General features: G+C 38.9%; 6 protein-coding genes, 1 long non-coding RNA gene and 1 pseudogene across 14 annotated transcripts; 4 read left to right on the forward strand and 4 right to left on the reverse strand.

Moving 5' to 3' along the window:
• Nucleotides 1-37,072: 37,072 nt before the first annotated feature.
• On the forward strand, nt 37,073-131,150 carry MMS22L (MMS22 like, DNA repair protein). 3 transcript variants are annotated; one of them, XM_030489474.2, is made up of 25 exons: nt 37,073-37,126; nt 39,188-39,375; nt 41,912-42,037; nt 45,267-45,319; nt 48,272-48,359; nt 48,456-48,633; nt 49,560-49,653; nt 51,533-51,663; nt 55,566-55,679; nt 57,488-57,667; nt 64,282-64,344; nt 70,385-70,504; nt 70,931-71,154; nt 73,459-73,968; nt 104,629-104,819; nt 107,281-107,431; nt 111,976-112,118; nt 112,882-113,024; nt 113,179-113,338; nt 115,003-115,172; nt 123,055-123,266; nt 125,264-125,430; nt 126,861-126,957; nt 128,155-128,322; nt 130,457-131,150. In XM_030489474.2, the coding sequence occupies exons 2-25, from the start codon at nt 39,197-39,199 to the stop codon at nt 130,536-130,538; spliced, it is 3,744 nt and encodes a 1,247-aa protein (XP_030345334.1). In that variant the 5' UTR covers nt 37,073-37,126; nt 39,188-39,196; the 3' UTR covers nt 130,539-131,150. The 3 variants fall into 3 exon arrangements, with proteins under 3 accessions (XP_030345334.1, XP_030345335.1, XP_030345336.1); XM_030489475.2 differs by lacking the exon at nt 37,073-37,126 and adding an exon at nt 37,570-37,632 and having other exon boundaries at nt 130,457-131,145; XM_030489476.1 differs by lacking the exons at nt 37,073-37,126; nt 64,282-64,344 and adding an exon at nt 37,570-37,632 and having other exon boundaries at nt 130,457-131,145.
• Nucleotides 131,151-137,985: 6,835 nt separating this feature from the next.
• KLHL32 (kelch like family member 32) lies at nt 137,986-255,712 on the reverse strand. 5 transcript variants are annotated; one of them, XM_030489477.1, is made up of 11 exons: nt 255,618-255,712; nt 231,698-231,786; nt 228,941-229,121; nt 209,644-209,751; nt 199,884-199,982; nt 177,945-178,160; nt 156,202-156,928; nt 146,686-146,744; nt 144,070-144,262; nt 141,139-141,233; nt 137,986-139,335 (listed from the first exon to the last, which is right to left on the reverse strand). In XM_030489477.1, the coding sequence occupies exons 2-11, from the start codon at nt 231,718-231,720 to the stop codon at nt 139,174-139,176; spliced, it is 1,863 nt and encodes a 620-aa protein (XP_030345337.1). In that variant the 5' UTR covers nt 231,721-231,786; nt 255,618-255,712; the 3' UTR covers nt 137,986-139,173. The 5 variants fall into 5 exon arrangements, with proteins under 5 accessions (XP_030345337.1, XP_030345338.1, XP_030345339.1 ...); XM_030489478.1 differs by lacking the exon at nt 255,618-255,712 and adding an exon at nt 255,289-255,450; XM_030489479.1 differs by lacking the exon at nt 255,618-255,712 and adding an exon at nt 243,997-244,101.
• Nucleotides 255,713-256,937: 1,225 nt separating this feature from the next.
• On the forward strand, nt 256,938-259,324 carry LOC115609749 (annotated as a pseudogene).
• Nucleotides 259,325-266,605: 7,281 nt separating this feature from the next.
• On the reverse strand, nt 266,606-270,094 carry LOC115609373. The gene is made up of 3 exons (XR_003991842.1): nt 269,288-270,094; nt 267,589-267,693; nt 266,606-266,712 (listed from the first exon to the last, which is right to left on the reverse strand). It is a non-coding gene; the product is annotated as an uncharacterized LOC115609373 (long non-coding RNA).
• Nucleotides 270,095-275,954: 5,860 nt separating this feature from the next.
• NDUFAF4 (NADH:ubiquinone oxidoreductase complex assembly factor 4) lies at nt 275,955-280,880 on the forward strand. The gene is made up of 3 exons (XM_030489483.1): nt 275,955-276,137; nt 276,487-276,584; nt 278,913-280,880. Exons 1-3 carry the CDS (start codon nt 276,011-276,013, stop codon nt 279,207-279,209), a joined length of 522 nt encoding a protein of 173 aa, XP_030345343.1. The 5' UTR covers nt 275,955-276,010; the 3' UTR covers nt 279,210-280,880.
• A 29,245-nt stretch (nt 280,881-310,125) lies between these two features.
• Nucleotides 310,126-337,085, forward strand: GPR63 (G protein-coupled receptor 63). The gene is made up of 4 exons (XM_030490684.2): nt 310,126-310,524; nt 326,684-326,769; nt 331,432-331,500; nt 335,260-337,085. The coding sequence occupies exon 4, from the start codon at nt 335,404-335,406 to the stop codon at nt 336,661-336,663; it is 1,260 nt and encodes a 419-aa protein (XP_030346544.1). The 5' UTR covers nt 310,126-310,524; nt 326,684-326,769; nt 331,432-331,500; nt 335,260-335,403; the 3' UTR covers nt 336,664-337,085.
• A 57,589-nt stretch (nt 337,086-394,674) lies between these two features.
• FHL5 (four and a half LIM domains 5) lies at nt 394,675-419,672 on the reverse strand. Its single transcript, XM_030490799.1, has 6 exons — nt 419,590-419,672; nt 405,753-405,934; nt 403,304-403,478; nt 400,787-400,956; nt 398,472-398,658; nt 394,675-397,249 (listed from the first exon to the last, which is right to left on the reverse strand). Exons 2-6 carry the CDS (start codon nt 405,909-405,911, stop codon nt 397,098-397,100), a joined length of 843 nt encoding a protein of 280 aa, XP_030346659.1. The 5' UTR covers nt 405,912-405,934; nt 419,590-419,672; the 3' UTR covers nt 394,675-397,097.
• A 3,275-nt stretch (nt 419,673-422,947) lies between these two features.
• On the reverse strand, nt 422,948-445,508 carry UFL1 (UFM1 specific ligase 1). 2 transcript variants are annotated; one of them, XM_030490068.1, is made up of 19 exons: nt 445,395-445,508; nt 444,526-444,671; nt 443,413-443,441; nt 442,573-442,670; nt 441,185-441,299; nt 439,831-439,961; nt 439,122-439,180; nt 436,303-436,449; nt 434,941-435,116; nt 434,047-434,226; nt 433,550-433,670; nt 431,755-431,877; nt 429,740-429,860; nt 428,643-428,806; nt 427,554-427,684; nt 427,332-427,412; nt 426,504-426,589; nt 425,877-426,057; nt 422,948-425,170 (listed from the first exon to the last, which is right to left on the reverse strand). In XM_030490068.1, the coding sequence occupies exons 1-19, from the start codon at nt 445,469-445,471 to the stop codon at nt 424,961-424,963; spliced, it is 2,376 nt and encodes a 791-aa protein (XP_030345928.1). In that variant the 5' UTR covers nt 445,472-445,508; the 3' UTR covers nt 422,948-424,960. The 2 variants fall into 2 exon arrangements, with proteins under 2 accessions (XP_030345928.1, XP_030345929.1); XM_030490069.2 differs by having other exon boundaries at nt 424,936-425,170; nt 425,877-425,957; nt 445,395-445,505.
• Between the last annotated feature and the right edge of the window lie 77,101 nt (nt 445,509-522,609).

Genomic DNA, 522,609 nt, shown 5'->3' on the forward strand with positions numbered 1-522,609 from the left:
ATAGAAGAGTAAAATTCAAATAAACAGGTGAAGAATAGTCACAACAGAGTACAGTAGAATATAAAAGTGAAACTGTATCTATTATTCTATATAAATTAAAAATAAGGGATTTAAAACACCTAAATTCAAATAAGAAACTAAAGGCCCTGGGTTTAAGTGTCAGAGCAAATGGATACCGCTATCAAAGGACAAAGAAAAAATTATGACCACTACAGCATAGGCAGGGGGACCATCTGAATAATACCAGAAGTTACCTTTCAGAAATGAAGTTGTATTCAAATGAGTAAAATAAATAGAAAAAAAATAAAATCATAAACTCTGATTGATTGTGCATAAATACAGTGAGGAAGACCAAGAGTTTGAAGAACAACTTGAAAAGGCAGAAAATCTAATAACAAATGCCTTTTCAGCTAGATAAGGAGCAGGGACCATGACCTGGAGGTTGCAGGAATTAAGAAACACTCAAGAAGACAGCACAAAAAAACCCACAACCCACTAAATTAAATTTTAGATTCATAATCACTGTTGAAGAGCTTGAAGAATTTTGCCTACAAGAATTTTTCTTTACATTCAACATTTTAAAGGGTCCATCTCAAACTCAAAATTTCTGAAGCTTTTCACAGTTCTCAAAGGAGTTGTAGAATAAAATCCCCCAAACTATCAAAACAGATAGTAACAAATTTGTTATCTACTAATTGATACTTGCCAAAAGTTTCTAAATTATTCAAGAATAACACAACTAAGCATGGTATGAAACATCACTCAGAATTGCTTTGGCACTAGAGGACTGAAAAATGGCTAGCATGACATGGATTTTTGAAAGGAGATTTCATAGGAGCTCAGCAGAGAAGCAGACAAGTAAGAACAATATCCATTCTATATAAAGTCTTAATATTCTAAAACAAAATAGTAGCAGTGGACAAATGAATAACTATGACATAATAGTTTGTTTTACAGAAAATTGTGCCTCACAAATCTATTAACTTTTTCTAAAGGAGTAAATGTGTATATAGACCAGAGAGGGTTGAGAGAGTTTGGTTTTTTGTTTTGTTTTGCGGGTGGGGGTGGGGTGTGGAATATTGAGGGGGGGCATTTTTTTGGCTTTGTTTTGTTCTTGGTTTTGGGTTTTTTTTCTAATTTCCAGTCTGCACTCAACAACATTGCTTATCACAATTGCTTTTATTAAAAAAAAGAAAAATAAAAAATGCCATGCAATTCTATTCAGAAAAATACCTGTATGTATTAATAATGAGTAATAAGGAGAAGGCAAAGGTAATGAGGTAGGTTAACCTTGGCTAACAGCCAAAATCTCACCCAGAGAGTCACTCATCCTACTTTCTCAGCAGGACTGAGTGAAAATAGGAAGATAACCCAGGAATGAGAAAGCAAGTAGTTTGAGACAAAGACAGGGAGATTGCTTATTAATGAGTGTTGCAGGCGAAGCAGGCGAAACAGACAACTTGTGGGGAAATTAACTGAATTTACTGCCCATTGAAATGAAAAAGGAATTACTAATTCAGGTAGTGGGAAACAAAAGGACAAACATTAAAAAAAAACCACTTTTCTCCCCGCATTTAGAGGCTCAACTTCATTACTGTCCTCCAAACTTCTCTGTACCGCAGAGGAGGATGGGAGGTTACTATCAGTACACAGCAGTTCCTCTCTACTGCTGCTTCTTTCTTTGTTCTAATGTGAGCTCTCCACAAGCTGCAGTTTCTTTCAGGAAAATAATCTCAGGTGTGGGTTTGCAGTGAGTATCTGCTCCAAGACCTGGAACATCTTCTCCTCCTCCTATGACCTTGGTGTTGCCTTTGCTGTTCCTCTCTCTTTTGTCTTCCTTCTCCTTTCTCCATCTGGTATTTTCAGCTCTATCTTAAATATTTCACCAGCTTGAGGGGCTTAGCTTTGGCCAGCTGTGGGTCCATTGCAGAGCCTGCCGGAACCAGCTGTGTAGGAATACATTCACTGTAAAAAAATGTAGAGTCTCACTGGGATTTGTATTGAGACCTGTGCTGAATCAAAAGATTCATAAATGATCTGATCTAAGACTAAAGGATTACAAAGTTTGCTCACTTTGATAGTAAAGGTAATGGTTGTTTCAGAGATTGTGATACTGTGTGACTAGGCAATTAAGAGGCAGACTAAAATTCAGTATGGAGAGATAGAAATTGATAGACCAAAACAAAAAATAATTCTGGCTTCACATACATAGTGATAGACCCTGAAGTATTATAAATCAATAGTAAGACCTTCGAGTTATAACAGATCACTCCCTGGAAATATCAGGAATATGCTTAATAATAGTCAAAAAAAAGTAAAGAGAAAAATGCAAATTACTATGAAAGGAATATTAAAAACATAATGCCACAGAAAAAATTAATAGCACTGTGTATAATTCTGGTGGTCTTTCCTATCTCAAAAAGAATACAATATAATTGGAACAAGTACAGAAAAGGACAAAGAATGGCTCAAAGTTGATACAATTTCTGTACAATGACCGGGATTCATTAGCCTAGAAAAGAGATAAGGACATACCAAAGTCCATATATTAGAAGTGGCATTAAGAAGGTGAACAAGCAAGTATTTTTTATGGTCTCTTCTCAGAAACAAGAAAGGGAAATATCAAACAGAAGATTAAAAAAAAAAAAAAAAAAAAAAAAACAAAAAGAAGATAAACCTTCAAACATCATTAAATTACACCTCTGGCCACAGAATCATGAATGCTAAATTTTACTCAAGAAGATATCAAAATATTCATGGGGAAACAAAAATCTACCAATTGCTATTAAAAATAGAAATCCCTAATAAAAAAAAAAAATCTCCCTAATTCAGGAGATCTCTGAGCTCCAAATCACTTAAGCCTTGAAAGGTATTCCAGGAAAGGACCACTGCCAGACCAAAACATGTACAATTTAGTTCAGAAATGTACATCTTGGACATGGAACTATGATTCAGTGGCTCAAACACAGCCAGTGACATTTCAGACACCGAGGGTATCTGAGACATGGGGTCGAACGACATGAGATTAGAGAAAATCTGAGTTCTTCTGGAGTAACTGCTGGAGGCTAGGTTAAATGTGGTAGGGCATTTCAAATAGCACTGGACACCTATACTTTGGTTACTAAGTCCTACTTTTTATGTTGAAAGAGGCAGCTCAGGTCTACAGAGGTCCAAATGACAGGTATATCCCTTTCCATTTATAGGAGTTAGGTAGCCAGTAAACACACTTACTTTGTATGTCAACATGCTTATTGGTGCCACAGTAAGTGGAAGAACTGAGATAATTTACGTTTATTGTCAAAGCCCTGCCTATCAGCAATCTATAGCAGCTGAGTTTTATAACGATTACATCCAAATTACATCTATAGTGATCCATCCATCTCCACTGTGTACCACTCTTAGCATTTAATACTTTTCCAAAGTTTATGTTTAGAACAGAGAAGTAGTTATTTGCTACAGATGAACATTTCAACTTCAGATATCACAGTTACCTTGATAAATTAATAGAATGCTAGTGGGATTGCATATCAAACATTCAAAATAGATTTATATCCACCAATCCAGAAGTAATTCAGCCTCCCTTGCACCTTTGAATAACAGCACTGTGGTGCTTCATGAACATCCACTATTCTTTCCCAGGGAACTCCAGATTCATTTAATGCTCAGGATGAATCTGCTCTGATAGGAAACCATGACTGTAAGTAGAATTTTTATTTCATTTGCTGCAGCACCTGGAAATTGTGTAATAAACAACTGCACAATTGAAAAGACGGTATCATGATCAAAACAAGTGATAGCTTCCCTGGAAAACTTGGATTGTGTCCTCCTGCTGCATGCCTTAATAACGCTGATAAGGCACTTAAACCAAGCTTCTATAAGGCATCATTAATTGTACCCCCATATATCCTGTCCCAACTTACTTCTTAAATATCTTTTGCAGAAATGCTGATAACATAGCTGCAAATGTAATCCGGAGAAGTTCTACTTTCAACATACAGGAGTTAATATACAGAATATAAGTAGCCTGAAATACTATGTTCTAAGTTTTTCAATTTGCATGTGTGGAATCATTTTATGTGGATAACACCACTCTCTTTCCTCCCTTATTTCTCTATAAGATTGTAAAAATAAGATAATTAAGATTATGAAGACTTGGATAGCAAGTGGCATGAAAATGCAGCAATTCAGTCTTCAGAGCAAAAAATGAGCAATACAGAAAGCAGGTTACATCTCAAACAACAGCCCAACAAAGTTGAAATACAGCTGAACTGACACCTGTATTTCATATGTACATTTTTAATCTAAATTGCGTAGATTGTGGTCTGGGAATTTGCACTGGAATTTGCTTAACTGTGAGGGAGTGAAAAGTTCAAGACTGTCTGGTCAAGGAAAATTGTAGTAGATGGACAGGAAAAGAAGTTAGGAAAGAGTATTCCAAAGAATGCAGATAAACTTAAGACTAGCTGGGCAAATACCGGAAAAAAGAAACAAGAAGAGGACTAAGATAAACAGTCCTATTTTAGTACCCATACAAGATCAGAAAGCCTCTGCCACATGGATGGTAGGGAGGGATATTTGCTGAGAGGCCAGACAGGAAATTTGCTGAGAAGACGACAGGAAGTGTGCATGCTTCAAGAGGTCCATGGGTCATGACGAGAAATAGGCCATAATGGGCGGCCACAGTAATGGGTGAGAGATATAAAACATTTGGATGAACTGGGACAAGGAGCCATGGCCAAGGTGATATGGGTAGAACAGTAGACGTCAGGAAAACTGAGGTGGACTGGGCAGAAAAGTCCATGTTACGTTACACTGATACACTTTCCTCCAAAGCCCGAAATCAAAGCCAAGGTTCTGGGTGTTTTGTCCTGCGCTGTCCATAAATATCTGCGAAATCCTGCTGGAAAGCATGTTCCTTTCTCACATTCATCTGTGCAGTGGATGCATAGGTGAATGAAACTCTCATCTCCCTCACCTCTGTTTCAGCTCCTCAGCCGAAAACCAACTTCCAAAAAGAGTCTTTTTCACAATTACTCTCAATTTCTTACCATTTCCAGTCAGTTTCCCTCTCTCTCTTTAAAGTCTTAGCGTCAGCACATGCTTTGTCATCAACATCAGGCATACCTAAGCACCAGCAGCCAGGCTAGGGCTAGCAATAGCCCAACTGAAAGGAACTGCATTGCAACTCACAATTCCGTCCCATTGCTATTCTGGCTCAGAACTGCACTGAGGAGGAAATTTATTCTGCAGCATGTTCAGTAGATAAGTAGGAACAGCAGAGGTGCTAGCAGTGATGAGACAACTGAATGTCTGGGGTTGATGCACAAGCTCTTGCTAGATGTAGGAGATGCAAAGGGAGGAAGTATATTCCATTGCCATCTGTTACAATTACCAACTATGAGAGGATCAAGAATGCTTAGTGATGACAGAGTATTAGCATTTAAGTTCAAGGAAGTGTGCTGACTACACATATATTGAGCTTACAAACCACAGTTTTGCAAAGGATAATAAATGTTGATGGCAGGGAATAGGGAACAAAGAACCAAGTGTGGAAGCTTTGGATAAAGACCTTTTTTCCTGGGCAACAGAGTCATATTCCTGATGTAGAAACTAGTCCCACATCACAGCACAGAGACAATGAATTATTTAAAGGGAAAATAGCATCAACTCTCTTCCCCCCCCCTTGTTTTTTTTAATTTTTTTTTTCTTTTTTTTAATTCTCTGAAATGGCGGGACCTTTTTAGCTGTAACAACCATAAGCTAGCTGAGGCAGACACCAGCATGTAAAATTTTGCTTCCAATTCTCAGGTAAGTTGTAAATAATTGAAAATAGGCCAATAATACTACTGGTTCTATAGCCATACCTGTCACATTCTTCCTTAAGAAATACTGTTCCTTTGCAAAGACCAAACTGTTCGTAGCTGGCATCTGATTCTGTCTCTTAGAAAGGTAACATTTTGCCACAATACACATACATACATACATACCTAACTTTATCTCAAACACCATCCATTTCTAACTTCACTTCAATGCTTGTCTGTACTATTGGCATACGCTACAAGGGAAGTTCTCAGAGATGGCATATTTTACTGCAAAATAAGTTTAAAAGTCCTTAAATCATATCCTAAATATTAATAAGGTCTACCTTTTTAAAAATTACTAAATATCCATGGTTCATCAAGAGAAAGAACACAGATGTGAGAATATTTTTTCAAGAAATGGGAAATTCTTATTTTTTAATAGTGATCAAAAAAACCCAAAAACAAACACAAAAAAAAAAAACAAAAAAAAAAACAAAAAAAAAACAAAAAAAAAAAAACCAAAACAAAACAAAACAAAAAAAAACCAAAAAACCCTCACCCAAAAACAAAAACAAAAAAAACCCACAAAGAAAAACCACAAACCCCACAAAAAACAACCACACTAAAAAACTTGCATCATAATTGTCTCAGTGGCCAAGACACTCCAAAGAGAGGTGAGACCTCCCAGGTCAATGTGATTCTTTGCTCTAGTTAAGATAAGGAATAAAAGGAGATATTCTGAAGTACTCTGCTGAACTCATGCATCTACTTAGCTTTACATGAAACACTTACATATACATGCTGGCAGACAGCAAAATCACTTTCTGTCCATGTGGTGAAAGTATTCTCATGGAGAATAGGAAATCTAAGTTTGTCTTTCCTGAGACAAAGAAAGAAAGTGAACTAAGATCTCCCACATCTGGGCTGAACGCTCTAACCACTGAACTCTCACACAGAATGGATATGGTAACACAACTATCGTTTACATCAACAGACTAGTCCTTCCTCTTCCTCAGATTTTTTAATTTCTCCTGAAGGCTGCTGTTTGGATAAGCCAATCCCAAACTGTGATTTGCTTTAAGTAAACCAAAAGCAGAGGCCCAAGACTGTATTTAAGTAAACAAAAAATGCGGTCTTAGGTCTCTTTTTGAAAACTTAACTTCTCCCAGAATTAGTGTCCTTAAAAGGACTTGGCATCAAGGAAGAATACAGTGTCTGACTCAGTATCACCAAAGGTGACAACAGAGCTGTAAACTGTAAACACGTATAAGCTTACAATACCAGCTGTCAGGCAAAGAACTCCCTGCAGTTTTTGACCATCTGGTTAGCTCCAAACTTTTCTTAATCTCAGTCAAAAAAGAATGTGAACATGGCTGTATAAACACGAGAATCTCAAGCAGGAACAGAGACGCTACTTCGCATCGGCTACTTCACTATTCAAATAATGCATCTAATTTCTGCATCCACAAATCAAAAAATAACATTGGTGAGTAGCTAAGTATTCACAAAATAACCATCAAAGTACTCAAACACATGACTTAAAAATGAGAGAATCAAGAAATTTCACCTCCTTAGTATAATAGATAACTAAATTACAGTCTATAAATATATACATAGAAAGATAAATTTAATTTCAATCTCACAGAGAGAGGCATAACCCAGGGAAAACCCAGAGAAGACAGACAAACTTAGAATTAACAGCATAATTAACTGAGGGGCACCTCATTGAAAACTATGGTAGATACTCCTATCCTTGAAGTATGCTTTTTGAAAAACAAGGTAGAGGGGATTTTTATCTTTAGAAAGACATGACCTAGTTCAAATGGGAAGAAATGAAGACAGCCATGAGGTCTCTGTTGTACAGTATGCCAGGCTAGATGATCACAGTACTCCCTTCTGGCTTTTTAATCCATGAAACTGTGTACATTTCCATTTCAATGAAACTGCATCTTTCAATGAGCATTTTTTAAGGGAACAGCTTTCCAGTGAGCTCTAGTTATGCCTTGAAGGCATAGCACTGTTTTGGGAGAGGCATGTGAAAAACTTCTGGATAACACAATATGGTGTTACTCTGAATGGGGAAAGCATTCAGTCCTTTCTGAGCTGAAGCTGGGACCAAGTACAGTATACAGTAGAATCTGCTTTGTTTAACAGCATTCATTTGAAAATTAACTATTTGTAGCATCACCCTGAATCAGTTTATGCACTCAGTTCCATCATCATTTCATTAATTTGACACTGGCTTGACATAACCTAATTTTAACTTGGTTTTGTTTCCCAGATACTTGCTCTTAAATCACTACAGAAAAGGAAGGGTAATGTAAAAGTGTTAGCACTGGAACACATTTGAATCAGGACTTCTGATTTAGTTTCCTCAAACAGGAATTTTCGTTTTGTGCACACTGCTTGGAGATCTGAACTAGCATAAGACAAATGGATACCACTGGGCAATTCACATAATATATTTCTTACTGCACCAGGACAAATCACTAGAGTAGACACGGCCTTCAGAGACCCTCTGGCTATGCCAATCTAACCACTCCACTATTTCCCCCGTGTTAAACCATCACTCCGTAATATTAGAGAGATAATAAAATATTTTTTAAAAATCCACCTCACTATTTTGAAGTTTTGAAGTCACTGATTTTGACAGTTAGCAATAAATTCAAACTAATGTTTTCGGTATGGAACACAGAATGTTACTTATTCATATCTATTTCATTTTCTTACAGTAGTTTCCATTTCATTAATATCTTCCTGTGATTTTTATTCTCTCATTGCAGATGTATAAGGAGTCAGTAAAAAAAAAAAGTTAATTCTGGCTGCTGACACACAGAAGCAAAATTGTAGATCCTTTACATGAAATTATTTTTTCTGCAGGTGATACAATAAAATGCACAGACCTTCAAGTTCAATGACATAATATCAGTTTAAATGCAGTTTCTCAATAAACATAGCATATAAAGACTTAAAACACAAGCATATCTTAAAGATAGAGAGGATAATCAGAGTAGTATACTACCTTTTGAAAAGATCTCATTATTTTGTGATTTAATCTCTGTCTTCAATTTGTATGTGTGTGTGCACTATAATCACATTTAACCTTGAGAAAATCCTGTGTCTGGTACATGTTTTCAGCAGGGAGTCCTTATACTAGTAAATTTGAAAACCAGATCTGACTTTATACTTACTGTGATGCCAACAACGGCTCATGCAATTATTTGTCTGCTTTTAGCTTAGTGTTTATGAATAACTTCTTATATCAGCTATCAGTTGTTATCTTTCTGTTAATATTTTTCATCATCATGTCTGTAGAGGTCATTGTGATAGAAAGGGCAAATCATATAGAAAATATCAGCAGTCATGAATAAAGAGTTTGAAAATAATGCTATTTCCTTTTCATTGTTTCATCCAGAATGCTACCTTTCACAGTCTGACCTCAAATGTGTAACAATACCTGATGAGAGCATAAGAATAGCAACAACCACATGTTTCTCCATAATTGCTGTTTGTCAGTCATTTCTTCAGCATTAACAACATTGCAGACAACTCAAGGTCAACCATATCTTATGCTAAGGGACAAAGCTCTTCTTATCAAAAGAAATGGGCTAGCCAACAAAATCCGTTGCCAACTTCCAGTTGAGGGCTTGATTCTGGCTCAGTTTCATGCCCATGACTAAGAAAAGCAAAGCCACTAGAGAATATTCTGGCAGTATAAACTGTCAATCAAAACAACTGAAAATATCACTACTAGTATTTTCCCCTTTCATACATGCACAATCAACTTTGTGTGTTTGCACAGTATTTTACCATAGACAGTTAAACTAGTGCTCCAAGATGACCTTCCCTATAAACCTGACCTTAACAGTGTGCTACAGGATGTTTATATGAAGACAATTGTCTATCAATTTCTAGAGTGTATTAAAATGTGTAAAATTACATTAAGCATATTGGCAACTTTCCACCTTCAGTCTTACTATATTCACTATTGAAACTGATAAGAAATATTAGGACAGGAATAGATTAAATAAGGTGGTGTTACAAATTTAGTTAAGACCCTTACTACATGCACAAAGACTGAAAAATTTAGGTAGGTATTGCCTTTGTATAGGTGCATGCAAAAGAAACAGAATCAGGAAGAAACCAATTCAGAGAGAGTTTTGCAAAGAAAGTAGCCAGGTATCACCAACCACAAAGACAGCAACAATACACATTAGGGATATAAACAGGAATTACTGTTTGCAATTTTCACCAGGCACTAGATAAAACTGTAGGAAAGAAAGTATTCTGTAGTTTCTCTTAAAGGCACTGGGATTTTATTAGTTCTTCATAATTAGGCATGTTTTAACAGAAAATAACTAACTCAATTTTTAAAACGAATCCATGAAATAGCTATCAGCTCAGATTAGAAAGGCATGAAAGTAGAATATTACTTTGTTCAAAGACAAGAATGCCAGTTTTAAAAGACTTTACATTGTTTTTCATGAGAAAAATAGTTTAAAATTTAATACTGAACTACTTATCCTTTCTGTTGAGTAGTAAAGAATAAGATTAATGTATTCCAATCTTTTGATGGAAGATTTAAAAAGAAAGATATAGAAGGGTCTAATGCCATGAAGCAATTGGCAAGAACACCAGTTGACCTTATGCACCGATTGTTTCATCTCTTTTGGCGCCAAAATTGTTTTTCTTCAGATCCACAATATGACCCGTCTCAGTGCCAAAGCAGTCCTTGACATTAAGAAATGAAATTCTGGTGGCAGCAGATTTTAGGGCATAAAAAAATGGCAGATTCAACATCATCAGTCTCACGAGAGTAGTAGACTACTAATGGAATTTTCCCCCCAAAATTGTTCAACATCAACCTACCCCTACTCATAAAAATTGAACAATGTTGCTTCTCTGTTGCTAAATGCTACGCAGACTGATTAATTGTAAACCTTGCAAAAATTATCTGGTTTTTTTCCTAGCTAAAGAACTATCGGTAACAAAGATGCATTTCTCAACAGGCAGACATCAACTAATGAAACCTGACACCATGCTAAACACGGTATTATAAATATCCTATGAAGTTTTACAGTGATTGTTTAAGTGATAAGTGTTACAAGCTCTACCGAGTCCCAGTTCCATGTTTAAAATTATGATGTGCATTAACCATATATGCATATATTCAATAGTTTAATAAATTAAACAACATGAGTAGTATGTTTATATCGTACTGCTAATCAGGTATGAAAAATAGAGTATCTTTTCTAAAGGACAATTACATTTTTAAACACTTTCTATAACGGGGTTAAAAAAATAGCCAAGAAACTTCTTTGTTACAAGTCTGTTGAAATTTCTATGAGAAAATTCCTTCAGAAACAGTTAATGTAACGCTGCTGTCCTAGAGTAAGAGGAGATACTTGCTCAGCAGGGTGCCAATTCTGCAAAGGCATTTTTCTCTACATTGCCTTTTTCACTGTTCATTAGAAGTATGTAATGCAACTACCTGATGGCATAGATAGTCTATTCAATATTTTGAATGGGAGGAAAAGGAAAGCTATGAGGCCCAAAAGTGTGATTGAGTGATGTGATGCAGAGGCATGTATTGCACTGCTAAATGCTAGTAAGAAGGTTTAAAGTCCTGTCTAGTCTCCCTTGTAGTTTGTTAAACACAGTAGGGATGTATCAGAATTCTTTCCTTGACTGCCCGTTCACAATTACAGCATTAAACATAGCACAGCTAAAACTACAGAACTAGATCATTCATCTCCAAATATTTTGCATTTACAAATTTATTCTACAGCTAGGTAAGAGGCCATATGATTCTAATCATCACTAAAAACAACTTGATGCTCTTATTGTCTTGTATGTCAGCTGGGCACCAATGAGGAAGCCAACAATGAATTAACCACTCATGCTTTTATTCATTATAGAATACCTAATTAGGATGTGCTTAAAATATGTACAGCCATATACCTCTCATTATTTAAATAGATTGTTTTTTCATAGGTGTCAGTGGTTTTTTGGGACACTGAATATAAAGAAAATAATGTGAAATTTGAGGTTCCCAAATATGTATTCCTTTTATCAAATTAAAATATTAGATAATTTTTAGTCTCTGGGACTTAGATGTGGGAATGCTACTGAATTTATTGGAACATGTATTAACTTTCGTTAATTTATAGGATCACAGAATGTTTGAGGTTGGAAGGGACTTCTGAAGGTTACCTAGTCCAACCTCATTGCTCAAGTAGAAGCACCTAGACCCAATTGCCTAGGACCATGTTCAGACAGCTTTTGAATACCTCCAAGAGTGGAGCATTCACAACACCCCTGGACAATGTCTGCTGGTGCTCAGGCACCCTTACAGTGAAAAAGTTTTTCCTGACATTCAAAGGGACCCACCTGTTTCAGTTTGTGCTCATCACCGCTGGTCCTGTCACTGGGCACCACTGAAAAGAGCCTGGCTTGTTTTTCATTCCCTCACTTGAGATAATTGGACATGCCTATAACATCCCCCTGAGCCTTCTCTGCTCCAGGCTAAACAGTCCCAGTTCTCTCAGTCTTTCCCCATAGGAGAAATGCTCCAGTCCTTTCTTTGTCTTAGTGAACCTTCACTGGACTTTGCCCAGTAGTTCCACATCTCTCTTGTACTGGGGTACCCAAAACTGGACACAACGTTCCAGGTGTGGCCTCACCAGTACTGGATAGAGGGAAAAGATCACCTCATTGGACCTCCTGGCATCACCCTCCTAATGCAGTCCAGAATATCACTAGATCTCTTTGTGGCAAGGGCACATTGCCATGCTTATGTTCAACTTGATTGCAACCAGAACCCCAGGTAACTTTCTGCAGACCTACTTTTTTATGCCCCCAGTATGTAGTGGTTCACGGGATTTTTCATCCCCAGATGCAGGATGTATCACTTGTCCTTGTTGAACTGCATGAGGTTCCTGTCAGCCCATTTCTCCAGCCATGCTGACTACTTCTGATCACCTTTTCCTTCATGTGCCCGGAAATTATTTCCAGGATCTGCTATTCTGTCAGTTTCCCAGGGATCAAGGTGAGGCTGACTGGTTTGTAGTCCCCTAGGCCCTCCTTCTTGCCCTTCTTGAAGACAGGAGTGGTGCTTGCTTTCCTCCCATCCATAGACACTTCTCCCAGTCACCATGATAATTCAAAGACCATTGAGGGTGACCTCACAATGACATCTGCCAGCTCCCTCTGTACTTGTGGATTCATGTCACCAGGATCCATGGACTTCTGTATGTCCAGTTTGTTTAAGTATTCTCTAACCTGACCCTCTTCCACCAAGGGTATGTTTTCCTTGCTCCAGACTTTCCCCTGCTCTCTGGGGTCTGCCATTTCTGAAGGCCAGCCTTGCTAGTAGAAGACTGAGGAAAAGAAGGCATTTAGTACCTGTTCGTCTTCATGTCCTGGGCCACCAAGGCCTCTGCCCCATTCAGCAGTGGGTCTACATTTTCCCTAGTCTTCCTTTTGCCATTTATGTGCTTGCAGAATTCCTTCTTGTTGCCTTTGGTATCCCTTGCCAGCTTCAGCTCCAGGCGGGCTTTGGCTTTCCTGTATCTCTTCATGACTAGACAGTGCCTTTCTATTCCTCTCTGGTTACCTATCCCTGTTTCCACCTTTTGTACGCTTCCTTTGTAAGTCTGAGTTTTGCAGGAGCTCTTTGCTGAATCCATGCAGGTCTGCTGCTATTTTTGCCTGACTTCTTGCTCATTAGGATGGACTGCTCTTGAGCTTGGAGGATGTATTCCTTCAATATCAACCAGTTTTCTTGGGCCCCTCTTTCCTCCAGTCTTCTTCCACAGTTCTCTTCAAAGAAATCCTTAAAGAGACTTAAGTTAAGTCTCCTGAAATCCACAATTGCAACCTTGTCTTTTACCCCACTCCCTCCTCTCAGGATTCTGAACTCCACCATCTCATGGTCACTGCAGCCAAGGTTGCCCTCAGCCTTCACATCCCTAGCAGAGCATCTCCCCTTATTGGCTCCTCTATTACTTGGGTGAGGAAGGTGTCACTGATGCTCCTCAGGAACCTCCTGGATTGGCTTATGTCCCACTGTGTTGCTCCTCCAGCAGATATCAGGGTAGCTGAAGTCCCCATTGAGGACCAGGGCCTGCAAATGTGAGGCTGTTTCTAGCTTTCTGGAGAAGGCGTCATCCATTTGTCCTTTCTGTAATCCTTACTGAACTGATAAACTCTCAGTCGGCTCATCGTTCATCCCTAGAAGAGCACACATTACAGCTGTTTTCTCACATAAAGTGCAACTCCGCCTCCTTATCTTCCCTATCTTTCCAAAAGGGCTTGTATTCTTCCACTGCAGTCATGCAAGCCATCCCATCACATCTCAATGATCCCAACAAGATCACAGCCCTGCAACTGCGCAGACATCTCTTCTCATGTTTACTCTCCACGCTAGCGTACAGGCACATCAGAGAGGCACTCAAGCCTCTCTCAGCCTTTCTCACAAAGGGTCTGGGGCTTTTTTTGTCATAATGGTGCCTTGCAGGCACTTCCTTGTTTACACACAAATGTTTGAGATGACCCCACTTAAGCTTTGTTTTGCAGAGTTTGTGCTCCCTTTCATTCACATCCTGCCAGGCTTTTTGCTGTCAGCCTTGCCCATCACTCTTATAGGGCTGGCAGTAACTCTCACCCTCCCTGGCATGGTTAGTTGAAAGCCCTCCTTACCAGGTCAGGCATTCTGCTGGCAAAGATACTGTTGCTCTTCTCACAGGGGTAGATCCCCATCTCTCCTAAGCAGATGCTGATCCTCAAGCAGGGTCCCATGATCATAGAAACCAAATCCCTGTTACCACCAATAGGTCTGCAACCAAGTGCTGATATGCAGTATGCTTACATCCCTTCCCCACAAGATTGAGAACAACATCAGGGCCCCCATACCCCTAACTATCGCCTCCAGAGCTCTGTAGACAGTTTTGATACTCTCCAGGTTACCCCGGCAGTATCATTGGTGCCTACACAGAATAACAGCAGGAGGTAACAGTCACAGGTCTGGACAAGCTTTGGCAATCTCTCCACAGTTTCCCAGATCCAGATCCTAGGCAAGCAGAAAACTCTATACAGCAGGTCAGGTTGGCAGATGGTTGCCTCCAACCCCTGCTGCATGGAGTCACCAAATACTATCACTCACCATTTCCTCTTGGTGGTCTTGCATAGCTTGGGGTCAGTTGGCCCAGATGTTTTGCTTGAAAGCACATCTGGCTCCTCCTCAGCTTTGAGGAATTTATTTTTTCCTCCTGCCAACATCAGAGTGTTTTCTGTAGCTGGGTATTCAGTGTGCAACCACATTCTTAACTCCAGAATTAATACACCTAACTTTCCAGATGACGATCAGTTAATCTCCTACAGCAGGTACAAACCCCTGCATTTTTCTTTCAGAGAAATTACATCACAGATTATGTACATGGAATATATTTAATTTTTGAACTTTACTGATTAACAAGGAGTTATTAGGACACTTCCTGTATTATACTGGCACTTTGAGTTACATTTATTATGATTTATGATTTTTATGAAAGAGCTCACATTACCAGACAGGCATTCATTATGAAGGTGTGAAAGTAACTGAAATAAACAAAACACTTTCTCTATGTCCAATATCACAAACTTTGTTTTGTATATTGAGTATTCTAAAGAATTAATGCTTGATATATGAGTCAATTAGACAAAAAGAACCATTCGATTCACTTTATTATAAATATATTTTACTCAAAGTGCCCTTGAAAGCAACTATACACATCTTGAGTGTTCCTTCCTATGTACTCTCTAATCCTTGCCAATGAAATTAGTCTTTATTGATTTCCTAGCTCACTAACAAAAATGTCAAAATAGAAGAGATAAATGAAAATAGTACTGACCTCAGTTTTGTACATTCTGTTCCTCTTCACATATATGACAGTTTTATTCATAAGGTAAGTTTTGTGCCTTTTTTTTTATTTTAGATGTCTGATGCAGTATTTAAAGCACATTGGGATCTCATTACAGTTTAAAGTATTACCTGCTGATGTTTGTCTTTTGTTAATTTAATGCAAAGCCTGGGCACATGAAACTTTATCATACCTCCCAGACCAGTGTGGAACCATCCTCCAAATTTTAGCTGTCTTTATCACAGGTACATTCCACATCTCAGCAGGCAATAGCAAGTGTAATCTGTACGGCAGCCACCTCCCCCCAAAGCCAGACAGAAAAATGGATAATGATTTTTAGAAGTAGAACGGCTATAGGAATACTGAACTTTTGCTGGTTTCTCTTGATGTGGAATGTCAAAGAAAGCTTTAAGTGTAAGAATTCCTGGTGTTGATTAAATAATAAAGCTATAAGCAACAGAATCAGGCTGAATTCATTGTCTTTGTGTGCAAAGAGCTCTACATTTTGTGATCTCGCAATTTTGGGACTCAAATTCTTTCACTTGGTGCCAACTCCATTTTTTGGGAATTTGCACAGCTGAAGAAAAAAACAAACAAACAAACAAAACAACAACCCAAACCCAACAAGAACAACAAAAAATACTTTCAGTCTGAATTTAAAATTAAACATTTTGCCAAAGAAAGTTGTAAGTTTTCATCTTTCAATTCCTGAACATGTATGGCATGGAATGCTCTTAGGAAAGGGGAATGATGATGCAACCTCACTGGCATCAAATCTGAAACTCAAAGACACTGTGTTACCACATCGGAAGAAATGTGCAAAGGAACAGAGTATGGACATCTACAAAACAGCTTCCAGGGGGAAAAAAACCCTGTTGTATTTGTAAAGCCAGTCAGTGCGTTTCAAATGGAAAGACAAAAAAGATAAAACATCTTGCAAATACTAAAACAAATGACAGCACCAAAACCTCCTAATGATATGCTAAAGAGAGACACCTAATGGATAAGGAAGAAATCGCCAAACTCCTAAGCTTGATGGGAATTTTGACAAACTATTTCATATCAGAAAATGACATATTAGATATGACAGATTTCTCAGCCTCTTAGAATTTCTGATCTAAAAAGGGAAAGCCTCAAAACAGCCATCAATGCAATTAATAAAAAATGCGCAAATCTCAAGATTTCATGTGGTAATTGTCTTGGGCACTGCCCATCCTCCCCTCATGCATATGCATACTATTTTTACCTTGCACAGAATACTGCATTTCTCATTCATGATCAGATAACAGACTGCTACATCTGTTACATACACAGCAAGCAATATACCTGAGAAGTATTTGGTATGTAACCCATTTCTCCTAAAAGCTGAGGGCTTGAGAATGAACAGCAACATGTGATCAGAAAGTTCTTCCTGGTTCACAAGATCATAACCTGATAATTTTGTAAAGCACTGAAAATGATATAGGCAAAAGGAAAAAAATAGAAACTTATTACAGCAGAACTTTTCTTATGACAGGAATGGGAATAAATACACAAGCACACACACAAAAAATTTGAAGTTAAAGTATACAAAAAATATAGAACACATAAAAAGCTTCTGCCTTTCCCTTTTGAAATAAAGGACTGAAGACAGTCTTCTTCATGGAATAATATTATCATTCAGCCAACGAATCAAGCACAGGCTGATACTGAAAGGAATCAGAGCTCTCTAGAAAACAACAATGTAACCAAGTGTACACAAACACACACCCACCTACAAATATGTATGCTTACCCTATATTCCTGCATATTCATACACTTGAAAAAATGAGGTCTTGCCACATTTTTTTCCAAGAAAATAGCAATAAGCTTGGGTCAGTCCCCAGAACTGCTACAACAACAACTTGCAAGTTGCTCTTTAAACAGTTTCTCTTTCCTGCTCTAGTACTGACTTTCTGCCAATACTGTATCAAATAAAGAACAAACTTTGCATACTTTTGGGTTTTTTCCCCTACTGTTCCTTTTGATTCAAAAATACAGATTTCGACCCAACTAAAGTGGTTATTTGTTTCTAAGTGTGGAAACATCTGAAACAGATAAAATCCCAATACAGATTAAAAGATTTACGGTTATCACCTTCCAATATATCTGATTTTCAAGCTCACAGCAAGAAGTCAGGCTGGAAGAGCTAGGGAAAAACCCAAACAAAAACACACTCGAAGAGCAAGAGTAATTGTAGCAAATACACAACCTTAAGATTTCCTAAGTCATAACGTCAAAATTACTTCTAATAAATCCTTGGAAAAGTTAAAACGCATAAGATGGAAAATAACTGAAAGCTTAGAGTAAGTAAAACAGACTCTCCATTAGAGTCTAAATTACATTTTTGAAGAAGCAGTGAAAAACTGTAAGTCCACTCAATGATTTCCAGAGAAGAAAACATTTATTAGTCAATCAATTTCACCAGTAGAAAAGATAAGAAAAGTATTACTTTTCAAATGCACATTGCCCAAGAGATTTCACTTGAATTATTTTGCTTTCTAACTAGAAATATTATAGTCTTTCTTTTATAGAATAAACGGAATTGGACTAAAAGCTTCAGCCAAACACAACTGACAACAAACAGAAGATATCACAAGAAGAATCATAGAAAATGCACAAGTATGTAAGAGTGCCATTTTTTTTTCTCAGAAAATTAATTTCTACATATAGCACATAAAATGCTTCCCCAAAACAACTTGTGACTGCCTGTGCTACTGTAAAAGGAATATTTGTTTAACTGTTGCTTAGGTGAAGCATTCTATAAAATGTGATGAGTCTGGAATAGGAGCAGATCTTTCATGTAAAGTTGTATTACTTATTATAAAATCTACACATGCATGTATCAGTAAATCAAATTTTAAATAAACAATTTCTTCTGCCTGTTTTTTTCTAGGGCTACACTGTAGGCAGTGCCTGCATATTTACTGGTATAATTACAGCACTCTACCTCTGAAACATGAACTTCTATGTAAAACATAACAGTAAAACAACGCTTAACACTTCAAATCTGGTTCTGCATTTGGATCTACTGGCATGTATTTGAGGATGTGTGGAGTCTCATTCTCCTTGATGGATCAGGACTGGTACATGAATTTCAATTCTAGGCAAATGGTAAATTTCTCTATAAGGTTATCAGATTGGGGTATTGCAATTCAGCCAAAGCAGCAGATGTTTTGTGTTAGTTCAGTGGCTATTCATGAGCACACATAACAGGTACCAGAGGAGTTGTTATGAAAGATGATTCTAATAAAACACTACTACCAACTGTCAACTTCTTACTATTTATCGCTTCATGTTTCTAGACATATTCCAATTTGTTTTCTTTTCCTAGATTAAGAAAATTGATGACACAGCGATAATGTGAAATGACATAATTTTAACTGAAAATTCTAAAGATTTCTAAAGCAATAAAAAGGAAATCTGGTGCTTTTAAAAAGCACACACGATGTCTACCTGCCAGTGACTTCAGGGTGGCGGGGGGGGGAGGGAGAAGGTGTGGTGTTTTTGTTTGGGTTTGGGTTCTTTTGCCATTGATTATGAAGTACTGAAGGAAAGGAATGGATTATTTGGACCTACAAAAGTGAATAATCCATTGTAAAACAATCATTTCAGAAAATGATAAAACAGTGAATACTATAAACCATAAAATAATACAAAGAACAGAGGAGAGTAAGGAAATAGGAATGCAGGTTGTGCGGTGCAGTTTTCTAGGGTAAGAATAGAGAGAAGCAGCAGTAATAGCTTTCCATCAGAAGCTGTTACGCCTAGAAGCCTGGCTCCTGACCTGATTCTTCAGGATACAGATCAGATTTCTACAACTAAGAAATAATGGCCATATTTAAATGTATAAATGAAAGAAACATCATATCTTTACTTAGACACCAAGCTTAGCAGCATTTTTGTAGGCTCCAAAAGAACAAAAAGCTCCTTGGACCAAAGACTATTGCTCTTTTTTACATGGTTTCCTGAAAAATGAATACTGTTGCCTTGCTCAGGTCCTCTTGATCACTTCCAGTAACCACTTGCATCTAAGTCCAGTGCATGGGAAAAGTTCTCAAAGCTTTAACATTCCTACAAACTTTGTAAAAGCAGCCAGCTGGATAGAGTGTCTGCTAGCTAAAAGGAAATGAAAAGAACACAACTTTTACTTAGCAGCGCAGAATTTGCTTCTCAGTCAAGGCCTCTCTTTCAAATTGATTCTCTCATCTAATAAAGGGTGAGTTTATACTGCAGCCTAAGTATTACTCAAAATATCAATTCACAAATACAAACCCAGAAGAAATAAGGATGCATTTAATCTTACAGAACTATTTCTTAAACCAAAAACCTTTAATTCAAAGTACACAGACCAGTATGCTGCTCCTTCCCCTCCATCTCTCCAGTACGCAGCCAGTCACTCTAATTCTCCCTTGCCCTATGAATCTGCCATTCCTGTTTGCACAGTGGCTCAGTACCAAAAAGCCCCCAATACCTGCCAGCTCCCATTCCCCAGTCATCCCCCTCAGACTATTGAACAAACTCATAGTTAAAACTGGCTACAGGAGAACAGATACGTGAACACACTTCGGGATTTATGAAGAACGTAGTCCTGCACATCTGCACAGGGAGTACCTCTCCCAAAACATATCATACACTTCCAAAGATGATGGTAGCATTTCAGTGCCGCACTTTTTCTATCTCTAGATTTTAACAGATATTAAGGATAAACAATGATGCAGTAGTCACACTGGGTAACTACATGTGGAAATCTAAACTTCAGTGACCATGGAAATTAAGATCATAGTTAACACATATATGCTAAGTTTTAGGCACACACAGATTTTTGCAGCTGTGAGAGCATTGATCTCCTGGGTTATTTCCAAGGACTTAGGCACTAAACTTCCACAGGTCTAGTTTTTATCATCAAGACAGGCAACCTAGTTCTCACTGCTCTTGATCATCAGGAATCATGCACATCAACAATGTCCCAAAGATGGTATGAAGTATTTTGTGTATCTTCTACTCTTGCTAACATTCTGCCAAGAAGTGCTGCAAATAGGGAGAGAAATGTATAGTGTATAAGGAAATGTGCATTTTACTATTATGCCACACTGTTTTCTTTGTATTAGGAAGTCAATTATCTATCCTTTGGATCAGATTTTAGGTAAAAGAGACAGTTGCTTTAAGAACATTTGAATGGGATCAGATTTTAGGTAAAAGAGACAGTTGCTTTAAGAACATTTGAATGGGATCAGATCAGAAGTCCAACTGGTTCAATATCCTGCCTGTGAAAGCATTTCTGACAGCAGCCCAAGGGAAACAAGAGCATAACAAACATACCAAAATTCTTTCCCTGGAATATTCTCCCAGCAATCACTATTTGTGTTTGTGCAAGACTGAGACTCTGTTCATCTCCTGAACTTGAAGTTGTAGTCATAATATTTTCCCTAAGAAGAGCCTTACGCTGCTGGTGACTCACGGAGCCCAGAAAGGTAGCAGTTCTACACTTCTGCTTAAATAAGTGACCTCTCTGTTCTATCTAAAGGAAAGAACAGATGAGCAGGTGCGCCAAAAACATGCTCATGAATAAAGCTAAGATGTTAACCACCACAGCCTTGAAAGATGACACAGAGAAGTCTCAGCTATTAGAAGAAATCAGACATTTTTCAATTTATTTCCCAGTAAGTTACTTGGGGTGATGTGAGGGAGGAAGAAAGGAAATTCCTAAGAATTGGACTTATCACTATCTACATTTTACTGGATCAGTCTGGAAGACATTACACAGTCCTGTATATATGTTGAAAGCAGCAGCTGGAGAACAGTTATCAAAAAAGAGATGGATCATACCACTTCTTTTACTACTGCAACTTAATGCTGCAAAATTAAATGGAAAAAAATCTCCTATTAGACTGTGATATGACACTAAGCCTTGAATTAACTTTGTTATCAATCTTTACATTTGAGCTGGAATAAAAGCAAGTTCATAAACAGTGTTAACACTAGTGAAATAGAAGACTACTTTGCTTTCCCAAATAATAGTTTGAGTTTCCGGAATCTTCTATTTTGGAACTCTATTTTTCTATTTTAAAACTCATATGGTGAGAGACTCCAGTTCACATCTGCAGCAAAGTACTGGGAAGATATCCTACAAATTTGGTCAGGTCAAGGTAGCTCCTGAAGCAGAAGCAGACAGCAGTATTGTGTCAGCACAAAGCTGTGTCCAATTTAACTGGTATGTTAAGAGGTACAACATATCAGCTTGTACAAAACAATATGCTAATTCAATGATATTATTTTCTGAGACCCCAGCCAGTGTCTTTGCACTTCAAATAATGACATAATCAGCTTGACTGACCCTCGTTTTAGGGTCAGGAAAAATCTTGTGGGTTAATTATCATACTGTTTACTTACAATGGATAGGTGGCTTTTGTGTAGTTATGATTATCTGGCATGTCTAGCTGATTTCAGTGCTAATAACAGCTTGCTCTGGGAAGTATTAAGATATGGTATTGATTTCAAAAAGACTATATCACTGTGCTAATATACAACGATTCAATTAGTAAAGATGACTGGCAACATTTATCTAAAAATGTTCCCTGTGAATATCTGAAGTAGAACTTAGCTAAATAAAAATCAAGATTAAAATATTCACAAGAAATCAGAAACGTGAATTGTAAAACTTTAGAAACAAGACAAACTTTCCAGAGAATAAAGATTCAGAAAGCTTGGCCACTTTAAGTATCAGCTGTTATTTTTAAAAACTTCTAAAATAAATCTATTTTAAAATATTTGCTGTATTTTTACTGTAAGTTCTTCTACCCATTCTGTTCCACTATCCTGGTAAATTTTTGTAGTCCATCTGCTTTATTGAGCAGTAAAAATGTGTTCTCTATTGGTAAATACCTAGGAAGTTGAATGACAGTTAAGCAGGAACATTTATTCTCTTTTCCAAGTCTCTCAGTAAGTTTCTTGCTGCCCCCCCCTTTTTTTTTTACGTTTCTTTATGCTTTATGATATCACACCTTGCATTAAAAAAATTAAATTCCACTTAAGTACTTAAATAGGCCAACATCTCCTCCAGCTAAAGTCAAAACCATTTTTATCATTTCAACCAACAACATTGTCTCTGGTGTTCATTATGCTCAAACCAAAACAAAATCTTCTCTTAGTGTAGGAAGAATCTACTCTCAAATATCTGACTATTCAAATGTCTGCTCCAGCGAGCAGCTGTCCAGCACATTAGGGTAAAACCATACATTTTGTCACAAATTTAAATGATCAGATCTTAGGGTTTGTTTGGGGTTTTTCTGAAAGCCATGTTTTTCACGCACCAGGACAAGGGCAATGCAAGAGCTTTTCCTATCAAAGTGCAAGGATGAGCCCTATAAGCTCAGAGTTGCAAGGGCTACTTATAGTTCATCCCTTGGTGAAACACAAATACAATTCATTCAATGCACCCTTAAAAATGCATTTTTTCCAAAAGGAATAATGATGAGAAAGGACCATTGCATCAGTCCTTTCTCTAATATGGGCTGCCACAGTCTCCCGGAACATTCAGCTTGTATTTGCACTCAGTGTTGCGCTGGGAGAGGTTATTTTTCTCATTTAGTCAATAAAGGATAGCCACATACTAAAAACCACATCAATCTGAGGAGGGCATAAATTAAAATATCTTTGGAGTGTTGTTTTACTGGATAAGGTTGACTAAAAGTGGTTAGCTCTAAACATAATTACAGAACAATTTTACAGCTTTTATCAACCTACTTGAAATTATTAGATCTAATATGCTGTATCATACCATTGTACAGTTTTAATTTTTCAAAAACAGCAGTTTCCATATTTTGGTAAGTACTGTTAACTTTATTAGAATATACAACATGCAATTAGATGTGATTCATTACTTATACCCACTAATTTGATTTGATACACATTTTCCAGTACAGTTTTCATAATAATGTATTTTCATTTCTGTAGTTTAAGCTTGATGTGAGACAGCTGTCAATTTATTTCTATTACTCTCTACTTCCATTGTTCCAAGTTTAAACTTCACTGTTGTCAAACTGACAACGAGGAAAGTTTAATGTACTTCAAAGTCATAGAAACACACCTGTCAAATTACAGTACAAAACTCTCATCAGGAAACCTGAGAAATCTCTAAAAAAAATACAATTCCTTGAAGCTTCTGCGTGTGCCTGTGTTTACTAAAAATCCTGTAGACAATATGAAATATAAGGCATTTTACGAAGTGGAAAATTACTCCAGTGGCTGACAGACAAACTTCCTCTCCTTTCTTGCCAGGAAGAAATTTGCCTCTGGAGATTTCAGATCTAGTCATCAGACACCATCATCACTGTCCTATCTCGTAAAACCTTCCACTGCAGAAAGGGTAGGACAACTCCTATTCAGATGATAGTATGGATGTCTAGAGATAGGATCATCACAGCAGCATTATTTTCAGTTATAGAATCATAGAATCATAGAATAGTAAGGGTTGGAAAGGACCTTAAGATCATCTAGTCCCTACCCCCCTGCCATGGGCAGGGACACCTCGCACTAATCCATGTCGCCCAAGGCTCTGTCCAACCTGGCCTTGAACACCGCCAGGGATGGAGCATCCACAACCTCCTTGGGCAACCCATTCCAGTGCTTCACCACCCTCACAGTAAAGAACTTCTTCCTTATATCTGATCTAAACTTCCCCTGTTTAAGTTTGAACCCATTACCCCTTGTCCTACCACTACAGTCCCTAAGGAAGAGTCCCTCCCCAGCATCCTTATAGACCCCCTTCAGATACTGGAAGGCTGCTATGAGGTCTCCACGCAGCCTTCTCTTCTCCAGGCTGAACAGCCCCAACTCTCTCAGCCTGGCTTCATACAGGAGGTGCTCCAGCCCTCTTATCATCCTCGTGGCCCTCCTCTGGACTCGCTCCAACAGCTCCATGTCCTTTTTATGTTGAGGACACCAGAACTGCACACAGTGCTCCAAGTGAGGTCTCACAAGAGCAGAGTAGAGGGGCAGGATCACCTCCTTCGACCTGCTGGTCACGCTTCTTTTGATGCAGCCCAGGATACGGTTGGCTTTCTGGGCTGCAAGCGCACACTGCCGGCTCATGTTAAGCTTCTCATCAACCAACACCCCCAAGTCCTTCCCTGCAGGGCTGCTCTGAATCTCTTCTCCACCCAACCTGTAGCAGTGCCTGGGATTGCCCCGAACCAGGTGTAGGACCTTACATTGGCTTGGTTAAACTTCATAAGGTTGGCATTGGCCCACCTCACAAGCGTGTCAAGGTCCCTCTGGATGGCATCCCTTCCCTCCAGCGTATCAACCAAACCACACAGCTTGGTGTCATCGGCAAACTTGCTGAGGGCGCACTCAATCCCACTGTCCATGTCGTTGACAAAAATGTTGAACAGGACCGATCCCTGAGGGACACCACTCGTTACAGGTTTCCAACTGGACATCGAGCCATTTACCACAACTCTTTGCGTGCAGCCATCGAGCCAGTTCTTTATCCACCGAGTGGTCCATCTATCAAATTGATGTCTCTCCAATTTAGAGACAAGGATGTCATGCAGGACAGTGTCGAACGCTTTGCACAAGTCCAGGTAGATGACGTCAACTGCTCTGCCCCTGTCCATCAGTTCCGTGGCTCCATCATAGAAGGCCACCAAATTGGTCAGGCAGGATTTCCCCTTAGTGAAGCCATGTTGGCTGTTACCAACCACCTCGTTGTTTTTCATTTGCCTTAGCATGTTTTCCAGGAGAAACTGCTCCAAGATTTTGCCAGGCACAGAGGTGAGACTGATTGGTCTGTAGTTCCCCGGGTCTTCCACCTTCCCCTTCTTAAAAATGGGGGTTATATTACCCTTCTTCCAGTCATCGGGAACTTCACCTGACTGCCAGGATTTTTCGAATATGATGGACAGTGGTTTAGCAACTTCATTCGCCAGCTCCTTCAGGACCCGTGGATGGATTTCATCAGGTCCCATGGACTTGTGCACATTCAGGTTCTTAAGATGGTCTCGAACCTGATCCTCTCCTACAGTGGGCCTAAGGTCTTCATTCTCACAGTCCCTGCATTTGCTTTCCAAGACTTGAGTGGTGTGGTCAGAGCATTTGCTGGTGAAGACTGAGGCAAAGAAGTCATTAAAAACCTCAGCCTTCTCCAAATCCATGGTAGCCAGTTCTCCTGATAGCTTCCGGAGAGGGCCCGCGTTGTCCCTAGTCTATCTTTTATTTGCTACGTATCTACAGAATCTTTTCCTGTTATCTTTTAAATCCCCTGCCAAACTTAATTCTAGCTGAGCCTTAGCTTTCCTAATCTGGTCCCTAGCTTCCCGGGCAATGCTCCTATATTCTTCCCAGGCCGCCTGTCCTCGCCTCCACCTTCTATAAGCTTCTTTTTGCCCTCTAAGTTTCCTCAGCAGCTCCTTGTCCATCCATGGAGGTCTCCTGGCCCTCCTGCTGCACTTTCTTCTAGTCAGGATGCAACACTCTTGAGCACGTAGCAGGTGATCCTTGAATATCGACCAGCAGTCTTGGGCCCCCCTGCCCTCTAGGACTATATCCCATGGAACCTTACTAAGCAGGTTCCTGAAGAGGCCAAAGTCTGCTTTCTTGAAGTCCAGGGCAGTGAGCTTGCTGCATGCTCTTCTCACTGTCCTGAGGATCTCTAACTCGACCATCTCGTGATCACTAGAGCCAAGGCTGCCCTGGAGCGTCACATTTCCAACCAGTCCCTCCCTGTTGGTGAGCACGAGGTCAAGCATGGCACCTCTCCTCGTCGGCTCCTCTACTGCTTGAAAGAGGAAGTTGTCTTCCACACAATCGAGGAACCTCCTGGATTGCTTGTGCCGGGCCGTACCGTCCCTCCAACAGATGTCAGGATGGTTGAAGTCCCCCATGAGGACAAGGGCCTGCGAGCGTGAGGCTGCTCCTATCTGTCTGCAGAGCGCTTCATCCACAGAGTCCTCTTGATCAGGCGGCCTGTAACAGATCCCCACCGTAATGTCCCCTGTTGCTGTTTTCCCTTTGATCCTGACCCACAAACACTCTGTTACTTCATCACCCATCCCCAGACAGAGTTCCATACTCTCTAGCCTATCACTGACATAGATAGCAACACCCCCTCCCCGTCTGCCTGGCCTCTCTTTTCTAAACAGCCTGTAACCTTCCATTCCGACACTCCAGTCATAGGAGCCATCCCACCATGTTTCTGTGATACCAATGACATCATATTCCTGTAGCCTTGCATACATCTCTAATTCCTCTTGCTTGTTTCCCATACTACGGGCGTTTGTATAGAGGCACCTTAGCCGAGCTCCAAATGCAGCCGACTTCAATGGCTGGGGCAGCTGAAACTGCATCTACATCACTGCATCTACATCACTGATCTCTACATCACTCCAAGCACTTGTTACAGGTGCTGGCAACTGACCAGGAGTGTTGGGATGGATCAATGCTCCCCTCCCCCAACACATCTAGTTTAAAGCTTTCTTGACCAGCGTGGCAAGCCTCCTACCAAAACAGCTCTTCCCCTTCTTTGTCAGACCAGCTCCACCAGCCTCCAGTAGACCTGGCCTCCCAAATGGAGCCCCATGTTCTAAATAGCCAAACCCCTGACTATGGCACCACCATTCTAACCATTTATTAACCTGCCAAACGCACCTAGCTTTTTTAAGGTCCTCCCCTTTGTCCTGGAGAATCGATGAAGAAACTATTTGAGCTTTCTCGTTAGCCCCCTGCAGACCTAGTGCTTTGAAAGCTAGATAAAGATACTGGGAAAAAACCTCCTTTTCTTCCTCCATGATAGACCCTTCAGGGTAGTTCCTTTGTACAGTCATGTTAAAGTTTGCTATTATTATTACTCTTCAGCCAGAATGTCTGTTTCAGTGATATTTCTTTAAGTGGTTGCTGTCAAAACAAAGATTACATCATTTTACACGCAAGTTTTACAAATCAGGTAGCCAAGGCATCTGCAAATTGAAGGTTAAGCTCATTTACTTCAGGAAAAGGCTTTGAGATTAACTGATGAAAAGTGGTATCTGTAGCCAGTACATTAAGACAACTGTGTAACAGCTCATCTTCAGACAAACCGTACTGATTTCCCTATATACTTTTAAAAGCACTTGTTTTTACTGGTTCCTACTAGATTTTGGAATCCCTTTAAAAAGAAAGGTCTTCCTTTCTTCACTATTCACTTTTCTCTTAAGCGGATGAGGGGGGAACGATAACAACAAGAAAAAGAAACAAAAAAAACCCACCAACCCAAAACCAACAAACCTAATAGGAAATAGTTTTATGTTTATGTTTTTAGCATAGTTAACTAAAAAGTAGCTCTATGACACACAGTTCAGAAAACCTAATCCCACACACTGAAGTACGTATCATGGTTGATGAAATCTAAATGGATGAAGAAAAGCTTCAGGGCCGTATGATTGTGCTGTTGCCAACTTCTAAGAAACAGAGCACTGGGAAGTCATAATAAAGGTGTGCAAAATGAACATGGTAGTGACAACATAAGACAAACAATAAATTAGAAGAAAGTGTAGAACTCAATTCAAATTCTAAGACCCCAGTGCAGAACACCTTTCAAGAAAGAGTATTTTGACATATTTCCCTTGCAAATCTAGAAGTACACTACAGTTGCAAAAAGATTTTTCTTGGAAAGCATACTAAATGACCTCTTCCACAGACTGTCCCTGTTTCATTTTAAAAATCAGCTCTTTCCCCATAGCTTTTCAGCAATCTCATTAGACAGATGCTCAACATAATTTCTTTTCACTGACCATTGGAAACATTTGCTAATCTCCACACTTGTTCATACCAACTCGTTTTTACACATTTGCTCAAGCCCTAGAGCATCTAGGAGCTTCCCGGAGACTTTAAATGAAATTAAGATGTCACTGGTGTGCTTTAATGACATTCTAAGAGAGAAAACCTGCATTAAAATTCAACAGATTTGATCTTTAGATTCTAAAAAAAGTAGGAAGATTTCCTTTTCTATTATGCAGTTGAGGAACACCATACAAGGATGAACTGACTTCCTGAGATCATACAGATAAGCTGTGTAGAATGAGAAACTGAATTTGAGCCATTGCCTTTGTATGCTTTTTGCTAATGACATTCCTTTTTTCTAAGTTGCTAAATAAGGTCCTGAGATACGCAGGGCACTTTTTTTTTCCATTATATAAATACCACTACATATTAAAAAAAAAAATAAATAAAAAATCAACAGATTTTTTAATTCAAAATACTTGAAGTCATGCTAAGTATTCAACAGTCATACAAATTCTCTTTTTAGCGGTTACATTGAGGCAAAGAGCACAAAGCGCTGAGAAAATGAAAAGGGAATATTACTGAGATGACACAAGAAGGGAAAAAATAGTATACTTTTGGAAACCACTGACGAAGTTTATTAGAAATCCACTTTCCAGAACAATTATTGTAGTTCTCAAATTACAATGGTTAAAGCTAGCTATTTTGCTTTTTAGACACCTGCTTGAAAATGCAGTTTTCACTCAGAGTGCCTTTGTGTGATGCCCATATTCATATCCACAATATCACTGATATTCTTTCTAAATTTACAGCCTCTGGACAAGCCAGGAGAAAAAGAGCATTCCTGACCAGCAAGGCAAGAACCTAGCCTTGTTTCCCAACATTAAACAGTGTGAGTTGGAAAGCGATAGCTGACCACACAGAATTATACTCTTTTTTAATTAACCACCTTCATTCAAATACTGTCAGCTACAAACCCATGAAGTGGTGGTAAAGCAAGCACTCTGTTTATGAAATTTCTGCATCAAAATGTTTGTGATATGGTTTAGCCAGAGGTTCCTGCTACACTTCATATTGGATTGTGGAGTTGTGCCTTCCACTTCCCCAAGCATCCCTTCATATTTGATACTACCAAAATATAGTACACCAAAACATTGATAGCCAGACAACCAGCCTCCAACATGTAGAATATGCGTGTATCACAACATCTTAAAAGCATCGGTTCTTTCCAGGACTACGCAATATCTTTCTCCCCTCACTCTCTGAACAAACTCCTCCTTGATGTTGCCTAGTCTTTATCGTCTTCTCCCAGCCTGACCTTGATTCTAAGGCCTCTACAAATTTGTGTTCAAGAGCTCAGAGCTTTTAGTCTTATTTGTTTCAGTCCCATATCTATGTCTCTCCTTGTCCAGCAAATCTTCATGGATCTCCCTACCAGTCCCTTTGCCAGCAAGTTGCATTGACTTTCAACATCTTGACACCTCTTTGCAGTGTGCTGCCCTCACCACAGCTTTATAATGTCTCTTTCTTACAAAAATTTTTTGCTCCAACACAACCATTCTCAGCTAAAGCTATTCCTTCTGGCAAAGAAACCCTCAGTCTATAGTTCTACTCATACGATCCTTCAGCCATACCTACAGAGTCTGTATGACCACTGTGTACCATGTACCAGAAACAATTTATGTACCCAAGAGCCAAAAAGCTTTCAGAACAACTGTTATTGGACCTAAGGTCTTTCTGATGAAGTATTCCATAGGAGAAGCAAAGATAATAAATAGAGAACACTGAACAGAAATATTTTGAGGATAAGTTCTGCTTTGCTTGTATTTGGCTCCCTTCTTCCACCATTTCCTACTGCCCTAACCTGTCAACTTCCCAGGAACCCAACGGAATTCTACTGCAAAAGAAGTTGTTAAGAGTTGAAAAGTCTGTGTGTATTACTAGGAATTAAAAGGGTAGCAGTTAAAATTATTAACTGCACTTGTTATTTGTATTACTACTGTTAGGATTATACATTGTATTAAGACAGAACCTAAAAAAGTCCTTTATTTTACCCTCTTAACAAGTACAGAAAAAAACCCCACACAGCGATTTCACCAGATGTTGCAATCTAAACACTGCAAAAGACAAGAAATGGGATACTACAAGAAAACAATGAAAAACAATAGTGTGGTAGGAAGAGATTTCAAGAACAGCAGCAGTCTAGCTGTTGTCAACTCATGTAGCAACATAACAAAAGAGTTGTAAGGAGGGATCTTTGGGAATAGTAAAAGCCTTCTGAGCTTCAAACAAAGCATGGGGAAAAGTTTAAAAAGAATGGCTGAAAAATTAGCAAGTGAGCAATGAAAGCTGGAGTTTAATGAGGATACAAAGTAGCCCTCAGGATTAGAGTCATACAGAAAGTATGTATAGATGATGAGGCAGAAGAGAGGGCAGTTGGAAGCATCGAGATGCTTTTGTGTGGTATTAAGTATTCTTACTATTTATCTTTTTTTTCTGGTCTACTATGGATGCGGACAAGAATTGCAAAGTTTTATGAATTTTTGTTTTAAAGAAGATTAAGTATGTGAACTCATACAGTACATTATTTTATTTCTAGTCTGACTTTGCAAAAAAGCCCAAGCTGAGTTTACGGTATGAATATTTATCATTATTCTATTTTCTGTAATATATGCATAGGTTTATATACAGTTTGGAATTCTTACTACTGGTCAATTGTATGGAATTTTACTGGCTAGAATGCATACGATCTACTTGTGAAAAATTTCCTGAAAAGCATTAGTGAATGGAAATTCATGTGAGATTCCTATCAGATATTCTGATTACTGTCATTGCACTGGGATACATCTTTCAGTGGAGAAACAGACAAATCTGGAATTCAAAATATTATCAGTAACTCTCCGCTCACAATACTTGTTGCTTTTGGTTAACATTATTCTTTGTCAATCAAGTTAAAACAATGACTCAAAAAGGAGACACCTTGGCATATGTACCCATTACCCCTTCTACAGTGTAGTACTCCCACTGGTTTTCATGGGAATTGTACTTATGAAAGGACTGCATTATTAGGTTAGATTAAGAAAAGACATTTGGAAATACTTGACTCATCATCCTACTTCAGAACCTAATATTTACAACGGTACTTGAGCCTGGAGCAATATAAATAAAAGCACAAAATGCAGCTCCTGAAAATATATTATTGCTGGATTTTTCTTAACTTTTTATTAGACATATCACTAAAAATCGCACCAAGTTACAACTATTTTTTTGCTTTTTGATACAAAAACAAATACAGAAATATAAACCAGATCACTCAAAAAACTTGCAATATTCCTAAACATGGGAAGCTACAAGCCAGTAAGAGGACAATAAAAGGGCTAAATACCAAATATATGAATTAGATACCTGTGTAATCACATAAAGGTCCTTAAAGTTTTCTTCGGTAGCCACTATGTCTTCATAATCAGATTATATTAACCCAGATCCCCTAGAAACCTCGCAAGTCATCTTTAATTCTTCAGAAACATGACTCCTCGATTTTGGCTTCAGAAGCTTTACTCTTCTCCCATGCTATGACAATTCAGGGATAGTATGAACTGTCTGTCTTCCTCTGTCTTAGGAATGATATCGGGACTTTCTGCCTTAGAACTAAAAATTAATTGACCTCCACTTTACTCAACAAACTACGTAGACAACTTGCTCTTTCCCAGATACATAGTTAAGGTGTAGAAAGGTGCTAGGCTAGCTAGAATGGGCTAACTTTCTAATGTTTGGTTGAGGTTTTTTTTAAATCTAAAACATACTGTTCACCTTTGCTGCACAGTTAACCCTGGACTTTAATTTCTGGTTGCCACCAACACCCCTGCCACTTTCATTAAAAAGTTTTCTCACCTGACTGTTGTAGTGACTCAAACTAAGATTGCACGATCTGGCTGGGGTTATGCGGAAAAGACCAGATTTTAACTACTTCTGGCCACCCAAGCTGCTTTACAACAGGGGCACAACCTAAAATTTTGACTCTCCAGTAGTGCTTCTACACCTTGAAACAACCCTCTGAGGGCTGAACACTTCACATATTCTTTCCAGAGTGATGGCCTCACATCCAGCCATCGGGTCAGTCACAGGTACTTACCATGACAGTTAAGGCTATTGAATACTATATTCAATGAATACTCCTACCAGGAGCATTATCCTTTGAACTAAAAACCTATTCAAACACATGTTGTGTCTTCTCATATTATACTAGATTGTATACTGGACTAATAGACATCACTGTACCCACAAAAAAGTCTGAAGCAGTGCGTTTCAAGAAAGAAGAAATAACAAAAGGCCAGATAACCTTTTTTCCCCCCTATAAAGAAGAAAAAACAAATGGGGATTAAGAGAAGAACACAGTGAAAACATGACTAAGAATCTCAAATATGAAAAGTCTGCTGCAAAGGGGAAAATTAATTGCCTGTAAGCACTGTGCAAAAAGTAATAGGCTCAAGTAATTTACTTTGAGAAAGTTAAGTTTAAGACCAGAAAGCAGAAAAAAAATTTTAAAGGGAAGACCAGTGAAATACTGGAATAAATAACTTAGGTAACTTGTAAATCTTTACAAGGACAGGCAAGCGTTCACTAAAAATATAGATTTTATTAATCCTGGCTTTGAAAGAAGAGCGAGAGAGTGAGCATGATGCCTTCTTGGAGTCCTTTTCAACTGTATGATTCTATGCTGAAGCGACTGAAGAAATGTAGCTATGTAGTGACAGTGATACCATATTACAGTATCACTTGCTGTGGGATCTTGACTTGGAGTTAAAGTCATACTCTGCAAAAGACTCGATCAGTTTCTTCATGTAGACAATGACTTGGATTCTGATAGAACCTTCTGGCTATGGATCACCTAGCCACATTGATCTAACCTGCAGCTTCTTTATTCAACAGTTTAATGATAATTACTTTCAGGACTGGACTATAAATACATAAACATAATGTGTAATCCGCTCACAATAAATAGCATTCTGTTTGCTAAGAGGAATGACTTAGTAACTTGTCACATGGCCTTAAAGCGAGACAACACTAGCAACAGCTGCTAATAAGACCAGAATTCCAGATGTAGTCTTTGGTGATGGTTTTTTAAAGGAAATATTTTTAAAATATTTTGCTTCAAAAGTCTAGATGTACTCAAAATTCTTAATCCAGTATCTGTACTTGACTATTAAGTTGAAGTCTTTAGGGTTTTTTTAAACTTAACCCTAAAACTTTCATTGGTAGATCATCAATCCTGTAAACAGTGCAGAAGTACATGCTTCTTTCAGTCTAGTCTTTGGAGAGTTAACACAAAATAAGTAGACAACTTTCTCTAGTCAAGATATTTTGTTTCCAGTAAAAATTTATTATTTTTCTAATTGTGAGAACACAGGACAAATGTATAGCTGCCAATCTGACTAGTGAATAAGTATGGAAAAAGCAAAATTTTCCAACTTCATTTCAATATTTTTGGCCTTTATTCTCTAGTAAGCAGCACACAGAAGTAGAAAAGTTACATAACCAAAAGTACATATTCCCTACATTTAAATCACTTAATGTAACATCAGGTAAATGATCCAAGGAAAAAAGAACAAATCTACACTATGATTCACCTTTTGGATGGTGTAAACTAAACCGTTAAAAACCCAGCTTGTTTTCTAAAATGTGCATGCAGTAAAGACCATGGCAGCTGAAATTGGTACAACAGCAACACAGCAGTATGAGGTGTTCACAAAGTTTCTACGCATAACAAAGTAGCTCCCATTCAAAACATCGTAATCTGACGAAGTTACAAACGCCTGTGCCTCGGGTAAAATCCTTTAAAATACGTTTAATCTCTCCTATAGATGATTGCTCTCTGATGGTGTGTACATTATTGCCCTTTTCATAACCTTTAAAAAGAGACACAAAACGCAACTCCACCTCCACCCTCCGAGCAGTCAAGTTGCCAAAAACACGGTTCCAAAGTGAAAAGAGCCCCCGGCTTGCCCCCTTGGGCTGTCCGCAGCGTACTCACCATGGCGGGCTAGTTTTGAAGACTTTCTTCCCCTCCCCCTGCACCTACGCACAATGAGGGAGAATGGTAAGCAGTTTCAGCATTAAATTTGAACTTCCCTGCTTTTGTTAGCATGAGTCACCACCTTAACATTATCTCAGCTGTAGACTTTTATCTGTGAATATCTAAGCCCTGTCTTGTGGAAAACTAATTACTGAGCCACTGAGAGGCTTCATAATGTCCTGCATTTAAGTCCTGAACATCATACATAATGCATAGGAAGCAGTCTCTGCACTCTGATTACAGAACACTGTCATTAAGAGAGCAAATTAAAGATGTGAATAATTCACTGGCTGAGCTTATTGTCAGTGCTGCATTGTGAAATTAGAATTTCTAATAAGTACTGCAATTTTTTTAACCCAATTAACACAGAGAACATCTTGAGTCTGATTAGTACAATAAAAATTATTACCTTATTCTTTTGCTTCACAACAGCCAAATTAAATACTGTACTTAATTATGCAGCATTCATCGCTTCTGTGCTAGAAATAATAATAAAAAATCTCACTATCTCTTTAATAAGACTTCCAGTATTTAGAGTGAAACCGAAAAATAGAGCATATGAACCTCCAGCACAATTTCTTATGGCAAAGTTACTGGGGTTTGGGTTCCTTTTTTTTTTTTTTTAGACTTTGAAAATCGGTTTTAATATCAGCAGTCGACCATGATGTCACTGCTGAAGACTTGTCTGGAAACAAAAACGTATTCGGAAAAATCCCCACAAAACGATCCTCCTGAACAAGCTCTGAATATATATTGTGAATTAACTTTCTCTGTGTTGATGTGAAGACAGAAAAAAACCCCAAACCAACATTACTGACTTGAAACCGAATACACAAACATACAAACATAGAAACGTATAAATACATACATATGTATAGGTTGTTTCAGAAAAGATGCTTAGGAAATATACTATGAGCTGGATCAGCTCTCTTACCTCAGTTCCTTCTTGGCACGGGATAGATAACATCCTCTCATCCCAGAAAGGAGAAAAGTCCAATTCAACATCCAATGTGTTGATTTTCCCCCACACGGCTCTTGCTGCCATGTTAAATAAAGAAAATGATCACGGAGGATGCAGCTTTTGTCTCCAAATATTTTAATACTGCCTTTTAGTGTCAAGGACCCCAGAAACCTTAGCACATCTGGCAGCACACACCACTGGCTGCAGCTGCTGCAATGGGATTTTTCCTCAACCCTATTTCATTTCCAGCTCCTCTTTCTTCCCCATCCTGGGAAAGTTTAATCACAGAGCATGGCTGGGGGGAAAAAAAAAGGGGGGAAGGAAAAAAAAAAAGGAAAGGTGGCATTGCAATCACGAGGTGTCTTGGTTTTGTCCTAGAGACAGGGACTGCAGCAACCACCTTGCATCTTTGTCTAGTTGTTTTAGCATGTGCATGCAAGAAGGAAAAAAAAAAAATAGGGCTGAAAATTATTCAGGCATAATGCAATAGACATAAGAGATAAAAAGACAGAGGGGAAGAGGAAGAGAAGGGAAGAGAAAGAGGGAGAAAGAGGGAGGGCGAGAGGAAACAGAAAGACTAAGAGACGGAGAGGGGGCTGTCAGTGCAGATAAATCTGCATATGGAAATCAGGGTTATCCTGGGTACAGTTTTATTTAACCATGATGTACTGTTTTTTTAATTAGACTGGAATTTAAAGAAGGAAATGAGGGATTCTTACAGACAGAGGAGCAAAGGAAGCATTTTTAATCACAGGAGAGTTTTCACAGTAAGCTGTAGCAGCAACGGCAAAACTTTTCAGAGAAACTTTCTTGTTAGGAACTAAAGTTTCATGCACTGCTGCTAATTTACACGCAAGACCCACGCAAAAGTGGAAGAGCATTAATTCTGAAATTAAATCAAACCAAGGCAATCCAAAATAATACACTACTTTTCTTTAAATACCGAGAAGCTGCTAGGTGCACAGTATGCATTTTAAGCTAAATTATGCCAGGTACGAGTTTTGGGACTTTCTCCCTGGCCCCTACTCTGTGGTGACTGCCATACCCAGTGAAGGCGCTTCAGTAAATGAAAAGAACGATACCCAGCTTGAATTTCAAGAGTACTGAACACTACTCCCCATGCCTGATGAGAATTACTTCTGTCTCCAGATAGGAGCAGTACCTGACAGACCTGGCAAGGCTGGATCAGGCTCTGTAAGGCACCAGAAAAGACTAGGACCTCTTGCCCATGGCTGTGAGAGAGCGTGGGGATTAGCGAATGACAAGGCCGAGAAGAGAAATGAGGTTCATGTACAGGCTAGATGAGAAGGAAACTGGAGGAAGGTAGTGGACAGCTGAAGCACAAGACGACGAGGAGGTAGCAGCCTCACCTGGGGCTCTTACTAGCAGTGTCAAGATGGTGGCGTTCAGGTGAAAGGCGGCCAGGAATCACTTGTGGTGGCTGGCCAGCCAGGGGACGCCTGGAGCCTGGGGGCACGGAGGGGAGCTCCGTGAGCGCTACCGGCTGGCTGGGGGAGGGAGGGGCGGCTGCCACCAAACCCCACCTACACTTGAAGTATGCAGCACTGGGAACCGATAGGGTCTGGGGAATGCGGCCACAGCATGGAAAGGATCGGTGAGTAAAGCCAGAGCCGGGGGCAGGCAGGAGTTCGCGCTGCTGGAAGAACGGCGGGGCCTGCGGGCAGGCGGGTCGTGCTGGGGGCCGCGCGTTGCCCGGAAAGGCCCCACAGGCGGCGGGCAGAGCCCAGCGGGAGTCGGAGGCACGCACTGGTGGGACGGCGGGGGGCGGGCGCGCTGCCTGCCTCGCCGCTGCGGGGCGCACGCGTCACTGCACCATGCGGTGGGAGGGCGGGCTCGGGCGCGGGGCGGGCTCCGGCGCGGAAGGAAGGGCGCGAGCCGGCGGAAGGGCGGGCGGGCTAGCGGTCACGCAACTCCCGTCCTTCCCCTCCGGGGCGGCGGGCAGCCGGGCGGCGGGGGAAGGAGGGGCGGCCGGGGAAGGAGGGGCGGCCGGCGGCCAATCGGCGCCGCGGCGCTTGCGCAGTGCTGGGGCAACGGTGGCGCGCGGGACGTACGGAAAAGTATCGGCGCGCGGAAGAGGAGCGGCGCCCAGCTGGCGCGCAGGTACCCGCCGTCCCTCCCGCCCGCACCCCGCTTCCCGACCTCGACCCTGACCCCGGCCCCGGCCTGCCCCCGTCTAGCGCATCCCCCGGTTCAGGCCCGGCCCGGCCCCATACGGCCCGGACCGGCGGGGAAGCGCTTCCGGGGGGAGGGGAGCGGTGCTGGGCTTAAGCGTGATGGTAGAGGGTCGTGTTCGTGGCTGCTGCCCGGAGCCTGGTCAGGCGCCAGGGGTGATGCTCCCGGGGGTGCTGCTCCTGGAGGCTCTGTCGCCGGTTTGTCGTTCCCGCCCGCGGATTGCAGCCGCAATTTGCACGGTCGGCGAAGAAGGTTGCGGTGTTTCGAGTCACTGATGAGTTCCGCTAGATCAGAACGTGATGAACAAGTATAGAACTGACAGGAACTGTGACCCAGAGGAGGTGCCCTTAGTTTACTTCTTTTCCCCGTGTTTCTATCGTGTGGGGTGATTTTGGTACCCTAAACTGAATAGTCTTCTTAGAAGCTTCTGATTTAGGGCATTCCCTTTAACTGCTTATTTCTTACTTGCCAGCTGTGCTAACACACTTATACATAGGGTCCTGCTGTAAACTGAAGCACTGAAGTCACTCTTTCTCTTAAGAGTTGTACTGCTTCTGCTGCACAGCCGGATGCACCACAGGAATGTGAATGAATGGGGAAAAGTAGAACAGAAACTTTTTTTTTCCCCCCATTGAGCTTATTTTTTGGTCTAGCCTCTCTTTTACAGACCTCTAGCCACGGCGTAAACTGCACGGCAGCATCAAAACCTGCCAAGTTAATTTAACGTTTTAATTATATTGTAAAATTCTGTGGCACCTGTTGCCTAATTCTACTGTTTCATTATGTTGTTTAAAATATTAATTCGCTAATGTTAAGTATATAGTTAACTTCTTTTGGACATCATCTTCCTTCTCCTTTACTTTTGTTTCTTTGTTGTTTTTTTTTTTTCAGATTCATGGGAAATCAGACTTTTTTAATAGAAACTTCCAATTTTAGCTAGGTCAGAATCAGCCATGCAGTCATTTTCTGACCTTTAAAACTTCAGCATTTCAAGGTTCCATAATGATCACATGAGATGTATTTACTGCTTCTTTCCTTCTTAGAAGGAACTCAAGCTGTAATGTTGTCTTAAAGGTCTGTACAACTTCCAGACTGTAATGTATGATGTATTTTCATGGCATAGATAGTCTGGTTGCAAAATGAACTGTTGCTGAAAGTAGCTCACCCAGGCCTTGTGATGCGTTCTTGCCTCTTATGTTACATAGTGCTGGTCTAACATCGTGACTACTTAATTTAGAGAGTTAAACCAGAAGAAAATGAACCTATTTTGAGTTTTTTGTAGTCACTGATATGTCTCCTTGATGGAGGAAGCTAAAATTGCACAAAGTGGCAGGGCATGAGAGCCTGATTGCCTTTCTTGGTGGTATCTCTCTGTTAATTTGATGTTACAATTAGTCAGATCTCTGTCCTCACTTGAGCTGAAGGATTATTTGAAAAAACATTATGAGTGTTTTTAAATTTACCTGTTTATTTTCCTGATCAGGTGGAAGCAATGGACGATGACTTCGTGGCTTCCTCTACACCCCCATTTCTCACTGAAAGCTTGGAGATGGCAATGGAAATGGAGAATGAGAACTCAAAGCCGCCTTGTTTTTCCTGTGCTTTTGACAACCAATATGGAGGGAGAAACTTTTTTGCAGAGTCTTATTTAGCAAGTGGGTCTCTTAAGAGGTATGAGGTTTTTTTAGTTACAAATCCAATACCCTTCTAAGACGTCCTTTCCACTGGTGTTTGGTGCCTTTAAATGCTGGCAGGGTTTCCAAATCAGTTTGTTCTTCAGCTCTTATGGTGATCCTGAGATCAACTTATTGGTATACCAAAGTAGGAAGGGTAATTGTGTTGATACACTGCTTTGAACAGTGTTCTAGGTTCTGGTGTCTAGGTTCTAGACTTCTATTCACTTCTTTTTTCCACGCGATAGAAACAGACCTCCTCTGTCCAGTTTCCCCAGATGCTGGTACTGTCCTTTGTAGCTTTAAGACCATCTCTCTCAAAGCATTCTACTTTTGCATGCATTCTGGATTTAAGGTTCAGAACCCAGATGAAAAGAAAGTAAGTATTTTCCATGAGATTCTAAAATGTTACGTTGGTTTAGTTAATACCTTCTTTACTGTCTGTGATCTAGCTTGGTTTTCTGTGCCATTTGCTGATCTTGCAGGCGTTGTCTTGTTTCTCCTACAAAAGCACAGTCATTCTGTCTGTCCGTCCTCCTGCCAAGCCTTATATTTTGTGTTACTTTGGGTTTCTCTAACCTTAATTTCACAGCTTTTTCTGTAAAGCTTTAAAGGGTATTCTGCGTTCTGCTGCACCTCCCCCCTTCCCTACCTTTGTTGTTGTTGTTGGTTTTTATTATTATTGTGTTTGGGGTGGTGGTTGTTTTTTGTTGTTATAGAATCATAGAATAGTAAGGGTTGGAAAGGACCTTAAGATCATCTAGTTCCAACCCCCCTGCCATGGGCAGGGACACTTCACACTAAACCATGTGGCCCAAGGCTCTGTCCAACCTGGCCTTGAACACTGCCAGGGATGGAGCATCCACAATCTCCCTGGGCAACCCATTCCAGTGCCTCACCACCCTCACTGTAAAGAACTTCTTCCTTACATCTAATCTAAACTTCCCCTGTTTAAGTTTGAACCCATTACCCCTTGTCCTACCACTACAGTCCTGGATGAAGAGTCCCTCCCCAGCATCCTTATAGGCCCCCTTCAGATACTGAAAGGCTGCTATGAGGTCTCCACGCAGCCTTCTCTTCTCCAGGCTGAACAGCCCCAACTTTCTCAGCCTGTCTTCATACGGGATATTGTTGTATCAGAGCACATTCATTCAAATTGATGCCAGATAGAGGACTGAGAGAGCCTATGTCTGCATGAACATATCAGTAGTGGATTCCACACTGACAAAAAAGCATTTCATAACAGAAGTAATTTGAGTACTGAGTGAGTAGTCAGGAGCTTGTATGTAAACAGGTTTCCCAGGTCACTGCAGTCATGATAATACTGTTTTCCTGTTGTTTATTCACCTTGTCTGCTTGGATTGTAATTTGGATAAGCCTGCACGTGAGGGACTCCTCTATCTTCATTATCTAGAACAGGAGTAACTGGACGTAATTGCCAAGAGCTTCAAAACAGACCAATGTTTTAGGCAGTTACCAAGTGAGCTACAGGTGTTATGGGAGATTGAGCCAACTATTCAGTAGATGCTCTTTTTGCCTCTGAGAACTGAATTGGTAATAGTGTATAGTTCAAGAAGAATATTAATTTGGTGTGTAATGTAATGAAAACCAAGTGCTTGTCCAGTGCATTTTTTATTGTTATTATTTTTAAAAATAGAAATATTTCTTGCATATTAGTGAATTCATCAGAAGACATGCTGAAGCACTTAATGAAAGGTAGTGGGAAAATTCTGAAATAATTTGCTTTGATGTCTTCGTTGATCTTACTATGCAGCTTGCTGTGGCTTTGGGGTTTTTTTCTGAAAGCACATTAATGAAACATTTTTATATTTACACAGTTATTTTTTAACAGTCTGTACAGATGTCAGAATTTCTCCACTTTGAGTAAAGTGGTAATTCTTGTTTTCTTTATCTTTTCCTTAGCCAGAGCAAAAGGTAGTCATAGCCTACTGTTAGTTAGTTATAATAATGAAGTCAAATTTTGTGACTGTCCTCAGTTCACCTGCTTAGAAGTGTGCTTTTATTAATATGCTTTTATCAATGTGATCTGTATAAATATTGTTAAATATATATAAAGGAGTAAGTGTATGTTCTAGCATTAGTTATTAGGCATGTAGTGTGCACGAAGACAGATTCCAAACATAAATGCAGAGTGGAACGTTTGTCTAGTGTAGCAGCCTCTCCTGTTAAGAACAGCCTGTATGTTGTGTCTCAGCCCCCTTGTAAGGATGAAGATGCTTTAAGGTGGTAGCTTGTTAATTTTTATTTGTTTCTAAAATATATTGTGCCCTGTGACTATATCATGTTTTTATGCTCTTGAAGCTAGGTGGTGTCATATTTTATGTGCTATGTAACATTGCTGTAAAAGGTATAATAGTCGGTCTTTCGAGAGCACTGCTATTCCTTCCTATCTAAAGTATAGGTGCTGCTGATATATTGTTAAAACATCAGTGGTACGTAAGACAGCTGTAGATGTTGTATTCTGTAGGCTTATTACTGGGGAATATATGAATATTGTTTGCCCTATTTTACAGGGTTTTGCTGAGACTAGATCCTTCTCCAAATGACTATGAAGATGATATAGTGGAATTGTTTGGCTTTCAGTGGGTTACTGAAATGGCATTAGTTGAATCCTGTGGACTTCTCTTTGGATTACTTAGGTATGATAATATTAATGTATTTTATAATTAATCCACTTCTGTAATTGTAGTCACCATAAGGATGTAGCAAACTTCAAGTTTTTGATAGTAAAATCATAAAAGACCGTGGGCTAACCGTAATGCATCCAGAAAGATTATGCTGTCTGTCTAACGCTCCAGTAAATGATGGGTAAGACACAGACGGAATTACAGAAAGAAGTAAATTTTTCCACAGATTTTTAATCAGTGTGGTGCATATCTTAGCCATCACTAGATAAAAATTGGTAAGTATAGTTATTGCAACAGAGTGTTGTGATTAATTTGGAAGGTTCTAGCTTCAGAATATGTGAATACACTATGTAAGATTTCCTTGAATGAGATTGTGCTACCCATATAATTGAAGCTGTCTTTTGAAGATTTTAAGTCCTTTTTTTTTTGTGTAAAGAAAAGTGGAGGTTAAAAATCAAATACTGTAAATGCTGGATGCAGCACTTCCTTCAATTGTTTGGATTAGGATAGCTTCAGCAATCTCTTCAGATACAGTTACTCAGTGTTTGACTAATTCAACGTAGATATTTAATCTGGTCAGTGCAAATACACAGATCACCGATAATCCTCTTTGCTACTGATAATCCTCAGGATGTACAGCACATACAGAGAGTAGATGGCAGCAGAGCTTTTACATGATTCCACAAATACATGATATATTCCATCATTCCTTTTATTGTAGTGGATTTTTCTATCTCTTTAGGGTATGACCAAGGGCATGATGTGAAACATCATTAATAGGGTCTGACTTACTGAAACACCATGGCATAGATGGCAGGAAGTATATCAAACCCAGTTTTATTTAGCTTTGCTTGTTTGATGCAAGCTTTGACTTCACTGTGATTTTAAAAAAAAAAAAAAAAATCTGACAATGAAGGAGGTAGGAGGAGAAGTTAGTTAAAAGAAGCACTGTATCTCTTTCAGCATTTAGTCTGATCTGTTTATTAACATAAAATCACTAGGCAGTTACACAGCAATGTGGTTGATCTGTTGAATTAAATTGATTCCCCCCCCCCGCCCCGTAATACAAACTGCTCTGTAATTGTGGTAGAGATGAACATAAGGCATAATATTTTTTATTGTGGTATTTAAGTTACTCAAGCTATACGTGTTTTAAAACCCACTAAACTGGTAGCAATAATGGATTTCAGCTAACTCTTGGCTATGAGAGTTTGCTTGCTAAACTGTCTTTTGGTGTGACAAGTCCCTCTGCAAAGATATTCTCTCTTTCAGTTCATTTGTTCAGTCATGAAATTGAACACACTCATTTAAAGACCAGTTGACAACTGAAAGTAGGAAAACTCCTTTTTCCATTGTAGAAATTGATGTGAGAAGTACAAGTTGTAATTATTCTTGAGGACAAGGTGGTTGAAAATAGTTCAGTTTATGAAGTACAGATGATGCCTATGTTTAAATACATGCTTACAGAAACCTAGTGGGTTTTTATGTGTCTGTAAATATTAAATATGGCTATTTAATATTTTAAAATATTGTAATTAATAACAATAATTCTGTTATACAGCAGAATGGCAAGTTAAAAACATGAATTGCGCAATAAAAAGATTCTTACCTGTGGGTTTTTTATGTAATTGATGATGTGTGAGTCAAAATCGGTAAGAGCTATATAGCCATTTAAGTGGGTATGTTAAGACAATATATCTTTGATTAATAAGTATCTTTGATTAATAAACTCTCAGAATATTTATTTGCAAACCAAATAATTTAATGATTACAGCCGTGAAGATCAATCTTTGAGGTGCAAATGCAAATTGAAATTAAAATTACTTATTTAACTGATATCTTTGTTATGCTTGTCGTGCCCAGTTTGTGCTTTTATTTTATCAGCCCACTGTACTCTGTCTTTTGTTAAATCAGTGGAGAGGTTTTTGTTGGGTTGGGGGTTTTTTTTGGTTTTTTTTGGTTTTTTTCACCTGTCTGGCTCCTTTCTGACACTCTTTCTAACCTTCAGCCTCAACAGCCCTCCTGCTTTAGACTTCCTTCCTTTCTACATGGTTGAAATACTTGAAATTCAGCTTTGATTTCAAAACAAAACAAGCAAATAAAACCCCACAACTCAACTAAATGGCTGAAACTAATCTTGGGTAGCTGACGTGATTTTATCCCAGGAAGGAAGAGCTGAAGGAGATAATTGTAATGCGTGCCTGCCCTTTAATATGCAGGTTACAACCTGGGGTTTGGGATCCTTGTGGGAACTTTCTAGTTTTTTGGTTTGTTTTGGGGTGTTGGTTTTGGGGTTTTTTTTAAGTTTTGTTTTGGGATTTTTTTTTTTGTGTTTGGATTTTTTTTTTTTTTTTTTCAGTAAGAACATTTGATCTGGGTTGGATCCAAGTATCCTGTTTTTGAATCCATCAGTAGTTGCTGCTTTGACTGCATAAGAAATGAGGCAGAGAGCTTCTTCCTCAATTTATGCAGCATTTTCTTTCAAAAGTCTGTCTTACACAGTTGCGCTTTTCATGTATTCAGTTTAGTACCATGTTATCTCTGTGGAGACTATACTTGAAGACCACTTGAAAATAAGTGTTGCAGAACATGGCTGAGTACCTATATTACAGCTATTTTTAATTTTCATTTGCAGTGTCAGTTAGCAGCTTCTTTAAAAATGCTTTCTTTCTCCTTCAAAACTCAACCGAGTTTTAATTTTTCTAGAGACACTTTCCTTTACTATAATTTGCTGTTTTATCTTTTCTGCTCAAATTAAGCAGCAGAGCACCCTAAGCAGGAAGCAGGAAAAGCTGCTGACAGAATTTACTAGTGTTCATTTACAGTGAACTAATTTAGTGTATACTGAGTGTATACCATGAGGGCTAACTTTCAGGTTTATTCTGTGGTCAAATATAAAGTTGAGTTGCACTTGTGGAAAGATCACTTATAGGCAATAGCTTTCAGGGTTTTTGTGTGTGTGGTTGTTTCTTTCCTCCCCCAATATTTAACTAGTTTTGTATTTGTTGTTACTGTAATGAATGTTTTGAAAACAAGCAAAAATTCTATTGTCGTCCTTTCACACTTGGATGTGTCTGTTGCCTTCTACTCTTTCATAAGTTACATTTCTGTAAGATTATTCAGAAATACAAAGCAAGAAACACCTCTCGCGCCTCTCTGTTCTATTTAGACCTTACTAGAATATAGCTAAATAACTTTTCTTTGTATTAAATACGATAAACTTTTGTATTCCTTTAATTAGGCAACAGATATACACACTGGAAGACTTAGCGCAAACGAGTTCTTCTGATTTTGGTAAGTTTAACACATTTAATTTGACATTGGGATAGGTATCTAACTATCTTTTCATTACTGAAATATATCATCACAGATCACGCATGTGCTTTCGCTCTTGGCCAAGGGCTCATGGACTGTGCCACAGAACAGCAGATAACCAGCATAAACTTGCAGTAAAGGTACAAATACAGGCAACCAAGTGATGTAAGGTAGTGTGAAAATAGATTGTGAAAATGTTGAGAGTCAGTTTGGAACCAGGTCTGCCTGTATAGTAGGTGCACAGGGCAATCCTGACCCTTTGACCTCAGTGGTGAATTTTGCATTAATTTGACTTGAGCTGAGCTGTCATCCCTAAGGTAGAATTTGGCAAAACTATTAACTCATTTATAAAAATGGAAAGTTGCATCAAAACTCCCGATAACTATTTTATTTACTAAGATAGTGGGTTGGGGCTTTTTTCAGTGTTTTCTTGGCTTACATTTAGACAAATTAGTAATATTTGTTTAGTTTAGAGTTACTTACAAACTTAATTTATCTTTGCAGCAGGATTGATAAAATGGGATTGCTACAAAATGCTTTATTTCAATTAAATACTAAGGCATGAGAAGTAGTTTGTTTCTGAAGGATTATTGCAGCCTTGGGCTTATTGTAAGTTTGAAGGCTGAATTACTTAAGTTGAGAAGTTCAGTAATTACTCAGAAATAAACTGACTATTGTATCTTCTCATTGCTTCAGATACATTGCTAGTATTCTAAGAGCAGGAGTGAATAGTTTTACACAGTATTATTATTTTGGTTTGATATTGGCATGCTTTGCCATGTAAGTCATCAGTATGAATCTATCATCCAGCTTCTGTCATATGCTTTTGTTGACTCTATCTTGAAAGTCTAATTTTGCTGATGTTTAATACATAAGTGGAAATAACCTTATTTTAAATTACATTTAAACTTTTTTTTGGTAGCTGGACACCAAGAAACTGTTCTGTAGTCCTTTTACCCTTCAATTTAAGCATCTGCTTGGTTCTCTTGTCTGTATCCTGTTCTTCCTCTTGTCACATAACCTGATAAAATAAATAACTGTTGGATTTTATGTTTTGCACCAGGCTTTTTTGTGACTTAGAGCAAGTCACTGGTACGTCTGTGACTCAGTTCCCCCTTTATACAAGCAAGCAGTGTGATGTTAGGTATTCTTGATATTGTAGATAAATGCGCTATTGCCACTGTTTAAGCCCCCAGTTTACCTCTCAGTAAATCTTTGTTGTGCATATATGTTTATACAGATATCGATATTGTACATTTAATTTCATTCCCTATCAGTCCTAATGAGCTCTGGAGTCTTGGTACTGAGAACAGTGTAATGTGGAAACCATATAAAATCTTTTCTTATGCTCTGTGTTGTTTTGTCTGGTTTTGAAAATGTCCGGTCTGTTCTTAATGCTCTACTGTTGATGGTTTATTCCACTTATTTCATTGTTCAATGATTTCTGAAAAGATAGACTTTCTATCTTAGACGTTGACTATAGAGAAGATTTTGTAGTAGAATACTGTAATATAAAATTTTGCTTAAACAGATGTTCCAAGAACTGAAGATAAAATTTTTTTTTTTTTACTACTACAAAACAGCAGTTATATCTATAATTCATTCATTTAGAACAGTGATTTGAGCCTCTAAACCTATGGTTCATTACCATGGCAGATCCTATGGCTTCTGATGTAGTGGGGATAGGCTGTACGCTGGAATATTATGGTACTTGTACCAGTTGATTTGCTTCAGTCAGTGAGTATTATTGCTCAGAAGAAGTTGAGATAGGCTTATATGCACAAAACTTTGTGGGGTCTGTAAAAAGTGGCATAGGTGAGCTTCAAGGTTACCTGGAGGGCATGGGGGAAATGAAGGGGACAATAAAAGAAAAGACCAATAAAAGAAAGACAAGACCCCCCAGTGGTGAGCTGGATAGAGGAGCAAAGGCAACTGCCTTTCCCTGGACATGCAGTCCAGTGCAGCAGGTGGCAAAGAGCTTTTGCCACCCATCTCCTCTAGTGTGATACACTTTCACTGGGGCCTGTTCAAACGCCTTATTTGCTGTTCCTATTTATGATGCTTGTAATAAATGATTGGCATCAGAAGTGTTACAGGCTGACTGGTTGCTAAGCATTTGCATATACATATTATTGGGAAGTAGTTATTGGGTATTTAAATGACTCTATCTGCTCTGTTATGCACCAAGTTTCATCTTTCTCTAATGTAAGCTGAAAGCTACATGGCAAGGTGTGGAAGTTATGAGTGATTCTCACACCAGTGGCGATAGCTTCCAATGAATCTCTGCTGTAATAATGGTGTTTGAGCTTGCAGGTGCAAGATAAGGAAGGTAACATCATGAGAATAACAGCTTCAGAGAGCAAAGGAAGGGAGACACATAGCTGCAATAACTAGCTGAAAGGAGACAGAGCTGCAGGTGAAAGGCAGGCTACAGGACTGTGAATGATGGCTCTTAGCATTACACCTCTTAAGAGACTGTGCAACAATGTGGTGCTTCCCAAGAAGAGAAGTTACAAAGCTTGTTTCCAAATAAGTCCACCAGCTTAAGTCCCCGAAGAGAAAAGGATGCTGAGAAATTGTTTCACATACATTTTTTCTGAAGGTGTCTTGGAAGCGGACAGGGAGCAGGGTGGTAGGGCTGAATGATTTCTTCAAGCACCTACTGCTTGCCTCTGCCTCCTTTCGTGAGGGACTAGATGCCTTTGTTTCTCTCTCTATCTGGGTATGCACCTGAGATGACAAGATGAAGTATGGATCCCTCTGGCAAGTTGACATTGAGAAGTGGGTGTTTGCCACCAGCTACCTCCCAAGTTGTCCTCAGAAAAGGGTGGCTTTCCAGTGGTTTGGTTTGCTTAATGTGGAGAATGTGTATGTTATGTGAGTCAGTGTGTGTGCACGTCCGCTTTAAGCTATTGATCTCTTTTACTTCAGGTCAAGCTGCAAACTTGCACTCTGAAGCAGAGAGCATCAGGCATCAATGTACTGAGTTTTTGAATTATGTAAAAGTTTTCATCTTCAGGTGAGGATTGCACACAATTTACTAACTTATGTACTGAACTTTGTGTAGCTGCTTCTTATCCATTTTCTGATTGTATGTCTGTGTATGTGTGTTCAGGTATCTGGAACCCCCTAAAGAGGAAAATGATGGAATGCTCCATCCATATGAAGAACTAGAAGCACAGTTACCATCAACACTGGTGGAAGAGCTTCATGCTTTGACTATGCACATTGGTCACCTTTGTGAACTCCCTAGTAGTGTCTTGGCAGCATTTACTATTCAACATCAGGCAAAGGTTAATGTCTTTTATAATTTAAAATTGTTTTTTGTGTAACAGTACATACTCAACTTGCTAAATTTTGGCTGAATAAGATTTTATGTTTCTTCAGGTTGAAAGTTACACTTTATATTGCATGTTTAAAAAATTCCTCTGGCTTGTCCTTACTAATAGTTAAAATTTCCAAGTTTCCCAGGAGGAGGGGCACTTTTTAAAAACTGCATTCTGAAATCTTGACTCAAAATAGAAAAAGATCAGGTGTATAAAGAAGAAAAGTGCAGACATGGAAGTAGGCACTGCAACATTAAACACTAGCAAAGTATACACCATTAAAATTTGTGCATATGTATAATAACTAATGCTTTCAAATCTTTTAGAAAGAAAAAAGGGGCTTCAGTCTTAGGTTATATAAACTAATATCTGGAGGGGAATGATCTACTGAGAAGCAACATTTTGAATGTTCCTGTTTGTTTAGCTTGTCTGTAGCGCCACTATTGAACTGATGAAAAAAACAGTAATTTCAAGTAAACTGTAAGGAAGAGAATATTGAAATTTTAGAATTACTATAAGACACACTTTAGCATTTTGTGTGCTGCCTAATACTTTTCTGAAAAGGAAAGGATGACTAAGGGTGCTTTAATCTGTCAAGCTTGTATCAAGACATTGTGTTTAAATTATAGTTTAGATCCATGAATATCCTCTACAGATAGAATTAGTTGTCAGGAAGGTTTTGTGGTTTTGTTTGTTTTGGTGCTGGGTTTTTGGGGTTTTTTTTTTCATTAACTGAATGGCATGTTTGTATGTTACAGTGTTTTTGATCATAGACATCAATAATGTTCACGGCAGGCATAATGTATGCCCATCTTCATGTATCTTAGTACAGTATCCAGAATTTGTTACAGAAATGTGAAAAATAAATAAATGCATGTTATTTCTAATCACAGGTTTTTCCTCCATCGTGGCATTTACTACATCTCTACTTGGATATTTATTGGCTACTATTAGAAGTTCTTCATGTACTAGATGAAAAAATGATGAGTAAGTATGCAGATTTTTTTCTTGAACTACTTCTTGTACATATGACTTACCTAGAATTCTCATCTTAATTTGTCCAGAATCATTTACTACTTTTGGTAGTTTTTAGGCATAGCTATATTTGATGGGGTAAACTCAAATACAGTCAGGGCAGGTTTTTTGTGAATCTTCTTGTAGCTCAAATTAAATGAAATATTATTAGGAATTTATTCTTAACCAAGATGACAAAGTTTGTTCTCAACTGATGCTTACAATATACTCAATATTTAATAACAGTCCATTTTTGACATCACATAAAAAAATGCCTTTGCAGAGATCCAGAATGCATAACAGTGTACAACAGTTTGATGAAAACAATGTAGGAAGAGTGTCCAAGGATGGACCAGAACAAAGAATCTCAGAAGAGAGAATTTGTATTGTTAACCATATGAGACACTAAGAAAATACTGGGAAAAAGAAGAATGTTGCCTTAGTCAGAGGAGCTTGTAAAAATACAGCAAGAAAAAGAGCCAAGGCAATTCCTTTTTCTTTTTTCCTTCTTTTTTCCTTTTTTTTTTTCTAAAAAGGCTTTAAAAGACCAAAAAATAGATTGATAAGAGTAAGCTGTTGATAGAAGCTAGATAAAAAAGCTCATAGAATGCAATACAACTGAAGAACACAACTTCAAAGTAGTTCAGTTTGGTGAAGAATTGCTAAAATACAGGAGAGAACTTTGCTTTGTGAAGCATGTCCATGCTAGCAAAATAAATCACAAAAATGTATTTTCTTTTATAATCATTGTGTCGCTACAAATAGTCCCCCTTTGCCTTATTATAAATTATCAACATAAGTTCCATATAGGAGTTGCAGCAGTTGGAGTAATGTTGAGATCTAGAAAGAATGCACTGTATGTTTAGCCCAGGTAACTGGTACTGAATCTGAACTCTTGGATTAGCTTTTGCATGCTCTGAGTGCTGTCACAACACAGCCTTGCTCAGATTAAAGCATTTTCTCTGTTTATGCATGTCTGTGCTAATCGATGATGTGTGGATTGGCTGTTCTTGTATAATTCTAAGTTTCTTTTATGATCTGCTGTGGGATAACCTGTTTTTCTTTTGGGGGGTCTTTTGGAGAAGGGATAGGAAAACTGTTGGAGGCAGTCTGTTGTTCAGAATTCTATATTGATTTCTAGATAAAGTTCTGAGCAATAATGCAGTAATCTCATCTTGTTGTGTAAAGTATACTGAGTAGAAACTTCACGCTACTAAGACCAATGGCAGAATAGTGGGTTCAGGGCTTCATTCACCCTGCATTTCCAAGAATAAAACACAGGCTTGTTCTACATGTCTGCTGTTCCACTGATGTGAAAGGAGTTGCACTGTTGAAAAGCTTGTGGGATAAGATCTTGCAGCCTTTTAACTTTACCATTTTATCTGTGATAATGTCTACAAATGCTCAAGTTGGAATATGTTCATGCCAGCTTTTTACATCAACACATCCATAGGAAAGTGTTAGACCTCTCCAGAATTGTTTGTCATCAACTTGCATATCTGCAAAACATGTCATGATTTCAGAACATGCGCACTGGCATGTGAGAAAGAGGAACTTGCAGATAAATAAATCTTTGTTCCACTGCAAAAACTGTGCCAATAAAAGGCTGTGAAGTGCCAAACTATTTTACTGTCAACCAGAATAATACCAGACTTCAGTGTAATAAGGAAGGGACTAGCTTGAACTTAGAATGGAGGAACTTTCCCAGATGAGTTTGTAAATTACAATTACATACAGCTCAACAAACCAATTCTAAAATATATAGAATAGAAAAAAAAAAAAATCCTTTCTTTCTTGTATTCATACAGCCAAACCCAGGACTAAATAGATCTAATTTTCTTTTGTGTTTTAGGACAAGTTGTGTATGCTAACAATTTCATAAATCTAACGGGGGAGAATTTAACCAGTATCAGTTTATTTGAAACACACTGTGGAAATCTCATATCTGATCTAATAAGCTTGTCCATCAACAAGTATATAAAGGTAACTTTTTTTGTTTATATAGGACACGGGCATTTAGGTGTTTGTATTAGGAACAATATGAATTAGAGATTGCACCAATGCATAGATAACTTCTTGCTGCTAGGTTTTAAATGTTATGTATGGCTTTATATCTCAATGTTTTAAAGAGTGTTATTTGTTAGGAGCTCAAATTGCGTTATATTTATTCATGACCATCTGGCAGTTGAATGAGAGAGCAATATTGAAATGCACTGTGTACAGAGCAGAAGTGAGTGCCACATTTCCTAAGTTCAGTGTTCCAGGTTCAATGCCAAACATGGCACAGTCTAAAAGGTTTAGAGCTATAGATGTTAAAAAAAAAAAAAAAAAATCTTTTCAAACTCTCTCAACAGGAACAGAAAGAGAATAACTATAATCCTGACAGTAAGCTAACTGGACACTTACAGAATGTCATATTACAGTTTATTGTTGCACTGCTATTTCTGCAACCTCGTCTTTCTGATACAGTGCTTTTACATTTGTCAAGGGAAAACTTGTCCTTCTCTTTTCTTTTTCATTCTTTCTATAGCTGCAGTGTTTTTCTCACTTGTTTTGAGCACTCCAACGCTAGAAAGTCGTAATAGCTCTATACAGCAGCTAGTAAAAGAGCTGCGTAATCTTCTTTGTATCATTATGAAAACAGCTTTAGATGGGCACAGGACTGAACTTTGAGAATAAGTAGCAGTGACCACTGTATAATTTATGTTCTTCTAGTACAAAGACATGGAAAATGGAGTCCCCCTTCTTTCATACTACTATTTGGGGGTGGGGCAGGAATAGCTGTGTTAGCTTTTGATCACTGTTCTTTTAAACTATCTGTAGAGAACTGTCACCTTTTTTTTAAATCAGTTTTGATCTATTAAATTATTAGATAATACTGCAGCCTTTTCCCCTATCGAAAGGTAAATAGAGGAGAGTAATTTTTTAAAAAGAAGATTCAAATAGCATCTTTTGACCATTATGCTTGATGATAGACTTTGAAATGTCAGATGTTAAAATGGCAGATTCATCCTACTTCCACAGAGACATGTTACAGAGAGAGATTGTTTTGCAACCTCTTTTTCTTCAGCTCTGCCTGGGCTTAGGCCAAGCTAGTTCTGTTTGAGATTAATTTCTGAAGTAGAGCTTGTGCTTGAGCTAGATAACGTCTTTTCAGCTGGTGCCTCCTTTAGTATGCATTCATTGTTAATGAAATAATGTCTCTCAAAATTTTTGAGAGCACAACTGGTACCCATAATAGATGACACTGTCAGCTCATAACTAAAACATGTCATTAAGCTTTTGGCTGAGAATATTCGGAAGTGCAGTTCTTAACATATGTGGGTATCCTTGAAAGGAGGGACATAAATGCTAATTATCCAGACTCATATTATCAGATCTATTTCTTGGGCAGCTCTGTATCAAGATGCATTGCTTGGATCATGTACTGAGGCCTTTGTGCTCTGAGATACGTTTGACATAGAAATGTATATTCTTGGATATCTTTTCATTTTCAGCAGCCATATCTCTGGCACCAGAGCTCTATTGTCCCAATTTGAAGTTATAACCATTCTTACCAAGATACTGAACTCGGGACATTGCAAAAGGGAATCCACACTATCTCAGAAGAAGACAATGTCTCAGTAATCCTTAGTCTAGCCAGTATCTGTATAGTGTCTTACTTTGATACTACTAGCCAGTGTCTGTCCTGGACAGATACTGCGTATCCCCTGCAGAAGAGGTCTTGCTGTCTTGTAGAAGAGCACAGTAGTAGATGCAAGTATTAGATGAAGAAAACTAATTGCTGCAACAACTGCTATTCAATGTAAAAGGCCTGAAACTCTCACTTGTGAGTAGTCAATGTACCTAATACTTTCATAAAATGCTCCAGTGTTACAGTGCATCTGTAATAAGTAGACTTCTCCTTTCTGAGGAATCTGTTTTGCTCTTTGGTGATGAGTCATAACCAGAGTATTTTTGAGGCACTTTAGTTTTGGGAAGTTAGTAGTTAAATAATTAATTTTTCAATAGACTTTAGTGGTCACACTGATGTTTATTCTCAAGATAATATTTACATAACATTAATTCAGGTTATTGAGAGATTCTCACAACTCTTTAACTAAAAGCATGAGGAGGTGTAGGCACATGAAAAACTCTTAAAAGCTTATGTGGAATGTGAATAATAGAATTATTTTAAATATTTCAGTCTTCATGATGTTGTTAAATCACTTGTCAGGGTCCATCCTGGCAATTTCATAGGGTAAGAAGGGCTCTTTAGAGAGAGGGAAAATGAATTATGTGTCACTTATAAATACACTTAATATTTATAATTGTGTTTGATATTTAAACCTGATTTGGAGCTGTATGAAATCAGTAGTTGTGGACTATAAATAAGTCTGTGTACTTGTATTATTATACAATATTATTATATTATACAAATTTGATATAATAGAATATTATACAAATTTGGAACTATTGTTGATATGCTTGTTTTTCTAATTGTGAGAATGTAGTTTTTAGTCATTTACTTGCATTTCTTTAATGTCTCTTTCACACACTACTGCTGTCACTGGCATTGCGTATTTTGGTTTAGTTTTTGATTTGCACCATTAGGTTTCCAAATTCAGAAATTTTTGTAAGTACCAGTGTGATTTGAGAACAGCTGCGCATGAATGGATCAGGAAGAGCATGAAGATACAAAAATTCAGGATTCACCTCATCAGATCTGGGTGTCTAGGAGTCAGTTGTCTAAACTAGTCACCCTAGCTTCTTTTTCTGTCGGGGAACGATAGGAACAGTTCTTTCTCCTGCAGTGAGTTAGATGAATTAGGCTCTCTAGGTGCCTATTCCTCTCTATTTGCTTTAGAAGGGTATAGGCTGATTATTCAGACTTGGACTACTCATTGTTTAGGGATAAACTGAGTATGAGCTGCTTTTTCTTGCCACTTTTTTTTTTCTACCTTTCTGCCATTGTGTCACTGCTGAAGGTAAAATGTGCTTAATTATGCTATTTAAGCAAAGCTTTTCTCACTGTTTTTGCCACCGCTGAGTACAGTTCAGTGGATTCATAGGTCTGAAGAAAGCGCAAGTAAAGTTTTGCCTATACTATGATTATTTCAAATACAGTGCTGGTAGGTCTTAAAAACATTAAAGCTTACAGAGAATTTTTATGTATTTAGCAATTCCTTTTGCTGTTTTGCTTATTTTGTTTCACAATTCAGGGAATGTAAAACTGAAGGATGAATCACAAGAAGACTGCTTTGCATTTGAAATGCATCAGTCTGAGTGAATTTTGTTAAATATGGAATAGTAATCAAATAACGTACACGACTTGAAATATGCTGTTTTCTGCATATTAAAAGAATGCCTTGCAGTAAATTTACCGAAAAGCAGATTTTGTGAAATGTTGTGGGAACATTAACATCCTCATGCCAACAAAAACATATTCTACTAGCATTATGCCTAGTCATTAAGGATTTTTCTGTTAAAAATAACAACAATAATAGCTATTAAATCATCTGATATCTTTCTTATCTTCCAAGAACATCAAGAAAATCTAATCAATTATTTCCTCTTTTCCCTACTGTCAGACCGTGAATCAGTATTTATTGCAGTTCCTTTTCATTTAGGCCTAAGAATTCCATTTTCATTTGATTAAATCATTTTTGAAAGTGGCTTAGAAGAAACTAAGAAATAGCACACCTGTAACTAGTGTAGCATTAGGAAACAGTCTTTGTTGTATGAGATACAGTTTGGATGTTAATGAAATAATGCACCTTCCAATATGTAATTGTAGCTATGTTATGTAACTGCAGAAAACCCCAAACAACCAAAATGTTGGTACATAAAATGCAATTTAAAAAATAACACTTCTCTGAATAATTGTATTGCATGTTCGCTTTCAGGTGAGACCTTCTGAGGCTCTTATTAGTCACCATTATCCCTGTACCTGCATTAAAGAATTATGGGTTCTACTTATTCAGCTGCTGGACCATAGAAATAAAGGGTCTCACACAGAGGTAATGGAAGAATACTGTTACATATGCATGCGTGTTACACATGCAGTACAGTTGCCAAATGTTCCCAGATTGCCATGAATGCACAAGTTCACATATCTGATGATGGAACTGAACTGCATGTTTGCGTTAGGAGGACTGCATGCTAACTATGATGCTTTAGGTTGCCATCTTAAATGTGCGTCAAGTCCTGATTCTAGGTTTGCAGTGTACTGTTTTGCTATGATGTAGGGTACTGATAGAGTGCTTCTTGTATGAACAAAGTAAAGAAAAGGAACAGACTCTGAAAGCAGTATGGTTGAACAAAAGAAAAGAAACCATCTTTACCCATTAAAAAAAAGTAAAAAATATGTGCAATTTCTATGTTATGTCATGCAGTGATTCATCTCCAGGCGTTAGAAACACGGGTACAGTCAGACCAATGATACATGTAGGCCATGTTTCAGTCTTTGATACCCATACCTTAACTGCTTAGAGAAGAACAACCTGGGGTTTGTTTTTTGGTCTTGTAGTTGCTGACTTCTTTTGATACTCCTTATACTTTTATTGAAAGAGCCAATCGCTACCTGTTCTCCTTCCTTATACCAATATGACTTTATGTGACTTTTTTTTTTCCCCCTGATATCTCCTACCTTCTGCCTTTTCTAGGCTGAAAAGTCTTACTGTGTTCAGTCAGCCTTTTTACAAGCACCATTCTCTACCCGTGGTCATCTTTGTCACCCTTCTCTGGACTTTTTTCCATACTACTACATCCCATCTCCAATGGCAGACTACCAGGATTGCATGTAGTATTCCAAGTTAGGTGGCCATATGATTTTATACATTGCATAGTGATGTTTTCTATTTTGTTCTTTTCCTTTCCTAATATTTTCTAGTATTTTGATTTTTCTTTCTTGACTGCTGGTTAGAATTGATCTGATGTTTCTCAGAATGAATATTAAGAAGTGTCAAAATCCTTTGAAATTTTTCTGAAATAATCTTTATAAAAACCAAAACTGCCCTCTGTGCAATAGGTACTGTTCACTTAGTATAGAATGAAGTACTTCACAGAGTGTTTGTACTGATAGTTGTTTACTCATTAATGACAACAAATGTAAAGGCGGACAGCACAAGTGAAACTTCGTTGGTGTTAAGTGTTTGCACTAGCACATTGAAGCATAAATTGAGATCAGGACCCAGCTAAGGTGCGTGAAATACAGGTGCAAAGAAGTCCCGAAGAGTTTCTGTATAATTAGGGATGATAGGTGCAGGCTGCAAGCAGCAGTATGTGGTATAGACAGGGATCTGAGCCAAAGAGAATTAATCAGTTTGTCAGTGCTAGAACAGACTTGGAATGAAACAGGGAATTTGAACCTCAATTTGCTGTCTTTCAGACTGATTCTCTACTACTGTATTTCTCTTGGTTAGGTTAGCCTGGCACTAAAAGTTTTTCAAAAATCTGTTATGAAAAGTCTTCATTAATGAACTCTAATTTGTTTCATCTGAGTGTTGGTGCATCATTCCATCTGCACATCGGCATTCCAAAAGCTTATAATTTTGTCTGTGAAGTATCACACCATGTTCTTCCTTGTGACCAAAGCTTGTCCTTTCATGTTGCTTTCTGCTGGCATTTGAGAGAGGACATTCAATAATAGCTCCAGGTTTTCTCTGGTAATACTGAACACCGTTTTTTGTTATTTTCTTTAAATGACTGTCATCTTGCTTGTTCTCTGTAAAAGAAAATTAATCAATAGGACAGTACTGTAGACAAAATTGTGAACATAGGCTTTGTTATTCAACACAGTTTAAATTTACGTTTGCTTTTTCTACAGTGTTTCTGGAGCTTGGTGAACAAAACTCTAAAGAATATCTTTGAAAGGCCAAGTAGTTCTGAAAGGATGTCTGGTTTTGAAACAGTTCAGTGTAAAGACCCATTGAGTTTTAGCTGGTGGATTGTTAGTCATCTGGCCTCACTCTACCAGTTTGACCGTAATGGAAACCTAGATGAAAAGGTAGGTATGCTTTTTTTCTAAATACCTAAATGTTGTTACAATTTATTTAGGTGTCTAACTTTGGTTATGTTTGTTGATAGAAAAAAATTTGTGTTGTAATACAGGAATTTTCACACTCCTTAAAAAAGTCCTTTGAGGTTGGTGGTGTTAAGGTGTGCTTTGTACGAGTCAGTAAACATTCGAAGATATATTCATGTTATGTACCAGATATTCAGTATTAAGAAAACTTGAAATATCCCAACTAGTTAGTAGCACAGATACTTAATGGTGTAGCATATGTTTTAAAACTGCCTGCCTGCAGAATAAATGCTTCACTGGTTTTGTTTTAGGAACTGAACACATTAGATTATACCCCATGAAGTATAAACCTCAAACATTGACTGTGTAATTGTAATACTACATTTTTTTTTTTTTTTTTTTTTTAAACTGATAGCTGTGCTCTGGATAAACTCCAGTCCAGTAACATTCCCTTTGCATCACAGCAATGGCATGATGAGGTGTATATATATTTGTGTATATAGCTTAATTGTCTGCGTTGGTACCAATAGACACTGTCTAGTAACTATTGAATTCAAGCTTCAGTTTAGGAAGTTCTGGAAGTAAGTTACAAAATATTTGGTTTTAGAAGATGGCCTTATATATTCCAACTAGATCGAGCAGGCTAGTCCTAATCCCTGATTAATCTGCTCTTGCCTGTGAATCTCACTGTAAGTGACTTGACGTTACCATGAATTCTCTAAGGGGCCTAGATGAGACCTGCACATCACATTCCTATACCTATAAGATGTATGAGGGCCATACTTGGTACTAATGCATTAAATTCCTTCATGGACCTCACTATAGTTTTCTGCAGTTCTGTGGTCATGTAAACCTTGACCTTTCTTTCAGTCTCTTACTCTGGGATTTATCCTTCCTAGTTTTAAGTTTCCTTCATTGGGAGGGAAATAGGCACTTGGTGAGGTAGTTCATCCATTTTGAGAGGTGTGAAAGCTGTCAATTTTTCTTAACTGACTGTAGAGGTAGCTGACTAAAAGCCAAAGAGAGAGCTGCAGACCCAGAAATCTAGTGTTTTGGTTTGTTGGGGCTTTTTTGTCTCATAGTGGTTTTGGCACTAGGGAGAATTAGGTCATGCCATCTTCTGTCATCTGTCCTGTGCTTTTATTTTTTGCCTCACTGTAGTGTTTGGAGGTTTTTGTTTGTTTGGGTTTGTGTTTTTTTTGTTGTGGTTTTTTTTGGTTTGTTTTTTTTTTTTACATTTCAGCTGGATTGCTTATATTCCCTAGTTTGCCAAGCACCAGCCATATATTGCTGCTTCCATGAATTTGGCTTAATTGCAATTTCTTGTAAGGTGTCTTTTGTTATTTGTAATTTAATATTTTTAATTTAAAGCTGGAAAGGTCATACCCTTTTTCTGTTAAGATCTTTACCATGATTTCCTAAACTGACTTAGGACAAAAGGCTAAAACATTGGAACACATTTGTAAACTGCGTATCTGTGAAAAGGGAAGAGTCTGATCACATCAGTTGATCAATTTGTTTTGATAACTTAAAATCCTCCCCAGCATCTTTGGATCTTTAAAAGCATTGGTATATAAACAGAGAAAGAATGAAAAATGCTGAACTTCTGTGAATACTTTTAATCACAGGTAAAATTAGACTTTATTAGAAAGTTAAGGATTACTTTCACTTATTTTTATCTTGCAAATTCCCTGATTTGTCAAAAACCTAAAATATAGAGAAGGTGTAACTCACTGCTTGAATACTTAGTTGTAAAACTCATGCCCATTCTGGGTGACTAGAGGACTTGATGAGTGTTGGATACTTATGCTTCTGCTGCTTGTGGGTTGACAGATCGTTTAGGATCCCATGGCAGGCTGCTCATTACCGTGTGGTTCAGTCTTTTCTGATAATACCATGGCAAAATGAAGCAACTTCTTACATATTCATATAGTGGAAAATTGCAGACCACATCTGATTGTTACAATGAAGGTTGTCCCAAGCTTCCTTTGCTTTTGCCCCATTACTATGGTAGTGGGAGAGGACCACAGTCCATAGTGTGTTTCAGAGGAACTTTAGAAAGATAGAATTACTGCACTCCCTGCTTATAGAGGAACTTAAATGGAGAGAAAGGTTATTCCCAGGTTGAATATAGAAACCAGAGTGAAGCAGACATTTATCCTGGGTTTCTTATATTTTATGCCCTAATCAAAATGCAGTGATACTGTTTACTTTGATCATTGGAATTTTTTCCTGTCTCTCATACTGATACATACTATGTATTTAGCCTCATGAGAGATTTTTTTTTTCCCCCAGGCACTATATTATTTAAATAAGCTAAACAGATGTAAAATGGAAAAAAAGAATTCCTGTTGTTCTTATTTTAAAGTAGGAATCTTGAGACACAGTGACAGGAAGTGTCTTGCCCAAGATTAAATAATAACTTTTCCTTAGAGCCCGTGTGGGAAAAGATAATTTCCAAGTCTCGATTTGTAAATCATGAGACCATCCTGTGCACGCTCCTCTTGATGATTCCAGTAGTCTTTATGTTCAAACTGTTAGCTGTGCTTTGCATCAGAGTGTGGTTGTGAATTTGTCCAGGGATCCCTGTTCTCTTCAGTGCCATGGGTGCTTACAAAAAGTTCTATCAGTAACAACAATGCCTTTTCACACACCACAAGAATATAATCTGTCACAGATAGTTGATCATAAGCATTTCTTTAGGTGTTCTCCCTCCCTCAAATTACAGCCTCAAACATTCTTTGAACATTTTAAGATAAAATAGTCTGTGATTATAAATTTGTGAAGTCAGTGGAATTACATCAGAGCTCAGTGTAGTCCTGTTTTGTTGGTTAAACATCTGATGTGATAGCTTTGTGACACATGCTTTCTTTTAATTAACTGTGATCAGAGGTGGGAGGGTGATGTGTCATAATGATGGTTATTCATGTGCTCTGTAGCAAAAATTGCCTCTAAGCCTGTGTCATCTGTGGAAGATTTTCAATTTTTTAATGTGGTCTGCATGGCCTTGAGGTTATTATGAAAGCTTTTAAAATTCTAAATAGGTTTCAGACTTGCTTCTTTTTATTTCTTCCCCTTTAGCTCATATAACGTAATTTCAAATATGCAATGATTCATATATATTGAATATATATTTCATACGCATGAAACCATTTTTCTTAAAACTAGAAAATTTTGGCCAGGTTTCTTCGAGACTCTGTTCTAAGGGATGTACAGTACATGTCTCTTTCCATAACCCCTCACTCAGGTCTCACTTCACTCTTCTGAAAAGCAGGATTTGTACATTTAAAAACCAAATGGGACCTGATGAGAAAATTTGCTACCTCTGAACATTGCAGGGGTCAATTTCAATATACTGGGGGCTAGGAAAGTATAGGCAGAATTACCTGGGGCTAAGAATTCTTGCCTTGCATACAATAATGTGAAATGACTCGATGGCAAGATACGCAAACGTGGACTTCCAGCTGAGAAGCCTAGCATGGCTCTTCCAGGTAGTCAGCTGTTAGTCCTTGAAAAAGTTTCTTCCTGCAAACTCAGAGGGTCTCAGCTTGAGTTTTTGGTTTTAGCAGCACTTTTATGCACTGCAAGGTCTCTAGGTTTAGTTGGTTTCAGGACACACTGGAGGAGGAAGGAGGTTGTTATAAGCCAGCAGGTTTGGAGTAAGAGATGTAGATTCTATATATTCTCTGACAAGAATGGATTGTACACAGTTGCCATGCCATATTGACAGTGTAGCAGGGAATACTGTTAAGATGTAAATCTAGTCTGTTAAAATATCAAAGATGATTGAGGCTAATTAAAAAAAAAAAAAGAGTGCAGCAGGTTGTTGGTGTCATTCTTTCCTGAGTTCGGGTTGAACCTGGGTGCACTGATGTAATTAATTCCCGCTGGTGTCAGGAGTTTGCCCTAGATTACTCCAGGATCTTGTAAAGTGATCTGCATACTGCAGGTGAGCTGGAACTTTGGCAATAAACATCTTTTGTATAAATCATGTGTCCTTGGACTATGTGAGTGCTAAAAAAAAATGTTCTGAGCAAGCTGATCCACACATTCAGAGGTCTTGTAGCCATTTAGCGTGACTCTGTAATACCTAGTCATCTCTGATAAATCTGGCTTTTGAGCAGTTGATTAGATTTACTTAAAGTCTGCAGTATGACCATGACAGTGTATAGGTGTGTCCTGGCTTCAGCTGTAGCAGTCATTTTTCTCCTTCTTAGTAGCTGGTGTAATGCTATGGTTTTGGCTTTTAGCCTGGGAGCAATGCTGATAACACTGATGTTTTTAGTTCTTGCTCAGTAATGTTTACTCCGATCAAGGACTTCCAGTCTCATGCTCTGCCAGTGAAGAGGGGCACAAGAAGCCGGGAGGAAGCAGAGACAGGACACCTGACCCAAACTAGCCAAAGGGGTATTCCATACCACAGCACGTCATGCCCAGTGTATAACCTGGGGGGAGTCACCCAGAAGGCCCAGATCGCTGCTCAGGTCGGGCTGGGTATCGGTCGGCAGGTGGTGAGCAATTGTATCCTCTCCCCTTGTTATTTCCCTTATCATTATTATTGGTGGTAGCAGTAGTGGTTTTGTATTATACCTTAGTTATTGGACTGTTCTTAACCCATGGGAGTTACATTATTTCAATTCTCCTCCCCATCCCTCCAGGAGTGGGGGGAGAAAGAAGGTGAGGAGTGAGCGAGCGGCTGCATGGTTCTGAGTTACCGGCTGGGTTTAAACCACAACAAGGTATTCACATGACGTCAACCTCTAAAATACAGTAGACAAAAATCTGATGGAAGTACTAGCTGGAACTGTCTGGGAATGCTGACTCTGCACTTCCTGGCTTTTACTCATTATTGAAGTGCAGCCTTTACTCCTTGGCTACTTCTTGATGCAGTGGCCTCTCCTGACAGGATGCTAGCTCTGGTTTCATGACACAAAGGCTTTGGCATCAGTCACAGCTTAAGAAGTCCTTTTTGCCACCCTAGGCATGATATGCCCTCTACTGTTCTGGCACGATTATTTGTGTCCCCGTTCTATGACTTAGGTCAGACTCTCCTCCCTTTTTTATTCTTCCTCTGCTAAAGCTCTGGGTTAGTTCACTGATCTGGTTCACACTGTGTCCCACAAACAGAAGTACCAGAACAACCGAGCAGTGGCAGACTACAGCTGTGAGGGAAGGAAGAGCAGCTGGCAGGATGAGGAGGCAGCAGTGGAGACTCCTTGAATGATACAGCTCAAGTTCCTGAATTGTGAAATCACAGCTTTAGTGTAATTTTCTGCAGATTTGTCCTTTCATTCATTTTTGTTCCATGAATGGTCCACAGACTGCACTTGCTTCCATGAGCAATCTTTCAGAACTCTTGTTGTGCAAAAATATAAAGCCACCAATAGTCAAATTATCTTATGTAAGTATTAGTGCATCTTTTTAAAGAGTTCATCTTTAAAATTCTTTTGGTACTCTCAAGTTCTGTGTGGAATTGTCACGAAGTCACAGCATTAAGTAGTGCAATCAATAGCAGAGGATGATAGGCCATGATGGTGTTGCTGCTGGAAAGTAGTTATATTTCAATTACCAAAGTGTAAGATGCTCTTTGTTGTAAACTCTATACATTTAGAGGATAGATATCTTCAGAATAATTTATAAGGCTTAACAGTTGTGATAGTGGAGGCAATGAGTATAAGGCAGGACAATGGTGAAAGAACTGTATTCACACATTAGTTATCTACACAAGCTACGTATATAGCTGAGTGTAAGAGGGTTTTTTTGGTTTTTTTGTTTTGTTTTGGTTTTTGGTTTTTTTTTTTTTTTTTGGACCTCATAGGATTGTAAGTATGTTGGCTTGGTTGCCTTTTATGTTTTTCCCTGGGAAATAGTCTTAGTTGCAAAACCTTCTACCCTTTTCTTTCCTTCTTTGCCTAAACATATTTTTTCCCTTCCTTTTTAATATACTTTGCCGTGCAACTCTCTTACTTCACTAGCTTGCTCTAGTTGATTCAAATGGATAGATCTCTGTCTTCCCAAGCTGAAGAATATGAATTATGGGCCATATTTAACCTATCCTGTATTTTGTTTATATAGGCCATTACTATATAGTTAACTTCTTACTGAACTGGCTCAAAGAATTCTTAGTGTTTGGCCTAGGAATATATGAGTTAGAAGTGTTTTTTTCATTGAAAAGAGAAAAACAAGAAAAGGTGAGATTGTACCTCTTCCTCCTTCTTCCCCCTTATATCTTCCTTTTTACAGAATGTTAAAAAAAGAAATTGTAAGACATACTGCTCATACAAATCAAAAATGCCTGAATGTTTTGCTTCTTTACTTAAAGTGAAGGTTGGGATTGCAAATGAGTCACTTAAAGCAGTTTAAATTGTGTTCTGTTTATTTTTTTTGCTCTTCATTTCGTTTTGAGGCCTAATTTTTAGGATAGATATCAATTACATTCATAAAACAGAAAAGTTACTTTCAGTGATGTCTACAATAAGCAGTCATGGAATGAAATATTTCTGGAAATCTCTCGCTTCCTTATCTTCATGTTGTTATATAATGATTCCTGTGAGGAATACAAATGCTATTTCTTGCTGATAATCATTATTTTTCAGAAACAGAAGGAATCCAACTGGAAATTTGTGGAAGAACTCCTTAAAAAATCCACTGATGCTCAAGTAAGTGTGTAAAGGAAGAAATAATGAACAAGGAAGGTGTCAGGGATGCTTTCAGGAAAAGACAGTGCATAAAACAAAGTCCACCTGATAAGTGTATTTTGGGAATTCTAGTGTTTTTATCAAGGTAAATCAGCATCCTTGATGTAGCTGAACTATGGCAGCCTACAGTTCCCTCCTTGTTAGCAGTTACACTTCCTTTAAAGTGGTTGTGCTTGATGCTAAATTGTCAGATAAAGGAAGAAGATAATTATCCTGGAAGGGTAGGTATATGGCTACTCAGACAAGATGTATTCAGAATAAGAACTGGATGCTTAGAAAATATAAACCAGATACTGAATGTGAGGATATCAAGTTCAGGAGACATGATGAAGGAGATAGTCAATTGCATTGAAAATTCAGCTATATCCTCATCACAGCAGGAAGGTGACTTGCCTTGCTGTGCAATTTGTCTTACAGGCTTGAATCAAACTCTTACTGATAAGGTTCTAGTTTCTGAGCACTCATTTCATACCTTATCATTTTTCTTTCTGCAGAACTGTTAATGCAGGGCTTCATGGCCCAGAGGTCAGAATTGACCTCCTTTTAAAATGCTTTTAAATATGCTGTTCATCATGCTTTTAAATATGTTACTTTGCAGCTCTGTAAATTTGTTCTGAAGTTGCATGGTACAAATTGTAAATGTTGTATCAGCAACACCTATAAAAATAATTTCTTTAATTTTTGTGTGCTAAAGAGGAGAATAAACATCTTTCTCAGATGAAATAAAAAAAATCTGCAAAGTTCTGTTATTGAACACAGGAGGAAACAGTTCTTTCTTTTTATTATTACTGCCTTGCTCATGCAATAGTAACAACTGTGGTTGAAGCTGGAGTGTGGAACAATACTTGTTACAACTACAGTTTTTACAAAAAGATATTTTGAAGTCGTTTGGATAGTTGAAACAGTAGAGTGTTAAAAAGTTGAAAAATCGTGCTGTACATAAAGTCACATTTGTTTATGTAGTCTTTCAGCGTAAAAGGTTAGCTCTTTGAATGATTTCACAGTATGCAACTGAATACATACTCTGCATATACATTAAAACTACAGTGATGACATCACTGGATGCTTACTATTTGTGAGAGAAACTGGAGAGATTTAGATAAGAGGTATAAAAACTATGAGTAGCTTATTAGCCATCTTCCTGTGTTGCATCTTCTGTATGTCACCAACCTCAGAAACAGTAAGACACTTGTAGTGAATGTTCAAAATATTTGTCTTTTCTTGTGAGTTTATTTTCTTGAGTAAAGATTGCTCTGAAGTTGAGTATATGTAAAAGATGATACAGCTGTTTGATGCTTCTGTTAACAAGTATTGAATTTTAGACAGTTTAGCAAGGCAGCTAGATGGCCAAGTTCAGAAGATTCAGTCAAGCAATCTTCTGATGAGTCAATCATGAGACAGTAATATGAGGCAAACACCTGTTTTAATTTCCAAAGACAATTGCTGTTGGAGTTAGAACAAGCCCTCATTTGCCAAGGATATGTTAGCAACTCTTACCAGTTTTCTTAAGAACCCATCTAGTTTATTTTTCTTGCTTGTAGGAAATGCTCCTTGAAGAGTATTAGTCCCTATAGGTACATGCACAAGTGCATGTAGATACTTTTGTTAAAAAATGCATCCTTCTTCCTATCTCTGCACACCAGCTTTCTTAGCAGTGTCTAGGAAGATTTTCTTTTACTGGTAGGCAATGTCCGTCTCCTTTGCTGATCTGTCGGCTTCACGTGGCCACTATTACCTTTTATCTTATCCTTTTGTATCTATGAGTGAGTATTTTTGAGACCAGAAAATGTAGAAATGAGAAGCACAATGGGATATCAAGAAATCAATAATGAAATGGAACATAGAGAAGCAGGAAAAAGCAAAAGGGAGAATAGTGCTCTTTTGAATAAAAACCAGGAAGGTGTTGATGATACTACCTACTAACGCTTGGCTTGTTAGTTAGTAAAACCTACCTGAGCCATCCTTTTCAGCATATACCCTCTGTTATCTATACTATGCACAGTAATAGCTGTGCAAAATAAGTTAGAAGAAATGATAGTGCCGAGTCACCCATTTGCAAGAGAGGTCAGGAACTGGTAGTTAAAGTATATATTGGAGCTTAAAACCTAGTCATGTTTAGTACATACTATGTCCATCATCCTTGTAAGGCATTTGTGCTTGTTGCTCCATATTTTCAAAACTTGTACACTATACATGTTCAGGAGAATAGGAATATGGAAAGGATAGGGAGGAAATGGAGATGAAATCAAGTATGCATAGTTTTATGTGTTTAAAATCATCTGAATAAGGTGCAGATCATACATTTGTAATGTTAATTGGTAATCTCTCTCCTACCAGTAACTGTCAGTTTCTCTTCATGTAAGCTTCAGTCTCCGTGTTGTGAAAGATGATAGGCATTGTTGCAGACCTGGCTTTTGAGGGTGAGGTAGCATTGCAACAATGAAAAGAATGATGATGCTGAATCAGCAGAAGCTGGAGTTAGCTTTAACGTTCTTAGGACAGCTAAGTACTGGGATGACTAACCAGTGTTAAATCTGCAGCATTTTGGTAGTTTCAGTAAAACTGTTCAGTGATCCCTACCAGTTTGAGCCACCTTCATCCAGCATATGCCTAAATTTGTGGGCAGTAAAGACTTCCTGAGGAAGGTGTCCCACGTCTAGGTGAAGGTGACAGAGGGGTGCTGCAGTGCCCTGTCTTCAAGTAGGAACTTTATAAGGTTATAGTCAGCCTGCTTCTGAGCAAGGATAAGATGTGAAGATGTTGTTCAGGTTAGGGGACTAATGGAGATGTGAAGCAAAAATATTCTATTTGTGAGCTGTAAATAAAGATGGGAACAATAATGGATACCTGGGCAAATGCAGAGTGCTGCTTCCTTGGATACATCCTTTCAGTTTCAAACAGTTGATAGACTGGTGAGTTTCTCAGCCGGGAACTGCTCTCTCTTTTTATAATACTTGCTGGATAGAGTTGAAGACAATTGCTTGTTTGAAAGATCTCCCATCTGTATCACTAAAAAAGGGCATTTATGGGGAAACTAGTTACATGAGGTATTCCCTACCTCTGTTGTAATTTGGATTTCTGTTACTGGGCTAATGACAAATGTATGCCTGGTTTACAATGCTATTTGTACTACAAAATGAAAATTATACTAGGAATATTAACAGCTGTATTTGTGTACAAGGCAACATCAAACTGACTAAATTCATGGGTTGTCAGTGTAAGAATTCGTGTTTACAAATTTTTTTTGTAAGTGAGAATCAAAAGCTTTTTTGTTTGTAAGAACTAATAGCAGTCTGTCTTATTAGCCTTCTCTCATTTTAGAAAATAAATGCTTTGTGTTGTTTCATTTCTGCCTCGATTTCGTTATACCTTCACTATATTTTTTTCTTTAATTCTGCTCTAAAAGAAATACAGAAGTATTTGTTGGAGTTCTAGGAAACCAATTTTGTTACTACAGTAGGAGGTCATAAGAGAAAAATGTTGTGTTTAGATAGTACTATCATTTTGATGATATCTGGTGTTCCTCCCCTCTACGATAAATTAAAAGCTGACTACCTCAAGAGTTCTGATAGTATATCCAGCAGTGCAAGAGACCATTTTAAGCAAAAGAGCAATGAGAGAATCTATTAATCCCAGGGATATTTGAAGTCTGGAGAACTCTTTCATATTAAATTTGAGATAAAGCCTTCAGTACTATCTCTGTTTTGGAAACTTCTGAAGCTATTGTTGGTTAGATAAACAATGGTTGAAATTGAAGCTGCTCACAATACCATGTTTATTGTTGAATTAATTAAACCGAAGCAGTCATTGTTTGTTGAATTAGATCCTAAACATAATCCTATGCACAAATTACAGCTTTAAGACTAAGCATTCCCTTTCTAAAGGGTGTATGTTTTGATTTGATTTTTTGTTTTCTGGGGTTTTTTTTACATCTTTCATAACTAGGTAGCTCTCTAGAGAAATAGATATGTTCAGCTGCAATTTTTTGGTTTATATCATCACTCATATTCATTAAAAAATAGCTGTTGAAGATGTCTGCAGTTCTGACTGTTGATTTTTTTGTATAATATTGTCATTTTGGGAAGACTGCTGATGATTTAATAGTTACAGTTATGTTGAAGATCACTTCTCTTTTGTAGGCATTTTTATTATATTTGCACTCTTATTCTGTGCGTCTTTTAACAAGTCTCTCTTGAAGAGTTTCTTTTCTGTTTCAGTGGGGTATGTATGTTATATATAATGCCTTGAATATATAATTTTCTACGACAACTGAAAATGCCATTTCAATTTTCAAGTTGTAGAAATATACCACTTTAGAAGCTATATGCCCTACGTTAATTGTTCACGAGGAGAGAAGGCAGGCATGTTTAGAAGTTATTGTAGACGATTGGTGTAATTGTTTACAGAGTTCTGATAAAGTGTAGCAAATAATGTTTTCCATATGAATGTATAGCCAGGTAGAGATAAGTTAATAACTCCTTCGTGTAGCATGTATAGCATTGAAAACAAGAAAAAAAAAGCAGCTCAAAGACATTGTAAGCTGAAGAAGTAGCATTTTGGGTAAGAGCCAAGTCCTGCTCTTCCATTGACAGGTGCTTAATGATAGACTATTTTAAACAACAGCAACAAACAATAAAACCCAACACAACCCGATGATACCTAATGATATCTTTTCCCATCACCTCGCATCAGTGATTTTTATTTATTTATTTATTTAATTAATTATTATTTTTTTATTTAACTTCAACATTTTCTGAGCTGGGTGAGCTTGGGACATAATTCAGGACCCAGCACTGTAATAAGAACTGAAGGGCAAAACTTTCCAATATTTATCTGAGGCATGGTTTCCTTCATTCTTCTTCCTGGGGCTATGATTTTAAGTCATAAAACTCATCCTGTATAGTTTTTTTTAATTAACCCTTTTATTCCTCTAGCTTATTTTATGCTGTTAGAAATTCCAGGCCTATATAGTGTTTAGATGTATTTGAAAGCTAGAAGTAGGTCACAGGTTTTTCTTGTCACAGAGCAAGTTCGCTACTATCCTGGAGATGTTAGACTTACTTACATGTGTAAAAGTCTTAAGACAACTACACACAAGCTGGGCCACTAAACCACTTTTATAGCCAGTGGAGACAATAAAGCTTTCCAGAGCTTATCATCCCATATTTATCCCAATGTCTAAAACAGGCTAATTAAACACGTGCTTTCAATCTGAGCCTGGAGCTCCTAATATCCTAGCTCCCATGCAAGTCCAGTTTTGCTGACATCAGAAGCTGGATGAGATGAATCCCACTCTCAGTATCCCACAATTACAACCTGAACACCTTCACTGTGTTCAAATTGTTTGACATTTCCTATTTTCTTTCCTATGAGCCGCCTTCCTTTTGTGTGCAAACCTCTTTCCTCCCCCCAAGTGCTTCAGAGACTTACATGCCCTTGATTTAGAGTTGCCTGGGTTGTTAGCAGTATAGCCATGTTGTGGAGGGTTGAGAAGGAGCATGATTGGGAAAGAAAAGATCCTCCCGTTTGGAACATTGTAAAGAGAAACATGAGCTCTCAGATAGTTACACTTTTCTCTCTGTATCAATGGCAAATGAGCTTTCTTTTGGACTTGCATGACAGAAGGGCTTAAGAGTTAGCTGACTTATGCGTTCGGTATAGCTAATGCCCCCATATACTGTTTTGCAGGATTCTGTACCATGCAGTTGTGTTTCAAGTTAGGCTTGCAATATTGAGTTGGCTGTTATCTTAATGTGTCTACAACCCTGTGGATGCCTGAAGTGGTGTGTGGTGACCTGTTACATTGGCTGGATTGCAGGATGCAATTAGCAGCTTTTATCTTCTAGTTCATTGCTTGTATTAGCAGATGCATTTACTCAACATTATATAATTAAGAATTTTTATATTAAGAAATTATTCTTAATAGTCTGGTAGTATTGGGTTTATGTGTAGACAAGGCGATGCCCCCCACCTACATTAAACTTCTTATTCCCTTTTCAAGACTGGTGTCTTAGAGGAACACTTACGAATGCATCTTCAGTGCTGTTTAACTTTGTGTAGTTTCTGGGACTTGAACCTCTCCATTGTCACCATTCTCTGGGATTATTACAGCAAGAACCTGGTAAGTAGATATATAAAAATATATATCTAAATATATAAATAAAATATATAAAAATGTAGAACTGCATGTGGACAGTCCTCAATCTTTAGCAATTCTGATATTCCTCTAACCAAGCTTGGTTGCTATGCTTTTGTAAAACTGACTAGTCAATAGAAGTATCCCTAGATTTGCTATATTTATTTAAGAAATCATGTTTAAATATATGTTATGGTCCATTACATTATGTCACAATAGAATTAATTACAATATATTTTTGACTCTTATTTTTCATCAGGACTACTGATTTTAAGATCTTGTAAAGACACTGTACATAGTTACAATGCATTTTTATTTTTTTGAGTTGTGTGAAGGATTGCATCTTTTTTCCTTTGGAATATTAGCATTTATTATTGCTTATAATCTTTCCTGTTTTATTTATTCTTTTAGAACAGTTGCTTTACTGTTCCTTGGCTTGGTCTGAAGGGTCTGGCAAGTATTAGTAAAACTTCTTTGTTAATGCTTGAGTTGGCAAAAAGCTGGTGTTGTGAACAGCAGGTCCCCACCCTGTACAAGTCCAGCAACAGTTACTTCATTTTCCTCTGCATATTGGCACGGATGATGAAGGAAGCAGAGAACAGTGGCGTGCATCCTTGGAAACAAATTAAAGGACGGTATGGCCTCTATTTAGTTTGTCTTGTGTTGTAAGAGGTCTAGTCAGTCAGACTGCATTGCCCTTCCAGCCACACACCAAAGCAAGTGGGAGTATTGTGCTCATGAGAAAGTAAAGGGAATGAGGGAGGGATCCAGGATGATTCATAATTTGAAGAAAGCAGTTGTTCCCTAAAGTTTCTGATGCCATCTGAGGCTGTAACAGGGTCCAAGAGCTGGGTCCAAGAATCACCTTGGCGTCCGTAGCCTGTGATAATTTACTTTGTCCTGCAGGCCAGGAATTTGGTACACTGGCAACCTATGCAGTGGTACAACCCTATTGACAGACAGGTAATGTAATTAAAGCACAGAAATTCTGTTTGAGCTGCATGTAAGCCATGTGTTGTTCAAGAACATGCAGACTGGTTCTTGCTAGGCCTGCAGTTTCATTTATGTTTCCATTTTCTTTGTCACGGTTTCCAAAATTTCTTATGATACTCTTTTTGTGAGGTTTTTGATTTTTCACTTAGTTTTGAAACATACTAATTAAGAGGTACACTCAGTCATGACATAAAAAAACCCTATAAAATATATATGGCCTAAATCAAAATCCTGATGTTATATAGACTTACCGAATGCTTAAAACTTTTATTGTAATAATGAGATTGTACTGATAATTAAAAGTGCTCTTTTTCTTTTTTTTTTTTCCATTGGATATAGAAGACTTAGAAATGGTTTTCTTTGGGGGGGTTTGTTTTGATTTTTAAAAAGATTTTGTTAAGCATTAATAAAATCAATCAAAATTTTATGAAGCATTTTTTGTATGCAAGTAAGAAATATAGAAAAGATGCACATGTGAATGCACATTTGCTTACAAAGTTATTTGGTATGTTTCTTCCAAGAAAGAAGGGGTTATCGTGGCTATCATAAATGCAAAATATACCTAATATTTATGTACACTTCACAAGTTGCTACAGTCAGTAAAGTTTGGGTTTAAAAATTGTTACAACTGCATACAAACAAACATGTTGTTGGATGTAATTAGTAATTTTAATTATCCTGTTCTGTTTTTACTGAAAGCAAATTATACTTATGTTTTTGTGCTATTACAGCTTGTTACTTTCCTTGATTTAAGAGGGAGAATAATAACAGACAACACACACTGTGTCAGTCTGCTCAACCAGTATTCATCATCTCTACCTTGAATAAATCAATTACACAAGTAGCAAAATTTAACAGCCTACAGCTATGATTTTGGGATGAACTCTGTTTTCAGCAGCTAACCAAGCATTAATTGGTGCATGAAGAATGTAAATGCCTGTCAGTAATAATTTAGTATTAAGCAAGATTAATTGGATTTGCTGTAATTTTTGGTGGCTAGATTTGATAACCTCAGCACCACTTCCAACTATTTTTCCAGGTGAGAGAATAGGAAAACAGCATTTATGGATGTTTACCTACGGTGTGTGGAACTTACTTTAAGTTAAAGGTGAAGGATATACCCAAGGTTTTAAATACAGAAATCAAGAAGTTAAGCAAGCCATTTTCATCTTAATCATCTGTTGTAGGAATGGTGACATTTATTTAAAAGTCCAGATCTGAGCAAAAGTCATAGAAAAGAGATCTGTGTAAAAGCTTTCTGCCTCTTGTCAACCACTTTAAAGTTGCAAAGTAGCAGTACTTCTCACCATCAACTACGCATGACTTTAGCACTGTCGTATAAGCAATACAGCTTAAAGTTTCTTAACAACTTCCTGCTGGGGAGCAGATTCTCTCCCAAACACCTCAGTTTCCCTGTTTTCTTCCAAACTTGTAGTACACACTCCATACAGTAAAAATGCAGTACAGGTCAGTAAAAGAAATAAGGGAGTTTTTTAGGGAAGAAGTTGGGGTACAGGAATTGTTTGCTGTTGCAAAGAGGTACCACTTGGCAACTTCCTTTCTTAGCAGCCCTCGTGGGCTAAATTTCATTGATGTGAAGGCATGGTGTGGAGGATACCCGTCACAGACAAGGTAGAGAGAGTCTGCTTGTAACTTTGTGCACAACTTTGTTGGATAAGGGAGAAGGGTTAGGCTGTACTCGGAGTTGAAAAGTTAGCATATACCTTGTATAAGGAACAGAAAATTAAATAGCATGTTTGTTCCAGTAGTAGTACAAGAGGGGAGGGGAAAAAAGGATGCTTAAAACTTAGGGATTATTGAAGAGGATAACCGTATACTAAAAGCATGGAGATAAAATTTTAGTCTATCAAGCAGATGGAAAACTGCATACTTTAAGAAAAAACATTCTCTTTCCTGTGTTTTGTTGGTTTGTTTTTTTAATGTAGAATTTATTCCAAGTTCCATCGGAGAAGAATGCAGGAGCTGACAGAAGTGGGGCTGCAGAACTTTTTTAACCTGTTCCTCTTGCTGGCAATTGTTGCGGAGACAGAAGATATAGTGAGTCGAGTGTTGGATCTTTTAGATTTCCTCACTCCATCCTCCCTCACCGTGTCTCAAAGAGCTCTCATCTGGAGAGGTCATTTTGCTTTCATTTTGATTTATGTTGAGAAGAACATGGACATTAGTGTTCTAGCTGAGAAACTCTCAAATGCTTTCCGTGAGAAGGCAAAGGAGTTCTTAGTAACCAAAAATGACTACGCACAGAAACAGAATCTCTGGACTGTACTTTCTACCTACATTGATGGTGTCCAAGAAGTGTTTGAGACCAGCTGCTACTTGAGCCTTTCTGAGGAAAAGTTGCTAAATGATGGCTTTACTATGCTGCTGCCTGCTTGTCGAGGAGCTGAACTGAGTATGGTCCTAAATTTTCTTCAGGTTGTTCTAGCCAGACTTCGGTAAGTTATTTAGTTAAATTGTGGATATAGTTAAATTGTGGTGTGTTGATTTTGTGTTTAGGATTAAACTGTAGTTCCTATTAACTTTTTACTGAAATATGGTAAAAGGAAAGAGAAATCTCTGAAGGGCTGTGAATGATATGTTGAATTTCCGAATCCACCAATACCTCACTGTATTTAGAATCTTAAAAATGTTTTCTTACTATTTCAGGACACTAGGTTTGACATCCCTGATACTTTGTTATGAATTAGTGACTTTCTAGAAAATCATCCTGTTGCTACTATTTCAGACAATACCATCTTCCTTTTGGCACAAGAAATTTCAAAATTATTACCTGTACTAAATTACTTAAATTAGGTGGGTTTGGTGTGGGTTATTATTATTAGTAGTAGTAGTAGTAGCATTCACTGAATTTATTCTATTTTTCAGTCTCCTTTTTTTTTTTTTCTTTTTATTTTTCACCAAGGTTGCAATCAAATACAACAGCTGTGGAAATTTAAATACTTGTCTCGGGTTTGATAGGAAATAAGGAAATCATATTTTACCACTTTCAAGCAGTTTTGCTTTGATGTACTTGTGCAGTTTTCAACATCCACAGTGCCCTTCAATAAGCATATTTTTGTCTACTGATGCCTTTGAGAAGTAGTCCTCCAGTTTGAAGCCCAAACTGTTGTGGGTTTGGGGTTTTTTTTGTTTTGTTTTGTGTTTTGTTTTTTTTTTTTTGAAGATATTACGAGGCAGCTATTGATCTTCCATTACTTCAAATGTGCAAGACTGAAATATGTAGAAAGAGCTGTGAAAGAGTGCATAATAGGAATAGTGAGGCCTGTATGCAAGATCTCTCTTTAACTAGATTCTTTGTTATTGTCTAGTAGTTTGACTGCAGCTGTCAATAGCTTATAGATCCCAAGACAACTGTTTTTCTGGCAGTCTTTTGAAAAAAGATGAAGGATGAAACCAAGTTTAGTTGATTTATTATTTAGTATTTCAGTTCAACTGAATGTATTTACTGGAATAAATTGGAGACTTCAAAAATACTTTGACATTTTCTCCATTAGCTAACACACAGCATTTGTTGTGTTGTTTTTAAAGATGAATTGGGGAAAAATTTGAGACCGGTGAAAAAGTTCCCTATTTCATAACTTGACAGTATTCTGAAGCTTTCCAGAGCTGGGGGTTAAGTGGTCCTCTTGTAACATAGGAAGGAGGACATAGAAGTTCATTGCAGACTTCTCAGGTCATCACATACAAGGAAGGTACAGGATAGTATTTGTACCTTTTCTTACAAAAACCAGGTCTGTTGAAATATTTGAATTATCAACACACTCAAATACTAATTGGTATGAGAGAGATTGTTAGAGCCTTGTATTTAACAGGCTTTATTTCAGCTTCTGTATTTATACATTTGGTTACTGTTACCTGCCTATTTTTCCCATCTACAGAGAAGCTTAATTCCTTAATGTTTATAAAATGCTTTGATCTTCAGGTTGCATGGAACAGGAAAATGTTACTGGTTCTCTGTTCCACTTTGACAAACTCACTGAAAATAAGCCTCTGTTGCCATACAAGTAGAACAACACCGAAACCACTTTCTTGGTTCAGAAGATTTGGATGACTTTGTGCCAACCAGATGTTAAACTATTATTAGCTTAACCAGTCTGATTAGGCCTGGTCTGTCTTCAAACTTGGAAAAGGATGAAATGGTTCAATGCCACTCTCTCTCATGTTTTGAAAATTCAGGCAGATATAACATAGTAGGCCTTTCATAAATGTAATTTTTCTGTACACTGCACTCTTAATGGTTTTATAACTGTATGACAGGGAATTTACAGGTAGGAAGGAAGTCAGATCACTGATTAAAGAGAGAAGCGACTCCCTCTAGGCTCTTAGGAAATAATAACTTCATGTGCCACTTTCTGCTAACCCCAGATGATGGCTCACAGGAGCATTCTTTATTGCTGATTAAGTAGCATTATGAAAATACTGACTTGGTTACGTTAACTAAATGCCTCAGTATTTAAAGCTTAAAATGTCAGATAGTTTTAGCAGTCCCCTTTAACATATCTTGTTAGATTGCTAAAATCGTATTCCAGGTTTCCCAGTTGCTTTTATTTGAGGATATGGTAAAACTGGCAATCTTTCATTTGCAGAGCAAGGTGTAGCCAAAAGCTCTTCTTTAATTATAGCTATTCGTGCTGCTATGGTTAAGGGTCTGTCAGCATTTCCATTATCAACCTTTATTTTCAAGGGTTTGTAACATAGCAGTGAAAACTTGCTCTGGGCTAAAACTTGGCATACAAGGTTTTGAAAGGGCGCTTGTTTTCTTCCTGTATTTTTTCTAAAACGCATCTGAAAAGAAGCCCCCACCTTCACCATTTTTATACTACTGTATTTTAAAATAACCCTTTCCAGGGTTTTCTTGTATTTTTCTTGTCTGCTAGAAGAGTACTGGTAGCTTTTGATTGTTCTATTTACCTATGCTTAGACCATTTTAAATAAGCTTTTTTAACCAACTTCTTTTTTTTTTTTGTTATCATTATGACATTTTGGTGTCTATATATTTAAATAGAACTATGACTTGGCAGGCGGACTCATTTTTATTAGATTTTGATATGTGGCGAGTTGAACTTTGGAAACAAGATGCTACTTGATGGCACTTCCAAGTATTTGATCCTCATAGTGAGATTCAGTATGAAGTGTAAGATTGTATTTTAATACAGTCTCCTTTTTGAAAACGTGTAAAATAAACAGTAAACAATAAAGAAACTCCCCAAAATAAAAATGCAGAGCACTTCTTTCCTATGTTTACTTGGAGCGTTCAGCTTCAAGCTCAGACATAAGTTTTTCCTTTATTTTTTATTTCTGTTTTTAAGCAGTGTTTTAGAATGCTGGGGTTTTTTTGGGTTTTGTTGGGGTTTTTTTTCCTTCTTCTTTAATGAAAGGTAAATGCAGGATGCTTGCCCATATGTGCTTTCATTTGTTCCACGTCTCTGGCACTAGTCATCTGAATGCCTTATGACACAAAAAGAAACCCTAGGTTAATAAAAATACAGGCATTTAATGGATTTGACAGAACTCACTGTAAAAATGGACACAGACTCAAAGAAATCTGTTGAGTGCCTGGAAACAGCAGGTTCTAGCATTGCAATATGTTATTCTTGAAAGAAGTGCTTGAAACGTGTTCAAATGTCTTTTATTGTAATCTGGTATTGCTCTGACATGAGCTTTCTCTTATTGTCATCATCCTGGCATTTGGGTTTTGTAGTATTAGCACTGAGTTACAGGACTATAAAATGCTAGTACTTGCCCAGATATAAAATCATTGCTGTGCTCCAAACATTTTTTGCCTAGTTTCAGGGAGACTTGCCACCGATTCCCATAAGAGAAATGAGAAGTACCACAGACATAACAACATAATAAATGGTAATTTTATTTTAAAAACAATTCTGGCATATTTATGCCCATTTGTACTGTTCTGCCAGTGTTGAAGGACATGAAAAGTTATTGAAAATTTCAGTAAAATTCATAAGCTCTACAGGATTCTGATCTTCAAAGTTGAATAGCTAAAACCAACATGTGTGTTGATTGTGTGTCCTCTGCTCTGAGAGTATGACTATACAAAGGAATGAAATGAGATAATAGCGTGCACTGGAGCTGTGTACCTAATACTTTACCTATAGAAAGCTCCTGTGTATCCCTAGCATTGGTTCAGGTTTGCAGGAATATTCACTTCTACTTCTCACTGTTCTCTTGAATTGGTAGGTGGCCATGTGAAAGCCATGTGAATAATTGATTAAAATAATTTTCATATTGGTGTTTCAGATGTAATAAGAGAGCATCTGCCTTAGAAGGAAGGCAACAGATCTGGTGACAGGGCTGGAAGGAATGCCATATGAGGAGCAGCTGAGGGCTTTGGGCTTGTCTAATTTGGAGAAAAGCAGGCTGAGGGATGTCCTCATTGCTCTCTACAGCTTCCTGAGGAGGGGAAGTGGAGAGGGAGGTGATGGGCTCTTCTCCCTGGTATCCAGTGGCAGGATGTGTGGGGATGGTTCAAAGCTGCATCTGGGAAGATTTAGACTAGGCATTAGGAGCTATTTTTTTACCAAGGGGGTGGTCAAACACTGGAACAGGATTCCTAGAGAGGTGGTTGATGCCCCAAACCTGTCAGTGTTTAAGAGGCATTTGGACAGTGCCCTAAATAGCATGCTTTAACTTGGTCAGCCCTGAACTGGTCAGGCAGTTGGGCTCAATGGTCGTCGTAGATCCCTTCCAATTGAAAAATTCTGTTCTATTCTAGAATCACTTTAAGAGCAAACTGAAACAACAAAAGCTGTCAGAGGACCTTCTGATTGTTGAGCCCAAACAAAGCCAGTCTTGGTAGATGCCCAAAGCTAAAGAAAATCAAGTCTAGTATTCGTACAGCAACCATGAAGATACATAGCTCTGTCCCCTGTGCTACAGAGTGAAATACTTTCCTGTGTTTCATCTATTGTATCCCTTTTATCTACCAAAAATTAATCCACATAAGCTTTCTGTGGCCTACCTGACAGCAGTACAAGACTTACTGTTGTGAAAGAGTAAATCCACCAAAAAAGAGAGTAAAATCATATCCAGGTGTACTGAGAACCTGCTGCTTGGGACCCTGCAGTTGTTTAGAGAAATATGTGCTCCCTGAAGGACATAAAGCACAGATTTGTTTTCTGATGGAAGTGTCACACATTTGAAACTATTTTCCCCAAATTAACTTTCCTCTTAGTTTTCCTTCTTTTATTCTTCACACAAGGTGTGAGAATGGCTTTTCATATGGAATATATTTTTTTTTTGTTGTGAGTGTTAAACAAAAATATGTTTGCCAATAAAAACATAATGTGCAAGTAGCCTTCTAATCTCTTAATTTTGATTGTTTCTTCGTTACCTTACAAGATATATATTTCTTCTCTCTTTAGGATATCTCTTGTCAGATTTAAGGCTTATTTAAAATGAACAGAAAGCTGAAGCAATTTTCTTTATTCCATTTCAGTCTCCTAAGGCCTATTTCCCCCTGGTGAGCTCATAGCAACAGGGGGGTTTAAGGGAATTCAGCTTTCTGCAAATTAATGTCTCACATCATGAAAATTCAGGACCTTTTTTTTTTTTCCCCTATATCTTGAAAAAGTAATACAGTGAGTGCGAGTATTATTTCTTGCCAGCGGGTGGAAGATGAATGATTTTGTCACAGTTTTACTGCTTGATGAGCAGTGTCCTGAGGGTCAGGCTTAAGTCTGTGTCACTATGCTGCTCATTACTCTTGAGCTAAATAAGGGCTGATTGGATCTAAATTGCCTAGCACATGGGCCGCAGATGAGCTCAGTGAGTAGGGGATGACCTGCTATTCAGGCTGGGAGTAACCCCGGTGTGCAAATGCTGCATTAGAACACCGTGGGAGAATGAGAGGCTACCGACCGCTGCCAGCAAAAGAAATCGAAATGTAAAAACTCTTTGATGCTGCAATGTTAGAATTTGAAATGTAGGAAGTGACAGGTTGATGGTACTTATCAGCTTTGGCTGGATTAGAGAACAGTGTCATCTTGCTTATATAATGACAGAAGAATGAAGCTAGCTCCCAACTACTTTGCGGTGCAGAGCTGCTGCTGTCAGAGTCAGTGCTGCCTCCTACTGACAGTCTGTGCAGAAGGATGTAGGCAGCGGATGGATAGCTGGCTCAGGACAACGTCCTCAGGCTCTCTAGCATACCAAAGTGCAGTCTGTGCCTCTGCCCATCTATTCCCATATGTTGCTGGTCTATTCTCTTAGCAGAGAATCGCTAAAATGGGTAAAAGAGTAAGTGCATATTCTGGGACAAGAGTAAGCCATTGTCATCTTCAAGAGTGGTTAGACAAATCATCTATATACATATGTGTCTGCTTTGCACAAAATATTTCCCTTTGTACTCTTCTCTCCATTGCTAGCCCCTATGAAAGGAGGTCATCTCTGGAGAATAGAATTAATTTGTGCCTCTGTGTTGTAAAGAAAGTTGACCTTTAAAGAGGAGGAAGAAAGCTGAACGAACTCAAAGGAGAATCCTTAATGCTGACTGAACACGTGAATATACTTATCTTAATGGAGGAAAATGAAAAGCAAGGAAAGCACCTGCCAGGTGCTGAATATAACAGCAGTAGTAGTTTGTGCAGTTCTGAAAGACTCGGTTCAGTGGTTCAGTAGAACAAGCTTTTGGGTTTTGTTCCCTCTACCTCCATCACTGGTGCTTTGGAATCTGGATAATAGCTACAATGAGGATAAATAGCCACTTGCTTACTTTTTTCCAAATTTATTTTTTAGATTCTGTTACTGACAGCTGTAACTTACCAGTTCTAGCTTCTCTTACTACTAACTTGTGGGACTACCTCATCAGGAAAAGCAATTTGGTGCTTTCATGAAACCAGTGACTAAAGGAAGGGATGAATCTAAATACATTCTGTGTTTTCAGTTGACTGTTTTCAGTTTATTTGATTCTTCTTCCCCTGGGATGCTTTTGCTTATAATGAAATTTCTTCTGGGACATAAAACAACTTCCAGGTTGCTTGTTCTGGGTATCGTAACAAGAAAGGAAGAGAAAACAGCAGCCTTACAAGTACAGTTTTTCTGTAAAATGGTGTGAGTCTATGGGAATGAAAGAGATTTTCATAAAGGACGTAATTAGTGTGAGGCTTCTTGCGTAACCTTCGTATTATCAGTGTTTAATGGTATCACTGAAAGTAAGGAACTGTTTAGCACAACTAGTAGATGAAAATGAGTTATGGAGTTTTGAGTTTGTGTGTGGGCAAAAATTATAGGGTGTTTCTCTGTGTTCAAATGGAAAGCAGAACCAGAATTTGAATTACTTTGATATTTTGAAAAACAAAACAAAAAAATATCGTCAGCAAGAAAAATTGTGAAGTACCGAAATAGCTATTTTTTTTATTTCCCCCTTTCTGTTTGGGGGAAAGAAGTTGAACTGGTTTCATGCTTCTGTATCCTATTAGTTCTTGGAATTTCTGGGGTGGGAGAACACCCTCTGGAGTTCATGAGGGTGGCTCATAATGTGTGCACAGCACAGTGGCTCTGCTGAAGAGGGTCCTGGGGTTTTGGTGGTTTTTTATTTGAGTCTTGAAATCTCTCTAGAAAACTACTTTGAAAATGCTTTTTAAGACATAGTCTAAAGAAAGCTGGTTGATACAGGGCACATAGCTGTGTGTCGTGTGTTTTATTTGGCTTGGAGCAAGTCCAAGTGTCATTAATCACCAATGTCTAAATGCTTCAGCTTTCTTCCTAGTGATACTAAACCAGGGACAGTGAAAATGTGCCTAATGTGAAATGACCCTAAAATAGTACGCCATCTATCCTCCCTAAAAACAAAATGGAAAGAGTAGAGCATACTCTGAAATGTGTACATTGTGCATCATCTTGTGTTTTTGTGGGGGTCCCTTCCTGATATTACTGGGAGGAGCAAGTAGAGAAAGGCGAACGCAGTTTGTGGTTTACTTAGTTCTCTGTTAAGCTGAAGGTATCCTCTATTCTCTCTTTCTCACAACTAGAAGATAAACTCCCTGTTTATCTCTAATCGGGGTTAATTAAAGCCTTAGGGCAATGCTGAGACCCTGCCAATGGCCGGAAGGCAGCCCCTCACTGTAGGGAACAGAGAGGTAACCATGGGCTTGTTGCAGGCTCTGATAATACAGCTGTGCTAATTCTTTCTGAAAATACAGGAGTGAACTTTTTTTTTTTTCTCTTGACAAATAGTTCTGTTCATTTATTCATTCCTGGCTGTTTTATCAAAAAGTGGTATGAAGTTTCTGGTTTAATGTGTGTGCTTGCAAATCCGTGTTAAGAAACAGAAACCTTCTGGTTCTCTATATGGTAATGCAGGGACTACACAGGCAGCCACGGCAGCCATTATGCACGCAGCAGGAGCATTTGCTGCAGCCAGGGATGTGTGTCATCTTTTATTGAGGGGCAGGAGAAGGGAGGAACAGGCAAGTACATATGTGCTTGCCAGGACAATGAGGTTTTCTTTTACTTCTTATTGCAGTCTTGTTTTCCTTACAAAAAGTCAAGTATGAGAATAAAAGCAAATATTTTCATTGGCATTATTTGTTTTCCTGGACAGGAATATATTGATTAGCTATTGGTGATGTGCATTTGAAAATACTTCAGTAAGTGTTCCAGGTATCTGCTTAAAATATTTTAAAGCTGCTAAAGATTTGCTCCTAGGGAATCCCTCTGATTCACACCACGCCTATGTATTCAAGAGTGTTCTACAGCAGCTTGAGCTGGGAAGGAAATGCACTTGTTCAGTGTGTTACATTTACGTGGAGTTTTGTATTAGGTGCAAAGATGACATCAGAAAGTACTGTGATCATCTCTTACATAATAATTAACTATAGCACAACCATGATTATCCATATGTCACAGGGAGAGTGATTATATTCAGGCAATCAAGGGATTTTACAATGTAATTATTAGACACTGGGGAGACATGACCCTGTTTAGGGTAACAGGGAGCTATGGTTAATTGATGTTAGGATAATCAAACTTTTACTGTTTCATTATTCTGGGAACCTAGGCTTTGCGAGAAAATGTGTGCATGTGCTTAGAAAAAAGAAGCCCCAAGCATATGAAAATGTAAGTCTAAAAGTGAATCTTGAGGTTATGCTTGCTGTACTAAATTACTGCTATGGTTATGAAGTGTTGAGAAAGCATTTATATTGTCTGTAAATCATCCCCATTTTACATCACAGTGAAAATTTAATACGTCTTGATTCTGAGTATTTTGTAAAGGTATCTGTTTTCCTAAGACATCAAAAATGACTAGTTTTTTCCAAGTCAAACTCAAAAATTGAAGGTGTTTTTTCCTGCAGCCAAGAAATTTTTGTTGTTTTGTCTCTCAAAAGAAAACCTTTGGTATGTGTATGGTCTGAGCATTTTGACAGAAAATACAATTGATGCAGTCCCCCTTCAGCTTCATTGTCTTCTAGTTTAGAACATGAGACCAGAGGAAATGGCCTCAAGTTGCATCAGGGGAGGTTTAGGTTGGATATTAGGGAAAATTTCTTTACCAAAAAGGTTGTCAAGCACTGGAACAGGCTGGCAAGGGAAGTGATGGAGTCGACATCCTTGGAGGTATTTAAAAGGCATGTAGATGCTTTGCTTAGGGACATGTTTCAGTGGTGCGCTTGGCAGTGCGCCATGGTTGGGTCAATAATCTTAAAGGTCTTTTCCAAACGAAACGATTCTGTGAGGACATAAAATACAATTTCATTTCATTAGAGTTCATTATGAAGGGGTTTACACTGTGCTACTGTAATACTGAACCTCTGAAATTTCTAATAACCTGCCTTCTCGAAGATGTGCAGATTGAGTATAGCACTGCTATGGCCTCTTACTGAAAGTTTCTCTCTCCTTGTCGTCATCTTCTCCTTCTTCCCTCCTCTCCCCCCCCTTCCTTGAAACAGAGTAATTTCTGAAAACTCTTCAGCAATCCTATCTCCATGTAAATTAATACTGTAAATTGTGCTGCTAGTGAGGGTGGAGGGAGTAGTTAGAGTGGGTGGGGGGAGAGAAGAATTAAAATCATTCCAATAAATGGTTTAATTTATGCCTCAGCAGTTAAGCATGCTCCTGGTTAACAGAAATACCCTTCAGCTACACAGGATTTGGGAGGGTTGGAGGGCACTCATTTGCACATAAATAGCCATTAACTGATAAATTCCCAGAGGTCTCCTGTTGCATGCTAGTGGTTCTGACCTAGTTAGCTAGCTTAAATTTGTTTTACAGAATTATTATAATGCCATCCTTGGTACTTAAACTTTGTGATTAATGCATGCCTCACAATACAATTAAAGTATAATTACACAGTTTTACAGTTTGCTATCATAGTGTTATTATTATTAAAAAGAGCGGATTTTGCAAATATTAGAAGAATTAGGGTTCTGATACCCATCACTTTGCTCTTAAGTGATTATGTTAAATGGGACCCCTTTATGTCTGAAGAATGAAGTGGAAAGAGGAGAATCATTAACTAACATATCAGATGGTTTCGAAGTGATTGAGGAAGAGGTGTGTGGTTGGGTTTTTACACATCTGTAGAGGATAGGTGCAAATACCTTTTGTTCATCATTGCCAGCTGCCTGTGACATGCTCTAGCACATCTGTGCTTCTGTGCTTAAAAAAAGTTTCATACTAAACATCTAATCTCTGTAATCTGTTAAAAATCATTTGCATGTGTTAAACATCTGATTTTATTATACTTCATTGAAGCTTTTCATTACAGGGACAGATTTTTTCATATCTTATTATACACACTAATGGCCAGATAACAGAGGTCCAATAGATCTGTGTAGTGTAGGTTAGGATGTGCATGCCCAGATGATACAGATCTTTCTCTTGCACTCTGGAAACTCAGAGCACTGCTCTGTGAGGAATGCTTCATCTTTTCCATTTGTGTGCATGAATGTATTGTATACTGGCTGCAAATAACAGTAAGTCATAAGTACTGCTATTTTTACCTTGTGTTACCTGACCTCCTCTATTTTTCTGGCTAAATTTAGTTCTGTGGCTCCTGTTCATTCTTCAAGGAGTGATCCAGGGATCGCTAATGTTATTTGACCCAAAAATCACTGCTATACTGCGTATTTCTTCTTACATCCTTTTCCTTTTTTTCTTTTTTTGCCGATGCATCTACACCAGAAAACTTAGGTCTTTAACAATTAATACAATTAGCAAATCAAAGGACTTAAAAATATTTTAAAATAGTATTTCCCTGCTCCAGTGTAACTTACAAATCTAATTTTATTTTCTTTACCTGTGAAGATGTTTTAGGGCATGCTTCACTGGTGGGAAATGGAGTGGTTGACACATTTTCTGAACTACACTTTCTGTTCTTCTAGGGCTCTTAAGGTTACACTGTAACTTTTTTTTTAGCTATAATTGCACAATGGAAACTCCAAGTGGTGTACAGAAATCGAATGTTGCACCCTGAAGTCTTATTTGGTACAGTGTCTGGGATTTCATTTTTGCTTAGTTTAATAAGACCTGTTGCTTTTGTGGTTTTCTGGTTTTATTTAGTTGTGTTATTCATTTCTTTAACAATGAAAATATTTCTTCTTTTTAATTCCAGAGAACACAAGGAGTAAAAAGCAAATAGAAATCTTTTCCTTAGCATGACTCCTTTCACATCTGTAATTTTAGTCTGTATTTATGCTACGACAGTGATATAATCTCTGCTTTTGCTAGTATCATTTGCTGTCGTTGAGCTCAGAAAGCATTGGTCATTATTACTGATGCATGGAAGCATGTGAGCAGGTAGCCAGTAATTATGCTTGGAAGGATTTACTATATTTCAAGGCTTCCCACTTGAATATTCGTGAATTGGTTTTATTTCCAGTTTTTTAAAAAATACTACATTGAAGTGATTTAAATCATTTTCATGTGGCACAGCAAAAAATGCAAAGGCACATTACCAGAAAGAAACGGTCAGCAAGAAGAGCTGTTCTGCAAACTTGGCTTGCAACAACTACCACATTATGTGGAAAAAACAGTTATCCTGTAATAATGAGACTAACGAATTCAGAAATCCATTGATTGAACTGGCTCTGGGTAGATTATGTGCAGGCTTGCTTTAAGGAGAGAAATTTATGAAATGTTTGCTGCATCCAGCAAGCACTGCTGCTATAATACAGCTGCCTCCTCAGTGGTTTGCTTTGATCCTGTGGAATGAAAGGACAGGAGGATCAGCTCAGGTCTAAATGAGATTACAGCTGGTTCGGCAGCTTATCTGGTCTAATGCCAACTAGTGTGGCTTTGCACGTCCTAAGGGGTTTACAACAGAAACTGTTTATTGAGTATCATCGGTTTACTCAACACAAGCAGGCTAATCCTTCCCAGCCTCAGCATGTTGTAGGATTGTGTATGAGCCAAACCAAAAGCTGGTGTAGCCAGGGCCTCCAGAGCCCTTTGTCTCGCTTCATATTGATTTTTTTTACCTGTGTTAAAGACAGTAAAAAATAAAACCAATAACCAGCCCTATTGTGAGCAAAAGGTTAATCTGACCTAAAAATCTTACAAAAGCATCTTTTAACCCTGGAAGGGATGGTAGCCTTTGTCTGACTTTTCACTCAAGGGATTTTCTAGTTTAAGGTTTTGAAGAGCAAAACAAGAAAACCACGACAAACATTTAACTCTGTGTGTCTTGCAAGGTCTCTGAATTCTTCCAGCAGCTGCACAGAGAACTTTAAGCAGTTATTTCTGACATTATTAACAAGGTGTCATCTATCTGTGGTAGGTGATGCTGTGTAGCAAGGACATGACATACTAAACATAGGCAGAGTGATAGGTGTCCCTTCAAGGCTCATGCTGGTTTTTCACTGTAGTGGTTTTTGTGTGAAAACATCAGGAAATGCCTTTATCAGCTGATTTCTTAAAAAAGCCACAATTCTCGATGAATGCATCTTAAGGATTAAAAGAAGTACCAAACAGGCCCATAGAAGCAGAATGTTTTAAAAAATTCTGTGTGGCAAATTTTTAAACTACATCCCTTTATGTTTTGATATGAAATACAATGGAATATTAGATATAATATTTATTGAGCATGTTTCCTGTCTGAGGTGAGTCTTTTTTGAAGACATTGTAGCATGTGTCAGGATACTATAAATCAAATATTTTTTATAGTATAGAGAAAGAATAGATTAAACTGTAGGAAGCCTTACAGAGTAGTAGTAGTATATTTACACTGAAAAGAAATACAGTACGATATTGAATCTGCATTGTTGGCATTATGTAGGATTTTATTAGATTCGTGTACTTGTATACTGTGCATATTATTGGGAGTAATTAAATCAGTTCTGCCTTGATGCAGGGAAGAGAGAATTTGGTGGCAGACCGATCTGTCATCGGCTGCATGTGGCAGACTTAACCTGGGAACTGTTTTGAAGGCTGATGAATACTATCTAAAAGAAAAGACGGCACAAGTTGAGGAATTATGAATGGCTGTTTTCTGTTTACTTCACCTAATTGGAATGAATGTCTATTTTAAGCTATATGTAAGCAAAGAGGTTACCATGGATACCATGGAGGCTTTATGAGTCTTGTGTGGGGAAATTGCTAAAAATGATGTTTAAGGTAAATGTGAACTTCACTAATACTTCAGCCTAATGGCCAAAATGTGTACAAGTTTAAAACATAGTATTTATCAAATCACTTGCATTTTATCAAATCTAATCTTAAGGCAATAGGTTGCTCTCATGTAACATTACACTTTTAGCACATTTGGAGATAAAAGCTATTGTTCGTGATTGCTTAAATCTTTTTGTTCAATCATCTGAACAGTGCAAATCAAAGCATTTTGTCAGACTGTGAGAAGTTTCACTGGATAATGCTTCCCACACACGCAGGTCACCAAATAAATTATCTGCACGATTTTACAGCATAGCTGGTGCTGGAAGTTAAATGGGTGCCCAGTGGTAGAACTCATAAAACATTTTCCTGTTAACACTACCAGGCAGAATTGACATTGTTGATGGTAGCTTTGATCTAATAAACTATCAGTTCTAACAGTGATTTTTACTGTGTTTCAGAAGGGATGATGATAAAAGTTTAGCAAGCCTACCGTTCTTCCTGGATGACAGAAAATTAGCTCTACTGTCTGTATTACCAATGTTGAGAACAATGTTAGTAGGGGATATTTTGTACCCAAAGTAATCTCCTTCAGTAAAAAGATGTATTATACAAACAGTATCCTTTAACACAACAGATACTCCATAAAGAACAAAATTGATTTTTCAGGAAGGAAATAAAATACTTTGTTTCAGAACTTGAAAACAATGTAGTTCATTGTCTTGAGCACAAATTTGCCTGACTTCCAAAATCTGTTTGCTTTCTTGGAGAGAAAGATTTTCCTAAACCATTTACAGTATATGACTCCCAGCAGGTTGCTAGAGAGTATCCATATGTGTATAGTTTTTTATTTTCTGCAAAGGCAGCTAGAGGAGCTGGAGCAATTTCATTTTAAAGAAGAAAACTTTATTTGAACTACAGTTCCTCTCTGATACAGTCTTGTTTTAAATTAAGAGAAAGACAAAAATCTTGAAGTATTTTCTCAGGCTTCCTACCTGATAAATAAGAATGGCATGATAATGACAAAGTGTTTCATGTGCAATGGTAAGGTCTGTTACTGGAAATTATATTTGGAATGTCTGAAGAGGTAATTGTGGGGTTTAGTACTTCTAGTTTGGTTTTTTTCAGTATTTAAGGTTTGTATTTTGCTACTGTTCTTTTGCATCCCCCCTTGTGTAGTTGTCCTCAGAGTCCATTTCACACCTCCTGATCAGATCGGGAAATTTCAACTGAGATTATACCAACTCAGCATTTGAATTTCTGCAGCCAGAATGCCTGTGTTACAGTTTGTCTTCTTGGTACTTGAGTTTGGGTAAGAACACGTTCAATGTGAGAAACTGCATTTCTAAAGCTAGATAAAAGAAACACATTTGAGAGATGTGGTGAAGTTGACCTCAGTGAATTTGTTCCAAGCAATTTGCCAAACTTTGATTTTTTTCATAGTGTGTCTAAGAAGGATTTAAATGTTTTTTACGTGGCCATAAATTTACCATCACATCTCAAATTGTAAGTTTTTCCAAAGCAATCTGTATGCTTCTGATCTGTTTGAATTGAAACACCGTGAGCTTATACAGTGATCCACTTTAGTACAGTATGTGGGTGTCTGTTCTCCAGTGTGGGGAGTCCATTAAACTACTGGGCTCTCAATTGTAAGAAATCATCTGTTTAAGGTCAATCTGTTAAGCTTTAAAATTTTTTTTAGGTATTTTTACATTTTAAGAAGTGTAAACAGTAGCTTAGAGAAGATACTAATCTGTCTCATCATAATAGTTCTCTGTCAACTGGTGTTATCCTGATCTCAGAGTCCCACAGAAGAGCTAAAGGCAGGATTTTGGAAATGATCGTACTTAAAAATAGGTTTCAGTACTGGCCTGTGAGAATTAGTTGATTGGCCTTTCAGTCACACTGCATAGTTGTCATTTCTTGTGGGATTTTTTTGCGAGCAAGATAGTAAGGAATTGGTAAAAAAAATCTTAGCTTGTAAGAAGTCACAAAGTTTGTTGTAATAGCTATTGTGTAGTTACAGACAGGTACACTTCATTGCCCTGCTGGTGCTCCAGAAGAATGTGTTGCAAGTACATTATGTTGTATAAGTGAGCAGCATATTGGGTTCCCAGTACAAAAAAAAGCCCATTAAAATACTAACCTAAGTCCAGCAGAGGACCACCAAGATGATTAGGGGCCTTGAGCCAATGCCCTGTGAGAGGAGACAGAGAAAACTCGGTTTGTTCATCCTTCAGAAAAGAAGGCTAGGATGGGAGATGGAGGGAGGCATTTTACTGTTTTGTACAACTATCTAATGAGGTGGTTATAGATAAGATCTGACATCAGACCCATCACAGACGTGTGTAGAGGTAGTAAGCGATGGACTGAGATTGTGATGAAGGAAGCTTTTATTAGACATAAGGGTAAAATTTTCAGAAGATAGTCAAATGTTGGAACAAGTTTCTAAGTCAGGTTGTAGAATTTCCCTCTTCAGGGTTATTCAAGATTGGCATTACTTTGAGCACTCATTTTTTCAGTGCATTTCTACTTTATTTCAATTTCTCAGATAAACCGCATTCTTATTCTTACTATAAATTATATTCATGTATGACTCATAATGATGCAGAAGGTTTCCATATGTCTTCATCAGAGATTTGAGCCAGCAATGTGCTGGTTCAAATCTGTGATGGTATCCTGTGCTGCAGTAATCAGAGCCAGCAGGTGGAGGGAGGTGATACTTCTGTTTATCACTGGTGAGGCCACATCTGGAGTACTGTGTTTAATTCTGGGCTGCCCAGCACAAGAGACATGGACATACTGGAGAGATTCCAGGGAAGAACTACATGAATTGTGGGACTGAGGAAAGGTTGAGTGAGGTGGGACTGTTTAGCCTGGAGCAGAGAAAGCTCAGGGGGATCTTACTAGCATATAGAACTCTCTGAAGGGAGGGTGCAAAGAAGGCAGAGCCAGGGTCTTTTCAGTGCTCCCCAGTGATCATGGGCCAGAGACAATATGCACAAACTGAAATGCAAGAAGGTCCCTCTGAACAGGGACCTCTGGGGGTGACCAATCACTGGTACAGGTTCCTCAGAGAAGTTGTGGAGTCTCCTTCCTTGGGAGATATTCAAAAGCCATATGGACATGGTCAAGAGTAACTAGCTCTAGGTGTCCTTGCTTGAGCAATCCAGACAAGATGACTTCCAGAGGTCCCTTCCAACCTCAACTGTTCTGTGATTCTCTGATTTCTCAGTAAGAATTGAGAACATGGGTTTCGTACTCAACAGTATGTATTCAAGGCAGGACTATTGCATATAATACCAGGATATTGTTGCATGTGTGCCATCTTTTTAGAACTTTGCAAGCAAAGAGCTCACTTAGAAGGCCTTAGAAGGGATTGGGTGGATCTTTCTTTCGAATATTTTGAAGAGGGGTGGACTTTAACAGAGAGCAAATGGTGCTAAGTCAGCTTATTTGCTATGACCCTCAAGTCTCTGGTTGTAACTCTGTCCTGCTCTGATGGCAAGCAGGAAGAGCTGTCATGAAAGGTCGATAACAATGACCTTGTGTACCAGCAGTGATTTGCTGCTTCCAGCTAAATACATAGCAACTAATACTGTATGTTCCCTATATGACAGATATTAGTATTTCTGTTCTTAATAAGCTATAAACTTGAACAAAGATCATGTGAACAGACTTCCTGTTCTTTCAAATATACTTTGTAAGCCAAATTTAGTCTTACATTTAAAAAGAATAAAAAATAATGGAAAGATGTCCCTATAATTTATAAAAATGTAATTACAATTTTTCAGTAATTTTCTAAGAAATCTTTTATACAAAACATTACCTCCATTTAAAACAAACAAATAAAACCCTCAAAAACAAAAGGTGAAGTGCCTCATGGTCTGGATTGATCACAAAGCCCCTAGTGGCTCCTGCAAGCTCCCCACCATTGATGGTGGACAAATGTGTTTTGTGTTTTTCTTTTAAACTCTCATGATGTGAGATGATGTGCCTGCAGTGCAATAGAGGTTGAGGCATGTTTACTGTTCTGAAGTTTTGCATATGGTACAGAAATTTATTGGGGAAATTTGTCTTATTTTGATCGAAAATAGTTGTAACGACAGTCTGTTATAAAGATTGCTATTCAAAATAAGGCTTTTAAGAACTGAAATGAAGGTATTTTAAGTTCTGTGAAATAGTAATGGTTTAGAAATGTTAGGTTTGGTTTAGGTGGGGTTTTTGTATGTATGTGAACTAAGAAAGGGGAATAAACCAGCTTAGGATAGTATTGATTTCAGTGCAGCCTGTCCATTTTTTCCTTCATTTTTGACTATTTGTTCTTTCAGAGGATTAAAAAATTCTGAATCTGACCTATGCTGGAACTTTGCTTAGGCAAACTAAAGGTCTTTTTAACTGTTTGCTTTTTCTGTGTTGTTTCTTTGAAAAATTTGAGCACTGACTTACCTGTTCAAACCAACGAGATGACTCCCAGTGCTTTGACCAGTGCAGAACCTAGCAAAGCACTTGGCTGAGATCTGTGAATGGGTGAGCCCTGCTGATGATGAAATGAGTTACCTGGATTGACTCCCCTGGGACTTGAGATTTTGTAACAGCAGAGGGTCACTGTGTATGTTTTGTGTGTTCCAGTTTATACTTTGTGTTAAAGATACGAAGAAAACAGCAATCTTAGCATATGCATGCATAATATAGGGGAGAAGCTAACTGGCTGAATACTGGTGAAGGTAATGGAGGAAAATTGCAGTTGGGCTCAAATCAGCTGTCTGTTTTCCCCAAGACTATTCTACAAGCTGAAATGTGAACTAGTTGCACTGAATTAATGCAGGTTGTCTTTGCTGCTCTTGCAACCCTATCTTAGTTAAATGTGCTTAGGAAAAGACAACAGCTCTCTGGCACAGATTTGCTAGGGTGGCTGAAGCGGATGTAATATTCCCTCCCAGCAGACCTAGCCCATGCAGGCTAGAACTGTGTTGCTTGCATTTAAATTATGGTCATAACAACTTGTCTTTTCAGTGATGTAGTTAAACCCTTTGAGAAGGGTTAAGGAGAAAGTGCTAACTAATATTCTGCAGCTCTGAATGTTTGGCTTTTTTGTACCTTTTTTGTACCTTTGTGTTTTAGGGTTGTGTGTCAGTTCCTGTTAATATCTTTACATTGTCTTTGAGCATAGTAGAGATGCTGGGGATTTCTTGTTCTCCCTGTATATTTTAAAAGTATTACTGAGCACACACAACATGCTGTCACAGTGAACACAGGGTTCTCTATTACTGTGCTTAGCTATCGAGAGGATTATATTAAACTTGGTAACCTTGCTGAAGCCCCTTTGTACATTGCTGCTATATTGATAATCTTCACATGATTCAACTGCAGTTGAAAACCTTTTATTCACAGCATTAACACTTTCTATCCCAGTGAAGTTTAGAATCTTCCATAGCAGGAGATGAGCTCTTTGATGTGCAGATCATTTATCTTTTTTAATTTTATTTTATTTTTGTGGTCCTGCAGTTGTTGCCTTGGATAGTTCTTCATACACCTTCATACACCCCTTCGAACACTTGGGTGTATGTAGGGAATACTCATCAAGCCTAAACCATTCAAAATAGGGTAAAACAATTTATAGATGAATGAATTACTGGTTAACTAAGGAACCATTATGCTGCTTGCTTGCAAAATAGTGAATGCTTTAGGAAAATATTTGTGTTCTAAAAGAAATCTGCAATAACATTTTAGAGTAATTAAGAAAAACATTTCCTAGTGTTACATCTAAGAATAAAGAAACAGTATTACCTACAAATCAGTAGATACAAGGAGCAATATAAGATGTGTTGACATTTTGTATCGGTGATCATACTAAATCATAGAATGGTTGGGTTGGAAGGGACCTTAAAGATCATACAGTTCCAACACCCCACCATGGGCAGGGACACCTTCCACTAGACCAGGTTGCTCAAAGCCCCATCCAGGCTGGCGTTGAACGCTGCCAGGGATTGACGAATGCAGATCTATTAATGAACAGCTTTCCTCTAAAATTTAGAGTTAAATGCATAGAATATAATTGGAACTTATTGCCCCGTGCTCAGATTCGCACATTGTAGAATCACAATTTTGGTGGCGCTTGTTTTACCTCTCTTTAAAGTAAATGGAATCCAGCCAGTAAAAAAGAATTTCAAGCTTTCTTTTCTTTTCTTTGTCCATGATTTTATTTTATGCTAGTTCTTTTCTAAATACTTGTTGTTTCTTGTAATTTAATAAGAAGTGTTTCTGGTAGACTGCTGGCTTATTTCTCCATATATTCAAGACCTTCATCAAGCATCCAGTGGAAAATCCAAGTGTTTATATGACAGCTTTCACTTGCATCTCCTGACTGTGGCATCTCTGTGGCCTGGATCATTGCAGGTCTCACTGCATCCACAGTCATCTAGGGGAGTCAGATGGATAGAAGAGGCTGATGATAACACATTCCAGGTCTCTCTTCTGCCATATAGTGCATGGGGGAAAGGTTGCTGCAGGAAGAATGTGATGAAAGAAGAAGAGGTATAATACAGGAGGGAGAGCTGCCTGTGCTTGGGGGTCACTTCATTTGTGTGGTTTTGGTATTGTTTTGGGGGTTTTTTTTTCTTTATCAGTTAAACTTTTTAGCAGTTGCTGTCTGTCCACTTTCCTTTTTGAAGAATTTCCACTTTTCTTTCTGCAGCTCCATGAGTTTTAAAATAGCCTTTTGTCTCTGCCAAGTCTGCTGATGGTATTGTGGGGACTTTTGCTGGTCTCCAGTAAAGGGTGGAATGTTCAGGCTAGTGCTTCTTTGGTCTTTGTGCAGCTTTTGCCTTCCTGTTGAAAGAAGTAAAGGAGTATAATTTGAATTGCACCTAGATTTTGAGACGTCTTTGTCACGTCTGAGTGTTCCTTCTTTCTAAAAGTCCAGAAGGTGAGCTCCCAAAGAATGAATATATTTAAAGTTTTAAGGGATGGCCGTATTCAGAGATGCTGCAGCTTGACAAACTATCAGCTCTTACTTTGAACACTTGGTTTGAAAACTTTCAAGTGGATTAGGTCATGGTTGCTTTTGCCAATTTTAGTTATTCCTGGATTGGGAAAATAGATTAAGCAATGAGAGGTAGCTTTGCTGATTATATATCTTAACATAATATATTAATGTTTCCATATTGCTGTGGAAAAGACAACTGTCTTAAATCCTGAGACTTTCAGTTCACTTTTTTTTTCTGTGCTACATGATGTTTGCAGTGTTACACTTAAATCTAAAGAATTTAGTCAAGAACATAGATCTACCAAATTCCTCTGTATTTGTTTCAGACAAAGAGCCACATTTCTTGAATCATATTTCTCTAAAGAAGTAGCTGCCAAGCTATGTATTATAGCATCTGTTGTTTAAAAAGAAATATGTTAGGAAAATTGGCTTAAAATTTGAATAGTGTATATTTGCCACTTTTGCTTACTGTGGGGTCAGCTGCAATGGTTATGCTTTGGGTCCTTTGTGAGGTTTTTTTAATATAAACTTAAACTTGGAAAACTTGATAAAGAGTGCTGGTTTTGATTTACTTTTTGTTTTAAATGTAATTAAATGCTTTTAATTATGCAGTTGATGGACCTGCTTGTAAAAGATACATAAAACAAACAAACAAAAAACTCAAACAGAAAATAGTAAAAATATAATTGCATGTGATATTATTAAAAATTTGTAAGAGCAGGATACCCTATCTGTGGATAGTATAATTATTTAATTACTGACAACTTGCATCATCTGTACTAATGCACTTTCAGGTAACGTGAGAAAATATTGCTATTGCTTTACTTGCATTATACCATTTTAAAGGGTCTGTCACATTTTCCCTACTCTTTCCTATGTTTTTTAGTGAATATCCCAAGTAATGTCTAAGAAATGAAACTTGGCTTTAGTCTTCAAATCAGTAAAAGGAAATAAAATAGTTGTTTAAAGTGGTTAACTGTTCTTAAAGTATTTGAATCTTCAAAGAGCTTTATGTAATTTCCTGAATGGGTTTATTAATGAGTAAGGATCATTTAGTTTAAGGTATTTTCTGTTGATATTATTTACCTTGGAAAGGTGACCCTGAGCTAAATTGCAATGTGTGATTCGAATGCCCATGGGCTGCCCTTTATTGGTTTGATTGGGGGAGATTATCTGGATTTCTAATATACTTTAATTACTCCGCTTATATAAATTGTCACATTAGAAGCTTCTTAACTGTTGAGTCTGTTCTGTCAATGATCTACTAACAATAGGAATATACTAGGCTCTTCCACTGAGATTTGAAGGTTTATGCCATCAATGAAATAATTGGAATGGCTCTGTTTAAACCCGCTGTATCTTCAATAGGAAAGAGTATGTCATCTGCTGCTATTCAGGCAGCAATTGATGTATGGTAAATTGAAAGGATCTGTAGCCTTTTTAATTTTGTTAATATGCATTTTTTCAATTAAGGGAACATAATGCAAAATACGTTTTAGGATGTTTAAGGGTGATGTTTTCCTGATGTGTGTGTGGAAAAAAAAAACCAATAAAACAGAAAACAGTATGATTAAGATTTCTGGGTGGAGAAAGGCAGAGTATCTTTTAGCAGTGATTAGCTAAGGTTTTACAGAGAAGCTGTAATTGAAATGGTGCCCTAATGTCTATGTGTGTCTTTTGCAGCCTAAGCTAGATGCACTGGTATTTTTATTTATCTCTCTCTATATATATATATATCCATCTGCACACACATATAACCAAGTCCTTTAAATTATGGTCTGAATCACCTCAGTCCTAGAGTGTTATGGTGATTTAGGCCTCTTTTGACCTTTTACTCCTGAGTACTAGGGCATCTGCCTGCCTGCTATCTCTGTTCATATGAGCTACGAGGGTGCCAGAACTTGGAAGACTCCTTTCAAAAGGTGTAGGGGTCTTCCAAGATACTATGGTCTGATGGCCTACAGTAATGGGCCCAGCCGAACAGAACTTGTTTGTCATCTGCAGCATGCATGTCTTATACAACAACCCACTCTTGCCTCCTATGTGGGACTTTGTCTACTGCCAGCCTACAGAAAATGCAAAGTGAAGGATTGAATCCAGTGTGTGTGGTGGGTCCACAGATGTCTGATTCAGTGTCGGGAAGAACAGAAATCTGTGTGCTTGGAACAGTAGAGTCCCACTGCTGAAGATAGGTACTTAAATGTGTTTTTTGTGGGTTTTGTTGTTTGTTTGTTTTTAAATGACAGCAGTCCAAATGATTAAATATCTGTTACCTAGTGACTAGGACATAAAATGGGAAGGAAAGGGTGTCATAGGCTCCATTCTACTCTGCTCTTGTGAGACCTCACTTGGAGTACTGTGTCCAGTTCTGGTGTCCTAAACATAAGAAGGACATGGAGCTGTTGGAGCAAGTCCAGAGGAGGGCCATGAGGATGATAAGGGAGCTGGAGCACCTCCCATATGAAGACAGGCTGAGAGAGTTGGGGCTGTTCAGCCTGGAGAAGAGAAGGCTGCGTGGAGACCTCACAGCAGCCTTCCAGTATCTGAAGGGGGCCTATAAGGATGCTGGAGAGGCAGTTTTCGTTAGGGACCGAAGTGATAGGGCAAGGGGTAACGGGTTCAAACTTAAACAGGGGAAGTTCAGGTTAGATATAAGGAAGAAGTTCTTTACAGTGAGGGTGATGAGGCACTGGCACAAGCTGCCCAAGGAAGTTGTGAATGCTCCATCCTTGGCAGTGTTTAAGGCCAGGTTGGACGGAGTCTTGGGTGACATGGTTTAGTGTGTGGTGTCCCTGCTCATGGCAGGGGAGTTAGAACTAGATGATCTTAAGGCCCTTTCCAACCCTAACTATTCTATGATTCCTTGTTCTAGGATTTCACATTTTTGTCCAGTGACTGACTTAATATAAAACTCGTAATCAAGAGCAAAGCCTGATCCCAAAACAGTCTATCAGAACTGAACCCAGGTGCCCACCACCCTGAGGCTCATTGGTTGTTACATTTCAAAAAATGTGTATTTCAGGTTTAAAAAGGCAGGCAGCTCCTGCTGCACCTTCTACAACCTGCTTTTTTGGTGTGCGTTAGTCATGCTCAGATTTCTGGGGCCCAGTAAACAGAGATTGTGGGTTAGATGCTTAGCTCAAGGCTTTTGTGTGGCTGAATTGCGGGCATATAGGGAACTTTCTGGTCAAAAGAGAGTGATCTGACTAAGAGAGCACTTTAGGAATTATGATTCAGGAGTCTGAGATCTATTTGTGCCCTGCTTTTTAACCATTATATCCTCTTATACTTTTGGATCTCATCCAAATCTAATGCATGTCTCTTTGTGTGTATTTTTCACACTGTTGTGCCTCATGAAGGCACATTTTAACACTGACATGTATGACATTGTGCAAGTCTGTGCCATAAAAAACTTAAGCATTTGATAAAAATCCTGGATTTTAGAATTCTGAAAGCATCCCTCTTCCCTTGTTAGCCTTCCCTACCTCCTCACACCAATCAGTGTTCATCATACACATACATATCCAGGCATATTATTTGGACATCCTTTTTGCAGTAAACATTTAAACATGCAGTTTATTGTGAATTATTGAAGCAAATTAAACTGAAGGAAGAACACTTAAACATGATTTAATAAATACTGATCTGACGGGGCCATGCTAATGTTTTATAATCTTGCATCATGATTTTTCCAGTCCTGTTTGTACAGCCAGCAGTACAGCTGTAGTGGTGACAATGCTCATTATGCTTACACAGTGCAGACACTTTCATTATAAACTGTGGGATTTTTTCAAATGTTTCTTTTAATGGATGGGAAAATTTATTTTTGGCCTTAAATTAACCATGTTGCTTATCTTTCTGAAAACTATTTTTTAATTCCATAAAGGTGGGTGAAAATTCTGTGGTCCTTTAAGTTTTGTTTGTTGCGGTTTGGGGTTTTTTAATTATCAGAGTGAAAAGGCTGTTGCTCAGATGTGAAGAAACTTTATATATACTTTGTACGTATATTGGTGATACGAAAACAACTTAGGAGATTCTGATTTGAGGTGGGATTGCTGCTTCTGTCTGGTTCCTACTGCAGTCATACCAGTCTCAATATACTGGGTGATATATAAAGGGATATAAAAAAAGAACTTGTACCCCAAAGACCTTGGAAACAGATTTAAAAGAGGACTTGGATGTTTGAATCAGACTTGGATAGAATTTAGTCACTTTTCTCCATGCATGTTTTGCTGAAACAGCCTGAATGTGGAAGTGTCTGAAAGTGTGTAGGTGACTCCATTTTAACCACTAAAGTTCCCTAGGTACCTAAGCTTCTGTGCCCAGAGACACTAAGGCTGTTTTCAGAGGTCTTAGTTGTTTAGCATGCAGCTTATGCACTTCGAGGCCATCAACTTTCAGACTAAAATTCTTGTAAGCGTGCTGTCATTGCACTTACTAAACACGATGATGATCAAGATTAGTCTGCTGGGTGCAGAGCTCTGCAACCCAGCATACCTGCATTCATAACTATGGCCAAGAGGACGAAGGTTTACCTTTTTACACGTTAGGTCAAGTGGTCACATCATTCACCAATGATCAGGAAGCCAAAAGCCTTTACCATGAGATGCCAAATCACCAGTCTCTGAGCATGGTTAGGTTGGGGTGCTTTCTTCTTGTAGGAGCTGGGCATTGTGGAACCACTGTGCAGCTACTGTGCCACTTCCATGAATCCAGATCCATTTCATTTTCATGAATCTGCATGTATAAGAGAGGTAGGATCGTACAGTTTGTTACTTGTAATTTGGCACAGCTCTGTAATACTGCATCTCTTCAGTATGAGAGTGGAGAGACACGGGCACAGGTTGCCCAGAGAAGCTGTGGCTTCCCCATCCCTGGCAGTGTTCAAGGCCAGGTTGGATGGGGCTTTGAGCAACCTGGTCTAGTGGAAGTTGTCCCTGCCCATGGTGGGGGGTTGGAACTGGATGATCTTTAAGGTCCCTTCCAACCCTAGCAATTCTATGATTGAAAGCAGATTTGACCCAGATGCCACATTTTGTTACTGCCTTTGTGCATGCTACTACTGTAGTCCACACATAAACTAGTTTTTCTTTCCTGAATGTTTTGAAATTTTCTGTATGAAAGTAACTAAAAATGTATTCTCCTTCACACTTGCATTATCTTTTATGGTAGTATAAAAGGTTGTGATTTCGGAAATTATATTTATTTAGTGTAAACTATATAGAGAAGCACAGACATGAAAATAAGTAAATGCTTATGAACAAATTACTAATTAGAAGCTGAACAGTGAGTTTGTCATCATGGGAGTTGGAATCCATATAGATTAATAAAGTAAGTGCTATAGTTGCAAATTTCTATAACTATCATGTAACTAAATGGCATAATAGTCAACTAGTTGAATGTCCATACTGGATTATTTACAAAGGCATATGGAGGGCATGCAGCAATCTTTTTCAGCTTAAGCTTGGATAGGACTTGTTACAGGAAATGTGTGTGACTTCTGCCAAAACCTTGCTTCCAGTTCTGGTCACTGTAAGAAGTAACAATTCTGATGGAGTGAAAAGAAGAACTGAGTAGGGGTATTAAAGAAGTACTGATATTTTATGGCATTTGAAGAAAGTGAAATTGAGTGAGTAATTTTGAACTAAATTCTGAATTGCTGCTTGGTAGATACTGTTTGGTCGCTGAAGCTGAGCGCACTACTGTGTAGCAGAGATCTAGTTTTGCACCTGTAGCACTAGCACAAATTTTGAGTGCATCACTGCAGTGAGATTTATACAACCACAGAAAATATGACTAGATAGATTTCTACAGGAAAGCCCAATCTTTTGCTGTACAATACTGTTATATAATTTGGGGGGGGGGGGGGGGGGGAAGGGAAGCAGAAACACCTTTTCTTATGAAATAGAGTAGTGTCTACTGGCACTTCTGCCCTGGATTTTATTTTAGTACCATGTTTATTGTGTAACTTGCTAATCTTTTCAGCAGAAACAAATATGCTTTTCATTGCATTAATGTGGGGTTTGATTTTGGGGAGATCGTAAGCTGATAACTTTATTGTTGTTCACATTTCCAAGTAGCTGACATCACCTTTGTGTCTAGGGTTTGTTGAGAGAATGTAAACCTCTTCTGTCGTCTTTGCTGAAATCAGAACTGTCACTTTATTGTTCTTTGTGTCAGTTAATATCCACATCTCTTCAATTCTCTATGCTGAAATCTTCAAAGCTGCCCCACAGCTGAAGAAGCCTCAACTTCGCACAATCAATTCTCTTGCAGTTACCACCTCTGTGGCAACATTAAAATAGGACCAAGGCACAAAGCATTTGCTGCCAAAATATCAAAATGAGAAACATCATTGATAATCTTACAGTGATGCAAAAAGAGTGAGAATGTTTGGAAGGGAAATCTTCAAATTCAAGTATTATTCAACTTCCATTCATCCGCGGAGAGCACAAAGCCTCTATTACCTGTCTTTGAATCTGAGTGTGATGATGCTTGGTTTCATTTCACTTTGCCTGAGTTTTCCTTGAAAGAACTGATGTTAGTAGTTGAAATTCTAAGCATCAAAGCCATTTATCATTTCAGAAATACTCATATATCTCTACTCAGCCTCCCTAGATTTATCCAGGGGTGTTGGTCCTGCAGGTTTTATTTTTTAATTATTTATTTGCTTCAACATCAAAAGGTCATTCAGGTCCTTTAAAAAGACTTTCCTGAGCTTAATCTTGGCTATACTGGTGTTGTGATTTAAACCCGGCCTGTAACTCAGCACCATGCAGCCATTCACTCACACCCCCCCCACACACTCCATTCCCCCTTCTGGGCTGGATAGGAAGGAGAATTGAAAGAATGTAAACCCCACGGGTTGAGATAAGAACAATTTAATAACTAAAATAAAGTAAAATATAGCGATAATAGAAAGAATACCAATAATAAGAATAGTAATAATAGGAAACAACAAAAGAAGAAATGAAAGCTCAGAAAACACAAGTGATGCACAATACAGTTGCTCACCACCGATACCCAGCCCAACCCAAGGAGCGATCTGGCCTTCGGGGTGACTTCCCCCAGTTTATATACTGGGCATGACGTGCTGTGGTGTGGAATACCCCTTTGGCTAGTTTGGGTCAGGTGTCCTGTCTCTGCTTCCTCCCAGCTTCTTGTGCCCCTCCTCACTGGCAGAGCATGAGAGACTGAAAAGTCCTTGAACAGGGTAAACGTTACTGAGCAAGAACTAAAACATTGGCTTGTTATCGGCATTGTTCTCAGACTAAAATCAAAGCACAGCGCTGCACCAGCTACTAGTAAGGAGAAAAAAAAAACCTAAACAACTGTTACAGCTGAAACCAGGACAACTGGGTAGCTGAGTTCTGTGGATGCTATGGCTGGCCTGGCATGGTCTGGGAGCAGAGGAGCTGGGAGTACCATCCTGTGAAGAAACCGGTGTCTGTATTTATAGCCTGGGAGCCCCTGTAGTATGTGTCCCTGGCAATGCTGGTAGGAGGAGAGAGGTCTTTTCTCATGCTGGGGAGTTCTGAAGCCTAGATCAAATTAAATGACATTATACTGAGTCTGGATACCAATATGTAGCCAGTGCAGATTAAGGACTAATAGTGACTTGAGTTTCCATTATATAGGCAGGCTTCTGCATCTTATGTGTTTTACTTTTTCATCTTGACCTAAAGTTTCATTCTATTTTAGTAATCCAGGCTTGCAAAAGCATGGTTTATCATTGTAAAAGTATGGTTTATGATTTCAATACCTGCAACCAGATAAATGGCTGCAATTCCTTAGGTGTAGGACGTAGAAAATAACCCCTCATGCTACTGCTATATCTATACATCTACACAATCCTCATTCAGGTGGCACAAATATTCCCTTCTTTAATAAACCCAGGGTTTATTTGATCTGATGGCAAAATGAAAACACGCACCTCTTTTTACAGAAATAGGAAATTCATGATTTAAAACAAGTAAAAATCACACCAACTTATGGTAATAAGGCAACTGGTGGTTCCAGAGCTCTTAACACAATGGAAAACTAGATGTATAGTTTCAGAAATGGAGTGATGTTTGATGGTATGCTTGTCTAGTGTTAAAAAAAATAAATGTGGAAGCCTGCATAAAAAGTAAAATTTTATTTATCCATATTTTTATCGAATGAAAAAATTTGTTGGTAGAAGTAGCTGGCTACATCAGCTGCAGCATGTATCGATGCCCCATCGATTCTAAGCATTTACCTTATTGCAAGCATTTGTGTAGGTTACTATGAATAAACATAAATACTGATTTGTACGAGTTGCCCTTCCACTGACACAGAGATATATTACCTTACTTTGGAAGTCTGTACACCCTTCTGCTTTGCATAGATGGCTAAAGGAGATGCAAGACACCCGTCTTTGGAGAGGCAATTTAGAGGAGAGAAAAAGGTCTTTGTGCAATTTTACAGCCTAGCCTGGATGTAAGTAGGGCAGAATTTGGTCCCAGAAGTTTTATTCTTTGCACTTTCTTAACAAAATAAAACAGAAAAGCCCTTTGGTTTTACTATTTAACTTATTTTTTTTGGTAATAGACAAAAATATATTTCTAACTTGCTGCTTTAGCCTTGCTTTTACTTTTTCATTATTTGTCCCCTAGACCTCACTATTTCTACGTTCTTCCCTTTGTGCTTTTTGTAAGAAGGGGATACTCCGAAAGAATATTGCCTGACTTCTTATGCTAATCTCGCTTCTATTTCAATTCATGTTGACTTGGAGAGTATGCCTTGTAAATAGGAGTACCAACTGACATACTAAATATAATCCTTAGTTTCTAAGCATTGATTGTTTTCACAGCATCCTTAAAGGGTAAGCTTCCTTACTATCCAAATATCATGGCTGGGAAACTGAGGCTCACAAAGGCTGTATGACTTATGTGAAGCCACAGAGGGAATAAATGTTGAGTTTAGAATTCCTGGCTTCTGTTCCTGTGTTTGGATTCACGTCGTCTCGCAAAGAAATACTTGATTCCTCCTAATATTACATGCCTTTCTGTGTCTGTTAAATGTAGCCATTCGAAAAGTAGCTGGTACTCAATTCTCTCTCTGTCTGTCCTATTGAAACTAATGAATGCCTGCAGGCAGGCATAAGGTATCGTTACCTTTGACAGCCAGTATGTTTTATGTTTTAAATTATGTGTTAGGCAGGATTTTTGGATACTAATTTGATATAATGAGATGCGCTTCTAATATCAACCCTAGTTCAGGAAGGCCTTGCAGCCAGCCTACTCTTTATTTAAAATTATTCCATTTCAGATGTCCTAATGAGTGCTGTGAGTTGTGTAATTCTTTCATAATTTTCCCACATCCCCAGAAGGGAACTGGTGGCTGGAGTTTTTTCTGGTTTTGTTTTGGTTTATTTCAAATTAGAGTGAGTGCAGAATAAAGATCTGGGGGAAGAGTTTTGTGAAGCAGTTGCTACTGTGAGAATGGCAATTAAGAAAGAAAATATTATAGTCTACAACAGTTAATGTTAAGGCAAGTCTCGATGCCTCTGCTGTTTCCCATTATCTTATAAATATCTTGACTCTGACTTTACAGTGCTGTTTATAGAATTTAATAAAGCAAATGTAATAATGCTGCCTGTGCTTTAATGCACAATCTCAATTGAGTTGACCAGAAGATAAATAGGAACAGGAATGATAGTGCGTTCCTACAGATTGTTTTTAATAAGCATGTTATTTAGTTGATCAGCCTGGTGCAGTAATGCCTCCTATCCTGCTCTACCAGACAAATTTATTAATGCTCCCCCCCCATTTCTCTGGGAACATTGATTCCCTGCAGACATATCTCTATTAAACCTCTAGAAAGTCACAACTTCCAAATTAGATTAAGTAGCAGGAATGGTACTAGAAGAATCAAAGAAAATTGAGTGCATTATTGAATTCATGCCGCATTGTCTCAGGAAGAGATGGGAGTTATGTGTAGTGGTAACTTTTGTCCTTACTGTACTAACAAAGCTGTGGGCACTGCTGTCAAACCTAATTGTCTGCAGCAGATTGGGATAAAATGAATCTTTTCTCTTATCTAAACTCATACCTAGTGAGATTTTACAAATGAGAAATAGATTTCAGAAAGAAGCTGTACAACTGATCAGAATCATTTGCCTCTATTTGCTGGACACAACCCTATCCTAAAAGCGCTACTGACAAAAATTTTAAGAAAGCATCTGGCTTTGGATTGTGAGCAGACTTGCTTGTCATGCTAGCAGTTGCAAAATGCACATACTCATTTTAAAGCTGCCTATTTCTCATTTTGATCTGACATATTAAAAAGCATATAATTAATGGTTGACATTAGTAATTAACATTAACTTTATGGTGCTTAATATGCTATCATTCATCCATCAAATAACTGGTATGCATAATATCTTTCTATAAAGGTTTTAATTGCACAAAATGATCCTTCAGTTCTTGGGCCCTGCGGTTTAAAGTAGTTGTAAATACGTTTTTAAAAGATGTGAATTTTTCGTTTATTGAATGTAAACATTGTTTTTGTTTCTCCATAGGAGTGTGCACAAACGTGTAAACCAGGGACTTCAACTAGGGACTACGGCCCCAGACACACAGCTTCCATTAGTGGCTAAAGAGCACCACCTTGCTGTCGCCAGTGCTCTCTGGAGAAATTTCTTTCCCTACTTGAAGAGCCAGAGAATGTCACAGATGCCACCTTCCCCGCAGCTTGCTGATACAGCTGCAGGTTAGCATTGACCCTCCCTATGACTTACTGGACTTGGTCTATTTCTGGATCACAAACTTTCAAGGATTTTGTATTTTGTATTTCTGCTTCCATGTAGTAACTTAAATTTGCAGAAATGCAAAAAGTAGATTCTATGCTAAATATTTTGACAAGAAGGAATATTGTAATTGTGAATTACTTAATAGAATGCAAGCAGACTGAGAACTCCAAAGGGGTTTAAAGCTATTTAAGCCTGACTTCTTTTTCACTACTAGTCATAGGCTATAATCAACATTGCAAACATATATACAATATAAATGAGAATAACTTCTTTCTCTATATCTAGAATTTACAACTTTTTGTTAAAGTTGGAAATTTTGTGTTGAACTGTTCATTATGGTTGTGATTCAAACTAATTTTTTTAAAATAGTGTTTTATATTTTAAAACTATTTTTAAAAGGTTGGGGGGTTTTTTTGGGTTTGGTTTTTTTTTTTCTGAACCCTTATGGTCATGGTCATAAAAATATTTATAATTAATTTTAATTATTTATCTTGCTTTACACTGAAGGGTTTTAATCTTGAAGTACAACATTCCATGTCTATGTGAACTCCATGTGCAACGAGTCAGCATGGTAGTGAATAGAAAGAAATACCTGTTTGATCTTCAGCTTCAGTGGCTAGCATTGTATTCTGTCATTACAATGAAATCTTGTATCCATTTAACTAAAATTTAGAGAAGTGAAATATATAGTATTTTTTCCCATCATGATATAAATTAGGTGAAGTTACAAGCTCAGAAGTACTGAGTTAGTAATAGAAAAGTGGCAAGACCCTTCGTTTGAAGTAGCTCTGCAGTAGTTGGTAGGTAACATTAATGAAGGAGGCAGCATGCAATAGTAGTGGTCTCACACTGGTGAAGCATGTATGGGAAACAGCAATACAAATCAAAGAAAGAGGTTGTTAATGTCAAAACTTTCATTCATTTCCTACAGTGTCGTATCTTTTTATTTTATATTAGCACAGTGATACAGCAAGAAGAACAACCTATTATAAACTCCACTTAGAAGCAGAGGAGTGCAGTTGTGACCTTCTTTATAGAGATGTGTTAGGCAGTACTACAGAGGAAGGCAAACCCTTCCCACGCTGTATGAGCTTCTTGCCTGAGGTTGCAGCCCAGAGGAGAGAGCAGCTGTCACAGCTCTCCTGCTCCCACCGCCAGGCAAATAGCCTGGGACTCACATTATCATTTCTGACTGCTGTTTCTCCCCTACCCATGTTATGGCTGATGCTGCAGAAACAATGTGATAATCTGGAAGGAGGCTGGCACAAATTGCTTCCTCACCTAAGGCAGAGTGGGGACTCTCTATGACCTTTTTTATTCTGAGGCACATAAGGAAATGTGAAGCCCTTCATAGCTTAAGGTAGTCTGTCCCTATACTATTAATAAAAATAGCTGAATTATTGTTTCTGAAAACCAATTTTTTCTGTCTAATTCAAAGTCAGCTTCCCAATGCATGCAGTTTTAGAAATCATTATTTTAATAAATTAATATTACATTTATATTTAACTGGAATTGGAGAATGTGGGAACTAGTGAGCTCCTTTATTTCATTGCCCTCCAAAGTCAGTTTTCCTGACTCATTCGATGCCTCTCATTTCCTATAACCTAATAACTGCTTAGCATTTCAGATTACATTTTCTTCTGGAGTTTAAATGCATTTATCATTTGTAGCATAAAGAATATGCTATATCTTTTATTCTGGTAGTGTTAGATACAGATTCCACAGTAGAGCTAATAGAAACAGCAAAATTAATAAAAACTCTGCGCAAAGTGCTGTCCCAGTTTCTAGATCTGCAACTGTTAGATAAAGATTGTTTTTTCAAGAATAAGCTTGTCCATAGTACTTTATTTGCACAGTAACTTCTGATACATGAAACTCTGTTCTAAAAATAGGACAGGTACCAGCTTTTACTGAGTGAATTCTTTCCAGATATAGTTCTTCACTGCAAGAAGTGTATGAAAACAACAAAGCAAATAAATAAAACTCAGCCTTGTAAAGCACAGTAATACTTGTATGTACAAAGGAAGAAATGCTGGATGGAGGCAAGAAAGGGAAGCCAAGAAGACAAAAACAGCGAGTTTTTAGAACACGTTTTTTATTGCATCAGTAGTAGAGCTATGCCTTCAGGATTTATAATCTGTGATTTCATGAAGATACTTAAAATTTGTATGTTTGGATCCACTTTCCCTCTGTTGCATTCAGTGTGTCATGTTGACTTACAAACTCCTCGGGACAGAGACTGCATTTTAACGTGTGTACAAACACTATCTGTTAGAATAGTTGCCCAGTTTTAATTGAGATTTCTGGTACTACCAGACTGCGCATTCTTAATTGTAGTTAATTTAAAATGCTTGTTAGTGGAACAGGGATGTACTGAGAAACCGTTAACATGGTGCCATGTTTTTCTTTCTTTAAAATCAGGTTTTACTCTCTTAGCTTTGGATATACCCAGCAAAGCCCTATCAGATCTCCAGCCACAGCCCATTCTATCAATGATGCAGCTGTTTGGATGGGATGACATGGTGTGGCCTCAGCTGGTGTCAAGATATCTAAGTCACCTAATTCAAAACAGGTGAAAAATTGCCACTACTTGTTCTTCCAGTACCTTCATTAGGCTTGTGGAAAATGTTGCTTCAAACAGTAATGTTTGATTAAGATGGTCCTGGTTCTGTGCATCTGCTTAAGTTCTAGAATGCTTGAAATCACCTGGGATGTTTCACAGGGAATAGGGGTGCTGTTTGGGTTGGGTGTTTTGTTTGGGTTTTTATGTGTAAAGATACTCAAAATTTGTCAGGAAGATGGGTAAGTATTTTGAAAAAGTTATTTGTCTTTTATATAGCAAATCACTTATTTTTTCCCAATAGAGACAATGTTGTTACTAACAGATTCGGAAAATGGGGACCTAGACAATATCTTCACAGAGAGGTACTTCCATGAAGAGCAGTAATGCCTCTAAGTGAAATGGCTGAAACCATAACCTATTTTTAATTTGCATAGTTATAGTTATCCACTCCTTCTATTGTTGCTATGCTTGGGCAAAGTTGTTACAATGCGGAAAGGCAGCAGCCTCCTGCCCTGGCTGCACTTGAAGTTGTGCTCGGTAAATTTAAAGTATTGGACTTGTTTTTCCCCTGTTTGTTGCACTTAACACAAAAACTTAAATCTTCTCATAAAAAGTCAAGAAAACATTATCACAGAAATCTGAAGATGCTATATAGTAAGTATTCAGTGTTTAAATATCTTGACTTCTTCAAAACGAAGAACTTCTGCAGGAAGCCGAGGAGGATGGGTTGGGCAGAAATGCATGTATTAAAACTTTCTGTTTGACAAGCTTGGAACTCTTTCTGAGTGCATATTAATATTCATGTAGCTCAGGTTTCTGAGACCTGCTAAATGGATGCTTTAAATTAAATAATAGGTTTAGAGACTGTATCACATTCCTATGTTTTGCATGCCAATGTTGACTTTTCAGACTCACGGAATTGTTTAAGTTGGAAGGGACCCTCGAGATCAAGTAGTCTATTTTGTCCAATGCTGCTATGCAAGCTTCTGCTTCAGTCAACTAGAGCAGTTTGCCCAGGATACGGTCCAGTCAGAATTTTATATACCTGAAAAACTTTATTTGCTTTAAATGGGCCTCTGTGAACCTAAGATAGATGGATGGTGGTGGTGGTGGTTGTTGTGGTGTTTGGGTTTGTTTGGTTTTTTTCCCCTCACCCTGCTTCTGAATCAGGCTCTGGAAGCACGGGCGGTGAGAGATCAGAGAGAAGGAGTGTTGACATGTCGGGCTGTATTTGAAAGTGAAAAATATTGCACATTTTTAGGGTACATATTGTACTAAGGAGCAAAGCTGTAAATCAAGATATAGTAAAGTGATCGGCAAAGATGAGACTATGGCCTTCTCACAGGGCCATTCACAACATTGAATTTAGTTGCTCACGTATCAGTTTGGAACTCAGGAGAGGAGTGTTCAGTCCTCTGATTTGCCATATTTCTCTTGTATGATGTTTTGTAGGGTGAGTTTCATGCAAGGTTCATGCAAGATACTTAGGATGTGCTGAATGAAATAGGAGTTAAGAACATAAATATCCATTTACAATTTGAATTTTGTTGCTCTTCAGGTGAGATCAAGAAAAACATTTTGATGCCTAAACTGGAATTTTTGGTATAATTTAGGTGCTTAAGGCTAATTACCAGTTTCCCCCAGTAAGCACTCAAGTAAGTGATTTAAAGCAGTTACTAAAGTATTCGTTAGCAACATTGATTAAGCACTTGACATATTCTTATGTACGTATCCACAGATATATTGCTATGCTGGCTGAGGTAACATTTACTGTGCTTGGAACCACGGCCAAAACATTCCTGTTCTCAGGTGTTTGGGAGCATGATTGCATTAGCAAGTGCAGAGCACATACATATAGCTAGTACTGAGTTCCCCATACAGCCCTGCTGCCATAATTTCATCTAAAACTGCAGTTGGTATTGAAGATAGCTCTCTGGCGTACATTACTTGAGAGGTTAGAGTACTTGTGCAACAATTTGGAAAACCCAAGTTAAGTGGGTCTTGCACCCCGAGGGAATTCAAACCTTTGTTTCCAAATAACGCCATAGAAAGGAATAAGAGGACCTTGCCCTCTTCTGGCAGGTTGTGCTGTGGAGTAACTGAAAATGTGATCTTAAAGGTCTTTTTCAACCTAGTTGATTCTACAATTCTATGTCAGGTTCCCGGATCCATACTGAGAGAATTAGCAGGAGAAATCATGGCTCCATAGTTGCGGATATTTGTCTTTTGCTTATATGTGTATGTTCTCTTTCTGGTTCTCTCTCATATGTTCTTACTCACTTTTTTGAACCTCCTCCCTGCTGGAAGCATGGGGCAGAAAGCACTCACACGGAGGCAAATATTTTTGCCCCCAAGCTGTTGGGGTTGCAGTTGTCCAGCCCCAAGGAGAACTGTCTCTTTCCCCAGTTGCCTCAAGGCCAGTAAGATAAAAACTGAAGTATCTGAGACAAGGCGAAGGTATGTTCCTACCTCATCAGCAGAGCTGTAAGGTGCTCAGATTTCCTCATGAAAGGACAATGAGTACCTAAAATAAGGCTTTTTTTGGTAGAATTATACAGAGGTATCGTACTTCAAACACTGTCATTATATGCTAATAAGATGGCAAATTTTTGTGGCATGATTCATGTACTTCTTTACCTTAGGCAGTTGTAGAGCAAAAAGTTATCAAAGTATCTAAATGCTGGGATCTTAAGACTTTATTGTTACTGCACTCTGATAATTTTCACATCAAATATTCTCAGTTGAAAAGTAAAAAGATTATTTTGTTGCTGATGCTGTTATATACCCTGCAAGCTCTGGGAATATGCGCAAAAGCTTTGGCATTTCTTTTGCAGTTATGCCTAAAAGTTCCTCTTCAGATCTGTGTTGTGTGATATGTGATAGTATTTTAACTTGTCTAAACTAACTTTAGGCATTTGTATAAGCTCACTGGTTTAAAAGGACCACTTGCCATGCTTCTGGCAGGTAGTTATTGTTCTTTCCTTTCTTAAGGATTAGGAGCATATTGCTCTCTAGTTTTAGGAAGATGCCTGAGTGGGTTACCTACCAGTATGCAAGAGAAACAAGAGTTGAGACTGCAGCAGGAAGTGGTTTTGTGAGCCTTTGAGGCCAAGTGGACTGGCTGTGTACATCAAGATCATATAAGGCTAGAATTGTTTATACGTTACTGCAAAGAGCATTAAGTCCATAGGCATCCTGGTTTTTTCTCTTTTGGTGCTGGAATTTGATTTCGATTTTTTTTATATTTTATTTGCTTGCATTTGGTCTGTTTATTTTGTCCATAGTACCTCAGCAGGGATGTACAGTCAAAATATACAGTTGACATTGGTTTTAACTAAATTAAGCAGAAAGAAACTTTATTAATGTGAGAAACAGAATCCACTCTGGTTCCCATCTGGACCTGTGCTGACTTTCTGTTGCAAACATGAGTAAAAATGCAGTAGAAAATAAGTAGATTTATATGCACATATATCAAGAAAAAGAGTACAAGCATTTTTCATTAAAGTAGAAGCACTTAGGACTGACCAGGGAGGAAATCTCTCACATAAAAAGGTGTAACTATTTGGAAGAAATTTCACTGACCTGAAGCACACATGGGGCTTGTCCGATAGGAACTGAAATCAGGGTGCAGAACAGACCTGCTGTCCATTATCAAGGGGTTTCTGCAGAATTAATGATGTGGGACTGGTATCCTTGGGAGAAAGTGATCACAGCAGCTGCTCATAGTGGTAAAGCAAGTAAAGCTTTGGGAATACTGAACAGTAGAGTTCAGGGATTGTGCACTGAGTGTTGATTGGGCCATTGACTCCAGCCTGACACCTGGCTGTGAGTGTTTGACTGAAAATATATACAGCAAGTTTGCTGCGTGTGGGAATGTGTGTGTGTATATATATATCTATATATCTCGTGTGTGTATACATACAAAAATGCATACCTCTGTAAGCGTACATCAAGTGTAACGGTTTACTTTCTCCTCTCCAAGGTGCTTTTTTATGTTTCCCTTTTTGATCTGTTTCTAACACGACATACTGCTTTATTTGCTAAAGCAGACCTTCTCTTTCTTTTACGTGGTTAGAAATAAGCAGACTTCAGCGTAGCATGGGGCACCTGAGCTAGCTGTGTCTGAAAGGCTGGAGCAGCTTAAGCAGTGTCAATATGAAGTTCCTGATTGATTCAGATAACCATTTCCAGCACTGTACATTGACAGTTTAGATCATACTGTCAAATTACCCATTGTTAGAATAAGCATTTCCCATTGTACAAATTTTTCTCCTCTGTTTTATGTAGCAAAAACCCATGTACGTGTATGTATATTACATATTACCATGTGTGGCATTACCAAATTTATCGTGTTCACTGTATTTAGGCATCAGGATATTGTGAGCAAAGTCTGTAGAGTACACAAAAAGAATGCCAGTTGGCCTTCCTGTTGCTTTATTTCTAATTGTTTCTGTGCCCCGTTTTGTGTGTCTATAGCAAAATGAGCCACTCTGGCACTTTTTTGCATACTTTTGCTTAATCTCTACCTTTTTCTTCCTCTTTTACCCATGCAGTGCACTGTGTGAAGCTTTTTCTAGTATGGGATATACATCCTATGAAGCTTTGACAGTACGTTCTTGGTTTCGATGCGTTTTGCAAATGTTCATAGATCAACCAAGTGGTATGCTGGCCAAGACAGATGCTGAGAGAACAGTTGGTAAGTGTTCACATTTCCCTAATGTTTGCAGTAACAATTCTATATTGCAAAACTGGTGAACATTTTCAGCTAATTACAAAATGTATTTTTGTTTGTATTCCTTTACTTTTACCTAATTACAAAATGTGTTTCTTTTCGCTGCTCGTGCTATTTATTGATAGTTTGCCTGCTCTGCATATGACAAATTTATCACAAACAAAGATAAAAGAGCTTGTTTCCTTGGAAGCAAAGAACAAAAACTTGCTCCCAAGGAGACAAGCTATTTTCCCCCCATGGAGAAACTGCTCTGAAAAAAGTGAAAATCTGAAGTAAATAGTCAGAAATCATGCTGTGAATGCCCTAACAGAAAAAACAAGAAAAAAAAAATCAGTTGCAATTAATTCTTCCCTTTTTTGTATTGGATATTTTGCTTTCTTAGAGCAATACTTCATTGCTTCTATAAAACACTGCAGTTCTATTTATCTGTAGAATACATCTTCCAGCGACTGTTTTTCATACACATTTTGTAGATTTTGAAGAAAACCATCAATGAAATTAAAGACTTTGTTATCCATACTTAAAGCTATTAATTCTCTTATAACTGTATTAGAAAAATAACTAGTTTGGACACACGTTTTTTGTGTAGAGGGGTGCAGTCTGTTGCAGAATCTTTGTATTTTAGACATTTTGAAAGCATGTTTCATTTTATTATTTTGGGACTAAAATAAATTGGAAGGCATAACTGTACACTATATTTACTGCTGTGCTCTCTTGTAATAACCAGGAAAAGCCTATATGGAGCAGCTGACTGAAATGACAAGACTGATCTTCAGGCTCTCAGAAGTACAAAACATTCTTTCAAAGGCTCATGTTGAAGAGTCAGTTTTCAAGCAAGACCCTAAAAATGCTCTTGTCCAATTCATTAAGGTACTGTACATCTCTGCTAGCTTCACAGGAAAATTTTAGTGAAAGGAAACTATATGTCAGATTTTTGCATGTATGAAAAGAAATTAATCACACAAACTTCATGAGAAATGTTGTGATTTCATTTATATTTACTTCAATGTTTTTGTTTTCTCAGGCTGTTGGTAGAACTTACAGCAGCCTTCAGACACTCCCTGAGAAATCTGCCATGGTAGCAAAGACTCTGGAGTATTTAGGTGATGTATTAAAGAATGTAAAACCTTATCTGAAGGTTAAAGGACCTCCAGAAGGTCTGCAGCTTACATATCGGATCATAGGTAATTATTTTGCAACCTCTTTTCTTTCAGGAAACAGCTTTAAGGAATCAATAAAATGTGATCTTTTTGTATTTTGTCTATATATATATACTGTCCATCTTAATGGTTTAAAAAAGCAAAGTCACCAAGATGTTAGTTAGATATTTAATTTTCTTCCACAGATTTTCTTTGGGTTTTATCCTGATGTCTAACCTCCTTGTGGTTTTTGTTGTGTTGCTTTGTTTTTAATTACTCCTGCAAATCAATATTTTCAAAAGTAAGATGTTTTCATGTCTTTTACTACTGAAAACCACCTGTTTTAGAAAAAACCCACCTAAAACCAGCAAGACAGTGAAGCATTGCTTCTGTCTGTTATGACAGACTTTCTTTTTAGTTAAGAAAACGTTACAAAGGTTTAGGAAAAAAAAACCCGATCAGGTGTATTTCAGTCACTTCTTCACTTTCTGTGGGCTTGTTAAATTATAACGACAGAGCAAGAAACTTAACAAATCTAAACACCCCTTGCCTTTGTTCAGATTGTGTCTTCTAGTGTCTCCTATATCACAGCAGTGATAATAGAAGGAGTACTTATAGCTGGAATGAGCACATTTCCTTCAAAGCAGGAAGCTTTGACAACATTATTAGAAGTATTGTTAAGTGATTGTTCTCTTTCTCTATGATTGATCATTGTGTTTTCTTTCACTCCACAAGATTAATTTTGTTTTGCGTGGGTTATAGAGATGGTAATGAATGACTTTTATAGATTAATAATATCTTGTAACAGCCTACTTTTGATCTTTCATTATTTTCAAAGTCTTAAACATATTTTTTTGGGATATTCCTGTATTTTCAACCCAGCAAATATTTTCTTGCTTCTAATTAAATATAAAGTTAAGATGTCTGTGAGAACTACTACATGGCAATCTTGTTTTATTTAGTCTGTATTTTGAATATGAACATTCATATGGTATATAGAGTTATTTTCTCAAGAAAAATTATCTCACCTGCAATAAAGTTATTTCTCAAAGTTAGGGTATTTACACATCAATATCTTTTTACATTTTTTTTGCAACTCAAAAGGAAGATCTTAAAACTGGCTCAGAGTTATATACGTGAGAAGTTAATATTTTGAAAACTAGAAAGATGCTCTTTGAGGTTCTTATTTTGTGAACTAGGAGTGACAAAGGTCTGGAGAGACCATACTGGTTTAAAGGAGTTGGCTGCCCCACATTCTTTTTAGTCTTCTGAATTAGATGCATTAAATAGAATTTGAAAGATATATAACGTTTTCCTAACATTGAATTGCTGTGTGAGTAGTTGCTGATAACGGGCACAGTGTTAGATAAATGTGAAGGGAAGGCAAAGGCAGTGTCACTCTGAAAAATGTGCTGAACGCACACAGTGAGGTAAATGTTTTAAGTGCATGTGTGCTGATTGCAGTAGTGTTATGTATCAAGTTTAGTTAATTTTTCTGCAGGGATGTGGGAGGCTGTGCTTTCTTCAGCATTACTGTACTTTTCCTAAAAACTTGCAATGAATTGAATGAGTCTGGTACTTTCATTTTGCTGAACTGTAAATATACTTGAGTCATCTTAACTGGGTTTTTTTAAGGGAATCCCATGGAATGAGTACATGGGACTTAAATTGCTTTGGGATTTCTTGCAATTTTTTGTATTTTCCAACAGGTTGTCTGGTAAAGTTCTGGGCACCAATACTGGCTACTTCCAAAGCGCAGCAACTCTTGTTCCGCATCGTGGATTGCTTACTGCTGCCACATTCTGTGCTCCAGCAGGACAAAGAGCTGCCTGTGGCTTTGCTGTCTGCCATTCAGGAAAGCCTACCTCTTTATCTTCAGGTAAATATCTGAACTCTATTACCAGCAGACGAATGTAGATCTTCAGGAAAAGTTTCATATTGCAAAGGATGTTTTCTTTTTCCCTGATCAAAACAAGTGTTGACTGAATTTAAAGAAGCAGCAGGAGGAGCTTTTTCTTCTTGTAGAATTGGAAGGAAAAATGCCACCCTCTCCTCTTGTTGCATGCAGCTAGGCTGTGGTACACTCTGGAGCTGCTAGTCTAATCGCTTTATACATAAAGCTTTTAGCCAGCCTGCTGTTTACACTGGTCTGATGTGAGAGATTTCTGAAGCAGTGGATCAAATAATCTTAGTGTGTAGCAGGACACTTGTTGAGATGACAGAGCAGAAAAATGTTTTAAATCATCCTTGACTTGGCTAACTGTAGATAATTAAAGATGACTGCTCTTTTTTTTGTTGCTCTTAGGAACAGAAGAAACTTCTCTATGTATCATGACACTGTTTTATCTTAATAGTTTGAGAATATTTTTTGCTGAATCAAGTTCCTGCTGCTTACACTTACATGACTAAAGCCTTCTTGCCCGTTATTCCTCCTATTCTTCCCTCAACTTACCTGTCACTCTTGAAACTGTAAGACTTGTTGATGCTGTAGAAAAAGACTAAATCCTGCTGGTGAGGAAAAGAATATATTTTTTGAATAAATGACATGTTTTTCCTTGTAAATCCTCAGGTCTTCTTTGATTACTATTTTCCATTCCCACTTGGTCTTCAATTTGATTGCAGTCTTAACTGATCACTTTACAGGATTGTATTGTGAAACAGTGCAGGGGTGACAGTCTAAACATCCCTTGGATTTATTCCTTTAAAAGTTGCACTGTGATCAATGGCATGTCATGTGGAAGTGAATATGATTATATAATGATGTGCAAAATACGACTTGCTTTGCTGCTCTGTAGGTATTTTCAGAAGCTATATACATGTAGGGCCATCTGGACACTGGTATTACTACAGAGTGTGACTGTCTGCTTGCTAATTTAGGATTTCGGTCGAAGAGCACTGTTTCTCTGTAGTCTGCACATACGGATGTAGCTTTAAGATGAAACCACTCTGATTGTTTTGAAGTCCAAGTGTTGTGGACCTTTGTTTCCTGTTTTCTTTGTCAGTCTCTGACTTCCTGACCTCACTGTCCTATTCTTCAGCAGTCTGCTGCATAGTCTGTGTGCTTTCCAGCTAAGCTAGATGATCTTACTGACCAAATAGTTTATTTTAGACAAATGCTGCTTATAGAAAACAAGTAATTCTTTAATTTGACAAACACTTTTGGGGAGAGAAAACTAAGAGGAGAAGACTTTATTTTTCCTGTTCAACATAGAACTTCTACATTTTATTGTTTGTATTTACAAAGTTGCAACATTTTTAAAAGCTGCAAAATGCTTCATTCCAAAATACTTTCTTCCCCTTTAATTGGGGAAGTGGAAAAATTCCTATTTAGAATCAACTTGAAAATATTTTAGTATCAGTTTTAAATTCTCTTAGGACTGCTTCTGAACTTCTTTGAGATCGAATGGATTCTAGGCGCTCTCTGACTTCTCAGGTTATCGTTTCACAGTTGGCTTGAGCCAAGTTGGCTTAAGGCTAAATTCATTCCCTTTCACCCCCATGTGCATTCCCATTTAATTTGCTTTAATGATTCTGTCAATAGCAAATTGTGAGCGGATTCAACTAGTAACTAGCCCACAAAACAAACAAACAAAAAACCAAACCCCAAACCAGAAAAGTGATAAAACACTGTATGTGGGAGGGAAAGCATGTAAATGTGGTGGGAGAAAAGGCAGATAATCAGCATCCTTTGGGAGTAATCCCACCTCGACTAATTTAGACTACTGGCTCTTCATCAGGGACTGTAGCGTTAGGACAAGGGGTAATGGGTTCAAACTTAAACAGGGGAAGTCCAGGTTAGATATAAGGAAGAAGTTCTTTACTGTGAGGGTGGTGAGGCACTGGAATGGGTTGCCCAAATAAGTGGCAAATGCTCCATCCCTGGCAGTGTTCAAGGCCAGGTTGGACAGCGCCTTGGGCAGCCTGGTCTAGTGTGAGGTGTCCCTGCCCATGGCAGGGGGGTTGGAATTAGATGATATTAAGGTCCTTTTCAACCCTATTCTATGATTCTATGGTGAAATGTGTGATCAGACTCTCCTTGGGTGGCTGCCCTGGTCTGGTGCCCATTCGTGGATGTGGAGCAGGGGTGTTTTAGTGCAGGAGCCTTAATTCACCCACCCTAATGATGTTAGACAAACATTGTTCTATAGATCTGTCCCTGTTAATACTCCAGTTTACAACTTAATCCTTTGGCAGCTACATGAAAATAAAGAAATGGGAATTTGGACACCATGCAAAATATCTTGTTATACATGCAGATTCTTTATTCATAGTTAAAGCATAAAAACCCTTGAGCAGCATTTCTACTCAGAGGTCTTTTCAGTTATTTTGTTTTTTCTTTTTCCAGTCTTCTGAAAAGTTCCAGGCTCCTTCTCAATCTTCTTTTCTTTTCCTGAATTCTCCTTCTTCAGCTCCTTCAGCATGGGCTGCTCCTCCTTTGTCCAAGAAAACCTCCTTAAATATTCAGAAAACATCATTTTGCAAGCAGTGGTTTGAAAAACTTCCCTCTTTCCAGAGCTTTTAGCAACTAATCTTAATGTGGTTTATTCGATCCTTTTATGTGGGTTTTGAAAGGATTTGAAATCAGTCTTAGTAGCAGGTAATTAATTTCACACATTCATTGATGCAGCGATCGTATGAAATCCTATAGAATTCCTGACTTGTGTAGAAAAAGATTCCCCAGTCACATACCCTGTGTAATGGTAATGCAGCTGGCCACACAACTTGGGCAGCAGGATGAAAAACAAGGACAGCATTGTTGTCCTTCTGCTGTACTGTGAGAGGGCATCGCCCTTGTTCATCACCCTGTAATGAACACCCTATAATTGTCACCCTACAATTGTTCATCTTTTAGCACATCATACGAAGCTCCTTCTTCCCCCACAGCATCATTTATTACTACCTTCCCAATTCATCAAAACTGATGACTGTGTCTCACCCTCCTTCACCACCTCAAACATACACATTTATTTTTAATAGCTCAAAATTAACAGGCTTTGTTTAATTGAAAATTTGTTTAATTAACAAGCACAAATAATTGTTAAATGCACTAATTAAGACCAGCCATTGCATTTCTCTCTCCTCAATTCACACTGACTGTATTTACTTGTTATGTTTGTGTTTACTGTACATACAAATTTGGGCTATACAACTGTGCCTTTTGACAGCTCTTGGGCAACTGCGCTTGTTCTCCACTGTACATTGAGTTACCTAGAAGCTTGCTTCAAACTGAGTCACTGATGCTGCCTTGTCAAAATAGCTTAGCTCTAGCAACTTTTAAACTAGTATTTTTTTTTCTTGCCTAAAGGGTTACTGTCTGGCTATTATTTCTTTCACTTGCATCATCTGTTTTAGATAATATTTGATGACCTAAGAAAGATTTTGTTGGGATATAATGTCACAATTGTCCTTGGAGTTGTTTAAATGGTGGACTGCAGAACATAAAGCATCAAGAACATGAATGAACAGCCATTTTATAATTCTATGGAAGTGTTCTTAAATATGAGATAGTGAGGCATGTAAAATCTATGATTGGGTATTTTGCCACTCTAAAAAGAAGTTGAGCTGATTTGTGTGATAGCGGATTGCTGAAGCCTACCATGGGAAATTTCAGATTGAGATTGTGCTTGGATGGATTTCTTTGGGAATTATTTGAAGGAATTTTAGTATTTATTTATCAGTAATACGGAAAAGAATGGAAGCGGTGTACAGGACTTACTTACTTTAGAGAAGAAATAGCACTTTAAATATATCTTACAGAATACAGTGTGGGTGCATGGAATAAGCATAATATACATAATGATGGGAAAGGTAAGATACCCTGTTTGATTTATCAGCATTAATCCTGTCCAAATACAGATGGTTGATTGCTATCTAAATACAGGAGAGTGGTGAAAGAGCTTAATTCCAAGTAGTGCTTGGCACATACATTTTCCAGTGATTTTAATGGGTCTGTGCAGGCTCAGCACTTGTCAGAGATCAGACCTTAAAAGCCCTCCTGTGAGCCACATCTGTGGTCCGATATTTGAGCAAGCTTATTAATACATTTTGTGAATTATAGTATGTGTTTAATAGGAATTGTACAACATTAATTGGCGAACAGCAGATTTATTCTAACAGCAGGACTGATATTACAAGTCATCATTAGATAGCTTGGCATTTCTGCAGTGAATAGTTCCAGTAATCCATACTAATCGGTTCTTCGCTCTCCACAGGTGATTTACAGATATATAGATAAATCAGAAGAAAGAGGCAGCTCTGGCCACAAAAGGTTCCTGCAGTGAACACACACAGGAATCAGTTGCCTTTCTGCTAAAATGAGGAGCAGATGTTGTCATGCCCCTCTGCTCCCCTTAAAAATTCTTTGGGGTTTTTTTTCCCTTCTTTTTTTAAGCTCAGAAGATAGCTAAAGAACATAGTTAAGAAAAAGAGACCGGCTCTATCAAGCCTTTAAAGTCCATCTGCTTTGTAGGGATTGTCCTAGGGGTCAGATGTGACTGATTTCAGATCTTTGGTCCAGAATTGCAGTCCAGTAGCATGTGTTTCTTTTCTCTCTCACATGAACAGTAGCTTCCTTCATCTCTGTTAATTACTGGTGGGATTTAAAAGAAGAAAGTTTCATGTTATTTCCTTGCAATCACATCCCTGGCCAGTGCTGCCTGCGATGTTTTGCCATTGTACTCGGAGATTTGCAGCTGCTGTGCAGTGTCGGTAATTTATCCCTTCTGCCCCTGGGGATATGGCATTGTAAAACCTTGTGTTGGTCTGTTGCTTTCAGCACTTTGTAAGAAAAAGGAGTCCAAAATAAAGAACATGGTGTTGAGCTAAAGTCAATGGGCCCTCTTGTCCAAAAGAGAAATCCAGGTTCTTTTTCTGGAAACTTTTAGGGAACAGTAGAAGCATCAGGGTCAAATGTGTGACGATTCTTCCCTGAAGACTTTGATGCCGTAGATGTGCCCTTCCTGTGTGAGGACTGATGTGTGGATTTTTCTGCTATGTAGAAGAGAAGGATTTTTTTGTTTGGGGGTGTTTTTCTGGCTCCCAATAAAAAGGAAGGCAACTTTTATCAGTGGAAAAAAGAACTGAATTTATGTCTTGAAAGCTGTTAGTGCTAATCTTGTAACTTTCATTAAGAAAAAACTATGAGGATCCTTCTTCAAGTGAGAATTTTGTTATTACTGTGTAGTTTTAAAAATTACACCTTTTTTGAGAGGCAGCACCTCTGCCTGACCCATCAAAAAGGAACCTAGAATCCTTCCTAAAGAAAAGATTAGGTAACAGAAAAAAAGGTGTTTTCTTTTTAAATGTTTTTTAAGCTAACAGCTCTCCTTACAGGATTTCAAGAGCGCTCTCAATCCTCATCAGATAACTGAAGAAAAAGCATCACTAGTTAACTTATGTCCTTTTTTAACTTTCTAGTCAAGAAGAGTATCTCTCAGTAATGCTTTTGGCAGTGTGTTGTTTTGTTGGTGGTGGGTTTTTGTTGTTTGTTTTAATTTTCATTTAATCCTTTCCTTCTTTTTCATATTACATCTCCCCCATCCCACACCCCCAAAAATGAGAATCAGTTACTTCAACTCAGAAAATGAAAATGCTTTTACAAAGCATCAGGCTAGCTTTGTTGCTCCATCTTAAATGAAACTATTAGAAGATCTGCAAAAATTAGTCAGTGTTCCTTCAGATAATCTAAATTCTAATATTTTTTGCTATTTATTGCACTTATTAAGGGTCATTGGGATCATTTCTTAAAAATAGTAACTCTTATTATTTAATAATAACTGATTTCTTCCTTATTTTCTTGACACTTTGTAGCATTTGTTGATCCTCAATTTGAAGAACTGTCTCATTTCAGTAATTATCATTGTTAGTTCTTCATAGGTGTTATGTTCTTCATGTATTCTTACAGGTGTCCTCTGTAATATTGTCATGTGCTTTGTGTCCCTTTTATCAGATAGAATAATACACTTACTTTCTCACAGCTTTTTTATTTCTTGTAGTGTTAGAACAGTCTAAAGAGTGCCAGCTCTGATTTTGGGACTATGGAATATTTTCTGTGTAAGAAAGAGCTGTACTAGAGAAAGCACAGGCAACAACTCTTCTTCATGCCTGCTGGAACATCTTACTGAAAACACCAAACAGGCTTACATACTAAATAATCTGTCATCTATAACAGTCTGAGTCTACTTGCCAAGCAGTGTTTTTAAGAATTCTGATATAGTAGCAGCTGCTTTTTCCTACAAAATTTTGCTGCGTGTACACAAAAGGAGAAGAGAACTGAACTGTTGAGCAAAGCCCCTGTTCAGGAAGTGTGGCTTTTATCATCAGGGCTCACCAGAATTACCCAGGAGCTCTCTAGAATTATGTGAAGTTAAACCCTAACCGAAGGTGTCTGCATTCAGGAGGGCCAGCAAATCTTTCAGGCATGTCCTGAAGCACCTCATTTCTTGAAATCTCATGTTTCCTGTGTTTGTTTACTGTGGAACCAAAAGTGGGAACTCCCCATTTCAAGGAGGTGCCAAGAAGACCCTTAGCTAGTTCTCAGCCTGTTTTTTTTCTGAAAGACTTGTTCTGTCATGTTCGTACAGACAGGTGTAGATGAAAATCTTTTTGGGGAGGGCCTCCTATGTGAAAAGCAACAGAAATACTCCTTGTCAGTAGCTGGGGAACAAAAGCAGCTTGTGAACTGTTCAATCCTTCATTAGGGGCGTTAGCTTACCTCAGCAAGCATCAACATTCGGGCAGGTACTCCTCCTACCAAAACTGGAGTCTGAATTGCAATGCTAGTGGAAGTCTGAAGTACGTTGAAGTTGCTGTCTAGGGAACACTGTGTTTGAACTTCTTTTACGCCATTATTCTTGTTGGACAAAACTACTGTGAGAACTGAATTCTCAAGAGGCTTCTGTTTGTGCCGCTGACTGTGACCCTTATGATAGGAGATCACTGGAGATTTGTTTTTTTTTCCTTAGTGATTTGTTCTTCTTCCTTTCAGCAATCAAAGGAAAGGGAAGGAAACTCTTAACTTTCTCTCACAGCAACTTGGACCAGTAACAAGAATACTCTTTTTCAGAGATGTACCGTGTATATGTGGTATAACTATGGGTAGTGTTCAGCTAGGCACTTTTTGGGCAAGCACTTTCATTATAGATTTCTCTCCAGATCAATATAGCTTATATTGAATAAATGACAGCAGATTTAGCCTTATCTTAAACAGATTTTTAAAAAACCTCTAAATCTTTTATAAATGGTGCCTAATTTAATTTGTTCACACTATGAGCAAAATTTTTCTTGTAAGACCATGATTCTATGTGCTCATTTTTCTGCTATGTTGTTCCTACAAAAATTTCACACGATGCTTTACAAACAGGTGAGGTATTCTCTCTCCCCCTTCATAAATCTTACCTAATGTACTTCGTTAGACCACATACAGAGTAAAAAAAGAAATTAGGAGCTCCTGGGCACAGAGACAGTTTCTCAGGTCTGAAATGCCAAGGTTTTATTTCACATTTGAAGGGGAATTTGCATGTCCCAGAGCTTTTCTTTCAATGTCTTAATTGGTCTAGTAGAAGATTTTTGTCTTCTTTGCAAGCCTTGCCCTGGCTCTCTCTTCATTTGTAGACCATCATATCTGCAGCAAATTACTGATGCTTGTTTGTCCATGTGCAGCAGTTTACAGTGTGTATTTAGCTCACGGTTGTTAAAGATTTATTCAAAAGTATTGTTAAAAATTTATTCAATTTCTCACTTTCTGACATTTTCTTCTACAGGGCCTGTCCTTTATATGTTGCCAGTCCCAAACACAGGGTGCCTATTTAAATCAACTGCTTGGCAGCATTATTCAGCAATATTTTGGACGATTTCTCCCTTCTTCTCCATCTGTGCTTGGAGCCAACCAGCATCCAATGCTGACTGCTTTATGCAGTTCCATTACAGCCCCCCAGATGCTCCGTCTACGGAAGACCACTCTGCATGTCATAAGGTAAGGACCAGTGAAGTAAAAGAAAAAACATCACTTATTCAGATTTCACAAATAGTTCAGGAGAAGGGAAATGCCACTGTTTTCTTCTAAAAGTTAACTAATAGTTTGGCTGTGGGAAAGGCTTCCAAGTTGCTGGGCAGAGAGCAAAGGAAAGATAACATGTATACATCAGGAGAGTAAAATTGGGAAGATCTGGAGACCAGTGAGAGTGTCATTGAGGATAAAGGTCCTGGACTAAAAGAAAAAGTATCACATGGGACCACGTGAAAAGCAAGTATTTTTCTAGAAAAGTTACACTCCAGTATACATCATCATATGTTTGTGTCTCAGGCTGTATTTAGGGTCACAGAGTTGCAGTGCTTAGAGTTGGAAAATTGAAATGGAAAATTTGGTGTGTGGGAATGAAGAGGAAGATGTAAAGGCAGGGAGACAGTACTTGTTCACTGTGCTGTCACTGCTCGCACGATGTCAACAGCAGCTCTAAATGCTGATTCCCTGCTGCGAAAAGGCTGAAGTTTGTTTATATAATGCAGAATAGGGAACAAGCTGTACTTTCTGTCTATGTTGGGAGAGGAATTAAACCCCCTCAAATATAAGGTGGTTGCTTTTATCCAAGGTAATTGTATTTTTGTTTATTGAAGAGTCTGTATACATGTTGATTAAAAGAATTTCAGTGTTGATCTTAGGCAAATATGATAGGCAATCCTGTAAGTAAAGCCTGTATTATCACATATCCAGGGAATGAATTAAGATTTTGCAATCTTAGTTCTGATGCGGTTTTAAGCTATGAACACTTAAACTTCATATTCTTAACAACGTTGGTTTGAATGTGTGGATTTTAAGGCTGAAGAGTGGAAAGAAAGTTCTGAAACTGTAATGGCACTTGGTGATTTCTAAGACATTAAACATTCCTTAGTGATGTGGGAAGAATCTTAGAACTGAGCAGCACTCTGATTTACGAACTGTTGGGTGGTCAGGAGGCAGCCACTAGGTCTGTATGTAAATACATAGGGAGTTCACTAGCCATATATAAAAATACAGAAGTGTTACAACTTTCATTTGCCAAGTTATACCAGTGCTCTGAAAGCTGTGCAGTGAAATACTCAGATCCCTGAAAGTTGTAGAAGCACTCCTTATTTTTAACAAGAATGGTGGGTTTTAATTGATGCATTGCTCAGTAAACATGCGTGCCTTGCTTGAGCAGCTGGTGGTACCTAATATTCAATATCTAAAAAGGTTTTTTGAAGGTGTTGGGAGTGCTCTTGCTAACTCCAGATGAGTAAATGCTGTGTTCTTTTTACCAGCGTTCTTTGCTCCTGAATGTTTCAATTTAAGCTTACTGTCTTCAGATTTTGGTAATTTGTAATGTCAAACCAACAGTCGTTCAGATTCTTGTATCCTTTTACAGAAAAACATCAAATCAAGCTGTTCAGATTGGAACACTTAATATGCACGAAGTCAAAATTTGCTCGTTGCAGATTGACAGGTCACCTTTTATCTTTGTGACAAATTTTATACCGGAGATGACTGTGTTAATTCTGGAGGAGCAAAAGCAAATATTGGCTGTCCTGCTACAACATACTGTTGGCAAAAATAAAATAACAGTACAACAGCAGAGCTGTTACCACAAGTTGGGTTGTGAGTTGACAAAAGCACATAAAACTAAATAAAGTAAATGAACAACATTTTGTGTTTTGGATGTTGTTTTAGGGTATTAGAATCTTGATTCCTCCCTTTATTCAACTATTTTATGAAGCTTTTCTATTTTTAGTTTTGCAGTTACATTTGGCTTTGTAAGTATAACTGATAGCTGTTATTTCTCACTTCCCTCTCAACAGAATAGTCAGAAGGCATCGCTGTCCTCTCATAAATTGGGAGTCATTGCTAAGACTAAGACAAAGAAGTCATTAGATAAAGATACTGTACGGTATATGGTGCTTGCATTGAATGGAAATAACAAACTACAGACTTGGTTCTGGTTTGCTTTGTCTTCCCAGTGAAAACTACTTGCAGTTCAAAGGTAATGCTCCACCTCCTCGCTTGGCCTCAGTTCTTGCCTTCATTCTTGACGTGCTTCAGAGAACCCAGAGCATTGAGCTGTGTGACATTGACTTAGTTCTCCCGGCTGTGTTGAAATGCATGGTACTGGTTAACGAGCTACAAGGTGAGCTGCTTGTTTGCTTTAAATACATCCCTGCACACCTGTAACATTTTTGAACTGCAGAGCATCTTTCATACCAATGTTTAAGACTTTTAGATGATGTGAATGAGATACTTTGACCAGATAAACTGGACAAGCTTTGTTTTTTCATTAGCTGGCCTGGCTGGGATGCCTGTCTCCAAGCAGCAGAGAAGGTCCACCTCTTTTTGCTCTCTAATGATCAACTTGTGAAGAGTCTGAAGAGCATTTCTGTTCTCCCCATACTTCCCATCATCTCATTTCTCCCAGACTTAGTAACTGTGGAAATTTTCTATACCTAAAGGTTTGAGATGAAATAACACTGGCATATGTTCTTCCTGTAGAGGCATCATAAATGGGTTAAAAGTAGCTTGTTGCTCTCTGAAGGCATCTTTGAGTCTTCTGTCTTCTTTTAGCATTCTTTGTTTGGTAGTGAGATCTTCTTTATTTTTAGTTTCTTAAAAAATGCAGCACTGTGCTCACCCACCCCACAGTTGTATAATGGATGTGCATGAGTGCATAAGCTCAGAATTTCCACTTCTTGCTGCCAGCAGAGGCATTAACCAAAATGGGGATTCACCTCTGACTTCTCCTGGGAATTTTGTTTAATAAAGTACTTTTTGATTCTGGTCTGCGAAAGTTTCAAGGATGAGAGATGCTTAGGAAATTAGCTGAATCATCACACACCTTTCGTTTTGCCATTGCAGCCCTATCTGCCTGAAGCTGAGAGTACTTCCTTTGCAACGTGCTGGGGAGCAGAATGAGCTGAATGTAGTGTGCGGCTGCAGCCACTAGCTCGCTGCCTGCCTGGGCAGGGCTCCACTGCACCCTTGTGGAAACATGCTTGCTGCCCAGTTCTACCTTTATAAAGGGCGGGCTGCATCTTGCAACCTGAATAATTATTTGGAAACAATTAAGGGGAAGAAAATAGTGGAGTTTTAGGGGTTTTTTTCCCCTTAAAAAAAAAAAGGTAGGGTAGATTTCAGAACAATATCCACTAGTGAAAGTAAGGAATAGGTCTCTATAGCTTTGGGCAGGATATAATGCCATGGCTGCTTTTCTTTCATTCAAATAGGAATGATTAAAGAATACAAACAGAACTGAAATTTAAATAAAATCTCTATTTCCACTAAGTGGCGTCTCTTTGCTTTCACTTAAAGAGGCCATAATGTACTTAAAAATCTGTGTGTTTAAAGGATAATGGTGGTGAAAATAAGACTTTTGCATAAATCTGTGATTCATTCTGTTCTTTATAGCCAATCTAACTAACTGCTCTCACAGTCATTTCCCTTGCATCAAAGTAAGATAAACCCCTTTTTTTTCCTCTCATTTAAAAATTTTAGTCTTCATGAAAGACATTCTCCAGATGGTCAGTTCAAGAGCTCTGTGTGAATCTTGTGATTTTTCTTTTACAGTTAAAAAACTATCTACCGACATTGTACAGTACATGGTAGAAGGCTGCCAAGCAGGGTCAGGAGGAGAGCGTGCCACCCAGCTGACTTCTGTATTTAGGTAAGCAGAAAATATGCCAATTGGCAGTAAGACTCCTGCAAGCCAATTGACAGCAAACATGTTTTTTAAAATAGCTAATTATCCTCAACATACTGCATTGTCACTTGTTTATGGTATTTAAACAACGCTACTTTTGGCACTGGTTTTAAACACAGCTTGGCCAAAAAGCCAGAGCAAAAAAAGTAGACGAGAGAAACATATCTGCTTTCTTATGGATGAGGTACTGTATTGAAAGGTATGTAGTAGAGATGTGATGCTGCTGCAATAGGAAAATCTCTTCCTGAATGCTGATGGTCAGTGTTAGGTGCTGTGAAAGATGTGTGTGCCTGATTTGAAGTGCATATAATGGAGATAAAATCCTCATATATTAAGCTTAGCCTTTGTTTTAATTTTTTATATTATTTGATTTTGTGACCAATAAATAATAGATTATTATAATGTAAATTATACTTATTCCATACCTTTGCAAAATAAATCCTGTTTCTCATGTGGATACAGCAGAAGAGCTGCATGAGCTGAGACCCAAAGACATTAAGCAAACCGAAACAAACACTGGTGCTGCACTGGGTCATGGCTAGATGAAAGCTCCAGAGGGACTCACTGAAAGCAGGACGGCTGTTTGTGGGCATGCCAGTCTGTACAGGATGCATCACTTTAACAGGACGTGTCATCCCTAGGGTCTGTCTTCTGTTTTGAATGTAATCTGTGATCTTTAAAAACCTCAGACCCTTGGGAAGACAAATGGGTGCACTTCCATCCATCCAGTGATCTCCCCTGCTTAAGATCCAGTGGAGCTATGTAAGAAATGCCAACATTATTTCTGCAGACTTGAATTTAGATCTCTTGTTTTGCTGGTCTTTTACTTTTTTAATTATTATTTTTTATTAAATAATACATGGCTTAGTTTTGCGTTCAGACACATTACAAAGTAAAGTGCTCTGGAACAAGGCAGCCCTGGAGAAACAGCAGCAGAGTCTGCCAATTTGCTTGAAAATAAATGTGTGGGATTTTTAGCATTAGCCTTCAAAAGCATGGCTTTGTTTAAAGAAAGTATTCCATGTAGAGTATTTCAGTGTAACAATATGAAAATTGCCACACAGCCAGATTGCTTGTTCTGATTAGACTCTTCAGTTGTTCTTGGCATGTTCTCTGCATCTAGTTTTGACCTCGCATTAAATGCCTCTGTGTCCCCCTCAGGCAGTTTATCCAGGACTATACTGCTGTGTATGATCACCGGGTTTTCAGCATACTAGAAACAGTGGCGGTCTTGGATCAGACATTAGTTACCAGCCTGATTCCCACAATCACACAGTCTCTGAAGGATTCGGAGCACAAACAAGGTCTTGGAAGAAATACTGCACAGAGGTTTGATTTTTATTATTGTTCTTTGACAATGAGCAGTTGAGGTTTATTCTCTTGACAGAAAGCAGCGTTAGCAGCACAGATACTCAAAAATGAGTGGTTTTCAAGTGCATTTAGCCAGAGATCTCACTTCACCCAGGCCTTTCATGATTTTAAGCCATCTGTATTTGCTAAATATTTCAGAGATGTTTTGATACAAGGGTTTACAAGACCAGTAGAATTTATGGGAAGCCAAGTTGCCACTGCTTACTGTACTGTATGTTGCAAAACAGACTAAAGACTAAATTCCTGCCCCAAAGAATTTTCCTGTCAGTCCCTGTTTTGGAGGACTTTATGGTTCTTATGTAAAATTAGAGTATAATCAGCTATGATCTGAGATGTTTGGAAAAGAAATACCCATAGCTTAATTTCAAGAGTTCTGTCATACTACAAACATACTAGAGTTGTGGTCATCCAAGAAAGGCTGGCCTTCTCTCACCAACTGGCACAGCAGGCTCACACTTCTTCTTTTTGCCCCCCAAGAACTTGTGACTCCATGTAGCATTAAGAGGAAACAGCACATGAGGTGATGCACACACTGGGACTGCTCAAAGGGTAGATCCTGGTCCCACCTCAGGCTGGAGAAGTTTTGAGGTGTGTGTTGGCAGGGCTCGGGTTATAAAAATCCCAAAAGACAGTTGTGCAAGAATGCAACTCATGAGACAGTAAAGGGTAGTCACAGGGTATTGATTTCCACTTAATGAAAAATATATTTAATTCAGTTGTAACCATATTATTCACTTTTTATTATCCTCTACCAAGGAACACATTTGCTTTTATTTAAGGGAATTCACCCAAGGTCAAATTAAAGTACCATTATGTGCAGGATTTTCATACTACCTGCATTTCATCTGTTAATAATGTATTTCATGGACAATTTTTGAATTTTTTATATTGTCAATAAGGTAAAAATCATCACTTTATCTATACAATATGAAAAAAACCAGGTTGCTTTAGCTTCCTGAAATATATGCTTTGAGATTATTGAAGAGCTAAATTTCTTTTAGCCTCATCACAATGTATATATTATCTATCTGATCTGTTGTTGATGTTTTGTATTAATAATTTGTATTTACAATGTGCTCCATTACCCAGCAGTCTAAGGGGATCAATTAACATTTTACTGCAAGAACACTAATACCTGATTTTTGTCACTTCAGTCCTGGCCACTAAATAACATAGATATTCTGCGCAGTTATTGTAGACATTAAAGTGCAAACCCATACATACATATATATTATATTTTATATATATATCTCTGTGTGTGTATATATGTGTGTGTGTGTATATATATATATATATGAAAGAAAAAAAGTTCAGAAGTTGTATTAGCTGCTTAGAGTGGTGATGTCCAGTGTTACTGCTGCAAGGAACTAGTATGAAAACTGCAGTTTTGTTTGCTCAAGTTAATATTTCATGCCATAGACAGATAAGTAGAATAGACCTAAATGTCAGAGGCAGTACTTTAACAATAATTATATTGTCTAGGTTGGAGAGTATTAGAATGAACTTAAGGTGAAAAGCATCATCAATACATAATGCACTCTTCTGGAAAATCCACTTGAGTGACAGTCCCATTCTGAATTCCAGGTTTATTTTAAAACAGTCCTTGCCCTTTGTTGGGAGTGATGGTCTAAATCTGTGCCAGTGCCAGTTTGCGGCCCTAATGCCAGCAGCTTACATCACTGTGCTGTAACATCAGTCACAGACCTATTTCTTATACAGAAATCAAATAGCAAATGTGATGAAGTCTAAATGCCAGTCATCTCATCTGGGACTTACTTGCAAGCTCCATGTTTTAAAATAAAAAAATTCTCTTTCACAGCAGTTTGCAAAGCAAGTAGACTTCCAAGTATCTTCACTACACTTCTAGCCATAAATAATGCAATCCTTACTCTTATTCTCACCTGGTAATGCTAAAAATTTACAGCAAAACAAGTAGTTGAATAGATGGGGGGGAGTTACTGTGTTTCAATATCCCAATATGTAAACAATGCCTTTGGGAGTTATGTGCTTTTACTCCTAGGATGTATGAGATTGTCTAAATAACATGTTGCCTTCTTTTGGGTTTTGTTTTGTTGTTTTTTTTTTTCAACAGAGAAGCCTATAAAAGACTCTTATCTTACCTCACAGAGGCTGGACAAAATGAGATACAAAAACTGGAAAATGACACAGGTTAGCAGCGTGCTGGTGATTAATCCTTTCCTCTTCAACGTTCTGACACTGTCGATACCTAAAACTACACTCTACGACACACTAGCCAAGTCCTTTATCTTTACAATGGCAACATATTTATCAATTCTGTTGGTTTTCCCTCCCAGGTTATGTATTAATTTTCATAATTTTAGTGTTATTTGAATGTTGTCATGCATCTGAAGAGGAACTCTCAATATACTGCTGAGGGGCAATTGAAAGATACAGCAAATTTATTATTGTCAAAATATCTATATAAGCAGAGCCTGTATTGCAACACATGAGAATCAAAGTAGTTTCACAACTCAGTTCACACTGAGTGAGACCTGACCCTCTTAAAACTACTTTTGAAACTCTTATTCAGTATGTTCTTAAGGAAATCATAAATTTGTAATTTCTTATTTATTATTTTAGTAGAATGAGAAACAACAGTGATCTCTAGTACTGAAGTTGTGCAATGCAGTACATTCACCTGGAGTTGCACCAGTATGATAGAGCTTGTGTATGTTAAGAGAGGGCTTGTGTATATGTTGCACAAAATGTACATAGCTGTCTTACCCTTTCACCTGTATTAAAACATTAAAGTCTTTCAGATTCCAGTGTAAAATCTCTTCTGTTGTCCGTGCGGGTTAATATAAGAAAAAGTAGGTTCAGATTTCCAATTCTCTTCCTTTTCAATACTGTGTTCTTAAAATGAACCCATAATTTCCAGTGATCCCATAATCTTTTTATTAGTCATGACACTGTTAATTATCCATTTAGCTTAGACTAGAAAAAAGAGAAAAAAGAATGAAGGACAGACTTCCAAAGAAAACAACTCATTTGGGGAATTTATTCCATTTGATCATAAGCTAGTTATTATTCCTGTTTGCCTGGAAAGTTGGATCTTTCAGATATTTTGCTGTGTTATGGATTATCTTTTGGGCCAGCTCTAGCCCTGTAACATCTGGATTTTTTCCCCCCTAAAGATCTCAGCAAACTTTCATTAATGGCTGTGGTATTCAGGTTTTTCACTTCCCTCAATAACCTGTATTTCTGCAACTACTTACTGGACTTTGAGAGTGGTAAGTTTGCCCTTAATGGCAACAACTGGTGAACAGGTTGCCTAGTTTTCCAAAGTTATTCAAATTTCAACTTTACAATATTAATGGGAAGTAAAGATTCTTTTTGTGTGTAATAGCTCCACAAAAAAATCACTAAAATCTTGTTCAGAGCAGCTTCTCTTTCGTTACAGTAATCTTATCAAGTTGAACTAGATAATCTTTTTGCCTAAATTGGCTATTGTTACTTCAGATAATGCAGTAACTAAAAGCTTCTTTAGGCTACTTAATAGTGCAGAACATGGAGGTTCTTTTCATTATGAAAGTGACTTATTGAACTTGCATTGTAGCTGCTTGTAAGCTGCTGTAACTGGGAGGAGTTTTATTCATCTCGGGAGGATTGTGCTTCTAAAAAGATGCCTTTTTTTTTTTTTTTTAAGTAAATTAAAAGAATAAAAAGCTCTGCAAGAGAGATTAATAGAGGGAGATGTCAAAATTAGAGTCCTACTACATTGTAGAATACAGAACAGATGCCTGACTTTAGTATTACTTCTTGAGAGTAAAACCCGTGACTTTTAAAAGATAGAGCAGATACTATGACAAAACATTTAATGGTGAGTTTAGTAGGTTTTTAAAAGACAAGGCTGAAAGTGCAGGGTGTACTGTGATACTCAGCACAGGCCGCTGTACAGGGCCCTGGAGGCAGAGCAGGAGATGTGTGAAAGCAGAAGCAACTCTGCTGTTAATTCTGTCAGGGATCAGCAGCCCGGTGGCATGGAACTTGACTCAAGGGCAGCTGAAAACACCACCTTAGAGGTTATCCAGCAGATAGTTAAGTGTGCGGTGACTTTGGACAGCAGCCAACAAGAAGTTTGAGCAATTCCCTGATGTTAAACTGACTTACACTCTTTGCTTCGGGGTCATTTTCCTGCCAGTGTATGTATAGGTGGACTGTAAGCATTTTAACTTTGAACCAGAACCACTAGATGCTTCTGGTATTACCAGGAAGTCATATACTCAGGGGCTCACTGAGAGGTTGTCACCTCTGCATTGTGGGTGTGGGGACAGGCAGTTTCAGACATCTGCTTTCAAGGTTGTATAGGAAGAAATCCAGGGAGCATCAGGATAGAATTTTTTGGCAGACCACGGGGTGAAGATGTGTCGCTGCCTTGCCTGGCTTTATGGTTTTTGCATTTTTGTTTCTCAGAAGCAATAAGCAATGAGTTACTAAAAGCTTCCACAGTGCTGGGCAGATGGCTTTTCTCTGCTGACCCATTTACAGGATGATCTGCTGTGCACTAAGTAATATAGATGAGTTGCCTGTTTGCCACTTTAGCCAGGTGAGTATCACAGCAAAGCTGTTAAGCAAAGCTTCGCTGAATCCGGGACAAGATTGTTGATTACAGGAAAAGGATCATGCCTCAGATCTGTGATGATTTCCAACAGATGAGGAAAGGTATGTCCCAAGATCACCTTCCTGGAGATGTGTACTAAGCTTTACTCCATATCTAGTAAGACTGGTAATTAATATGAGCTCTGTTATTGACTGCAGCAAAGGCAACAGAAACTGCTGTTGGGATGTCAGCACTCCTGAGCAGCAGCTGTGTGACTCTTTGCTGGTGGTGGCTGTGGTTCCAGGGACACGCCAGCCCTTACTGTAGGGGCTTGCAGCAAATGGGTGAGGATTGTGGATTTGTTAGGGATCAGTGACTCTTGCAAGCAACTCAGCCTGCATAACATCTTGGGAAGGCACATGCATTCCCTTCTTTCGCCCAGCATCTGCATTACAATTTTACAACAATAGAAAGATTTTTGCCAGGATAGACATTTACTGCAGTTGTAACTTCTGTAATTGAAGGTGAAAAGATCCTGAAAACAAAGTTGTAGCTAAAGTACCTGATGAAATTGAGAGAAACCTCAATGTATGCATCTGGGCTTAGTCCTGCTCCCCTTTTAATGTAACAAAAAATTGGTGGTATTAAGCCATTTTGAACATTAATTAATTAACTACAGGATCACTGTACATCAATAGAGTTTTAACAAGATATTACATTTCAGTAAGCTTTTTCTTCCCCCAAGCCTGGTGCATGGTCTGTGCCCATTACCTCCTTTCATTTAGAAACACTAATAATGTTGACAGGAGACCTGTTTAAAGTGCACCAGGCCTGAGCCTTGTCAGCATTTGTCTACGTTGATGGCATTGGCCGGGGGACTGTTCCAGGGTATAAGAGGCCTACTCTGCCCTTTCCTTTTTGCAATATATGGAATTGAGAGCTAAGCAGAAAGTATTTAATTTTTATATTGTCCCCATTCCAGAATTCAGGATAACACTCACCTCTGACCCATTATCATCTTCGGGATGTGAAACAGATGTCCAGTGCATCAGGAACAATAGCAGGGTGAGGGAAGTCTGGCTTATCTTTCCTTTAGTAACCTTAAAATGATAACTGAAAAGAGACACCTTCTGTTCAACATTCACATGCAACTTCCATTAGTCCCGCAAAGCTGTCCCTCTATTTTATAAGAATTTCCCATTTCTTATTGTTATTAAAGAGCAGGAACATGGTAATTTAAAATTACTCCTTGCTTTCATTTGCAATGACAAAAAAAAAGGGGGGGGGGAAGGTATGTTTCAATAAAAGAGCTTCTGAAATAGAAAAATTTATGCCTTTTATGCTGGAATAGAGCAGCAGACCTATGGAAAGAATAAGGTTCTGCGTATCTGTTGTAATTGCACAGAAGAGGAGCTGCCAATAGCATACACTACTTATAGTCATTTAAGGAATTCTCATAACTGTCCACCTAAATGCAATGTATTTCCCTCAGGAAACAGAAAAGAGGTTTTATTGCACTCTGGTTTTCCTCCTTTCAGTAGCTTTTGAAAATTATGTATGCATGGGTATTTCTACTTTAATCATATTTTATAATTTTTAACTATTACTTAAAACTCAAATTCAGTGTAATCAGCCCATCTGTTAGCGATGGTTATAAAATTACGGTGAAGATTAAAAATCTGATGCAGTGTCAAAATGTCCTAGCATAATTAAGCTTGTTTTGTGATGAATGACTAGGATATGGCTTTTGTCTACTTGAGCAGCTTTAAAATGGTAAACCTTTTGTAGACTTCATGTATGAAATGTGGAAGTATGTATAGCACAAAAAGAAATCGTTAAAATTAAAAACCCAGATCCTGTATTCATAGATGTGGTATCGTTGCAGGCCTCGGGAAATGCCAGCAGAGTAATTCCCACCTCACAACCACATTCCCTGCATTTTTCAGTCCATCAAACACTGCCTTGGCTCTACTCTCCTCCCATAGACCACCACCCAAACCAGCATTAAAAATGCAAGTCTGCCAAATTCATTATTCTTTTTAGAAAGGGCATGACCTGTGTGGGCACAGGTAGAAAAATCAGCACGGCCTTCACTTACTTACATGGATTGAGGGTATTGCTAAACATACTCTGTTCTTCAGTATTTGGAAGCACTGCAACATCACCTGATCTACCCACAGTAAGAAAGAGTTAACATTTTAAGCATTAATTCCGGCATTACTGTGAAACAGCTATATATAATCATCTCCATTGGAAAACCATTCTTCATGTGGACAGTTTTTATCCCTTTAAAATGTGTCCTTGGGAAAGAGAAAATAGCAGCCCATTTTGCAAAAATAAAACTGGATTAAGTCCTTTATATAGCCTATGTGCTAAACTTCCTGCAAAGTCTTCCTCCCCTACAAACTCTGCCTGCGGAGGAAGTGTTTTAACCTTGCCTTTATTCTACATTCTAATTTTCAATAAACAGATGCCTCCTCTTTTCACGCTTGTTTCCACATTGTTCCACATTCTGCCTGTGTTGTTTCTGCATGTGTGAATATTCAATTATCTATTTCTCAATGATTCTGCAACTGATGTACTAAATGTCTGTACAGGTTTGGGGGAGGGTAACCAGAGAAGGCAAAACTCAGAGGAAAAAGTTACAGAAGTTTGAACTATTCTGAGAGCCAGGTACTTTCCCGGAAAGCTAAGAAAATCATAAGCCACCACTAGAAATGCAAGGATTACAAAACCACTAGCATGCAGAAGCACACTGGCTCATAACATACAAAGAAAGTATTTGGTCAGCATGTGGGTGTGAAATGCTCAATAGAGACTAAAGGGGCAGAAGAGGCTGTCGGTGCTGCTGCTGCTTCTGGCAGTTGTGTCCTTTTTGGATAAAATGCACAAAGCAGCTGATTGCCATTGTGGTTATTTATAGCTAAGAAGAGCTGATAACACATCTTAGGACTCAAAGGTGAAGTATGCTATATAAAGAATGAAATACCACTCTTTCTGGGAATAGCCCAAAACAGGAGCTCATAGCAGCGCTCTCAAGACCTTGTGGCCCAAAAGCCAACTTGCAGATAGAAGTAGCTTTAATCTGTAAATATAAGGAATCCAGGGCACAGAACTCCACTGGCTCCCAAACTCCGTAGTTAGTACCTTCTGCTGCATTTTTCACTTGTCAGGATACCTCCTTCCTGAAGCACCAGCGAGTTCTCACCGGTTGCAACCTGCGCCGTTACCTTGCATGCTCCCAGCATGGAACCCGAGTGACTTGTGTCGGCAGCTGCTCTCATGCTGTGCTGATCAGGCTCTAGCAATGGAACCATCAAGCATGCAAATATTCTTAATATGGGCAGTTTTAAGGCTCTGTGGAAGCCATTGCCTGCAGGACTCCTGCCAGCCCTGCTCTCCCCCTGCTCCCCCCCGCAGAGACACACACACCCCACCCCAGCCAGAGCAGAGCCACTGCTGGCACCAGTGTGCTCTGCTTGTACATCAGCACTGTTTTCTTTTCTTACCTGGCAATAACTAACCGGTTTGTGCTTGCCTGGCAAGGGCTATATGGCATTTTCTGGCTTCAGGTGCAGCAAAGCACCCCCATCTGTGCTGTAGGTCCTGCAACAAAAGCAAAAAGACCCAAACAGGAAAGCATGGCACAAAAACTTAGGGGCTAAGAGGTTGCTGTGAAAGACTTCTCTGTAATCAGTGGAGCCTGATGATTAAGAGCCAGAGCAGAATCCTGACACTAATAGGAGCATATGTGTTGTCCTGAGGCTCTGTGGCTGTGGTACCCTTAACTAATTTAATGCAATTGCACAGCTGTTTAAAACTGCTATTCACCAGTACAGACAATTGGTGGTAATAACTGGAACAGTAAAAGCGTCTAAAGGGCAGAACAAACATGATAAATAACTTTCTTGCCATACGCTCCTGCCTTTCAGTCGTCGTAGCAAGAGGCACATGCTGCTCAGCACTAGGAACCTGCCCCTCCACTTCTCAAACCCAGGCCTCTGTCACAGTTTGCTGCTGCCACTCAGTAATCAGCCAGATCCATCAGAATCTCTCCACTTGCTCCTCAGAAGGAGCAGTTTAGAAATTGTCCCATAGCTACAGCTGTGGTAAGCTATGAGGCCTGGGAATAAAGGCCTCAAAACTAAGATGAGAAATACAAAATATAGTTTGCACTGTTGTCTGGAAGTGCCCTTGGCTTTGCAAAGGCTGAGAAATAATTCTCCCACCACCTGCAAAATGAGAAGTGTTTATCCGGCCTGTACCGGAGTGAAAGCTGATCACTTACCTGGTGTGGTACCTCCAGGAGGAGGCTCAAAGCCCCAAGGATCTCTACACACATTTTGATTATTTTAGTCACCCTTCTCTTGAAAATGAGACATGCTATGTTTGTGTCCCTGCAAGTCACACATCAGTAGAACTCTGAATACTTGCTAGGCTTAGGCCCTGCAGCCCATGCAGGGCACCAGGCAGATTTTTAAACTCTTAAGTGGCCTCTTAGGAGGGCTGGCCCTTGCATGCTGATGTCCAGGAGACCAAAGAACCTAAGACAAACAAACAAAAAGTCCTGAGGTACACTCTAAACAGCTCCCATGGAGTTGGAGAAAAGTCCTGCCTGGATGGAGAGAGAAGGGAGATGTTGTTAGCACTCATGTTAGTGTGCCAGGCAAACACTGCGGAGCTGCAGCTCCGCTCTATGTAGTGAGAGTGAGAAAGCTCAGCAACAAAACCCCACAGAACTTTCTAACCTGAAAACTACTGGGAAAGGAAAGGTGATGTTCTGCAAGTACACTGCCCATCTGGAGACTGAAATGGTGATAAAGTTCACCTCCCTGTATCATTAACCAGCCCCTTAAAAGTTAAAAGCTGCATTTGATTTGGAAACATTGCTCACTGGACAAAGTCAAACCTGTTCCTGTGCAGCAAGCGCGGGCTACTGCTGCAGCAGATTCTGCACGTGGCATCTGCACGAGTGTCAGTAGGAATTTCATAGGTCTGCTCAGGCAGCACAGTGGCAGGGAACGGATCAGTAGGTAAAGCAGAGAAGTGCATAGTACCCATAAATCATAAATAGAGATTTAATTACATGCTTGATTAATATTTACAAACATTGAAGTTGTTGTTAGATATGTAAATAAAACACAGAAACAAGAGACAGGGGCTGCAGTAGCCAAGCTAAGCCAAAATATAACAGGTTGGAGTATTTATTGTGAACTGGCATATGTCTGGAGTAGGGAATGGAGACACACTATATAAACTGAAAGAATAAATAAATAAATATTGACATTGTTCTACACCTGTTTAGCCTCTGGAGACCAGTGATTTGTGGGACCATATGTTGGACAAAATGAGACTGTTCATTGATAATTGTAAATGTGGTGACCCCTTGCAAACTGGATATTAAAAATATTAACTAAATGGCACATTTTAATTATACAGTAAGGAGGCTGTTCTCCACCATTAAAAGACTGCAGCTGTCAGGAAGAATTGATCATATGACAGAAGGTAACATTTATTTGATAGTAGAACTTGGTAAATGACATCCCAAATGATCTTTAGATTCTCAGACAAACACATTCAGTTGAGACTTGGGTTCAACCATGAGGCTTCAGTGTCTCTGTCTTTCAGCTAAGACAATTTTTATCTGTTCCTCATGTACTATAGAGCTAGTTTGGTTTTTATTTTTCTTTTAGTCTGCTTTGCAGTATTTAAATGTCAAATGAAGTATTATTAAATGAGAAACTGTAAACGATGGAGTTTGGAATTGGAAGTCAATACATTTGTTATTCTTTTTGCCAAAGGTATCGAGTAAGTTGCATAATTACCACAGTATTATATCATCTTTGCCAACATAAACAGAGCTTTATATAGGCTTTGAAAGTGCCATTGGTGAACAACTGAGCGTGCGGACTCCAAAGAGCAGCAGCCCAGGAGGAGCTGAGAGCATTCACAATGCCTTACGAAGTTGCATAAGGAAATGAAGTAGAGACAGGTAGCAAGTAGTCACCAGCAGAAATGCCCAACGCTCTCATGTGAATGCTTCTACACCTGAGGCAAAGGAGAGAAACTGCAGACAGTTTTTGTAGCTTCCCTCCTGCCTGCTGTGATCCGACTTTAAGACAAATGTGTGAAGGTAAAGCAGCAGTCCATGTGGATTAATTCTTCTGATGCAGAGAGACCTTTCTATACACAGGGTTTGATTTTCCCTCCCCTCCACTTCTGATTTTATGAAGTGCACATTCCTTGTCTCACATTGTGCCAATCCTGTGGTGAGGCACTTGCAGAGTCTGAAGGTTGGGGCACGTGAAATAAGGAGCTGGAAGAAAGCATGCTGCTATTCCATTGGAAGCGAAGGGGAGTGTAGGCCCATAGAATACTTCTTCCTTCCCTTCCTTGCTAACATCCAGCACCTGCAGGTCAAAGCATACAAAATATTTCAGGGATCACAGAAGAAAGATAAAACAAATTTGCTGGCACACACCACATGTATTAACCCCAACAGAAAGGTAGTTTCAGCTCATTTTTAGATTGCATTTATGGATCTGGTGATGTATTGGTGCCCTCATCACCCAAATCTTAATGCTAGTCCAGGCACTCAGTAGAAGACAGGTGACATTGGATCCTGCTTCCTGGCAGCAGAACGTGCAGCCGTGCAAGTAGGGTACTCTGCACAGAGGTGCTACTGTTACCACAAGACATGAATCAGTTGTCAGCTTGGTGGTATATAGGTTGCAAGGGAGCTCCGTGGAAGTTGGAAAGGCCAAATAAATGACAGAAAGAAAATGAAGATGTGTGGAAAAAGTGGATTTTTTTTCTTCCGAAGTAGAGTGCAACCTCAATTTTGCTGAATTTGAAGATAAAAGGGTTAGTTTTGCTGGTTAAAGCCAGGCACACTGCCAACAACTGAGAAGGGGCAGCACACACAGCTCTGCCAAAGCACTCATTATACTTCTTTTCCCTTGAATGTGTGGATTGTCTCGGCAGGCTGCCAAGTTCATGACCAGTTTGGGGATGTGGACAAATGTCCATTTAAGAAAGCAAGACCCCAGGACCATTTGTACTTGTCACTAAGCAGTATTTAAACCCAGGTGCAATACAGCAAAGTACCTGCTGATTACAAAAGAGCATGTTGGTGGAGTACAGCCATCACCTTGATATTGTGCTATTACTCCATCTGAAGCACTGTATGTCAGCTAATGTTATCCTGAGCCAGACTGAATGACTTTCTCCAATAACAATTATTAGGTATGGTATCCAACAACTTAGTAAAACATAATTATGCTATGACCAGAACATGGTTTGAACTGCTTATCTATTCTTTACAAACACATGCTAATAAGTGTTTATTATAAGACCAACAGCTCAACATCTAATACACTGCCTTTTTATGCTAAGTCTAACTTGTAGTCTTATGGGACAGTTTGGAGGTGAAATCCTAAAATTGAAAAAGTTGGAAACTAATAAAAATTTTTTTATCAGCAAAAGTGCAGAAACTGAGATGTAAACAAGAGTTTCTGTCTGTAACTGCCCAGCTGGTCACAAAGCGATGGCTGTGGTGCAGATCTGTTTCACTCAAACACTCAGGAAGATAACAATTCCTAATTTCAGTACAGGAATACCTGCAAGCCATGGATCTGCAGGCAAGCTGCTTTTATACAAGATGAGATAGCAGAAGTTTGTTGGACAACCTATTGCCTACCGCAGGGATCAAAAAACTTCCGTTCAAGCTTTGAAGCAGTAAGCGCTAGGGCAGGTTTCAGGCTGACTGAACTTTGACAAAGAACAACTTGTTGACTCTGGCTGCTCTTCCGAAAGACAACTTGGAGAGGAAAAAAAAATGAAATCATAACATGTGCTGAAAAAATTGTTAGCCTGTGCCCCACCATCCATTTTTGCAACCCTTTAACTTTTGGAGTTGATTGTTTAACCTGAGACTATGTACCCATTATTTTACCCAAACCTTGCCAAAGGAAAGACTCCTCAATCCTGTTTTACTAGAATATCTTAGAAGGATTGCGTCTGTTGGCTCATCTGGAAATATTTTTAATATCCACAGTATTTCCTCTCTGTGTTTATGCAGATTCAGTGGCTGCATAAGAAACATCCTTAATCTCTCCATTTCACATGCATTTTTCCTTTTGAATAACCCCTGTGCAAAATGTATCCTTGCGAAATTATTGGAAAAGACTTTAAAAGAAACCTAAATCACTCACCTGGATACATGCCAAAGGCTCATTTGTCCAAATCGAATAGCCACCAACTAAATATATTCTACCATTGTGGACGGCAACTCCAGACTCATTTTGACCTAAAGCGAAAGAAGAAAATAGAAACCACTTTCAGTTTTTAATTAACCCTTTTAACACTGAATGTTGGAGTTCTGTAATAAGATGCAAATGCACCTGGAAGTAATTTGACTGTTTCAGAATTCACAACATGGAAGAGTGGAGGTGAAGCATGAGGTCTGTTCTTTGCTCTCTGCAGGAGCCCCGTATGGTGCTGTCCAGAGAGATACCCCAGAAGAGCAATAAACTGAGGCTGTGCAGGGGACCATCTGCTGCCTCCTCCATGACACAGGTTTTTGTATGCGTGAATTTCATAGGTGATAGGCAAGCTCCCCACTTGCATCTCCGCTACTATCACCCATGAACATCCGCATAGATACGCAGGCTGAGAGAGCTGAACGCTCCTCACGTTCTGCCCACACCTGTTCACCCCCTGTTCCTCCAGGTGCTAGTATGGTGGCAACTGCAGAAGCTGCTGTGCAGCTCATCCCCATAGCAACAGTCTCCTGAACAAGTCTCAAAGTTTTGAAGGATAAATACAGCCTTAAGAAAACCTGCATTACACAGTGCAACAGGCACATTTAACACTAGTTGCAGAGATGCAAAGAAGGGCTTAGATGGCTTCTTAAGGTGCAGGTTGTGCAAACAACGCACCAAGTTGTATCTGAGGAGAGGCTACTATCTCACAGCATTTAGTGGTATAGGGTCAGCTCCAGAATGAGGGTGCCTGCAGTGCCAGGGCCTTTGGAGTTGCAAATCAGGCTGTCAATACCTCCAGATAATGAAATTTAATAATAAAAATAATATAAAATAAAAACTGGAGAGCAAAAGGGATATGAAAAACTAGTTCTGTTTGACACGCTTGTGAGGTGGGCCGATGCCAACCTTATGAAGTTTAACCAAGCCAAGTGCAAGGTCCTACATCTGGGTCGGGGCAACCCCAGGCACTGCTACAGGCTGGGCAGAGAAGAGATTCAGAGCAGCCCTGCAGAAAAGGACTTCGGGGTGTTGGTTGACGAGAAGCTTAACATGAGCCGGCAGTGTGCGCTTGCAGCCCAGAAAGCCAACCGTATCCTGGGCTGCATCAAAAGAAGCGTGACCAGCAGGTCGAAGGAGGTGATCCTGCCCCTCTACTCTGCTCTTGTGAGACCTCACTTGGAGTACTGCGTACAGTTCTGGTGTCCTCAACATAAAAAGGACATGGAGCTGTTGGAGCGAGTCCAGAGGAGGGCCACGAGGATGATAAGAGGGCTGGAGCACCTCCCATATGAAGACAGGCTGAGAAAGTTGGGGCTGTTCAGCCTGGAGAAGAGAAGGCTGCGTGGAGACCTCATAGCAGCCTTCCAGTATCTGAAGGGGGTCTACAAGGATGCTGGGGAGGGACTCTTCCTTAGGGACTGTAGTGGTAGGACAAGGGTAATGGGTTCAAACTTAAACAGAGGAAGTTTAGATCAGATATAAGGAAGAAGTTCTTTACAGTGAGGGTGGTGAAGCACTGGAATGGGTTGCCCAGGGAGGTTGTGGATGCTCCATCCCTGGCGGTGTTCAAGGCCAGGTTGGACAGAGCCTTGAGCCACATGGTTTAGGGCAAGGTGTCCCTGCCCATGGCAGGGGGGTTGGAACTAGATGATCTTAAGGTCCTTTCCAACCCTTACGATTCTATGATTCTATGATTCTATAATGTATAACTCCTTTTTAATCTATGCCTCTCTCCCCAGTGTCCATCAAATATTCTGATGACTTGACTCAGAAACTAAACAACCCTTCGAGATTAAGAAAGCCAATGAAATATCTTAAAGAATAAAGTTGCCACTAGAGCAGCTTTTCAACCTACCAGGAGGAAAGTGACGTAAGGTGACTGTCTTATTTGTCAGACATTCATTGCTCTGACATGCTGTTTCTAGCTAGCCTGAGCTTCTAGTTAAGCTCCTACATCCTTTGTATCCTTTTCAGTGGTGGATCTCAGAAATCAATGTAATGCGAAACTGAAAAGGATGAAAAGTGAGGTAGTCTCAGTCCTAGGACTCCTGTAGCAGCCAGTACTGTTACTAATTGAGCTCCAAGTCTGCTGCACAAGAGAACGGCCCCAACATTAATGCTGTCCTGCCCTGGAAATCCATCCTTTTCTGCAAAGCTGAAGTTGGTGCTACTCTGGGAATGTGTCACAATGCTTGTCTCTCCCAGGGATTCAAGGGGGTAGTATATATGGGAATTATACCAGGTTGCAGAGAAATTTGGTGGATTGGGTGGCAGGGACTGTGAGTTGCAGTGCTTGCAAGTTACTACCGTAACAGTTCTTCCTACTGACAGTGAACTTCACAGATCCTGTAGCTGAGCTGCTCAGCTCATCCCTGACTTGACATAATTCCAACAAAGACACCTCCTTTCAGGTAATTTATTAAAAAGGTACCATTCAGAAATAAGTGACAGTTAATGGATTTCAGTGGAAGTTTTGCCCTATAATGCCAGCAGAAAGCACTGCAAACTGATGTTACCATGGTAGAGACACATCTGCCTGTTGTAATCTCAAATAGGGAGCTAAACGTATCACTGCAGGCAAGCTTCTGGAGAATCAAAAGTAAGTACTGGCAGTACTATGACAAATTCTTTTTGATGGTTTGACTAAATTTATGTGCACCTTCTTAAAAATTTAGTCTACAACGTGCTAAAACAAATGTTTTGTAGAACACTGAATGCCAGAACAGTAATCAAGTGTCTTGTTGGCCAATGGTGGTCCCTAAATCAGAAGCAATTGCAGCAAAGTCATGGAGCTCCACATACTAAAGGCATGTAAAGGGACAAGAAATTATGTTTTATTTTAATAGTAGTGAGTTTCCCCTTCTGGTGTACAATGCTCACCTGTCAACATGTTGAAGCTGCAGCGTGTCCACTGATCAGCATCTATGCTGTAGGAGTCTATGTGCCGAACCAGGATCCGATCGTTGTTGTAGTCAAGATCATTCCCACCTAACACGTAAAGTTTCCTTTGCACAGCAGCCATGGAGTGATACACTCTCCTTTGCAACATCGGGCTACGGCTTAACCACTTATTCTGGAAAGAAAAAGACAGAACTTGTCTCAGCACTGCTCAGAGACATACATATAGTAGTAGCAAAGTAATAGTAGCATGTTGCTGGTGTTCTCCTTACCCTTGGCCAGAAATCACAAGTGAATATACTTGTGTTGTTCACATGTTAAACATGCGTGTTGGTTATTAACGCTGACTAGACATACTGGACTTTCAACACATGGTTTACAGTTCTCACATTTAAATTCACTAATTTAATAGTATTTCTTGCTCTGTATATTTTCTGTTTAGATCATCAGGTTTCAAAGCTTTTTTCCTTCTTTGTAATTCAGCAGCAAATAATCCTTAAGGAAGACTACTAGATGTCTCCTTTGTACACACTGCTAAAATTATCTGTACCAACTAGCTCTGTTATGAGAGAAGGGAGATTCTTCTACCTTTCGTTATTCAGAAACTCATTTGATCTTATCCTTGGGGAATGAAGCAATCGGGAAAAATAATTTCCTAAAGAATCTTCTCAAATGATTCATGTATTTGGTTTAACGCTAACCTTTTATTTGTGCGCACTTACAAAGTAATGTCTTTTTGAATATTTTTCTTTCTGGTTAACAATACTCAAGAATTATACCTGTTCGGAGGAGGGGTAGGATGGCACAGAAGAAGAGGGATTAAAGCACAGGATTTTAAACCTAAGAAAACAATTGCTCCTGCTATGCTTACCAAATCAAACAACCTGACAATGGATGAGATTAATTGGTTTTAGCGAAGGAAGTTAAAATCTGTGAGAAAATTCTTTGTGTTACATGTGCTACCGCTTGTGGTAACTCAAGAGCCTCTAATACTACTGCCTTTTAACCTCCGCAATATATAGCTATACATTTCAATGTCTAATAGTTGGATATTAGGCATTAATGTTTGCATTAGTAGTCCGGTCTCTTAACACCAGACTATAGACACCATCTGCTTTGCAAAGCCTGCCTGCATCCCCTGATTATATCTTTAGCTTCCTCCACTGCAGTGCCTGCCAGGTGAGCCGCAAAGCACTGCAAAGGCAAAGAAACAGAGGGGCCTGGTGGGGTCATTTCTAATAAGCCGGCGTGTGAATACTAATCAGTGGTGGGGAAGCAGAGGTCACCCCAGCCGGCTTGTTGGCAGGTAGCTGTGTGCTCTGTGGCAGATGGCAGGCATTATCGACTCGCCACAAAGGCCTCGCGCAGAAGCAAGCGCTGGTGCTGAATGATAGAGTTATTGAGATTCTGTGCGAGATGCAAGCAGATGTGATGGTTTCCAGTACCCACCGTAAACAATATGCCAGCAGAATTTTTAAAAAGAGCTTGTGTGTACAAACACGGAGCGGACCTCATTTGAAGAATGCGAGCGCACAGTTCCTCTGTAACTCTTTACACGCCAGGCCAGGCTTCTCGCTGTCAGCATGACATGCTGAAGTAGCCCTGCCACTGGTATTTTGGGGTGCAACTTTCACATCAGCACATAAAGAATCAAAGCCACAGACAGACACAATAGAGAGAGAGTATCTAAACACATGTCCTGCTCACGAGCAAAGTAAGGTTGCTGCCTGTAATTACTACTTGGATTTAGGACAGAATCGGCATTTGTACAATCGATGCATAAAACTGCACCTCAAAAAGAAAGAGGCAGGTGTGTCATTGCCTGCTCTCTGCTTCAGGACCTGTGCATTTAGAAAGGCAGTGGGAACCACACAGAAGTATCTCCTGGCACAATCTGGTTCCAAATACAGCAATCAAAGCCCCTATCCTACAATCAGAAAAGTCAATACCCTTCCACGTGGATGTAAATCAGGCTATGCAACTCTGATTGCAAGCTTAGGACTTCTAATTCCTAATACAAGCAAGAGGGCATAACCATGCCCTAACCCTCTGAAATGGTTACTGAGCCATGCTAACCTAATCAAAACACATACATAATGTATGAAATAATCCCTAAAAGATATTTTAGGTGCTTGGGTAATGAAATGATAGGCACCCTTGCAGCCAGCAGAATAAGTCATGGCGAGGTACTATAGTTCTGAAAGTATGCAGAAAACAAAAAGCCTGTATATAAAATTCAAAGCAGAAATGCCAGTGACAAGGAGCAGTTTTGTGACACTGACTTTAAGTATATGTTGCCCAGGGCTGCTGGATTCCACAAAAAATGAGCAAGCAAAATAAATACTGATACACACAGGGATTTAAAGCACATTTCTGTGTTTAATCTAAGATGTTTCTAATGCCTACAGGCTTAAAAAACATAGAAGTCAGTTTCTCCATTATTTTGTTAAACTCACACACCAGTACAAAGTGGATTTAAAACATCACTAATGCAAATGGTCAGTATTTTTAGCCTTACAAAATCATTGTATTTATTTGCTAAGAGACCTGATTGAAGCAAAACATATGAAAAAAACCACATACAACACAGATACCCACCTGCTTGGGGTCATAGACCATGAGCCTGTTTTGATACTGTGCAGTATTTGTTACTCCTCCTATGAAAGAGTTTATACAGGTTACATTTTCTCATATAAGCAAAATGAGGACCAAGATCAGGTACAGCAAAATAACCAATTCTAGGGCTCATTTGCTGACATAATTACATTGCATAGCACCACTTACGCTTACATTCCCCTGCACTTTTTAATCTAGTTACAAGAGAACAAATGGCACATTTGTCAAACATCTAGAAACACAAAATAGCAACAAACATGCACCCCTCCAGACACACGTCCTTTGTAAAGCTAATTCTATGGGCTAAAAATGAGATAAAAAGTGATCTGTTTATAAATGACTGTGCATTCAGTCATTGTTAAGACGCAAAGATAAAACCCATCCCTGCTCAAGGAGCACACGGTTCCTTGATGCGCATGTGACACAGTTTAAAGGAGGTGGCCTCGCATCTGAGAGAAGGAAGAGGTTGGAGAGGAGCTCTGCCTAACCAGGACTGTGATGCGGGACACTGCTGCCAGCTGGAAAGCATAGTGCAAGCCTGTACAACTGTGCTTACCTGCATATTTGAAGGAAATCCTGTATTATAGAGAGAACATCTCCTGACTTAGTTGTAGACTTCATACTGGGAAGTTCCTTCATAGTCACCAGAAGCAACGCTAGCATTTACTTTTCAATAATGTTTAAGCAAGATATAAAGCACCTCAGAAAAGCCTAGAATAGTGTCTGACCCCAGTAGATGCCGCAAACCAACCATTTAGCTCAATACAGTATACGTTTAATGCCTGATCATGCTGTTCTCCCTTGGTTTTTAATGGCAAATCTCACAGGTGGAAAAATTCTTAAGTCTCAAGTCTGTAATCTTCCCTGTGTAAACATGTTCTGGAGGGTGCGTAAGCCTCCTGGGGACATGGTGTCATTGCAGGTTGACCACAGGTCCCAGTCCCCCCGCTGTCACCACCCTGGGTTCATGGGAAGGTGGGACCTCAAATAACAGCCGAGAACTGCACCTCACCTTTCATCCTCCCAGAAGGGCTGGACATAACTGAGGCATGCCAGTGGCAACAAACCAGTGAAATTCATATTGACAAACTATTTATATTATAGTTTTAACAGCATGTGCTGATGACAGACAAAATCCACAACAATGAGAGGAAGGAATTTCATCTGTCGTTACATTTGCTGATGCTTCTCTTTTTATGAGGACATCCCTTGTTTCAGACAGAGCAGTGCCAAAGTTGCTTTCATTCCTGCTGGCTGACCTACAGCTCAGTTCTACTGAAGCCACTAGGTCTTTTTCCAGTGTTAGCATGGCTCCATGCTTGGGAATCCTGACTTTGCTGGCCTCCAGCTGCACCTAGCACAGCATTTTGGTTCAGAGCCATACTGTGATTTTGAAGCAACTCCCCATCTCTCACGTGTCATTTTAGGCTGTAAACGGTATGTATTCAAGTTAAAAGGGACTGGTGTGTATTCAAGTTAAACCAGAAGCTTTGCTTCAGATGTGCATCAGCTGTGCTCCTGTTCCTAATAGGGAGTAAGGATGTGATGGCTTTGTACCAGCTGAGTACTAGGAACATTTGGTCCAGAGAACCAGAATAAATATAATCCAAAGCAAAAAATGTGAACTGTACATGGAGTAGACAGATATAGAGAACTCGTCACCAAAGTTTTATCTGCTGATCTGTTCCTACTGGGCTGAGCTACTTGCTAACATAGATGTACCCACTGATCACTGCAAATTACTTGAGTGAGGCCAAGAATCTGATCAATGGATAGCAGAAACTACACACAAATCTATCCAAGAGTCTTGTCTTCAACCGCAGTAGCAGGAAGGAATAACACTGTTGTTTGGGTGCATATCTGCAAGCACCAGCCTGTACTGGGGCTACAGTTGGATAGGAGCACAAGCTCCTCAGAGTTGCTTACAGGCTAAGAGATAGCTGAGATGAGATGTACTCTTTCCAAATTGTTTCCATCATACTATGCCACACACTGGCCATCATAGCACCTGTGAAGTACACATGCAAGAATACGCATTGGAAAGCAGTGACTGTTCCTGTGTCTAATCCCACAGTCTGTTATTTGTCTCTGCACTGTTGTGCAGCCTTCACAGTGTTAGTGGCCATCAGCCATGTGCACAATACAATCTTCTCTAATATCTGTTTTGTAGTTTGATTTTCTTTTACAGAGTTATTTTCACTCCTAGCATATTGTTTAAAAATGAGATGTCAGATTAGTATTTTGAGAAGTAACGATCATAGTTATTTGGGTGGTTACCTCCAGAATGTTAAATTACAAGAGATACATTGGAAACGCAATGCTGGGTCACATATTTCCATTCAGAAAGGACACCTTAATTTGTGGGGAAAGATATGGAGGAAGAAGAGAAAGAAGGGGCTTGCAACCTCGTGAAATAATGAAATAATCAAATAAGCAAAAGTATTTGCTTCTCTTCACAAAGAGCCCCTCATATCAAGTACACAGCTTACATTTTTTTCCCTGCAATATTGCTCATCTGTGGTGTTCTATCATTACATTCCCTTCACATACCGCTCTTCACTTTTAGATTAATCTGCCAAAATGAGATGCTAAGGATTTGCATACAGATTTGACTACACAAAAATAGATCTGGAATTAATAACAGTCTCTATATGTTTTAATTTCTTCTAGACTGGAGTACCCTTGCCTCCAGCAGTATTCTTGGCTTTGAAAGTCATCAAGCTGATTTGTCTGCTCTTAGGTTATGATGCCACATGCTGCTACACTGTCCCCTGCAATCAAAGTGCTCGCAGAGATAGATTCCATGCCTTCCCCTAACAAGTATATTTTATAGATTGGCAGTTTTGATCTCCCCTCCCCAGGGGGATAATCTGCATCTTAACAGGTTTCTATAGATACATCTGTCATTAAATATGCCATCTTATATCTGCATCAATTTTCAAACTCAAGTTCCTCCTAACTTTGAAGTGCTATAGCAAAAGTTTAAAATTTTCTGCCAAAATTCAAATTTAACAAGTCTGCAGTGCCCTCTTGAACTATTTTTTTTGTTTGTTTGTTTTTAAATACTCCAGGCAGCCGGGAAAGGGCAAAACTGGAGCAGTCTCTTAAAAAATAGGAAAAGGGAAAAAAAAGTTTCAATGGTACTAAAAATAATACATGTTTTCTCAGGGGAAAAAAAAAAAATGGGGTAATTCCAAGATAATTTCTTAAACTTCTCTGCAGTGTTTTCTACCAGGAAAGTATGGAAAAGGCAGGGAGGCATCATAACAACACTTGAAGTATTTAAAAATACAAACCATGCTATTAAATTTTGATGTCAAGCATGTGGTAGTAACCCATCCGTTAAAGAAAGGAATGAAAAAAATGCCTGGCTGGGTAAATGACAGAAAATTAACAGCTTGGGCAGCGCTTGCTGGATTTTATAAACAGAGTGATGATTGCACCACATGAGCAGCTTGCCTTGAGGACTAGAGTTTCTTGGAGGCAAGGAACACCCTCAGGACAAGCCCGTGTCTCTCTTGCTCTTGCAGACATTACAACATGCTCATGGAAAGCCCAGCATCCAACCTGTGGGCTTACAGTGTGTTTTCGCTGCCACAGTCACTGTTGCTCACTCCCTTGCAGGCTGTAAACACTGCTTTTTAAGCCCTCCAAGATCCATAACTTCCCAACTCTTGCAACAGTGCGCTTCTACACAGGGAAGTTGCTGGAGGATTTCAAGATCCACTTTGTCCAGCGCTTCCCCATACATGGCAAATATTTTGGGTTGTTCCAGACCCCCATTAGCCCACAAACTGCACTGAAAAACACCTTCAATAAAGACACTTCCAAAAGAGAAGAGTGGGATGCAGTAGATTCAACACCATTTTCCCAGTAGAAAATTTATAATCCATATTTCTAACGTCCTAGAAAGACCCCCATATGACTCGAGAAATCTAATTCAATCCAAAACCCCCAGAAAATCTTACAACTCTCTCTGAAGTCCCCAAGTGCTAGGCTGCGTGCATGAAACAGAGTTCACTGGGAGACATGTAAAACTACATGTTGGCAAAGAGCTCCCATATGTATTCCTTTCAGCAAATCCAGGGAATACATAGAATCTCATGACATGCACCCCAAGGCATTCTGCTATTTTAAAATAGAAATCTCTTGTCTCTTACACTTCTGTGTGTTAAACACAAGATAATCCTTCCTCAACATGCAAGCCCACCCTAATGAGTCCCTTGGAAGACACCATCTCTCTATTAACATTGTTCCACCCCAGATGCAATCCAGTTTCAAACAAGGACACAAGCCCTAGTCTGTTTGTAGGTAGGTTTTCTTAAATCATTAAAGCCTGACATCTACATTCAATCTAGAAAGAATCAATGGTATCAAACCAATAATGTCCATGCTTGAAAGGGTGTGAGAACCATTATCTTTATTCAAACACTCTAACAATAACAATAGGCTGAGTTGGGGTTGTTCAGCCTAGAGAAGAGAAGGCTCTGAGAAAACCTTATAGCGGCCTTTCAGTATCTAAAGGGGACCTACAAGAAATCCGAAGAGGGACTTTTTATAAGGTCATGTAGTGACAGGAGAAAGGGGAATGGCTTTAAACTGCAAGAGGGTGGATTTAGATTGGATATTAGGAAAAAAAATTCTTCATGAAGAGGGTGTTGAGACACTGGCACAGGTTGCCCAGAGAAGCTGTGGCTGCCCCATCCCTGGCAGTGTTCAAGGCCAGGCTGGATGGGGCTTTGAGCAACCTGGTCTGGTGGAAGGTGTCCCTGCCCATGGTAGAGGGTTGGAAGTAGATGATCTTTAAGATCCCTCAAACCCAAACCATCCAATGGTTCTGTGATTCTATGAATAGTAATTATAATCATAAAGAAATACTGTTCTATATACAGACTAAGACTGGGTCACTGAGGCAATTTTAATGTAGTACTTAATCTCCCGCTCCTAGTAATTTCTGTGGTAGCCACACTGCAAAACCTGATTTGGTTAAATAGTGTAAATTTCTATTTATTCCAGATTGACTTTTGATAAAAGGTTTTTATAGGCATTTACTGAGAAAAAAAATTTCTTCTCCTCACAGCAGCATACTGATAGTAAGGTGATACTTTTCACCCCAAACCACTTGCTAGTTCAGAATAGTTCTCAAAGAACTATTGATGTGATCTCCATCCTTTCCTTAGTCAAAAACTCCACCATTAGGGGGAAAGTCAAGTTTCCATGTGCAAGTCAGGATGTGATTTCACACATCCTGACACACTGTCAGGCAACTCGGACCTGTGCAAAACAACAGCATAATACTTTACTTCAGAGAAGACTTTTCATGTGCTAATCTCTTAAGCATTTAAGGCAGAGGAGAAGCGTCCTTATCCCCAGCTGCAGGTGCATGAATGGCCCAGAGCTGAAGTGCCTGGCAGAGGGTGCCTGCCCCTCTTTGTCCCCAGGAGCACTACACCTGTACAGGAGGAGGAAGGTTAACGTGTATAGAAAAGCAGGTCTCCAGATTTGCATGTGCATGCCACAGAGGATGCAGGGAAATGGGTATAGTTCAAGTCTTCAGTCTTATGGAAAATATTTCCCTGCTTTTATAGGGAATAATTGTTAGCAGTGCTGAACTCTAATGGGTTTGGTGCGTTTTGTTTCTCTTTCACTCAAATACTTTCGTTTTCAAGCATGTGGCATACAATTCATTTGTGAAATGGGTCACAGTGTCAGATGTTAGCTGGGTCCTGTAAGATTCATTTTTCTATAACATTTCCAAACCATCTGCCCAATGCTCTACTATTAATATGGAAAACTTATTTGTTGTGGTTTAAATCCAGCCAACAACTAAGCCCCACACAGCCGCTTGCTCACTCCCCCACCAGTGGGATGGGGAAGAGAATCATAAGAGTGAAAGTGAGAAAACTCGTGGGCTGAGATACAGTTTCATAATTAAAGCAAAAGCCGTTCACACAAGCAAAGCAAAGCAAGGAATTCATTCACTGCTTCCCATGGCAGGCAGGTGTTCAGCCATCTCCAGGAAAGCAGGGCTCCACCACATACAACGTTACTTGGGAAGACCAACAGCATCACTCCAAATATCCCTCCCTTCCTTCATCTTCCCCCAGCTTTATATGCTAAGCATGATACCATAAGGCCTGGAATATCCCTTTGGTCAGCTGGGGTCAGCTGTCCCAGCTGTGTCCTGTCACAGCTCCTTGTGCACCCCCAGCCTACTTGCTGATCAGGTAGGATGAAGGGCAGAAAAGGCCTTGGCTCTGTGTAAGCACTGCTCAGCAATAACTAAAACATCCCTGTGTTACACTGTTGCCAATACAAATCCAAAATATACCAGCTACTATGAAGAAAATTAACTCTATCCCAGCCATAACCAGCACATTATTTTAATGAATTCCCATCTATTATTTTTTTTAAATAAGAAAATAAAATATAATGAGGGCTATGAAAAAAAATAATGACACAAATATAAAAATGTTCCACAATATACCGAGCTCAAAAAACTCGAGAGCTGAACCCACTTGTTCTGACCAAAGGGTCCAACTAGTTCCAGAGTGCAGAAGGCTCTCCCTGAGCCTTCTGGCAGGTTAAAAATCCCAAAGATGTGGTGGCAGCTTAGGAATCCCTCTGTCACCTGAAACACCGGCTACCCATCTCCTATTGCCAGCATGTGCTTATGCTTGTACAGCATTTTGTTTAGCACATTTCCATGATTTTATGCTCTATTATTTTTCCTTCCTTCTCATACTTGTCCCAAAGGAGCAGCAAAGTAAAGCTGAAAATGAATCCCAATAATAATAATAATAGAAACCCCTTAAGTCTAGTCAGCTTTTGATTAGCAAAGCCTTTAGAAGACAAGGGGCTGTAGCAGAAGCACTGATGCTTTGGCTATAAAGTAAATGGTCGATGTGTGGGTCATATTTTTATGACTCTCTACACAAATACAAGGGCTAGAAACTTCTATTATCACTATTTAATTTAGTTACGTAATAAAAATCTGGGCACATTTTCGTGGCTACCTTGCCAGCTGATAGTAGCAGACTGACTTTGAGAACTCTCACTGGTGACCTGTATTTCCCAGAAAAAGCAGCAGGGATACAGCTCAGAAACATCCCTAATGCAGACTAATTTTTTAATTAGTTAATTTTAGGCCACATACTTCAAATTAGGTTGCCTCCTGCATTACTGATTACTTTTATGCTAACACCTCATATTTGATGATGAACAGCGGATTTTTTTCAGCAGTGACTACTGATATTTTTTGAGCAATAAAACATCTCTCTAACTATTCCCCTGCCCCTGAATATATATGTACAGTGAGCTACATTCTGTCCCTAAGCAATTAATTAATAATAGAAAGCTAGCTACAGTTATTGCATCTCCATCTACTTTTATTTTTAAAATAACTCTATTCAATACACAGAAACCAGTTTTCAATCTTTGAGTATATAATTCAGATCAATACCCTACTGAAATATTGCACAGTATGCTCATGTACTTCATAATAACCTGTCAAAATCTAGCAACTCAAGACTGCTAAGCATTTTCTCAAAAACTGTACAAAATACAACCAAAAAGTCCTGTCTGGTTTATTCCACTGCCAAAACATTGCTCCTTACTGTGACTTTACAACCAAAGTTACATTGGTAGCATTTTCAAATATAAATCGAACAATACTGATAAAATTTTTTTTGTTGGTTTTCCCAGTTTTAGAGAGTTCATCTAATAGGCTTCCACTTACCTCTTATCCTGATTCTACAGCTGTATTAGAGGCATATCCTTGGACACAATACCACACTGCTTCATTATATAAATGCAGATAGTATTTAAACACACAGGGAGACATGCATTGCACTTACATAACTAAGCACATTAATTGATCCTCAGCATAATTTTTCATGTACTGAAGCAAGGACCACACTCTGATGGATATTTACAGTGCTCTTTCAATTATTTTATATGAATATACTTAACACAATTTCCTAAAAAACCTTGTTTTTCATAAATAGACTGACAAATGTAAACGACAAGAGGGAAGGAAAAAAATTAAAATCAAGACAGCATGGCAGTAGCATCCATGTGTTTGAATTGCCCATCACAGGCACACATCCCTCTCTACTAATAGGAAAGGTACTGAATAAACACAAGGTAATGCTCTGGACACACCCAGCAGGCACCCTAAAGCAGAAACCCTGTTTCTGTAGTGTACCTGGGTCTCAAAGCCCACCATATGCACACTTCAGGATGAACATGCAGCACAAACTGTATAAGACACTTTCAATGCCTGTTGCCAAAGAAAGCAGCCCAAAGCACCTGCCAGGGATCTCGGTGATTTCCTGTGTTCTGTCATGCTTTTAACTCCAAAGTTATCATTCATTAGTTTAGTCTAGATGTATAAAAATAGATACCTGCTACCTCCCCACCAATGCTTGGGAATCCATTCCCATAAAGCACTTCATCCATGTGGGCAGAAAGGTACATCTGCAAGTTACTCCACTAACCTAAATGACATACTTTGAGGAGCACAGTGAAGGCCTAAGTAGCTAACCTAATCTTTCATTCATATACTGTCTTTTCACTGCAGGCATCCCAGACCATATTAAAATCCCCAGAGGATATCTACAGTGAAGATGGCAATCAGCGAACATTTTCCTCAAGGGCCGGCCTCATTTACTTATTAACTTCCTTGATAAATATTACAACTTTATAACCTTCCATGACACACTCACTAAAAAGTGGATATTTTTCTGTCAAATCTTCTGTAGACAGTATCAAGCTTATTGCAAAGTGACTAATACCAGAAAAGGCACTACAAAGACTGATGACACAATGTCCTCAACTCCCATCAATGTGCATATAAGTTGCACATGCTATGTTGCAAATGATGTGTTAGTTTAAGATTACAAGGCCTAGACTTCCAGCTGTGTGTGTGCCATAAAGCTACCCACAAAGTCCTGTGCCGTGTTATGGACAGTCAGACCCATGCATAATTTCTAACAAAAGTCATCTTGGCTTGTTACAATATCCTGAAGAGCAAGTGGAAGCAATTCATACATCTGCCTTCAAGCAGATTGACACAAGCTAACAAGCACTTAATTCTCCATTTCATTATCAGGAATAAATGCAGTGGTACCAGATCATTCTACAGAAACTGGGTCTTGTTCTTTAGGAAGCATACAGACCCTGTCACCTGAAATTTGTTCAAAAGTACATTATCATTCCAAATCACTGTAATTTATAAATAGCAACTGGAGGTAGCACATACATAGCTTGAAACACAGAGAGATATTTAGCAGACAAAAAAACCTGTATAAGTATGTTATGTTCCTATACTTCTAATAAAGCTTAATTGTATGCTTTCAAGGCTTAAATTCTTTGTAATACCCAACTCCTAAGACAAAAGTTATCATGACATATAAACCAAAGAAGATTTATTAGCTTCATTCGAGACAGTATTTTGGTATTTTGTTAGTACCTCAAACTGTGTGAAACGTTTTCTACCTGATATCCAAAGAAGACCATCCACCACATATCCTGCATGGCATGAGAGCGATCGATCAAAGGACTGTACAAAGGCCCACTTGTTCTTCTTGGGGCAATAGCGTTCCACTGTAGGTAACACCTGACGCAATTCATTCCTGCCCCCTACTGCATAGAGGTACTCATCCACTGCTCCCAGCACAAAGTGTTCCCGACAGTTCTTCATTGGAGCTATCTCAGCCCAAGAGTTAGTGCGGGGGTCATATCGACAGGCAGTTCTCACCGCACAAGTGCGCCCTGTGGAGTGCTCTGCCTCTCCGCCAGCTACAAAAAGAAAGTCTCCCATGATAGCAACACAGTGGTGGCTTCTCCCTATAGGCATAGGCGCGAGCTCGCTCCAGTTTGCAATCCCTGCGATATGAACGTTCTCTTGATCTACTGGATTGAAGTAGCGCAATTCTTTCACTTTACAGATTTCACGTTTTTTCCCACCAATAATGTAAAGAGTGTCTGATTGGAAGCGAGGTTTTGTCCTTCTAGTTTGCCAGACTGGCTGTGCATAGACGCTCTGGTGGTAAGCCAAGGCCTCATTAACAAGAGCTGTTGCAGTTTCACTAGCTTGGACAAGAGGATGAGAAAGGGCTACCGTATGCAGTGTATCCACATCCATAAGGCCAAAGCGGACATACTGGAGAAGTTCATCCATGTACTGGTAGCGGCAGTTATGTTCCAACCACCTCACAGCCAGCTAAATGTGGGGGGAAGGAAGGGAAAAACAAGACACCAATTAATTGTGTACAATTTTGTCAAAATTTGGTCTTTTGAAAAGTGCTTGCATTCCAAGAGCTGCTGTATACTTGCCTCAGTAGTGACATCTATCAATACAAAAAGCAGTTATGAAAGCATGCGAGTCAACATAAAATATACTTCCTAAAACTCTATCTATAATATACATAAAAGCATTGTATTGCTCCTGTTCCCCTGAAGAATTTCCACAGCATTATCAGATCGTAATACTGCTATGCAATACTCTTGCATGCAAACTATTAGTAATGATGTAGGAGACCACAACATTCCAGAATCAAGCTGCAGGAGCAATAACATAAATGTAGGGACTATGTGATCACTGGAAACCATGGGTACACTAGAAAGAAAAGGAAGATTACCATTAGATGATTAGAAATAAAAGCCCTTTCTCCCCTCCATCTTTGATTCTATTTTTGACAAAATATTGAAGGAATATAATAAAATACGTACCGATTCCTTCAATATTTTTTTTTTTTTCCTTCTTCATTTATTTCATTCATAAAGTGGAGAGGGGTGTAAAGAGACCAGAAATTAAGCAGAGAAGAGGCTCTACTGGTTGGGACTGACAGAAAGCAGCAAGGAAAGACTAAAACTGTTCAGCAATTGCAGCTGGTATCAACAGCCAAAACTAAACATAGCCTTTAAATTACATAAAGTATATAAAATCCAACCAGCTCTAAAAAGAGGCTAGGAAGGGCCTAACCCATTTCAAGAACTGTTGTGTAAGGTAGTATTGAAAACGTCCATTGATGAAGATACCCAAACTTCCTCAGGAAAACCATTCCCATGCTCAGCTATCCTCTCAGACAGATTTTCCTTTTACCTATGCAGGAACTCTAAACCCTCCAAGATGTTGCCCCATTTTCCACCTTTGGTTTTATATTCCAGAGCTCTGGAATCCCCAGACCAACCCTTGAAACTGATCCATCCATCCAGAATGAAAAGCAGTTTGCTACCTTCCTTTCCTCCTCCATCTCTGATGCATTTTAATGTGTGTGTTTCACTTTCCTCTTCCCTGAATGAAAAAGTCTCTCAATCCATCTTGGGTCACCTTTTCTAAACCTCTGTTGCGTGGCTCACAGTTCTCAGTTACTAAAAGAAAATGTCCTTCTTTCTTAAAGTTTGCTGCTGAAAACTGGATATGAACTTTCTCTTAAGGCTCTAGTAGAAGCAAATAGATTAGAAGGATCTCTTCGATTGTAACAATCTATTGCCATTCTTATCTGTACATCACTACACAAAACTGCCAGTGCACAATGATATTGCTGCTTCACATTCAAGCTTATGGCTGAGTATTATTCCTACCTCTTTTTTTCTGCAGGACTTCCACAAAATGTCATGCTTTCTCTGTCATTACTGAATTCTACACTATTTATTTCAGGCCACTGCTCCAATCTGTCAAGATCATTCTCAATCTTAATTAAAAACTGTTTGAAGACCATTCCACTTTCTGATTGTCCAAACCCATAAACCCTATATTATACTTTCATCCAAGTCATTAACAAAGATGTTGACTAGTTCTGGATGAAGACAGGCTCCTCTACTTGATACTTCATTTCATCCTGTCAAAGAACTTTTGGAGCAGGAGTTCCTAATTAGCTGTGCAGTAACAACAATTTCATCTAAAAGTTACTGCCCTGTACTGCTCATGAGAATGTCACAAGAAGGAGCTGAAGGGAAAGGCCTCTGTTGCTCATGACTTTCATATATGTGTAGTCTACCAAATTTATTGTTGCTTCTGTATTCTGTCAGAGAGGGAAGCCAACAAACCAAACCCACTTTCTTAAGATTCATTTGAAACACTTTTTCTTCACTGTTCTATTCAACCCTTGTGAAACAAAGAATGAGGGGCATAAAAAATTGCAACAGTAGTTCAGACAGTTAAACATATTGAATTTCAAAATGTGCATTAACTATATGTGTTTAGACTTGCTAGTAAAAAAGGTGTTAATTAAACACATTTGAAAGTGTTTATGGACTTGAAATCATTAAGCATTATGTTCATATGTTTTAAGTCCACCAGATCCATGTGGCAAGTGTTTCCTACTGAGTGGTTTTAGGCAACTCCCTACTCCATGCCTTGGGCCATGTGAATCATTCCTCAAAGTCTTCAGAGGCACTTCGCTCTCATCATTGACTAGACACTTGAAATCAAAGTGAAATTCTACCTACCTTCATCATGATGAAGACCCCAACTGAATTCATACCAACTGAATGAGGTGTGAGTTGCTATTTTAAAGGAGAGTAATTTACAGAACCTGAGTTCTTATCTGTCATCACTTGTATCCAGCAGATTAGTTTCTTTTCCTTATAGTTCATGCCTTCACTCACACCTAAAATGACATCATGGAAGTATCACCTGTGCTATAATGACAGACATTACAGACTCTTAAAAGGCATGCACCAATGTAAAAATTTGTAAACTCCTGTCCTTTTAGAACAAGAGGTAATGGCCTCAAGCTGCACCAAGGGAAGTTTAGATTGGATATTAGGAAAAAATTCTTTACTGAAAGGGATTTCAGGCATTGGAACAAGCTTCCCAGGGAAGCGGTGGAATCACCGGCACCGGAAGTTCAAAAACCATGTAGATGAGGCCCTCAGTGATATGGTTTAATGGTAGACTTGGCAGTCCTGGGGTAATGCTTGGACTTGATGATCTTAAAGGTCTTTTCCAATCTAGTTGATTCTATGATTCTGTGATTCTATAAACCAGGCCTTGATAAACAGAAGGCTTTTGAAGAAATTCAACCTTAATGCCTGTTAATATCTTAGAAATTCATCCTTCCTCTTTTCCTCTTTACTGTCCTCCCTCCTGCCCCCCAATAAATACTATATAAACACACAAGCAACTCTACATAAAAAGACACAGTATCTGCATTCATTTCTGCATACAGAGTGTGTGATGATCTGCAGTAGAAGGGATGGACATTGCATTACATTTTCTCTGCTCCATGAAGTTTGGCAAAAGCAACTTTGTTCATACTGAGTTTGGTCTGCACTGAGAATATTCCTGGAGTTGTAAAATTGCTTCACTGAAACCAATAATGCTTAATGTTTCTCTAAAATCAAAGAATTTCTAAACCACCACAGCAATGGTGCAAAGTGATTCTGGTGGCACTCATAGAAGATGTACAATCTATTCCCAGCCTTGAACCAAAATTTTCTCTATCCTTTCCTACATTATTTCATCCCCACTCATCTATCCTGCATCTTTACGAAAACTTTTGAATCTTTCAAAATTAAATTTATTGCAACTTACAATTACAATTATTACAATCCTCTACATGCTGCACCTACAGGTATTTTTGGTCTACGCTGGTTCCACCTTTCCCTTCTGACAAGCAACAGGGAGGGTAAGGTGAATTCCAGGCTGTCTTTTGTGTAGGTTGCTACTGGCTCTTATGAGACTCCCCATCCAAGATCAGTCTGCAGTGGAGTACTGCATTTTACTATATTGATTTAAAAAGCAGGGCTAAGAAACCTGCACATCACTGTATTACCTGGATGGTCTGCCAGCATTTGTTAATCAGTAGGGAAGTTCTACTAGATCTTAGGGAGGCATCTGAGGTCGGGGAAAGACAATGCGTTTAGAAGCTCCTGTCCAAATCAACTCATGCTACTGTTTGCACACAGTTTGACTACAGTATCCTGTGTGACCCACACCTAATCCATGGCACTACAGGGCAGAGAAAAGGCCTTAAGAGCTAAAAGCTATAATGTTTTCATCTCCTTGTCTTGCTATTGATAACAATGACTGTTACTTGATTTTAAATGCCATAAATTCATTTTGGGGAATTCCTTAAAAATAATGGCTAGGAATTTAAGCTACAAATGTAGATATTTTTATGTATATTCGTAGAATACAGGACCAACTCCTAAATTATGAAACAAGGCTATGGAACAAGTCATATGGTTTTAGGGACACTCAAACTGAGTCTTAGGATTCTACATTTGTTATACAGCACACACTGTAACAGTCCTTCCTAGCAGAATGTGGTGTTTCACACTATGGAGGCATGGAAGAAAATCCAGTTATCTGTGTGGGTGATATTGCAGTCATTGGATGGTTTGGCAGCTACTGGAAGGCTGGAGAAGTTCAAATGAAAAAAAGTTAAGTTCTCAAACGAGTCTTTTGCTTGTAGTAGAAATAGTCACTGACAGACTGTAATACAATTCTAAATTTCCTTCAGTATAAAGGAGGGAAATATAACTCTCATGAACATAATCCAGATTTTCAAACTTCTATGTAACATATCAGCAAACATCTGTATATTTATCAACACAAGTTCTACCACCTTTACTCAGTTTTTGTTTAATCTAGACTTAGAAACCTGGTGTCTACATATTCACCCCATCTACACACTAATTATAGCACCTATTTTTTAGCCTCTCTGGCAGTAGCGATTAGCAACTACAATCAGTATTGGCAAAATAAACTCAAAGCCATTATACACTATGACACTGCAAGGAAAGACATTCAGGCTTCTCTACGGAGATATCAATAGCACTTGAAATTACAACTGTGTTTAAAACACAAACAAGCAAGCAAAAGAAAAAAAAAAAAACCCACCAAAAAACAACAAACCAACAGAGACCATCCACAGTTTTGAGGTTTAAAATATTTGTATTGCTGCTAAATAATTTACAAAAATAAGGAACGACTCCTACTCCTAGTGCCATATAGGCAAATTCTGTTTAAACTGTTAGAAGCTTCTTTTCTATTAATTTTAATGTATGAGTATGAGAGAATAGGAAGCTACAGCCTAGTGCCTATATCAACTTTAATAAATAATATATTTTGCCATACTCATCTTCTAAACTAAGTAAATGACAAAAGTAGACCCTCAGAAGGACAGGATTTTCAAATAAGATTAATTCTCTTATTCTAAAGCCTTAACCCAAGGGATTTTTCTTCTCCAAGGTTACATTACATTACATTACTTGATTTAGCAATGGACTACATTCTCAAAACAGCAGAAAACAGATAGAAAAATATATTGTGGCACAGTTGGAGCATACTTCTAAGCACACCTGCATGTTGGATTGTGATTTCATTGCATTTCCAACAGCTGCTTCTGCTTTCAGCAGGGTACTTCAACAGTCCAATTCACACAGCCTCAGAACGCAGGCCTTCCTCCTTGCTGTTAATAGTGCATGTACCACACACATGCCACAGCCAGAGAGGACATAGATTAAAGCTGAATTAAGAGTTTCACTCCTTTTGAAGGTAAGTAGTGCAATAAGTAGTTACCTGATCTTTTGGGCTGCTAGCTATCCCAGGTATCATGAAAGCCCAGCATGCTTGTGCCTTGCCCGTTTAGCATCCCCCTGCAATCCTTCTCACGCCACTTTTCCAGGAAATGTACCAGATCTTCACTTGACATCACAGCAAGTTTGCTAACCAGAAAAGCCAAGCTACTTTATGAGTGCAAAAAGCTTGACATACTCATTTAGACCCAGGTTCACTTGGAAACTGCTTTAAGCCATAAACTCAGTGACAGGGAAAGTTTCTGTCCACAGTGCTTTGAGAGAAAATGCTCCTATGAGCTCTGTGAGAGGCAAGGGCCATGGGAACCCCACTGAAGTTATCTTGGTCTGCTCTTTTGTTGATGTATTCATGTTGTAGCCCCACAGACTGCAAAGGAATTACGCTAGTTTATACCATCAAAGGTCCCTAATAACTGAGATGAAGCCAAAAGATGACAGTAGGGGAAAAAATTAGGGGTTTTGAGTGTGGGGGTTTTTAGCAACAACAAATAAAAGGGAACATTACATTTTATAAGGTTTCAAAACAATGAATTCACACTGTCTCATTAAAACAAATGGAAATATTAAATACAGTAACATAGTGAAGATTCTCATTTTAGGAGAAATGACAATTCTAAATATGGAAACACAAGCAGAGGGATGTATTTTCCTGGACTGAGATCAGATACATTCAACACGTATTATCAGATTTCTGCGTGACGATCTGATGGTGATACATATACCAGGGAAAGAGAAAGGACATTTTTCAACACAGATCTCACCTAAGCAGTCCTTCTGTGCTTAACATAAGCAAACACATTTCATCCCCCTCTCCCCCCCCAATAAATATAAAATTAATATCTTTGTATCGTTAGCATATTGGAAAATGCTATAGAACTGCTCCTATTGATCAATAAGCCAAAGAGAGTCATGAAAGCAACACAATAGCTACAGCAGTCACTTTAAGGCACTAAGGGAACTTCAAAAAGCAAAACCTGGACTTAACTAGTTCATTATATGAACACTAGAAATATGTATTTTGGAGCTAAACTCACACACGATTTGAACTTTAGCTGGATTTTACCTAACTCAGCAAGCCTCAGGTGTTCCAGACCGGAACCTCTTGCCACAAAACTGCTGTCACTTTCAGCTGGCTACTGTCAGTACCACCCGGCTCTTCAAATCTCAAGTCCAGGAGCAGAATATAAGGATAAACCAGGACATTTATTAAAGCTATAAACCAAAGTCCACTGAAGGCTATGGAAGACCTTCCACCTTTTCAAAATGAACGCAGATTTCCGAAGGGCCTGAATTTGGATCTCTAAAGGGTCTTAGTCCTCCTCTCTCTCTTCAGAGACTACAAAGGACAAAACCCAGAGGGTTTAGGATAGTTATTTAACCATTTTAAGTAAAGTGAACCTAGTTGGTCTGCATCACCCATTTAAGAATAAAAACATATGGGTGAAGAATTGTTGCTGAGGAAAAAAAAAAAAAAACAAACCAACCACACACACACTTTTTCAAAGTCATGAGTTACACATGAACATTTTTAGAAGTTAATAAGTAACCACATAGCACAGTCTCCAGACTCTCTTTGCAACTGAATCAATCAGGTACTACTTTACAGTTGTGGGCAGCATGGAAAATAAGTGGCTCAAGCCCAGAAGCAGAAGAGCCTTAAAGATAGAAATCTTTTTCTTCTTTTTATTTTGAATTAAAAATGTGCATAAAAATAAGACTCTAATGAGCTGCATGTAGAACAATCAAAATTATGAGGTATTTGCATTTCTTTTGCACCTTGAGCCAAACAACTACAAAATTATGCATAGGATTCTCTCAATCTGAACACAGTAAATATTAATAATCTCTGAATCAGCAATGAAATACCTTTTGCCCCTGAACCCTGAAGAGAGACTTTCCAATTCAAAAAGTTGTAGTACAGCGACTGAGACCATATTTACAAGGCGCCGAGCTGAGGCGTACGTGTGTAGCCTGTGAAAATAAAGCTCTGCCATCCCCCACCCTCTTTACACAGAGATGTTTTAAAATTACCTGTTTGTCAGTTTTACAAATGTGTGTCTACATAAGCAGCCCCCTGTGTGGCACTGCGTTAGCAAGCAGGCATGCTTTCATTTGCACATTCTGATTTTACAATCAGAATTAAAACATTTGCTCTGTTCAGGGTGAGTTGATAAACAGGGATTTTTAAATTTCCTTTTTTTTTTTTAATGTGAAAAATGAAAGAAAAATGTTCCTCTAGATGTATTGTGCCTTTGGGCTCCATTTGAGGGAAGGGAAAAAAGACAGAGAAAGCTACTGTGAAGGTCACAGAGTGAAAGAACTTCCTCAGGGCACAGAATAAATTAAATCCCAAGGAAAAAATAAAATGTGATTTCCAGACTGTGAGGCACAAACTCAAAATGACAATGATTGACAGCCAAACTATATCCGTGCAATATCGAAGACTGCACGTTCTCATTTACCTCAGTGTAGCCAGCAAGCGCCCATTAAACATCCGTCTGATGCCCAAATTAACCTTCTTGGCAAACTGAAAGAGGCACAAACTATCATAATCAACCTTTCATTATCACAGCAGCCTCTAGTTAAAGGGTCAGAATAATTGTGCCATCAGAGCCCTGATTGTTTTCAATCAACAGACGACTGGAGTGACAGCTCAGTGATGGAGTAGTTTGATGAAACCGCACCAGGCCTAATCAGAGCAGATGAAAGGAAGGCATGATTGGTGCAAATGAACAGTCGTGCCTCTCTTTTTCATTTACAATCTGAAATTACACTTAAATTTACAGGGTTTTTTCTCCCTTATGAGTACCTCTGAAAGAATGTTTGACTTATTATGAGTTCTGACAGTGCAGAGTTATAAAACACAGGTAGGGTTTTCAGCCCAGGCTGTAAGTGGGTATTTGGCATAATTTTAACAAATTCACTCTTGAAAAGCACAGAATGACTAAAGACTTCCAATGACCTAACCTTTCAGTGCTGTTTGATTAGCAGAACAATTTGTCATGGCTCACATTCTTCATGATAAGAGAAGATTAAAAAAAATTGGGCAAGGATCTCTTGCAAATGTTTCCTCTTAGCCAATGTATTTATTGTGTTCTTGCTCTCTTCTTTCTCTCTCTCACACACACACAAGAAAAGAATTAAAGAACAGTGCATTAATAACACTTTTCCTCTTAGAATGAATAATGGAATCCAAGCAAGGGATTGTTTGGAGATGAAAGCAGAGACCAATTATCATGCCACTGACAGCATCAATATTTAGTTTTCTGGTGGGCTGTTCATTCCCACTTCTTAAAGGATGGGAAATTAATCAATCTCACTGGGTGTTTCTTACCATACTCATCAGCACAGAATCAGACTGCCTCACAAATTAATGAGGGGGGAGGAGAAGAAAAGTTGGGGGCTGCTTAGACGTTTGGAAAGAATGGAAGATTCAAGTTTCCTGCATTTCCTCAGCTACAGTTCGCTTCTCCTCCCAGCCTCACCAAACTCCAGCCACATGGCTTCCCATCCTCACGACGACACAGTACGGAAGGTGCAGCAAATCATAAGAACCTCTTTGTACCTCTGAAAAAAGCAAGGAAAGACAAAATATGCATCCTTCCAGACCCAACCATAATCACTGACATCCTGTCACAGACCCACTTCACAGATGGGCAGGGTTTGGAGGACAGAGGGGATCAGGTAGTAGGCTCAGGTAACAGAGAGGGAAGCCAAGTATGAGTTATGACTTCAGGAAACACATGGTCCAAAAGGAAGATTAGAGAACCCCAAGGTCCGTTAGATCTGCAGAATGAAAGTGTATGCCCCCTGACCTCTTTTTAGTCTCTGCAGAAGTTGCAGTGGATTAGTCCAGAGTACTACTTTAGGAAGTTCTTGGTCTGGTAAAGAAGCAGTGCTATACCTCTTGGTTGGGAGTTTTGCTGTTTTGGGATCCACGTGATGTCAAGACGACAACTTGCAACTTTCAGAACACCAGCCCTGCAGTCTGTAAGCCACATTCCATTGATCTTCCAGCACTGAATAACCTGCAGCAAGCAGAGCTGTTGGCCAGTCTGTCTAGCAGCACAAATGATGCATTTCATGATACTGTACTGTAATTATAATAGAGGTACATGATGCAGCTGTATTAATAGCAAATATTTTTAAAAATTAATGGCATTAAAGTGATTCAAAATGTATTAAAAATACTTCTCGATTTCTCTCAAGTGCTGGTAAGATCTATCTTCTTAAAGCATTTAAGCCATAAAGCATCAATCACCAGTTGCCTGATTTCCTCGCAGGTCAAAGATAGACAAAGATATTGTCCTGCACAGTCTTCAACAGGTACAAGGAACCTATATGTCTTTGGCAGATTTCTTAGTCATAATTAAACAGCTCCATTAGTAACACTTTCAATAGCTGTATTTCCATCTTAGAAATTTTTAATAAAAGTTTCCACACAACATCCTTGTGAGGAAGGGAGGAATTCTTCATCCCAAAGACAAACTCTCCACCAACCAAATATAGTCCGCTGCATTCTCAGTCCAGTGCTTTTCTGCAAGCTTCCTTCCTCCCTGGTGCCACATAATGATACTGGCCTTCCCAAAAGGGACATTATTTTATGAAAAACGTTGTCAAAGAGACAGTATTAGTTTCATTTTTTATGTAGGTGTTTCCTATGAAACACCCAGAAAAAACCAGTTTTACCATAAGAAGAGAATGTACACTTTTCAAAACTGTATTAACTCCTTTTACACATTTAATCCAACGCATTTATTTTACCATTTCCTATATTTACTGGAAATGAGACTAGATTAAAATCTACCTAGAAGACATTGACTAACCTCAATTAAAATATTTCAGCTTTTTAGACTTGCAATAACATAACTATGATCAAAAATCAGATTTACAAAAGGCTAGCTGAACTACATTAATATATACCATTATATATGGTAATGAATCATACTGTATTAAAGCAAAGAGTTACTATAATGGAAAACTTAAACTTTTAATCTACTGAAGCTCAAAGTGAAGTAAGGTAGGGACAGAAGGTAAACTCTCAGCTGTTGTAAATTATCACAGCTCATGGAAGTTTGCCATTTTACACCTTCTGGGGAATCTGAACTTCAAAATTATATAGCACTTTCCTTCCAAGTATTTCAAAGCAATTTATAAGCAGTAAAACTTGAGCTTCTCTGAGAAAAGTGTACATTTCAACCATTTTCCCAACATGGGCACTAAGAGAGAGAAAAATTAAGTGATATGACAGAAGACAGCAATGGTACAGCTGACACAAAATCTTTTGTCCCCTCAAGCTGTCCACAACAGAGTCTCTTTACTTAACTACCAAAATCCTGTGGAGATTTTTGTGCTCCATGCCACAAAATGAAGCCTAGTGAGATGCAAGTATCTGAAACTGAGGACAAAATGGATCCCTAAATATCATCTGACAAAAGTATATGAGATACCTTTGCAGCTGAAAAGTACATCTCTACACGGGCTGCATTTTTAATTAATCTTATTGGGGCAGTAAAGACCAAACTATCCTGTGCTGTGCTTCAAGAAAAGCGCATTCTTACGTGATCAAGTCCTCAAATTATGGAGTAGTTTCCTTTAAAGTCATTTGGAGCTTCTCTACAAAGGGAGATCTACAAATGTGCTTTCTACACCTAACTCATTCTTCTGCTGTGATGGCAGGAACAAGCAAGGCCCAGTACAATCCCTAGGAATGACACTCCGTATGTACAACTGTGTTTAAAACCTTTATGAGCTCTGTGTGTTCCCTACTGCAACATCCTTTACAGCTACCCCACTACTGACAACCACTCTATTTTCCTACGCTCTGCAATGATTATCACACCTGGGAGTGTGCACAAATAAAATAAATGAGCTGGGATTGATCATACTGGAAAGGCTCTACTTACTCCTGCAATCAAAGTAAATTTTGTTTTAACAAGATCATCAAAAAGGAGTGTGGAGGGTGACAGTCTATCCAAAGCAAAGCAATAAAACCAAAACATGGTACCCAGAGACAGAACCTCCCTTTTTCCTTTCAAACATTTCAGCCATAGACAGTTAGAAACAGGAAGCAAGCCTCTCCTAAAACCTACAAAGCCTAATATATCTGCTTCTCTTCAATAACTGGATCAAAGGCCAAGAAGCTCCAAGGTAACAACTTCTTGCCATCCATTTTCTAATGCACCACAAAATGCTCAAGTTGGGACCCTCCATCGTTTGTCACGATGGTCAAACCAACATTGCTAGGTGCTTTATCTCTGCCAAGTTTTTGTGAAGTTGCAATGAACAGAAGCTTATCTCTTCATAAACACAGCTCTCTAACTAGGGCTCCCAACTGTGACTTGATTTCCATTTAAGGAGATCAAAGTTTATGATGACATTTCTCTTTTCTCAAACAGAGTGAGGACAGAGCACATGGGAGATGGAAGAAGAGACACTCCCCCCTTCCTTCCCCAGCAGCCATCATTTAAAAATCTAGAATTGCTCATTTTTATTTTTAGAGGAAACATTCAGGCTGACATCAAATGCACTGAAACTTTACATAGCCACATTTAGCATTAAAATAACTTGCTGGTACATAATTATAAGTGGAAATGACAATCTTTCACCATCCGATACACATAATTTTTATTGCTATTCCTCTCTTGTTATTTTTCCCCCTGAAATATATTTTAAGAGTGGCTCTCTACGGAGACAGGAATCTAAATGCTTTCATCAGTAAAAATTGTTACAGAATGAAATAGGCACAAAATCGACAAAATCCTATAAAAATGCAATTCAGCTCTGTGGAAGTTAGTCTAAATGTTTCTTGAATATAGAAAGATTCCTATTCCTTTCTTCCCTATTGTTAGGGTATAATTTTCTATGGATTTAATAGGCAAATCCAACAAATCACATAATAATGTATCATTTTCTATAATAATCTTGACAACAGCTATACAGGACTTGTATGTCATTAATACCTTAGGTCACACACAAAAACGTGCATCAGAGTACATACTCTCCTTAGTTGGTTTATATCTTCGTACACTCTCAACATGCCACATTACTATAAAATCACTGAGGTCAATTTTTCCAAGTGAAATTACCAGGTGGTTTTATGTTACATTTTTTTTTTTTTTAAAACAAGTGATATCACCAACACCTTCACAAGAACTTTACTTGTGTTTTGTTCTAGTTTACTATTTCAAGGAACAAACTAAGCCCTCTGACAAGGACAGTGTTTGCTTACCCTTCTGGCTCTCACAGACAAAAGCTGTCTGAGTGTCCCCTACTTTCTCCCAGCCACTTCACCCCCGCAGTTATCAAACATTAGCCACTGAAGTCCACATTAGACATTAGTAAACCTGATTCTTCAACTTTGAACTGCTGCTGGAACCTCATTTTAACATGGATGAGCCCACTAATATTAACTGTGGGAACACTTAGGCCTTTTCCTGTCAGCAGACAATTTACTTTTGCCTTCTCAAATCCCATGAAGAATGTGCTTCAGAGGACAGTATGACAACAAAGTTACATATGTATTTTAGGAGTTGGTACTTCTTTTGGCTAATTTTTCACAAAAGGGTATCTTTTCCCCATTGCTTTTTTAAATACAAAAAGAACAAGCAAGGACACTAGCTGAAGCTCACTCAGCTTTTTTGAGAATAGTTTCCCTTTTAATCAAATAACATTTTCTTAATTATGTCAATTTTATTGACTTTGATTTAATCCCCACATGATGGGCTTCAGATTAACGCAGGACTCATATTAATTTTTAAGTGATAAGTTAATTTTTCAAAATCAACTAATTGTCTTAAGAATGTTGTTAATTTTAAAAAGTGACTTAAAGACTTAGAGCCACATTTATAAATGCATTTAATATCCCAAATGTATCTTATGAATTGGGAACATCAGAGCTTTACTACTACAAGATTAAAATAAATGTATTTATTATTTAAATCAACTAAAACATCTGAAGCAAACTGAAACAACTGCAGCTGCTAAAAGGTGAACTTCATGAAATTCAGACCTCTATGGTTTCACACAAACGTTAAAACAGGCTTCACCCTAAAGGAGCAGCTTGAAAGCTTTTCAGCACAGATTCTCACTTCAGAGACTGTGATCTTTCGATCTGTCATTACTATCCCATACAGACCTCTAGCTTGGAAGCCACTTCACAGCAAGGCTTCAGAAGATCTTTCTGACAAATGTATTTGTTATAATTTCTTCCGTTTCTCCCTGACATGAGGGAGTCCAATGTGATCAAAGGAGTATAAGGACCCGTTTGTCATAAGGCAATGAAACCCCCAGCTCTGCAGCTCACTTTTACATCTGGAAGGTGCCAAGAGTTGCATTGTTGGAGTCAGCAAGGACATGCAGTAGTGTTACTACTTTTCCGTCTCCTTACTTCCTCACCTTCTTGGAGCTACAGGTGTCCTGGTCTCAGGACAGGAGAGATAGCAAGGGACAACAGCCAGTCGTATCCCAGGAGTCATGCAGAACTAACCCATTTAAAAGCAGATCTAGACCTACAAGTGCAAATTTACTTCATCTAACTACACATTTAGTTTAGGTACTTAACCCCAAAACTGGATTCTAGCTATCTTAGTGTATTGATGGACAAATTGTAGCTGGAATCCATTTCTCTTTATCCATCTTCTTTGCCTCCATAGTTACAAATAGAGTAATGCTACCAGCTCCAAAAGGAAAACTTGTTGAAATACAGAGCTGGGAATTCTCAAAAGAGTTTCTAATTTTCTATCATTTTTCGCAAGCTTAAATCCATCAGAAACAGTGTTAAACGCTTTATTTGGATTTTGAATGAGTAGAGGTTACTAACATTGCTATCTCTTAATGGAAGACATTAAGACAGTAACAACAGACCACCTCATTTAATTATCCATGGTATCTGTGGGTTTTAGACTTTATTTATGTTGTTCTTTAAGTTGAAAATGGAAGTAATTTATATTTCCAATAAGGAAAGGCTTTCACAACAGCCTGAGCAATTTACTTTCATGTAACCACATACCTGTGTATTAATACGATTACACTTCAGTTAATCTCCAATAGATCAGTGCCACAAGGAGCATAACAGTCAACACAGACCTCACCATAAAAGACTAATTCAAATGCAGAATGCAGTATCACAGAAGCGATGTTGCTGTCTGCACACCTTGGTGCCCTTCTCTGGCTTTCTAAATCAAAACATACATCCATTGCTTAGCTGCAGAAGTGACCTAAATTCAAGAGGTGTGGGCACAGCAGCCTTCCTAAATACTACTGAGATGCTCTGTGCAGTTCTGAAGTTAATCTGGGACAAATAAGGTGAGACAATATTACTGTAGGACACTGAGGCAAAAGTAATGCCCTCCAGTAATTCTCTATTGCTCAAAGCAAAAGCAGCAAAATAATCAAGTTTTCTGATTGGAACTGATATGTATCAAAAAGAAAATTAGAAGAACACACAGTTGCTCCTAACATAAACCTAGTTTTAATATAGAAAATTCCTTTCTATGTTGCTATACTTGAAAGATTAGCTAGCATTCAAGAAATAATGGGCAGAAACTTTCAAAAGTTCAGAACAAAAGCATATATAGAGTTTCCAAAACTTTACTGTAAAGGACAAGATTAAGAGCCCATTAGATTTACATTAAGGCAGACAAAGGAGGAAGGTGTTTCATAAAGCAAGGGGACAGTGCCAACAGAGGCAGCATTCATTTTCACTGTAAGCCAAAACGTCATTACTATTACAAATGATGCAGAAATTGTATCAGGAAAAATGTGCGTGAACTGAGCACACCAGCAGAGTGTGAGGCTCAGCTGCCTACATCCACTGCCTTGATCCACCATAGCCTGCACGAGCCCTGTCTAGTCTGCAGCTCCAGTGCACACTGATCTCCTTGCAGATCCTGTGCCACAGCTGCCAGCGTGGCTTATATATGTAATTCATGTCCTACCAAAAATGCCCCACATGCCTATGTTTATAAAAATGAATCTCACACAAATAGTCCGGAAAGACTGTAAAGCAGATTACCATTGCACACAGCCGATTCAGATGAGATACCTGTGATTATGAGGATTAGCCTTAGGAATAGGAAACCTACATTCTATCGTAGGTTATGTTTTCACACTTTTTTTTAATTACAGCAGAACTATACAATCTAGCTTGTAGCTAGTCACAATACACAGTGTAACCAACACCAATCCAGCACAGTGGATACTGGGATTGAAGGGTGGCTCTCTGGCACTTTTATGTAGACTACTCATAAAAAGGGTACTAAAAAAGAGGTGAAAACACAGCAAAACATACACGGGCAACATGCTGATTTTCCCATATAGCCTCACCAATTCACCTCGGCCTTCATATGATCGAACTCCTTTTTTCCCTCCCATGCCTCTCCTGATGAGAGGTTGACAGCCACATTTTAATATGGTGGTTTTCTGCTTAGGGTAAATACTCACTAGGGACAAACATTAGACTACCAGACAGGATATCAGTTATTGCCCAAGAGAGCACTTATGCTTATTTCTGGAACAGTGAAAGGCTAATATACTGTTTAAATACATCGTTGATTACTGAGATGCTTTTACTTCACATACTATTTTATGTTATTACTTGTTTTGCAGTAAAACTTAAGTTCACGTTTAGCAAGGCACTTAGTCCACATTTCATCAAAACATACATATACCCCTGAGAAACATGAGTTTTGCTCTCTCCATATTAAAAATTGCTCTGTAGAATCAAAAGATTGACAGCAAAAAAAAACAACAAAATCAAGTACTGCACTGAAGGAATGGCAAGCTTGTACTGGAACATGACAACCCACTTCAGAAACTGCTGTTCTGCATAGGAAAATGTGGGCATGACTGGTGACGTATGGAACGTGTCTGTGGGCCTGCCTTCAGCAGAGAACTGTTCCATCGTAACAGCCTGCTATAATGTGTACGCTGCACTATTTCCTATAGTAATGAACCTTATAGTATTGAGCCCTGTAGGATTTCTGCTGGAGAATACTTCTGGTCCTCCACAAATGCCACCAAGAGATTCAAAATGGAGCTCAAATAAAGTAAGCAAAAGCAGTTGAAAACGGGGCACTTTACTCACTCTTAGAAAAGGATAAAGAGGACTGTAATAACTTGAATTTACACGTTTGTTATTTTTATAAAATAGATCCTAGCAACTCATATAGATACGTAACACTAATCTTCCTGTCTTATATTTCTATTTATTCAAGCAAAGATGCTTCTATTATACAGAGATCAGAGTCTGAGTTTGCACGTCACATCCACAGTAACAAAAAGAATAACTAGTGCGACTCTCTCATATGTGGAACATCTACTTTATAAACACAAGTTCACAAGCTGCACACAAGGAAGAGAACAGGGCTGGAATATCTTGGGAGCTTAGCCCTGAAAAAGACACAGCATAGTTGCATACTTTCTAGCTGAATAAACTACTCATGCAGATTAATCAACCAATTTTTCCTAGATTGCTTATCAGTCGCTTACCAAGAAACTGAGTTATGTGGCAAAGTAAAAAAAAATTAACAAAACACCACCAAGAAAAACCTTAATATTAGGAAATGTATTAGCAAATACTAAAACTGATCAATCCTATAAACACTTATATAACCAGTAGCAGAGAAGGAAGAAACTAGTCTATACTGATCTCATGTTAAGATTTTTTTGCCAATTATGATTCGAGAGCTCACTGTGGATCAAGTGCAGTATTTAATAGAGTAGCATTTGACAAATGTACAGCTGGGAGACAGAATGATCCAGTAGATATTTCTATCTGTAACCATTAGTATGATCCTTGAAATATGAATACTTAAGCCTCATGATGCTAAAGTTTTTAATAACAAACACAATAAGGCATAACAATATTACAACCAAGGCTAAAATCAGTTTTTTACTTGAATCTTTGGCTTGCTTTCTACTTGCTAAGGTTCCCAACAAGAACCCTCTACTGCTAGGTTTCCGAGAACACGTTCTATCTTACAGGGTTGGTTACTTTTTCAATTATCAAGGGAAGGAATTCATCTGCTTCCTTAAAGTAGAGCCAATGAGCCTTTCTAGTAATGGCCAATTAGAACAGATTCACTTTTCACTTCATGATAAACTAGACATTTATGGTATTGTCATGACTGCCTCCTGTGGCAAAAAAAAACATGCTGCATAGCTCACAATGAAGAGGAAAAATACAAAAGAATTTGCTTTTTTTCCTCCATCTTCACAGTTTGCCTTTGATTTTCTCGCCCCCTTTTTTTTTTTATTTTAAATTAATCCCTTCTTCCATGTTTTCCTGCTTTAAGTTTACTCACATTTTAATGCAGCTGACAAATCATATGTTTCATACATACAAATCGTATGTTTCATACATACAAAATATTTCATAGCCTCACATGCTAGTAAAATGTAAAAACTCAATATGAAAACAAACCTTATGTCTACTAAAAATCATTGTTACTGGCTTAGCCTAGCGAAAAAGCACCCTAATGATGGGGGCTAGTGAATTGCTCCAATTTCACAGCCCATGGAGGTTCTCTGCTGGGCTTTCTTTTTATTGATCATTTGTTTTAAGAAATATATCATTATATACATTGTCTATTGTCTTCGCTAAAAATAAGACACCTACATGAAGCCAAAGTGTTTCATAAGAATCTTAAAAGGTAGGAAAAGGAATGAACTACTTACTTTGTCCACTTTACAAAATGTTTTGGAAGTAACATTTTTCTTTCTGAAAGAATCAAAAGGAATTTTTGTACTACTCTATCCACATCCTAGTACACTGCCATTAATACTCCTGTTTAACTTTCTCAAGCTTGAGTTTTGCAAGATTATGTTTCATTTTATTCACTAAGATTGGGCAACTGTGAATTGGTCTAACAAAAATCCAGAATGTGCTATATATGAGCTGCAGACACTTCAGTTTAAATCACATTCAAGCATCACTCTGTGTACATATTTTGATACATTAAAATAACTGTCTTAATCTTTACGTGCATTAGGATCGAATCACCCAGTAGACACTAGGAATTTAAACTAGTGAAAACACCTGTGCTCTGCAGACAGCAGCACCCTTTCCAGCTTCTCTGAGGGAAGCTTTAATTTGTGCTTAGGGCTTCACGGGAGCCCTACTAGCAAAGGTGCCTCGGGGACACACTGAATTTATATCGCCATAACACGCACACGTGTGCGTGCAGGAGGCCACACTAGTCACAGGTACAACAGACAAATCAAATGGTAGCGTCCCCCCCATCAGCTTTTCTATTATCTGCCCCACTTTGTGCCAATTTCCTCCAGCTTCCCCAACACCACTTGCTTTGCTGTTCTTCCTTAAGACATGGGATGGGGATTTGTCAAAGTCAATGAGCACTTTATTACAGTGAGAGTGCTCAGTAATGAACAATTCAGCAATTTAATGAGATTCTGTAGATCTGTCTCCAGCCTGTCCATCACGTTTCACTTCTATAAAGCACCCTGACACTAATCCTCTGGCATACCGAATCTTCACCCTGGGCTGAATATTAGATTCTTCCATGGTATACTGCATTACCACTATAACCTCAGCAAAAATGATGAACTTAACTACACTTGAGGCAATATAGCTGGTCTGATTTGATTTTCTTCTATTGGGTTGGCTATGAGGGAATTACTTATTTACAAAGATAAAGCCAAAAAAACAGTTTCTTATTGCCTTTTGAATGCCTAAACTGGTAAATATTTATGTGTGTCTTTTAATTCATTCTGAGGACCTGTAATATTTATAAATATACATTTATTCCTGGTTGTACAGACTGAATTAAAAAGACATATGTACTTTTTGCCTGCAGCAGAAAACTAGTTTAAAAAAATTTTTGGAACAGCATTAGTAACCTTTAGAGAGGCAATTATGATAACACTTAAATGGACAGTGTGGAGAGTTTGTTGTCACTCAGAAAGTAGCGTATTACCTACAAGTATCTCTCCTGCAGCAGGAACAGAAGCTTTGTCATATTTGCCTCATGAAGTGTTCATTGAGTGGAGTGCACACAATTAAGAAAATTATTTCTGAGTTCTTCCTGCAGGACAAGGCAATGACACAAGTTTTTAAAACTCCTACTTCCAAAACACTGTTTCAGCAGGTTACAGAGGGCATTTTACTCTGGATAGGCTTGCTCATTACTGAGCTGGCATTAGGTTATACTTGTATCGCTTTCTGCAGCAACTTTTCTGGCAAAAGTATACCCAAGCATGTAGCTAGGAGATCTCAGTGACTCTGCAGAGAAATTATGATAAACCCCAAATGGCCAATCAGCCATGCCCCCTATAGGAACTTGTACATCAAAACCTTTTTTGATAAAGAGATATGAGCTAGGACTCCAGAGTACTGTGCCTGAAAAACCCAAACCAAACCCACCATCATGGTTAGTGTGCTGCAGGTTCTGTTGGACAGACATTCTCCAGAGACTAGGACAGGAAAGAGTGTAACCTTACATTAGTAGTTGCAGAAAATATAATCTTTGTAAAATACACTATAATCTGAAGCCTCAAAGTTTTGAGAACAAATATGCCAGTTACCAGACTGAAGGGTTAAGTTACAGCTGCATACTGTCTTTGTGGTTTGAAGAGCTTAATTGCACATTTTTGGTTTTTTAAGAATAAATATTTTGCTCCTGCATGACATTATTCATCCACAGAACATGAAGTGCCCCACTTCCAGAACTGAACTGCTTCGAGTTCACCAGATGAACATACATTTTACACTTCGAAAGAAAGATGGCATATAAATGAAATTATTTGCTTTGAATAATCCAAAAGATAAGTAGATAAATAACAGGGATTGAAATATACACCAGTCTTCTTGGTTGGACCAATATAACCCAGTTCCTAAAAAGAAAGCACAGGTTTCTTTCAAGCAAGTTACATTCTACCTTGAAATACCAACATTATACTGATTTCCTTCCATTATATCATGAATTGCAATTTGTACAGACATATGATGGGAAAGTTTCCAAGGATAGATCTTGGTTTACCTTTTATGTTTCTCTTTACAAGTTACATGATTTCTTCATATTAGGTTTCACACACACACATACTCTAAAGGTCACAACATAATGCTTTTATTTTACTAATATTCTACTGCTAGCAAGTTGACCCTTTTTTAGATCCAGCTTTTTAAAAGGAAACGATCACCATCTCCAGCTTGTTGATGCAAATCTTCCACTGAAGCCTCCACTCACCTCTGAGCAGAGCAGCCTGTGTGATGATTCTCTAATTTGCTTGAGGGAAAGTCACCTGTGGTGGCCGAAACAATTTTAATGACAACTGAAGTTACACAGCTAAGTTTGTCTGAAGTGAACAGGAGAGAGTGCAGAAGCAGATTTGCCACCAGACTTGTGGCACTAGCCACACCAGGAGCAGTGATAACTGAGTTACATGTATCAGCTTCCTCTTCCCACCAACAAACTTGGATCCGGAAGAAAATCTCTGTCCATATCTGAGCAACACAAGCAGCAAGACAAATTTCTCTTTCAAACAAATTAATTGCATTAACACAACACAACATTTTTTGAATTTAATTTAAAAATTTCCCTCAGTTGTTATTCACAGTTTTTGCTCAAGTGCTTATTCTCCCTCGAGATTGCTCCAGGGTTTCAAAACAACAGATTACTGCTATGGTTTATAGAGTATCACGCATTCTGCTTATTCACCAGTCTCCTTACCTGCCAGATTTGTTCTTCACTGAGTGAAGTGAGTCTATCACTTTTAAAAACCTCTCGAAGGAGACAGTATGGGAGTGCCAGGACTTCTTCAGGATGACTCTTCAATAGCTCAGAGAGATGTTTTACTAAGAAGTCAACAACTGCATTCTCCAACAAAGTGAGGTTGAAGAGGTCTGCAAGCTTATACAGGTCCAAGTAATTAAAACTATTTAATTCCTAAAAGGGTGAAGCAAACAAAATAAGTCTCACAAAAAAACCCCCAAACAAAACAGAGAAGAAAAATTCCCACAGGTCTCAAATAATCAAAAAAGGTTATTCTTTTGGAGCTGTGGAGAAGGCAGGCAAAATAACTTGAAATTAATTAGCACAGTCTCATTTAAAATGTATGTATGTATGTTACCAGTGCATATATATATATGAGCAAATATATATAATAGTACTAATTTATATAGCAACTGCTAAGGTTATATATGCATAAAGTATCTGTAAGAAATATGGATTAGTGCATAATATAATAAACCAGCATGATTTACACTGTATGACAAGAGCTTGCAGCAGTTAACAAGTGGATTAAGAAAAAAAATATTTGTTAACTACAATGGTTTGTTGCAGAGCAATTGTTTGTCTATTATTTACAGTTTTGATTGAGCTAGAGCACCTGTGTAGTCCAACTTCTGGTTCCACGAACCATTCCAAAATACGAGATGCTGAACTACCTGAATTATATACAAATTTACCTTCAGTGAACAAATAAACCTTTTTTTTTTTTTCCTACCACTGACATCAACCTGTAGTGGATGTTGGCTTCGTATACTTTCTCTCTCTCCTTCTAGCAGCAGAAAATCTGCAGAGACAAAAGCTACAGTAACTCAGGGCAGGAAGTTTTTTTCCATCCTGGTAGCAGATAACCTGTATTTACAGGCTATGTTTTCAACTTGGCATCCTTCCTAAATTAGTGTCTGGACAGCTAACTACTGCTGTTCTAGAGCATACTGCTGCCTTCAGGGGAGAGGCCAAGAATTCCTCTGTATTAGAGAAAAGTACCCAGGATGTCTCAGCATGTTTACCCATTTTCTCTGTTCTTGCTGTATGCTCACACCTCTCTTCCTCTCTCCTCCACAATCCTGGTTTTCATCTTCCAATTTACCGCATTGCTCCCTATCAGCTTCCTCCTCCCTGACCAGCTCCACACGTGAAACTGACAAGAAGTCTCGTCAGTTTCACTTTGCTGGTTAGTTAACATAGGGACTAGAGCAGGAAAGAGAAACAGACTAAATTAAGTCAATTTCGCTTTCACTGCTCTGCTGGATGGCATGGCAGCACCAAATGAAACTGACAAGAAATCTTGTAAATGTCAAATGAGCTGCGCGGCTGGCAGATAGAGCAGAGCAACAGGGAAGATGGGAAAGTGCGAAGAGAGGGTTTTTTGGAATGTTTTATGGACTACATCTTGAACGTGTGAATTGGGTGGCTGTCCCAATGACTGTGGAGCTGTTTATGCATATGCAATGGAGAGTGGAGAAAGAATTTTTTTCACCTGCTTAGAGGAGTCAGTACTGGAGGAAAGTGAATCAAATTCCTGGGGAGGCTCCTGCTTGTTACACAATCTCCCAGTCTGTGCACCTTCCCCAGCAGAGTTGTACACCAAAGAGAAATCCTATTCATTATCTACTTCAACTGCTGCATAGGAGGTTCACATTGATTTCTTGAAAGAACAAAGAGAAATTCTTTCTGTTGTTAGGCCAAGTCCTAACAGCCATCATCCCAAAAGCCACAGATATTCTAGTGCCAGTTCCTCTTCATACTGCATAGAGGTGGTAAGGACGAATCTTCCCCAATTGCAGAAAGAAAAAGAATGAATTTTATGGGAGAAGTATCAGGTCTGTGTCCCTGCTTGGTGATTTAGTATCTGCAGATAAAAGATGGTACCTCGCACCACTACTTCTGTGATGGCTATGCAATGGTGGCAACAACACCTAGGAGTATAATTGAAGTGAATATCTCAGCATGTAACAAGCAATAACTATGGTTTATTGTCCCTGGTTTGGAAGACTATCTTTCCAAAGAACTCCCCAATTGAATGAATGCCAAACATCCAGAAAGAAATTTAAAAGAGGTCAGTATACATTTACCGTGCTATTTGTAGTCAACAGCTGCATGTGGGGAGGAGAAAAATAAACAAATAATCAAGCATTGTGATCTGAGGATCAACAGCCCCACTAAAATACAGGCCTGACTGAACCCCACTAAGTGGCAATAGAGGAGAACAGATGGCTTTTGGTGGACTTCAGAAGAGGACAATACTTGAGGTAGCATAATAAAATATTTCTTCATTAGAGAGAAACAGTAATGTGACACAAATGCAGTCTTCCCCTGAAAAATCTTTACATTTTCAGTGAAATCTGAAAGACACTGGTCAGCCTTCGTTTTTGGTTTGGGTATTTTTTAGGATCCCCCAAACACCCTATCCCCTCAAATCAACACTAATTGAAGTTTTTTATGAAAGCTGTCATACAGTGGAAGAGGTCAAATCTACTTATGGATGGATAAATAAACTCTCACCAGTTGTTTATTTGCAATATTATTTTTATTTATATTTCAGATGCTTTCTTATTTATGTGTCTTTATTTATTATGGGGGTCTATTTGTTTAGTTATTTTGATATATAAGCTTCAGGTGATTTTTGATGCTTCACCTAACATAATGTGTTAGTGACCTGCTGGAATTATGGTTTACTGCTTGGTGAGTATCACAAGTATATTTTGTTAAAACTGGTCTTGGCCTGTAATCAGAAACATTCCTTTCTGGTTTTGTGAGGTCAGAGTTGACCTACAGGTTTGTATTTCACAGCCAAAGCAGCAAGTAGTGCATTAACTTTTACAAATGAAAATTATCAGACTGTCATACCAATATTCAAATCTAAATTATAGAGTGCTACACACTACTGTCTCTGTGATGATACTAGAGGGCAAAAATGCCACACTGAGATTGCACCATGTACCTCACAAATCAGATGATAACCACACTCTTCATATGTGGTACGGCTTTCTGAAACAACAGACTAGAATGCAGTGCGTTAAGTTAGTAACAAAAAAAACCCAAACCAACCCAAAAAAAGCATTTTACCTTCTAGCTTTAAAAAATAAAAATAAAAAAAAAAAATCTATCAGGCAGTATCAAAGCAATCACTGTCAACTCAGTCTGATTTGAATAGATTGTCAAACTAAACCCTCAATTGAATTTAAATACTTGTTTAAAAATGAAATAAGTCACTAAATAGGAAATTTAGGTGTGGTCATGGATAAGTGTTCTGGCAGTCTGTTTTCCATAGATTTTATAATATTGGGTTAAAAGAGCACCTACAAAATTTAGAAGTTGTGTGCAACTTTCTTCTGGTACTATATTGCTTTAAAAAGATACAGTACAAACCAGGCTTATGTAAAGTATTGAAACTTTTAATCTTGTTTTTATAAACTTTTAAATACATGCCACTTATCTTTTTGAACTGAAGGATGAAATATGAACACAAGCAGAACTGTCACTAAGAGCTGAAGAGAATTAAGGTAGTGATCCTATCTCTTCTAATGTGATGTACATTACACTGCTGAGACACATTCAGACTAAGAAAATACTTGTAAGGTTATATATACAGATCTTACAACTTACAGATGAAATAGCTCTAAAGTCTCACAATAAACTCAAACCAATTTAATAAATTGGCCAAATTATCAGCGTCTACTTCTAAATTGAGAAGCTATCTTTGATCATAGGCATCCTACTTATTCCACATCCCCCAGCTTCTTCCCCTCTCCCTGAAGTAAGAGAATCCATTGTTCTACACTACTGCTCTTCTGATTCAGTAGTATCAACCTTTAGATGCCAAACCAATTTAACAATGAGCTAACATTTAAAACCCCCATAAAAGAAAATCAATTTTCTGAACAAGCATAATCTGAAAGATGACAATATTAAATATTCAAAATAAATGATGTGACATTGTCCATATTTTAATGCAGAGATGCATTTTAATATAGAGAGATGATAAAGTGACAAACAGGAAAAATAGATATAAACATTGTATTTAAATTACTTCGAAATCTATCCTTATTCATTTGTACTTTAAAGAATAATTGCCTTGCACAAGCCACAGAAAAGGATGTAACAGATTGATAAATTAGACTTAATCATAACCAAGTACACAGCAGACTATAATATAGCTCTATTCCTCTGCTCTGTGTTATAAATAGCAGAAAGAGCACAAGGAGAACTAAGGGGAAAGAATGCATTTCTTTATGACCTTATTTGAAAGATAAACTCCTTGGGGAAATACAATTTATTCAGATTATCAAGACCCTGCTGTGCAAATCTACAGTCTGAGAGCACACTACAGAGATCAAACAATATTTACTTTATTCTGTTGGGTATAAAAGCTTTTAATGAATGCATAATTAAGACAGAAATAGTATATACAGCTTTAGAATTCCACTGCCAAGCCAAGCCATTAATATCTGAAGTATCATACCCAGTTGAAACTCCACCTGCTTCCTATTTAGATTACAGCACTATTATAAATCAAGGTATTAAATGACTAGCCCTGCTGTTGTAACAGAGAAGACACTATTTCCTCTTTTCCTAAAAGGGGTTCAGCCTCTTTAAAGCAAAAGAGGAAGTGTGAGGTCTCTGTGACAGGGACATGATTATTCAAAATCCTTTAGCAGCACCTAGCACAACAGGGTCTTGGTCCTCCAGGTTCTCTTTTATGTTAAATACTCTGAATCAGCTGCACCATTCAGAAGAGAGCCTTGACATAAATCATAGCAAAGACTATCTAAATAGATAAGGTACTGTGCCAAATGAAAAATTGTAGTGACAACTTTTCCCCTGACAACAAAAGGGATCAGCATAATTTTATGAGAAACCTGGTTCTGTTGGTTCTAGCTCTTCCTTTCTATATCTAAGGATCCAGTTCTGCAAAACCTCACACATTTACATAGGAACTAACAGATCGTTCACATACTCAACAGCACAGCAACAGACATATATAGTTCATACTAAGCATAAACACAAATCCTTCAAAAACCATATTTTAGATCTTACTTGAAATTTGCCTCCACTAAATACCAAAGACTTCCAGCTGAACCATGAAAAGACATTTTGTGGAAGCCTGATCACAGTGGAACAGCTGGGTCAGAATTTTGCAATGAATAAACCCACATTTACATTTATTACTAGATCAATGCAGACTGTAGGTGTATTTATAGGCACAGTAAAAATGTCTTTTTAAATGACTTATTTTATAAAATTAAATTTTTCTGGTAGATCATTGCTTTCTCAACACTTTCTGCGATTCCTGCTTTTGTTTGCTCCTTAAAGCACGAAAAGTTATTTTGCATCCATGCCATTATTTCAAAGTAGATCTGGGGCTAAGTACCAAAGCAACAAATCAAAACATTTCAGCCTTATTACTTTTCCTTCTGCCTTATGATAATGAATTTCTCTTCTCACTTAGTGTTTCCCTGTACCTGCTTAGTTTCCAGGTTCAACCTGCTGGCTGGTGCTAGTGAGCACCCTCTTTGAAGGCATGGAAGAAGCCTGAGACCTTCACAAGCACAGTGGAAAGACATGACGTTCTCAGATTGCTCATGTGATGATTCATCTATGTGGCTTCCAAAAATAAAGTGAAACATGCCATATGCAGATACTCCAACGTAAAACCTAAAAAGTAAACATTTTCTAGAATCTCAGATAGATTAACCTAAGTTATTAAATAGTACAAATATTTTCAAATGGCAATTCAGTCAAGTAGTGTAAGTGACCCTGGTTATACATGCCTATTATATATCGCATAAATGATTATGTGTGTCATGGAAAGAAATGTAATAACGAAACATTAAGACTATACAGTTAAAGTTTGATGGTACTATTGGAACAATCACAGGTAAGGTAGTGCAGAGTTTTCAACAGCTGCTTTCTCTTGCTAAACAGAAGCTGCTGTGGGAATGGTTTTTAATTTTTTTTTTTTTTTTTTTTTTTTTTTTTTTTTAAACTGCTCCTAGCACAGAAACTCCCCAAATGAAAAGCTTCACATCTCACGGGGCTTCACATCTTGCCAGGTATTCCTGGTGAGATAACTGCAGCTATCAGTATTACTTATCAAATAAAAAGACAGGGATGAAATAGAATATTGAGATCATCTAACCCTTCACCTGGCCTTTTTAATACCATTTCAGACTGATGAAACCCAAAGGGAGGGTTTCATCAGATTTATCAGTGTTTATAGTTTTTGTCAATTCTGAGAGCCTGTCTTTTCTTCAAACATGAGGAATGGCATAATCCTGCATTCTACAGTCCAGCAGAAATCACAGAATATTGGTACCTAATCTTTACATATATTTTATCACTTTATATTTTTGCAAATTCTCCAGAGTTACTACAGTGCTTGGGGAAAGCTGAAAACTACTTGGCTAATCCATCAGTAATCTTCCATATTCCACATTCACTTTTTTATTTTTGCTAATATTATCAAATCAAGAAAGAGCAAGTTTTGTCCTTTAGAAACCCAAAGTTCACATGAGTAGCAGCTACAAAACTATCAACAAGAATAATAAAGAAAAATAAGACTGTACAATACTATTTCTTCCAAACCTTTTGCAGACTCTAGTAACAGTTTAAGGCCATGAGAATACAGGAGTGGAAGCCTACTCCTTTGCTATACTGGACAAACTCATTAAATCATCATAAATTAAGAAAGATCCATCTTAAAACTCACTCTTTTCTTGCTCCCAAACACTGTTACAAGAAGGTTCAGCTGATTCTAAGACTCCATCTCCTAATTTCCAAGTTAATTTACACAGACAGTTTATATGCATTTGCTTCTGTGCCAACATTATCTTTTAGTTTTAACAGCACTGTCTCCCTCTCCCTCTCTGCTCCCTCCCCTAGTATTTATTCCCTTGATATATTTATAGAAAACAATCATATTCCTCCTCAGCCCTCATTTTCCTAGGCTAAACAAGCCAAGCTCTTTTAATCTACTCATGTAAAACAGGCTTTCTGATCATCTTAGCTGCCTTTTTCTATACCTCTCCCAGTCTGACTTAATTTATTCTTCTGCATGGGCAAACTCTTCACAGTACTCATGATTTTTTAGCGGCACCTTGTACACCAGCATTAATATTTCTTTACTGTTATAAATTACCTTTCTTGAAATATCCTAGACTCAAACTTCCTTTTTCTTGATAGTATCATGCTAGTAGCTCAAAGCTACCATATGATTTAATGCATGAAAATTCTTGGTAAACTCGGTCCTCAAGTGAAACACACTACTAAAAATGAGACTGACAGGAAAAGACCATTGATCTTCCACATTAAAAATATTCAGAATGGAAGTAGCTCGGTATGAGTTGCCATCACTGTGAAAAACTTTCATTGCCCGCCCCCCCCCCCCCCCCCCCCATCAGCCTCTAGAAAAAGAAATAGTCTGGACATTCTCAGTAATGACTTCTTTAAACTTCGCAGCTAAAAATCTCATCCCATTCTAGGTGCACTGTCCATAATCCGTTCTACAGCTAAGCAAGATCTTGTCTGCACCACTGTCCACTGTGGGCCAAATCACAGTGACAAAACCTGAAGGCTGGAAGTCTGTTTCTGTTGTACTGTTTACGATTCACTTTGGAGCCCTGGCAGGTCAGAGAAAGACACTATCACTTTCAAATGCAGAAACATGAAAAAAACCCAGACCAAAGACCAGGAGATCAGATCCAAACAAGAAGCCCAGAGAAAATAAGGGACACTGTACTGGAATGTAGCAGGAGAGCTGGAATTACGATCTAGAGAAGACTGGGTGTTTGATAGTTCCTCCAACTGCACTACATAAATGTAAATGAATAATGACGAAGATGGATAATAGCATGATAGTAACTAAAAAAGGAAGTCAACACTTAACGTTGCGCTAAAGAACAAACATCGTATTCCCAAATTATCAGTATACTAATGTTAACACTGTAGGTACAAATAAAAACAGAGGAAGTGTTTGTGTGCAAAGAATATATAATATGATTCACACAACTCTTTCATAATCTTTTTATGACATTTATTTCTGGAACATTTCAATGATGCACATACGTGCTCTGTAATAAACCCAGCAAGGGACCACTTTTCTTGAAAACTTGTTTCTGCTTCAGAATCCCAGGTAACAGCTTGTCACCAAATGCTTAAGGATTACAAAGCTAATAAACACACCTAAAAACTGGAAAAGGGTAACTGTAGTAAGCCGGACATCTAATATCATCCGAGAATGAAACAAAAACTAGAATGTGTGGAATGATGAGTTCATTAACACAGACAAATTCAAATCTCAAATATTTGCTAAACAACCCAAAGCAACAAAACTTTCTCAGAATTTTAAGGCATTATGTGATAGTGTACAGAAAGGCTGAATCCATTTCAGGATAACACAATACTGAGTATAATTTTGACAGACAACACAGAATCAGTCACCAATTTGAAATCAGTACTTGCTAATGCATTGTAAAAATCACATTACCCCAACTATCTACTAACTTTTGACTTGTATGAAAGGAATAAGGCATTGGTAGGGGAACTTATTATTTGGAAACCTCAAAAGAGCTAATTTTCCCAAATTTACAAGAAATATTGGCAGAATACAATGGGACAAATTTAACACACGGAGTATTAGGAAAAGTTGAGTGTTATAATATTCCATAAATTTCATGTATTACATACTTCTAGTAGGATGGATCAAACATTTGTTCAATGACAATCTCAGAATGAAGTTATTAATGGTAAGTTATAAAGCAGTTTAACTTTTTCCAGCAAGGTCCTCAATGGATTAATTCTTGGTCCAATACTGTCAACAGTTTAATTGAACTAGAGAAGGGAAAGTTTTGCCTGCAGAGCTTACAGAAGGCTCTGCAAAAGCAGTGGAGTAACAAGTTATGAGAATGACAGGATATGACCATTGTCTGGCTTTCCTAGCAAAGTGAAGTGGTCATAAATGGCAACATCTGTCTCTGAGCAGTGCCGAGGGAAAAAAAAAAAAAAAACGACTTATAAAATGCACATGAAGTACTGTCCAATAAAAGAAACAACCCCCCTTGCTGCTTCAACATTGCATTTTTAAGCTACGGCTCAAATATTAGTCCCAGTTCTGAAGTCCACACTTTAAAGCTATGAAAATATTACAGGCCGGAAAAACAACCTTGCAAGATTTAAGGCGCTCAACTTAGTTTTTAAAGAAAGACTCCTGAAGGGTTCAATCTTGAGCAAAGATATTTATCAAATGGAGAGAATACATAAAAGCAAAAAAATCTGGCCAAATTTTCAGAAAATGGTTTCTGCCTCATGAATGTAAGGTCAAGGTTATCCTGGCAACTGGACTAGGAAGTACAGGACTGTTTGCATTGCCTTTGTGTGATTTTTGACAAACATTTTGCAACCCTGCAGTAAAAGAAAAATTGACTGCAACGAAAACTTTTTTTTTTTGCCAACTGTCTGTACAGTAAAGGAGGTCATATTTGCACAATTTGACATCTGAGAGTATATGGCTTCGCATCCCTCTGAAGAGCAAGAGACTTGTTACAGCTGCAGGGAAATATGAGAGTAATCGGCAGTTTCAAACAGGGTACAAGAACCTGATTGTAAGTATGTGAATGTTAAAAAGGCAACATTTCTATTTTGTTTGGAAAACTCTTATTTCTTCAGGTATCTCTATGCTCCTGCAATATCTGACGCCAACTCAAAAATCACTAAGAAATTTTTTGCTCACACAACTAAACCAAGGCAAATTCTTATTTTACAGAGAAAAAAGGAGAAGCGGAAGAGTAATTTCCCATAATGCAGAAGATAGAAAAAACAGAACCTCAAGTGCCTGGAACCCAGTCTGGTGCTCTAGTAGTTAGAGAATTCTTTTTCTTCTTCACCCCACCCCCAACTTTAACACGATTTATTTATATAGCTCAACATATCAGCAAAATGTCTGTAACATGTTTTGTATTAAGCATTATTTCTCAGTAAAATAAAACCGTCTACAACACTCTGTCCTAAATTTATGCGGTGAAAAGAACATCTCTCCCTCCCCTGACTAGGAGCTGTGCTGATCAGTAGGTTTAGTACATAATAATCAGAACTGATTTCAGGAGGTAAACAGGATAAAAATGCATAGTAGTAGTCGACACAGAGAAAGAAAAGTAAAAGACTGAAAAGAATTCTGGAAGCACCACTGAATTAAAAAAAAAAGAATTCACTATATGTGCGGATCAAGGAGGATTTGCTTCTATATTAAATATTGTTAGGGATTCACTTATCACTCTCTTGGTCAGAAATTATTATAAATCTGACTCTCAAACCCAGAAAACCTAGAAAGAGCAAAACCCAAATGTAAAAAACGGACATTGGCTCAATGTCCAGTTTGACATTTCTTACATCTGACCTTCAGCGGTGCCAAACAAGTCACAAGTCCTCCAAAAACTAACACATGCGCATGTTCACACTGCTGAAGATGCCAACCATCAAGAAAGCATGAGCCTTCAAAGATCATGCTGACTTTTATTCATTTAGTGTCTAGCAGTTCTTACCAAGAATAAAAAATAATTCCCCTGCACCCCAAATCTCAAACAGCTAACAGTCAGGATTCCTTTTACAGCTAACAGTCAGGATTCCTTTTGCTTTATGACTAAGGCTTCCTTGGTCCATCCCCCTTCCCCCCCAAATACAGAAGATAAAAATATTTAATCAATGCATTGCATATTTAAGAGACATAACCAAATGACAAAATTCTTGCTGCTTGTAAGATTTCACCTTGAAGACACCACCTTTAAGAACAGAAATTGCAGGCACAATTTCTAAGTGTTCACAACTACAGACATATGCGAGTATCTCAAAATCATGAAGTATATGAAGGGGCCCTCTTCTGTATCCCCCTTTAAAGACAATGAGAATGAAGCCAGACACCCTTCAACAGAAAATTGGAAGGGCACTTAGAGGAGGGATATAGCTCAGCTACTTCAAAAAGAATGTATTTCTGCAGCTAATCTAACAAGAAGTCACTGTTTTTTAAAAATGAACCAGAGCTTACTGAAAAAATGTTTTGTCACTGCTTATTCCATGCAATGTTATAAAAATTCGCGTAGTTTTTTTATATTTTCAAATACGAATTTTAGTAAAAAATGTTGCCAAAACATCCAAATTTCAAAGATTTCAACCACACCTAAAAGCAAAACACTAACAACAGCTTATCACAGGTTATATATATCTAATGCTGCTTGTTTTCCCCCCACTCTGAAATATTCACCACACACACTGATCATTTATGCTACTACTTTTATTCCTTTTCAAGAAGTTCCAATAGTCTGTTGAACTTTTGGTCCAGGGCTGAATGGTGCTATATGAGTCCAGAACTTGATTAGGACTTTTTACCAATGGTGTACAATACACACGCAAGTTAAGACCCACAACAGTATCTAGGTAGTAAAATACTTTCAAGTATTTAGTCATAGTAAATATTCAGTGTCAGTCTCTGGGGGTCCTTGACATCACCATTGTATGCAAATATTTCCTGCATACTTCAGTGGCCTATGAAGATGGTAATGCTGCAAATATGAGTAAAAATATTGTGAGGCAGGCAAAACCAAAATACAAGCACACAGAAACACTGATTTCACACCTGGTGTATGACATGGGGACTGTCCCCCTAGCTTTTTCCATGTCTACACTATGCCATTTCAAGTCAGTGGGAATTCCTATCCCACTGTGTTTCGGGGGCTAAACATACCTGAGGTTACTACAATACTTTCCCAATGAAAAACAGGTGAGCCTAGGTGCTACGGAAATTCCAGGCCTTTTGCATATATAATTAGAACACATGTGGCTTATAGTAAACAAGGAGAAAACACTGAAATCGAATTTAGAAAAAAACTCCTTTGAGTGGGTTTGGCAACTTCCACAACAACAGTGAAATTGCAAGGCAAATCCAGACAATATATTACTACCCTTCTAATCCAGAGGGACATGACAGCTCCTATAAATCTTACTATAGAGAAAATTCCATGCGTTACCAGCTCAGTTGCCACTGAACCACAAATAAAAGTCCTGGTTTCAATCACTCAGGATCCAATGCCACCTTAGGCAGCTAAACATACTCTGTGGCAGATATCACAAATTCTGTAAGACACTGTTGAAACAGATGGGAAATCTAGCAGCAACTTCCTGCAAATTAATAAACAGCTGTTTAGAATAGATTACACAGGAAAACAAATGAATAAAGTTGCAAATATTACTCAGTTTGGAATAACACACTTGCAGGACATTATTGACAGTTAATAAAGTTGTTGATACCACTAATCTTTAGGTTTGTATCTTTTAATGTTTAGAATTAGTGAGATGAATGAGGCAAAATTATAACTTTGAAAACTCTGATTACATATTGGCTGAAGATTCAATATGACAGCATGTATACATTTACATTCATTCTGGGTTCAAGGCATATTCAATACCCTGGACAGAAATGGAGATTTTGTTTTTAATAGAATTAGTCTACATCACAATTCTAAAGCAAGATACTGGTTCCCTGGCAAATTCTACTCTGATGCAGTTGTGCAAACAAAACACTGATAATAGAATGTGCAAAAATGCTGTTTTCACTTACTGCTGCTAAGAGACCTACTGGAAAACATGAACAGCCTTACATAGAACTTGTTTCCTTCTTTGTGCCCCCCTACAAACTGAAATGGTTCTCTATTAAGTACTGAAATAGCATTTAACGGTAGTTACAACTAGATGTAAATTTGAGGTACTTCCATTTCTTATACTACTTATATAAATTTTGGGCTTTCGTTACAAATCTTCACACTCGACTAGTGTGTTGCGCTAGTTAAGGTGGTTGTGAGCAGTTCAGACAGGTGGATCAAACAGTAATGATTACTGAAAAACATAACATATATCACAGTGGGCGGGGAAACAAATACATAGATTTGTATCAAATTCAGACTTTTTGCCTTTAACAGAAGACAGTCTATAGAAAAGTCTAAATTGCAAACACTGACAAACTGGGGGTATATGAACTTTGACCCCTAACAAAGTTTTGAAAGGATAGTCTCATCTATTAAACTGACTGTAAAATTAAAATAAAATTTACTGGGTCTTTTTAATAGCTTTTAAAGATGGAGCAGAGAAAGTCATTTACTATTTTCCTCAGTTTAATACTTCAAGTGTCAAGTTGCCTCTCAAATTCCATCATATAATAAATTTTCTCATTCATTTTCTTAAGAAAGATTCTCCTCTTGCTTAACATTTCCAACTTGAAATTGATTCTTGTGAAAATAATAATGTGTTTAAAAATACAAAGTATAGAGGAGTTAACTTCATAACTATGAAGGAAATTTTACAAAACCCAGTTTATTTTGGCTATGCCAAAAAGATGGACAATTAACTCACTATCACAGTGATACTTATGAGATAAAATCAGATTGTAACTCACTTCAGGCCCAATGTTCTCTTCAGGTTCATAGGTTACAAATGATTTATAGTCACCGTTTTGTACTTTACATTCTGGCTTTTCCCACATTGGTAAATACTTTATAGCCAAAGCATTTGCATGTTTCAGAAATACCTTTGCTAAAATGGCTTAACACAACTAGAACTGCTTTAGATCAAAGCAAATTTAAATAAAATGTCCCTCTGCTTCGTTACAGGAGGTAAAAAAAAAAAAAAAAAGCTCTGTGTTATCTGGTGCCTATATTCCTGTTCTTTCACTTTAGAGCTGTAAGTCTCCTCTTTCAGGTCACGTATTCCACATAAAAGTGCTAAACTAATGCCGCTTAATGACAAATTAATGTCCATGAATAAAAAATACACCTCTAATAGCATAGAGTAATTTGCCATTACAATATCATCATTGGACATGCCCCTGGTTTAATACGATGTATTTAATTCATAACTTAATGAGTGATATATAAAAAGAGAGAGATGAACCCTGCAATTACATTTATGTGAGTCTGTCACCTTATTTGTAAAACCTTAGAGTCATTTACATTCAAATTAGAACAAATGAGAGATTTCACAAAGTGCAGTGATAAATGACCATTGCTGCACAAGACAGAACTGTATTTCCTGTGAAAACATTAACAGTTTCCTATTATTTGTTAAAAATTACAATGCATATTGCCCAGTGTTGTGTGAATAATGACTTTTTTACTGATTAGGTCAGAAGACTAATACGGAGTAAAAATAAATAATTTTTCTTTTAATTTTTTCTGATTTTCGCTTGAATTTATCTGCTCAAACTGTTACGGACTCACAGCGCCACCTGCTGCCCACGCCTGGGGAGGAAGGGCTCGACTGCCTATTTCAAGTCCTGTTCAGCCTTCAGCCTTTTGGGTTTCATCTCTTGCAATCAAACAAGTTTTCCTGCCACAGTGCTAACGGGACATGCCGCTGAGGACATCAGCAGTTAAGGGGGCTGCACTACTCAATTACAAATACTGCCATTTCTGGGGTTCATGCATCTAAACTGCCTCAATTAGTACGGGGAATTAAAAGCCAAAGACATTTGGGGGGCAGGAGTGACAGGGGAACATAAAACATTAGTATTGATCAGATGGTAATAAAACCAAAGAAGAATTTTGTGCACTAAGCATTCTGGGATTCATCAGCCTCTGTTTACAGCTTTATAAAAATACTAGAAAGATTCAAGGCAGGAACCTTTCAGGGGCTCAGGGACAGAAAAGGTCAGGTAAGGAAGGCCACATTGGCTAGAAAGACAACATGAGAAGGGCAGGGAGGGAAACAGGGAAGCAATCCCGCTTCTTTATTCCTATTTAGAAACACACACCAAAGCTGCTCTCCCTTCCTGACAGAAATTGCAAAGAGAAGGAGATGTAGCACTATCTGCCTCTTCCCAGCTTCTCACCCCTCCCGTGACCCATGCAGAAGACCAGCAATTCATACAAATAGCTCGGCAGCTTGGAAGCTTGAATCTTGCCAGCAACAGGAAACTTAGATACTCCAGTATCATTCTTCACACATCCATCAGCAGTTCTAATTCGGTTTTATCCATTATTACTTCATTAGGAAAAGCAGAATACACACACACAAAGTCAGCAAGTTCCTCACAATAGCTGCACCACTTTAAGAGTTAACCCCGCAGGAGCAGAATATCCACTATCACGTTGCAGCTAAATAGCAGCTAGTGGGTTACAGTAAGAATGGCATTCAAGGCAATGGGGTATACCATTTTTACTCTCCTCATTGGCACCAACTGAAAAAAATGGAGAAAACCACCATCATTTTTTTCCTAAGTGCCATTCTAAGTTGGAATCTTCAGTACTGCGTTCACATTATATATACTACATATATATAAACCTGTATCTCTGTAGCATATCTGTACGTTAAAGAGAGGAAATAAATTCCTGAAGTTATTTTTGAGCTTTGTACAAAAACTTTTCTAATGTCTGTCAATGGCTCAATGACTCGACAGCTGACAAAACATGCTCCTTCAAAAATCAGCACGCTAGCACAGCAACAACTGAGTGGCTGCACAGAACTGAAAGCCAGTAAAATGCAAGATGACATTATTTCTGCCTATTTTGTATTCTCAGTATAGGAAGGTCCCTCTTTCCACCATGGGATAAAGTTGGCAGACTCAAGTTCAATGGTGGTGGCTTTATAAAACACCACTCTAATTCTGGGGGAGTGGAGGGCTGGAGGGCGTGTATGTGTGTACTTCGATTAGAAACTCAGTATTAGTTCAAAAAAGGCAAGCCTTGGTTGCTACATGACCTTTAGATTGTTTTCCAGCAGTTTAATTTGCTCTATATTAAAAACCCAGGAGCTGAAATCCCAACTGAGCTGGGGCTTCTGGCAATACAAAGGTGATGCTCTCAATCTCTGGTGTAAGAATTAATTCATCTCTGAAAGAGTGCATCTTAGTGAAAGTTGGGACTGTGTTGTTGGCACTGTCCAAATGGAGATGTTGCATTTAAAAAAAATAAATAGCTTTGAAGCTCCGTAAACCATGCACACTCCTTTTAATTCCACAGGCAGATTCATTTGTAGCTTTTTCCTTTTAAAATCAGTAACATATTTCGATCTATAAACACATTCAAATAGTTTAAAATTAGTAGAAGATCCAGATCATTAGGTGCTCATACACCATAAAAAATTTTGTTTTATAAGCCTAGGTTGACCAGTACAGTATAAGGTTAAAAATCAAATGCCCCTACCCAAGACAATTTGTTTGTTTCAATTATTACCAAGAATTATTCCAGGAGGTTTTATTTTAGCATTTGTGAGTTGATTAATTTTTTGCATTCCAAGGCTGATCCTGCTTGTCTGCTTCTGTATACAAGAATCCAGGGCATACAGTACAGAGGTGGCTCCAAGAAAATTCCAACTGACTGCTGCTATACAGTGCCGGATTTTTTTCAAGCTCATTTTAATCACTCACCTAAAAATATTCTTTTCATCTTAAATTAGCCCTCTTTAAAGACATTACAACTGACATCAGTAGCAAGTGGCAGATATACCTGTGGCTGAGTTCTATCTACTCTAAAAGGTAATATAGTACATTTATGATTTAGCAGGGAACTTAATGCAGTTAAAACTAACAGGAAAATTAGCATCAAACTTTCAGCTTCCCTTGACACAAAAACATTTATGATCCCCAGAGCAATTTTTAACAGTCAGGGGAACTTTAATGGCAATCAGGGTTGCTGCTTATGTCTACTATACTTGCTGCTCCTAGCTACTGTGAGAATAGGCAATGAATTCCAGCACTGAGTACAAGGGCAGTTGGCTAACACCCCTTCTAATAAGGCTGTATTGAAAATATGCAACTGTCCAAACAGTTAACATAAATGATATCCCAGACTCTGTCCAATATGTGAATTTAATTTGTTTTTCACAGATTGTGCCTGACCTGTCAGCAGAAAGTTATAGGGGTAAATGCTAACAATCCTGCAATGTCCTGCCTCTCAGAAACAAATGCATTGCTTTGGACAGTTCTGCAACTTTAAACCCCTCGCTCACACCTATCACCCTATTACCTTGAATGTAACTCAGATAGTATATAGAACTCCACGGAAAACAATAATACTGGATTTCAGAAAATACAGAAAAATCACTTAGCTTTAAGATTTCAAATATATATAGTCCTAGTCCCAGATCCCTGAATGCCAGTGAAAATAAGCCTCCGGTTTAAAAATCTGATTACTAAAGCTATACCCACGCAACATTGAGTTGATGTTGATCAGTAGAAGGAAAATCCATTGAAAATACATATTCTCAATAGCATTCCCTCCTTAAGACTCTTTGACTGTTGAAATAATTTGCAGTTTGTGTCTCTCTTTGGAACTGAATACTCAAACAGCTGAGAAAATAGACAAAACTTCTTACATCTACAGTCAGTTATATAAAACTCAGATGTATTTATGAAACAAATATTTCTATGTTCTGAATAAATCTTTTAAGACATTTCTTCTCTTGCATAAGAATAAAGTCATCATGTACCCTTCAGAAAAACATTTACAAGATTTAAAGTGCAAAATAGGTCACCACAAACAAACTACCTCAATTTAAGCCCATTCTTGGATCTCCATCACATTCAACACCTTCAACTAGCTTTCTCCTGCCCTTTCAATGTCCAAATAGGACTGTTATGGTCCACTGCAACTCTAAAGGCTAAAACTTCTTTTAAAAAGGAATCAAGACATTCCGATAAGCTGTTCCAATTATATTTCAAAGTCTACCTGTTGGCTGCAGCTGTCTGCATTAGCCTCTGTTGAAAAACCTCAGCCAAAACTGACAAGCAGTCTGAGCTGGAAGAGGAACTAAGAAAAAAAGAGTTTTAGAGAATTGGATCTGCACTCTGCAAGCAAATGCTGTGTGTGCAATCACAGACCTTAGTGCAATTCAAGACACACAAAGCTCAAGTCTGCAGCTTAACTTTTCCACACCTAGCAGCAACACAGCTAAGAACAATCACATTGACTTACTTTGTTTGTTTAGGTTAAGACGGATGTATGAGATTTCAAGCCTTATTTCAATGTTTAAAGTACCTGAGAATTATGCAGATAACATGATCTGAGAGTCAAGAATATGCACGTATTTCAAACAAAATACATCAGCATGCTTCAAAAAAAGTTCCCCTCTACAAATGAAGCTAAAAACAAATCCCCCAAACAGCAAAGACTGGGCAGTAATCATAATTCAAGATCCAACACTGTTGAGGCAGGGGAGGAAGTCTGCAAAACACAAAGCTGGAATTCAGACCTAAAGTAAGGAATACTTAGGCATTTCTCCTGTTGGCAAGTAGAGAAAATATGATCTACAATTGTTTTAAAATAAAAACTAGTAATTTTTCAAGCCAAAATAAGAATGAATTTTCCAATGAGAAAACGGAATCAGCATTAGATGCTCCAGAACATTTGATAATGTGAAGTTTATAGATGATAAAATGCATTTAATAAATTAGCAGTGTTGTCAGAAACCTCCATTGCATCCTGCTATCATAAACATCTTAGAGATCGATATTACTTAATTGGCGTGGGGAGAAAGATTGCTCCTTCTCTTTTTTTCTGTCTTTACTTTGATCAAAAACTCTTCATAAAAATAAAATATGGATGCAAACTATTTGTTGCAGACATCTTAGTGCTCTAAGCTGGTTGGTCTATAAGAAAGAGGACCTGTCTTACAGTCAAAATAATGACTTGTTCAATGCTGAGACAACTGAGATGAAATTCCTTAAAGATCAGTGAATATGAAAGGCAGCACTGGCTGGAAATGAACCTGCCCCAGAGCACTGCAAATCAGCTCTGACAATTAGACACTTCAACCACCATCTTTGATGGATTAGATCAGTGCAATCTACTTTGGAATCTCACAGACTACAAACATGTCTTGGAATGGATATGTGTATGAGCCATACCAACTGCATTTGTAGCAAAAAAAAAAAAGAGTCTTATTGAAATCCATAGAATAATTACAGGCCCCAGATAAAAGTATCAAGAAGAGATGAAACTGTCTTGAGCTCCAAAAAACTGCCAAGCTGGAACATCTAGAGAAAGAGAAGAGCTGGAACAAGCTCTAGTGATAAGAGCAGCTCTACAATATGGGAAAAGCCTAGTCCTAACAATCCTAACACATTTAAAATTCTGTGTCATCACTATACAACAATAATAAACAACAGCTAGATCCCACATACCGTATTTCCTGAATTTATGCTAAACTAAGCTAAGTTCATGATACCTGAACAACTCAAAACAGCAAGAAAGAAATTAACTAGTACAATAAATGAAGAACTCTGCAGCATTCAGATTCATCAGAAAGAAGAGAAAGGGCAAGCATTATTCTCTTCCCAGCATCTTTATCACAGCGTGTGGGGTGACAAGGCGCCCCAGTTACCAACTGCAGGCATCATAAGTGACTTCAAGGGAAGCCTTCTTTAGCTACTTTGATATTATTTTTAGATAGTACTAAAATAAAGCAATAAATATTTTTTTAAATTAACCAATACTATGTAGAAAATGAACAGATATTTGATATAATTAATTTGAACCCTGAAAGATATTGCAGTGTTTATGTATACTACCTTGTTGACCTCTGCTAAAAAAGCTTACACAACTATTCAGGGTTGAATTAATTGCATGGACTGCAACTTTGCAGAACAAGACATTAATTCTTACTGTGGCCTATTCAGACTGCAAATCTGCCTGCAGATACGCCTTGTTGTGGTGAATCTGGTATTAAAAATACTGCAAAAAGAGTAAAGTGCAGTCTAGAGACTGATAGGATGTAAGTTACAGTCATCCCACAGATGTCCATGCAGATTCGAAACCTTACATAAAGGCCCTGATTCAAAAATACTCTACAAAACTAGCACTGCTCTGTCTCCCCAGACATACTCTCCTCCTTATTCCCTACCTCCATCACTGTAAATCTGGGCAGTCGGTCCCACTTCCTCTTCATTTTTACACCAGCATAGCTCCAGCTACCCTGTCTTGGCACGCTACTTGGAGTACAAGAGAGCTCTTGCACATTATTTGAGTAATCGCATGTTGACTGTCACTTCCAGAGAATTTTTACTGGTCCGTTAATTACAGAGTAATTTGGCAGCAATGTTTGCTCACCCTGTTTCTGTTGGGGCTTTTTGTTTGGTTGGTTTTGTTTGACTTTTTTTGGGGAAAAGGGAGGGTGTGGTATGGTTTTGTGGTTGATTTTTTGTTTTGATTTGTTTGGGGGGTTTTGGGGGCTTTGTTTTGGGGTTTGGTTTGGTTTTGTTTGATTGGTTTGGTTTTGGTTTAAATTAATTAGTAGTCTGTTCCTAAATACTTGTCTATGGCTTGCATATCAAGGGCAAGATCCAAAGCACTGCTAATTCTACAGTTGCCTGTCTTTCCACCACAGTGATTTCAGGATTAAAAGTATTAAGGTGGTGCTAAAGGAAAATCTGCAAATACCAGAGGCTACTCAGCATAGGTAGTGGCAGAAATTAGCACAAGTTGGGCATATACCTGGTCCGTTTCCAGAATCTTCTCATGTCCCTACCTTACCAGCACTACAATACTCAGATTCTTCCCTACTCTTTAACACTTCCCCTAGCTTCTTTGCTGCAATGGTCTTTTTGGTTCAATTTCCAACAAAGACATAGCATGTAAGCAGCAGAGACATGTTCACACGGACTATTTAGGGTGGCATTAAATACACTATGACTATCATTGTTAGACTTGCATCTTCATTCTCATTACAGTATCCCCTTCCCATGCCTGCGTGACAACTGATAGGCCGAATGGTTTTGTGGCTCATTTGGCATCTCACTGCTCTCATTTCTCAAACCAACCATGTTTCCCACTACATTCCCTGTCTATTTTCTCAGAAAAATTAAATCCCTCCATGCATTCTTGAAAACAAACTGAAACAAACTGCTAGCTCCTTTAACTGTTTAATCAATCTATAATGCACATATCAATATCAACTTACTGAACACACATTTTGAAGGCTTCCCTAAGGCTAAAACTCAAAGAACAGATTCTTTCTCCCTAAGACACAGAGTCTTCAAGTACATTCTGGAGCTCTTAACATGAGATCCTGCATGTCTAGGGTACTCAGTAGCTCAGTGTGCTGCCAAGCACACTCAGACTGTTCAAAGGCAGTTATGCTATTGGAAGGCAAGTGCATACAGAGAGGATTGTGCTGACATGCACTTCCATGCCCAACTGTTGCACAGATACAGCCAAATGCACCTTATTTCAGAAACAATACTGAAAAATTACAAGGAAAAGGAAACAGTTCTGTAGAATTGCTATCGCCTTTTTTTAAAATAAGGCTTTTCATAGATACACATCAAAGCTATGTTGTTGCTACCATCATGAGCCATCTCCTATACAAGCCAAGCACAAAAAATGAGTTTACTGGAGTCAGATTTTGTGCTTCATAACGACAGCCCTAATGTTGATAATATTATCTGCATTATGGGTGGGAGGCCAGTTAAGCATAAGGTGCCGTTGTAATAAGGCCTACCCCTTCTGTGATAGCTAGTGCCATGAAATATTCATCAATATTCTGTTGGGAACACTTATGTATCTGAATGCTTCACAATACACGACTGCAGTAGGGAAACATTTAATATTTGGTAAACTGAGGCAGAAGAAAGTAAATTCTCTGGTAAAGGAGGGAATCAGACTCCCATGCGCGTGATCAGTGGACCATCCTTGTTTTCAGAACTGAAATGGACAAAATGGATGGGAGGAGAAAGCATCTACCACAAACTGATACTCAAATTACATTCAAAATTCATGTCTCCTGAAATCCATTTTATTGACATTTAGGTTACACCAGGTATCGTACTAAGACTCTCCTACTAAGATTAGACTTGAAACAAAAGCTTACCCAACAGAAATGGCTGATAATCAGGCAGAGAAGCCTCACCTGAATGAGATAGTGAGAACACAAACTGAGAAGCTCCAGCAGCTGCAAATGACTCCCGGCTGCTAGGACATCCTGTATCACCCCTGGTTCCAAGAGGATCTGTAAAGAAGAAAATGGAAGGTTTGCCCTGTAGAACTCAGAGCACTTGTAGAAATTACTAACAGGCCTTTGTTATTTCAGACATTTAAGTTAACAGAAAGAACAGGAAAGAATACAATTAAGCATATAGAGAAGTCTTTGCAGGATGGGGACGGAGTTTTAAAGTTCACCTGAATTACCCAAAGGAATTTTAAGCAGATGTTCCTGTGAGAGTCCATAAGCCACATTAACCGCTGCATGTTATTTATTTATAAAGGAGAATTTTCAAAATAACACAACCTCCTTTTGTTATCCATATATACCTGGATGCTTCCATACCTACTGATGAATCAGGTCAACAGAATTGACTCAGAAGCCTCCACTATTAATATTGTTCATGCTTGTGAAAAAATATACAGACTAGGAACACCCTTCCCATTCTGCATGGTACCACTTCATAATTTTCCTTACCACTGTGTTCATTTTACAGAGCAAGGTTGTGATGGCATAGAGTGAGCATGCTGCTGGGGAAGTGCCAGAAAGGGCTTAGAAACCAAGACCGGTTATTCTGTCACTTGCTCACATGAAACTCCTACTCATTTCAATTAAAATCACGCACAGGCAGCAGCCAGGATAATTGGGCCTCAGCTCCGGGTCTGCTGTCTCAGGGTCAGCTTGTTAGAGCATCCCTTTCAGGACACAAAAGTCAACTTCTTATCAGCAATCACATGACAAACTATCCAAACTAATGTTACATTTAAATATTAGTGGTGCAACATCAAAAATCAGAAATGCATGAGAAAAATTAATTTTTCAAAGACACTCATTCAGTTTTATCCTTGTTGTATTTCCCTGGCAACATTGGTTTCACACCACATGAGGTCAGTCTCTCACTGCTCCACAGGGAAGTAAAGCTGATTTTTTTCCAGCTCCTTTCTCTTCTGCCCACACGATTTGGTTTAATCTCACATATCATTTATATGTCTTAAATGCAGTGGAATAAGGAGGGTGGCAAACAAAAGGGAAGACACTGCATCGTTTGCAGTTAAACTGTTTTTGAGGGAAATTAAAATAAAAAAACCCACAAAAGTATTTGTTTCCTCAAGCAAAACCACAAAGTATCTTTAACATAATGGATATAATAGAACAAGCAAGAAGGGATTGATTCTTTTTTATATCAAGAACTCATTTACATTGAATTCTGTCAGTGCATGACATGCTTAAAGCTTGTGCAAATCACTATATATAGTCATACTAGGTTTTAAGTGAACATATATGTAATTTACATACTGTTTTTATCTAGTCAGAAAGACATGTAAGGATCTTAATGTAAACAAGAACCAGGGCCAGCACAATCTGAGTTTTTGGCTGGTGCTAATGAGGTTGCTGTGCATGATGAGAGGTAGTTCAAATGGAAAGCTAGAAAGGATTTCAATTTCAAAAATATCTCCTATAGGTATATTGAAAAAAAGAGCAACACTATCAAATATTTTCAAATGGGAACTCAAGGTCAGACTGATGAAACAAGCTGCTTTAGACCTTGCAGTGTTTGTTATTCAGACATCATTTACACTGAGGAAGTTGTCATCCGATGTCATATTACTTATTAAGTGCCAGCCACCAGCTTAGCCTTGTTAAAGACGCAATATGAAGAGAACCAGAACCCTAAGCAGATTACTACCTTGAAGGCACAGACAAACTATATTTAACTGTGATAATATTAATGTATTTTAAAGCTACAGAAATCCATTTACAAATAATACCAGTAGCATTATAAGACGAGAAGTAGGACAAGAGACAAGGAGGGTGACTGGTTACTAACTAGAGGTGTATTTGATTCACACAAAGTCAGCAACAAAAGTTCATTTCAAGGTGACAGACATTTCTTACATGTTTTTCCATTTCTCACAGCTTTCCTATACCCATGCAAGACTTTTTTTGCTGAGATAACATACTCACCTTTGTCTTTCCCAAGATAACTGAGAAAAGTCTATTTTGTCTCTTCCTAAGACCCTCCCTTAAATGGAACTATCCGAATATTTATTCGATACTCCTTTCAATATAGGCAAAAATACTAATTCATTTATGTTAAATGTTCACCATCAGGAAACTGCATGCTGGGGAAACCCACAAGAAAAAGAAAAGTAAAGATGGAAGAAAATACTGCAAGACTCCTTTCTACTGAAACCGGGGTAATTCACAATTATTCCACACCTCTCAGTTTCCATACATTAATACAATTACTCGATTTTTATTAATTACCAGCATAGCCGTTCATATGCTACGCAGGCCATCCAGCTGAATTTTAACAACAAATGCACATAAGTACCACCATATACACACAAGTACACACAGTGACTGACTCTCCTGTTTTTCTGACCCTCAAAGAAATAGCTCTGAGGTCTTCGAAGTGATACTTACTGAAAATTAAGGAGAGGGAAAGTAAGATTCACCACACCTTAAAAATTCATCACAAATTACTAGTGTGAAAACTAGAGAGAGAAGCTTAATAATTTTCCCTACTGCACCCTTAACCCAAAGGTTACAAGGCATAATTATAAGGGCAGAAAAAGTAATTTGGAACCATCAACTTCAGATGAATTTTGCAATCTTCACCAGTGAAGGATGTGCTTCATATGACAAATGCACTTTTCAGACTGGTTTCTCTGCTAGTTTTATATTAAAACTAATTAGTGGCAATTAAGGTATTGCACCTGGCTGCATCTTACAATCAGTCCTCTATTCAAGCCTTCTTTCTGAGGGTTAATTTTCATTATTCTCTCAACTTTTCTCTGACCCATGATGCCACCTAAGGAAATCAGCTTAACACCTCCCTGTATGCAATGAGCAGGTCTTGCAGTTAGTCTGAGTAACTTACTTTCCCAAGCCACCAGGTCTGACATGCTGTTTGTTTCCAAACTGATTTCCTTTGTCAAGCTATTTTTATCCTCCCTCACAATAACGGTGTTTTCAAACAGGAATCCTGTTCTTCAAGGCAGCCATTCTATCCTCCATCATCCCACAAACCCTTCCGACAGCATGCACTAAATCCAGTTCACTCCCTCTTGTGGTCAAATCCGTAGGCTAAGGGATAGAAAGGATGCAAAAATGTGGTAATTTGGTGTCTCTTTGCAACAGAACGCTGAGTTCACAAGATCCAGAAAGTCAGATTAAACAATTTCTTAGATCCACAATTCGTAAACATACAATTTAAATCCATCTGGAAATGTATCATTTATGCTACTTTGATATACTGAGGAAAGCTGCACGGCAAACGCAAGAACTAGAAACTTTCATAAATTAAACCTGAGTTTCTGAAGCACAATTCTGAAGCAGAAATGGGAATTCTATAATCAGCCCCATGGTCACAGATACACACGGCCCTAAAAACTCTCCCCCTGTACATCTACCCTATGGTCAGCAGTTCTAAAACTGGAACCCATTCCTCCTTCCCCTGAGATTTCCCTGTTCCTTTCCCAACTCACCCTGCATCCCCTCTAACACAGTACATCTTTGGCCTCTGGGTAAGTGTGGAAAAGGTTAACTGGGATCACACATCTTGCCTTTCCAATCAGTTTTCTTTGGGAGACTTCCTGGCAACATAGAGAAACTAGCAGCTATGACTTCTTGGGCTAGGAACAGTATAAAAGCCACCATCCTTTCTCAAGGACAACTACTCATGCCTCACCTCCACACTGCCCAGACTGAGAACATCCTCCTACTCTTTTAATGCCTCTTGCCCCCTTACAACTAACAAACCAGTAGAGGCCAACAGAAAAATTGTAAGGTCACAGCAAAGAGGGCAGTAATGGACAAAAGAGACTGAGAAGGAAACTCCTTTAGCTGTCCTTCCCAACAAAGAATCTTACATCCTGAGGGAGAAGGTAAAGTTCAGATTAACTATCACCTCTATGAAGTTTCATGAGTTTTCTATCTGGAAAAAAGCATTAGATGATTTAATCTATTCCTTGTATATTGCAGGGCATTATATTTCATCCAGACACTTTTAAAGACACTAAACTAAAGCTACTTTAGGCCCAAGGAGGATAAACTGCCCAAAGATGGAGTGATGGAGGAGGTACTTCTATCACCTTCATTACAGCTACTCATTTAGACCCTTGTATTTCCTTCTCAGCTGTTTGGGGGGCCACGGAGTAAGTGAGGTGGTGACACAATTCATATTAAAAGTAAACCTGCATTATGCTATGACAGTAAGGAAATACATAACATCATGTCAGAAAATTCTAGAAAGTAAACCCTATGGAATTTAACACAGAAAGAAGGAAAAAAAAAAAAAAAATCCTAAAATTCCTGCCAGTCTGATGCAAAAGAAAATTTCTTCCTGACTTCACTTGCAATGACCAGCATTTCAAACGAGACAGGCATCTAAGAAAAGTACCACTTGTTTTTCCCTGCTGGAGACCACTCTGTGTACTTCAGAGCAATCAAAAAAACCTTAACTTTTCTTTTAGAGCAATTTAAACTGCATTTCTCTGGCAACCAGTTAGCACTTCTGCCTGTCTCCCTGTTTATTTGACTTCAGTTGAAGCCTGAGTTCCTTGTACATTGAGAAGTGCTGCTTTGGAAAAGTGTGAGCAGGGGAAGAATGTTCTAGTCCCCTGCAGGCAACTGCCCAAAGCCCTGACTTAGAATGTTTGATATCACTTGTTACAAAATCCAGATGTCTCATTAGCCAATGCCAGAAGGAATCCTGACCAGCATTTCTCTGATATGCCATAATATTTTTCCAGAAAACTAAATAAAAAACTGTGTTAAATGCACAGCATATAAATCATAGAATATCTTGAGTTCAAAGGCACCCTTCCGGATCATAGAGTCCAACTCTGTGCTCCTTGCAGGACTACCTAAAACTAAACCATATGGCTAAGAGCATTGCCCAGATACTCCCTGAACTAACAGGCTTGGTGCCATGACCACTTCCCTGGGGAGGCTGCCTCACCAGTTCTTTCTTTTCAACTTTGGTAATTTAGAATAATTTTATAACTTTAAGAAAACAACTTAATTTCTATTAGTAAAGAAACAAAATATTATGGTTTAGAAAAAGAGACACCAGCCAGGACTTGGTCAGAACTTGGTATTAAGCCCTAATAAAGCTGTTGGTTTGCTGTGTTTGTCTTTAGAAAGTTATTTTTCCCAAAATAATTTCCTGTCTACGATGTAACAAAGTAAGGAAAGTAATTACTTGCTTTTGTAATGCGTTTTGAGGTCCTCAAATAAAATTCTATCTAAATGCAAAATATTTCTATTACTATAAAGACATATGATAGAATATAATTACAAAGAAGAAAGGTCCAAGTCAGCGAAGCATTTTGGTATACACAGGACTCCAACTGTGTATTTGTATTTTTGTTGAACTAGGAGCATTATCATCTACTGCAAATCCAGTGTTCTTCCACAATTCTTTCTTGAAACTGACGCGGTGCCTGTCAGCTGATTCAAACGATGGTTAGCACTTAGATTTTGCATACATATATGACATCAACATAAATTATGTAGTTTGTGGACCTAAATTTGAGGAGGAATTCAAAAGCCTCATCTAAACTGAGGAGGCTCAAAGTTTCAGTTTGAACTATTTAGTCCCCCAACACTTACAGTTTATGAAAGCCTGTTTTCAACACTGAAACTTTTCAGGTGCCAGAAAGTTCTCTTTTGATCAAAAGCACCTTTTCTTATAAGGATGAGCGACTTGCCACCCAACTACACTGGCCCACTTAAGGCCTATCGCATTCCTCCAAATTAGATTTTGTCTCTTGGAAACAGAAAAGCTAAAAATCCCAAAAAATAGTCAAAAAGAGCAGGCAACAGTGTCCACAACACTGTAACCCAGTGGTTAAGACTCTTACTTTGACAGAAGGAATGGTGAGCTCTAAACTTTGCACCAAGAACTGTTTCTCTATATTAATAATGTAAAATATATAGTTCTGTATAGACTGTACTTCATCCATCTCCCTTCCAATACATACCTGACACCTGCAAAATGCCCCTGTAAGAAGGAAGGGTGAGCAATCTAGTCACTGAGACTCTGGCCTAGTGTTATTGCTACCAGTTACAACATGAAAGAGAGAATGACCTTAAAGCCCTTTTATGAAGAAAAGATATGCCAACTATGACAGCTAAAGAGTCAACTATGACAGGAAAAGAGTTGTATCTCTGAGTTCTGAATATGAGGATTATGTGGAAAAATGCCTATGGCCAAAAGGGAATGTATTTATGACATTTTTTGCCAAAGATTTCATTATTAGAGTATTACTGAGAGCCTACACACATAGAACAAAACCAAATTCTGCTGCTATTCCTTTTGTTACTTTTTATTTATTTCTATACCAGCATTTCATTCTTTGTGATGATTAGGGACCATAGTACTGGGTCAATTCAGTAGAAATTACGATACTAATTATATTTAACTTGAGTTTTACAACAATATTTTCTTCTGTTGGACAATCAATTTTCTCTTAAAAGCAAAATATTTCCAACAGTAATTATGGTAAGGCACTGTTTGCATAAGCAGACAGGAAGATGAAGTTTGTATTTTTAGTCCACATGCATATTTCAAATTAAAAAAAAAATTTAAAAAAGGCAAGGATGCAAGGATGACAGCCTCATTTCAGATTGCAATGTCATGCTAAAAATTAAATTTCTTCATTTTAATAACTCTCAAAAACTGTAGGGATCCAAAATTACCATCATGCAATATTAAGTATTTCCACCAGATGTCTCCAATAGATTATTTTACATAGAAAATTATATTTGAGCTACTACACTTCAAACTGGATGCAAGTTTAGCAAAGTATTAAAGAAATAAAGAGAAGACAGTTGAAACTAAGTATTTATCTTGTTAGACATGGATACCTGTTGTGGTTTAAACCTAGCCGGTAACTCAGCACCACGCAGCCATTCACTCACTCCCCTCTTCTTTCCCTCCATGCTCCAGGCGGGATGGGGAGAAGAATCAAAAGAATGTAAACTCCATGGGTTGAGATAAGAACAGTCCAATAACTAAAGTACAATATAATACTACTACTGCTACTAATGATGATGATGATAGGGGAAATAACAAGGGGAGAGTATATAAAACTAAAAGGGTAAAGGGGAAAAAAAAAAAAAAACAAACCAATAAACACAAGTGATGCACAATACAATTGCTCACCATCCGCTGACTGATACCCAGCCCACCCTGAGCAGAGATCTGGGCCTTCCAGGTGACTCCCCTGAGTTTATATACTGGGCATGACGTGCTGTGGTATGGAATACCCCTTTGGCTAGTCTGGGTCAGGTGTCCTGTCTCTGCTCCCTCGCAGCTTCCCGTGCCCCTCCTCACTGGCAGCACATGAGAGACTGAAAAGTCCTTGATCGGGGTAAGCATTACTGAGCAACAACTAAAAACATCGGTGTGTTACCAGCATTGTTCTCAGGCTAAAGCCAAAACACAGCACTGCACCAGCTACTAGGAAGGAGAAAAAAATAATTGTTACAGCTGAAACCAGCACAATACCTTAGGACTGTCACTAAATTGTTGTCAGTTCCACAGTGTTATCAAAAAAAACATCCACTTTTGGGACTATGATTTTGGCCAAGCATGTTAAAAATAGACACATCAGATCATGTCTTGATATCTACATTTTCAGAGTAATATCAGGTTGTAATTGGCATAAGTGAGTTTTAGGTTAAGAAGAAATATTTAGTTCCTTTGTTTCTTACATTAGAAAGAGTTCACAGACTCAAACTAAAGGCAACTCTGTTTTCAGAACTCTATCTGATGTAAGCACGCAGTAATACATTATTTATTAATAGCATTTGGGGATTACTCCCACTCAATTACCTTGAAACATTCACCCAGATTCTGTCAGCCTGAGTCAGTACATAAGCAATGCTCAATACATATAAAACAAGTGCCAGAAGAGAATTTCAAGGACGAAAAGGAAAATTTGACACTGCGAATTCTCAGACCTGCGTACCACTAAGTTATGCTTCAAAAGCATCTTTATGAGAGAACTCCTACAGAATCCTTCTCATTTCTCTGTGCCTCAAAGTAGCACTTGGTGTATCTGATAGACAGGACAGCGCAAACTTTCCCTTATAATCACTCATATATATGAACAACTGTACATACCTGCAGATCTATATTTAACTCAAGAAGCACACTCATTTATTCAAAGTAGATTATACCTGAAAATGAAAGACTACAAAGTCTCTAAAGGATCGAAGGCACATATTATTTACTAGTGAGCCAAGGATACTGTCTTGGAAGCAACGTGGGGTGAATTCTGGGCTTACATAAAAGCCAAATCCATCCTTTCAAGGTTCTCAACATATTTTGCACAGGTTTATTACAGTTTGAATTTGGTGGAATGATAGGGAAGTATACCTCTATTCACAGCAGACAGGATGGGTCAGACAGAAATCAATTACAACCCATTTTCTCGAAAGATACTTCCATTTAGCAACAGGAATTCCCTCCTCAGAATAACTGACCTATCAAAACTTTCAAGTGGAAAACCAAAAAGCATACCAGTGACAAGTCATGTACTGAGATCTCCAGCCCATTCAGTAATATAGCATGGTATCTCTGTCTCTCATTTATATCAAAGAAATCTTTGAATAGGTGATGCTCTACATAACAGCAGAAACACAGAAATTTCAAGTGCTAATCCCTAAGGCCGATACTAAAGTATAACTGTTGTGTGAGCTGGTGAAAAAAATAGCTCCTTTAAGACACGGAAAAATAAGTTTTTCCTTATTTCTATTTAATTCCCTTTAAAAAAAAATTAAGGCCATATACTCAACCCACAGTATGGAAGCAGATGCCTTAAAGTGGTACAACCCAGCAACTCTTCTGGAGTAACGTAATATGGATTTAAGCTTTCCTTTTCAAAATTAGCTAATAAACAAATATACACCACTGGACTCAATTGTTGTAGCAACATTTCCAGAAATAGTTTGGTTATCTAGAATTTTAGAGTCTGAAGCAAAAGTAGCTCAATGTTCCGAGCTCACCATACATGAACTCTGAACTCAGATGGAGTCATACAGCAACATCATCCAAGCATGCAGTGCAAAGATATGGCAGCTCATATACACATTTGGGTTTTTTTGGTGGGGTGGCAGAGGGAGGAGGAGCATCACTCTGCATTTTCTGAAGTAATATAACATGATACATAACCTGCTATCATAAAAAGTGCTACAATAAAGATGCATAGTACCTACAAGCATTTACAAAGATTCTTAGATTGCATCTGTCCAGAGAGTAAAAGACTACTTTTCCCCTTAATTATATAATTTGTTAAACACAGTAGAGTTTATAAATATTTATTATTAGGAAACCACCATGGTTCTTTCCATGTAATTTAGCACACAGAATCAATTCACATTAAGGTTTTATGAACAGCCCAGCCACCATAAAAGGAGCATACAAGTCCTACATGGTTCACTAGCTGGCAACAATGCATGTAAACAATGTTTTATCAGACAATCCCTCTAAATAACAACCACAAAGAAATCAAACCAACAAACAATATATGAAAAGTAATATCTTAAATCAAAAGACCTTGTACTGAACATCATACAAGAAAAATAATTTCTAGTACTTCTATAAAGGTCATCTTCAGTTTTTATTGCAGTTTGCTTTTTTTTGTGCCTCTTCATTTGAAGAACTGTACAATACCTGTCCAGTATATGCAAAGTCCAGGGCTTGTTTTAAACCAAGGCTTGTGACACCATGCAAATTCACCTCATCAGCTTCGCTTTCAACCATGCAGAGACTGAACATTGCCTATGGAAAGAAAAGAAATGTTACTAACCATTAAAAACCAATGCCCATTGAAGACCCAGGAAGAGGAGGGATTGATTTTAACCCCTCCACTAACCTTTGTTTGTCCTTGGATAGAATTCTAAATAGCAACAGACTTGTGAGTTAGAATGAGATCTATAACGAGTTTTGAATACTAACTCCATAGCAATCAATCTTGCAACCAGAGTCCTTTTAACAATAAAGAAATACAAAACCTTATTGTGGAAAACCTGAAACAAATCCCTTTGGTCCATGTATATATACTTCTTAACTAAGTAATTCAGGTGAAATCAATAGGAACAGTCACACAATAAGGTATCATTCAACAGAAAAATGACTGGACTCTACACAAGCACCTCTAGAAATAATACTTATGTTTAGTGTCATTATGTGTAGGAAGGAACAATAAGTCATACATAATTACTTTTATAAGATGGGCAGTTAATACAGCATCTTTTAAAAACAATCATTTCCAAATAAGCATCTCGGACCAGAATGCGAACTATATAATACTCGAGTTATTGAATGAGAAGAATGGATGGAGATGCAGCCACCTAAATTTACAACCTTCCCTTGTTACTGCCCCAGTTTCTCAGATCATAAAACCTAAACTGAAGATTGGCAAGGTGCTATGGAACTTCTCTGAAAATAACATCGAGGGGAGACACAGACCTTTTCACTCAGTCTTACCTTCCAGATCATCAGTCTTCAGTGCCTTCCTGGACTGAAGCAACCCTAGCGAGTCTCTAGATCCTCACTGGAATTTTTTTCTTCCCATCTCTGATAAACTTAGATGCCTGTTTTTGCCCTTTGCTCTTTCCTCTCAGCCTGCGTTCCCAGTGCAGTACCCCTACTTATCACTCCTTCCTTCCTTTTACCAGTCCCTTTCTCCATTCTTTGTCACTCTCCCACACATTTTTTAACAAAATATACCACTCACAGTCTTTAGACAGTAAACTGTGAACAAATAAACTGAACAGTTCTACCATCTGTCATTGGTAAAGAGAGTCTAAACTTATCCCTGGTAGGTTTTGTGCCAAACAATGCCTCTATCGAGGCTACCAAACTTCACCTTGGAGAACTCTCGTAAAGAAACACTTATGAACATACCCTCTGTCTCTACTCTGACTGATAGTTGCAGAAGCTGAAGCAGCCAACAAGCACGCTGGATTTCATATGTGCAGCCTGTACACCAAGCCCTGCTGAATTTAAAGGGAAGAAAAAAAAAAGAATAAAAAAAATCCCTACTCCCCCTAACACTTTAGCACATAGCATCCACCTAGATCCAGGTGACTTCTTTCAAGAGCTGAGTGTTTCCTGCAAAAAGTAATTTCTTCTGAAAATATTAGTATCTTAATCATTAAAACACCATAATTTGATCATAAATCTGTTGCCTGGAAATCATCCAGTATAAGCAAAAGCAACATTCATCACACAGTCGCTCCTTGTATTTTTGCACTTGCTATTTCAATAAAATGATACCAGGGCTTGGGCTTCTTTCAAACCGGCAACAGAAAAGAAGCGTCAAATAGTTTAAAAGATTTATCAAACAAATGCAACAACCATGAAATATACCTAGATAGGAAGAAAGAAAAAAATTCTAGCAAGTTCAGGCACTTTTCTAACTCTATTAAAAATGCAATCAGAGTTGGACATTGCATTGTCATTTAGGTGTATCAAAGGAGCTCTAACAGGTACTGTGAGGCTTCAGGGCTTGCCAGAAGCTGCAAGGTACTATCAAGCCACCTGCTCCTTCCAAAAGCAGACCTGCAGTTTGTGTCTGGAATAGACAAGCTTCTCTTCTCAGAAATTCAATACTAAATAAACTTTTTGGCTAATATTCCATTCACACACCAAATCCGGAATAAAGAGAGCAAAGTCTCAAAGCAACACCTGTCTACATAGGGACAGATTTGCACACATTCTGTATACTCAGTTCCACCACAGACTGCCTGCAGTAAGGCTGGAAATGCTCAGTGATACAAGATCCTGCATGCTCTGCATTCTCTGACAGTGCTGCAGCAACTGTCTGTACACTACCTACTGGTACATAGGAACCAGCAAGACAGTGTGGTTACTAATAAAGTTTCTATACTGATCAAGGGCTGATGTCCCACACAAGCAGTTAAGCTCACAAAGAAACAATCTGATCTGTAGACCATGAAACATTTCGATGAAGAACTGGCAGACTTACTAACTTTACCTTTAGGAGACTTTGTTTACTATTCGTCTATTGTATCACAGAGACTCCAACATAGTCTTACACAGGGTTTATTACTACACCTAACTTAGTAAACTCAGCAGGATCAGGCTGCTAACTGTCACTGTCCACAATCATCCATGGTGTTTGACAAACAGAGCCTCCAGCATGGCTTTGACCCACTGCCAACTAGCACTCTCCTATGGAATGCCTAAGCCATAGCCCTCTATGGTTCAGGAGGTAAATCAAGCAATGGCTGTTCCCAATACGTAACACGGATAAAGCCAACCTGTTTGCACAAAGGAGAAGGTTTAGCCACACGGGCATGAGCCATGCTGTGCAAATCTTGCTTGGCGCCAGAAAAGCCCTTATCTATCTTATTTACTAGTACAGGCATTGTCTAATAGTGCAATGGGCTATCACATTTGTAAGACAATGGCTTTGCATGCCATATGCTATATGGAATTAATTTCGTCTCCTACTATCCTCTGGGTATTTTGTGGAAGTTTTTGATACTGTGTATGAACTACAGGGTTGGTTTTTTTCCAGGGGGCAAGGCTAAAGAATATGATCGAAAGATAAGGTCTACAATGGTCCTCAGACAGTTCACATTCAGCTGACCTGGATTAGCCTCCAGGAAAGTAGTCTCCCACACAGAATCTAGTACTGCTCAGTGATCCACACTGCCTTCACCAGCAGACAAATTTCCTTCTCAGTCTTATCGTTTAAAGGTTTAATCCAGCATGAAAAAGTCTGTTCAATCATGGGCAGAAATTAAGCTCAAACTCAGTCTTTAGTTTGCACTGCTGTAGTTGCATATTGTAATTTTAACTGTAGAAACATGTGCATCATCAAATTCTGGGTTGAGACTTCACTAATACCTGTGGAATGAGTTACAGTTGGGTTGTCAAACTCTGATTTCAGATGCATCTCTGAAAGTGTTCTGAGGTTTTCTGAGCTTAAATAGATCCACCAGTCGTGTTTTTAATGCAAGGCTAGTAGTCTACTTTATTTTTCCCTTGGCTATATTAAAAAGCAATAAGATAAACACCTCAATGGATATATTCCATTTGTGGAATATATCACACTTGTTTAAGCCACAAATTAGGATGGCCTCACTTTTGTGGGGCAGGCAGGCACTTTATTAGTTGTAAAAAAGAGGAGGGAGGGAGGAAGGAAGGAAGGAATAAAAATAAACAACTCTCAGAGTGAAACCTTAAAGTTTGACTTCAAAGTAACATGGCAAGTAGGTGGGCATATAACAGACAGGACACTTACGTGCAGTTTCACTGTTATGCCCTCAGCAGCCAAAGGCACCTTTCTAAAATGGCTTCTTCTGCAAACACAGGACACAAAAGACAGCAAAAGCTCAAAACTGAATGGCACACATCAAAAGGGTGACTACACTAAGATGTGACCAGATCTGATATTACCTGCCAGAACAGCATGAGTAGAAGATGCTTAGCACAGTCATCGAGTCTAACTTTCTATGCTCAGCTTCTGCTTTTTACTTACCTTTCAAAAGCAAAATGCAAGATAGGTATAAAATACCACCAAATCAGAATAATATCTTACTGTTAAAATAAATACAAATGAGATAAAAAAAAAAAAGTCTAGATAGATTGATATTATCACTCAGGCAGCACTGCAGCAACATGTACAGACTCCTTAATAACATACAACTTCAAGAACAGACAGCGGGGTCACAGAAACACAAGATGATATTCAGAATCCCCAAAATAAAAATTGCTCACTGTCACAATGGTGAGGTACAAAATAGCTCCTTGCCTTTGAGTCATTTTCTTACTTACTCAGATGTTCCATATCCATGAGAGTAACGAGCTTGTCCTCATTTTTACATATCAATCTTACAGCCATGTCAGGCATAGCAAGCAGTAAATCATCACAAAACAACTTAACCAAGCTGTACGATATTTTACACAAGTAAACTCTTCCAGTGAATTCCACACAACTGGTGGCCTTTTGAAGACAAGAAACAGAATCAAGACATACGCAGCCTCAGGAGATGGGTAAATGCATACAAAAAGAACAAATGGTTATGCTGTTAAAAAAAAATCTAAATACAGTGACCAAAACTGTAAGTAACTTACTGCTATGACCTGGGGAAACAAACTGGAATTCTTATTATCGAGCTTTTATAAGCTTTCTGCTGGGAATTAAAAATAAATAAAATAAATAAATAAATAAATATATTTGAACACTGAGGTACCCCTGGATTCTAATTTAGATCTGTATAAAACCAGTTTCACATTTAAAAGATATTTAAAGGAAATTAATAAAGTCATTAAATGAAAAATAATATGATAAATGGGGTAAATACTGGATATAAGGGAAACTGGTAAAATACCTGGAAACTTGACAGAAAAAGAGAGGAAATTGTCATCAGAGCCTGTAATAACAGTATCTGAAGTTAGGTAGCTAAATAACAAAAATAAGTAGAAGTGTTTTCTGGGTAATCAACAGATAGAAATAAGCATGTTTAGGCACCAATTTACAGAACTTCTTGGGATGAAGTATCTTTTCTTCTCTAACTGAACAAGAAGCCTAAACACTTAGCCTAGCCTAGATGCCCAAAATAGGTGAAAACTTTAATCCTAACAGTAAAGGATTGAGTGAACTGAAGAATGAAAGTCGAAGAGATAAGATTGAGTTGTGTCCTTTTACTGTATTCATTTTAGGAGAAAAATAACTTCTGAAGATGAGTATTTCTCGAATGAAAGCTACAAACAATGACAGCAATAATAAACTGAGAAATGTTGCACCTGCAAGTTTGTTTCCTGTGACAAATTACTATATATAAGAACCACAGTTTTCTTCCACTTCTCTGAACTCATATAAAGTCATTTCCAGTTTAAAAGCCTGAGGTGAGCGGGTCTTAAAAAAAACCAAACAGTTACAGATCACCAATTATGAGAGGCTGAATCCACACAAAATGCCTTCAATTTGCCTATCTTAACCTTCTTATGCTCATCCTTTATTTCAGCTACACCAGCCCCTAGCCAACTTTCCTGGTGCGTTCCAAATGAGAGATGAGCAAATGACCATCTAAATGACTGCCTTCAAGAAATACCCTAGCTCTTCTAGGAGTAAAAGTACGTGGTTCCAGTGCATAGCTATTACCTCTAAAATATCTCAACGTTCCCTCAGCAAGACTGTGAAGAGACATGCATCATTATCTACTTTTCTTTGATTCAACTCTAAATGCAACTTTCAAAAGAAATCTAAGCTTTCAAAACCAGAAAGTAAGCTGAGCTTACTACAGCAATCTTCAGTAACCCAAAGAGCAACATTTCCAAATTTCCTCCCTCTTTTTCTTAAACACTGTTTTGATAATCAACAGCAGCCCTAGTTCCAAGTCCACTACAATACAAAATGCACATTTGGTCCTCCCACCAAGGCATAGCTCTGACCGGCACAAATTCTGTTCAACCAGAGACTTAGCAAGGGATAGCAAGCACAATAATAAAGTCCTGGGATATTTTAGAATCACTCCCATCAAAAGCTGCATTCACATGATGTTCATGGGGTTTCAGCAAAGCTTTCAGCTTGTTTTGCTCAATATATCTTAACTCAGTCCACCTCCCACTCAGCTTACCCTGCCACCTTTCATCCTTGACTAACTGGCAGTGGAAAGCTTTTGCAACTGATGTGAAAGAGCCTGCCTTTACCTCCAGCTGTTGTTCTTGTGTGCCTGTCCAGGAATCTGACACATTCTCTACTGTAAAGTGTGTAAGCATTTGCTGCCCTTCCTCACAATCACCACCAGATAGGGAGAGTGGAAAGTTGGCACAGTGAACCAGCATTCTTGTAGTTCCTTTCATTGCACCACACTCAGAAAGATGAACATCCAGGAAGACAAGAACTAACAGCAAGTTAAGCTCAACATGCATGAGCTTTCTCATCTGTAAGTCAGTACAGAGTACTGTGTTAAAAGAATCACTCTTACTTTTTCTTTCTTACTAGTTATCAACTGTTTTGTAAGCACTCTGGTCAAATATTATGGGAAAAAATTCTTATTAGTCTTACCATAAATTAAACCTAAAGTATCTATGTCATCCCATTCAGCCTCTTATTACTAAGGCTGAGCTCAACAGGAAAAAATTAAAATGCACCAAGCAACTTGTTTGGTAGTCACGTTAATTATTTAACAAACTTTCCCACCCAATTCTGAAACATGTCTGAAGAAAATGAAAAAAACAAAAAAACAAACAAAAACAAACAAACAAAAAGATGTATACTTACAGCTGAAAAAACCCCACTACAACAAGTTTGAAAGTGATTAAACATCTGTTCTATCTATTCAGCAAACTAATTGGTAAAGAACTGATCCATGACATAGCCAAGGTTTTCCTTAGCTATTTATCTTCTTGCACTGAATTCTGAAAGTAACTAACACTACCTAGCATTGTTTCACTGGTTTAGAAGAACAGAATTGTCATTTCAAATTTCTGCCTCCACAATTCCACAATTATGTTGCTTGAGATCTCTTTAAAATTATTTTTAAAACAGATAGGCATCTTCATTAAGTGCAGTGTTTTAGTCAAATTCACTTCCCACAGTATATGCACTTCTATATTCACCTGTTTCACATCTTTTTCTTTACAGAAAATTGATCATACTTATCTCAGGCATCAGAAAAGCTATGAAGAAAGTAAACCAACACTTCAGAGATCTTGGATCAATTCCCTACACTGCTCAGGGAGCTCAGTTATGATATGATACCTCAAGACATTTTTACTGTATATGTAATTTTAAGCCTGTGAGAAATCTTACTGGCATCAATCGAACAGCTCAGTCATGCATTCTTCCTAATTTGGGACCTAAGCCTATCATATACAGGCCACTCAAACTTCTAAGTATCCTATTCTGAGACTGTCTTATCTATTTGGACTATTATAAGGTCTTTCAGGCCAAAACATTCTCCTTTGCAGTTCGTACTAAAAATAGCAACCGACTTCACGTAACAGAAATAAATAAATCATAATCTATTTAATCTCCTTTGTTGTACTACTATTAGGTGTTAACTTCATGTTCTAACCCTTCACTGCATTAAGCAATATTATTTCTTCTTTGCTGTTTTCACCTATCACAACAAAAAGGAAAATATTCAGAATGTATTAACAGGAGTCAAAACACTACTTTGACAGATGACGATGTCCACATTGAGTATCAACTATGTTCTAGATATGTAATGGTAATGTATTACCATTATCCAAGTAACTAATATCCTTATCCAAACAACGATTTATTATGTGAATGTTTCTTTACTGCATGTAAAAATGTGGCTTGTTCTTCTCTTACCTAGGCATGTCATATTTTGCTTTGTTTTCCTTCCAGTTTAATGGAAGGAAATGTCTATCCTAAGTCAATCATCAGCCATGTCCTTTGGAGTCTTGCACACTGAAAAACGTATCTATCAATACCAATGGCATGAAATGTGATTAAGCGGCTCATTACATGATTCTTCTGAAAAAAGTTCTATATAAACTCCGAGAGAAAATGTCACATAGTGTCAGTCACTGATAACTGAGCCTGCCGTAATTCATCTGCTCAATGAAATCTACCTAAATACTGTTTTTTAAGCATTTGCCAAGCAACTAAAATGAATCCTGTAAAATGAAAAGGTCAGCTATCATTCACAGTTTAAGGGAATATATAGTTAAAGAAATGAGAAGAAATAAAAGAAAATCTCAGCAGCAAAACATACGGTTTTATGCACATACTGAAGTCTCACATACAGTACTGTTTGCAAAGAAAATTCCACTGAACCTTTGGTGTTTCTTTAGTACATTGCAGTGGCAGACAGTGATATATGATTACACAGCCCCCATGACCTTACCAAATCAATGATACATGCAATGCATACATTGCATTGCACTGTTAATATAAAAAGATATCATTTTCTTAGTATCTTTAGAAATAAGTAATGAAAATTGAAGTAAAGATCTAGCCTACTGTTTAGAGGGCCTAAGGATGTGATTATTTTTTTCCTGTTTTGGGGGAGCAATTCAGCAAGAACAAAGCCATTTTCTTGCTTGTAATAATGCACAGGGTCTTCAGTCCCAGCCAAAATAAAAACAATATAACCATTTGTTTCTAAGAAGTTGCCTTCTTGGCTGCACCTGCATCAAACCTTATTTATGTTTGGATAGTCGGTTTAATAGTCAGTGTAATGTGTCTTCCTCAAATTTCTGCCTAGATGCACTAATTTCATTTATGACACAAAGAAGAAGGATACATTGTAGCACACTACTAATGAGTTGCTGCGTCATCACTAAAAAGACATACTCAAAAGTAGCTGAAGTTGTGCTGTAGAAAACTCAATAATCCTACAATTTTTCATGTGCAACCCCATACCAGAATAATTAAAAAAAAGAGTAAACTACTGCAGCCATAATAACCTTATTAGTTCCAATATTTCAAAATAAATGAATCATCACAGGTGGTCCTGAATACTAAAATCATTGTTTTCATTGTGGCAGAAGCAAGAAAACGGAATTGTAAGGACAATGCCATGCAAACGGCTGCATAAATCCGCACTAATGTACAGTCTGTCCTAACAATAGTCACTCTTAAGCAGGCCTGCCTTTTGGTACATAAAAGGAGCAGCATAACTAAAGCCACATTTTTTCCAGCATCTCCAGTCAAGCACAGAAAAGTATGAGTCACATTTGCAAATTTTGGCTTAAATTGGTTTAATGCTTCCCAGTGAATGCATAATCCTATTGTTCCTGTCCTTTGATGATTTTAGCAAGTGATATCAAAAGCAAGCCCAAAATAAAACTGGAAAAAAAAGTCAGTTAGCTCTTGAGTTAGCATTTTAACTACCACAAGACATTTCATTCAGGGAGGCAATGCTTCTTGTGATTTATTTTTGCAGGGAAAAATTATGATCAAAACTTTGACACCTTTAAGGGGCTTATTTTTAAAAGCATACTTCATACAGTACCATTAAGACAAGTTTTATCACCTCAGTGCATATGAGCTATAACTAAATAGTTGTACAGCAAGGCTTAATCTAACAGAACTGGAGTAACATAATCTTAGTTATTATTATAATTAGCTTCTTAAGAAGCCATTTATAGTGTGATGTAAATGTCATTAGGCACTGGCATCCAAATGTTCTAACCAACAGTAAACTGTGGCAATTATCTTTTATTCTGCAGCTTAATCGTAAAAGCATAGTTGTTATGTGAGAATCCTACTGCTGAAATTTGAAACAGTTCATTTTATGAAGGTTTGCACTGGATAGCTTTCACATCTTTTAAAACAATCCTATTTTCCATTATTAGAAATCCTGCTTTCCAGTGAGATTATAGCATAATTTTGCTAAAGAAATACCCATAATTCCCACTAACATATTTATTAAATTGCTTCATACTAAGATCAAAGAATAAAACCATTTTTCTTCAGTTTTCCGCATCCTTTTATTGATAAAACCTACAATACAATTAAACACTAACAATACAGATACACCACCCCTGGAGACATTCAAGGCCAGGCTGGATGTGGTTCTGAGCAACCTCATCTAGTTGAAGATGTCCCTGCTCATTATGAGGGGGGTGGGGTGGAGGGTGTGTGATGACCTTTGAGTGTCCCTTCCAACCCAAACTATTCTGTGTGATTCTGTGAATATGCTAAATAAAAGAAGAATGACTTAGCTAACCAAGCTTGGGTTAATATGGCAGTCATTTGTCAGAGTAGCTTTCATCAGCAGCTGAGCTCTGCCCTTCATTAGCTATCTCCCTATAAAATCATATCGTCATTTTATTTTTAGTAGTCTTTGGCTCTTCCTTTATCTCCAACAAACAAACCCCCTCCAAACCAACAGACCAAGATGACATCAATTTAATTATTCTCATAAATTCTATAGTCTTGACACATACTCCTTCTTGGTTGAAATTTAACCAAGGCAAGATCCTTAAGGGGGAGGTAAAGTAAATCCTTAAGTGGCAGGTATGAGAGCTTCTGAAAATGCATTTCACAAGGCATCCTAATAGTCAGTAATTTTGATTTCACATGGGCTTTGTGTACATTTGTTGTACATGAGCTGGTAGCCCATGACCTTGGAAAGCCAGGTTCTTTTGGCAGTAGCTGAGAAGGCTCCACATGTCTAAGGAGATGGTAATTGATAATTTCATTTCTGCACACATACACACACGAACATAAAATTGTTCATACATATAAAAGTAATAGCTGCAGCCTACAGGTGAAGAGTATGTTACGTTGGGCTCTAAAGATTACTTTTCCAAAAAGTGGATAGCAAAAGCTTTTGACAAAGGCCTTCAAAGGCCTTGAAGACAACTAGGCAAAAGAGAAAAAGAGATCTTTGCCTGTATATGACTGAATACATAAAAAACAGTGAACAAGAAAAGAGCAGGCCAGTTTTCACAGGGAGCAATAATTCCAGTGGAGCACCTCAGTCTGGGGTGTTTAACATATGCAGAGATGTGGAAAAGGGCAAGAGCAGTGCAGCTAGAAAGATCGTGGATGCAAAGCTATTCAAGGGAGTAAGGACATGTGCAAAATGTGATAAACTAACGGGACTGTACAAGATGAGGGGTTGGTTTCTAAAATGGCAGCTATAAAACTAGCACATGAGAGTTTCATGAAATAGTCATCCCTGTGCTCAGCCATAGTAAAAAGAAGTAATCAAAGCTTAGAAATTGTTAAGCAAGAGAGAAGAAAACCAAGATCAACCTATGCCCATGCAGAAATCTATGCTTTGCCTACTGCTGCAGGCATTTCTCTTACCCTCATCTCACAAAAGTTATACTAGAGCTGTAAAAGCTTCAGAGACGGGCAAAAAGGATCATCAAGCATATGGAAGAGCTTCCATTTGAGTAACATGTGGATGTCAGGAATTTCAAACCAGGAAGAGAGATGATTGAGTGGCATGAGAATACTACTTTGGAACTGATGGTTCATTGTCTTTTACAATAAGAACTAGAAGGAAGCAAAGGAAACTGGAGGAAATCAGATTCAGAAAAAAAAAGTAGTTCTTCACACATCACGCAGTGGGCCACCTTGTTAGAGAATACAGTGGATGGCAAATCCTACACAGGCTCAATGGGAAAGAGGATAAAAGCTTAGATGAAAGACCTGCTTAGGGTTGCTGAATAGACAGGAAATCGCACCTGCTCAGGAAATGCCTCTGAGCTGAAAACACCTGGGGAATTTTCAGAGACACACCAAGTACACTTAACCTGGATTTACTCTTTTTCTCCAGGCATCAAAACCAGTTACTGCTAAAGCAACTAGCTAATAATCCAACACAGTTCTCACCCAATGCTGTTAAGGGCATATCTCTCTTTTGAGGCATTACCTATTAAGCAATAGAATGAGAGGCAGTTTAATTCATTCGCCACTTGCACGGTACGTCATCCAGTAAGAGTGGATTGGGACTTACCGAGGTTTTAGATGTCTAAGTCTGAAAACAGGCTGACTTAGGAAGATTAACTCCTGCCAAAGATAAGCAACCAGCAGCATTTTACAAAGCTGTTCAGGACAGTCAAATGTAGAGGCTCCACTTCTTAAATCCAACCTTTTACTAGATTAAAGTCTACAGCGACATGAATTCAACTAGCCAAAATCACATTTCAATATACTAAAATGAAGTTGTGAACAGGGCATAGAAATAATTGCACTGTTGACAAACAATTGAAGGATTTGTTTAAAGAAAAGTATTTTCTCTAAACTTCCAACCAGCATGATGTGCAACACAAGAGGTGAAAGTATATGCATTGTGATGGGATTCTCCTTATACAAATGAAGGGGAACGAAAGAAACCCTGAGGGAGCACCCAAAAGAAAGCCAGAGATTTCAGTAATGTTAAAACATCCTAACAGCAGCTATCTGTACAAAGCGTCCCTGCCCATGGCAGCAGGGTTGGAACTAGATAATATTTAAGGTCCCTTCCAACTCTAGCCATTCTATGATTCTGTGATATGGATTGTGTTTTTAGCTCTTCAGCAGTCTTGCCTCTTTCTTTGGAGACTTCTCATGTTATGAAAATGGTATGTAGGTCCCAGTCACTGAAGCTAGACGTGACATGCTGCTCAAATCATAGAATGGTTTGGGTTCGAAAAGACCTTTAAAGATCATCTAGTTCCAACCCCCCGCCATGGGCACGGACACCTTCCACTAGACCAAGCTGTTCAAAGCCCTGTACAGCCTGGCCTTGAACACTGCCAGGGATGGATGGGGCAACTTCTCTGATCAACCTATTGCAATGCCTCAGCACACTCATAGTGAAGAATTTCTTCCTAATATCTAATCTAAATCTACTCTCTTTCAATTTAAAGCCATTACACCTTATCTTGTCATTACATGCTCTTGTAAAAAGTCCCTCTCGAGCTTTCTTGTAGGCCCCCCTTAGGTACTGGAAAGCTGTTATAAGGTCTCCCTGGAGCCTTCTCTTCTCCAGGCTGAACAAGCCCTACTCTCTCAGCCTGTCTTTACAGGAGAGGTGCTCCAGCCTCTGATCATCTTTGCAGCCTTCATCTGGACACACTCTCAACAGGTCCCTGTCCTTATTATGTTGGGGGCACCAGAGCTGCACACAGTACTCCAGGTGGGATCTCACAAGAACGGTGTAGATAGGGAGAATCATCTCCCTCAACCTGCTGGTCACGCTCCTTTTGGTGCAGCCCAGCATACAGTTGGCTTTCTGGGTTGTGAGCATACATTGCCAAGTCATGTTGAGCTTTCTGTTAACCAACACCCCCCAAGTCTTTCTCCTCAGGGCTGCTTTCTATTCATTCTCCACCTAGCCTGTATTTGTGCTTGTAGCCTGTGCTTGTGTATTCGTGCCCAAATAATTCACTATGGTACTTTCAGCTTCACTACACCCACAGATTAATAGCTTTAATTTCTCCTGAGGTTGTGTAGGAAGACACTGATGGAGACTGCAAAATATAGGAGTGTCTACTGCACCCAACGATGTTCTAAAATATAAGACTTCTTCAGCAGACTATAGGGACTGAGAAGAAAATAGGCATGAAACAGTTCTCTACCACAAACCTGCCCCAATAAATTGTCTTTGGATGGGCAGACACTTAGCAACACAGAAATCGCAGCTGAGCGCAACCCACCTCCAGAACACTTTGTTTAGAAGCACTGAAAAATTGAACCAAGGTAGCTTGGAGCAAGCAAAGATGGTAAAGAAAATTGGCAATTACAGCAACCGGGCTGCATTGATTCCCTTCTGTCCCGCTTTTAAACTGAGAAAATGTATCAGCTGAATAGTAAGCAAACACCATATGTTTTTACAACACTAAATTAATTTGCGGCAATGAGATACAGTCTCCTATGGCCTATCTCACTAACCGCAGAATTGATTCTGCCATACTTACTCATGGTGCACTTACCTACCATATAAGGACTTCAAAAAAGAAAAAGAAAAAAAATAATCAAGAGGATAGCTCAGAGAATAAAACACCATTTTGTCTGTCATCCCACAGTGGCAGACCTGCAAATAACTCATTTACATACAATGAGAATTGCAACAGGAACATATTTACTCCAACAGCATAACGACTGTTGGGAATTCAAAAATAGAATTCAGAAGAGAGAAGATCTTGTAAACGTTTTTAATAGCACCCACATTGCTGAGCTGTGGGAATTCTGTCTGCAGCAAAGGAAAATTGCTTCATAGACTCACAGAATAAAAACCCATTAATTGCAGAGATAAAGAATGAACCAAGTAAAATAACACAGATATACTCCCGTACCCCAAGTAAAATGACACAGATATACTCCCGTACATGAATTCTTGCATGTATTCCACTTTGAAAGAATATTACAATACTTATTTACAAAGGTTTAAAACATTTGCAATCCATTTTTGTGTATACTTCAGATGCAATATTTATCTAAAACTTTTTCTACACAAGCCACCCCTACACTTGTCCATGCTACATTGCTTCCAATGATTTGATTAAACTTAGCAAAACCATTGACAATGCCTACAATCAAAAAATATTTTAGAAGAGGGAATGTGTTGTTTTCTTTACATTCAACTGTAACTGGATTACTGAATAATTAGTAACAAAACTCTAACCTGTATTTAAACCTTTGCATTACGCTAGGAGTACAACTTTGAAAGAGAAAAAAAATCCAGGCCTCTTCTTATTTTAGGGAAGTTTATGGGGTTTTTCCCTAATGAGAAGAAACAGCACTGAGTTCTTGTTTCTCAACAAACGAAATTAAAGTGATCGCAGGAAAAGTTTAGCCATATAAGAAGAGGATGTATTTCTCAACCTACAGAAGAAGCTAAAAGTGAGGATACGAGCATCTTTTGGCGCAAAAGTCTCAGTAATGACTAGGTATTACTAGAAGAATAGAGTTCATTTGGACCAGTGGAAAAAACATTTTTAAATGTTATCTGGAAAGACAATTTCTAAGTAGCAGCACTCCCAGGGTACAATAGCAAGGAAAATGCCATTTGTTTGGTACGTGTACCTCACTGGTAAAATACTGAAAGACAAAACCACGTTATACTGCAAAAGCAAAAGTAATTGTGATTTCTCAGATCCCAGTCCTTAGATCTAACCTGAAGACAGGTTAGGGAGAGCCTTTTCCTCTTTATGATTCATGTAAGGAGACCTAGAAAGCTATTGCATCATACAGCCTTTCATACCTCAGGGATTTCTTTCTAAACATTAGTTCTCTAACCTTACCAAGAAACATCATATATTGCAAATACGAACAATCAGCAGCGGTGTGTATACAGGGAGAAACTATCTGTTGACAGGGAGGAAAGACAGCACAGAAAAAGCCTGAAAAGAAACCACTTAAGAATCAACTATGTCAGTTACACTAGCAAAGTCTATATGCAAAATTTATATCTACTAGTTCATTTCAGAGAAGAAAGATTCTTCCAAGAAGAATCATGGGGGGGACGGAGGAAAGAATATTATTGACATTTTAAAATCTATCCCAGGAAATAGATATAATTTTGTTCATTCAGATTACATGGAAAATCTGCATCTTTTTGAGAAAGATCAAAGTCCTGTGACTATAAACCCACTCAAATGAAAAATAAGGAAGAAGAAAGTTGTTCTGACTGGAAAACCAATGCATTTTGTACAAGAAAATTTTGAGGTTATATAATCACCTGCCAACACTGTAAATGCCTACTAATGAAGTCATGCAGTAACATTTCATTTTGCTCCCAGAGGGGAAAAAAGAAAAAGAATCTTTTAATTGGAAATGACTTAGCTTGCAAGAGTTATCACAATGCACACATACTCGCTAACTCAACTGCCTTGTCTCCCTGCAATAGACAGCATGTCATATGGAAAAGTTTGCCTAAAATGCTGTTTGTTGCTTAAAAAAGAATTCATAAGAATACCTATGTTTACTGTTCATTATACGAATCTTTTAGGGCATGGAGCTAACTACTACATTCCTTAGCTCATTTTGAAAGAAGAGTTCCTTCTGAGAGAGAAAATAAATAGAAAACCTAATTTTCAAGGGTTTTCTAATCTTGCAGTTTAACTGTATTTTTAATGCAGTCTTTCTGTGCAATTTCCTAAGGGATTTTTTTCTTAGAGAAAAAGAAACCCACACCGTTTTTGTGTACAAATGTAACAAATTCTCAAATCAGGTGCTATACTTAGGATTTAAATTCCAGTGTTTCTGCATAGCTGGAACTACAAGACTGTATCAACTGGAAGAAAGGATGGCAGGCTGCTACCCTAGAAGGCTGGCCCTTAGTATCTTGCTGAAGCTCAGGTCTCCTGCTTGTCTTAGATAAACAAATGAAAATTTTATTTCAGACTATAACCTCAAAGAAAAACTGATCAGGCAAGCTGTTTGACCACCTCTGCTCTTCCACATAAAATGGCTCCCATTCCCTCTGTAACATGACACATATTTAGTTACCCTTCTACAGTGTTAACAAACTTTTGTTTGCAGTAAAAGAAAGAAAGAAGTGGCAATTTGGAAAAAAAAAAAAAATTATGCTGCTCAGCTGATTTGTTATTCTCATCAAGAAAAAAAAAAATAAACACCACAATTCTAGAAGTAGCTCTATCTAAATCAAAATAGATACAGAACATGTAAAAAACCTTAAAAAGGCTCTGTAGAAAGCAGATATCCAGTCTCGTGTACAAGCTGGTTTACTGGCAAAAAAAGAGATAACAAAGGGAAAAAAAGAAAAAAATAAAAAATAACCATGATTCATTCTGATAGACCCCTGTGTAGAATTGAACATATTTCTGGAGTAATCTGTGAGAATATAAGAATTGGGTGACAGCCTCTCCAGATAGAGCTGAACATAGGCTGATATACTAATCAAATCTTTGCGCCATAGCAAGCACAAACTATGGTAGGCAAGTTCTGTGTGTCACACTGATGTATAGCGGTACCATCTTAGTTTTATTCAAGGCAACTCCAACATCTGATGTTCCCAGAATCTCAACCACTGCAGTCCTGTGCTTACATCTCACAAAAATTAGTGAAAGGTAAGCTTTCCATGGCAATGACTTCTTCATAAATGACTTCAGGGCTAGAAAACCTGCAAGGTTTGGGCAAAAATTCCTCCAAGAAAATCCAGGAAAAACTAAGGGTAGAAATCATTTTATGTAATATTAGCATCTAAATACGAAACATGTGAGTCTGGTCTTTACAGCCAGTGGAGAAAGATCTGGCACTTCCAGATGGTCATTCATTTCATTCTAAATAAATCTTTTATCCTCCTTTATCATCCTCTGGAAATGCCTGTTTCTCTTCACTGACTCTGAATGAAGCTTAGCATCATTCTCCTAAATCTTTGAAAATCAATACTCGGATAGCCCAAATTAGGCAAAATCCCCCTAGATATAAAAACATTAATAATCTCAGTTTAAATACAAAACATTTCTACTTTTTAATCAACTCTTGCTTTTTTTACATTATTAGAATCAGGAATAAAGCATATAGTAACTTTTGCCATCTTCCTACAGAACATAAATCTCATTTCACAATTTTCTAACAAGGCTTTTTGTCCATTAATAATAGAAATGGTTTGGCAGATTTCAGATAGCATGAGTTCCATATTTATAGCTGATATCTAAAGTCTAAAGAATATGTCGTAGCAAATTAGAACAATTTTGAGGCAGACCAAATTACTAAATACTGCATTGATCATTCTCTCAGGATTTTTTTAATAGGAAAAGATTTACATAGCAATTAGCAATTTGATCTATGGTAAAACTGTTGGGTTTGGTTTGGTTTTTTCTTTTCTGTAGGGCATTAAGATTTTAATTTGCAATAACTGTCCAGCAAATACCAAGTAACTCAATTGGAAATAACAAGGCGAGTCACAGTGCCTCAAAACCTTGCGATCAATCCATAAGTGACCAAGGTAGAAGCTGTCCTACCACACTGCTTGAACAGTGGGTACAGCTGCCCACTCTACGATGTTTCTGTGCACAGGGTATGATGACCTCTTGAAGCAACATACATCACAGGTGCAGAGGAATTATATGACACCCTTATTAAAATATTTAAATCAAACCAGAACAGCAGCCCTGTAGTATATCTATCATCAACAAGTATATATAGCACTTGCTAGAGCTAGAAAGCTCCCAAATCCCTCTCTGTGCACTGGGATAAAAGGAAAAAAGTGGTAAACAATCTGTGTTACAGCAGGCCAGGGCACCATGACAAAGCAACATTAGCAGCTACGGTAGTACAAAGTCAGCAGCAACCGAACACATAAGCATGCAGACAGGCTTGAAAAAACAGCTATCAATTGGCTCACCATCATCACAGCGAAAGTAACATCAAGGTTAACAATATTTCTGAAGCACACAGACTAAATTAACTCTCAATTCTAACCAAAAGAGAGAGACAGAGTTGACAGGAAGATAAAAATACTGCTCAGGTAATTAAGGATATAGAACAGTTGCCATAGCCTGTATTACTATTGTAACAAAACAAAAAGGTCACCATAAGAGTTTGTAGCATGCAATTACAGTGCAGGCAAAATATTAAATAAACTTACTTTGTTAGAGAAAACAGACCTTTAAATTAATTTCAGCTTTACTCTCTGAATAACTATAGGATGACTCATGCTTAGAAACACCAGTCAACTGAAGAGCTATAGACAGTCCAACATTTTGCACTGGTGCATTATAATGAAGGTTAGTACAATTGCTTCATATGAAGAATACTCTTCCTATTAGAAACCTCAATTTTCCAGTTACCCCAATTTTAGCACCTGGGTTAAATTTTCCATGCTGAGTGTTTGAATTAGATTTCACAAGGAATATTTTAATCTTTACATTTCAGAAATGCTTGTTTCTGAAAATGTTTTACTACCCTTAAGAAATTACTGTAACTCCCTCGTTGACAGTAACCATTTACATCCCTACAAAAAGCCACTTTTGAGCTTACTTAAATTGCATTTATTAACACTCAAACTCCCTGTGCCCATTCTTCCATGCTCTAATCACAACTGTCTCAGACGTACGTGCCCTACAAAAAAAATTAAAAAAAAAAATAAAAAAAAAAATCATAGAATCATAGAATAGTTAGGGTTGGAAAGGACCTTAAGATCATCTAGTTCCAAACCTGCCATGGGCAGGGACACCTCAAACTGGACCATGTCGCCCAAGGCTCTGAAAATCTTCCACTTTCTGACTTTACTGGGGCATAAGATTCACAGGCAAATGTGTATTGCCTCTCTCTATTAAGTGATGGAGGAGGACTAATCATAAATAATACTAAAAACACCTTAATAATCTTAACATCTCTTTCCTATGACATGCATGCGGATATTTGAAGTTGTGTACTCTACTGAATGTGCAATAGTCCTGAATTTTCCACAGGCTCAGATTTAAAGTTTGTTCAGTATAGTATCTATACCATCCCTGCCCTGTCCCTCCTCAATAATTTTTAATATTATTATAGTAAAAAAAAAAAAAAAAAAAAAAAAAAAAAAAAAAAAGTCTTTGCACTTACTCGGAAGTAGTCACTGCAGGCTGCCAGGACTGCTTTATGTGCGTGGAATTTCTGCTCTTCAGCAATAAGTGTGATATCACATAGTATGCCATCACTTCTTTGTTGGTTCAGGGCTGCCAGGACAGCATCGTTATGTGAGCTGGACTGACAAAGCCTCTGACCTGTCAGCATTTCCTGAACGCTGGGAGGCAAAAGGAGAAAGATTTTGTCAAAAAACTGTAGGAAATAAGCAGGTTCTCCCTTAGAAAAAGTTCTTCAATATTTCTGACAAGACTGTTTGATAATTCTTGGAAAGAAAAAAAAGTCATGAACCCTGTCAGGCAAAAATTATTACATGGTATAGACATAACAAGAAAAGCTCAGCAAAACAAAAGTATTAGGAAACCTGATTATATACTTGAATTTAAAGACCTCAACTGGTCTGATTTTCATTTGCTGCACTGGAAGCCAGCTGGACTCTTAGGATTAATTCAGAATAATTTTAGAATTAAGTGAGAAGAACAAAGGGCCGAAGTCAATGGAATGACAGAAAACTCAAACTGACGCATTAGTGAAAAACTGTATGTATGTATGTATGTCCTACTGGTCCTACTAGAAAGGATGAAGACTAATGTTAGATGGCCTGCTTAGGTCTCATATACTGCATTACTGATTTCAGGTCATTCACATTTACAAAGTGTTGTGGGGTTTTTCTGTTTGTTTTGTGTTGGGGGAGGGATGTGTGCTTGGTTTTAATATGCTGAGGCCTTCTACCACCTGTGAATATGTATGAATACAAATTTCCATCTCATCCAGCCTAAGACTGTCTGATTGCAGTTTCTTACTCTACAGTAGAAGAGACAATGTAACCGTTGATGCAAAGAGAAACAAATCAAACAAATCTGCAAATCCTCTTTGGCACAAAACAATGCAGTTTATTTGAAGTCCGTGAGACTAAAGCAATTTTTATTGCCCAAGAATCTAGGTTTTTACTGAAGGTGAGTTTCAAGAGAATGATTCCTGAGTAAATCAAAATATAATTTTTTTTTTTTTTATTAAGGGGTAAATAAGCCATTGACTTTCCACTACAATCATGTAACTCACTCCATACACATACTACGCAGCAGCTGTGTGGCTGCTATATTCTCCTTTTTCCCAGCAACACACACTCTCTGTACTGCCTTTCCCACTCCTGCACTTTGGGCATCTGTCAACTAATGCAGACCTGCCTGGCAGATTGTTTGCTCTAATCTAAGCTAATATTTTTAAAAGAACAAGGACTAAGACATTAATTCTAGAAGGCGGCAAGCCAAAGTGGAATTACACAGGAATAACACGTATCTGAATTTCATACCCTCTCTCATAGTTTAGGTTTCACACATGGACATACCCTACATACATTTCAAACTGATGCATTCAAACGATTCTTTTTCCTTCAGCTGTTCTGTTTGTGGAATCCCACTGATATTCTAAATGACAATTTTCAAGAAATGTAACTTGTTAAAATACAAGGGAATTATTTCTAACAATTACTTCTCTTCTGTAATTTCTACAGCAAAGTGACTAAATCAAATTAGTGCAAGTATAAAAAGCTAGTTATACCTAGAGATGGCATCTCTTTATTTCTGTTTTTATTAGCCCCTCACCCGATGTTGTGAACCAAGACCTACATTCCTACATTGCTTTTTTCATCATCATTCAGAGGCCAAAGTCCTTTTCCACAAAAAAAGGACTATTTCACTCCACAGAAAACAGATCAGAGGGACAAGGTACAAGGGTAATTTTTGTGGGGAAATTTTATACACACGTGTGTGAATATATACATACACACACACAAAATCAGGCACCTGTGATAGACTTTAAATTGAAGTCTATCATAATCCTCTTTTCAATTCAATGACCATTTCCATTCAAATGGAAAATCAATTGCCTTTAACCCTTGCATTAACAACATATGAAGAATGTGTACATATGCAAGGCAATTTAACTGGAATTTATGAATGAGAAAGCACTGACTCATAAACATAACGTGGCCACCTGGTAGTGATACTGTTAGTTGATAAAACACAACTGGAATGATATGATGTCCCATTAATATCATCAGGTAGGTGTCTGAGCTCCCATAACAGCCCATGAGTGTTAACTACTCTGTAAAACAGCAGCATATCAGACTAGTGCAAGGTTCTGCAGAAAAGCAGCTAGACTGATAAATTCTGCTGAGTGTTCTGCCTGAAAGTGCTCCCAGAAACTAATTAAACTATAAATAACAAACTCTCTGATGACACAATGGACAATGCAAATAAATGAGAAAGGCTACACTGGCAAGTACATATATATGAATAAGATTCTTCAAGAGGGAAAGAGATTGGGAGATTCTTGGAAAGAACGCTTTGGAGCCATTTCAAAGGACTGAAATAGTCCTGAATAGTTGAACACTATACACACAAATGATCACCAGCCACCAGTTCAGGTGCATGAATGTAAAATGCCAGTTGCTACCACAATAAAAAATTCCAAGTATAGACAAAGGCATAAAGAAGATAACATATGAAGAAACTATGGCTCCCAAATCAATCCCAGGCATGCTTCCCTTTGCTAGAGGCAAGTGGCAACAAGAAAGTAATATTTTGCAGACTATAACATGGATATGTATTTAATAATGTGAATTCCTATCTAATGAACAAAACCATTAGTTTCACATTTCTACTTTCTGTTACCTGATTTGGTAAACACCATCCTACATGTGAACAACTTCTTACACGCTACCAAGTACTATACCTCAGGCACCTCTCAGATGGCATCTTTCAGTTTTGCTCTTCTGAATATCAAAGTTTATAATCCTGCAGGGAAAGCAGCGAGCATTCCAGCTAGAAAGAGAGAAAGGAGAGGCACATTAAAATTCAAAGCATACACAGCCTCAGCCTTACAAATCAATACTTTTCAGGATGTGTAATTCAAAAGCAACTTTCTTCAATTCTTCTATTGCAGAAAGACATGCCATATAGATGAAATTTTATTGGCTAGATTGAGTACAGTCCGAAAGTGGCCTTTCCCCTAGTCTTTTCTAGAAATTCACACCCTACCATCTGAACTTCCTGCACTTAACTGCCCTAGAGGCATGTCTCCTTTCTGCGAACTTAGGGACACATGTTATTTCAAGAAAGTAGAAAAGCAGTGAGGAAGGAAATATCTTCCCCAAAATCCCTCAATTTGAAGAGTAGGCCAGAAGCATCTATAAGTGTTGCTTGCCTCCCTGAATAACATACAGCTATAAAAATCTTACATCTCTTGCAGTGTAATCTCACAGGCCTCTCTAGGGTCTAAGAGGTCTGCCATACACCTGAACTCATGCTTTGACTATATTAATTTACCCTGAAAACTCAATTTAATAGGGAAGAAGGGATAGGTTTACTGCATGCTCCAAAAGGCAGCTCTCACTTCCCCCACCGCAACACTCTCGACTGACTAGTCAGTGCTATGACCAAGTACCTTTGTTAACCTGGATGAAGGGCAATGAAGCTGGTGAAGAGTCCAGAGCACAAGTCCTGTGAGGAGTGGCTGAGGAAACTGGGGTTGTTTAGGCTGGACAAAAGGAGACTCTGGGGAGATCTTATCACTCTCTACAACTACCTGAAAGGAGGTTTGTAGTGAGGGGGGTGTTGGCCTCTTCTCCCAGGTAACAAGCAACAGAAGAAGAGAAAATGGTTCCATGTTGCACCAAGGAAGGTTTAGATTGGATATTCGGAAAAATTTCTTCACCAAAACGGTTGTCAAGCATTGGAACAGGCTGCCCAGGGAAGCAGTAGAGTCACCATTCCTGGAGGTATTTAAAAGGCGTGTAGATGTGGTGCTTAGGGACACGGTTTAGTTATCAACTTGGCAGTGCTAGGTTAACAGTTGGACTTGGTTATCTCAAAGGTCCTTTCCAACCTAAATTATTCTATTAGTCTATGAACAAACTTGGCAAATACAAACAGTCCAGTACATACAAGCGATATGATCAGATTGATAAACTCTACAGCTTTTTTTGAAAGGCAAAATATTAAAGTGACCACATAAATTAATCCATGCAGTTTAACAACCACTGAAAGTTGCTTTTGTAGCAAAAAGGATAAAGGATACTGTAACAGATAATTATTCCCCAAAAGTTGCCACACCGTTACAGGTCTTACACTGATTTCCCAATACCTGAATACAGTGACACTGCTGGTTGCCAGTGTTCCCCTGTAAAAGCAGCTGTATTTACTACAAGGGGTTTTTTCTGCTTTCCAATTAACATTATGCCCTATTCCAAGCGCTATCAGAGGCTTCCAGCAAGATCAATACTGAAGCACCACAAACACCCTTTTGTAGTGTTATTAATTAAAGTGAAAATAATTCAGTTCTTTGCTTATATTAGTTTGTTGATAATTTTCCCCCTTAATCTTACATTGACTGGCAGTTTTACTTTGAAAGCCTAATTTCTAATATTTTGAAAGCACTAATTTCATGGAGACTCTGCAACAGATATGTGAAGGCAGAATTAAGCCCTTAGTTGTTCCCAGATAACAACCAACCAACCAACCTGCAAGAAAGGACTATTAATCCTTTTCTTATTCATTCTACAGACAAAACTACAGTTCTTACTTGCCAGAGAGGCACAGTGACATGTACCTTTTGGCAAGAGCTGTCACCTGCACCACTGCAGTAGAAGGACCAAGTAGAACCACACAAGAGTTTTTAATTTTGGAGTCTAGTAACATTGTTTAGCTGATGGTCTAGGAACACAATAGAAGGAACACTCTTGAGATTCCTTGTATATTTCAAGTCCTTACTCCAAACCACAGAAGGAGCAACAGCCACTCATTTCACATACAACTGTGTGTTTAGCTAGGTAAAATGTAGTTTTTCTCCATCTTGTTCTCAAAAAGAGCAACTCCTAAAATTTCAACCTGGAACAGGTACCTGGCATAGAAAGCTACATCCTGAACAGCTGAATTGTCCAAAGAAATAAGCTGTTGAAAACAGGGTTGTATGGCAAACTATTAACTGGTGTAACAGCCAGCACAGCCAACACATGACATTTCAACTCCATATATCATGTATAAAAGAAAAAATAGGTTTTAATGGAATAGTCAACATAAAGGTATATTACTTTCTTTGGCTGTTTATTTAAACCATATGTGGATCATTTAATGTAATACTTCATTGTCACTGAGTTACAATTCAACAAAATTTGAAGAATGGAGATGTTTTCATATTTCCCTCCCTTTTCCAAAAAGACTACAATGCTGAGCAAGGGGCTGAGGTCATTGAGAACTCATGCTGATGATTCAGCTGGATGCTGAGCAAATTGGTATGCAGTGCTTCCCAATGACGGTTTCAGAATATTTCACTCTCACCACCAACTTCATTTCTAGTTATATTAAGACACTTCACTTTATCCTTCCAGAGACAGAAAAACACAGCATATTAAGTTAGTGCTCCTGCTGCCGGCAACTAACAAAGCACATATTTCCTGATCAAAGCATCTGCTATGTATACACTCACATGTGATCTATGCAACATTTCACTTGTCAAAACAAGCTTTTTTTTTTCTAGTTCAAACTTTGCATTCATCAGTACCAAAAGGCGAAACTCAACAGCTGACTGATATACACAACAGTTTTAACTAGGTCCTTAAACGGCCTAAGTCTTGCGCCAGAACTGCTAATACAGAACTAATATCCGCAACTATTACACCACTACAACATCCACATAAATGCCAGCGCTACCCATACTAGCACAAAGGACTCTAGGGCTAAAATTCCTTACTCCACCACAGTTGTGAATATGGACATCCAAATACAGGTTCGAATTCTGTTGTTTGGAGAGACAGTGGCCAGAAGCAACTCACCTCAGATATGCAGAATTCCCTGTATCATAAAACAATGCATTACAAACAGAAACCAGAAATATACCTAAAGAGGTGCCTGAGTATTCAGCTAAATCAAATGAGAACTTTTACAATAATCAAGTCTATGCAGATATATTTATCAAACATTCTGATGAAATATATAATATATATAAATACATGTATACAAAACACCTGCATAAGAATAAAGATCATAGCATACTGGTTTATTAGCCACTGTCCCAGTTTAAAGCAATCCACCTTGATGTCACACCTGAACAAAGTTACTTTTTTCAGTCTTGGGGCATCAGAACTTAACATTTTCTGAAGAACGAAGGAAAAATGGCCATTCTTCTCCTAGGAATGCAAGCTTCAGAACAGGAAAAATCTCTTAGATGCCTTCAAACAGCTTGACAGCATTTTTGAGGGGCCTTCCACCAGGGTTTGCAAAATATGTCTAGGATACACTGCCTTTTTTCCACATTGTTGGACTTGTTCTCATGCCACCCTGCAATCACATACAGGGGTACCTCAAAACATCGGCCTGACTGGGCCGTTGAGTGCAGACAGGCTACTAAGGGCTTTCTCTCTATTTCTGTCCCTCTCATGGACCAGAGTCAGCACTACCAGAAATACAGCTCAGCAAACTGTCAATCGAATAATCCGGAATTTCAGCAGGCCACCCTCCTCCCTACTCATCATGGTACAGCAGAAGCAAGTATTTTTGTAATGATAAACTCCTCTGAAAACAGTAGAGCCCAATTCACATTTTTATAAACAGGAGTAGGAAACTTTAATCAATTATTCTTCCTCATCTTCTCCAACCTGCCAATTTTTTAAGTCAAGAAGTGTCCAACACTCCTGATATTGCTGGCTGCAGTTAGGAAATCTTATGCCAGCCCAAGATTAGTAGGGAAGAAATCTGAGCTTTTTCTGACCTTTTCAAGAGGTCCAAACTCTCTAGCCCACAAAAACCCCCAAGCAGCAGTGAAAGAAAACAGGAGAAGGGCCAAGACCAGCAGGGAAATAACGAAGGCATATTCTTCAAAGAATTAATAAAACACTTAAACAGTCCCATACTGAGTTCAATGTTTTACCCAGACAAATCAAGTTTTCCTAAGTTTTGCCATACATCCTTTCTCCTCCCCAGTGCCAGTGCAGCATGCCTCTCTTTTTAAGTCTATGTTACATTATACAAGAGTACTACAACACTATAACAGCATCTTAATCAGTCTATAGTGCACGGATTTTGTTTAGACATAGAATTACTTCATGCAACTCAAACTTCTTAATAATTGGAAATTCTCATGTATTTATTTCTCCTTGTCAAAAAAGACAGGCACTTGGACCTGTTGCCTGGATGTGCTGAGTCTGACAGTTCCAAAATTCTGTGTACTAAGAGTTCTTTTCTGTTTCAGATAGCTGGATCCCTCTTCTTTATGTAAACTGTCTGATACATAAGGAAACTCTTTGCACTAGAAAGCTTAAGACATTTTATTGTCTTTCTATTTAACTCCTTTAAGTAATTAAATCGGTTCAAAAGATTAGTTTATAAATTTAAGGATAAGACTTTTGATTTGAATGGAAAACTTTAATTCCACCTAAATCCTTCTGTTCTAGTGAAACACTCCATTACATTGGAGATTAACAGCAAAAATATAGGCCAAACAGAAAACACTCACTAGATCTTAGGTTTGAGATACATGCTAAATTTGCCATAATTTTTTTCTTTTTGCATTTTTCTTTGAGACATTCACTTCTTGCAAATAACGAAGATCACTAACCACTGATCCTATTTTATAACTTTTATTTTCTTATTGCTTCATTGCTTTGCTCACATTCTAGAAAATCACAAAAATTAAAAATCTGAAAATAAAAAAATTATAGTGATCCAGCTAGTGCTGAAAGAATGTAACAATGATTTGGTGGGACACGGGGGGAGACCAGTACTTTTTCATGAAAACACAGCAGTGTTCAAGGCCAGGCTGGACAGAGCCCTGGGCAACATGGTCTAGTATGAGGCGCCTCTGCCCATGGCAGGGGGGTTGGAACTAGATGATCTTACGGTCCTTTCCAACCCAAACCATTCTATGATTTCAAAGATGAGCCATTCAAAAGAAATCACACTGTCCATGCAAATGATCATGTCCAGCTAACACATCAAACCAGGGTTTGTTCTGTGGCAGCCCCACAAAGCGTTAGTGTTTCTATACATTCTTTTGTCTTAGTCTTATGATGCAGCGGTGTAAAAAGTAGGTTTTTTACTCTCCCAGGAAATCTTGGAACAGTGTGCCATTCTGCTGCATCCATCACATACTGTTAGGCTATGCTGCTTCTCCAAATTAGAAGTGTAGTTCAAGAACTGTTTGTTCAAACATTATTAAAACAGTATGTAAGCAAGCAGTATTTCATCCTTTAATTTAGTTGATTGCAATATTGGTTTGGAAATACTAGACAAAGCAGTTTCTTTCCAAAAAAGCATTTACTGGCAGAATGCATGTGTCCTTTTTCAGAAAGAGTTCCCATTCATTTAAATTAGTTTAATCTTGAGGAGCCAATACCACATTCAAGGTTTACACAGAATCCATCTGAGGCATTGAGAGAATTTCAGTTACACTTCTTATCTTTTTTTTTTTTTCCTCCTTTCTATTTTTTAGAAATGAATTGCAGGAAAGAAAGTTCTTGAAACTACAAACCAGCAGAATATGGATTAGATTAAGGCAGGGAAGGGTACTGGAAAAACAAAACAAAACTCCCATTTAGTCTAGTTCACTACTGAAAATAACTTGAATGCCACAAATTTCACTATTTATCCCCCTAATAAGCTTTTTTTTTTCTAGCTCATATTTGCAAATTTACATAGGGACTTAAACCATAGCCCAGACTATCACAGGACTAATTCTGTGCATAAACAGGCTCCGTATTTCGGTTCTGGTGCCTAAGAAACATTTCTTCCCCTCTAATCATGCTTGCTTTGTCTTGAAAACTAGTAAAAAAAATATATTTATAATGGAAATGTCTATTAATAATGTCTGAAAATATGCATCTTTTGTACATAATTCAAGTTTATAAAAAATAAATATCACTTTGACAGTTTCATCAATAATTTTCATATTTCCTGTATGCAAATAAGAACCGAGCTACAATCACTTTCAATGTGAACTCACAGAACATAAGCATTAATTGTAATCAGAACTCAGAAATGAAGCGATTTGAAAAATCCTGATTTTAAATGTGTTCCTACTACAAAAATAATGTTTGACAAGAAATGAATTCTGTCTCTTTACTAAGGTGATTACATCTTAGGTAGCGGTTACTAAACTACCCCTCTTCTCAATATATTCACTCCTTGCCCATGCCCTGAGCCCCAGCCTGGGTTTAGAGGAAAGCAGGATGTCTATTGACTATCTAGAAGTCAGAAAATTCCATTTTAATGGAGCTGTACAGATCACTTAATCATTGGTCATTAGCTATAGCAGTTTACAGAGGAGGATTCTCTTCTACCTGGGCTGGGCTGCTCTTTCCATCCATTTGCTTCCCACTTGTCTGCCTCTAGTTCTAGGTAACACTCTGTGCTGCTGTGGGAGAAGTGAGACTCTGCCCTTCCCAGAAATTTGGCAAAGACCAACAAATTGCAATTTAAGAAAATCAAAGTGAAACACAAGCAGCTACCAATTCAGGGTGTTCAGCTTAATACAATATTCAAGAGATACTGAAAGATGGCTACAGAGAAGACAAAGACTCCCTTTTTACAAGGAGTCACATGGAAAAGACGAGGGTAACAGATACATGTTACTCCCGGGGAAATTCCAGTTGGACACAGGAGGAAAATTTTTCACAGTGAGAAAAATTTGCCATTGGAATAATGTCCCCAGGGAAGGGGTGGATTCCCCCATGTTGGACACTCAAGATTCGTCTGGACAGGGTGCTGGGACATCTAGTCCAAGTCATGATTTGTTTAGAAAGGTTGGACCAGATGATCCCTGAGGTCCCTTCCAACCTGGTATACTATAATTCTATAGTGCTTTTGTAAACAGACAAGATCCTCTCTTGCAATCATGGCCAGCACCAGAACCCCTTTAAAAGACAGGTCATAAAATTACATAACAAATTATACCTTTTCCCCCACCAAAGAGTTAAACTGTGAAATTTTGCAAGACAAAATCTGAGCCAAATACCTTTCAGACAGCTCACCGAGATCCACACAGCTATCATACAAAAACCTTCATTGCAACCAGATGTGACACCACTGCTCTTCTGACGATTCATATTTAGAGTGAGGTAGAAGAGCAGGTTGCCAAAAAACCTTGGCAAAAAAAGCTACTTCAAAGTGGAATGAAGTAGCTACTGCTTTGCTCCCCACAACAACTCCAGCTGCTTCGGACCCACTCACACAGCGGCAGAAAGACTGGCTTGCCTTGTGGGAAGATCTATGTTATTCATCTCCTATTAAACGATGCTGTGAGAAAGTTTGGGAACTGAGGAGTCCTTTACAGTAGTACAGAGAAGGCTTTCAGCCAGTTAATCACAAAAAAGGTTCCTGATCATCTATTTACCATTAAACTTCACAGAATGTCACTGTATTATTTCAGTATTACTCCACCTATGAACTCCTCTAGCATGTGAAAAGCCCTTCAATTTCTCTCTTCTTTTTTTTTTTTTTTTTAAGTTTGAATTGGGAAAGCCACTCATTTATCTATTTCCATACTACTAAAAACAATACTGCCTATCAAAATATCTATTTTAAATTATAAATTTTAACACTCATTCAAACCAGCTAGACAAACCCTGAGGCTGCCCAGAGAAGTTGTGGCTGCCCCATTCCTGGCAGTGTTCAAGGCCGGGCTGGACGCGGCTTTGAGCAACCTGGTCTAGCAGGTGTCCCTGCCCATGGCAGAGGGGTTGGAACTACATGATCTTTAATGTCCCTTCCAACCATTCTATGATTTAAGTAAAGATTTTAACATCATTTCACATATACAGCTTTTAATTATCTTTCTAAACTGAGGTTGTCTCACTTTTCGGTAACCATTAAAATGTGTTGATTTGTAATACTTCACACTAGATGTTATTTTTTTCATTTGTTTCTATGAGCATCTTTCTAGTTAGCAATATTTCATTTAGATATGTTTATTAATATTCTTAATTCCGACTCTTCAGTTATGTTGGAAAATGGTGAATCAACATTGCTTTCATTAAATTTGCAGTTTGCCAAAGTAGATTAGATAGAAACTTATGAAAATTCATATAAAAAAAATTTGTTAACAAGACAAGAAATACTCAATATATATAAAAAATTCAACAGATTTTGCATTTTCAAGTAGCTATCTTCAATTAGTTATCTTCCTTGCCTCCAGGCTCTCCTTTTCAAATTATGTATTTTAAGCACTGAAAACCAATTTCACTTGTTCCACACTTCTTCATTTTAAGTTAGAAGAAATAACATCATAAACCAGATGCAAAAATGAATTGAAGGGCTCATAAGCATCATGTTACTCTTTCCTATAGGAAAGCAAAATTTCAAACCAACTAGGTATGTCATGAAATAAGGCATTTGGATTCTGTGAAATGTTATTTTCCCTTTGACAACTTCAAATATCTGGTTTAAATTTGGTCTTTATTTAGAAAGAAAATGCAACATTTACAACTATCAGCAGTACACTACATCCATTTCCTTCCAGAATGACTTCATAGCAGATCTTGAAGGAGGCTGTCACGGACGCAGGGTAAGACCATTAAGATTTACCCATGGCAATTTTCTGTCCTAGTTTAAATCCTTATTCATAGGAGCTTCTGGTTTTGTCTTTAAAGTACTCTGGGTTTAGTAAGTCAGAATAAATCATCTTTTCAAGCTATAATTCACCTTCTGTAGGTAAAAGTCTCTTCAGAAAAAGGAATATATGAGCTTACTATTCACAGAAAATAAAAAACTAGAAGATAATGCTGTCCTTTCTCAAATTAATTTGTCAAAAGGGAAACAGCTAAAAAGAGAGTTTGATTGCAAACTTGTTTTTCTGAGCACTTCTCCCCCTTACCTGGAAGGCACTACTTTTTCCCTTTTTCGTTGAGAGTTTTGAAGATTGAAAGATATTCTTCATTCCATACAAAAACATTCAAGAATATCACAAGTGTGAGGAAAACTCTGCCACTGCCCACTGCTGTCAGTGAAATCATAACTCAGCTCAACTACAAGCTTCTCATCTAACACAGTGCCTCAATATAGTGACTTTCAAGAGAAAGCATTCATAGCACTGAAAAAAAATACCTTAGATTTAATGAACTTAATACCAAGGAAGTAAAAAACTTGAAAACCTGGATTTGTTTGGAAAAATAGGAGTCAGTCAAAAGAATGCAAGAAAACGTCCAGCAAAATCAATAATAAAGTAAAAACACACTAAGGAAAAAAAGAAACAACAACAAAAAAAAACAGACTATTATACACTTATGGTTAGTTACAAACCATTTTCTTGTGAGACTGGAAAGGCCATTACAATCTTTGGGCCATCAGCTACAGTCGTAAGTTTATTGTCTATGACTACCAAAATGCCATCTGACTTCATGGAATTATTAAGATTTTAAACCACAGAAATTTAAAATGAAACCACAGGGATAAAGGATGTATAAGCAGAACCAGATCTTTACATCTTTATATCCTCTTTGTGGCTTTATGTCTTCTGTGTATCTGGATACACCAGTACTTGGAACAGTTTTTTCTGAAGAGGCATTCAGATTAAAAAATTAAAAATAAAAAGCCAGGTTTACGGTCATCTGTGCGACATCAGACAGATTTTGCCTACACTACCACTTGAGCGAAAGGTTGTTGCATTCTACTGATAAAACCGCATGCAATCATATAACTCAACGCAGTAGCATACTACCCATGAAAGGAGAAAGTCCACAGTTCTACTGGAAACCACACATTCGGAGTTTGATGACTTTCAAAACACATTTGTTTCCAGGATGTGTGTATACCATTTAACATTTCTCATTTGAAAAAAGATCAGTTTTATACAACTGTAATAACATAACATTATGCACTATCAGCTTAGCTTTTCAGAGCTACTCACTGTTGCTATCATTAAGCTATGATATTAATTACTCACGGGGCAAAAGAAGTCCGTTCCTTACAGCTGACCCACGTGTCATTGTTAGGGAATGGCTGGGAGAACAACATCACAACTTGGCTCTGATCTAGCTGAAGATGTGCCTGTTCATTGCACAGGACTGGTCTAGATGACCTCTAAAGGCCTCTTCCAACCCAAACTATTCGATAATTCTATGAACTAATTCTCTCATCTTTCTGAAACTTGGACAACAAATATGCAAAGCACTCTCAAAGTGAAATATCTAAACCACACATTGAGTCCACAGTCATTATAAAGGGTCAGGGTGAAAGCTCTCTGGTATTTTAGTTTTAAGGCATATTGCTGCTGGTATGAACCCAAATCTTCAGTTACTTTGCTAAAGTATGCTTTCAAGATTTTTCCTGTAGACCTCAAGAAAAGAAAAGACAGGGTGACTTAACTAGTTCGTAACTGAACTTTCTTTTGGTATTTCACTTGCATTTTCATTGGATAAAAACTAACAGAATAATCTCCCCAAACCTGTTCTTCAAACCTAAGCATTTTTCTTCTAGGAAATTTGACGTTTGCTGCAAAATGTTAAAGTTTTCTCAAATGAGGTCAGAATGCTTTATAGTAGAAAGCAACATAAATTTAACTAGAGATATCGTAATTATTTCTCCTGATAACTCTAGAAATGAACACTGAAGTTGTCACACAAGAGCGAGGCATGCTCTGAAACGCTGTCAGCTTCATCAAGGCCTCACTCAGATAAGCCTTGGAGTTTTAACTGTCACAACCATCAAGGTGCTTTTACTGAATACAACCATCATTCTTTTCTAGAGTAGTAAGAGTCAAAAATACATGGGCATGTTTTTGAAACCACTTCAAATCTGCATATGGAATATTTATGCCAGATGGAAGTATACAGTACTATAGCTAGCATATAATCTTGGCAATCAGTCTACATGAACTTATATATTTTATACCTATGACTGAAGCATAAGTGATCACGTTTCCTGCTTAAAACCACACAAAAATCCTAAGAAAAGCATAAGTGATTGCTGCATATGCATCTTGCATAACTGAGGTGACCAGGTGACCAGTTGTGTGTCTACATACTACGCTATCATGAGATTTATAATTAATGGCATTGCCAGTGAATAAGTATTTATATTTTTTAATATAAGCAAAGAGAGTTTATACATCTCCATGGGACCTACACTAGTCCTTCAACTTTCTCCACAAAATAGCATTCATGGATTTTAAAGGAAAAAGGCTGTGAGTACCAGTAGCTAAGTAATCATGCACCTTCTAAGAACGACCTTCAGTAGCCACAGGGTGGCAGAACTTGACTTCAAGATAATCACCTCCAGGCAGCGACCAGGCTATTTCAAGGAGTCTTCCCCCCCACCCCCCCACCCCACCCCAGCATAATTGCAATAGCACAAAATACTTGCTTGCTGTTCAGTGGGTGTTTTCAACAGCAGGAATCAGGAAAAAGAAAAAAGCCTGTACATAACAGTATGACCAACTGGCAGTTCTCCAAGCATCAGACCACTGCAACAGGTTACTGACCATGTTTCTGTTTTGACAATTTATTCAAGTCACACAGTAACTGTTCACTAAAATCACCATCAATTTTACATTATATCATTAAATGAGCATGAAATTTATCATATACTTTTACAGGCCAAAAGAAACCCTAGACACTTCTTCATTGGAAGTGTAGATACTTTCACCCACATGCATCTTCAGAAGGCTGGGAAAATTTCATCAGTATTGACAAATTTAACTATGCCAGTGCTGGTTCCATCGCCCATACAGCCAACTAGCCCACATTTTGTCTCTTGTGGCCCCCAAAACAACATGGCCATATCCAAACAGCTGGGAAAAATCAAGACAACATCTGTATACATGACAATATAAAAAAAAGATAAAATTCAGAAAGGCTCTAGGAACACTTGTTTCTAAAATAACATGTATATTTTAAAAAATTTAGTCAATAATTACCATGTTAAAAATCACTAAATGCTACAAAGAGCTACTCATAATTCAAGTTAAAACATTGCTTCTTCTATAATGTAATGGGCACAAATTAACACACATGAAATTCCATCTGAACACAAGAAAACACTTCTTACCGTGAGGATGGTTAAGCACCAGAAGAAATTGCCCAGGGAAGTTGTGGAGTCTCAATTCTTGGAGATACTCAAATCACTTCTGGACACAGTCCTCGACAACCTGCTTTAGCTGACCCTACCTGAATAGGGGTGGGTTAATTAAATGATCTCAAGAGCTCCCTTCCAACCCAGATGATTCTGCGCTTTGTGTGATCCTCTATGGTACAGCTGAGAAGATTACGAATATACAGTATGCATGCATTAACTTCCACAAAATTTCAGGTCAAACCTTGCTATTTTCAAATTCATCAATAATTTTGCCGAGGTTTTCCATGAGAGTTAGGCTAAATAAACAGTTTAACAGCCTACATTTCTGTGAATCTTTATTGCAATGTTTCATAATTTGCTGGGAGAAATGCTGCTGCATATTTGAAAAAAATTAGTGAAATATTAATGCTAGATCACTCCTACAGATGCAGCTAGGCAAATTATGAAATGCCTAGCTATTGGCAAGCAGTTCTCCAAGGATAAGCATAAAACATTCCCACTACTGAAGAAAAAAAAAAAAAAAAATCTTTAAATAATCAACCACTCATATTTTAATCATCACCTTGGAATAAAAGGAACTGAGCTCCTTACACAGTGGGGGATAGGTTTTTACACTTCTCCCTGATACCTAGGATTTCAGCATGGAACAGACCTTTGGGTTTGAATGGGAAGAACTGGAAAAGGCAGTCAGGCAACTGGCAAGCCACAGCTGAGCAGAGTGGGGACAGGTGGAGCCCCTGGAGAAGATGCACTTCATTCAGCACCGAATCAATGGCGTTAACCGTAAAGCCAACTTAGCCAGCAGCTGTATCTTCCTGTGGGTAGGCTCCAAGCTGGGATTCCTAGAGGCCATGGTGGACACCTCTATCAAAAACACACTGCTAGGCAGAGAAGGAATTCAAAACCAAAGGAGACCATGAATTACAGACAGGACGACAGTGGCCTATTACTGTTATTACCATATCCCAGAAAACAGTGAAGATTTTCCTGCATATGGCAACATCAAAATTCTACCAGAGAACCCTGCAGACATTTTTTCCTCCAAATCTTCTCCATGGACACATTTAAGGCCAAAACAGTTCATTCTGACTTCTCCACTATATTACGACACACTAAGATTTTCCTTTATTCCAATTACTTTTTCATTAGTTTACATTCCCAGCCTCCAACCCACATGCAAGGTGTCTATGTTGCCTCTACATTTGGTCCACAGCAAATAATAAAATTTAGATTTATCAGTGCTAGTACATCTCCAGAAAAAACAACAAGACAGCATCACCACTAAAAGCAACTGACCTTATAAATCAAAATTTGATACAGACTGATTTAGGAAGAAAAATGCTAATTCAGTCTCTACCACTAGAGAAAAGTTTTGTTGCAACCAAAGATAAGCAGTGATCAGAAAATAAATATGTTTAAGGTAAGGAAAACCCAAATTAAAGCAGTTGTGGTAGTTTCCTTGCCTGTCACCAAAAGTATCTCCAGAAACCAAACTGCACCTGGAGCTTTCATTTCAAACAAAGAATAAAGTTTATAGGCCTGAAGATTACCAAGAGAAGCTTGAAAACAACCTAGTCCCAGAGGCTTATAACTTCTAATGCAAAAGTCTGAATTTATTTAATTACTGATGCCTGGGAACTGACTTCTGAATGCTTCAGGCTGACAATGTTAAAATTAAAAGCCATTGAACGACAAATGGAAGCTATTCATCAATGTCTTGAGCTCGGAACAGACACACACTGGCCCAAAAGCTGCTGACTGGAATAAAGATGGTGCGAAGTACTCATCCATCCCCTCCAGTGACTAAGCCTAAGGATACTGCAGATAGATCCAAGGACTAAGAGGATAATTAAACGGTGTTTGATTTCTCTCTTTACCAAATGGCACACACAAGAACCTGGATTTGAATCAGAGGATTTGCAGGGGACAGACTGCTCCTCACCTTGCCAACAAACTGAGCAGTTGCATTGTACATGATCCAGCAACCCAAGCACAGACTCACTGCTTCTTTTCCATCTTTGGACAGCAACATACTGAATGCAGCCAACAAGTGCAGGACTGCATCTAGATGACCTGAGTCACTATAACCAAACAAAGGGTTGACTTCTAGCTTTGGCCAGGTTCATTCATTTAGCTGGCAACAGCACAGTCACCCGTACCTAATAAGGAGACACTTGTTCTCTAATAAATAAATAAATAAATAAATAAAAGAAGGTTTGAAAGATCTCTTTCTACCTTGCAGCTCTTTAACTTTTCAATCTGACAGTGTTGCCAGTCAGTGACCAGACAGAAGCTGTTGCATCACCACTATGACTAGCTTTGCAGCATGCTTTCATGCAACAATTGGTTATATTTGAAAACCAAATGCAAGCTTTTACCTCTGGATTTATACTGATTCTGAGATAACCAAATAAAGGCTCTTCCCACATACCTCCAGGAGAGAAAGAGCACAAACTACAGACCGACTAGAACTAAAAGAAGCTATTTGATCTTAAGTATTTATGAAATTCTGTCAGTAAGCATTACTGACAATACAAACCTTCTCAGACATGACTTGAAATCCGATGCAGCAATACCGCTGGGATTCAAGTATTTGCCCAATTTGCCATTATGTAAGTGTGGTCTTTGAAATCTATTTCTCACAGAGAATAAAACCTCTGAATCTGGATTGGAATTTACCAATCTGCAATTCCTGAAAGATCACCACCTCACCTGCATTCAACAGCCCAATGCAGAAGCTTGCAGAGACATCCGAATAGTTTCTCAATGTGTTACCCACACAAAACACCGTACTAACAGTACTTCCTTTATGATAAGTTTTGTTAGAAGAAACGGTTCTTCGCTTTAGTTAACTGCTACATTGTAAGTGACTGCAAGATTGTAACACTCAAACAGGTAGGAAATGTTCTTGAAACACCTTGGGAAGATTCAAAAGACTTCTAGCAGTATTGAATGCAGTAATTGAAGAAGGTTTCCACCCTTCTCTAAGGCCGAAGTTGGTTAAATCATTGCCTTTGGTTTCACAATATCTTCTACAGACTAAAACCAGGAGAACATGAGTTGCTACTGAAATTTGTCCCAGGTTTGCAAATAATGGTTTTCAGTATTTGCAAATAACTTGCTTCTTTTATGCACAATCTCTTCTGCTTTGTAAACCATGAATAACAGCTCATCTTTTATTTGTTTTCAGTTTCTCACAGCACCAGTTTGCTATGATTGCTCTCTCCTACACAAAAGCTGGTCAGGATTTCCAAACACTGTTTCTGTTTATTTATGGCAAGCTGCAGTAAAAACACTTGCTTACTCCAATTCAGTGCAAGAATATGGTAAATATAAACACTAATTTAACACCTATTACCCCCTAGTATATGAAAGAAAACGTACAGTCAAGATGTTTTTCTCTAGTCTGCATGTATTCATTACAGGGTAAAGCAACTGGTTGCTCTTTTTTTTTTTTTTCAAGGCAAAATGGGTACAACCTCAGCAGCAATGCTGGCCTTTATGCTTCCTTCTCTTTCCTGAGCTGGCTAAAGAGTGTATAGAGACTTCAGTGAGGCTGCTTTTCAATTTTAGGAAGTTTTGGTGTGTTTTGTTTTCCTTAAAGCTTTAAGAGGCATACTGGTGATCCATAGCACACCTCCACAAACAGTAATGCCAGCAAAATACAAGACCAATAAACTGCAGCAGGAGAGCAGAGAGATCACAAGTACCTCAAGCCAGTATTGCTGCAGGACATCTGTCCTGGGTTCAGCTGTAGCAGTCATTTTTCACCTTCTTAGTACCTGGTGCTGTGCGTTTGACTTTAGCCTCCAACAACGCTGAGTTACCGCCTGGGTTTAAACCACGACAACATCTTACATCAAACCATGACAGAAAGGCAAGGAGAGCCTGATCCATAACTTCTTGTTGTTCTCCATGTACCCAGACAGGGTGCATAAGGGAACAGAAGTCCATTAGATTGAATGTTCTGATAAAGCCTATTTCTGACAGTTTTCAAACATGTGTATCATACAGATAAACAGATGGAAAATGATCTTAATCAACAACAGATGCAGGGACTTTTTTTTGTTGTTGTTCTAAATTTACAGCTCAAGATTTTCTTCAACATTTCCCCAACCTCCTTAGTCTGAGACACAACTTTTCCTTATTTGGAGAAAAGCCTCTGTTCAAGGAAAAACACCCAAAAAGAGGGTCTTAAATTATTTTAATCTTTGATCTTTAATTAGGATCAGAAATTAAATTAGAAAAGAAACAGACAAATGTTCAGACTTCTGTGCCCCCTTCAGGTCTATGTGAAAGAAACATTTCTGTTTGGAAACCTTGTCCTTTTTTACTCCCTCCCACAGACAATATTGACTGGTTTAGGGGGGAATAAAAAGGAAAAGAAACAACCTAAAAAAAACCAAAAAAAACCCCCATAAAACCAAAACAACCCCACATAAAACAAACCCAAACAAGCAAACAACAAAAGCTCACCTTTCACCTCTATCCTATATTTAAATCACCATAGCTAAACCAACAGGGGTTTTTTATCTCCTCCTTTTAAATGTTCAGGGCTTCATCTGGTTTGCTCTGAGCTCCTTGTTAATCACATCATAATCCCTCTCACTACCTGGAGCAAAGAATAAATCTCAGAAACTAAGTATGCAGCCTGTGAAAATTCATTCCTTGGGTGTCCAGCAACAACCTTCAAAATTCACAGCACACAGACCAGTGACAGGACAAAAGGTAGAAACAAAACGTGTAATTCACTGAAGCAGTCTATGCTATCGAAGATGCTTCCACTCCCCTTCCCAAGATTACAGGCAATGCTTGCGTTGCCACCATCCCATTGGCATTACAGTACAAACCCATACTGACATCTCATGACAGTGCCTACAACTGCCAAAATAGAGGCACATGCTCTACTCTACCAGCCCTGTTACACAAGAGGAGGGAGGTGGAAAGCTGGAGGTATTTACATCTTAAACTGCCACAAACTACAATGACAAGGCTAAGTTATTACAGCCTTAATTCTCTTCACTTATCCAGCAACACCACTAAAAATCAATGCAAGTCCATAGTGCAAGAGTAAAGACAGTAAATTCAAATGGCCTGTCTAGCAGCTTTCCTCCCTTTAAAGTAGTTTAGAGTTGCACTATGCCAGATTTGGAATCCTGTGGAAATGTGAACAGCTACAAGAAGTATAAACTACATTGGTTATGTGCATGACATTCTCATCTTCAGTCATCTTCTGTCATTTGTATCCAAAGATCTAAAGCATGGAATCTGACTCCATAAAGCATCTAACACAATGGACCCAATTATAAAGTCTTAAAGAAACTAAACAATCCTAATAAAATAAGTAAAAATGTACATGCTTCAAACTAAGTCCATACTTGAGGGTCCAGTCGCATTGGTACAAGAGAACTCCATGTAGGAGCAAGGCAGCCAGCCCTGGCTACAGAAACATTGTAGAGTTTGACTTGCTTCCTGTAAAGCTGAATTCCTACTTTTGTTCCACCTCCATTCACAGTTATCCTGCCTAAGTAAGCAAACAAAGCACAGCCACTCCTCTTACATTTCAGCAACTTCTACGGTTTTCCATTTCTGTAATTCTCTTTGGAGGATGGAGCACATACATGAAAAGTAAATGCACATGTTTTCATAGCTGTACCACATCACTCAATTTCCTATGCACTTTCCCAATGAGCAAATAACACTTGCATTTGTATGAAAAAGTCACCACAGACCACAAGAAATGCAGAGCGTATTTTAATGTAACCTCACTGAGGATGAGAAGCCCAGCACAGCAGGGGTATGGCAGACTCTCCAGTCCTGATGCATTAAGACCCTGACAGAAAGGAGTTCTGTTCTCTTCCTGCTTGTTTGCCTGAGGTTTCTACTAAGGGGGGCTGAGGGGAGGGTGAGGAGGAAGAGTGTTCATCTAAGGAATATACCAAACCCACAGAACAGGTACTGTTATCCCCACTGAAGAAGTTCCACACTTCAGCCTTTAGCTCTTAGGATCTCTATTTTGATCTCCACAGTTTGCTGAAGTCAAAGTCCCAGTTCTGTTCTGAAAACATCACCTCAGGTTTTTTTCTTGTTTTATGCAACTAAAATAAAGGTCAGTGACTGAAAGGGAGTTTTCAAAACCAAGTATAACATGGAAAAAGAAAAAAAGAAAAAGAAAAAGAAAAAGAAAAATCCTTAAAGGGAGAACCTTTTAATGGTCTATTATTGTTTTAAAAACATCACTTATTCCTGATCTCTTATAGATTTTAAAAATATTATTCAAAGCTACTCTCTTCATATAAATGTAGCTGTTGGAAAAAACATTAACACCAATTTTCAAGAATTTCAAAAATAAACCAGGAAAGAATACATTCCACGTATCCTGATGACATTACTTTAATCACAGGTTTTTATCTGTTCTGTCTTGATAAGCCAGGTACAGTCCCAGTTCAGCTTACGAAGGGCAGGAGCCCTTTTACTTTACTTAACCTGAAGTGAATCCTGCTGGAAAATGTTCCAGACATAATAAGGCCATAAGCTTGCTCACGTCCACTTCAAAATTTGTTATTAATTTAAGCAATGTGTTTACACTTAACCAACCATTTCTTTAAGAGAAAGAAACCAAACAGGACAGAAATCAAGTCATATCAACACAGCAGAAATGGACCTCAATCACTCTTAGATATGATACCTTTAAAACGAAAGCCCCTCCTGTTATCCGAACTAGTGATGCTGAGAATTTTTTCAAGCATATTCTTCTGAGGAGTAGAATGAAAGGCTATTTTGGAGGTACAAGGGGTTAGAAAAATTGAAGCTGTTAAAGTTTAGACTATTGGGTGAAAAAATACACATACACATTTTTAAGATAAATCCTAAATAATCACAGCATTCATGAAAAACACAACAGTAAATTAGGCTGCAACAACACATCTTCTATACTGTCAAAACCCACAACTATACATCATTCCTCTCAGGAAAAATAAAGACAGATGGCTGCAGAAAAAGACACTCTTCAGAACAACCACAACCTTTCAGCACTGATGAATCAAAATATTTACAATATTTATCTCCCTATAAGGCTCATTCTCTACAATTAAAGCTTTTCTAAATTGCTGCAGCATATTGCCACAGAAATTTTGGCAGAACACATTCTCAATTTACATAATTGTTCAGAGTAGTCACCTATCATAAGAGAAAAATCATATTTTCGCAAGTATTATTGATGTTCTGAAGCCTCTGATTTATTTTACTCAGAACTGTTTACATATTTTGTTGCTTTCTTATCACAGAGAAATCCCCAACTGCTGATATCCAAGTCGTTATCTTCAAACTGGCACAAGTGTGAATGGAACTTGCATGGCATTCACTACTGGAATGTAATTTTTTGATATGACACCTTTCATTTGTCAAGCCAACAGAGAGACATATTTTGATGAGTTTGCAATGTATGTAGGTGTATAAAGGCCCACCAGTACTGCCCCAGGTCCCACAGGGCACTGCCATTTGAGTGACTTAGCTGTCAACTGACAGCATGGAGCACAAAAGATACTCTAATTCAGCTACATTGTGAGTGCAAAACTTCTTCCCAAGAAAGAAACATTGCTGTGGTCCACAGAAAGTCTGGTAAGAGACTTCAGTGTCAAATCTTAGCTATGTCCAACCTTTTCCACTCTTGGCTAGGTTACTCAGCAGTCAATAGCACCAAGTTCCTCCATGTATGCTGGAAATCACAAAGACACAGACTCCCCAGGGCACGGACTCCCCAGGGCACAGACTCGCACCTGCCCACAACATGCTGCAGTTCCTTCCTGGCCTACATGAGGCCTTTCCCTTTCTATAAAGGTCAGGGAGATTCATATTCAGGGTGGTTGATCCACATGGAAACACCCAGAAACAGGAGCTTCAAAGCTCTCCTGGTCTCCCAGTTTAAACTGCCAATTCCAACAGCATTGGCATTCATTTCTTCTCTTGAAGCTACGCCCTGGAGGTGCTTCTGGCCCATGGAATTTCTTCAAAGACTTGGCAAGAATGCCCCTCAAATTCTCTCCTAAGCACATTTATTCTCAAATTGAAGGTTCTAACTGCTCACCCAAATTTCAGTCAAAGGTAGATCCAACCCATAAGCCCACATTCAAAAAAAAAATAAGAAACTGTTTAAAAACCATTGTAAAAATTATCTGCTCTTCACCGATTTTCAGTAACCTAAATTTGGTAAGAAAATTTAAAAAAATCCCTCTGAAATCAAGTTAGTAAAAGCCTGTAAAATAAAAGCATCCCATCTAAAACCGCATACTCTTGCAAACAGGTAAGCATACAGAACATCAGAAGCAACATCAGAGCTCATTTATCTTATGAGTGGTCAAAAGGCCACATAAGTCAGAACACAAAGTGAAGATACAGAAATTGCCATATCAAGGATCCTATGTCTTTCACTAATAAGTATAATTGTCAGATAGTTCAAGAAATTGAGGGGTTATACCACCTCAACCAGTTAGTAATTTTTGTGGGGAGTAAATAAATATAAAAATCAAAATAATGTTTCTAAAAATTCAATTATTTGTTAGGAAAACCTCTCATTTTCAGTCTTTTGGCCCTGTTTCTCTAACCATCTCCAAAGAAGTGAAACACTAAAATTTGAACACAGGATTCCTCTCCCTGTCCCCACAATCAGTTCTGGAGCAACTGAAGTCCTCAGAGCATAGAACACACTGGCAAATGCCATATAAAAACCCTAGATGTCTGAGAAATCTGAAGGATAATTTCTTTACACTAAAAAGAATTAAAATGAGGCAACTATGTGGTTACCATAGGTAAGCATAATTGCAGTGGATGATATTTATGGCTAGTTTCACCTGATAACACTGTCAACCGCTCTTGCCCAACTGCTTAAATTAATTTCATTCGTCACTTAATCCAATTTCTAGTCCAATTTATAATCATCACTTCTCCAGCCTAGCATGGCATTAAATTACTGTCATTCTTGGCCATTAAGTCAATCATATTCCAGTCAGCAGAGTCAATCGAAAACACCACAGCAGTGCCATCAATTTCATGCTGAAAGCATTCCTTTTTGCTGTGTTGTAGAACCTGACCATCAGTGTCAGAAGCTACATTATATCGATTTCTGATTTTTCAGGCAGAAGCAAGTCATTGAAAATCAAAAATGGAGATAACAAAAAACATCATTTATTTTAATGAACACTGCATTTTCTCTGGTCAAATCCTGCTCACTTTACAAGAAAAGGCCCATGCAAGCCTAAATTTCCATCTGCTACCAATGTTTCAACAATACTTCTCCTGACTGTAACTGCACATTTATTGCACCCCTTAGTGCAAAGGGAATGATCAGGGAGGAAAAAAACTAAACTGAAACCACCTTCCCCAATGTTACTCAAATATCTTTGTGTGCTCAAATTCAAATCCCGAGCCAAGCTAACTTACACATTTAGCAATACACAGACTTTGTAACAGGAGTTGCCATTTCAAACACAGCTATCCACATCCTTACTTTTAGAATATCACATGGTTTTCTAACAGTAAAGACAATGGTTAATCATACTCTGTGTTAAACAAACACCACCTCAATTTCTGTATTAAAATTCTTTTCCCTGAAAGTGTTTGCTCTCAGAACTAAATGCAAGATACACCTGCAAATTCAACTGAATCGTTTTTAAAGAAACCCTGAGGCAACTTCTTCCCCCTTTAAATATTAGTACTATTTTCCCCACATCTGCCAACTCAATAGCTACCCAAATGCACATTTCTCCATGCATGCTTATACAGAAAGTAACAGGGGCTTTCGTTTCTCATATGCACAATAAAACACAATATTTTTTTATGAACACTGTAAGCATCTAAAAAAATCTTATACTTAAGAGGCATTCATTAATTGGTATGACTGCATTATTTTTAGTGTCCTACTAGAGCAAAAGCTTATTATTCCCTACCAGTTTCTCAGAGTAGCCATACCTAGCTTCATATTTCATACATAATAACTGCAAAGTGCTTTACAAATATCATCAAATTATTCACAATCTGAAAAGGAGACAAAAGATGAAAGGGGTTTTTTCCAGAATACTTTCAAAGTTAAACAAAAATTTCTTTCTAATCATTTGTAAACTTAAGTAAAACAAAGAGATCTGACTGAGCAGCTGTATACTGCTAGATTTTTAAGCATCTGTAGCAATTACATTATTCGTTTGGCATATCACTGGATTTCTGTAGGACCTAGTTAAACAGTAAACTTGTTTTTTGGATAACAACTCTAAACAATTGTTGAACACCCCTCAGAGGCCTTGCCCCTGCCAATCACTTCATGCAAGCAGATCCCTGAGTCGATCCTTGGAACTGGTAAGGCTACAGTAATTCTTTACCCTCAGCGCTACAGTTAACAGGATTGCGGCCTCTAGGTCTACTCCTGATCTTTTCATGACTGAACAAATGCTCCCATTAAGATTTACACAAATAAGACACCTCACTTCTGAAACATTTGTAAGATATCCTCCCACCCCTACAGAGCCAAACAAATTAATAACAAGCTTAAAATATATATATAAATTCACACTATTTGTTAAGATCAACATCTGCAGTTTATCTCACTGTGCTAAGTTTTAAACTGTAGCTCTATTTCCTCCACATTTTACTGCGGTGTACGGTGCCAAGTATACTGCTTCCCAGTGTTTGTGTGATGGTTACCTATATCAACTGTCAGACGGACTCTGCCAGAGACCATACAGACAAGCCGGGTTTGCTCTGCAGGCTGAATTCACCCTCCATCCATGCCCAGGGCGTCTGCCAGCAACGACACAACTGCAACACACAGCATCGCAGGAACCGCTGGGGTTTTTTGGTGGGTTTTTTTTGGTGGTTTTTTTTTTTTTTTTTGGTAGAATTTCTCCAGATCGACCAAATGGGAGATTTAGAGCCAAGAACCAAATCTTTTCCTAACCTGAGCGAGGTATTCAACCACCTGAGCAGTACCTTTTAAATTCCCAGGGCTGCAGATTTAATCTCCCGGCAATCCAGGTGCCTAGCTCCTTCCCAGCTGGGAGCTCTCCCGTATTTAAGCACCGGAAAGTAGCAAAAGCTTATTTTTGTCCCCCAAACGAGTAGCTTCGAGTCCGGATACACGAAGAGAACAGCTCGTACTAAGTACGGAGCTGCATTTCATCGCCCGCTTCGAGGCAGCAGAGCCATGTTTTAAGAAACCGCCACAAGCCGAGCACCTGGAGCACGTCCCCACACAACCCCGGAGGGAGCGGGACTCACCGCGCAGCTGAGCCACCCCCTCAGGCTCCGGTTCGTCCTCCCCACCGCCACCGGAGTTACACCAAGCCCAGGGCCGGCGGGACCGCCGAGCCGAGCGTCGGCCGTTACCCTGGGACGCCCCAGCGGCCGGAGCTGCCGTTTGAACGGTCTCCCTGGCAACCAGGATACTCACCCCACCGCAACGTCCCCCCACAGGCAGCGGTGCTGAGAGGCCGGAGAGCGGGGCGAGGCTGGGGGGCTGCCGTCGGCCGCGCCCGCACCTCGCCCCGCCACCCCGGTTAGGTAACGGCGGCGGCGAAGCACCGCCTCAGGCCCGGCCGTTCGCTCACCTCACGGCAGGTGCCGGGCCCGCGCACAGCGGTGGACGCCGCCTGTTCCGCCCCGCTCCGACGGCAGCGGGGAAAGAAGCTCCCGCTCTGCAGAGCAGCCGTCCCGGCTGTGCGGCTCCGGTGCCTGAGCAGGAGGAGCTGCCCCGCCCCGCTCCGCCCAGTGCGCAGCGGCGGCCCGGCGCGGCAGGGCCGCACCTGCCGGAGGAGGGGCCGGGCCTGGGCTGCGGGATCGTGCCGGCGGTTCTCGGTCACTCCCGAGGCGCGGCAGGGCCGTCGGCTTTCGCAGGGCGCCGGCAGCGCCACAGGCTGCCCGTCCGCCCGCGCCGCGGCCCTCCGAGAGGGGTGGAGGGAGAAGGCCCAGCCAAGCCCGTGAAGTAGCGATAAGTTTGTAGTCAGAGCACCTGAGAGGTGGGACCACGCAGGGCCAGGAGGGTTGTCAGCCGCGGGGAGCTGCGAAGGAGGATTTTAGGACAAGAAATAGGGCTGGAAAGGGAGAGGCCTCCGGAAGGGCAGGCCCGCTGCAGGGTCAGGGCCTGAGCGCTACATCCTGGGTTATTAAAGCATCAGTGCTTTATTATCCTATTAAGGATTTTGATGCGGCTTTTTAAAAACCTTATTGCCAGAGTGACGAGTACATCTCTCTGAGATAAACCTGCTGCACGCAGGCATGCTGCAGTCATGTATTTTTCCAGATGCTGTCTTTGGAGGGACACGATGCCCAGTTTTGCGATGAGGTGCAGTAACTGCCTTTCCTTCATCCTCACCTCGTGGAACTGTGAGGTGATGGGAGCTTTTCTTCCCCCACCCTCTAACTCATCCTCTAATATCATTGTGGAGAACATTCAGGAGAACTGAAATCTAATGACGAGTGACCCACTCATATAATTCAGAAAGACTGGACAGTGCATTTAATATATAGGAGGACAAACTATTTTGAGAATTGCATGGAGGAGCTCTAGTTTTGAGCAGAGTCTGCATCTTGCTACTGGATATTCTTGGGAGTCAGTTCTGGTTTTCTGATCTGTACAGTTAATACAAAACCAGCAGATCTCCAAAACCTCTGCCTCCATCTCCAATACACTTCCATATGAAAATTTACATACATGTCTCATCAGAAGAGTTCAAGATTTTTTCAGATGACAATTCCCTTTCTCCAAACATTTCTCCAAGTGTGGGCCTTTAGTTAAACCTACTGACAGATGAGTTGTTCTGCTGTAATTTGTCCACGAAAGCATTTAGAAATACCACGATTCCTCATCTGCAGAGCAGACAGTAAAAGCTGGAAAGTCAGTTCAGAGAGTGCACAGCACTGGATGCTCTATGTGGTGCCTTTTGTGTAATAATGCAAAGCTTCTCCAAGTCAAGCCTAAAGGAGGTTGGTGCTGATGTGGTGCAATACTAGGCAGAGGCCTGTTTCTGTTTCAAAACAGAGGCATAAAGATAGGGCCACTGCTTCCTATCAGGGCCAGTTAACTCATGTGTCTGCACTGGAGGAGTCACAGACAACTGGTATGTGCAGCAGTGTTGTCACATTTTGGATGAATTTATTACGGGTAGAACAGTGATCATTTACGGCCAAACTGGTATTGGAAAGACCTGCACGATTTAAGGGGAGCCTCGATGAAGAACATGCTTGGGAAGAGTATTTGCTACCAGGTACAGTACATTGTACTGAATATTACAGAAACTTACAGAGATTGATACTGATTTTTTTTTTTTTAATTCTTTCTTATGGAAATCTATATTGAAGAGCTTTTTGATCTTCCGAATCCTATTCCCAGTGCTGGAGAAAGAATGCAGACGTTTGATGATCCCATAAACACATCAGGTGTAAATGTGAAAGGCTTGGAAGAAATACCTGTACACACCAAAAATGAAGCCTAGCAAATCTTGAAAACAGGCGCAGCAAAAAGAACTACTGCAGCTGCTAACATGAATGCACATTCCAGTTGATCCTGCTCTGTGTTTTCATTTACCATCCATATGAAAGAAACCAGAGCAGATGGACAAGAGCTTGCTAGAACTAAGAAGATAAACTTGGATGATCTTGCAGAAAGTGAAAACACTTCAGTTTTGGGCAGTTGATAAAAGAGCTTGTGAAATTGGAAATACCAAGTAGTCTGTTCTGACTGGTGAAAGAGTTATTACTGCTCTTGTGGAAGCAGACACAGAGAATCTTAACAGAATCCTTCAAGACTCTCTCAGAGAAAAACAAAGAACATCAATAATTGCCACAGTTTCTCCCACATCTATAAATCCTGAGGAAACATTGAATACACTGGTGTATGCTCACAGAGCAAAGAACATAATGAAGCCTGAAGTTAACCAGCAGCTGCCAAAAGGAGCTATTATTAATGAAGATACTGAAGAGACTCAGCATCTAAAAGGAGACCTCGCTGCTGCACAAGAGTAAAATGGAATCTATATTTTCATCAAAAATTCATGAAGCCCTTTAAGGAAAGTTGACAGTTCAGGAAGAACAAGTTGCAGAATATACTGACGTAATCAGCACCATGGAAGAAGTGAAAACAGTTACTAAACCATCCACAATTAATGAAAACGAACCTTAATGCAAACAGGCCTGAAAATCAAGGAGAAAGAACTGAAAGAAGCACAGACAAATCTGCGAGAAACCAAGGTTCCTCTAGCTGAGAAAGAATATGGGAATTCAGTTTTGGAAAACACCAAAGAAAAACTTCATGGCACAGCTAGCCGTTTATTGTTAATACAAAAGATGTATCTATATAAAACTGTATCATAAGAAGGCAGTTGATCAACACAATGCTATTGTGCAAATACATTTGCAGGAGAAGTGAAGGGTCTGTTCGATAAAATACAAGTTTCAGTTAGAACAGTCTGAAGCAGCAGCAGGTGTTGACATCTTATGCATATTTTATAGGCCTCCTATCTACCAGTTGTTCAGCAGCTAACGTATTTGCATTAGTTGTATCAGCGTCTTTTCCCTCTGTCAAAAATTGTTGACCACTGCTTTCTTATACGTCTGAAAAAAACATGACTCTGCCATTTGCTAGTAAAGCTGAGCTGTTGAGGTTGACTGAGGAGCGTATATGTGGATTAGGAAAAGCATTAAATATATATTAGCTATATGGTAGAAATTGTCCTGGAACTGAACTGTCAGTTTCAGAATAACACATTCAGATCTATGACTCACACTGAAAAAATATAGGAAGAAACAACCAGTGTTTTTTCTCAGCTGAAAAATATGGGAGAATTTAAGAGAAGTGGAAATTACAAAGTTTGTATGTTCAAAGAACGCAAAGGTATTAGTGTCCTTGCTGCAAAGCCAGCGGGACCTGTCAGCACAGGAGATACAGAACTTAGCCAGTATACTGTCAAAAAATAGAAGTTTGAAGACCACCATCACTGCTGGGCAAGAAAATGTTTACCTGGAAACTATGAACCTAGTCAGCAGTAAAACTTCTGCTTCAAAACAAGTTTATTGCATCTCTGGATAATTTATTTCAAGAGCTCAAGGACATAAATAGTGAAAACAAGAAGACGCTGGTGGAATCCGTTGTCTGTTCTCAGCAACTTCTTAGCAATCTGACAAATGTGTCTCGGGATACTGGTAAATGGAGAGAATTTGAAACTGCTCAGTCATCTTTATGGATCAGTAGCAGTCCTTCAGCAATGAGAAACAGCAGCTTCAGTGTTTACAATAAAAAACAGAAGGTTTATGATTGAGATCAGTATTTTGTACTGGATATTTTGTTCTGCATTAAGCTGCAGTGGATATGGTTTGGAACTACCAGATTTTATGAATAGATCCTACAATAGATTTTATTATATGCGTATCAAGAATACAAAGAGTCTTTTGTGTTCAAAGATCCTTGACATACTGCTGGCACTAAACCAAAGTAATTAATGATTTTAAAAGCACTGAAAGTCACCTACAAGATCTACAAACTGATGGTCTATATTGACCTTAAAAAAAGAAAGAGCACGTCATGTTGCTGCCAGCCATGGTCAGGGTCTCCACATCCGAGCTCTCATTTAGAAGCCTAACTGAATGACTGCTAAAAAAAGAATCTTCTTATCGATTTCCAGTATGTGCTCACTACCTAAAAGCCAGTCAGTGACAACTTATTCAAGGAATTGAATTGTCCTATGGCTATTGGAGAATGGGAGCTAGACGGCAAGCAATTCTCTGTCACGGGGAAATGCAATGGATTTATGTATTATATACAACTTCTCTCAAGAACAATAGTGAATTGTGGCTTGCAGCATTTACAAAGTGCGTGACTGTTACAGAGACATAAAAGCTATCCTTAAATATAGACTTGTCAGACTCATATATATATATAAAAGCTTATACTGCTACAAATATACTCCCTTAGATATTTTTTATAAGTCTGACTTCAGAGACTGGCATCAGTGTAATTTCTTTATCACAGCAACATATGGCAGTTTTCCCTGCTGCCAAAACATGGCCATGTTTCAGCCTCAGGGTACAGCTGGGCTGAACTTAAAACTGAGACTGTTTTCAAACATAGATAGAGAATTTTATGTTACTCTTTCTGACACCATAACAGAAAAGTAAATTCAGAATTCCTGTCACCAGAACCTCTGTGAACACTACAGTGCCTAGTGGTTCCAGCCATGCTAAGAAGTGGTTTTTCCTTCTAGTTTTTGGGTAACATCTAAAATGATAACCATCCTATGTCAGGATCATGTATCACTCAGCTATCCACGCTGAAAAATTCTTCAGTTTAGGCCTCAGTATGGATTTGCAAGATTCTGAAACTTAGGGTGATTTATGGTGAGTTTCCCACATAACCACAAGTTTCAGTGATTGCGTGCAATCAGTGATTCTGTAAAACCTTCTGTTCTCAAAGGCTCTTTAGAACTCATCCGTACTTAATCCACCGTTTCCTCTTACAGTGCTCTCCCTGATTTGCAAAGCTGAATGTAAACCTGCTGTACCGGTGCATGTTATCTCAACGTTCTGAAAATTAGCCAGACAAATGCAGCCAAATCCTAGTTACATTTGAAAGTACACCAAGCAGCACCATTTTGATTAAAACCATAAAAATATCAAACACTAGGTTCTGAGCACTTTGCTCAGCTGAGCATGTTCCAGATTACATTGCAAAACCACAAGCATCTAAAGCAAACAAACAGAATAAAGGTCCAACATGAAAAAAAGGAAGAAGAAATATCTGCAATCCCATTCTCTAAGCTTGCAACTGGAACTAGAAGAAAATCTGTTAAGTGCCTCAGGTGTTCTGCTTATTGGTGGAGCTGACAAACACCAATTGCATGACAACGCCTGCTTAAAAGAAGCTCAGTGGGCAATAGGAAATTAAAACAGGTAAGGGAGTAAGTCAGTCATAGATATATAAACAGTAGTGTTAGCTGTAACATTGGAGTTGTCTACATTACTGCTTTGGCCTGGTTCTTTCATTTAGAACAGGTTTAGTCCAATGATGTGACATTCCCTACAGAAGGAAGGAAGCTTCCTTATGGGTAGCAGAGTGCACAAGGTCCTGTTTTGAAACTTGCAATGCTTTTTCTGCTACATGTGTTTTTCTGAATACAGCTCTGGATGCAGTCCTTAACAGTTACAAAAAGGAAAAAAGAAAGTGGAGGTTAGACAAGAAACTAACAAACAGTTCTCTAAGCAACCTATATAGTACTGTTGGCACGTAAATTGATGGCCAGTGAAAGTTAACAGTTTTTTTATTCCTTCATCTCCCTTCTCTAGACCCCCCCCCCCCCCCTATTTCCAAAGAGCAGTTAAACATGGCTCAGCCTGGGACTGCTTTAAACAAAATCATTCTCCACTTCTGCACTGTTGAAATCAAAATAGTCTGGCACGTTAAATGTGACACACAGCTTTTATTTCTGTGAAGTAGGAGGTGTATCTCTAACATCAAGCAAGCATATTTTACTGCCAGTACTCTGAAAATGTAGTTGCTCCATTTAGCATGTGGCTGCTGCAAGAGGGCCTGAAGGCTCTGATGTGTTGGAAGTTCCATGACCAGATGAAAAGGGATCATGGTATGGCTGGTAAAGGAAGAGCAGGGGTAGAACCATAGGAAGAGGTAGCGAGACCATGCACTCCTGCAGTGCTTATTCCTCTTTGGTGGTTAAGCTTGTATATATCATGCTTTACTGAGGCTGGTGCAAACCTTGGCATCATCATGCTGCTGACGAAAGCGTAGGCCTCAGTGTAGAGCACTTTACATGCCTTTGTTTTCAAAACCAGTGTTCATAAGGAACCACAGCCTCTTCAGGTTACTCTTCCTTCAGCTTTTTCTTACATTCAGGTCCTTCTTTCTTACAATAGAAATTAGCATGGAGATAGTGAAGATCTGAAAGAATGACAAATTTTGCTGCACTTTTAATTCTGGGACAATTAGACAATCAATAATTTCCCCAATAAGAGTAAGAAGGAAGATGCAGGTGTTAGAAACTGAAGGAGAGCTCATATAAATAACTTACAGCTAAGTAGCTGTAGTAGCTTAGTCTGTCTGCAGAACCAGCATTGCTGACCAACACTGTGCTGCCTTCAAAAGTCTGAATAGTGAGTAACATAAAGTTTTGTTTGAGCCACTTGCTACTAGTCCGCTCTCATGATGAAAGAAGCAGTAGCTACGCACAGGGCCTTACTGCAGGCAAGCTCTGGAGCCTGAAATGGCTTCCAAATGACCAGAAGGTGAATATCTAATTCAGCAGAAAATTTGCCACTGCCTAGAATGTTCATTAGGAACAAAATAACTATGCACACCAGCAATTTGTTCTTTGCAGTGTTTAATTCATAATCATAAAGCCCTGCAAGTTAGAACAACATCTGAAGATGAGCAGAACAAAAAGAGCTAGCAAGTACACATTAGAAACACAGCATGTGGCAGAAATATGAACATGTGTAGCACGTTGGTCTTAGTCTTCCTCAACCTAGGACTATTCATTCTCCAGGCACCACCTTGAGAATAGTTGATTCCATAACTGATCAAGGAGTTCCAGTCTTTCACCACACAAAACCACCTGCAGACATCAGCTACTGTACGCTGTGGGAATAGTTATGTATGTACGTATTTGGAGCTGAACTTCTGTAATTCAAGGGTTTCTACCAGGTACACTAGTCCGCAGCACAATATATCTCTTTTCATCATTACAAAAAATAAAAAACAAACACACAACAACAAACCAGACCTTGAATGAAATATATGATGGATTCACACGATTGACAGTTAACATTTATCTGGAGTTCAGATTAAGTCTGTTGAGCTCATTTTGGACAAAGACGCCTGTACGCATGGAATAAATAACTTTTTTTAGAATTCAGGTCTAGATATGCCCTCTAAGACCATATCTGAAAGCCCTAAACAGGGTTTATTTCAGAGGGATCAGAGAATATGGAAATCCCAGTAGGTTGCCACATAAAAGATGAATGACAACAGCATGATGGAGAACAGTCACCTAGATATAAGGAAGAGGAATCTGGCATTTCTAATGCATGGTTCATACTAGAGGAAGGCAGTTTTAGTCCCCCAAACTAAAATATAAGAGATTGTTCAGTCTGTTTAATGTAGACACTTCATACAGTCAGTAAGAGGAAGATCCTTAGAACACCAGTTAGAAGTCCTCCTCTCTTCAATGACAGATTAGGAGATAATATCCCCACCTTAGATCCCAAAGTCTTGAAAACCCTCAGCCACTTTCTGGATTATGATTGTACTTGAGGATGACATATGTGCTATGCTGCTTACTCACACCTTAAACAAGGGGTATCTGAAAAAAAAAAACTGAATGAAATATTATGCAGTAGTTGAATGGTGGCTTTCGAGATCACAATTTTGGACTTACCTACATTCCCCCTATGTCCCATTTAGGCCCCTAAATCGTTTGTTATAGATGGTTCTTGGTCTTTCATAGCTGCATCTGTATTTGTCACCATGTAAAGAGTGTACAAAAGTACCTTCATACCTCTAGGGTTATGTAAAATTAGAATCATAGAATAGTTAGGGTTGGAAAGGACCTTAAGATCATCTAGTTCCAACCCCCCTGCCATGGGCAGGGACACCTCACACTAAACCATGTCGCTCAAGGCTCTGTCCAACCTGGCCTTGAACACCGCCAGGGATGGAGCATCCACAACTTCCTTGGGCAACCCATTCCAGTGCTTCACTACCCTCACTGTAAAGAACAACTTCTTTATATCTAATCTAAACTTCCCCTGTTAAGTTTGAACCCATTACCCCTTATCCTATCACTATAGCCCCTAACGAAGAGCCCCTCCACAGCATCCTTATAGGCCCCCTTCAGACACTGGAAGGCTGCTATGAGGTCTCCACGCAGCCTTCTCCAGGCTGAACAGCCCCAACTCTCTCAGCCTGGCTTCGTACGGGAGGTGCTTCAGCCCTCTTATCATCCTCGTGGCCCTCCTCTGGACTCGCTCCAACAGCTCCATGTTCTTTTCATGTTGAGGACACCAGAACTGTACGCAGTACTCCAAGTGGGGTCTCACAAGAGCAGAGTAGAGGGGCAGGATCACCTCCTTTGACCTGCTGGTCACGCTTCTTTTGATGCGGCCCAGGATACAGTTGGTTTCTGGGCTGCAAGCACACACTGAAGCCGGCTCATGTTAAGCTTCTCCTCAACCAACACCCCCAAGTCCCTCTCTGCAGGGCTGCTCTGAATCTCTTCTCTGCCCAACCTGTAGCAGTGCCTGGGATTGCCCCGACCCAGGTGTAGGACCTTGCACTTGGCTTGGTTAAACTTCATGAGGTTGGCATCGGCCCACCTCACAAGCATGTCAAGGTCCCTCTGGATGGCATCCCTTCCCTCCAGCGTATCAACCGAACCACACAGCTTGGTGTCGTCGGCAAACTTGCTGAGGGCGCACTCAATCCCACTGTCCATGTCACCAACAAAGATGTTGAACAGGACCGGTCCCAACACCGATCCCTGAGGGACACCACTCGTTACAGGTTTCCAACTGGACATCGAGCCGTTGACCACAACTCTTTGCGTGCGGCCATCGAGCCAGTTCTTTATCCACCGAGTGGTCCATCTATCAAATTGATGTCTCTCCAATTTAGAGACAAGGATGTCGTGCGGGACAGTGTCGAACGCTTTGCACAAGTCCAGGTAGATGACATCAACTGCTCTGCCACTGTCCATCAGTTCCATGGCTCCATCATAGAAGGCCACTAAATTGGTCAGGTAGGATTTCCCCTTAGTGAAGCCATGTTGGCTGTCACCAACCACCTCATTGTTTTTCATGTGCCTTAGCATGCTTTCCAGCAGAATCTGCTCCACGATTTTGCCACGCACAGAGGTGAGACTGACTGGTCTGTAGTTCCCCGTGTCTTCCACCTTCCCCTTCTTGAAAATGGGGGTTATATTACCCTTCTCCCAGTCATCAATATGATGGACAGTGGTTTAGCAACTTCATTCGCCAGCTCCTTCAGGACCCGTGGATGGATTTCATCAGGTCCCCTGGACTTGTGCACGTTCAGGTTCTTAAGACGATCTCGAACCTGATCCTCTCCTACAGTGGGCCTAAGGTCTTCATTTTCACAGTCCCTGCATCTGCCTCCCAAGACTTGAGTGGTGTGGTCAGAGCATTTGCCAGTGAAGACTGAGACAAAGAAGTCATTAAGAACCTCAGCCTTCTCCAAATCCATGGTAGCCAGTTCTCCTGATAGCTTCCGGAGAGGGCCCACATTGTCCCTAGTCTGTCTTTTATTTGCTACGTACCTATAGAAGCCCTTCCTGTTATCTTTCACATCCCTTCCCAGACTCAATTCTAACTGGGCCTTAGCTTTCCTAACCTGATCCCTAGCTTCCCAGACAACATTACTGTTTTCTTCCCAGGCTGCCTGTCCTCGCTTCCACAAATTGAACACACAGAAATTGCAAGGACTGTACTAACAGAGCAATCTAAGAAGTAGAAAGGCAATATGGCTTTTGAGTAACTCAAAGTAGAAGATTTAGCTTGTACTCATCTGATTCTGCTTTTTAAGGTTCATGCCTTTATGTTACTAAAAAAGAATTGAAAATGTGACCTAGCTAGGATGCAGACAAGTCTGAGTCCTCATTTAAATTTAAATCTTTTGCTGACATAGATATCTTGATTGGGATTGCAAAAAAAAAAGAAAACAACCCACCCCAATTATAATCACTTAGCATAGCTGTTACAAAAAGATTGTAATTATACCTGAGGCAAAAAAGCTACTTTATCAGCACACTTCATTTTGCTGAGTACTGATAAATGGCAGGGATAGTATCAGAGCATACAGCTATGCCCTTATATCTTCAGCAGTTTTTAGGCTAACCAGGCCAAACTTGTACTGAAACAGAGGAGTGCTTACACATGTTACTAAAATCATCTGAATGTAGCTGCAGTAACTATCAGCTGTGGGACGGTATGTAACACTATGGATAAAAAGGGGCAATAAAGATTTATACGTATTGGTGTGGACTTCATGTGCTGACCTGTGGATCAAAGAATGATCACTGACCTCTTTTATTTGCTGGTATATAGAACCAATTTTAATCTGCTTTGTATTTTTCAGATAGAAAGCTTTGATAAAAAAACCCAAGTGAATGGTTTTCTGCACAGGCAGTGAGTTGAGCTGGCTTACCTTGCAGGCAGAGGAGCCCTTCTTGCAAGAGGGTTGAGGGGGAGCTACTAGCAGAAAAAGGATTCTCCTTTAGAGACAATGCACTATTAGATTGCAGCCTTAAATTGCTCCTGTTAAGCACACAAAAAATACTTGAAAGTAATTTCAGGATGATGGATTCCACTCTGGGAACCAGGCACCTTGTGCACATTTTCTGCTCAGGCAGAAAGTCCTACCTGACTTTCTATATGATAGAAACGGCGCAAGAGACACTAAAAGGCAGACTGTATCTAACTTTCAAGAGATGTACCTCTGATCTATGAAAAGGTCTAAATCCTATTTAAGGTTAGTAGGAGTGATAACCTACTTCCATCCCAGCTACAGTCAAATACAGAAGTCATTGCTCAAATCCTTCACCAGAATGACAAGCCTGGAGTGGAAGTTGTACAATCTGGTCTGAAGCCAGGAGGGTTAGGAGGTGCCTGCAGGGGAGCTCCATACATCTGAGACAAAAAGCAGCAGGGAGCGAGACAGATTATGGAAGTTATTAAATGAAACATTTGGCTTATGACAGCAGGGGCTATAGATGACAACAGACTCTCCTGTCCATAAAAGCAACAAAAGCATACAACACTGTGGGGGTGTGTGTATGCGTGTGCCTGAATGTTGTCTGGTGGGGGGCCTGAAATTCTGAACATGGAAACTATCCCCAGTTCCCTGCTGTGTTCAGAAAAAAAGGGGGGTTATGTGTATTGCTTGAAAGGAACAAGACTCAAATGAGCAAGATTCCTTCAGAAAAGTCATCGTGGAAATGACCTGCAAAATCAGAAATGCTGGCTAGAACCCTAGCATTAAAACAAATATGGTTGCCATTCAACTCTCAGTATATAACAGCAATAAAGAAAACATAAGTATGAACCTCTCTGGCAAACACAAGTAATTCATTAATAAAAGTCTAAGTTGTAAGAAGTATTAACATTTAAACCTTTCAGAGTTTAACTATTATTAGGAGACAAGAACTTGCGTAGTTTTTCATATTTTTCATAATAGCTTTAACTTGTACATTACCTTACTATACCTTGGTCTTCTACTCTGTTTTCAATTTCTAAACTGTATTACAAAAAAAAAAAAAAAAAAAAAGCACCTTATTAATTTATGCTTCAAAAGGACAGAACACATCTGAAAAAAAAGATGTCATTTTAGCAAAAGGTGTAACTACTGTTTTAAAAATTGCAGTGTTACTTTCCACTCCGTTTTCTAACCTGTGTTAGGAAACGATGGAAGACCCCAAAATACATGTGAACCAATAGAAAAAAAAGTAGGTAATGGTCATCATCATCTATTCAGTAAAAAGAGAAAAATATATCTAGCTTTCTTACTGCTATCTGCAACAGTCTGAATTGTAAAGTTCATTTTATGACGATATCCATGCAGAGTATGCTGCAGTCTGCTAGCAGTGATAACTGATACGCCACGTTTCAGCACTAGAAGAGAGAGAGAGAACAGATTCTGAGATTGACATTCTTCTGTCTCCTCTCTGAACAGGCTGTAGCTCTGCTTATCTGCCCTGTGCCCAAGGATGGAGTATGGTACATTCACAGGAGTGTAAGAAACAGAAGAAAACACCACATCATCGTAGCAATTGACCATTACAAGATCACCCACATTTCCCAAACAGATTAAGGTATTAAAGAACAACAAGTAACTTTTCATGTTCCCTCTGATGTCTGAACAAAAGGTAAAAGAGTGCAGGAGCAGCTCTCAGAAATCTAAAAATCTCAGTTCTTGGTGGGGCGAGAGGTGAATTTCCCCATGCTGCAAAGAAAGATGCCCTGCAGGGAGCCTTTCGATAGTCTTGTAAGAGATTTTACACCAGGGTGAAGCTGGCCCATGTCACAAACTACTGAAAGAGTCTGGCAGTACTTCTGGCAAGGGAAGCTGGGCTGCTGTAATTCAAAAAGGCCATCAACAGATATTTCCTTTGGAGTAACTCAGTGTATCGAGTTATTTCAAGTCTCCATCATCCAGAGGCTGAGATTCCTGCTACTTGTAGGTACAGCAAAGAACCTTATCCCAAGACAGCTGTTAAGATGTTGAGGCCTGATCCTACAAAAAAGTGCTCAGAGGGATTTTTGTCACTACCTTACTGGAAACAGATTCTAGCAGTTTTGTGCATGTGAAATTTGTCATCTGTTATCATTCAACATTACAGCCTTCTGTGGAGAATTCAATTCCTTAATCCATATTTAAAAAAACCAAACCCATGAGTCATCCTGAAAAAGTGTTTATCAACTAAAGAAACCCTGACCATTTCAGTGTTAATCTAACCAGAAAGTATGTTAATCTCTACAAAGTTCCTGAACTCATTCTTGAAAACACTGGTTTTGTATTATATTATGTATATAGGAATGTATAGTAGCTTCATCTTGATCCCGAAGACATCTTACATAAAGAAAGAACTCTGCCTTCACGGAGTCTCAGTCTCTCTCAGTCTCGGGCTGCGTTGTAATGCTGGAGCTTTGAAGCTTATTCATGTCCTTATTATACAATCTAAAAATGAAATTTCAGTGCATAGATGTAGTACTTTAAATATTTTGGGACCTCTTTAACGGTCTATTTTAGTAGCCTCCAGAGGAACCTGACACTGACATATTTAGTCACTGTATCTCCATATATAATTAGTAAACGCGATTGTTCAAAATTCATCTGTCCCCCACATGCTGCCCCCAGATTTTTGTTGCTGTGGAAAGAAGAGACACATAAAAGGGCCCTCTAACTTCAGTAATGATTTCCAGTTGAACTCTAATACTGGAAGTCACATGTTGGTATCATTGAAACCTTTTCTTGTTTCTTTAATGCATTCTCTAGCAACACAATTTATATTTGTCATTTGTGATACATACAAATGAAAATGAAAAGCCTCAGAAGACCTGTAGTAAGAGTGTAAATAATTTTTTGTATTACTGTACATCAAGTATACTATTTAGGAATAATGCAAAATTAACTAAAACAATACAGCATTGTCTTAACTATACCCTCCTCTGTGAACTAATGTAACCCCAGATGTTCTTTATATACATTAATGGGTACTACTGCATTAGGTGTAGACCAAATCCTTTGTAGTGGACATCACTCCTGTTACAACAGGCATTTTTTCTGCAATGTGCTGCAATAATCCGTAGTGGTTTATTCCTAAATCAGATAAAACATAATTTTTTACAGTAAATGAAACAAGTAAAGAGTAAGTCCATTTTCCCCTGATAAGAAATATGAATATATGCTATCTAAAACAGTGTCTCTTATAATGGCTTCCACAAGATATTTCAGAATAAGCTGTGGAACAAACAAACCCTATGTAATAGATAACAGTAGATGGTCATGAAAATCTTCCCTCAGGACTTTCCTTCCTGACCCTCACTGGATCATGTCTCAAACCTGATAATTTTGGATCCATTTCAAATGTAGATTCTTGTCTAGAGCCTTGGATTCTTTCATATTATTTTTATTCCTATTTACCCTATTCTGTATAAATGTTACGGAAGTCAACGGGACTTTATATGTTTTATATGTTTTAACATCAGCCCCTAAACAGTTACTATTTAAAATATGAGAAAAAGTGAATGCAATCACAAATTTAAGAAAAATTTGGGGCTGAAACAGCAAGACTTGATTATTGTAACTCTACTGGTGACTGCATATCTTAGAGAAGTTAGATGATGGTTTGTCATTTGTTTCTTGGACTAAATGCTAAATTACTATGATGTATCTCTCAAATCATGTTCTGTAGTTTAGCTTTTGGTAATACAATGTTATGTATTCTGCTTTACTTCAAGGCTTTTACTTAAAGGCTGTCAGTTGTAACTCTATGGTCACAATGTGTAAATGGAATCAACAAAACTGGTTCTGCAACTACTTACAGAAGCAGGGAATTTCAATCCCCTGATACATCAAGTCACAGATAACAAAATTAACTTAGAAAGTTCTGTATACAAAATGCATCACACCCACATAAATATTTATGCATGATCATAAATCAAAAGCATACAGAGAAAATATAAATATCCTTTACGGAGGGAAAAATTTTACATGAGAGTAGAACAGCATCCTACCAGCACATATAGGTTATATATTTCTATGTGTTATTTCATGAAAGAAACAGATGACTATTCCAGTGGATAGCTGATGAATGGATACAGAATAGTGGCTATCTTCTGTACCATCAGATTGCTACTGCAGAGGCAGTACAGTAAAATCATGCCTACTACTACTGCATACAGTCAGCTCTCCCTAAATTGCCACTGTGCTCCCATGGCCATTCTTTGCAGTACAGCTGATGGCATGACACCAAACATTTTTAATTCTCTTGGGTTTTATAGCCTATGCCTACAAAAGCAAAAATAAAACTCTCTTTTCCCAAAAAACTTTCAGTCTCCCTTAGATTATAAGTCCATAATAGAATTTCATATAATTCACCAGATACAAGTATTTATACTAAAAAAACTTAAGTTTTTTTCTTAAGGTTTCTTAAAGTTCCTACCAGATTTTCCTCAAAGCTGGACACATCTGAAAAAAACTAAAATTACATTCACTGGTGGCTGTTTTGACCTACTATAATAAAGTTTCAATTAGAAGTGAAACTAATCTATTGTTAACAACAAACATTATTTACAGCTACTATTACTGATAATAACATATTCATCCTTTTTTTTTTTCTTTTTTAAGAGATAGATTATGACATTCTTGGAAAAAAGAGAAAATGCTAAGAACTTCCTGGCCTGTTATTGGCAATTTCCATGGTCTGAGAAAGTCAGTGATAGAGCTGGGAAGAGAGCCTTCTCTGCCTAGACCACATTCTTACTAAGCCATTTAGTATCTGATATGCCAGATACTAGAATAGCTGTTGGCTTTCCACAAAAAGAACATGTGAGTAACTTTCACTGAATATAATTTGGTGATTTTAAAGAGTAATTTTTTGTTTTAGCAAAAAACTAAGAGGTGTTTGTCTGAAGAGTGTAATTACTCTGGTTTGTGTTGACTTTTTCTCTTTTTTTTAATGTACTTATAGTTCAAGAGAGTTGCACATCCTTGGTTTTCACTTGTTACTTTCACAGTAGATCTTTATATGTGTAACATAAACTTAAGTCAGAAAAAGATAGACACAGAGCAAATAAAGCAAACACAATGTAAAGAAACATGTTGACATGGTTTAAAAAAACATTAGGGGAAGGACAGGATGCCCACAAACATTTTTCTCAGGCCCAAAGGGATGGTGTTAATCTTGGGTGATTCTGGTGGATCAGCAAAGGCAGCCTGAGATGAGCCACCTCTCCATTCCACCCGGTTTCTTCTAACTGCTGGTTCACCTCCTCCTCACTGCAGCCGGTACAGCCGTTCCCATGACTGCTGGAGTGAAGTGACCTGGATGCAAAGTGCAATCTCTTAAAAACAAACCAACCACCCAACCAACGTGAGGCAACACCAGTTCAAGGTATTCACACTCCTCCTACCATATGCCTTTTGTTTCTCCTCCTGTGTTTCTGGGAGCTTTTTGTGGGACCAGTCAAACCATCAGTAACTGATACAGCTTGGAAAAGTTCCAGGACTTCTTTATTAAATCAGACCAGGTATCTGATGTTGTTTGCTCTGAAGAGTTCCTACACCCTTACTCTGGCAACAGGGATGAACAGAAGCCAGAATTACAGGAAAGAATGACAGTGTCAGTTCTCTCAAATAGTACTGCCAGTGAGAAAGGAGCATGAGGAACTGACCTACATGAGTAGAAATGAAATAGAAACGCACATGTAATTGCTATAATTAGTTAAGTCCACTACCAGGCTGCCTCATTCTCAAATATGCTGGCTCCTACTGTGCATTTCCAAGTCAAAGTAACCTGCCAATTGAGATATAACAATCAGATAAGAAAATTCTGAAAGATGATGTCAGGTAATCCAAGCCACAGTCAATTGGGAGAATTTAAATGTAATGTCTTTGAAATGAATGTTATTTGACAAGCAACCAGTGACCTGTCTGGGCTGGTGCGTGAGCCTGTAAACGTGAGCTTGCTGAATTCTCCATAAACTTCATCCATGTAAGGACTTGACAAAAGCTCCTTTACATAAAGCACTGCAGCCACCTAGCCTTGAAAAGATGCAAGTGTTCAGCAACACTCATCACAGCCTGGAATTAAGCAAAAGCTTCCCGTGTATTTCTAGGTTCTTGAGGAGCCAGTAAAAGACAGATCAGTTGAAGCCAGTAACACAAAACCAAGCTGAATTAAGTAACAGAACAACCAGAAATCACTGAAAGGCAGCAATGATCAAAATGTTCGTCTTTCTTGAGGTCGTCTTTACAAAGTTGCAGGACAGCCATTTTTGCTTGGCTCATAATCAATTCTTGCTAATGCTGTGTTCTCTGGTTGTGCCTAACACTGATGAGATAAGGAACAAATGGATCAATGTTCTCATTGTATTTACTGGGAAACCAGTAATCAGGACAGAGGACTCAATTCCCTGCATCCCAATTATACATGAATTTGCTAGAGTATCCCTTTAGATTGACATAAATTATGAACCAACAGCAACAAAAATATGAGGAAAACAGTAACAGTGGTAGAAAATATGGACAGCATCAAATATAAACCTATGCCACTGCTGTATAAGGGCACTTGTAATTTTCCTCTGTTGTAAATCTCTAGGTTGTTCCCAGACCATAAATCATACAGCAAACTTCACCTGCCTCCTCTCAAAGACTCTCAAGTTGGGCATTAAAAAACCCCCTCTTATTTCACTGAGATTACTGTCCATGTGGACTAATACCATGATTCCTGTTCCCCTGAAGAGCAAAACAGCAGAGGAACCTTAGCAGAACTCAGAGCAAAACAAGTTAATGCCAGACATTCCTATTCTCCCTTCTCTAAAGGGAATTTTCAGTAGACCAGACTTTTGATGCTAGTTGACTAGCAAAATAGATCTTTGATTTTCCATTCAGCTACAGAACTAGCTAAGAATGAAAAATGAAGAACACACAATGTAAAATCAGAACTGGAATGAAAAACTGAAACACGAAATTCAAAGAATGGTCACAAACATACTTTTTATTTTCCAGATGCAGGAGATCTAGTGTGGCAGCCCATGGCAGACGTGTATTGTGTGAGTACAGTATTTTTCTCTGATGTGTTTGATGCTGTCCGCTGTTGAGAACAAGCTGATGGTATAGACGAGCTCAGCTGGATAGTCTGTGTTCTTCTCATGGGCTGCTTTCTTAAAGAGCTACTTGAGAAGTGATTTATTTCTTTTGGTATTTTTAAATTCCCTGGAAAAATTCAGGCTCCTGAATTTCCTGGTTTGAGGAAAATGCATTCCATTTGTAACACTGTGAAAGCTGAATACACACAGATTTTACATTTTGAGGAACTACACATTCACTTTTTTATAATCACGCTTGCAGTACTTTATATAGAAACAAAAAAATCCAAGCTCTTGATTACTGATATTTAATATCAACATGGTCACATTGGTAAAATACCAAATTATCAAAAAAAAAAAAAAAAATTAATCTTAGTTCTTCTGCTCACTGGAGTCTAAGAAAGATTCTTCAGAATAAAAATCTTGTACTCCTGATGCTTCCCTAGACATAAAAAGAACAGCCTTGTGCCACCCTCAGTGATAGGAAGTGACAGGCAGAACATGACATCACTCTTTATTTTTAACTGACTGCCTTCTGGTGAATTTATTTTGCTGTCAGTAAATATTACAGCAGTGTTAGTCACATTCAGACTTTATGGAGACAGAAGCCCTGTCCCGAGTTTGATCCCAGAAGCTGGCAGTTCTTAGCTTTTGAAGGGAGGATCTTTATTCCCAAATTGGGCACAGTGGCTTACATCCATGGACAGATAGTAAGGATATGTCTCAGAGAAATGCTAAAGTTCACTTCAAAGGTCTACAACCACCAAAGGCATTCGTGTGAATTTTACCATTACAGCTGCACCAGACAGGCTAACCACTTCAAAAGAAAAACATCAAATCCTGTACTCAAGAACGTAGGTTTAGTCAGCAAGTAATTGACTACTGATATTTAATTGAACTTGTCACCAGCCAGAGTCCAGCAGCTCCTATCAGCATCCATGTTCCTATTATCACTAATGTCATTTTTCTTCTTAGTTATCACTTCACATGCAAGTGCCTAAAATAAGACAGAGTCGGTAAGTTTATTACCAGAGAATATAAATTAAAGTCACGTTTCTATCCTTCTCCTACTGCCAGTGAGTCTTTAAAATGATGAATGGGAGAAACTGCATGGGATCCCCCAAGAGAGCAGAGATCCAGCATGGACCATGCTTATGCTACCTTTGTCTCTACTGCCTTTGTACACCTATTTGGCTTTCCTCACCCACCAGCTTGTCTTGGCTTCTCTCTACAGAAAACGATGGCATTCATTATGGACTACTCAAGCACACTGTAGCTTTAATAACTACCACATCACCATTGTTATTACTAAATAATGCTACTAGTAGCAGACCAAGTTCTGAAAAGCCAAGTTTTGCATGCCCACGGTAATAAGCATGACCAGATGGATGCGAGGGCAGAAAGTATGTGTTTTCCTCCTGAAAAAGAACACAGCAAGAAGCTGGGTCCTGTCTCTGTCCTTCATTCCCACTCCCACTCCCACTCACTTCATTCATGTTACTTTTACCATGTATTACAAGAATCTGCAAACAGCACATACACAACTTAAAATAATTATTTATTGGCTAGTAAGTAATCACAGAGCAGCTGCAATTAATGAGCCACTAATAACCTCCTTTGATAAGACACCCTCTGAGCCTTGGTTGACCCCACAATTATATGGAGGACCATCAGGCTCTACTGCTTTTTGCAGCAGGCTGAGTCCTTACTGTTGCTTTTTCTCCTTCCTTAATCTCTGAGGAATTTCTGCCTTTTCATACTTACAATTTTTCTTAAACAGCTGATTCCATCTCAGCAGTTTTACCTCTGTCCACAATTTTACCTTTCTCATCTTGCACAGCTCTAGCCTAAGTACTTTCCCACAGCTCTTTCCCAAAGTTTAACCATTTTTGCACAAGTCAGACAGATAGTTATTTGGTTGGGCTGGAACAGAGGGGCACGCTGCTAACACTGCATAGCCCACAGATTCTGAACAGTACTGGGGCATTGACCAGGTTTCCATGTGCAGTGTGTCTTCTAGGTAGTATGTGCTTACAAAATTCACTTTCTGTCACTGAGTAAAGCAGTGAGGTGCCTGTAAGGAAACGCTGTACACGTTAACGACAGTAAGAGGCACAACGTCCCCAACTTCCACGATACCCTTACTCCACTAGAAACTTAGGAAGACTCAGGAAGCGGGCGAGGCGCGTTACACACACCTACAGCCACAGCCGGCCCTCCTCGCGGCCACCGGCCCCAGCTCTACTCCGGTCCCGCACCACCTCCCACCGACAGTCACCCCGCGGATAAACCAAGCGGCGACAGCTACGACATGACGTAACTGCCGCCTCCCACCGGCGCGGGGGACGCTCGCCGGGGGCTCCGGTCACCCGCGCGGGTAGAAAAGCCACGGCAGGGCAGGACCGGACCGGACCGCAAACCCGGCCGGGCGCTCGCTGTGGAATAAAAGCGGGACTCGGCTCCCCCGCGAGCCCCGTTTTCCCGGTGATCTCAGTGCTCTCTCTCCCCCCGCCGCCACGCACCAGGGCGCAGGCGCACCCGCTCTCCTCGCCGCCAGGCCGCTGCGCATGCGCCGCGGTCCCGCGCAGGCGCGGCGCGCGGGGTGCGGGCGGCGGCGATGGGCGGGCGGCTGGCCCGCGTGTTTCGCGCTTTCAACGTGGAGAGCCGGGCCCGCCGCGAGATCAGCCGGGAGAAGCCCAGGCCCGCGCCGCGGCACCGCACCTCCCGGCTGGATCAGCTGCCCGGTGCGTCCCGGCCTCGGGGGCTGGCGGCGGGGCGGGGGGTGTTGGTGGTGCCTGTGGGCCCAGCGCGGGAGGGGCAGGGCGGGCGCGGGGCGGTGGCGCGTCCCGGTGCGGGGCCGGTGACATTGAGCGCGGGGCGGCTGGGCGCGCGGGGCACGCTGGGAGCCGCCGCCGCCGGCGTTGGTTGCTGGGGGCGGTTGCCAGGCGCGGGCTCCGGGCCGGGTGCGCTCGGCGGCGGGCGCTCCGCAGCGCGTTGGGGCGTGGTTAGCCTGGCAGCGCGAAGGCAGTGAAACGTGTGACTCGGATCTGCCTTCTCTCTTCTCTTCTCCCTTCCCTCACCCCCCGCCTTTAGACCACCCCGAGATAAAAGAAGAAATTTACCGCAAGGACGATAGGCTCCTCACCTTGTTAAAAGATGTTTATGTCCAGTCCAGAGATCTACCTGTGCGGGTGAGCATGTCTCTCTGCAGGAGGCATCCTGGCATCGGCTTTGTGGTTTGCAAACTCGGCACCAGTTCTGTAGAGACGGAAATGCTCTGTTAGTGCCCAAAAGCTACCCTTTGTATAGATATAATCAGAGAATGGTTTGGGTTGGAAGGGACCTCAAAGATCATATAGTTCCAACCCACCTGCCATGGGCAGGGACACCTTCCACTAGACCAGGTTGCTCAAAGATAAAAGTGATCTTTTCATTACTCTTTTACAGATCAGTAGCACTGACTGTGTTTGACCCTGGGTCTCAAACATGTGACAGGTCATGACTGTACAAGCTTTTAAATGCTATGCAGTCTTTCTTTTTAACATGCTGTTGATCTTAGTTTGTTTCTCACCTGAGTTGCCACTTCTGCTTCCGTTAAGGCAGAAGGATGGTTGGCCAGCCTTTTGCAAAGGCGCAGCAGTTTGAGAGACATCTTTTGTAGAGTTGTTAGAAGAGATTGGGACTACTGTGGGAGCACGGATAGGGTAGAGGACAAAGACATCGACATTTTAGTGAACTCTTTAACTGCTGATGTTAATGTCGTGCTGTGCAGAGGCTTTTCCTTATGCAGCTGAGGAAGTGCCATAGCTAGGGTTTTTTTCTGCATAGCCTTCTGGGTTGTTTGGTGATCAGTTTCCTCATTGCCAAAAGCCGCAGTCTTTGACTTGGAAGGCAAAGCATACCCCTTCCAGCAAAATGCAGACTGGGGTTCAGTCCCCTCTTTTCCACCATGTTGCCTTATGGCTTATGCATTTTGCCTGTTGCATTATTGGACCACTTTATTCTAGCTGCTTTTTTCAGTAATAAAAGTTTTATAATCATCCAGCAGTAATATTCCTAAGCCTAACTTGCTACTTTCACAGTACCTTGTATTCAAGACTAAAAGTATTAAAAAATGCAGATTTCTGCAGTGTCTCCCTGAAGTTTCCAGGTAATCTCTATCCTTAATTTTCATAATAGAGTTAAGGACTCTAATCTTGAAGTGCTGAAGGTCTGATTTCAATTTCTTTCACTATTAATTTGTAAGCTTGTCAAGAGAGAAAATTCCAAAAGGGGCACAATCTTAGTGCTTGATTCCATGTCTACTCTGAGGTTGCTGCTATGTTAAGACTTGCTCCTGTGGTGTGTCTGCTTGCAGTTGTTAGGAAGAGCATGATTAATGTGTTAGCTTGAAGGCTTGTGGGCAAAACTTAATCTAAAAACTTTCTGCCTTATGTTATTCTGAATACTTTATGCATCATGTATGTGTGTATACATACCTGTGTGTGTATTTGGTGGTAGGTCTGTCCGTGGAAAGTGGAAAAGCACCAACTCTTAAGTCCTGAGGTGGCAGATACCCAGAGGCAGACACTTGAAAGATTGTTCATGATCTGCGGACAGTTCTAGCACAAAGTAAAAGAAACAAAAGGAGAACTGGCAGCATCATCAGACACTTTATGTAGTTTAAAAACAGACATGCAGTTATAGATGCTGTAGCATTGACATCAGTTTTCTCAGCTCGTGAGTTAATACAGGGTGTCTGTGGACTGATCAGTGGCTGTGGACTCATAAATTTAAAAGAACTTTTCCTTAACTTTAAGAAAGGTTTTCATTCTCTCTTTTTTGCAGTGTCATTTGCTGGTTAATTAATAAAAGACAATATGGGAAAGGCAGATCTGGTTTGGAAATGACTTGGAAGTATGAAGGGACTTGAGAGAAAAGAATTCACGTGTCTGAGCACTGTAGGAGTCATGGGAATTAAACTCCATGTGATGCTGCAGAATCGTTTCTTTTTGTCCAGCAAACCTTGTTCTCTATAGACAGAGCAAAAGAAGGGATATCTCTTAGCTGCAAAACTAAAATCTGAAAAAGAAAGGAAGTGGAGAGGAAGCTGTACGAAAAAGATTTCCAGTGGTATCAGAAGAAGGATACGAGTTTGTAGTATGATTTATTTTCTCCTTGCCATGAATCAGTACCAAATATTAGGTTATCTGCATTTACATTTGGCTACCAAAACCTGTAGTTTGACTAGTATGAAGGGCTGCTAAGTCTGCACAACACTTAAGAGTTCAGTAGATGGTAGCTTTTCAGAAGTTGGGTCGGGGTTGACATCGCGTGTAGAATGGCTGCGGAAGAACTGACAATTTTTGTGATATCAATAAGCAAGGCTGTGCAAGCCTTGTTTTTTTGTTTTTTTAATGCTGTGAAAATGTGGAAAGCTAATGGGAAATGCTGTATTTGGGAAAATGGCTTGCCTGCTACAGTATGCATAGTAAACAGAACTGCTGTTAAGATCTTTTTGTTTTCTTTCCCACAATTAGGTAAAAGATGGAGGTGGTGAACATCTTCCATGTAAACAGGAGGAAAAGAGACTTACAAAACTGGGCGACTTGGGAGATGTAGATGTTAAGAAAGTTCCCAAAGGCAAAATTTCCATTGTGGAGGCTCTTATACTTCTTAATAATCATAAACTTAATCCTCAAATATGGACTGCAGAGAAAATAGCAGTGGAATACAGTCTGGAACCGAAGGATGTCAACTCTCTTCTGGAATTCTTCATTCCTTTCACTGTGCAGGAATTTCCTAAAGAAACCAAAAAAGCTATAAAGTCAACATAAACATAATTACCAAAACCTTGTGTGATCTCACTCGTGTCTTAATTTTACTCTTGAGTATATTCAGTGTCTGGAAAGAGTTGGTAACGTGTCATCTAACAAGGCTGCTTTCTTCTACCAGTGAAGATGCATTCAAGTAATTCCATTCTATATTGGATGGCTTTATTTAAATGCAGCAATTATAGGATACAATTTGTAAACCAGAATATAACTAATAAGTTGTATGAGAGCACGTCACACTGATTATCCCATTTGTACGTTACAAGTTCAGTTAAAGCACCCAAGTTCACTGAGAACTTTACCTTAACAGATTGTCTTTCTTAGCAGAGACTTCCTGGCGTTCAGCTAAATCAGTGCTCTGAGTGTACTAGCTCTGTCGTTTCATGTTAGTGTTCTTTCAAGGACTTGCTGTCAAGGTCTGTGTATACACAAACAGCTGTATTTCTTTTGTATAAGAATGGAATAGTATTTATGCTTTGTAAAGGCGGCTAACTACAAGATCATTTGGGAAATTAAGCTGTGTCAAACTTAAAAGATGACCACTTTCTGATGCTGGGACAGTAGCAGCTGATGTGTAGCTCCTTTTCCACTTTGTTCTGATTTAGCTTAAATAGCTGCACCTTCCCAGGTAGTGTTTGTCAGTCAATGAATTTGTAGAGTGATCTGCTAGCATCAGTCTCCTGCAACAGTCCCTGGCACCTACTGTGTGAGAAATAATGCTCGTAATTAATAGGTAACTATGAAATGCAACTGGGTCTACTAATTGGACCAACTAGTTGGTCTTGTGTAAATGTCTGCCTGTCCTGTTACAATAGCCCTTTTTCCCTTTGGAGGCCTTGCCTGACTTATGCAAACGTCAGGTCATGCTCGCTCACAGTAAGTTACTCACATGCTACCAGATTGAAGATGAACATCATCCTTTCCAGATGTTAGTAAAGAATGATGCAAAGTGTGAGGTGGTAACAGGTTGTTACCTCATTGAGGAGGGGAGATAATCAGAATTGATATTTAAAAATGCATTATGGTCACCTTCATTCAAAAGAAACAAACCCCAAATTTATGCAGCACTAACATTCCTAGTGCCCATCACCAAAGAAGTATTAAGAGGTTGGGAGTTAGTACCAGGCATAGAATGTAACTTTCTTTTACAGAATTTTTCTGCCAGGTCTTAGATTTCAGAGTCTGGTAAATATCTTACCAAGAAGATGATCAGCTTGCTATTTCACAGCAAGATTCCACTTCTCTCTGAGATGGAACAAGGTATTTACACTAGTTTGCTACAGTGTATTCAACGTTTTGCTTGATTTTGCATTCTGAAGTACATAATGGTGTACCTTGGAGCATGACACCTAAGTGCATTGTATGAAAATGTGAAATTGTTAGTTTTTGGATGTATGGATTGGGGATAAGCCTGTCGTTGTTCCTGTAATGTAATGGGGACAGAGCTGCGCTCTGAAACTAATGCATCTGAGTTACGTGTCACAATAAGATTTTTCTTTGTTTTTCACAAAATACTCTGCTTCATAGAATGCTGTAAAAGAAATACTTTACTGTTCAAGTGCTGTGCGTCCTAATGTAATATTTAAGGTAATATTCAGAAAACAGCTGTGGAATGCATTTGGTACAGATTGTGTTGTTATTAATGGAAATATGATTTCCTTCTTTAAAAATGAATCTTTAATTACGTATTGGAGTTGATTAAAAACTCGCTACAATCAGCACCAGACAACAGCTAACCCATGCCCCTTGACTAAAGTGGTATGTATTTGGGCTTCTTTTGTGTGCCTTTGTGACTTGTGGTGTGGCTATGCCATTTCAGTACCCTGTTGCACACAGAAAGTCCCTAGAGGCATTATGGCTTACTACTGCTTTGCTTACACCCTTTAGCAGCCATGTGCTTTGGAACATTTGGTGCTCATGTTCAGTGCTGCAGTCATACCTTCAGGACAAAATCCTGTCCATGAGTGAGATTTCTGCAAAGCTATCCCCCTTTTCTCTGGAGCCAGGATCTCGTCCTCAGAATATATTGGCAATGGTGGAGAAGCAGGCAGGTCCCACAGCACAGAGGTGGGCCAGGGATCCATCTCCCTGGAAGCAGGTGAACTCAGTGGCGCAGAAGGCTCTCTTGGAGCAGGGAATTTCTCTGGCACAGCACATTCACTTCAGGAAAATGAGATGCAATGCAGTGGCACATGGATTATTCTGCCTATCACCTGCCCCACCTGCTGGGCAACATCAAACCTCCATTATGCAGGCATTGCTGATGGTATGGGATCATGTAAAATCTGAACTTTTATCTACCCAAATTATCCATAGTCCAAACGTTTAGCTCTCAGTCTCCACTGATATGGAGTGTTGTACTTGCCCAAAGCTCACGAGAAGATCCAAAAGCATGGATTTTCACTCTGGCAGGAAAGCCTGTCCCTGATCAAGCACTCTCAACACCACGATCTTGTCTTGTGTAGGTGACTGGCCACAGCCAGCTGCAAGGTCCTTGGCAGGTGTGTGCATCAGCTGTGTTCAAGTAAGTATGTGTTTGAAGATAACGGCTGTCTTTAGGGTTGATGTCTGCGACAAGGCTATTCTCACTGTTGCATCTTTTCTAGAATTGCGCATTTCCTTTCTTCCAGTTTCAGGGGACTCTATTCATCAGTTGTCTTGCCTGAGTACCAGGTTTTGGGTTTGATGCAATTTCTAATCAAAAGAATAATGGTATTTTCTTTACACTAACTTGATTTTGTCTGTCCCCTTTCTGTCTGTATTCACTTCCTGTAGCTGTTCGGCTGTCAGCTTAAGGAAAAGGTACTCTTCAAGTAACTGTTTTGAAGAGGTAATTACGGGGAATTTTTGGGAACCTACAATTCAGTTTTCTGGTACTCGTATGTGGAGAATTTTTCATGTTTCATTGCCACGCATTTGGTGCACCAAATTGAGCTCAGATGTTTTTGGCCACCATACAGAATCATTACATTTGGTAGGAAACAACCTGCCTCTCTCAAAACTGCTTTGTTCTTGCCGGATTAATGTAAAACGCATAGCAAGTATAAGCTTTGTAAGCCTGTAAGACAGTTGTTTCATTTCTGGTGTAAATGACACATTGTTAGCGAATGTCTTCATGTGTGGTATTATTATACCAGTTTTCCAAATGCCACTGAATAAAGCCAGGGCCACCTTGGGCACTGAGATAGAGTGAGTGCACAGGGCAGGCTAAGCCTCAACTGGAAACGAGGGTTACGTTCCTGGTGAGACATCAAATTTAATTTCTTCTGGCCAGGTATATTGGAATTCCTGGCGAGAATTTTTCCAAAAAGTGTCTCTGGGGGAATCTAGTACCTAACCCACATTTTCTGGGACATAGTCCTGTTCCTCTAGCCTTGCTCTGTTGTTAAATCTATACCCAGCCTTTTCAAGCCAGACTTCTCTGGTATGAAAACTTTATGCAGCTGCACTTTGCTCTTTACTAGCTCACATGCAAACGTTGGTTGTATTCTGCCCTTTCAGTGTCAACAACCTCTTTTATTTCTGCAGAGCTGTCTTGCCTTCGAGGAGCAGCACATCTGCTGAGGTAAAGATGAGAGGACTGAGCACATGTTTTGCTCTGCAGAATTTGTGAATAGGATGTAGCTTTTCATACATCTTCAAAAGCTGCTCTTTTGGGATATGTGAAACTAATCTTGTGCTGTCTCACCATGCATTAATCATAGCTAGGTTCTTTCAGTTTGATGCCAAGACAGCAAGATTGGAGCTATGAGGCAGGAAAGAGTTTTAACTCTGCTTTCTGTGCAGGTTAGTCAGAGGGAACATCAATACGAAAAGCGATCTTTCTGTAGCCTTCCAGCACTGGGAACTTGTCTTTTAAGCTATCTCTTTTTACTCAAGGAGAAAAGAAAATGTTTATATGTAAGAGATGTGTACTAAACTTACAAAGTGGAGCATCTTATTTGTGTATTGAAAAATCAAGTCAATCCTCAAGTAGTCAAAACAGGCTCAAAATGCAAAAGTTTTAAAAGGCATCTCTCTCACCTTGTTTCATACAAGCATTGTGTTTTCATGTTTGAGATTGCACGAAGTTTCACATTTCACGGCTCTGTTCTGGAGCCCCTTTCTATAGAGGAGTTTTCTGGTTCTTAACCAGATGGTGCCAGTGTTGAACTGGCAGCAGGAGAGGCCTGACCAGTGCACGTGAGCTTCAGGTGCAAACAGATTTTGGCATTTCAGAATGCAGCAGTTGAAGGCCAACTGATGTGCTATTAGCAATCAAAACGCTGTGTCAGTGCCTGTTGTTATCCAATCTGTTTCCAGCAATCGATACATGTAATGAATTCTGTAACTTTTCACGGTTTAGGTACTGCTGTGTTGTTATCAGAACTAATTGTTTCCTGCTGAAAATAAACCCCCCAAAACATGGATTAATTTCACTTAGAAATTTAACATTAGCTTTCTTGGTCTGAAACAGAGGCTTAGATTTACAAAAGGCAACAGCAGCACATCTCCTGTAGCGTGCTGGGGAGAGCATGCTATGGTAGCTCCTGCGGCTCTGTGGGGTTTGATGTGTCTGCTGCCAGAAAGAGAATTTAAAAACTAAATCCACCAACGTGGTTCTTTTACGACTGTTGTGCAAACTCCCCTTTGGGTGTGGGTTACTTCAATTGCTGAAGTTTTGTCTTTAGGTGAGATGTCCTGGCTTCCTGATGGGAGAAGTGCTGCTGTATTACCCAGGAAAGAAGTGACTGGGGGCAGGACAGACCCTATAATCATCTCCTATAAGGATTCCTTGCGTGGGAATGGAAAACACATGGTGCCTTGTAGGACTGAGGCTCTCAGGCCACTACTTTTTGGAAAGCTGAGGGAGGTGGTGGTGTGGCTGGAGCAATCCCTACCTTTGAAATAGTTGCCCACCAGCAGCCACACCTGTGAGCTGGGTTCACCTGGGCAATAAGGGATCCCACTGCTGATGAGCAGCAAATGGTGCTGGTGAAAGCGAGATTCACTCCTGCCAGGGGTTGCTGTCACTGGAAGCTTGAACGTCAAGTCGCAGCTGGGAGCTCTGCTTATGACAGACATCCGGGCTCTGAATAAAGGATGACAGCGCTGGCAACTTGGGTGCAGCTGGGAGTGCAGAGCTGGTTATAACTGCCTGTATGGCCAAGGGAAAAAGAGATCAAGGTGGAGTCTTTAGAGCATTTTTTCTGAGCCCAAGTATGCCCTGCTATTAACTGCACAGGGCTTTGCTCCCAGGAGAATCAAGACAGCACAGTTTGTGACTCAAGAAGGTTTGACTCTACCCAGGCCATATGTTGGGTATGAAGTGGGGCCAGAGCGCTGTAAGCCTGGATAGCTGGAACAGCGTTGAGCTGCTGTATGGACAGGTCTGTTGGGAGTTGTATGTACGTTGCATACATGTCACACTTGAATGCCTCCTGCCCCGGTCTCTGGTGTTTGCAGCACAGCTCTACAGTCTAAAGGATGCCAACAGGCTTGTCAGTTAGGTCTCTCCTCTTAAAGAGGGGATGTGGATTTGCATCCCCCTTAAGGTGAAGCAGAAACCGAATGTTAGGTAAGAGTTCAGCTTAGCTCTCTCCATGCCCCTCAAAAGCTCAAGCCTGTGGATCTTATTTTGGTGGTGTAATTCCTCGCACCATGAATTTATTTTGTGAGCACTAAGTGTATCAGAACTGGAGTCCCTCTTGGTGGGGCTGAAGTGGTGAACTGGTAGGGGCTGTAGCACACTGGGTGGTGGAGGGTCTCAGTGCTGCTCAGGAGGGAAGTTTTGCTTGTCCTTACCATTCCAACCCATGTCCCCAGTTCTGCAGCCCACCTCCTCTCTTTTTGCTAGCTCAGGCAATTGGCAGACCACTTTATGAAGCACTTTAATTCACTAACACAAAAAACAAATCAAACCAGCTATATTTAAAACTTGAGAAGGAGAAACAGTCTACTGTTGTCAGCATCAGTGGCTATCCTTTGGCTGGAGACAGGATATATTCAGATTCTATTATCAGCCATGTCCACTGGGAGAAGCAATTTATTAAAATCGGGTATGGTTTTTGCGCACAATTTAAGGGCAAAAAGCTGAACACACTGAGGTACTAAAGTGCTTGTGTGAATTTTTTAAATTCATTATCACCAAGTTACTTGATTTGGGATAGGAAAAGCATATTCTAAAACATGGTTGTTATATTGTAATAAAATATTTTGGCATGGTGGTATGAGATGACATTTATTTCTATGAACAGTTCAAACTGAATGCAAAATATTTTGTTCAGACACCAACAATCTCCCTTGCGTTGCCAAATGAGGATTTTTTTTTTCTGTGATCAATCTCAAGCAGAAATGCTAAGAATTCTGTTAAACAAAAGTTTGTCCCGTCCTAGTTACTACCATTCCCACCCTTACCTAAATCCAATCCTCCTACTCTTCCCACTACTCTCTTGGTGCGTATCATCTGTTGGGTTTCTAGTCCTGTCTCATAGGTAGGCAATTAATTGTGTACAATGAGTGAGGCTGATTTACTGTCTACCTAAAGCTACAGTGAAACTGGAAGACATAGAAAGTAAGTGCATTGAATAGCAATGAATCAAAGCAAAGGAGGCTACTGAAGATGTCTTTAGGAAGAAATAATGCCACTCTATTGGCTTTGCTCCTCCACAGAGGAAGAAACTGGGAATAAATTCATACTGTGTTCTGCCTTTCTCAGTTAACTGTCACCAGTTAAAGATTTCCTGTGTGGGAATGAATTCACAGATGTCGGCACTTAACAAAGATAAATTCCATCCGCTCACTTCTACACATGCAATACGTCAATATTAAACATTTCTTTTTATGTTGCAAAGTTCTCATTAATGTGGCAATTTGAGAAATTGAGCCATTTTTCTTGTGACTCTCTTCATAGGTTGACATTTACTCATGGTTTCTTAACCCTTGTGAAAGAAATGTACTATTTTATACATTTTGAATAAAAATTATTTGAATTTTATCATGGACACATAGCTGTGATTAAAAGCTGAGAAGATACTGTGAAAAGCAAGTCTGTTCTTTCAACAAACAACATAAATACCTGTTTGTGATGTTTAGGCCCCACGACATATATAATTCTCCAGACTTCAGAAAGTGGTAAAACTGCAATGTTTTGGAGACACCCTAAGGAAAAACGATAGTTTTACTGATAAAGCCCTATAGAATCATAGAATCATGATAGAAACATAGAATAGTAAGGGTTGGAAAGGACCTTAAGATCATCTAGTTCCAACCCCCCTGCCGTGGGCAGGGACACCTTGCCCTAAACCACATGGTCCAAGGCTCTGTCCAACCTGGCCTTGAACACCGCCAGGAATGGAGCATCCACAACCTCCCTGGGCAACCCATTCCAGTGCCTCACCACCCTCACTGTAAAGAACTTCTTCCTTATATCTAATCTAAACTTCCTCTGTTTAAGTTTGAACCCATTACCCCTTGTCCTACCACTACACTCCCTAAGGAAGAGTCCCTCCCCAGCATTCTTATAGGCCCCCTTCTGATATTGGAAGGCTGCTATGAGGTCTCCACGCAGCCTTCTCTTCTCCAGGCTGAACAGCCCCAACTCCCTCAGCCTGTCTTCATATGGGAGGTGCTCCAGCCCTCTTATCATCCTTGTGGCCCTCCTCTGGACTCGCTCCAACAGCTCCATGTTCTTTTTATATTGAGGACACCAGAACTGTACGCAGTACTCCAAGTGGGGTCTCACAAGAGCAGAGTAGAGGGGCAGGATCACCTCCTTCGACCTGCTGGTCACGCTTCTTTTGATGCGGCCCAGGATACGGTTGGCTTTCTGGGCTGCAAGCGCACACTGCCGGCTCATGTTCAGTTTCTCGTCAACCAACATCCCCAAGTCCTTCCCTGCAGGGCTGCTCTGAATCTCTTCTCTGCCCAACCTGTAGCAGTGCCTGGGATTGCCCCGACCCAGGTGTAGGACCTTACACTTGGCTTGGTTAAACTTCATAAGGTTGGCATCGGCCCACCTCACAAGCGTGTCAAGGTCCCTCTGGATGGCATCCCTTCCCTCCAGCGTATCAACCGAACCACACAGCTTGGTGTCGTCGGCAAACTTGCTGAGGGCGCACTCAATCCCACTGTCCATGTCACCGACAAAGATGTTGAACAGGACCGGTCCCAACACCGATCCCTGAGGGACACCACTCGTTACAGGTTTCCAACTGGACATCGAGCCATTTACCACAACTCTTTGCGTGCGGCCATCGAGCCAGTTCTTTATCCACCGAGTGGTCCATCTATCAAATTGATGTCTCTCCAATTTAGAGACAAGGATGTCGTGCAGGACAGTGTCGAACGCTTTGCACAAGTCCAGGTAGATGACATCAACTGCTCTGCCGCTGTCCATCAGTTCCGTGGCTCCATCATAGAAGGCCACCAAATTGGTCAGGCAGGATTTCCCCTTAGTGAAGCCATGTTGGCTGTCACCAACCACCTCGTTGTTTTTCATGTGCCTTAGCATGTTTTCCAGGAGAAACTGTTCCAAGATTTTGCCAGGCACAGAGGTGAGACTGACTGGTCTGTAGTTCCCCGTGTCTTCCACCTTCCCCTTCTTGAAAATGGGGGTTATATTACCCTTCTTCCAGTCATTGGGAACTTCACCTGACTGCCAGGATTTTTCGACTATGATGGACAGTGGTTTAGCAACTTCATTCGCCAGCTCCCTCAGGACCCGTGGATGGATTTCATCAGGTCCCATGGACTTGTGCACGTTCAGGTTCTTAAGATGGTCTCGAACCTGATCCTCTCCTACAGTGGGCCTAAGGTCTTCATTCTCACAGTCCCTGCATTTGCTTTCCAAGACTTGAGTGGTGTGGTCAGAGCATTTGCTGGTGAAGATGGAGGCAAAGAAGTCATTAAGAACCTCAGCCTTCTCCAAATCCATGGTAGCCAGTTCTCCCGATAGCTTCTGGAGAGGGCCCACATTGTCCCTAGCCTGTCTTTTATTTGCTACGTATCTATAGAATCCTTTCCTGTTATCTTTTACATCCCTTGCGAAACTTAATTCTAGCTGGGCCTTAGCTTTCCTAACCTGGTCCCTAGCTTCCCGGGCAATGCTCCTATATTCTTCCCAGGCCGCCTGTCCTCGCTTCCACTTTCTATAAGCTGCTTTTTTCCCTCTAAGTTTCCTCAGCAGCTCCTTGTCCATCCATGGAGGTCTCCTGGCCCTCCTGCTGCACTTTCTTCTAGTCGGGATGCAACACTCTTGAGCACGTAGCAGGTGATCCTTGAATATCAACCAGCAGTCTTGGGCCCCTCTGCCCTCTAGGACTGTATCCCATGAAACCTTACTAAGGAGGTTCCTGAAGAGGCCAAAGTCTGCTTTCTTGAAGTCCAGGGCAGTGAGCTTGCTGCATGCTCTTCTCACTGTCCTGAGGATCTCTAACTCAACCATCTCGTGAGCACTAGAGCCAAGGCTGCCCTGGAGCGTCACATTTCCAACCAGTCCCTCCCTGTTGGTGAGCACAGGGTCAAGCATGGCACCTCTCCTCGTCGGCTCCTCTATTGCTTGAAAGAGGAAGTTGTCTTCCACACAATCGAGGAACCTCCTGGATTGCTTGTGCCGGGCCGTACCGTCCCTCCAACAGATGTCAGGATGGTTGAAGTCCCCCATGAGGACAAGGGCCTGCGAGCGTGAGGCTGCTCCTATCTGTCTGTAGAGCGCTTCATCCACAGAGTCCTCTTGATCAGGCGGCCTGTAACAGATCCCCACCGTAATGTCCCCCATTGCTGTTTTCCCTTTGATCCTGACCCACAAACACTCTGTTACCTCATCACCCATCCCCAGACAGAGTTCCATACTCTCCAGCCTATCACTGACATAGATAGCAACACCCCCTCCCCGTCTGCCTGGCCTGTCTTTTCTAAACAGCCTGTAACCTTCCATTCCGACATTCCAGTCATAGGAGCCATCCCACCATGTTTCTGTGATACCAATGACATCATATTCCCGTAGCCTTGCACACATCTCTAATTCCTCTTGCTTGTTTCCCATACTACGGGCGTTTGTAGAGAGGCACCTTAGCCGAGCTCCAAATGCAGCCGACTCAATGGCTGGGGCAGCTGGAACATCTCTACATCGCTCCAAGCACTTATTACAGGTGCTGGCAACTGACCAGGAGTGTTGGGATGGATCAATGCTCCCCTCCCCCAACACATCTAGTTTAAAGCTTTCCTGACCAGCCTGGCAAGCCTCCTACCAAAACAGCTCTTCCCCTTCTTTGTCAGACCAGCTCCACCAGCCTCCAGTAGATCTGGCCTCCCAAATGGAGCCCCATGTTCTAAACAGCCAAACCCCTGACTATGGCACCACCATTCTAACCATTTATTAACCTGCCAAATGTGCCTAGCTTTTTTAAGGTCCTCCCCTTTGCCCTGGAGAATCGATGAAAAAACTATCTGAGCTCCAGAGCCCCTAACCACCTCTACCAGGGCTCTGTAGTCCTTCTTAATGTTCTCCAGGCTACTGCTATCTATATCTCTAGCACCCCCATGGACCACTAGAAGGGGGTAATAGTCAGCAGGACTTACGAGAGCAGGCAGCCTCTCAGCAACATTCCTGATCCGAGCCCCTGGCAGGCAACACACCTCCCTCGAGACTGGATCAGGTCAGCAGATGGGTGCCTCTGTGCCTTTCAAAGTAGAGTCCCCTACTACTATGGCCCGCCGCTTTTTCCTGGAGGCACCAGTAGTGATCCTCTTTACTGGTGCATCGGCAGGACGCTCATTAGGTGTGGTGGGTGCTTTCTCGTTAGCCCCCTGCAGAACTGCGAAGCAGTTCTGGGTGCGGACATCAGATTTAGGAGGAAGCCCCTTGTCGTTAATTGTCCTCTTCCTCCTTTTTTTGTTAGTTTTTCTCGTGACTAATTCCCAGCTTCCTGGGTTGCTGCCCTCCTTCTTTCCTATATGAGCAATGCTGGACGTTTGCAGCCCCTGCACAGTTCGGGCCTGGAGCAAGCAGCCCAGCTTCCTCTCAGCTTCCCTGGCACCTTTTAGCTCTCCAACAGCCTCCCGCAGCTCAGCCACCTGCTGCAGGAGGACCTCCACCAGGGCGCACCAAGTGCAGCCCTGCCCATCGTGCACCCTCGCCTCAAGAGACCAGTTGAGGCACTTTCTACACTCCGAGGTCTGCGCCGCAGCCTCCCCTCTCATCGGCTCTGTCTGGGTGCCTACGCTGGCCACCGCCGGGGCAGAGCTCCCAGAGCGGGCCCTGCTCCTGAGGAACCCTTGTTGGACTTTTATCTTCAGAATCTTGTGTTTTCCATAATTCTGCTGCTCTGGAACTTGTTACAGAATTCACCCCTTGCTATAACACTGCATTCTAGCATATAACATTTAATTTTACAAAAAAAAGTGCTATTAGTTCTCAGCCAAGAACAAAAGTTTGAACTGCATGTGAAGCATGCTACCCAAATCCCCTTGCCTTTGCTGCAACCTAAAACAATGCTTTGAGAAATACGAACTGCTCCCTCTGTGGGAGGATATCTGCTGCTGGATACTTCTGAAAATGAAAGATGAAAATCTAAATGCAGTTAAAGTCAAAATGCAGAGCACAATATTAATACATATTACATAGGGCTTTTGATGTGTTATTAAACCTTTCTGTCTTGAATTTAACCCAGACTCTACGACAATTTCCATTACTCTTTTTTTAACAATATGAAAGGCCTTTGCTAAAATAATCCTTTGTCCTTGATGAAATGATAGCACCTCCTTTGCCTTCGCCTGCACAGATTATCTCAGCTTCCCCAATGAGGGAGGAAAACAGTAGACAAACAGATTCAAATGTCAAGTTGAAGAATGTGTCATCACGTATTTTCAAATGCTACATCCTTTCTACACTGGGCACAAGACACAGATAAGTTGCAATGTTGCATTTGTGCAGTCTTGATCAAAGGTTTGTTTCAAGTAGAAGATGACTTGAATCTGAACTAACTTCACATGCTGCTAGTTTCAAGTTATTTCCATGACAAGGAAAAATGATTACTTACGAGACAAAAATCCAGTGTGCTTTGGTCAAATTGTTTCTATGGTTGCAGAGTGGTATCTAAAGATTCAGCTGAAAAAACGTGGCTTAAGGATGAGACAACGGCTTATCTCTTGCACCCCTTCACTAGATACACTAGACAAAAATGGAGTTCCAGGCTGTGGAGGAGGTACCGGCAGATGGTTTTGTTGCAGAATCCTTGCAAATAACCCCTCTCCCCAAATAAAACTCTTCCCGAAAGCCCTGCCAAGTCCATATATGCTGCAGGTGCCCTCTTTTTCTCTGATGTTGTTAGCTAGAATGCTTTTATGTGCCCCCTGAGATTTAGAAGAATATCATGAGATTTACACGGAGGGGAGCTCAGGGGACCTGATTGATTGTTTTGTTTGGGATTGCTCAGGGGACCTGATTGATCGCTTTGACTTGCCAGGATGCACCTAAATGTAAACTATGAAAACAAGAACAGTATTTGTTTTGGCTGTGTTCTGCAAGGACACTTCACCCCACAGCTTTTAGAGAAGTCAACACACAAAACTTAATTTACTGCTGTGTTTTTCTCTGGTTTTCTATTAGAAGTAATATTGTCTTGTTTTTTTCTGAGGTCTCCTAGCAGCAGAGCAGGAATAAAAAATAAGTATAATATAAGCAATTAATCTTGACTGTTCCTAGGCATGCTTTTCTACATATGCATCTCTCGCCATGCTACTATAATATATTTCACTTTTCAATTTTACTTATAAAATTGCAGATCATTAGTAGCATCTATAATTTATGTAATACTTTCTGAGCTTGTCCTTAGTCCATCAAGGTTATACAAAGGCTGGAATAATCAGTACTGGAGTCTTACTGACCTGCAGGAGCTGGATGACAGTTTTAACAGGGGCTGAGTGACCTCCAAGTCAAGTCCAGTTAGCCATCTAGGCATTAGGCATCTACTGGTTATAGAGATGAGGAATGATCTTAGTGGAAGGAGAAAAACTAAGTATTTCATTTGGGAAAGAGACAGACCACTTGCTACATCAAAACATTGGGCACCATGTTGTATACATTTTTGAACTCATGGAATCACAGAATAATTAGATTGTAAGGGAATAATTTATTTTGTACAGCTGAGCTTTGAATTCTTCCAAGGCTGGCGATCCCACAACTTGGGCAACCTGTTCCAGTGCTTAACTATCTTCATGGGAAAACTAATTTGTTACAGCTAGGCAAAATTTCCTCTTGCAATTTGTGACTGTTACACATTAGTCTGTTGCATACCTCTGAGAAGAGTGACTCCATATTGCCTGTGCCTGGCCAAATGTCTCTCAGCATTACCAGAACACCCATCCGTCTGTCCATCCATCCATCCATCCATCCATCCATCCATCCATCCATCCATCCTTTACTTCTTTGATTGATTCCACCCATCTATGCTTTACTCCTTTGATTAGAATCCTTCTGATTCCTGTTCCTACTTGGAGCTAACTCTGCCACCTCATCTATAAGACAGGAGTGGAGAGAAAAAGTACTAAAATACAGCTTAAAAGACAAAGAAATCGTTCAACAGAATACAGATATACAATTTAAGGATTATTCCTGCAATAGTAACATCATTCTTCCTGCCAGCTTGTGTGTTTTCGCTGTATATACTTAATACCAGGCAATGCATTTGTCTCTGCAAAGAAGCAGCCAGGGCACTGGGTGGGAGGACAAGGAAACAAGAGTGAAAATCCAAACAAAACTTATCTCTGGTTTTGCTCTGTGGTTTACCAATAGAAATAACATTGCCTTATTTTATTTAATGGACAGTAATGTAGAAAAATTACATGCAAACACACAACTGCTCCTCTTCCCTTAGCAATTCCTCTGTAGTAGCATTTTCCGGTAATAAGGCCACATTTCAGCCAGAGCACTTACAAAAGAAGTTGTTTCTATTTCTTGCACACTTAAAAGATCCGTAGTTGTTACTCATTTTCTAAGGCCCCTAACTTTATGATTGGACACAAGTCTGTTATAGATCAGCTTTATAATTTATGATGCTTTGATTCTTTGTTTTGGTGGTATTGATACACAGGCACAAGTGAGTTGACATTTTGCTTTCAAGTCTCCCACATTACACAAAGATACCATACAAAAAATTGCACACGGTTTCTTAATGCTTCAGGTCTACATCAGATGTATGAAGAAATCTGGGTGCAGTGACTGACACCTCTACTTTTTTAATCATTGCCTTAGCAGCATATACCAAATGGTTGTCATTATATTACTCAAATCACTCCAGAAAGATTCTGTGATGGTCCTGTGGCATATATGTGTTTGTCTTTCTGGCAGGTGTTCATCTTAAGTTCAAGTCAGTGATAAAAGAAAGCTGAAAAATTCTGACCTGCCACAAGATGACTGTGGAAGAACTGATGAACTTCAGCCTGTGCCAGTGCAGAGGGGCACTGTTCTCCTCATCAAGGGAATGGAATGAGAGAGACCCTCAAGTCCTGCAGCTTAGATAGTAAATATTTATTTACGTAAATGGTCAGGTTTCCACCAACATGAATGATGCATGTGATCAAACATATGCACAATTACAATTGTTTACAAGCTCTGAAGCTTCTGTAAATGTCTCAGAAATAAGGCTAGCTCAGTTAAGATCCTGTTGTTCACTTTTTCTTTGTCCAAGGGATGAAAAACATTGAAATATACTCTTTTATGAAAGTGTGAAGTGGCACTTTGTGAAGATTTCCAAGTAGTGAAAGGCATGATAATGCTCTGATCATGTGCTATTGATCTGACCATGTGAGAACACTCTTAAAGTATATATGATCTTAATAAAGTCAATTAGTCTAACACTCTAGAGACTTCCTTTTAACACACACTGATATAGCATTATGCTATGTTAAGAAATCACTGACACTGTACACCGGAGTCAGTAAATGACAGTAAACTTAAAAGAAAAGATACGTTGCTTATAGACAAATATGATTTATTTTTGCACAATGGAGAAAGACACGTACACACATACTCAATATTATCATTCTAGTATTAGTGTAATAGCTTAGATTTTGGGAGCAGTCTAAGCTTTACCCAAGTGTGTTAAGCTACATTCGAAAGACATAATATTCCTGTTCTTTTTGACAATCTCCCAAGAGATTGTAAAATCTCTGGATCATCCACTTGTGCTGTGCCAGATGCTGGCCCTGTTGTGTGGGTCAGCAAGATCCCAGCTAAGTCTAAAGACATTTCACCTGCCTGTATTGAGGGAAGCATCTGCAAGTGAAATGAAAAAGAAGCATGGCCAGATTGAGGGAGGTGATTCGCTCTTGTGAGACCCCACCTGCAGTACTGTGCTCAGCTCTGGGGCCCCCAGCACAAGAGGGACGTGGACCTGCTCGAGTGAGTCCAGAGAAGGCCATGAAGATGATCAGAGGCCTCTCCCGTGAGGACAGGCTGAGACAGCTGGGCTTGTTCAGCCTGGAAAAGAGAAGGCTCCAGGGAGGCCTCAGAGCAGCATCCGGTGCCTAAAGGGCACCTACAAGAAAGCTGGAGAGGAGCTTTTTACAAGGGCATGTAGTGATAGGACAAGGGGAAATGGCTTTAAATTGAAAGCAGGTCGATTCAGACTAGACATAAGGAAGACATTTTTTATGACAAGGGTGGTGAAACACTGGGACAGGCCCAAAGCATTGGTAGATACCCCGTCCCTGGAAACATTCAAGGTCAGGTTGGACAGGGCTCCGAGCTGAAGATGCCCCTGCTCACTGCAGGCGGGGTGTTGGATTAAATGACCCTTAACGGTCTCTTCCAACCCAACCTATTCTATGACTCTATGAAAGCCTATTAAACATGTACAATCAAGAACTAGAAAGCAGCAATACTTTATCTCTTTTCACTCGTTATTATAAATAAACTGGATCCTCATCCAGATTTGCCACACAGGGTAAATATCAAAGATTTTTATAATATTGTTTAGTGTTTAGAAAATATTTAATCATCACTGTAGAGTGCAATTTGCATTATTCCCATTTTTCATGCCAACATGATTTGTATGGCAGCCAATGTATGCTAATTAGAGAGTTTCCCTAATTAATTTTTGTCAGTGTGCTGCCCTAACATGACTTAAAATGTACAGCTTAACGTATTAAATGTATTAAAACTGCTTCTACTTCCCATTGTATAGCAGGGAGTAATTTGCTATTAACAGCAAGTGTTTACAACAATCTTTAGATGCACATATTCTAATTAAAGTGAACATCCAACATGCTGGCCAAGGATGAGTCATACTTTACAACAGCTCTACAGGGAGGGAGATCTGAGTTGTGTATTCTTCTAAAGCAATGGCCAACAAGAATAAATTGTTTTCTTTTGTGTGAAATGTATTTTGTGCTGCTTATTGCATGCTTAAAGGATGGATTAGTGAAAATGAAAGTATGGAAACTGGGCATACATACTGCATGGGACAAGGACAGCAGCTGCAATGGAGGGCTGGAGGGAAGGCTATTTCAAAACTTGGTTGATTAAGTTTTGTTGCTAAGCACAAAGCCTACTCTATGTGCATTTTTATCACTCAGGAACAAGGTACCAGCATATGCCATCCTAGTTACCATGGTTTCCATTCAGCCACAGTGCCCTCTTAGAAAAGAAACAACTTTAGTTTTATATTCACTACATATATTCCTTAGGTATCTTAAAACCAGAATTGCAACTTCAGTTATCTATGGACAGATCATCATTATTTAGTTCTTGAACTGTACTTTCCCAGACCTAAAAATCACCTCCTGTCACCCAAGAGAGGCTTGAAAATAAACACCTTCACAGAGATGCCTTTTGTCAAAGAGCACTGAACCTTTTGAAAATCACAGGTTATGACGCACCCTGACAGTGAATGGATTGTGCAATTCCAACTCGGCACCAGATGGTACTATCACATACTAGTGGGTGGGATGGACTGAGGGCCTGGAAGAGGCTGCCAGGAACCTCCAGCAGCCACCACTGGCATCCTACCCTGCTGCCAGGAGGGCACACTTTACCACTGTGGTGGCTGAAGTGAAGAAAAAGAAGTCCACAGTGTGAGGGCAGTCCCCTCTCCATAGAAGTAGTCGCTTGTATTCTCATAAAAGAAGAATGAAAGCGTTTTGAACACAGTATTTATTCTGAAGGTGCCAGGCTAGATCAGTGCCAGGCTAGATCAACAGCTTCTGACTTCTGCACCTTTCAACAGTTCTGGAAAGCACAATGCACAGTGGCCCCCTCTCTAGCAAGGCCGCTTGTGGTCTCTAGCTATATTTAAATCACACAACATTCCATGTGATAATTTCCTAGGAGAATCTACAGTAGTTTAGTTTGGGCAATACAGAAAACATGCAAAGAAGCAAAATATAAAAGGGGGTAGGTGTCATCTCCCAAATAACAAGCAATAGGACAAGAGGAAATGGCCTCAAGTTGCACCAGGGGAAGTTTAGAGTGGATATTAGGAAAAATTTCTTCACTGAAGCAATTGTCAAGTGCTCGAACGGGCTGCCCAGGGAAGTGGTGGAGGCACCATCCCTGGAGGTATTTAAAAGGTATGTGGATGTGGCACTTAGGGACGTGGTTTAGTGGTGGACTTGGCAGTGCTAGGTTAATGTTAGACTTTATGATCTTAAAGATATTTTCCAAAATAAATGATTCTATGATTCTATCAGAACAATAGCTAATGTTCTCATTTTTATTGAATTTTCACCTTTTCCATACAGCTGTGGTGTTCTCAGCATATGATGAACAAAGACAGCAGAAACTGGTCCTTAGGTAGCAAATTGCATGTGAAATGACATATGAAACACGCTAAGACAGATGGGACAATCTCATTTTTAAATACCTGTTGAAACAACCAAGAGTGAAATAATTAGTAGTACCAAAGCTGATTTCAGTAGGCTTCAGAGTCAGATCACAATCACCGAACAAACCTCTTTGTGATTTTCTGACCCATCACCATTTCCAGCTTCCTGCAGTAATTGTGAAATGAGGCTCCATCTATAGTTGTCACTAGAAAACCTCAAGGAAAGACACTCCCTACCCTAACTGTCCTTCTTTCTCCTACCTCTATAGCTGATTAGAGCTGTGGTAAATGTGTAGTAAATAACCATTGGAAAATGTTGACAAGTTAATTGGGCTCATAACTGCGAAGGCAATGAGACATTTCTGCAACTGTTTAGATCAGCTTTGTCAGAAGTCAGTCAGTTACAAAAGGCGACATATTCAATTCTACAAAGAACACATGGAGAATAAATCAACTTTCAGGCTTGAATTACAGTGCAGGAGGGATAATTACCATAGCAGAACATGTACTTAGAAACAAAAACCTTTTGTAGGCACAAACACCTGGAACAGAATTAGACTGAAAATTAATGCTGAGTACCTAAAAAATATGAAAAAGGAATAAAACAGTGATATAATTTTGAGATGTGAGAATTTACATTCTCAGTGGGGAAGGAGAAGGGCAGCTTTGCACAGACTTACAAAACATATTGAGATGATGCTGATGGTTCACTAGGCATCCATTTGTTCCCCAAAGCCAATGAACAACTATTGAGCTGCTTCCATCTATTTGTTCCACAGTCCCCATATGCCTGGTAGGTGGATTACATGCATGTGCAGTCTGGCAGGCCTGCTTCAGTTGGAAATGTACACGAATCAGAGCTACTTATAATGATTGGAAGTCATATCAAAAACCTAAGGTGAGTTTTGACATCTGGATCGATAGAACTCAACTCTTTTATACAACTGCCCTGCACCAAATTTTGCCAATTTTGTGTTCAGCTAAGTATAGACTGGCAATTTGCTCTTCTTGCTACCTACCCTCTCAGGTATTATAAACCTGTACCTGGTTTAAAACTGAGCAATAATGTACACTGTGCTAATTAAAATACATATGACATTTCAAGTCTATCTAGAAAAAATAAACTCAGGTAGGTGATGTGATATATCATTCAGTTTTACAAAAGTTCACTTCCTATAAAAGCTTGGTTTCCTTATTCAGTATGCCACTGAATGTTCCCAATAATTGAAGGCACTTCGGAACAAAGGACATACATTTGGAAAAAAATAACGTGTTCACTTTGGAGCCTAATCTGTATGAGTTTGTTGGAGTTTTCTTGGAAGGCAGAGTGAGGCTGAAACAAAATCTAAGTTATTTCTCATCCACAACAAATGGCTACAAAGAGGTAGGAATTACAATATTATCAGTCCCAAGCACAGAAAAATTTTGTGTCCCAGTTGCCAAGAATTGTATCACTGCCCTCAAGCATCAGGGAATTTTAAGAGAAATATGGGCTTCATGGGATTATTTGATTTACAATTATTGAACTTTGACTGCAGACTTTTAATCTTCTCTCTGAAATCATAAGACTTAGAAACTTTCATTAAAAAACAGAAGGAAATAAGGCTTTTCATCCACTGGCAGGACTGAAGGATTTAAAATTTCTTGAGAGAAAATAAGGCAATATATTTTTTTCTCCCTAATAGGAAAGTTAATGTAAATTCCATGGTATCTTAATCAGATAATAAGGACTGGTTTGGATGAAGCCTTTCCAGTGCATAGTTAGGCATTTTCTTCAACATTTGTTTCTTACCATTTTCACAAAAGAGGAAGACAGACAGTAGCTCATATATTGAACCTACAGATGGAATTATGCCCCAGATATCCAGAAACCACACTGCTGATCCAGCATACAGTGTATTATTGTTGGTAGATAATAATTTCAATATTTCTACTTTGGATTACCACTAAATAAAGGTATTACATAAATCTGCAGTGTTGTTGTTCATTAGGAAAAGCCTGCAGTAGATTACCAAAGGAGTTTTTGTCTAAACTAACTGGTCTTTACTTCCTCTGAATTATTTCAGAGCAAATTATGTCTTTCAATGATTTATGGTTATGTCTAGCTCTTCCTTTATCCTTATTTTCATACTTTATATAATCTTAGGCACGATCACCGTGTTGATCTAATGTAATCTAAAATAAAGTGATGTAATGCTTCCTTAATTTCTTATTTCTTCAAAATAGAAAAGAAGCTTCAGGGAAAAACCCAAACCCACTATTGATCAAACAATTTCAAGTGAGAGACAATCCTGCATAAACCTTAGCAAATTACCGCAGTAATTTGCTGCCTTCATGGTTCAAGACTGAGCTCTATTTCTAGCCTGACTGTGGTAAGCTTTCAACCATTTATTGCCTCTTCTTTAACCACTATTTATGGTACTGAAAATAACTGTATTTCCCATGAAGATACTTACAAATTGTGATTTAATATAACGACATCATCTCTGTAATGCATATACAAAGAAATTCACACAGAATTAGTCTAGCAACTGTTGAAGAAGGATAGGAAATACCTCTAGAACTACAGTTGTCAGGAAAATGACAGGCCTACTCAAAACATCAACTATTCCAAAAGAGATGCTCACAGTAGCTCTAACACGAATCCTGCCCTGTTTGGTCTGTTGAAGAAAAACACCCTGGAGGCTGTAGAAGTCATTGTGTTTTCACACCCTGCAGACTGTTCAGACTCCTGCTATATCTCTTAAGTACACTGATGTTATCATGTCAAGCTGTGACTGAAACATTTTCTATTAAGGCTGAAACTAACACCATGATACAGTAGACCTTTTCCATTTCTAGCTTCTGTATGTGTCCCTGTAGGCTGGAACTTTGCAATAAGGGCACTAAAATGGCAAACAGGCTTTGAAGAATGTGTAGCTACTGTGCACTGTCAGTCCTTCTTTTAACGTATAATTAAATTGCGAAACTCATTGCCATGAGATGTTATGGAGGTCAAAAGTATAAGCAGATTAAAAAAGAAGTTTAAAAAAAGAAACCCCAAAACCAAAACACAACACTGAAGTGAAAGTCCATGTGTAGCTGTTAAAACACAGCAGTCGGGATGTAACATCTTCAAGGAAGAACAAGTGATTTAGGAAGTCTGTAAGTCACCGACTGCTGGAAACCAGATGTAATCATTTGGTACATGACCTATTTCTTGCACTGCTCCTGTAAGCATCTACTGCTCATGCTTAAGAAGAATACACTGGGCTAAAACATGCCAGCATGAGTGCCACGCTAAAGCTGTGTGGTAGCTTTTTGGTTTACTCACCAGAATGAGATGTTCATTGGTCAAGGTGCCAGACACCCTTCCACCAATATTTCAGCACTTGCAAGGACCGGCAATGTGGTACCGAGGCATCCAAGCAGGCTAAGAAGAAACAGGCCTCAGGGCAGCGTGCAAGGAAGCACAGCAGTTCTTGAGTTAGACCCACAAGTCTGTATTGTCAGTTGATTTTCCTGCCCTCTATCAGGCATTTGTCAGTCTGCCACAGGAAAACATCTGAGGATGCATAAATCTGGAAGCAAAGTGTTTTCACCCTGTCCAGAAATGTTGCAAGCTTAATATTTCAAAGGTCCTCGCTGCACAGAGACTATCATTCAGATTGCAGCAGAAATAACTGGTTGCATAGAGACAGCTACTGAGCTGTGTCAGATAGTCACCACAGAAATGGCAGGAACTGTTGCTGTCCTTTCTGTCAGAGTTCACTTGCCTCTGGAGATCAGCTGTGGACGCGTCTCTGTGAGCACTTCTAATCTACTTCTGCACAAAGTCAGCTGGTGTCGTTTAACCTATTGCTTAATGTATTTTGAGATAATCTTGGCTGACCTTTTGCTGAAGCAAATAAGAAACACTTGTACAAGCCTTTCTGCGTGCTCAGCTGTGATGATAGTGCCCTCCAGCAGAAAAGCAATCATTTCTAAAACTTCCACAGATGCTTTCACAAAAGTTATTTAACACAACTCCACAGCTCAGTAAGACTTCACACCCTGCACAGGCAAGGCGTATCAAAGCAGAATGTGGATTTTCTACTTTTAATCCCTAAGACAGACCTGTAGCTATGTCCCCACACAGACAGCAGGATGCTTAGACTGTAGAATTCAGGGATTTTTTTGTTATTCTCCACAAGAAAGAAAGACAGACTGCAGGCTGTGTTGCAGCTTTCTGATTAAATTGGCAGAGCTGGAAATCACAGATGTCAACTTTGTACTGAAAAGAGTTCATCTCACTGTGACTTCTGCTGAAAAGCTGTTCCAGAACCTGATTCTTCTGATGATTAGAAATGTTCTAAATTTCAAGCCTAAATTTATTCATAGCTCTTCTCCCTCCTTGGTGATTGCCATCTCACTGCCTGTGTATTTATAGGCATCAATCATAGTATTATAAAGGACTTTATATAGAGCAATCAGGAGAAGTATGCTTTAGTAAACATGATCTGAAATTGAAAAAGGATGGTTTTATTTTCCGAAGTTTGTGGTTTAAAATACATCTTTGCTGTAACCACCTCCTCCGTGCATTAAAAAAAGAGAAAAATATATCAGAGCTGGCATCAGCTGGTCTATTTACAGACAAAAAGGGAAAGGAGTATGCTGATCATTAACTAAAGGTTGATTCTTCAATTATGTTTACTTTTAATAACACAGAGTTGCTTTAAAAGGACATAGAGCTTTCACATTAAGAATCCTTTCCTCCCCAGTAATCAGCATTCATAAGAATAGAATAGTATCAAATTATTATTTTTTTAAATGGCTATTTTACTTGTTCTTTGCATATTTTACACACCCCCAAAAAAACCCAAAACCAAAACAAAAAACCAACCAAAAAAAACCCCAAACCATCAGGTACTTTTCTTTGCTAGAAAACTGATTTTAAATGTCTGTATTTTTAAAATAGAAAACTAAAATAGTGAAGAGTCTTATAAAAGAATAGCCTGCTGTCTGTGTGATTGCCTTCACAGGTGCCCTACGTGTGGATACTGAATAGGCAAGAACTAATGTGCCAAGCAAAACGTAACATGCAAAATGTCTGATCACTAAAAAGCCATTACTTCTGTAAGTAAATGGATGGGGGGGGGGGGGGGAAGGTATTTCTTCAGCCTGTATCTGTTTGTTTGATCTCTAGTCCAAAGCCTTCAAGTCAAAGGGTGCATCATATAAGGGATGTATGCACATGTACACACACAAACAGCTCAATGTCATAAAGTCTCTAATAACAACTTCCTAATTGTTGACTTTTAGCATTTGTGCATCTAAACATTAGAAACAAAATTAAGAAAAGAAATAAAAACTTAAGAAGGTCACAATGATGTTTAAGGAGCACCCATTCCCTTCCTCCTTACATAATCAGCATGGAGATCACCCGCCACAAAGGAAGCAGCTGACTTGTCTATCGCAAGACTCAGGTACTACTACAGAGGTACCTAATTTGCTCTCTCTGCTGTCTTATCTAGGATCTACTTCTACAGCATTTTCATCTAGTCTACTTCATACCAAAGATATGTTTGAGATTATTTAAATAAGAATTCCACTTCATTTGAAGTAGAGCTGTTCCTTTGGAACCAAAGGAATGTTTGGTTCCAAAGCACTGGGACCAACAGACATCCATAAATTATACAAGAAATTGTAAAAGTAATCATTCACTGGATTCAGAATGAAATTCTGAACATGTACAGGTTAACACCAATTCTAAAAATTAACAACACTCTTTAATTGGCTAAATGAGTTGGCTTGCTCTGAAGCATACGGATCGTCACATAGCATTGCCAGATCTAACAACCAGATACAACTCAGAAAAGAAATGTTAGTTACTGAGACTGACGTTCTCCAAAATCACTGGCTGAATTTGTAGTAGCATTAAAGCACGAGGCAAAAAAGGTCATTGGAAATGGTCGCGAGAGATGGATAGTAAAAGGACTGGGCAAGGATTTACCTTCCAATAGCCATGGAAAGCAGCGGAATACAAAGAAAAAGGCCTGAAGAAGGTGGCCAAACTTGTGTGCACTCTATAAACAGTTTCTCTTACTGTTGCTGTTTCTATTTGCTTTTCTGCTTAGGTACTTATTCTCAAAACCTTGAAGCCCCCTTAGAGAGGGAGAGGGCTAAGGGTAACAAAAACAAGGAGAAAAATAAACTACAGTGAACAATGAACTACAATGAAAGGGAAGAATTACAGGACAGAAAATACAGAGATGGGGAACTGGAAGACAGCATGAAGCAGAGAAACCCTGACATCACCTGCCACTTCTTGAAGGTTAACCAAGGAGCAGGGGGAAGCTGCCCAGTGATGCTCTTCCTGGAGATGTGGGAGAATGATGGAACGAATGGATACAGGGAATCAATAGGGACAGGGTCTGGAGGAGAACTGCGACTTGGAAGGGCCTCGATTTGATGCGTATAAATAAAAGTTGAGAGGCAAAAGTGCAGCCAGAACTTCAATGAGTATTTCTGAAGGAGAGACTACAGCCTGCCTCATCTGATGTACACTCAAAGCACCTGATGTGCACCAGGGTCTCTTGCCACTGTCAGAGAAAAAAAGGATCCCCAGTCCAACCACTGGGGCATTTCCTTTGTTCATGTATGTTCTCAGACATCTTTCTCTCTGATGAGTACAAGTTGTAAAAGCCTCAACAGGTGGAAGTCACTGCTAAATTACTAGTGCTGTTCTAAAAATGGTAAGGCATATTTAGAACAAAGGAAACTTAAAAGAATTTGAAAAACTAGCTAACCCCAGGTGAAATTAAAATAGGGTAGTATGTTTTTTATCTGTGCAACAACACAATAAAAATTTCATATTAAATCCATTGAACACACAATTTTGTTTTAAACTCGCTATTTCATGTTAATTCTTTGCTGAAGTTACCAGTTCAGAGGAGATTCCAACACTGATACTTCCCAGTGGTAAATTGTTTGCCTGCCTTACTCTGCTGCTCTCTTTCAAACATGATTTTTTCACTATTATTTTTATTTAACTTGAGGATCTATGAAGCATTTGTCATTGGTTAGCAGTTCAGAAATCTGTTTTGTTACAGAGGTCACATTATAACATTAGGCTTATAGGGCATTGCCTTTGGTTCTAAATAAAAAGAAATTGGATTTTTTTTAAATGAGTAGTATCTGTGTTGTCCATCTTGATTTGTAGCATCTAAATTTACAATTTACATTAAAATTAAAATTTGTTGGTGAATGAATAGCAAGTTTTGACATGATATGCAGAATTAGATTTTGTGCTACCAAATATGTGACTTCGGAAAATAAAGGTGTCTTTTGGCAGAAATCTTGTTTTGTTATGCTCTTCCTAGGCAGTTTAGTTGCACAAAACACTGAACTTGTTCAGACACTTCACTGTAGATAGTTTCCTGCATTAAGATTTTGGAAGGTCATTCCAGTTAGTTTCACCAGAAAATAACGTAAGGACTCCAAAGCATTTGCTGCAAAAAACCCCAACCTGTTATTTAAATTTTTATGTTATCAGTAAAAATAATTGTTTTTAAAACAAAGATATCAATATGTATCATAAAGGTTCTACTGAAAATTGGACTGAGTAACTGGAGTAGATATAATGAATGTGACAGAATAGAAAATTTACAAAACCAGACATAGCTGGGATCTGGATGGGGGGAATGACTACACTTAGACTTCTTTTATTACACCCTCTGCATGTAAGCACAAGAAACATTAAACTGGGGAGAGAAGAGCACAGACTAGGGAAAGAAGTTTATAGTTCTTCTCTAGGAAGTCTACGAATCAAGATTTTTTGCCCCTGCTTCCTGGATTAAAGAACAAAATGAAACAAATGTCATATTAAAAAGAGTGTATCAACTTTAGTAATACCGGACGTAGCCTCCCTGCCAAGATAGGAAATACCAGGAAGTGTTCAGCATACTATGTACAAGGGTAGGTTAGTTGTTTCTCTTTCACAAGAGTCTAAATGAAGAGAAGTGTTGTGACTCATTCCTTTCTGAAAACTGGGACATGGGATGAAGACACATAGTTCTCAGAGTTGAGTTCCAGGGGCAAAATATGACTTTGGGGACTATTCTGTGCCATGTCTTCCACTACCACAAGCTTCTGAAATGATTATAATTGCTGAAGGATTGAAGTTATAGCCCAGACACTTCAGGGTCTTATAGACTGGAAGCTGAATGCTGAGTTTTCCCAAAACATTTTTTCCTCATGGCAATGTGGATGTGCAGAGATGCAACACAGCTTTCGTTTATCTTGCTTCAAAGGCAAACAGTAGCAACTGAAGCAGCAAATACCCTTTGAGAGGAAAGTGGATTTATGAGGTTTGTTGACCATCTTTTCAGTTTTGCTATGAGAAATAAAAGAGGAATAACTTCAGTAACAGTCAGATGGCCAAAAGAGAAGACAAGAGACACCAAATGCATGTCAATACCTGAAATTACATAATAAATGATCTCATATTTGCTTGGCACTGACACAAATTTTGTTCAAATGTTTTCTCCTTCTTCCTCTTCCTCTCAGAATAAAAACAGGATAGAAAACAAAGTGTTGAATCTATGAGGAAATGACTAGCTGGCATTTGCTCCACTGCAAAAGCAGCTCTAGAGAACCTCATTTTTCTAGAGAAAGGTGTGAAAGCATTTTCATGCTACATTTCAAACTCAGCTCCAGTTCACAAGCCTTCTACATCAATTCTCAGCTAAATGTCATAGATTTCCATTTCAGAACAGCAGTCTGTTTTCTCACCATAATCCTTACTCACCCAGTCTTTCTTCAGTCACTCCAGTTACCAGGGTGAGCTTGCTTGCATTCCGCATATGGGCAGAACACAGTACTCGTGTAACTACAAGCACATGAATAACCTCACTGAGGCAAGACCTTGGTACTGACCCTTCGTTGCTACACTCTGCTGTGTTTTTCCATGTCTTCAAATTAATTCAATTACAAAGAAATAACAGGCAAACAGGATTGTAAGAGGTGGTAGTGGTGGGGGATTATGTTGGATATATCAGAAACCACATTTTGAAGTCTTCCTTTTCTTCAGGCCACAGAGTTCAGAAGCAGCCTTGAAACTCAAGGTTCTTTTGGGGTTGTATACAACTAACTGCTTAGTAAAATAAGTGCAAACATAAAATCTCTCAACATCTGATTTTTGTTCTGTTCATCTGCATATCTTCTTGCTACTTTTAGGAAAAAGATAAAATCTAACTGCATCATTTTATCAACCACATTCAATGTTTTGAAAAAAGCAGACTTTTCCTTTGAGGAAGTCTTCCTTGCTACCCCCACCCCAACATTAGTCTTTTCCCTATTCTGTAAAAAATCTGTGAGGTTGAATTTTAGTAAAAACTGAAGAGCAGTCACGTTATATCCTGATTTCCTTTCAAACAATACTAATGGCTTCACAAAAAGATTTGACCGTTTGCTCTGAGTTTTCACATGCTATACTGAAAATCTTCACTGAACAGAGTTAAATATCATAAATATGAATGGAATAATCAGGAAAAGTCTAAATAATGCTGAAATGCTCATGTAGGATACTTCCAGTTGACGAGAATTCTGACAGTTGCGCACAAAGTGAATTAGCATAAGCATTATGTTACTTATATTGTAACAATAATAACAGTTTAATGTAATCAGTGCAGTAATTAAGTGATGAGTCATTGCACTAGGAAAATGACCAAGGAGTCTGGAAAAGGCTAACAAACACTGTAGTCAATGAAGATACCCTGCCCTTAGTATTATCTCAGGAATTCATGAGACCTGTCGCCACTGTTACAATAGTAGACAGAAAGGGGTGCTCCACCTTCAATGCTTTCTTTGCACTGGGGCATTTCTTTAAACAGATCAATTCTACCTTGATGGACTTGGCACAATTTGAAGCAGTAAAGCATACCAGCCATCGGAAAGTTGACCACTGTGTGGCCCAAGCCCCTCCCTGGTAAATGAAACAAAAAAGGCCAGTGCTTTGTTTAGCACCGCTGTTCCATGCCACATCACATTGCTGCTACGGCAAGAGGGTGCACTTCTGGAAAAAATAAAATAAAAAAAAAAAAAAAGGCCAAAAGGACACTTCACATCTGCTAATTAAATTTAGCCTCCTTGTGGAACCTGCTTCTGGGGTGAGCTAATTCAGAGGATTCTCATTTGTACAACAGAATTTTCTCCTAACTTCTTCCTGTCCAAGACCCATTTTTCCCTGCTTTTTTGGGTCTGAATGAGTAAGCTTTTCTACAGTCTTTTCTCAAGAAAACCTTTTTTTCTTCTGTCCAAGGAACAGTTGGAAGAACTAGCCCTTTGTATTTTAAGTTATTCATTAAAGTTAAGTGGCTTTATCTTCAAGCTTGTCCTAGGGCAACTATTATAAGTTTAACCTTTCTATAGCTGTGAATCCAGACAAGTTTCTCAATTCTCTCTGCACCTGCCCAGACACAAATATGTATGAATATGCCATTGCTATGGTTCACAGTTGCTGCCTATTCCGATTTCCCAAAGCAGCACTGAACATCAACGGGAAAACGGTCACAAGCCATGAAAGGCGGTTTCAGATGGGCAGAGAGAACCTCATCAATTGTTTTTTTTTTTGTGAGACAGATAGTGTCCCACACTCAGCAAGATTATTGTACTTATTATAGGGGTAACAAAACCAACCCAAAACCAATCCAAACCACGCAGTTCCCTACAGAGCAATCCTGCCTGGCACGGTCTTTACCCCAGCCCCTTATCCCCCCAGATCACCATCCTGCTCCACATGGCTGCTTCTTCAGCCTTATAATGACTCCCAAATCTGGGGTGCTCCTTGGCAACCTCACCTAGAAAGCTTTAGTTTCTCTTTTCAAATCAGATTCTTCAAATGCTTCCTAAAGCTCCTTTCCAAAACAAAGAGATGTGAAGCTCATACCTAAAACCCAAGGGACATCTACACAAATCCACTGGGTATAATTAGGCAGGTTGAGAATTAAACAACTTCTTGTAACCACTGCTGTAGGTAGTTCCTTGCTTTGGCAGCAAGAACCAGACATTGTTAGGTTTAATTACTCAAAAATCCCACTACAGGATCATTTTAAAATATGTTGTTGCCTCTTCCACAAGATGGAGTGCAGTGATAATATCTGAGGATTTTCAAATTGAATCAATGTATCACTTCTCCCCTATGCTAGAAAAAGTCTTTAAAGACTTTAGCCAACCACAGCAAGACAAATCGGAAGGCCCAGTGGGGCAGTTTCTCACTGGTTAGTTATGCTTATTTCAGATGGGAGGAGTTCAGAGTGCATCTCAGAAAACAAATAGAGTCCACAAGTTTTTTTCTTTCTACACTCAAAATGAGCAGTAGAACTTCACAAGGGTTCTCCTATGAAGGGAAATTACAACAAGAAAGTGCTTATACCACTTGTTAAAGAAGATGTAAGAAGAAAGAAATAGTTTTATTTGGTCAAGAATTTTTAATGTGGCCAGAAAAAATAACTTCCTCTCTGGATTTGCCTTGCAGTTCTCAACCATAGCCTTGTGGGTGCAGGGCAGCTAAACTCAGTTGAGTTGCACTTCTCAGAAGTCAAAGCAGTATCAGCGGATGTAGCTGCTAACATCCTGCTAGCATCTATCACATCAGCTTCATGCTGAAGAGATCCATTTGGGAAAATGAGAAGCTTCCTTATCCTCTCATGTTCTGAGTTCACTGTGAGCAGTTGTGATCTGATGTAGTGACCTACTGCTAGCAATCAGGTAAATGCAGTTTGAATAGAAAAAGGGGTTGTGAAAGACTTCCTGGCTCAGCCATCAAGTTCTGTAACACAATACAGAGTTTTCCTATCAGTTTATATCCTTGTACATCCATTCAATATGATAAAGTGAGCCTCGCCAATAATGTATGTTTTAATTATGAAAATAACTAGCTAAAAGCACAGTAAGTACCCTGAACCACATAGACTTTGGCATGAAATCATGATCTACTGCCTTGAACGTCTCAGCAACAGTAGTCACTCTATCCCAGGCTGCAGGTGATATGGCTGCTACATACTGTGTGACCTTAGCATTGCAACTATACCCTATTTGGCAAATCTTCCTCCTTACCGAGCTAGCTATGTGGGCTAGCTATGTGGATGATCATTATGGGAGACATAATGATAGTCTTAGTCCTTAAAAATCAGCCAGCATAAGTTTATATAAGTTGAGATAGTGACTCTCTTGAGATATTTTAATTTTCCCTTTATGCACACGAGGACTGCAACACTACCAAACACATATATACTCAACCCTGGGAGGCCACTTACAGAGTACTGTATCCAGTTCTGGATTCCTCGGTACAAGCAAGACAAGGAGCTACTGCAGAAGGTCAAGCAGAGGGTCACAAGAATGATCAGGGGTTTGAAGCATCTGTCTTATAAGGAGATTGTGGGAGCTGGGCCTGTGTATCCTGGAGAAGACTGAGAGGGGATCTCATTAATGCATATAAGTACCTCAAAGGTGGGTGCCAGGAGGATGGCGCCAGACTCATTTCAGTGGTGCCTGGAGACAGGACGAGGAGCAATGGCCAGAAACTAAAACACAGTAAGTTTCACCTCAGCATGAGGAAGAACTTTCTTATGTTGAGGGTGGGAGAACAGTGGAACAGGCTGTTCAGGGGTGTGTGGAGTCTCCCTCTCTGGAGACATTCAAAACTCACCTGGACACGCTCTTGTGCAATCTGCTCTAGGTGGCCCTGCTCTGGCAGGGGGGTTGGACTAGATGATCTCCAAAGGTCCCTTCCAAACCTGGCGATCCTGTGATATTTACGCCCCTGCCCAACAGGAGACTCGGAGCTCTGCGTTTGTTACTCCTGCCCTCAGCATCTCTGTTACCTGGGTCTGTATAAGAGGCGTCTCCAACTTTACAGACACAGCCGCTGGACGCTCAGCGGTGCGACACGAACGGGAGCGGGGGGGCCGGGCCTCACCGAGCCGAGCCGCGCCACCCCGGCGCAGGGCGCGGGGCTCGCGGGGGCGCACACACTTCTCCCCCCCCCCCCCGCTCCGGTGCGGGGGCCGCCGGAGCCGCTCGGCCGGAGCGTGCGCGCGCCCCCGGGTGGGCGGAGCCGGAGCCGCGGCGCGGGCGGGGCTCGGCGGCGCTGCAGCGAGCGGGACGGGCGGCCGCGGGGGGAGGCTGCCGGTAGGCAGGCAGGGCAAGGCAGGGCAAGGCAAGGCTACGGCAGGGAAGCGCTGGCTCGCCTGCCTGTTCCTCGGTCCGGCGGTTCCGCGGCTCTGCCTGTGCGGCATAGCCGCTGCCAAAGAGAATGGGGAGGCGGCGCTGAGCGAACTACCCTCCGCGGGGCTCGGCACCCGAGGGCAGCGGCGCGGCGGGCGAGCAATGCCCCTCGCCCTCCTGCTTGCGCTGCCCTTCTTCCTCCTCTTCCCGCTCCCGGCTTTGAAGCTTTTGTTTTCTCCGGCCGCTGCGATGGCAGGAAACTTCCCGGAGAGAGCTCAGGCCGGGCTTGTGCTGCGCTGGGCTCCGCGGGGCACCGGCCACGCCGTGAGGTGAGGCGAGGCGAGGCGTTGCGCCGTGGCCGGCGCTGGATCCGCCGGCGGCAGTTCGGCGGGGCTGGGCTGCGGCTGCCCCTGATCCGCAGGGGGCGGCGGTCTGGGCGGCCCGAGCGGGTTGAGTTGCAGCGGGGACCGCGAAGAGCCGCGCACGGTTATGCCGGTTCCCCCAGCCGGGGTCCCACGGCCGGCAGGGCGTTCCGGTCCACGGCCGCGAGGGGGACGCCGGGGGTCCGTGCCCGCGGGCTGGGCCGCTTCGGGGACCGGCGCCCTGAGGAGGCCCAGGGCGGCCGGGCGCCCCCTCTCCCGGAGCCGTTGGCGGGCAACGGTCAGCGGCGCGCGGGCGCGGCGGCGGCTGAGGGGAGGCGGCGGGCGGGCGGCCGGGCGCTGCCCGGCGGCAGAGCGGGGCCCGGGGGCGGGAGCGCTGCCAGCCCCGGGCCGGAGTTCTCGTCTGCGTCCCGCGGCCGTGCGGGCACCGGTGGGGGTTTTCCTCCGGCGGTGGGGCCGCGCTTCCGGCTTGGGCTCCATCCCCGTGAGTTGGCGTCCCTCTACGAAGTGCTGGGGCTGGATGCAGCCGCACGGGTCACGGCGGGGCGGAGGCGGCCCTTCCCGAGGCGGGACGGTTCGGTCGGACACGGCGGGGCTGGCGGCTCTGTCACCTGCTCCTCGCTCCTGATCGTGCAAAACTTGATCAGGGAGAACCCGCCGGTGTCTGGTGTGTTGTGCGTGTTGCCCTTCATGTGGGGAGTCGCTCCTGAGCAACGAGAATTGTCTCACTTCAAAAATACCGGTTGTTCTTTAGCTACTTAAGCAAGTATGTAATTTTTATCTGGATGTTCCACATCATATTTGATTTTTAACGGTCAGCTGATTCAGTGCAGCCTAATATATAACAAAGCATACCATAAAGTTTTCAGTGTAAATGAGTAAAAACACTTTTCCAAGAAAACGGTGGATTTGCATAAAGATGCAGGTAACATGCATATTTTAAACAGTCGGAGCTAGGTATAGCTGGCAGTGAGGGTTGTTAAACAAAATTGTTTATCCTCACTGAAAACATGAATGCTTAACTAGTGGCAAATGGGTTTTGCACAGCGGATTTTCTGTGGGACATCTTATGCATTCTGTCATTAGAGCAAAGGCAGCAGAGGCATCTGATTATGAAAGGGGCAGTTTTAAACAGACCAATTCTAGATGTCTGAAATTGTAAAGAGATTTCAAAGAGTGTTGATAACACACAATAGCCGTGTATTGATAGTTGACAAATGTGTTTTTACTGTTGTTTTTGCACAGTTATCTATTGTGAAAAATGTGCTTGCCAACATTGGTGGAGCTATGTTTCCAGGATAGCATAATAGATTCACTAGTAATTATGTTTAGTCTACAGAAGCAGATTTGGTGATGACTAGTAATTAGAAGAATAATCATTTCTAAATAACTTCTATTTGAAATATTTACTGGCATGATGATCAGCCCTCAGAAACCCAGCTTCTTACACGATTTTGTGGGACTCCTTTATTAGAGTAGCATTCCTGTAAAAGCATATGCTAAATGTATAGAACTTTGTTTTTTAAACTGAGAAAATAAATGAGCTTGTGGATATCAGTAGATGATATGCAAGGTTTGCCTGCTCAGAGGAAACAGGAAGAAGCCAAGACGAGCTCTGCTAATTTCTAGTTTTCTTCTTGTATACTAAAATGTGTAGATGACTTTTGTCAGGTGGTACTGATCAGGCTCTGCTTGTATGCTTCGTCGCATGTGCCGCTTTTAAAGTCTTCCGCTAAGAAGCCTGGAGAGGCTATGACTATTTTTCTACCAGTTAGTTAAATGTACCCAATACTGTTTTCTGATCCTAAAGCCAGCTGGCACAGATTAGCCCTTGTCTTAGCTGCTAAACTTTCCTGCCTTCCAGAACAGGGTAGCTGAATACAAGTTACTGGTTGGGACTGGCTTGCCGGCTAGTGTTAAATCCAAAATCATGCCCCAGTATAACATAGGAGAACTGTAGCTGGCCTGGGTTAGAAGGATGCTGCGCCTATCAGTTCAACAGTCTGCATGACTGAGTTCCATTTCTCAGGAATGGTTCCTGGCATTGTTTGATTTACTAGTGTGGGCATAGACTGTCAGTAACGCTGTAAGTAGCCTCTCTGTGCTCAATCATAGTGATCTAATTTCCCTGCATTGAGGATCTCTGGCACTATAAAATGCTGCTTTTCATAGTTGGCTGCTTGGAACTGTCAGGGCTGCTTTTTTCTCCACTTGTGCAGGTGGGTGAAGAGGGGGTAGGTGAAGCCTTGGTAGCTTTCCTACTTGCCCGTAAGGGTGGGGTAAACAGAAGAGAGAAAGGCTTGTTCTGCTTACCCAGGAATGTACTCCCAGAGCAATTCATGTCCGCAAGCAATCCTTATGGCTAGATGAGAACATGTCTACAGCCTGCATTCTCATGCTGTTTCGCTACTTTCCTCCTTATTTTGATACAAGTAGCAAGTTGGACAGAGCAAGTTTTGTTGTTTTCTTTTTTGTTGTTGGTTTTTGGGGTTGTTTTTTATGCTCTGAAGAATATTTATTTCCAGGTGCCTGGAGAGCTTACTGGCCTGTTAAAATCATTGTGGGCTCTCACCATGCTTGCAGTCATCTTCTGTCACTGAAATTATGACGTTACATAGGCTTTGTTCTTGGCATTTCTGTGTGTGTTTTGGTTCACATTTTTGCAGCATTGCATTGTTTGGTTCAATAATAGAACTACACATGTGCATTGTATTTTACACTGTGCCTGCTTTTTGAGTATCGTTATGTGTACTTAATCTCACATAATAGTCTCATAAATAAATTTCAAAGCAATTCTAAAAGATGTCAGACTTAATTGTCACAAATGAGGAAAGCAAGGAAACAGGAAGTGTAACTGTTTATCTGAGGAATGCTGGAATCTCAGATTGGAAATTGATCACTCAGATCACACTGCCTCTCATAGACATGTAAAATACTTTAATAGAATGGTGTATAATTTTTTTCCTCTGTATTTGCTAACCTAACTAGTAGTCCAGTTTGAACTAGATAGGAAAATTGTTTAGTCACCTCACTTCCAGTTGAAGATCATGCTTAGATACTTACCTAAACATTATGTATGTTGTGGGACTTGGTAAATGGTTTACTTTCCAAACAGGCAGCTTGTTTTAGTGAAATTTGAAATGTCAGTTTCGTTTGAATGAAACCTCATAAAATACAAATCTTAATATTGAGACATTTCAACGCATAGGAAAACCTCGCAACGTAGGAAAAAGGTGAGCTATTCTTCTGCCTCTATGAAAAAGCACTGATTCAGTAAGGTGTATTTACACATGTTGAAATGTCTGAGGAGTCCTACTGGTTTGAATGGCACTTAGAGAAATCTCTTCTATTACTGTAACCTAATTTACTTCACTCTAGATGTATATGATACACACGCTGTGTTTAAAAGAGTATTGTCAAGACGACATAAGCACAAAAGTGTTCTGAAATTTAAAGCTTTGAAGTAGTGACTATGCGGCCTTTGGGAGCTGTGGTTTATACTATCTAGGATCTGATTTTTTTCAAAGCACTTAGCATCTTAAATTGGGCAACAAAAATTAGTGGATGGTTATGATTTTTGCATCTGTTCCTTAACTTTCTCTTCCTTGGCGTTATTAAAGCAAGGTTTGAATTGTGTTGATTAAGTATGACACGGTCACACAGAATAGTTGTAGAGAACAGCTGTTCATCTTGGTAAGCAGTGTGCCTTCTGCCACTGGAAGAAGGCACAGCCAAAGGAAGCTGGAATCTGTGTAGATAAGTAGTATTTAGTCATGTAGTTAAAGCCTATGTCATAGTATGTAATTACAGTTCTGTAACCACTACTTCTCAAGTCTTCAGAGCTTGACTTTCAAACCTTAATACCATTAATTCTTTAAGTTTTTGAGAGTGTAATTTTCCAAGTGGGTGGTTTTTTTTGTTGTTGTTGTTTTGGTTTTTTTTTTTTAAACCCCTATAACAAATGACAGTAAAAGGAGTATTTTTTCTGGGGTATCTTTGATCACTTCTTGTGTCCTTAGCAGAGTTAGAACCTCTGAATGCCAGTTCAGGCTGTAACTATCTGAGCTGTAGCATTAGGTCGTGATCCATACCTGGATTGACAGTGAAGGGAAATAGCATGCTTTATACATGGATTACAAAATGACCCATTACCACATATTTTTATATAGTATAATATAGCTGACTTAAAGAAGATCATGAAACTTTGAGGGTTAGTTTCCATTCTGTTGTCTGCAGGGCAATACTGTTTGGTAACTTTACTTTGTTTTGCCTGCAATGTTTTACTCTTATGGACCTCTTACTGACCTATTTCTTCCAGGCCGTTTTGTTCCCAGCTGCTTCCTGTGTTTTTCTTCCAGATCCTTCTCTTGGCTGATTTAATATGTAATTCCTACTTGCTAATCACTTTATTTGGACAGTTAGAATATTTTATCCTGATCTAGTTTGCAACTCTCTAGTTGCATGGGTCAGGTCAGCTGGCCAAGCAGATTGGGTCAGGTCAGCTGGCCAAGCAGATTGGGTCAAGAAAGCAAAGGGGAAACAGGCTTTCAGATCCGGTGCTCAGATTTGACAGGCTGTGGTGAAGGAATAATCGCTGTTATATGCTAAGTGGGCTGAGGCTGAAACATAGAACTGCAGAATAATTGAGATGGAAGAGACCTCAGGAGGTCACACAGGTCACTACTCTGCTCAGCGCTGAGCCACACTGAAAGTTAGGTGAGGTTGTTCAGATCACGTCGACTTGCTTTCTGAGTATCCCCAAGGATGGAGATTCTGCAACCTCTATGAGTAACCTGTGCCAGTGTTTGACCACCCTCACTATGAATTTTTTTTTCCCTAAGGCCTAGTTGAAGTTACCATATTGTAGCTTGTGTGCATTGTCCCTTGTCCTTTGCTGTGATCCTTCCAAAAGAGTCTGGTTCTCGTGCTCATTAAAAACAACAGATTTTTTTTCAGATGCTTAGTAACACACTTTCAGGAATACATTTAACTTGCCAAACAGGTGAAAACCAATCCTCTTCAAGCCAGTCTTGTACACCTTATTCAATAGCTTGCTGATCAAATCCAATGAATTACATTTTTTTTCTTCTTTCATTTTTTTTAATGTGGGCAGAATAAAAATCTTTTGCTAGCCTTGTTTTTTGAAACCACTGAGGTGTTTGAAATTTCTCCTTTCTTTCTCCCACATGATCATGCATTGTAGTTTCCAGTAGGTGCCTGCCTCATTATGCGCAGTGAATGGATGCTGGTGGCTTAGGAGGTAGATCTGTCTCCAATCTGAGCTTCTGAAAGCTAGCTATCTTGTCCTGTAGTTTGGGGTTGTTTGGTTTTTTCCAACCTCATTAGGTCAATGGACCCCTGCATAGCAAATTTAAACCCACTTACAATAGGCTACCTTTCAAGGATCTGTTAGAAATAATCTGCAGAGGACTATGGTGATGCTGAGGTAGCTTCAAGTAGCCTTCCAGGCACAGTCAATGGAGAAAAAATAAGCTTGTTCAGAAAGCGGTTTATCCCCCCTACGGCTGAATTACTTCCTCAGTGTCCGCTTTGTATCGTGAGAGTCTCAATGATGTTTTTAGCCTTGCTGTCCAGCTTTTAGGACAGCTGTATTTAGGCAAGGTTAATCCTTAGTGAGCACCTTCACAGTCCTTTATTTTCTTGTCATTGTTCAATATATGGTCACATGCCTTATTTACAACCCATTCTGAATGCTTAATAATTAACTTCAGTGTGTGTTTCTTCTGTGGTGGTGTTCATCTCTACAACATCTCAGTTATTCAGGAACATTAAATTATTTTCATAACTTGCACAAAATAGTGAGGTAATCTTCTGATTTTAAAGATAGAAAATGGGGGAAGAAAGTGATAGAAAAAGGTTCACAAACAAGAGATGTTCTGTTTGGGTTGCTTTGAGCACAAAGGGATAACCTTGCAACAAAGTGGAGAAAATGTGTGTATTTTTAATGCAATTTGTGAAATAATAATCCTGTCTTTCTAAAGCTGTCTTAGTTAGAACTTCAAAACCTGGTACTACTTAGAAGTAGTTATTGCTACAAGTTTTCTGCATCAGTAGTGTAATTCACAAAATTATCCCTTTCAAATGATTGTACAAGGTTCATTGTGTATAATGATAGAAAAGAAAGTATGATATCTTGTGAAAAATAGAGATTACTTTTTTGTCAAAGACTTGAAAAGCAACATGAAAACACATGATATTATGTGTTGATTAAATTCTTATCTTCAGTAGATAATACTCCAACAAGCCTTTTATTACTTGATCATTTTGATTTAGACTCTTCTGTCAGTTTGTCACTTCTGAATTTTCTCTAGACATTCTTCTGCAGTCTTACTTGGTATTTGTGGATGTGTTTAGAAATACATGCATATAATGTATTCATGATGTTTTGTTTCCTGTATCACTAACTGTATGTGTATATTCTTTTGCATATATAAACTCCAAAGTGCAGATAATTATTTCAAATTGCATTTGTATCCAGATTTCCCATGCTTTGACTTACTACCAAAATGATTTTAAGAAACAAAATAAAAAATCTCCAAACCAAAAATCCAAACTTCCTACCTCTAGCTAAAGACATGCTATGAAAGTTTGAAGGAATAGGAGTATTACGTTTGCACTTTGTTCTCTCAACAGTGCACATGCGCACCCTGGCGCCCCAGATCTTCATATGCTCATATTAAATACTCGAAAAATTAGTGTGTGGCCTGGAGAGGAACTATCTGGGGTTTATTTTGAGCAAAATCAGCTGAGTAGCAGTGGGGCCTCCCAGATCTTGCCTTATTTCTGATTTGTAGGGTTCATGAGTTGGTAGAGCTGAGAAGTTAATTCCATCTTTCACACTACTGAATTCATTCAGCATGTCTGCTTAGGCTTCAACTGTGTCATTTATGATAAGGAGGTGACATTTGAAAGAAATTTGGCAGTATTTAATACTGACTCATAAAGACATGTTCAGAGTGTTTATAACAGGGAGAGGTTGTACTATGCTTTACTGGTATCGGGACATCTGCTTCTGTCATAAGAAATTTCCATTGCATTTATCATGAGGATAGGGACGGGGCCGAATGCATTTGCTGACTGAAGTTAGGAGTCTTTTCCATCCCCATGCCCTTAATTTTAATAAGAAGGTAAGTTCTGATTGCATTCATCTTTTCTGGAAATAACAAATCAAAGCATAAAATCTCAGGTAGTAGCACTTCTGCTGTTAAACTGTTAGATCCAAATGAACTGCATTAAATGCAAGGCCACCACAAATGATAGACTTGAAAAAGCATCTCCACAGTACACTGGAAATAAGGTGATACACTTTGAGTTATCAGCAAGGCTGAAAATGTTAATAGTCCGTGTATATTCACTCTGTTTTCCCACTGTTTTCAAAGTCTGTATCTGTTCCTGGGTATGCAGCTATTTGAATAATTAATTGCATTCTTCACTTCTTGATGCCAATATAAGTGATTATGAATTAGGCATTGGCTTAGGGACTGACCAGTCACTTTGGTGGTTTTCCAAGATTTTACACTTCTAGAACAATGAGGAAGATGGACAATCTTGTTTCTGTTATGGTGTTTCATTGGCTCCTGGCAATCTCCAGAGTACACTGAGGATCCCAGCATCCTAACTCCAGGAAGGGAGAGCCTGGTGAATCACTCCTGGGGTAGGCTAGTGTCAGCTGTTGACAGGGTAATTTCTGTAGTTTTCTGAAACTACAGAACTGTGGAATGGACCTGTTAAGCATTATGCAGCTCTCATATAGAAGCGTACATCTGAGTCAGTTGTTCAGGCAGCACAAATGTATGCAGATTGATACAGATACATAGAGGTGTGGAGTTCATACACAGTACTGTTAAGATACAAGATAATTAAAATAGATATCTGAAACAGTTTAGATGAATTTGCTTTCCTGAAATGCATGTTCCATCTGGCTGCTGAGTAAGCTTATTTTATTACCTTAAAGCTGTGTTGAAGCCCTAGTAGGAAGAAAATGTGTGTGTGGGGAAAACAGATACTAATAAGGAAACAGACTTCTTTAAGGTCTTAAGTTGGGGCTTCAAACTGATGAGCACTTACCAAGTAGCCAGACATTGCCAAAAGGCCTGCACAGTTCACTACCCAGCCAGTCTGAACACTAGTGTGTTCCAGGTATTTCAAAGAGCTGTTGTCAACATCGTGAAAAAGATAAAACTCATTCTTTGAAAATGTTTTCCAAAATACATGAGGTCAACTGTATGTATCAGTTGATAAACAGCCTGTTACCTGAGAAATTGGTGTGGTCACTCATATAGTGTATGTATGATTAAACATGTAAGTGATTTTAGACTAGTATTTGTGGATACAAAAGAAATTTGACCCATTTCTTCCCTCTCCTGGGAGAAAAGACATGAACTGTCGTTGCTTTTGTCTGATATAGTCAGCCTGCTTCTTTCTTGGAACTAACCACCACCAGAGAATCTGAAAACTGCTGGTTGTAGTCAACAGTCACGTGGGACTTGTTTGAGGGAAGCATCAGGTGTCTAGAGCAAGTGCTACTGTAGTATTTCCTAGAGGAATGCCAGCCAATGAACAGCTGTGAGAAACACTGCTCAGTACCTCGCCTGAGGAGACTACTGATTTATGAAAGCTCAAATCTTTCTTCAGATGCTGTCAGCAGGTCAGGCAATATGGTCTGTATGCCACCGCTGTATAGTAGAGTCAGGCAAAGCTATGCAGATTTATAACTGAGATGGTTCACTGTATGGCAAAACCATTCTGTGGATTAAAGACTGGCTTGCTGGTTATGGGTCTTTGAGACATAGGCAATGAGGAGATTGTTCTGCTCTTTGTAACTGATTAATATGCCTGTTAGGTAAGAACTAAATTTCCTTTTGCCAGGTTAGAGTTGCCAAATTCATGCAAAATAGTGTGTGGTTAAGATGCATTCTGCGATTTTAAGTTGTATCCGTTCATGCTGATGCTAGAAGGCCTGTTGCTCTCCAGTTTCGTTTTAGCTTGGCTACAGTATGAGGGAATTGCTAGTTATCCCCTAGTCTCTGAATTGGCTTTCCTGAATATTTTGAATTTGCAGTTTTTATGCTCTTAATAATGTTAAGCATAAATGTTGCTGTTGGGGACTGGATTTTTATTTTAGTTTATACGGAGGATATTTATAGTTATAGATGCAAAAACCTGAAGAGTTAAGTATTTTTAAGACAAGTGGCTCTACTTTGTGATGTGATTAGCTTTCATCAGGTTTGGGTTGTTTGGTTTTTTTTGCTGCCTTTAATAGCGTTGCATTCCAGGTCTTTCAGATTACTTCTCTCAAAAAAGTCTGAAGAGAACAGATTGACCTTGTGCAGTTCTGAAGGCTTCTTCAGCTGGGCATAGTGGAACAAAGATGAGAGAAATTATTAGTGAAAGGTGATATATACAAGATCTCTCCCTCTCAGAGCCAGGACTTGGGTCTTCAGCAGCTTTGCTTAGGACTGCAGCAGCAGGAAAGATTCTATTGTAACACCCAGAAGTTGAAAGACTATGCCATTCTCGGTATGTGAATCGCTTATTCAAGCTGGAGCAGGGAGAGTTTGCGAGTGTGTGTGTGTATGTGTTAAGAACATTATTGCCTTTCTAGATTCATTTATATGCTCACTAATCAGGATGACTGTATGCTGTTTAAAATATAAATGTTTCTGAGCCTATTTCCGGTGTACAGGAGGATATGGTTTGGGAATTTAGCTTTCTGCAGCCAGATGGATTATAGTGTTGCTAAGGAAACAGACTATAAATGAAGTGGCAGCTGAGTGTCCCTAGAACATCAGACTGCTTGAAGCTGGTATTTTAAACTCATTTAGGTGGGTAGATAAATTGATGATGCGGTGAGAAGTTAATTTCCTGTATTTTATGGTTTGTTAGTTTTCATTACTTTGTTAGTATTTACAAAGGATACCTTAACTTCCTACTCATACCACCTGATGTGCGGCTCACTGAACAAAAATTTGCAGTTAAAATTAGAAAATGGACAAAAGCTGTACAGTAAAACAGATCCTAAAATAATCATTAAAACTACTGCTCAGTGCATAGATAATGTTGTAACAGAGACCTTGCAGTATGGTCCTACTGAAAAACGAGCTAGGAAGGCAGCTGAGATTCTTCAAAGTGCATGGGAAAGAATGGAGCTTCTGCAGACCTGGTAAAGTTACAGATTTTGAACTTCATGTATTAACTGCTTAACATAGGTTATACCTTTCTGATGAAGTTGCTCAGAGCAAGTAAATTGAACTGTGTTTTTGATAGTTGCTCTGCCAAAGAAGAGATCTTGTCTCTTTTTTCTAATGCTTTTGCTGAAAATGTATCAGGTTTCCAAACCTGAGTTATTGACTGATAGAGCAGGATTTTTTAATTTTTCTTACCCCCTCCCTCCCCCCCCCCAGAGGAGGGCAAGCATAGCTGAGCCATTCTAGCCGGCATGATGCTATAGGGATGAAGACTTAACTAAGCTGAGCAGAGGACAGACAGCAACCGCTGCTGTTGATAAGATGGGCTGACTGGACAAGGAGAAGGCAGGAAGAGTTCTGAATAGCCTGAAATACCTGCAGACCTCAACCTGTAAAAGCATATAAGTAGGATGTGGATCCTCCCCCTCCCGCTTACCAAGGTCTCCAGTGTAAGAGGTCAAGTAATGTGCCTATTTCACGTTGCTTGCTTTACTTTTAAGTGCTTTGTGTTCCTGCAGTTAAAGTCCCTTTGAAGCTTGATGGCCTTGGAAACTGAAATACTGGAGAAAGTAATGGTATCCGTGTTCTCAGCATTGTGTGAGTTGTGGTGTAAGATAAAAGGAATGACTAGACTGTATCGAGAAAGGATATAGAGTTGCACCCACTTCCAAAAAAACCTGATGATAGCAGATGGATGGATAGTGAAGGGCAACACAAAAAACTAATGTGAGAGTCTGTTTTGAAGATGTATCCAATGCATACGAGGGAGTAAATTCAAACATACAGGCAAATGGTTAGAACTTTGTTCAGACATATGTGCATATCTACTCGAAATGAGGCTGACGTGGAGTGAATATGAATGAGTTTCACAGGCTATGTTTGCTTAAGAAGAAAAGGAATAAAAGTGGGCTGGGAGGAGAACAGGCAATGTCTGAGTTTGTAAAGCTTCAGGAATTTGCCTTAGCTACTTCTGTAACAAAAAGGAGGTCTGGAGCGGTCTTTGTAAGACTGAAAATGGTAAGAACATGCCAAGCAAATACAGTTTGTGAGCTAAATATGAAATGGAAGGCCAAGGAAGAATTTAAAGTATATATAGGTGGTTGGTAGAATTGCCATTCTATGTTTTCTGAATTGAAATGAAACTATTTTCAGTAAAACACATTCTGGAAAATGAGTCATTGTTCCAGCAGTGTTAAACCTCTTCAGCATGCAGTGTTTAAACTGCTATTTAGAGTACATTGGAGAGAACTGTTTCTGGTCTTTTCAAGCCAGGTAGGCAACACATTATGGAGATGACATTAAGTGCGCCATAACTTTTGCCTCCATGTTTGTCATACGGCTGGATTTAGTCGTGAGTACTGCCAATCTACAAATGGATCAGGATCTGCCATTGTCTTATCACTGGAAACAGTAGCAAAGAGCAGATTACAGCTGTCACAGCAATTGCGCCTTCAGGACTGAGACAGTTTAATTGTTGTGGTGGCTGTTTGCTCCCTGAAGGATGCTTTGCATCTTTCCTGAAAGTCTCTTTCTCATCTTCTGACAAATCGTGTGCCTGTTGTGTGGTGGAAGGAGCTGTAACACCCATGAGAAAGCTGGCAACAAATAGGATGCTGTGGGTCAGATTATCTGTTGTTGCAGTGCCCATAGGAAAGGGATAGTAGGAAGAAGACAGCAAGCCTGATGAAAATGTTCTGAGGGATTGTGGCTCTTCGACTGTTGGTTGAACTTGGATGAGAAGTATTTTGAAGGAACTGAAGTAAATGTACTGTACTGTAGCCAGGTGTGCTGGAACAAGTCTTGTTAAAGTGAATCTTTTTTGTATAAACAAAATAATGCTGTATAAACAAAATAATGCTGTATAAACAAACAGTTTTGGCTTTTGTTGCAGATATTTTTTAGGAACATGTTGTATTCAACAAGATTTTCAATGGAAAAAACAGTAATGATTTGATAGGCAAAAAATTCTCTAGAATTTATTTTCAGCAGCTATATGAGTGTAAAGGAGCTGCTACCAGAAGCTTGGCTATTATGTCTGGAGTAGGAAAGTGGTTTTGATAGAAATAAAGAGAAAATAATCAGAAGATAAGACAAAAATACTTAACTTTAAATCAGTCCCAAAGAAAGGCAGAAAAATTATATTTTTATTGACAGTCATGATACCTTCTGTAGTATCCTCATACTGAATGCTTTAAAATGACCTGCAAACCTTCCCTAGTAGTTTAAAATACTTCTTTTTTTTTTTTCCTTTTTTTTTTCTCCTTAGAAATACATCTCTTCTGATTTCATATGTGTTCTTTTTGATATATTGTACTCAATAATGTTAATTTTAACGTTTTGGGGTTTGTAAAGAGATTTATAGAGAGTACAAAGGCAAGAGTTTCATTTTTCTGATCTGTATGGTGGATGTCATTACACTTGTTTTCCTGTAAATCTTGACCATAACTTTGAGTTGTTATTAACTTTTGTCTGTTTGTGTTACAAAAAATTGATACAAATCTTGGTCTGAATTTTTGAACAGTTGCTGAGTAGCTGCAGTTGAATTAGAAATTATGTTACATTTATTATTCTATTTAGAGTTTTCCTGCATGCAAGATGATAAATTCCATACAGTATTTTCACAAGATCAGTTTCATATTGAAATTGAGACCAAATAAACTTCTCTGTTACTGAAGAAACACTTTGATGTATTTTTCAAAAGGATTTAATTGAGCATAAACAGCTTTCAGTTAAGTGAGGAAATATGGTCTTGATCTACCAAAGTGGAAGACAACATGAGTTAATGGGTGACTTCTTCCTGGTAAGGTAATGTGCTTTCAAAATCGCCAGATTGACTCATTTTAATAATTTGGCTTGTAAGTTTAATCAATTTTTTAATCTGTTTGTGATGGGTGTCCTAAGCCATCCTGTCCTGTCTGTACAGAAATTGCGCATGCTAGTAGTGCGTTGGGTCTGAACTTCTGTGATATGTAATCTCACCCTGAGAGTTGTCCAAATGGGAACTCTCATTTTAACTGTCTTTTTTAATGTTTGGTATGAACAGATTTCTAACTAGAATTGTTTCTCAGAAACAATTGCTATCTTGAAAATGTTATTCTAGTTGGCTGGCATGAGACAAAAATAATTCCGAAGTTATTACAACAATTAGATAACATGGATAACTACTAAGAAGTAGTTAGTTTATTTAGTCTCTGTTTCTATGTTATGAAAAATAAGTTGCTATTATAATATGTAGCTGATTTTTAATAGACTAATTTAGACTAATGACAAAGTACAGTGTAACTGGGGAAAAAGAAATCAAAGGAACACAAACAACTGTTAGATGATTTTGTTGCATTAAGCATTTCATGTTTGTTTTTGGCTGAATAGAGATGCTACTAACTATCAAAAATATATGCACACATGCACATATACATCCACACACATACACATGCATGTGTGTGTATATACATGCACGTGTATGTATAAGAAAAGTGTATAATATAGCAACATAAATATGCATATAAACTGAATTTGTGTTTTGTTCTCAGCTAAATCTTACCCTTGCAGCCTTTAAGTACTTTCAGAGCATAATTCTGCAAGTAGTCACCTCATTTAACTTGCTAGCAGCACCTCTTCTCCGTGAACCAAGTGTCAAGAAGTAAAATCCATAACATCTGTATTACAGCATTAAGACTCTTGGGCAGCAGCAGAATTTGGCTGTAATATGAGCTGAATCCTTGTGGGAAAAGCAGAATCAGGGCTCATTGTTTTGCTTTGGGAACTAAACCAAACCACAGGAACCTATTGTGGGCAGTGCACTGTGTGAAAAGAGTACAAATTCAGTCATCCTAATCACTTTTCCATTAGCATCCCTGCATCATTTCATAAAAAGATGAATTTTTGTTAAAATCAATTTTGTTTCAAAAACCAGGTGTGTTTTTGTGAAAGAGATGGCTTAATAATAATAATTCCATCAATGTAGAATGCTGTTAGTCATGGGATTGCCATTTTTACAGATGAATTTTATAAAGCCTTGCATTTTGGTAGAAGGTAGTGTGCTAACGGCTGTTGTCAGAACTGTGACTAATAAGTAAATCCATCTTTCCCTGTTTTTAGGAGAAAGTAGTGCAATAGTGTGGTGTACTGGGACACTACAACAGAGGCAAGAGTGATGTAATACAAGGAGCCTTTAGATCTTTACCTTGTGGTGTATGACAGTGGAACATCTTAACTGAACTCAGTCTTCTGGTCAGAGAATATAGTGGATAAGTTGCTCTAGTTGAAAAGCCAAAATAGCCTTAGGACAACTCTGTTAAAACTTTCTGACTTGAAACAGGCTTTTTTACTTGCCTATTATCTTTTTCTGATAGACTGACTTTTTGGTGAAGAAAGAAAGCTTTCAGTATTTCAGTTTATTTTTGCCCATGTTTTGACTTAATATCCCAAGAAAATGCTAAGAAAGCTTGCTAAAAACCAGCCATGTACTAGCTGCGACTAGATGTAGAGAACTGTTGGTAAAGTACATGGCAGAAGTTTGAAAATCAGTGGTATACTGAAAACGACATAATTTTCAGGACCTTCTCTTGCCTTTTGCTAAGTCTTTGCTGTAATCTGAATGCTTGAGGGAAGCATTTTAAAGTTTAATGGTGTGTAAGATCTCTGTGATTTTTAGTTCCACTATTTCAGTTTTTTGGAAGCGACAGTTTCTGGTTTGCGGAATCAAAATAGACTTAATAAGATACAAATTCCTCTAAGATCATCAGTAATTACAAGTTTTGCACCATTCTTGCTTATGGCACAGCACTGTCTTGACTGTAAATACCTCTTAGTATATAAAAGCCAAATCTAGATCTTATGGTTTGGTATGTCTACACCAACATCTCACAGCTTCAGGTGAGAAATGTGAAGCTTTTAAATTTTCTTGTTAGGACCTGCTTTAATCCAGATCGATGCTTCTGCTTTGCAACTGGGGAACTGGGTTCAGGAATGGGTGAGTGAATGAGGAAGTGGTCAGGACTGCCCATTCAGTAGCTCTGCCAGCTCTAAATGCTGATGATATCAAGGTTGTAATTCCACAAGTAGAGCTCTTTGCAGGTACAGGAATCCTTGCATTCATAATTTCATTGTAGGATCATGAAGAGTTACAGAACTTTCCCCCTCGGTTCTTACAAAAAAGCCTGACTAATCATTTATAATGGGAAGAAAAAAGGAATGTTGTTTGGAAACAGTGTTAACCCCTGATTGCCAAGAGAAAACTACGCAAAGTAACCTTACCCAGTTAAGAGCAAGGTCTGTAAGGTACTCAAATTTAGTAACATTTTCCAGATTTACTTTGAAAAAGACGTTTTATTTTTTCCTTCTTGGAGGCTTGAAGTGGAGGAACTTTCTAGTGTATGATAATGTTTTGGATGCTTTTCTAAATTGATTTTAAAGATACTTTCTATAAACACCGAAGTAGAGAAAAGAAATGGTTCTTATCTTGGGGAATGTCTCAGGATCAGGATCCTAATGTTTTTAAGGCTAAGCATGTGTTTTAACAGATCCGAGATTTATGGCAGCTAACTGTTGTGTGCTCGTCTACAAATTAAATAAATGCATCTGAATGAGATCTAAACAACATGTTACTCCGGACATGGCAAATGTTAGTATTAAATGGTGAGATTCTTATGCTCCAGAGGCGAGATGGCCGAGGATCTTTTTGACTTGATGAAACTTGGATGCCTTAGTCCTGCCTAAGGTCTGTACCTTCTGCAAGAAAGGGGGGTGTGATTTGTCTTTTGTCAGGAGACACAGCACATCCTACCTCTCCCAATAAAAATAAAGTTTTATTAGAGGAAAAACTTTTGCAATTCTGGTCTTGTCCTGCCTTGAGTGTAAATATGTCACCAACTTGGCTTTTATTTTTTTTCTTTTGACAGGTTTTTTGGAAAGGGACTACTTTGCTGAACAGAACAGCTCAAGATGACTTATGATTCCTGCTCTACATGGGAGCCTGTCTGGATTGGTATGTTGGGGTTTTTTTATTATTTTATTTATCAAACTCACTTGTCCTGATAGCATGTATAATCCAAAGGTCTACTTAAAATTTAGGAAGCTTCCAACTCGTATGTTAGTAACTAGATGGAGACTACGAAGTAAAAGAGTTATGTTTTCAGTAATGTTTTCAATGGTTACTGTTCTTCTAGGTACTACAGCATTTAGTTAGCTCTTCAACATGAATATGGTTAATATGACCTTTGAACTAGTGAGAAAGTTAGAAGTCAGGGGAAATACTGTGACAGCATTAGAAACATATAACTGTGTAAGTCCTTTCACATGATCTACAAATTGGGAACATGGTTTTTCCCAAGAGCTAAGAAAATATAATTATTCTTTATATTTTTGTGTATTTGTGGTTTAGAATAGTAATGATGATTCCCATGGCTGACATTTCTTGACAGTTAATGTCTCTCTGAATTAAGAACAGAAAAAAATATCCTCAAGAGGGCAATTAGTTGTACTTAATGACCCAAAGCAGAGATGGCTGTTTCCCACAATACTTTCCTATGAAAATTGCCACAGTAGTGTATATAGAGCGGAAAAAAGGACAATTTCCTAAATTAAACTAATGCCTCTTGCTTATAGTTTCATGGGTCATCTACTCATGCAGTGTGGTTTATTAGTTTCAATTTAGGATATGTAAATAGGTATTAAAACTGAAAACTGCTAGTTCCTTTTAGAAGGAATAGTTAGGTGAGTAAGAGCATTGTCCCTGCTGATTCGTGCTCTGACTCATTCTTTGCACTGGCTTTAGCAGAAAGGACTCCATTGCAATGCATTCCTGCCTCTACTTAATGGCATAGGAAACAATGCTTGATTCCTATTGAGAGTGGAGTATGTCCTGGGGTGCTTTGTACAATAATAGGGTGTCAGAGTACGTACTTGAGTATTTTCTATGAAACGTGTAATTTTTTTTGGAAACAAAATAAGCCCATGGCCTTTGTCTTTGTTGCTGACTTTATCCCTTTTCCCCTAAGAATATTTTTAATGGTTTTTTTTTTTTTATGCTGCAACATTTGTTTTTGCCAAAGTTTACCTTTGAAATAAAACCACTGATAGCAACTAGAAAGCATGCAGAAATTTCTCATTTATGACCACTTAAAACATCCCTGAGAAGTAAGATCACTGTACCACACATTGCTAGCTTCAGTTTTTTTGAATAAGAATGATTTCTGTGTGCTGGACCAAATCTTGGTGCTGGGCAGTACTGAAAATATGCTTGCTTTTAGCAGTTAAATCATTGAACGTTTTGGCAGCTATTCACGGCGTGTTGATCTGCATCAAACGTAACTGTTATGGCACTGTTATGTTCCCTGTTTTGTCTATGTTGGACTTACTGGTTTTGACTGATGTTGGCTTTGCATGTAAGATCTAATCTTTCATTTCTGGTTGAGCATGCTATCCAGATTTTGAACGGAAACCTTTTAGCTTCAAAAGCTGTTAAAAACAGACACCATAGTTCTAGCAATAATTATATTTGATGAATGAAATTTGTGTGTTATTTAGCTTTAAATGTGTACTTCATTGAAATAATTGTGTCTATTATGTTCCATAAAAAGAAAGTTGCATATGAGTGAGAACCTTGCTTGAGAGAAAATGTGCATACCCAATAATTTTCAGGACTGAAATGGAAAAAAGTGATTGTGTGAAGCTTTTTTGCATCTGAAAAGAATCAGTGAGAGTATGTGTTCCAAAAGTGAGAATGCTGTGACAAAAAGATATCTGCCTCTTGCTTGAGTACTTTGACCATCAATAAGCTTACCTATTTAAACTACCAAAGCATGGTTGTCTCTTACAAGCGATGTGATTACCATTCAGCAGTGACTCTGGCTTTGCAATGACAGGATTTGTCTTTCTCAAACAGCAAGTGAGGACTGAAATGAAATTGCTGTGAAGTTATCTTATTGGTCCCTTTCTTTCAGCTTGTATTTCTATTCTTATATAATTTTGGGAAGTTGGAAGTGTAGGAAGAAGGATGGAAGTGGATGTTTGATGATGATAGAATCAGAATAGTTTGGGTTGGAAGGGACCCTCAAAGGTCTTCTAGTCCACTCCGCCTGCAATGAGCAGGGACGTCCTCAACTATACATCATGTGGATGCTCATGGTAGAAGTCAGTAAGTAGGGGAAAAAAAAAAAAGGGAGAAAATTTATATGTGACTGCTACAGAAGGGATCCTCTTGAATTTATTGGCTGAATTGCCACTCACTTTTACGAAGGATGATAGCCAAGAAAAAGCATTACTAAGTTGCCTGCAAGGTTTGATAAGTGTAAGTCCAACACACATTTGAGCATGCAGATTCAGTATGCAGAGCATGGAGAGATTTCATACCTCAGAGTGATAAACAGAGTACAGAGAAGGGTGCTGCTGGGAAACCATCAGAAAGCAGTGAGCACAGGAGCAACACTCCAGAGTTTCTTTCTGCCGGGATCCAAAGCCTGCAGTTCTCTTACTAGATTAGGTGTCTTTGCAACAGCTGATCACTCCTCACTCTTCTGTTTCTCCTTGAAAAGAAGATAGGGCTGATGACTTTTGCAACAGTCAAATGGCTAACACTCACTTCCCAAATTTAAGCACTTGGCTAGGTCCAGGCAGCAGCTTGCATGAGGTCATTATCCTTCTCTTCTCTTAACGCTGTGCAGAAAAGCATAGAAGCTTCACACTGAGGGGGGAGAAAGCACAAAACAGGAGGTAGCTATTTGTTTACAGAATGCTGGGGTAGTGAGACAACATATATGAAATTATTTTTCTTAGTCACTTTTTCTGGGTTTGTTAGGAATAGTCTGTAGACACCTGAGAGGCTTTTTTACTTTGCTGTATACTGGATGCTGTGAGAAATGCAGGGTAGCACAATCTTTTTGACTAAATTAAGGGTGCAAAACACTTTTGCTCTCCTGGTCTGGTTCCTTAAGTTTAGAAGGACGATTTATGATAAAGCAGTATTTTCTAAAACTTTGATTTTTTTACCTTAGAACGTTGGAACATTTGCAGTTGTTTTTTGGGTTGTGTTGTGGGGTTTTTTGTGTTTTGGTTTTTGGTGGGGTTTTTTGTTTTTTTTTTTTTTTTTTTTGTTTGTTTGTTTGTTTTTATTGTTTGGGGTTTTTTTGAGGGGGTGGGGTTTTTTTGTTTGTTTTTTGTGTTGTTTTTTTTTTGTTGTTTGTTTTATTTCTTCTCTTTTTCCTCTTTAGAGCTTTTACGATACGTGCTATCATCTAAGGCTCTGCTGAGCTTTATAATTCAGAGTGTACAGCTGTGTGGCATAAATATCTTTAAAGAGCTGGACATACTGGAGAGAGCCCAGTGAAGGGCTACAAAGGTGATGAAGAGACTGGAACATCTCTTCTGTGAGGAAAGCTTAAGAGAGCTGGGACTGTTCAGCTTGGAAAAGAGAAGGCTCAGAGGCATGTTATCAATGTGTATAAATGCCTATAGAGAGAGTGCAAAGAGGAGAGAGCCCAGCTCTTCTCAGTGATAACCAGTGACAGGACCAGAGGCAATGGACAGAAACTGAAACACAGGAGGTTTGTCCTGAATATCAGGAAAGTTTTTCTACTGTGAGTGTGACTGAGCAGAGGCGCAGGTTGCCCAGGCAGGTTGTGGAGTCTTCATCCTTGGAGATACTCAGAAGCTGTCTGGACATGGTCCTGGGCAACTGACTGTAGGAGGACATGATGGAGCAGTGGGGTTGGACAAGATGATCTCTAGAGAACCTGTCCAACCTCAATCACTCTGGGATTTTGTGATTCCTTTGGCTTTCCTATTCTTGTAAGAGACAATAACTCATTTCCCTGTGCCACTAATAATTCCATAGACTTCTGTGATACTTTTTTTAGTCACTTTCGAATAGACATCAGGTGGAGCAGAACTGAGCATAGCACTGAGGATGAGATGTGCCATGGAAGTGTATTGTAGCAGGTACTGCATATAAATACACAGTGTATGTAGGTAGCTCCTGCTTTTCTTCTCTGTTTCTTTGCTAACAATTCTGAACACTTGCATGATGTTTTGATAAAGCAGACTATCAAAACTTGAAGATCTGTCTGTCTTCTGGATGGTAATCGGTGGCTTAGCATCTGTTACTGTGCATAACTTTTGTCTGTACATGCGTAGCTTTACTTCTAGTAAGATTGCATTTTATCTGGCAGTCTATTAGCTTGTCACTAACTGTCATAAGATCCCTCTGTTCCTCTTTATGGTTGACCTTTGTTTGTATTAAATTGCTCTGAAAAACAGTTCATGTTCATCATCAGCAAATGTTGTGGTTTCACATTTCTCTCTTCTCCCCTATAGGTTGAAGATTGTGAGCCCCAGTATAGGTTATCTTTGTAGGATCATTCTGCTGACCTTTTTTCCAGTGCAAAACTAACTGCTGCTTCTTTTGTTTCCTATTTTAAACTGCTTATTGTCTGTGAGAGGCCTTTACATTTATCTAGTGGCAGATTAGTTTCTTTCAGAGCCTTAGTGGAAAGACCTTGTCAAAACCAGTCTGAAATGCAAAAGTTACCTTTGCTGGCTTATTGCTTTCAGAGCTCTGAAAGATACTGCCCTGGGGATCTAATTTTCTGTACTCAATGATTTTAAATCCAGAATTATTTGTTGAATTTATGCTCTTTTGCAATCCCTGCAGAATGCTACAGCTTCCTTCCCTCTTCAGTGTTCTTGGCTTGTGGAATCATAAACCTCGGAGGAACTTTGGGTGAGATTTTCGTCTTCATTGTTAAAATCCTTGCTTATTTATCCTGGAAAGCTGTGTTAACCTTTCTGCTGTTGGTTACAGATTTTATTCTAACAAATATGTTAAAGATGACTAGTAAAGAAAGGTTTATAAAGACTGAAGAGAGAAAAATTTTGGCTACTTTACATGCTTTAGCATATAAAGCTCTGTAATTAGCTTTAAGGCTTTCTCTAGAAGAGTTACTGTAAAATAAAAATTAGGGGGGCAGAATGGAGAGAAAAGGAAAATCTAGAATAAAGTTAACAGAACTTGTCATTTTTGTGAAATGTCAACATACATAGCTTAGTATACTCTTGCTGAGTTTAACAATCTTTGAAATATAATAGGATAAACAAGAAAATTATTACATTCCCTCCCATTCAAGCAGGAAGACCTCTAGAAAGTGGAACTTGTATGACTCTGCGTCTTGGGTTCAGCTGGACAGTTATTTTTATTCCTTCCTGGTAGCTGGTGCAGTGCTGTGTTTTGGTTTTAGTCTGAGAACAATGCTGATAACACACTGATGTTTTAGTTGTTGCTAAATAATGCTTACCCTAATCAAGGACTTTTCAGTTTCATACTCTGCCAGTGAGGAGGGAGGAAGCCGGGAGGAAGCAGAGACAGGACACCTGACCCAGACTAGCCAAAGGGGTATTCCATACCACAGCACGTCATGCCCAGTATGTAAACTGGGGGAGTTACCCGGAAGGCCCAGATCGCTGCTGGGGTCAGGCTGTGTATTGGTTGGCAGGTGGTGAGCAATTATATTGTGCATCACTTGTGTTTATTGATTTGGGTTTTGGTTTTTTTTTTACCCCCTTCCCTTTTTAGTATTATATTCTCTCCCCTTGTTACTTCCCTTATCATTACTATTATTAGTAGCAGTTTTATATTATACTTTAGTTACTGGACTGTTCTTATTTCAACTTGTGGGGTTTACGTTCATTCAGTTCTCCCCCTCTTCCTGCCCAGAGATGGTGGGGTTTGGGGGAGAAAGGAGGGGAGTGAGTGAGAGGCTGCGTGGTGCTGTTACCAGCTGGGCTTAAACCATGACACTCTGGGTTTTCATGGAAGGTTTTTCAGAGGGGGGCTACAAGGGTGGCTTCTGTGAGAAGCTGGTAGAACCTTTTTCTATGTCTGATAGAGTCAATGCCGCTGGCTCCAAGACAGACCCAAGGCCGAACCCATCAGTGATGGTGCTATCAACTCTGGGATCACATAGTTAAGACGGAGAAAAAGTTACTGCACAGGAGCAATTGCAGCCAGAGAGAGGAGTGAGACTGTGAGAGAAACAGCTCTGCAGACACCAGTCAGTGAAGGAGGGGAGGAGGTGCTCCAGGCGGTGGAGCAGAGATACGCCTGCAGCATGTGGTGCAGACCATTGTGAAGTAGAGGCTGTCCCCTGCAGACTGTGGACATCCATGGTGGAGCAGATATTCACCTACAGCCTGTGGAAGACCCCACACCAGGGCAGGTGGATGCCCAAAGAAGCTGTGATCCCATGGGAAGCTCATGCTGGAGCAGGCTTCTGGCAGGACCTGTGGCCCCATAGAGAAAGGAGCCCACACTGGAGCAGGTTTGCTGGTAGGACTTGTGACCCTATGGGGTGCCCCATGCTGAAGCAGTCTGTTACTGAAGGGCTGCACCTCACGGAAGGGACTCACGCTGGAGCAGGGGAAGAGTGTGAGAAGTCCTCCCCTCTGAGGAGGAAGGAGCAGCAGAAACAGTGTGTGATGAACTGACTGCAACCTTCATCCCCTATCTCCCTGTGTCACTGCAGGAATAAAGTTGAGCACAGAAAGAAAGGAGGGGGTGTTTTTTAGATTATTCTTTTTTTTTTCCCCTCATTATCCTACTTTGATTTTGATTGGTAAGAAATTAATTTCCCCAAGTCAAGTCTGTTTTGCCTGTGATGGTAATTGGTGCATGATCTCTCCATGTCCTTCTCTCATCCCATGAACATTTCTTTCATTGTATTTTTCCTCTCATGACCAGCTGAGGAGGGGCAGAGATAGAGCGGCTTTGGTGGGAGGGAACCTGGTGTCTAGCCAGAGTCAACCCACCGCAGACTCAATGATGTTAGGATATTTATAATAATATCCTCTGATACCATTGAAAATTGCAGGAGAGAGGTTAATAATTTGTCTTGGAAAAAATGCAGAAGATGGTCTGGCCCTGGAAATCATCTAGTTGGTAGGAGCTTGCAGGTAGGAAGGGAATAGCTTTTCTGTGGAATGAGAAAAGAAGGTCATAGTGCTGCTGTTCCGTGATGAATTCCTGGCAGCAACCTGAACAGGCTTGCATTTGGATCACTAGAAGTCCAAACTGGGGACATAGGTTAGACTTTGTTCTCTTAATGTTCATTTCTTTTTTGGTGAAGTATTACCCAGAACCTGCATAAATACAGCGGGCAGGATTTGTGTTGCCAAACGTAAGCTTCTTGGTCACCATGTGCAGAGATGGAGGAGATAGGTTGCCCTCTGAAGATGCCTATAGTCCTCTCCTGACTAAAAACGTGAAGGCAGCTTCAAGTGACTGTTACAGTCATCCAGAATGAAGGAGGTGAATTCCACTTGATGTTTCTGGCTATGGGCATTGAATCTTTCTGGTTTCCTGCTTGATCAGATGCCAGAGTACTCTGGGAGCATTTAATTTAGTAGTCCAAGATAGAGGAAAGGAACTAGCATTGAAAAGGGGAGGCAACTCCTTTGCATTTTATTTGTCTCTTAAGAACAGTACATGTTATAATACAATAGATACACTAATAGTATAAAAAGACGGTACACAAACTAGAAAAGGAAATGCTTCATCGTATCAGCATAATGAGGAGGGAGGAAGTTCAGCAGAATGTCAAAGGATTAGATTTACAAGGAAAAAGAGGGTGCATGTGGTTAAATTATGCAGGATATCAAGATGAATTAACAAAGACATGTCTAGACCAGTGAAAGCAGGAAAACTTGCTGCAGGGGGAAGTATTATAGCAACTGAAGAAGAGCTAGTTTCCTGCACCTTGATATGAGTCAGTTGCTAAATGAAACAAATTGAGAAATACTTTAATCCTGTGGACAAGTTATTTAATAATTAATAACAGATTAGAATGTTTTACATGTTTTTCCTGAGGCATCTGCTGCAGCTGACTGACAGGGTGCTAAAGATCCTACATTATTTAGGATAGCTTAGATAGGTAGGCTTTTCCATGTTTACCAAACAGGTAGATAGGCGATACTGATATTATTTAAGCTGTTTGGAAATATTAGTTTCCAGCAGTAGGCAATTTCATAACAAAATCATGAAGTTAGCTTAAAAATTATGAGATTTAAGTAAAGATACTGGTTTGATTTATTCTCTCTTCATCAGTTAAGTTTGTTTTCACACAAGAAAGTTTTCCAGTCCTGATTATGGTAGAAAAAGGTCGGTGAATGAGAGTATTGTATAGTATCAGCAAGACTACCAGAGCAGGATCTATAAGAAAAAGGCCAAATATTATGAGACTCCCGTGGCTGGTGCTTAAGTAAATTCTGTTGACCTGAAGTGTGAATATCTATGAAGGATCCTTTGTTATTAAGGAAAGCAGAGTAATCATTTTGTTCCCATTGATTTCAGATTTCTTTACATTTCTTTATCCAGATAACTTGCTGTTCGCTAGTACCGTGAATCCTTGAATAAAGGTGTAACCTGGTTTTATATTCCCATATACAGTCCACTTTGTAATATTTATCCTGTTTCTCTATTCTTTTGCAGACGGAAATACTGACACAAATTTAAGAACTTTGATGCTTTCAGACGTTGAATTTTGATTTGTTAAATGACCAGGAATAAGATATTGCCTGAGCAAGATGAAATACCTTGAAGACCTTTGGTTCTGCTTTTGTTTCTCCTGAAGCAATGGTTTTCTCAGCAATGTTGACGCTGGCCCACTCTGGGACCTCAAACGCTACTTTTATTGTTTATGAAAATACCTATACGAATTTTACCACTCCACAGTTCTTGCTTCGTAGTGGCACAACACAGCCGTCGAGATACAGTTCAGGTGCCGTGCTCACCACTGAGAGAAGTACTTTTCTGGTAAATACTACAGCTATCCTGCCATCACAAGAAGTTTTCAGGAGCTTGAGTTTGCCACTCCAGATCATTCTTTCTGCTGCTATGATATTTATCCTATTGGTTTCTTTCCTTGGAAACTTTGTTGTTTGCCTCATGGTCTACCAGAAGGCAGCTATGAGATCTGCAATTAACATTCTCTTAGCAAGTCTGGCTTTTGCAGACATGCTGCTGGCAGTGCTGAACATGCCTTTTGCTCTGATAACAATCATTACCACTCAGTGGATTTTTGGGGATATATTCTGCAGAGTCTCTGCCATGTTCTTTTGGCTTTTTGTCATAGAGGGGGTAGCCATTCTTCTTATTATTAGTATTGACCGATTTCTTATCATAGTTCAGAGGCAAGATAAACTGAACCCTTACCGTGCAAAGATTCTCATTGTGATTTCCTGGGCAGCATCTTTTATTGTTGCTTTTCCGTTATCAGTAGGGAATCCTAATTTGCAGATACCCTCAAGAGCACCTCAGTGTGTCTTTGGCTACTCGACAAGCCCAGGTTACCGAGCCTACGTGATAGTTATCTTGCTAATTTCTTTTTTTATTCCATTCCTGGTAATGCTGTATTCTTTTATGGGCATACTCAACACCGTCCGCCACAATGCAGTTCGTATCCATAGCCACCCTGATAGCATATGCCTCAGCCAGGCCAGCAAACTTGGTCTCATGAGCTTACAGAGACCTTTTCAGATGAATATTGATATGAGCTTTAAAACTCGTGCCTTCACAACCATCTTGATTTTGTTCCTTGTCTTCATAGTCTGTTGGGCGCCCTTTACCACTTACAGCCTTATAGCCACATTCAACAGCCACTTCTACTACAAGCACAACTTCTTTGAGATAAGCACTTGGCTCCTTTGGCTCTGCTACCTCAAGTCTGCACTGAACCCACTGATATACTACTGGAGGATTAAGAAGTTTCATGATGCATGCTTGGACCTGATGCCCAAATACTTCAAGTTTTTGCCACAGATACCTGGCCATACAAGGCGGCGCATTCGACCGAGTGCCATCTATGTGTGTGGGGAGCATCGGTCGGTAGTGTGAAGCTGCAGTTGTTTGACAATAATTGTTATTTTCTGGGTTTATTTTTTTTAGGCTTTAGGTTGAATTTTGTTTTGTTTAATATGGCTTCTTCAGTGTGGCCATATCTTATAACTTACTTAATTTTCCCAGTACTCGGTGCAATTTTGGGAGGTAAGATAGAAGGAGGGAAAGTGGTTGGTTATAGTTGGGTTTACTACCAGAATACAATGTAAACAAAATAACAAATGTTACCTCTAGGATTCCATGGAAATCCATTCTTTTAAATGAAAAATACGTTTGTAACATTTTGTCAGGTTTAGGCTTACTAGGCCTGCAATTGCATCTAATTTTAGGGGGGTTGTTTTTTTTTTTATGCTGCTAAGATACAGTGTATTTAGTTAGTGTAATTTTTCTGAAAAATGTTGCTGCTGTCTGCCAATATATTGGAGCCAAAAAGTCTCATTAGATTACTCCTATTTAATTTTAACAATATTTCAGAAGTTTTCATGGTAACACTAGAAAACTTTTTTTTAATCTTTCTTTTAATATTTCCATTAATATTTTTTGTGCACTTTACAAAATTTACTATAGAATTTATTCATTGGAATATTTTGTTCTGTATTGAAGGGGTTTTATTATCATTATTTGTTATATTGGTGAATTTCAATGAAAGACCAGTGTAAGCTCTAGGAGGGCAATTTGTGTTGGTATAGCTACACCTATAGTCATAGATTTACTGTGTTTCTAACAATTGATCAAAAGTAACATTAACAGCTCAGTTATCAGGGGAGTTGGAAAGAGAAAACTGAGGAAGGAAAGGGAAAGAAAGCAGTGAAAATACCATGGCCTGAGGTTTAGGCTAACATAAAACGTAGAAAAATAGAGTTCATGTGAAAATTATCCCTGGGGAAAAGGTGGTTGTAGTTGTTACTTTAGGCTGTTACAAGCTATCCGAACCTGATGGTATGCCTGAAAACCTATCTGAAATTGTGACCTTGGGCCTACAGTTTACACTGTGTTGGTATAATGCTGTTTCTGCTTGGAGCTCATGAAAGGCTAGTTGTGCTCTACACAGCTGAAATCATGCTGTCAGGTGTTCATTAGGATAGAATTAGAAATAGTAGGGTAAACCAGCAAATAGATAGCACATGAATCATAGTTGAGACTAGGATTTAGTCTACATAGTAATTACAGGGAAAAAAATCCTCAGCTTGTTTTCCAGTTTAAGTATTAGACCAAAACCATAAGTTGATAATCATAGAATGGTTTGTGTTGGAAGGGAACTTAAAGTTCATGTAGTTCCAACCCCTCTGCCATGGGCAGAGACACCTTCCATTAGACCAGGTTGCATTGAGCCCCGTCCAACCTGGCCTTGAACACTGCCAGGGATGGGGCATCCACAACTTCTCTGGGCAACCTGTTCGACCTCATAGTGAAGAATTTCTTCTAATACCTGATCTAAATCTACCCTCTTTCAGTTTAAAGCCATTGCTCCTTATAACAGTTAGCCAGCAGTGTTTGCTGCGGATGCAAGTTAAATTCCCCATTTTCCCCCATCCAACTTTACATTGATTTTTTTCATTGCCCCTTTTCCTCTACAGTGTTATCTGCCTCAAGGTTTTACTCTGCCGTTCTCATCTATTAGGCATCAGCTTCTCTCCCTGAAATGCCAGACCACCTTTCTGATTAATGTCAGGTTATCTCAGAACCTGCCTGGAAAGCAGAAAGGCAAATGTTTTCCTTGATGATAGCAATCCACACTCAGCTTTTTTTTTTTTTTTTTTTTTTTTTTTTTTTTTTTTCTTTTTATTCAGCTAAATAAATATTTAATGTGAGGCAAGTAAAATTAAGACTAAGATTTGGGCTTTGAAGTGAGACCTTCCCCAGTTGCTCTGAGGCTGGGGAAGAATGCCTGCAGAACTTGTGCATCCTTGCAGTGGGCTTTGAGGGCTGTCTGTGAGCAAGTACAAGAGGATTAATGTACACCAAACTTATCAACCAGGGCTAGGATATGGGCTTTTCTTGCTTCCATCTGTCACTCAGTACCCCAAAGCATGGGGACCTCTTCATTGTTCTTGCACCAAGGGAGCAAATAACAGCAATTTTACCTATTTCTATCTGTCTACACAGTACAGGGCATTTCCTTCATGCTTATATTTATGTGTATGAAGGAGATGCCCTGTTCTGTGTGGATGTCCAAGGACTGCTTGATTTCTGAGGTCAAGTAAGCATTTACACCCCAGATTTTATTTAGATCTTCAGTGAAGAACTGAGTAAACAGTTATCTCTGTTCTTCTCATCGACAACTAGCACTAAAAGTGTTGGCAATATTTATATTTTAGGAGTATAAAAGGAACAATTTTGAATTTAGTAATTTTTTTTTTTTTTTTTTTAAAGCTGCTAGCTGAGGCTGTGGGTTACATGTAAAGGCACCCAGGCAGTGGCGGTGTTATTGATACTTGTGCTTTCAGTTCCTTGTCAACTTCACCAATCATGGTGTGGATTTTTCTGATTAAAATGACAGGCACTAAAGGAGTTCCACTGTAAAACAGAGTGTTTTAGCTTGTCTTTGCAGTATAGATTTATTTCTCCATTACATTTACATTGATAGTGGAAGTTTATGACCTGGTTAGTATGGATTTTCTGTTCCAGAGCTGTCATGCCTGTTTATCTCTGAAGGCAGCAAAGTTGTGCTTAGAGCTAATGTAATAGAGTGAGAGCATACACGGTCTAAGATGGCAGGAACAGGCATTTTTGCTGTCTTCCAGAGCTGTAATGTAAGTGGTTTGAATGAATGTTGTAGAACATGGTAATTCAAAGAGTAAAGAAGATGAGTAATACAGGAAGGTTAGTGAAATTACTTTCTTGAAAGCAGAGGGTAAAACATTCTGTGGGGATTTCATAATCTCTGATAAGTCCTGGCTGTGAAGTAGAAATTGCAAACATCAAAGGAAGTTAATTTGTTTTGATAATTTAGTGTTTGTTTACGCTGTCTGTAACAGGGTTTCCACTCAGAACTGCGTCTGCTGGCACTTGTTAAAAAGAAACCCAAATTGTGTGGCCCAAATTCAGAGGTGACTGACTTGGCGATACAGTATTCACACTTAGTGGGTTTTAGAGGCGATTAGAACATACAGTGAACAAAAGGGTGTTCAAGAAAAAAAGAAACAAGGTGGCATAGAAGTATCCCCAGGGTAATGATGTGTTTACAGAACCATTTGAGCTATTGTGTCTAATATGCTGTCTTTAGAGCAGTGCCTTGCTAATTACAGCTGAAGTCCTAGGACCAAGTTGGAAGCCACTAAACTGCTCAGTCTTGCTGTCTGGGATCCTACCAAGATCAGCATAACCTTGCTATTTGTAATGTTAAAACACGTATGTGTTGGCAGGAGTGGGGCTACTGAAGCATTTTAGTGGGCTTGACCTTGACCAACACCAAGGATTTTAAAAACTGAAATCAATCCTTCCTGATTCTACTGGGAACTATAATTTTCTTCCTCTTCAGAAATTATACTCATTACTAAACTGTAATTCCTCATGTTACATTTTCAGAAAACTTTGGTCTGGAGGATTGAAATGAATGTATTTTGAATTATGTTGCAGTTTAATTCATTCTGTTAAAGCATGCTGCTTACATAAGACTCATTTGTACAAATTGATTGCTAAAATGATTCTTTTGTACTCAGTTGTGTATTTTTGACATTTGTTATTCATGTAAAAATATTTATGTATATAGAGAAGAAAATTGTTTTGCCTCTTATTGTTTTCTGTTACTATTTTTTTCACTTGTATGCTTGATACTTTCATAGTTTCTTTTATTTGGACATATGCATAAACAACAGCAAGATTTCAGTGGTCTTTCTGCAACCGTTTGACATTTTTAATTCTCAACTTATTCAACAATGCCCTCCTTGAAAGAGATTTTGATTTATTTTTGTGTGGAAAAATAAAAATTCAGAGCACAAGTTTGTTGCAGTTGGAATGGTGAGAAATTTCTTAAGTCCAATTTTCCAGGAGTCACTACATTGCCATTATGAACTGGTTTGATATTTTTTTGAGGAGTAGTCATTTTCTGATGTGCAGAAACTTGAATTACTGTTTTAAACAAGCTGTTAAGTAGAATGGCATCCTCTCTTCTGTACATATTGCACCTGTGAAAATACCTGAGAAACAAACAAACAAACAAAAAAATAAACATGAACATTCTCCAAAAATGTAGCAAAAGTCTATAGAATTGCTCTATCTTTGTGCATTTGAAGGCTTTTTGGGTTTATTGTCCAACTTAAGAGTTTCAAACACTTTATCTGTATCTTAAATAACAAAGATGGTTTGCCTGATTTAGATAGTTTTCTTTAAGCCAAAATGTTTCTTGTATAAAGAATTTACAGAATGCTCTTTTCTGAGACATTGGAGTAGAGATGTGTCAGTATATCTAAAACAAATGAAATAATATCCAGCAAAAAAGAAAGCCTAAAAAGAAAATAATTTTCCTTAAAATACTACCTGAACTGGGTGTACTACCTTTAGCTAGGACTGAGTAATTAAGATCATCTTACTGTGCAATAAATAAAACCGTCAGTGGTACTGCATGGCATGATTCATTTCAGCACAAGATAGTGACCTTTATGATTCAAGTGCTGCATGTTTGTATGTGATGGATTATTCCTGATATTAGTAGAATGAAAAATGTTCAGCATCTTGGCTGTTTTGGGGAAGTTTTCAGCTTGCTAATGATTTAAAAGATAGCCTGCTGGAGTAATTTCTCTAAATGATAAAGGGTCAAGACATGTCCCTAAAGAACTCCTGAGAGGGGATGGGTGTTTTCAGTTGCTTAGGAATGGCGCTGCTTGGCTGCCCACGTGCCTAATTTTGAGACTCCTTTACCCTACCTCTGCAACAGCCTGTTCTTAATCCCTTCTCCTCTCCTGGTCCCCTCCCCAAGGTAGTGCCTTCTGTGCTGCTGTGTTGCAGCAGGTATGGTGGTGGCAGGAGATATTCATGCTGGTGGCAGGAGGAGATGGAAGTGCCTGGAGAAGCTGCAGAGCCAGCAAGCCTCTTTCAGCCAGTGCCACTCCCTCCCATCTCAAGTATAGTTTTGGACCATCTGTTAGAGGCTGAAGGTGAGTTTTGCCACCTTTGGTGGTAAGATTAGGGCTGTCAGGGAAGAGCGGTTACAGAAACGTGTATTTGCCACTAGTGCTAGTGCAGGAATCTGATTTAATCCCTAGCAGAATTACAGGTTTTATTCCATCCCCATCTTTTGGCAACAGAGCCTCAACAGTCCATAGCCAATTCATGGCTGAGTAAGTATCCTTTAGCTGATTTGTGTGCCTGTGACACACCATCTGGTGAGCATCCACCAGAACAAAATTTAATACAGACTGCTCAAACAAAAATGAAGACAACCACCACTCTGCTTGGATATGGGGGGGGAGAAGAGCTGTAAGTCAGTGACCGAGCTGTATATTGAAGGAAAATGTGAGTTGTAATGGGTGATGCTTCTCAAGTGCTCTCTACAGAGGGAGTTGCGGATACTTTATGCACAGGATATTGGGTTGTCTTCTACTTTATTACATGACAGTGAATGTAGCTTGATATCACATCACTAACAGTACTGCAGATAAGTGACATAGTATTCATAAATATCAAAGTAGAACTTGTCCCTGTTTTATTTTATTATCATGTCTATATAAGCAGCTTTGCTGGTGTGTGGGTGCAGAACATAGCAATAATGAAACATGCTCCTCATTTAATTGGTGCTCTGCCTTTAGTAGATTACTGCAATTCAAACCTCTGTGGTTGACCTGAAATAAAATTAAACCTGTTCACCAACATGAGTAGGAATTCCACTAACACTGGCCTGTCTGTTGAAAGAGAAGGGCTAGTGAGATAGATGATAATAATTCATCCAAGAGTCAGTTAGTCTGATCTCCAAAGGGGATGTAATCACAGCTGTGATAAATTTAACAGTGTCTCCTTTTGATTTACTGGGCCTAGGCTCTGTGTCAGAGACAGAGATGGATGGACTTTCTCACGTGATGTAGATAATGTAAAGCTTATTTTGTAAATTCTAGTTTCAGATGGGCATTCCAGTGTTCACTGCCATCAGTGCTGCAGCATTTCTGGATATATGCAGAAGCAGATGTGTATGATGGGATACATCTGTGATATTTTAGCTATTTATAGCATAAACAGCACCACTGATCACTTGAGGCTCCTTTGCAGTCAGTGGAGATGGGTGGATGTTTTCAGCTATGAGTTAGAGGAACTATTTTTGAAGTTTACCTTCCAAAAGGAGTGAGAGAAACAGCCCGGAACAGCCATTGTCTCTCCACTGATTAAAAAGAGAACCTAGAGTGTTGAGAGATTTCACAGTTTGTCTGATTAATCTCACCCCAAACCATTTAAGGAATTTTAATGTGGGGAAACTTAGGCACCTCAAGTGCAGGTGAAGAGGGATTTAATGCTCTACCTTTTGACTTCCTAAAGTGTATGGATCTACCCATAATCTTTTTTGTGATTTCTGGTGGTAACTGCACTAGAGACTAAGATTGTGCATTTAGAACTTGATTCACTTCCTCTAGTGCTTTCTAAATGAGAGGCGCAAAATACCTGCACTTTTGACCATGGTGTGCATTTTCTCCTGCAAAAGTAAATTGGCCTCAGTTTGGTCCAATTCATCTGAAGGAATTAGACCATTTTGCTTCTGTGTGACAGCATCTACAATAAGATTTAGTGTTGTTCAACTAGAATACATTACTTTTGTACCTTTAATACTTGGGTTTTGATTTCTCAAGTTCCAGTGTGGACAAGACTTTATAAAGTCACTTCTAAAATTACCCAGCCTTCTAGCATGATTTTTTTTTCAAGTTCTGGTAATTATTCTGTTTCTGTTATTTCAAATTTAGAAATCCATAAGGCATCATTGCATAGATTGAGCTGCTCTCCTATCTATTTTGTTAGACTAGATAGAGGGAGCACTGAGAGATTTGTAAGACTAAATGGAAAGTAAGAAAGAAGCCTAGGGGCTCACTGGAGAGGGCCTGACTTTGCAGCCTACTAATCTGGGCCACTCGGAAGCCTCGAAGATGATCCTAACTGCCTAACTGATGATTTCAGGTTTTGTTCAGGGATTACCTGATGAGAAATGCATTAGCTCATAGCACAGAGGATGCAGGTCCCCATCTGACCTTCTCAATGGGAGTCTGCTGTTCTTCTGGTGCTTCTGTGGTCCTTAACCCCTCTTCCTAATCATGTGACAAGTTCTTTTAAATAAAGCAGGTCTTTAATGAAAAATAATAATTTAAAAAGCATTCTATGAGATTATTTTTTTTTAAGATGTGCTTTTGTTAGGACAATAATTAGTTAATGTGATTTATATTATACAGGAGGCCAGACTATATGACCTCAGTAATTCTTTCCAGCTTTATTGTGAGGCTGATTCCAATTACATGAAACTTCACATTAATAGTGCCATTGTCAAGGTGAGCCTGAGTATTGGTAAAAAGAATCTCAAACATAATGTAAGGGGTACAAAGAAATGGCACTTTCAAGAGGGTAATTCATCTTAGGTCAACATTGGTGATACTTGATTCTGGAAGGCTGGCTTTTCTAATCAACTTTCTCTGAGGAATTTATTATCTGAAAACCTGTGACTAATGAAAGATGTTTTGTTCTTTTGAGTTCAAGCTAATTTCCATGAAGGTTATTATTACTAAGCAACAGATTCTGTGGAGTGTCTCCTGAGGGGCTGAAACTACAGCAGGTACAAAAAGTAAAGCAAAACAGTGAAAAAAAGATGAAATATTATCCCCAGATAGAGAGGCCACAAATAGTACCATGTACAGGTCCTGTTTTGGAGTCTCCTTCCTTGAAAGCTGTTGTTTGACCAATGAAAAAACTCCTACGGGAGTAAAAATCAGCATAAACCGTATCACCATCTACTGTCAGTGGAAGGCAGGATTCAGCCTCTGCTCAAATGCAGAGATACACCACACTATGACCAAGGGGGTTAAAAATAAGTCCCAAATATAATTCAGCATGCTCAATTTTTACAAGAAAATCAATCATCTGTAATACATGTTAGCCATATTAAAAGAAGAATGGTTACTCTAATTGTGAGGACAGAGTGAAATTAAATACAGGAGTGCTTTCTTGAGTCGCAAAAGATGGTGTAAATTTTTTTCTATGTCGGTTTGTGTCAGAGTAGAAATACATATTGCAGCTTGCTTAAGTAAAAAACCACATCTGGATATTCAGGTTTTTTGATGATAGAGATTTCACTCAATCCTCTGGCTTTATCCACTGGCTTTGCTAAATACAACGTACACATGATCACAATGGCTTTCAATAATCTTTTGAATGTTGCAGTAAGTTCCTTTTTGCCTTGTCCTTTTTGTGTTCAGTTTGGATAACTGTTCAAGTGATGCAGTTTTCTAGCATACAATCTGCATAAGGTGAATTTCAATACTTGTTCAATAGGTTTTTTTAAGCTATACAGTGATAAAAACATCAATATACAACTTAACTCACTAATCATGGTATGTGTAGGATATGTACAATCTGAAAATATGTAAAATGTTGTAAATATTTGAGTTAATAAATGCATCTGTTCATGAATATCAGACTCCCAAAGGTCTGGGAGTAGATAAGGGTAAGGGTAGGGTGTCCAAAATCACTGTTAGTATAGAAATCTCCTTACCCCTCCAAATATTTTATTTGCTCTGATCTTTCCAGTCAGTTTCTTTTTAACACAATTTTGTCTTGTTTTTCCTCAAATACATGTATCTTCTGATATGCAAAGGGAAGTTGTGTTATTATCTGAATTTTTATAAAATAAGAATTGAGGCATAAGATATAGATACATAAAAAAAAAAAAGAGTAAACAATCTCTAGTCAGATGCTTCCCTGTCCCTGGAAGTGCTGAGGGTCAGCAGGTGTTTACACTGCCAAGCTACATGGACTCTGTTCTTTGGGCATGCCCAGAAGCAGTTGTGTCCTCATCTTGCTGTGCTGTGGGTGCCTTGGTCACACCAAAGTCCTGCCAATGTCCAGGCATTTAATGCAACTATTTTGCCTACAGAGCTAATAGAGTAATTTCATGCCCGCCCTTTTCTTCAAAGAGCTGGGACTTTAATAAATTATGTATTCACTGAATGGGTCTCTTCTATAGAAAGCCTCTAAAGCCATCACACCTGGTAGCAATAACTGGTTTTGAAGAAATTAGTATCTTAGATGATTCTCCACCTCTACTCCGCTCTTGTGAGACCCCACCTGGAGTACTGCATCCAGCTCTGGGGCCCCTAACATAAGAAGGACATTGTCCTGTTAGAACAACTCCAAAGAAGGGCCACAAAGATGATCACAGGGATGGAGTACCTCTCCTTTGGAGTCAGGCTGAGAGAGTTGGGGTTGTTCAGCCTGGAGAAGGCTCTGAGGAGACCTTATAGCAGTCTTCCAATATCTAAAGGGGGCCTACAAAAAAGCTGGAGAAGGACTCGGAGCAAGGGCATGTAGTGATAGCACAAGGGGGGATGGCTTAAACTGGAAGAGGGTAGATTTAGATTAGACATTAGGAAGAAATTCTTCACTAGGAGGATGGTGAGACACTGGAACAGGCTGTCTAGAGAAGCTGTGGCTGCCCCATCCCTGGCAGTGTTCAAGGGCAGGTTGGACGGGGCTTGGAGCAACCCAGTCTAGTAGAAGGTGTCCCTGCCCATGGCATGGGGCGTGGAACTAGATGTTCTTTAAGGTCCTTTCCAACCCTAAAAATTCTATGGTTGTATGATTAGTGTTATGTAGTGAGTATCTTAATGCTGTCTGTTACTGCCCAAGGAATACTCTGCAGCTCATGGCTGGGAGGATCTTCTGGGAGATGCCCTGTCATGTGAGAATGATGATGCCACCATGAAGCACTATGTCAATACTCAAAAAGATAAATAGTTTGAAAATAGAATTGGACTGATCTGGAGTTGCAGATAAGGATCATGTTCAACCTCAGATTTATGCTCAGTTCAGACCTAAAGTGGCTCACACCTTTTCTAGTGTATACTGTATCTTGAACATAAATTTTGTATGATGGATATTTTTTCCAGGTGACTCATTCTCAATGTTAAACCTTACCCAGTTTAAAGGGATCTAGCTTTAGAGAGGCCAAAGACCCATTTTTTTCAGAACCAGTTTCCCCATGACTTCTCAGCCAGGGTAAATGAAGTAAAAATAGTGGAGGGAAAAAATGCCTGGGAATCTGAACCCCTAATATCTCTCCCATCTAGAGCTATGTAGGAAATTTACAGCTCAATTTAAAGATCACCACTGTCTCTGTTAGATCTGTTTACATTAGATGCATCAAGTGACTGGATGGCTTTTAAAAATGAATGTGCTGTTAGAAATAGGTTATCATCTTCGTTAATTATATATTCTCATTTCACATTGCAAGCTCTAAATCATTTAAGCATGGGTTTGGAATAAATAAGTTGTGGGAAGTCTGATTAATTGATTACAGAAAGTATTGTGTTCACTCTTGCAGCAATTAAGATGTTACAGGGTTGCCATAGGTCAATTATGTATCCATATCAATGCTTTTATTTCAGGGATTTGAGTCATAAACCCTTAGAAAATTGCTGTTTTTTTCAAATTTTGATATTAACACTAGTTTAAAATCTTGTGTTGTATTGACATAGGGCAGTTATTTTTTGTACTGGCTTCAGTATATTTTGTTACATCCCAAACGATAAGGAACAAAGAGAGATGTATGGTTATTGTTGGAAAAGGTGTACAAATATATATAATCTCTAAACCGGGAAATCAGGATTCCTTAGTTCTCCTACTGGTGGAGTAATTCACATTATCCCCAAGAATAATTTGGCATGGAAAATTTCAGGTTATATTTCTGCAGTAGGTCTGAGCAGGCAGAGGTCTACAATCAGGTGTGACAAAGTGAAGATGCCAGAAAAATCTAGAGAAAAATCTGAGTCGCAAAGTTCTGCAGATCCCTATGTGAAACTTGAAGTGGATTAAAACTGCTGAGAGGTAGAGCTTGTCAAAGCCTAGATTTCCTTTCTGTGGGAAATGCTGGCAGTTCTAGAGTGTTTCAATTCTGATTCAAAAGGCAAGTTAGAGGATTCAAAATTGGCTCCACGAACAAAGAAACAATCCCTTTAGAAAAGCAGAAGGCTTCTGTTTTGATATGTCTTCAGCAAAATGCTGCTGTGTATTTCTGTTCCAGAGGGTCCCGGAGTATTTGGGACCCCAGGCAACCTGCAGAGTATCAAACCAGGGTGTGGAGAAGTCTCATTGTGAGAAGGAACATCAGGAGGCTTAAACTCTAAAACTATCAACTCCCTAAATGCTTTCGAGGTCTCTTCTGCAAAGCCCTAGGCAAGCAGTGAAATCCCAGGTAAGCTGGGGCTCCAGAGACATGAAGCCTTTTACCTGTGTATGACATGAAGCCGGAGACCCAACATCCTTAGCTTCACAGCACCTTGCATGAGGGCCACCTAAAGCTGCAGCCTTGGACACCTTAGGTCGCTGTCCTGGGTTCAGCTGTAGCAGTCATTTTTCTCCTTCTTAGTAGCTGGTGCAGTGCTGTGTTTTTGACTTTCAGCCTGGGAACAGCACCGATAACACCGATGTTTTTAGTTGTTGCTAAGTAATGTTTACTCTGACCAAGGACTTTCTCAGTCTCATGCTCTGCCAGGGAGGAGGTGAAGCCAGGAGGAAACAGAGACAGGACACCTGACCCAAACTAGCCAAAGGGCTATTCCATACCACAGCACATCACGCCCAGTGTATAAACTGCAGGCAGTTACCCGGAAGGCCCAGATCACTGCTCGGGTTGGGTTGGGTATTGTTTGGCGGGTGGTGAGCAATTGTATCCTCTCCCCTTGTTATTTCCCTTATCATTATTATTATTGGTGGTAGCAGTAGTGGTTTTGTATTATACCTTAGTTACTGGACTGTTCTTATCTCAATCCGTGGGAGTTACATTCTTTTGATTCTCCTCCCCATCCCTCCGGGAGTGGTGGGAGGAAGAAGGAGAGGAGCGAGCAAGCGGCTGCATGGTTCTGAGTTACTGGCTGGGCTTAAACCACGACAGTTGCCTAGCCATGGACATGGTGAGCGAGCTTCAGGCTTCAAGACAATGAGCTAAACGGGCAATGCTAAATGGGCCAGAGCATAGTAGAGACAAACAGCTGAACACAATCCTTGCTGTTAAGTATTGAACATGCTTAATTTTTCATGAGCCAATAAGCCTTCTGTCGGGCATGGCTCACGGGTTAGTACAGGACAGGGTCCATTCTATTTAACAGTTTGGGTACAGAGATCGTATTTTGAAGGGGGACATTAGATGGATGAATATGTGCTGAGCCGTGTCATTTGGTCTGTGAGATAAATCCCTGGCTTGTTTCATTTACTTTTTTCATGCCTGATGTAAGCAGAGATTTAGGAATTCCTACTAAATCCCACCATGTAAGGCAAGTTCTCACCTGTCAGTGCTTGAAATGAAGGGAAGCATTACCATGTTTCATCCGCTTACTGATCTGTTTGCAGCTTATCCATCAACATTTGAAGACAAGATATGCAAAAATTATGGTGATTTTTTTTTTTTTTGAGAAAACCATGTACGTAACATAGTTATTTTCCCCTAGGGAATAATTTAAAAAACTACCTTTTCTCTAAGGTATGTGTTACAGGTCATATGTTTTAATAAAAAGCTATATGTATTTAGAAAGGGTGGCTTACAGACATGACTAGGAAAAGATACTCATCTTGCTTATGTCTTTAAATTATTCATTCCAGGTCATTCTATAGTACCTCAGTCAATTTTTGTATTGTACTGGTGTTACAAGAAAAATATCTTGGAAATGTTTCAGATGTTTAAAATTTATTGGACTCTTTTTCCAACATCTTCACTTCCAAGGCTGGATCAGCTTCATTACACGGGGCCAATTTTTGCTCTCATAATAGCAATTGTAAACGTGAAATAAATCCATTCATTTCAATATGATTGCTCACAAGAGACTTTTTAATATTATCCTGCAGTATTTGACTCTACCAGATCAGTACAGAATGGATCTTTGAAGAAGAAAGAGATTCAATTAAAGTGCTATTTTAAATTAATATTTAAATCTCATGATTTGTGTCCCTTTTCCAAGTGCTCTCACTTTGAAGTCTGGGGGTAAAAGCAAATTCCGTGCATTCAGCTGATGAACAGGTACATGTTAGGTTTTTTTCTGTGTTTTTGCAGACACCAATACTGAAGGTATGAAACTCTCTTTTGTCCAGAATTAATTTTTTTTTTTTTTTTTTGAGTGAATTTACTTTTGGGAGTATTTATCTATAGTATTTATTTATTTGGGAGGGATTTATCATGTATGTATATGTATTTAATCATTGTCATTGTCATCATCTGTGTATGCTTACAGACCTATCCACACAAAGCTCCATATAATGGTATAATTTGGGACTGGTATAATTTGGAACTGGTATAATTTGGAATGGTATAATTTGGAACTGGTCTTCAAAGATAGATACTACCACACCAGAAAAGGGAAGTTGCTGCTGGCACATATTTCTTACTGCATCCTGAATATGTAAAAATAATGACAATGGGATGTCTGTAGCCCTTTCTACTGTCCTTCTTTCTTGTTGGAGTGGTAAATGGCACAGCTGTCATTCGCAGTCCTGGAAAATGTGTATCTTGCCCAAACAAGGTGGTACCATTTTCAAATGACCTAGTTTGCAATACTCAAGTTATTTTGGGGTGGAGGGTGAAGACTCTTAATCATTATAACATATTAATCTTTATCATATATAAGATACAGGCACTGCTCTTTGAGCGCCTAAAGCCAGTCTTCTGATTGAGGGCTGACTTAAAGGGTGAAATACAAGCACACTTACAATAGAAACACAGGTAAGTATTTCAGACATGGTTCTTGTAGAGCACCAAACCCTTGTATTTGCAATACATTGATGACCTATATGTCATTTTTCTTATGCAGAATTCATTAAAATTGCTCAGCAAGCAGGTCTTGAGAAATCAAATTTTGACATTTTTTCCCAATGAACTTATCCAAGCCACTGGTATTTTAATTTAACTTATTTCCAGTCAGGGAAATTTAATCATAGTCTTCCACATGAGCTGTGCCTCAAGTGATAAAGTACCCTGCTGAGCTCATAGAGCAATAGAAAACTTTGGTTTACTTGACTCAAAACAAGTGTGTGCATGTGTATAGTAAAATCTGGTTTTATATTGCTTTTCTGACCCTTTAATTCAATATTAGTAACACAATCATTCATTGCAAATGCAGAGGAAGTGCAATTATGGCTCATGCAGTAATGCGCTTAAACCTCTGAAAAAAGAAACTATTTTCTAAACATGCCTGTCAGAACATGTTGTCACCCAGTTTCATACTATTTCCTAATATTCCCCTGTGTCTGAGGGATTAGTTTAAATGTGTTTGCCAGAAATTGGGATTATTCTCTTTCAAGGACATATTAAAAATAACAAATGTGTGACTTTTCTTTACCTGGCTGATCTTTCCTTGCAGCCAGGACTAGCATAGCATTAAGAACTGTGGCTGTCTCTCGCTGGCTGCTCATTCACTCCTGTCCCACTAAAAGAGTTGCATGGCTATGTGGACTGAAACCTCTTCCAGCTGAAGAAATAATCGGAGACATGTATTGCTATGAAATATCCTCATGTCAAAGTAATACAGAGGATGCTTCATTTGGAGAATAATGGCCTCTTGCTTCCAGTTTCTATGTATTATACCCTGAGATGTTTTAGAAAAAATGGCACTGTAGCTCCAAGTAGGGATTAGGAGCTGGGAAACATTCACCATTGTGCAACCCACAGGAGGTATATCCAGTTCTACCCCACTGAAACGTTTGTTTAAAGAGGCAGTGAATTGAGCTTAGGTTTTTTGGTTGGTTTTTTTTATTTTTGTTATTTTTTTGTCTCCAGTCAATATAGGCTGATGGGTTTTAAAGGGAACAGGCTGGATGTTTCTTAATGTTCTTGGTGTCAGTGTTGTGGATCAGCATGATTTTGCGTGGGGTTTTTTTATGTCTTATAGTGAAATGCACATTGCTTTAACAGGTTTGTATTTGAAAGGTGGTAATGGGACTCATTATGATTTCCTGAACATTACTACAGTTCAAGATCACTTTGTGTCTCCTTTCTGTAATAGCAACGTGAGAAATAAAAGGAACAGTAAAATGGTATTTGTTACTGCACTTACCTGCTTGGTACATGTCTTTTAATGGCATTTGCTTTGAATTCTGTCAAGAATAAGCTGTAACTGTTTGTCAGCTTTTGAAAAGCAATGTAAATCTAGCAGAGGAAGGCAAATTTATGCATCTTCTATTGTTTTTTTCTGAATTCTGAGAAAGCTCAGATAGATAGTTACTGTATTAGAGAGGCATTATACTTAACTTTCACCACCAATAAATTAGGCACCTAATTTAAGCTACTCTCATGTGCTCTCTAGGTACCTTCAAGTGGTGAATCACCCCTTCTATCCAAGAAACTTACTTTAGCAGGATGAGTCATTCTCCAGAAGTGGACACCTGCTTCCAGTGACTCTCAAGGAGGGTAAGCTTCAGCTGGGGGGCTAACTTTTGCATCTCTAAAATGCAGTAAAAGGAAGCTCATTTTTTCCTTCCCTTTCCAGCTTATCATGGTCATGTTTGTTTTAAAGAGAGAAGCACAGAATTACACCACGATTATTCCATGGTACTTATTCTATAGTTTTATGTAGACAGGAAAATGAGGTATCACACATGGCATTCTCACTGTGTTTTGAATATGTGCAACAATGCTCTCTTCTCAGAGGTATGTAGAGGCAGTAGATTGCTTTAGTTCAAATTTTGACTGGCCAGTGTTGTCTCATCTTGCTTCTTTCTTGCTTCTGGCTTAGTGTGTGAGCAACAGAAATAATGAGCACCTTGTTCCTCTCCTGTATGACATTACTTAAAGCTTGCAAATGACACCCAAGCTTTTAGGTGACAGTTAGACTCTCTCCAGTGCGATTCTTATGACAGCCCTTGCAGGCATTCATCCTCACCCTTCCTTCAGGACTCATCACATTTTACTTTCTTCCAGTAGCTTGCCCCATTAATTTTGCCTGTAGCTTATGTACTCTATTTTTGCATCATTACCATAAAATTTTGACTTTCAATTGTTAAAAAAATAAGTCAAACCTTTTGTTAAGGCAGATATTCCAGCCTAATTATTATTATTAATGTTGCTACCATCAAATTCTGAATCTAGTACTTGTGTCCTTAGTGGTATTTAGTTACTATCAGACTGTTTTATACCACTGTCTGTATGGTATGAGTATATGATATTGTTCTAGCTATTTTTTATTTTTTTTTTTAATGAACAATTTAAAATGCAGCACAGAGAAAAGTTTGTCTGAAGGGTTTTCTCTTGGCTGCCAGCTGTGTCCAGCAGCACTTCTCTCTTTCATCCATCCTCTGAGGATATTTTTAATACCTTCAGCAAATCAGCCTTTCAATTCCACCTACAGAGAATTGTCCTTACAGTCTGGGATCTAAATATAGGTACACCACAGCTTGTAATGTACTATGGTACATGATTACTGTAATAGTTACTGTAATGTACTATTGGACTGCAGTACACAATCCAGGTTGCTGTAACCTAGTGCTGTGTTAAATAGGCAGAAGAAATACCATCAAATGTTGTAGCATATGGTGGTATTCCCAGCAAATCTGTGGGGTAGGCGAGATGAATTTCTAAGAGCTCTTTCCCAGCTTTAACAAGCTGCCATCAACACTGGTGCTAATCAGTTTTTGCAGCCTCATCAGAAGGGTTTTCTGCAAGGTCTGTCTGGGACACTGAACTGGTTCTTCATCTGTTTTCAGGTCGAAATGGGGGTTGCTAACAGGGCAGGAATTTCTTCCTTGCTAAAGATGCTAAAGGGCTAGCATTTTTTAGCCCTTGCAGGAACTGGTAAATTTATTTGAAAACTGATGGAGCTACCAAAAGGCAATTTTTTTGAAAACCCGTGGTGTACAAAGAGGCCATTTCTGATCTGTCAAGGTAGCTTTAGTGTCTCAGCAGAGGTAAAGGTGAAAGTGGATGGAAATACAGACAACTATTATGTTATCCTGTTAAGAGAGTTTAATAATTTTTAAATGGAGTGGATATGTTTCATGGTTTCAACGTAGATTTCTGAAGTTATCAAATAACAGGTGGTTCTTCAAAACTTAACATCAATCCGTTTTTTATATTCATTTCATACATTGCTTTTATAGTCAAGCAGAGAATACAGCAGTGAACTCATTTACTACAAATGCAGTAGTTTTAGTTTTAACATTTAAAAATGTTATTGCCTTTGAAATTCCTGGAAGCTACAGAAGTAAATCAAAACTCTTGATTAGAATTATAGATTTGAACCCTTACTGATCATTTAGATTAGAGTTGTCAAAGTCCAAGATTAGGAGGGCCTTCAGCTGCCACTAATGTTCTCAGAAATTGATAGTAAAATCCCACCCTTATCAGAAAAATCCTCAAATGGAGTTTTCCTAGGGTTTTGCTCAAAACTTGATGTGGGCAACAGAATCAACTCATACTCTTACCACCCTTTAACATACTTTTACTAAGTAGCAAATTATCTCAGGCTTTGCCTGGAGATTGCGAATGATCACAGATTCTTCAGCCATACCATAAGGTCTTGCAACATTACTGCACTTGTGGTCTCCATTGAGCATTAGGTGCAGAGCTTTCCATACCATGCCACTCAGACAGCACATCATAGCTTGACATCTTGTCTTTTGAAATGTAGTGGAAAAGTATAAATGAGGGAGGAAAGAGTTTGGACTAAAGTTTTTTATTTTTCACTATGTTGTAATATCATTCCTTGCCTTTAGTGAAGGATGCTGGGGAGGGACTCTTCCTTAGGGACTGTAGTGGTAGGACAAGGGGTAATGGGTTCAAACTTAAACAGAGGAAGTTTAGATTAGATATAAGGAAGAAGTTCTTTACAGTGAGGGTGGTGAAGCACTGGAATGGGTTGCCCAGGGAGGTTGTGGATGCTCCATCCCTGGCGGTGTTCAAGGCCAGGCTGGACAGAGCCTTGAGCCACATGGTTTAGGGCAAGGTGTCCCTGCCCATGGCAGGGGGGTTGGAACTAGATGATCTTAAGGTCCTTTCCAACCCTTACAATTCTATGATTCTATGATTCTATGATCATCTGTTCAAACTGAGAAGAGAGCTGAGCATTACCTCACCGAGAACTTGCTGGGCCATCTTTGAAATAGGTATAAAGGGGTTTTACAGAAGTTTGAAGAAAAGATGTAGGTGGGTGGGTAAAATTTTGTCCTAAGGCCTTGAGCAGGGGAAGAACTCCGTTCTTTGTCCTGGCAAACTTGTCCTAATGCCAACACTTGTTGGCAACTAGGTGAATCAATGCACTAGCTGCCAGTATGGAGGAATATAGCAAGCTCACTCCAGATATTCTCAGATGGGTGAACGCAAGTTTTCTTAAGCATTTCTTCTTGACAAAATCTGTTATATAGTGCAGGTCTGATGTGGGGTTTCATGTGCTCACGAAGCCAATTGAGACACAAGGTGAATTGATTTGAAGATAAGAAGGGCTTTTAGAAAGTCGGTCAAGGTTTGTACTTCAGGGAATATGTTCAGTCAACTTGCCAGAAGGACATTGGAAATATGCAGGTTCCTCTGTAGCTTTGCTTCATATAGGATGAAATGGGATGTTTGAAGAAAAAACATTCTAAACTTCTTATAATATCACACAGACATTGTATTTTCTAACTAGGGAACCAGATATTGAAAGTCTGTAAATTTTTTTCTACATACTTAGCAGACTGTGGCATTGTGTGATACTTTTATAAATTATGATACCTTAGAGCAGTTTGTCCAGCAGTTAAAAAGTGGACAGAGTGTTTACAGTTATCTGCCAAAAAACAACTTAAACACTGTTGTAGAAAAAGAGCACTGTTTTTTTCAGAAGTATTTGGTAGGACTCCAGGGAGATTTTTTTCACCAGAAGTATTGGGTAGGGCTCCAGGGAGATTTTCTAGTCTTTCTGAGAACTGCCAAACAGGAAACAAATTTTATTCTATATTAAACCTGAAGCGAATACATTACTGTCAAAGTAGTTATTATTGGTTTACTTCTGCGTGCTTCTGAGCAGAAATTGGCACTATAGATTCTGTCTGGGTGGGTGCATGAACAGATGGATGCTTTTTGCCACATTTTATCTTAAGCATTGAATAAAATGGTAATGACGTATTTGACTACGACAATTTCTGTAACTGGAAGTCTCAGGAACAAAAAATGTTAGATCAGTGCATATCTCTTCCTAACTTAGAAGCTATTCTGGTTTGTTTCCTGGTGACTGAACTTTTCTGTTTTACATGCAACTCTAAATTTACTTGTTATTAATATCACCTCCTAGGCTAGACTTGGAAAGGACTTCTTATTCCTCTGCTTGAAACCACAGGCAAGTTTGGCGTTATGCTAGACTGATTTATTTCCCTCAGATTAAACTGCACACTTTGGGTGAACATTGGATTGTCAGCAGCTTCTCAATCAAGTAAGAAGCAGCCATGCTGTCCTGAAAGTTGGGGTTTTGTGTTTTTCACTTTCAATAGCAAATGAGAGTGCAGAACTTCCCAATGCAGGAATGAGAAAAGCAAATGCTGCTTTGATAGGGAAACACTAAGCAAAATTTGCATGAAGGCTGAGCAACTTTTAGTGTGAATGAAACTTTTCTCTGTTAAGATTTTTAGGCATAAAAGATTTTTTCCATGCCTCATTTGCATATTTTATTATAGAGTTTTCTTTTAATAAGGGAAATTAATGATAAAATAAAACTATAAAAATTCTCAGTCTGTTATAGTCCTTTCCTTAAAATTGAGTTCATTATTAAGTATGGCTGCCATCAATTTTTAATGATATTTATTAATGTAATCTTTTATGATAATATTCATGAGATAGCCTTTAATGGGTGATTTCCTGGATTGCCAGTACAGTCTCTGTATACACTCCGTGTCAAAGTGTCAGACATATGATGCAAATTGTGCAAAAAAAGGCGAAGCTACAAAATTAGCTAACCTCTGCTCTTGATATTTTTATCTTCCATGTGTCACAGTTTTTAAAGAGGTTACTAATCTTGTTAGAATTGGCAGTGACAGAGGGTGATACCATCACTGAAATAGAGGCAGTGAAAAATATCTGCTTATTTTAGCTATCTGACTCTGTGTTTTTTCTCTTGAGGTCCATCTGCTATCACTGGCTCAGAAATCTGATTTAGATGCACCACAATGCCCTTCCATTCCAGAAACTGCATAAATGCAGTACTGAATCACAATCTTAAATCTAAGTGGGTGGAAAGCGCGTTTCATTACACTACAGCTTGAATTCTTCAATTTCCTTTCCCTTGTTTCTGGGAAGCTCAAGTGCTTTGCTATTTTAGCAGTGGGAATAGACATAAACCTTAAAAAGCCTTCTTTCATTGAAGGGGGCACTACAGGGTGCCTGGCTTTCGTTCTGGTCTCCACTTGCTTTAGACACAGCCATTCATCTCTAGCTTGCTTCAATTGAGTGCAAAACTTGGCAGAAGTATTCCATCTTGCTGTTTTACTGCCTTTTCATATCTCACCAGCGTTGGTTTCTCTGCCTACGCTTCTCCTCCTGCTTGTCTGCATCACCTCTCCAACACCTGCCTACTCTTGCTGGCAAAGGTTGCAAAATCCTCTTGTCTTTGATACATGGTTCAGTGTACTGGTACCCAGCTACAAGGCAAAAAAGCTATGGCCAAACTTGTGGCATCTGTTCAAACTTCCAGGAGCCCGCCTTCATTGCTGGGGACCAGCATCCATTTCCTCAGGGTAAGGAAAAGAGTCGTTGTCAAGCCAAGTTTCTGTAGATGGGAAAGGGCCACAAATGCCAGTATAGACCAGTCTCCTCTGGTGGATGGGTGCCTTAATTATGCAAGCAGAAAGAGCTGCTAGGACAGTGCTGCCACAGGAGCTGGGGAACATCAGGATCAGTGCTTTTGAGCACCAGCATCCCTTGGACAAATTTGAGAGTCCCATCTTTGCAGATTCAGTGCCAGACCAACGACCTCTTCCTAGCAGAGGAACATTGACAAAGCCAGGCTATCAACTTGTGATGTGGCAAATGCCACATACCTCCCTGTCCTTTTTCCCTAGTTTCCTGTTGTAACAACTGGGACACCACAGGCTCTCCACCTGGGTATCAGCTCCTCAGTGTGAAACATGCATTTGGATGCTTACCTGCCATTTCGTGGATTTTCCTTAATGTCCTGGTTGCCCTGAACATTTACATGGGCTGCCACAGAACCAGCCCATGGGCACAGGGCCACTCTACAAAGCCAGTATCCTGTGAGGGTCTTTTTTTGTCTGTATTGCCCAAGGGCTAGGTTATTCCCTTGTCCTTGCTCCTAGAATCAATATCGGCTATTATCACAGCAGTATCCCAAGGCAGAGCCAGCCTTTTCACCTTTTTGCTCACTGCCTTCCACATATGCCCAGAGAAATGTCCTTTCAGGACCTGCAGTCTGGGCCACAGCAGAAGCCTGTGTAGGATGCAAAGGGAAACAATCACCTAAATATCTCCTTGCTGGAGCCCTTTTCTGAATTTCAGATCTGGTTGGGAAAGGGAGCTTTGCTTGTGTCCAGAGGGGCTGCAGTGACCAAAATTTGGCTTTCTAGCAAGAGATTTAAAGCAGTCTTGTAGCTGAGAGAGGTAGATTCTCTGTCAGAGACTTCTTGTAGGGATTTCACTGGGACGGTGGATACAGTGTGGAACTTCAGAACGGCAAATATAATCCTAGCCCTTGAGATAGGAGATATTGATATTTTACAACTTAAATCTCCTTTGTTGCTCTGTCCTGAAGTGTCCTACCTGGATTTATCCCAGACGCGAGCTCATACTGCTTTCCAGACACTTTCTGGGCAGAAAAAAAATGTGTTCTTTGTGCGTTCCTTGTTGGGAGCTGGTATAGTACTGGAAAATAAGTGACTGCCACTCTATGGCTCTCCTCAAGTAGCAGAGAGTTGGGACCAAGCGCATGTGAAACCATGAGGCTTACTGGATCCAGCTCAAGCCATTTGGATGCTGAAGCCTTCCCTTTGTTTGAAGTGTTGGGTATAAATGCCAGCCAGAACACACCCTGGTTAGGCTAGAGCTGTGCATGGGCTGGTTGGGCAGGTGGCTAAAACCAGCCCATAAAACATACCACATCTGAGCTCTCCTGGCCCTCTTTTCAATGGTGTCTTTTTTTCTGGGTTTCTCTGTAGCATGTCTCAATGCTTTGCGATATTTCTAAGCCTAATTTAAGTGCTTCTTCCTAAAAACCCCCTTCATATACTGAATATAATCTGACAGATTGTGTAACACATTTTCTGAAGTATAATGCTGATGCTGACTAAAGCCAGCCTAATCCTCCCCAATGCAAGTATTATTAACAATGTTTACCCTAATCAAGTGGTGCTTGTGCAGTTCCTCTTTCAGTTCAGGTAGCTAGCTGGTTTCTTTAGAAACTGAAAGATCACAATAACAAAAGAAGATTGACAACTTAAAGGCTGTATCCTTCAACAAACATTCAAATACACTAAAGCAATGTTTCTGTGATTGAAAATGAAAATAAACATGGCTTCTTCATGGAAGAAGTTCACAAGATAGGTGACCTATCTGAAGAATTAGTCAAAGTTTGAAAGCAATTGGGAACATGTTTTAAATATATGCCTTAGTTCGCCCAGCCTCTCTGACAAGTAGAAGACAGTTACTGTGGCAAAAGGCCACCAGACTAGTTATCTGTGTTTCCCCTGGGCTCTCCTGAAAGTTGGAGGCATGTGTCCATGGCCTCCTTCAATTTACCTCCAACCCAGTCTTCCATACTGTTTTCTGCTCCTCACCTTCCTGCAGAATGAGAGCAGCTGAAATTACAGATGCTGTACAGTAAGTCCAAAGATAAATTGTGAATCACTTTTGGCTATAAGTCTAATTCCAGCTACTTCATCCCCATCCAATCAACAAATTATTGTCTTTTTTTTTTTCTTTTTAAAGTCTTTTCCATCTGAAATTGGCAGGTAGAGCAGAGCTGTAGCCAGAGGTACATTTTTCTGGGAAAGTTTCAGCATAATTGAACAATATCTATTTTGCAGACAAGGGCCTCTCAGAAAATCTTGGTGTTTCATTTTTTGAAATGCATTGTGATATTTTCTATAAAAATCTTATCTCTGAACCAGCTTGCCCTAGAAATGTCAATATATTGGAGATCTTTGCTAGTGCGGATTTTGGCAGTCCAGAGTGTCTCAGCAGGTTTTAACAACATTGCCAAGAGGCCTGTGGAGAAAATTAATCTCTAGCAGAGCCAAGTTACTTCAGAAGATAAACCAGGGACTTAGATGATTTGCCATCATGAAGCATCTTCAGCAATTATAAATAACCTGCCTTGCTCCCTCTCTCATGCCTTTCTGGCTGTGCACTTCACACAAAATTATTTCCTGTGTCTAGAAGCACATGCCACCATCATGTCTCTTGTGTGGAGGGAGGGCCATGAAGATTTTTGGTTAAGATGGGACAGCTTTCGATACAGAAAGGCTACAAAATTGGGCAGACAGCTTTTATCTTGCTACAGTAAAACTGAAAAGAAGAAATCTAGGTCTCATTTGTCACCGCTGAGTGTAGGAAGCAAGATTGATCAAGTCAGTAGTAAATAAATAGGGTGTGTGGCAAGACAACACGTGGTTGTGTCAGCAAGAATGTACATGACCTTCTGATGTTCCTCCAAACTTCTGTTTCACAGAAAGCTCTAATCATTTTGGTTAAATAGGCCTATAAGCTACAGATTGACAAAAAGGGATAAGAGGGAAATTATTTGTCAGGCAGAGAAAGCAAGCCTGCTCTCTTCAGCTTTTTTCCATCTGTTGGTCTCCATTGAGAAACTGAAAAGGCAGTTGCTGGGGAGTCCTGATCGGCTGGCAATCCAGACTGATGATTTGCTTTCTCACAGTTGCAGTGCTTAATCTCCTTGTTCCAGCAGGAGCTGGGTTTATTATTTCAAGGCTTTTTTAGCCATTGGGTTTCTCCTAAGGCTTTTTTTTTCAAAATATCCTGTAATCTAACGTAGTGTAAATCTAAAAATTATCCAAATTTAGGTAACTTTAAGCTTTGATGGGGGAGGAGAATGATACAGCAGTTTTCAGTTTGTACTAGCTTTTTGTAGCTTTGAGTTACAGAAATAATAACAGTGTTCAAAGGAGTCGGCAAGGGGCTGTATTAAGAACAACACCTGTCATGGCTATGAGCATGCTGTCCATGCAGTGTTATGTGTGATTCATTCAAATTTACCACGTGAAGCATTTTCTTCTTGTTATATTTGTTACAGTCTGTAACTGTTCTTTGTGTCAGAGAAATCCACATATTTGCTTCTCCTGAAGCCCCCATTTCTGTGGATGTCTAATACTGAGTTGAAGCAGACCAGACTGATCTGACTGGTGTTAATTTGAAATTTCTCTGCTTGTTTCTTACAAAGTAACAGTTACAGAACAATCCCATCACATATGCCAAGCAAAGACATATTAAAGAGAGTCCCTTAGAAGGATAATATATTGCCTTCCTCTCTTAAGGACATCTTATCTTCTGGATTCATACTCTTAAAAATCAAAATCACAACAGAAGAAAGTATTGGCCTCGTTTTCACTTATAATACATACAAGTCCCCAGAAATTCATCCTAGAGGTCACTGATGTCTTGGGAGACATCTCAGTCAAGCTCACACAGAACTCTCAAGCCTCACCCTGTTCTGAAGACTTTTATAGATATACGCGAGTGCGACATCATCTACCCGATCTTGTCTCTGACTGTCCTCCCGATACCTGAACTTGAAGTCAATACGCAGATTGTCCAACACATGGGATGAGCTGTATCACTTTGAACAGGTCATCATGCCATTAAGGCAATGAATGACCAGGACAATGCAGGGTAACAGGCAATGACTATAATGCTGGACTATTATTCATATAGATCTTTTGAAAATGAGCAAAGACGGGAACAGAAACTTGAGAAATAGGTGAAAAAAGCTAAGCAAAAATTATCATTGCAAATACATGCAGTAGAAGATTTCCAGGCCAAGCAGATCATTCCTCTTAGAATCCAGAGACTGCCAAATAAGCTGTAAAAAGAAAAACAGAGGAGTCGCCCTGACAGATGTTTAGCAATTGCAACAGCATGTATAGTTTAAATATTTGAGTAGCACAAAATACAGTAGGGATATCACTTATGGACCAAATATTCATCTACTTCTGTATTTTCCTCATGGTTGTGGTACTAAAATGAGTAGGGAAGAAGACTGGTCTGACTGAGTCTTTCTGACTCTATAAGGTTTCCTCAGTTATACTGGGATTTAAGGATCTTCTGCAACCCCACTGCAGTGCAGGAGCAAAACACAAACACACAGCATAAATGGGACAGCTGCAGCCAGCTTTACTCAATTCCTTCAGGTGTTATAATCTTAAGTATTTACAAAACACATAAGAGAAATCTGCTGAATTTCTTTATGTAAAATAAAAGTGTATAAGATATGTATCTATATGTCATTAAAATTGCCCCTTGAATTAAATAATGACAATAAAACAAAGCTATTAAAAGAATACTGAGCTAAGCTGCATGCAAGCTGGACATAGGAATGCATAAACAAATGTGAGATGCGTCATTAATGCCATGGTAATTTTTAGTTCTTCTTTCTTAACTCCCTGGATACTATGAAGCCCACATAAGCATTACGAAACTTCCTATACTGTCACTCTCAGACTTGACAACCTCACTTAAAATAAAACCGTCGAAGGAATCTGCTTCTCTTAGTTGAAAAAAGTCTGTATTAGCAGGACTTTCACACCACCAGATTTACACTACCAGCTGCCATTTATACCTTCCCTGCTTTCCCTATCCTAATTTAAAACATTACTTTTGAAGTTTGCACAGAGGTAACAGATTGACAGCAGCTTATTAATTGGCATAACACAAAAGAAATCCAAGGCTGGAAACAGTGGAAATGAGATGCTAATGCTGCAAGAACACAAAAAATGTGTACATGAAACCACTGATTTCCTGAGGCTCCTTGCACCTTCCTGTCATTCCCTTTTATGTGCCTTGGCATGTCTGGAACCAGCACTACCAGCACATAAAAATACTCATGTATGTTTAAAAGAAGATAAATGTGCTAAAGTCTGAGTGCTTTATATAAAAAAATGCATTTAAACCTTATCTTGAAAGTCAAATCCTCAGACTGCAAAGAATAGCTTCTCATAGAAATGGTATCTGAAATATGACCATAAGATTACAAGGTTCTTCAGCCACATGGACAATTATATTCTGCCTTCCTCTAGGTATATGTTCCTGTTCAGAGTGATCTCATTGCTTTGTTATCTTGTGAGGGAGTAGGGAAAACCGGCTGCAAACTCATACACATACATATACCCCCACACAAACTTATCACTGATGTATATGTATCCTTGTTATGCTCCTGGTGTTCACCCATTTTTAGTACAGCCAACATACCTCATTACTTCTTAAATTCAAAATAAAATAAATTATTATTCCTTTTCTGGTCTGTATATTTTTTTACTTGTTTGCATTTATTCTATATTAATTTATTACTCTGTGGTGTTATTATTATTTACAATTTTATTGAAATATCCTAATTATTATGCATCTGTGTATGCAGAAAAACATGGGATGGGAGGGGTTCTGAATATGATATTACCTTGTCCCAGCATATGAAGTAATTTCTTGGCATGTGTTTTTAAATTCCTCACTAGATTTTCTTTGTCCAGTTTAGGAAAGCCACTTGCACACAGAGCAGGCTCAGGTGTGGATTTCTCACAACTATTTTTAGGATGTGCTTGCACTAAGATTTATACTGTTCTCTGGAGGTGTCTGTCTTTCTACAGCTATTAAATTGGCTGTGTGATTAAGCTTCTAATTTAGGCTGGATTTAGGCACAGGCTGTTCTCCAGGGTCCTGTCCACATCACCTGCATGTCTGACATCATTAAGAAGAGCACCTCCTTTCTTACCAAAAATCTTCACCTCCACCGCATAGTCAGAAAGTGACAAGTTATTTTGTCCTTGGCCAGGGGACAGCAAAACTTGGAATTGCCTTTCCTTCATGGGAAGACCTTGGCTGCTTTAAGCGAAACATCTCAAATCATATGCCTGTGATTTTCCAAGTCCCAGATCAGAATCTCTGCACAGCTTGAGTTCAGCCAGTAAGACTCCACATATGTGAAGAGTGAACATGTACAAAGACCACCACAAAACGCAAGGCTCCACCTCAGGCATTATGAGTCAAGAGGATGTTATAGCCAGACTGCTAGGAGCTCTTTTCTGTTCTTCTTCACTTCATTTATCCTAGATCTTAATAGAAGGGCCATCTAACATTTTTCTCAGTTTATTCCTCATAACTCTGAAATTTGTCATGGATTTTCATCCTGTATTTCTTAGATGATTGTCATATATTGCAAAATTTTATAATTCAGATAGAGATGGAGAATTTTTAACCTTTTTGTGTGTCAAACATGAAAAAAAACCATTTCTGACCCCTTGCTTCTTAACCATTGATTCAAAGAATCATAGAATCATTGTTTACATTGGAAACATTGAGTACAGTCATTAACCTAGCATTGCCAAGTCCACTACTAAACCATGTCCCTGAGCACCAGGGTCACACATCTACACACTTAAATACCTCCAGGGATGGTGACTCCACTGCTTCCCTTGGCAGCCTGTTTCAATGCTTGACAACTCCGTCAGTGAAGACATTTTTTCTAATAACCAGTCTAAGCCTTCACCGGTGCAGCTTGAGGCTGTTTGTCCTAATGATTGTTACTTGGGAGAAGAGACCAACACCCACCTTGCTCCATCCTCATTTCAGGTAGTTATAGAGAGTGATAAGATCTCCACAGAGCCTCCTTTTCTTCAGGCTAAACAACCCAGTTTCATCAGCAACTTCCCATAAGACTTCTCTAGATCCTTCACCAGCTTCCTATCTGGCCCATAGACTTGTGTGTATCTAGGTGCTGTAGAAGTAGGTTGCTGACAATTTCCCCTTGGATTACGGAGGCTTCATTTTGCTCCCAATCCCTGTCTTCCAGCTCAGAGGGCTGCGTACCTGGAGAACAACTAGTCTTATTATTAAAGACTGAAGCAAAGAAGGCATGAAGTACCTTATCCTTTTCCTCATCTTTTGTCATTATGTTCCCCCACTATCCAATAAAGGATGGAGATGACTCTTAGCCCTCCTTTTGTCACTAATGTATTTATAGAAACATTTCTTACTGTATTTAAGGGCAGTAGCCAGATTAAGTTCAGGTTGAGCTTTCGCCCTGTTAATTTTCTCCTTGCATAAGTTTACAACATCCTTCTAGTGCTCCTGAATTGCCTGCCCCTTCTTCCAAAGGTCAGAAAGTCTCTTTCCTGAGCTCCAGTCAAAGTTCTCTATTCAGTCAGACCAGTCTTCTTCCCTACTCATTTTAGTACCGCAACCATGAGGAAAATACGGAAGTAGAAGAATATTTGGTCCATAAGTGATATCCCTACTGTATTTTGTGCTATTCAAATATTTATACTATACATGCTGTTGCAATTGCTAACCCAAAATGCGTTAATGAATTGCTAACCAGGAGCTAATTTAACTGCAGCTGGACTTTATTTCTAAATCAGGAAGACAGGGGGGAGGCAGAACAAATACCATTGCTCTGGAAAAGCAATTACAGGAGTTATAAAATGAGTAGACCCTAAAGCCAGGGAGGGTTCTGGTGAGAGTATAGTGGAGGAAATCCAGCTATCCTTGGGGAATGTGATGAGCCCGGCCACCCCCCTTTAAAGCCCTGCCCATTGGTGCACAGCCTGGCACCTTGCTTTTGCTCAGTGTCCCTTCTTGGAAGGTTCAACCTGTTGTCACAGACATCACTGTTGTTATATGGTCCTTATAAGGAGAACCCATGCAGCAGGTTCCTTGCCCAGGCATGTGAAGACCCCCAAGACATGTGAAGCCTTTCCTTTTCATCTAGCACAAGAAAGGCATAAGAAAAGGAAGGAGCAAAGGCAGGGCCAAGCTTTGATGATCCTGAATGACATTTCCATTTTCTATTGGCACTCTGTTGGGCTTGTGCCTGTCTTCATATCCCAGCCCTAAACTTGATAATATTGCTCTTGAAAGCCTTGGAGCTTTCTTGTGCTCTCACGTAGGAATTAATCCACTTGCCTGCCAACCACCATGGTGGACCACCTCCTTCTCCCCAAACTGAGAAGTCTTCCAGTGGTTAATGAACTCACTTCAAGAATAGAGATACTGACCCCAAAGTATAATCTTCTCTCACCCATTTTTACCATGAAAAATGCATTCTATAGAGCTCTTTTGTCCCTAGGGCAGAAGAGGGGACGAAGAGGGGTCGACCTAGGGGATGAAAGACAAAATAGCTGCGATCCTGCCTGAGTGTAAAGGCCAAATCTCACACTCAGAAAGCAATCATCTCAGCTGCTAGAAAGAACTTAAGGGAAGGAGAGTATGGTGTGAGCATAATGGCCGGAAGTTGTTTCAGGATTACTAGAATAGAGATCAGTAACACAGGACAGGAAAACATCTCCTGAGTTGTTTAGTCCAGTCCTCTGCTATCCCGGGTAACCATCTTATATAGTTTCCTTCAGAATGCAAGACTGTATAGCTGACTTACCTTAAAAATATAAACCAGAAAATCTTAGGGTTAATGTCCTTGCAAAGAAATGACATGGTGAGGCCTGCACTGCTAATCTGAAAATGGAAGACAACAGGACTGCTAAAGTCAGAGAAAAGTAAGCTATGCTGTGTGGAAAATGTGAGAGAAAACAGAAGGTTTTGATGCATGTTATGCAACTCCAGCAGTTTTATTTGTTGTATTAATTTAGCCATAGCTGCACTATATGCAGTAGGTGTGTACAACCTGCAGAGGGATGTATTTTAAATACTTGTGGATTGAAGAATTTCATTTTTCACTGAGCTATCGCAATTAATCCTCAAGTCACATCTCCAAAGCTGCATGCAGAGAAGAAGATACCACCCTGCAAACTTCCAGAACCAACATCGGCTAAAGTCATAATTGTTTCAGTACGCACTGTTTTTTAAAGTAACACCTTCTGAAGGGATTTTCTTCACTGGAGAGTTCAGGTGAAGAATTATCTGTTAAATTTGACTGACCTTGTAAACGTGAATCCTTTCTGAAGCTTAGTAGGTAGAAAGTAGATAAGAGCTCTCTAACCGCAAACTGACAGGGTATTCATCACATCTGGATTAGGTCCTTTGTCTGCAAAACGTAGAAAATTATATTAATGTGGAATTATATCCAGACTTGATCTTTCAAGTCTGTTTCGCATTTGTAGTAAAGACTATTCCATGTGCTTGATGCTGACGTGTTTGCCATTCAGTTCCTCTGGCAGGAGTGGTATCACAAATGGAGGACACTTCTTCTTGTTGAAATCTCAGAGTACTTAACCTACTTAACCTCTGTTCTGTCAGATCATCCATTAAGATTTTTTGTTTCTGCACAGAACAGCCTGCTTCCTCCTTTAGGCCCACATTTCCCAGCTGGGGAGCACTTCTTCACAATAAGTCTAGAGCAGAAATTATGCATAAAGTGATCCTTCCTATTTATATTCTTCCATCTGTTGGTACCAGCAATTGAAAGACCACCTGCATCGGAGGCTACATCTGAAACATGATCTTCAGTAGCACTAGATGAACCCAATTTAACTACACAATGTGAACAAGCAGGTGGATATCTGTTCCACTGTGGACCTCCGTGGGCTGCAGGGGACAGCCTGCCTCACAATGGTCTGCACCACATGCTGCAGGCGTATATCTGCTCCACCGTCTGGAGCACCTCCTCCCCTCCTTCACTGACTTTGGCGTCTGCAGAGCTGTTTCTCTCACAGTCTCACTCCTCTCTCTGGCTGCAATTGCTCCTGTGCAGTAACTTTTTCCCCTTCTTAACTACGTGATCCCAGAGGCGCTACCACCATAGCTGATGGGCTCAGACTTGGCCAGCAGTGGGTCTGTCTTGGAGCCAGCTGGCATTGGCTCTGTCAGACATACAGAAAGCTTCCAGCAGCTTCTTACAGAAGCCACCCCTGTAGCACCTTCCCTCCTCCCCGCCCCTGCCCCAACCTTGCCGAGAAAACCCAATACAAATGAATAATTTTTTCTGGTTCACCCATTCTATCTTAAAGGACAGTCATTTGTATCCTCTCTCAGTTCTGTCCTTTCAATCAAAATGTCCTAATTCAGCCACTATTTCTTCATCAGGAATTTATTCCAGAGCTCTTAGGCAACCATTTCCTATCTTCCATCATCTTTGACATCCTTTCCTGCACCCTTTCCTGTTATTTTCAAGATGAAGTGATACCTGGATCTGAAAAACCAGCTGAAAAGAATTTTCAAACCGACACTTTAAAAGTTAAGGCGTCAGACAACACTGGGCATTCGTATGTCTGAGGTGTCTTTGCCCTTTGTGTGAAAACCTTACAAAAACTTTTACAGTCATCTCATGAAGCATGCTCTGAGGATTTACTCGGTGCAAGCCCCTGGGAGGGATGCTGAACTGTCATTATTGCAGGTGCATCAGTGAGCAGATACTAACTGCAGTTCTGTCACTTTCCAGATGGGAAGAAGAGCAGGGTATCAGTCTGGGATATCAGGATGAGTTTTATAGCTATTTACATAGCAATAGGTGCAGACAGACATCTGCCATGGTGCTTAGGAGGAGTCAGACACTTAACACTGACTTAAAAAGGTATAGGCATATCTGTAAAGCTCAGTAGGTGTCAGTCTCTACACCTTTGCACCTTTAAAATCTAGCCCTTAGTCTGTGTGTTTCTTCCCTACCTGTGTGATGGGGTGATAACATACCCTTAGACTGGCCTTTTCAGTCTTTAAGCTGGATAAACAGTGGAGCATGACATTGCAATACAGGATCAGCTGTTACGTGTCTGACTATAGCAGGATCTTCTTAAGGTCTGTTTCCTTTACCAAGATTTGTGAGCAATCACTGGCAGTTGCAACTCAGCCTGTGAATTTTATGAAGTTTTTTCACAATGTAAAATAACATTTTCCTTTGTATTTTATGTAAATATATCCACATATCTTCTGGCAGCTAAGCACAATTTCCCTTATGAAAACATTTTTTAGCATGCAAACATGCTGTTTTAACATACTGGTTTTATGCCCCAGAAACATGCACTATTCTTCTTCTCACTAGATGGAGGTCCAGTGCCATGAAAACTGTAGCTTTCTTGATTCTTCCTGTTAGTGGTGAGGTTGAAATGATTGCCACAGCAATCTAAGCAGAGCTTTACAGTGTATCTGTGTTTTCCATAGAGGACACAGATAAAGGAATGCATATTTATAAATCTGTTAAAGCCTATAATATCCTCTGGTAATAAAACACTTAGAAAAGGGAATGTAAAAAAATGCCATAAAGTTGTAAAGATTTAGATGCAGATGTTCAGATGCAGATGTTTGGAAACAGTGAAGATTTTATAAAATCCAGTTGTGCTGAATGGATTTCTTTCGGCAAAAGAAGAGCGATTTAATAGATCACATCTGCCTGGCTGATGCTGCATTAATCCTGACAGTAAATTGCTGTAACTAATCTGTTTTAATTAAGCAGAGTAAGGACTGCAATTTATTTTGCTTTTCAATTTTTTTAGTAATCATCCTTCAGTGCCAGTACATTTAACACTCAACAATCCTGGTATCAGAACGAGAGGAGGTAAGACCTTTCTCGAATGGTACTTTCCAATTGCATGAATGAGACCTGTTTAAGGCTTCTCCACTCTTCCAATGCCTTTGCCTTTCATTTCCTAGAAAGTCTGTATCCCCTTTGTCCTCTTCAAACACACTTCTTTAATGGCATGTTATGCTTCTCTGAGTACCATTTCTAGGACAGAAAAATATAAAAACAGAATAAAGAATCAAGCAAATAAGGACTCAGTTGAAATTGTTATGTTGCTAGTTTACAAGCTGATGTGCTCTGAGGGTGGATGGGCCAGTGCTTTAGGTGATGTGAGAAAGCGGTCCAATTTTTCCATCTCCTCCAGACTTTGTTTATGACAGATCAAATCATTTCTGCCTAAGCATATGAAGGATGTTAAGGCCTAAAATATAATTCAGGTCTGTGTCGTGGTTTAAGCCCAGCCGGTAACTCGGAACCACGCAGACCCTTGCTCACTCCCCCACTTCTTCCTCCTGGCACCCCAGTTGCCTCCCCTCCTCCCTGGCACAGCATGAGACTGAGAAAGTCCTTAGTTTTTGCTAAGTAATGTTTACTCTAACCAAGGACTTTCTCAGTCTCATGCTCTGCCAGGGAGGAGGGGAGGCAACCTGGGTGCCAGCTCAGCAGCTCCCCAGCTGAGCCCTCCACAGCACTGCCAGGCTCCTGCCCATCATCTCAAAGCCCCACTCACCCACAACAGTTTTATATTAAGCTTTGTGCTGGTATCTAAGCAGCCAAGTTCAAAATCTAGATCCTGAAGATCAGATGTTTCTTAGCCTCGCACTCGCTGCAAAGTCTTACACAACTCTTCACGTCTACAACTCTCAGTGTGGGTAGTATCTTCCTGGTGAATGCTGGGTCATCACCCACTTCATGTCCAAACTCTAAAAGATTTCACGAATTTGGGATCTTTTAGTATTTTGTCTAATGCTCCGGCCTGTTCTGGACTTGGAGGTCTTTTTTTTGGGGCTTACATACATAATATAACATAGGTGCCTAGTGCCATTGGAGATGCCCTTGTATCAAGTCATCAATGTAGAGCAGACAGATATGACACAGTATGTTTGGAGATGTGTGTCTTCCTGAAATGGCATCTGGCAGCAAGATGGGATACCCTGGGGCATGTAAACATGCACCGTCTGCCTATGTTTGGGCACCTAAATTGCTCTTCTTTGCACAATAAAGGCAATTAAGGGCCTAACAAAGAATCATGTATTCTGCTTAAGAGCCTGGCATGAAAATTTACTGCAACAGTGCTAAATGCTTTTTTAGTCATCTCCCTTGGTGGAGGTAAATATAGGAGCTACCTTACGTGTAAACTAGGGGCCTCAATACTTCACAGAGATGAAAATAAATAACTTGCAGTTTATGAGGTGCTGAGCTACCAAGGAAATATTGGCTGGGTAAATATTGTCATTAAAAAAACCTAGGTAGGCAGCTCCACATCTCTATCCAGGACGTTTAAGCCCCACTGAAGCGCAGACTCAGTTCTCACTGAATTTTGCTGAATTTGGGATGGGTAAAAAAGTATTTAATAGTAAAAAGAAGCATGGATGCTTCAATTTATAATCCATTTAGACCTGAATTCCTAAAACTGTATAAAATTGTTACATAATTTTGCATTGATCCCTTTGCCAAGTCCCTTCCCCTCATTATTTTTGATGCTGGCTAATTTTAATCAGGTTTGAAAAAGGGTAGAATACTCAGAGATGTTTTCCTACTAGTCTAATGGAAATAAATATCAGGATAAAAGAGAAATTTATGACTCCTCTGAGGAAGGCACAGCTCAGTTGTAATCCTCTTTCATAGCAACCTCCTGGCTAATAAGACATTCACATAACAGGTTGGCCAATCCACATGGACCCAGCTCCAGATGAGTCATAGTCACTGATTTCTTTCTCCCAGTGGTTGCATTATAAGTGCATGTGGACAAGCTGGGGTGAGAAGCAGGACAGGGATAGGAGATACAATATAGACTCATGCTTCCAGGCCTCTTCTATTTCTCTGCTCATGTACCATTTTATTTTGTTATAGATTCAGCTATTACTGTCATGTTTCCTCATAAATTTTCTCTCACTGAATATACTGTATTTACTTATAAACGGTAAATATTTTTCCATGATTTAAAATGTAAGTCTACTCTAAAAAATGCAGATCATGCAGGAGCTACTTGACTATGAAGGCAGGCTGAGAGTTTTTTCTCGGTAATAGCACTATTATTTTTAGTGCTGTATGAATTATCTTTGGTCTAATGTATACCACACATATGCCTATAAAAGAGAAAACTTCCGAAGTTTTTCAGAGATAGTCAAGGTATATTAACTTTTATGACCCATTTCTAGTTGCTAAGATTATATTTTTCAAAATTGTCCTGAACCCATTATGTCTTTTTCCAGATTTATACTTTAGCCAGTGAATATGACTTATAACATTGTCTTTATTAAACAAATCAGTCATACCTTGCCAGCTATTAATTATAAAAGAATAATAAGTTACTAAAAGCAAAGTCTTCACTGTTATTGACTTTGATTAACAAATCACTTGAAGGGGGGAAAAAAAAGAGAATGTAACATATAAAAATTGTTATGCAATGCAATCTCACCTACCAGAGAAATGTAAAAGCTCGAAAATCAGAAAAATTCAGTGTTCAGGTCTCCCTTATGACTCTTGCAATGCTGTAAGAGTTACAGTAAAAATCTATGAAACACTTCATTAAAAAAAAATAAGTTAAATGCTTTACATTCAAGAATGTTTTCATTATACATTCTGTCACGCTGCTTCCTACTCTTCTTCAGTTCACTTTAGGCCAGAAAAGTTTAATCTTCTCTGTTGACACAGAAAGGGAGCCAGCCTGTCAGTGAATGTGCACGGTGAATCTCCAGGGAAGGAAATGCAATTATGTTGAGTAACTTTATTTTTTATTGTTTTACTTTATTTGTAATAAATACAAAAGCTTATGGTGCCAAAGGACTGCAGTATAGTTGTGTAAAGGTTGAGTATGAATGATAAAAGAAATAGAAAATGTCACTGGGATGTATACTGAGCCTCTGTTTTTTTCCTAGTTGCTATAGTAATGTTTGGCACCTTGGTTAGTTATTCCAGCAACCTCTCTCATGCTACATCCCTGGGAGATTTGTCAGTTCAGGAAGACTGAGAAAAATGAGCCTGCCTCAGATCTGGAGATAGGCCTCATTAGTTTTGAGGATTAGACACAATACCTAGCACAGACATGGGTAATCAGCATACAAGTGTGGAGAGGAATCCCAGGATGCTTTTAATGAGGCCACCCAGCCTGGATATTAGATTGCTCTTTGGCACTACAAAGACAGCTGGTTGTAAGGCTGATGGGTGACCCTACTGAAACTGCCATCCTAATAATAGCTGCTCATGTTTAAGCCTAGACTAAACCTCAAAGCTCAAAGGCTTCTACAACTCAGGGGGAGTTGCACTGATATTCCGAGGACCACAGAAAAATATAAGTAACAAAAGGTTGTTTTTTGCTACTAAATCGAGTCTTTGGACCATTTTTGCTCTGAGAAGTGCAACTTCTAGAGGACTTAAACAGGAGAAGCTCTTTGCAGGTGCTGGTCCTTTCTTTTTGTCTTTTCACTGTCAACTAAATCGTCAGTGTTTCTGCTGTTCTGGGAAGGATGAGAAAAAAGTGTCATGCAGCACTGCCACTATTCTCAATTTTCCAGCCTGGCTTGTAGAGTAGATGTCTTTTCTTAATAACCAAGTCTTTGGCCGATTCAGTGAGAATATCAGGCATTTTACAAAAGATAGGCATGTTCCAGTTTCTCTGTGCTGTAGAGAAGCATCCCCTCCAACTGCTGAAGACTTTGAGAGCTGAATACTAACTAGGCTACGGTAGTAACAAAAAATATCTTTTAGGTCTTGCTGTTGTTTTTAAATTTTTTTCATCTCATGACTGAGGTCTTACAATTTTGGATTCTCTGCCACTGGCCATAACCCCTAAATTCATATTTTTTAAAGTTCCTTGGCAAGTTGACAGAAGATCAGTGAGGAAAAAGGGATTTTGGAGCTTCTGCTACCAGTCAGCTGCAGTTCACTCCTTTGCCCAAAAAAGTTCACTCCCTCTTAATATCTTTTGTCTGTGTACACAGATCTGCCTGGAGTCCTAGTAGATCTCTTGAGAGTGCTGTATTTATAATAATTGCACTATAATTCTACATTAATTAACACTGTGGATGTAAAAGTTGAGAATCTGTGAATTCACAAATGACAGTTTCCAAATAGATTTTTTTTTGTTCTTGAGAAGCATGTGCTCAGTCAGTAGCAAAGTTACAGTTTGGTAAAACTTTGATTGCTTTGGGTTTCTCCATGAAGGGCCTAACCAAAGGTTTAGGGAGCAGTTGAGCTGAAACCAGAGATTTTAGGTAAAGCTCACATTCCTTCCCAAGTGTCATGATTGATAACTGTGCACAGGAAACTGTTTTTAAGAATCTGAGTTCTAAGAATCTATTATAAACTTTATTAGGAACCATGACAACCCCTAAGGTTTCAGGAATGCAAAGCTGACTTTAACTTGGACCTATCCACTTGGATCTCTCTATTTTGGACCTGGTTTATGTTTTGCTCACCTTTTTCTCATGCACGTTTGCTCGTAAGGGGTAGTCAGTTGAGGAATTAACACAAAAGCTTATGAAGCCTAATGTAAATGACATTTTTTTCTTGCAATGATTTCAGGTGGATATGCTCCATGATATAGCTGTCCCATGACCAATAGGGTGTTAGTATTGGTAAAAAGAAAAAAGACAGGAAGGTGGGCTTGGCCCTTCTGGTGGGGCAGCACAGACTGTGAAGTCTAGTTACATAGAGCACTACAAAGAAAATGATCAATGAAGACTATTAGGAATGAAACTGAGGTCACTTGGAAGAAGCTTTTTTCACTTAATGGGGATGACAAAGACATTGCATGGGAAATCAGTTATATAACAAGTTGTAAAATGAAGGTTATCTTATTAGCTGTGTAAGGGAGGAGAAGGAGTTAGAGAAATGTTTCATAAGATTTAGCACTGGGGAGTGGAGTATAGTCCTGACTTCTCCAGATTAGCATTTCTTAACCTGGGAGTTGCTAGAAACAGCCAGTGAGGTACAAAACACCTCCTGTCATCCTAAGCAGCACTTACAAATTGAGGTGGGAAAGGTTTCTTGACAGACTGAAAGGAAGTAGTATCTCAGAAGAAGTTGATCAAGTCCCAGTGAATGCTTCAAAGTAGTGAAGATCCTGAGATGTCCTATCTGAACAGCTTTATATTGTATGCTATGGGTTCGGGCTCCTTCTTGCAAAATGAATACCCATTTGTTTTGATAAAGGCATACTCCTGCAGAAGGAAATGGTAAATCAATTCAACCAAAGTGTTTTGCTGAGGTGGAATGGGCTTACAGTGTTCTAGAAAACTGGGGGAACTACAACCTAAGTGCCAAGGGGTCCTTGGCACTTAGTCTGAAAATCTTAGGTTAAAAATCCTTGCCAGAGTAAACTTGTACTAGACTGGAAGATGAAGAATCGTGCTTTTGCATATATTAGATGTCCAACAATTTCACAAATACCAAATCAAATATGCTGTGTAGGTGTCCAAATTACAGAGTATTCAAGGCTCCTGTCAGGATCCTCTAATGTGCTTTCTCCTTTGTGTAGACTGAGAGCAGTTTCAGAGGGTAAACAACACAGGGTGAACAAGGGCACAGATAAACATCCAATATCTAAAACTCAGATGCATTTGCAGGATTTTCAGATTATTATAAATACACAAATTTTAAAATATTTCCTACCTATATGTCTCCCCTCTGCTCCCCATGCTTTTCATGTTTGCACCTGAAAAAGTACCTGTGTTTAAAACTAGCACTGTTTACAGTCTTGGACTTCTTTTTATCTTTAATCTGGTTGTATTAGGAAGCTTTTCCTTTCAGCATTTGCTTTCTGAAGTTGCACAAGTTGAACAGATGTTGTCTTTTTAATTTATTTAGAAACAATTGCCAATTACCTGCACATCTGCAGTCCATCCTGCCAATTACCAGAGCCTGCTCTCATGCTGGCAATCAATGAAGTGCAATGTAGCTCAAGGCAGAACACTTGCCTGTGAAGAAACCTAGTTTACTTTCCAGAAAATGCACACAAAATGCGAAGACTGTAACTAAGATGCACTTGGAATGTTGCTCAGAAAATGTTTCTGTTAATAGTTTACTGATTTCATTAATGAGGATTTCCTGGTTAACTGCCTTCCTTGTGCTGGTGTTATGAGAGAGAGAGTCAGATCACCTTGCTGATCTGGATGGAAATCATATTCATAATTTATTTTTACCTACAAATGGTGTAAAAAAAGTCATACTCTGTGCAGCTCTGTTAACTGCAGTTAGACCTCATAATCTGAAGAGGAGGGAAAAAGAAGAGTTTGGTATGCATTCAAGAAGTGGAAGACCTGCTACAGAAGAGCACTGTGGTTAGAGAGATCTAAAAAGGCATGTCAAGTCTTGACTAAGTAGCAGCAGTGTGTTCTGTGTTTCAGGAAAAGGCCTAACACGGTACAGGTCAAGTCCCGCTGCCTGCGCCCAAGATGAATGATGAGTGTGTGCTATCTAACCTGAGTATGTGGATTCCCTTCTGGTGGAGGTGAAAGTACAAGAAGAAAAGGTAAGGGTAAGATGGGAAAAAAGATGATGCACATGGCTGGATGTTGTGCTGACATGGGGCTGGGTACAGATGTGCCTAGGGGGCTCACCCAAACTGAGAAGCTTAGGGTGCTGCCTGAATCTGCTTATTTAGGTAGAACTGCTCAGGTCCACTGGGTGTTTTGGTGATTGGGCTAAACAGAGCCATCTCAACAGAAATGATTGCAAAAGAGGAGGGAGAGAATTAGGGGAGGGATATCATCTGCCTAAATTTGGTGCCCAGCTTGTGCCTTCATTTCAGATGCACTTCAGACAGCAGTTGCCTGGAGGACATTAAGAAGGACTACAGAGCCCTGGGAGAGGTGGTTAGGGGCTCTGGAGCTCAGATAGTTTTTTCATCGATTCTCCAGGGCAAAGGGGAGGACCTTAAAAAAGCTAGGCATGTCTGGCAGGTTAATAAATGGTTAGAAAGCTGGTGCCATAGTCAGGGGTTTGGCTATTTAGAACATGGGGCTCCATTTGGGAGGCCAGATCTACTGGAGGCTGGTGGAGCTGGTCTGACAAAGAAGGGGAAGAGCTGTTTTGGTAGGAGGCTTGCCAGGCTGGTCAAGAAAGCTTTAAACTAGATGTGTTGGGGGAGGGGAGCATTGATCCATCCCAACATTCCTGGTCAGTTGCCAGCACCTGTAATAAGTGCTTGGAGCGATGTAGAGATGTTCCAGCTGCCCCAGCAATTGAGTCGGCTTCATTTGGAGCTCGGCTAAGGTGCCTCTATACAAACGCCCGTAGTATGGGGAACAAGCAAGAGGAATTAGAGATGTGTGCAAGGCTACGGGAATATGATGTCATTGGTATCACAGAAACATGGTGGGATGGCTCCTATGACTGGAATGTCGGAATGGAAGGTTACAGGCTGTTTAGAAAAGACAGGCCAGGCAGACGGGGAGGGGGCGTTGCTATCTATGTCAGTGATAGGCTAGAGAGTATGGAACTCTGTCTGGGGATGGGTGATGAGGTAACAGAGTGTTTGTGGGTCAGGATCAAAGGGAAAACAGCAACAGGGGACATTACGGTGGGGATCTGTTACAGGCCGCCTGATCAAGAGGACTCTGTGGATGAAGCGCTCTGCAGACAGATAGGAGCAGCCTCACGCTCGCAGGCCCTTGTCCTCATGGGGGACTTCAACCATCCTGACATCTGTTGGAGGGACGGTACGGCCCGGCACAAGCAATCCAGGAGGTTCCTCGATTGTGTGGAAGACAACTTCCTCTTTCAAGCAGTAGAGGAGCCGACGAGGAGAGGTGCCATGCTGGACCTTGTGCTCACCAACAGGGAGGGACTGGTTGGAAATGTAACGCTCCAGGGCAGCCTTGGCTCTAGTGATCACGAGATGGTTGAGTTTGAGATCCTCAGGACGGTGAGAAGAGCGTGCAGCAGGCTCACTGCCCTGGACTTCAAGAAAGCAGACTTTGGCCTCTTCAGGAACCTCCTTGGTAAGGTTTCATGGGATACAGTCCTAGAGGGCAGGGGGGCCCAAGACTGCTGGTCGGTATTCAAGGATCACCTCCTACGTGCTCAAGAGTGTTGCATCCCGACTAGAAGAAAGTGCAGCAGGAGGGCCAGGAGACCTCCATGGATGGACAAGGAGCTGCTGAGGAAACTTAGAGGGAAAAAAGAAGCTTATAGAAGGTGGAAGCAAGGACAGGCGGCCTGGGAAGAATACAGGAGCATTGCCCGAGAAGCTAGGAACCAGGTTAGGAAAGCTAAGGCCCAGCTAGAATTAAGTTTGGCAAGGGATGTAAAAGATAACAGGAAAGGATTCTATAGATACGTAGCAAATAAAAGACAGGCTAGGGACAATGTGGGCCCTCTCCAGAAGCTATCAGGAGAACTGACTACCATGGATTTGGAGAAGGCTGAGGTTCTTAATGACTTCTTTGCCTCAGTCTTCACCAGCAAATGCTCTGACCACACAACCCAAGTCTTGGAAAGCAAATGCAGGGACTGTGAGAACGAAGACCTTAGGCCCACTGTAGGATAGGATCAGGTTCGAGACCATCTTAAGAACCTGAACGTGCACAAGTCCATGGGACCTATGAAATCCATCCACGGGTCCTGAAGGAGCTGGCGAATGAAGTTGCTAAACCACTGTCCATCATAGTCGAAAAATCCTGGCAGTCAGGTGAAGTTCCCGATGACTGGAAGAAGGGAAATATAACCCCCATTTTCAAGAAGGGGAAGGTGGAAGACCCGGGGAACTACAGACCAGTCAGCCTCACCTCTGTGCCTGGCAAAATCTTGGAACAGTTTCTCCTGGAAAACATGCTAAGGCACATGAAAAACAACGAGGTGGTTGGTGACAGCCAACATGGCTTCACTAAGGGGAAATCCTGCCTGACCAATTTGGTGGCCTTCTATGATGGAGCCACGGAACTGATGGACAGCGGCAGAGCAGTTGATGTCATCTACCTGGACTTGTGCAAAGCATTCGACACTGTCCCACATGACATCCTTGTATCTAAATTGGAGAGACATCAATTTGATAGATGGACCACTTGGTGGATAAAAAACTGGCTCCATGGCCGCACGCAAAGAGTTGTGGTAAATGGCTCGATGTCCAGTTGGAAACCTGTAACGAGTGGTGTCCCTCAGGGATCGGTGTTGGGACCGGTCCTGTTCAACATCTTTGTCGGGGACATGGACAGTGGGATTGAGTGTGGCCTCAGCAAGTTTGCCGATGACACCAAGCTGTGTGGTTCGGTTGATACGCTGGAGGGAAGGGATGCCATCCAGAGGGACCTTGACACGCTTGTGAGGTGGGCGATGCCAACCTTATGAAGTTTAACCAAGCCAAGTGCAAGGTCCTACACCTGGGTCGGGGCAACCCCAGGCACTGCTACAGGCTGGGCAGAGAAGAGATTTAGAGCAGCCCTGCAGAAAAGGACTTGGGGGTGTTGGTTGACGAGAAGCTTAACATGAGCCAGCAGTGTGCGCTTGCAGCCCAGAAAGCCAACCACATCCTGGGCTGCATCAAAAGAAGCGTGACCACCAGGTCGAAGGAGGTGATCCTGCCCCTCTACTCTGCTCTCGTGAGACCCCACTTGGAGTACTGCGTACAGTTCTGGTGTCCTCAACATAAAAAGGACATGGAGCTGTTGGAGCGAGTCCAGAGGAGGGCCACGAGGATGATAAGAGGGCTGGAGCACCTCCCATATGAAGACAGGCTGAGAAAGTTGGGGCTGTTCAGCCTGGAGAAGAGAAGGCTGCGTGGTGACCTCATAGCAGCCTTCCAGTATCTGAAGGGGGTCTACAAGGATGCTGGGGAGGGACTCTTCCTTAGGGACTGTAGTGGTAGGACAAGGGGTAATGGGTTCAAACTTAAACAGAGGAAGTTTAGATTAGATATAAGGAAGAAGTTCTTTACAGTGAGGGTGGTGAAGCACTGGAATGGGTTGCCCAGGGAGGTTGTGGATGCTCCATCCCTGGCGGTGTTCAAGGCCAGGTTGGACAGAGCCTTGAGCCACATGGTTTAGGGCAAGGTGTCCCTGCCCATGGCAGGGGGGTTGGAACTAGATGATCTTAAGGTCCTTTCCAACCCTTACGATTCTATGATTCTATGATTCTATGCCTAGTGGTCCAGTCCTACTAGGGCACATGCATAAGATCCTCGAGTTATTGGTAAAGAAGACCTCTTACAATTTCTCCAGAGGTCAGCTGGGGACCTACAAATAATACTGGTGATTGCAACCTTAGATTACCAACAAGAACTTGCTGTAAATTACTGTAAATTTTAGACCTGTTCTAATGTATGTTTTTTCCAAGGACAAAAATAAAGCTGAAGCATAGGGAGGCAGGACTCCATAATCAGACACAGTTACTAAGCATCCAATCATTCACAACAGTGAACTCTAAAACCAACGCACCTTTACAAACTATCTTCCAAAATTTAATTTCCGCTTGTTGCACAGCCTGCTCAAAAACTAAATCCAGTTTGGTGACTGAATGCTTCGCATGGGTTGAAATCAGCTAGCTCCGAAGTTTGTTAACAACAGTTTGGATGCTGGGTTGTATATGGCTTGGAGAGCATTGTAAGAAGCTACAGGAGAAATGAGGGATGGTCAGTTATGTAAAGTTTTAGGAAGTTTAAGAACAGCTGGGAGCAATTAAGCTGAGGCTGGAGGAAGATGTAGGAGGAGGGATGGGAACTATTGCAGATAATCAGGTCTGTCGAGGCTTTAGGTTGAACATATTTAGTTGAAAGTATTTAGTGTAATCTGCAGCATTTGGTATAACTGAACCGGATTCTTCTTCTGTTTGCCTGAACTTTTCAGGAAGCCCATATAATCTGGTAGGGTGTGCATTTTTCCAGTAGAGCTGTATAAGGTACCGAATAGATTGTTTGACTGAAATGAGACTTAATGTTGTACTTAGGCCTTTCCCTATAAGGGTGGTGACAGCAAAAGCCTCATTTTGTTGCCCAAACTAATACTGTTTGGGTAAGGTGGAAATGTACAGGAATGATATTATCCCACTCCAGAATTAGAATCCAGTCAAGAAACTGGGAAAACACTTACTGGCAGGAACAAATGTTCTCATATACTAAGGAACATGAAGAATTACTTTTCATTTTAGTTCAAACGTATTTGAATACATTTTTATTGTCTTTTGTAACATCTTTAATTAGAAGCTTTATAATAGAACCCCTGTACTCAAATTAGGAGAAATGTCATTGTGGGTTGAAAGGTACAACTCTCTGAATAAGTGGCTTGAAATTAGTTTTGATTAATTTTAATGTGAACTGAACATCAATTGCCTCTGTAAGTCTTGCCTGAATCTTGATTATCCTTGTCTTATACATTTTTTTCGTGAGTATATTAAAATTTTTTTTATTTTCAGACAATAGTCACCATTTTTCAATATTTGTTATTTTCCTGTTGGTACCATTGCCTTCTTTTTTGTTTTGTTTTGTGTTGTTTCCCTGCATGTCAGAAAAGTTTTAATTATATCAGACTTTGAAGGGGAAAAAGATGGATTTCAGACTTGATGATAAATATACTACCTACTGCATTGCATCAGGTTTTTTCTTCACTTAATCTGTTTTCTTTTCTTCTTGATGAGAATGCCAGATCTTTAAATGCCAAACCGTGAGTTGGTCCTATTCGCTTTAGATAAGGCCTTTTCCACTGTGTTAGAAATGAACTGGCAGATTTCAGTTAGAGTGTGTTCCATTGCCTGCTTTAGATCTTTTCTGCTCTTCTTCCCAGACATCTGGGCTATTGGCTTAGTAAGAGAGACACTGGACTTACTGTCCTAGTAATCACAGGATTAACCACAGAACACTTTAAAAATTATTTTGGTGATGATGTAGCCCAGCTTTTCCTTTAGTGAATACTCATAGCCACTGAGAATCCATTCTTCTCATCCACTTTTCCAACATATTGCTTTATTTTGGTAAAGTTTATGTAATTCTTAGTGTTCCATTGTCCACAAGGCCTCAGACGTTTATTTCTCTGCAGTTTTACATGGGATATAGCGATGGTTCCAAGCTATGATTTAAGCAGTATGATCCAATGAGACAATGGGAATTTTCTTTTGCTTTAGTAAATACATGGGTTTGTTTACTCAATACCACATAAACTGCATCCAAGCAAAACTTAATTAGACGCTCTGCCAGGAAAAAACTATGAGAAGAGAGGAATGGATAACAGCTGATTCTGTCAGCTTTTGCAGTCCTCAGACATACAAAGGTAAGAGAAGTGTGACTAGTTTGTTTCCACAAGAGAGTAAATAGGTGAACAAGCATGGATCTTTCACTGAGGCTATCTTGTCTAATATGACAGGAAGGAAGACAATCTTATTTGATGGTAAGTCAACTTGAAGCTCATGTGCTGGGTCTAAATCCTTTGCAATTTCATTATATCAAAAGATTTGTGACCACAGAATTTCTCCTATGTCAAGGACATTTAATAAAAAAAAGAAAGAAATCTTAACACAGATGTATTTACTAAATAAGTTTTTATTGATTTTTTTTAAAAATTATTATTCTTTTTGTTGTTGTTGTTCATGCAGTCCTAAAATGCATTGTATTCTGGGGTGCCTAAGTCTTGATCCTTTTATTTTACATATTTTTACTACACTTAGGTCTTGATAACTTTGTTTGAACGAGCTGTTTATGTAGCAAAAAACTCTCCTACTCTCCTCCCCCAACACTTACAATGGCAGCTGCTACTTTGACTTGCTTTTTCCATAGGTGCACATTGTTGTTGCCATTCCCTGCATGGAAAGCTGTCATTTGATTCTTGGTATGCGGTAGCTGACCAAGTTTGTGATATTGTGGAGCTTGGAATAAGTTGGAGTACCACCGGCTGAGCGCCAGCTATGCTTTGTTGCAAAGGCAATTTGTCACCTGTAAAATACTCCAACTTACAGTCCCATTGCAATTTACCATTATCTTGCACATGATTATTCTTTATTTGTCACCTAAAGGAAGACTTTGTGTGCTGAGCTTGCTTCAGCCAATTCTTCTAGCACTGGCTGCAAGAATAGAAAGGAAATGGCTAAACTGTTTTCTCCTTTCTTTTTTTTTAATTACTCCAGAATTAGCATTAATTTCAAGAGACCAGTAAGTACTATTCAACAATGAGAAAGCAAGTGGCTAAAACTGCATCAACTCTGGTGCAGTAGTGTAAATACAGTATTGACATACTGGGCTGTTGTAGATCAGCCTCTGAGGCTGGCATAGCTGCAAAGCAAACGTCTTGTATTGACAGACTGGTTATCACTGAGATTACCCTGAGGATGACATCTGAGAACATCCAACGCAAACATGCTGCTGTGGTCAAAAATGGATTTACTTTTGAAGCTTGGCCCATTCTTTAGTCAATCCTATTGTACTTCAACCCTGGTTTGGTTGTCACAAGCAGCCTCTCATCGAAGTTTAATCCTCTGGTAATGAATTGTTTTCTCCCATGTGTTTGTGCTGCTGACTCACCCTACAGTGAGGTTTTATGTGGTTCTCCAATGTGACAAATATGTTAATGTATGCAGAACAATGCTTCCAGTCCTGGCAGATATTTGCCACGTCCATAATGTCAATAATGACAAACTTCTTGCATGCTACAAAGTACTCTGATAAGACTATATACTACAGCTCACTGAACTCAAAGTTGACTCTGCCTAATGATCAAAACACAAAGAACAGCTCTTTCTGGATTTCTGTAGCAGTAATTTAATAAGGTAAAATACCATTAAATTCAATGAGGCGTGATTAACAAATATACAGCAGCGAGAAGTCCATAAAAATGTGATCTTGCACTTAGTTATTATGTCTCATGGGTATTTAGGTGCTTTGGAGAAAATGATTAAGGAGGTGGAAACTGAATTTCTTTCAGCTTTTCTACAAAAAAATCTCTAGCTGACATCCCATTTATGGGCCAAGTACTATATTCACATATAGTGGCAGCATAACAGTTGCTGAGATTTTCTATTTATGGCCATATGCATTTTTAATGCCAAGCATAATTTATATCCTTGAATTTTGCATATTTAAGAGAAAATGAAGTTGACAAAGACTATGAAAAAAACCTCAACCAAATTGTGTTTCTATGTTGGTAGAATAGCTCTTGAGGAGACAAAATGTTCCCAGAAGATGCTAAAACAAACATGCAAACAGAACTCTAAATTAGGACCAAGGCAAGAGTTCAAGTGCTTTATTTTCTTTCTGAGACAGGCAGCTTAACTGTTTGCTTCAAAGATACAGATCAAATAAATCCAGAAAGTTACATTGCCTTGCTGAATCACTGTCTGAAATGTTATTTTAACTATGTTGGAATACAGGCTTGAGGTCCATTCAGGGTAATTCACTGTGCAGACAAAATTCAAGGCTAACCCTTATGTATCAGTAGAAATAAACTAGAAAAGTTTAAACACGGAAGAAAGAAATGTATATATCAGTATAAATAAACCAGAAAAGTTTAAACATGGAAGAAAGAAATGTCCATATTAATGGGCACCAAATGGCATAGCTTCAGCTTTATCAATGGTATTAAGGTAATTTCTATTATCAGTGGGTGCAAGTATGGTTTTAGATGATGGTGGCTGGGCTAGCTTTGCAGGACCAGCTGTTGAAAACCCAGTACCTCTACATTGTGCATACGCATGTATGTATGCATACAAGTATTTTGGAGACAAGAGACTGTAGATTAAATTCATCACAGAATTGGTTTTCATGGTCTGGTTTAGACGTTAGAGGCAATTTAACCCTGTGAGTTTAAATGTATATCTGATCTCAAGGGCATCTTCACAAACATGCATAGGAGAAAAACGTTGAAAAAAAAACATACAGGAAAGTAATGCATCAGCCCATGACGTCTAATGCCATTTGTAAAAGAGGGTCATAAGACAGCTGCTAACATGTTCACACTTGCTGTATATGACCAAAACCATATGCACAATGATGAATCTGGGTCAGAGTCAGGATGTCTGGCAGAAAACTGAGCGCAGCTGGGCTGACCACAGAGAAGCCATTTCCCAAAACCTGGGCTTCATGCACAGCTCGTTGAGGGTCATGTACTCCTGCCTTTCTCAATGGGTTCTCACGAGAGTCGGCCTCAAGCTGACCTAATTAAATGTCTGTGGTGAGAGGCTGCTGTCTCTGAGATGTGTCTGGAATGAGCTACTGGAGGAAATGATTAATCCTGTCTGTAAGCAGAATGTTGTTTGACATTCATTGGTTTGCCAAAGCTTTCCTGTAGTAATGTGAGTTTGGAGCACAGCAGAGGACATAACAGGAAGGTTCTGGAGAACATTGCTGTCTGAGTGGAAGGTAGCTCCCAGATCAAGGCATGGTCTCTTAGAACAAATCTCTCTACTCTGTCCACTATGATTTTAGTTTAGCTGTGGTAACCAAAAGCAGAAAGATAGACATTCAAATGGAGGGGTAATAAATGTTCAACCCCAAAACCTCATCTGTCAATGCTCTCAAATAGAACTTTTGCATAAAGAACATTTATTGTAGTCTGAGACAAATTAAAAGCAAACTAAATATTTTCCCCCTATTTTGAAATGAAAATAAATATTACCAGGAAAAGACGATTGATACTTGTTGACGTTTGGATGATTACTCTTTACAGAAAATAAACCTAGCTCTTGCACTATGTTTTTAAGGACATATAGAGTAGCCCTGGTTTATTTTTAAGTAAAGATTTACTAACAACTTCTGAAACTTCTCAAGGGTTAAATTAATTGTGCATTGCCACCATCAGTGCTGTGATGGCGTGTTTGGCTTGGTCTGGCTGACCTAAAGGAGAAAATTAATTCTTCTCTTCCCTTTTACCTATTATTCTGGTAAATCCTAAATCAGCAAATAGGGGAGAAGAGCTTAACCGGACATCTAATGTAACAGATTTTTTTCTGAGTATCAGTAGCTGTTAAGATTATACAAACTCTGGGATGAAGCAATCTAAGATCTGACCACTTTGATGTTCTTTGCAGTGTGAGCATGTAAAGTCCTTTGTACTTGAACTGTTTTACTACTTATGTCACTTTTCAGAGAGGAGAAAGAAAAAACAAACTTCTGGTAGGAGAAGGAGGACAAAAAGAGCTACCGTTTCATTGGTCTTGAAGTAGCTGTTGATGCAAATGTTCAGTAGCATCCCCTGCTCCAACTCCCCTGGCCTCTCCTCAGAGGAGAAGTGCTCCAGCACACTGCTTTGCTGGCCCTCAGCCTGATGAGTTTGCTCCAGGTTAGCAAGGTCTCTCTTGCACTGGGAAGCCCCAGACTGGACACAGGACTCGATGCAATATCACCAGTGCTGTAGAGAGGGCAAACATCACATACTCTGACTTGCTAGTAATAGTCTTCCTAATGCAGACCAAGATGTGCTTGGCTTCCTTCCCTGCAAGAGCGTATTGCTGGCTCATGTTCAGCTTGCTGTCCACCAGGACTCCCAGGTCTTCTACAAAGCCACAGCCTGGATTCCAGCCTGTACTGGTGCATGGGGTTGTTCTGACTTGTTCTGTACTTCCCGCTGTGAATTTTATGAGGTTCCTGTTGGCCCATTTCTCCAGCCCTTTCTTAATGGCAACTCAGCCCTCTGGCATAAGAACCACTCCCTACAGTTTTGTATGGTCCATAGCTTGCTGGGGGTACATTGTCTCCTGTTACCTGGGTTGTTAGCAAAGTTAAGCAATACTAGTTCTAGTAAGTGTTTCAAAATGTGTCTATATGTTTAAGAGAACTGTATTTTTGTGTTTTGTCTTATTCCCACTGTGCTTGCTGAGGTTTTTATGAAAGTGAGATTTCTGTTTCACTGCAGAGTAAAGAATTGCAGCTATGTGCCCATTTCCACCCTCTTCCCAACTGTCCGTGACTCTATAAATAGGTCAATCAATTTGTTTAGCTGCTATTCTGTACCTTGAAAATGCAGTAAATATTTCCAAAGCACTGTGAACTGCTGTACTGAAAACCTGCCAAATATCATTAAATAAAGATTTGTGCTTCTGGAATTTAAAAATAAAAGCCTAATGCCTCAGATATGAAACAAAAATCCCAGTTTAACAACTGAACATAACTCCAGTTCTAAATGCATCATTGCCAGAAAAGCCTCCATCTTCTCTCTTACGATGGTCTTAATAAAACATCTCTCTCCCATCCCAGATGTTGAATTGATTCATGAGCTCTGGATGATCTTCAAAACCAAACCCAGGCCACTAGCCAGTACTGACATGCCTAATGCAGGAGCTCCCTTGACCTTGAGTAGTCCTCATGGCATGGCCAAGAGTCTGCAGCTTTTGAGGACAGCCTCAAACTGTACTTTTCTTTCCAAAGCAAATGCACAAGCAGAGACTAGGTGTGCTGACAGACTGCCAGTAAGAGGTTGGTCTCGAAGACATACTCCCAGTCAGTATTAGCAGGACCTTACCTCGATGCACATCAGAAGCATCAGGGTGGTTTTATATTTGATTTTGGCTTTAAAGATACTGAATGTTACTTAGCAAGTAGTATCGGTATCTCTGATGATTTACTGGCTTGCATGACAATTGGTAGGGCAATGAGAAAACTGTTGTAGTTTGTTTTCTTCACACAATTTCCCAATGTCATGCAGTAATTGTTCAGATAACTGGCAATGTACTGAGATTATAGGTGGTCTTGGGGTGATGGACTTTCTCTGACAGCTTTTCTGTCAAGTAACACTTAAAAACACTAAGCAACTCTGTTTCAAGAGAAATGTCTTTCAATCTCAGAAATGTAGAAATGGCATAAGTGTCATGCTGAATATTTGTTGTTTCCAATAAAGTGTCACATGTTTTGTGACAAATTTAATAGTCAACTCGATGAGAGTTAGCTGCAGTTGTCTGAATGTAAATGATGGGCTCTGTGAAGAGTCCTTTGTGAGAGGTACCATACCTGGTATGACTGACACATGAATGACAAATTCCTGTGGTGAGAAAGAAAACTACTGCACTGTAGGTGATGTTTAACCAACCCTAATAGATCATGCTTTCAACAGCCTTCTTTAGTGAGTTTTGAATTTGTAAAGGATAATGGCAAGTGACCTTCATTTCTGCTTCTTCATGCTGAAAGGTGATTTTCTGGTCATTCCTGAGGGCTGATGTGAAGAGCATAAAAGCCATTTGCTCTGGTTTTCCATTAAATCTGTCAGAGCCACCACCTCTCTTTCGTGATCTGACAAAACAGGTTTTTGAGTTCACTGGAGAATGCACTCTGGAAGGCTTGTTCAGCACCAGCTTGATGTGCAGGACAGCGTGGGGCTGCTGTATGAGCTTTGTGTGGCGAGGCCAAGATGGGTTTGCTTGTCTCTGAGCCTTCCCACGTGGCTGGCAAACATTGTGTCACAGACTACACCTGTAGCTTTAGTGGTAGCTAATTTATCACAGACTCATTTGAACACAGTAGAGGATGTATTGTTACTTGGTGGATTAAAAGTAGTCTTGTTTAGTTGTTCTGCTAATTTTCACGATTTTCTGTGTGGTGTGCAACTGCAAGGAAGCTGTGCAAGCTGCTTGCATTCTGACGAGACCTGCTTACGTACAGTGAGGTAAGACAGGCTTGTTGCTCTCTGAGATCTTCTGTACATGAACAAAGAAGCCAGTTCCTCTAAATTGTGTAGGTGCAAAACCAGCTCTCCTGACTTTTTCCATGTCACTGAGGACTGAGTTTGTAACAGTGAATGTGGCCATAAGGTTGGGTGGACTTTAAAACTTTATCTTATTTCTGCTGGGCATAGGACTAAAAAAAATTAGGAGCATCAGAGAATCATAGAATGGTTTGAGTTGGAAGAGACCTTAAGGTTGTCTGGTTCCAACCCCCTTGCCATGGGCAGGGACACCTTCCACTTGACCTGTCCAAACTGGCCTTGAACACTTTCAGGGATGGTGCAGCCACAGCTTCTCTGAGCAACCTGTTCCAGTGTCTCACCACGCTCACTCTCTCACCACCCACCTTCAGTGAACGGGCTGAAAGCAGTTGCTTGCTTTTCGTAGATCACTGGAATAAATAAAATTCCCTTTTTTTTTTTTTTTAATTTATGAAGGCTATAGGACAAGTGAGAAATAAATGCGCACACACACTCACCTATCTTCCAGTTAACAAGATAAGGAAATCTGTGTGGTAACACAAAATATTTTCATCAAGTGAAAATAACCATAGCTAGCCTGGATTATAATGACAGGAATCTACATGGGCTCCACCACATGTGGCCTAACTGATGCAAATACTAAATTTGCTGAAAATATATCAATGATTTATAGGGAAAAATACATTTAAAATTTTTACAGCATTTTATTGCACTAACTCACCACCCAGGGACTGTTGTGGGAATACGATAGACAGTGAAATGAAATATAGGGTAATTATAGAGGATAAAGGACTTTGCTTTTTAGATATTTATTTCCTTCATTTTTCCTTAGACAAAGGTTACTCCTCTTAATACCTGACTGATTGATGTGGCAAGTCTTCAGTTTTAATATCATCTTTCCATGACTCAGCATCTACATCATTTTAATATAAGGAAGTTTTGCTGTTAATACTGATTGATGCATTATTTTTATTTTCCTATATTTCATTTGCTCCCTTTCACTTTTCTGTTTTTATGCTTGTCACTCTTAGAACATGGTCTGCATGTTAATATCTGGTATTCAGAGGAATTACATATATGCTTTTGGTTCAGTACTTACAAGGATTATCTGATAAATAAAGCTGGAGATAGCTACAACAGACCTATTTATTTTCTGTCTATTTTAGTTATTACTGGGTTTGTTTTTCTGTTAATACACCCTTCTTTTGTTACTTGCACCGTCTCCTTGTATTTGGGAAGTTTTCATCCAGCTGCTACTAGTTATATCCACCCTAGTACTCACCAGGGATATTGGACTGTTTATTTCTCTTTTATCCAATGGTACAACAGAGTAAAAATAAGCTTTCTTAACCTGGCAATTCCTCTCCAAATGCACCAATTGAGAGTTATTCTTCATTGTTTCCATTCTATGTAATTTTAAAATTCACATCTGGTCACATAGACCGAGAAGCAGAAAGTAGATATGTTTGAGAAGTTTCCCAGTTGCCTGATAAAATATATGAATCGCCACCTCCAGAGTGCCTGTGGGAACATGGTGCAAAAGGAGCTGAATGGAAGGTAGACCAGGAACAGAGGTAGACAATGACAAACTTCTGCCCCTATCAAGGGACCCAGTGCTCCTTGGCTTGTCATTGTCCCAGCCTCTGGGTGCCCAGCAGCATCTCTGCAAACCCAGTTCTCTACTGCTCCCCAGGAGAGATGGTTCCCATTAGGGCCAGTGTTTGAAATCATGATGTTATTGGTAATATCTTTGAATGAGCTAAATTTCTTGCTTCCCGTGTTACTGCTCTGAGAAAATAAAGTGAATTGCCCAGAATATGACAGCCATATAACTGATTAATAATCCTGACTGCGTACCACCATGCTGAAAATGCTTCTCTGTTGGTTTTGGAGGTGTGATCTCGGTTGAATCTGTACCATTATGTCCATAGTGCAGTCTTGAGAGGAGAGACGCTAACAATGCCTTTATCCTATTGTATGAGTGTTCACAGAAACAACCTTTCCTCTGGAAAAGCTGCATCCCAACAAATTGTGTGCTGCAGCCAGCCTTCTGTTCCTTCCTTGGCATGAGCAGAGGGCAAAAAATCCCACTCAAGCCCTCTTCTGAAAAGACTTGTTGGCTTTGGTGGGTTGCCAGAAATATTAAAGGAAAATAAAAGTGACTAATCCTGGCTAATTTGAGTTGGACTTTTCAGAGCTTGTCTCTGATCCTGGTGAGGAAACACTGGAATTAGAGCTGCCTCTGCGGCACCCTTACCTCTCCCGCATAGCACAGGCTTTAAGCAAAACAGCCCAAAATGACTGTTTTCTTAGGGCACCCGTTCCCCACTGTTCATGAAGAGTGGATCACACTCTCATAGTGAGCATCGTCCTGCTTCTGGGACTCTCAGCAGTGCTCACTATGCAGCTCCATGCTGAAAGCTATTCTGAAGGCAGAACTGGGAGCTTTACTCAGAGGGTGGCCTCATCAGATTGGTCACCAGTGGTCTGCCATGACAGTGCTCTAGATGGGTCATTTTTCACAATTACCTGACTCGATTCCTCCAAGATGGGGAGTTGTCTCTATTTTATGGCTCAGGAACTGAAACATTTACTCAACCTAAAATGCTTACAAGTGGTTGTCACCGAGTACATAGTATCTGGACCACACATTTGCCCTGTGGGAAATATGTCTGCAATTCCTTAATTTGGAAGAGATGTAACTAGGATAAGTGGATTTTTATGGGGATAGTGGGAGACATCTCTATGACAGAAAGTTTTCCTTTTTGTTGTCAAGAGGATTCCTGAGCCAAAATCAAGTGAAGCACTTGAACTTCTCAAAGAAAAGTTTCAGGATTCTTTAGCATACAGCAAACATCTTTTTTTCCTGTGTTTTGTTTTGTGAAATTTAAGATGGTTTTGATTGGAATTTTCTGGGGATGAAAAGGAAAAAGGGGAAGTAGAAAGCAGGAATTGGCCTGAGAAAGTTTGGCACAGAGCTCAGCTCAAAGCATTTAAACTTGACAGGGTTTTATAGGCAAGTGAAAATATGCTTTAAATCAAAGATCTCGGTAACCAAGGACATTGGCCCCCTCCTCTCTGTCCCCCCCATTCAACCAGGGTGGGTTTACTTTCAATGAGTTAAGATTTAATACAATAAGGATTTTGTCAAGAATCAAGCTAAGAAGAAATAGGATGGCTATTGTGAGAAGGCCAGGAAATTCAAGAGTTAAAGGTTAAAGAAATCCAAATGTTTAGAAACACCGGAATGTGATGTTAGGGTCACCCAACTTGTCACTTCTCCAAGGCTGTATGAGAACAGGCTGGCCTCCAATGGGACACTGGTGTCCTGAGCTTCGTCCTCTATCACGGGCTTACAAAGCACATGCTAAGCTACCATTTCTGTTACAGATTTGTTATCATTTTGTCTGTTATTTGAGGCAAGTCCCATTCCTCCTATTAGCAGCCATTTACAGCCATCTGCTTTCAGAGCAGACCAATCTACCCAGATTGCTGTCCTTCCAATAAAAATGTTTAACTAAGGGCATGATTTGTTTTTTATTTTTTTTATAAGTAAAGAGCTTGTTCTCAAAAAATAATTGGTCCTTTTTACTTTCTTTTTTTTTTTTTTTCCTTTGGGAAACAAGATCAACAAAAAATGTAATTTTGCAGAACTGGATAAACTGTTTACACTATTTTGCACTATTTGGCCAGGTTTTTTTTTTTTGTTTCCTAAATCCGGGAAAGCTGTGCTTGGATTTATTTGGTAATTAGTCTAACAAAAGCTAATCCAAAGCCTAGGGTGAAGACAGAGATGGTCAAATGAGAATCTTCATCCAGGAACAACGTGTGTATGGCTACCCAAGGTATGTCTTTGCTATAAAAGCACTCTATGCTGAGCACTGGGGCTCAAATGTGAACAACCATCTAAGGCTGTTTGGATTTTTTTACCTCCAGCTGAGTTAATCTTCTATTTAGTAAGTCACCCAGGAGACCCCTAAGGCTGGGCCACTGTGCTAGACTGAGGTCCTTTTGCAGTGAACTGCTCTCCTGCTTACAAGTGGAAATTACAGGAATGCACCTGAAGACAATTAGAACATGGGGTGTTGGGCTAGAGCTAACAAGTGAGTTGAGAGAGCACTGAGGTACTGTAGTGAAATATCTGATCCCCACCAAATTTGTTCAGTTGATTTTGCTGGGTAGTTTCATGCTCGATTCAGTTCCTCAAACACCTGAGGCCATGCTCCTTTCCTTGCTCTGTAAGTGATCTTGTCTGAGTATTTTGGTGGTCACCTTTGTATCTGTGCCTAGGCTACAGGCAGGAGCCAAGTGTTTCTTTTTTGTCTTAATGTGATTCACTCTCAAAGCCTCAGACAAACTATGTATGAAAGGGACTCGTGGCTCCTGTTTTTCAGAGATGTGGTGGTAGTGCGGCTTCCTGTATGCAGTAATTTAATAATTCAGTCAGTGCTAGAAGAAGATCTGCAGTGAATCAGGTGAGTGCCTACAGTCTTGAGTATCTTACAGGAGAGGACACTGAAGAACATACAGCAGAGGCACAAGCTGATATTGAATTATACTCAAGACAGAGATTAGGTTTATTAGCTTGGATGTAATGCTGTACAGTGGTTGTTCTTCTGACATTGAATTAGTTTTCAGTGAGCAAATCCAGATGTTTATGGGCTGTATTTGCTAACATTGTGCATGTCTGTGTGACTGTGCTGTAGAGATGCTCTTGTTTGGCCTCATCTTCAAGGAGCCCCAGTAGGCACTTGGCTCCTTGCATTTTTCGCTTGTAGATGAAAGTCTACAGAAATGTATAAATGGGCACTACTGGACTACTGTTCTCACTAACAAGCTACAAAAAGATTAATGATTTAGGCCAAAGCCAATATCTCTAGATCCTCCTGTGCAGCTGTACACTGCCAATTGGGTAACATCCCTGTGTTACATCCATGTCTGCAGCCATATCTGTCCTCCAAAGGACTTATCTGTCCTCTTTTTGTATCAAAATACTTGTACTTCAGAATATGAGGAACTGAAACTTACATTTGGAAAGCTTAGTCTATAACCACGCTAGGTGTTTTGTACTTTAGTTTAAGTTGCCAGGTTTCCTGTGACTGTCTAGGTTTTTGCAGCTGGACAGTGAACAAGCATGCACACAAACACGGTTTTTTTGAGGTATTATTAACAAGAATGTAGCCAATTTATTGCAGCATTCCCGCTTGATTGGTAAACAAGTTTGTTCTGGCTATAGGTTCGAATACATTCAACTTTTTTGTTTACAGAAATGATCCCACAGCTTCCACTTAGTCACTCATTTAATATTACTTTCCTTCAGTTATTGATATTTGTCACTGTATAAATGTCACTGTGTTTTTACCTGTCTTCCTAAAGCACAATACATGGATCTACATCCACTCTATCAAATAAATACAATTCATAAAAGTTTTGACCAGGTGCTGAAATTGCTGGTCAACTCAGGGGTATAAACAGGTATCTCCCTTCTCATGATGGGGCCTGTAAACTGTTTGAAACCACAGGTCCAGAAGGCCTTGCAAAACCTTACCATTCCCCTCCTAATGCTTCTGTGGTTGCACTGAGCCGCTCTTACTGTGAGGAAATATCCATTGGAAGATATCCTGGGACAATATCCATTGGAAGAATGCAAGAACTAGTTGAACTTTCATGTACTGAGATACTGCAGAAAAGCTACACTGTGATGTGACACCCACTTCGCTGATATGGCTGGACTATACCCTACCTCATCCCTGCATAGATGCACAGATTTTCTTTCCAGAAAGCCAGGGGACAAGGAGAGAGAATGGAGAATGTCTAGGTTTCATCTTAGGCAAAAGTCATGGAGCATGTGTCTCAACCCGTGAAATGCAGGGAAGTGATCCTGGCTTCCAGCATTATTCATTATTGCTGCTCTGTGTTGCCTGCTACAATATCTGCTGAAAACATGCCTGGATCTTACAAGTTGTAGCCCAGGAAAAGGCTGATATCTTGTTCACACTATATGAAGTTGTCTCAGAGTGAAAAAAGCGACATTCAGAAATATGGGTAGAGGAGTGTCACTTGGTAACCGTACTGCGGGGCTTGTCTTTGTATTTTAAGCATACTATTTCTGCATTAAAAACTTGAAGTTTAGCCTTAAGCACTGAGGAAGGTAGTAGGGCACCTACTTCACTCCTCAGAAGTTAGTCCCAAATGGCAGTCTCCCTCCCAGTCCCCTGGGATTACTATGAGTACAGTGGAGATGTGATGAGGGCATTAGAGACATCATTGCAGCTGTGGATAATCGAGCTTGACCATAGCAAAAGCAATGCAATTACCTTAGAGCTGGACAGATAATGCACAGGGAAGAACTACATATATTTTAAAATAAAACAATGCAATGGCATCCAGCCAGGGCCAACCCAGCACAAGAATATTACTGTATTTATGTTTTGGCATTGGTAGCTGGTGATACAGACTAGGAAACATTAAACTGATACCTAATATAACTTTTATTCAAACTATTTATAGCAATCACATTTATATCTTATCATTACTTTGAAGTAAAAATTCTCAGTTTCAGATTTGAATCTAGTGTATTTACTGCATGAGAAATAAATAATTCAGTTGGTATTTCCAAAAATATAGTTAGTTGATGAGTCAGAGAAGAATTTCATTTCCCTAAATGTTAAGGCTGGAAGATTGGGATTATCATGATCAGTGTGTCTGACCTGTGACTCTGTCATGTCTTAGGATACTGCCTGGTACTTGCGTCACTTTGTAATTAAGCTAGAAGGTTGTTCAGACAAGACTGAATAAAGGGCCTAAACCACATTCTTGCAATTTGCTGAATGTTATTTCACACAACACAAACAAAAGGTACACCCCACAGACCACTCTGTGTCTGGTGATTCATCATTTTCATTTAAAATTTAAGACAATTAACATTTACTAATGGGCTCATTTCTGATAACTCAGTGCACATTTTTGGAACACCATACATGACTGTGAACTACTGTATGTGTGTGTGTATATGTATTTAAGGTAATGAAACAGATTTCTATTTGTGAGAATCCAAGTCTTACCAAGGACCTGTATCAGCCATGTGAAATGTGAAAATAGAAAAGAAAGCAGCACGGATAAAATGAAAAGGCATAAACTAATGAAACTCTTGTCTGCAATAAAAGCTGCCATGAAAGAAGAAACTGAAACCCAAAAATGAACACTGTAGAGCAAAAGATCAATATTTTATTGACTGGAAACCAAACTGCTGTGTACTTGTTGGTCAGTCATTACCCACATTGATTTTATGCCACTGCAGTTCAGCTCTGGCTTAGCTATGCACATATACTGTTTTTTTCTTTTCTTTTTTTTTTTTTTACATTTCTACCTAGAGTAATGGCTGTCTTCAGAATGAATAAAGCCCACTCAAGTCAGCCAAATAACTCTAGGCACTTAAGGTCAGAGTCTAAAGGAGAATGTGTGTCTTAGAGATGTGCAAGATGAGGACTAAACAAGTGCTAAGCAGTGAAAAATCTGGCACTCTTAATATCACTGCACAGTTCACATCAGCCTGGTGCAGACACTGTAACATGAATCAAGCCACTGTAATACACAATATTGATGAAAGAAGAAAAGAAATGCTTGTAACTCAGCTCTACATGACCTTTAATAATAGACAATTGAGTGCTGAAGCTCAGCAAGCAAGTATAACCTTCTCAACGCCAGCTACCTAGTACCTTGTACTACAAGCAAGGACTGCCTAGCTTGCAATGACAACATTATCAGTTCTTGACATAATATTGGCAAATGCATGTGGCACATGGCAAAATGAGTCAGTATTGGTTTTGAAGAGCTTATAGCCTGCTATAGACAAGCACACATTTAAAAGAAAGGGGTAGACTGTGCATCAAAGACCTCACAGGGTGGAGATGGTAAGGCCATTAACAGTGCTTTGATTGCTGGGTCTTGAGTGGAGGAAAGGTACAAGGTTAAAGGGATAAGCATGAATTGTCTCTTGTGTCTACTAATAAAAATATATATCGTGTGTGCGTGCACTTGAAGGACTAGTGAAGACAATGGAGGCATAGTCTTGAGGCATATTAGCTATGGGAAAGTGTACGTCATCAGCAGCCAATCTTAGACAATCCTCACCTCTTGCAGTAGCTCAAAATATGGGTTTATTTAGGTTCTAAAGTGGTTATGCCTGAAAAATTAAGTACAGTCAACCAATTTTGGGAAAAGACCTGTCAGTCAGGTTTTTTGGATAACTAAAGACAATGTTTCTGAAGAGCAATCTCAGTAAGCAGAGGAAAATTGCCTTTTTTCTCTTTATCCGGCTCTGGCCCTCAGAAGCCCTTTTTTGTAAAAATACCCCCTTCTCCGAATTTCTGCCTGCTTTGTTGGCAGCTTTTTTGCCTGAAGCATGCAGGAAGTTGATATTTACAAGTTTTTCTCATCAGTGTTATGATCCAATAGCAAAATGGACATGCTCCATTTTGGACATGCAAAATAGACATAGCTTTCTGCACCAAGGTCTGCACCTGTGAAGCAGTGCTAATGCCTCAGCGTTAGTCATATGACATGTAAACTTTTCACAATCCTCCTTGGTTTATGGGAGATGAAATGTAAATTTTTGAGCTTCTAACAGCAGAGTGCAGTGTGTTACAAGGAGAAACATACTGTAGTTAGATTTTAAATGCACACAAATCTTTTCTGCGTTACTTTTTTAACCAGTATTGGGGCTGTTTAATTATTTCATAAGCAGTTGAGAACTATGATAGAATTAAACTGCTGTTGGAAAGCTACTTGAATGACTAAATAACTGTTATACCTTTTATATGGTTTTCTTACTGCAGAGTAATGAAGTACATTGTTACAAAGTGAGAATAATGCAGCTGTACAGCTCTCCACAGAACTATGAAGCAGAGCCACATTCATGGCAAAGGACATCATCCTGCCGAGTGAGGAATCCCTGGCCCACCAGCGAGACAGAGCATTTCGCACAGTTAAAACATTCCCCATGCCACTGGCGCTCTTCAAATGAGATAAATTTCGCACTTCCAAGAGCTGAAAGAGATTATGAGAGAGAAGATGTGAATCCAGTGTTTCTGAGCATGGTTCAGAAATGCAACAGAGTGATTTCTGGTGTGTGATCAGGTTATCGTTCACACAGCAAAGCAAACAAATGAACAAAAATCAATAGTCTGAAATATCCTTCGTTGGCTGAATTTAAAGAAGAAAAATCTAAAATTAAATACAGTGAGAAATATTTTAAGCAAAGCCACAAGTTGCTTGTTTTCATATCCCACTATGAACTCTGAACAGAATAGGTTTATCAGAATGTCCATTCAGGTTTGCTGATCTTCCCAACAAACTCATTAAAATTATTTGCAATGTGTTATACGTATAGTTTCTATACAACACTGAGTGGAATTTAATGATTTCCACCTGAGTTTCTTCAAGATGGAGTCTTAAAGAAATTATCAGATCATAGACTTCCTAGCATGAGTATCTGAAATGAAATATTGGGGGTTTTGGGGGTTTGGAGTTGTTTGGCCTTTTTTTGTTCAATTTTTTTGTTTGTTTTGATTTGATTTGGTTTGGGTGTTTTTGTAAAATCATGCCTATTTGATTGGGTATTCATAATTTTCTTTGTTCACTTACATACGCAGCATGCACCTGTAACAATTGGGCAGTACTCTTCAACAGTTGAGGCCACACATAACAGAATTACAATGCAGAACACCAGAAAATGTTCTCAGAAAACTGCTGTCAAGACTAAAGACACATATGTCTAATTATAAATCATCTAAGTACACAAGAAGGCATGCAACAGAGCTTTGTTGCCTTTGGCTAGCTTTCTAATTTGACAGGTGAGTCTTACCAACAGGCAGTTAATTTCTGTCCAGTTTCATCACATTCGCATTTAAAAACAAAGCTGAAGAAATTACAGACATGAGGGACTTGTGTGTACTGTCCTGGGAAGAACCAAAAAGTGCCTTTTCTTATATTCTTAAGGATGAATTTTAGTGCAAAAGGACTAAATCAAACAATGGAGGAACTTCTTTCAGCACATAAAACAACTGCTGAGCATTTAGGGATCATGTGATCCGTATGTCCCAGCAAAATACATGTGATGGAGAGTGTATCTATCTCTCTACTAGTTAACTCCTTCAGTCTTGCGTTATGATGGGACTATTTTTAATGCTGTTTTCTAAAGAAAAAGTCTGCTTTAAGAGGAGACTGATGATTTGCCAGTGTCTAGTTCCCTCTAAAAAATGAGACTCACCTGTAATAGGTTTCTTGCAAGCAGCACACTTCTTAGCATACAATTTGCTGAAACAGTCTACACAGTATGGATACTCATCTTTGGAAATAAACCTTTGTCCAGACAGTTGTGTTTTACACTCAGCACATACAAAGCATTCTTTATGCCAAGGCTGGTCATGGTAGGTCACTCCCCCAGAAGTTATTACCTAATGTATTGAAAAACAAGGACAGAGCAATGAAACAAAGGTGTGAATTGTGAAGGATTATCCAGTCTTTCATAAGTCCTTCCACTGTTTTCCCTCTTCTCATATGCACAAGAGAAGAGAGTGGGGTCACATCAACTGCTTTTCATCTGGAATATCAATTTGACTAACTGCAGTTGATCTGAATATGACACTGGTTTGATATTCTCTAGTTTCTACCACAGGATAACCTCATGGTTTGTAATAAACAGGTTATCTTCTTATGGAAATTTTCTGTTATACATGTGGATAAAGGCATAATATTGGGCATGCTCTCAGAAGAGCAGTTCTCGGTGATGGACAGTGGATGAGAGAACCAATGCTAAGATTATGGCTAATCTCTAACTGGAACTGGCATTTGCTGTCTCACAACAGATAGAGTATTTTAAGTAGGAAGAAAAAAAGGAAAGAAGCAGAAGTGAGACAGAAAGGAGATCTACACTGTCAGAAGGAAAAAAAGGTGTTTATCTGTGTCATCAAATTTCTCATTCCCTGCAACTCACTCACAGCTCTCCACTGGTTATTTCCAAAGAGGGAAATTTCCACTGCTCTGTGGCTTCCACACATGTGATAAAGAGCTGGTTTCACATAAATTGTGGGAGACTGCACAGAGAAATTTATGTAGAGATAAAGATGAGCTGTAAGAGTGTTTCTACTGTCAAGTAACATGCACAGCAATGAATGAATGAATGAATGAAAATGAATGAATGAATACAGTTGGAACAGAGAAGAAAAGTTGGAGAAACTTAAGTAAAAGCAGTGGCACAATTGAATTTCCCTGGAGAATACAATTTCAGGGAAATAAAGAATAATACTGAGTGATGTCAGGCAATTAAAAAAAAAAAAAAATCTATATATTTCCCAATTCCCATAGCATTCCAGTATTGGGTTACTGTCACTTGATTTTCCACTAAAATCTCAAAATCCCTGGCACAAAATTCAAGATTCCAATTTGGCAATTTAATCTCTTCAGGCTGAATTCTTATTTATGAGAATTGATGCAAGTTTAAGTAGTAAAATTTGTTTAGAGGGACTCTGCATTCCTAGAAATTTTAAGAAGCAAATACTAATTATTTCACATAACTGCTGCTAACCTCAATGCCTCTAACAAACATAGAGCAGAATCACTATATTTTCCATGTGACCATTTAGTGCAAATTGAAGGCTTGATGTAGAAGCATCAGAATATATAAAAGTACTTTCTAGAGTTTAACTTTAGAAACAGGCAGCAAAGTTTTCTTTAAAGCTTTTGTTAGAGGTAAGAGGTTTACAGATAGATATTAAATAACTACAGAAATCGTAAGTTATTTGATGAAATGAAAAAAAAAAGTCATTTTTGCTTCCCGAGTGATACAGGTAATAAGAACAAGTTAAATTCTGCCATGAAAAGTAGCTTAAACTGTGTCCCTAGAGAACAGTATCACACTAGGATAGTGTGATACTTTGAGTATTTTCATCAACCAGGGACAATTTTAAAACATTAGAAATTTAGGGAAGGATGAATTGATTTATTTGTATTTGGGGGAAAAAAAATAAAACCTCATTAGAAATCAAGCTTTCTAGCACCTACAAGGGAAGCATTGTGTATTGAGCAGTGGGACTCTTGACCAGAATTTTCACAACTGAATATTATTTTATCTGATTGTTGCATGACAGATTTCATTTAAAAAGCTGGCAAGACTGTGAATGTTTTGCTCAGCTGAGGTGGCTTATTATGCATATGAATATATCTGAAAAATGTTGGAAAAGGAGGCATGTTTATCAGGGCAAAAATGGAAAATATCAGGAAAGAAGGGTTTTACATAACTTTCAGTGAAAATTTCAACCTTTCTTAAAAATCATAATCAATAACTAAAGAACCCCAAAATATTTGTTCTGGTCAGTACGTTTATTTGAAATATAATCAGGCTTAGGTTACTATTAATAATAATAACTTACTATTAACTGCAGGCAAGAACACAGTTGGTTTTCAGTGTTCAATGCCAAAAGGAAGACTCTGGTCTTACTCTTAGTTCATTTTACATGATCCACCCCCTCCCCCATGAGCAATACTGCCTCATTAGGACAATTTTTCCATTATATGTTTAATTACCTTTTTGCAAGAGTAGCAATGGTGAGAAAATTGCTTCTCAAAACAGGGCACACAGTAGTTTTCATTGTCTTTGGTGATCAATGGTTTTGTTCCCAATGGTTGCCGGCAATACTGGCAAACAAAACAGGATTCATGCCAGGAACTTCCCTTAAATTCCATTTTACGGGAACCTGTAAAAACCCAAAGCAAACAATCTCACCAGATATAGCCTTGTAACATAAGTTTTAAATGATGGAGTACTCTTGTTTTTAATCTTCTATCATCTCAGTACTGGATTACTCGAGAGAGCACTTATCCTCAATTTAACAGCATTTCTAAGTATGTACTTGAAATCTCAAGAACACTTTCAATGCCGTATGATCACCTCGCAAAAGATGTGCTAAATTGTCTAAGCTGTGATTTTTAGAGTCTGTCCTTATATGAATCTTCTAAGGCTACTTCTCTGTGACATGCTTCAGTTGCTCAAAGTTTGTTCAGGCCAGCCAACTCAGCGATAATATTCAGGTACGTAGGACTTTCATAAAGATTAATTTGTTGGATGTTCAGTACATCTCTTAATGTCCTGTCTTTTCTCTTCTTTAGACTAAGGCTCGTTCGCTTGTAAATGCATTATCTCATTCAGCTTAAGCTTAAGCTGGTAAATTTTTAAAAGCAAATACATTTTCTGTGATAAAGTACACTACACTTAGAGCTCATAATTTCTGTCCTAGATCAACTGTTCTTTTTATCATGTTTAACTAGATGCAGCACATGTTTAACTTGATACAGCACAAGGACAGAAAGTCTCTCAGTAAAATGTCTGCCAGAGATGTTTCAGAGCTCTCAGCTTTGTGTACAGGTACCCTGTACACCTTAATGTAGGTGTGTAAATCTAAGATATACACATACACCCGAGAAAGATTTTTCCAGTCACTTTCCACCATACCTTCCTCCCCTGCTGCTAGCATCAGAATGCAAAGAGAGTGCCAGGTGCTTTACCATCCTTTCCACGTGAAGAAAAGTATAGCTAATAAAACTGATTAATCCTGTAATACCTGTTTCCTGGACTGTGGTGCAGAGAGAAACTACTAGTTGTATTTAAACACGAAAGGTTTGCAGCTTCCTCCCAATGATCAGAAAGCTGACTTCATTGTCTTTGCCTATTGGGTCTTTTCAACACAGAGCTAGCAAGCTGATGACAAAGAATTTAATGATTTAGAAACTGGTTGGCATTCTCATGCCACTTTGGTTCTCTATTTGCGCTATTACTCCCATCCTCAGCACTTGCTGCAAAGATTTAGTCTCCTAGACTCTGAGGCGAAATCTGCAAGATGAATATACACCAGAGGATAATAATGCAAACCTGAGCATATTCTGGTACTATTTTCATCATGTCTAGTAAGGCGTGCCTATTAGACAACATTTTTTTTAGACTATATCAAATTTAAGCAGTATATCGTCCTTAATCTGAATACATCTATATTGCAACAACATTTATTTTTACTAGTACAGCTTTTACGTGTAATGAAAAGGAAATAAACTGTAAAAATACAAATCAATGTTACAGTTTGAACCATAACATCAGAAACCTAGTATTTATACTAAGACAATAATTCTGCACAGCCCAGACAATATTGTTTGAAATAAGATCTACTGAAAAGTAAAAATTCCTATGTCACTGCCAAATTTACTGATGTCCTCGGCCAAAGGTTCTCAAACTAGTAGTCAGCTGTTATTTGGAGTTATACACATGATCTCTAAAGAGATTCAAGCAACCAGGGTAATTCACTCTTCCAAATGTTAGGAACCCACTTTCCTAAGCAACTGTTTCATTTTGCCACATACGGTGCTGTGGCTTTTCTTATATGCCTCTGAAGAGGACACTTTTAGGCAGTGCCTCTGCTATATGAGCTTTACTGGTGTGGTAGCAATGAAAGGCCTAGGAGATGCCCTGAACAAACACAATCAAAAGCTAAGAAGCAGTTTTGTGGAAAGTGCAGAATTTTCAAGGTTGCTAATGGCAGGAAGTAAACCTATTGTGAATGCAAATATATTCTTTTCAGTTAAAATTATGATAATGATTTGAACACAGATTGTTATGTTTTGACAATTAAAACAAAAAATATTTCTGAGTAAAAGGAATGGTATAAAGAGCATGAGCTCAAGGTTTGGTCAATGTGACAGACAAAAATGCAGATGTCTTGTCTAATCTGACACTCCTGCTAATGATAGCTCTGTCTGCCTACAGCAGGATATGCTTCCTAAGATATGCAACAGAATCAAGGACTCAACATGAACACATTTTAGCCTGTCTTGAACTCTAATACTCTTTCTAAGGATCCATAAACCCTGTCAGTGCTTAAACCGGAGGTATCTGCCTGCTCTCGCTTCACTGTTGGGAGGATACTACACACAAAGAAGCAGTCACCTGAAAGCTGTTCTGAAAGTTAAGGACCTTGTAGCTTGGCTATTCTCAAAGCTGTGGTTATAGCTAAAAATGCAGTTCTATTTTTCACTGAAGGGTCCCTGTTGTCTTACCAGGCATAATGGTCTTCTGACAGTTGAAACACTTAGATGAATACTCATCGGAGTAGCATTCAGTACACAACAAGACCTCGTCTTTGGCAGCAAACGGTTTCTCCGCCAGTGAGCGACTGCATTTGGCACACTTGAAGCACCGCTCATGCCAGTGAAGGCCTTTGTAGGCCAGATCCTTAGAGAAAATAAGTCCATGTTAATGAAGACATTTCTTTACAGTGTTTTTATCCCTCAGCTCCTCCCACAAATACAGTGAAAATGGAGAGCATTGCAATGGTGACTTGAAAAGGTGACGTGTGCATCAGGTGGGAGGTGTGCTCAGAAGTGATGTAAACACTCAACATCACTGTGTCCGTGTATTTTGTAGATCCCTTTCAGAGGCCATTAGGAGCTTCTTTGGCACAGGCAATTTTCCTTCCTCGTGGAACATGAGAGGTACGCTATTATTGGGAGAATAGTTTTGTATTTTACAGTTGGCCTTAACGGGAGGCAAGTGATGAACACTTTTACTGTGCACAGGGCACCTGACAAGAAGTGCATTCTCTAAAGACTTTGAAATGAACCTCATGTATTTTTTATCATTATTACTTTTTCTTCCATCTGACAGTGGATAACACTAAAGAAAGATCATCTCATTGCACAAAACAGGCAATTAAAATCTCATTAAGAACAAAATGATTCTTAGGAAGATTATTAAAAAATCATTGATTTTGTTTACACCTAATACAACTCCTCCTAAACAATTGGCAGAAAAAAAACCACGTTTATTTAAGACTCAGCAGGGTTAGGGGATGAAAAAGCTAACAGTGTATGTATGAGACCGCTACTAAGAATTCAAAAAAAGAGCAAACAGCAGATTTTAGTTTTCCAAGGTTAAAAAAACAAGTGAAAAGCATATCTCTAAAAAAACCCCACCTTAAAAAATAAACTAGACCCTTCCAGGTCTTCTTTTTAAGAATCACAAAAGGGCACAAATCCAATCTCATTTTTCTGCTTTGTCAGATCCCCACCCTTTAAAGTGCTAAAAAATGAAATAAATACCATGCTTCATTTCAGAAGGTGCTGAGGGCTTACCTCTTCAATTTGCTTTAGTTTTTGAACCTTGCAGAAAGTACATTATCTGCCCAGAGCAGCCTGAGACAAAGACTGGGTAAGAAGGAGAGGAAGAGAGCCAAGCTTTAGCACTTTGGCAGAGGTGGGACAACCAGCTGTAGATCTCTGTGGGCCACTTTTCTAGCTGACTCTGGCCTGTTGTACTGCTTTCTTGTTACTCCTGGTTTTTTTCTTCCAGTTTTTCCTTCCACTCAGTCCAAAGACATGACTTTTTGTTAACAATCTTTGACATCTGCCTCTTAATTTTCCATTTTAAAAGTAAGATTAATGAACCCAGAGCACATGTTCTCCAGGTGACACTGACTGGTGCCGCATGTACAAGTTTGCTTTTGAAAAAAGCTGATGAGAGTTTGAGAAGTGTCTTCATCCAAATCAGAATTTTCTTTGGATGATTCCTTTACAGTACTGAGCTGTACTCAATGTGCTTTGAAAACTATGAAGTATTTTGGCTGTGGAGGCCTCCCAAGAGGCTTATTTTAATAACTTTCTGACCTTTTATTTCAAAAGAACATAGGCAAAGCGAGCATGGGGAGAAGGTGAACACTACACACAGAACTTGGCAAAACAAAGGCATTTTGATAGGTTTCATCTGAACTTAAAATTCAAAGTCAAGTGTACAGGCTTTAAATTGAAGTACGGGGTACTGGAAACCCTATCAAAGACCACAGAGGAACCCACATTATGAACTAGTATTCTAAAAAAGGGGAAAGGTGAAAAAAAAGACAAGCTCAGAAACACTGCCACTAACATCCACTAACATGCCATCTGTGAGATGAGCAAAGTAAGCATGGAATAAACTTAAAATATATTTTGTTTCCAAATGACAGGGACAATAATATACAAGTTATAAACATGGTTTCTCTTCAGCTTGGCATTCTGCATGTCAACAACTAGAGTGAAAGTAATTTTTCCAATACTCAAAATATTTTTTGTCAATGGACTTTCTCTCAGAAATTCCAAAGTTTCATTCAACCTGAATTACACCAGCACCCTACCATCCCTCAAGTACTGTGCAGTCTCTGCAGCTGATGAGTGACTGGAGGTGAAAGATGGAATCTAGTTGTGGTCCACGCATACACCACAGCCTTGCCATGTGTTTGAGGTATATGTATGTGGAAATTTCCTAATCTTTGGCTCCAGAGCTTTCATATTCTGGGAAAATAGCACTGTGTCTCCTTGCTGTGCATGGATGTACAACTGCTCTGCTCAGGTCTCGTCACCAGTACAGGGCCACAGAGAGGGTTGGGTATAGAATATGCCATTAAAGAATTTGTGTATAATTTAGCAATTTGTGTATAATTTAGTAAAGAACAAGAAGTGAAAGCTAAATCTTTACCTTGGAATCACACTCAATAGGTTGCTTGCACCCTTCACAGGGGTTGGCAAACAGGCTGTCATAACATGCAACACAATAAGCGTTTTCTTCTCTTAAAGCATACTTCCTTCCACGAAGAGACTTCAGGCAATAATGACAGCCTGTGTGATTGCTGGTCATTCTGACGGGGTTCTCCACAGGATCTGGAAAGGTGGAAAAATAATGTAATTCAGTGAATGACTGTTTGCTTGCTCAAATAATAAGTAATGCTGCTTTACCTGTGAAAATTAGGACAGACATTTCTTGGTCATTTGCAGTGCTGTGGGTTTCAAATGCTGGGTTGTTCCATTATAAAATGGTAGTCTTTAACAACACATACCATGTGTTACCTACATAATGGGGAGCACAACGGTCGCTTCAGCTTAATCCAATGGTATTCACACTGATAGGTCAGATAACTGATGGGTCTTCACATTCTCTACATACAACTACTGGCATTATGAACATTATGTACTGGATTGTGAGGCATGGTTTATCGAGAAATCAGGGAATGGAGATAGAAGCAATAGTTCAAAAATTAAACCAACTGCAGAGTTAAAAGGCAAAAGAAAGAGAAGTGGCAAGCACAGGAAGGGCTTTCTCTTGCCATTCCTGTCTTTCTGCTCATTCCTTCCTTTTCAAAATACCCCCACCTCTACCTGACTGAACAGAAGGAAGTCAAGGCACTCCAAGACATATTTTGCATAATCCCACCTGTGCTGCTAACATTTGCTGGCAATATAAGGTGACACAAATACCCCTGCGTAGCAAAAGAACAAAATACAAGAAGAAATAAACTAAATCATAACTCACAGAAAGTTTCCCTTGCTGTTATTGGAAAAGATTGTCTTTTCTTATATATTTCTTTATTACTAGGTTCCATGTTGGCAGTACCAAAATACTGTGAGATAGATTATATTTCTGTGCCAGACAAGTGCAGGAAATACCACAAATCTATTGAGAGCCAATTGTACAAGTTTCCCATCCTTCAGTTTTCCAGGCTAAAGTGGCTTGGATAAGCATTCAAACCTCATCTGCTTATAGATCTGTAATGCTGAATGTTTTAAGGATTGTGGACATGAAGACTTATTTCAGTCTTCTTGTTGCTCCTTGGATCATCAGCACTTTGCTAAAATTGGGTCTTGACTCCTGGGAATGAAGGAAGAAGAATCCAGAAAGTTCCCAGTGAAGCAAACCCAGAAACATCTGCTGGACTCATTGGTTTGCACTCTTCATTAAACTCGTTAAGAGTAGTTGCAGCCAGTGCCAGCAATCATAAATTTTAGAGGACTTGAGAACAACCAGGGAAGGTCTCCTCAAATATTTACATATCAGTGGCTTTGGGCAGCTGAAATCTTTGCACTTTGACTAACAGTGCAAATTAGTTTACCCTAAATAGATGCAAAGCCTGAGAGTAAGGAAGAGAAGGAAGAACAAGATTCGAGAGAGTGTTTAACCATAACAGAGCTTACATCTACTCCATTGAAGGCTACTCCCTCATACTTGTTTTTGTATACTCACTGTCTCTCTTGTATCCATGGTTCAGTTTCAAAAAGGCACTTTGTCTTTTTGTGGGTTTCTGTTTTGTGAGGTGTAATCCAAAATGATAGTTTGAACTGTGACAAAGAACAATTACTGCAGGTCTCCGGTGGCACCAGTGCATAAGGTCACGCATTTATTAATCTATTCCTGGAGGGATAGCAGTAAGACAGTGGAAAGGGGCCAGGGAGAGAGGCTATAATGCTTATTTCTGAAGTAATGACTTTATCATTTGTCACAAGCTATGGAAAACTTGTTCATGTAAATTGAAAATCTTGTGATTTGATTTACTGTATTTCTGACTGCCCTAAATCCTTGTGCTAGGCAAGACAGGGGTTAGAAAGGAAATCAAATAATATGTATCTCAGATAAGTGGGAAACACACTCGCTTTAAAATATTACAGATGTATTTTATGTGATATTCTTGGAATAACAGTATAACAGGGCTTGAATCTGTACTTCCATTTCCTTAAGATCAAATATTTGAATGTGAAATGAATGAATCAGTGTACATGAGAAAATGACGTCCATCAGCTTATACACTTACACAACATGACATAAAAACCAGACAGAGAGCAGTGCACTTAGTGCACAATCACTACGTAATCATCACCAAAATAAAGGTTCAGTTTTGTTCATTTTTGTCTGTATTCAGGAATCAGTACCAACTGGTGACTAGGGAGACAATCAAGGAATGTTTGTGGTTAACTGGGCTCCATATTCAAGTTCATAGGACTTGAAGCTGAGTTTCAGAGGAATTTTCATTCCTCTTTTGTGGGAATTAGAGTTATGCACTGTCTGTGAGGATAACCCTGAGTGAACCACCTTTCTGATCTCCTCCCATGCAATCAGTACCCCAGCTTCCTAACATACTTTCATCTCAGCCTAAAAATGGCAACAGCAAAATCCTAACAGGACACACGTGAAGAACTTGTGTTACCTACAGTGCATTTTGTTGCACAAAACTCACCAACAAATAGCTTCGGATAACTGCAGATATGTCTCTGCTTTTTCATTCTAATGCATAGCAACAGGTTTTTAAGTTAGCAAAAACTGTGCATGCCCAATAATTTTCTTTAAAAAGTGGTTTTCTTTATTATTATTTTAATTTTTCTCCAGGAAGCCAACCAATTCCAGGAAGGTCTAGTGGGAGGTGTACTTGCCTATGGCAGGGGGGCTGGAACCAGATGATCTTTAAGGTCCCTTCCAACTCAAATCATTCTATGATATTCTGTGATATTCTAACAAGACCCGCTACTGTAATACCTCAGAACTTCAGAATTTGTAATGTAATTATCCTCCTAAAAACCTATATGGATATGGGAGTAAAGTGCTATTACTCCTGTTTTACAGATGACAGTGGTTGCTTGAGAACATTAAAAGAGTACCCCCAAGACCAGAGTCAAAGCCTGGGGGTGTCCTCTAGTAAAATGCCCAAGTTGCCCAAAGCTTTGCTCCAGAGAAAGTCTTCGGGGTTTTACCATGATGATATAAGACCATATTTGGGAATGAAGCAATGATAGTATGAAAAAGAATGTTAATTTTTGCAAATCTCTTGGCAAGGGTCTTGGTAACCTTTGTGAACTACTTTAAGCGCTAGATAATGCAGCAAAAGTGCATCTCATCTCCCCTAGCACCACTTACCCTTGCTCCAATAAACAAGTAATGGTATGAGCGCCATGTAGTTAAGTAGAATGTTTTGCTGGTGCTTTGATCCTAATCTCCAGAGAAATATGTTTAGTTTAAGTTTGCTGGAAGTTAGATTTTGTGTTTTGAAGGTCACTAAAGAAATCTCTGGAGGTCTGATGCTATTCACTCTCATGGAATGAAACGCTGACTCCAGCATTCCAGCTGCTAATTCGTGTCCTAGGCACAGGGAAAGACTGTGATGTCTTCATTCCTTGGGAAAAGAGGATTTTGCAATTTAAACCGGAACAAAGCTAAATACTGTTGATTTTAATGTATTTAGTAGGCACGGATATGTGATATCATTTGTAGTGTTAGAATATTCCAAGGAGGCACAGAGAGATGTTGCTGAGAATGTGAGGATATTGCAATTGGAGTCCCTGGGGTCAGATTTGAGAATACAGCAGTCTCATGGTAGGAATTATAAAGCAGATGAAAATAAAACAACAGATCTGGCTAGTCTGACTGCTGTTCCAGAAGATTAAGATAGATAGAATTTAGCTACAACAAATTAGGAGAGGGACTTTCTGGAGAGTCAAATGGTTTCCTATAAAATGCAGAGCACTAGAAGACTTCCAGTGAAGAAAGCCATAAGAAAACGGTTGTGAAGATCTCAAACCTGATGAATGTGGAACCATCAGGAAAAGAACGTTTGTTTTCTCACTGAAGCTAAAAAGCACAGCCACAATGTTAATATATCTCTTAATAATTTATCTTGATATTTTCTATAACCGTATGTTAGTCTCCCTATGTGACACAAGTATAAAAATCTTAGGAAAAAAATGCTTGGTTACATGCACATAAAAATACTGTATCTTTTGCTTTGTGGCAATTCTAATTTCCTGAGCCAAATTTCCTGAGCTAAATTTCCTAATCTAAAAAAGCCTGCCATTGAACTGCATCATTGTTGTCTTTAAGAGCATACAATGATTGGAATAAAGCTCTCTATTAGACAGGCATAAAGGAAGAAAAAGGATGGAAAAATAAATCATTGCAACAACACTGAAGAATAAGAAAAACAAATTTATCTGAAGGAGACAACCCTGCAAGCTGTTGCAGGCTGCCACATTTGTTTATTTTCAAGTATGTACATGTTTTTTTATTTTAGAGCATGTTTTTTTCTTATTTGCATGAATTTGCTGACTTAATTTTTCTTTTTTTTTCCTTTTTTTTTTTTTTGTGAGAGCTGGTGAACAATTAATCACATTTGCAAATACACTGGTGACTTAAGGTTATAAAGCTGACAATATCATTATAAGGAAAAGCTTCTTATAGTATCATTATTTTATAAATAAAAGTTTCTAACAATGTTCTGCAAAGAAATCTTTTCTTGTTTCAGAGATCACAGTTTCTTGATTTCTCTGGGAGCCTGCTACCTGCCAGAAATATGTTATTTGTGACTAGAGTTAATAACAGTCCTGAACCCTCAAAAAAACCCAACCAAACCCCAAAACCAAAAAACAAACCCAAAACCAAATCAACCCACATGTTAAATGTATGATGTGTTTCAAAACACTGACAATCCCCTTGCTTTGTGTCTTCCCTCCCTTAGAGTAACTGCAGGTTTCACAGTGATATGTTTAAGTTATACGTGAGTGTTTAAGGATACTAGAATTTCTACTCTTCTAAAAAAGGCCAGAGAAGCAAAAGCAACCAGGGGTATCTATTACAGACCAAGTCAAAACAAATACCTACAGGAAAGCAGAGACACAGGTGCTAACTTTGAACAAGCTGTTTTATCTCTGTGGCACAGCACAGGAATATAAAGTTAGGTCCTGGAGTCTGAGTGGGTGCAGAGCTCTCACTGGTTAAGTTCTGCTGTAAACAGCCAGGATGGATGCCAACCAGGATGGTGCTGTAACAATCTGACTATATCTCTTTGAGGTCCACAAGTGACATGGGTTTTGTGGACTGTCTAGGCAAAGCAGCTCTTTTAGAGGCTGATGTGGTAACTACACTGTACTTCATTGTACTGTCTTCACCCCATGAACAAAAGTGAAAAAGACAAGAGCTCTGGCTTGACTAGGGGATCAAGCATCTCAGGAATTCTGTGATTTTCTCCTTAATTGGTATTGCTGTCTGCTTTGTCTGCACCATGCAAACTCAGATGTTGGTGTAGTCATCTAAATTCTTCCTTTAGTCCAGTACAGCATAATTTACTACCTACCTAAACTTCAAACTAGGACACACTAGAGCAGAGAAAGAGTACCTCAACTAAGTGTTTGAAGTGGTGCAGACATACAGAAATGCTGGTGCAGAAAAAACTTGACTAGCCTATACCCCTCAAACTCTCTTTACCAGCTACAGAGTAGGTTGGAATAGCCTAGCCCCTTTGCCTCTACAGCAAGCTAGGTATTTGCTTTACTTCATAGAGTCATAGAATAGTTTGGGGTGGAAGGGACCTTTAAAGGTAACCTAGTTCCAACTTCCCTGCAGTGAGCATGGACATCTTCAACTAGATCAGGTTGCTCAGAGCCCTGTTCAACCTGGACTTGAACACCTTCAGGGATAGGGCATCTCTCACCTCTCTGGGCAACCTGTGCCAGTGTTTCACCACCCTCATAATAAAAATTTACTCCTTATATCTAGTCTGAATCTGCCCTCTTTTAGTTTAAACTTATCCTTTACACCCATTACTCCTTATCCTTTTGCTACAGGTGCTAATAGAAAGTCCATTCCAATCTCCTATGAGCCCCCTTTAAATACTAAAAGGCCACAGTAAGTTCTCCTGAGAGCCTTGTCTTCTCCAGGCTGAACAACCTCAGCTCTCTCAGCCTGTCTTGCAGATAAGGACCTGAATGCATGCTGAATGCATGCTTTAGAGCTTTGCTGTCTATGTCCTTGGAGCACAGATTTTGAAAGATATTTTCAAAGATAATAAAAAGGTGAGATTTAAAAAAGTATGTAAGCAATTAGGTTCTTCATTACAACTGATTTCAATGTTTCCTGATATTTCAAACTTGGTAAACATAGTCGCTAAATCCTTCTCAATTGAAATACATTCAGTGGAATTGCATGAATTTGGCTACAGAGGAAAGAGAAAAGGAAAACCAGTGATTCTAGATGATTTCTGTCAAATTAAAAAACAGTTTCAGTATATTCAGCATTTCCACAGCGAAAAATTGCTTCCAACACTCTCAAGTCCCAGCCATGTGTGAAATTGAGAGACACGTATTATTTTCTGTATTGTCACTGAGTGTGAAACATGATCAGTGTCTCTTTAGTCAACCATTCTGACACTTAGATCTGAGTACTGCCCAAAAGCTGGGCCCTTTTTGATGGAAAGGCATTAACCAGCTTGGCTACGCTGTTTAGCCACAGTAAGATTTTTTTATTTTTGTGTTGCAGACTTGTGCAAGACAAAACTCCTTTTCCTCACTGATCATTTTAAAATTTAAGGTGGTGTTAATTGTTACAGATGAGATTACAGAAGAGGTGTAAAGGTCTGGATGCCTTCACTAATCTTGGCTATTTTCATGGCTCAATTCAGAAGGAAGCATAGACACTGCCCTGTACCGAACATTGAAGAATAAAGGAGAGTCTGGGGCACTGACATCTACACTAAATATACTCCTTACCAGTACTCAGCAGAGAAAGCACATCTAAAACTTATTTTGCAATGACTTAAAGACTGTGTGAAGGAAAATAGCTGTAACTGTACATATCTTTTTCTTTTTTTGTCAGTTCAGCAGGCAAAACCATCCTAAGGAAGATGCAAGAAACCCTACAAAACATGGCTAGGCAACAAACTTCTCATGAGGAAAGTTTCCTAATCCCTTTTAGAGGATTGAATTCATGCTCTGAAACTGAAGCATTTATAAGCTTCCAAAACTAACATAAATTAAAAGAAAAGTTATTGCATCAGGGTATTTCTGGGAGAAAAAGGAGTTTTGCAGTCAGCTTGATCAAAATTCTCTCACACTTTTCTTTTTAAAATTTTAATATATTTTAATAGAAAATATTTATTAATAAATAAAAAAAACCTCTTAATGGAGCATGTCTGTTTTAGAAAAGTAAGATTAAAAAAGGTGACATTTGATGGAAAAATACCGGTCTAAAATGGATCTTAAATTCTCAATAGAAAAATTTCTAGTAAAGCCTTAAATTTCATTTTTGATATCAAGTTAAAAATTTCTGCTGAAGATGCAATTTTATGGGTGTGTTTTATTCTAGGAAAAAAGATGTGAATTTGAGTTAAAGTGGCCTCATTTTGAGAGAAGAAATTTGATAGCAAAAGGACACGTATGCTGGGTTATAGTTTCTTCGGTTAAAATTGTGGGAATGTAGAAAACAACATATTGTACTTGCATGGAAATATAAAAGTATTTTCCTTCCATCAACTTACAACCCAGCAAGTACTAAATGTCTTGAAAGTGAAAAAGAAACATTAAATATTTGGGGCTGAGCTGGTCAAGATGAGAACTGATCACTGAGGACACAGCTGATCTCTGGCAATGAATAGTAAGTCTTCCCCACCACCCTTTCTATCTGTTGCTTCCAATCTTTATTCCTGCCTCCACCCACTCCTACAATCCCCTAATCATGGAAAATACTTCAAGAAGTGCTTAAATAAAAAGAGAATGAAAGTTACAAATGAAGACATGTGCTGAAGTCCTGATCTGAGACTTTTATCTCTGAGTTTATGCCCCGTATGCAAATGAGAGCAGCACTTCTGAGCGATCTCTGTTGGAACAGCATCTGCCCATCAAACATCTGTCTCCCAATTCCTCTCAATACAATGCACTAAAGTCAAAGTGCCTGCACAGCTGAGCGGAAGTCCACCAAGGAAACAGCAGCATCTTAGCAATGCACTAACAGCACCAGGCAGGAACACTTCTACCTGAAAATGACACAAGCCTGCCTTTGGGACTGAGAGCTTTCCTGGGTCAAACAACCGCAGTAAGAAATGATGCCTGTGATACAGCAGGAAGTGAAGTGGTCACAGACCGTGAAATGAAACAGCCTTGCTAATAACAAGAGGTAACAGAATTTCAGTAGGCAACGTTCATGCTAACTGCAATCTTTGGGATCTTAATAAAAAGTAGGCCATTTTTTGTCTTTGCAGATGCATCAACTGCAGAGACTAGGTTTCCTTCACCCTTACATTTTATTTCAGGAACAGAAAGGTGGATGAAGAGTACTGTGTCTTGTGAGAATGGGTGCATCACATGAATTAAAATCCTCTAAAAAACACCCCCCTACAACTGGCTATGCAGTGCAACTTTTTCTAGCTGTATTCTTTAAAAGCCTGTGACCTACTTTGGAACTGCTTTAAGAAAATTAAATGAGCAGTAAGAAAAAGATGATCATCATCAGCAGCAGCAATGTTAGCAGCAAGCTAAAATTGGAAAGGATTTTCATTACCCTATTTAAAAAAAAGACCTCCTTCCCCCAAAAGCAAACATAAAACCCCCAAGTGGTAATAAAGCGCTTGCTGCAGTGGCACAGCCTTTTCCTTTTCTCTCCCAAGCTGTGCCAACCTGACCTAGTTTTCTGAGGAAAAAAACCCCACGTGAGCTACAGTAATAAAAATATGACGCCTTATCAAAACGAACCAAATCTAAAGATTTCTGATCTCAGCCCTGTTAAAAGATTGTCATGAACTAGGTGGCATTACAGCTTAGGAAAAGCCAAGGCTACTGTAAGGAGTATTGGTATATAGATCCCTACTTCAATTATCGTTGCTCCGAGTTATTTAGATATGTAGGCCCAATGAACAGCCAGTTTTGCTGCTTGCAGAGCTCCATCAACCTTGGCTGTCACCTTACCAAACTTTTCACTGAAAATAGAGAGGATTTGGTTCTGCAGACAAACCCTGGACTGCTTATTACACCATTAACCAAAAAAAAAAAAAGTTAATCGAAGACCTCTTGAGCCTTCACTAGTTGATGAGGTAATGTCCTGCCAAACAAGATAGAGTATATCATGGCATCTACTCTCTTTTAACTTCAATCCTCACGTCTTGTGAGAAGCAACATCGACCACTCCTTAGAGAGACTCAGCCCTGGGTTCTCTTCGTGTCCTGCCAGTGACCTTTGCCATGTACTTGAAATCTTTGTGCTTCTTAGGTTACCTGTTCTGCCTACTTAGGAGATAAGGTCTGCTGAACAATTATGTGACTGGGTATCCTAACATTTTCCTTAAGCCTTAAAATCTCTATGCCAGACATTAAACATATTTCTTTCTATTTTAACATAGTCTATCTTCGTAAAAGTGGCTGTGATTTAAAATTAGACCCTGCAAGGAGCAGACCATGGTATTCTGTCTTTCTTTATTATGATAAGAGGTTATTGACCCTTCAGTTATTGCCCTGCTGGGATTTTTGTAATGTCCTGGCATGTGAAAAGGTAATTTTTTTTCATTTTTGGCACCATGACTTTCAGAGTAGATTTCTTTCTATGATTATAAATACATACTGTATAAAAGCTGGTTCCAGTGTAGGATTGTCCTCTTCTGATTGAAGGAAAATTAACGCTAAAGGTTATCTGAACACCCAACATTTGACTCAGGCAAACAAAAGCCATCAGTAAAGTCTTAGAATTTGGGAAGAAATTTGGTAAGGATTAAGAAATTCCTTTCTAACATTTTGGAACAATTGATGAACATGCTGCTTAACCTAAGGGTATTGTGGAACAGTGAGTCCACTGAAACTGGTAAAGTCTATGCAAGGGATGACTTGAAGCCTGGCATGTAGGAACCATCTTTTCAAACCTAGAATAGAACTGACCATTTCCAGTAAGGGATGGTGCTCAGAGACCGTAACTCTGACCAGCTTTAGAGGACGAGGTTGGTCTGAATAGGAGGACAGTGGCAAGCAACAGCAGAAACTGCATTAAGGAACAAATACAATTCAAGTCCTTTTTGCTAATTTATGTTAAATTTGGTACATGTATTCAGTTAAAAGTCTAAGCAAGTGATTAAACAAACTAAGAATTCTGCTACTGTATTAAAAAAAAAACACCCAACAAAACCAAACCCAAATGTTTTGAGCTTTTAATACGAAATGTTTCTCAATACTCTTCAATTTTCAAACTAAACAAAGATTGACAATCAGAAGATCAGCATGAAACAGTTTTTCCTCTAATATTTTCCATTATTTTTTTCTTTATGCAAGTAGAATCCCAGACTCACAACAGAACTCTAACTATGCCACAATTTTGCATGTTATAATACATAAATGAATCATGATGTTGCTGATTTGAAACTTGAAGAGCTCGCTTGAGGAAAACTGGGCTCCTGATAAATAGATTTACAGCCTAACACTGTTCCGTGCTTCTAATAAACGGAATTATAACCTAATATTCTAAAGTATTTTACAGAATTCCTTTCAAAGGTTTCAGAATGCTTTTCTAACAGCAATAAAGTACTCCTAAAACACAGTTGCGAGATGCTTGTCTACAGAAAAAGTTAATACTTGTCAAAGCAAAGTAATTGACTTGCTCAAGGTCAGAGAGCAGACCCAGAGAAGTGGGAAGAAGCCAGTCACTACACCTTTGCCATTAGATGGGTCTGCTTCTCAGGCTGTGTCCAGCGCTGGCCCGGGATAGTTAAAAGCACTGTATGAAGGTGCTAGGTGGCCAACTTCCAGTGCCAGAGCTAGAAAACACTTCCAAAATTAGCTGAAGCGGTAAAATGTTCCAGTTGTGAACTTTGCAATTGTCCTTAATGATGCTGGGGTTAAGATTGATATTCTTAGGTAAAATGTTCTCGGTGGAATTTTTCCAGTTTTCTGTCAAAGCTCTTAGGGCCACAAGAGTTGAGAGAGTTCCTCGTTATGAAGGATTTTCCAGTGAATTTGAATTGTTTCCAGACAGTCTCAGATAATATTGCTTTGAACTGATTTTTTTTTTTCTCTCCAATGTAACAAAACTGGTTTAAAGATTGTGAACTGAGCCACAGAACAACAGGCCACTCTGGACTGAATTCTGGTCTCCTGTGTGTATGCTCTGTCAACAACTACACCACGCTTTGTCACTTGCTCATTTTTTCTATCAGTTCCGCTATCTATGCACAAAGACACATTATAGGAAGATTAATATTTTTCTGAGTTATAAAGCCTCTAAATATGAGGCCAGCAACCAACTAGGGCAGCCTGTTCAGATCCATTATCCATAATACATTGAGGTGTGCAAGAATTTACCAGTCCTTATGTAAGTACCTAAAAAAAATCAAATTCAAAGGCAACAATGGCTAAGAAAAAAGTAACATCCTAGTATGAACGAAGTGACTCAAAGAGAACTCTTAGTCTAAGAAAGGAAAACAAGAATACATATAGCTGATGTATACTGTACAGTATCAGAGAAGAATGGGAATATTCACAAAAGCTAACCTAAGTCCACTGAGGCTAATGAACAAGACACTTTTCATACTTAAAGCAGGGAGATAAATTCCTCTCCAGGGTGATTTCTAGCAGAAACTTAATTTAGCCATCATTAAAAAGGCAACGAGGGAAGATATGTTAGCTTTTGTAACAGTCTTGTCCCTTGCTATATTTCTGCTACAGAATTTTATGTCATGGGGTTTTATTAACTACTTTTTAATACACCAGTTCAGTGGTTCTGGAGTAATGTTTGCATAGTTCTACAAAACCGTCCTTATTTCATCCCTCTTACATTTTACAGGAAAATACAAATGTATGAAACAAGGAGTTCACAGCCTTCTTCCTCAATATATCTGTGCACCCTGTTCCCAGAAAAGAAATCCACTGCAGGAGCCCAAGCGGAACATCAGCAGCATTTCACCACAACAGCTTCCAAACTTGGGGCTCTAGAGATTCTAACAGAACAGCTGAACTGGAAATCATTAATTTAAGGAACATCCTAGAACTAGACATAAGACATCATCTTACCCTTAACTGGCAGGGAAGCGTGCAGGAAAACTCAGGTCAGTTTTATTCCCCAGGTGATCTAAAAGCCCAAACAGAATCTAGAACTTGTTCAGTCAACAGGAGGGCTGTTCATTCAAACAAGGTCAGAGTTTCACCATCTGAATTTGGGCTTGACATTTGGAAGCATGCTAGTAAGATTTTAACATTTCTTTCTGTATGTCCGTGGTTGGGCAATATGAAAAGTTTTTAACTTTTTTTGGGGGGGTTTTTTGGGTTTTTTTTTTTTTGTGTGTTGGTCCCTTCCTACCCCGAGAAAAAACTCAGATATGGAACAAAATGAAGTAAGCCGGGCTTCTTGGTATAAAGCCTACAGAACATATTTCTCATCAAGTCAACCAAAAATACATGCTTCATAAAATATGACCGCCTGCAAATAACCCAGAGACACCAAAGGTCACAACCGATCAGAATCTCTTGCAGGCAGCTTTTGATTTAATTTTGCTCTAATCCTACAAGAAGGTTAGTATGTCTTCTTAAGCTTCTACTAATTAGACAACTTTGAATCAAAGTGACTTTTCTGACATTGCAATAAAATTACACGGGAAGACAATCAGCAATCTGTTACAATGTCAATATATTAAATCCTTTACAGCCTGTTCTCTTGAAATACTCTAGAATTGTCAATGCATCACAAAAACAGAAGAAAAATATAGACAAAAATATTAACCACAAACAAAAAAATGCATCTGAAACTTGTCTTCTAAATGTAAGAGATTCTGTGCCCAGCTCCAGATATTAAAACAGATCTTCTGAAAACAGGGATACGTAAAGAAATATAGTTTCTAACATTTCGATTATTGCAATGGAAATTACATTGGATAGTTTTAGCCAAATTTAATTGTAAACTCATTATCGAAAAGAATGCCATTATGAAATCAGGTAGCAGTACTATTAATTACAGATACTTTAATTTAAGGACTATTGCTGACATTATCCATACTTTTTCAATTATGCAATATAGGCACACATTTCCAGCACCATTCCAGTAAACAGTGGTATATTCTTTCAATACCACTCATTCCCTTCAAATTCCAAACCAAAATTGTGATCCTAAAAATATGAGAGCTGAAAGATAAAACAAAGTGTCTTATGGAGAGAGAATTTGGAGATACTTGATTTTTATAGCAAGTCGAAACATTGCTGCAAACACCAGCTTGGAAACTGGTTTTACTTAAAAAAAAAAAAAAAAAAAAAAAAGTCAAGAACAATCCGCATTAAGTGTTAAAATTAGTTATGCAAGAAAAAAGTGACTTACCTCATCAGAAAAGACACTATCTAGAAAGTTTTCCTGCAACAGCAAATAGTTATGACAGCTTGCTAAGAGATAAAAATGGAGATTCTAATGTCACAGGAAACAGCATACATGTTTTTTGTTGGCTTATTCTCTGGAGTAAAGAAAATTAATCCTAATCTCATTACAGAGGAAACCCCAAACAATCTTCCCATAAATTAATGAGCCAATTAATAAAATTAAAACAATTGCATCCAAACAAAGTGTGGTATCTATTCTGGTATGCAAAATTAAAAAACCCGAAAATGCGTAGAATCCTGCATCTAATTTAATCAGCAGTTTTGTGTGTAAAGAAAAAAGTTCCTGCTTACCTGCTCAAAATGTTAAATTAGGCACCTTGTATACTATCGCATTTAAACATTACCAGGAATAATGAAAAAGATACAAGAATAATGAAAAAGAGCCTCAATACTCACGTTTGGTTTTAAGCTGCTTCTCTTGGTAACTTGTGCAGCAAAATAAAGGAAGAAATAATTACACGTCTTCACAGAAACAAGCATTCACCAAGTCCAAAAGAAACAGAGCAGTTTGCCAGAGCTATTTGAGGGTCCCATCAGAATTTGGCTGGATGGAGGAAGGCTGAGGGTCAGTTTGTTTCCCTTAGACCTCATGACATGCAAATAGCTGGCTGCCTCACCACTGAATCAAATAATTCTTTGACATATTGTGTTTACAAATTGCAAATACATACCAAGTAGGAGGTTCTTAAAGGAAAATATTTCAGACAGTTGTCAAAAGGAAAAAAGGCATTTCTGTTAAAAACCCTAAGGAATCAAAACCCCCAAGGAATCAAAACCCCCAAACCCTAAACTGTTTAGTACAAGGAGAAAAGAAAAAAAAGATGGATTGTCATTAATCCCCAGATACACTTTGGTCCATGCATGACGAATCCAAATGACCTTATGTGGGCTTTTACACCAGAAAACACATAGGAAAGTCATGATTACTAAAGTCTGATTGTTATGTACAGGAAATGGGCGTCAGGGAGAAACACTGCTCCAATTTCAGGCAATTTTGGGGACCCAGCAGAACTTCTCTGACACTGCTAAAACAGTTTCCAGGCTGTAACAATTTGCCACTCTTCCAGCAGGCAGGAAGCTGTTCGTATCGTGTTACCAGCAGAGAGGCACCGATGGCCTCCTCTCGGTTCTCTCTCAGTCCTTCTCAGTTCTGGCCGCCTTTGAATTGCAGTCATCTCTTTTACTTTTTGCTTGGACTGAACAGGAACTAGCTGACTTTCACAGATGGTCTACTGCATGCACGAAGTACACAGAAGTCCTTATACTTTGCATAAGACTCTACTCAGATCTTTAATCGATCGCAGCTGAAAGTAAGGATATTGTGTCCATTTAAAAATGCAGGCTGAAGTTAAGCAGAGTGAAAAGGATGGTTGCCTATGAACCACAACTGACCTCCAGGCAGATTTTTCCACATCCAAGAGCCAATAGATCTGAATCATTTAGTCTATAATGTCAAGTGGGTGGGAGCTGTTTTGTATCACAGATATAGAAGAAAGAAATGCTTAAAAGTTTTAAAGATGTATTACATTTTCTGAAGACTTTGGTAAAATTGCTAAATCTGGGCATGGTTTTGGAGGTCATCTGTGTCTAGGTAATATCTTGCAATTAAGACTGATCCTCTAATTATTATTGCCAAGAGTTGACCATCTCTATTTGTGGCTGTCTGGTTTATTAAACCTCTGAAGACAGTTATTTTGTCACAAACTAGACTGAACTAGTTTCTCTTATTTTTATGTGAGCAATAAGCTTTATCTATACCAAACACTTTACAAACTTGGGATTTTTGCAGATCGAGGGCAAGTTAGATGTGAATTTGAGTCCAGAATGAGAACCATAAATAGCTTTCTCTCGCCTTTACTTCCAGAAAGAGAAAACTGAAAGTACAGTTCCTGACCATGTACGTTTTGAAGTTCGCAAATCAGAGCAAGAAAAAAGCATTACTCACAGATCTGTCAAAAGAGCTAATGACACTTAGAAATACTTCTAATGCAATATGTTCTTTCCAGAAAGTACAGACACCTCCTCCAGCATATCACTTTCCTTAATCTTCAAAGACTATCCTCAAATTTGTCTTACTGTAGAGATCACAACTATGTTAATAGAAGATGTCCCCAGAGAAGCATTTAAAACAGAACCAGAGGTTTTGCCAACAGGTGCAAATTGAGTACAATTGAAGAGGTCAACAAAAATTCTGCTGCTTCTTCAGAGTATCAGTTAGATGATGTCTCCTACAGCTCTCACATCTTTCCTGAAATAGAAAGCAGCTTATTTCATTTGTCGCCAGCAGACATGATGTGTCTTGACCTAGCTTCCTCTTCATATTGAGGATTTGGGAAATCTATCAACCAAATTGTGGTTCTCTTTAAACTACTCAAGCTGCTCTTCCCAATTCAGATTAAAAGTCACTCCTTAACAATTCCCAAGAAAATAAATAACTTGTTGTTTTCCTGAGAAAACATCTTTGGCATTTACTGAATATGTTCTGTTATTTGGGCCAGCAGAGACAGGAATTCTGCTCTGAGAGTATCCTGTTTATGCAAAAGTTTCAGATAATTACCGTGTTCTGTTCAAAGTACAATCATTGTTAAAAAAGTTCGAGTAGCATGTATTTGGAGGCTCAAAAAGCACTCAAGGGAAAATCACTACATGCCTTCTTTTCATACTCCTTCCTAGGCATTCACTTCTGGCTCCTGCTGAAGACACAATACTGGGCTACACAGACCTTCGATCTGACCCAGTATAGTCACTCTTGTGTCTTCTGCAAGAATACTACACTTCCTATCAAAAACCGCCACCCAAATCTACCCAGTTTTGTAGAGATTTCTGTTTTCCCGACCTAACGAAAATGAAACTTACTCACTGGAAAAAAGAATTCACGGAGCAACCACTGCATGAGCAGCCTACTCATGAGCCTACACAGGGAACAGAAGTACTGTAATTTTATCTGACCAAGCTGTAGGACGGATTCATGCAGACAACAAACCCCAGTGCTATTAATTAGAAACTTCTGCCAATTTCTTGTTTTTTTAAGAAGCTGTGAAACAAGAGAATTGGAAAGAAGGCTGCAAGTTCTAACAGAGCAACAGCTTATTTCCAGCAGACCTGCAAATAACCAAATAACCAGCTACAAAAGTCACATTTTGCCACTTAAAAACAAGGCAAGGAAAGGCCATTGCTGCGAGAGATATTATTCTACCTATGGCTTATGCACTCATTCCAATTTGCTGAGAGCAGCACCAAATGAAGCTAAATCAATGTTTATAAATAGTTTTGTATATATACATACATGCATATATACACATCAGCTTTCTAAGTCTATAAAAATACAATGGTGATGTTTAAATACCATAGGTGAAGAGCATGAGAGGCTGAGGCTAAACACTTGCAACCAAAGTAAGAGTGTTAATTTGTATACTTTGTAGTGCCTTCAAAGGGCAGTTTTGTTTTGTGAACTGAACACCTGATTTCTAAGACAATTCCTCCCAGACACAGGAAAAACCCCATGAATTAGCAAAATATTCAGGAAATTCAGAATATTCCTTTTCTTTCTCTTTCAAAATACTTCTATATCATAAACTAAAGACTGATTTTCCACAGCTGAGACAACAAAAACATCTGCAAAAGTTTTCCAACCTACATCTTCTTGAATTGTTAGTAGCCAGAAGATATCTCTGAATTTTAGTGCTTTTTATCATCCCAATTTTTTTATCATCCTTTTAACACTAGCTATAATAAAGTCTAACACACAATATAGTAAATTTTGTAAGAAGTCCATTATTATTCCAGCATAAAACAGTATCAAACAAAAATACAGGGACACTTAGAATGGCATGTTAAATCAAATGGTGCATTTGCTCATTGGTCTTTGAAAGCTGCAAGTTTCAAGATGATCAACCACTCATTAAATCAACAGAACGCATTTTAAATACTTAATCATTTAATGTTATTAAAATACTTTCATATTTGCATATAGAATGTCATATGGTATATTATTTACAAAATAGCTCAATGTCACAATAAAATTTTTTACATTCAATATAGGAACTTAATAATTATTTAGGTAAATAACAAGAAATCGAACCTATTCCCTCTATGCAAACTCTATTTCTTAAACAAAGTTAAATAGCCCGAATATTTTTCATCTCTTACTTCTCATTGTCTTTTACTGTCATCTAGGAGAGCCTCCAGCCAAGGAAAGAAAAACAACTACCTTTACTTCTGCCTTACAACTGGCAAACTGTTTTGCCTTACATCTGGTAAAAAATCAGCACCGCTGTGAACACTGACAAATGTTACTGCCTTTTATATATGTATAAAATTCAATTTTTTACCTTTCCAAAATTATCTTAACCTTGTTTAATCAGTTACTGAGCTTCCATACTTGGCCTCTTCAACTTTCATTTACTGCGATTTCAGGTTTTGATGTATTTATGATTTAGCTTATAGAATATATGAACTATCGGAAAACAGAGTAGGGCTTGCACAGAATTTGCTTTCTTTCAGCATCAAACAATTTTGGCAAGAATGAGTGAATGACATTTTTAGTGAAAAGAACCCTATTTCTGCCTTACTACTCAAACTTGACTTTATGTGAAACCCTGAAATTACGCACATGAAATCAATGGGCATTACTAAAATAAGACAACTACAATATCTCCTGTTTGAAAATTATCTTTTCTTAAAAATAAGTTAGCAGTATATTTTTTTATACAAGAATTGTGTAATTAATACTGGCAGAACTCTATTTTACATGTTTTACCACTTTCCTGAAGACAAAAAGCACTGCTCATGTGAAAATAAGGCTGGTAAAAAATTCAAGGGAAACACTTTAGCCAGTATTTTGGCCTGTAAAGCTTATGTAGAAAGATCATAAGCTGAATTCTTCTAATGAAACTCAGGATAAACAGAATACTACAAGTTCTCTCAAGGAGCTGACAGAATGCAATGCTTCTAACTGCTATGGGAACTGGACTAAGAACTCAAGAAATCTGCTGAATGAACACATAGCATGTAAAATATGGCAGGCGTAACAGTATTTATCCACTCCCAAAATACCAGTGCAAATGGTTATCACCTTCTCTTTTCGAATTACAAGCTTGAAACGAGCAGCTATTATGGACATTAACATAACACATTAATAGCATGAGTATGCTGATTTTCATAAGCTTTCAGTACATTTAGAAACTCACATTAATACTGGGTTACTTAACTTTAGCAATATACACTTGTACTCAATGGTTTTTACCGTTGCTGTCCAGTGAACTGAAGCAGAAAACATCCACTAATGATATAAAAAAGTAAAGATGGCCTTTCATTTGTATATTAGTAGGTAGACAATTTCAAAACTAGTATTTGAAATTGAGATATACGGGCTTAAATACACTTCTATGCAATTCTTAATTCACTATAAATCCAAATCAGAGAAGTAAAACCATAAGCTTGTGTGTGTATGGAACAAAATACACTGTTATTTGAATAACCATATTTGAATAACCATTTCTTGAGGCCTCACATGAAGATGCTAATTAAACCCCACTAATTTCATACCCAAAGTGTCCACAGCTGTACTGCTACAATGTACGTGTCACATGTACACTGTAGTAGTACATAACAAAACTCTACCATCATCACCCGGCTGTAATTTGCCATTGCTAGAAGCTAAATTTTAAAGTTTGCCAAGCATTTTCTGCTATCCTTTCCTTCAGGATAAGGAAAAAAAAAGTAAAATCTGACTGCATGATGGATGTGGATGCACCAAATAATAATTTTATTCCTCTGTTACAGAAGATTTCCTAGGTCTGAGAACAAGGTCTTTGATAGAGGTAGTGATTTCCTGGAGCTCTTTTCGAATGGCATCTGCTCCTTCCTCTTCCAGGTTATCTGTTGTGTCACTGCCTCCATGTTCAGTTTTCTTAGTCTGGCTGATCAACTGTTTCACTACTAGCCCTTGATATTTGACTAACAGAGAATGCTGATCCTAAGGGGAAAAAAGAGAACAAAGCAAAGGAATGTCACTGTTACAGAGAAGGTACCCAGACCTTTAATTAAAGTAAATTTTTTAAAAAGCATTCTCCCATTCTTGCCTGAAGAGGGTAAGTATATACATAAATGTATTTCCATCAAGTTATTTTGCAACCTAAATTCTGAGAGACATTCAAAGAGGCAGAAAAATTAAAGTGTATGAATGCTGTGAGAACAGGACAATTAACTACCAAAGGAGGGAAGCAGCGCAGTTAGTAAACATCACCAGTTTGGGCAGTTTGGAATATAGAATTTCAGTATTTTTACTTTTGAAGTGGTCTATTTTTCTCTAAAACTGAACTAGAGAAGTTTAAAAACCAATCATGCTCTAACTGGGAGGAAAGAGAGTGTAAGAATTTTCACTTGCAAGAATTATAACATCCTGCAGTAGACAGCTGTCTCTACGGTTAAAGGCAAAAGCTGCAGTACTACTAACAGGTTGATTTTTAGTTTTATTAAAAAATATTGAAGACAGATCCTTGAAATGATAGGTTTGAAATACAATCCAGATCAGCAAAATTGTATATTCTGTAAATAAAATAATAATTAGACATGAAACACACAGATGTCAGTCTTACACAGCAGAAACAGTGTAAGGCGCAACTTCAATGTTCTGCCATAGAAACAAGGTACTTTCCCCTTAAGAAGCTAGAAAGGAATACCTCTGGGATCTTGCCACTTAGGAAACTTATGATCTGTGGTACTGATCTTCCTGGTGCATGAAGCATACAGTGGGTTGAAAACTGAAATAACAGAACTGATGTCAGGTGCAGAACAAAAGCTGGATCTTCTGTGACTTTAAGCTGCTCAATCAGAGCTTGTCTATGCTGAAACAGGAGTTGCCTGAGGAACAGGAATACATTATATAAAAATATTTCTGTCTTACAGTAGTTGATAATATATTTTAAAACATCTAACTTCAGTTAATTTTCTCTTCTGACCAGTTCTGTGTAAAATTACACATTAAGAAAAAAAAAAAACCCAAACAAAACCCCAAAAAACTAGCACTGGTGTAGCTCAGATTTTGAAAGCCCCCCAGACAATTTATAAACTATGCTGTAATAAGTAGTAAGTCAAGTAAATTAGATAAATATGAACTCTCCCCTCCTCCTTCTCCCATGGAATTAGGACTGCTTCACTTTGCATTTTTCAGTTAAACAGTCTGAAAAGAAAAACTGCCTCTTACTTACACATTCTGTGTGACTGCTACCAAACTAACCACCTAATATTTGTCCTGCAATACAGCTACACTTCACAGACTGTGCATAGAATAAATAAAATTAAGGTACCTTTCCTTCTTTTTGTCTCCTTTTTTCACCATAATACCACAAATATCCACTGCAGAATCAAGGCATGAAAGAAAATCTTCTACACTCTATCAGAAAATGATATAAATATTTAAACTGTGTTAGCAGATTATAAAAAAGTTAACTACTGTTCACAATCACACAAACAGATGACTGTGAATACATTTGTAATATGCTAGGAAAGAAAAGAGAAAGTAAAAAGTATTTAGTAGAAATTAACTCTATTCCTCTTCTAATAGTTCATATACTTAAACACTAAACCAAGTTATAATCCACTAATTTTAAAAATGGAATTAAAAAAGGAATATAGGTTCTACAATTACTTACAGATGTTTTTTCTTAAGAAACGTATCAGTCTGGCCTTTTGCATAAAACAATAAATTACTTTGTATTTTCACTGCTAATCTAATTTTTTTTTTTCCTAAATATCCAGAGTTTTACTAGTTATGAAATACATGGGACAACAATCAGGATCTTCAGGAATAAAATAAAAGAAACACGAACCACTTTGAATTGCAGATTCTCTCTCAGCTTTTACTTTTCTCACCTGCACTTAAGAGATACACTGGATTCCACCTGGAAGCGAAGAGCTAAGTGACTATCAGTATCAAAATGTAAGATCACCTTTTCACTTCTTAGAATTCGCAGGTATGAAAATGTACTTATTCTCACTGACTTACACAAATTCAAAAGATTATTTTGACTTTATCCTTCACAGCGGCAGCAGTTAGGTACTACACGCTCTATGTTAGCTGTTTATTAGCACTGTATTAGTAGGAAAATCTCAACTCTCATTCTGGATCACTTTACCTTGCCATTCAGAGAAGTATGCAGTTTAGTTAAAGGGCCTTTGGTGTCTTCTGGTAATTTACCTAAAATCTTTGTCCGGACCTGTATGAGACAAGAATGAAAAAATCTGTACTATTAATTATCCTTTTAGCTGTAGGCACATTTATACAGAAGATACTAAAATATTAAATAAACATCACTGATCTACTTGAGACTGTTAAAAAGGAACCGTTATCTGTGTACCTCACTTGTGATTGTAGAGTAATTTTCTGTTGTCATCATTGAATCAGATGCTAGGAAGTTGAAAATAAGATTTGTAATATCTGTACAGACTGTCTTCAACAGATGTTTGGCAAGGTTAGTCTGAGTGTCATCTGTTAAAAGAAGTAAGAGATTAAAAGTTAACTTATAGTTACGTGATTCTTGACAGTTATCGCAGCACTTCCTAAAACATGGACTCTTATCAAGTATGAGTAGTATGAGAAAGTTATCTGGATACATGAAGCTAACATGCCTCATTTGCAGTTGCTTATGGAACATTCTTCAGTGAAAAATGTGAGCTTTTAGGTTTCTAAGAGCATTTTAATGTGTTGCTAGTATTTCAAGAGGTATATTTGTATAAGCAGCAAAGTAGTCCCTGTACAATCCTCCTGAATCCCTAATGAACAACCACTGCTATTCATCAACAAGTGAAAAAGGAAAAGTCTACAGGACAAGCAGTTAAACAGAAGAGCAGGCACATGACTTTAGGACTGAAACAGTTTTTAGAAAAAAGGCTACAGAACACATGTACAAGAACAGAAGCTAATGGGAAATAATTCCATTTATTACTAAACATACGAATATCAGGGTTACTAGCATTTCCTTTTGTTATAAGTTTTCCACAGGCAAAGTTCTATATAAGAGCTGAATACAGCAGAGAATCTTGGAAATGTCTACAATATTTTCCTAATGCTACTTTTCTGTCACAAAATATAGGTAGCTAAACAAGGCACCTTACAAAGTAACCCACTGCATAATGAATCTACACCTTTTTGAAAAGCTGCCCCCAAGGAGCAGCTACTTTCAGTATCAAACCTAAAAGAGTTTTTAACAGGGGCTTCTTAGAAACAGGTAGTATTCGAATTTTTTATTAGTGGCATAGGTGACAGAATGAAGGAAGCTTACTAATTTCGCACTTCAGCATAAGGTCAGTGTTAGGCACAGTAAACACATCTCTAAGTTTTTCCTTTTAAAACCGTTGCTCTTTTTTGACCTTGAATGTAGATTCTGGAATAAATTCAACACCCTTGAAGGAGTATATTCAGGTTTTAAAGTATATATGTATCATACCTGTGAAATGCTTTGTTCCCTTTTCAAATAACCGAATGTTGTTGTACAAGTTTGAGAATTCCTCCTGCAAGTCCTTCATAGTCTGCCTTCTGCTGGCTCCAGAAGAAGATGTTGAAGACGTAAACACAGAACGCACAACTTCCTGGTAAGTTTTTGTTAAAGGTCTTAAAACAGGGAAGAAGAAAGGAGAAAAAGGGAACATTAAGCGAAGTGTAAAACTGTAGGTTTTTCCAAATGTATCAGCAATAGAGACAGCTATCTCATTACACAGTAAGTGAATGGGACATGAATGCCACAGAATGGTGAGCTAAATAAAAAAGCAAATCATGGAAATCAGAAAAAAAGCACTAGGAAGTTAAAATGTACTTTTTTAAGTGCAGAAGTACTAATGTTTACAGTATGCACAGTATGTACATGCTTGCCAAGGTTTTAACTCATAACAACCTTAAATGCAAACAAGATGAAAGACAGAAAATATTTCCAGATGCAATGCTATTCAAAAACTCTTTCAGGGATCTGTGGACAAATTTCAGATCAATGATAGCTACAAAAGGGGAAGACTTTTAAGTTGCATTAAAATAGCACAGACCCTTCTAAAAATGTTACCATTACAGGTATCATTGTATTCTAATGTCCTTTTTGCCCTGAACATACATATTGACATCCTCTCTCTTTTATGGAACATCTTTTAAAAGAAGATATTCATCTTTGCTTAAATCAGTTTGCTGACCTAGCTTATTACCCAGTTCCTCAGGTATCAGCGGAGCCATAAAAGACAGGAAAGATGAACACAGACCAAGGGCTGTATGAAACCCCAAAATGGTCAGTGTAAGGGGGTGGAAGTACAACCATGAACTTGAAAATATGCCTGCTGACAAAGGGGGCAGAACAACCTGCTGCTGCTAAGCAGAAGCATTACTTCTCATTACTGTGTCAGCACAGTTTTCTAATACATAGGCAAGTACATAACATGGAGCTGTAACATGCTTTGCTTCCATCAGCAAAACATTTTCTCTAAGTAAGAAAACAGACTGAAGAGCAGGTTCATCTGAAGTGAATCGCGGAGTTTCTAACTCCAGTCGAATTTCTGAAATTACCTTATTAGATGTTCAGCAAGTTCTGTAATAAGTTCTTCAGGACAATCCTGCATGTGGGTCTTTAAAACATCCTGAACTTCATCTTGTGACATGAAAGGGAACTCTGGCTGCTTATTCCTACCTGTAGTGGTCATGAGCAACATTCATTAAGAAAACATTGTATTTAGTTTTGCTGTGTTTCCTCTGTGGCATGCGACATTGAAATGCCTCAAAGTCCAAACCTCCACAGAAGAAATGCACTAACAACAATACAAAAAAATGGATGACTACACAATAGTTAAATCTTACACATATGAAAAAACTGACAAAATATCTCTTTGATTGCTTAGAAGTTATGTTCCTTCATAGACAACTTAAATAGTAATTGTAGTCACATTTTAAACTGCCTGGCCTATCCACTAGTTTAGAAACTATGATGTCACCAAGAGCAAGTAGATTTTTAAAATGCCAAAGCTGAATAAAATGTTCCAATTTGAAATATTTCACAAGGTTGGCTTTTGTTTAAACTCCATTTAGTAAGGTATACAATCATTTAACAAAGGGTATCCTAAGCTTGAGGTTACAAGATAAAATTTGAGACATGAGAAAGCAAGAGTATTAAACCAGACAAGAAGTTCCAGTAATAAAATCAACTTACATGCTGCTTGTTAATACATATGAATTTGTGCCTCTGTATTTTGGTTTTGGACAAAATATGAAGTTTACCTGCATGCTGCAGAATTGTTTTATACATAAGAATGAGATCAGGATGAAGACAGGAAACCAGAAAAGGACAGGCATTTTATGTTGCAGATGCAACACAAAATGGGTTTATTCTGCACATAAAGAAACTGAATGAATGGAAATCAATGATGTTCCTGATTGTGCCACATTAGCAATGAACATAAAAGGCTATATAAACTGATGGTAAGGGAGCTTAAATCAGGTTTTGGAAAGGTTTTATTTATACACATCTGAATTTATCTTGGGATTTTGGCTCAAGCTACTTATTAAAATACAGCAATACAGGCATCAACAACTGTAAAATACAAAAAAAAGGTGATCTAACACTTAATTTTATATGCTCAGTAACTGAGCAGCCTTGAAAAATAATTTATATGAGAATTTCAGTAATCTGAGAGTAGTATCATACAAAATTAAGATGCTGTACTTCACAACTTCACATATGTTTAAAAGTATTTCAGTCAGTACTGAAAGTCTAGATACTGTACATAAAATGGAAGTACACATTTCTGCTTCTCCATTGAATAAAAGAAATAACACATATTTATGACTGTGTCACTTGTAACCACTGCTTGGTGAAAGCCTAACAATGTAGGTGTTTAATTCTGAGGATGCCATTCATGCTCCTTGTCTTGATGGTATATGCAGAGAAATGGGCACCAATAGAGAGCGATTCAATCTTATCTTTTAATACACATCTAAAACAAGTGAGACAGAGTAGCCCTTCAAAGTACTACCTTTCTCCATTACAAAGTCAATAGTTATAAAGGTAACTTGTTCAGATGTAGAAGTCTCAGTTAAACAGGACAAATCTTACTTAAAATATTAAAACTTTGACGGTATATTTTATCCCGATGAGGAAAAACATCGAAGTACTATTTCTTTGTTATGATTTCCTAATTTAAGCCAACTAAGATTTGGAACTGGATGTGAACTTCTCCGTTTATCATACACTATTCAGCAAGTGGTAAGAAACCAAGTAGAACAACAATCCTGAAATCTAAGGCATTTCCTACATAAAATCAAATAATAAAAAAAATCAAAGGAAACTCATTTCTTTTACTTACATTTCTTTTTTAAAGACTAAGTTATACTTGTCAGTGAATACGGTATGCCTATTTCATTTAAACAGCAACATCATATTCGTTGATACAATCCTAACTAAATAGTATTCTCATCTTTGACATTTTACCTGACACTGTCAATACAGCGGGAAAAACCAGAGATGTGAAAGATCAAGTGCTAAAAACATGTGCGTATGAATAGACAGTGCCCAAATTAAAAATACAAACCTGTGCTAGTTGCTTGCAACTCTTCATCGCTGTCAGCATCTTTTCTTCCTTTCTTCTTGGTTTTCTTAATCTTGATCTCTCTAGCATTACCACCTCCTCCTCCTCTCACGCAACCACTGCCCTCTGGTGGAGAATTACTTGCTTAGTACAAATCAAAGTTGTAGCACTTAAAAAGTTTACAATATTAACGTAATTTTACTGCATTACTTGTTAATGCTGAATTAAAACCCTACGACCTGATCCTAAACATAACCTACAATCCATATTCCAGAATCTTAGGGCTGTAAGTTTTATTCTTAAGAAAAAAGAGCAACTGAGTCACAGCTTTATTTAAGCTAACGTCATCAATAAACACGAATACTAATCATACCAAATGTACCTATATATTTTATTTTAAAAAGGCACAATATCTTTTTCCACCTGAAAACAAATGAGATACCACTTTCCATAATGTAATGGGAGATTTTCTGTTGGCTGAAAATAGCACCTTAGTAGGCATTTAGCATTTTTATTCAGTGATGCTGAATAACTGAGCTACTAAAAAAAAAAAATCCAGATAATGTAACTTTGTTAACTTGCAGAGAAAAAATCCTACGTGGTATGCATTTACTCAAAATAGTCTTGGAAGTATGCATTCAATTAACTAGAACACTAATTCTTTTTCAACTATTCCTAGATGACTATAATGCAATGAGATGTTCCACTTCTGACAAACATATCAAATTACTTAGTTCATACGTCCCGTAATCCACATATTCACACTGCAGACAGGATCTTAATTTGCAATACAGTCCCTCTCCACAAGGTAAGCTGTTCTGCTGTTCAGTCCCCTTTTCACGGCTTGTTCCCTTCTTTTTTCACTTGAAAGAAATTTCAGCTCCAGAATAATTGGTTCCATACATGCACTATGTCTTGAGAAAGTAGTTCTTTTTCCATTTAAGTATAAGGTCCAAGATTTCAAGTAACTACATTATGTAACAGTGCTATCATTTAAGAAAAGGAAACACAAAGACAAGATGCTACTACTCACAAAGCTAACTGTACCTGTTATGTGTTATAGATGGATTTTTAAGTAGTATTTTGCAGGAACAGCAAAGTAGCTCACTTGCAGTTAGGAGCAGATGAAGTACTTGTGCAACCTTCTTCGTTTGTGACCTCCATGCCCCCCAGAATATACATTAACCTGTGAATCTCCAAATAACTGCTATGTGTGCAAACTACAGAAAATTGTCAGGCATGGTTCCCAGAAAAGATGTATAATATTTTCCAAAAAAAGCCCTAAAACCTAATTTCTCTATTTATACAGAGCGATTTTTTAATTCATTTCTCAAGACTATTAAGAAATATTTTCATTTTCATGGGTCCTTGAGAAGTAGAGCACAGGAGTGTATCTATACTGTGTAATTAAAAATGGTACAGAGGTCCCTGAGCTACTGGTTTGGCCAGTCCTCAATGCACTACTTAGTCTTACATGACCAAACCATATACACTAACAAATGGACATGGATTCCTGGCTTCTAAAGACAGCTGCCTTGTGCTGGACTAACTCAAGACATCTTTATGGTATTTCACAACCTGAAATTAGTTCTCATGGACACAGCTCAGATATATCTACACTTACAGGATAATGACAAGAAGTGGCTGGATTATTTCTTAAAATATCTTCAGCAACAGACTGGAAGGAACTACCCCACTAGAGTACAAAATATAGTAACAGTAACTTTATATTTGAATATTCCCAAGGCTAAACAAGATTATTTTTTTTTTTGGCTTAAGCTAAATATTGATGCTTTACCTGTTGCCTTCTTTCTTCTTTCATCCTTTTTGTCTTTTTTATTAGCATATGAGTTCTCTAAACCAGAAGCCTGTTTAAAATCTTCTTCAGTCATTAAATTAACAGGGTTATTTTTAATTTCCTAAAATGAAGAACATGCACTTAACAGCAAAAAGATACAGCAACAAAAGATACATGCAGAAACATTTAACCCTTTTGGCTATGTTTTCAGTATACTAAGCTAACACCATGTATTCAAAGTGCAACACATGAAGAGATATTTATTCTTCTCTTCAAAATTCAGCATCTGATCATACTGTTAGTGGAATGGTGTTCCCTGAGTGCAACTGAACATACATTAAATTACACTGATTATACATACAAACTTTTTCTTCATTTCTTCTCTTCTTCCCAAACTGTATTTCAGATGAGATGCAAAGAGATGGTAAGAGCAAATACAAAGTCATATAAACTATAGTCCAACACTCGACATATATCTTGACCAATAAAAACCCTACCTTTTCAGCTTTCTGTTGCATTGTAGCAGAAAATAGATCAGCACAGCTGCTTAGAAATTTCTCACTGACCACAATAGTGTCACTGAAGATTAAACCTGAAGAATTTTTGTTTAAAGATCTCATCACTTGCTGAAGCAAAATCCCAGCATCTTCTACTGACAATGAGCTGGGCAGAAGAGTCTAGGGTAAAGAAAATAAAAATCATTTACATACAATAATCTGTTCTGGAATGGACAGACACACTTGTGTGTGGATAAACAGAATCCACAGACATCTGACATCTATTAACTACTTAGAATATACTGCACTTTTAAAATTAAACCAGTAATTTAAGGGTAAACACTACTTTAAATCTTCTAACACCACAAATCAACATTGCTCTGTGCAAATGCATGGCAACTTTTTCAAAATGCACCTCAACAGATACAGAGTAACACCAAGCACAAAACAACAGCAGGCTTCCTTACAAGTGACAAAATAGTGCTGTTAAGGCCTAGCATTAGGATTTAGCCAGGACAAAACGGCTAATATCCCTCTGCTTACGAAACTGCCACAAAAGTCCAGTTTAAACTTTTCTTCAAACCCTCTCTCCCCGTCCCCCCCCCCCCCCCGAAATATACTGGTCTCTAGCAGAATACACCAGCACTAATTTTGAAATGAAAGTTAGTCCTAGGTTTCTATCAACTGAATACTGCTACATCCTTCCACTGGCTTTGTTCAGGCCAGTTTAAAGGCAAATACCACCTTTTTACTTGTTATTTCACTTAAACTGAACATTCTTCTTTGACAACATGGAATTTTCATTATACATATGTGTAGTATCAATAAAGTATCCTTGGACACAAAAGAAAGACAAAACAAATAAATACAACAACAACTGAAAGGATTGCTTACTGCTACATCTATCCAGTTTCCAGAGCTGATGGCTTCCTCTACAGAGGCTTCAACTTGATCCACAATTTCTTGACCAACACAAGCTGCTCTCAGAAATAAGAGCTGTGTGGACTTGTATCTTTTTTTAATGTAGCCTGCTGGGTCAGGGATGCCAAGTCTGTACAACGCATCAAATTCTATAAAACAGTTAGATGTCTGTCACATTTAAGTACCTTCGTATCCTTACAGGATCTTACGTGGTAATTTTTTTTGAAAGCATGAAATGAAGAATTTCATAGTTTGTCTACAAGTAAATGCAGCCTTAAGCTGATGCTGACCTAAAACTTAGTTTGCTACAAGCTGCACCACCACATAGTTAAGAGAAATATGAAGATCAAATCATGGACATGACTTTGGTCTGAGTTTTGGAAAAAAAATGGTTTGGGGTTTTGTTCTGGGTTTTGATTTTTTTTTTTTCAGATTCTTATACCTTTATCTTTGCAATTTTCCAAAGTATTCCAATAAAACATGAACAATATTTACAATATATACAATGTCAAAATGTTTTGTTTTCAAAAGTTATGCCAATATACTTGTAGAATTGTGCAATACCTCACAAGCAAAGTGTTTCAACTATTGGCAGTTTATACTTAGACATTCTGAAAACATTCAAAGCTTTTGACAGACACTTATCAGTCAAGCAATATTACAGAAACACTTAATGCTACTACAGTAAATTATGCTCAAGTTTTTCAAACTGCAAGACCGTTTTTAGGAACTGGCCCTTTGGGACCATAAGGATACATTCTTTGTTTATGCAGGTCCATATTTTCCCATAGCTTCTGTATTAAAACATCATTGTCCAGCATCGCTGATTTTTAAGTTAGATAGATTTGTTTGGATTTGAATCAGGACACTAGTGCCACCCAGTCCAGTTCTACAAATCTCATTTTGCACAGGTTCTTCCTGTGCACTGCATGCTTGGCTGTCTGGACTATGAGCCCAAGCTTGGTTGTAATCTGGATGCCTGGACTGAAACTCCAAACCTGTGGGTCAAACATGATCACCTGAAAAGTCTACAATGAGCAGTCTAATAAATGTTTTCAGAACAGTAATAAAAGTAGCATTTGTAACTCTGTTTTTGAGAAATAAAGTTACTGTTTAGCAGTATGGTTCTCTCTGTTGAAATACGGTTCTTTGTGATACAGTAACACACATCATTATAAGCAAGATGGTCTTTTAACAAAGGAGTATCAACTACTGTATTGATTTCCACTTATTCTTGTGAGGCTTCACTCTAAACACTGGCTATATTAGCGTAAGACCAACTACCTAAATTAGTTTTAGAAAGACATTTTATCTAAGGGAATATAGATTAATTACCTAAGTAACCATTCTGCTTGAAAAAGGAATCCACCCAGTTGCTCTGCGTTCTGGCATAGATGTCTGGAACAAACACAGCCTTATCCTGTCTCCCACCAACCACAGCGCCTTTTAGTCGACCAGTGTTAACAAGTTCTTCTAGCACAGCTACAATACAGAAAATAAAAGAAGTGGCACTTTCCACTTTCTCTCCACTAAACAAAACATAGCAATTATTTTCCCTGTTTGGTTTCTTCTTTGCTGACCTCCCACGCCCATTAGTTGTTTGTGCTTGTTCTAGAAAAACATTTCTTGGGTCTATCAACCATTTTTAAGACTATGTGAGTGTTCTGATAAAAGCTCTGGAAATCATACAATGTTTCAAAAGAGTGAGCCTCAATGGCAGAATCAAAACACTTTTTACTGGATATGTAACTGTACAGTTTGAGCTTTTACTTTAGAAAATGTATTCACAAAAGTATCTTTCTCTCTACATATAAAATATATAAGCATTTTTGCAATAATGTTCTCTTCAAATTCACTGCTTGCATGTTAACCAAGACAGAAAAAAGAGATCCGAACACATTAAAATGGCATGAAAAATTGTTACCTAAACTGCATAAATGTGAGCACCTCCTACTGGTGACCATCTTTATGGTTTACAATATTCACACTGTTGCCAATAATAACCTCCTAATAAAGTACAAATACTGTTGATGAAGAACATACTGGCAACTGGTAGTACCAAAATACTAAGCCTTTCTCAATCTTAAATAAAGTATTTTTGGTCCATTAAAGGTGCACAGGAATATCTGATTTGCCTCGTATGTTCTGCTTATGCCTTCTCATAAATCACTAGATATACTTAAAAAAAAAATCAGTGACATCAGCTGCCAAGCTCTGCTAATTTCCAGAGCTTTGCTAGATGGCTTTTTTATCCCCAGTTTGTGATGATTTCTATTTCATTAAAAGACAGATTTTACCCTGGAACAGAACATGAAATAATATCACATGGTATGGCTTCTTCCTCATTATATGAGTCAACATTACAACATGCTTAGTACAGCACATGAAGGTTTAGCTCACCTACGCAGGAAAATTTACCTGAAAATCTGGTTCCGGAAGAAATACCGCACATTAAATCATGATTTTTTTAATTTGGTCAGACACGACCATAGCGTAGGTAAGTCTCTACAAGCTAGAGTAGCAGCTATTGAACTCAACTGCCTCTAACTCAGCTGAACAGTACTTATACTGAGAAAATGTAGAAGAAAGAGAAACTGATTTAAACAAGATACAGCTTTACCTCACCTAAGACAAGAGCTAGAAATCATGTTCTGCCATGATTCAGTTACCTTCTATAAAATGGAGCTTATAGGACAGATTCTTCAAATAAAATTAGATTTTTATACTTACTAATAGTTAAGTTATAACAAACATATAAAGCAAAGCATACAAGTAACATCATTAAAAGATATCTTTTTCAAGTTTCCAGCATTTGTGAAATTGAAATGGTATCTCAGCAAATAGATAGAATAAAATCAAATGTCCTCTGGCAGTGAGTAAAAAGATAAAAAGCTCTTTGAAACTTGTAGAGGAAGTGAAATACAGTAAGAAAAACTAAAGAAAAAGATGAAAAAACTCATTAAAAAAAATCCACCCCAAAACCCATGAAAAAGATAGTACGAGAAATACCCTTAGCCACAGTGATGATTACTAACAATGAGAAAACACTAGAACTTCAATTCACATTAACACTGTACATGAGCAGAACATGATCATGTACTTGCAGGACCTGTTTGAAAAAGACTGTAACCACATACTGAAATTTATTGGGTACTGCAACAGTATTATAATGCAGTCTAACAGATTTTCCTTTTAATCTATGAATAGCTGGATGGCATGTTCCAAAAAAAAGAGAGGAAACCTTAAACAGATTATGTGAAAGTAGAGTGTTTATATGATTTTATTTAAATGCTAAGATGTTAATTTTCAATGAACAAGTTTGTTGCAAAGAACAAGAAGGTAAGAAGTGAGGTATTATAGTGTAGCTAACGTGTGCAATGCCCAGAAGGCAAAAAGACACAATCAAACAAAAGAGAAATAGTAACTTTCATGAGAAGAGACAGAAAACTATTAAGGGATTCCACAGACCAGTAGCACTTAGTCAGCCAGAATACAAGACTAATGATGCTTGAAGCAGCATTTTGGACAGATGGGAGGGGGTAGTCAAAGAAAAGCTGCAACATTAGAAGTAAGAAACAATTAAGTACTGCCTAAAAGTTTCAGCAGTTGGGTAGGAAATCTTTTTTTTTTGCATTTCTATTTAAATAAGGAACTGCAAAAAATAAAAGCAAACAGTTTAAGGATATGCTTTACCTCTCAGCATATAAACACATTTAACTAAGAGCATAACAAAAGCTCTGCCTCTGATATCACAGAGAAAAGTCAATAAATAGAATCCAGAGCAGTTAATGTTATTTGGCTACACAAAATCTGTCCCCTTTTGTGCACTTCACTGATAAAACTGCCAGTAGCTAAGGGCAAGTAACGAAACAGATGACAAAATGAGTTCTGTATTTCTTGCATCATTCTGTCCCAGACGCATTTCATCAACGTATGCTTTCACTGCTTTAGATACAGAGAACATCTCTTCAGTTATGGATAGCAGAAAAGATTTAACATTTTTTACACGAAAGACAAACATATTGCTCTTTCTTCCAGAATTAAAGCTATATACTAAAATGTTTATTTGAAAGCATACTTCTAGTAATGAAGAATCTATCAAGTAACTAAAAAAACCCAACCAAACAAACCAACCCAATCCAAATGAAACTCACAGTAAAGTAAATGTTCTTGAAATCCGTACCGAGTGATCAAGTTACTTACAGGTGTAGGCCTTGGAAAAAAGACAAACAAATCAAAATAAGTTAATGACCTGAAACTGATGTGGAGAATCTAGAATTAAGAGAGGTTACTCCAGATGGACAAAACTACAAAGTATCTTAGCCCCAGGGTGCTACACTGATGGTTAACATTGCCTAAACCATTTTAATTTTGAATTACTATGAAATTTTATCTTATAACAAAGCTACGATAATTATTGTAAGGGAACTTTTGCTGTTCCAAGTTTTTCTCTTCATACAAATTGACACAGAAGGTTATTGACTTAATTATAAAAAATTATCTAGAGTCACACATAGTGGGCAGACATCAATATGTAATTGACTAGGGAGTGGTAGAAGGACAATGAGGATAGATTCTCTCCAAACGAACGAAAGAACTACCAATTAACATCTTCTTCAGCCAAGCAACTCGCTGTATACTGCATATTGTTATACTGCTCTTGTTCTCCTTTCAAAAGGAGGTCCCCATTTCAAAAATGTGGGTCTAATATAAGTAAATATTTCACCCCAGGAACTGAACTATACTTAAAGAAATCAATCCATAGTTCTTTATTTTCTTTTCTTTTTCAATCACAAGAGAATTTCGTCCATAAAGACCTATGTTAAAAATATTCTAATATGTGGTTGCAAGTGTTCCATTTACCGAGTAATTGCAGTGAAGAGACCACGAATGCGTGCTCGATGCCGGGACACAAAGGCTTCTGTAAAAATCACCTCATGGTTTTCCTGGTCTAGTTGTCCATGAATAATTCTACCCAAACGCCTGGATAATGCCTGTAAATGGAAGCTGAGATGACTGCTAAAACTGTATATTAATGGTGTTAAACAACAATTAATGAAAAAAGTCTATATTAACAGAGCAGCAAATTAGCTTCGCTAAGACAGACAAAACATTCAGAAATGAGGACTGCAAGTGGAAATTACTATTTAGGTATGTTGAGAATGCATTTAATACATATAAATTGATGCTATTATGGCCCACACTCCAAACTTAAGGGAATTCAGCTTTCCTACCAATGCCCTCTTCTATCAGACACGTGTGTATCTAATGATGAAAGAAAACTTTTCAAAAGAAGAATGGCTTGGAAATGCACAGTGAATACTAAGATTTACCCTTTGTACTAATTTTGTGCGAACCAGTGGCAGATGAATTCAATATCCCTTTTTTTTCAAACAGACAAGATAAAAGTTAGCAACAGTAAACACAAAAGAAAGAGGTAGAAACAGCTTATAAATGTGCATCGTTGCAAGTGAACTAAACCCAGGAAATACTGCCCAGCTAACAAAGAAAACCCATGTAATAATTTCTGTATGTTAGAAATGTTTTTTATAGAAGTTAATCATGCAACAAATATTACAAGAAATCTGCTCATAAACTGAGTCAACAAGCTTGTCTGTGGTACATAATATGACTGTTCACCTAACACATGCCATGGGATTATGCTTTGAAAAAAGTATCTTCCAAACAAAATCCAACCTTAACTGAAAGCCAACAATGATAAGAGAATTCTCCCTAATCCTTTTAAACACTACGATAGTCACTAACAAAGGAAAATAGTTCTTTGTTTCTTACTCTGATTGTCTGGCTTCAGCTTCTAGAAACAAACATTTATTTTACCTTTTCTGAATAGTCTCTACCATCGTATTTCTGCTTCCTGGGAGACTAATGAGACTGATGAAATTAACCCTGTATCTTTAGTATTTCACACAAATAAATTTTCAGATCTTACACTAATCTAACCTGTTCCTGACATTACTAATCCTAGTCTGTTCCTAACAGTCATAAAGACTATGAAGAAATTTCGCCCAGTAGTGAAAAAGCAAACATCAACTTCATTCTGTGAATGGCTGTTACGCTGCAACTTCTATGTACTTAATACTTTTCTACTTAGAATGACAAACAGCTTATAACAATTAAAGCCATGAATATTACAAAGATAACCAAAGAATGTGAATACAGTAAATTCTACATTTGCTAAGTTGGTGGCTTGCATCACCTGTATCAGGAAGTCTCCTGGAAGATCGTACGCCTTGCAGAGTTCTGATATTGTCACCTGGCCAGTTTCCTGCAGTTTATCATTTATTTCTTCTGCTAATTGATCCAGGTAACTCCTTATTTAAAAATAAGAAAAAAAACACCCGAACACATTAAGTGTGAATTTCAAAATCAACCTGTCAGCCACATGCAGAATTACTAATTGACCTGGCATTATGATGACCAGAGGGCTGGAGCACCTCTCCTATGGAGTCAGAGTGACAGAGTTGGGCTTGTTCAGCCTGGAGAAGAAAAGGCTAGAGAAGCGAGACCATAGAGCAGCCTTCCAGTACCTAAAGGTATCTGGAGTGAGCCTTTTTACAAGGGCATGTAATGATAGGAGAAGGGATAATGCCTTTAAACTGAAAGAGAGGAGATTTAGATTAGACAGTAGGAAGAAGTTCTTCACTGTGAAGCTGGTGAGACACTGTAACAGGCTGCCCAGAGAAGTTGTGCCTGCCCCACCCCTCGTAGTGTTTCAGGCCAGGCTGGACGGGGCTTTGAGCAACCTGGTCTACTGGAAGGTGTCCCTGCTACATGGCAGCAGGGTTGGAAGTAGATGATCTTTAAGGACCTTTCCAACCCAAACCATTCTATGATTCTATGACTATACTGCTTTCTGCTTAATTTTTGCAAAAATAAAGTTATTTTAACTTAATAAAGGAGAACAATGTCAGTGAACATGTGTTTGTGTGTTTGGGTTTTTTTTAAGCCTGCTAACCAAGTAGTTAGTATTAAAATTGGCCATTTATCTGCTTGTATGAATTTGTCAAATAGCAGGAACAGGAAAACATTATATGTCAATGAGACTTAGAAATGGGCCTTAATAAGCAAGATAGTTTTTTTTAAAGAGAGCCAGGAACTTCACATTCTTTGCCAAGAATAAATCCTGCAGCACAATCAATAATAGAGACAAGAGTATTACTTCAGCGGCTGTTAGTGTGCTGAAAGCCATGAAATAACTTGCTCATACATCTTTGGCTTGTGAGGTAAAGCAAGATGTGGGAAAAAATTAGAGGGTTTGTCAATAGCCGAGGCAAACAGCAAAGCCAAGAGAGATCTGGCAGCTGTACACAAAGACACTGAGTAAGAAATGATGCCTCCTAAGTGCAGGACACTGGACAGAGACATTCAGTAAGGCTTTTGCTCCATGGATTCACTGGATGCTTTGCTGAGACAGGCCTCGCTTGCCATTTCCAAAAGAAGCATTTATCACTACCAGGCAGCCTTAGCAGAACTCAAGAAAAATGTATTTTGCTTCAAAAGCAACAAAGGCTGGCCAATGCTTTTAGGCTGCATTCTAAAATATGAGACATGTGAATTATACATATTGCTCCTGAAAGTACTCACTCATTTATAAGCTGTCCCAGTACAAGCTGAATAGTTTTTTCAGATTTAACGATGTCATTAGCCCTGTTTTCAATATGCAGAAGGTCCACATTTATTACCTAAAGAAAAATGCCAATGAAACCTTTTATCAAAACTTTAAATTAATTCTCAAACATTGAGAAATTATACATACACATTCCTATGTCTTGAGGAAAGCTGCTTTTATATTTTTCTGCTACTGCATACATACACAGTTAAGCTGTGATTTGGAATAAAGCAGCGATGCTTCCTTTGCAACTGTGACAAGGTTAAAAGAAACCTCTATAATAAAAAATTCCAGAAAGCTATGAACAGAAAATAGTAAATTGTCTTTCAGAAAGGTTTTCTGATTCCAAGTGATTTTACTCAAGCCAGAAAGGAAAATTAGCCACAGAGGAAGACTACTTGAGGATAAAGATTAGTGGAGACAAGCGATTAACGAAGGAAGAGTGAAGATCCAAAGAGGCATGCAAAGTTAATTATGCATGCTCCTGCAGCTTTATATTTAAATGGAAAACACATTTACTTTCTGTTTGCCATCCTTAGTTTACAAAGGAAGAGTTCATAAAGAAAATCTGTATATTTCAGTGGTGATATCAGGGGCCCTAGATTATCATTAAGCATACAGGAGCCTTCTATAAAGCAGTAAATGGACAGATTAAGTAATCTGCAGTACTCTGACATGAGCTATCAGCTTTTCATAAAGTTCATTCTCTTTTAAAAAAGTAACTTAGCTGGAGTTTAACTGATGAACTCCATACTTACAATATACATGGTGAAGTAAAGAAAGAAGTATGCAGTTTTTTGTTACTAAAAAGTTACCTGTTGTAAGTCAACAATGTTTACTCGACCTTAAAAAAAAAGAAGTACAAATACACTTTTAGTGAATAAAACATGTTTGAACAGATTTAGTATATAGCATAGTCCATTGTGTACAAAACATTTCTTCATTACCTTTTTGTAAACCAATTAAACCAACTTCAGCTTTATATGTTATCAAATCACAGGCAGTCGGCGCAAGATATCCCTACTGCTCTACCCTGTTCTACCCTATTGCCTTGCTGACAACCCCATATAGAAATTCCAGAAGTAAAAATCACTTTCAAACTCCCTCCCAATTAGTTTTTGCTTTGATGCTGATCTGGATTTAACCACTAGTCCATGAGTATCAAAACAGTGATTGCCAAAACTTTCTACCCTTACATGATGCTACTAACAAACCCCAGCAAGTTTAAATTCAATTCAAGCTATCATACCGATATGATACAGTGGCCTAACATATTTAGACATATTTGTGGTAATTGTAAGAATATTACTATTCTGCATGAACATAATAAGGAAGTTAATTTTCCAAACATACGATAACATGAAATTCACCCTTAAACATAACTAAAAGTACAGTACTCTGTCTTCTCATTAAAACCATTGATAAAAAGCAGTCTGAAGCCTATGTGCTTCCTTATACATCTGAGATCTTAAAAAGCAGATGGCTCATCATTCTGGTAAAATAGAAGATGTCAGTGACAATTTTTAAATATTATCAATTACATGAAAAGAGAATGATTTTGAAATTCCGAGTCAAGGCCAAATATCTAGGCTAGACAGTTAACCATACTAAAGTGCCAAACTTCCTTCAAAAGGGCTCTTAGACCACTTCTACCTTTGAAATTCTGCATGAGTGAAAATGAACAAACGAACTAATTAATGTATCTTGATATGCTTATCTAAAAGCTTAACACAGATCTGAAGTGAGAATAAAAAAGTAGCAGGTGAATTAATATGTAGATGAAGCAATAGGAAGCAAGCTCACTTTGTTTTTTGGGTTTTTTTTTTTTTTGGCAAGATTAGGGCTACTGAACAAAACTTTCAAATTCTTTCTGTAGTCTTCAGAACTAACTTCCAAATCCAGAGGAAGAAAGCAAATGCCACACTTACCACCACATACGTGAAGCTCATCCCGGATCTCCTTACTAATCTGTGCTGGAGTGACATATTCTTTTCCATCAAGTGTGTGCACTACTTCCAACTGCTTTTCTGCAATCAGTTTAGTGACAATTTCTATACAGTTCCGTTCTGATAATCTATCAACAGCATAAATAAAAGTCAGTCTAAGTAAGTACTTGCTAAAATTACCTTCAAATTGATGTTTCAGAAACACTAAACACAGGAAGGGTAATGAAAATTACTTACTGTTCTGTGTGAATATTTTTAAAGACAAAAAACTGATTTCAGTATCCTGTTCATCACCCCCCAAATCATCCATATGGCTTCACTTATGTGCGTCATATCTCTAAACCAACTTTTACTCTTCTCCTGAACAGCTGCCAGCCCCTTTTGCTGAAAGAATGCACCTGATTGTGCACTTAGGAATGGTTATGCTTACAGAATTTGTGTCTATCAGCCTTCTGTACTTTTTTATTTTGCTTTGCTTGCTTGGGATTATTTTATGTTTCTTTAATAAAAACAGTAAGTTCTAAGCAACAACCTCTACTGCTCAACGACACATACGGAAGAAACAGAGCACTGGAACCATGACGCGGTTAGCAGCTTGAACTTAGCGGCAATTTCATACCGTGGACCTGCATGTACTCTGTGGGGACCCCCGGGACTTTTGGGGACTGCAGAGAGTCACTGCCTGGCGGAGCTCCCGGCCCCGGCTCTGGGTCAGGGCCAAGGGGCCATGGGGCGGGCTAGGGGAAGGGAGGCCGCCGGCGCGGGGAGGGCAGGGAGCGCCGGCAGGCGATCCTTAGCGGCAGGCGGCGGGCTCCAGGGTCCGCAGAGGGTACCGGCGCCACGCTGCTCACCTGTGGGCCACCTCGGCAAACTGTGCCCGCTGGAAATCGGCCGCCAAGCGCCGAATCTCCTCCCAGGCGGCCGCCATCGCCGCCTCGACACTACACGTCAGACCCCACCAGCCGAGCTACGGGCAGCCAGCGCGGACAAAACGCCTCGCCGCGGCCGCCGCTCGCAGCGACACCTATCGCCCGGGAGCAGCCCCGGGCCTCGCCGCAGAACAAAACCACGAGAAAAGAAGCAAAAAACAAAACACTCGAAAGTCAGTTTCCCCACGCGTGCCTGACTCCCGCAGCTGGGCCCGGTGGATGTAGCCACGAGGGCAGGCAAACCGTGTTGTCAGCAGCGAGGCCCGGGGCGCTGCCGTCACGGGTGACAGGGGTGCTGGAGCTGATGGCTGAGCAGGGTGCTTCGCCCTCTGCGCTGTGTGCCTGCGCCGGCCGGCTTCTCTGTGAGAAGGCTGAAACTCGGTCTGAAGTGTAAACCGAGCTTTCAGCGTGTTGGTGGGAATATGAACAGTATTAGAAGCCAATGTTACTGAAAACTGAGATGAAATCTAGTCTAGAAGTAGGGTATGAGGCAAATAGTGTCACCATTTACTGGCACCGCTACTGTGCAGTGAAGGGTGAGCTTGTCATCCGGCAATGAAGATAATATTTTGTAAAGAACGATTTGTATGAAAGCTTGAAAATCTGAAGTTTAGAATTGCACATAGTAAGGAAAAACAATGTTTCCTTACTAAGCTCACAGGTCTTGAGGAAAGGTAGAACGCTGATACCTGGATCAGAAGAAGAGTAACGACTAACTTCAGAAAGATTAGGAAGAAACCCATGGTCAAAAATACAGTAGTATTAAATTAAAAAAAATAAAAAAACCAAAGTAAACGGGGGGGGGGGGGGGGGGGGAGAGAAAGGGGGTTGACCACATAAAGTATTTTTAGCAGTATGTAGAAAATGCATAGAAAGAATGAGTAATACAAAATAGAGAATAACAAAGTTCTAATACAAAATAGAGAAGAACAAAGTTCCTAAGAGGTGTGGTTTATCAGAAAACTTTTTACTTGGCATAAAAAATGAATTAGAAGAATTCTGATATGCATATTATATTTTCCTTTCACTCAGAAAGAGCAGTGTCATATGTTCATCTGGAATTGATCTAACAGGGGAATAAAGCACAAAGGTGTGATTATTTGGTAGACTGGACTCTGTGCAGACTGTTTTTGGTATGGGATATTTTGTTAAGATACCTGCAAAAACACGAATTAGCAGTGCAGCCAATGAAATGATGAAAAAGTAGAAATGATGTAAAAGTAGAAATGAAAAAATATTTGTCCAACAGCATGTCCAAAAATAGTTTGTAAACTGGATAAAATGGAGTATAAATTAGAATTTTATTAAATGGTTCTTTCATTCTGCATATGTCATGATACTATCTTCATTACTTGCTTGTCATTTTTTACTACCAAACTGCTGAATTTGTGAATTTAAAAGATGTAGCTATCTGGTTTTGCTCATTAATGTGCTTAATTTGATTTTAGCAATCAAAAAGGTTACCTCATGCCTCTTTTGGTTTTCATTGTGCTGGTATACAAAATCTAAGCAACATCACCGATTTTGGTGTGGTGATTCAGAGGCTTTACTCAGACGAAGGAACAGGTGCCTAACAAGCTCTTGCTTTATCAAAGAGCTGGCAAGATAAAGCACAAGGTTTTTTAGAATGGTAAGTGGATATTGAATGTGTATTAGAAGGACAGGGTTTTCACCCTGGCTGTGTGTGCCACAGGTAGCATTGGCTTTTTTCATTTTCACAGTCCGCCTTTAATGAACAGGAATAGTAATCATAATAAATGGTCAATTAATAACATAATGTTTTGCTTTTCAGCGTTCTCTTTTCCTGTCCTGTTGCACAGTGGCTGTGCTGTATGCTAATGAGAGGGTGCTTAGTTGAACCTCAAGCATCCTTTCTACATAATTGGTTTTGTTATGAAACACCATACTTTCAATTAACTAGTGTGATTACTTACCTAACTCTAGATAGGAGAAATTTAGTATTCATTTGGTTCTTCCTTTGCAGTGAATGTTGTTATCAATAATAAAGCATTCCCTGAGTAAAATATGTATACATGTGCAGGGCATGAAACAGCACATGCATGTGGGAAATCTCACAAGTAACATTGAATGCTAAATGCATCAGTAGCTGCCTTGTTCATATACTATGTGCATGTGTTTCAGACGTGTATTCAGAAAATTATATTCTTGTGGATGCTGGGTTTTTTTTTTACTGTTTTAAGAAACCCTTTCTTTTTGTTAGGATATGTAGAGAGCTAGTGAAATTTTCTCAGCTTCAGAATACTAAATCCAGTTTATATCCTTGTTTGGCAAGGTTATTTTCTGTATTTGGATTAGAAGACTAAATGTACTGAAGTATTTAAATGAGCAAATTTCCACACTGTGTTTGACAAAATCCTCTTTGTTCTTTTTTGAGGAATGGTTAAACATAATGTGCATAATTTAGAGTAGCTGTTTGTTTCACCTGATCTGAAAATGTAGTACAGAATATTTAGGGGAAGTGGGACATATGTCTTCAGGTTTTCAGCCATATGCCTAGCTAAAAAGCAAATGTACTGCTGTGTTTATAGAACAAATTGATAAGAATAAATGCCAGTGTAAATTTGCACATTTTGCCATTCAACTGAATATTTTGATTAATGCTAAATAGAAGACCAATTTGTCAGTAATAGTGTAGCACGTCATAGTGAGATACTGCAAACATCAAGTATATTTTACTCTGATATACTGAGCTGTCATGGAACAGAACAGTGAAGTCATGTATAATATTTTTATTCATAGCAAACTGGAAGCACCTGTAAAATATTGCAAACAATATAAAATATATGCTGTTGCATAAATAAACAAGCATTTATATTATCAAAGGCAACAAAGAAACTTTTAAGGGGTCAGTCAACAGATATTCTCAAAATTCAGTGCCAAGCAGACTCAAGTAGCAATTAAGACCAGATAAATAAAATAAAAGCACTTTATTTAAAGATAGAAAGGGAGTACAGATTAATTTTAACTGTAATTTCAAAATGCAGTATTAACAAACATGCAAATAAAAAGAAACCCAGATATTTTTATCCCCAGAATACTTTTTTCACAGTGACATATTTTCAAATCACTTTTTGTGGTGCTTCCTCTGTATTAGGCTCATGTTGCAGTTGCGGTGTCATGGATCGCATCCTAAAGCAGCAGTGATCTAAGGCTTTGCATATTCTCGACAGGCACTGAAACATCAGAAGATGTGCCAGTTCAGGGCACAGTGTTTGTTCAAGTATAAGGTAATGGAAGTCCATTGCCGTAAAATGGATTAGTACTTCATACAAGTATAGCATTCTGAATTTCACAAGGGGGAAGCAGAATTTTAATGAGAAGAAAGGAGACAGGATTCAAGCCTGCCTGCCTCTCTGTCACCTCTTGACCTCTTAAATTGCCACTTTGAACCATGTAGTTTCTGTCACTTTACAAGGGATCAGGCTTCTGACTGCAGTTTCTCTTTCTCTCCCATCCTCCTTGGGCTGCTTTCAGCCCTGAATGAGAATAGGGGCGTTGGATCAATGGTTTGCCTTTTGTCATATCACAGATGACCACATTATGTACAAATAATAATTGGGTTGTTCCCTCACGCTCTCTTCTATCTGGAAAGTTCTATCTATATGATTAGAAATCATCTAATTTCCAGACTGAATTAATTAATGAGCATTAATGTTTTAGTGCTTTAGTTGAATTAATCACAGAATCAGCGTGGCCTAAAAATGTGTAATATTTTTGAAAAGGATCAGTATGATGCAAGGGTGCTTGGGGTAATATATTTCTGGTAAGGATGGGAGTGTTAATGCCACAGTGAAAGACACTGGTTATCAGAATCATGTACAATTCTAAGTGTCCAAGTTAAAAATGAAAAAAACCTTGTAAGATCTGTAGGTACAATTTATGAGAAGAGGGGAATGGAGATCTGTTTTGGAGGAGGGATCTGTCTTGTCCAGTTTAAAAAGTTGAAATATGCTTAAGCCTTTAATCAGAAGTTAAAAAACTGATAAACAGGGAGAAGCTAGAATTATGTTAGAGACAAAATTGGCACAAAACCCCAGAACAGTGAGATTCTGGATGTGAGTTATGAGGCAAACAACTGAACTGGTTTTCAGTTGGAATTTTCCAATGGAGAATTATGAGACTTGATTATCTGAAATATCCATGGTCTGGACCACTGTAGGAGATCTCTCTCTTACTCGTGGTCTTACATGCGGTTAAGTTGTTTTGTAGGAAAAATGAATCACAAATGATTCAGACCTGATATGATTCAGAGATGTGATCATTTGTAAATGTGAGTAAAGGAAATTGAAGGTGATCAACACATTTCAAGATCTGATCTAATGTGATTATTTGAAATGTATTGTGACTCTGAATTCCCTAGTAAATCAATCCAATTATATTAATAAGGTAGACAGCTTCAAACTATATTTAATTCAGGTTCTCTGAGTTGAGACACAGCCAAAAAGCATGATAATATCTGTGGGATGAATGTGCTCTGACCCTCTTCAACTGAAGAAACTAAACTCAATGTTGGAACAACTGTATCTTATGTTGCAGTTGGCACAGGCTGGAAGCTTGCAGTGGTCAATCGTCACGTCTCAGCTAATGTGTGGTAACTTGCCAAGTTGCAGTTTCCTCAATACTTCTGGTTGTGTTCTGGTGTCTCATTTGTTAATCCATTTCCTGACTGCTCTTACCAAAATTTGTTTGCATTTGTAGGCTAAATAAACAATCCTACACTTTGGTTTTTCTTCTATGAACTGAACAATACAATTATTTGAAAAGTTAATTTTAACATCTTTCTAGAAAACTAATTAAATGAACTCAAAGTAGTAAAAGTGTTTGTGGAGAAAGCATTCAAAGGGTTAATGTGAGTTTTATATGTTTTGGTTTTTTTTTGTTTCGGCTCAGTCCTGCCCCAAGCCTCTGAAATTATAGGCATGCTCAAGCAGAACAACTGTGTTCTATTTTAGTTCAACATGTTAATCCGTTCCATTCTGTGTCATTTTGTTAGAGGGTGCCTTCATGTTGCACACACTGCAAATAGCACAGATGTGCTAGGATAAAAAAACTCTACTATCTTTCAGATGGATCTTTATGAAATGCCATTGCATGCTGAGAAGCAAATTCATGCTTCTATTAGAAACAAACACAGCAAAAAAAGAAATAAAAATAAATCCAAATCTTCTTCTGCTAAATTTGCATCTGCAAATATTAGATTTGAGAAAAAAATTTCCCTAGGTTCTCAAATGATAACCATGGAAACTAAAGAGTCAAATATTTAGGTAGGAAAAATAGCCCTTAAATTTTGGTCTTCTGCACAGTATAATTATTATCGCACTGCTTTTTTTTTTCCAGGAAAACTTTAAATCTCTGAAAATTAGTTTGTAGAGATTTTACCCTCTATTTTCTCCACATGTCACATCCTCTCCGTTTTTTGGATATCACATGATTAACTCTTTCCTTACAAAGGTCACCATCTTTTAATATAGTGCCAGTCTAATGAAAAAACACAGAGGAAACTGAACCCCTTCCTTCTCCTGCTCTGCTCCCCCCCTCCTTAGAATGCATGAATTCATCTCTCCTATCCCTTTATTCTGGAGTGGGAAATCATGTCAAGAGTTATGTGTTTTCTGGTATAATCTAGATAAAATCTACAATTAAAAAAAAAAAATCTGTTTAACTCTGTTTTTGTTTCTGAGATAGGTTTTTAAAAATTTCCTTTAAAATAAAAAGCTTTTAGATCAGTTTCTCATAGAAATTATACTTTCTTACAGAACTTAACAGATTGCTGGTATACAGAGAGCACTTGATGTCATAAAGCTGTGTCATGTTTTCACTGTGCTTCCTCTATTACAACCAGCCTCCATCTGCTGTCTCCTGTCCTAAGTTCCTGGGGCAGAGGTTTGCCCTTTTGTTGGCTATATATATCACAGAATGAAATGGAGGCTCACTTCTGGAAAAAGAGTACTTAATAGCTGTGATGGTGCAAAGTAGCAAAACTGTTACTCAGTTTTTAGAAATGGAGCAATGCACTGTTGCCTAAGGAAGAGCCAACAATTACACTGGTGTGCAACTGACACTCTGTGCATAACATTGGCTCCCGTAACACAAATACAAATTTTATTCTTCTTACTAGCAACAGCATAGTGTTCTTGAATAATGCCCTCAAATGAAAGTCCCTGAGCATTTCATGCTGTTTTTTTTCCTGTTCTAACAACATTTGAATTAATTAATTTTAAGTATTAGATAAGGAACCTTGCATGGGATTCAGTTTGAGATTAACGTACCTAAATAGGTCGCCTCCATGTAGGTACCGGTAGGGTGCACTAGATGTCTAAGATGCCTCTGTAGTCAGTGGAGAACTAGGGCTTGATTCAGCTACCTAAATAAAGGAAAGAAGAGCCATTTGAGATGCTGTAAAATATCCAGAATATCTGCATGGATCTGGTAAATATGACAAAAGACCTAAGGGAGGCCTTAGCATTTCTGCAAGTCACATGGAAGACCTTTAGACATCTGAAATAATATTAGGTTCTTATGCTTAGGCAACCAAAATGAGCATCTAGTCAATAGTCAGTGGAGCCCAGAACAAGCTTCAGGTAACCAGCTATGAGGGGTGGTCTCACAGATAGTGCTATTTGAGATACCAGAGAGCTACCCTGGTGGCCTACAGCCACTGCTCCAGAATGACACTGGTCTTCCTCAAGTCCTGTATCATGTTTGGCAGCCATGAGCCTTAAATACCTTACGACATCTGAAATAATGCGTCTACTGATGGACAACTAAATCAGGGTGTCCGTATCTACTCAGTGAGATGATGCTTTCTAGGCTCCTTTGGTTATGCTGATTAGATTTTTATTGGTTGTAATGAGAGCTTAAGGAAGAAGCATGCTTTTACGCACCTACCTTTTGGAAGGATTCATTACATCTATGTAGATCCCTAGTGTCATTTAAGCTTTGTGGGATATTTCCTCTGTTCTCTTGCTGCCACTGTAGAAGCATGTGTCTTCTTCAAGCATTGTGTCATATTTACCAGCCATATGCAGATGTTTTGAATAGCTGAAAGCAGTGTATATGCACTAGATGTCTGTTCTTGAGCAACTGAATTACTCTCCAGCTTTCTTAACATCAGGCTGAATCCTAGCCATTATCTCCATTTTATACACAGGGATAAGAGAAAAATGTTTACTAAGATGGCCCCCAAATGTTGCGATCAGAAATCAAATTTTCAATTCCTGTCAGGTCTCAGTGACAAAAAGACTGGAGGGGATGGTCAACCTTTTAACAGAAAGGGTAAAACCAGTTAATTAACATGATAAGTTAACAACTTATCAGTCTGAGGTATTCATGAGCCAATTCCCTGACTTCTTCCATAACACCTCTGTGTTCTTGTTTTGTTACATGCTTATTCCCTCTCTCGTGGCAATACTTATGGTGTCAGTACTTTTGGCACTTGCTGTATAAGAAAACTGGAGTATTACCTTGTCTTATATATGAAGAATTCCAAACATGATAATACTAAAATGAATAATACATTTAAAATAGTAAAAGTACAAATAAATTGTGTGCTTTAAATGTAGAGTTTTTGCTTTCTTTGGTTTTTCTAACTACTGCAGCCTTGTCAACAACTCCTCTCCTTGGAAATTTATGTTTGCTTATTTTGCAGTGTCTAAGACAGGATATATAAAGAGTCCATTAGCAGAATTTTTCAAAAATCATGCTTTTTTACTGAAGGCTAATATGTATTGTATAGCACTATATAATGTCTTCAGATACTAGTAACTACTGATGGTGCTGGATTCTGAAAAACCTGCACCCAGAACCTGACTGCCATTATGGGATTTGCTTTTTCTAGGTGTTTCTGGACATATATTCCCAGTGAAAATGCCTATGTAGATATCTGATAACAGAGTTCAGATACTAGATGTTTTATGCAATCTTCATCCTACTTGATTTGTAATCTTGGAAGTTGTCTAAGTTTAAACTCTGAGTTTTGTAGTCAGTGAAATGAATCAAGTGTCTGCAGGGAGAGATTCATCTTGTCTAAAACACCAGGTTTAAGATGAGATGAATTACCCTCTGGAGGTACCTTATTCATTCCCTTGATACATATAGGGCTTAAGGTTACTCTTTTTAAAGTAGTCAACTAACTTTCAGGTGACTGAAGTTGATATTAATCTTCCCTGTTGTAATTGGAATGCTCACAGCTGAGAATGTGCTAACAAGCTCTCGGGCTTTTCATCAAAGCTGCACTGACACTGCTCAGGTTTAGCTTGCAGATGGTAGATGTTTCTACTGGTCTTTTGGTATTTCCTCCAAAGCAGTATCACAGGAAATTATTAAAGTTTGTGCATTATTTAGCCATGAGAATCCATAACAAACCTGCTTAGAACAGCTTAAATGTATTCTGGAAAGACAATTGCATTTGATTATTCATCACTCACTAAGACTATCACACCAGCTAAAATTGAGAAGTGTCTGTTTAATTTGTAACCAATATTCTCTGTTTCTTTGAAATTCCTTATTATTTTACTTGAGTTTGCTGTGAGGTCAGCATGGGCAGGAGTGTGTGTTGATAATGCTGTTCATGAGCTAATTTAGCTGTGGCTGGGAGGCATGTGGGGAGCACATTTAGCTTTATAAGAAGGAACCTGCTGAGGGAAGGTTTCGCATGATAGTGGGAGATGACTGTGTCTGGTTTCTGTTTGCCTTTTAACTGGCATTTCAGGAGTGCAGTGACCTGGAGTGCTGCAAACAGGAGCCACAAACACAGACTCAGCAGTTAACTTCCTTGGCAATTTGGCAAGCAATAGTGGTCCCTAATGTTCAGCAAAATCCGAGCTTAGCCCCAGAATGATGAGCTTTAGTTTTCTATCTATATTTTTGTCGTGCAGTGGGGCTTTGAGATATGTAGTTTACATGACAAGAATGCAGGAAGCTGAGGCAATAGTCTTTAGGAGGACTGGAAAACATAGTGCATAGAAATGAAAGGCATGGTTTATAACCATCCAACTGATAGCAGGTTGGATGATTTATAAATAAGTTCCAGTATTTTACTCCTGGATTTTGCACAGAAGAAAGCTATGACTTAAATGCCAAGGAATTTGAGTAGCCGAAGCTCAATGCTGGTAGTACAGCTTTTTATCGCCAAACCTTTCAGAAACTCAAACATCTGTATTACAGAAAATAAATTTGCAATAGAGAAGACTGCTTAAATTAGAGGAAAATTCACACCATTTATAAATTTATGACTTAATTCTGAAATCAAAAGTTATCCACTTAAACACGTTTGCTTTTCTGCGTGAAGTAACATCTGCAAATTAGAACCAAAGCTTGAATTCTGACATTCAGTGAATCTAAATTGCATTGCTTATTTATATAAAACGAAAGATCCCCAAGGTAGTAAACATGTTCCCTTCCAGGCTCTTGTTTGCTGTTTTTATTTTTCTTATGTTTTCCATAACCAACCAGCTGCCTTAGAATGGCTTTTGAGGTGACTAGTATGACTGCCAAATCAAACGGATTGGCATTGTATAAGAGGAACAGAAAGGGAAATCTGAGACCACAGATGTTGGGCAAAATCATACAACTGTACGATGGAAAGATTTACATCCCCAGAGAAGAGATGAAAATTTTCTTAAATCTTTTAAAATGCATAATCTGCCACAGACATTCCTTTGGATCAAAAGACAGAATTTATAATTCCTGCAGAGTTATATTTTGTCCATGCTTCCCAGTAGGAGTGAATTGATCCAGGTCATGCAGTCTACAGTTACTCAAGATGTATGAGATGCTCCGCATTTAAGCGTTATTTGCTTCCTGCATTGTCAACAGTAGTAAAGCTGTGAGTGTTGAACACGCACAGCTGGCTTAGAGCAGAAAGCTGGTCATCTTTTATAATATATTTCAATTCTTGACAGAGTGCTTATCAGGAATATAATACTGATCATCTCAGCTCCCCTTATGGCAAGCCCAAAAGGCACTAACATTGTTCTACTGTTCTTCAGTTCACCTTAAGCACAGTCAAACAGGTGTAGACTTAGTGGGGAGCTAATGGCTCCGTAAACCCAGAGTAGGATTTGCCTCTGATTTTTTAGCCACGTGGGCAGTGAAGCCCTTTCCTTGAGGGTGGGGGGCAGAAGGAGTATATGTCTGTGAAATGTCCTCATATATTAATTATCTTTCTGAAGAAAACATGGCTATGTTTTCTTTTGTATGGCTGCAATCTCACTGAAATTGCCTTCCAATCCCATGAAAAATGCTCCCTGCCTCTGTCTGTTAGCTGAAAGTCAGACATCTTTCAGCTTTGTTGAATCATGAGTAAGTTCCAAAGGCTAACTGCTGAAAAACCCCTGCCATGCATCCAGGCAAACACACCAGAGTGGCCATTGGCTTAGCAGATTTCAACTGCTGGTGGTAAGTATGAGAACAGCAATGGCTTTTAATGACACAGGAATTATAGATCAAAACCATTATCTAGAGCAGCACTAAAAAATGATATGCTGAAAAAATATGGGCAGTCTGAGTTTCTAAAGAACTTCATTATACTGCCACATGGAACGCAGCAGCACTGGCATTGCTCAGTGGAAGCAGACAAGAGTTGCTGGGGACACAGACCTAGTACTCTCTTCTCTGATCCTATACAACGAAGGGAAATGAATATTTCTTCCAGTACGCAATCTTAGAGATACTTTCTGTTTTTCTCTAAACAAACAAACAAACAAAATCACCCAATCTCCCCAAAGACAACCCCCACAAACCCCTCACCTAAAACTTGAATGTGCTCCAATTTAAAACATTAAAGCCTGTCTGCATGTTGTGAAAAGAATTTACCACTGCTCATGTCTGCTGACATTTAATTCTCCCAGGCAGCTACCTTTTGGATTTTACATGTTAAGCCTATCACTGCATTAATTCCATCATATTTGTGCTTCCTTGTTTCTTAGTTTTAATTCTGGAAAAAGGATTGAATATGGAGATCTGTTATAAAAGTATGCAAGAGCATATTTTATAAATAGTATTACAATATAAATTAAAATCATAGGAAATATTAGTTGGGGGGCTGATGAGAGTATGAAGAGGAAGGGGAGTGTAAGAGTGCTCTGTTTCAAAACTGTTCCATTGGCTCCCCTGCCTCTCATCTTTCCCTGATGGCGTGTCAGTGCTAAGTCAGACAGCTTAGCTTAAATTGAATAGAAGCATCACAAAGGCAATTTAAAGCATTCTTTGTCAGCCTACTGATTGCTTGAGTTGCTCTGAACTCATCCACACTACATATCAGAGACTCAGGCTTGCTGCTGATCTGTGAGTCTTTGACATCCTTCTAGAGGGTTTCCATAAGTGGTCAGCAGGATGCGGAGAGGGCTAGAGGTGGGTTAGGAAGTTGGGCAGAATGGAGGATCTGCAGGTGAGGTTTCATCTTCAGACACAAGGGAAATACCCTCTTAAGGAAATGCCTTCAGTGATATTGTCTGGTCTAATAACCCTATATTTCACTAAGACTTGTTTTGCTTGTGGCCTCTGACAGTCTTATCTAAAGTATATCATGTGCTTTGTGATCCTGGAAAACAGTATACAGGTGGGTGCTTTTCAGAAACACGCCTATATCTTTTAAATTTTTTTCCCCTGTGACTGATTTTCAGGTTAAGTTGATCTCATGTGACTGCAACTTATCAGCATTTTGTCCTCCCATTCTCTTTTGCTGAAGTAGTCAGAGATGTCTCTGGGATATAGTTAGTTCCTTCCTGTTACAGTTAATGTTAATTCTTCATGCGAATATGCTGAGGCTTTGCAAATGTTTCCTGTGCGTCCCACTTTCTCCTTCTTTCTATTTCTTTATCCATACTCTAAACGCCAACTGTTTCCCCAGAGTTTTTCTGTACATTTCAAAGAATGAAATTTACACTCAGACTAGGACTCCGTCAAATAAAGTATAAGCAAGAGACTAGTGATCAGTCCAGGCTAGGCAACTACTTATTTTTGTGCTGTTCTTGTAGAATAGGGGTTTGATCTTAGTAGCCTGCTTGATTCCATGGTTTGCCAATAGCTATCCAGATCAGTGGTGCAAAAAGGCACCAAATCTTACCCTACTCTACAGGAAATAAATAAAATAGTGATGAGCATACTGTAATTAGTGAACAGAAATATGTGAAGGGAATGAATGGGCAGAATTTGTCATGTTTCCTTTTAAATTCATCTGGTCTGGAAAACTGCTTTCGTTTGCAGAAGAGAAAGCTGGCCTGAATATTATGGCAGGTGCAACAAAATTGCCAATCCATTGCCCCATTTGGCAAAAATATAACTAGTGCATTGCCTGTGAGTCGTTTCCATGCTGTTTGTGCCAGTGTATTGGCAGTGTATGCAAACGGAGTTTTCCAGTACAGTGCAAACTGACGCAGACTGGTTCTGTAGGTTGGAGTAGGCTGAGCATGTGCAATCCATCCACTGATTATGCCATGAACAGGCCAGATTTCTATATGATAATAAACATCACCAACCACCACAATGATAGATGAGGAAAAAAACCCCTCTACCCAGACATGTGCATTAATCATTGCCCAGTCAAACTTCTTTTTATTCAGTTTGTCTCCTCTCCATTCTCTGGGGTGCCTATTATGTGGAACAAAGAGTCTGCTAAAGTAGGACTCTTTGACATGTCCCTTAAAGTTCCTTGTGGGCATTTATACGCTTTGTAAGGAAGCAAATTATTCAGCTAGATGCTCGCCAACAGGTAGTGAGGAGAAGAGCACTTCAGGTAAGTGACATAACTAAGCAGACACATCTGTTGCATTTCAGGGCTTATATACCCCTCAAAGTGGGATGTGACTCTGAAATGGCAGTGGCAATATTGGTTTTATCAGGAGTATAAGTATATATATCAGCTTGTATGATTTATTACATTTAGTACTCTTAGGGTGTTTAATTTTTTAAGAGATTAGGAGGATAAGGGAATAGCTGCTATCTCTGACATTCCATCTTCACCCAGTTCCCACAAGGAAAGTATCAGGTGAATTGTTGATGCTTTACTAACATGAACACTTACCCTCCTTGTCCTGTTCCTTGCAACCACTGGAGGATATTGTATGGGCTGAATGGATTTCCTGACAGCAGGCCTGCAAAACATATGTTAGAAACTTACTCTTGCCTGTCACAAGTGATTATTATTTATATCAGTAATGGTTATTTACAAAGCCCCTAGAAGGAAGCAGACAGAATAAGCTGCTTTGCCTTGTTCCCACCTTCTGCATTCAGCATTCCTATTTTTTTCACAGGAGGAATCAGGGCGCTTAACCCACAGTTGGCAGATATTTTTTACCAAAGGACCAGCATTCTATTCAGAAACAGCTGCATACCTACTTTGACCACTGTCTTAAGTTACTGCTCTCTGAGAAAATAAAACTACTCAAGACCAAGGCACAGATCCAAGCAAAGTCCAGCACTGTTAACACTCTTTCTAGTGTTGTTTGGTTGAAAGAAAATTTAGCTGCATGTTTGCAAGTTGTGCTTTGGCACATGTCTCTGTGGCAGTAGCCTGTCTTTACTACAGGCAACAGAAGTTTGAGTCCACTCATTACAACACTGCTGACTACTACCCATGCTGTAAACCCTCAATTTTACACTAAGGTGTCAAACCAGTCCAAGCTATAGAGCTTCCTGGAGAAGAGAGAATCCTAATGTGCATGGTTCTGTGAAATTACTCTTTTAGACGCAGGCTGACAGATTAGGTGTAAGTGAGGCTTAATCAGCTGTTGAGCAAGAAGCACTGGGAGCTGGGTCTTCTTCAGCTACCACCAGCTGTGAGGATCGTGGGGCTCAGTGAACAGACACTGTCTTCTCAAGCCTGTTCTCCACCACACAGTATAGGCATGAGCCAAGTAAAGGGAGTGGTAGCTAGTTCAGTCAAGAAGTATCCCCACCAACAGCATGGAAACAACTGGCTTAAGCCTCCTGGCTCAGCAACCAAATATAGTAAAGATCTATTCACTTTCATTCACTAACAGGCAGAAGAGTTGCAGATCAGCCTATTTCTGAGAGCATGGGCACATTCAGAGCTCAGTGGAACTAGAAACCATCGCTTTGACAACAGGCCAGCAAAGGGAAAGGAAAGAATGATAAGGCTAAGTTGGAAAAAAAACAGTGCATGAATGTGAAGCAGCAGTAACAATGTTGTAGAGCATAGAAAGAAATGAGAGACTTTTCCATCATATTCTATTTCTTGCCCCAATTCAGCTTGTTATAACATGCATGAAAAACTATTACCTTGCAATGACTGTTGCTTACTCCTAATTGAAATCTGTACTCCCATTACAAATGCATCCGGACACGTTTAATCAAACCATATCCTGTTGTGCAAATTGAGATCTGAGTTCATAGCTCATTTCTAAACAAATTGCACACAGTGTGAGAGTCCAGGCACTGAATTAGGCATCTTGTAGCAAATGCTGCCAGCTCCTTCAGGTTAGCTGAGAAACTGGGTTGCTGCTGTTTGCAATTTCTAAAGCATAGCAGGATAGCTCATTTTCCAGACTGTCTTGGTTTTCCAGTCAGGCTACCTCATGGGGCTATTTTGTCTTCTGCAGTATTCTACTGGTGGAGAGAGAGAAGCTTAAATATACTTTCTTTAAGTCTTTCTTGAAAACTGGCAGGCTTTTTCATCAAAACTGAAGGCAAGGCTGCTCAACTAGAACATCTCCCAGTCTGCTGACCGTTATTTTACAGACCTGAAAATTGAACTGGAAATAAATATGTTTTTAATGTATTCTGGTAAATGTACAGAATAGCTGTTCCGACTTGCTTTCCTAACCATTCCACCATTCCGTATAATATCTGCTTTTGTCCATTACAGATTTTATAAGGAAGACATTATAAAATTCAGGATTAAGATGACCTGCTACCTGCTTATCAGCTCTTTCACCTTTTCCTGCCACATACTCCCCTGAAACCAAGACTTCCACCTTCTTCTGCTTTTTAAAATAACCACACAAATGCAGTCATTTTGCTTGAAAGCTATTCTGTTTTCAAAATGTCATAATGTTGGACTCTAGGTGGCAGCATCTGTGAGTGAATATTAGATGGTTGTGCTAAACTAGTGATTTGAAGCATGTCTCAATCGATAACCGCTGTAGACAAGTTTTCCTTAAAAACACTTATTCTTTGCTCTTCTTACTCTTTATTTTCATCCTATAAAACCTAGTAATGTACTTAACGTACAAGTGTTGGAAGAGTTCTTAGTGGCATATTAACAGATCTTTCATGGTGGGTCAGAGCAGCCTCTTTTACCTGACGCACAAATGAGGGAGAGCAGCACAGGACACTAAACCATCCTAGTCTGAAACAGAATAGACAACGCTTGGATAGAAAATGTGTATTTTTACTGTTTTCACAGAAAATAAGGTGCATCTCTGTGCCTTGGCTCTTCAGCAGCCACTTATGCCTTGTCAGGATTACAAAAGGATGGGGGCATATCAATGCAAGTGTTTTTCACCACAAAAACTAATAATTGGGGGCTTTTCTGGCTGTCCCTGTTGAAGTGTACTGGAAGTGAAGGAAAATGTCTGTGGACTATTCTTTTGCACAATCTAAGCTAACAGTCACGTCCTGACATCAGATTGGGTAGGATATTGATCTCCTCTAAGAAAGAGCCTTAGGGAATATGTAAAGGGGTAAGCTGATTGGCACTGCAGAAGCAGAGATCTCCTTCCATACTCATTCTTTCCTCCTAGTAGGCAAAGCTTTTTCTGGGATGGGAAGAAAGTCTCAATTTCTTCCTAGCTATCACCACGTATCTGACTAATTTGGTGTAGAACTGAGTCTGACTAGTAAAAAGTTCTCTTGGGTCAGCAGCTAACAAAAAAAGCCAGAAACGTTTTTAAAGACACATGGTGAAACTAGAACAGTAGCAATGAATTGTGCTTGTGCTATGTGACCTTCCCTTTCTGCTTGCAGTGGGTTGACTCCAGCCAGCAGCTGGGTGCTTATCCAGTCACCCACTCACTCTCCTCTAGGATCTGGAATAACATCAGAAGGGTGAGTATAACAGTAGAGAAAAACGGTTACATACTAGACATTTATTTTTCCTAAAATTATTTTACATCTATTATGAAAAAGACTGATGTAGTACAATCGGGAAATAACAAGAATGGGGCTGCCCCACAAGAGAAAACAAGTGAGGAACAACAGTGCAAAGATCTATGCCTTTTCTGACAGAGGCATAGGCCTGAGAAGGGTAAGAATGGTGACAATTAGAAGTGCTATTTACAGTCTAGTGATGATCTGAGATACGCAAAGCAGCAAGCCAAAACAAGCCAGGAACAGAACTGAGCACAAATATACCTATAGCATAATTCAGGCAAGGAGCTTAACTGCAATTCCAGGACCCATGGGCATAGGTGGAGGTCAAAGCAATCAAAACTTGTTGATGTACTGAGGGCCATGACAATTAATTATTTAATTCAGACTGCTAGACTACTAAAACTTTAACTGGAATAAAAATACATTCTTAGCTTCATTTATATGATATGTTGCTTTTTGCCCTTAACAAGATTTGACTCTAACAGCATCTCCTTTAATCCAGCAGCTACAGCTCTAGTGATAGCCCTGTTGCCAAAGGGCAAATGTATGGACAAGCCTGTGCCCTGATAAAGTATAAGTATGACCACTCTCACGACCTGGGTAAATCTCTTTTAGGCTGTTTCCAGTGATACAGTATAGTGATTAAATCACTTCTTTAGAGCATTTGTACAGATACTGCCTTAGGCCTGCACAACCGGATTCCTGGGTGCAATGAGCACAGCCCCCAAATAGTTTTTCTGTTGTAATCTGGTGTTACAGTCTGGTGTTACAGTACTACACAACACTACTGTTACTCAGGAAAGGAAAAAAAAAAAAAGGAAAAAAATTGTAGACCAAATCCTTATCCACACCTATACACAGAGCCACATGAATTAAAACAGAGAATTAAATTTACTTGCTTGATGTCCCAGAATGGGCAGTGAGAAGGGAGTGAGCTTGATATGTGAACAAAGTCCGTCAAACTTTGATTACCCTCAGCTGACACTCCTGCTTACCTACCTCCACATCTATGTAAAGAGAAAGTTACTTTCTGTAACCTATAAAACATGAAATATAGCATCTGATAAAATTCATATTTATTCTTAAAAATTTCATGTATCTCAGGAGATATCTCTACTTCTCATTAATACCGAACAGGCAAGAGCTTGAAAATGGCACAGATACTTTTTTCCAGCTGTTAACATCTGTTTAGAGTTTCTATTGTGATACTTCTGCTTCTGTGATTAGCACATAGCTGGGTATGCATAGATTTACAGAATAGAATCCACAGGACTCGTATGCAGGAAGAACAACAGAATGTACCACATACCTATGTTTGCTCAGTCTTATGCTCTAGGCAATAAGCAAACAATCTGAGGAACTTTTCAATATCATGTAGCTGAATGCTGCAGTGTCATGTTTTCTCATTGTGTAATATCTTCATTGTAATTGTTAGTGATATGTCCAGGGAGACTGTGCAATTTTATAGGATTTATTTTGTACATGGAGCACAGCACATACACATTATGCTTTTGTTTGAATATATACAGTATTGAATATAAGGATGTTAAGTATTTTGTGTACACGTACGTATATTTAAATAATGAAAAGAGGTGGAATGGGAAGGTTGACGACAGTCATTTGGGAAGTAACAAGCTCATACACTTTACTCAAAATACTGCTTTCAGGTTCAAAAAATTGTCATGCAGAAGGTGGAAGAGGATTTCAAGTGATGCCTGACACAGAATGCAAAGCAGTGGTCTGAATTCTGACTTGCTAAGTGGATGCTATGCTCAAGGAAGCAGTAAGCAACATAGGCATAAACTGGGTCAGCTTCATGGGAAGTAGTCCAAAGCAGCAAACCAAATATGAGCTCTCAGTGCAATGTTGTTAGGATTATTCCCATAATCAATACTGCTATAACCATCCTTTTTATGTCGGAGCCTTTCAGAGAGGCCCCTTATTTTGCTTAGACTGATTTGCTCATACCTAGACAAGAAATCAAGTCATAGTATCAATGCACTAACCTGTCTGGTCATACTTGGATGTGAGTCTCTGTTGCTCTTAGTGAACTAAACTGAAAACCCCACAATAACTGAGCTCCTTCAAGTTATGAAAATTAGATTCTGGCTCATACTAAGGAGAGCCGAAGGCATAAGCCTCTCCCTGAGAAAGGAGGTTTTTATTACAAAAGACCTCCTAAATAGACATGCTCAGGCTAACATTGCTCAGCCATCTGCAGTTTGTTTATGGAAGCTTATCCATGCAGCCAGAAGCAACAAAAAAGTTGTATTTATGTTCCCTGAAATATAAGCTATGTCATGTGTGCTACATTTACAATTCTAAGGCTGTTGGTTTAATGCTTTGCTGTATCATGTAGCACACATAAACACATAGATACTGTAACCTGGGATTCTATGATTAAATATGATTAAAATTAAATGGTGAGCATGACTGAAATTATACAATTAAATAATTGTGTAGAATAATTATATAGAAATTATTTCCTTGAAAGTCACTGAACTGAACATTCAGTTACTTCTAACCACTAGGAGTGATTCTAAGGCTTTTTAGTTGTTACAGGTCTCAATAGAAAATCCTGGAGCAGACTTGTGTGTGTGTGAGCAGGTATATAATGCAACAGAGGATGAAGAAAACAGGATCATGAAAAACAAGAACATGTATGTTTTTCATTGTCAAAATAATGACATGAAAAGATGAAAGCATTTGCTGCTGTATGTTAGAAAATGGGGGGAAAAAAAAAAGGCCATTCCTTTAGAAAGGACCTTGTAGCTTTCTCCTCCACACTTTTTGCACTTAACCTAAGTGAATATATGCCTAGTCTGCAAGTTTGTGATCAACACGAGGTATCCTTAATGATGGTATCATGCAAGCACATGAATGCATCATTACTCTACAAGTTATTTAAGGCTAGTAAAAATCTACACATGAAAACCACTTACATGTTCAAATGAATTATTATGTTTCTTTCAACACAAACACTAATGCAGAGTAAGCCTCAGAAAAAAGCATGCCAGCCCAGTCATGACTAAAAGTTCCTCATGGGAGAATTTCAGTTTCTTTCGGCAGTCCATTCCCAGTCCTCCTGCAAGTGCACTTCTGAAATTTCTTTCTCTCAGCCCTAGCCTTAGGCAATAACTCTAGTCTGATCTCTAGGACAGGGCTAGCACTCCAATCAAAAACAATCAATATTTGTAAGAAAAGAATTTTAACATTAGTCTTTACTTCAAAAGATGCTTCTGAAGTGTCATTCTAGGATTTCTCTTTCTCACATCAGCAACCAAAGCCTTAATTCCAAATCCTACACCTCAGCTGAGTGTCACAAAAGGCCAGATGAACTTTATCCATACTGAAAATCAGCCAAAAAACTGTTTTTTGGAACTCCCAGTTTCCTTTGGCAGCCTCTTTCCAGACCTTGTCCCCCTGAATGTCTGGGCTTCTTCTTTTCCTCAACAAACATAACCTTAATTGTGTGCCCTAAGCCTAGCTTGGGCCATAGGAGAGGAAAACCTCTCCATTCAGAAATATGCTTAGATAAATACTATGCCATTCTCCAGTTGTAGCATCAGCTCTTAACACTGGAGCGTACATTGTAGCCCCACTACAACTTCATCTCTGTGTTCCCTTTGTTTCTAAACCCAAATGCTTGGCTGATGCATGTGCCAAGGATGGCGCTTCATGCAAAGATTCAGTGTTCTTCTGAGGAGAATATTAAAGTCTGCCCATGGATTTCTTTGTCAACTGCTGCCCAGATGCAATCAAACTTAGCTCCGGACTTTCAGTCAAAAATAACCTTAACCCAAACCCTAAAATGAACCTTAGAAAAAACACACCAGTGAAGATGAAAAATTCCTAAAGAAACAATTATTTTTGTGCCACTCAGTTCCTTTAACAGCTCTCTAAAGATTGAGAGAAAATGCCTAGAGCAACAGCTTGAGTGGTGCAGGAGAAAGGCTGTCTGAAAAAAACAACCCTGTAAGCTATATTTCCCTGTGGAGTAAATCCTTTTCTGAGTAAGATGAAGAGGGCAGTGTCTAGGCTTACTTTATGCTAGAGATTATATTTAGGAATGAAAATGCAGTTAAGAGAAAAAGAGAAACTGTGGGATAAGTGTGTGTAGGAGTCAGGAAAATCCTCTAAGAAAATGAACAGCTGATAATTGAATTTTCCTCTCAGGAATGTGGAAGCTCTGATAGGAGCAGGAACCATGGCCAGGGTGGTCAGCCTATCACTTAGGATTCTTAGGATGCAAGAAAAAATAACCACAGAAAACCAGTTGGAGTGGAGCTGCAAAAGGACTGCCAAAGAAAGACGTAGGCTGCATAAGGACTTGTCCCTTGGAAAACGTTTTCATCTGAGCTGTGGCTCTGGTTTTTGGGATGGGGCTCGTCCAAGACAAAGGCCAAGGCCAGGGGTTTGGAAGAGGACGAAGCCATAATTAGAGCACAGTTGCAAAAGAGCTGCCCATGGAAGGTATAGGCTGCAAACAGAATTGTCCTCTGGGAATTTGTTCACCTGGACCCTTGCTCGGTGTGTTGGGATATGATCCAGGCAAGACCAATGACAAGACCTAAGCTTAGGACTGTGGCTAAGAAAAAGAGAAAGCATGGTGCTGTGGTTGGAGTGCTGTAAAGAAGCTGCCAAAAGAAGGTGTGGTTTGGGAAATGCATTGTCCCAGAGAACTTTTTCATCTGGGGCATCTTTGTCAAAGGCTCAGCTGATGCTAGGAATGAGACAAACCGTAAAACTAAACCATTCGATCTAAAGTGAACCCTATGCCAAGACCCAGTGCAAAGAATATTTTCCCTTTTCCTGTCCCCTTTCCCCATCTCTTCCCTTCAGATTCCTGCAAAATATAATCTATTTGGAGCATTTCAGCAACTGTGAGGTGACTTCTAAATTAGTTGTCATTTCACCCATGCCTAACCTTGCATAACTTGTTTGGATGCCTGCATATTTTCATGGATGCTATTCCTCCCAGGTGGTGTTAGCTTCCTGACAGAGGTGATTATTTTGAGCAAGCAGGTGGTTTTTCTGAATTATGTAGGCCCTTGCAAGTACTATACACTGTGTGCAATGTCTCAGCTATGATAAGAAATAGTTGATTTTTTGTTGTTAGCAAGTACAAGAAAATAAGGGAAAATATTTTGATGTGTATCTGAAAAAAAGCTAGTTCAAGGAATACAAGAGAAGCCTGGACTTTTGTCACTGCAAACTGGGAATGCCGTCTATCTTTCTTCCATGTTACATTTCCAAATCATCTTATTTAATGATTCTCAAATGAAAATAAAATCTAACTTAACATGAAACACATATGTCTGTGTCCTTTGTTGTATCAAAGATTATTTATAAACTGGATTGAGCACTTGAGAAACAAGGACAATCTGAAGCTTTCATCAAGAGAACTTTTGCTGTGGTATTTCTAATATTAGTTGTGATTTCATCACAAAATATATGTAACTCAATGAAAACTTGCTTTGTATTGAATCATTGTTCAGGGAAGCAAACTACAACTGTATATTGTTTCCCCTTAAAAAATGTTTCAACATTTTAATGAAAGTTCCATATCACTGTGGAACATTCATTTACTTGATATCAAAGATATACATCATGAATTTTATGCAGTCCCTAGAGATGAAAACTTCAGCTTCTTTTGATTATCAATGGTTGCACTCAGGAAAACTTGCTTCTTTATTTTAATTTATTGGGGAATATTTGTGAAGTGGTTTTGAACAATTACTGTTTTAAGTAAAGTGGCAAGAAGGGGTTTCAGCCTCCTCTATATTCCATTTTGATCCTCAACTTTTCCCAAAGATCAATATAACTTTATACATTTGAATTACCTATATTCTGTCATTTCTGGTAATACAAAAGGGTTAATTATCAAAATTTATATAAAGTCTTAATTTATGGCACAGGGAATTATTATTGCACTAACTATATCCATATAGCAATATATGTAGTGCTATTTATTTCTCATGGCCTGAATTATTAATTAGATTGTATTTGTAGAATTGCAGTTGACGCATACGATGACTCAAATTCTGAAATTATTTCAGATAACAGATGTCCAACAATATCCCTGTATCTATTAAAAATACACTTCCCTTCAAGGGCTATACTTGCAAAGAGTGTGTGTAGAAGAATTTTTTGTCCCAAGGCTTTGGTGTAAATTTGTATCTCCTGTTACACAAGAAATATGTATTGTATGTTTGTATAACGTAAACATATGAACATATATTTGAGCAACAATAATGCTTTTTTGTTACTTATCAAGTTATTTCACAGGCAGAGTTGCTGAGTTATTTCTGTTACTAAAACTGACTGGAAAACTGTCATAAAAAGGACCTTGCATGAGCACATGGGAACACTGTCTCTCAATGTTGTTAAGTTCTGCACATTATTCTCCTAGCTCAAGTTACATCTCCTTAAATATGAAAGAATCATGAGAGCCCACTTGGAGTACTGTCTGCAGTTCTGATGTCCTCAACATAAGAAGGGCACGAGGATGATAAGGGGGCTGGAGTACCTCCTGTATGAAGACAGGCTGAGAAAATTGGGGCTGTTCAGCTCTTTAAATCTTTAATTTCAAATTATCTTTCTTTTCTGTGAACTCCTTCAAGTTTGTCCACATCTTTTTTAGTAAAGTTCTGGGAGCTGAACACATGCTATCAAAATCCTGTGCCTTGTTGTTCCATGTCATGCCGTATTTGTGAATATAACCCTAAATTGTATAAACTGGTTTTGCAGCCACATCACATTGCCAACCCCTGCCTCATTCACTTTCAGCTTTCACCCTTGGTACTTCTATATCATTAGTCTTATCCAGACCTCTCCACTGGACTGAGTACTTTTTTATCTGTTATTAATTGGCCTTCACCAGATATATTAGGTTGCCTTTTTTTTTTTTTTCTTCAGAAGAAACTCATTGGGCACAGATTTCTAATCTCTCCAGGTCTCTGTGTGATGTAATTTAACTCATTGCTTTCCACAGCTCTGTTCAACAGGACTGTTTTCAAATTCCTTTCTTGTTCGCTTTATCTACCTGGTCACCCTTGAAGAGCTAACTGAAACCAGCACTAACTGATCTCCAAAGCCAATCAGTAGACCACTACCTTTCACTCCTGTTTAGGTGCTCTTTACCCATGATAACCATTTTTATGCTACCCAATTTGAATGATTCCTCAAAGCAATTTTTTCATCATGTTCTTTTTCATTTCAAAGTATGAATGAAGCCATTCCATACCTGTCTGCTGAAATAAGCAGCATGCCTTAAGCCAGTCTTCCAACATGGGCTGTAGATAGTATAGGGTACATTTCAGTTTCATCACTGAGAGTTTTTCATGTGCTCTGGCTTTCATACCTGGTTTGCAAATATATATCTGAAAGACAGTAAGATGAGCACAGTAATGAAAACCGGCAATGGAATTTAGCAACTGTGAATTTATTATCTTCATTTTCTGTGACTGCAAATGATGGTGAAATTGCTGGGTTTTGCAGTACTAAAGCCTCTTATGTGTCCAGAGTATCCATTATGCTGCATGTTTGTAGATATTCCTGGATGATTAAAATATAAATGGGGAGGAAACAATCTGATTTGCATAATAACTTGAATGACTAATTGTTGATTCTTGTACATCTGTGAATGGTAATGTTTTTTTATTTATTATTAAAAAAATAATTTTTTTCTTGACATTTAAGTGAGGCAAAGGTTGAATGCAAAATGATACTTGTTCACTTCAGCTGGAACACCTACAATATAAAGAACTTAGGAGGAGGAAAAATGTGGAAGATTTATTTGATTCAATAATTCAAATCTTTTATCTGATTAATATTAATTGCTCATATTATATTAATTGGATACATAGAAAGAGGTGAATAAAATGAGGTTGGAGTTGAACTAATAAAAGTAATTGTTCAGTAAAGTAAAATTTTAATTAATCTGTTAGTGTACCAAGCTTTTTATGATAGTATTCTGCAGCTCTGGAGTTGTTAATTCTATCCAAAGTCAACAGCCTACAGGATGTTTTTTCACAGATTGCTCCAAATCTGCAACACATCACTTGGTACTAGCATTCTCCAGCTCAATTCGTGCACTGGAATGAAAAGTCACAAAATGTCTCATTGTGCTATACAATAATGTGGTCAACAGCTCAATGTCCAGTTGGAAAACAGTAACGAGTGGTGTCTCTCGGGGATCGGTGTTGGGACCTGTCTTGTTCAACATCTTTGTCAACAACATGGACAGTGGGATTGAGTGTGGCCTCAGCAAGTTTGCTGACGACACCAAGCTGTGTGGTTTGGTTGGTACGCTGGAGGGAAGGGATGCCATCCAGAGGGACCAGGACACACTTGAGAGGTGGGCCAATGCCAGCCTCATGAAGTTCAACCAAGCCAAGTGTAAGGTCCTACACCTGGGTCGGGGCAATCCCAGGCACAGCTACAGGTTGGGTGGAGAAGAGATTCAGAGCAGCCCTGCAGAGAAGGACTTGGAGGTGTTGGTTGATGAGAAACTGAACATGAGCCGGCTTCAGTGTGCACTCGCAGCCCAGAAAGCCAACCGTATCCTGGGCTGCATCAAAAGAAGCATGACCAGCAGGTCAAACGAGGTGATCCTGCCCCTCTACTCTGCTCTCGTGAGATCTAACTTGGAGTACTGTCTACAGTTCTGGTGTCCTCAACATGAAAAGGACATGGAGCTGTTGGAGCAAACCCAGAGGAGGCCACGAGGATGATCAGGGAGCTGGAGCACCTCCCATGAAGACAGCCTGAGAAAGTTGGGGCTGTTCAGCCTGGAGAAGAGAAGGCTGCGTGGACACCTCATAGCAGCCTTCCAGTATCTGAAGGGGGCCTACAAGGATGCTGGGGAAGGAGTGGTAGGCCAAGGTGTAACGAGTTCAAACTTAAACAGAGGAAGTTCAGGTTAGATATAAGGAAGAAGTTCTTTATTGTGAGGGTGCTGAGGCACTGGAATGGATTGCACGAGGAAGCTGTGAATGCTCCATCCCTGGTGGTGTTCAAGGCCAGGTTAGAAAGAGCCTTGGGCGACATGGTTTAGTGCAAGGTGTCCCTGCCCATGGCAGGGGGATTGGAACTAGATGATCTTAAGGTCCTTTCCAACCCTTCCTATTCTATGATTCTATGATTCTGTATCAGATGCTATTCCTTTTTATCTTTTTCCTTTTTTTTTTGTCCCCATCTTTAAAGTCATGGTTTGGGTTCTGACCTGCTGCAAGCTGCGTGATGCCTTGTTGCCATGCAGACAATGATTATAGTGAAGATGGGTTGAAATTACATTGAATGAGACTGCCCATATTGACTTTTGGTTATTATCTGCATGTGGAATGTTTTCATTAACCATGTGCTGGAAATGTCCTCACTGAAATAAGCATCTCCTGCTATTTGATTTGTTCATATGTATGTGTATGTGTAATGATTACTGCGGTACTTAGAGGAATGCCAGAATAGCATGTAGTCAAATGTGAAATTCACCTCAGGGAAATTACATACTGTCAGAGAAATCAGTTTCTACAAAGCCTTTTAATTGCCAAGTAGTCAGACTGAAACCATCAAAACATCCATAGCAACCACTGTCAGAGTCACTGACCAAGTGAAAAAGTCTTTTGTAAACCCTAGTAAGCTCTGTTACTAGGGATATATATGAAATACATGCAGGAGTTCGTAGTTAAGTTTCATTTCTTATGAATTCCAGACCTTTGACATGTTGCTTATAGCCAAAGTGGAGACCCAGATCTTTGATTGTTGCATCTGTCTCATTCAACATCTGCAAAAGCCAACACAAGGAGTAGTTAATTCCTAAGAAGAAAGGAATTATTCATTAGGACATGTTACAGAAATATGGGAGATAATAGGAAGAAAATTAAAGGTGTGTAATAGGCAGGAGCAGAGTGAGAACTCATATGAAAGTAAAAAAAGGGTAACTCTATGGTGTTACTGAAGGATTAAGATATTTGTCTCTCTTAAGAACAGTACAATTGTACTCTTCACACCTGTGTGGTACCATACCTGAGAATACTTCTCAGGTTCATACCATGCATGGAGCAGTAAACTGATCTGCTTTTGATGGCAGGTGGCTTATGAACACAGAAGAATATGTTCTTTTGTGAACTGGGTTTACTAAATCCTCCTACAATCAGCTGCCTGCTGCAAATAACCTTGCATAGGTCTCTCAACTCTGTAGGATATAGAGAGTCTCACAATTTTACAGTGTACTGTACAGATATATCAGACTTTTGTGTTATGAGGTGGCTGGAGAAGACCGAATGTATTAATGATTTATATTTTCTCATCTCTGAGTTCAATGTGTGAAACATTAATGCATTAGCAATATTTATGGATGGTAGTAAAGAAGATTAATTCACTTGTAACAACCACTGGTGAGCTGTTTTTCCTTAATGCTTCCTTTCTTATAAGAAGATTTAAGAACCTAACACTTTTCATTCCATGGAGAAAACTTTGTTCCCTTCTTGTATTATTCAATAAGGGCATGAAAGAAGGCTAATAGCATCCTATGCTGCAGAGGGCAGAGCATTGCCAGCAGGTGAAGGGAAGTGATCCTTCCCCTCTACTCAGCACTGCTGATACTACATCTGGAGTACTATGTCCAGCTGTGGGTTTCCCATCAGAAGACAGACATGGACATGCTGGAGAGAGTACAGTGACAGGCTACAAAGATGATCGTGGGACTGGAATCTCTCCTATGAGGAAAGTCTGAGAGAGCTGGGACTATTTAGCCTGGAGCGGAGAAGGCTCAGGTGGATGTTATCAATGTATAGAAATGCCTGAATGGAGGGTGCATATTGGACAGATCTGGGCTCTTTTCACTGGTGCTCAGTGACAGAACCAGAGGCAATGGACACAAACTCAAATACAGGATGTTGCTCCTGAACATTAGTAAACATTTTTTTCCACTGTGAGGATAACCAAGCACTGGCACAGGTTACCCAGAGAGGTTGTTGTGTTTCCATCCTTAGAGATACTCAGAAGCCATCTGAACATGGTACTGGGCAACCTGCTCTAGGTGGCCCTGCTTGAGCAGGAGGGTTGGACAAGATGACCTCTGGATGTCCCTTCCAAACTCAGCCAATCTGTCGTTAATCTGTGATTAATCCAGAATGGTATTGGTAAAGAGGGGATTTCAGAAGACTTCTACCAGAAATGATAGACATACATGCTGAAATTCCTCTAATAGGACATGGTAAATGGCTCCCGCTCCTCTAAAAAGAAAGTCACAAGTACTTCAAAAAATGTTAGGTGTGGCTTTGTATGTTGAATATTTGCAAGAAATGAGGACTTTCTGCTATGTTTGAGAAGTCTTGCAGATCCCATCGATTTAATGACTTTTACCACAATTATTTATTTATGCTATGTCCTCTCATTAACTGAAACTCTTCTATTTCTTCTGTTTCACCAACCAAGGAATGAGAAGTTAAAAATCCCAGCAACAGGTCACCTGCATTCAATTAAAAATAGATTCAACCACTGACTGTGTCCTGCTGATAGAATAGGCACTCTTCTAGTAAGATCTGCCCCTTGTTTCTCTTCCTTCATAAATCCTGCACAGAAAATTTGTATAGTAGTTAGTAACCAGACTAAACCAGTTCATAGCAGAATAGCTTTATCACTGTTCATACGTTGAAAGCTTTAAGAAGCTGAAAGAATGCCCAAGTGTAGAGGTAGCTCACAACCAGGACACACATAGTGGCCAAAACAATGGACCAGCTGGCTGGAGTCCTGTTTCCGCTATCTGATAGAGTACGACTAAAGAGAAAAGTTAAAGACTGTTCCTTCTTCACGCCTTCTCGCAGTCAGTAGCTGCAAATTCCAATTCAATGACTTTAACCAGCTACAGTGAGTCTAATATCTTTTAAACCCAGTATGTTGTAAAAGAAACTGGTTTGCTGAGAGCCCTTGCAGAAAATGACTTGTTTTACTACTAGGGATGAGCTGATAACAAAAGTATCATTGGATACTTATACATCCTGATCTTATTTACATAAGTTGGAGTAGTTCTAATGAGGAGCACAAGACCAGTAAATCAAAATTTGTGCTCCTGCCTTATTTGCACCACGTTTATATTTTACATTTCTAAATGAATGCATGCAAATGTCCACATAATCATAAGGGCTTAACATGCCCCACACAGGTGTATGTGGTGGTAATGAAACTGGCCTGTGGTGGGATACTGACATTACAGAAAACAGCCAGCTGTCTACTGCTACTTGCTAATCTGCCCTGAGAAACCTCAGAAGGCATATAATTTAATAAAGGTTGCCATATCATGTAAAACTAACTCTAGATCTGAAGAGTGCAACCTACTGTATTTTGGTACAGAGCCCTCTCAATTCAGCCAGAAGGAAGAATCTCCTTGAGAGCTCATGTTTGTAAGCATGAGCTTATGTAAGATGCAGGTTCTGACAACCTGACTTCCACTTCAGGCTCATTGTACAGTGCTTCCTATTAGCCACTGATCTCTGAGGACCTACCAGTGGGGAACAGAAAATTATGGGCAGGAGGACTGGAATGTAATTGACACCACCAGAATCTGTGCTCATGCAAAATTCCTAATGCCCACCATCAGCTTTCAGGAGTCCTTAAAGACAGAAAAAACAGTCAACAAAGTGGAAAATCAGTCATGGGAGAGATGCATGATAGGATAAGACTATCTCAGAATAAATATATACTACTCTTATTAAAAGGTAATTTCTCTTGGAGAGAGAATATCAGGCAAAAAATTTACTACTGAGGGCATGAAAGGAAGACAGAAATACCATTAGCAACCTATGTTTGTGATTTGTGGGTTGCTGGAGGCAAAAAGCAATATTTTTAAGGAAAGACATATGATGTGACAATTTTATGATAAAAATGGAGTGAGGACAAACAGAACAAACAATACATCTTGATTTCTTTCTAAAACCTATATCTCAGGCTGTTTCTGTCACCAGTTCTAATAAATTTGGTAGTCCTTGTTGAATAAAGGTCATTGGTGGTTTCACTTACAGACCAAAAAATATAATAGTTAAGCAAATCCAAAGAGAACAAAGAAAGAAAAAAGATAGGGCAAGGTCTTGCCACTCCCTCTGCTCCGCCCACCTTCAAACAGGGAATAATGTAAAGTTGAGGTATGGAAAAGAAGCCAAGTATTTTTGAACTACTGGATATGAAAGGTCTTCCAGCTACTAGTTTGAAAATAGGATCTCATACAGGGACCATCAGTGGCTTATCCCAGCTGAGGAGCTGACTTGCTGCATTACTGTTGCCAAAGTTTGGTGAACAATTTAAAGATACGTATTGCTGTTTCACAGCCATACACCCAAATGGGCGGCATTAGCTTGAGAAAGGATACTGACATGGTGAAGCAGCTATTTGCACATATGACTGCTTGTTGCATTCAATGAAACATCTTTCAACAATGGGAGCTCCACATTCCTCCTAACTGTGAGTACAATTTTATGACCACAAATTAGATCTTACCTTTGAAAAAACCAACACTGTTCCTGGGCAATACTTTGTATTTTACCTTCTTCCACTCCCCTCTGGTACTATTGTGATTTTATACTGCGAATCATTTGTGATTACTGTTTATTTTCTTCAGGTATCTGAGAGATGCTCCACTTCATCAGTTTGATACAGGGACTGAAAAGGTACTTAAGATGCTTTGTACTAATTTATAGTGACCTGAGTTACTTTGCAATTATTAGTTAACACTACAAATAGTAAAGGTCTGAAGTCTTAGCAGTTTCAAACAGTTGTATGAGTTTCAAACACTTGTACAATAATTAAGCACCTAACACATAACAACCTCACAAGTGTTTGCTGTAATCATAGATCATTGTATAGTCATGTCTTCTGCTACTTTTGCAATTGAGAATTGTTTGATGAATTGGTCCATATTATTTGTGTCCCAAGTGCAGAGATATCAAAAGGAATTGTAGATCCACTAATGATATTGAGACTGATCTGCGGTAGACCCTCACATCATAAATTTTTCCTATCAGCTGCTGTTCAGCTGCTACTGTAGAGGGGAAGCCATGTACTGGTAATCTGCAAGGGATTACTAAATTATTGGTCCATAAAGTGAACCAAAGCTACTAAACTTTTGCAACACTGCTGCTTGCTTTGCATTAATTAAAAAATCAGAAATTTCTTAGAGAAAGAAACTATCCAGCTTGCAAAAGCAAGCAGTTGAAAGGGAGGCTAAGAAGCCAACATGTGGCTAGATTGCTGGCTACAGTTGTAGAGTCTCTGTAGGTCTTAATAAACAGAAAATGGCCCATAAGAATCTTCTTATATGTTACTTAACATGTGATGCAAGAGAAACACTAGTAATATTCAGTTTTGTGATATTCATGCTGCAGAAGAGACTGTGATTAACAGCTGAACACTACAGTCCTGACGAAAAAAAATCAAACAGCTTCAGGCTGAACCACCAAATACCTATCCATAAAAGCAATGAGTGCAAGAGTTAAGTCTGTATATAGAACTCTCCGTGATAAAAGATTTTTTAAAAATTGAGATAACACCTTTTAAATATTTTTCTGAGTGAAAAAAGAACGCAAATAAATGGAACACCATTGTTAGAAATGGTGTCTGAACACAGGAGAGAGCAATTTGATGAGTTCTGAGACAAAAACTGCAGATCAAAAGATGTTCCAAAAACTTGCACAGTTAAGAATTTTTCCATTCCCATATGATTTTAGAGAAAGGAATCCCTGATCAAAGGCTGAATCTCTTGTGGAGTGTGTGAATTCAGCTTAGTAGGGAGGCTTATGAGAGGAGCAGCTTTATCTACATAAAGATGTCTCCTATTGAATGTCAGGGAGAGCACTAAAGTAAAACAGCCATCATTTTGGAACAAGTGTATCAAGCTAAAGGAAGACAATAAATAAGACAAAGAATAATGAAGAAAATAGCCTTCATAGGCTAGTGTGCTGGAAAGAGCAACAAAAAATTCAGGAAGAAAAAGGACTATCCTTTGGGCTATCACACTGAGGAGGAGGGGAAACTAATCCAAGTCAAATCCTAAACTGCAGGTAGCTTGAGGATAAAATATTCTCTGTGTACACTAACTGAAAATGTGCTTTATAATGCACAGAAGTGCATGTCTAGCAGATCTATATGTTCTCAGTGCACAGACTTTGCTGCCAGCAATTCTAATGACATATTTAAGATCAGTCTAGCCACCAGTTAGATTCTGGCTGGATATTTCAGCCAGCTGTAACACCATCTCAGCAATAATGGTAAGTGGTAATGTTAACTCAGAAAAATGCAATGAAGTGGTGTTAATGTTTTTAAAGCACTCTTCTCTGGAAAAATAAAAATATCGATAAGAATCTCAAGTAATTAAAAAAAAAAATTGCTGGACTTTTATTCACATTTCTTTACAATAGAAATTTGTTCCCACAAAATTGGCTGTCAGCTACCTTAAAATGCTGAAGCTTTTCTTTTAGAGACAAAAATAAAAGAGAAATTGCAAATGAAAAAAATTATGGTTAAATGCTTTCTGTGGAAAAAAGACTTGGGATGATAGGATACATGCATGTTTGTGTGCTAAAATGGCCTTTGGGGTTTTGCTCTTCTGTGATAATTTTTTATACAGTTGATGATGACTAGCATTCAGAGTCAAGTCTCCTCAACTGAACACTGGTAATGTGTTTATCTTTTCACTCCTAGCAAAGAAGTGCTCTTAAAGCTGCTGTCTAAATTCTCTATAGAGTAAATGCAGATGAGTAGGTGCCTTTAGAGATCTTGATGACCACAGTTTAGGCATGAAACTTACTTGGACAATAAGTGCTTCTAAAAGCCATCAGAAACACCTACTTCTTTCCATTCAGTGATAATTGTGCTAAAGCACTTACACAGCATCACCTGGTACCTAAAACTGAGGTGCAAATGACAGGCTTGAATTTGCTTGACTAGACTGCAGGCTAGTTCTCCAGTTTCATGAAAATAGGTGGATAAGTGAAGGTAAAGTACTTTGCATATGCAATACCTGAGGCAAGAGCACCTCTGGGAGTTCACCCAGTGGAGCCACTGGACAATCCATGCAGGAAAAAGGCTGAATTTCCAGCTGGAGTTAGAGGTTTTTTACATACCAAAGTCTGTGACATCGGTTAAAAGTTCATGGAAAGCCAGGCTTGCTCAGTGCTGGAGCCTGTGTAACTACATGCTTGTTTGGAGTGATTTTTTACTTTGTCATAAGACTGATCCAGAATGTAGTTGACACTGGTGACGGAGTATGGCAGAATTACATGTATCAGTAATGGGGGAGTACCTGCCCTGTGGAGCAGCTCGAGGTGCTACATTTATCACTTGAACTGGCTGCTGAAGCACATTATATACATGAAATGTCAGTTCAAAGAACTGAACCTCATCAAACCTTCTGTATTTTACAGACTAATGCAGTTCATTTTGCTGGAAATGTTGAATGGTAATAGCTTGTTTTTTGCTACATCAGTGGTTTCCAGATTACAGGATTACAATCCAAGATGAGATAATGAACACAGAAGCAATGTTACCTAAGAAAACTTTGGAAATTGTTGAACTGAAATGTTTTAGCTCTTGAAGAGATCAAGTCTTCACTTGAAGAGAGTGAGGGAAGGTGAATTCACCATATCCCTGGTGTTTAGATTATTACAAATGTAAGACTTTTTCCAATTTGAATGTGACTCCTTTTTCTGTTAGATCTGAGAGATCTTTAGAGTTCAGTGTCATTCAGAAACACACATACAGCCTGAAATAGTCACCTGCCATCTGAACAGGGTCGGCACCTAACCTCTACTGCAGTAGCTGGCTCTGTGGGAATCCTAAACTCTGTTCACATCTGCTGTGTTTACAAAATAGTCCCTCCCTCTGTACTATATATGTGTGGCACCTCCTACATATTTTTATGTAATGTATCCTGTCTGAATGGACTCAGTTTACTGAGCAATTTACGAAGTGCGATGGTGTTTCTTCATCATTATTTAACATCATCTTTGCATCATTTGCTATGATTTTATCAGCAGTGGTTTTATGTTATTTCCATACCACTGCTGAAGAAGATACTGATTAGTGTCAGCTGTGTTGTCAGACCCTGCAGAATTTCCATAGAAGATAGGCCTAGGTTGGTATTTTTAAAGGTCCTTTTCACTGGATTATATCAATATGTTGGAATTAATAATCCTTCATAGACTCTGCTTGTTTTGATGAGAATTTTACAGAGAGATTTCTCAGATTCAGGAATATCTAATGAAGATAACAGAATACCCTTCCAGAATAATGAGAAATACACATCTTGGGAATTTGAAATGTCTGAGTGCAGATTCCTCGTTTTCTTGATTCAGCCTAAGGATTGGATTTCAATCCAAATTACCCACATCCCAAACAAAATCTCTTATCATAATATAGTCATTCCTATGAGAGTCTCAATACCTCTTCTTTGCTTTATATATAGAGCTAAATATTCACTGGGTAAGAAGGACAAAGTCCTCCCTGGTGAAAAGTTCTGTCTAATTTTGTAACAGTTTCTACCACAAAATGCTAATGCTTTTTTACATTGCTATTGTCAGAGACAGGAAAGCCTTTTCTAGTTTGCTCCAGTAGAAATACTAAGTGATAATATCCACTGACTTTTGAGGGTTTGTCAGCTGGATGATTCTTAATTGATTGATCATACAGACAGCTAATTTTTAAATCAGAATTTTAGTCATCAATGCTTAACTATTTAATTATACCTCTGCGTTTATCTTCATCAATCAAGCCTGCAATCTCAGCCAAAATTAAACCTTATTTGTTTGACAAGATCTATTTTCTTTCTAGCCATACCAAGTAACATTGAACGTATTCTTAGCCTTTAATTATTTCTTACCTGCACTTTGTTCCAACCTTTTCATAACAGCAAAGGCAAGGGGCATGATTAAGAAATGATGAGTTACTTTATTTGATCAAATAGGAAACATGATGCAATGGAGGATGAAATTGCTAAGAACAGAATGCAGTATAATGAAAGAGACATGACTCTTTCAGGTTCTCCTCCACATTTTCCAAAATGAAAGTAAAAACAAAACCCCAATCAACCAAAAAAAAAAAAAAAAAGAAAAAAAAGAAAAAAAAAACCAAAACCAAAACCAAACACCTGTGAACAAGAAAAATATCCTGTAAAGTATATTTTTTTAGTAACTAGAACACTGCTGAAAGTTTTTCAAGAATCACTTCATTTTTGAGAAAGAAGTCTGGTGTTGAAAAAACAAAATGCATAGGAAATGTATCAAAGAGCATAAAAAGACGTCTCATCTCCAATTTTCATATTGGCCTGATTAGAAGATTATATTTCTTTGCCTTTTTTGTTCAGTGGGGATAAAGCATAAAGCAACACCTCAGTGACCCTTGGTTATGAACATGCCCTCAACTGTATTAGGCTTTGATATGTAATAGTTCTTTGCTGATGTGGTTCCATATAGCTCAGATAACTTGATTGCTCAGAGGAATTAGCTGCTTTAAATCACTCAGTAATCTAGCCTGAAATAGATCATTCCAGTTACAGAGTTATCAAGCACCAGAATACACCATCTATGTTGCCTTACATCCATCTGACCTTTTTTAATGGTCCAGCTATTAAAGCCCATTCCTGCCTACCTGAGGCAGTGCCTGATGTAGAGACTTTACACAATTATTTCCTGCCAGAATCAAAGGGAACACATTCTTTCGTTCTTTATAACTATCTCCCATGCTTCTGCATAGTCTAACATCAGCAATTTGCACACCAAGAGATGGCCAGGAATTTATTTTTTTAACCTTTTGTGTAGAGCAGGACAACTTCTAGACAACATAAATTTTCCATAAAACCCTGGGTTTATGTTGGCGATAAAAAAGAAATCTATTAAGGGTTCTTAAACAATCCTTTTGGCTAAATTTAAAATGTTAGCTTCACTTCAGCATTAACCTGGATCTCCTCCTGTCACTGAAATTTCATAACATCTGTGGATTAGGTGCTTAGAATCCTGCCTATAGACAGTCTGTAATCTATGTTTCTCAGATGGATTATAAATCTCATGATGCCATATAGTAGTAGCCTTTTGATTGAAACGTGAAGATTCATAAGTTGTGAAGGATGAAGTCCTGACACTGAGCACTGCTTATGAAGTAGATTATGAGCTGGTGATGATACAGCTCCTATGAGACTATGTGGGATGGCAGATAATCCAATTTAATGTCAAACTTACTCATAACACAATATTTAGCTATTTCTGAATCAGAGTTTTTCTGAAATTTCTGATGAGAAAAAACCTCAATATTTTGACATTGATTTGAAATGAGAGGATGCTTTTCCAAAGGATTAGAAATTCAAACTTTTGCATATATTGTTTTTGCAGTATAATGCAATACTCCAAGGGCTACAAAATCCTACTGAAAGGGCAACCTAAGTCATAGACTGCCTTAGATTGTATTATTCCCCCCTTCTCCATCCTTCCCACTAAATCTTTTTTCTTATTATTGTCTTACTACTACTACTTAAGTGATGCCTTTTGCAGGCACCAAGGGTCATGCTTTTCTTCCTTTCCTTGGGACTTACCTTTATAAAAAAAGCTTTGGTCAGAGAAAGTAGCACAGCCACATTTGAAACACTGTTAAGGGAAACTATCTGTCTAGATGAGGAACATAATTTTTTCTCCTATGTGAAAGATATGGCAAACCAAACTTAATTCAAAACTACTACTTCCCTTTTGCTTCCTAACCAGTAACTCAGTGGGAAATTCTGGATTTCTGTGGTAATTCAAAATTGAAATGATAAACGAGCTACTGTGAAGAGAAAAAATTTGGTATAGAGAAAGGGTCCAAAAAGGTCTGAAGAGCCTTGCTGTGGGATAAAGGCTGTCAAGTAGTGATAACTCTTGCTGTCAACAAATAACATTGACAGCTCCTGTTTAACAAATAGTAACATGAACTAGAGTGTGACACTTCAGAGATTAAAAAGCCCAATGCTTGCACGGCCTACAGTTGTGTTTTTGCAATTGGACTGCAATTTGCAGCTTTGATTGCTGGATCAGGCCTTAAAAGGATAAAAGTTTCTAACACCAGTAGCTTTCTACGGTTTGGGTTAAGAAAGGGGAAAAAACCCTCCACCTTTAAGATGAACTTGCCATTGTGGTTTCACTCAAAAGTTTAAGGCATTGAATAAAAGAAATTGTGTTTTCATATGGAAATTGATGGGTTTGGATTTTTTCCTAATGTTAGTTAAAAAAAAAAAAGTAATTAGTTAATTCCACCATCTAACATATGTAAAGCTTCAGAGTTCCTGAGAATATTATGTATTTTTAGATGTTTCTATCCAAATTTCATACAGAAAATGCTTAGTTGTCAGCTGCTCTTGGCCTCTCCCATGAAAAAATTGTAATCTCTGTTACCTTTTTTAGCTAATTTAGACAGATGAAGGTCTGAAAGATATTTGATTCCTATAATTGTCATGAAATAGAAAGAAGAAAGTGAACCAGGGTAGTTCTCCACTAAAGGAAAGCATGAAGCCAAAGATGGATTTTATTAAAGACACTAAAGGATCTACTCATTCTGGCTTCAGGTTGGTCATGATGTAGAGAGAGCTGAAAAAGTTTTACTCAGGCTTCTTGGACAGGACTTAGAAATTTGCTGTATAAAATTATCCTGATTTAGTCCGAAGTTCTCTGAGGTTGAGGAGCAAGGCAGGAGGCATTTGCAGTGTGTCCTGGTCAGTGACTGGATATTAGTGTGGAAAGGAAGGAAGGAGGGACGGAGGAGTGGGTCTGCATGGCAGAAAAACCACTGCGAGAGTTTCCCATGGTTACTAACAGTGTTCTCATGCCTATCATTTTAAAAGGCTGATTAAACCTGGGATCTTTTGCACCAGCTGCCTGAGAGGATGACAGTTGCTCAGCAGCTGTGATCTCGGGTGCTGAGAGCTGATTTTCCAAGGCTCATCATAAAAACATCAACATAAAAGTGAAAAGTCTTCAAGGTGGTTTATTCCATCTATATTATCTTATCTATTGTCTTTGTACACTACATATCTCTATGGCACTGAATTGTGGATATATTAATTCCTAAATCAAGCACCACAGGTGCAAATTGAGTTGAAATTAAAGCCCACCCGCCAAAAAACCCCAACCAAAAGCAGCTGCCTGCACATATCCACAAGGAGTGGGAGTGCATATCCTCATTTTGAAAAAAATACCCACGCCAAAAAACAAACCACCCCATGAATTCCTGTATGTCATGTTCTTCCAGACCCCTGGCTGTGCCTTTCCATATGGAAAACAAGGTGTGTAAGGCTTCTCTTTCTGGTATTTTATGTAAAACAATTGTGACTAGAAAGAAGCTCATTTTAGTGGGGGCTGAGAACACTCACAATGTCAGTGAATCAGGTCTTTGGTTCAGCTTCTACCTTTTACTCTGGGAAAGTGCAACAGGAGAATTATTAGATAACCTTTCCATTTAGCTGTGTTAAAATTGAAGTGTTAGAAACTGAAATTGTCAAGAGATAGAATCTGATTTTTAATGAAATTTGCACCAATTCTCACATTTTTCACCTGTGTATATAAACTGGGGGTTTGTGACACAGTATTTTTCTTTTTTCCTTCCTCCCTCTCCTCCCCCCCACTTCAGCTTTACATTAAGGAAGCAATAGAGCTCAGACTGGACAGGCAATATTTTACCAGTTTCTTCTCCTTGGCATTTTCTTTAAGAGCTGGGAAGCCCTGACTCATAAAAAGACTTAACTCTATACTTATTCAAGAGTATGAAAATTATCTGCACATGGACAGACAGCATCTGCCCTCTCAATTATGTAATATTTCAAAATACATAATGCAGCCTTATGAGTGTTTTTCATGCCTAATATTCTTTCATATACTAATGCTTTGGTAGGAAATGCAAAGCCCTGCACCTGGGGAGGAATAACCCCATGCCCCAGTGTATGCTGGTGGCTGACTGGCTGGCAAGCAACTCTGCAGAGAAGGACCTGGGGCTTCTGATATGCAACAGTTTGAACAGGAGATAGCAATGTGCTCTTGCAGCAAAGAGGGCAACAGCCCCTGCATTTCCAGCAAGTCAAGGGAGACATTCCTTCCCCTCTACTTGGCACTGGTGAAGCACATCTGGAGTGCTGGGCCCAGGTGTGGACTCCCCAGTACAAGGGGCAGACAGGGGAGAATCCAGCAAAGAGACACAAAGATGATTAAGAGACTGAAGCATCTTTCCAATGGAGAGAGGCTGAGAGAGCTGTTCAGCCTGAGAAAGGGTGGGAATGCTGATAGGACTGATAGGGACAGTGTAAAAGGCAAAGCCAGAGTCTGTCAGCGGTGTTCAGTGACAGGACCAGAGAGAGGCAATGGGCACAAACTCAAACACAGGAGGTTCCATTTGAAAATAAGAAGAATATTTTTTACTGTACTTTTGAGTGTACAATTTGACTCACAATCAAAGAGCAACACTGTCTTATCCAGACCTTGTAACTATGCAGATAGAGCACAAAGGAACTATTAGCTATTGGAGGGTTTTCTTAGGGAAAGACATCAGTTGTACAACCAGAAGCATGGTTATGTTAATAACAGGAAAAGAAATTTGAAAAAAACCCTGCGAGGGTAAGCAATTATTCTCTGAGCATGATCAGTGGACATGTGAACACTGCTTAGCACAATTGCTTGTGTCCCTAATATTGACCTTGTGTGTTGTATATTTTTTCCTCTGTTGCATTTAGCTGCGTTGGAACATGCTCTCAGGAAGTGCTTGCGCCAGACTTTAAACTGGCCATAGCAGGGATGTCAGGGTCTCATCTTCTGCCCGCAGTCATGTAGTTCCCACATTCCCCTCTGGTGCTACTGGTGCTTGGGAAGCTCTGCAGAAAACTAGCTTTATAGCTGGTTTGCTCCCACAGTAAATACCTACAGGAACATAGACTGAGTTAGATCAGCTTACTGATCTGGCTCCTTGGTTTTATGAAGGCCAGTGTAAGGGTTGGGGAGACAACAAGCTGAGAAATCGGGAGTGCTGCAATTCCACGGTTGCTGCAACTCAGTTGGAATGGCACTTGAATACAATGCCCTAACCCTTCAAGTCGTGTTCAGTTGTCTGTCAGTCTGAACAATAAAATTTTCACATCAATAAAGACTGAGCAGTCAGGGAAAGTGACACATGATGTAAAGCCATAGTCCTTCTCACAAACTGTCATTGCATGCTGGCATGGGGAATGAACCAAGTCTTGTTTTTCTTCAACTGCCTCTGACCTCTCTCTGCTTTTCTGCCAAGGCTTTTCCAGCCTATAGGCCTCTCATAGGACCCATACACTCCATAGCTAATCCATTCCTTGCATATCTGTACAAATGAACTGTATTGCAATGCAATATAGAATTTTAGTGCTATTTTCTAAAATACATTGCTCACAAATGTGTTTTTATTTTTGCATCCTTTGATTAATACTAACCAGGAAATGTTAGCCCTTGAAGGAATGAGTGTTGAACTCACACGCGTATCTTCCAGCCACTTCTTTATTTTCCATCTTCTGTATTTTTATAAAACAAAATCCTGACTACTCTAAAGCAGGTTGGGCTTGAATTTTACTGTAGGGTCCTTGGTTTTTGCAGAATTCATGCTCTGAGAGTCCAGTTGCAGAGGCTGGCAAATATAAACAAAGATTTTATTACCCTGAAGAGAAAGGCTATAATCTCTTATATCTCTTTTGCTGCATACTCAGTGCTAAATTGTCACAGCCCCTGCTCCACACTGAAGAAAATTAATTCTCTTTAGCTGGTGACAGAAGCTTCCCTCATGAGAGTGAAGTCATGATTATGAATTTGTTTCTTTGTTTTTACATCTAGCAAAAGGTGAACTTCATTGCAGCAGAGACACAAATGGGAGATGTCTCTTCTTCTTGGCTTGTCCTCAACCCCACCCCCAAGCACATCAGAAGTAAATATCTTTGAGCTTTTACCTCTTTGTGAAGTTCGATAGAAACTGGCCTCTGAGTTCAAATACTTTAAAAGATAGATACATAAATCAACACAAAAAGACAAGATCACATAAGCCTCTTTTCCTCTGAAAATGAAGTTGAAAAATGGATGAATTCTATCCCTAATATATTCATCTCAAGTTGTATGCCTTCATCTGGATTCTGTTTAGGTTTTCTTGAAAACAGCTTTATAGATGTTTAAATAGATGAGTATCTGTAACTCCAGGGACAAAAAGTCAAATTTTTAAAGCTTCATAATGGGATAGTTTAATATAAACTAGAAAGATGTACTTAACATTTTCCACAGAAGTTTAGCATGCATTACTCTTCATATGGAATTGTTCGCGCTACTGGGAGATTGGATCACTCCCTCTCTGTTTTCTTTCTTTCTTTTTCCCTTGGATGATAAGATCATTCCTTCTTGGCATCTAATTCAGCCTCTCTTCTTTCCAATTCTGACCCCAAAACTACGCTTTATTGCCGGATTATGGGTTTAATGTTATGTTGGCCTTTATTTGTGGTAAACAGTTGAAAAAAGAGCCAATTCAAGATAAGGATCAAGTGGAAATTTGTTGACATTACATGCTGGCTTGATGAAATCTAAATGTTTCTCAAAAGTAGTTCTTTTTATTGAAGTTCTAATGAACTGTGGGATAGATTTAATAAGACCTTCTTTACAGAAAGCCTTCAGTTGGAAATTTACCAGAGTTTTTGCCAGTTTACTTACCTGATGAACTCCAGCTCCGAGGCTCCTTGGCTCTGAAGCACAATTCCTACAATGGACAACTGTGAAACTGAGGATTTATTCCTGCTTGCAGAAAATTGTGACTTTTCCACGAGGGGAAAAAAAGCATGATTTGAAATATATCTAAATCCTCTTCTGTCTTTTTTTTCTTTGTCAAGTGTGTTGAGTTCTCCTCAGACTCAGGTCAGCTTGTAACTTTGAATTTAGAAGTCCGTGTTTCTGACATGCAATGAATAAACTCAGAGCAGATGTTTATATAAAAAGAAATGCATACATTTTTGTTTTGTCTTGTTGGTGTCAGGGTGCAATGACGGACAGATGTTCCCTAAAGAACAGGGAGCTGAGTGCGACACTAGCTCAGGCAGAGTCCTCACTGATGATGCTCCATCTCACAGGGTCTGAGCATGTTGGGGCAGGGCTGAGTGCTGCTAACAGGGTCCACTGAGAGTCCCCAACATGGCAAGTAGTGAATCAGGTCCAGGCTCCAGCCAGGAAGACCGGTCAGGAACAGAAGGAGATATGGCCAGAGTCAGGGCTGGCAACACAGCTATGACCTACAGTTGAGTCCAACCCAGAAGCAAGCTACCTAGAACATAGGGCCTGGGTTCATCCACAGGGCTGGGACAGACACTGGTAGAGACAGGTACTCCTGTGTCATTGCTGGGGTAGGGACTAATGACTCCAGGCTGAGCTGGACCTGTGGGCAGAGGATACACCTCCCTGGGTCTATGTTAGGAGGCTGTGCAGCCTATTAGATCGTATCTGTAGAGGTGGTGCCCAGAAGCCAATGTCCAAACCGCTTATGTACCAGGAGATTTCATAACATACTAGATTTCATAACATACTAGATGAACTCAGGTTGTGTGGACTGACTGTGCTTTAGTGTCCTGCGCTTACAGAACTCATCTTCCAGTTTAATGTCATCCGAAAGAAGTTTCTGTATTTTGAGTTGTCCTGGCTTCAGCAGTAACTGAACTGGGAAGTGGAGCATTTTAAGTGGGGACAATCTGGAGATTTGCTTCAAAAATACGCTCCTGATCTAAACTAAAATGCTAAAGTAGACCACCCAAAATCCCTCTTTAGCTTTCCCCTGCCAGTTTTATCTCATAATTTTCTCATGGAGGAGAATGGATAAGGCTTTGAGTAGATTCTCTAGCTTCTCTTATCTCCAGATTAGCTCTATTATTTGAATTTCAGAAATACCATAGAAGAAACACCCAGAAAACTGGTGCTTAAATCATACTAATGCAATCTCTGAGACATCTTGTGCTGCCCAGAATGCGCTAGGCTGGAAAGCAGTTCCCTTCAGTGTAAGTATCTCCAACAGGCAGACCAATTAGAAACCACAGAGGAAAGCTGAAATACTTAACAACGATGCAATCAGGTAACGGCAGGGAGAGACATAAGTGGTATCTGTTCCTTGCTAAAGGTCAGAACTGCTACCACCTTTGAACCTTTTAGCTCAGACTTCAAACTTAAAAAGTGAAGAGATGCCACAATGGCCCTCAGAGGGTTTTAAATTCTCTGGATCTCCTAAAGTTCATGCTGAACTTCACAGGCAGAGGTCAGGTGTCATCCTGCTTACTTGGCATGTCTCTAGCAGACCTGCAATCTAACAGTGATCCATCCAGGTGGGTTGTTTTGCACACAGAGTGACTAACTTATCTTTTCCATCTCTATGTAATTTGTCTGAGTCAGACTGAACTTGGTGAGTTTGGCCAGAAACAAGGCAAAGGTTTGGGCCAGCTTCTTCTGCTGCAGGGTGTGGCTCACCTTTACTCATTTGCAACCTATGAGTTTATTAATGGATCCAAATATAACCGGTGACCTTCTGTAACAGATGGTGAATCATGTCTTACTTCCAGTGCATAAATTAACATTTTAAAAGGCTTTTTAAAACACTGTTTACTTTAGCGAGTGAAACATAATAACAAGGCTTTGCTGAAGTCTGATGCCATAAGTTTGGATATGTTGGAAATTCATTATCTGAGGAAAAATCTAGTATTAGTGTGCCATTAACAAGGACACTGCAAGGTGCCATTTGTTTTAGAATGATGTATGGTTTATGACGCTGAAACTGCCATCACAGACAAGTCATGATTATTTGCCTTGAAGATGATTTATGAATCATGACTCTAGAGGAAATAATTTCTCTCACATAGGTTGTTGGAAGTCAGTTCCCTTGGCATTAGATCTCATCAGGAAGGGTATGTCATGGCCCTCAAAATTTTGATCTAGAACCTCCTAAACCTTTCCCGTTGATTAAATAAAAAAATATTTTCCCCATTGTTTCAGACATAAATGGTTTACTTATATTTTCTTTCAGCCCTTTTTTTTTTTCATACCATGTTTAAGCAATTTTACCAAAACATGGTAACACACAATGACCTAGATAAGATGTAGATGACTGAGAGGAGATTAAGTTATGTATCTGAGCATGAGTGTGAAGTAGAGGATCCAGTAAAGAAATATAAACGCATTTTCTTTCCCCCTGAAAAGAGTTGCATTAGCACAATAAGAACACTACCCACAGACTGAGCCCTGAGCAACTATTCAAACCACAGGGCATGAGTGTTTTATATAGCTACTATAGTTTTATTATGACTTTTCTCCACTTATATAATATGTGGGATAATGCCCATCATTGTCATCTCTCCTACTGGAACAGCAGCCTGCTAATTTTGAATGCCAGCGAGAACAGAGAACAACTAAATGCACATTCTTGCCCTTCTCTCACTCCTCTTCCAGCTGCAGGTGGGAGGATCTTTCTCTTAAATACAGAGATGTTGCCTAATGATATTTGGATTCTTTTTCTTCAACTTAACTACTTCTTTGTCTGAGTCACTGAGATACTTTCATGAACTAGTGATATGTGAAGCCTGGAGGAAGCACAAGGGACGTTAAGTGTTCTTCTATTTAAATATAAGCAACTCAGACAAAAAATGCATTTGGATGGTTGCAAAACTATTCAGCCCCTCTGTTCATCCTAAATCCAAAATTAGAAAATCCAAATTCTGACAATGAGCTTAGAGACTTCACATTGCAGAGCAAGAAAGCCCAGTAGAACCGGAGTACATTGCACATTATATATAAGATGTAGAGCCCCTGAGAAATCATAAATTCCTGCACTCCTTTTCTTCTGTAAAAGAAATGCACCTATGCCAAGGTGTCAGGATGCTGAAGAGGAAAAGACAAGATCTGGCCTAAAGCAATTTGGTGCTGCTATCAGTAAACATGAAATAATGACAGAATATGGACAAACTTTTGTGGATTACAGTGTGATTACACTAGGCAGATCTAAAAGTAATTAACTAGTAAGCTGCAGTTCTGCTTAGAAGACAGAAAAGTCATATATTCATCTCATAATCACAGGGATACCATATGAAAATTAATTCCCATGTAATTATATGATCATTATTTACCATATTCAAATAGTATTTGTGCCCCTTTAGTTTGAAATGCCACTTAATTTTGAAGTATTAAATTACTAACCTCCTGTGACTGTGATCTAAATCTAGAGTAGTAATCACTGTGTGTGGTAAAGCATGTAAGAAAAAAAATCATGAATGCTGAATGACCCAGTTCACTTTCTACATGCACAAGAGAAAAAAAAATCTGGCTGATGGAGTTTCACTGAGTGTCCCTCTTTTGCAATATTTTTTCTTTTTCTCTTTAAAATATCTCCCTTTTGACGGACCTGGAAGTTTAAGCTAGCCCAGTTCAAGACAGTAATTAAGAGTATGCTCAAACCTAGCTAATCTGCTTGAAGACAGGAGAGTTAGAATATACTTTAAGGTTGGGGCAGGATTCAGTAGCGCGTTGTACAGGAGTAAGTCATGGATCTCAGCTTATTTTTTCTCAGAGGTAGCACAACGATTTTCAGCAGCGTTGGCAAAATTTGATAATCTGCTCTAAAAAGACAGTTCAGGTTTTGACCAACCCTGGGTTACTCCTGCCAGAGGAACAGGAGGAACAGAAGAAAGGGGACAGAGATGGATGAGGAGCTAAGGTAGAAATTCTGGGGAAACCAGCTTGCTGTTTTAGTTGCAAGAAGAGGGATGGCAATGGTAAAGCACAGGGTTTAAAGCTTTTATGGGGGGTGGAGAACCAAGCAGTGGCCTGCACCTTTCAGCGTTTTCTGGGTGGCAGCAGCAAAGCAAGCCAATTTTTCAGGGCAATGAAATAGGTATGGTGAGCAATGAGCCATATCCAGCTCATCCTCTTCAGCAGTCTCCTGCCCAGGACATCTGCCTGCTTTGCTTGTGCTTTGGGTCTGCTCTGTTTTCTTGAAGTGAGAGGTATTTTTTCTTCCCATTGGTACAGTACAGTTACTTTACATGTGAGATCCTGGGTGGTGGCCTGTTACGCTGTCTTGGCATGGAAAGCAGGCATAGCTTTTGGGGTTGAGAGGGAAAAACAGTCTATTTTCAGTTGTCACTGAAATTTGATTGCTGTGGGAACATCTGTATGATAAGAATATCTGCCCTATAGTAAATTCTCTGAGATCATCAGCTGTCACTGATATTTGCAAAGTGATGATATCCAACCATTCATTGACACCTGGGGTGATTGGACAGAAAGACTCTGCCTGCCCTGAAAAAAATTTGAAAATGAATAGAATAGTAGTACATAGCAAGTCATTGACTTGGATCAAATAAAAACTAATGAACTAGAGTGGAAAAGTCTTTAACACAGTCTGAAGCTTTATAAGACTTCCTTATGCTCCCTGACTTGTTTTTAATGCCTAATTACAAGTGGTATGTTCCATCAGTGCTTCGTATATATGGACACTTACATAATGCTCCATGCGGGTGAACTTTGGTCTACTGTTTGTGAAGGCAGCAGAGAATGAGTAGGATGCCTCTCCAGAATACTGAAGCAGAGATGCAAATTTTTTCATCACCGATTATTCCTCTAAGGCAACGTATTGTTACCGACCTCTCTTTGAAATCTACAACATGCAGAGCTACTGGAGGGTAAGTACGAGATGTACAGAAAATCTAACCCTAGGTCTTTCTGATACGGTTGGCTACTCCTCAACTCTCTTGATCTTTGAGAACGGAAATTACAGATCTTGATCTGAAATCTTCTACTTTCAACAACTGCAAAATCAAAGGCTAGAGAGGACTGTCATTTTCCAGAGACAGCTAGAAGTGATAACATCCCTGATGCTCCACCTTAGTATAGTTCACTTCATATTTTTCTGTTTTTAACTTGTATTTTTCCTAATTGTCTGTTTTTCTTGGGCACATCTTTTGAGCATTTTTTTCCAGTCAGGTTGTAGTATATGGAAGTAGCTATGTGAATAGTATTATTCATTATCCTTTGAGTAGCTTATGAAGACATCTATTCAAACACATGGGTAGGTCATCCTTTTTGTGCTGACAGCATGAAAAGAGGTACAGTGCTGGGCAAGAAAGCTGAAATTTGTATGGATATTCATGGTTTCATATTTTTTAAAAAACAAAGAATGAGGACACCCCCTGCCCAGCAATTCTAAATGTATGAATACAGAATGTCTTTCTGTATTTACTTTTTTAACTCAGAGTCTTGCAATCTCCACATTCAATGCTCTCCTGTCAAATGAGATTAATTTTTCATGCTGGTGACTAACTGCCATGGTGGATCAAATCCTTATGTAAAATCAATAACTTCACTCAAGTTAGACCAAAATTAATTGATTTTACTTACTGCTTGTAGTCCCAAACTCTCCTAGCTCTCAGTGGGGGTTTTGTTTAAATAAGGTTTGTTGTGTGCCCTCTCCTTTGCCTTTCACCATTTTAAGTACTCTCTGCTCTGAAAATCTAAGTTATTAAGCCACAAACTTCTACTGCCTTTCTACATTGGACTAAAGAATGTTATGTTTAAAAAACCAAAATGCCGCTTGTTAATCATCAATAGGGTGAGAAAGTGGCTTCCAATTACCTCTAACCATGAACAATGAGTGGGATAGAAAGAATTCTTTGAAATAACATTGTGACTTTTAAATATAAACACTTGTTTACTCACAAAAAGTACTTTGGTATTCATCAGGATGACAGCTTCTTTAGGAGTCCTTGCACTTGGGAAATTATTTGTTTGCTTTGTTCTATTTATCGCAAGCTGATCAAGGGGTAGAAACTGTCCACAGTTTTGTTTTCTGAGTGAACTTTTGGAGAACCATTGGAGTTAAGGTGGCCATTCAGTTAAGGTGGCCATATTTGTTCTTTAGTTGTACTGAGACAAATCCAAAGTGATTTCTGACTGAGGACTTATGGTAGATTTACAGCAGTACAAAGAGCAGAACTGAGGGTGGAATGGTGCATCTGTATTTGTATGTCTGAGGGAAGGTATTTATCAAACGGTGTACAGTATGAACTGGCATATTCACACACTGATAATGAACTACAGATGTGGAGCTCTTGCTGCTTTTAAATCTGTTGCTGTTTATCACAGAGCATCTCAGTTGCTTATCTTTGAATACTAGAAAAAATAATAATTTTGAAGCATATGTCCCAAATTATCAGTTAAAAGAGAAATGTGATTAAATGTATAGGTTGGGATGGGTCAAAAATGAAGACAGACATATATTTTGGTCTTCTTGATTGATTAAATCCACATTTGTGAAAGTGAAACAATCTGCTGTCATCAGTTGTTCAGACATTAAAATGACCGTACTTATATAGAATTGATGTGGGATGCTGAAAACACTTGCTGGAACCCAGCCTTACAAAAAAGTGAGCAGCAGAAAGTGATGTGCTTTTTTCCAAACTCTTACACAGGCTTTTGTTTTGCAGTAACACACAACACTTTTTCCCTTCAAGTTTTTTGCCTGTGGACTCTAATACTTACTAAAGCATCTATGGAAACTGGCAGGACTTCCAGGTAGAGCTGGACTTTATGGACAACTACTATTACTGAGGATCTTTGAAAACCAAGACACTTAAACAGCTCCATAATTCTTAATATTAAAGTTGAAAAACTGGTTACAGTCTTTTTGAATTCTTCAGATCGAGAATGATATTCCCAGTTTTGCTTGGTTTCTATTTTCTCATCTAGGCTTCCTGAACATAGAAACTGCAGGTCATAAAAATACCATCTGCTGGGACAAAAAGGCAGCCTACATATAATTTCTGGGAAGATGGTGCAGCTACTGCCAGTACTGCAACTATGTCTTACACTGTGTAATGTGTTGCAATTAAGGGTATGTGCTTGAAAATGCTATATAGCCTTCTGGTGGCTTTTCCACAGACAGGATAAGACAGAGCATTTACATAAAACTGCAGAAAGTTTTTCACTTAAAGTGGTTTTGGAGACTTCTGTTTCTGGAGCTGAAAGACACTGGAATTACATTCATTATTTGGTTTTGACACCGATTTTATGTACTCTTATTTTGACATTTCTTAATAATTTAAAAAAAGGCACAGCAACAGAATTAAATCACAGAGGAAGGTAATATTCAAACTAGGGAAAAATGTATGCAGTGACACTCAGGATGATATTGTTGCAAAAGATTGTGTTTTCATTTGTAACAGCATCATCACACCTTTATTAACCTAATAATAGTATTAAGGACTCTATCAGCAGAGCACTTTTTGACACTCAAAGCTTTGTCCTTGTGGGACATACTGCTCCACAGGAAGAACATGTAAAACACTCTTATGGCATAGCAGAAGGAGTCAGCATGACACCTTACCTTTTGCCTCCAAAATACTTCATAAACAATAACAGACACTGTAAATGTCACTACCCTTATTTCTATAGATGAGGAGAATATAATTTTCTTTCACACTGCCATGAGTCATTCTGAGCAATTTCAGGACTGCTCAGTTTCAATTTCTGTGCTCTTAACAAAAACAACATAGTGATGAACAGACTACTGTTACAGCCTCTCAAACATAATTATTCCAAGCTACAGTCTATTTACATCAGCAAATGTGAGTTACGTGTACACAAAAAAACTGTGAAGGTAGGACAGCACAGGTACTATGTGATATTCATGCACATGTAAAACTGAGAGAATGAATTAGAGGTTTAAATTATTTGTTCTTTAACAGAAGCTTAACATTTCATACTCATGATGTTGGTTATTTAATCCAGATATTTAGTCAATTATGATTAAAAATAATGCATCATATGAAGCGTATAGCATTTTAAATCAAGTGCCAATAACATGATTACTGTCCTAATAAAAATGCATAGATGATATCACAAATCAGAAAAACTGGTTCCTACAAAAAAGGTTAATATCTTGCTTTATTATTTATTGACATATATATTCATGATCTTTAACCTCATTGACTTTCCAGAAAATTGCCAGTGCATCCTTCACCTCAATACAGTCTTTTATTCTCTAAAGGTGAAAAGAGAGGAACAAGGAGTATATTTATGCAATAATATTGTACAGAAATTATTTCAGGTTTTCTAATAATGAATTGTGCAAGCACTATGAGTTGAACAGCGGATATTAGTAAATCTAGTATTAGATGAAATCATTGAGCTAGCCAAACACATGACTCAAAAAGTCTTATATGATACAATATCTGTTACTAATTTACTTTTTTTTCATCTCAGGGCAGATTACAGTAGTGTAAAGTTAATATCTTGAAAACTCTGATGAATTTACTTGCATTATTCCAGGCCACTTTTATGCCATTATTCATAGGGTAATTTCCAAAAGTTGAGTTAAGGCTGGGTGGGAAGTGGGGATACGCTGCATTATCTGGATTTATTAAAATTAAACTACTTTCTTCTTGGAATTGTGGCTTATTTCAGAAGAAGGTTTACTGCAGTAACAAGATGACTGTGTATTTGGAGTGGAAAGACAAATGGCTGAAAAAGCCTGTAATACGTGTTGAGCATAGTTAAGTATTTTCCTGTGTAGGTGTAGCTCTTCATAAGCAGGAGAGGCTGAGGGTGATTTCATTTAGCTACTGGAACTCATGACAGGTTCACTCTAAAACACCAGATCTCTGATGACAGTTCTGGCTTCATTCTGGGTCTCAATTCCCTTTTAACAAAGTCACAATACCCTTTATGGATGGGTAAGGAGACTATGCTGCAGCACGATGAAGTCAAGGTTTTAGCAACGTGAGTGTTGGGATCCCACATACAGGTCACTCTGTGTTTTTTTATAAACCAGACAAAAACAAAAAAAAAAATTTAGAAGTTCTAAGGAGACTTATGGGTGCTATTTTTATAGTTATCTTCACATTCAAGCCATCCAAACTAATAATTCAGAAAGAAACTTAAAAAAAAAAAAAGAAAATTATCAAAAATAGTACTTATACTCCTAGATACATAATAACCTTTTATGCTTCATCAATGAAGTTTTAATACATATTCTTTTTAAAGTATTCCTACATGCATATGTTAGAGAGCGAGATAAGCAAAAGAGCAAGGAAATATGATTGATTGTAACCAATGAAGGATTCTCTGAATATTTAGATCTAGAGGTTATTTTAAATTTGTTTCTCCTTTCTTCCTGCTAGTCTAATACAATTGCTTTCATTTGAGTAGAAATCTTTAAAGGTAAAGTTCTATTATAAAATTCCACTGAAGTTTTGAACCATATCACAAATATATGCACGTGTTTAATACTGCATCAGATTGTTTTCAAGAGAGGTTTTTGTATCTCTATAGAAGTTTCATAAGAACCATTATTAACGTATAGCAAGTAAGTTATAAGAAAGTCTGCAGAAGCTCTTCAGTCTTTAAGTCTGGATATATCAGAGTGGAATAGAAATACGTTGTAAGAATATAGGATTTACATGTTAGTCTACAGTAACATAGGAGCTGACATAGCTGACCAGTAATCCGTCTACCGAAAACACTGGCCTATGCCAATGGAGTCCAGAACCATGAGGTCCATGGAGATGCTAAATAAATCTGTACCACATTTTGGAAATTCTCCTGCCTCCTGAAATGCCTCCTGCAAAACTACGGCAAGAATGCTCTTGTAGGCAAGAAATATGGATGAATGCAAATGTGGACATCAGCCTGGCAATGTGGAGACAGCCATTGTACTTAGATTGACTACATAATAAGTAGACACCAATTTTGGTTTTGTTTTTGTGGGGAAACTTGTCTGCAATACAAATTCTGCATTGGTATGAGTAAGGCTCCATATCACAGCTATAGCCCTAAACTTGAGCCTCGGATAGGATTTTAAAATATCAGTAAAAGCCTGCAGCCTGACATCCTGGTTTATGGTGTTAGACTATAAATATCTTTATGTACAATTTTACAGACATATTTTTAGTTTTACAATTTGTTCCACCTGTGCTTTAAGACAACAGAATACTACCTAGCTTTAAACTGAAGGCGCCATATTTGGAGTAATATAGTAAGCCTTGCTCAGAGCAAAGTGCTGCTTAATGAAGCCATGTGGTTTCTGGATGAGACTTTGCTTGCAATCCAGCCAGCTCTGAGTACAAGCAGAACAAGCTAAGGGCTGTCTGCAAAAAATTTGCCTGAAATGGGGCACTGAACATATGAATAATGGCTGGCTCCCTAGTTTTGAGAGAAAGGAGAAGACCAAACTACTTGAGAAACAGTAACATTAAGCCAGTATTTTCCCATGATTGTGGAGTGCTTGTATGTAGGTCCAGTGCTCCATTCTACTGTGTGAATACAGCATAGATATAATTGAGGGTGATGAACAGACTTTGGTTTAACAAACATAATTTTTTAATTATTATTGAAATTTTTAGGCGTTCCTATTGTTTTAATGTGGATGGTCTTTTTGGGCAACAATAGGGAATCAATATATATGTGCCTTTGTACACATGTGTAATGCATCCATGTATTTGTCCTTCTTTGTGCTTATATTTGTTCTTTTTCATAGATGCTCCAGGAAAAAAAAAAAACAACAAACCTGATTAGGATAACAGTGGGAAAGTTAGCTCAGACACTGGAGGCAGAAGGCAGAATGCTTTCAAGTGTGTCAGGTGATTGTTAAGCTAACTTCCTGATGTAAATTCTGATGAATAGTCCATTGCTTGTTTTTCAGTATTTGTACTTGTCCTGGATTCAGCTGTAACAGTTATTTTTCTCATTCCTAGTAGCCGGTGCAGTGCTGTGTTTCGGCTTTAGTCTGAGAACAGTGCTGATAACACACTAATGTTTTAGTTTTTGCTAAGTAATGCTTACTCTGATCAAGGACTTTTCAGTCTCTCATGCTCTGCCAGTGAGGAGGGGTACAAGAAGCTGGGAGGAAGCAGAGACAGGACATCTGACCCAGACTAGCCAAAGGGGTATTCCATACCACAGCATGTCATGCCCAGTATATAAACTGGGGGGAATCATCCGGAAGGGCAGATTGTGCTTGGGTCAGGCTGCGTATTGGCTGGCGGGTGGTGAGCAATTGTATTGTGCATCACTTGTGTTTATTGTGTTTTTTCCCCTTTTACTTTTATATTCTCTCCCCTTGTTATTTACCTTGTCAATCATTATTATTATTAGTAGTAGTAGTTTTATATTATACTTTAGTTATTGGACTGTTCTTATCTCAACCTGTTTACATTCTATAGATTCTTCTTCCCATCCCGCCTGGAGGGAGCAAACGGCTGCGTGGTGCTGAGTTACTGGCTGAGTTTAAACCACAACAATGCTTGCATCATTCATCAGATATTCTCTTACTACAGGGAGAAATCATGTGGGAAGAAATCCTGAAATCCTTATGCTTTAGCCAAGCAAAACTGTCCGACAGATCAATTATTCCTGAGTGGATTCAGACCAGCAAAACATGCTTGTTATCTGTTGTTTTCCACAAATTCCATAGAACATTAATATGCAGAATGCAGATTAGGTCTTGCTGTGCAGAGAAGTGCAGCAGAGGGGTTAGACTGATGCCCAAGGCCTCATCTTGTCATGCCTCTCGCTTCTCCACACTGCGTGAGTGTAGTGCAGCTGATGGAAGGGGTAAGGAAAGTCTCTGTGACTAAAGTGATGATTTGGTTGTTTTCTTGCAAAGCAAGGCAACCACCAAGGATTGAATTCTCATTCTCTGAGTCTCAAGATTCAGATTGCTGTGATCCTGTGGTAGTACAGCTACATGCTGCTGGCTATTCAGGGCTCATCATAAACTGACAGTGTCACCCTTAAAAAATGCTGGATTTTCTCAACATGAGAAAAAATACCATTGGAGAGAAGACAGACACATTTCAAAATGTTGTAAATAGCTCAGCTCTGTTAAACTTGGTGGAATTTGACTGCTAACATCAGTTCAGGATTTTGATAATATTTTGGCAGAAATGAGCCTTGAGGTTCAGCCATAGTGAGTTCATTGTTACTGTTATTTTGGCTCTAGGTTTCACAGCAGGGAGAAATGAAATGAGTGTGAAATCTTGTTAGCTATCAGAAGACCATCTGTATTTTCTTAATGAATGCTGCACTCCTCTTGGAACCATGAAATATGCAAATTGTATGTTGATTCTAAAACAAATTGTGTGGAATTTAAACTTTATATGTACACTGAAACTTCCTTTATTTAGCAGATTCTCATGTGAAATCTACCAATGCGATATTAATCATTTAGCAGCTGCTACAAGAAAGAGCTCTTATAAGGCTTGGCTTAGTCTTGCATTGGAGGAATTATTTAGTGACTATAGGCATTTGATACTATCCAGTAAGGAATTCTGAATTTCAGCTTATTACTTTTTATGATGACTATGTCCTTTAGTGTAAACCTGTCATTGGTTGTAAGCAGCCTATCTATACTACTGCTATAAAACACAAGGATGGGGGAGGAAGAATTATATGCGCAGCCTACAAGAAATCCTCTGAAATCCTTTGAGGAAACCTTCAAATAGTACCAAATGTTAATGCAGAGTAGCAGTAAAATATTCAGCTGAGTTTCGCAAATGAAGATGGGTATTTCATAAGTGTCCCAAAAGACCTATAAAATGTCAAAGCTTGTAAGCCATTAAGTATTAGGCTGCTTAGATGCTGAATTCAGAATTGGTGTGGTTTAATTTTTGCATTGTTATTAACACAATTATGCAATACATTGAGGTTTCACAGAACCTTTTAAAAAGCAAGATGCCATGAAATGTGGTTGGGGAATAAGAGACAGGCTGTGCCAGAGAATCTCCACTGCTCCCACTTACTAAAATAATTGATACTTCATTATATGAATACTGTGAGATCTGGGACAGGTTTGCAGCTCCTAAAAGCAAATGCACATCCAAGCCACAGCCTCACTCCCTGTTGGAAAAAAAGACGGGCATAAATCACCCCTACAGCTGCCTGACCCTGGTTTCCATGAAATGAAAGTTTGTACTACTGAGAGGAAGAAGACCCTGGTGTACTTCCCACATTATCCAGTTTGGACAATGAGGGATCAGGGCTGAGAAGTGTGCTACAAAATATACCTGAAGTGTGAGCTAGGTGGCCAGCGAGACAAAGAACTTTTCTATAAGTCCAATTAAATTCTTTGCTGAATGTACCTAACACTTACTTAACCTAGTCCACTCATTACTTGAAGAAATAGGATAGAACAGTTTGGATTTATAATCTATAAATTGCTAGGTTTATAAGAAACCACCAGCTATAAATGATGCATGGGAAAGAAAACTTACATAAAATGAGGATTAAAATAAAAACCTGTCAGGGACCATTAAATTTAGGCATTGTTACTGCTGTATGAATATTGCAATTAAGCATCTGCTTAAATTTGAAACATTAATTGGTCCCAGATTAAATGAACTAACTGCTTGCGTATACCACAAGTCTGAGTGTAAAATGTTTGCAAAACCAGCACCACAGTGGTGAATGTGGACAGCTGCTTTTGATTGTAACTTTTTCTTACATGATTAAATGAAACTTTTCCTATTCATTTGTATTCCTGGAGATGGGACCATGCCTTGGAGGAACTGCCACATCTATATCTACATAAGTGGAAGGTATGGAGATTAGGGCATCCAATAATACCTCTGTGTAACAGGATATTTAATTCTTGAAGAGACCTTACCATCTGAGCCTTGAGAAGCAGAGGTCAAACTGAGGAAGCTCCGCAGTGATGTTCCTGTATTAAAGGATCACAAACAATGAAACAAAAGGAGCCAGGGGTTCCCTGATTAGCTGTTAGACACTGATAATCAACAAAGCAGTAAACAAAACTATGGCAAGAAATAAATAGTGTGTGCTTACAGCTTTTGCATTTGTTATCATAATCTCTTGTCTTTGTGGAACTAAGGACTGTTTCTAGGTAATAGTGTTGAGAACTTTATTGCAATGGCAAATAGAAATTAGATGTATATAAGGATTTTTGATATGGGTTTGGAGAACTCCTACATTTTGTATTGTTCAAGAGAAATCTTTATATGTGCTTGGACAATAAAGGTCTCTTAAATACTGACTTGTGTGATACCTGCATTCCACAAAGAAAGCTGGTGTGTTTGGAAATGTAGGTGAAGAATTCAGATATGTTCAAATGATCTCTACATTTTTTAATTCTAAGTGTTGAACTCTGCTTGGGCTGTGTGAATGTGAACAACTGATTTTTCTGGTTCAGTAGCCAAACTGAAAATAAATGTTAGGAGAAAAAAAAAAAAAAAGAAAAGAAAATAAAAGAAGGAAAAGAAGATGCATGTGTGTTTAACTGAAATGGGCATATTTTCATGTTTCTCACTGAAAAAAAGGCCAATGCAAAGCCTGTATTTGATGCCAAATGAGAGATTTAGTTTCCTAGTTGGATCGTATTTGGCCAAAAAGAAATCAGTGGAAAAGTCAGGTAAGAATTAGGTACCAGGTAAAAGCTCTGCTCGGTGTGGAGACATTCCTTTTACTGAATACAGTAATCTTCTGTTGTTCCTTTTCTCATGCTGGATCCCTTCACTGAGTGGGGGAAAAGGGGAAAAGAAGCATCTCATGCTTGAGTGGGCAACTTCCTCACTGCCTGGCAGTTCCTCCTCCTTTTCCTTCTCTTTCCTGCTGTTTGGTCTTGGAATTCTCCATCACAGAAATCCCTTACAGAGCAAAGGAGTGTATGAAAATCAGACAGAAACTCTCAGGTCCCCTGACACAGAGGACACAACACACACCATTTCAGAAAAAGCCAAGATGGTGGATTTAAGGACAAAGGGATAAACTTCTTTCAGGGAATGGAGTCATTACTTGATGGGAGGACTGGGCAAGAGGAGTCTGTGAATGACTTGGATTTTGGTAAGCAGAGAGGTTATGTGAGAATATGCACTTTAGGGATGGGATCCTGCCTCACTCCTGTGCCCATCATGTCCAGACACAACCTGAATGGCAGTACATCTGGAACCCTCATGTAGAAGCCAGAAATCTCACACTAGCTCCAATTCAGACTCGCCTGCTGGTGATTGTACTATCCAATGTGGCTGCAACAGAGAGGAGGTGCCTCAACATGGCTTTGGTAGGTGTGTATGTCTCTCTGGCGACTTTACTTGAAGAGAAAACTGCTGCATTAGATAGAAATGAATTTCTCCTGTTGGGCAGCCCGTGTATTGTTCCAATACACAACTTTCCAATTAGCTGTGCTGGTGTTTTCAGAATTGAGAGATATTTCACACTATGTCTCCCTGGAATTTCCTACCAGTGCTTAAAACGAACATTTACAAAGAAAATCTGAATGCTTTCTGTGGCTTGAATTTTCATCACACACCCCATTGTGCAGGGATTAATCTCTGAAGCGAAATCCTGTGTAGATCTGTTTAGACTTAGCCACAATCTATTTAACATTGTAATATATATAAGCTGGGGAACTATGTTATGTTGTTTAGACCATACATTCATTTCTTGTAATATATACATTGTTAAATTCAATAGTATTAGGAGCTTGAGGGTAGATAGGATTAGCTGCAGGCTCTGTTTTTGCAAGCAGGAATCAGCTACTTAGGATGCGTATGTGTGGGTACAGAAAGTGAAATGAAAAGCAACAACTGGTAATGACAGTTGTTCACACCGAACCAGAAAATAATATAAAATGAGGCTTTGCTGAGTTTTCTGTTTGACAGCCTTTCTTTTCAATGTTTGGATCTTGCCATGGCCTTTTAGGGTGTTGGTGGAGACTTGATGGTCTTTGCATGACCATACCAGGAGCCCCTGTAAAGAGGGGTTTTGTACCTCATAGTGGCTCTGTATTCTTTCTGCAAAGTTCAGAATTCCTGAGCCTTCAGTACAGCTTATTGCAACCTACACCTTTCTCACCCCCACAGGCAGTCACATAGTGCAGTGAGGTAGAGATTTATTTCCACATGCTAGCAAGGATTCCATCTTGTGAACTGTTGGATGTCTATATCTCATCTCAAAGTCAATCAAAGCTGAGGGCACTCAAGCTTCTTCAAGAGCAAATAAATAGAAACCACAATGTCTTCCAGGAAAGGAAAAGAAACTCTGTATTAGCCCTAATCCTACTTGTTTCAAGGCTTAGTAATTCTTTCAAAAAACATTGGTTCTGGTTTCTGTAATTTCTAACAATCCATTTGTAACTACTCCTACTAACAATATACTGTTTTGAAATTAAATGGGGCCATGAAAAGTCACTCCACTTTAAACCGAAAGCTAGGAATTAAGTCAGGTCAATTCAAAACTATTGATGTCATTCTCAAGGCTACTCATCCTGCTAAGGTGATTCAAATGTTAAACCAGCTTAGTGCTTCTGCCCGTAAAACATCAGGTGAAATTCTAACACACTGATTAATTTGTTATGTTTGCTCTTCATTCACAACACTGCAAAGCCAGGCTGGTTTTAGAACTCCCATGTTTTATTCATAAATCCACTTTTAAAACACCAATAAATTTTAAATGCTGCTAAAGCAAAAAATATTTAAGTTAGAAGCAGATATAACTACTTCCTTTCAACCAAAAAATTAGATAGGGATTATAGTATTATTTACTTTAATAGTTGGAATTATATTTTCCTATATACAGACTTTGCCCAATTATTACCTTATTTTAAGTTAAAGAGAAAACAAGAAGAAAAAAGAAAAGTCAAGTACCCATCAGACAGCATAGCTTGACGTAGGCTTCAGAGCACAGAGAATGAAAAGGAAACCACCTCTGCAGGAAGAGTGCTTCATAAAGTACACAAAAATCAACTGCTATGTGTTACTGCTTCATATGCCATATGAAGGATGTTATCACTCATACTTTTTAAATAGCTCTTCAAATGGCTTGTTCTGTATGGCTTGCAGCTGTTTGCATTTTTATATGTCTGGAGGAAATGTACAAATTGTGGACAGATTTGCACCCATTCATCTTTTTATCTCAAAGATTTCTCAGAGATAAGACCACTATAAAAACAATTCAGCAAGGAAAACCAAGCTTGGATAGACTTGACTTTGCCTCTTGGAAATAGTACAGCAAGAGGTTTCCTTTTCATCATCATTAATTTATATAGCATCATAGAATCATAGAATAGTTAGGGTTGGAAAGCGCCTTAAGATCATCTAGTTCCAACACCCCTGCCATTGTCACCCAAGACTCAATCCAACCTGGCTTTGAACACTGCCAGGCATGGAGCATTCACAACTTCCTTGGGCAAGCTGTTCCAGGACCTCAGCACCCTCACAGTAAAGAACTTCTTCCTTACATCTACTCTGAACTTCCTCTGTTTAAGTTTGAACCCATTACCCCTTGTCCTATCACTACAGTCCCTAATGAAGAGCCCCTCCCCAGCATCCTTGTAGGCCCCCTTCAGACACTGGAAGGCTGCTATGAGGTGTCCACGCAGCCTTCTCTTCTCCAGGCTGAACAGCCTCAACCTTCTCAGCCTGTCTTCATACGGGAGATGCTTCAGCCCCCTTATCATCCTCGTGGCCCTCCTCTGGACTTGTTCCAACAGCTCCATCTCCTTCTTATGTTGAGGACACCAGAACTGTACACAGTACTCCAAGTGAGGTCCTTCAACCTGCTGGTCACGCTTCTTTTGATGCAGCCCAGGATACGGCTGGCTTTCTGGGCTGCCAGTGCACACTGAAGCCGGCTCATGTTCAGTTTCTCATCAACCAACACCCCCAAGTCCTTCTCTGCAGGGCTGCTCTGAATCTCTTCTCCGCCCAACCTGTAGCTGTGCCTGGGATTGCCCTGACCCAAGTGTAGGACCTTGCACTTGACTTGGTTGAACTTCATGAGGCTGGCATTGGCCCACCTCTCAAGCGTGTCCTGGTCCCTCTGGATGGCATTCCTTCCCTCCAGCGTGTCAATCAAACCACACAGCTTGGTGTTGTCAGCAAACTTACTGAGGCCACACTCAATCCCACTGTCCATGTTGCTGACAAAGATGCTGAACAAGATCCATCGAACACCGACCCCCAAGGGACACCACTCATTACTGGTCTCCAATATGAATTCTGGGCAGAATTCCTACTTTAGAAGTCCAGCATGAAATAACATCATTTTGATTTGCAAAGCCGTTGACCACAACTCTTTGCACGCGGCCATCCAGCCAACTCTTTATCCACCAAGTGGTCCATGCATCAAATTGATGTCTCTCCAGTTTAGAGACAAGGATGTCGTGTGGGACAGTGTCAAAAACATTGCACAAATCCCTATAGATGACATCAACCTCATCTTAAACATTATGATGGTAATTGCAGATTCTCTTAGTTTCCAAATAACTCTCAGATACAACTAGTCCTTCGCTTTTACCCTTCAAAACTAACAAGCAGAAAGGTGTGTGCATCTTGATTCTACCTCTTGCTCCAGAAAATTAACATTTCCCCAGAAAATCTTCCTCTCCAATTTACTTTATGTTTTACTCATATCGTAATCCTTTTCCCTCTGCTTCCACTCATTAATCCTCTCTGCACACTACAACAGTTATTTGATCATTCAAGACTGAAAAGTCTGTGCAAATCAAAATGATGTTATTTCATGATGGACTTCTAAAGTAGGAATTCTGCCCAGAATTCATATCTAAACTTCATTTACAGTCATGGAGAGAGATAAGCATCTTCAAGTGTATATTCATCCTACATATCTAAAACATATATCTCATTAATTATTCCTTGGAGATATTTGAAAGGAGAAAGTCTAGGTGACAGGAATAAGACGTAAAGCTACATGGCCAGCCTTAAGACAGCTAAAGTTAAGTGAGATGAAGCAACTGTACCAAAAATCCAGTTGGTTCCTAAGTACTCATACAACCATTCCAGCTGGGAGGCCACTGTTCCCTAGATGTTTCAAAATTACTTCCTCCATTATTTTTTTTTTTTCCTAAGCCAAATCAGGTTTTGTAATGATATTTTCAGCCAACTCTGTTGCCGGCTGTTGAGGCAAGAGGCAGTCAAATTCACATCAGCTAACCTAACTGAGGATGTGCTAGAATAGTTAGTTTCTTACTGTGGAATAACAGAGGAACGTAGTAACAATTTCAGAAAAAGTGATCTCTTCAGCGTTTCTCAGATCTATGCAGCTGTTGAGTGTTTACATTGCTTATGAGCTAGATTATTTTTTTGAGATCTTTGATTTCCATAATAGTTAGTGTTTATCCCTAGAAATTTTGTGTGCAGAACAAATGCAGGGAATAGCATAACAGGTACTTGCCCTATATTATTTATCCTTTTAAAAGAAATGGAAATAGCTTAATAAAAATGCAAGAGTTTTATTTGGACAGCACAATACAAAGCAGTAAAAGTTTTTGTTTTTTTTTTTCTCCTTAAGCATTTCTTTCTTTTACTTATTTTTCTTTTTTTTTTTTCCCTAACTGAACTGATAATTTGGAAATAGCAAATTTTGTGGATCGTGAATGGTAGTTTCTAAGGAAGGTCTTTTAGTTGTTTTACACTTCCCTGTCAGATGTTTCTGTTTGAAGCTGTCTGACTTCTATAACTTTTAATCATTTTCATTGCTGTCCCAATTGCCCAGTGTTGCTTCCTTTTGCTTATAGTCCTACACCAGCAACGAAAATAGCCTGTTTGTCCTGTTCCTTGCTTTGCTGCTATGACATTGCAATTTCCGTGTTCCCAGTCCAAAGGTGTGCCTTTTTTCTGTCCAAGAGGGAGGAAGTTGGTGCTGAGCTGTGGCGCTTCAGTAAGAGGTGTCTTCTCTCTAGCTATAGCTAGGCATCATAATCCCATGAGCTTGAGGAAGGATGTGATAGGTAGAAGTGTTCCCTTGCCACACGGTGGGACACGAGGAGAGATAATTCTGCGTTACTTTACACAGTTGCATACATTCAATCTTATTCACATTTCTGCTACAAGTACACTTTTGAAAATTACATAGGTTTTGGGTTTAGGCCCAATGGCTTCCTCAGCTGTATTGTGTCCTTTCCTGGGGCAAACCAATAAGTGATGGGTGACAATTCTCCCTCACCCCTCCCACCACACAGAGTTACTAAATTCCTCTTTCCATCTCCTGGACTGAATCAGGGCCAGAATACTCATCACCTCATAGGACATAGGATCCTTTGATGAATGTACATGATGAATACGGCATCCAGTCCAGCTCACCATATTATCGGACAAATAATTTCAAAAAGAAAGTCATGAGATAGTTTTCTAGTTTTAGCTGCTTTTGAATTTTATCAGTGAAAATCTGCTGAATTTAATAGCATAGCAATAAGTAGTTATGTAACCAAAGAGAAAGGCCAGATATTGCATTAAATCTTTTGTCTGTCCTACCTGCTAAATTTTGTGGAGCAGCCTCTTAATCTCACACTGTGATGCAATGCATGTTTACTTGTCAAGTCTTCACCACATCAAGTCATACAGAAACACAACATAGAGAATGGGATTTTTAGTCTGGGAGGAGAGTTCAGGTTGGGTCCCTCAGCCTTTTTCTGATGCTGTTAAAATATCGTCATTAATGATCTGGATATAACAGAATAAAGAATAAACTTGTTAAACTTTTAGATAATGCTAAGATGGATGTTATAAAAGCACTTTGGAATAATCAGAAAGGTCATAATTTAAGGGTTCTTGATGACTTGAAGAAATAATCTAAAGCTGAGGAGACAAAATTCACTGAACACAAGTGTACAGTTCAACATTTAGGAAGGCAAAATCAAAGGTGTAAGTACAAAATGAATAATAACAGTTGTCAGAGATATGGCAGTGAAGGCTGTGAGAGTTGTAGCAAATCACAAATGAAACATGAATCCCTGCTGGGATGTTATAACAAAAAGCAAAAAAGTGTATCTCATTCTGTGACGTATTAGCAAGAACGGTGTATAAAGGAACCAATTACTTCCTCTATTAAGTGCTGGTAAAAAACTGGAACTTGGGCAATACATTTAAAGAAGGATCTATAAAAAACTAGAGACTACTGAAATGAAAGAAAAAAGCACTTCTGAAGTAGTTGGTCTTATTTAAGCTAGAGAAGAGAACAGATGGGAACATGGCAGCAGGCTGTGGCTACTAAAATGTCAGCATAACGATATTCTCCATAGTTATCAGCAGCAAGAGAAAGGCTACTTTGCAGCAAGGAAGATTCAAGGTAACTACTCAAGGGAAAAATGGGTTTATCCCCACTTTGGAGTATGGGAAGGTCCTTCTTGGGTGGTTTTTAGCATTCTGTTTTGCTGAGATGATGTAGTTAAAATCAGTTTACTTCCAGATACCACATTCAGTTCTTAAGTTCCCTCCCTGACAAAAATGCTGTTGATTCTGCAACAAATCTGTGAAACCAGTCAGTCTTTAAGAGCAGTGGCTGTTTTATTTAGTTACTGTGAAAAATATTTCAAAAGAGATGAATATAGATTGTCCTAGCTTGAGAGACAATGCAAGTACAAAGAGAAATGCATGGAAGATTATTTATTCTACTCACAATTTACTGTTTGATTTTACCAAAATCTTCCTTCCAAAGTATTTAAAGAATGAAACAGATGGGCAGGAATTTATTCTTGCTATGTGTCTACTAAATTATAATTTATGCCTACCAGGTTATGAGCTTTGTCCAAAAAGAGACCCATACCTCTGCAGATTCAATTTTACTCATAGATTATATGCTTAATAGATAAGTAGGTGGGTATCATTTGAAAAATCAACATGAAAGAAAAAACCCAAACAACTAAGACCAAAGGATACCTTGGAATAATTTTGGAACAAGATTTAGTGAAAATAGCTTCGTGTCATTTTGGAACCAAGATATATTTTCTCCAGCAGACTTTATTTTGAGCCACATGGATCATATGCCTTTGCCAGATGATCTAGTATGTTGTAACAGTATGCACTACTAGTGATGATCCTTAGTGAATAAACCAGGTATTCACCTAAAAAGCTGCTTGGCCACAATAACTTGGATAAATAATTGTGTCTGAATGAATTGCCAGTGGGTTCAGAGGCATACTACACCTGGAAACTGGAATTCCTGAAATACAAAAAAAAAGACCGAGTATTTTCCTTAATGAATTTGAGGGAAATTAAAAAGTAAGAAAGAAGAATTACAATAATTAATTAGCTCCCAGTCTTGCCTGCAGTTGTATGAGGGTTTAATATTATAATCACATTGCAGTCAAATGAGGTTCATTCAGGAAAAAAGGTAAGTGAACACATTCCTACACTCAGCATCACCTCAAAGCTTCTAAGTAGTGTGGGCACAATTGAATGTTGCCATGCCAAGAATGAAATAGGAGGGCCTTGTCATCATATTGAGGTTTCTGCCAGAAAATGGAGGAAGAAAGATGGGATTTGAGTCAGAGAAAAAAAATAGGTCAAATAAAAATTCTCAAAACATATACCTTTCATTCACTGTGCTAGATATCAGACAGCATCATCTTGCTGGCATCAGGCTGATTCAGTACAGCTTGGGATACTGGACGTAAACTCAGCTCAGCATAACCTGACTTTTTTATAAAAGCCATTGTTCTTCTAGACATCTCTAACCAAATCTCATATTTATGTGGTGCTGTGTTGTGATGCATATTTCTTTTACTGAGTTTTGATGATGAAGCTGTAACCCATTACAACTCTACAGAAGAATGTCGTGCCAGTGAAGAGTTTTGGTTGGAGGATCTTATTCTTTTGTACTGTAGTGAAAATTAGAACATAAGGAAATAGAAGTGGGGTTCATAAACACAACATCAATACATTTTCTTGTGTGGGCAACTTTTAGATCTTAAATTTTAGATCTACTAGGTTTCACATTCCTTACTCAAAACTGCAAAAAAACCCAAGTCAGAACAATCTGTTTTGAACTATTACAATACTATTGTAATTTGTATCTTTCAGGATTTTTGTCTAAAAGGTACAACATTTTTACCTAGCTAATGAATTTATTTCCTAACTTCCTTTTTAAAAGTGAAGTGCAATATGTGACATAATAGGTGAATATGGAAGGGCTCTGAACATGCAAATGTTCATTTGATTCACTAAAATCCTTTCATGCAGGGCCTCCTACCTGCCACAGCGCATCCTTCTCCTTTGCTTCTATAAACATATTCAGTCCCGACTTGATTCATTAAAAAATGTGTCCCCAGGTTCAAGAAATTTCAACAGATGCTTATCAAAAGAGCAGAATTTCTTCTGCTCGCTCTCTTTTTTTCTCTAGCCTATCAGTTCCAGTTCTATGCAGCCCATAATTTGAAATATGAACAGAATCTTGCCTGCTATTTCAATTATATCGAAACTATCCTATTTAAGGAGGAAAAATTTCTATCCCTGAATAGATGCTCTGTGCTGGGATATAATAAATGAACTCTTTGATCAAGATCTGCCTATTCTCCAAATATCTGAACACGATTGAATTCATTCTCACATGGTTGAACTCTTCAGGAGGACTTTTATAGTAATCAAGGTAGGGAAGGTCATCAAACAGCACAAAATGTAGATACAAATTAGATTCACATTTTATGTAACAGCAGTTGTAAAATTTTGTTTTCATTATGAAGAAATTGCCACAAAAAGAGGATAAATTCACATTAAATACAGGAGTGTGAATTCTCAGAATGCTGCCAAATTGATCGTTCACTGAACTGTAACAGCAAAAGATTTTTCCTAAATGAGTTTATAGCTCTTTCGGCATAACATGATTACTATCCACAGAGAATATGACAATGCCTTTTGCAGGTGGTGGGATGTGATGCTGTTATAGTTAATGAGAAAGACATGGTTCAAGAATTTAAATAAGTACATAGTACTAAATGATTAAATCTGTACTTTAACTGCATTTTACCAGTGAAATATGTCCATGACCATTCCCTGGGAGTAGCCTAAACACTTAGCTGAACACTTGGGGAACACAGTTGTTGTAGGTGAGAGAAGAAGAGAAATATTGTGTGGAAGGAACTTAAGGAACAATTCTTACAAAGTCAAGACAGTCGGTGGAAGAAGGAAGAGGTTTGAAACTGCATTAAAAGTGAAGCAGCAGTTGTTTCATCACAGAAGGTGACTGTCTTTCATGTTTCTCCATGGAAGGTGGAAGGTTGAACTTGTGTTTCTCCAAGGATGTGCAAAAGGCAGATATTTATACTGCTGCGTGGTGGAAGGAGATATGTATCAGAATTAGATATTTTAGGCATTTCCTAAAGGATTACTTTGTCTCCTTCCCTGCCTGTCTTTACCTTTGTTCCCCTTTTTGTCTCTCTCTTTCACACTTCATAATTTACCGGCATATGAGCCAATTTCACAGAGTGTTAATGGATACAAAGATAATATATTCAGGAAAATGGATAACTAGGTAGTTCAAATAGACCTGTAAAGTCTCCCTTCTGAAAGAAAACCTGACTTATAAATGCAACCCTTCAGAGACATCAGGGAATCCACAAGATACAGCTATTATGTGTGTCCTGATTGCGAGAAAATATTTAACCAGACATCACAACTAATTATATGCTAGAGAATCCAACTACAAGAGCTGAATTCACTAAACTAAGCTTTATTGCTTCATCTGCTAGAGAATCTTAAAAGAATTAAACACCTTTTAAGAGGATGGGGCTGGTGATGGACTTCGTTGAAAGACTGCTGTGGAGAGGTATTGTTATGTTTAATAAATAGAGTGAGAAAGAGCAGCATGTTGTCTAGGTAAAAATGATGGTGAAGAGGGATGTTTTGAGAAACTTTTTAAAACCAGAATGCATTGCAAAGCAAAACCCACATAAGTAATTAGCTTCAGAGGAGATAACAAAGCTTATTAATCATGTATTCTTCTGTCTTAGGGGGGTGTAGTATCATATGATGGAGATTTTACTGCACATATTAGAACAATGCAACCAACAATGCCTTGAAATTAATGTTTCTGGACATCACAAGTAATTTCAATTATATTATGTTAATATGTTAAATTAAGAAAACAGAAGTTATGTAAGGCTTTTAGATAACATTAGGATGCTGAGCTGGTAAATGAATGAAGGGAATTCTCCTACAGTGGGAATAAGGGACTGAGAAACAATTAAAGGAAGGTAATTAGAAAATGCCATCAAACTGAAGCAATCAGCTATTGGGAGAACAATAAGAAATCACTATAAGACCAGAGACACCATCAATAAAGGTCTCTTTGGGGAGGAAGACGGAAAAGGGATCAATCATTTTAGAGAAGTACTATTGAAGCTGATTTTACCAAGCATCTCAAATACTGTATAGATGTCTAGTTACTCAGATTCAGAATGAATAAATTCCTCTTGACAGCTAAGAATATCAGGGCATGGCAAAACCATGATGTGAAAAGCAAACAGAAGAGCAAACTAAAAATGGAGAAGGGTTACAACACTATGAAATCACATCATGAGCGTAACCTTAAGGAGGAGAGAAAAGTTTCCTCCCTCTTCAGCTGAGGAGCAGTGCTGCCACAAGATGAGATGGGCTTCCACGAGAAGGAATAGTTTGACTACTTGGAGCACTGAGATTCTATAGCAACAAAACTGCTTCGTAAGTAATTTTAAGCTTAAATGTGAGTAGTATGCTCAGATTTGCTGAGAATTGCTAGTTCTGGGTGTTCTGGCCTAGAATGTGTCCTTTCCGGTCTAATCTTAAATCTTAGACATCAGGTTGGCAGCAACTGTAGAAAAAAGACAAAGGCTACAGAGTAGAAAAGCAATTCATAGGCAGAAGACAGCTACCTTTCCATAAGGATATTAGTATTAAATGTTTTCCAAACCACAAAATGTTTCACTGAAGACAAGTTGTAGTTGCCTTAAAATGATTGTGCTGAGAGTTTAAGAGAAGAACATCTGAGATATCTTTTTTGACTATGTGGTTATCTGTAAAGTCAACTGTTTTATAAAGGTGTGCATTAATATCCACCACAGAGAGATAGTCCAGGGTAATTTTGTCACAGGTTTCATTACAAGATTAAGAAATTTAAAAAAACACCTAAGGGCTGTTTACTGACTAACTTAACTTGCAGGGAAGATTCTAAAGATTTCATGAGCGCAGAGGTTTAGCAGATCCCTTGCAGAAGTGCAATGGCTTGAAGTGAGCTTGCTCAGGTGCTGGTACAGTGCAGGCAGGTTATACTGTTGCAGCTGTGCATGCATTCTACTCATGACTGTACTGGGCTGTACAGGCAGCCCAGCTAGCTAAAGTGTAGTATGTCGTTCATAAACTCTGCCTCAGCTCTTTAATGTAGAAGATAGAAACATGAGTTTTTATGCAAGGCAGCAGTTTGTCTGGAAAATAAAGGCCTGAATTCTGCAAACACTTGTGGCAGATGCTTTACTTAAGCAGGAAAGGACTCTCAAAACCATTTAAGTCTACAATTTGCAACATCAAGGAAAAACATTTTTATAGATGCTGAAGATACATTTCAGTAACTCTTTGATCTCCTTGGCTGAATGGGATTGGTAGCAGTGAGAATTATTATCATTATGGTGCACATTCCTGCATATTTTTTCTGATAAGATAGAGCTCATGAACCATGTTTTCACTTGTAAATACATATTTGAGCCTTACAAAAAAGATAAATGAGCTCTATCTTGCTATACAATATGTTTATCTGTGAAAAGCATTCATCTTGAACACACACTAAAATATAATGCATCAGAGACATGTAAAATCACCACAAAGAATAAGGTTTTGGTTCTGTAATTTGTGTACAAGGTTTTAAGTGATAATACTAAGTGCCATTGCTTTCAGAGCTAGTGAGAAAGAGGATGCTTTTTAGTATGAAACAAATAGAAGATAAAAGAATTTTTCAGACATCGAACATGAAAGTCATGAAAAGGGATGGAGACAAAGAAAGCTGCACTTTGAACACACTCTCCTGTTGACCTATATCTCATTTGGCCAATGGGTGGCCTACAGGCTCAATCCTGCTCATCACGGAGTGCTATCCAGCTCTCAGGAATGCCTGGAAATGCATCTGCACTGTATTATTGCTGGGCAGCTTGTCCAGGGCGCTGGAGAGTTCTGTGGGTCTGTATGGTGCTCTGTGCTAGCCAGAATGCTAGGTGCAGATTTCAAGGGCTGTACTGAGACAGAGCTGATAAACCCTGCTGGACATGAGCTGAGCCTGTGCAGGCAGATATCACTGTAGTAGATTATATGATATCTCTAGCCGTATCTGTTATTTTTTTCCCTATTAATCAGGATTAATCAGATAACAACTCACTAGATGGTTATCCTGTGCTATTGGTCTGTCCCCTCATTATCACTTGGTGTCTTTTTGCTCAGGACTGGATTTAGTATGGTATAACTGCATGATAGCTTTGAGCTGTATTAGAACAAAAGGTTTCAAGAGTGAAACCACCAATCTGGATGTAGTTGACGCATCCAGTTGATTGCATTACAATATATTTGGTTGACAAGCAGAACTAATTAAAAAGCACCTGATTGCCCATGTACCTTATTACATTTCATTTCAGTGCATTAAATCTAATGTGAATTAAATCGAATGTAGTGGCACTGGAGGAGCAGTGGCGTAAGGGTGTAGGGCTCAATAGTTCAAGGTTACAAAGGCTTGAATCATTCTAGTTGGAAACATTTTTTTTTCCTATGTCAAAATGCTGACAGAGAATGTGAAAATATATAGTCAATGTAGAGAGGGGATGATATGGCTGAGGAAACCAAGTGAACATAAGGTGGAGACAATGTCAACAAATGCCAGCAGCTATAATGGTGCTAGTAACAAGACTAAGTACCTTAAAAACCAAAGTGAACTGCATAACTTAAGAGTATGTGTTTGAAAGACAGCAATCAGCTATTAGGTGATTGCTCCTATTGCAAGAATAAAATGATTATGGTATAGCAGCAAGTCTGTGACTATATAGAAATTATTTTGAAACCTTTTGCAACAACTCTTCCATTTTGATTAACCACAACCCATCGAGTATGTGTTCTTCACACATGACAGAATTCAGATGACAGAAGTCAAGAGAAGAATGAAAATGCAGTTGATGACATTTTCCTCATTCAAGAATCCTGTCATTGAAAAATAGCCTCCATTGGGAAAAAGAAACATCTGATAAGAAGCATTGAAATTAGTATACAATATCCCAAATTGGTATTATTTTAGCTTCTACTGAAAACTTAAATATTTGTTTAAAGGCAAAAATTTTGAGAGTGATTTTGATCTTTCATAGAAGTACCAATTCAAACATCACAAAAACCTAATTTTGACTCAAAAAAATTAAACCTGGCAATTTTTCACCTTTCAAATCAAACAGCTTTGTTCTCTTTCATTTTTCTGACTTGTGCATCAAAATCAATTGTAATAACGATTGTCATTGAACTGCTACTGAATATGTTATTTTTTTAGTGTGATTTTAGGCAGAATTAAAGATGAAGACACCCTGAGTAGGTGAGTTGAGTTTTTCTTGGACTCCATTTACTTTTTTAAACTTGTGACTCTTTTATGTGTAGTGGGAACTTAGAAATTCATTGCACCTCTATACATCTACATGTAGAAGTCTGCTCTGAGATATCTCAATCTACAGTCATGTCTTTTGCCTAAAGGCTTGTTATCCAATCCAAAGACATCGCTGAAATTAAAATGTATGTTGAGGCATTATATTCCTTGAAAGGAAGCTTCTGTTTTAATCAGTGTGAGAATTGACATGGGGTATTTTGTAATGTGATGATCCAGGATGCAACCAGCTAATGGACCCAGAAGCAGCGTAACTGTTTGTCTTACCTTCTCTATTAGCCTTGTTGAGAGGTGCAAGCCTGCTCTCAGGCTCACACTGACTGCATCTTTGGTTCAATGAACTGTTTTGTGGTGAAGGACCAACGTGCATAAAGCTTATATGCGCTTACTGTTTGTTTCACTGTTCCGGGAAGTTGTGCCCACAGCATCCTTATCACCCACGAACATGGCTTCAGCATTTGTAATAACCTTCAATTGCTGGCATTGTTAAAAACCTGCACACCTTCTAGGCATGTCCGTAGTTTCCTTTTCAGTTTCACTGCAGTGCTGTGATCCCTTTGTGTCCAGTAGGTTGGTGTATCCAGGAGCAATTTGTAAGTGAGATGAAGACAGAAAGTTGTATGTTCTGTCCTGTATTGGGTTTCTGACGTGGTGTTTGAATGTAACGAGAAATGGAAGGCGGATAATGAAATGGAATAAATGTGGCAGTGACTTCTTTCCCACATACTATTAAAAGCATAAGTCTGTACTTGTCAAGGATGCGTTCAAGATGATGATAAGTTTGCTTTGAATAAATGCCATAAATTAAATAAAATTTTAAAGAATATATCAAATTAACAAAGTTTTATTAGCTCAAGAAGAAAGCAGATTTGCCTGTCTGATAGAAAGGAAAAGGATTTTTGAAGGCCCAAATCCATTCATTCTTCAAGCTGCACAGTAGTCAGATATAATGTGCTCTCTTGAATGAACTTTGCCATCACTGGGACCAAATGCTCTGTTCCACTGCATCATTTATTATATTTCTATCAGTGGTAAGCCCATTTTCCAGTAGCAAATATCTTGTAAATACAGAAAAATCAAATGATTGCTCAGAGAGTGCTCCACAATTATGTTGCTAAAAGTGAGGCAAAGTAAGCTGAACTGTAGTACCATAGTGATTCAGCTGTGTTGCTTGCTATACACAGCAAATGCATACAACAGTCCATATGAATTCAGTCTGACCTTAAATGCTTACAAGACTTTCATGTGTAAGACCTTAAAAAGAACTGAAATGCTGCTTGTAATATCTCAGCCAGAAGTCATGGGAATGACTAACAATCTTTAGCTCAGGCTCTTCATGAGAACTTCCACAAGAGGAAAAAGGATGACATTAGACCTATGAAATAATAATCAAAAACTATGGTGCACTTGGAATGTTCTCTTTTTATTTTAAATATACCTATTACAATAATTTGTTAGGCTTATATAGAGCACTATTATTTACATAATTCAGTGTTTATCCTTTGGGGAGAATTCCAGTGCTGAATAAATAAGAGTCAGTGAGCTGCTTGTTAACCATCTTGGAATCAGAGTTCTGAAATATTAGTTTCACATAGATGATTAAAGTCCTTGAAATGGTTACAGTTTCCTGTAGTTTCATATAGTGAGTATCTTCTGACTGCAGTCAGATTTTGTTGAAAAGTCTGAACATAGCTATAGGGAATCAGAAGAAAGTTTAACAACAACATCAAATTAAAAAAAAAAACCCTGAAAAACATCAGTGGTTGAACCTCTACATTTTTCAGATGCATCTCAGGGTGATGATATTGTTAAGGGGAACAAAGAACAAATTTGGTAAAATTTTTGTTATAAAATGTCTAGATCATGGGGCGAAATATACAATCACTAATAAATAAAAAATACAGCTTTTTACAAGGTCACCTTTCAACATGGCATCTTAAAATGTGCTTCCAGGTAAGAATGGTTTTTATTTTTTTAAATTAAAATTCAATTTTCCATGGTTACTATTTCTTACACATGATTTTATGCATCAGATATATACTATATAAAACACATAAAAGATTAAATTGTCAGTACAAGGAATATCATTAGCTGAGAACATGAAACAAGGGTTCATATAAGATACCACTCAATGCTATGTGTGTAAGCTCAAATAGAAAGAGACTTTGGTCCTGATCTTGCACTAAGAAAGTAAAAGTGGTCCCGTGTTTCCACATACAGAACTTACTGTCTTTACGGAGAGCATACTAGTCCTGTATGTGTCAACCATCCCATTTTCACGTGACCCACCACAGAAAATGGGTTTGAATCAGGACAAGCAGCTGAAAGGTTTTTCTCCTAATTCTCATCAATATATTTCAGAGGTCAAGTCCATGGCACATTATGTGAGTATCTGAATATCTATGACATTCAGCTATGGCACTCAGTTTCGTTTCCCCAACGTACAGAAAGACAGAAGGGAAATGCAGCTCGTAACTACCAGGCATTTATCTAACAAATGTAACATTATTAGCATTATCATGGAATAGAAACTATAGTTTATTGACAACATGCCTCTGTGTTCAACAAAACATCTTCAATTTTAGTAGCATTACAGTTTGGCAAAGAAGAGTTTCTGAATTATCTTTGTTACAGATTTCAATCTGGCACATTTAAGACACCCACCCACCTATTCAAATAATATTTTAAAGCAAAATTAATGTTTGATATAAAATAACAGTTGTGTTGTAAATGTGGAAAAATAGTCTACAAAAAATAAGTATAAAAGTGATCTCAGATTTATGAATATGTCTCATATAAACAAGTCCAGGTGACTATTCTGTGTGTTAGAAATGGCCCTTGGTAGGCTGTGTCACAACAGTACATCACATTTTTCACAGTTTACTATAACACAGTTAGATTCACAATGTGATGACACCTTATTTAAGAAAAATAGTATTTTACAAACTATACATTTGGCATCTATTTTTAGGTTTTTTTTGTTTTTTTTCAGTTCCTTTTTTCATTTTCCTGTTTTCTTTTCTTACAAAATAGTGCAAAATTACAGTGCGTTACTAGAAGATTTTGCAAATCCTAATAAAAAGTCAGTATATTTAACTGTTTTGCTCATTCACTGGAAACAGTTTGGCACGTTAGGATTTTGTATAGATGGAAAAGTGTCTCATTTTCTTCTTTTCAGTATATTCACTGAATCTTTAAAACATTAAATTGCACAAAGGGGGTTAACTTTCCAAGCTTTTAAATCTCATCTCTTATAACGTGTGTTACAAAACAAAACAGCAAAGGAAAATGTAGATTTTGGGGTTAATTTATTTGCCAAAGAGCATATGTCAGACTGGCTTTTCTTATATCGTAAAGAAAGATATTGATGAGAATATTCTTCATCTGGTGACTGCTGAAGTGTTTAGTTACAGCTTCAAATGTTTGTAGGAAATTTATCCCAACTTTATATATATATGTGTAAGTGTTGGTTTATCATATAGCTTTCAAATTTTGCTATCATGTATGTCCCTGTATCTGGCTGTATCGAGTCATGGGGATAAAGTTTCATCAAAGCCTGGTTTTGACTGGACTAATTCATATAAAGAATAACAAACAATTGCTTTGGCTGCCAATTTGCAATGATTAAGTGATTTTCCTACTAATTATTTACTTCGGAATGTTAATGAAGAGTTCCCCCTGTATGAATACTTCATTTTTACAGACTGGCACCATAACTCAAAAAAATACCAATGCTCATTTCTTGGAACAACAAAATCTTCTGCATAGTCATAAACAGGTATGGTACAGACTGCAGGAGTGAGAGTGTCCTAAGTCATCCTGTGAGTGTGCCAAGAAACACACAGAAGATGTCCGATGAGCCTCAGGTCAGTTCTGTGCCTCCTTGGCTGAAAGCAGGAATGAGAAACCTGACTGAGATCCCAAGTCATCTACAAGAGGTTGCCAAGCAGCTGTATGTACCAACCTACTCATAATACAGGCTATTAACCTAAAGGTAAAAGGCTCTCTGCCACATTAGCACATCTCTGAACTGTTCACTGCACAGGGACAGTTGGTTTCAGTTAATCGAGTAGAGAATATGGCGACATAAAAGATTCCAAATTAATTATCTTTCCAATAGAGTAATGAAGTGACTTTTTCCAATATGAAAACTGCAGGCTGTTGTCTCTAGGCTTATCATTTCCCGTGAGTTTCTGGTTTTATCATCTGTATCAATCTGTGGCATTTGTACCATGAATTAAAATTACTACTGCATGGTTTATTTAATCAATTTCTTGGCATTTCTGTACCTTTTATGAACATATTTAACCAGTATGAATTTTATACTGATTTTCTGAAGGTAGAATTGGGTATAGCACTAGAACTAGTTATTCAAATATTGGAAGGGAAACAGCCATGAATAAGAAGGTTGTTTTTTACCCCAGCCATTCCACCCTTGGCTCAGTGCATTATTACTAGCATGGGAATCTCCCAAATCACCTGCTGACTCTCACGGAAGATTTGCTTGAGAAAGGAGTGAAAGATGAAGCTGAAATAACTATCTTCTATGAATCATATTGATTGATTTCTAACAATTAAAAATCACTTACATTAAAAACAAACAAACAAAACAACTGTCAGCCAATATTAATGAAAAAGCCTAACAACTGGTAGATAAACAAATATTTCCCTTGGACTCTCTTCTCAGTAATGTACTAGTTTTGACCAAGGAAACACTTGACTCTCTGATTAACTTTCCCCATTAGGTTTAAATAGGTGAGAAGCCTCTTTGCCAGCCTGTACAGACATACCTCTTGTTCCCACTCTTCACATACAATTGATCACTCACAGAGTCCCATCTAGACTGAACCAAATATATTCCTCCAAAAGGAAAATCAGGTATGGCTGAGACTGACCCTCTCCAGGGCACACTCAGTCCAGATTAAAACAATGTACACATGACCAGGTCCTCGAAATACTGTCTCAGCAAGCCTCAGCTCCTGTCAGCTCCTTACATGACATGCAAGTTCATTCACCCTGCGCAGCACAGACAGGCAGTCAGATGGAGTGCCACGCTGAGTGAATGGCATGAGGCAATGGTGGCACGTATATGCTGAAGCAACGGAGTAGGGCCAAAGTATATTGGAAAAACTCTACGACAAAATTGGTCCAAATAGTTTTCAGTGTTGGATTAGCCAGTCTACTAACAGAATTGACACACATAATGCAAAAAAGGCTGCACAAATCAGCTTCTCTTGGCTATAGACTGTGCTCTCTGGTACAATTCCAAAAACAATAAAAACATACTGTTTGAAGCCCCAGTGCATTAAAGCATTTAAGATGCTCTTAAATTTCAGCCCATGATTGAGTCTCAGGATCATACACATATGTGCTGAAGGTCTTTCTTGAATCAAGTCCAGAAAGTCTTGTTACATGAGGACATGAAGATTTACTCCAAAATCAAAAAAGAATAGGATTCTTGAAATCAGATAAAAAATATATTACAGCTTGCTGACAGACTTCAGTCTTCCCCTGAATGTTATTTTTTTGTCTAATAAAAGAGATAATACAAGGCTAACAGGAGTCCCATCCTTGAATAATCATCAGCAGTTGTTGTTTATTTAACCGAAGCCTGTTTGATTAGAAAATTACCTTATGTTGTTGATTTTTTTTAAAGCCCAGTTTTAGAAACAAACATAAGTAGCAAGACACAGTAAGTAGCTGTTTACTGTGCTGAGTAGTGCCAATTTCACATATCTTGCTCAGCTCGCATGAACTCTAGAAATCCCCACGTTCATGCTTGCTCAGTCCAACTTTCATTTTATTTGATGTGTTTCTTAAGAGACAAATATGTTGCTGGATGTGTCTTGCACATTCTTAGGTCCTCGCTCAGGCTGCTGCTTCATTGTGAGTACAGCCATCTTGGATGGCAAGAGGTATTCAAAGAAACTGGCAACCAGGATTCACTAAGGAATGGAGATCTCCTGCTAAGCAAGAGCTACTGTGGTCACTGAGTGTCTGTGAAATGAAATGAAAACTCTGCTTTAAAAGGATCTGCTGCTAGCTCTGACTGATGTATGTTCACCTTCAGCAGGGTAGCAATGCATCTGCAGTTAGTATTTTATCTGGTTTGGGTTTTACTTTCCACACTGAGAAAGGCAGTGATGTTGATAGCTCAGTGCGTGACAGAGAGCCTAAAAACATCCAAAAGGAGTTGTCGTAAAAGGAAGAATATTGATTACTCTCTGTCTTCGGTGACTGCTGAGTTAACTTGTGGCAGGTGCATATGCAAGATTATTGTGGACTGGCAAATAAAATAAACTGAATACTTGAAATAAATTTGTTGAGAAAATAGTAAGAATTGGTGTGATTTCTCATCTTTCATTTACCTTTTCTTGTACAGCTCTTTTCTTTGCCAGTGATAGCAAAGCATAAATAATACCTTATTCTCTATTTTAACTAGTTCCATGTATTAATTATATATTTTAATCCATAATTAATTGGTTTTGCCCATTCTCCTTCACAGTGATTTGCTAGTTGAATCTATTTATGCTAGGCTGTTCACGTAGGGTAGCTCACTGAACGAGCACAGACATCACAACACTTAATGTTCTATATCTAGACCGGAATCAATCTTCAGTGAGTTAGGTGTATAGGTCTAGGTAGGTCTAGGTAGACTGCCTTTATGCATGCAAGGAGTCCAGATGTTTTACATCCATCACTTCACATCATTTACCACCTAGGCTGGACATGCCCTAAGATGCTTCATCTTCTGTCAGCAGAGCTCTTTACATCCAGAACTGCTTAAGGCTTGATACCTGCAGATTACCTTAACATCTTCATAAAATGGCTAGCATACTTATGTTCCAGCCCACACTCTTCAAGAATGTCAGTGGGCATTAAGGTCATGTCCCTTGCTTAGAATTTGGTCATGATTCTTGGTCATTTCAATCTGTATTAGATTTCTCTCCTGCTTTATCAATGTTTGAAACAATTTTAGCAATGCGTCCTGAAGGCAAAGTATACTAGCCTTGTATGGAGTTTCTGTGAAGAGAACAGATCTCTTCCCAGTTCCATCAAAAGATTTTTGATTACTTAAAATTTCAGATTAGCCACGCTGACTGGATCCAGTGCTCACAGAGGTACTGACATTACTTACAGGCTTACAAATCACCATGTATTTCAAAGCTTTCTTGTGCATACACTGATTGATATTTGTAGTAACAAGTCATATATCTTATTATTGTGCTTACTTGTTATTAATATAAGAATTTATTGGCTAAATCTTGATGCCAAGAAACCAATCCGGTCTGACATAAGGCCTTGTGACATCAAAACAACTCCCACTATCTGAAATAAGGAACGAAATAAGGGACTGTGCACTTTCACCAAGGGGTGAATGTATGTCCACTGAGATCAAAGCAAAGAACTTCCAAATTCCAGCATCAGGGGAACCAGATTACCCAGGCAAAGCAGTGGCATATTCAGTGACTGAGGATTTCACTGCCCTCTTGAAAACAAAAGGTGTGATAACCTATAGGACAGACTGTAGGCAATAGCCATTTGCTTTAAAAATGATAGAAATACTAGTCACATCTACTCACATACACATCCACATCAGCACTTTGTTTTTAGAAGTCTGGCTTTCATCATATTGCATTAATTTGCAAGGT

Source organism: Strigops habroptila, chromosome 6 (genome assembly GCF_004027225.2).
Source record: "Strigops habroptila isolate Jane chromosome 6, bStrHab1.2.pri, whole genome shotgun sequence".
In the NCBI taxonomy this organism is placed as follows: Eukaryota; Metazoa; Chordata; class Aves; order Psittaciformes; family Psittacidae; genus Strigops; species Strigops habroptila.

Coding starts and splice junctions, on each gene's coding strand:
- MMS22L (XM_030489474.2), top strand. CDS start 39,197: ATGGACGATGACTTCGTGGCTTCCTCTACACCCCCATTTCTCACTGAA. Junction 39,376..41,911: donor GCAAGTGGGTCTCTTAAGAG/GTATGAGGTTTT, acceptor CCTATTTTACAG/GGTTTTGCTGAGACTAGATC. Junction 104,820..107,280: donor GCTTGCTGATACAGCTGCAG/GTTAGCATTGAC, acceptor CTTTAAAATCAG/GTTTTACTCTCTTAGCTTTG.
- KLHL32 (XM_030489477.1), bottom strand. CDS start 231,720: ATGCCATCTGAGAGGTGCCTGAG. Junction 229,122..231,697: donor CCATCTGAGAGGTGCCTGAG/GTATAGTACTTG, acceptor TTTGCCTCCCAG/CGTTCAGGAAATGCTGACAG. Junction 156,929..177,944: donor GTGAAGAACAAATCTGGCAG/GTAAGGAGACTG, acceptor CCCCACATTTAG/CTGGCTGTGAGGTGGTTGGA.
- NDUFAF4 (XM_030489483.1), top strand. CDS start 276,011: ATGGGCGGGCGGCTGGCCCGCGTGTTTCGCGCTTTCAACGTGGAGAGC. Junction 276,138..276,486: donor CCGGCTGGATCAGCTGCCCG/GTGCGTCCCGGC, acceptor CCCCGCCTTTAG/ACCACCCCGAGATAAAAGAA. Junction 276,585..278,912: donor CCAGAGATCTACCTGTGCGG/GTGAGCATGTCT, acceptor TCCCACAATTAG/GTAAAAGATGGAGGTGGTGA.
- GPR63 (XM_030490684.2), top strand. CDS start 335,404: ATGGTTTTCTCAGCAATGTTGACGCTGGCCCACTCTGGGACCTCAAAC.
- FHL5 (XM_030490799.1), bottom strand. CDS start 405,911: ATGACCAGCAATCACACAGGCTGTCATTATTGCCTGAAGTCTCTTCGT. Junction 400,957..403,303: donor TCAGAAGACCATTATGCCTG/GTAAGACAACAG, acceptor GGGTTTTTACAG/GTTCCCGTAAAATGGAATTT. Junction 398,659..400,786: donor ATTGCTACTCTTGCAAAAAG/GTAATTAAACAT, acceptor TCAATACATTAG/GTAATAACTTCTGGGGGAGT.
- UFL1 (XM_030490068.1), bottom strand. CDS start 445,471: ATGGCGGCCGCCTGGGAGGAGATTCGGCGCTTGGCGGCCGATTTCCAG. Junction 442,671..443,412: donor ACATTGTTGACTTACAACAG/GTAACTTTTTAG, acceptor ATTTTTCTTTAG/GTAATAAATGTGGACCTTCT. Junction 431,878..433,549: donor AAGAAGAAAGAAGGCAACAG/GTAAAGCATCAA, acceptor ATTCTCCACCAG/AGGGCAGTGGTTGCGTGAGA.